The sequence below is a fragment of the Molossus molossus genome, unplaced genomic scaffold, assembly GCF_014108415.1.
Source record: "Molossus molossus isolate mMolMol1 unplaced genomic scaffold, mMolMol1.p scaffold_m16_p_11, whole genome shotgun sequence".
In the NCBI taxonomy this organism is placed as follows: domain Eukaryota; kingdom Metazoa; phylum Chordata; class Mammalia; order Chiroptera; family Molossidae; genus Molossus; species Molossus molossus.
This window is the reverse complement of record NW_023425346.1, coordinates 61,603,325-62,089,621: the sequence shown is the minus strand read 5'-3', so window position 1 is coordinate 62,089,621 and position 486,297 is coordinate 61,603,325. Positions and strand designations below refer to the sequence as shown.

Below are 486,297 nucleotides of genomic sequence, written 5' to 3'. Positions count from 1 at the left end.
GCTTTACAAACTCAGAGACCTAACACATAACCACACAGGGTGATCTGAAATTCAAATTTCCTAATTAAAAGGGATTCGTGGTGGGTGGTCATGTCCTGGGCCTTCCTTGACAAAGGTCAATCTTTCCCTTAACTAAGCCTGTCTACTGTCATTTTTGCATTTATGATAACATTCCTTTGAAATTTCAGAGTAACCCCGCTTTTCCAGACCCCTCAAGGCACAACCTCTCAGCAGAGCATGGGGCCACAGAAACCCTCATTGCTATCTTGTTCTCCAGCATATCATCTCTATGTGCTATAAATGTTCATTGTTAGCTATCCTATACCCACCAATGTAAAAGATGTGTTTACCTGTTATACTTTTTATACAATCTCAGAGATTTCCCTGCTTTGATTTTCTCCTGCCTCCTTAATCTGTCACCAGTGGATTTTATTTAACATCCTTACATCCTCTCCTGTGAGTCTGATGTATAAAATAGTGGTAAAACTGCCATTTTCTGGAATAGTTTCTCAATCCATTGAGATTTTGATTCCCAGCAATTGTCGTCAGTTTGGCTCAAATAAACTCATAAAAATTATCTACAGGTTTGGATGTTTCTTATATCAACATTTTGTTAAAAAGTGCTTCGTCCCCCAGTCTATAGTCAGTTGATGATTACCTGTTAAACTGAATCAGTACTGTTATGAATTTCCAGATTCTCATCAGCAGTGGGAAATGGCTTTAATCACTTTCATTCAGCATTTGCTTGAATAAAAGGGGACTTGAGAATTCCTCTCTAGCATTTATATTCAACTTTAGGAAGAGAGTTTTTTACAGCAAAATTTGAAAATATTTTTCTTTACAATCTTATGAAGAACTTTAGGCAAGCAAGATGCCCTGAGGAAGGAAGGTCGCAATTTGTTTTCCCTTTTATATTAACTTTAGAGTGATATATAAATATTACATTTATCATATAAAAATGGTATGTTTACTGTATACATCTTTTTTTCTAATTGAAACTTTTGTTGGACAGCTGTTCTACAGACATTAGGTTTTCCATTTTTATTTATTTTTTTATTTTTTATTAATTTTTTTGTTACAGATGTTTCTCCATTTTTACCCCATTGGCACCCCTCTCCCCACCCCACACCTACCCCGTCCCCGGCTTTGTTGTTCCATGTCTATTGGTTATGTATACATGCATATAAGTTCTGTGGTTTATCTCTTCCCACCACCCCCCCACACCCTCTTCTGACAGATGTCAGTCTGTGCCCTACTTCCATGTTTCTGGGTCTACTGTATTCCTCAGACTGTTATGTTCATTATATTCAGTATATAAGTGAGATCATATGGTATTTGTCTTTTTATGTTTGGCTTATTTCACTTAAGATAATACTTTCCAGGTCCCTCCATGTTGTCTCAAAGGATAAGAGATCTTTCTTTCTTACAGGTGCATAGTACTCCATTGTGTATATGTACCACTGCTTTTTTATCCATTTTTCTACTGATGGACACTTGGGCTGTTTCCAGATATTAGCTATTGTAAATAGTGCTGCGATGAACATGGGGTACATATATTATTTCTGATTGGTGTTTCAGGCTTCTTAGGGTATATTCCTAGAAGCGGGATCACTGGGTCAAATGGAAGTTCAATTTTTAATTTTTTGAGGTAACACCATATTGTTTTCCATAGTGGCTGCAACAGTCTGCATTCCCACCAGCAGTGTATTAGAATCCCCTTCTCTCCACACCCTCGCCAACACTTGTTGTTTGATGATTTGTTGATGGCAGCCATTCTGACAGGTGTGAGGTGATACCTCATTGTTGTTTTAATTTGCATCTCTCTGATGATTAGTGATGTTGAGCATTTCTTCATATGTGTCTTGGCCATTTGTATGTCCTGTTTGGAGAGGTGTCTATTCAGCTCCTCTGCCCATTTTTTAATTGGGTTGTCTTCCTTTTGTTGAGCTGTATGAATACTCTATATATATTGGAAATTAACCCCTTATCTGATATATCATTGGCAATGATGTTCTCCCATACAGTGGGTTGCCTTTCCATTTTGATGATTGTTTCTATTGCTGTGCAGAAGCTTTTTAGTTTGATGTAGTCCCATGTGTTCATTTTCTTCTTTGTTTCTGTTGCCTAAGGTGATGTATCAGTGAAAATTCTGCTGCGTATGAGGTCCGAAATTTTTTTGCCTACATTTTCTTCTAGAATTTTTATGGATTCACGGGTCACATTTAAGTCTTTTATCCATTTTGAGTTTATTTTTGTGTATGGTGTAAGTTGATGGTCTAGTTTCATTTTTTTGCATGTAACTGTCCAATTTTCCCAACACCATTTATTAAAGAGGTTTTCTTTACTCCACTGTATGCTCTTGCCACCTTTGTCAAATATTAATTGAGCATATTGCCTTGGGTCCATTTCTGGGTTTTCAGTTCTGTTCCACTGGTCTATATGCCTGTTCTTGTGCCAGTACCAGGCTGTTTTGATTACAGTCGCTTTGTAGTATAACCTGATATCTGGTGTTGTGATCCCACCTACTTTGTCCTTCTTTTTCAAAATTGCTGTGGCTATTTGGGGACTTTTTTGGTTCCATATGAACTTTTGAAGTGTTTGTTCTAGTTCTGTGAAATATGTCATTGGTATTTTGATGGGGATTGCATTGAATCTATAGATTGCTTTGGGTAGTATGGACATTTTAATGATGTTAATTCTTCCAATCCATGAACAAGGTATGTGCTTCCACTTTTTTATATCTTCCTCTATTTCTGTTTTCAATGTCCTGTAGTTTTCTGCAAATAGGTCCTTTACTTCTTTGGTTAAGTTTATTCCTAGGTATCTTAATTTTTTTGCCGCGATGGTAAATGGGTTTGTTTTTTTGGTTTCTCTTTCTGTGAGTTCATCATTGGTGTATAAGAATGTCATTGATTTCTTGACGTTAATTTTGTATCCTGCTACTTTGCCAAATTCATTTATTAAGTCTAGTAGATATTTGATGGAGTCTTTAGGGTTTTCTATGTATAATATCATATCAACTGCAAATAATGACAGTTTCACTTCCTCCTTTCCAATTTGGATTCCTTTTATTTTTTCCTCATGTCTGATTGCTGTGGCTAAGACTTTCAGTACTATGTTAAATAGGAGTGGCGAAAGTGGACATCCCTGTCTTGTTCCTGTTCTTAATGGAAATGTTTTTAGTTTCTGCCAATTGAGTATGATGTTGGCTGTAGGTCTTTCATATATGGCCTTCATTATGTCGAGATATGATCCCTCTATTCCCACATTGCTGAGTGTTTTTATCAGAAATGGATGCTGGATTTTGTCGAATGCTTTTTCAGCATCTATCGATATGATCATGTGGTTTTTGTTCTTCATTTTATTTACGTGGTATATCACGTTTATTGATTTGTGAATATTGTACCAGCCTTGCATCCCTGGGATGAATCCCACTTGGTCATGGTGAATAATTTTTTTGATGTATTGCTGGATCCTATTTGCTAGTGTTTTGTTCAGGATTTTTCATCAGAGTTATTGGCCTGTAGTTTTCTTTCTTTGTAGTGTCTTTTTCTGGTTTTGGAATTAGAATTATGCTGGCCTCATAGAACATTTTTGGAAGTCTTCCTTCTTCTTGAATTTTTTGAAATAGTTTGTGGAGAATGGGTGTTAGTTCTTTTTTGAATGTTCGGTAAAACTCCCCCATGAAGCCATCTGGGTCTGGGCTTTTGTTTGCTGGGAGAGTCTTGATTACCTCTTCAATTTCCTTAGTTGTTATTGGTCTATTCAACTTTTCTATCTCTTCCTGGTCCAGTTTTGGGAGTCTGTGTGTTTCTAGAAATTTGCCCATTTCGCTTAGATTGTTGAATTTGTTGCCATATAGTTGTTCATAGTAGCTGTTAACAATCTTTTGTATTTCTGTGGTGTTGGTTGTTACTTCTCCTCTTTCATTTCTGATTTTGTGTATTTGGGTTCTCTCTCTTTGTTTCTTGGTGAATCTAGCTAAGGGTCCATCAATCTTGTTTATCTTTTCGAAAAACCAGCTCTTTGTTTCATTGATCCTTTGAATTGTTTTTTTTGGTCTCTATGTCATTTATTTCTGCTCTGATCTTTACTATTTCCTTCCTTCTACTTGCTCTGTGGTTTTCTTTTTGTTTGCTTTCTAATTCTTTACGTTGTGAGGTTAGATAGTCAATTAGAAATTTTTCTTGATTCTTGAGGTAGGCCTATAGTGCTATGAACTTCCCTCTTGGAACTGCTTTCACTGCATCCCATAGATTTTGTGTTGTTGTGTGTTCATTTTCATTGGTTTCCAGAAAGTTTTTAATTTCTTCCTTGATCTCCTCAGTAACCCATTCATTGTGTAATAACATGCTATTTAGACTCCATGTTTTGAAATGTTTTTGCATGTTCTTGTTGCAGTTGATTTCTAGTTTCATGCCATTGTGATCTGAGAAGATGCTTGATACGATTTCAATCTTCTTGAACTTGTAGAGATTTAGTTTGTGTTTTATCATGTGGTCTATCTTTGAGAATGTCCCATGTGCACTTGAGAAGAATGTGAATTATGTAGTTTTGGGGTGTAATTCTCTGTAGATATCTATTAAATCCATTTGGTCTAATGCTTCATTTAGAGTCTCTGTTTCCTTGCTAATTTTTTGTCTAGAGTATCTATCCAGTGGTGTCAACGGGGTGTTGAAGTCACCTGCTATGATTGTATTGCTGTCGATTTCTCCTTGGATTTCCTCCAGAAAATTTTTAATATATTTTGATGCTCCTATATTGGGTGCATATGTTTATCAAGGTTATATCTTCCTGTTGGATATATCCTTTCAATATTATGTAGTGGCCTTCTTTGTCTCTAGTTATGGCCTTCATTTTGAAATCTATTTTATCAGATATGAGTATTGCTACCCCAGCTTTTTTCCCTTTTCCATTTGCTTGGATGATTCTTTTCCATCCCTTCACTTTCAACCTATGTGAGTCTTTTGTTGTGAGGTGAGTCTCTTGTAAACAACTTATAGATGAGTCATGCTTTCTTATCCAATCAGCTACTCTGTGTCTTTTTTGTTTTTTTTTATCCTCACCCAAGGATATTTTTCCATTTTTTGTACAGATAGAGTGGGAGGGAGAGAGAGGAAGGGAGAGAGAGTGAGAAACATCGACATGAAGGGGCACATCGAGTGGCTGCCACCCGCACGACCAACCAGGGCCGGGGACAAACTGCAACCGAAGTACGTGCCCTTAGCGGGAACCGAACCAGGGTCTCTCCGGACCGCAGGCCGACGCTCTAACCGCTGAGCCAAACCGGCCAGGGCTACTCTGTGTCTTTTTATGGGAGCGTTCAATCCATTTGCATTTAAGGTGATTATTGATATGTATTTATTTATTGCCATTTTTCTTTAGTTTGGTTATATTTTTCTTCCCATTTCTCCTGCTAATTACAGCAGTCCTTTTAACATTTCTTGCAGTGCTGGTTTGGTGCTAATATTCCCTTAGCCTTTTTTTTTTTGTCTGGGAAGCTCTTTATTTGATCTTTTGTTTTAAATGATAGCCTTGCTGGGTAGAATAGTCTTGGATTCAGATCCTTGTTTTTCATGACCTTGATTACTTCATGCCATTCCCTTCTGGCCTGTAGTGTTTCTTGTGAGAAGTCAGCTGAGAGCCTTATGGGGTTTCCTTTGTAGATAACCTGTTGCTTATCTCTTGCTGCTTTTAGGATTCTCTCTTTGTCTTTAATTTTTGGCAGTTTGATTACTATGTGTCTTGGTGTGGGCCTGTTTTGGTTCTTTTTACTTGGGACTCTCTGTGCTTTTTGAACTTGAATGCCTTCTTCCTTCACTAAATTAGGGAAGTTTTCTGTCACTATTTTTCTGAATATATTCTGTATGCTTTGCTCGTTTTCTTCTTCGGGGACTGCTATGATGCGAACATTATTACATTTCCAGTTGTCCCACAGTTCTCTTAAGCTGTCTTCCTGTTTTTTAATGGTTTTTTTTCTTTTGGTTTTCTGATTGGTTGATTTTTTTTCTACCCTGTCTTCTAATTCACTGATCGGTCCTCAGCTTCCTCTACTCTGCTTTTTAAACCTTCCAATGTAGTTTTCATTTCTGATATGTCATTTTTTATCTCTTCTTGATGGTTTTTAATTTCCAATTGGCTCATTTTCAGCGTCTCTATTTCCTTACTCATGCTGTTGAGCTTTCTCAAGATCATGGCTCTGAATTCTAGCTCTGTTAACATGCCTAACTGCTCCACATTGAAATCATCTTAGGTGGAGGTCTCTTGCTCTTTCATTTGGCTTCTGCTTCTGTGTTTCACCATTTTGGCTATCACAGTGGCCTTTGGAGCCTGTCAAGTTTTCCCTGTGGGTGTTGGTGTTCTTCTGTTTGTGGCTCCCTCTCCTGGGTTTAGATGAGCGAGGGAGGACCCACGTTAAACACCACTGTCAAGTCTTACTTTCCTGGTTAAAGTTGCTAGTCCAGAACAAGTACTGTTATCCTCTAGCTTTTTGCCTGGAGGCTAGTAGTTGAGGTTAGTTGATGAGTTTTGGGTTGTCAGTTGATTGAAAAACTCCCTCAGGTGCTCAGCATAAGGTGATTTCACGAGGGTGGGGCAGATACTGGTTGTTAATGAGCTTCAATTAGCACTTCAATGACCCACAGGGTGGGGTTGGATCTCTGAGGGAGAGGCTACTGCCTCTCCCTAGAGCCCTGGGAAGGAGCAATATGGCCACCATCCTGCGTGGCAGTAACTCAGCAAAAGCTCTGAGTGCCCTCCAAACCCCGAGTGTCCCCACACAGTTCCAGTCCAGTCCGCCCTCCCTCTGCTGGAGCCCAAGGTGAGTGGCTGTGGCTTTTTTAGCCTCTGTCCCGGCTCTGCGCTGTGGAGCCGCTTGGGAGTGTAACCCGAGGGTGCTGCTCCCAGCTAAGGCCGCTGCTGAGCTGCCAACCGATGGCTTCCAGACCCTGTTTCGCACCTTCGCAATCCTCGATCGAGTCAGTGTCCCTGGTTATATGGTCCTCGCAAGCTGCTTTTCTGTTGGTTTTTTCTGTCGTTTCGTCTGTGTAATAGTTGTAATTCCAGTTTGGTTCTGGCAGACGGTCTGTGTAGCTTCTGTTCACTCTGCCGCCATTTTGGAATCTCCCCTATACATCTTTTTTTTCAAGTAGGTAATTATACATACACTGAAAATGCACAGGAAAAGACTTGAGAGAAGTACACTGAAGTTTTAATAGCTGCCATCATCTCTCACCAGGATTATTAAAACAGCTTTCTAACTGACCTCTTAATTCCACTTTTGCTTCCTATTGTCTATTCTCCACATGGCAGTCAGAACAATTCTTTTGCTACAGAAATTATTTTAAGTCATTTCTCTGTACAAAACTTCCAGTGGTTTTGTGTGAGTAAAAGCCAGAGTCCCTCCTATGGCCTACATAGTCTTACATTATGTAATGCTTCTCATCGCCAACTTCCATTTTCTCTATGATTTCAATATTCTCTCTGATTCTGCGTTTTATTCCTCTAGCCACATTGGCCCCATGGACATTACTTCAAAATGTCAAGCATGTTCTTTTCTTGGGGTCTTTCCAGTTGCTTCTTCTTCTAGAATGTTCTTTCTCCAGATGTCTGTATTATTTCTTGACTCACTTCCTTGAAATTTCTGCTTGCATCTCATCAGAAAGGAATTCCCTAATCACTCTAAAAAATAGCATTCCTTCCTTCACATCACTCTGTCCTACGCACCCTACTTTACTTTTCTTTTAACCTTTTTCCTAGTCTATCTTTAATGGTTTGTCTCTATGCACTAAAATCTAAACTATGGAAACAAGGATTTATTTTAGTCATTGCTCAATCCCAGACACTAAAACAGGAGGGCATAGAGTAGGCACTCAATAATTATTAGTGGGATGTTTTCTCTGAGTAGTAAAATTTTAGGTGATTTTCATTTTCTCCCATATACTTTTCTATACTTTCTAACTTTTTTTTTTGTATATTGAGCAAATACTATTACTTGTATAATGTAACAACATGAATAAATAAGTTTTTTTAAAGAGCTCTTTCCTATTCCAAGATCAAATATATATTTATATTTTATGAGTTTTATTTCCTTGAAGTTTTTACATCTATCATATTCATCCCTAAAATCGTCTCAATTGTATAAATTGCTAGTCACCTCACTAGAGTCTACTGACCTCCTCTACACTGAATTGTTTATTCTCTATACCTCATACACAGGGATCTACCATCATTTGGGGATTCATTTCACATCTCTCTTGTTAAATCCTGTTTCCTGGATCTCTTGCTCTGTCTTGTCTTTCCTGCCATATTTGGTGAGGCACATCCTTTAGTAGTTTCCTGAGAAATGGTGCATAAAAATTAAATTTTTTGAGACCTCACACACCTGAAATTACTTATATTTGATTGCTTATATTCAGCAATATATTGAATTCTAGTATGGAAAAAAATTCTCACAGAACAACCTTAAAGACATTACTTAGCTTCTCGTAGTGCTGTCTAAAGCCATTTCAAGTTTTTATCTTTTTGTGTATGACTTGTTTATTCAGTCTGGAAACTTGTAAGATCATTTCTTTATCCCAAGTATTCTGAGATTTCATGATAATGTGTTTTGGTGAGAATTTTATTTTACCATGTGCTGAGCACTCCATGAACCTTTTTAATTATAAATTCATATTCTTTAGTTCTGAAATGTTTTCTTGGTGTGTCTTTATGTCCTATTTTCTAGATTTCCTCAACTTTATTTTCCAATTAAAAAAAATAATTCTGCTAGTCTATTTTTAATACCAATTTCTCATATTCTGTTTGTGGATGTAGTATACTCTCTTTTCTCTCTGGAAATTTTAATGTATTTTAAAAAATAACTTATTTTGAACATTTAAAACATATAGAAAAGCTGGAAGACTAGTATTATAATTATCCATATACTCACCCTCTAGATTTACAGTTGTTAACATTTACCATATTATCCACATGTTTGAATTCTTTTTTGAACCACTTGAAGGATATAATCATGACACTTGATACCTACATACTTCAGGATGTATATCCTAAAACAATGCATTTTTTTTCATACTTAAGAACATTCTTCTTCAAAAATACAACTGGCCTGGCCAGTGTGGCTCAATGGATTGATGACGTCCCATGGACTGAGAGGTCCCTGTTCGATTCCAAGCCAGGGCACATGCCCAGGTTGCGGGCTCGATTCTCAGTAGGGGGCATGCAGGAGGCAGTGGATAGATGTTTCTGTCTCACATCAATGTTTCTATCTCTCTCCCTTCCTCTCTCTCTAAAAAGCCAATAAAAACATATTAAAGTCCAGCTGATGTAGCTCAGTGGTTGAGTGTCAACCCATGTACCAGGAGGTCGCCGGTTCGATTCTTCATCAGAACACATGCCTGGATTGTGGGCCTGATCCCAGTGTGGGACATGCGGGAGGCAGCCGATCAATGTTCTCTCTCATTGATGTTTCTATCTCTCTCTCCCTTTCACTTTCTTTCTCTCTAAAAATCAATAAAGGAAAAAAATTTTTTTAAACATTAAAAAAATATATATAAATAAAAATAAGTAAAACTAGAGTATATATAAGAAAATTAATGTTAATCCCTTAATTTTATTTTTGTTACAGATGTTTCTCCTTTTTTTACCCCATTGACACCCTTCTCCCCATTCCCCCTGCCCCGTTCCCGGCTTTGTTGTCCATGTCCATTGGTTATGCATACATGCATGTAAGTTCTGTGGTTTATCTCCTCCCTCCCTCCACCACCCCCTCTTCTGAGGGTTGTCAGTCTGTACCCTACTTCTATGTTTCTGGGTCTACCCTATTCCTCAGACTGTTATGTTCATTATACTCCATAAATAAGTGAGATCATGTGGTATTTGTCTTTTTCTGCTTAATCCCTTAAATCATCTAGTATCCATTTATATTCAGGTTTTCTCAATCCAAAATGTCTTCTAGAGCTGGGTTGTTGTTTTTTTTTAATCAGAATTCAGTCAGATTCATGCATTGCATTTGGCTATGTCTCATTCATCCCACTTCATATTGAACAATTCTTTCACTTTTTTTCTGGAAATACGAATTTATTTACAAGTACAAGAAGAGAGTAGTCACTGGTACCTTTTAGTAACAGTACCCTTGACTTTTACTGAAGAACATAGGTGCCTGATTTTTTAAAAAAATTTTCTTTGTTGTTGTTGACACTATCACAGATACCCCCATCCCCCCCCCCCGCACCCGCCTTTGCCCACCTCCATCCAGCCCCCGCACTCCCCACCTCCTGGCCTTCACCACACTGTTGTCTGTGCCCATGGGCTACACATATATGTTCTGTAGTTAATCTCTTCACCTTCTTTTATCTAGTCCCCTCCACCCACTTCCCATGTATCCATGCCTGACATTTGTCAGTCTGTTCCATGTATCTATGCCTCTGGTTCTATTTTGTTCATCATTTTATTTTGTTCATTGGATTCCACATATTAGTAATATCATATAGTATTTGTCTTCCTCTAAATGGCTTATTTCACTTAGCATAATAATCTCTAGGTCCATCCATGCTGTTACAAAGGATAAGAGATCTTTCTTTTTCACAGTTGCCTAGGTTTGCACTGTGTAAATATACCACAGCTTTTTTATCCATTCATTGACTGATAGACACTTGGGCTCTTTATAGATCCTGGCTATTGTAAATAATGCTGCTATGAACATAGGGGTGAATATATTCTTTCTGATTGTCGTTTCAGGATTCTTGGTTATATTCCCAGAAGTGGCATCACTGGGTCAAAAGGCAGTTCCATTTTTAATTTTTTAAGGGAACTATACTGTTTTCCACAGTGGCTGCACCAATCTGCATTCTCACCAACAGTGCACTAGGATTCCCTTTTCTCCACATTCTCACCAATATTTGTTATTTGTTTATTTATTGATGACAGCCATTCTGATAGGCATGAGGTGATATCTCATTGTGGTTTTAATTTTCATTTTTCTGATAATTAGTGACTTTGAACATCTTTTCATATGTCTGTTGGCCATCTGTAGCTCCTTTTTGAAGGAGTGTCTATTTATATCCTTTGCCCATTTTTTAATTGGATTGTTTGTTTTCTTGGTGTTGAGTTATATAAATTTTTTATAAATTTTGGAAATTAACCCCATATCATATGTATCATTGGTGAATGTATTCTCCCATTCAGTGGGTTGTCTTTTCATTGTGTTGGTGGTTTTCTGCACTGTGCAAAAACTTTTTAGTTTGATGTAGTCTTATTTGTTTATTTTTTCTTTTCTTTCCCTTGCCTCAGGAAACATATCAGAAAAAATATTGCTTCAAGAAGTGTCTGAGATCTTACTATCTATGTGTTCTTCTAGGATTTCTATGGTTTCATTTAAGTCTAACATTTAAGTCTTTTATCCATTTTGAGTTTATTTTTGTATATAGCTTAAGAAGGTAGTCTAGTTTCATTTTTTTGCATGTATCTGTCCAGTTTTCTCAGCACCATTTGTCTTTACCCCATTGTATGTTCTTGCCTCCTTTGTCAAATATTAAATGACTGTATAGCATGGGTTTATTTCTGAGCTCTCTATTCTGTTCCATTGATCTATATATTGCTTTTATGCAAGTAACATGCTGTTTTGATTACTATGGCCTTGAGGTATAGTTTGATATCAAGTAGAATGATTCCTTCAACTTTGTTCTACTATCTCAAGATTGTGGTGGCTATTAGGGTTTTTTATTTTTATTTTTTGGTTCCTTATAATTTTTTGGAATATTTGTTCTAGTTGTGTGAAATATGCCATTGGTATCTTGATAGGAATTGCATTGAATCTGCTTTGGGAAGCATGGAAATGTTAATGATGTTAATTCTTCCTATCCATGAACATGGTATATGCTTCTACTAATTTATATCTTCTTCAGTTTCTTTCTTCAGTGTCTTACAATTTTTTGAGGTCTTTTACATCCTTGGTTAAATTATTCCTAGGTATTTGTTTGATGCAATAGTAAATGAGGTTGTTTTCTTAGTTTCTCTTTCTGATAGTTCATTATTGGTGTATAAAAATGCCACTGATTTGTGACTATTAATTTTGTGTCCTACTTTGCTGAATTCATTTATTAGATATAGTAGCTTTTTTATAGACTTTTTAGGATTTACTATGTACAATATTATGTCATCTATGAATAATGAGTTTTACTTTCTCCCTTCCAATTTGGATGCATTTTATTTCTTCTTGTCTGATTGCTGTGGCTAGGACTTCCAGTATTATGTTGAATAAGAGTAGTAAAAGTAGCCCTGGCCGGTTTGGCTCAGCGGTTAGAGTGTCCGCCTGCGGTCCGGAGAGACCCGGGTTCGGTTCCTGCTAAGGGTACGTACTTCGGTTGTCCCCGGCCCTGGTTGGTCGTGCGGGTGGCAGCCACTCGATGTGTCCCTTTCACATCGATGTTTCCCTCTCTCTCTCTTCCTCTCTCTCCCTCCCACTATGTCTGTACAAAAAATGGAAAATGTCCTCAGATGAGGATTAAAAAAAAAAAAAAAAGAGTAGTAAAAGTAGACATCCCTGTCTTTTTCCTCGTCTTAAATGCTTATGGTTTTTGCTCATTGAGGAAGAAAGAGAGAGAGAGAGACAGACAGACAGACATTGATTGGTCGCCTCCCACAAGCACCCTGACCAGGGTGGGGATCGAACCCACAAACCACATACACGCTTCATTGACTGGGAATCTAACCCATGACCCTTCATTCCATGGGTCAATGCTCTAACCACTAAGCAACACTGGCCAGGGCTCTTTTTATCCCCCAAAGTTTAATTAATTTATTTTTGTTACAGGTGTTTCTCCTTTTTCCCCCCTAGAAACCCTCTTCCCTATCCCAACCCCTTGCCCACCCCCCAGCATTGTTGTCTATGTCCTTTGGTTATGCGTACATGCATATAAGTTCTTTGGTTTATCTCATCCATCCCCTAGGGCTCTTTTTTTTTTTTTTTTTAATCCTCACCCAAGGATATGTTTTACATTGATGAGAGGGAGAGAGAGAAACATCAATTGGTTGTTTACCATACATGCCCAGGGTAGGTGTCCTGACTGGGCATGAACTACAACCTTTCAGTGCACAGGAAAATGCTCTAACCAACTGAGCCACACTGGCCAGCACATTTGCCATTATTTCTTACAACTGTCTTTTTCTCTCTGAATTCTTTATAATTTTTTTTATTAGAATTTGATTATTTTGATTCAAATTTTAATCTGGAAAAATGAGTAGGCAACCATAGCAAGTATAGAAAGAGTGTTGGGGCCAGGTAATAGTTATATAGTTTCAGTAATATGACAGTATATTAACAATATGAGATTAAGCAGCGATCAACAGATTGAAATAGGTGACTCAGAAATTTAACCTGTAAGAGTAAAAAAGCAAGTGAGTGAATGTGAAAGCCTAGGACATTACTGTATGCTACTGTAGACTTTTTAAATACTGTACACTTAGGCTCCGCTAAATTTATTTAAACTATTTCCCTTTTGGAATAATAAATTAACCTTATCTTACTGTATGTTCTTTATAAGCCTTAAAATTTTTGTAACTTTTTGTCTTTTTTGTAGTAATAGTTAAGCTTAAAACACAAGCACGTTGTGCAACTATACAAAATATATTCATTCTTTATATCCTTAATCTATAAGCTTTCTTCTATTTTTATTTTATTTTATTTTTTACTTTTTAAACTTTATTTAAAAAAAATAAAATACAAACACTCACATTAGCCTAGGCCTACAGGGTCAGGATTATCAACATTGCTGTCTTTCACTTCTGTGTCTTAACAGGGGCAATAACATGCATGAAGCTATCTCCTATGATAACAATGCCTTCTTCTGCAATACCTCCTGAAGGACCTGCCTGAGACTCTTCTTGAGGAGGGATCACGCTTTTTAGAAATATGTCATGGTGGTTTGCTTGACTTTTTTTTTTTTCATCATAGATTTGCTTGTTAGCAGATAATGTACCAAGAACATTCCTCCTTTTTTATATCTTCCTCTATTTTTTTTTTTCAATGATCTGTAGTTTTCTGCGAATAGGTCCTTTATTTCTTTGGTTAAGTTTATTCCTAGTTTAAACTTAAACTTTGGTTAAGTTTATTAAGTTTATTTCTATCTGAATTTTTTTGCTGCAATGTTAAATGGGATTGTTTTCTTAGTTTCTCTTTATGTGAGTTCATCATTGGTGTATAAGAATGCCATTGATTTCTTGACATTATGGATTGGAAGACTTAACATCATTAAAATGTCCATACTACCCAAAGCAATCTATAGATTCAATGCAATCCCCATCAAAATACTAACGACATACTTCACAGAACTTGAACAAATACTTCAAAAGTTCATATGGAACCAAAAAAGACCCCCAATAGCCACAGCAATCTTGAAAAAGAAGAAAAAAGTAGGAGGGATCACATTACCAGATTCCAGGTTATACTACAAAGCCACTGTAATCAAAACAGCCTGGTACTGGCACAAGAACAGGCATATAGACCAGTGGAACAGAACAGAGAACCCAGAAATGGACCCAAGGCAATATGCTCAATTAATATTTGACAAAGGTGGCAAGAACATACAGTGGAGTAAAGATAGCCTCTTTAATAAATGGTGTTGGGAAAACTGGACAGTTACACACACAAAAATTAAACTAGACCATCACCTTACACCATACAGAAGAGTAAACTCAAAATGGATAAAAGACTTAAATGTGCCCTGGCCAGTTTTGCTCAGTGGTTAGAGCGTCAGCCTGCGGTCCACAGAGACCCGGGTTAGGTTTCCGCTAAGGGCATGTACCTTGGTTGCAGTTTGTCCCTGGCCCTGGTTGGGTCGTGTGGGTGGCGGCCACTCGATGTGTCCCTTTCATATCAATGTTTCTCTCTCTTCCTCTCTCTCCTTTCCGCTCTATCTGAATAAAAAATGGAAAAATGTCCTCGGGTGAGGATAAAAAAAAAAAAAAGACTTAAATGCGACTCATGAATCTATAAAAATCCTAGAAGAAACTGTAGGCAACAAAATTTCAGACTCATATGCAGCAGAATTTTCACTGATACATCACCTAAGGCAACAGAAACAAAGGAGAAAATGAACACATGGGGCTACATCAAACTAAAAAGCTTCTGTACAGCAAAAGATACAGTCATCAAAATAGAAAGGCAACCCACTGTATGGGAGAGCATAATTGTCAATGATATATCAGATAAGGGGTTAATTTCCAAAATATATACAGTGCTCATATAACTCAACAAAAGAAAGACAAAGAACCCAATTAAAAAGTGGGCAGAGAAACTAAACAGACACTTCTCCAAACAGGGCATACAAATGGCTAAGAGACATATGACGAAATGCTCACCATCACTAATCATCAGAGAGATGCAAATTAAAACAACAATGAGGTATCACCTCAACCTATCAGAATGGCCGCCATCAACAAATCATCAAACAACAAGTGTTGGTGAGGGTGTGGAGGAAAGGGGACTCTAGTACACTGCTGGTGGGAATGCAGACTGGTGCAGCCACTATGGAAAACAATATGGTGTTACCTCAAAAAATTAAAAATTGAACTTCCATTTGACCCAGTGATCCCACCTCTAGGAATATACCCTAAAAAGCCTGAAACACCAATCAGAAAGAATATATGTACCCCCTTGTTTGTAGCAGCACTATTTACAATAGCTAAGATCTGGAAACAGCCCAAATGTCCATCAGTAGATGAATGGATAAAACAGCTGTTGTACATATACACAGTGGAGTACTACGCAGCTGTAAGAAAGAAAGATCTCTTATCCTTTGAAACGACATGGAGGGACCTGGAAAGTATCATCCTAAGCGAAACAAGCCAAACAGAGAAAGACAAATATCATATGATCTCACTTACTTGTGGAATATAATGAACATAACAGTCTGAGGAATGGGGTAGTCCCAGAGATGTGGAAGTGGGGTACAGACTGACAATCCCCAGAAGAGGGGGTGGTGGGGGAGAGATAAACCACAGAACTTACATGCATGTGTACATGAACAATGGACATGGACTACAAAGCTGGGGATTGGGCGGGGAGGGAGGGGGAGGGGGGAATCAGTGGGTGAAAAACGAGAAACATCTGTAACAAAAATAAATTAGTTACTTAAATAAAAAAAATAAAACACTTCAATAAAAATAACATTCTTCTCAATGAAAACCTTTTGGTGTTGTAATCTATGTTTTCAAACTTTTTAAGGAGTTTGTTGAGGTCTGCAAAAGCTTCTGCTAAATCCTTCATTGTGAATTTTCTTGGTTTTTTTTTTTTCTTCTGTAGTTCCCTTTTCTCTTGCCTGTACTTCAGCTATGCATTTCTGTTCCAGTTTTAACAACACCTCATTAAATTCATTAGGAAACCATTGCTAGGAGGTCGTCAGCGCCATCCTCATCCATACCCTGGTTAAAGTTGTTTCCCATCTTAACCACAGCCTTGTTGATTTTTGCAACCTTTACACTATGACATTGCAATGGCAATAGGAATTTTACACCTCCATTATAATCTTATGAGACCACTGTTGTACATGAAGTCTGTCATTGATGGAAAAGACATTGTGTGGCACATGACTTATACTAGAAAAAGAGTCAAGAGAGTAATATAGACATTTGACTAAGTTTAGTTTAATCTAGATATTTGATTGAATTTATATAATATGAATTTTTCAAAATCAATAGTCTTTGGTTATTAGAGACATCCACCCTAAAATTTCTTTAATGACTGATTTTTAAAGGCATTAAACTGTCATTCCTACTATCTTTAATGAATTGACAAGTCATTTTGCCTCTTGGTGGCCATCCCCCCAGCCCCAATTAATTGCTTTACCAAGCACCCTTTTAAAATCTCAGTTTTCTAAGAGGGCCTCTATTTCTTTCTTTCTACTTCTAGTTTTTCTTTTATGTTTACTTCAACTATTTCTTTTATTAATACAAATTGGTTGGTCCACTTTTTCTTATGAAAATGATAAGAGGGCAAAATAAATATATAATTACTAAAATATGTATGTATTCCAGTTGTAAAAAATTAAAGAATTTAATATAATCTTGTATGGGAAAGGAATTTTAAAATCCTTCAAGGTGTGCATTGTACGTTTTGTAAGTTAGTAACCCACAGCATGTACATAATTCCAAATACAGTGGTACCTCGGTTCTCGAACGCCTCAGATTTCGACCAAATCGGTATTCGACCAGGAGATTCGAGAAACTTTTGTCTTGGAATCCGAACAAATATTTGGAACTCGAACTTTCGAGATGAGCCGAGTTGAGCCGAATGGCGTTCATTTGGCCCAGCGCGCCTTGCTTGCGTCATCAGTGTGAGTGCAGAGAGAGAGTCACGCTTTGTGGAGAGAGTCACGCTTTACACTGAATTTAACCCTTAGACATACTGTACACTTTTATTTCTTGTTGAGACTTATGTTTTTCTACATATTATATACAAATTAGGCCAGTAAATAGGCATTTTCTGGGGCTTGGAATGAATTAATCCAGTTTCCATTATTTCCTATTGGGTTTCATTGCTTCGGTTCTCAAACAATTTGGTTCTCGACCCTCCTCCTGGAACGAATTATGTTTGAGAACCGAGGTATCACTGTAATAAACCCTTTTCTTAATAAATATGATAAAGATTAAGATTCCTCCAATAATGGTTACATTAGGTAGTTAAATCTATGAAGACTGAGGGCCTTATTAAGTCTACATAAATAATTCATGAATTTCTGATCATAAGATTAAGATTTTTGACGATATACTTTGATTTATCTTACAAATCAGAAAATACCATGGTATGTTTCTTTTTTTTTATTTAATTTATTAATTTATTTTTCTTACAGATGCTTCTCCCTTTCCCCCCACTGATTCCCCCCCTCACCCTCCCTCCCCACCCAGTCCCCAGCTTTGTTGTCCATGTCCATTGTTCATGCACACATGCATGTAAGTTCTGTGGTTTATCTCTCCCCCACCACCCCCTCTTCTGGGGATTGTCAGTCTGTACCCCACTTCCACGTCTCTGGGACTACCCCATTCCTCAGACTGTTATGTTCATTATATTCCACAAGTAAGTGAGATCATATGATATTTGTCTTTCTCTGTTTGGCTTCTTTCACTTAGGATGATACTTTCCAGGTCCCTCCATGTCGTTTCAAAGGATAAGAGATCTTTCTTTCTTACAGCTGCGTAGTACTCCACTGTGTATATGTACAACAGCTGTTTTATCCATTCATCTACTGATGGACATTTGGGCTGTTTCCAGATCTTAGCTATTGTAAATAGTGCTGCTACAAACAAGGGGGTACATATATTCTTTCTGATTGGTGTTTCAGGCTTCTTAGGGTATATTCCTAGAGGTGGGATCACTGGGTCAAATGGAAGTTCAATTTTTAATTTTTTGAGGTAACACCATATTGTTTTTCATAGTGGCTGCACCAGTCTGCATTCTCATCAGCAGTGTACTAGAGTCCCCTTTCCTCCACACCCTCGCCAATATTTGTTGTTTAATGATTTGTTGATGGCGGCCATTCTGACAGGTTGAGGTGATACCCCATTGTTGTTTTAATTTGCATCTCTCTGATGATTAATGATGTTGAGCATTTCTTCATATGTCTCTTAGCCATTTGTATGCCCTGTTTGGAGAGGTGTCTGTTTAGTTCCTCTGCCCACTTTTTAATTGGGTTCTTTGTCTTCCTTTTATTGAGTTGTGTAAGCACTCTCTATATATTGGAAATTAACCCCTCATCTGATATATCATTGACAATTATGCTTTCCCATACAGTGGGTTGCCTTTCCATTTTGATGAATGTATCCTTTGCTGTGCAGAAGCTTTGAGTTTGATGTAGTCCCATGTATTCATTTTCTCCTTTGTTTCTGTTGTCTTAAGTGATGTATCAGTGAAAATTCTGCTGCCTACGATGTCTGAAATTTTGTTGCCTACAGTTTCTTCTAGGATTTTTATGGATTCAAGAGTCACATTTAAGTCTTTTATCCATTTTTAGTTTATTCTTGTGTATGGTGTAAGGTGATGGTCTAGTTTCAGTTTTTTTGCATGTAGATGTCCAGTTTTCCCAACACCATTTATTAAAGAGGCTGTCTTTACTCCACTGTATGCTCTTGCCACCTTTGTCAAATATTAATTGAGCATATTGCCTTGGGTCCATTTCTGGGTTCTCTGTTCTGTTCCACTGGTCCTTATGCCTGTTCTTGTGACAGTACCAGGCTGTTTTGTAGTGGCTTTGTAGTATAGCCTGAAATCCCATGGTATGTTTCTACTGTGACATCATCATTTCACCATGTTGTAGACAGTTAAGCTTGATTAGATTCCACAATAAAATTAATGTTTTTCTTTATTTTTGATGTAAAAAATTGTTTCCTATATTTTCTTTCAAAACTTATGCAGCAAACTAATACAGTGATACCTCGGTTTTCGAACATAATTCGTTCCAGGAGGACGGTCGAGAACCGAATTGTTCGAGAACCGAAGCAATGAAACCAATAGGAAAGCGTGACTCCACAAAGCATGACTCTTTCTCTGCACTCACACTGATGACGCAAGCAAGGCGCGCTGGGCTGAATGAACGCCATTCGGCTCAACTCGGCTCATCTCGGAAGTTCGAGTTCCAAATATTTGTTCGGATTCCGAGACAAAAGTTTCTCGAATCTCCATTTGGTCGAAAACCGAGGCGTTCGAGAACCGAGGTATCACTGTAGATTTTTTTATTGATCATAATTTGTTTTCAAAAGGACTTGATAAACTATTTTAACGAAAGAACTTGGCTGAGGATACTTTACTGCAAAGCTGTAGAGGATTTAATTTAAATTTAAAATCATCTATACTAGAGCTAACAAGGAAAAGGAATTATTGGGAGAAGATCTGAATGCCTTGTATAATCTTAAATAAGCAAAATGCATATTCTTTATATATTTTTTCTCAAGTGTGTAGGTCAAAATATAGATGTAGTCAAGGACTCTTTAAATGTACATGTTAGTGAATCTTTTTTTCTAAAACTATGTCAAATGTCTTTAGGAAAAGGAAAGAAATTGACTGGTATGCTGTCTTTCCTTTCCACAAGAAAGTGACTGGAATGTTTTGGACTCCTTTGATATTCTCCCTTAATTTTCCTAAGTTTTATATATTAAAAGTAAATATAATGGACAAATTGAATATTTCACAGTGTTCTTTCTTTCTTATCACCAATATGCTAATATTTTCATTGACATTTTATAGTTGTCTTAGCATGTCACTATTAGAATTTGTAAAATTTAAAAATCAGTTATCCTGGTTTATTAAATTAATAGAATGGAGATGGAGTCATCTTTTTTATTCAGGTCATTTTAAGTTGATTGTGGTATATTATGTTTTTTAAAAATACTATACATTTATTTATGGTATTCACAAATTTTGGTTACTTTGACATGCTTTAGGTGAGTGATTGAGAATTTATAAAAATATTGACTTTTCTCATGGTTCCTTTGGACTAAATTCATGTGGCTATAAAGTAGCTGGAATATTTGTCAAAGTAAATTATAAGCTCAAGCTTCATTATCATTTGTAGTTTAAATATAGTGAATCTGATATAGTGTTACTTCATAATTTTGATGTTCTTTGCTGTAAATTTGATATAGAACAGTTGCTAAAGAAACCCTTTTCAAATGTGTGACCATTTTTATGGAAAACATCTGGGGTAATTATAATTAGTTCAGGATATGAACTGTTTAAAAATAATCTTGAATTCATGGAGAAAGAAGCATATCTTTTTCTCAATGACTAGAATAATCCAAATTAGTATAAAAAGTTCTTTAAATTATTGGTAGCCGTGCTTAGAGTATAATTTTAGAGTATTCTAAAAGGAAATGAAGAGAGTAACTTTTATGTAAAATGCCAAATTGGCACTTTACACCTGTTAGTGTGTTTCGTTTAGAACAGCTGTGTCTTTTATTATCAGTAAACAGATGCAGAAAGTAATGGAATGTTTTAAAGCAATATGTTAATCCTGTCTTCCACTACTGAACTGTCTCACAATATAGTGATTAAATATTAACTGTGCAGCTGTTACTTACAATGATAGAATTTCTTAGTTAATTTCTCCTTGCAGGCCCAAATGTTTTAATATTTAGGTATCTAATTTCTAATCTTAATATGTTTTATAGTGTAGTTTATTATAATTTACTTTCTAAAGATAAACTATTTGACTTTTATGAATACACATGTATATGCTTATAAAAATCTTATTGTTTGCACAAATTGACTAATATTCTAAGTAGGTTAAATGATTTTTAAGTATTTAAAAAATAAGTTATTCATGAATATGAAGATTATTGTTAATTATAACAATTTTGCTTAGTTTTATGCTTGAAAACTGCCGTCAATGAACTAAATAGAAAATTATGGTATTTTTAATAAAATATTTATGACATAGAGTACATAATACTTTCTTAGGATAATGACCATATTCCAGGAAAACACCCTGCAAGTTATTTCGACTCTAGTAGCCTTTTGCAGTTTAGTTATATTTTAACCCTTACATCTCACCTTGTCAGAGAAGATATATTAGATGCCACTTCAGTAATTAACACTTTTATATTTGAGTTCAAAAAGCAATTATATTAACTAAGATTATTATTATTATGATTAATAGCTAACATTATTTCACTCGTAATATATGAAAGATATTGTGCAAAGAACTTTATACATATTATAATATTCTAGTCCCCCTTTTTAGATGAGGTAATTCAGCCTTAGGGACATGAAGTAAATTAACCAGTCTTATAGCTGGGAGGTGGTGGAGACGGGATTTAATTAAACCCAAGCATTTTCACCCTCAGGCCTCTTGTTCTTAACAATTTTGCATTTTCCCTACCTTAAGCACTCATCTATTGTTAACATTATACAGAGGGGTAGTTACGTGCAAAGTAAAGTTTGATGGTGTCCTGTTTTTGAAACAACTATAATGCGTCCCAAAGTGATGATTATATCATTCAGTCCTCCTGCCTAAAAACCAAACACAAAACATTCATGGAAATATGGAGAGCTCCAATTCTTGGTATCTCACCACACGATGACTATGTCGGTGCTCTTCATCATCATCAGAGTGTCTTATACCACAGGTGTGATGACGCAGTCTACACTAGAAAAGATTTTCAAATACCCCTTTATGATTTTACTACAGTTGTGGTACTTTGTGGAAACAATTTAATCAATCTGTTCCCCTTCCTGAAAAGAACCTTTCTTTGATTCAAGAGATTTTGAAGAGAGCATGATGTCATTTCTACCTATATGACATTATTTTATTTATGCCTTAACCTAGAACTATCAATATTTATTGGAACTTATTTTTATTAAATGACTGTTCTCTGTCAGAAATTATTATTAACTATTTCTATACTCTTACTTTGTCATTTGTCATAGGAAGCATCCCATTGTATATATAGAGAAATCCAGGCTTAAAAATATTAAATGAATTGGCCAAGATCATAGTTAGCAAATGATATTTGTATGCATTTAATTTTTTAAAAACTATAAATCTAAAAGTATTCAGCTAATTATTTTTGTAGAGAGTTTTAAGATTTCCACCTGTGACAGATGGTTACTTCAGTGTAGTTTGTCTCTTGACAGTGATGAGAATGTTCATAAGATTAACTAGGATCAGCAATGTCGTGAGGTATTGCTAGAAGAAATTTACTAATGTAGAAGTCATTATAAGATGGTTCTTATGAGGCAAAAAATTTTTACATGCAAGCTGTCTGAAATATAAGAAGGATAGACATCTTTTTGCATACAGTAATATGGACTATCATATTCCATTTAATCAGAATTTTTAATGAATATTTCACCTATTTTACTAAATTTAATTAACTATCCTATATTCAGCATTATAGTTTTATTCAAATTGTTTTTTGTTTTTGTGTGTCTTCATCAAAACTAATTACCCAACAAAAAGGACATGAACTAAACAATGAAATTATTATTTTATGCAGTAAAGAGATTTCCCAGGCAGAATTATTTGGTAGATTTTTCTTTATATTTTTGAAGAATTTTTTAAAAAGTGAAAGCCTTTTTTGAGATAATTGTAGATTTACATGTAATTTTAAAAACTAGTAATACAGAAATCCCATGTACCCTTATCCCAGCAAAACTATATAGTACAATATTCCAGCTAGGACATTGATGTTAAAATAATCAAAGAACAGAACATTTCCATCATCACAAGGATCCCTCTTGTTAACCTTTCACAGCTATATACTTCCATTCCACCACAATCCCTTACCAGTGACAACAACTAATCTGTTCTCCACTTCTGTAATTTTCTCATTTAAAGCATGTTATATAAATGAAATCATACAGTGCAATGCTCTGGGATTGGCTTCTTTCACTCAGCATAATTCTCTGGAAATTCATCCAGATTGTTGCATGTATAGGTGGATTGTCCTTTTTTATTGCTGATTAATATTCCATAGTATGGATGTACTACACTTTGTTTAACTCTTCACCCCAGGAAGGACATCTGGGTTGTTTCCAAAACAATGTAAAATCTACTTACTTCCACTGTACTAAGATTTTATAGTTACTGTTTTTTTTGTTTGTTGGTTTGTTTTTGTTTTTTATCCTTACCTGAGGATATTTTCTATTGATTTGAGAGAAGGAGAGAGAGAGAAACATTGATATGCGAGAGAAACATCAATGGGTTGCCTCCCATATGAACCCAGTAAGGGATAGAATCTGCAACCTAAGTATGTTCCCTGACTGGGAATCAAACCCACAACCTTTTTGGCATATGGGATGACACTCAACCAACTGAACTACCTGGCTGTTCTAAAGTTTTATAGTTTTATATTTCACACCTAATTCCATGGTTTAGTTAATTTTTGTGTAAGTGAGAAACTTAGAAACATCCTTTATGGGCTGTGGGGGTGGGGTGGGTGGGTAATGAATGCTAAATTGGTCCAGTACCATTAGTTGAAACAGCAGTCTTTACTCCATTGAATTGCTTTTGCACCTTGGTAAAAAATTAGTTGGGCACATTTGTGTAAGTGTGTTTCTTGGTTCTCTTTTGTGTGCCATTTGTCTACATATGATTCCCTCCACCAATATCATAAAGTCTTTATTACTATAGCTGTGTAATGTCCTGAAATTGAGCATACTGATTTCTCTCACTTTATTTTTTCCAAAATTGTTTTAGCTATTCTAGTTCCTACACCCTTCATATGAATTTCAAAATAATCTTGCCTCTATCTACAAAAATTCTTGTTGGGATTTTGATAAGAATTGAATTAAACTTGTATGTCAGTGTGTAAGGAGTAGAGTATTGAAATATTTATTATATTGAGTCTTCCAATCCATAAACACAAGTGTTTCTCCATTTATTTAGAATTTTTTATTATTTTTTATCAGTATTTTTAATTTTTCTTATTAGTATTTTATAGTTTCAGCATCCAGGTGCTTTATACTTCATTAGATATCTAAGTATTTTGTTTTTCTTGAATAATTATAAAGTGTATTGTACTTTTTTACTTTTTTATTTATTTGTTTTTGTTACAGATGTTTCTCATTTTCCCCCCATTGACACCCTCCTCCCCTCCCCCCCCCCCCCCCCCGCCTCATCCTCAACTTTGTTGTCTATGCTCATTGGTCATGCATACATGCATGTAAGTTCTGTGGTTTATCTAATAGCTGTGGTACTATGTATTTTATCTCTTCCCCCACAAACCCCCCTTCCTCTGAGGCTTGACACTCTGTACCCCCACCTCTGCGTCTCTGGGTTACTTTTGTTCAGCAGTTTGTTTAGTTCATTATATTCCACAAATAAGTGAGATCATGTGATATTTGTCTTTCTCTGCTTGGCTTGTTTTGCTTAGCTTAATACTCTCTAGGTCCCTCCATGCCATCTCAAAGGATAAGAGATCTAAGGCAAGAGAAACAAAGGGAAAAAATGAACACAGGGTCTACATCAAACTAAAAAGCTTCTGCACAGCAAAAGAAACAACCGGAAAGGGATCCCACTATATGGGAGACCATAATTGCCAATGATGCATCAGATAAGAGGTTAATTTCCAAAATATATAGAGTACTCATACAGCTCAACAAAAGGAAGACAAAGAACCCAATTAAAAAATGGGCAGAGGACCTAAATAGATACCTCTCCAAACAGGACATACAAATGGCCAAGAGACATATGAAGAAATGCTCAACATCACTAATCATCAGAGGGATGCAAATTAAAACAACAATGAGCTATCACCTCAACCTGTCAGAATGGCCGCCATCAACAAATCATCAAACAACAAGTGTTGGCAAGGGTGTAGGGAAAAGGGGACTCTAGTACACTGCTGATGGGAATGTAGACTGGTGTAGCCACTATGGAAAATAATATGGTGTTACCTCAAAAAGTTAAGAATTGAACTGCCATTTGACCTAGTGACCCCACTTCTAGGAATATACTCTAAGAAACCTGAAACACCAATCAGAAAGAATATACGTACCCCCTTGTTCATAGCAGCACTATTTACAATAGCTAAGATCTGGAAACAGCCCAAATGTCCATCAGTAGACGAGTGGATTAAAAAGCTGTGGTACATGTACACAATGGAGTGCCATATAGCTGTAAGAAAGAAAGATCTTTTATTCTTTGAAGTGTATTGTATTTTTATGTTTTAGTGTCCACATCATCATTGCCAGTATATAGAAGTACAGTTGTGTTTTTTGTTTGTTTGTTTGTTTAATACTTTGTATCCTGCAACCTTGCTGAACTCACTTATTAGTTCTAGGAGATTTTTTTTTTTTATCCTCACCCAAGGACATTTTTCCATTTTTTGTTCAGATAGAGCGGGAGGGAGAGAGAGGAAGAGAGAGAGAGACAAACATCAATGTGAAGGGACACATCAAGTGGCTGCCACCCGCACGACCAACCAGGGCCGGGGACAAACTGCAACCGAGGTATGTGCCCTTAGCAGGAACCGAACCCGGGTCTCTCTGTACCGCAGGCCAACGCTCTAACCGCTGAGCCAAACCGGCCAGAGCTGTAGGAGATTTTTTATAAATTCCTTGGAATTTTCTATGTAGATAATCATGTCACCTGTAAATACGGACAGTTTTTTTTTTTTTTTTTTTCTTTTCAGCCACTATGTATTTTATTTACTTTTTCTACCTTTTAACCCTGGCTATAACTTCCAGCACTATCTTAAAGAGTAGTGCTTTACATTCTTTCCTTGTTCCCTATTTCAGGGAAAAAACATTTGGTTTTATCATTAATTGTAACATTGGCTGTAGGTTTTATAGATACCCTGCATCAAGTTGAAAAAGTTCCCTCTATTCCTAATTTTCTGAGTATTTCTAAAATCATGAAATGGATATGGAATTTTGTTAAATGCTTTTTATGCATAGATTCATATGAGCGTGTGACTTTTCTTTATCTTGTTAATATGCAAGAATACATTGAGCTTTTTTTTTAAGCCTCACCCGAGGACATTTTTTCATTTTTTGTTCAGATAGAGTGGGAGGGAGGGAGAGAGAGAAACATGATAGAGTGGGCGGGAGAGAGAGAAACATCGATGTGAAAGGGACGCATCGAGTGGCTGCCACCCGCATGACCCAACCAGGGCCAGGAACAAAGTGCAACCAAGGTACATGCCCTCAACGGGAACCAAACCCAGGTCTCTCTGGACCGCAGGCCAATGCTCTAACCACTGAGTCAAAGCAGCCGGGGCAGAATACATTGATTTTTAAATGTTGAACCAGCCTTGTGTCCCTGGAATAAACTTCAGTTGGTCATAGTGAATAATTATTTTTATATATTACTGAATTCTATTTGCTAATACTTTGTTAAGGATTTTTGTATCTGTATTCATGAAGCATATTGGTATATAGTTTTCTTTTTTTTTTCCACTTTTGGTTGTGGTGTTAGGGTATTACTAACTTCATAAAATGAATTGTAATGTGCACAGAAACTGTAAGATAATAAATGTGTATTATTGTAAGCTGCTAAATTTGTGATAATTTATTACACTGCAATAGATAGCTAACAGACTGCCCAAATATCCACTACCACTTTCTACACACAGAATAACCTCGCCTTTCTTCTTCTCCTTTCACCCCAGTTTTGTTTTTTTGGGAGGAACACTCTTTATCATTGTCTTCTGTGATCTCTGGATTTTCTGCTGGAAGGTTCTTGTCCATGGTTATATTTAAAGTGCACATTAAAGAATATGCTCTTCTGCCCTGGCCAGTTTGGCTTGGCTGTTGAGCCTGGGCCTGCAGACCAGAGGGTCCCAGGTTTGGTTCCTGCTAAGGGCACGTACCACACACACAAAAGAAGAATATGCTCTTCTTGTGGGATGTACAACTTTGGGAGCTGCTTTCTGCTGGTGCATTGTTGGTAGCATATCACTTACTTTAATGGTTAAATAGACATTTTTTATAAGGTATGTGACTTATTTTTTTTTTAATTCTCTCAAATCTTAGGCTTCCAGTTTAGCTGATTCTAGTTTGTCTCATGTGTAGGTAACCATTGCAAAAAATCTCAACTAGATATAGTCCTTTATTTCAGGCCTCTTTGCCTTGCCCATTTCTTTCCTCGACTAACCTGAGGCCACCTGAAACAGTATGCTTGATGCTTTAATTTTCTTAAGTATAAGAAACTACTGGGAGCTATAAATGCCTACATTAAAAGGGGAGAAAGAACCCAAATCAGTAGTAACATTTACTATATACTTTTAGTAGAGCATCTCTACTGGAAATAATGAGAATCTTCTCTGAATGGTAGAGTGTACTATACTTGATAATCCTTTTAATAGAGGTAATGGAGAAGTAAAAATCAAAAGTAAGTCCCAGCTTTCTATCTTGAGCAAATGGTGGTGTCATTTTTTAAGAGGGAATACAGGAAGAGCAGTTTTTGGCGAGGCAGGAAGCACAGGGATCAGAGAAGATAAGTTTAGTTTTTGGCATGTAGAATTAGAGGTTCCTAAAAGACATCTAAATAGATGTGCCCAAGAGTCCATTAGTGAATATGGACTTCAGGAATAATTTAGGATAGGATGTTTTCTGGATTCATTCCCATGTGTGCAACACATAGTTTTCGAAGGCAGGAATGTGAGATAAAATCATCCAAGGATAGTATGTGTAATGAGAAGAGATGTAGGCCTAGGACAGAATCTTAAAAAATATCAACAATTAAGCCCCAGTTGTGGTGCAGGAGGCAACTGATCTTTTTTCCGCTCTCACATCAATGTTTCTCTTTCTCTTTCCCTGTTCCTCCCTCTCTCTAAAAAACAAAAATATTTTAAAAACAAACAAAAAGAAATAAGTAAAGGAAGGGGAGCATGCAAAGGATACAAAAGCAGAATAAAGAGAGATAGGAAAATCAGGAAATATGCATTATTAAAGCCAGGAGAAAAGAATGTTTCAAGAAGGCATAGACTATATTATCAAACATTATGTAGACATTAAGAACAAAATATTAGTGAAAAGTACATATATGATCTTGCTGAAAATAATTGAAACCTGATTATACTGGATTAATGAGTATGTACAAAGAGAAAAATCTGATTTGAAATTAATTTAGATACTTTTTCTTCTGTATTGTCCAGGTTTTCTAGTTAATAACTTTTGCATTATTTATTATTAATATTTGATTGTTCACATATAGCTGGAATATATAGGCATTTAAAAAATTATTTTCCTAAGGATGAACCCACTAAATTTCACTCTTTGCAGGGCTTTCACATTCTCAGAGAGATGCCCAAAGTGTTATCGGTGGTCCCTTGAATGACTTCAACTTTTTAAATTTATCTTTATTGTTGAATGTATTATAGATGCCCCCCCTTCCCTCCCCCATTGACTCCCTCCTCCCTGCTCTCCTCCTTCACCACACTATTATCGGTGTCCACAGGTTATGCATCCTGCCCCCTCTTCCCTCTGAGGTTTGTCAGTCTGTTCCCTGCTTCCCTGTCTCTAGATCTATTTATAATGACCTTAAGTTTTAAATACTTTCACTTTGAAACACCAATCAGGAAGAATGTATGCACTCCTATGTTCATAGCAGCACTATTTATAATAGCTAAATCTGGAAACAGCCCAAGTACCCATCAGTAGACAAAAGGATAAAAAAGCTGTGGTACATTTACACAATGGAATACTATGCAGTTGTAAGAAAGAGAGCTCTCTTACCTTTTGAGACATCATGGAGGAAACTGGAGAGTATTATGCTAAGCGAAATAAGCCAGTAAGAGACAGACAAATACCACATGATCTCACTTATTTGTGGAACATAGTGAACAAAATAAGCTGTTGACCAAAAGAGATCCTGAATCATGGAAGTAAGGAATAGCCTAACAAACCTCAGAGGGATGGAGGGTAGGAGGGGTGGGAAGAGATAAGCCAAAGAACTTATATGCATATGTGCACAACCATTTGACATGGACCCTAGGCTGGGGAAGGCAGGAGGGAGGTGGGAGTGGGAAGAAAGGGGAGGAAAAGTAGACATCTGTAATACCTTCAACAATAAAAAATGAAAATAAAAAATTAATAAAAACCTTTGCTGCTTTTAATATTTAGTACTCAAGCTGAAATCTGAGCTCTATTATCTTCTCTGCTAACTACAAAAGTTTAGAATGACTTAACATATTATACACTTTTGGTCAAGGAGTGAATATTTGTTTACAGAGTGATGGAAGAGTTTTTTTTATGAAAATCAAATTAATAATTGAAGGCTCACATTTCAAAAATTAAATGTAAAGCCCTGGCCAGTAGTGTTCATTTGGTCATTCTGTACACCAAAATGTGGCAGGTTTGATTCCCAGGCAGGGCACATACACAGGTTGCAGGTTCCATCCTGGGTTGGGGCAATTATGGGAGGCAACCAATTGATGTTTCTCTCTCTCTCTCCTTTCCTCCCTTCCTCTCTCTCTCTCAAATCAATAAAAAATAAAAAAAATTTCAAAACTAAGTAAAATATATGGAGATAAATAGGAACTTGATTAATTTATATTTACAAATAAGTTCTAGTGAGAACATTAATTTTATGCAGGTTTTTTCTTCTTTTCTCTTTTTTAACTTTTGATTTGAGATGACATTTGACTTACAAAAGCGTTGCAAAAATAGTACAGTGAGCCCTGGCCAGTTTGGCTCAGCGGTTAGAGCGTCCACCTGCGGTCCGGGAGAGACCCGGGTTCGGTTCCCGCTAAGGGCACGTACCTCGGTTGCAGTCATGGCATTCTTTATCTCCTGAACACCATAAAGCTATTTAAAATCTCTGAATCATTATTATACTCCTAAAAAGCAAAGGTTATTTATCATATGCTTATCTGTGTCTCTAGATTATCCTACCTTTTATGCCCATTATTGAGAACAAGATGTTTTCACTGACATTGCTTTGTTATGCTTAACTTGGGCAAATATTCACTGATTTTTATTCACTTTTCAGTTTTGAGAGAGTTTTCATATAATCAGCAGTTAGTTATTTTCTTGATTGTTAAGTGCCTTTACTAATGTTAGTGCTTGTGAAACAAGGTTAACACTACATAAGAGTTGAAATTGGCAGTTTGATCATATACAGAAGTCTTTCTCAAAAGGACTCCTTGATTTTGGAGAAGGGGGGATGTGAAGGTGGGAGTGGGAGCAACTTCTAGAAAGTCAAAACTGTGTACCGAGTGCCTAACACTATGTGAATATTTGCTGAATGGATGAATGAATAAGAGCTAGAGGAAGGGTTCCCTTACAATCTTTCATTTTAATTTCTTTAGATCATTTTTTTAACTTAAAAGTTTTTTACACCCAGCTGGTGTGGCTCAGTGGTTGAGCATCCACCCATGCACCAAGAGGTCACTAGTTTGATTCCCAGTCAGGGCACATGCCCAGGTTGTGGGCCCAATCCCCAGTGAGGGGCATGCAGGAGGTGGCGAGTCAATGTTCTCCCTCATCAATGTTCCTGTCTCTACCTCTCTCTTCTTCTCTCTCTCAAAATCAATAAAGAAAAAAAATATATTAAAAAATGTTTTTTACATGTGAGCCATTTTTGCTTTTAAGATTTCGCTGCTTAGCCCTGGCCGGTTTGGCTCAGCGGTTAGAGCGTCAGCCTGCGGTCCGGAGAGACCCGGGTTCGGTTCCCGCTAAGGGCACGTACCTCGGTTGCAGTTTGTCCCCGGCCCTGGTTGGTCGTGCGGGTGGCAGCCACTCGATGTGTCCCTTCACATCGATGTTTCTCTCTCTCTCTCTCTTCCTCCCACTCTATCTGAACAAAAAATGGAAAAATGTCCTCGGGTGAGGATAAAAAAAGAAAAAAAAAAAGATTTCGCTGCTTAAGTATCTCTAATTATCAATTAAAGCATTCCCAAACTATCTTCTATAGGAAATTAATATGTTGAAATTTTCAAAGTGTGATAGGAATTTCATGTAAAAAACGTGAGGTTCATTATTTTTCTGCACTTTGCTCACAGAACCTTTCATATGTTTTTGTGCACTGTGAAACTCTTAGGGGAAAGACACTACCCAGCATTTTTTTATGCTCATTTAATGGTAAAACCTATTCTTTGAAGTTTGTAAAGGACTATAGTATCATGGAACACACTTAGGGAAATGCTTATCTGATCTTTAGAATGCTGCTTAAGTTTCTTTAGGTTGATTCCTTTGTTATTATTTTAGATCATTTTGTCATTTTTGAATTTTCTTTCTCACTAATCCACACAGCCTCTTTTTAGCAAAATATGACATGTCCTAAGAAGTCAATTGATTTCCCAAAAAGCTAAGCTCATGAATTAGAAATGACCTTAAGAAGATTACTCATCTAAACTTTTGTCTCACACTTACCAGACAAATTCAATGTAATTTTTCAAATTCATTTAGATTCTCTGTAAGCCATTCCATACACCTTGGTGAAAGATACTCTGTAGTCTAATAGAAAAAGTAGTAGAAATTTTAAACATTCAAGGAATGTTGAGTCATTCTCTTAATGGCAAAATTAAACAGAGTAAGAAAAAAGTCCATAGAAATAGAACCAAGAGGAGTCTATATAAATAGTAATGTGAAGAAGAGTGAATTCCTTTTTAGCTGTAACATCACATTTTTTGCATGTTGCACACATTGTTTAGCTGTTTCTAAACACGTTTCCATTTACGTCATTTGTAAAAACTGCCTAGTCTCATATTCTGGAAAACTGACAAAGTTGTAATGAACAGATGCAGATTCCATAATTGTAATTGTCTTTTACTCTAAACTGTTCTGACTCATACATCATTAATGATTTTCTCCATTACTATCTTACAAATTTGTAAGAGTATCTCTCAGAGTGAAACACTTTTGTTGACTTTTTAAAATCAGAGCTTATTGCATTATGACCTCTAAGTTCTCTAGTCACTTATATTTAACCTAAAATTTTATTTTATCATGCCCTTTTTAACATTTTTGTTGGTATTAGATTTTATTTCATTTTTTTTTTGTATTTTCCAGAGAAGCACATCATTTTAAATGTAACCCTCTTTTAATTACATTTTTTCTATCAATATTTTTGTTTTTGAACTATTATAGAACATAATTTATCTACTTTGTTTTGCACAAATTCAACTTGTTCTCTGAAGAGCAAATAATAAATATTAGTAGAACGCCAAACAGAAACAAAAAAATGTACTCTCATGTTACTTATTTTATTCTGCTAAGGTTTTTATAGAAACTACTTTTATTTTCCAGAGTAGGACTAAGGTGAATATCTGAAGGATTTAAAGGGACCAAATAATCTCTTTCTTAGAATAATGCATATGCATTATCAAATAAGATTAAATAAATTAAAAAAAATCCTTGTTTTTGAACAATTTCTATGACAGTTTCTGACTATTGCTAAAATTTGTTATATGAATGGAGAACACAATATTTTTTTATGATTGTTTTATAATTTTGGGGAAGTGTTTATAGGTTTTTTTTATTAAAGTACCAAAATACGGAGCAAGTGTTCTGGCATATTGTTGCTTGTTGTAAGGAAGATTTAATAGCTTGTTATGGACTATTAATATGAACAGAAGTCATTTAGAGTTCAGATGTATATTTAGAACTAACGTGTGCAAAAAAATACAACGTGGATCAAGAAATTCTGGAGAAGATTGTTTGAAAAGGACAAATTTATATTTTCTGGCTAGCATTAATGAAATAAATATGGGAAAGAGATTAAGTGTTTTATTTTGAAGGATTTTATAAAGAGCCTCAAATAGTAACTTAAAGTTGATTGAATTGAATCAGTGAAAGTATGAAACTCTATCTAAAATAGTAGTTATGTATAATATAATTTAATTTCAAATGTTATCTGGGAAATTCAAAAATTACAGCTGTTGGTTAGATTATTACAAACTGAACATCTGCCTGAATTTAATAATAAAATACAATTTGTTACTCCTTACTGCACATTTAAAATTATTGTATATCAATTGGTTTTCTCTAGTTTTGGAAATAGTTTTGGAGAGGAAGAAAATCTTCAGCTCCAGGTACTTATTGAGCAAATATTAGTAGGAATGCAAGTGAGTAATTTGATCCTTAACTTCTAATGTGTTAATTAAAAGGTGTGTATAATGAAAGCACATGCCAAGTAGGTTTGTTGCATGAATTTTGCAGCATATGGTCAACTTAAACCCTGGTGACCTTTGGTCTTGTTGATCACATGCATGAAAATGATCATCTGTTAATCTCTATTAATCACTGATATATCCTTGTATAGAAGACAAAATAGTTATTTGCGCTGCATTTGCTCTTTTGGAAAATGCTTTAACAAGGAATTTGTAAAAATTATTTTATACTCCTAAGGTTGTAAAATAATGACTATTTTATATCTAAAAAGATAATTTTAAAATAAGAATTATAATTTCCAACCTGTATATATCTCCATATTTTTTCTGAATTTATTTTGGGTAATAATTTTCTGAAAGTTATAGATACGAATGACTCTGTTGCACTTGTCAATAAACATACACACAAGCTTACACACGTTTAGGTACACAATAGGTATTTGTTTCTTGTTAGAATTGGGGGGGGGAGCGCCAGTGCTTCTCCAACTTTGATATGCATATGAATTACCTAGGGATCTTGTTAAAATCCAGATTCTGATTCAGTAGTTTTAGGGTGGGGTTTGAGATTCTGCATTTTCAGTAAATACCTAGCTAATGACTTCTGTTAGTCTGAGGTCAGCATACTTTTTTTTCAAAGGGTTAGGTAGGAAATATTTTAGAGTTTGCAGGCCGAGAAGCAAAATGAAGATATTATGTAGTTTACATAGCAAGAGAAAAAGACAAAAAAACAAATATCCATGAATATTTTATTGATGAAATTCAAAGTATAATGATAATCAAGTACTTTTGAAATATAGCTATATACTGAAACTCTATTCAGCAATAAAAAGGAATGGCCTACTGATATAACAGGAATGAATCTCAAAAACATGTCATATGAAAGAGACCTTTACACTAAAGCTACATACTATGTGGTTCCATTTATGTATATGAAGTTCTAGAAAATACAAACTCATTAATGGTAACATACAGCCAAGTTTCTCCTTTGCAGAAGGAGAAAGAAACCCTTGTAAGTTATGAGAAGGAAAAAGAGTTCTTCACTCTAGCTCTCTAGCTAATTGATGTATTTGCAGCATGAGAAAGCCAAATTACAACAGCATCTTGATAGGAGCAGAAACTCCAGGTCAAGAAACTGATGAAGAAAAGTTAAAAACTGGAGAATAATACTATTTTAAAGCCATTTAAAAACCAGAGAATGATACCATTTCTAAGCAGCTTACATTAGAGCAGCTTTGCTGGGAGGATTCATCTTCCATCTTGACTCTCCTTACACTCCAGCCATATTGAAGTCCTTCATCCTGTGATGCAGAATTATTCAAATATGGGCTGTACAGAAAAAATAAGTTTAATTGGTAACCCAGTATACTGATGTTTTTGTGACTGTATATATGGCTTCAACAATTTCATGAACAGTGCTAAAAAAACAAACACAATAAACAATACTGAGGTCAGAAGTGAAGAGAGGTACCTGATGCAATTCTTTGGATAATAGAAATGTTCTGTATCATGACTGTGGTAGTGGTTATATATGTGTATGTTTTACAAAACTCATCGAACTTGAAGAAAGCCTGTGACATTTTGTTTGGGACACTCAAGTAGCCCTATATAGATGTATAGATGGTTAGGAACTAAGGTCTATTGCCAAAACCAGCAAAGAACTGAGGTCTTCTTCCAAGAACCTAGTGAGTAAGCCATCTTAGAAGCAAACTTTCCAGCCCTACACTCAAGCCTTCAGTGAAACGTACCAATTTTTTTTTCTTTTTGGTACACTTGCAGTGTTAGACTTAGAAAGGGCTTTTCATCCTAAGATTATGTATATGTTTATATTTTTGCTAGCTCTTTTATAGTTTTATTTTTACATTTAACTCTTTATTTTTATTTTTGTTAATTGAAAGCTGAATTTATAGGTTAGGGAAGTATATCTGTAGGTTAACTGACTGTTACCAACATTTCACTGTCCTGAAATACTTCCCCAAATACTCTGCTAAGGCCTATGAGTTAGGGAGTGTCTAAGGTTAGAGAATTATCTTATCTTACTCTGTAGTAGAGCATCTGCTGAAAGCAAGAAAGGGGCTAAGGGTAGCCCCTATTTCTTCCCTTGCCCTAAGTTGGTTAGTGATATAATCTCAGAGATGAGCTTCTGATCTTCCAAACCAGGCCCTTTTGGAATTGAAACAAAACCGTTTTTCTCCTTCAGTGAGTACCTAGATCTTAGCAGGGGATAGAGGTGGGCGGAGGTCATACTATGAAGATCCTATTTTGGAATTCTAAGACAAGCTTTTTTAAGGTTTTATTCATTCTTTTCCTTTAGGACAATATTTATAAATGAAGATAAATAAATAAATGAAAGTTAACAAAGAGTATAAAGAGCAACTTTTAATATCTAAAAACTTCCCATTTATGGTCATTTTGAAGCAGAATAATTCCACCATACTTAGGATACAGCTATGTATCTTTTTTATGAACTTTTGCTCTTTTGGGGAGTTAGGGGGCAGTTACATTGTATAATTTATTGAATATATAGTCAGAGGATATTTCCTTTTTATGTTTAGCTATTTAACTATTATATAACTATAGTAATCATCAGTCTTCGCTATCAATAAGTGAAATAGTTATACCAGTTGAGGATTTGAAAATTGTAGGCTGTAGTGATGGAAAGGGGGAAAGTGTGAACTACAATTAATGTCAGCCTAGCCAATGTGGCCCAATGGATTGAACATTGCCCCATGAACTGAGAGGTCCTGGGTTGATTCCAGGTCAGAACACATGCCCAGGTTGAGGGCTTGATCCCCGGGAGGGGGCATGCAGGAGGCAGCTAGTCGATGTTTCTCACATTGATGTTTCTATCTCTTCTCCTTTCCTCTCTCTCAAAAATCAATTAAAAAAAAAAAAATATATATATATATATATAATACAATTAATGTCAAAACAGAGAACAAGAATGTGGTAATAACAGCAAAAATGAGAAACAGGTGGTCATGTGGGTTTTATTATCTGTGCCAGTCCTGGAAATTGTATCTTTTCTTAATGGTTTAAATTTAATATTTTTGGTACCTACTCTTAAACATGATAGCATCCTTAGAATTTTTGTCCAGGGTCCACTTAAGGATCTAAGAAAGAGACCTAACCAGTGTGGTTCAGTTGGTTGAACATAGTCCCATGTACCAAAAGGTCACTGGTTTGATGCCCAAGTTGCAGGCTCCATCGCCAGTAGGGGGTGTGCAGGAGGCAGCCAATCAATGTCTCTCTTTCTCTCTCTTTTCTTCTTCCTCTCTCTAAAACCAGTACAAAACAGCCCTGGCTGGTTTGGCTCAGCGGTTAGAGCGTCCACCTGCGGTCCGGAGAGACCCGGGTTCGGTTCCCGCTAAGGGCACGTACCTCGGTTGCAGTTTGTCCCTGGCCCTGGTTGGTCGTGCGGGTGGCAGCCACTCGATGTGTCCCTTTCACATCGATGTTTCCCTCTCTCTCTTTCTCTTCTTCTCTCTCCCTCCCACTTTCAATTGTACAAAAAATGGAAAAATGTCCTCGGATGAGGGAAAAAAACAAAAAACAAATAAAACCAGTACAAAACATATTTAAAAAGGAAAGAATCTGAGAGACAAATTGGGGGTAGTTTGCATCTAAAAGAACTTTTCCAAAGAACTTTTCCAAAGGCCTTGTTGATCTAGTTCACCAACATAATCTAAATATGTAGTAGAATGCTTGGCACATAGATGCTCAAATAACAACAATGATGAAAGCAACTGAAATTTATATGATCTTTTACTACGTTAGGCACTGTTATAAGACTTTTATAGATATTGATGTGTTCATTCCTCACAACAACCTATGAGATAGGTATTATTAGTACCCTCTTTTTACAGATGAGGAAATGGATACACAGAAGTTAAGTGACTTTTCCAAGGTCTAATGGCTAATAAATAATTGTCAGAACCAAGATACAGACAAGCCATCTGATTTCAGGCCCCAGGTCTTGACCACTAAGCTACCTCTTTTGTTTGTTCATTGTTTGTGATGTTGAATGAATGAATGAATCCCACAATTGCATTGCCAAAATGAAAGCAGTCATAGGGTTAGAAGAAAATTCAAGGTGATGGTTGTAAAAGATGGCAATATATTGAGCCAGAGAGATTAGGTGAAGATGCAGTAGGTAAACAAACATCAAAGTTGAGGGTCAAGGTTAGAGGGAGGGCAAGAGAAAGGAAGGAAAAGAGATTTAGTCCAAGTCCGGTATTTCTAGAAGCCAAAAAAACCATTCTGCAAGGCCTTTTTTCCTTATCCTCTTAGTGTAAACTTCAAGAGACACTCCTACTTCCTCACATTTTATTTTCTCGTAAAAAAATTACTTGATGCATTCACATTCTTATATCGTTGATTCTAAGTAACAATATGATAAATTTTTATATGCACACACTCTAGTTACTTAAATCTATGGTAATTTATTTTGCAAATCATCAGTACACATGGTTTGACCAAATTTCTCTTCTGGTTTGTTGATATGTTTATATGAGAAACCATATAAATATAAAACATTAAATCACATTGTGTTTGAATATTAAATATTTTTTAAAACAACTCTTACAAGTAACACACTTTTGCATCATTTTTACCAGTGACTAATTTAGTTCAATTAATTTTTTTTTTCAGACCTCTGTTGGCATATCTCAGAATAATCCATTTGGAATATTTCAGGTTTTTTTAAACTTTATTTTTATTGTTGACACTATTACAAATGACTCTATTCCTCCCCCACTCCCCACCCCGTTTTGCCCATCTCCACCCAGCCCCTAACCCCCTTCCCTCTGGCCATCCCACACTGTTGTCTGTGTCTATGGGTAGCTTATCTCTTTACCTTATTTCAGCTGTCAGTCTGTTTCATGTATCCATGCCTCTGGTTTTATTTTGTTCATTAGATTCCACATATAAGTGATATCATATGGTATTTGTCTTTCTCTGACTGGCTTATTTCACTTAGCACAATAATCTCCAGGTCCACCCATGATGTTGCAAAAGGTAAGAGTTCCTTTTTTTTTTTTATCCTCACCCGAGGACATTTTTCCATTTTTTTGTTCAGTTAGAGTGGGAGGGAGAAAGAGAGAAACATCAATGTGAAAGGGACACATCGAGTGGTTGCCACCCGCATGACCCAACCAGGGCCAGGGACAAATTGCAATCGAGGTACGTGCCCTTAGCGGGAACTGAACCCGGGCCTCTCTGGACTCCAGGCCGATGCTCCAACTGCTGAGCCAAACTGGCCAGGGCAAGAGTTCCTTTTTTTTAAATGGGCACATAGTATTCCATTGTGTAAATATACCAGTGGTTTTTTTTTTTAATCTACTCATCTACTGATGATCACTTGGGCTGTTTCCAGATCTTGGCTATTGTAAATAACACTGCTATGAACATAGGGGTGCATATATTCTTTCTGATTGGTGTTTCAGGATTCCTAGGATATTTTCTCAGAAGTGGAATTGCTGAGTCAAAAGCAGTTCCAGCCCTGGCCGGTTTGGCTCAGCAGTTGGAGCGTCAGCCTGCGGATCAGAGTCCTGGGTTTGGTTCCCTCTAGGGGCACATAGCAAAAAATAGATAGATAGATAGATAGATAGATAGATAGATAGATAGATAGATAGATAGATAGATAGATAGAATGAGATTTTTTTTAAAAAGCAGTTCTATTTTTAATTGTTTTGAGGAAACTCCATACTGTTTTCCACAGTGACTGCAGCAGTCTGCATTCCCACTAACAGTGCACTAGGGTTGCCTTTTCTCCACATCCTCATTAGTACTTGTTTGTTGACTTATTTATGGTAGCTATTCTGGCATGTGTGAGGTTATATCTCATTGTGCAATATTTTAACATTTTTACAATAATTTTCAATTCAGCTTGAAGATGATCCGACATGGTTTTCATTATAAAGGTATCCATGCTGTGGTATGATGTTAAGATATGAAAAGTAAAAAAATTCCTCTTTTCGCCCAACCTCACTCCCATTACACAGATATTTTCTTTGTTTATGCATATATATTCCTGTTGATAAAAAAAATGACATCAGCTCCATTATTCATTCAAATGTTGCAAATGTGCCTTTGCAATCAATCTTCACTTGTGTTTTATTCTTAAATGATAAGTTATATAAAACTTTTCAGAAATTTGTGCATTTTGTAGCTCCAGATTTATCAGCCAACAAATTAATTTGTTAGTAAGTTAGCTGCACCAAGAATAGAGAAGAATAATCATTCAATCATTTGAGCCACAATTTTTTATATGAACTTGTTATTTTGTAAAAAAATATATATATATATTATCATATGATAGAACTGACATTTCCCCCATTTCTTTAGTGCAGTATTATAGCTTTTGTATTAAGAATATTTTTCAAATTTGATAATAGTATGAAAAATACTTTTGAACAAAAAAAAAAGATGGTTAAATAGTACTACATTAAAATTAGGAACTGTTCATTAAAAGACATAAAAAGAGTAAAAGACAAGCCATGGGAAAAGATATTTGCCCCATATAATAGATGGAATATATAAAGAACTATTCCCTATTCAGCTAAGAAAAAGATAAGCAACTCCATAGGAAAATGGACTAGAGACTTGAACAAGCACTTCACAAGAGTTTATCAGTATGACTGATAAACAAAAAGTTACTCAACCTCATTGTTAATTGGAGGAGTGAAAATTAAAACCACAACTAGATACTGCTGTAAACCTACCAGCTTGGCTTAAATGTAAAGTCTGATAACATCAAGTATTGACAAGGATATGGAGCAAATGGAAATACTGCTAATGAAGGTATAAATTGATAAAAAGCACATTAGAAAACAATTTGACATAAATAGTATAGTCATTTATATATTACATATAATTTTTGAGATATATATACATATATATATAATATCCCTATTAGAAATTCTTACGTATGTGCCACAAGAGAGTTGTGCAAAATAATTGTTAGTAAACTAGGTAATGGGAAAAACTGGAAACAAGCCTTAATGTCCATCAATAATAGAATTGATAAATATATTGTGTTACTTTTATATAGTGTAATGCTGCAATGAAAATGCATGAATTACAGCTGCATGCAATAATTTGTATGAATCTTAGGAATACAAAGTTGAACAAACTAAAAGTCGAAAGACACTTATAGTATTGTTTAATTTATATAAAGTTCAGAATGTTCAAAAGTAAACAATAAATTGATTAGGAATAAAACCTTATTTGGTACACCCTAAGAAAAGCAAGAAAATTAAATACACAAAATTCGGGAAAATGATTACCTCTGAGGGATAGAAGGGAAGGAAATTAGTTCAGGAAGGGGCACGCATGGGTAATGATAACATTATTTTCTTTTTTTTTTTTTTTATCCTCATTCGAGGACATTTTTCCATTTTTTGTACAGACAGAGTGGGAGGGAGAGAGAGGAAGAGAGAGAGAGGGAAACATCGATGTGAAAGGGACACATCAAGTGGCTGCCACCCGCACGACCAACCAGGGCCGGGGACAAACTGCAACCAAGGTACATGCCCTTAGCGGGAACCGAACCCGGGTCTCTCCGGACCGCAGGCGGACGCTCTAACCACTGAGCCAAACCGGCCAGGGCACATTATTTTCTTAAACTGGGTGGAGGTATGTAGATATTTTTGTTATTATTTACATGTTATATTTTTTGTAAATATTATTTCTCATCAATATTAATTTTAAAATTCTAAATAATTATAGAAAATATTTACATTTAAAATAGAAATTTAGCTCTTTATACCATCTAAAAACCTGAAAATGATTCTTTTAAAAAAGGATATGTTTTTGCTTCCTTTGGGATACTAGTTGCATTACTTCTAGAAATAATGTTCTAGAGAATGAGTTTAGCCCTGGCCGGTTTGGCTCAGTGGTTGGAGTGTCGGCCTGCAGTACAGAGAGAATGAGTTTATTATATAAGGCTATGGCTACTTTCACCATAAGAAATTTTCTAAATTATTAGACTTTATTTAATAGATCAACTCTTTCTTTGAAATAAATGTTTTTTAATTTGCTGAATCTTTTTGAAAATTAGAGTGATATAAGTAAATTTTTCATTAGCAGTCTTAGCATGCTTTAAATAATTCAAAGAAAATAATTAAATATTTCCATTTTTAAATACTGATATTTTCAAAAGTAAATGCTATTATTGATACATTATTGGATTTTGCTGAGTAAACTCTTTCTAAGCACAAACATCTTGGCCACCTGTAACTGTTTGTCAGTGAACTTTGAGAACACTAGTAGTAATTGTAAACTTAGGAATGTGTGACAAGCTAACAGCCAGCTGTGCATATCCTGACTTTTTCCAGGTGTTAAAATAAATATGACCATTTGGTTCACTTGTAACTCAACTAAAATATTTCATGATTTGTTAGCTTAAAAATCCATTTACAATTTTTATTGGAGGGAGTAAATAATGTTATATTCATTTGAAATGAAAAAATATATACCGAGAAATATTTGTGGTGTCATTACTTATGTTCAATGGTTTCTTCAAAAAATGAAAAAAATTTTAATGTAACGTTTGTGTAGATCCCCCACCACCACCAGGAAAAAACAACTGAGCCACTGCTGCCTATAGACATTGAAAAGAATGGGGGGAAAAATGAATGAAAGTATGTTTATGCAGTCAGAGTTCAACTTGCCTTGGCAGAACCCAGTTCCAAACTGATCTTATATTAATTTCTGTTTGGGGCACATACCATATGTTTGATTATTATAGTTATTTATTGAACACCTGCTGTAAGGTGTTAGCTCAAGAAATCCAACTCCCTAAATCTTGCCTTGGCTGAATTACCCATCCTCATAAGGTTCCTGAGGGAGATAGATATGAGACAACTTCAAATGGAAAATCCAAATCCATTTTATTATCAGATTATCTTGTATCTGAAACCAAATATAGAGGTAGAGTTCTCATATACTAGAGTGGAATATATGGATTAAGCAGCCCCTCTGCCACCCTAAAATAAATAAACTCTGGAAGAGCAAAGAGGTGAAATGATCTGAAAAGGAGAAAAGCCTATAAGGGCTTCTTTACCCCTGCCATCACACACATTGTTATTTCTAATCTGTTAATCCAGTGATTACTGTGATCTACTCTTAGGGTAGGTAAAGCAAAAGAGTGATTCTAACCCTCCAAGAGAAGATTCTTTTCTGCTTTTTCTGGAAAAGAGGATAAATTAGCATAATTGGTCAGATTCCTGGACATTTCATTAAGTCTTGTTAGCTTCTGGCAGAGACTCACACTGTTTTTAAAAAGAAATACACTGATAATAGACAGTTTTCTTTTTCTTTTTAACATTTTTTAAAAATTGATTTTAGAGAGAGAGGAAGGAAACATCGATGAATGAGAACATCGAATGGCCGCCTCCTGCATACCCCCCACTGGGGACCTGGCCCACAACCTGGGCATGTGCCCCAACCGAGTCTCGAACTGGCGACCTTTTGGTGCATGGGTCGACGCCCAGCCAGTGAGCCACACTGGCCAGGCACAGTTTTCTTTTTCTTTAGTGAGACCTACCTACCATGTGACTAGCCAGAGGGTATTGAAGTCAGGATAGTATGGTCCTTGGCACCACCTCTTTGTGGCTGCTCCCTTGATATTTACTACTTTTTATAAAAGTATAATAGGATTACAGAGATGCTTTTTAAAAAATATATCAATCATTACAGGCTAATGATTAACTTGTACTGCAGACTAGATTAAAAATAACTCATGCTAATACAGATTTATTGATTTAAATAGCAAATATTTGTTGTACCTTCATTGTGCTAGATGCTGAATATATATATAATGGTAAATAAGATAGACTGCTGTCCTCGCCCTAATGGAGCTTACAATTTCAAATATGGAATGCTGTTATTGAAAATGATGTTTGTCGCCCTGGCCAATTTGGCTCAGCGGTTAGAGCATCGGCCTGCGGACTAAAGGGTCCCAGGTTCAGTTCCCGCTAAGGGCACGTACCTCGGTTGCAGTTTGTCCCTGGCCCTGGCTGGGTCATGTGGGAGGAGACCACTCGATGTGTCCCCTTCACATCAATGTTTCTCTCTCTCTCTCTCTCTCCCTCCCACTCTATCTGAACCAAAAATGTCCTCGGGTGAGGATAAAAAAAAAAGAAAATGATGTTTGTCTAAAAAAGATTTGATATGCCTCTTCGGCATCCAAGTATTGTTCTAATACTGTTCTTTTTCTGTTCAATTGCTTTTGTACGTTTCACTTGGTATAAAATTCTGGATGACAGTTTTTTTTCCTTTAGCATTTTAAAAATGCACCACTTTTTTAAAATTTTTATTGTGGATATGTGTGTGTGTGTGTGTGTGTGTGTGCGCGCGCGCACGCACATGATATGACATCTACCCTCTTAACAAAATTTTAAGTATAGAGTACAGTATTATTTACTATAAACACAATGTTGTACAGCAGATCTCTAGAACGTTTTCATCTTGCATGACTGAAACTTTATACCCATTGAACAGCAACTCCCCATTTTCCCCTCCTCCCAGCCCCTGGCAACCACTATTCTACTTTGTGCTTTAATTTGTCTACTTTACAGACCTCATGTAAGTGGAATCATACAGTATTTGTCTTTCTGTGACTGGCTTATTTCACTTAACATAATCTCAAATTCCATCCACATTACAGCATATCACAGGATTTTGTTCTGTTTTACAGCTAAAAAACATTTCATTATGTATATATAACAAATTTTCTTTATCTACTTGTCTGTGGCCAATTTAGTAGTTTTCACATCCTGGCTATAGTGAACAATGTTCAAAGAATATGGGAGTCCAGGTATCTCTTTGAGACCCTAATTTCAATTATTTTCGATAAATACCCAGAAATAGGATTGCTGGATCATATGGAAAGGTTTTTTTGGTTTTGTTTTGTTTGTATTTGAGGAACTTCCATACTGTTCTCCATAGCAGCTGCACCATTTTATATTCCCATCAAAAGTACAAAAGGATTCCAATTTCTCTACTCACCAAGAATTATTTATTTATTTATTTTTTATAATAGTCATTCTAATAGTCATGAGGTGATCTCATTGTGGTTTTTTTTCATTTCCCTGATCAATAGTATGTGGAGCATCTTTTCTTATATATATTAGTCTTTTGTATGAATTCTTTGGAGAAATGTCTTTTGAAGTCCTTAACCCACTTTTTAATTGATTTATTAGTTTTTTGCTATTGAATTGTAGGAGTTCCTCATATATTTTAGAGATGAACCTCTTATCAGATATATCGTTTGCAAATATTTTCTTCCATTACATTGGTTGCCTTTTCACTGCATTGATTGTTTACTTTGTTGTGAAGGAACTTTTTAGTTTAATGTAACCCTGCTTATTTATTTTTGCCTTTGTTGCCTGTGCTTTTGGGTCTTATCCCAGAAATACTTGCCAAGATCAATGTCATGAAGCTTTTCCCCTATGTGCCACTTCCTTCTGGCCTCTATAATTTACTATAAGAAATTTATTTTCATTGTTTCCATTCAGGCACTGTGTTGTTTCTCTAAGGCTTCTTTCAACAGTTTTTCTTTGTTTTCAGTTTTTCAGAAATTTGATTATAATGTCTAGGCATCAATTTCTTTGTGTTTATCCTATTTGGGGGTTCACCAAGATTTTGGAATCTGTAGGTTTATGTCTTTCATTAAATTTAGGAAGTTTACAACCTTATTCAAAATTTTTTTTTCACCACAGCATTCTTTTTTCTCTTCTGAAAATTCAGTGTCTTGGGTGTTAGGTCTTATTTATTTATTGCTTGTTTTAAAATCTTTTTTCTCTCTTGTTCACATTTGATAGTTTTCTATCGATTTATCTTCAAGTTCACTGATTTTTTTTTTCTTCTGTCATCTCCATTCTCTTGTTGAGCCCATCTAATGGAGTATTTATTTTAGTTATTGTATTTTTTGGTTCTAAAATTTTTATCTGCTTCTTTATACCTTTCTCTTTTTTTCCCTGAGATATTTAGTTTTCCCATTTGTCTCAAGAATGTTTATAATTGTTTCTTGGAGCATTTGTATGCTAGCTTTTAAAATCATTGTTTGATAATTCCAAGAGCTATATTATCTCGATCATGGTGTCTGTTGATTGTCTTTTTTTGTTCAAGTTTAGATTTTCATGGTTCCAGATATGATACATAACTTTGGATGGTTATGAGTATTGTGTATATTTTGAGTATTATGTTATGAGAATATACTTTCTATTTAAATCTTCTCTTCTAGCAGCCAGTCATGCTTTTTAGGTTCAGAATATGCATCCTGACCCATGTTTGTTGGTTATGGCTTGTCAATTTAATTTCCAAGGCAATTGCAGTGTAAATCTGGCCTACCTCACTTGTGTGCTACCCAAAAGTTAATTTGAAACCTGGAAATGTTCTATACCATAGTTTAATTCTCAGAACCTTTACTGTGTTGATTCTCATTGGTCTTATACCAGAGCCACTTGAGGGTATGCCCAGGACTTCATAAACAAATTTAAGGAATTCCTTTCTTTAGCTTTCTGCTCTTTCTAATCCTCCTCTCACTCTTTAGTTTGGGAGGGAGTGGCAGCTGCTCTTTGCTTTACTCCTTAGTGCAGGATAGGAATAGTTGACAGACCTTGATCCACACAGTGACTGGTGTGGAGGGAGAGAGGCACTACTTCTTTATGGATGTTTGCCTGGTGGTGGGAGAGTACAGTTAAGAGTTCTGTTCTGCAGAGCTACCCCCTTGCTAGTCCTTTGGCTGGAGAAAGTGGATTTCACTGGGGCTTGCTTATTTACTTATTTATTTAGAGGTTCTGTGCCAATTGCACATATAGGAGGCAAACAAACAAGAAAAACAAAACTCACACAGGACATTTCTCAAGTTCAATGGTCCCTAGCCAGTTGCCTTCTTTTCTCTACCTTTCACAGTCTCCTGATAATTTTGTCCATGGGTTGTTTGCTGTAATCTTGAGAAAGAATTGGTTTGATTATGCTTACTTCATCTTGTCCAGAACTGGAAGTTTTTCTAAGGATTTAAATATTTTTTAAAAGTTTTCTTCTGCTCCTAACATTCTCTTTTTCTTTCTTTCTTTCTTTCTTTCTTTCTTTCTTTCTTTCTTTCTTTCTTTCTTTCTTTCTTTCTTTCTTTCTCTCTCTCTCTCTCTCTCTCTCTCTCTTTCTTTCTCTATATTTTCATATTGAAAGCTTTTCCCAAATATAAATTTATTGTTTATATTTAATGATGAGCCACCAAAAAGCTGACTACAGACCCTTGTGTATCTATGGATCTTGATGACTAGCAATAGGACAATTTGTGGCAAGCTAACTTTTTTAATAGTTAAACTATTAAAAAATAGCCCTGGCCGGTTTGGCTCAGCGGTTAGAGCGTCGGCCTGCGGTCCTGAGAGACCCGGGTTCGGTTCCCGCTAAGGGCATGTACCTCGGTTGCAGTTTGTCCCCGGCCCTGGTTGGTTGTGCGGGTGGCAGCCACTCGATGTGTCCCTTTCACATCGATGTTTCTCTCTCTCTCTCCCTCCTGCTCTATCTGAACAAAGAATGAAAAAGTGTCCTCGGGTGAGGATAAAAAAAAAAATAAAAAAAAAAAATAAACTATTAAAAAATAGTTAAACTATTTAATAGTTAAACTAACTATTAAAGTGTAGCTTTCAAAAAGGTTAAAAAATACAATTCATACAAATATAAATGAACAAGTATCAAAGATTGTATTTGACTCAGTAAGATGTTATGACTGATTCAAAGAGCAGTTAAGAAACTAACATATATATGTTATGTATATAAATATATATTTTTTCAACTGGTTACAGAAGAGAAAGTTGGAGAGACACTCCACAGCCTCAAAAGCATATATCCATGCTGTGGACTGCCTATGGGGCCAAGTGGAAAGGAGCTGGGAGTGGCCCGTGGATGATGGTCAACAAGGAAAGGGGGACCACCTCAGTTGTACAACCCCAAGGAACTGAATTCTGCCAACAAAATGAATTCTGCTTAGAAAGAAGAGGATTCTCCCCCTAAAGCCTCCTGATAAGAAAGTGTAGCCGACAGCATGATATTGGCCTTGTGATATTCTTTGAAGAAAACCCCTCCATGCCTCGCAAGACTTCTGACCTACAGAACTGCCTGCTAATGAGTGAGTGTTGTTTTAAGCTGCTAAGCTTGTGCAGCAAAAGAAAGTTAATACAATACCAAAAAAGGTGTATACAAATTGGTAAACATGCAAGTAAAACTACATAAACATCTGGGTAAAAATAACAATATTATTTATTGGGAGGGAGTGTTCAAAAGATAAAAATAAAATTCTGAGCAAAAGCCTATAAATTAAAAGATGGCTTACCATAGTTAAAGTATTTTAAGATCTTAGTATTTGGGGGGCAGGGACTTACAGTTATGGTGTCCTGCCTAAAATCTGATCTCCCCCTCCTGCTTGGACAAATGGCCATTGAGTCAGAGACCACACTTCACCCATACAACTGGGTGTGGTCATGTGTCACATTATCACCAATATAATGTGAATTAGAGTCATGTGTATACCTGTCACCTTATTTGCTTAAAAAGAAATTGCTTGTCCTGGACTTCTCATCCTTCTTTCTGATGTTTGAAACATGGACAATATGAAGACAGCATTGATCATACAAATTCAGACTGTAAGAGATGGTGTAGCACTAAAACAGATTACCTGGGTCCCTGAATGACTAAGTAGAGCAGAGCCATACTGCTTATCTGACTATATTTTGAGACTATTACATGAGATACAAATTTGCATTAATGCTTTGTATTTTTAGATGTCTTTCTTAGAGTAGTTTAACCTTAACTAAATAAGCCCCTGGAACTGGTGTGCAACAATCACGGAAACCTAAAATATGGGCAGTTGCCTTAATAAACTATAGGGTTTAGCAGTGAGGCAGTAGATCTTACGTTGTTTGGGGTACAGAAGTAGTTGGCTTTTCTATTCTGTAAGGCTCAAATTTCTGGAGTCTCTATCCTCTTCCTTCTCTGCTTGCAAATTGGCATATTCTTGCCTTAGCTCATCTTTTTTTTATAATACCTTGCTAAAAGCAGCAAGCAGCCAACACATATTCCCTATTGCTTTAGTAATGTATTATAAAAAAAAAAATAGCATGAAACAAAACTGACTCAAAAACTTTCCCTAAAGCTTCCTCAAAGAAAGAAAGGCAGTCCTTTGACATATCAAATTAGGGATGTTGCCTTCCAACTTAAACCTATTGTTCATATAGCCTCAAAGTTGCTGTCATTAAAAGGAGAAAGAGGGAGAGAGGGAGCCAAGAAGTCAGGGAAAAGTCTGACTTAAAAACGATGTTCAGTAAAGCAAAAAACAGAACAAAACAAAAATATTGGTAACTGACATTTAAAAAAAATAGGAAATAAATAGAATCCAAGTTTACTAAGGTGTTTTGAGAATTATACTGCCCATGAGTCTATAAGTAAGATCTTGTAAAAGGCTTTGATTGTTTGATCCTTAAAGCAACCCTCAGGCTCCCAAACCAACTATAGCAAAGAAGTGGGCTATTAAAACAGTGCACTCCCCCATTTTCACTCTACCATAACTACATTCTCTCCAAAATCAGATATGGCCACAGAAGATAATGAACAGTGAAGAACCTCTAGAAGGCAAAGGTAGAGACAGTAGATGATAAAGGAATTTTTCTAAGATATCAGAACCAGTGTGTAAACAAGGAACCCTCTTTTAATACTAGGCCAAAGGGTTCTTTATAATTCCTGTGCAGTATGATTTTATTCCTATCTGTGGGCCAGTGACTACTCTGTATTTTCCATTATTCCTTTATCTTTTATTTTTCCTTCCTTTGTCTAAAAGGTCTTCCATCACTGTATGTTAGGATTTAGGTTTATATAACTTGACTATTAATATATTGCTCCCAGGATTATAAACAGTCATTTGAAATGAATGGGAAGAAGTTGGACCTTGGACTAGATGGGATTTTGAATTATGTTCCAAAGAGGCACATTAAGTCTTTTCTATGTATGAGAAGAAAGTAGATATAAGTATTTTGATGGCCAGACTTTTGTGTCCCCCCCAAAAATCTATTTTCCCTTCTTTCTAGGCACTTGGTCTCACCAGCAAGAGACTATATTTCCCAGCCACAGTTGCAACAATATGTTGTTATGTTACTAAATTCTTGATATTGGACAGAAGTGCTATGTGCAGCTTCTGCCTCCTTGGTTTAAAAGAAAATTACTTGCACTGGATTTCTCTTTCCCTTTCCTATGGAATGGAAATGTGGCAGCAATCTGCCTTTAACTATACAGATGAGGACAACATACTAGCAGATTGCAATACAATGACATGGAGGCAAGCTAAGGCCCTGAGTGATCTCATGGAACAGAACCATCATATTAATATGGACTGCTCACTTCAGTACTATTATGTGAAAAAGAAAGAAACTTTTCATTGAGCCACTGTATCTTTGAGTATCTTAGCCTTTTCTCTAATTCAGAAAGCTAAGATAGTGTCCTAGTTTAGACTTTATTATGTACACATGATAAAATCTCAAGGGTAACTACTAAAAGAATAGAGTGTATAATTTCTAGTAAAAAAAATCTTAATCCTCCTATCCTGCCAAAAAAGAGAACAAAGTAGTAGAAGCAAAAGGAAGGCAGGACAAATCGCACAAAGTAAGATTATAGAAACAAGAGATGTAAATAATTTCAATAAATGTAATGAACTAAACTCACCAATTTTTAAAAATATTTTTCTTTATTGATTTTAGAGAGAGGAAGAGAGAGATAAAAACAGCAATGAGAGAGAACATTGATTGGTTGCCTCTTACATGCCTCGTCACTGGGGACTGGGCCCACAACCTGGGCATGTGCCCTGACCTGGAATCAAACTGGTGATCTCTTGGTACATGGGTCGACGCTCAACCACTGAGCCACACCAGCCAGGTTAAACTCACCAATTTTGAATTTAATTTCTTTTTGATGAGAAACTACACGTGAAAAAATACATTTTTAGAGTCTTTTATATTAGTACACAGATTTTTCATTTTACTGTTATTAATTTCTTCTTATGGATTTAAGTCTGGTATCACTTCCTTTCAGCCTAGAAGACTTTCTTTACTATTTTTTGTAAGGCAGGTGTACTAGCAATTAATTCTTTCAGTATCTGGGAATGATTTGATTTGATTTTGCCCTGCCTCTGGCTAGTTTATTTTATGTTTGACACACTAGAGAACAGGTATCTAAGAATCTATAGGGTATACAAGTCCAGATATGAAGTCAGTGTACTGTCTGTTTTGAGACCATGACCTCTCAGATTCCTCCTTTCATGATAGTAGCATTCTTGGTTTATTATTGTTCAGGGTCAGGCATAAATTTTGACAAAAGCCTAATTTTGTTTTTGGACATTTGAAGTAATGTGGACTCTTATGAGAACCTCTGAAACTAGTTCAGTTGTAAGGAGAATTTGGGGCTGCACGCAACAGAAATTGTTCCTTATGTAGGTAATAGAAGAAATTTTATGGAACCCTGAATTGGTAGTTCAGTTGGTTAGAGCATTGTCCTGATATGCCAAGGTTTGTGGGTTACATCCCTGGTCAGGGCACATACAAAAATCAACCAATGAATGCAAAAATAAGTGGAACAACAAATCTGTCTCTCTCACTCTCTCTCAGAGGCCTAGTATTTTGACAAATAGATAGGAAACCACTATGGATAAAGAAAATTGAGGAAACAAGAATATTCAGAGAATGTAAGGGTAGGGAAAGGTCAGATCATGTAGGGCCTTGTAGAACCTTTTATGAACGATATCTTTTACATTCAGTGGAATGGAGAGCCATTAGAGGATAATGAGCAGGGGTATGGCTTTATCATTCTTGACTCCTGTGTATGAATAGACTGTAGGAGGAAAGAAGTATAACAGGACTAGTTGTTAGGAATTCTTAGGATATGGCAGTGGCTCAGACCTGAATGAAATAAGAGAAAATGTTGAAAAATGTTCGGATTCAGTATGTATTTATAAGGATATGAGGGGAGAGGAGTCTCCACGAAAAATTGAGTTGTCACCAACTGCGATTAGAAAGGTGATAGGGCAGAAGTTTTGGAGAGGAAGATCATGAATTTACTTATGAATAATGATGAGTTTTAGATGTCTGTAAATATCCGAGATACCAAGTAGACAGTTATAAAATCAAGCCTGGAATTTGAAAGGGAAGTGTATGCTGGAGATTTAAATTTAAAAGCCCTTGTTAAAGAGATAATATTTAAAGCTATAATTTAAAAAATAATAAATAAATACTTAAAAATAAAAGTATGAGATTTGGAGGAGATCACGAACAAAATGAACAAGTAAAGGAGCTAAACAGATCAAGGACTGAGTCCTGGGATATACCAACATTAAACAGTTGGAAATGAGAATGACTCAGCAAAAGGGTCTGAGAAGTAGTGACCAGAAAGGTCCTACAACAACCAAAAGAAGAAATCAAGTGAATAAAACATTTCAAGGAGGAGAGATTAATTTAAAGAGTTTTTGTTGCAAAAAGGAATAAAGAATTGAGATGGTAGCTGGTGGTGGAATTAAGGCCAAAGAAATGTTTATTTTAAAGATGGAAGAAATAAAACCATATATATGCTGATAGGAATGATCCAGTAGGGAACAACAACAAAAATGATAAGTTAGGAAACACAGATGTATTCTGAATCTATATTCTTGAGTAAGTGCTGTGGGATAGGATCTATTTGTCATTTATGGAGCTGCACCCTTTAGAAGTGTGCTGAGGCTGGAACATACAACATGGACCTTGGATGGGAATGGAATGACCATCATCTTCTTCCTCCAGGGCCTTTCTCCCCATGGCTTCTACTCATTAATTAGTATAATAACCTGGATTTTTGTATAACATGACAGCTGGATTTTTAAAGAGCAAAAGAGAGGATGCTAGTCCTTTTAATAACCGTGCTCAGAAATCCTAGAACATCACTTCTATCACATTTCATTGCGACTGTGACATTCAACATGACTTCACAAAGCAAGTCACAGGCTAGTGCAGATTCTCATCCTGATGTGAGGGGACATGGGTATGCAGAGATAGTTGAAATTTGGAGACAGTTGGATGTTTGGATTTGTTCTTCAATTAATTTCTATTCATTTGCATTTTCCATTTAGATTCTGGGTTGTCTTGTTCTAGCAAGTTTTGAGCTTTCGCCACATTACAGATATCAGTCCGTTATCTGTCAGTTGCAATATAAATATTCTTTGCCTAAATATGTCATGTCTGTTTAATTTTTTTTCAAGTTCAACCAATATGTTTAATTTTTTTTAATAATCTGTGTGCCATACATGTTTATTTGAACTTGGTCAAACATCTTATACACATAAATTTTTAGCTTTTCTAGTTTTTCTATGTCTTTTTATTTTAAGTATTTAATCAGTCTGGAATTCAAGTTTGTATGTGCTATGAGATCAGGGTCCAGGTTTATTTTTTGCAAATGATTGGCCAATTGAACCAGTGCCATACTTTATATATAGAATCCTTTTTTCACTGACTTGAGATACCACATTTGTCACATATATGCTCAGATCAAGTTCTGGGTTATCTATTCTGTTTAATTGAACTATTGTTGTTGTTTTTAAAATATTTTTTTCTTTATTGTTTAGAGAGAGAGAAAGGGAGAGGGAGAGAAAGATGGAAACATCAATGAGAAAGAACATTGATTGGCTGCCTCCTGCATGCCCCCTATTGGGGATTGGGCCCACAACCTGGGCATGTGCTCTGACTGGGAATCGAACCAGCGACCTCTTGGTGCATGGGTCAACACTCAACCACTGAACCATACCGGCCTGGCTATTGTTTTTTTTTTTAAAAACCATTTATACCATTTTTAAGTGTATAATGCAATAGCATTAAGTACATTTACATTGTTGTGCAACCATCACCATCATCCAGAACCTTTTCATCTTCCCCAACTGAAACCCTGTACCCATTAAACAATAATTCCACATTGTCCCTCCCACCGCAGCCCCTGGTAACCACCATTCTATTTTTTGTCTCTATGAATTCACTACTCTAGGTATTTCATATGAATGAAATCATGCAGTATTTATTTTTTTGTGACTGGCTTACTTCACATAACATATCAAGGTTCATCCATGTTGTTGCAAAATAATCTTTATCAAATTTAAGTATTTTCCTTATATTTCAACTTAGATTTTTATTAACAGTGGCTACTGAGATTTTATCAAATGCCTTTAAAAATTTTTTTTTAATAATTTCTTAGTTTTTCATTTCAAAATATTTTTTAAAATAATTTCTTAGTTTTTCATTTCTTTCTTTTGATTATATAGTTTTTCTTCTGGTGATCAAATTGTTTTAATAGATTCCTTGATACAATATCATCCTTGTAGTCTTCCAATTAAAACTTACTTGATAATAGAGTAAGTCTTTTGAAAAATTTCTCTATTGTGTTTTATAATAGTTTTACTTAAAATTTATCGTGGTAATCATTTTGCAATATATCAAATCATCATGTTGTGTACCTAATATTAACGTAATAATATATATCAATTATAGCTCAGTAAAACTGGAAGAGAAATAAAAGATACTATGATGGGAAATCTGGAGAAATACTGTAGGGATTAATCATTTTTAGAGAAAATTCATCACCATTTTTATTTTCAACATTTTATTTTTTAAAAGTCAAAAATTTTTAAATTAAAAAAAAAAATTGTAATAGAACAATCTCTTTAAAGAGGATTATTTTACCAGAAACTTAAGGAAAAAGAAAAGCTGCTTAGATTTCTTTGGGATCATACACAGAGCTTCAAAAGATCATATATACTATTCCATAAGCAATATACATATATTTCCCAGTCTATATTTAAATAATTTGAAGTAAAGATAGATTAGTTAGGTTATAACATTTTCTAATTTAATTACAATGACAATTTTTGGATGTTTTCTGAGAGATGTCAAAACTCCATTAATGTAAGAGGGAAAAATACCAATATTTTCTTACAGTAATTTTCCCATATCTATAAATCTATACTTATTGTTGCCTTATAAAATTCAAGATGGCCTTTAGGTATAATAGTGAATGTATTTGATGTCATGCCAATGCAAATGACAGGCATGGGGAAGTAATGAGATGGGAGGAAGCATCTTGACTACCCCATGGTGTGCTTACTGGAGCTGCTGTAATTGGACAGCATCATGGTAAATATGGGCTTCCTAGGAATGTGAGCCTAGATCAGTTAGTTGGCTGATCTGCACTTGGAATCTGAAACTTTTTTGGATTGAGAAACCAAGGTAAGATTTGCAAACTGTTATATATTCTTTTTTTAAGATACCTAGTTCTTTCCACTGTATACAGGGATGCAAACAAGTTAAGTCATATTTATATATACCTTGTTCATCTGTCAAAATAAGCACAAATCCAATTGATCACAAAGATATATCAGTTTTATCTTCCAAATATCCATTCAGAGTGACAACCTCATACTCCTAATCTTCCTGCTTCTAATCTCATCTTTTTTCCATTAATGCTTTATGCTAATACTATAGTGATTATTTCTAAAAATAGTTGGACTACTTGTAAATTTGAATTTTTTCAGTCACACACTATTTAGTACAGGATACATTTGTAAATCTTTAGCAGGGCACACAAGGTGCTTCAGAATCTGCCCTCTAGTTACCTTCAGATCCTCATCTCCTCTTCCCACTTTCTGTCTCCTCACATCATGTGTCCACAATAAACAGATTATTTTATATAGTTTTTTTTTCCCTGTCCTCACCCAAGAACATTTTTCCATTATTTGTTCAGATAGAGTGGGAGGGAGAGAGAGGAAGAGAGAGAGAGAGAGAGAAACATCGACGTGAAAGGAACACATCAAGTGGCTGCCACCTACACGACCAACCAGGGCCGGGGACAAACTGCAACTAAGGTACGTGCCCTCAGCGGGAACTGAACCCGGGTCTCTCTGGACCGCAGGCCGATGCTCTAACCACTGAGCAAAACCGGCCAGGGCTATTTTATATAGTTTTAAAGCATTTACATATAGTAAATTCACTTTTTTTTGGTGTAGATTTCTATAAATTTTGACAAATGTACTTGGTTATTTAACTGCAGCAATAATAGAGATACAGAAAAGTTTCACCACCACTACAAATTACCTCATGCTGTCCCTTCATAGTCAACCACTATCCCTATCCCTACCCTACCCTCTGGTGAACTCTGATTTGTGTTTTGTCCCTACAACTTCACCTTTTCCAAAATGTCATGTAAATAGATTCATACAGTATATTGCCTTTCGAGTCTGGTTTCTTTCACTTAGCATAATATATTTAAAATCCACTAATATTGTTGTGTATATCACTAGTTCTGAACCATTTACATTTACTCTAAGCAGGGCAGTCCCTGTCTGTAACCTCTCAGATCTTCGCAACAGCATTCTTTGTTCCTGGAATGCCTTATTAGCCTATTGAATATCCTTGTTTTTGAAAATTCAACTCATCTTTAACTTCTTTATCAACACAACATGGCCATTCTAGGCAGAGTTAGGCATTGTCTTTTCTCTTATATATATATTTTTTTATCCTCACCCAAGGACATTTTTCCATTTTTTGTTCAGATAGAGTGGGAGGGAGGGAGAGAGAGAGAGAGAGAGAGAAACATTGACGTGAAAGGGACATATCGAGTGGTTGCCACCTGCACGACCCATCCAGGGCTGGGGACAAACTGCAACTGAGGTACGCGCCCTTAGCGGGAACCGGACCCGGGTCTCTCTGGACTGCAGGTCAACGCTCTAACCACTGAGCCAAACTGGCCAGTGCGGCATTGTCTTTTCTATATTACTTACTACAACACATTGCAATAAGCGAACTATGGCCTATAGGCTGCATCCAACAGGCCAAATCCTGCAACCCCTGCCTTCTTGTATTTCAACACCTGGAACTAAGAATGGCAGAATGGCTTTACAAATTTATATATGATGGAGAGAGACAGAGAGAGAGAGACGGAAAGACACAGAATATGTGACGGAAACCATGTGTAGCTCACAAAGCCTAAATTATTTATAAATTGCTCTTTAAAAAAAATCTGTCATCTCCTAATCTGTTTGGCTATGAAAGCTTTGCATCCCCAGCATCCAGCTACATCAATTAAAAGTTCAGTTAGAAACCAAGTTAGTTTTTTCAACACAGATGTTGTTGTTGTTATTGTTGTTGTTTTAGGGGAAGGGTGAGAGGAGCAGAGAGGGAAATTTTTATTAACCAGAGACTAGGAACTAGCAATCCTAATGGCCTATAAGACCTTTGGAGGCTTTGTGGCTGCCAGAAACAAAAAAGAATGGTGCTTATTTAATTCCTACCTTCTAATCTCATGTGAGTGCTTTCAAATGGCAAAACCTAACCAGAACCAATTTGGCAATGAACTTTGGAAAATGTTGTTTTCAATGTATTAGTCCCAGTGGTTCAAGGAGAACAAAACAGTGTGAATGTATAGATGACTATAAATGAAAAATATCTAGCACACTGGCATGATGTCCTGCACACTGTAGGTTCTTAGAAAAGGTTTATTGAATTAACATTTTGAGCCATTAATGTGTTACGCACTTAATAGAATGCCTAGCTTAATAAAACCATTTCTTGCCTTCAAGTAGTTTATGATCTACTACTTGTAAACCAATCTAATGAGAGAGACTGAAGTGCAAACAAACTATGCTTCAAGGCATAAAGTAATAGATGGTGAATAAAGATTACATGAAAAGTGCTGAAAGAAGGCGGAGAAAATAATAAATTCAGCTTGGAGGATAGAGAGGGGATGGCTTTTTGGAGGTATGTACTTAGGCACTGAAAAGGCTTTTGAAACTAAGAGGATTGGAGGAAATTTCACTTCAAGGAAAATGGGGCAGTGTCACCAAGATGTAAAAGCAAATGGAATTTTAAGGAGTTAACACAGTGTAGCCGTAACTCAATGAATTTTTATGTGATGGTACTTAAGTTAAAAAAAAATATGATAAATCTTATTATTTTATAAAGCACATTTATTTACTTAAGTTCTTTTTTTATATATACTTCAACTATGAACTTCAATAGAACCCAAGACCAAAATTCTATGATTAGAATCTGAGAACAACTTTATTGCATGTTCTAAAATACAAGTACTTAAATTGGCCCTTGGAAAGATTATGTACCTTAGCATTAACTTTATACTCAACACCATTTGTTAAAAGAGTAATATTTCTTGTCCCTTAACCCCATATTGACCTCACCCCACATGCCACATTATGTTCCAAATCCAGGCCTGGGACATGCATGCACAATGCTCTATTCTTAATAGAGTCGGTGGGAATTATGTGGTGGCTATGTACTTCAGATCAAACTTGACTTGAAGCTTCCACTAATTTCTCTATCAAGTTTCACATGCTGTATATACCAATCACATCAATCACATTTTGCATAGAGGGAGAACATATAAACATGGCCTCTTACTAAACTTTATTTTAATTTTCATTTAAGCAGAAGGAATTAGATTAGAATGAAGATTTAAAATGATGTTCTTATTTTTAAATTAACTGATGTACATAAGTCTGCCACAATTAGCACCCAAAATTCAGTGTGACCTTTATGGCAGCTGGTGATATTCTAATATTTCTGAGTAGTACATAAAAGGTGAAAGGGCATATCTCCTTTCAATGTGCATATGTAACTGCAATAAGTATTAATAGGAGTACATACTTGTGGGTAATCCTGGAATGTATATCTATATTTATAATTAGGAATAGTTATGTGAATTTGATATAAATATCTGTCATCAGTGGTGTTTAATTATCAATTTCCCTTATATATTTTGTAAGCACCATGAGCTTATGGTAGCTTATTAGGTTTTTATAACAGGTAATGAAAGAATGTTTAGAATTTTAAAAAATTTTTCATGTGCAACAGTATTTGTACAGGAACCATAAATTGAAATGTGAGGATTTTTTTATTTGTTATATTTTGCCAAGTTATAGCAAATGATCAGACAAGGTCTTGTATTATTTGAAAATGTAATTTTGTGTATGAAATTCAATTCTTAAATGCCTGTTTTTGTAGCCCTAGAAAAAATGTCAAGAGCAGAGAGGGTGGTGGTTTTATTATACTCTGCTGCTCTCTGAACAGACTTCCCTTATTTTCTGATTTCCCTTAACTTTCCCTTTCTTTGTTTGGCCTTTTGATTATCCTCATTCCCTGCCATTTGCTTTAGTTATGTGCGAAATGAGTGGAGAAAAGTGAAAAGAAACACAAAAAGCATGTTTTTGTGAAGGATTTTGGGTGGTTTTTACTTTCTCCTTTATGTTTTTTTGTATTATTTGAAATTATAAGCATTAGAAAATTTTTTTAAAAAAAGGTTATTCTGATCACAAAAAAACTAGCATTAACATTCTAGAAATTTTAAGAACTTGATTGGTAGGATTGTTGACTAATGTACAGGCTTTAGAGAGAAGCCTAGTGTCCCTGTGATTATATTAATTTTCAAATGAATTGGTTTGACTTATTCATGATGTTGCTCTTTCTAGAACATGTTTATGAACTAATTCTCTAAATTTTAGGAAGCTGTTTACATTTTATATTTCAAACAAAATGATAATTCTTTTTTTTTTTTTTTACTAGATTGTCACTGTAAAGACAGGAACCATACCTGTTTCCTTCTTTAGATGGAATATGGCCATATTTTCTATTACTTTTCTGTTCAGTAGATATTTCTTTAATTATTTAACATATAGTACGTTTACAAATTAGTTTAAGAGATGCTCCAACAGAAAAATTGGCAGAGTAGCCCTGGCCGGTTTGGCTCAGCGGTTAGAGTGTCGGCCTGCGGTCCAGAGATACCCAGGTTCGGTTCCCGCTAAGGGCACGTACCTCGGTTGCAGTTTGTCCCCGGCCCTGGTCGGTCGTGCGGGTGGCAGCCACTCGATGTGTTCCTTTCACGTGGATGTTTCTCTCTCTCTCTCTCTCTGTTCCTCTCTCTCCCTCCCACTCTACCTGAACAAAAAATGGAAAAATGTCCTCGGGTGAGGATAAAAAAAAAAAAAAATCAAAAAAAGAAAAATTGGCAGAGTACATGACATACGTTTTTGTGTAAGTACAATGTAATGCAGTACTTTTTTTTTTTAATCCTCACCCGAGGACATTTTTGCATTCATCTTCAGATAGAGCTGGAGGGAGAGAGGGAGGAAGAAAGAGAGAGAAACATCGACATGAGAGAGACACATGGAGTGGTTGCCACCCACACAACCCCAGCTGGGGCCGGGAACAAACTGTAACCGAGGTATGTACCCTTAGCAGGAACCAAACCCAGGCCTCTCTGGTCCATGGGCCGATACTCTAACTGCTGAGTCAAACTGGCCAGGGCTGTACTGCAGTACATTATTTCACAAAGAAGCACAATGGCCAATAATCATGAAAGATGTATTACTTCAGTAAGAAGCAAACAATGCAAATGGAAACAACTGATATATTTTTTTCGGTGATTCAAAGCATGCTTCTGCTCACCATTGGCATGTGAACAGAGAAAAATGTGCATTTTTATTCTCTTTTGATACAGTGAAATTACTTAATTCATTCTGGAAACCAATTTGGAAATATGTCTCAAATGTAATATATATGGAACATTTGATCCCATAATTCTATCTCTAAGAATTTATCTTCAGGTGATAATCAAGTGTGGTAAGATTTCTATGTAAGGATGTTTGTAGCAGCATTGATTGTTATGTAGAAGAATTAAAACTCTAAATACCCATCAATAGAGATTTGTTAAATAAACTATGCTTCTTTATATAATGAAAGTATATTCAGCCATGTAAATGATGATCTATATTTGTTGATCTGTAAAAATATTAATAATATATCGTTGGGTGAAAGAACAGTTTATAATAAAGTATATGTAATATGATTCTGCATGACAAGTTCAGCAAACTTTTGCTGTAAAAGGCCAGGTAGTAAATTTTTAAGTTCGCTAGTCATATGGTCTCTGTCATACTACTCATCTCTCTGTTTTAGTGCAAAAGTAGCTATAGACAATGTATAAACAAGGGAGTACGACTGTGTTCCAGTAAATCTTTATTTTCAGAAATAGGCTTCCGAGTTAGCTTGCTGACCCCTCCTATACATGTAAAAGTGGGAGTTAGGGGGAGAGAAAGACTATACATTTCTAAAAGAATGTTCACCTAAACATTAATAGTATGGCTCTCTGGGGATATTCTAGATGATTTTTACTTGCTACTTAATTTTTCTGTATTGTTTGATTTTTTTATAGGCATTAATATTCTTTGTTATTTTGTAAATGGAATTTGTTTACCCTTCAGGAAAACAGGTTTATAGGGTAATATACCTGAGAGTTCTATTTCTATCATCTTTCATGTTACATATGCATATATTAAATACAGTAATATTTAGATATATTTTACCATGTTATCTGGTGGAAAATCATTTCATGCCTGCATTATTGTAATTGATTCTTTAACAATATTCTTCTTCCTGGTTTTTATAGTCCTTCCTTTTACACACAATTGCCAACTTTACCTACATATATTTTTAAATCTAGAATTCCATTATCTAGGTCTTCCAGAATCTATCAGAAGTAATCCAGTTTTGTAATAAAAATACACATACATGTGCGCACACACACACACACACACACAAGTGACTTGGCCCTCTTATTTGTGATACTGCTAGCTTTCTGGTTTCCCTTTCCACCCCCTTAATATGGAACCCCAAGGTCCTTATCCTCTTTTCTCACAACATTGTTTCCTTTGGCATTCTCATAGGTTCAGATATCACCTCCATCTGAGGACTCATCTTGGACATTCGTGTAAGTAGGTGACTGGTAGCCAATTGTGTCTTGGAAATTTATTTAAACCCACACCTACTTTAATAACCAGTTACCCATAATTACTTTCACTTCCTCATATAGGTTTTAGCTTTCCATCAAATTCCTCTTATAGTTTTGCCAAGTTTAGATTTACTGACTCAGATTTAACATCTGGCTCACCACAATATACCTAGATTGTGAACCTAGATTTTCAATGTCAGCCTCAGATGAGGCATTTTGGTGCCTTCTGTAAGTATTCAGAGACAGAGAAGAGTAGAAGCAGAGAAACGAATTACTCTTACCTTCAGTTTTTGCGGCAAGTTATGTTGGTGGCTCTGACTAGCTACACTGTAGGAAATAAAAAGAAGTAGCTGGATGCTGGGATTTTAATAACACTAACAGCATTTCGTGATGAAGCAGATTTGGAGAGGAGAAGAAGAGGGTCCCCCAAAGATAACTCACAGTTTCTTGGTGTGTACAAATGGGAAATAGTGGCTGTCATAATCTGTTGGGAAAGAGGAGAAGTGAAGGGTTAGAAGTTTGAGGATTCTACCAGGCCAGGGAAGAGGGGTATTTTTGGCAGAAGAAACAATTTTAGCAAAGGCTTGAAGGTGTGGAAATAATCAGTGTTTTCTGGAAATTGCAAGTAACCGAGTGTTCAGTAGTGTGAGGTATGAAGTAGGAGAGGCCAGTATAGAGAAGTAAGTCTGGGAAAGCAAGCTAAAGCCTGATTGTGAAGGGTCTTGAGTCCCATGCTAATTAGCTTTTGCCTTACCCTTATAAATCAGCTGTCCCTCAATGTTTAGATTCATAAACTGCTAAAAATTCATATCCAATTTATGACACCAACATAGAATTGCCTGCTTTTATTTTGCTAAGTATTAAAGCAATAATAAAATAGAATTTATTTTTCAACTGATAATGGTGACAGAATAAATCCTAGAGTCAATATTAGAAATTATTGTAATAACTATAGAACTTTATTTTTTAACTAATGAAGAATTGCTGGAAATGACTAAACACCAAACTTCTGCTTGAAAAAAGGAACTCAGAGGCGAGTTACTTAACTTCAACACCTTAGAAAAACAGCCACAAATCACCAGTCAAGTGGTGAGCTTGAGCAATGAAGAATAATAGTAACAGCATTGCTGAGCCTTACCATATGATAACATTCTTAAAAGAGTTTGGCAAATGACTGGACTTCCGGCATCATAAAAGGAACAATGATCTATGCTTAGTAAATAGGACAAATGTTGTAACTGCTTTTTTTTTTTTTTTTTAATTTTCTGAAGATGTGCTAGGAAGGGATTCACGTTCATATGGCACTATTGGATTATAAAATTTATAATTTTAAATGCCCATTTCAAAAGATGGACCTTAAGTATGAATCACTGTTAAGGAATTTTCTTACTATCATATTTACACACATTTCAAAATATCCATCAATACTATCCTCACGGACAGTCATGGTGAATACAAAGATAATGGTCTGAATTATCCAAATATTCTCTTCCTCTTTTGCAACATTAACTGTTATTTTTCCTTTATGTTCCATTGTTTATAGTTTTCTGTTAAGAAAATTTTGAAAACTGAACACTAGGTATTTTCTCATATTTCAGGAGTAGTACTAGAATTGACATAACTCTAAATTACATTATAAAGGAAGCTAAAGAACATATAAATCATGCCAAAAATACTTAGGATTGGAAGGACTGGATGCCTAAGGGAATTGGTAATTTGATCCAAAGCCTGTCACCTGTTAAAATTTATCCTGGGTCAGTAGTGACTGAAAATCATCACGACCTGACAGGTGCTCAGGATTGCATGTAAAATGAAGTGGCAGACTCAGTATAGTTCCTATTTGACACGTGTATGCACTACTGAAACCACTGCAACATTAATTGATAACTATGCTGGCAATCTTGATTGCGGTGCCAAGGACTAACTGGCCTGAACTCTCTTCACCCCTACTAATGTGCTCTTTTAAATAGGCTCAAGTGTGCTTGTGTAGTAGAAAAGTGTGGTTGGGTCTGCTCCTTTGACTAGATTAATTTACTCCTAAAATTGGCCATCTGTGTTTCTTCACAGTAGATTCTTTTATTTTTATTTTTTTAAAAGCTTCCCCTCCCCTACCCCATGAAATGTTTTTCTCTCTTTTGAAAAAATATCAAATAATATAAAGCATTAAATTGCTGCTACTTATCATCCACAGGGATAAGTAGTACACCCATCCCCCTAATTTATTCTCTCCTTGGAATTTAATTTAGAAGGATCATTGTGCTTTTTTATTATTGTAAGTTGTTTATTATAAGATAACTTACAAATATCTTGCTATCTTTTGTGACTTAAACAATGGACCAATAATTTTCTCTGACTAGGATAGCAGTAAGCTAAAAACAAAATCAGCTGGCTGAATTTTCCTTCTTTACCTCTTGAGGATGAAACTTGATTTTCATTAATCTAGAGCTGCAGCACCAGAGATGGTTTCAATCAACTCCTTTGTGATGACAGCTTGGCGGGTGCAGTTGAAAGTCAAAGTCAATTTGTCAGTCATTTCAGAAACATTCTTGCTCTCATTGTTCATGGCCGTCATCCTGGCACTTTGCTGGCACGTAATGGATTCCTTCAGAGAATAGTAGATGATGTTGGCAAGACTATATTCCTGGTAAGACTACAGCATGTCAGCATCAATATCATCATAGATACTCATGTTCTCAGCTCTTACAATGATATTAAGGGAAAAGATGGGATTTTTTAATTCTGTCTTGTAGAAGATGACAGACGTGAATCAATTAAAGACAATAGACCTTCATCAAATTTATATCCAGAATTTAATAATTCCAGGGCAATGACTAATGCATCTCCAAAAGTAGGGGGTTTTCTTCCCACTTCTTTGAATGTCACCAGAAATTGGTCAGAATGAGTCCTATGAAGTATACCCCTAATTTTATCACCAATTCTAACAATCTTAACTTCTTTTCCTGCTGCTGTGAACATAGCCACCTCACTTTTCATCTGTTTAGCAACTGAGGAATGGGCAGCACAGAGGACACACTGATAAGGAGGTATTTCTTCTTGTCTTCAGGTGCCTTAACATCAGTCTTTTAATGCAGAGCCAATACATTGTTCCATATATTGGTTTCATCTTCCTCTGAACTTGGGCATATTTTGCTGCTGCTGCCATCTTTATAGACTTGCTAATTTTCTGGATGTTTTTTATTTACTTCATTTGCTTGGTAATGTTTTTCAAAGTTGCCATATTTTAAACTTGGATCCATTGTAGCTGCACAGCCCAGGTCAAAACCCCAATGATACCTACCCAAAAAAACATGGCGGTACTGACCCTGCTGTAATAGCATCAGGGAAATTTATATAAGGAAAAATATATATATATATGTACACACACACACACACACAAATATATATGTATATATATGTATATATGTACACACACACACATACACACACACACACACAAATTAACAATTATGAAAACTACTTTAGAAGCCATAGTCAATAAAATTATGGTCAGGATTTTTAAAAATTAAAAGCAAAAATACTTAAATATATCTCTGAGATATTTTTCTCAGTCTTTAGGATTTATCTAGTAAAGCTCTAATTATTCATTCAATTATTCACTCAATAAAAATCTCTGTCTACTACATGTTAAACATACCATAACCTCTCTTTTGAGAAACCCACAAATTAATGTGTAAGAATTTACATCATAATCACTCATAATTAAATGCTACTGAAACAATTGTTTTTCAATGTAGTTAATATTTGTCATTCAAAAAATTATTGCTTTATATATTAGAGTATTGGAAATAAAAGAAGTCCACTCAACCTTCCCTGGTTGGTAGTGGATGAAAGAAGGAAGGGTTGGTCCTCACTGGTATCATATAGTGAGGAGAACAACTTATTTTTTCCTCACTAAAGGGTAATGATGGTATGCAGATCTCTATCATGAATTTTGCCTCCACCATGCCAGCAACAAGATTTTAGTCAGGTGGAACAAAGAAGCAGACTTTTAATACGATGATAATTTTTTGCTGTTTAGGTGATCACTTAGGTGATCTTTGATTAGTGCTTATGTAGTCTCCTAAATTTAACTAGCAAATTATTCTCCTCTACAATTCCTTCCAGAATGCAAAGGTAAGGCTGAAAAGAATGGATCTTAAATGCATCTGTTTTTAGGCAAAAATAATGATGGTATGAAATATAAATTGGTTTTCCAATAGAGGCAGTAAATTTAACTGTTTTTCCAGAATTTTGCCTCAAGGTTAACAATGTACCTTTGCAGACAGGCTGACCAGAGTTATAGATATACCTTGTGACCATGGGACAAATATTTGAAGAATAAATTCATGAATTCATTAGCAATACACATTTATAAACTGCATAGTTAATAGACTTGACAGTAAAAGATTGGGCATTGATTATAAATGAATTGTTCAGTTTGCTGATTTTGTACAATGATTCCAGGCAGTCCCCAAATATGCTTTGTACTTATGCCTTCATTTCTTTGCTTGTGGTCTCTTATTCCATGGAATCTGTTCCCTTTCTTTCTCCCTTCTCTACACTCCCATCCACAACTCTCTCCTAACCAAGGAAACTTCTAACTTATCTTTCTAGGTTTAAGGTACCTATAGATTCTTTTTCTAGTCATCTCAATATCTCTTCCCAGCTATATTCATTTTCCATTAAAGATAGTATTAATTTTTCTTTCTACACACTTAGCAGTTCTGTTGTAGCTTGTTGTATTTAATTTGTGGGTTTCTCGAAAGAGAGGTTATGGTGTGTTTAACATGTAGTAGACACTTAGAGATATTTATTGAGTGAATAATTGAATGAATAATTAGAGCTTTATTCTTTTCATTTTGTCGTAAATAAATGCTTTGTCTCATAATTAGATTAACTCTAAAAACTGAGAAAAATATCTCAGAGATATATTTAAGTATTTTTGCTTTTAATTTTTAAAAATCCTGACCATAATTTTATTGACTATGGCTTCTAAAGTAGTTTTCATAATTGTTCATTTGTGTGTGTGTGTATTTTTTTTCATATATATATATATATATATATATATATTGTGTGGGACATTCCACAAGTTTTATGCTTTGCCCCATGGAAAAGAGGGATGAGATGGTTAGAGGAGTGTAAATGGCACAAGCCTAGCAGTTTTAAACATATTCAGAAGTAGGGATAATATTCTAGTGAATCCCAGTGATCCATCACCCAGCTTTAACAATATCAACTCATGGTCATTCTTGTTTTGTCTTTTCCCCCACTCGTTGTTCCAGATTATTTTTTTCCAGATTATTTTCTTAAAGGGAGGTTTATTGATACCTTGTTTATATAAAATATAATGTACCCTTTTTAAGTATAAAGTTTGAAGAGTTGGGACAAACTTACACAGTTGTTCGTGTGTCCAAGATACAGAATATTTCCATTACTACAACAATTTTCCTCATGCCACTTTGTAGTTAGTCTGTTTACCCACCCCATTTCCTAAGAACTACTGATTTGTTTCTGTTCCTGGAGTTTTACCTTTGTCTAGAATGTCGTATAAGTGGATTCAAACAGAATGGGGCCTTTTGTGTCTTGCTTTTTCTGTTTAACACCAATCTTTTGAAAATCATCCATGTTGTTGCTCTTATTGGTAATTGTTCAGTTGGTTCTCTGTTTTATGGATGTGACATAATTTGCTAATCCAGTCAACAGGTGATGGTCATTTGGGTTGTTTCCTGTTTGGATCTCCTATGAGTAAAACAACTCCGGACATTCACATGTATGCGTTTTTATGGATATATGTATTCATTTCTCTTGGGTAAATACCTAGGTGTGGAATTCCTAGGTCATATGATGAGTATGTTTACTTTTATATAAAATGACCAAACTATTTTTCAAAATGTTCATACCATTTCAGTGAAAAATTCAATGCACTTCAGTGAAAATTTTTAAACTAAGAAAATTCCAAATTTTTGAGTTTCAAATTTCTGTTACTAATAAATTGTTGATCTAAAGTTCTTGGCTATTTTTATTACTCGAAGCAACAAGACTCACTGAGGCAACTATCAAGACATCTTGTTACTTACTGCTGGCAAGATCCTGGCTCGAGTTCTCTTCGACAGACTGCAATGCAGTCCTGCCAATTATGTGCTCCCAAAATCACCATATGGCTGTGGGCCATGCTCAGTACAGCTGACTTGATCTTTGCAGCGTGTTTGGATTTAGGAAAGTCAGGGTTTAAATGAGCCTGGATCTTATAAGATTTCAAATTCCAGCAGATTCATTTTTCTGATTAAATGAAACTGCTACTGAGTACAAAAGCCTTACATGTAGAGTGAAAATGGGTTTTTATTAAACAGGTTTTTCATAATTAAAAAAGTATCATTGCTATTAATTATTTTAGAAAGAAATATAAACAGTGGCATCCTAGTATATTATCCTTTGATCTGGTGAAATAATTTGATTAAGTCAAGAGTTCCAGATTCTTGACAGTATTTTTCTTCTTCTTTTTTTTTAAGAAATCAGAGTTTTAAAAGATCCTGGATTTAAGACTATGACATATTTTCTAGTTCATTATAAAATTAAAGGCATTTTATTTTAGTTCTTGCTTTGGTATGGTATAGAATAGATTCAGATATACTATTATTATCAACATTTCATTTTCAACTACCATGGAGTGCCACAGACAGTGAGACCCTATATTAGATTCTCTATCTAGTGTACCCTTTAAGAATAACAGAGTAGCATGGCCAGTGTGGCTCAGTGGATTGAGCATCGTCTCATGGACTGAGAAGTACCGGTTCCATTCCTGGTCAGGGCACATGCCTGGGTTGCAGGCTCGATTGGGGGGGGGGGGGGGCGGATTACAGGAGGCAGCCAATCAATGTATCTCACTCAAATCAATGTTTCTATCTCTCCCTTCCTCTCTCTCTAAAAACAAAAAATCAATAAAAATATATTTTAAAAAAGAATAACAAGTTACATTAAAACTGCTGGAATAGCTTCCGTGAAGACCAAGTATATAGACTGCTTTAGCAAGATGCAGGTATTATCTAATCTGCTATGTGACTACACAGAAATTATTCTATGCTAGTAAACAAATTTTGGCAAATTATAAAAGAAAACAGTTATAATAACTGTCTTTGAAATTTATAACACCACACAACAGATATATTGTCAACCAAGATTTGAGGTCTCATTGATTTTCAGAGAAGGCCAAATATTTGCTTGGTAATGATGCTATTGATGACTCCTTGAATTGGGAGAAAGTTCCAGTGAGACCTGAAATGACTGAACCTCCTAGAGATGAGACGTCTGTGAAGTCTACCTACAGAGTAATCAGACTTAATTTCCTTCAGCTTTCTAAGGGTTGATCTGCTTCTTTGCCATAGCCACCCAAACTGGTAGATGGGCACAGTTCCATAGTCATATTTATTTGCACCAAATGCTGTAGTCATTCAGAACACACCTACAATGTCCAAGATTTTTAGACACCGCCATAATCTGCATCAGAGAGTGATTATAAATCTTAATTTAGAGCTCTAAGTAGGTCTGAGGCCAGGGCCAGAAACTTGTGAAAGAAATGATATGCAGAACTTGTAAGGGATGTCCCTTTGCTTGAACCTGAATTTTCAAAGTATTGAGACTTTGCAGAGGGGAAAGGCAGAGATAAATCAGGCCCTAAATATAGTGGGTGGGACACTGTTAGAGAACGGACTTCAAAGCCAAGGTGGAAGGAGTACATGCAGCTAGTGATGTGGGAGTACAGAATAGTTTCAAAGGCCTAAGGAAACCACAGTGCAGCTATGATAACTTTGCCAGAGATAAGGCTCAGCTGAGATCCATGTTGCTCTTCAGCCTGAGGGTCAAGCTCCAGTGTCTGATGATTCTCTTTCTTCCTTGAAATCCACGGTGTAATTCCACATTAGTGGGATTGGGTTGTAATAGTCACAAACTGGGATTGAAGAGATGTAATTTTCTTTATTGTCTTTAACTGATCTCACCTTGCTTTTAAACTTCCACAGCTCAACAATGGAAAATGCTTGAGCTTGTCAATCATTTACCTGTTTATTTCCCTGTTAAAAATGTAGGTTTTTTTGCCTTGGCCGGGTTTGCTCAACGGTTAGAGCGTCGGCCCTCGGACCAGAGAGTCCCAGGTTTGGTTCCCGCTAAGGGCACGTACCTCGGTTGCAGTTTGTCCCCACCTCGGTTGGGGTCATTTGGGTGGCAGCCAGTTGATGTGTCTCTCTCACATCAATGTTTCTCTCTCTCTTTCTCCCTCCCACTCTATCTGAAGATAAATGCAAAAATATCCTCAGATGAGGATTAAATAAATAAATAGATAGATAGATAAATGGAGGGTTTATTAGACAAGTACTAAGTACTTTCACTTATACGAGGTATCTGAAGTAATCAAACTCATAGAAAGTGAAATGATGTTGGCCAGGGGCTGCAGGTGGTAGTGGTTGAGTTGCTCAATGGGTACGGAGTTTCCATTTTACAAGATGAAAAAGTTCTAAATATATGTTGCACAGCAATGTGAATGTGTTAAAATTACTGAAATGTACACTTAAGAATGGGTAAGATAGTATCTTTTATTTTTTTAACCAAAATGTAAAAGAATAAAAATAAATTGGACATCATAAAATATTTAGGTTTGGGGGGAACTATTACCCTTTTTCAGCATTTCTCACTACAGAAAGGTTCTCCACCTATCACCATTCTGTTTTTCTAGGTCAATCTGGAGTAAGAAGGCTCACCTAGCTTCTTGGCATTGCAGAAGGTTTTCTGGTCCTCCCTCACAGGCTTCTTGTCCACGTGGTTTGTTTTGGTAGGTCTCAGGGCATTATTCTGTCCTCTTGATGCATCTGCTGGAACTTAGTGGGCTCCTAGCAAATGAGTGTCCGTACTAGTAGCCACTGGTGTATTGCTGGTCATCTGGTTTTTGAGGCATTGTGCTGGCACCTGCTACTGATGAATGCACTATTGCCTCCAGTTATGAGGTCCCTGGACTTTGTCATCCTTATCTGAATCCAGCAGCCAATCCAGCAACCCATTTAACAAGCTGTCCCCTTTGGTTACCTGGTGGCTTTTGGATGCTTTCTCAGAAACTCTGGAGAGTTCAGGATTCATTGTGGATATCCTTAGTCTAGGCACCTTCTCAGTCATTGCTACTCAGCTACTCTGGCAACATGTTAGATGTAGGACTATGACAAGCAGAATAATTCTTTTAACGATTTCTGATTATTCATGCTACAAAAGAAACAGAACACAATCCTACTATTCTTTCATTCTCTGAGATTTGTCTGGATTTTTCTACTCTACTTAACTCTCTCAGCCAAGTTTTGACTCAAAAAAAAGGAGCAAAGATACTTGGATGATATCTCTCACTTTCTCATTCCCTTTCTCCTTCTTTAGTCCAGAAAAAAAAATGTATAGCATATGCCAATTTCCTAGATAGTGCTTTCTCGACTTTCCTAGTGGCAATAAGCCTCAGCCTCATGTTTTACTGTTAATTACCAAAAGTCTGCTGGGAAAGGAAGGCGAAGAATTAACAATAAAGGAAAAAATGGATGGCAAATATTTTTACAATATCCCCACTTCATCTGGGCTTCTTTGTAAATTCCTCTATCTTGCTGCTTCTTCATGTCTTGTTCACTCTATTCCTATGTGCTTCTAATACATTCTTTTACCAATATTTCTATTTCTTCAATAGTACATAAGAATGAAGTTTCAAGTCAAACTGCCTCAGTTCAAAACCTAATCTTGGTACTCAGAACTGAATTAAGTTTTTATTATTATTATTATTGATTTTTAGAGAGAGAGAGAGAGATATTGGTTGCCTCCCGCAGATTCCCTGGCTGGGGATTGAACTGACAACTTGGCTATGTGTCCTGACTGTGAATTGAACCTGCCATCTTTTGATGTACAGGACATCACTCCAACCAACTGAACCACACCAGCCAGGGCCCTGAATGAAGTTTTTAGCTCTCTGTGTTTCAGTTTCTTCACCTATAAAATACAGATTAATAATAGCCCTAATTCCAGCCACTCGATGTGTCCCTTCACGTCGATGTTTTTCTCTCTCTCTCTCTCCCTTCCTCTCTCTCCCTCCCACTCTGTACAAAAAATGGAAAAATATCCTCGGGTGAGGATAAAAAATAAAAATAATAGCCCTAATTCTGCAGATGAGATAACCATATAAAGTACTTTGAACAGTGCCTGGAATATAGTTAAGTGTTTAATTAATAGTGGCTATTAATATGCATACCACATCACTTCTTCTCTAGACTAGTAAAATAGATTTCTAATCAAATTTCTTATCCCTCTTTCAACTCCTAGGCTCCTTCCTTTACACTATTATATGGAATTCAGAGGATCTGAGAATTGGATGGGGAAAAAATTACATCTTTCTTTTACCTCATATTTAATTAAAATTTATCATTTTTTTCTTTTTTTCTTTTTTTATTAATAAATTTTTGTTACAGATGTTTCTCCTTTTTCCCCAACTGATTACCCCCTCCCTGTCCCTCCCTGCCCTTTACCCAGTTTGTTGTCCATGTCCACTGTTCACACATAAATGCATATAAGTTCTATGGTTTATCTCTCCCCCACCACCCCCTCTTCTGGGGACTGTCAGTCTGTACCCCACTTCCACATCTCTGGGACTAACCCTTTCCTCAGACTATTATGTTCATTATGTTCCATATATAAGTGAGATCATATGAAACTTGTCTTTCTCTGTTTGGCTTGTTTCACTTAGGATGATACTTTCCAGGTCCCTCCATGTAGTCTCAAAGGATAAGAGATCTTTCTTTCTTACAGCTGCGTAGTACTCCATTGTGTATATGTACCACTGCTTTTTTATCCATTCGTCTACTGATGGACACTTGGGCTGTTTCCAGATCTTAGCTGTTGTAAATAGTGCTGCTATAAACATGGGGGTACATATCTTCTTTCTGATTGGTGTTTCAGGCTTCTTAGGGTATATTCCTAGAAGTGGAATCACTGGGTCAAATGGAAGTTCAATTTTTAATTTTTTGCGGTAACTCCATATTGTTTTCCATAGTGGCTGCACCAGTCTGCATTCCCACTAGCAATGCACTAGAGTCCCCTTCTCTCCACACCCTCGCCAACACTTGTTGTTTGATGATTTGTTGATGGTGGCCATTCTGACAGGTGTCAGGTGATACCTCATTGTTGTTTTAATTTGCATCTCTCTGATGATTAGTGATGATGAGCATTTCTTCATATGTGTCTTAGCCATTTGTATGTCCTGTTTGGAGAGGTGTCTATTTAGTTCCTCTGCCCATTTTTTAATTGGGTTCTTTGTCTTCCTTTTGTGGAGTTGTTTGAGCACTCTATATGTATTGGAAATTAACCCCTTATCTGATATATCATTGGCAATTATGCTATCCCATACAGTGGGTAGCCTTTCCATTTGATGATTATATCTTTCGCTGTGCAGAAGCTTTTGAGTTTGATGTAGTCCCATGTGTTCATTTTCTCCTTTGTTTCTATTGCCTTAGGTGATGTATCAGTGAAAATTCTGCTGCGTATGAGGTCTGAAATTTTGTTGCCTACAGTTTCTTCTAGGATTTTTATGGATTCATGAGTCACATTTAAGTCTTTTATCCATTTTGAGTTTATTCTTGTGTAGGGTGTAAGTTGATGGTCTAGTTTCATTTTTCTGCAAGTAGCTGTCCAATTTTCCCAGCACCATTTATTAAAGAGGCTGTCCTTACTCCCTTTGCCACCTTTGTCAAATATTAATTGAGCATACTGCCTTGGGTCCATTTCTGGGTTCTCTGTTCTGTTCCACTGGTCTATATGCCTGTTCTTGTGCCAGTACCAGCCTGTTTTGATTACAGTGGGTTTGTAGTATAACCTGAAATCTGGTAATGTGATCCCTCCAACTTTGTTCTTCGTTTTCAAGGTTGCTGTGGCTATTCAAGGCCTTTTTTGGTTCCATGTCAACTTTTGAAGTAATTATTCTAATTCTGTGAAGTATGCCGTTGGTATTTTGATGGGGATTGCGTTGAATCTGTACATCGCTTTGGGTAATATGGACATTTTAATGATGTTAATTCTCCCAATCCATGAACAGGGTATGTGCTTCCACTTTTTTATATCTTCCTCTATTGCTTTTTTCAATGACATGTAGTTTTCTGCGAATAGGTCCTTTATTTTTTTGGTTAAGTTTATTCCTAGGTATCTTAATTTTTTTGCCGCAATGGTAAATGGGATTGTTTTCTTAGTTTCTCTTTCTGTGAGTTCATCATTGGTGTATAAGAATGCCATTGTTTTCTTGACATTAATTTTGTATCCTGCTACTTTGCCAAATTCATTTATTAAGTCTAGTAAACTTTTGATGGAGTCTTTGGGGTTTTCTATGTATAGTATCATATCATCTGCAAATAATGACAATTTCACTTCCTCCTTTCCAATTTGGATTCCTTTTATTTTTTTCTTCCTGTCTGATTGCTGTGGCTAAGACTTCCAGTACTATGTTAAATAAGAGTGGCGAAAGTGGGCATCCTTGCCTTGTTCCTGTTCTTAAGGCAAATGGTTTTAGTTTCTGCCCATTGAGTATGATGTTGGCTGTAGGTCTTTCATATATGGCCTTTATTATGTCTAGATATGATCCCTCTATTCCCACACTGCTGAGCGTTTTTATCAGAAATGGATGCTGGATTTTGTCGAAGGCTTTTTCGGCATCTATTGATATGATAATGTGGTTTTTATTCTTTATTTTATTTATGTGGTGTATCACATTTATTGATTTGCGAATATTGTACCAGCCTTGCATCCCTGGGATGAATCCCACTTGGTAATGGTGGATAATTTTTTTGGTGTATTGCTGGATCCAATTTGCTAGTATTTTGTTCAGGATTTTGCCATCTGTGTTCATCAGGGATATTGGCCTGTAGTTTTCTTTCTTTGTTGTGTCTTTTTCTGGTTTTGGAATTAGAATTATGCTGGCTTCATAAAATGAGTTTGGAAGTCTTCCTTCTTCTTGAACTTTTGAAATAGTTTGAGGAGAATGTGTGTTAGTTCTTCTTTGAATGTTCGGTAAAACTCCCCTGTGAAGCCATCTAAGCCTGGGCTTTAGTTTGTTGGGAGAGTCTTGATTACATCTTCAATTTCTTCTGTTGTTATTGGTCTGTTCAAGTTTTCTATCTCTTCCTGATTCAGTTTTGGAAGACTATGTTTTTCTAGAAATTTGTCCATTTCGCTTAGATTGCCGAATTTGTTGCCTTATAATTGTTCATAGTAGTTGTTCACGATCTTTTGTATTTCTGTGGTGTCAGTTGTTACCTCTCCTCTTTCATTTCTGATTTTGTGTATTTGGGTTCTCTCTCTGTTTCTTGGTGAGTCTAGCTAAGGGTCCATCAATCTTGTTTATCTTTTTGAAAAACCAGCTCTTTGTTTCATTGATCCTTTGAATTGTTTTTTAGGTCTCTATGTCATTTATTTCTGCTCTGATCTTTACTATTTCCTTCCTGCTACTTGCTCTGGGGTTTTCTTTTTGTTTGCTCTCTAGTTCTTTAAGTTCTGAGGTTAGACAGTCAATTAGAAATCTTTCTTGTTTTTTGAGGTAGGCCTATAGTGCTGTGAACTTCCCTCTCAGAACTGCTTTCACTGCATCCCATAGATTTTGTGTTGTGTCTTCATTTTCATTGATTTCCAGGAAGTTTTTTATTTCTTCCTTGATCTCCTCGGTGACCTATTCATTGTTTAATAACATGCTATTTAGCTTCCATGTGTTCAAATGTCTTTGTATGTTCTTCTTGCAATTGATTTCTAGTTTCATGCCATTGTGATCTGAGAAGATGCTTGATATGATTTCAGTCTTCTTGAACTTGTATAGACTTAGTTTGTGCCCTAATATGTTGTCTGTCTTTGAGAATGTCCCATGTGCACTTGAGAAGAATGTGAATTCTGTAGTTTTGGGGTGTAATTCTCTGTAGATATCTATTAAATCCATTTGGTCTAGTGCTTTATTTAGAATCTCTGTTTCCTTGCTAATTTTTTGTCTAGAGGATCTATCCAGTGATGTCAGCGGGGTGTTGAAGTCACCTGCTCTGATTATATTTCTATCAATTTCTCCTTTGAAGTCCTCCAGATGATTTTTAATATATTTTGGTGCTCCTATATTGGAGGCATATGTGTTTATCAAGGTTATATCTTACTGTTGGATATATCCTTTCAATATTATGTAGTGGCCTTCTTTGTCTCTAGTTATGGCCTTCATTTTGAAATCTATTTTATCAGATATGAGTATTGCAACCCGTTTTTTTTTCCTTTGCATTTGCTTGGAAGATTTTTTTCCATTCCTTCACTTTCAATCTATGTGAGTCTTTAGTTGTGAGGTGGGTCTCTTGTAAACAACATATAGATGAGTCATGCTTTCTTATCCAATCAGCTATTCTGTGTCTTTTTATGGGAGCATTCAGTCCATTTACATGTAAGGTGATTATTGATATGTACTTATTTATTGCCATTTTTGTTTAGTGTGGTTCCATTTTTCTTCCTATTTCTCCTGCTAATTACAGCAGTCCTTTTAACATTTCTTGTAGTGCTGGTTTGGTGCTAATGTATTCCCTTAGCCTTTTTTTTTTTTTTTTGTCTGGGAAGCTCTTTATTTGACCTTCTATTTTGAATGATAGCCTTGCTGAGTAGAGTAGTCTTGGATTCAGATCCTTGCTTTTCATGACCTTGATTACTTCATGCCATTCCCTTCTGGCCTGTAGTGTTTCTTGTGAGAAGTCAGCTGAGAGCCTTATGGGGTTCCCTTTGTAGGTAACCTGTTGCTTATCTCTTGCTGCTTTTAGGATTCTCTCTTTGTCTTTAATTTTTGGCAGTTTGATTACTATGTGTCTTGCTGTGGGCCTGTTTGGGTTCTTCTTACTTGGGACTCTCTGTGCTTCTTGAACTTGAAAGCCTTCTTCCTTCACCAAATTAGGTAATTTTTCTTTCACTATTTCTTTGAATATATTCTCTAACCCTTGCTCATTTTCTTTTTCTTCAGGGACTCCTATGATGCGAATATTATTCCGTTTCCAGTTGTCCCACAGTTCTCTTAAGCTGTCTTCCTGTTTTTTAATGGTTTTTTCCTTTTGGTTTTCTGATTGGTTGATTTTTTTCTACCCTGTCTTCTAATTCACTGATCCGGTCCTCAGTTTCCTCTACTCTGCTTTTTAGACCTTCCAATGTGTTTTTTGTTTCTTTTTTTTTTTTTTTTTTTATCCTCACCCGAGGACATTTTTCCATTTTTTTTTGTTCAGGTAGAGTGGGAGGGAGAGAGAGGAAGAGAGAGAGAGAAACATCGACGTGAAGGGACACATCGAGTGGCTGCCACCCGCACGACCAACCAGGGCCGGGGACAAACTGCAACCGAGGTACGTGCCCTTAGCGGGAACCGAACCCGGGTCTCTCTGGACCACAGGCCGACGCTCTAACCGCTGAGCCAAACCGGCCAGGGCTGTTTTTTGTTTCTGATATGTCATTCTTCATTTATTCTTGGTGGTTTTTAATTTCCAATTGGTTGATTTTCAACATGTCTATGTCTTTACTCATGGTGCTCATGTCCTTACACATGCTGTTGAACTTCCTCAACATCATGGCTCTAAATTCTAGTTCTGTTAACTTGCTTAACTGCATCTCATTTATCTCATCTTCAGTAGAGGTCTCTTGTTCTTTCATTTGGCTTTTGTTTCTGTTTTTCACCATTTTGGCTATCACAGTGGGCTTTGGAGTCTGCCAAATTTCCCTTGTGGGTGTTGGTGTTCTGCTGTTTGTGGCTCCCTCTCCTGGGTTTGGATGAGCCAGGGAGGACCCACTTTAAACACCACTGTCAAGTCTTAGCTTTTCTGGTTAGTGTTGCTAGCCCAGGGAATGGTAGTTATCCTCTAGCTTTTTTTGCCTGGAGACTATTAGTAGAGGTCACCTGATGAACCTTGGTATCTGAGTTGCCTGAAAAACTCCCTCAGGTGCTCAGTGTAAGAGTATTTCCTGAGGGTGGGGCAGCTGCTGGTTGTTAATGGGCCCCAATTAGCATTTCAATGGCCACCAGGTGGGGTTGAATCTCAGGGAGGGGCCACCGCCTCTCCCCAGGGCTCTGGGAAGGATTAAGATGACCACAGTCCTGCGTGGCTGCACTCAACAAAAGCTCTGAGCACCCTCCAAAACCTATGTGTCCCCACACAGTTCCAGTCCAGTTTGCCTTCCCTCTGCCGGAACCCAAGGTGAGTGGCTGCTGCCAATTTAGCCTCTGTCCAGACTCTGCATCATGGAGCTACCTGGGACTTTTAACCCGAGGGTGCTGCTTCCAGCCAAGGGCGGCTGCGCCACAGCAGAGGGCGTCTCACTCAGCAGAAGCCACAGGACTAAGCCGCGGTAGCGGGCCACTGCCGAGGTGGCAGCAGCTTCCAGCAGAGTCCCCTGGACCCAATGAGTCCATGTGACACCAGCCGAGGGATTAGCACGCAGCAGAGTTCGCAGGACTCAGCCGGGGTGGCAGCCGAGGCAGTAGCAGCTTCCCGCCAAGTCCCCTGGTCTCAGCCAGTCTGTAGGGCACCAGCTGAGGGCTTAGCAGGCAGCAGAGTTCGCAGGACTCAGGCGGGGTCGCAGCCGAGGCGGCGGCAGCAGCTTCCCGCTGAATACCCTGGTCCCAGCCGAGTTCGCTGGTCCCAGCCCAGGCCGCTGCGGACCATGGGCTCCCGGCCCCCTCTTGCGTCCTCTCAAGCCTACCAGGATTGAGTCGGTGTCCCTGGTTATATGGTCCTCTAAGGTGTCTTTCGGTTGCCCCTTCCTGACGATTTGTCTTTATTTTCGTTGTAAATCCAGTTTGGTCCTGGGAGATGGTCTGTGTAGCTCCATTCACTCTGCTGCCATTTTTCTCTTCCGAAATTTAGCATTTTTTTTCCATTCTGTAGGCCTGCAAGCACAAAAGTATTCATAATATCTTTGAACATGTCACCAAAAGAAATCATAAATGGTTCATATCAAATTGTGCTTGTTGCAGGTAGCTCATTTATGCTCATTACTACTTTTGAACTATGATGGTTATTCAGCTCACTTCTGGATATTGTCATTTATTTATTTTTTGTGCTATTAGATTTTATTATGTCACACATTAAGACATTTTAAGATTATAATTTAATATGATTGGTTTCCCTTGCATTTATTTTTATTGTTGACACTATTAAAAATGTCCCCATATTCCCACTGTTTGCCCACCTCCACCCAGTCCCTGCATCACTTACCCTCCAACCATCAATCACCACAATGTTGTCTGTGTCTATGGGTTATACATATATGTTTTTTGACTATCCCTTCACCTTCTCTCATCCAGTGTCCCTCTCACCCCTCCCTTCTGACAGCTGTCAGTCTGTTTCATGTATCCAAATTTTTGTTCTATTTTGTTCATCAGTTTATTTTGTTCATTAGATTCCACATATAAGTGAGATCATATGGTATTTGTCTTTCTCTGATTGGCTTATTTCATTTAGCATAATAATATCCTGGTCCATCTATGCTGTCACAAAATGTAAGAGTGAGTTCCTTTTTATGGCCACATAGCATTCCATTGCTTTTTTATCTATTTATCTACTGATGAATACTTCGGCTCTTTCCAGATCTTAGCTATTGTAAATAATGCTGCTATGAACATAGGAGTGCATATATTCTTTCAAATTGGTGTTTCAAGAATCTTGGATATATTCCCAAAAGTGGAATCGCTGAATCAAAAGCAGTTCCATTTTAAATGTTTTGCGGTAACTCCATACTGTTTTCCACAGCGGCTGCACCAGTATTTATTCCCACCAACAGTGCATGAGGGTTACCTTTTCTCTACATTCTTGCTAGCACTTGTTTGTTGATTTATTGATGATAGCCATTCTGGCAGGTGTGAGGTGGTGTCTCATGGTGGTTTTACTTTGCATTTCTCTGATGATTAGTGACATTGAGCATCTATCATATGTCTGTTGGCCATCAGTCTGTCCTCTTTGGAGAAGTGTCTATTGAGGTTCTTTGCCCATTTTTTAATTGGATTGTTTGTCTTCCTGGTATTGAGTTATATAAGTTCTTTATACATTTTGGAAATTAACCCCTTATCAGATGTATCATTGGCAAATATGTTCTCCCATACAGAAGTTCCCCTTTTTATTTTCTTGATGGTTTCCTTTGCTGTGCAGAAGCTTTTTAGTTAGATGTAGTCTTGTTTGTTTATTTTTCCTTTTGTTTCTCTTGCCCTAGGAGATATATTGGCTCTGAGAGATGTCTGAAATTTTATTGCCTATGTTTTCTTCTGGAATTTTAATGGTTTCACAACTTACATTTAAGTATTTTGTCCATTTTGAGTTTATTTTTGTGTATGGTGTAAGTTGGTGGTATAGTTTCATCATTTTGTGTGTACCTGTCAAATTTTCCAACAACATTTATTAAAAAGACTGTCTTTACTCCATTGTATGCTCTTGCCTTCTTTGTCAAATATTTATTGATCATAAAGGCATGGGTTTATTTTTGGGCTCTCTGTTCTGTTCCATTGATCTATATGCCTATTCTTATGCCAGTACTAGGCAGTTTTGATTGCAATAGTCTTATACTATAGTTTGATATCAAGTATTGTGATACCTTCAACTTTTTTGTTGTTGTTGCTGCTGTTGTTAATCTTCACCTGAGGATATTTTTCCTTTAATTTTTAGGTAGAGTGTAAGGAAGGATGGGAGAGAGAGAAAGAGAGAAACATCCATATCAGACACATTGATTGGTTGCCTCCCACATGACCCTGACTGGGACTTGGGGTCAAATCTGCAACCCAAATACATGCCCTTGACCAGGAATTGAACCCACAACCCCTCAGTCCGTGGACCGACGCTGAGCCAAACTGGACAAGGTGATACCTCCAACTTTGTTCTTCTTTCTCAGTATTGCTAAGTCTATTTGGGGTCTTTTAGGGTTCCATATACATTTTTGGAATATTTTTTCTAGATCTGTGAAATAGGTCATTGGTATTTTAATAGGAATTGCATTGCATCTGTAGATTGCTTTGGGTAGTACGGACATTTTAAAGGTGTTAATTTTTCCAATCCATGACCACAATAAATGCTTCCACTTATTGGTATCTTCCTCAGTTTTTTTCTTCAATGTCCTATAGTTTTCTGAGTACATGTCTTTTACTTCCTTAGTTAAATTTATTCCTAGAAACCTTATTTTGTGTTGTTGCAATAGTAAATGGGATTTTATTTTTAGCTTTTCTTTCTGGTAATTCATTATTGGAGTATAAAAATGTCACCAATTTATGAATATTACTTTTGTATCCTGCTACTTTACCAAAAATCATTTATTAGATATACTAGTTTTTGGTGGGGTCTTTAAGGATGTCTATGTATAATATCATGTCACCTGTGAATAATGACAGCTTTACTTCCTCCTTTCCAATTTGGATGCCTTTCATTTCTTCTTGTCTGATTGCTGTGGCTAGGACTTCCTGTACTATGTTGAATAAGAGTGGTAAAGGAGACATCCTGTCTTGTTCCTAATCTTAAAGGAAATGCTTATAGTTTTGCCCATTGTGTATGACTTTAACTGTGGGTTTATCATATATGGCCTTTATTACATTGAGGTATGTTGCCTCTATTCACACTTTGCTGACAGTTTTTATCATAAATGGGTGCTGGATTTTATCAAATGTTTATTCCGTACCTATTGATTTGGTCATGTTGGCTTTAACCTTAATATTTTTTGTGGTGTATCACATTTATTGATATTCAGATACTGTAACTATCTTGCATCCCCAGAATAAATCCCCCCTGATCGTGGTGTATGATCTTTTTAATGTATTGCTGGATCCAGTTTGCTAATATTTTTGTTGAGGATTTTAGCATCTATGTTCATCAGAGATATTGGCCATAATTTTCTTATTTGTGGTGTCTTTATCTGGTTTTGGAATTAGGATAATATTGGCCTCACAAAATGAGCTTGAGAGACTACTTTCCTCTTGAATTTTTTGGAATAGTTTGAGAAGGATCGGTGTTAGTTCTTCTTTGAATGTTTATAAAATTCACCTGTAAAGCCATCCAGTCTAGAATACTAAAAAACATTTTTTTAATTCTTTTTTTTTTTTTTTTTAGATCGAGGGTAATGGAGAGGAGGAGAAAGAAACATCGATGAGAGACAAACATCAATTGGCTGCCCCCTGCATGCCCCACACTGCAACCTGGGCATGTGCCCTGACCGGGAATTGAACTGGTAACCTCTCGGTCCATGGGACCAACACTCAATCTACTGAGTCACTCTGGCCAGGCTCCAGTCCAGGATTTTTATTTGTTGTGAGTTTTTTTTTATTACAGCTTCAATTTTTACTACTGGTAATCTGTCTATTCAGATTCTCTGATTCTTCCTGATTTTGTTTTGGAAAACTATTTTTCTAGAAATTTATTTATTTCTTCCAGATTGTCCAATTTGTTGGCATAAAATAGTTCGTAATTTTTTTTTTTTTATAATGCTTTGTATTTCTTTGGTATTAGTTGTTACTTCTACTCTTTTATTTCTGATTTTATTTACTTGAATTCTCCCTCTTTTTTTTTTTCTTGGTTTTTAAATCTTGTTTCTCTTTCAACAACCCACCTCTTGGTTTCATTGATCTTTTGTTTTTTTTTTTTGTTTGTTTTTTTAAGACTCTATTTTGTTTATTTCTGCTCTGATCTTTATTATTTCCTTCCTTCTGCTCACTTTGGGCTTTGTTTGTTGTTCCCACCCCCAGTTCCTTTATGTGTAAAGCTAGATTGTTAATTTGAGATTTTCCTTGTTTCTGAGGCAGCCTGTAATTCTATGAATTTCCCTCTGTGACCCATAGATTTTGAGTTTTGTGTTCTCGTTTTCATTTGTTTCAAGTTATCTTTTGATTTCTTCCTTGATCTCATTGTTAACCCTTTCATTATTTAATAACATGTTACTTAGCCTCCATGGCTTTGTGTGTTTTCAGGTTTTTTCTTTGTTTGTTTTTCTAGTTTCATCCAGTATGGTCAGAGAAGATGCTTGATATGATTTCAGTATTCTTTAATTTATTGAACTTGTTTTGTGTCTTAACATGGGTGTATCCTAGAAAGTGTTCCATGTGTGTTTGAAAAGAATACATATTTTGCTGCTCTGAAGACATCAGTTAAATCTGTCTGATCTAGTGTGTCATTTAAGGCCACTCTTTTCTTGTTGATTTTCTGTCTGAAAGATCTGTCCATTGATGTCAATGGGGTGTTAAAATCTCCTTCTATTACTCTATTATTTTCAATCTCTCCCTTTATGCCCATCAAGATTTGCTTTACATATTTATGTGCTCCTATGTTGGGTGTCTAAATATTTACCAGAGCTATATCCTCCTGTTTGATTGCTCCTTTTGTCATTATGTAGTGTCCTTTTTTGTCACGTACTCTAGCCTTTGTTTTAAAGTCTGTTTTGTCAGATATAAGTATTGCTACCCAAGCTTTTTATTTTTTCATTTTCACTTGCATGAAATTTTTTTTTTTTATCCCCTTAGTTTTTGTGTGTATCTTTTGTTCTGAGGTGGATCTCTTGTAGACAGCATATATATGGGTCTTGCTTTCTTATCCATTCCACTACCCCATGTCTTTTTATTAGAGCATTTAAACCATTTGCATTTAGTGCTTGTTGATAGGTTGCTGCTTTATTCTTTTAATGCTGTTCCTGTGGGGTTATTTTTCCCTCTTCCACCTCCTAGTCATCTCCTCCTCCTCCTCCTCCTCCTCCTTCTTCATAACATTACTTGTAATACCAGTTTGGTCGTAACAAACTCCTTTGGCTTTTTCTTGTCCGAGAAGCTCTTTATTTCTCTTTCAATTTTAAATGCTAGTTTTGCTGGGTAAAGTAGTCTTGGTTGTAAGTCCTTACTTTTCATCACTTTGAATATTTCATGCCAACCCCTCTGGCCTGCAAAATTTCTGTTGAGAAATCAGCCGAGAGTCTTATGGGAGTTCCCTTGTAGGTAATTAACTGCTTTTCTCTGGCTGCTTTTAAGATTCTATCTTTGTCTTCAACCTTTTACATTTTAATTATTATGTGTCTTGGTGTGGGCCTCTTTGGGTTCTTGCTTTGGACTCTCAGCACTTCCTGGACTTATGTGTTCTTTTGTTTCATTTTTCATTATTAAAACCATTGCTAATATAACCTCCTTCTTTAAGTCTTTGGTGAACACCCAGTATGGTTGAGGTGACTTTACTCTCTTCTCCCACAGCACCCTGTCTAAACCAGTTGTCACATTTTAGTAAAGTGGACTGTTGGCTTTTCTGTGCTTACTAGACTATGACTTTCTTGAGTGAGAACCATAACTTACTCCTCTCATTTCCTCTCTCCTCAGTTCCTGCAGTAATATCTAGGACTCAATGAAAGGGTAAAATCCAATAGGGTATCACACAGATATGAACAGAATTGACCAATTATTTCAGAAGGAAAGTCGCAGAGACATTCCAAATTATTTGTATTCCCCTCTCTTCTGGTAACTGGGGGAAAACATTGTTCCTTTGGGAGGCTGTAATATATTAGATGGCATGACTGAGAAGCTTTGTGACTTTGGAGAAGAAAGGCTGTGTAATATTTTTTCCACTGGAGTTGTGGGGCAAAGGACTCTTGGTTTTAATAGAGGTGAAGGACACTCTCTTGGAAGGACTTGGTTGTTGTGGGTGAAATATCCTACATCTAAGTGAAGCAGGAATTAAAATATCACAATAGCACACTCTTAAAATTTTTGATGGAATAAATGGATGAATATGTGTAGGGTTGCAGGTGTTTATTTCTGAATGGACAGAAAGAAACCCTGTTATCATCTGACTATTGGATTCCTACTCTACACTTATGACAAAAGAGAGTTGTCGTTTATAAATATTTTAAAAGAAAATAACAAACCATAAGACTATTAGAAGAAAATATGAGATACATTTTTAAGTGGGAAAGGCCTTTCTAAGTATGACACAAAAATTGGAAGCGATTTTATGTGACATTATACAAATATTTTAAATTCTGCATTTAAAAAATACAAGAAATTCATGGACATGGACAACAGTGTGGTGATTGCAAGATGGGGGTTAGAGATGCAAGAGGGCATGGGGGAGATAAATGATAATGGAAAAATTAAATAAAAAATTTAATTTAATACATAGAACACCCAAAAGATTCCATCAAAAATCTACTAGACTTAATAAATGAATTTGGCAAAGTAGCAGGATACAAAATTAACATCAAGAAATTGACAGCATTCTTATACACCAATGATGAACTCACAGAAAGAGAAACTGGAAAAACAATCCCATTTACCATCACAGCAAAGAAATTAACATACCTAGGAATAAACTTAACCAAAGAAGTAAAGGACCTATTTGCAGAAAACTACAGGACATTGAAAAATGATATAGAGGAAGATACAAAAAAGTGGAAGCACATACCTTGTTCATGGATTGGAAAAATTAACATCATTAAAATGTCCATACTACCCGAAGCAATCTATAGATTTAATGCAATCCCCATCAAAATACCAACAACATACTTCACAGAACTAGAACAAACACTTCAAAAGTTCATATGGAACCAAAAAAGACCTTGACTATCCACAGCAATCTTGAAAAAGAATAACAAAGTTGGAGGGAACACATTACCAGATTCCAGGTTATACTACAAAGCGACTGTAATCAAAACAGCCTGGTACTGGCACAAGATCAGGCATATAGACCAGTGGAACAGAACAGAGAACCCAGAAATGGACCCAGGGCAATATGCTCAATTAATATTTGACAAAGGTGGCAAGAGCATACAGAGGAGTAAAGACAGCCTCTTTAATAAATGGTGTTGGAAAAATTGGACAGCTACATGCAAAAAAAAAAAAATGAAACTAGACCATCAACTTACACCCTACACAAGAATAAACTCAAAATGGATAAAAGACTTAAATGTGACCCGTGAATCCATAAAAATCCTAGAAGAAAACGTAGGCAACAAAATTTCAGACCTCATACGCAGCAGAATTTTTACTGATACATCACCTAAGGCAATAGAAACAAAGGAGAAAATGAACACATGGGACTACATCAAACTCAAAAGCTTCTGCATAGCAAAAGAAACAACCATCAAAAATAGAAAGGCAACCCACTCTATGGGATAGCATAATTACCAATGATACATCAGATAAGGGGTTAATTTCCAAAATATATAGAGTGCTCATACAACTCAACAAAAGGGAAACAAAGAATCCTATTGAAAAATGGGCAGAGAAACTAAATAGACACCTCTCCAAACAGGACATATAAATGGCCAAGAGACATATGAAGAAATGCTCAACATCACTAATCATCAGAGAGATGCAAATTAAAACAACAATGAGGTATCACCTCACACCTGTCAGAATGGCTGCCATCAACAAATCATCAAACAACAACAAGTGTTGGTGAGGGTGTGGAGAAAAGGGGACTCTAGTACACTGCTGGTGAGAATGCAGACTGGTGCAGCCACTATGGAAAACAATATGGTGTTACCTTAAAAAAATTAAAAATTGGCCCTGGCCGGTTTGGCTCAGCGGTTAGAGCATCGGCCTGCAGTCCGGAGGGACCCGGGTTCGGTTCCCGCTAAGGGCACGTACCTCGGTTGCAGTTTGTCCCCGGCCCTGGTTGGTCGTGCGGGTGGCGGCCTCGATGTGTCCCTTTCACATCGATGTTTCTCTCTCTCTCTCTTCCTCTCTCTCCCTCCCACTCTGTCTGAACAAAAACTGGAAAAATGTCCTCGGATGAGGACGATAAAAAAAAAAAAAAAATTAAAAATTGAATTGCCATTTGAGCCAGTGATCCCACCTCTAGGAATATACCCTAAGAAGCCTGAAACACCAATCAGGAAGAATATATGTACCCCCATGTTCATAGTAGCACTATTTACAATAGCTAAGATCTGGAAACAGCCCAAGGGTTCATCAGTAGATGAATGGATAAAAAAAGTGGTGGTACATATACACAATGGAGTACTATGCAGCTGTAAGAAAGAAAGATCTCTTACCCCTTGAGACGACCTGGAAGGACCTGGAAAGTATTATCCTAAGTGAAACAAGCCAAGCAGAAAAAGGCAAATAGCACATGATCTCACTTATTTGTGGAATATAATGAACATAACAGTCTGAGGAATAGGGTAGATCCATAGACGTGGAAGTAGGGTACAGACTGACAACCCTCAGAAGAGAGGGTGGTGGGGAAGGGAAGAGATAGACACAGAGCCCTGGCCGGTTTGGCTCAGCGGTTAGAGCGTTGGCCTGCAGTCCGGAGAGACCCGGGTTCGGTTCCCGCTAAGGGCACGTACTTCGGTTGGTTTGTCCCCAGCCCTGGTCGGTCGTGCGGGTGGCAGCCACTCCATGTGTCCCTTCACGTCGATGTTTCTCTCTCTCTCCCTTCCTCTCTCTCCCTCCCACTCTATCTGTACAAAAAATGGAAAAATGTCCTCGGGTGAAGATAAAAAACAAAAACAAAAAAAAGAGATAGACACAGAACATATATGTATGTACGCATAACCAATGGACAGAGACAACAAAGCCAGGGACGGGGTTAGGGGGATGGGGAGGAGGGTCTCAATGGGGAAAAAAAGGAGAAACAAAATAAAATAAACAAACAAATTTCAAAAACAAGTAATCACAAAATCAAAAGACAAATGAAAATCTGGTAAGAAATAGTTTTAGCTAATTTCTTAAATATATAGATTTAAAAAAAAAAAAAAAACCAACAACATATTAGAGCCCACTGAGAGGTCGCTGGTTCAATTTCCGGTCAGGACACATGCCCAGGTTGTGGGCCCAATCCCCAGTGGGGGGCATGCAGGAGGCGGCCAATTGATGTTCTCTCTCATCAATGTTTTTATCTCTCTCTCCCTCTTTCTCTCTCTCTCTAAAATCAATAATTGAAAAAAACCCTATTAGAAAAAGTGAACAGAGGATAAAAGCAAACAGGTAGTAGAAAAGGAAGTACAGGTGATCCTTAAATGTGAAAAGATTAATAACCGCTTTCAAAGTAAGAGAAATACAATAAAAGTTATAAGATAACATTTTTACTTATCAGACTAGAAATAAGAATGATGAGGTTGTATGAAAATAGGTAATTTCATATATTGTCAATGGAAATATAAATTGGTACAATCTGTACAAAATACAAATCAGTGATATCTATGAAAATAAAGATAATCATATCCTTTGACTCTGCAAAGGGGATTTTTCACACAGAGTATGGCTCCCTTCCTTCAGTTTACTTAGACATTATCATGTAAACTGCAGCAGCCATCTTATCATCATAAAGGGAGACAACCTGAGAACCAAGCAAACGCAGTGAGGATGACAGAGTGAGAGGCAGAAAGAATCTAAGTCTTCATTGATATTATGTAGCTGATTATACAGTATCTAAAACTGCCTTACGTCTGGACTTACATGAGAGAATACATTTTTCTATTGTTTAAACCATATTTGAATTGGGGTTTCTGTTATTTACAGCTGAAAATATTCTAAATAAATAAATATGTGTATAGCAAGTGTGTACATATATAAATTATATATACCTCAATATACACACATATATCTTTACATTTGAATATGCTGTTACTAAGTCTTTCATAATCAATGTAACCATTCTCTAGTGTTGGAATAAATGTTATTTCCAATTTTTAAAATGAATGAATAAACAATGTGATTTTATTTTATTTTTTTTAATCCTCACCCGAGGATATTTTTCTATTTATCTTCAGATAGAGTGGGAGGGTGGGAGGGAGAGAGAGGGAGAGAGAGCAACATCGATGTGAGAGGGACACATCAACTGGTTGTCTCCCGCACGACCCTGACCAGGGCCAGGAACGAACCACAACCGAGGTACAAGCCCTTGACTAGAATCGAACCCGTGACTCTTTGGTACCCAGACCAATGCTCTAACCACAGAGCAGAACTGGCCAGGGCAACAATGTGATTTTACATAAACATTTTTTTGGGATAAAATTTTAGAAGTAAAATCATTTCATAGAAAGGATCTTGCCCGGCCGATGTGGCTCACTGGCTGAGCGTTAACTCATGCACCAAGAGGTCGCCAGTTTGATTCCCGGTTGTGGGCCCAATCCCCAGTGGGGGACATGAAGAAGGCAGCCAATTGATGTTCTCTCTCATTGATGTTTCTCTCTCTTTCTTTCCCTTCCTCTCTCTAAAAATCAATAAAGAAATAAAAACAAAAACAGAAATTTTAAGGATCTTGTTAAATACTGTAAGGTAATTAGTCAGGCCCTTTCTTTAGGCAATGTATAGAGTATTCTTTTCTAATCACCCTTATTAATAATACCAGATATAAAAAAAGACAACAGGTATTTAATTTATTATTAGTGAGAATTAACACTGTGATTTATTTAACAATTACATATTTTCAGGTGGTATCTATCAGATCAGAATCAGAAAAAATAAATGGCAAGTATTTAGCTTTTAAGTTCAACCAAGGTTGTGGAATGTCCGGCCCACAGGCTGTATAAGACTTGCAAAATCAGTAACAGCTAATGTCACATGCCTCACCAAATTAGCATCACCAAATATAGCAGGCTAATTTTTAAGTTAATAATTTTGCATGGCCCATGAATGATGTTATAAGTATTCAAATGGCCCTTGGCAGAAAAAAGATTCCCCACCACTGCAAGAATTAGTAAATAGATTCAGTCAGCCAGAACCTGTTCTTGTATCTTCTTATATGAAGATCTTATGGCTAATTATGGGAGTGAATTTATTGGGGAGATAAAAGCTTCAGACATTGGTCTTTCTTGTTGCCCTACCTTATAGGTTAAGCTGGACATGAGGAGGTATAGATAATACAATCCTCCTTTAAATTTAGAGGTTTGAGAGTAGGACAATCTTGTGCATTATTTTCTGGGGATGTCCAGGGAAATAAGCATCATTAGAACAGTTCCACTGACATCATGGTGTTGCATCTATCTATAAAGTAGAAATGGTGATATAGTATGAGGGGACTTTAGGTAAAAGCTAATGTCAGTTTTGCAATAATTAAGTTACATTTTTTCACCCTGGCTGGGTGGCTAAGTTGGTTGGAGAATCATTTCATGCACCAAAAGGTTGTAAGTTTGATTCCCAATCAGGGCATATATTTACGTTGCAGGTTTGATCCCCAGTTGGGGCCCCTACAGGAAGCAATCGATTGATGTTTCTCTCTCACATGGATGTTTCTCTTTCTCTCTCCCCCATCCCTTTCTAGAAACATGTCCTCAAGTGAGGATTAAAGGAGATACAAAAGGGGGGAAAAAGTTTTATTTTTTTTACATCTGAGCTAATAACTAAAAAATTGTACCACTGCATTTGTATTTGTATTTCTCCCATCATATATGCATCCGTCTTAGTCACTTAGTCATGAGCATTTCTGAACCTCAACTTTCTAATTTTAAAATGGAAATAATAATATCTATGTAGTGTGTGTTTCATGTAAGTAAATACTCATGCTTCTTGTCCAAGATTCTGTGGGTGGTATATTCCTTGCCAAGTTGAACAGGATATACAAGCGCCCAATACACTATCAGGTAATATGCCTGATCAATAGATATATTGTATCAATATAATATATATTGTCTCAACAAATATGCAGCCAAAATCCAGCCTCTGGCATAAATTCTGCCCTGAAATGGCACTGCTCTCTCTGCCCAGTACCAGGAATCAGTCAAACATTTGGTCAGGCAAGATGAGAGTCGCTGTTCATAGTCTACACACGTCTATCAGCAAAGAGGAGAGTTTTGCTTGCACCGCAGTTGCAGGAGTTTTTCCCAGGAGACTACTACCTGGAGTGATTTGTTTTAGTCATGGGAATGAATCCTGACCTATGAGTAGATGGGAAACTAGCAACTTTCTTGGAATTCTGTCTGATTCTGGCTATAAGGAACTTAACTATAAGACACAGGTCCTGGTATATTCTAGACTTTGGGACAATTTTACTGGCTGCAAGGTACATCTGAAAGTAGAGAGGACTACCCTTATGTGCTCTTTTTTGCTATAATTTCTATCTCATGACACCTGGCCTGGTTCAGAGCTCAAGATGACCTGATGTTCCTCTGTAGAGTCCTTTACTTAGGGTACAGGCAGTCACATAACTCATGCCATTACTTGAGTTGCTGAGAAGTATGCAGCTTTTCAGGAAGACATTCTTGGAGCTTGAAGCCAAGCAGTTGCCTCAATGACTGCCTGATTGTTTCCATTTAACAATTTGGATTTTCTCCCACAGTCACTTCAGTGTGCTCAGTTAATTGGTGTTTCTGCTTGATTTTCACTTTCAGAATTCTATCTCAGCGTTATGAGGATCCAATGTCATGATGTAGGAAAACATTCTTATATTGACATGTTTTGTTTTTGCCTGGTTGGAGAGGTAATGCCAGAATTCTGAGTTCCATGGGAATAGAGCCAAGAGACGTTTGGCTTCTCAGTCAGAGTCAGTGTCCGTGGGAGCGGATATGGGAAAGTCTTGTGGAGGATCCATGGCCAAAACCGCATAATCAAATTTTGTTCTGAATAGTGTCCTTCATGAGATATTAGGAAAAGAGAGAACATAACACTTAAAGAAAAAAACAATTTCTTAATAGAATAATCTTGAATGGTTAGGAAAACAAAGAGGTGAGTTAGTAGGCTAACCTTTTTACATTTTTGGTTTAAAGTAACCTTTGAGATTTAATTAAATTTATCTGTTGGCCCTTCTCAGGAGAACTTTCCAACAGATCTTCAGATCAGAATTAGAGAATATGTTTTAGATCTCTATAAGCCGATTCTAGTAAATGTTCTGCCTATTATGCATATGTAAAATAAAAGTATTTTATTAAAGTCAATTTTTAAAGAAAGTAAATATATGTGTGTTTAATTAAAGCATCGCCCTTTTTATGAAGCAGGAATGATAGCATTATGCTATGAAATTTTTTTCTGTCTTACAATAATCCAAAACTGGAATAAACTAAAACTAAGTATGTATGTCTTTGTTTTATTGACAGAGTATGCATTTATATATCAGGAATGTTTTGTATAATGTTAAACCATGGCTGAAGTGAAATAGTCAGCCTTTATAATAGATTACTAGAAAGTTGTCTGTTATTATTACACATACATTTATGTCTCTCGAATAAAATGGGTAGCTTCATATGTAAAATCTTACATTCTTGAACATTCTGTGGTTTTGACATGATGTGATATTCACTGAGATATTTTGAAATGTAATCTAGTAAAAGATAGGTAAATATGCCTTCTATCTTGTGATTTAAATGGCAACAAAGATATCTTGCTATTAACCCTGTATGCTATCTAAGAAAAAAATGTATTCATTTTCCAAAGTCTTCCTCTGCAAAATTCCATCCAGACATGAATGAACTAAATTTAGTACCATTTTGCATTGCTTGACGTCTTACTCAGGGATGACCAAAATTAGTAATGTTTACTTTGATATGTTTTGCAGTGTGTAAACTGGAACTGAATGACCATGGAAATGAAATTTCAACACTACATGTCACATGCCAGGCAAGTCATTACTTGCATATCACATTTTAGTCTATGTTTTAATTTATTAGTTATATTTTGGGGTAGTATTTGTTTTATTTTTAAAAGTTATAATTTGTTATGGATTTTTAATCATACCACATTTTTAGCAAGTACTATTGGAATGAATGATCAAACAATTATAACACTGATTTTTATTTCTATTTTTTAATTGAGGTATAATTGATATATTTATATTTCTCATATAGTTAATATATACAAACATAAATGCTGTATTTCCTTGGGCAATTTTATTAATTTCTTTTAGCCTCAATTTCCTCTATGAAATGGATATAGTAACAATGTTTAACTTTCAGCATTATAGAGGTAAAATTACATCATTAATGTGAAAACATTTTGAAAACTAGTTATTTTAATTTTTATTCCATACCCAATAAAGTAGTAGTTTTAGTTACACATTACCATAAATTTTCTATTAGAGTCTACTTGTACAAGAGAATCTCCAGATTGATTGATTTGTTTAAATAGATATAAATTATTATAACCCTATGAACATTTATTTGGTGTCCAACATTGCCTTTTCCCAGCTAGTAATCCATGACTCAGAGCTTTTTTTGGTTTTAGTTCTTCTGCATTTTGTCTTTTGGCATCATTCCTTACAGTCTGACCCAGCATCCATTCTACTCTAGCATTTCAGAGCTCTAGTCTTGTTTTTTGAATCAATCCATGGTATGAATTTGAACAGTCCTCTTTTTAGGTTTCAATTCTGTCATATGTAAATTAGATCATCTCTAAGGTCTTTTCCAGCTCACATCTGACACCAACTCATTTCCATTTCTGTATAAATATATATGTTTTGCTAATCATCTGCTCTTTATCGACCTTCTCATTCATACCAACTCTATTCTTCCCTCACTAAAATGCAGCCACACATCATTGTGCAAAAACCAATGCTGAATCCAGATAAGGCTATATTACAAAATATAAATATGAAAAAGCATAGTTTCACTCTTCCATTAGGGCTTGTTGAAGAATTGTAACCAGAACAACATGAGTTTATAATTTGAGGGGCTTTTAATTCATTTGTCCAGTTTAATCTGTCTCAGAATTGCCAGTTGGTGATTAGAAGATCCTTAAGAAACATGGAATGTTGTGGTAAATAAGACATCCAATAATTTGATATTCCTTTTCCTTTTCAAAACTCAAATTGTTTAATGGCTAGAACTAGTTAATTGGAAAGCACATCTTTATATTTTATTAGTTCATAAATAATAATTTTTATATTAAGAAGAAGAATTCCGTATCACTCCCAAGGGTTTGTAAACTAGTTTCTATGAATGAGCTGTAGGAAGGCCCTAAATTCCCTGATATATTAGAAATTGTGAGTTTTATTTTTTCTGGTGAGTGTCCCTAGTTTTCATCAGATTTCAAAGGGGTAATTGACATTCTAATATTTTTATATTATGGCTTACAGTGAAATAAATTAGATTATATGGGGGGTAGAATAAGTGAGTTTTAATTTAGTTACTGTCAATGTAAAATTATTGCCTTATTTATTTTAATAAAATAAAATTTGATTCAGAAGTGCAAAAAACAACTTGAATAAAAACAGAACTGTAGAGTTTGGAAAGGTTTCTTGGTTTGTTTTTATTTTTATTATCTTTAAGTCATATTGGTTTGTGGGAAGTATTACCAAAAATCAGAATATTAAAACTGACACACTACATTGAACTTTCCATGTTTTCTCAAAAGCTCAGGGATTAGAATTATGTTATACAAGTGAGTATTCTCAGGGTGCTGAAAATGAAAATGATGAGCACCTAGACAGACTAGCAGAACACCCTTGCCATTTCTAGGGCCTAGGCAAAACAGAACTGCAAAGGTCCTGTCATAAAAGAGATTAGTCCTGATGCTTCCTTTCCTGGTCATACTGGTTTCAAGAGAGGGCTACCACATGGTAAAATTGGTGATGTGATCCTGGAGCCCCATTATAAAGGTGAATAACAAGATTGGGTACCCTAGCCGGTGTGGCTCAGCAGTTGGTCAGCCTGTGGTCTGGAGAGACCTGGGTTTGGTTCCCGCTAAGGGCACATACCTCGTTTGCAGTTTGTCTCATCCCTGGTTGGGTCGTGCAGGTGGCAGCCACTCGATGTGTCCCTTTCACATCGATGTTTCTCTCTCTCTCCCTCCTGCTCTCTCTGAACAAAAAATGGAAAAATGTCCTCGAGTGAGGATAAAACAAAAGAAAGATTGGGGAGTGTGTCCTTGGAAATTGGGGATGTTCCTTTCTCACACTCCCACCATAGAGGTCAAGGTCTGCAGTTATTTGTACTCCAAAGCCTAAGGTATGTTAATAGACCTACTAACCTAGACCTTTGGGTCATGTCTATTCATGGTCCTAGAAGAAGTAGATTCCAGCATGTGCAACTGAGAGTGGCCTCACCCCATCACCACAGTTGGCTCCTTCTCTACAGGGGCAACCCTCTTAGAGCTCCAGCATAATCAATGTGAAATGTCAGTATTAAAATTAGAACAAATATTAAACCTTGTATGAGTGGAAATTGCTGTAAAGTCATTGTTAGTTAAAAACTACATTTATATTAATGATAAATTATGTATTTAGGAACCATGACATTAGACAGAATTTTAATCACCTGTAACTGCTTTACAGCTAAGTTACTAAACTGATGATGGGTGAAGAGAGTTCACTTCAAAAAGATTTATGTATAGAATTTATGTTGCACTTAGGTATTTCTAGGCACTTTATAATTATTATTTTTTTTATGTTTTATTTTCTTTTTTAAAAATTTATTTTTATTTTTGAAAGTTTTACAGATGGTGCCCATAAGCCTCAGACAAATGTGCCTTTATCATTGAGTGCTAAGAAAATGATGCAGCTTCCCTGTGTTCCTGTGGCTTCAGTAGACTTGTAACTCTAGGACCATATACACTTGCCAACTGCAATCATTTGGAAATTGAACCTATGAAAACATATAAATAGTTTTCAGGTCAAGATAAAGAGAAATGAAACAGATAAGACTACTTCTTGCTCTTGTATGTGAAAAGCAACTTGACTAGGACCAACTTAACAAGAATTTCACTCATGAGAACTAGAGTAGCAAACCTAAAATTCCCAAAGCAAACTTTTGTGCTAAACCATTAGACTTTTATAATAATGTGAAAATCAGAAATCCAGAACTAACCTTCGTAACATAAAACTGTTGTGTCTTTCAAAAAAGGTGAAAACACTTTAATATAATGTATATTGTTTCTACATATTACATGTAAGATATAATTTCACTTAATCATAGGTACAATGAATTTGATGAACAAAATCCTACTTTACAAAACAGAAGTAAATATATGCAGAAACATATTCATTATTGAATTATAAAATAAAATTAACAGTTCTTGTTGAGATATCATTAATTTATTATTCTGTATTTCAGATAATAGAGTGAAGTCATTTTGGTATGCTTAATAATATTTATAAGTATTAAAATAATGGAACGTTGAGATTTGAGTACAGTGACAGTAAACCATTGAAATTTCACATTCACATTATACAGCCATCATCAATCCATAAGTGAATGTTAATAATGTAAAAAAATATAAAATGATTGTAATATAACCATCTAACTGTTAGCATATGGAGTTTTAAGACCACTATCTTATCTGCTAATTTGCTCTGAAAAAAAAGCAGTTCCTTTTCTGTCATATAAGACATGTCTTTGTGCCTTAATACTTAATTTGAAATGTCTTTACTCTAAAAATATACCAAAGTAAATAAAAAAGGAGACACTTATTTACAAAAAAATATTGTATACATATTATATAAATGCAATTGTTTCAAAGTCTTTTTATACAATATTGATATAATCTGTCATTTTTATTATTTTAGCATAAAAACCGCAAGTGTTGCAAAGGCAGGCTGTGATTTTTAAATTTTTGTAGATTTTAAACAGATTAAAATGAATATTTTTTGGCTACCTTTTGAGATAAATCAGTTTCTCCAAGTATGCTACAAAAATGATTCTTCTTGTATTAAAGAAAATCCATTCCTCATTTGGAGATGTATGAAAGTGTACCTGAAGAAAGGAATAACTTATTATTTTGCTGAATGTTTTTACTTGATAAACCTGATATCAGCCTTTCAGTCTGTTGTATTAGCACCATTGGCATGGATTGTTAATGTACTGTACCAATTATAATAGGAATGGGAACTGCATATTGTGTACCATCCCTATTTTTGTGGAATTTTATCTTACCAAGTATGCTGTCATACAATATAAATTCAAGTGTATAAGGATGATTCAAATGATGGTAAATAACAATCCTGCATTTTACAATACTATATATAGTTTTTTTTTTGTAGATACTATATGAAACTCTAAAGAAATAGACGCTAAAGCATACTCCTTTAATTCACTAGAACACAAGGAGAATTGCTTTCATTTACCTGCATATGTTGTTTTATATATATCTATATATATAAACATAAGTGTAATTTGATCTCCTAGTTCAGAAACTCTGGAAATCATGAAGCTTTTTATTGTATGATTTATTTTGATGGTTAAATGCCAATCATTGCATATATTCTCTCTTTTAGTTCATATACTGTAGTTTGTGCTTGAGTGACTGTAGCATACTGTAGGCTTATAGCCTGTGGTACATAATTTCACAGTTTCAAAATTATTGAGGGGAAGGCCTTCCATGTTTTAGGAAGTTATGAACCAAATATAAATTTCATGAGCACCCACAGCGATCTACAACCATGGCTGGAATTTTCCCATATATTATTTGTTCTTTGCCATTAAAATATAGCATATTAATTGGAGACATTTTTGTGGGAGTACAGCAGGGGCCTGCTGAACCTCTGGGATTTGCTTGGTGTACAAGATGAGTATGAGGATATTTTTGTAAAAATACAAATTCACACTCTCCAGAGCAGTAATTGGCCTTGTATCTTTTGGGTGCAATAATCCAATCCCATCCAAAAGCTTCAAAATCCACAGTTAGAGGGTAACGACAGCATCGAGATTCTGTTGAGTGCTCATCACAGTCAAGTCCAAAATCTCTTCTGGATCTTTTTGGTGTGTCTGTTACCTTGACTTCCAAAAATGGATTCTATATAAAAAGGAAAGAGCAATCAGTAATATTCATAGATGCTGAAACACTTTCCTAAATCAACAAGTCATTATTGAAGAAAAAACTAATCATTTTGCTTATGCCACATTTTTAAAAGGCACAGCATTGAGGAATTTTAATTTTAATTTACACTAGGATTGATTTTTTTTCTTATGGCTCAAAAATATACAGCAGCAATACAAATTTTCCTGTGGCATATAATAGATGCTCTAAAAATATTTATGGAATATTTATGAGAAGAGAGGGAGACAGGGGAGAGGGAAGGAGAGAGAAAAGAGTTTAGGTTACTCCCTCCCTTCCCTCTTATTGATCAAATATGCTAGCTAAATAAGTTTGATGACTCCTGGAGAGGTAGGTATATTCATCCATCCTCCATTCAGAGAAACTTGGAAATTAAAGCAGAATGAATAGTTACCTCCCAGCACTGTATGGATTGTAATGGGGAAAAGGAAGGTAGGGTGATGAAGGTGATGGTAGGTATAGCAGGTTGGAAAGAGAAACTCCTAAGAAAGGGAGGAACAGATTCAGAAAAAGGTACAATATTTCCTTTATTCTTTCACCAAAAGATGTTTCTAATCAGATATTTAAACAATAATTTTCTAATCATTCCCCTACACCAATCTTTTCATGCATTTCAGACTTTTTGAAGAATATGTCATATTAACTACCTGTTTAGCAATAATTAAAACCTATCACATTACCAACTTTGATCATTGACAAGCTACCTATAAAAAAGAATACTTTCTTGCCCTGGCCTGTTTGCTCAGTGGTTAGAGTGTCAGCCCACATACCAATGAGTTGCGGGTTCAATTCTGGTCAAGGGCACATACCTTGGTTGCAGTTCGTCCCCCGCCCTGGTTGGGGTCGTGCGGGAGGCAATCAGTCAATGTGTCTCTCTCACATCGATGTTTCTCCCTCTCTCCCTCCATCCCTCTTTCTCCTTCCCACTCTATCTGAACAAAAAAAAAAGGAAAATACCCTCAGGTGAGGATTAAAAAAAAATACACACACAGAAAAAAAGAACACTTTCTTAAATAATTAATAGTAGTTTTTTTCCTATACCAAAATCAAAATAGACCTAGTAGTCATTGTTATTTAAGATTATAAAAACAGTAAAATCATTTTGAGAATCAATAACATTTTATGTACTATATTTAAAAAAAAACAAATCATTTGAAAAATTGTATAATTTCTTTAAGAATATGTTTTCATTAAAGGAGAGTTGACTTAATAACACTTAGTAAGAAAACTAAAAAGAACATTTATTGCTTGCAAGTATAATCTTTTGTTGTAAATTATGTCAATAGATGGAAGTTAAAAATATGACCACATTAAATAAGTTTTTGAAAACAGAAGTAAACACAAGCATAGGTAAGCCAGAAAAGTAAGTAACTCTAAATTTATACTAGGTTTTAAAATTATTTTATTAATTTTTATAATATATAAGGTATTGTCTTCTGCTTGCCTAATATGGAATTAGTTGGCATTACCTAAGTAAACTCTTGAATAGTAAAGCAGCTCAGAGATAAACTAGGCAGCACAGGTTAACTAGCCTGAACATTACATTTTATTAGCATAATTCACAAAGTAAAATACAGATACATCTGTATCAACAGCCTACAAAATAATGAACATACTTATCATGAGGGACCTTAAATATAGGTATTTAATGAAATATAAGGCTAAACATATTGTACTTAGTTCATTGCTATAAATAAAAGCATTTTATTTTAATTATAATTTACAAAGCTTCTTTCTTCTGCTTTATTAAGCCAAAAAATTTCAACACATTACATTCTTCGGGGGGGGGGGGGAGTTTTTATTTCTTGGATATGTACTAGAACCCACTATGTTTTTATTCATATAATCATGTAGCATATTTATTCCCAATTCAAAAGAACTACCTAAGAAGTTAAGGACTATGGAATAACTTTTTTTTTTTTAAATTTCATGCAAAGTAAAAGTATCAAGAGGGTGTTTCATAGGATATGAAATTAGATATCTACTTTTATTGGGTACAGGGCTACCACTGGAGTAAGATACCTTTGTTTTGCTTATGAGCATAGGAATTTGGTAGCTATTTTTCACTATTATTCACTCTTATTATGATGAAAACATAACAAGGTTGTTAGAATGTTATTTTCAGTTATCACTTACCAGCCCATCTTCTCCTGGTCCTGGGAAGGTTACAGCAAGATCATGACCATTCTCATCTAAAGCTTTGATTTCAATGCCTAAGTTGGATTCAGGTTGTTTGAGCCAATTTTGCAACACTGTCTTCACATCAATGCTCTGCCAAATACCAGTGCCTGGGTTCATGTCAAGTTTCAGAGATCGGATTCCAGTATACCTTGTACCGTCTTTCATGGGTTTGATGAGTCTCAGGATTTGCACAAACACTGTTGTAGGAGTCTTGACGGGTCTCAGATATATCCACAGTTGGGCCTTTACTACTTTATTGAATTGTATTTTAGAGCTAAATTTAAAGAAACAACATTTGGGTTTTCCTTCCACTTGCATTAGAAGATCAGCTATAAATGAATCAGAAAAGAGTTATTGAAGTTATTTCTCATAAAAAAATAAACAAACCCTTTTATACTAACTGGTTAGTATTTTTTTCTATTGGATTAATGCATATATATTTAATCTTTTAAAATGAAAAACTGTAGAATTTCATTCATAACCCAGAAAAATATCAAAGAAAATAATTACTCTAGCTTTTCAGAATTTTTCAGATATGTTTTTTTTCATCTGTTTATGAAGAATCTATTCCCTTTCCAGAGAACTGTGGACTAAGGAAAATTCTATGACGGAATGAACAGTGGATGAAATTTTAAAATGATGATGATTAGAGAGAACAAGAGACACTGTGGAGGAACATCCACTTAGAATTCTTTGGGAATCTGAGTAGTTACACTTACTGAGCAGCTGTACCAATCAGTCTGGAAGAAGGAACCCTTCCCCCAGGCCTGAATTACCTGGGGACAAGACACACTGAGCAGCTAACCGAGACTGGGGAATTAGTAGAAAATATAGTACATCTGTTATGTTTTGGCTCTGGAATAGAGTTTTAAAGGATCAAAACTAAGAATTAGCACCAAAACTTAAATGTTAAATTTAGGCTATTTCAAAAGTTAAAAAATATGTCTTTAGTTGCCAGGCTGTCAGTGTAAACAGAAGCACTTAGAAATTTGTTTCTTCTTGGTTTTTTCAAGATTGTTTATAAATAAGGCAAATCTATTCCAGGACTATCTGATAACAAAGTCTTGAAGGAAAGTTATTTTTCACATTATAACCTGATTACTTAATAAAGAAAAAAATATTTTGAAACTGTTTTGAGTACAGTTTAAAGTGTAGAAAGCACTGTGTAAAGCAGGATCACAGACACATGGCACAAAATTTTTCTTGTCATGCCTTCTCTGTTAAGGTGCTTGTCTCCCTTTCTTTGACCATAGTTTTTTATTATTATTATTATTATTATTATTATTTGGAGATATTTTATTTATTTATTTATTTATTTTATGAATTTTTTATTAATTTTTTTGTTACAGATATTTTACCTTTTTACCTCATTGGCACCCCCCACCCCACCCCACCTCCGCCCTGTCCCCGGCTTAGTTGTCCATGTCCATTGTCTTTGACCATCGTTTTGAACTGACTGCAGAAGGGACTGTATTAAATATATTATCTTTCAGAACCAATGTAGATACTACAGGTAATAGTCCTCCCTCCCATGAAGAATTGAATATTTTAGAAGGTTCATAAGCAATGTGCCTTCTTGGATATATGCAGACTGAATAATTGTAATAATAGTACCATGGTCAAGGTTTAAGTAGCATTCTGTGAGCCATAACATACTCAATTAAAATGTTTATTTCTTAGGAATTTTCTGATAATTAGCTCATGATAATCATTATGCTATGTTTGTTTCATCATTGCTCTTATTAATACATTAAATTAACTCTCCAGTGTAATAGCTTCCAAAATTAAATTTTTTAATTTGTGCAGAACATAAAAACACTCTGAGGAATAGTTTTGAATAACAGAAGTCATTCTAGGTGTTCAGCAAATGCTCCTATGGGCTTAAACATCTACAGAGCTCTTCCTTTCTCTGTTTTTAGTGAAAAACCTTGTTACTATAAATGCATATTTCAAGCAACCAAATGCAATTACAGAATTGTATGTAAGTGTTTTAGCATTGCTTGTAGTATCTCTCAGTAGTTGCCTTGGTGGTATTAAGCTATGAAAGTATAAGCATGTTATATTTGTCACATTAAACTAAATAACATTAATGCTTTGCAAGCATTTTCAGATATTAGTCTCATTAGTTTATTTCTCATGAAATCTTGAAAACAATTATAAAAAACTATTTTCCATTCTACTTTCATAAAAGCCAACAGCTTGTTAAAAGAGCCTGAAAGTAGATCTGTTTCTCATAAACACTAGAACAAGAGTCAGCAGAATTGTTGATATACACTAATAGACTACTTACACTCTGTAGGCATGGTAATGATCGTTTCTGTCGTAGCGTGGTAATCGTCGTCTTCCAAGGAACCATCACTGCTGTCATCTCTCTGGACATCGTACTGATCAATCAGTTCCCGGAGTGGAGGAGCTTTGGGCAAAAGTTGTCTAATAGCATCTTTGCTGATGTTAGGAGCTGTTTCCAGACGAAGTTTACTGAGGATTTGAATTTTTATGGCTTCTATTCTTGAAGATTTAGTGTTTTGTCTCCAAGTACATGCATTACACAGCCCTTCTTTTTCCACATTTTCTTTTTGCTCGCTGTTCTCATTTAGATCCACTGGCCCAGCAACAATAAGCATAAACAGGTAAATATAAACATAGATTTGCAGTTTTTGCATGATTTAAAAATCAATACAATCTTTTCCTTGTTCTTATTTTCTTCTTTTACTTTTCTTTTGCTTTTGAATAATGCCAAGCAAAATTTTATTGCCTGTACAGTCAGAGAGACAACTTACCACACCAGTGAATCTTTTATACTGTATTGCAAGTGGCTTTTTATATTCCAACTTTGATGAGACAAGTGTCGTCAGGATCTATGATTGGCTCTTGCTTCACAATGAATCTCGCTGTCAGAGGTTAAAACCCTGTCTGTCACAAGTCACCAAACAGTATTTTGTTACAGTCAAGGGTGAGCTGATTCATTTGAGTACTTCATAAAAGAACTAAATCTACAAATAATGAAAGATATATGTGACTTTTGAAAAGTTAAAGTCTATGTAAACAATAATATAAACTACACTTCAGTCTTATTAATCTTTATATGTGAAACTCTTGTTATAATCTAAATAAGTAAATCTTAATTTACACTTAATATTTAAAAAGTTGAAATGTTACATCCTCAAGAATTAAAGTGATTTTATACTATTTAAGTAAATATTTGAAGTAAAAAAATTTATTTGTTGTATTACACTATTTTTAGTCCTGTGTAATTAGGAAAATATAAACTTAAATTAGAAAGACCTGAGTGAACAGTCAAGATTGTAATACTAGTAAAGGGTTTCAGCTATAATTTGAGAAACTTGTTTTCCTAACTCAATTTTTAGCACATGTTGAAAACCATACTTATCATAATGTTATAGTGCACATGGAATTATTTTTAAATAATTTAATATATTTTATTAATATGAAAATTGTGCCAAATTTTTGACTAATTATTATTGTTATTTTCTGTTCTAAAATTGCACACTAATATCTTTCTGAAGATATATTTCTTCATTATTCATCACTAAGTGCATAATGTCAGCCAGTAGAAAATTTTTTGCACTTAGAATAAGAAAATAATGGATTTTATGACTAGCAATGCAACACTTATTACAGTTTGCCTCAAATTTCCAGTGGTAAAAGTAAAATATGTAGTATCTGTTCTCTATAAATTATATAAAAATATTTTGAACACATAAAAGGGAAGAGCACCATAATAAAAGGGTACCCATTTCTCCCCGAAACTGTGATAGGTTTGCACCCCTTTGCCAGTTTCTTATTTTGACCAGAGGGCAGACACCTGGCAGGGATTTTGGGTGAGGTCTGGGAGCAGAGAATAGAGCTTTTTGTTCTCTATATTTAAGTGGCCCCTGTAGGGATCAAACTCTCAACCTTAGCTTTGGGAGCCACAAGATCCAATCAAATGGACTATTAAATAGCTAAACAAACATAGCCAGCAAGAAACAGAAGCTGTTTCCAGGCCACAAGAGATTTCTTCTTCCTACTACGTTTTGGGAAGCTAAGGACTCCTAAGACAGTTGATCCATTAATTCCCCCCCCCCCCCCCAAGAGTATGCAGTGGCTCATATCAAATGTTTACTTTTTAGGTCACTACCACTTTTGCACATTGTACACTAATTTACTGCTTCAGTGCACTAAAATGCAACTCAGTAGCCTGAAAAGTTAATGCATTTTCATCAAATTCTTAAGAGGTATCTACATCTCTTGAGAAAAAATGGCCTTACATAATGCATTAGATTTGCCCATCATTAAAGATTAAGGAAAACCAGACACAAACCAGATGCCTGGAAGATTTCAGATACTCTTTGTTGTAGAAAAATATTAGATCAGGCTTATAAAATTTTGTTTGGTAAGTTTATTTTTAATTTATAAATTTTTGTAATGTTATAATAATTATAACATGAGAAATCAAACCTTTTTTTAAAAGATAACATTTGATTAGAATTGCATAGTCAGACTCTGGAGTCAGATAGACCTGAGTTCAAATCTCAACTGCCAATTCTAACTATGTGATAATGGATGAGATGCATAAATTAGCTAACCTTCAGTGTCCTCATAACGTTTTGGGGGAATGTAATTTAATAATGCATGTAAATTGCTGAATATAGCGCCTGTCATATAGTAAGTGATTGATAACTGGTACTTGAGTGCTTGGTTTTTATTTCATGCAGAGGGGTTTGAGATTATGCTTAAATTTATCCTCCACATGAACTAGAACTGCTTCAGGATGTAGCTGCCAATTATCATTTCACACAGGCTACTTCTCTAGGCCTCTGAGGCAAATAAAATTTTCTAAGGCAGCCCTATTACAAGATATGTTTCACCTCTTTATTCTTACTTCTTGGATTAAATAAACAAAGGTTGTCATTTCTACATATAGCCAATGCTCATTTATTCATGGATTCCATATTTGCAAATTTGCCTACTTGCTAAAATTTATTTTTAACCCCTAAATCAATATTCTTGATACTTTTGTGGTCATTCACGCACATGTACAGAATGGCAAACATTTTGAGGCTTCTGACACATAGACCCAGATGAGGTCACACAAGGCAATTCTATGCCTTGTTTCAGCTCTCATACTGTAAATAAGTGCTCTTTTTGCAGTCTACTTAGTACCATGTTTTTCACATTTTTGTGTCCTTTTAGGGGGGTGGTTCTGCTGCATATAGTAGCCCCCAAGCACTGTGCTGAAGTGCTGTGTTACTATACACAAGAAGGCAGTGATGGAAAATAAAATGGTGGTTGCCAGAGGCAGGGAGGAGGGGTGGAGATGTGGGGAAGCTGCTGTTTAATAGAGTTTCAATTGTGGAATATCAAAAAGTTCTGGAGATGGATGTTAATGATGGTTGCACAACAATGTAAATGTACTCAATACCACTGAATAGTACACTTAAAAATTGTTAAATGGTCAAATTTATGTTATGTATATTTTTACCACAATTTAAAAAGAAAGAAGGTTGTACTATGACTTAGGAAAAAAAATCCTTATGGAAAAATACATGTGTTGGACAAGCTTTGTTCAGACTTGTGCTTTAGTGCCTTTGGCCTTGAGTTCAATATTAATGAGTCAATAATATATATTAAATAAGATATCTTTAAACAGAAACTCATATAGAACAAGATTATATATTGACTAGTTGATGAAAAGGTTATGACCAGGGGCTCACAGGAACCTAACCTTGTATTTCCCCTAGGAGCAGTGGTTCAGTGATCACTTATTCAGTGTTGGCAGTGACTTTATAGAACATAACCACCATGAAAAACAAGAATCAACTATATCTAATCAACTTTTCTAGAGGTCAGTATAGACAGAGTTTATGAAATACTCAAGAAATTTTGAGAACATATGCTCTTTTTCCAGTGGCAGTGATTGCAACTGTCCCCAGGCCCCAAAGAAGGCAGGTTCACCAGCTGTAAGAACATTCACTGTGGTCTGACTGCTGGGGTCCTAACTTTGGCTGCTTTCAGAAAGGAGACAGGACAATATGTCATTATGATGCAAGAGTAGAGAATTCCTTTAGTTGACTGGGAGAGCTTGGTTGGCCAGCTTGTCCACTTGTCTTAGGATGGCCGTCTTTGAAAGCAGTTTTTCCCAGGAGTCAGAATTTAAGTAGCCAATGCAGTTCTTCACAAGACTTGCATTTGTCTTTCCCCAGCTCTACCCTGTGCTGGGTGGGCCTTTACACTGCTGTAACTATTAGTAAGGTAGCAAGTGAATTCCTCTCACCTCTGTTACAAATGCTAGAGGGGCTGCTTCAAAACAACTTTGATACTATAAAGTATATTTCAAAAAATGTTTATTCTTTACAGTCTGAGAACTACTGGATGCACTGATGTAAAGGTGTGTTAGTTTGATGCTGTGGCCAAAGAAAGGAGGAGGAGACTGGGAAGTAGAATAAGTATGGATCATAAAAAATTCAGCTCTGTTTTGGGAGAAACCCAGAAAGTTATATTTTATCTGATCACTCTTGCCATTTCGTTGCACTTTGGTATCACTCTATGCTGATTATGCTTAAGGGTAGGAAAAAACTATATAGTGCTCAGCTCATATAACAGCATGAGAAGGTAGTTATCTCATATTGATGATATCTGATTATCCATGCTTTCAACAGATTATAGAACAAAAATGAACAAAAACAAAAGAATTCTTGAGCTGGGGATCAACAGTATAGGAATAAAAGACAGGAGACCTAGAATATAGTTCTGGCTTTGCTGCCGACATTTTATGTGGCCCTGAATAAATCAGTTAGCAACGATTTCATTTATGAGTTTATGTAGGTATTAATTCATTTATTATTTTACAAAATATTCTAATATCTATTATGTGCCTGACACTGTGTTAGATTCTGAGGAGACAACAATGAGCCAGAAAGTAATAGTCACTATCTTCATGAAACCTAGAGTCTAGTTTCTTCATGTAAAATTTGAGGAAATTTGATGAGGTCTGCCCTTACATTTGGGGTTTATCTCCTAAGGCAGTAATTCTCAAACTTTTTAGTCTCAGGATTTCTTTATATTCTTAAAAATTATTTAGGATCCTCAAAAGCTTTGTCTATGTGGGTCATATCTATCAATATTTAACATTAAGTTAAAATGAGACATTTTTGAGTATAGGCATATACAAGCTATGTTGTATCTGCTGTCAGAGTGATGATGTTGTTGCATATTGTGGAGCCTCTGGAAAACCCCACTGTACACACAAGAATGAATAGCACAAAAATCTTCGCATTGTTATGAAAATAGTTTTTACGCCACAGATTTTTCTGAAGGGATCTTCACACCAGGGATTCCCCGGACTACACTTTGAGAGCCATGCCCCAAAGTAGTCATTTTTATACTACTTTAATTGAATATTTTTTCCTCTAACCCAAAGTCTCTTCCTCCTATTATCTATAGCTTTGCTATTATGAGACATAAAATATAGTCATTTTGAAATATTGTATGTTTATTTACTGAGATATAATTATTGCTAGAGCAGAAATATAAATATTAATGTATTATAATCACCAACTACTAACTTGTAGGTTACTACCATTTGTACATTTGTCAGTTCTAGGGTATAGGCTGAGATCTGTGGTCTTGAGGAATTTCTTATAGTTGTTCTTCGAGTCTGTCTTGAGATGATAACGTGCATATTGTTGCATTGCCTCAAAATAATGTTCCAGTTAATAAAGTTAGAGGTAGAATTCACTCAGGAAATCTTCAGAATTTTAATTCTCCCCTCCTTCCTTTCAAAAGTGGGAACTCTATAGTTTATTTATTATACATTTGAAATGCAGAGAATAAAAATAAGTTATAATTTGGTTTTCTCATTTTTCCATTGAAAAAATACACTAGACTCAAAGACTTAGTACTAAAATTGTATAGATTGTACCCTCTTCTATTATTACAATTTTGAAATGTTTGCTTTTTTTCTTTACTTGTCCTTTCATCCCTCAAGTAGAGAGCTCTTTAACGGTTATTTTGTGCATTTTTTGTCTCTTCAGCTCTTGGTTTAATACCTGCCACATTATTAGGTTGGCAAAAAGGGTATTTACTGAATAGTGGAACCAATAAGTGAATGAATTTCTCCTTAAAAACAAGAAACATCAACTTTCTAATTTTTCAATTAGTATATTTACAGACTTTCTAAGTAAGTCTTGTATGTTTTTAGTTTGCTCCAACTATGGTTCATAGCATTTCTATTGGTCCTCTTACTCAAACTGGTAGGGGAGACTGGTGGTCCTTGCCATCTCAAAGAGTTCTCTGCTAAAGCACCGGGCACATTTAACATCCCAGTGGAGCTTCTGCATTACTGATCTGTGACCACCCAGAGACACTGTGTGGCTCTTAATTGGGACCTTGCTAGAGAGTGACCATGCTGGCTATGACACCACTGTTTAAGACAACTGGAGCCCTTACCCAATACAGGTCACATTTGTTTAAGGAGTATCAAAGGTAACCAGAGAGCTGTGTGTGTGTGTGTGTGTGTGTGTGTGTGTGTGTGTGTGTGTGTGTGTTTAAGTAAGGCAAAGGCAGAACAATATGCCTTGACACTGAGGGGAGAACTGTGAACTGATTATATGTGTTACAGTCTTCTCCTTCCTTCATATTCCTTTTTGGAAAGTACTATTTTTCAGTGATCCTTTTCCCCTTGCTTTCTCCTCATACCAGCAAGAAGGAGGTTTCTCCCCAAACTGTGATAGAGTTTATCACCTCAGTTTAACCCAAGAAGGCATAGCTATTTGAGTAGCCAGCTGAGGTGGGCCAGAAAAGTCAACCTATTTTTCAGGATGCTCTCAAACTAAGTTTCTTACCTTCCCAGGGATATCTGTGAGTTCCATAAGTAATTTCATAAAACGTACCTCTTTATGCATATTCTGAATCATTCAGATAACTACCTTACATCTGAGTACTACTTCAATGTCTTTATTTTTTACAGTGTCTATAAACAGTGTTTACAAGTGAGTTTTTTACTATAATCAATCAAGTTGGCTTCAAGTGCCACTTAGAGTGATAGCAGTTGACTTTTATTTATGGGAGTTTTCAGAAAATTGGTTTTCTTTCAAAAGAAATCTTTACATTATTCAAGCTTAAGAACCTGGCTCAGATAATTTTCTTATTTTATCAATAGCAAAGAAGCACAGCTACTTAAGTCTTTCACCCAAATTCAGTGGCTACTGTTTGGAAAAAGTCTGTGATTCACTCATTTAGCTCTTTTACTGAACTTAAAATTTCTTTTGGTTTATTTGAAGGTACATGCAGTAAGATAGCTTGTAGGTATGAGTTATCAGTCTTTAGGTAGGCTCTCAAAAATAGCCACTCTCTCACTTTTGGTCTAAACTTACACACCATTGTTCACCTCCCTAGTTGAAGAAGGCACAGACTTCCTGCAGCTCTACATTTTCTTTCCCAAATTTAATGAAATCAAACTTTTTAAATTTACTAATGAGAAACTGAGTGTAGTAAGTTCATTTTTGTAATTTTTGATGACTGATTTCTTTCAGGATATTTTGGTTTACTTTAGAACAAGCATGTGGTTTCCAGAGCAGATGACAACATAGATTGTCTTGGCAGACATAGCTTTAGTTTTAAATCTTTACCCTTAAAAGTTAATCTTTCATCCTGGCCAGTTGGCTCAGCAATTAGAGCATTGGCCTGCAGACCAAAGAGTCGCGGGTTTGATTCCCTCAGTTGCCATTAGTCCCTAGCCCTGGCTGGGGTCGTGCGGGAGGCAGTCTGTTGATGTGTCTCTCTTGCATAGAGGTTTCTCGCTCTCTCTCTCACCCCCTCCCACTCTATCTGAAGATAAATGGAAAAATATCCTCGGGTGAGGATTAAAAAAAAAAAAAGTTAACCTTTCCAGTAAACAACCACTCCCCAAGAGAAAAATCTTGCAATTTCCAGGTTTTTGTTTTGGGGACCTTTGAAAAATCATAAACTCAATACAAAGAATGTTACTGCAACTAAGAAAAAATATTTTTTCTTAGTTTTAGATTTTAAAATGTAAAGTTTCAAGCTGTTTTTTAAAAATTTACCTCCCTCTACTCAGTTAGTGGCTTGGAAGTATGATTGCTTTAGAAGAATTCAGTTCCTTCCAAGAGTGTTCAGCAAATATTTTCTTATTTCCTTGTAATTGCCTAACGTATTATTTTTCATAATTCACAGAGGATTGGCTTTCAGAGGAATGCTCTTTCCAAATTCTATCATAAACACCTAGAAAGAACCATTTAAAAATGTATTCATTTGTTCATTTATTCATTGAATTTGTTGTATAAACTCTTACCCAGCACCTGGCTTGTGATAAGTACTATGCAAGGAATTGGAAACAGGGAGGAAATGATACTTTTTGCGTAATTAAAAAAATCAAATTTAAGAACATAAAAATTTTAAGATTATTATATCTAATCTACTCATGAACAGATGGAGAAACTGAGGCTCAGAGTTTACATGATTTAAATTAGAATAAAATTAATAACAGTATATTCCAGTTTGCATGGAAATACTTTTGATATACCAAATACTTCTTTTATAGTGAGTTAAGAATTTTTTTAAATGTTCTAAAATTAACAAATAAGGCCAGTGCTCGATTTCCTGGGTCAGTGCCACAGTGGTGCCCTTTGTTCTTGGACCCAGTCCATGTTCTGCCTTGGCAACTGAAAGACCCAATGACCTGTGTTGGCAATTACTATAGGGGTTTTAGTATCTACTGACAAAATGTACTTTGGATGCCCATTTGTTCAGATTTTGAATGAGGCTCGACCTTTTGCTATAGAACATCACTATTTCTGTTAAACTAATTCTTCGAATTTTGAATAATATATTTATATTCTTGATATTTAAAATTAATTTCAGTAGTTTCTAGTCATGTTAACTGTAAAGAGTTTTATCTGACTTTCTTAATAGTTTGAAAATAGATAAAACCTTGAATTGTAGTAAAAACATTTTCATTTCATTAGATTTAACATGAACATTCTGGCCCCTGCTGGGAACTCTAAGAACTACATCACTGTACTACCAATTTTTCTGAACTCAATTTTATGTATCTTCTCCCTTTCTTGTAATATACAGAAATTTATTGAATAAAGTATAAGTAAGGCATTATTATTATTAAAATTCAAAATCTGTGTTAAATATTGGGCATTTTGAAATAATACAATAAATTTAAATCTACTGTAATACAATCAAATTTTCTACCTTAATTTCACATTTTGAAGAAACTAAAATGTTTCATCTCCACTCAAACTCAGAGGAGAAATCTATTAAGAGAACAGGTGAAACTTAAATACTTGGTAAAGTGTGGTCAAGACTCTACTACAAAAATAGGACCAGAGGCATGGATACATGGAACATACTGACAGATCTCAAGGGGAGGGAGGTGGGGAAACTGGAAAAGATTAATCAAAGAACATACATACATATCACATGGACACAGACAATAGTGAGGTGAAGGCCTGGATTGGGGTGGGGGTGGGGTAAAGGGGGACAAAGAGGGAGGAAATGAGAGACATCTGTAATACTGTCAACAATTTTTTAAGAGCCAAAATTAAAAGCAGACAAACGAAAAGACTCTACTTAGAATTTTATTTAATCAAATATTGATTTAACACCCATTGTTGGTTGGTTATGTGTAGGTATTAAGTATGTTTACATAAATAAACATTTCCTTACCTTCAGAGAGAAGTAGGTAATAGTTATAAAACAGCTCTTCAGCAGTTCAAAGTCATGAAGTATGAACTATAGGACAAATCCGTTTCTTGGGTGTCACTGGAATGATTGATATATATGGACATTTAGGAGTGAGGAGAAGACAAATGGGAGATTGGAAGCAAGATTATAAAACCAACCCCGTCCAAAACCTATGAATAAAAAAATACTTTTGCCCAGGCAGTCTCCACAAGCTCTGTTATTTGGGGTAAATTAGGTAATATGTATTTCCTCATTTGTGAAATAGAGGTATTAGTCAAGTTGTAAGGATTAAATAAGATAACAATATAAAATGCCAAGAATAATGTCTGGTGCCAAGTAAGTGCTTAATAAATATTGAATATTAAAATCATTGTCAACATCTAATGATACTACTGGTAGTACCTAAAACATGTTTAGCATTAATATTGATTTGTATTAGAAATCTTTGCAAAATTGAAAATTTATAAGTTAAACTTTGGAAAGTGAGGGATGGGTATGTATGATGTACACAGAGGGACATCTCAAGCAATGACTAAAAAACTAGAAAGAAAAATACAAAATAGACTACAAATTAAACCTTAAACAGAAGAGAAATAAAAAAGTACAATCAGAAATTTAATCAGAAACAGCAAAGCAGTAGAATTGATAATATAAATCTATGACCTGTTTCCTCAAGGAGAAAAAAATGCATATAACATACTACCTAAGCTAATCAATCTAATGAATGCACAAATACTCTAAATTAGAAGCAAGAACGAGAAATGATTTTCAGAAAGTGTGAGTGAAAGAATTAAAAGAATTTGTATATTGCAAAAGTATTATGCAAATAAATTTGAAGACCTGTGTGAAATTAAGATGACATAAATTTTCTAGGAAAAACGTAGCCAATGAAGAAAATGGAGTAATTACCAGAGAGTTACTCTCTGAAAAGTACCAGTTTATAGATGATTCTTCCAAAGCCTCAAAAAACAGTATTTTTCAAAATAGTGTTTTGAGCATTTTTACTGAAATAGTATAGTATAGACTGCATACTCATAATAAAAGACAAGTATTATGATGTGAAACTTTTGTTTCAGTGTATATATTTATACCAAGTCTCCTTTTAAAGCTGCAGTTCTAGCTGTGGGTCACAATCTAAATACTCTGAAAGCCACTATCTGAAATTGTAATAAATTAAAGTATAAAAATAAATAAATACAGAAAGCTTTTAAAAATTTTTCAGACTGTCATAATACTGGTGCCAACATCTGGCAATGAAAGCAAGAAAGGAATGTTGACCTCAAATTTTAAATTTAATATTATCGCATAGAATTCTGCTAAACTTTGAAAGGACAATATGCTGTAACAAATCCCAGTTATTCCAGCATTGCAAATATGGTTCAGTATCTGACATTTATTAACATCTCTCAACATATTAATAGGTAAAAGGAGGGGGAAACATGACTATTTTAATAAATATATGTAAAGTGTTTGACAGAATTAAAACAGAATCCTTTAATTAGGACCATTTCTTATTTTAAAAACCTTCAGTGAAGTATGAGTAGATGAATATTTTTTGAAGTGATAAAACAGCATTATGCTTAATGATGACACATTATACATAGTCTCATTAACTCAGAAATATTAAAGATACCCTCAATCATAACTTTACTTGTTAGTTTTATGGAATTATTAGCCAACACAAGTAGACAATAAAGTGGGATGAGAAACTTAAATATAGGACAAGAAAAGGCATAGTTGTTATTATTTTTACACCTGTAAAAATAAAAGAATCACGTGAAAAATATATATGAAGCAAAGTAAGGTAGCATGTTACAAAATTAATACACTCTGAAATCATAGATCCTTTATGCAGAAAGTAATCAATTAGAAAATGTACTGAACAAAATAGATGACATTCAAAATAACAGCCCAAACTAAACCAAAAAAAAAACAAAAAACCTTAAGTAGAAGTATGCAGGCTCTGCATTAGTAGTTCTTAATTAACCCTGACTGGGGTTAAGCTCTTAATAAATATACAATGCCTGTGCTCCACACCAAAACAATTAAGCTTTTGGTGATGGGACCTAGACATCTGTATTTTTTAAACCATCTAAGTGATTGTAATGCACAACCAGGGTAAAGAACCACTGTTCCATATGAAGAACTATTAAAACAAATAATATATGAGAATATGTATCCTTGTTCTTGAATAGGAAGACTTAATGTTGTATAAATGTCATTTTCTTAAGTCTGTAAATGCAATGTATTTTTAATTAAAACATCAATTGATTTTAAAACATAACAAGTATTTCAGAATAGCTAGGTAAACTTTGATAAGGAAAAGAAATAAGTGGGGACTAACATTAATGGATATGAAAACAGTTTAAGAACTGGTATTTTTAAATAGTATGGGATTAATAGAAGAATAAAAAGAAGAGTGAAACAGAAAAAGAGTGAAAAATAGAAGCAATGTGTAAGCAAATGACATAAGTGAAAACTACAAAAGTATCATTTAAATCAGGCCAGTAGATGGACTAGGTATTGGGACAGATAAATAGCCATATGGACCTCTGGCAACTAGACTGTAAGCTCCATAAAGTCAAGAACAATTTTATATTCATCAAAAATTTAAATCTCAAAAGTGAAATCAGAAAAGTATGAGAGTGGTTTTTATATATTTTATATATTATATATCATGATATAAATGTTGGAATAGATATCATACATCTAAGCATGAATTTGTCTGAGGTTCTCTTGCAGTGATAAAATGTAAAATGTAAAACTAAGCATATTTATCCATCTTTTCTATGATAGTTTGATACATGTACATAGATATTTCAGCATATCAAAATAAAACGTCAGCACTGGCCGGTTTTGCTCAGTGGTTAGACCGTCTGCCCGTGGACCAAAGAGTCTTGGGTTTGATTCCGGCCAAGGTCACGTACCTCAGTTGCAATTTGTCCCTGGTTCCAGTTAGGGTCCTGTGGGTGGCAACCAATAGATGTGCCTCTCTCATGTTGATGTTTCTCTCTCTTCCTCTCTCTCTCCCTCTCGCTCTATCTGAAAATAAATGTAAAAATATCCTCGGTTGAGGATAAAAAATAAAAAAAAGAAAACCTCAAAGTCAATACAAATATTTTCTAATTTTTCTTGTGATTATTTCTTTCATCTATTGGTTATATACCAGTATATTCTTTAATTTCCAAATATTTGGAGATTTTTTTAGATATATTTTGGTTACTGATTTCTAGTTTAATTTTGTTGTACAATTATACAGAGAACATACACTGTATGATTTTAATTCTTTTACATTTGTTAAAACTGCTTCTATGGCTCAGCAGATGGTCTGTCTGGGTGAATGTTTTATGAGCACTTGAAAAGAATGTATATCCTGTTGTATGTATGATTCAGTAAGTGTCAATTAGGTCAAGTAAAGTTGCTTAAGTTTTATAAGTCCTTATTTATTATCTATCTACTTGTTCTATCAATTACTAAGAGAGGAATGCTGAAGCCTCCAGCTACAATGATGAATTTGACTGTTTTTCTTTTCTGTTCTGTCAGTTTTTGCTTCCTGTATTTTGAAGCTCTGTGATTGGATGCATACATATCTACAGTTAGATGAATTGACTCTTCTGTCATTATGAAATGTCTGTCTTTATCTCTGGTAATAGTCCCTGTTCTGAAATCTGCTTTGTCTGATACTAATATAGCCACTTCAGCTTTCTTAGAGTAAGTGTTTGCATAGTATATCTTTTTTCATCAATTTACTTTCAACTTATATGTGTCTTTATTTTAAATAAAAATAAAGTGGGCTTTATATCAGACTTCTTATAGGCCGCATATAATTCGATCTTGCTTTTTTCATTCATTCTTGCATCCTCTATCTTTTAATTGGAGTGTTTAGATTATTTATATTTAATTAATATGATTTATATTTATCAATATGACTTGGTTTAAGTCTACCATGTTGCTTCTTGTATTCCATTTGTCTCACCTGTTCTTTGTTCTGTTTTTAATTCTTTTTCTCTTCTATCACATTGAGTTTTTGTTTGTTTGTTTTGTTGTTAATCCTCACTAAGGATATTTTTCCATTGATTTTTAGAGAGAGTGGAAGGATGGAAGGGAGGGCCAAAGAGAGAGAGGGAGGGAGGCAGGGAGGAAGGGAGGAAGATCAATTGGTTGCCTCCCACACACAGGAACCTGTAACCCAGTACGTGCTCTTGACTGGGAATCAAATGTGAGACCCTTTGGTGCGTGGGCTGAAGCTGTAACCACTGAGCAAAACCGGCCAGAGCACGTTGAGTATTCTTTCTTAGTGTTTCATTTTATCTCCACTATTCATTTATTCACTGTGCCTGATTGTTTTATTTATATAGTGGTTGCTCTAAAGTTTATAATATGCATCTAACTTTTATTTATGTAGTGGTTGCTCTAGAATTTATAATAAGCATCTACCTTCAAATAATATTTTAGTACTTCGTGTGTTAGGTAAGAACCTTATAACAGCATACTTCCATATCTCCTCTCCTATTCTGTGTGTGGTTGCTGTCATACATTTTACCTCTACCTATGTTATAAATTCCCTAATATATTAGTATTATTTTTGCCTTAAACAGTCAGTGTTCTATAAAAAGTTTTATATTTTAATCATTTCTAGTGCTCTTCATTCTCTTGTGTAGACCAAGATTTCTCAGTCTCAGCACTGTTGACACTTTGTTGTGGGAAGCTGTGATGCACCCACTGTAGGATGTTTAGCAGCATCAGTGGCTCTACTTATTAGATGCCAGTAACAACTCTTCCCCAAGTTGTGCCAACCATAAATGTCTCCAAACATTGCCAAATGTTTCCTGGAGGACAACACTGTCACCAATTGAGAACACTGGTATAGGTTGAAGTTTCTATATGATTTAATTTTCCGTAAGTCTTAAAACATTAATTGAACATTTGTTTTACTTCTGGACTCTTGGTAACAAATTCTCTCAGCTTTTGTCTAAAAAAGGCATTATTATTTCACATTTAGTTTTGAAGGATATTTTCACATATATAATTCACTATTACCAATATTTTCCTTTAAGCATTTTAAATATGTCATTTTATTGTCCTCTACATTTCATTGTTTCCAACAAGAAATCAATGGTAATTCTTTTTTATTCAGTTTATATTTTAAAATAGTAACTATTATTATTATTTATATATGTAGTATGTCTTTTATTTGACTGCTTTTAAGATTTTCTCTTTATCATTGGTTCTCAACAGTTTTATTATGATATGCTTGATTGGTTTTCTTTGTGTTAACTCTGCATGGGGTTCATTGGCTTTTCTGGATATTTATGTTTATAGTTTTCATTGAATTTTGGGGGAAATTCATCATTTTTTAAAATATTTTTTTCTTCCCTATCGCTTTCTGGGACTATAACTGCACATATATTAATTAGACAACTTGATGTTGTCCCACAGATCACAGAGGCTTCATTATTTCCATTGCTATTTCTTCCAGTTCTTTGATTTTTTTCTGCAGTATCTAAAGATCTATTCATCTCATTAAGTGAAATTTTCATTTTGGATATTGTATTTCTTCCCATTTGGTTCTTTTTTTATATCTTTCTTTTCTTAATGTGTTTATGTTTTCCTTTATAACTTTGAGCATATTTATGACTGTTTTCAAATCCTTGTCTGGAAATTCTATTATCTATGTCTTTTTTGTTTTTTTTGGGGGGGGGGGGAATTCTATTTCTTTTTTGGACGGGGACTAAGATTTACTGATTTTATTTATTTATTTCTATTAATTAATTAATTATTGTTACAGATGTTTCTCCTTTTCCCCCCACTGATTCCCCCAGTTTGGTTGTCCATGTCCATTGTTTATGCATACATGCATATAAGTTCTGTGGTTTATCTCTCCCCTGCCGCCACCTCTTCTGGGGATTGTCAGTCTGTACCTCACTTCCATGTCTCTGGGACTACCACATTTCTCAGACTGTTATGTTTATTATTTTCTGCAAATAAGTGAGATCATATGATATTTTTCTTTCTCTGTTTAGCTTGTTTCCCTTAGGATAATACTTTCCAGGTCCCTCCATGTGATCTCAAAGAATAAGAGATCTTTCTTTCTTATGGCTCCATAGTACTCTATTGTATATATGTACCACAGCTTTTTTTATAGATTGTCTACTGATGGACATTTGGGCTGTTTCCAGATTTGGTGTTTCAAGCTTCTTGGGGTATAATCCTAGAAGTGGGATCACTGGGTCAAATGGAAGTTCAATTTTTAATTTTTTGAGGTAACACCATATTGTTTTCCATAGTGGCTGCACCAGTCTGCATTCTCACCAGCAGTGTACTAGAGTCCCCTTTTCTCCACACCCTCACCAACACTTGTTGTTTGATGATTTGTTGATGGCGGCCATTCTGACAGGTATGAGGTGATACCTCATTGTTGTTTTAATTTGCACCTTTCTGATGATTAGTGATGTTGAGCATTTCTTCGTATGTCTCTTAGCCATTTGTATGTCCTATTTGAAAAGGTGTCTGTTTAGTTCCTCTGCCCACTTTTTAATTGGGTTCTTTGTCTTCCTTTTATTGAGTTGTGTAAGCACTCAATATATATATTGGAAACTAACCCCTTATCTTATATATCATTGGCAATTATGCTTTCCCATACAGTGGGTTGCCTTTCCATTTTGATGATTGTATCTTTTGCTGCTTTTGAGTTTGATGTACTCCCATGTGTTCATTTTCTCCTTTTTTTCTGTTGCCTTAAGTGATGTATCACTAAAAATTCTGCTGCGTATGATGTCTGAAATTTTGTTGCCTACAGTTTCTTCTAGGATATTTATAAATTCATGAGTCACATTTAAGTCTTTTATCCATTTTGAGTTTATTATTCTGTATGGTGTAAGTTGATGGTCTAGTTTCATTTTTTTGCATGTAGGTGTCTTTACTCCACTGTATGCTCTTGCCACCTTTGTCAAATATTAATTGAGCATATTGCCTTGGGTCCATTTCTGGGTTCTCTGTTCTGTTCCACTGGTCTATATGCCTGTTCTTGTGATGGGGATTGCATTGAATCTATAGATTGCTTTGGGTAGTATGGACATTTTAATGATGTTAATTCTTCCAATCCATGAACAAAGTATGTGCTTTCACTTTTTTATATCTTCTTTTATTTCTTTTTTCAATGACCTGTAGTTTTCTGCGAATAGGTCCTTTATTTATTTGGTTAAGTTTATTCCTAGGTATCTTAATTTTTTTGCCGCGATGGTAAATGGGATTGTTTTTTCAGTTTCTCTTTCTGTGAGTTCATCATTGGTGTATAAGAATGCCATCAATTTCTTGATGTTAATTTTGTATCCTGCTACTTTGCCAAATTCATTTATTAAGACTAGTAAATTTTTGATGGAGTCTGTGGGATTTTCTACGTATAGTATCATGTCATCTGTGAATAATGACAGATTCACCTCCTCCTTTCCAATTTGGATCCCTTTTAGTTTTTTCTTTTTGTCTGATTGCTGTGGCTAAGACTTCCGGTACTACGTTAAATAAGAGTGGTAAAAGTGGGCATCTTTGTCCTGTTCTTGTTCTTAAGGAAAATGCTTTTAATTTTTGCCCATTGAGTATGATGTTCACTGTAGGTCTTTCCTATATAGCCTTTATTATGTCGAGATATGATCCCTCTATTCCCAGATTCCTGAGCATTTTTATCAGAAATGGGTGCTGGATTTTGTCGAATGCTTTTTCAGCGTCTATTGATATGATAATATGATTTTTACCTTTTATTTTGTTTATGTGGTGTATCACATTTATTGATTTGTGAATATTGTACCAGCATTGCATCCCTGGGATGAATCCCACTTGGTCATGGTGAATAACTTTTTTGATGTATGGCTGGATTCAATTTGCTAGTATTTTGTTCAGGATTTTGGCATCTGTGTTCATCAGGGATATTCCTCTGTAGTTTTCTTTGTTTGTAGTGTCTTTTTCTGGTTTTGGAATTAGAATTATGCTGGCCTCATAAAACGAGTTTGGAAGTGTTCCTTCTTCTTGTATTTTTTGAAATAGTTTGAGGAGAATGGATATTAGTTCTTTGAATGTTCGGTAAAATTCCCTCATGAAGCCATTCGGGCCTGGGCTTTTGTTTGCTGGGAGAGTCTTGATTACATCTTCAATATTTTTTGTTGTTATTGATTTGTTCAAGTTTTCTGTCTCTTCCCAGTTTAGTTTTAGGAGACTCTGTGTTTCTAGAAATTGGTCCATTTCACTTAGATTGTCGAATTTGTTGCTGTATAATTGTTCATAATATCTGTTAACAATCCTTTGTATTTCTGTGGTGTCAGTTATTATTTCTCCTCTTTCATTTCTGATTTTGTGTATTTGGGTTCTCTCTCTTTGTTTCTTGGTAAGTCTAGCTAAGGGTCCATCAATCTTGTTTATCTTTTCAAAGAACCGGCTCTTTGTTTCATTGATCCTTTGAATTTTTTTTTTGGTCTCTATGTCAGTTATTTCTGCTCTGATCTTTACTATTTCCTTCCTTCTTCTTGCTCTGGGGTTTTCTTTTTGTTTGCTTTCTAGTTCTTTAAGTTGTCATAAATTATTGTATCTCCAGGCAAATTTACATGTATGTACTGACATAGAAAGATTAATATGATATACTAAGTGGAAATACATTTTAGAACAGAATAGATTTTATAACTATGGGGAAAGAAAGGAGTTACATTCAGTATATGTTTGCTCTCTTCATAGATACTTAATCTAATCTCATGACCTTTAATAGTAAATATTTGCTGATCTTTGCTCCAGACTCATAAAGAGTCTACTTTACATCCCTTTGGATGTTAATAGGAGTTTCCAATTTAACATGGCCAAAGCAGAAATTTTTTTTAGATGTTTTATTTATGGTTGACACTATCACAGCTGTCCCCCATTCCCCTCCCCTCCCCCACCCCCGCACTCACCTCCCTCAGAACTCTTGATTTACCAATCTTCTCCTCCCTGCTCAGACTTCTCCATTTCAGTATGTGGAAACACCCTTCAAACATTTGCTCATGTCAAACACCTGGGAGTAAAGAACTTTTTCTCACTAAGCCTTCCACTCCACACTGTTCAGTGTGGATAAAGGAGTCAGAAATCTTGAAGATTAATAGAGCATTGCCTGGTTGTAAAATAATAAAATAGGCACCACGTTTTTAGCTAACAATAAATTATAGTCACTGTATCAGGCATTTCATATACATTACTCATTTAATTCCCATAAATTCTGTAAGTAAAGTGTTATTTATCCATTTTATAATAGAGTTTAAAATTTCCGGTGATAATGCTTTAATGAAAAATGAGCTCTATGTGTGTGTGTTTAAATCCCCTAATGTTTCTCTTCTTTTGTTGCAATCCATAGTTTCTGCAAGAAGATGGTTACCAGGTAATGTAGATACCCTGAGAATACCAGCTTGGTCCCAAGGTAGGTGCTAGTTGAAGCATATTAGGTACTTCCTGTGAAGCATTGATTCTCACAACTGGTATTTACAGATAGGCCTTACACACCACTTCTTCACTAGTTCAAATTCTATGGTACAGAAGTCACTTTTTGTCATTATATAAAAGTGTCCTCTTCCTTAGTTATATAAAAATATTAGCTGGCTTTATGTGTAGAAGGATGCAGTTGTTTTTGTTTTTAATCTTCACCTGAGGACATGAGAGAGAGAGAGAGAAACATTGATGTGAGAGAGAAACATCCACCGGTTGTCTTCCCTACCTGCCCCCACCAAGGATCAAACCCACAACCCAGGTATGTGCCCTGACCGGGAACCAGCAACCTTTTGGTGCACAGAATAACGCTCAACCAACTGAACCACTCTGGCCAGGTTCAGGATGCAGTTTTTAAAATAAATTGTATTCAATGTGGCATTATTTAGTCAGCAGAATTGCAAGTGTTTTGAAAATTAATTTCATCATGCTGTTCTAAGTAACAAAAAAATTAATAAAGTCACAATGCCCCTGATGACCTCACATTGCAGTGGGGTAGACAGACTTGTAAACAGATATATTAAAGCAGAAGGTGGTAAGCACTCTTCTAAAGATTGAGCAGAGTGCTGGCAGTGCAATGGCACAGAGGACTCTGCCTGAGGGAGTCAAGAAGTTTTAACAGAATAGGTGACATTTGAGCTAGTTCTTAAAGGATGGGCAAGAGTTTGCCAGGTGAATGAGATGATCTCTATATAAAGTGCCTAGTACAGGGCCAGGCATTTGGTAAGACCCAATAAATGTTAGCATCTAGTTGTAGTCAGGAAGTGTTCCAGGCAGAGGACACAGGTCAGTTCAATTCAAGGAACACTTATTGAGTACCTTGTATATGTCAGGCCCTGTTCCAGGTTCTCTAGCCCTATGTGCCAAGTACATCTTGTGAAGAAAGATAATTCCACAAGGGTCTGGTGTGAGACATATCCAGAACGACTATTTATAGATTTTGCTCTCAAGATGGAGCAGGGATGTTTGTTTTAACACTGCTGACACATTCCAACTTGATTGCAACCCCCTACAACAGCATTGACAACACTGAGATGTAAGCAGCTAATGCCTGTTCCAGACTCAATTTCATAAAGGTGGTGAGGACAGTCTAGCCTAGCCTCCTGCTGTGTTTTGGGTCACTTTGATATGTGCTCAGGTCAGGTCCAGGCAATAGTTTTTCCTCATAATATGGATGAAAGAGTCCAGAAACCTGCATTTCTGTTCCAGCTTATTGACCCAGAAGATTCCACTTGCCCCTTTATCATACCCAACCACCAAACCCTGATGCTTTGTTCTGCAGTAGAGTAGGAAATAGCATTAAATAAATAGAATCCATACTGAATTTATTATACTAAATACAGAACCTATACATTTCTACATCTAAAATAGAACATTTATAAAGGTAGGGGACATTCTATGATTGTTTTCAGTGGCATTTTACTAGCATAGCTGGGTTACAAAAAATAGAAGGAATGTGCCAGGTGTTTTACAAGCATTTTATTTAAATCTCACAGCAATTCTGTAAGGTAGAAATTATTGTAACTATTATACAAATTAGGAAACTAAGGCACAGAGTATTTAACTTAGACTAAAAATGGTAGCACTGGGATTTGAAACCAGTTCTATCCAACTTGGACCCCACTTTCTTTCTACTATAGCAGTGTCCCATTTTAATGCTACAGTTTATTGTGTTTCTGCCATGTGCCAAACACAATGTGAGATGCTCAAATACATTCTCTGTAATCCTCATGCATTTTCTTTAATACAACATTTAAAGTAACTAACTGCCTTGCTAGAAATCACACAGCCAGCATATTAGAGATCTCAATTCAAGCCTAGTTCTGAGACTCATAAGCCTGTTTTCTTTCTATTGTACTATACCAGTAGTTCTCAATCCTGGGCATACATTGAAATCAAATGGGGAGATTTTTTTTAAAGCCCTACCCCCAGAGAGTCTAATTAATTGAAGTAGAACCCAGGTGATTTTAGAGCTTCCAGGTGATTTTAATGTGCTGTTTGATTTGAGACCATAGCTCTCAAAGGTTAAAGTGATTAAGAAGCATCAGGTAAGCCACAATTTCTCTTTTCATAATATATTGGTGGAAAAGGTCCCTTGTAAAGTGATTGTATTTTCCTAAAAAGTACTGAAGAACATAGAGGAGGGAGTATGGGTGTTGGAGTAAGTTAGACCTAACTTTGAACTTTAACTTTGACTCTTGCTGAGTGGCCCTTGGCAAGTTACTCAGCATTCAGTCAAGTATTAATTATGAAACAAGTAAAAGGTATTCTTCAGAAGAGGATTATACCTTGAAATAAATGGAGTGAATATTGCCTCTGGTGGCCTACTATTGAGAGTAAGTCTGCAGACAGTGTGTTGAAAAGGCCCTGGGAAAACTCTTTAGTTTTCCTAATCAACCTGACCATAAAACCCATCCCACTGCCAAACATTCCCCAAGCAACCAGAGGCCTTTCTCCTTACAGCTACTCAGGGGTGATCCTTTATTGCCAGACCATGTGGTATTGTTGAGAGATGACCAGGAGAGGAGGTTTCCCTTTTAGCCAGAGATGCCAGGGTAGGATATGTATGCTTAGGTGGGAGGGAAAGGGGGTGGGTATTTTAATGTCTTATAAAGAGCTTGAAATATATTTTACAATAGAAACAATGCCTGGATGTTAATTTGGTTTCTTGGCTATTCAATTGAAGTCAATTCATAATTTTTCCAGAAATGCATATATTTTATATACAAATAGCACTATATTTCAGTAACCTTTTGGGTCCAAAAGACAATGAGGAATTAGTGTAGAAGCGTTACCATCATTTATAACATTGTTTCTATGAGAAATCTGGGGTCACCACTTAGGACTCCAAGAAACAGCTTCTCTCCTCTCTAACTCAGCTTAACAAATATTGTGCCCACTAGTCATCTAGTGAAGACTGAGGCAGCACAAATAATGCTGTTTGCTCTCTGGAGTTTAACAGTACTCTTTAAGCTACTGATTATAAGATTGCAACATACTTCAGGTCAGAGGCTATTTCTTTCCTTCATTTGTGTCCCCCCTTCCTCTCAAGCAACCTACCATATAATATTAGCACATAGAGGACATTATCACTTACATAGATTAGATTTTTAATCATTAATGGAAAACTGGACATTGGTAGTCCATACCATGCAGTGACAAAATATTCCTGAAATAATCACCTATTGTTTCCTGGAATCGAGTGCATCTCAATGACTAGATTTTAGAAGACTAAGGGGCTGGTACAGTGAAATAACATGGTAGAAACTTTGATTATAAGGGCCGTGGGGGTGGTTTTGATTACCCTGGAAAGCTTACAGAAAGAAAATGACAAACTTGGGGACTTACATTTTCAGCCTAGGATACTGTTAGAGAATCAGAAAACTTCTTTGACTACCTAAAAAAAGTCTCATTTCTTATACCAATGGGGCTGAGGTACACACACACACAAACACACACACACACACACACACACACACACAAACAAACCTAAGTTTGATTCTGCAGCTTTATGCATTATACGGTAGGATTTCTAGGCACTGATTAGGTGGGTAGGATCCTGATAAAGCAAATACTTGGGTAAGTTCTAATGAATCCAGCTACCTTGAGTCCCCAGGTGGCACTGAGTCTTAGTTGTCAGTAAAGGCAATCCTTCTTCCTCTGTCTGATAATCTCAGTCTCCCTTTGCCTGATAACCTGTTTTAATATTATCTGAAGTAGTTGATTTGACCGTGATGAATCTCCTTAAGGTCAATCCCCACTACATCTCATGGTTTCCAGACCCAGGCCTATTTCATAATTAGATTCAAATCCTGAAAGACTTAAGAGAAGAAGGGGAAAAGAGAAAAATTGGAAAATATACATGATAAATACAGTCCTCATTTCTACACAGTTTATGGGCCATAGTTAGCATTTGCAACTTCCTTCTTCCACTACCTTTCCTCTGTTCTCTATGTCCTCAGCTAATACTTTAGATAGTTGTGATTATTTAGCAGTCAGGGTGACCTAAACTTTTATTCCTAAAAGATCTGAACCAGTAGTGGTTCTTTCTTGGTGTGGGTTACTCTAATCTTCTAGTAGCTTTTGCCATGGACATGAGAGTAGTACTAACATTTTCCCAGAGAACTTCTGAGCTTCCAGACATAGTCTTCCCTCCCTTTGCTGTGTAATACCAACCCTTTTTCTTTTTTATAATTAGGGTCAGTTGTGCCAGCCAATACAGTAATCACTTTCTTTGCTTGTGGTTCAGTGGCTGATGTAACAGGCTCAGCTTCCATTCAGTGGAATCCTTTTGGTGTTTTTTAGAGAAAGTATTCCTCCCTTGGAAACTAAGAACATATAACATTGTGTGGATGAAAACAAAAGTTGTGTGAGTAGATCATTAGGAATTATAATGAAGGATCCACCATTACTTCTACATTTTGGTTCATGGATCTGACTATTCTGGTTATGAAAGAAATGACATTATATATTGGTTGCTGGCTCAGAGAATATAGTATTACTTGTTTGAGCTTTCCAGTCCCACAAGTGTCAATATAAGTGAGTTATCAATAAATCATTCTACCATTCAAGTCAACTTCTTCCTGTGGACATAAAATCATTTCTTCAAACTTATTCTTTAATGGAGTTCCTTAGTCAAAAGCAATATTTTATGGAATTTTAGAAGAGTGAACAAGGAAATCTCTAAGTCCATGGATAGTGGTGCTAGTACAAACATTACAGGCAAAAAAGGCAAATTCATATTCAGATTAAGTGTCTTTTCCTCCATGATGTTTAGAGGTTCAGTGTAATCCATTCACCATTAGGTGGCTAGCAGGTCCTGGGATTGGTGTCATTTTAGGAACTCAGTGTTGGTCTCTGATGTTGGTGAGATAGGCCCTCCAATGATAGTAGCCAGATCAGCCTTGATATAGGGAGTTTTATGTTCTTAAACCTGCACTGTTGCCAGGGCTATTATGTTCAATGGGCCCACTGTCTAAGTGCCAGGGTAGCTGGGAAAGACAGCTAACTGACATCCACAAGGTTGCTCATACTGTTTATTTGATTATTGAGAATCTCTGTTTTAGTGGATGCCTTTTAGTAAGCCTTTGTATAGGACACACATGTCTTCACTCTGTCTACTCTGAGAGTCCCATCCACACAACTCTTCCTCAAGACCTCCTTTTAACCACTCTCCCAATCCTATTTCTTCAAGTCCCTGACTCCTCAGTCAAATAGCCACTTGCCTGTGAATCAATGTAGATCTCTGCTTCAGCCTATCTCTCAGCCAGGCGAGTGGACAGTCAGGTTTTAATATATACATCATGAAGTCTTTCATCCTAAGGTAGAGGCAGCCTCCCAGTAGTCTCTATAGTGTCCCCATTGGTCATGAAACCAATAAACCTCTACAACCTTTGAAGTCTGAATGGGACAAACTTCTATCTTGTTCTTATTTCATTTTTTTTTCATCCTCACCCGAGGACATTTTTCCATTTTTTACTCAGACAGAGCGGGAAGGAGAGAGAGGAAGAGAGAGAAACATCAATGTGAAAGGGACACATCGAGTGGCCGCCACCCACACGACCCAACCAGGGCCTGGGACAAACTGGCACATGCCAAGGCACATGCCCTTAGCGGGAACCGAACCCGGGTCTCTGTGGACCGCAGGCTGACGCTCTAACCGCTGAGCCAAACCGGCCAGGGCTTGTTCTTATTTCTTAAAGCCCTCCTCTTCCTCTTTCTCCAGGGCTTTTCTGTAAATGATAAGAGGAATTTTTTAAAAGCTTTCTGTAAATGATAAGAGGAATTTTTTAAACCTCAGACAGCTTTGGTTTTCCCCATACAAAAAAATTCCACAAGCAAAGAAATAGAAAATAATCTGGAAATAAAAAAATTACAAAGAAAGTAAAAATAATTTCTCAGAAGCTATCCCACATATAATTCTTTATACTTTTCAAAGCTCTTTCAAATACTTTATTTTAGTAGATACACACTGAAGCACTGTGAAGTAAATATAGCTAATATTATACGCATTTTAAAGATGACAGAACTGAACTGTGGAAAGATAAAGCGACTTTGCCAAAGGTTCCATAACTACCCAAGAATATAAGCAGGGACCAGGATTTTATCTTCTACTCCAGTGACTGAAGAATAAATGCACAAACCGCAGGGTCATGAAATATCTGGGGAACCTTGATTTTTGAAGTAGAGAAGGAGAGGTATTGCTTGATGGAAGAAAGATGAAGCAAAGAACACTCGGGAATGGGTGAGCATCAGTCAGGCTTTCCAGAAAAATTCAGTATAATAACCATTGCAATCTGTGCTGTTACTTTCTTTTTCTGAGTGCAATATCAAGAGTTTGTTAGAGGTAAAGAAAGGGGAAGGACATGAAAAGCATACTAAAGGCCAAAGAAATATTTCAAAAAGATCAAAATAGCAGAGATGGGAACATAGGTAACCTAGGAAGGACAGAACAACTTAACATTCCAAAAAATAAATTCAAGGATGATATGAAGTTGTATAAACTCATAAAAGGACAAAGAGGCAAGAAAAAAATAAGTGTCATGTTAATATGTTGATTAGAAGATTAGAAATTTCTCTTTTTGGCAAAAATTGAGTCTGAATTAACCAAATCAAGTAAATAGTTTATTTTTAAAATCATTGTAAGTTTCTGAGACTTAGCCTGGCTTCATTATTTTGTGTGTTATAGATACTTTTATTTGTTATGACAGAGAACTCCACCTGTATAAACAGATCCGAGAACTGGGCAGATGTCTTTATTTCCTGGTAATCCTAGGTCTGTGACCTAAAGCAAGTCATTTAACCTCCCTGGGCTAAGGACCTGTTTCATCAATTATAAAATAAAGAGATAATGCTAAATGTTCTCTAAGCCTTCTTCCAACTTTGAAACTCAATTATTCCACGAAAATTGAAATTATCTTTACACAAACCTCGATTTAGGCTCTTGAGTTAAAATTTAAAAAGATAGGCTCCAGCAGGGGTCACTGTAGTCACATTGAGCCCTGAGTCTGATTTTTTATATTGTAGTTGACTGTACACATCACATCGCCCTTTGTCTTGATTTTCTCTTTGAAATTCCATAGACACTCTGTACCTAGATGTTATCTGAACTGATCTTCAAATGTACTGAGAAAACCCACTGCAAAAGTTTTTGTATTCTTTGTTTCTTTTCATTTATTTTATTTATTTTTCCTATCATTGGGAAATCATTTACCTCCATTGAGTCTGAGGTTCTTCCAGAAAATTTATTTTATTTTATTAACTATGTTAAATTTTTTACCTCTTAGAATTGTGATGAATATAAAATAGTGTATACTTCTTTAAATATATGAGATTATATTAAAATGAAACACACAAAATTCAATTCTATCCTGAAGGGGTTTTCTTAAAGTCTGTGAACACCTGAAAAATGTAGTCACCTCTTTCAGAATCCATCCATCCATTTGTGAGATTTCAAGAATTCTATTAATTGCTTATATTCTCCCATAGTTATTTTACTGTGTAAATGAAATCATATAAGGACTAGTTAATATATCCAAGAGTAGGTAAATATTTCAATGACAGTTCTAATTTCAAATATCCTATTTATAAAATTATATATTTTTGCTCTGAAAACATAGTGACTACGGCATATAACATAGAGAGTTCGGGGTCACTGTCTGTGATGTTGAAAGATAGGCATCCAACAAAGTCAGCGTTACTCCCAGAAAGTCACACAACTCTCCAGAGTCCAAAGTTTCAGAATTAAGTCCTTAGTCTTAAATCCTAAATATTGGGACTCTTTAGAACTCCAAAGGGTCCAGTCTTCCCTAAAGCCTCTCTCCAAACTCCATATGTTTATACAAAACTTGACAATGGTTCTATTGTGCCAGGCATAAGAAACTTCACTCTTATGCCATAAAGAGCAATGTCTCTTGTTCTTTGGCCTGATGTATATGGCACCCCTATCATGACAATACTTAGTCCAGAATAGTTCTTAACAGATGTATGGTGGGCACATTTTATTCTTCCTTTTCCTCCTTACACATACCTGCCTGCCTCTCTCAACGGCAGCCCTAGCGGCTGCTGCTTTCATTTCCAATATTATTATTTTAAAGTCCTAATCTAGGCAGCTAATTGGGTTTCTTTCCAATTATTAATAAGCCTTTCATAGTCTTCTTTTATAGTGAACCTGGTAACAAATTGAACAAAAGTGATGATATATGACTTCTAAGATGCAGTCACGGGAAGAAAGCATTACTACTCCTGCTGTGGTCTCTTGTATTGCTTGCTGTGGGGAAGCCAGTTGCTATGCCTCAAGCAGAGCTCTGGAGAGGAACTGAGCCCTCCTGACAGGCCAGCACCAACTTGCCAGCCACATTAGTGAGTCACCTTGGAAGCACATTCTTCCCGGGCGTATTGAGCTTCCTCTTCTTTCCAGAGTTCTGCAAAGAAGCCTTCTTCTCTTTACTTGTATATAGCCTCAAAAACCACCTTTGCTCTTGATTTTACACAACCATACTTATTCAACTGCTTGGGATGAATTCCAGCCTGGGTCAAGTATGTACCCCTTGTTCAGTCACTTATGGCAGGGAAGGGTGCCGCAAATCGTTTCTACAGTGTTCCATCCTTCTCCCCAGCACTAGTACTTAGCACATTGTAATCTAATGGCCTGCTTACTTTTAGGTATCCATTCTATTCTATAAGCTTCTCAAAAGCAGGGACTCTGGCCTATTACAGATGTATCCCCAGCATCTAGCACAGTACCTGGCACATAGTATGTAGTAAAAATAAAGTGCAATAAGCTTTATGAAAAAAGACTTTGGCATTTTTGCTGTAGGGTTGTTACCATGTTCATAGAAGAACCACCCATACAATATAAGAACTGAATTTAGTATTTCCGAGAATATGAAATGCCTATAAAAATTTAATGATGTATTGTGTTTAAAAAGAAATTGTTTAATGCCATGTAAATCAGATTACTTACCAGTGGTACATGTCTGCATTTGGGGAGAGAAACAAAAGCTCATTTTAAGTTTAATTCTAAAAGACTGTAAATAAATTATTACTAAAATTGTTAGTTTGACATCTTATATATAAATTTATTTCAGAAAGTCTGTTATCTCACAGGAATCTAACACTGATATTTTTATAACAATCCAAAGGAATGTATTCAAGTTATAATGAAATATGATACAAGTGACCTACTTTCAAAGGTAAGAAAGTGTTTCCTCTATTTCTTAAAATAAAAGATCATTTATTTTTATCAAGCTAGTACAGTTCATCCTCTTTTATTTAAAAATAAAAATCACAAGTGGCCCAAGTGGAATCATTTTAAGGACTAAAGTAGTCATAATTCACATTAGTGATTACAAAGCCTAATCAATGACATAAATTATGTCTCTTAAATGTCTAGAGGCCAAACTTTGGATCTAAAGTTGTCCCAGAATGTCCTTGTGATCCCTTTCCACTATGAAATTTTATGATTCTAATAATAAGCATAAATATTAATATAAATAAGTTCCATAAGTTTATTTCCATAATTTATTTCATAGTTATTATAAACACAAATATAAGTGTGCTTTAAATTCTGGATTTCTAAAATAGTTTTTAATATTTTACAGAATATGATTACAAAGTAATGAATATTTATTGTGGAAAATTTATAAAATATGGAAAGTGTAAAGATAAAACAAAAAAATCACTATTAATCCCTTCATTTAGGAATAATTACTACTAACAGTTTGGTTTATCTACTCAGTAAATAAACTAAAATTAACTGACTACAATGTGAATATTTTCCAAGTCATTAAATATGTTTTACACTTTTTTTTAATTCCTCACTCAAGAATATTTTTCTATTTATCTTCAGATAGAGTGGGAGGGAGAGAGAGAGAAACATCCACATGAGTAGGACACATCAACTGGTTGCCTCCCGCACGACGCCAACCAGGACAGGGGACAATCCGCAACCCAGGTACCTGCCCTTGGCCAGAATTGAACCCATGACTCATGATCTGCAGGCCAACGCTCTACTACTGAGCCAAACTGGCCAGGGCTTACACATTATTTTTAATGACTATGTAGTGTTATATAAAATTAATATTTGACAATTTATTTAATCAATATTTTATCATAGGACATTTAGGTTTTTTCAAATTGTCATAACATTTCAAAACATATCACTGATGGTAAGTCTTTTTGTGAATACATATATATGTATTTTAAGATTTTGAATAACCTTTCCAACCTATCCTTCAGAATGATGTATTGACTTAAACATTTAGCAGGAGTATTTAAAAGTACCCGTTTCACCCAATTCTTGCTAATCCAGAGTAATGGCCTATTAAGAAATCATTGTCTATCTGATCTGTAAAAAATGTTATCTCCTTGTTCTGAGGATAGTTTTGTACCTGATCAGAGGAGAGAACTAGCTATTATCACCAGAGTTCTATTGTCTAATTCTAACTTCTGTGAATAGAATTTCACTTATATTAGACTTATTACTACAAGCAGAAGAAAAAGGAAAGTACTAGAAATGTTTGGTTGTCAATTTATCATTATTAGGACTAAAACAGGGTCTCTGTTTATAAAGGTGATTCTCGTATGAGCCACACATCTACAGAAACCACAAACCATAGGTAGAAAGTATATAGACAATACAAATATGCATATTAGGGAAATAGATGAATGTTTACAGTAAAAAAAAGTCATTAAATACTAAACTAAAATAATAATAATACATGGGAATTCCAAAATGGCAACGGAGTGAACGGAAGCTACACAGACTGTCTCCCAGAACCAAACTGGAAGTACAACTATAACACAGACAAATCGACGGGAAAAAGCAGCTTGTGAGGACCATATAACCAGGGACACTGACTCGATCCTGGTAGGATTGCGAAGGCATGAGAGGGGGGCCGGGAGCCCACAGACAGCAGCGGCCCTAGCTGTGAGCAGCACCCTCGGGTTAAACTCCCAAGCGGCTCCACAGCGCAGAGCCGAGACAGAGGCTAAAATAGCCACAGCCACTCACCTTGGGCTCCAGCAGAGGGAGGGCGGACTGGACTGGAACTGTGTGGGGACACTCGGGGTTTGGAGGGCACTCAGAGCTTTTGCTGAGTTGCAGCCACGCAGGACGGTGGCCATCTTGCTCCTTCCCAGGGCTCTGGGGAGAGGCAGCAGCCCCTCCCTCGTAGATCCAACCCCACCCTGTGGGCCATTGAAATGGTAACTGAGGCTCACTAACAACCAGCACCTGCCCCACCCTCGTGAAATCCCCTTACTCTGATCACCTGAGGGAGTTTTTCAATCAACTGACAACCCAAAACTCTTCAAGTAACCTCAACTGCTTAGCCTCCAGGCAAAAAGCTAGAGGATAACAGTACATTTCCTGGGCTAGCAACTTTAACCAGGAAAGTAAGATTTGACAGTGGTGTTTAACGTCAAATCTAAACGCAGGAGAGGGAGCCACAAACAGCAGAACACCAACACCCACAGGGAAAATTTGGCAGGCTCCAAAGCCCACTGTGATAACCAAAATGATGAAACACAGAAACAAAAGCCAAATGAAAGAACAAGAGACCTCCACCGAAGATGAGATCAATGTGGAGCAGGCAAGTTAACAGAGCTAGAATGCAGAGCCATGATCTTGAGGAAGCTCAACAGCATGAGTAAGGACATAGAGATGCTGAAAATAAACCAATTGGAAATTAAAAACCACCAAGAAGACATCAAAAATGACATATCAGAAACAAAGAACACATTGGAAGGTATAAAAAGCAGAGTAGAGGAAGCTGAGGACCGGATCAGTGAATTAGAAGACAGGGTAGAAAAAATCAACCAATCAGAAAACCAAAAGGAAAAAACAATTAAAAAACAGGAAGACAGCTTAAGAGAACTGTGGGACAACTGGAAACGTAGTAACATTCGTATCATAGGAGTCCCCGAAGAAGAAGAAAATGAGCAAGGGTTAGAGAATATATTCAAAGAAATAGTGACAGAAAACTTCCCTAGTTTGGTGAAGGAAGAAGGCATTCAAGATCAAGAAGCACCGAGAGCCCCAAGGAAGAAGATCCCAAACAGGCCCACACCAAGACACATAATCAAACTGCCAAAAATTAAAGACAAAGAGAGAATCCTAAAAGCAGCAAGAGATAAACAACAAGTTACCTACAAAGGAAACCCCATAAGGCTCTCAGCTGACTTCTCACAAGAAACACTACAGGCCAGAAGGGAATGGCATGAAGTAATCAAGGTCATGAAAAACAAGCATCTGAATCCAAGACTGCTCAACCCAGCAAGGCTATCATTCAGAATGGAATACCAAATAGGGTTTCACAGACAAAAAAAAAAGGCTAAGGGAATACATTAGCATCAAACCAGCACTGCAAGTAATGTTAAAAGGACTGCTGTAATTAGCAGGAGAAATAGGAAGAAAAATGGAACCACACTAAACAAAAATGGCAATAAATAAGTACATATCAATAATCACCTTAAATGTAAATGGCTTGAATGTTCCCATAAAAAGACACAGAGTAGTTGGTTGGATAAGACAGCATGACTCATCTATATGTTGTTTATAAGAGACCCACCTCACAACAAAAGACTCACATAGGTTGAAAGTGAAGGGATGGAAAAAAATTTTCCAAGCAAATGGAAAGCAAAAAAAAAAGCTGGGGTAGCAATACTCATATCTGATAAAATAGGTTTCAAAATGAAGGCCATAACTAGAGACAAAGAAGGCCACTACATAATATTGAAAGAATCTATTCAACAGGAAGATATAACCTTGATAAACACATATGCACCCAACATAGGAGCACCAAAATATATTAAAAATCTTCTGGAGGACTTCAAAGGAGAAATCGATAGCAATACAATCAGAGCAGGAGACTTCAACACCCCGTTGACACCACTGGATAGATCCTCTAGACAAAAAAATTAGCAAGGAAACAGAGACTCTAAATGAAGCACTAGACCAAATGGGTTTAATAGTTATCTACAGAGAATTACACCCCAAAACTACAGAATTCACATTCTTCTCAAGTGCACATGGGACATTCTCAAAGATAGACCACATGATAGGACACAAACTAAATCTGTACAAGTTCAAGAAGATTGAAATCATATCAAGCATCTTCTCAGATCACAATGGCATGAAACTAGAAATCAATTGCAAGAAGAACATACAAAGACATTTGAACACATGGAAGCTAAATAGCATGTTATTAAACAATGAATGGGTTACTGAGGAGATCAAGGAAGAAATTAAAAACTTCCTGGAAACCAATGAAAATGAACACAAAACAACACAAAATCTATGGAATGCAGTGAAAGCAGTTCCAAGAGGGAAGTTCACAGCACTACAGGCCTACCTCAAGAAACAAGAAAAATTTCTAATTGACTGTCTAACCTCACAACTTAAAGAAGTAGAAAGCAAACAAAAAGAAAACCCCAGAGCAAGTAGAAGGAAGGAAATAGTAAAGATCAGAGCAGAAATAAATGACATAGAGGCCAAAAAAATAAATAAAAAATTCAAAGGATCAATGAAACAAAGAGCTGGTTCTTTGAAAAGATAAACAAGATTGATGGACCCTTAGCTAGACACACCAAGAAACAAAGAGAGAGAACCCAAATACACAAAATCAGAAATGAAAGAGGAGAAGTAACAACTGACAACACAGAAATACAAAAGATTGTTAACAGCTACTATGAAGAACTATATGACAACAAATTCGACAATCTAAGCGAAATGGACAAATTTCTAGAAACACACAGTCTTCCAAAACTGGACCGGGAAGAGATAGAAAACTTGAACAGACCAATAATAGCTAAGGAAATTGAAGAGGTAGGTAATCAAGACTCTCCCACCAAACAAAAGCCCAGGCCCAGATGGCTTCACGGGGGAGTTTTACCAAACATTCAAAAAAGAACTAACACCCATTCTCCTCAAACTATTTCAAAAGTTCAAGAAGAAGGAAGACTTCCAAACTCGTTCTATGAGGCCAGCATAATTCTAATTCCAAAACCAGAAAAAGACACTACAAAGAAAGAAAACTACAGGCCAATATCCCTGATGAACATAGACGCTAAAATTCTGAACAAAATACTAGCAAATCGGATCCAGCAATACATCAAAAAAATTATTCACCATGACCAATTGGGATTCATTCCAGGGATGCAAAGCTGGTACAATATTCACAAATCAATAAATGTGATATACCACATAAACAAAATGAAGAACAAAAACCACATGATCATATCGATAGATGCTGAAAAAGCATTTGACAAAATCCAGCATTCATTTCTGGTAAAAACGCTCAGCAATGTGGTAATAGAGGGATCATATCTCGATATAATAAAGGCCATATATGAAAGACCTACAGCCAACATCATACTCAATGGGCAGAAACTAAAAACATTTCCTTTAAGAACAGGAACAAGACAGGGATGTCCATTTTCACCACTCTTATTTAACATAGTACTGGACGTCTTAGCCACAGCAATCAGACATGAAGACAAAATAAAAGCGATCCAAATTGGAAAGGGGGAAGTGAAATTGTCATTATTTGCAGATGACATGATATTGTACATAGAAAACCCTAAAGACTCCATCAAAAATCTACTACACTTAATAAATGCATTTGGCAAAGTAGCAGGATACAAAATTAACATTAAGAAATCGATGGCATTCATATACACCAATGATGAACTCACAGAAAGAGAAATTGAAGAAACAATCCCATTTACCATCGTGGCAAAAAAATTAAGATACCTAGGAATAAACTTAACCAAAGAAGTAAAGGACCTATTTGCAGAAAACTACTGGACATTGAAAACAGAAATAGAGGAAGATATAAAAAAGTGGAAGCACATACCTTGTTCATGGATTGGAAAAATTAACATCATTAAAATGTCCATACTACCCAAAGCAATCTATAGATTCAATGTAATCCCCATCAAAATACCAATGACATATTTCACAGAACTAGAATAAATACTTCAAAAGTTCATATGGAACCAAAAAAGACCTCGACTATCCACAGCAATCTTGAAAAAGAATAACAAAGTTGGAGGGAACACATTACCAGATATCAGGTTATACTACAAAGTGACTGTAATCAAAACAGCCTGGTACTGGCACAAGAACAGGCATATAGATAGACCAGTGGAACAGAACAGAGAACCCAGAATTGGACCCAAGGCAATATGCTCAATTAATATTTGACAAACGTGGCAAGAGCATACAGAGGAGTAAAGACAGCCTCTTTAATAAATGGGATTGGGAAAATTGGACAGCTACATGCAAAAAACTGAAACTACACTATCAACTTACACCATACACAAAAATAAACTCAAAATGTATAAAAGACTTAAATGTGACCCGTGAATCCATAAAAATTGTAGATGAAAACATAGGTATCCAAATTTCGGACATCATACAGAGCAGAATTTTCACTGATACATCACCTAAGGCAACAGAAACAAAGGAGAAAATGAACACATGGGACTACATCAAACTCAAAAGCTTCTTCACAGCAAAAGAAACAATCATCAAAATGGAAGGGCAACCCACTGTATGAAGAACATCATTGCCAATGATACATCAGATAAGGAGTTAATTTCCAAAATATATGGAGTACTCGTACAACTCAACAAAAGGAAGACAAAGAACCCAATTAAAAAATGGGCAGAGGAGCTGAATAGACACCTCACCAAACAGGACATACAAATGGCCAAGAGACATGAAGAAATGCTCAACATCACTAATCATCAGAGAGATGCAAATTAAAACAACAATGAGGTATCACCTCACACCTGTCAGAATGGCCGCCATCAACAAATCATCAAACAACAAGTGTCGGCGAGGGTGTGGAGAAAAGGGGAATCTAGTACACTGCTGGTGGGAATGCAGACTGGTGCATCCACTATGGAAAACAATATGGTGTTACCTCAAAAAATTAAAAATTGAACTTCCATTTGACCCAGTGATCCTGCTTCTAGGAATATACCCTAAGAAGCCTGAAACACCAATCAGGAAGAATATATGTACCTCCATGTTCGTAGCAGCACTATTTACAATAGCTAAGATCTGGAAACAGCCCAAGTGTCCATCAGTAGACGAATGGATAAAAAAGCAGTGGTACATATACACAATGGAGTACTATGCAGCTGTAAGAAAGAAAGATCTCTTACCCTTTGAGATGACCTGGAGGGACCTGGAAAGTATTATCTTAAGTGAAACAAACCAAGCAGAAAAAGACAAATACCACATGATCTCACTTATATAAGGAATATAATGAACATAACAATCTGAGGAATACGGTCGACCCAGAAACATGAAAGTAAGGTACAGACTGACAACCCTCAGATGAGGGGGTGGGGGGGGAGGGAAGAGGTAAACCACAGAACTCATATGCATGTATGCATAACCAATGGACATGGACAACAAGCTGGGGACGGGGCAGGAGGGGATGGGGAGGAGGGTGCCAATGGGGTAAAAAAGTAGAAACATCTGTAACAAAAATAAAGTTAAAAAATAAATAATAAATAAAAATAAAAAATAAGTATAATAGAAAAAAATAATAATACATGTGGCAATAATAAGAAAATAAATATTTTTGGAAGCCTTATAACATAGGTAGGGGAAAATAGAGTTTCTTTTAAGGTTATAGAAGTAAGGATTTACACTCTTAGCTCCCCAATTTTTAAAACTAGTACCTGTAGTAGGGTAATGTTTTGTTTTCATGTCTTTATTTCTTCATAATTTCATTTCATTTTGGCGTCATTTTTATTAATGTGATCTCTTCATTTTCATTCAGTCTTTTGGGGATACCTGTCCTATAATTTCAAGGTCAAATTTGGCCCTGTGTATAATTGTTAAAATGTTGTTAATAGATTCCAAACACAGTGGTCAGTATTTTTTCACTTTGGGACTTCCCTGGCTTGGTAGCCTGACTGTGGAACCTAGAGAAGAAGGTGGAAAAGGGGTCGGAGGCAGTCATAAAGGCAAGCAATCCACTCACCCACTCAGCTCCAAAATGGGCCAGGAAGCGCCTGCCCTCTTTTTGTCCTCCCAGGTCTTTGTGACTGAGCACTTGGTGCAGCTCCTAAAGCATCAGCTCTCTGATTAAAGACTAGGGCCTTGCTCTGTCTGAGGCCCCCATTATCTTGCCAAGAGCTTCCATCTTCCCTCGACCGGGAAGTAAGATGAGGGGTGTAAGCAACTGGAAAGTATATCTGCACCTGTAGGGATTTTCCAGGACATCTTTTTCAGAGAGATATATATATTTTTTTAAGTACTAACAAAAGGCATACATGTGCCATTTGAGGTGTTTAATAGTAATAGTAGCATTTCCCTAGTGCTTTTATGTGCCAGAAGTTTTATATATTATTTCTAATCTTTTCAGCAATCCTGTGAGGTTGGTGCTATTACTGACTTTTTTGTAGATAATTAAATTGAGTTTCTGAAAAGCTAAAGCATTGGTTCGAAGTTACAGAGCCATGGAATGCCAGAACCATGATTCAAACGCAGGTTTTTCAGGCTATCTAATCCCCTCCCTTTCCATGCAGCCTAAGTTTTTTTTTTAAGGGACCAGAGGAGTGAGTTTCTAAGTTTGCAAGTGTTTGTTCTTATATTTTTGGCTGTATGTGCATGATTACTTTATTTTTAATTTTGTACCATCTTCTCCAGCAGTCAAAGGATTGATTGCAGGATGTTTTCTTGCCAACAACATCTATTGGATTGAGCTGAATCACAAACATTGTCTCGCCTTCTGTCACTATTCATAATTTATTCATAGATCACTGGTTCCTTATTAGCATTATATCCAAGTTATGTATTTTGAATGATCCTTTCAAGGCTTTTGAGAGGGTGTTAAAGGAGAGGTAGGGAGAGGCATTTTACAGATAGCTTTAAGTAGCAAACAAATGATTACATAACCTGAAAATGAGTTATTCAGATTCTGCTAGTCCAAAAAAATATAAATGGCCAGGATAATAATCCATGAAAGATACTAAATATAATTTCTAAAAATCACAGAAATTGAAAAGAAAATTTGGTAATAGAAACAAATATAATGGAAACTCCAGGGTTCAGAGGAACAGGGTATATATAAATTATCTTGTATTATATCATATTCAAATGTATTTCATATAGGGATTTGACCTTATGTAATTAGGGGAGCTTATTAAGCAGTCTCTGTAAATCTGTTGTCCATCTGCAATATAATCCCCCCTTGCCATTTAACCTAACATATTCACAGGTTCCAGGGGTTAGGACATGGACATCTGTGGGGGACCATTTTTCTGCCTACCACATCTTTCTATTCTTTTTTGTGGCCTAGGCTATTTGTAGACTGGAATTTAGGAGTAGCACTTTAGGCCTTTTACTTTTCACTTTGCTACAATTCTTATCCTGAGCCAATGAGCACAAATTGGCTATTTACAGGGACAAACACAAAAAGAAGAAAGAAATGCCAGGAAAAATATCAATATTCAAATAATGTTCTATAACCCAAACAATGTTCTGCATTTGTGAAGACCAACTCTATGGTCATTCTGATGTCCCCACAAGACCTTATTGGGCAATAATTCTGGTTTCCACTAAGTCTAGTGGAGTAGTTGGATTCCTACTGCCCAAATGACAGATTTCCCTGGGCACTCGCTTCTCCACCCAGGGCAAAATCTTCTTTAAGACTCACCTCCCAACTCTCTTCCTTCTCATTGCTCTCATCTAACAACTTTTCAGCTGTCTTGCCCTTTCACTAAAGGCTGTAGCGCCCCGTTCAGTTAGTTTTCTTCTCTACCACAATTCTGGCAATCACCAAGAATGAAATTCCATAATTACCTTATTTTAAATCATATTCTCCTTCATCCATCTCAGTTGCTGTGAAGAGACATTTATAGCTCACTGAATACCACATGCTTCTTCAAATTGTCCAGCCCCTTTGCAAATAGACAGGGCCATATGAGCACTTCTGGACAAAGGATTGTGAATTGAAGTGATATGTTTTGCCTCCAGACCAAAGCACTTAAGGACTCATTACAATCTTCTCATCCCCTGCAATAGAAACCTGGAAGCTATGTGCTGAAATGGCAGCATTTCAAAATAAAACAGCATGAGTAATAAATCTGAGATTGGAGTCAATGAAGAATAGCTTATATTAACCTGACTAATACAGCTACCATTCCTAGAGTCAAACTCTGGAACTCATCACTGGAAAGTGTTCCACCTTTGAAACCACTTCTACAAACTTCACATTCTTAGTTTATATAGACTCTGATCTTTTTTTTTTTTTTTTTTTAATCCTCACCCAAGGACATTTTTTCCATTTTTTGTACAGACAGAGCGGGAGGGAGAGAGAGGAAGAGAGAGAGAGGGAAACATCGATGTGAAAGGGACACATCGAGTGGCTGCCACCGCACGACCAACCAGGGCCGGGAACAAACTGCAACCGAGGTACGTGCCCTTAGCGGGAACCGAACCCGGGTCTCTCCGGACCGCAGGCGGATGCTCTAACCGCTGAGCCAAACTGGCCAGGGCGACTCTGATCTTTTTTGTTTGCTTACTTGGATCTATGACTACTTCACTTGCAACTTTCAGTTCATTGACCATATGTCATAGTCTGTTAGGGTTGCTGTAACAAAATACACAGACTGGGTAGTTATAAATGACAGAAATTTATTTCTCATAGTTCTGGAGGCTAGAAGTTTGAGATCAGGGTGCCAGTCCTGTTGGGTGAGAGCCCTCTCTTCCAGGTTCATGTTCAGTACCTTCTCCCTGTATCCTCACATGATGGAAGGGGCTAGGGATCTCTCTGGAGCCTCTTTGTAAGGGCTCTAATCTCATTCATGAGGATTCCACACTTATGACTTAAGCACTTCCCAAAGGCCCAACCTCCTAATACCATTATCTTTGGGGGTTAGGATTTCAATATACAGATTTTGGTGTGACACAAACATTCAGACCCTAACATCATTCTATTTTCCTCACGTCATCTCCTTCCTGTATTTCATTTCCTTCCTTACCCAGTATACATTCCGTACGCCATCATCTTAGCCACTTTCTGTCTATATTCTAACTTACCTTGCTTGTTTCATTGTCTTTTTGTAGCACCTGTCTGTCAAAGCCTCAAACCTGGCAAAGCCCAAGCTGGATGAATCCAATGATCCACCTTCTCTGTGTTTACACCAGGCTGAAGAACACTGGTAAGGAAATATCATATGGCCATGGCCAGTTTGGCTCAGCAGTCAGAGCATCAGCCTGCAGACCAAAGAGTCCGGTTTTGGTTCCCACTAAGGGCATGTACCTCAGTTGCAGTTTGTCCCCACCCCGGTTGGGGTCATGTGGGTGGCAGCCAGTTGATGTGTCTCTCTCATGTTGATGTTTCTCTCTCTCTCCCCCCTCCTCCCTCCCACTCTATCTGAAGATAAAGGCAAAAAAGTCCTTGGGTAAGGATAAAAAAAAGAAAAAGAAAGAAAAGAAATATTATATGAAGTGGAGATTTCTGAGCTGGTACCATTGTCTGGAAAGCCCATTGTGTCTTTATAGTCAGTTCAATCTTAAACTCTCATCTCCTCAAACCTCTGTCCTCCTGCCTACCCTGTTACATGGAACAGATGAACTCACCTTCTACTTTACAGAGAAAATAAAACTATCATAAAATAACTACCACAACCTTTTAAAAACCAACTTTACAAATCTATCTGCATCTGTACCCATTCTGTCTTTCTTCTCTCTTATTACAAAGTTGTCAACCCCTGTCAAAAGCCAATTCTACCTCGTTCTTTAATCCATGTCCTCTTCCAACTTCTCAGAAACTTCATGTTAGTATTTGCCCTTCCCCTCTATAGTAATTTCAGTCTCTCTCTTTGATGTCCTTCCCATCAGCAAATGAATAGTCCCAACCTTCTTAGAGGGGAAAACATCATTCTTAATATAATACTTTCCTCCAGCTCTTCTCCAGCGGTTCACTTCTTGGTGATTTTTAAAAAAAATTCTGCCCAACTTATTTTATTTATTTATTTTTTGTTAGTCCTCACCTGAGGATATTTTTTCCATTTAATTTCAGAGGGAGGGAGGAAAGGAGGGGGGGAGGAAAGGAGGGAGGGATAGAGAGAGAAACATCAACGTGAGAGAAACACATTGATTGATTGCCTGCCTCCCATACGCACCCCAACTGGGGCCAGGATTGAACCTGCAACCCTGGTATGTGCCCCTGACCAGAAATTGAACCCACCCACTGAAGTTTGATGCTCTTACCACTAAACTACATTGGCCAGGGCTCTGCCCAACTTATTAAGTGATGGAATTTCTCAAGGCACATCACAAACCTTTTTGTACCCTACCCTCTCTCTTTAGGAAATCTCATCTATTTCCAAAAATTCCATTTTCTTTTTATTTACAGCTCTGACTTATGCTCTGAGTCCCCAACCCAAATAGCTCACTATTTACTTGATATCTACACTGGGCTGTCTGATGCCTTAAACTCAACATGCCCCAAACTGAACCTGACATATTTACTGTCAAATTTGGTCATTCTCATTATGCTCTCTATCTCATTAAATGCTCTGACCAACCACTCAGATACTCAGCCAAGCATCTGGGAGTGATGTCTGACTCATCTCTATCCCTTCCCCAGTTAAGTCCATAAGTAAGTATTATTAAATTAATTGCCTGAATATCTCTTAGCCACCTTCATCACCCACTGGACTACTGCACACTTACCCCACATCTACTCTTTACGCACTCCATTCCAGTCTTCACTCTCCTTTGCAAAAGCACAAACTTATATTAAAGTGTTTCAATAGCTGTCAATTTGCTCTGAAGAAAAATTCAGATTCTTAACTTGATTTGCATAACTTCCTCTCACTCTTCAGCCTTATCTTATGTCCCTGTTCCCTCGCTTTTACCCTTCATTCCTGTAATACTTAGAATGCCATAGGTGCTTTATAAATATATTTTGGATGAATGGATACATTTTTAAAATAGTTTCTCAAATTTGCCATGTTTAACATGAACTGATACAAAAGAACTCTTCACTCTTCTGTTCTAAACCCAGAATGAAATATGGCTAAAACTTCTTTAAGTATGTAGCTAAGCTTGAAACCAAGAGAGTCCCCCAAGTATTAGAATGAAAGGGAGAACTCCAAGTCAGAGTGCTAAGCAGACTCCAGTGCCCAAATAGTGCATGGAATTGTTGCAACCAGATATAGGCCTTAAAAGCTGGAACTGGTTCTAACAACTGGTGTGGAAGGAGGGTCCAGGCTCCAGGCACTGGGAGGAAAGCTTGAACTGACATATTTTGATAAATCTGAGAGTCACAGAGGGTTATGCTGGCTTTGAAATGAATGCTAAGGGAACTCTACCCATCAGCCCAGATAAAAAACAACAACAACAACAAAAAAAACCCAGGAAGATTTTTATAGTATATTTTCTCACAAATGAGAAAATGTCACTTGCAGGAAATAAATAACCCAGGTCTGTAATGTTGTCAGAAGGAGAGTCTAAAGTCACATTGCTGTGTGAAGGGACCAGAAGCTGAGAAATCAACCTAAAAAGGAATCCATTTTTTTTTTTGCTCAAGTTGAAACCCTGTAGACTACATTCCCACCAAAAACTCATGACTAGTTCATTGTCAAAACTTATAAATCATACCATAAAAAAACAACTATGCATGAGAGTCATCAGATGAAAGAATTAGGAGCCAAAGCTTGAAAGTGAACAAAATGTTTGCAAAGTATGTTTAAAATGTTCAAAGTAGTCCTGGCTGGTTTGGCTCAGCAGTTGGAGCATCAGCCTGTGGACCGATGAGTCACGGGTTCAATTCCGGTCAAGGGCAAGTACCTCGGTTGCAGTTTGTCCCAGGACCTGGTCAGCCTTGTACAGGAAGCAACCAGTCGACGTCTCTTTTGCATCCAAGTTTCTCTCTCTCTCTCTCCCTCCCTCTCTCCCCCCCCCACTTCCTCCCTCCCTCCCTCTCTCCCTCCCTCCCACTCTATCTGAAGACAAATAGAAAAAAATATATATGTCCTCAGGTGAGGATTAAAAACAAAAGATAAAGCCCTGGCCAGTTTGGCTCAGCGTTTAGAGCATCGGCCGGCGGTCCAGAGAGACCCGGGTTTGATTCCTGCTAAGGGCACGTACCTCGGTTGCAGTTTGTTCCTGGCCCTGGTTGGGTCATGCGGGTGGCAGTCACTCGATGTGTCCCTTTCACGTTGATGTTTTTCTCTCTTTCTCTCCCTCCGACTCTAGCTGAACAAAATATCGAAAAATGTCCTCAGGTGAGGATTAAAAAAATATATATATATATAAAATAAAACAAAATGTTCAAAGTAATGAAGGAAGGGGTATAAACCATATAGAAGAAACTAAAAGAAAAAAGACCATAAGGATTTTTTTTAATCTATTAGAATTTAGAAATAAAATATAATGACTTTTGGTCAAGATGGCGGCATAGGTAAACGTGGTATCACGCCCTCCCACAACCACATCAAAGTTACAACTAAACTACAGAACAACCATCATTCAAAACCACCTAAAATCAAGCTGAATGGAAGTCCTACAACTATGAAATTAAAGAAGCTCCATCGAGACTGGTAGGAGGGGTGGAGGGGTGAAGGGACAACAGGTGGCAGATACAAATTAGGAAGATATCTCAGCTGGGAAGGTCCTCCCGGAGGACTGAGGGGTCCCCGTCCCACACCAGGTGCCCCGCTCAAGGTTCCAGTGCCAGGAAGAGAAGTCCCCATAACTTCTGACTGGAAAAACCAGCAGGAACTGAGGCTCAGGAAGGCTGAGGCTGCTGGAGCCCCCAGGCAGCTCCTATTAAAGGGCCCGCGCACGGACTTATCGGACTCACTCCCTCTAAGCTTGGAGGGGAGGCAGCTCGAGGGAAGCCAGAGACATACAGGGAATAACTAAGCTGTTTGGCATTGGAGCAAGGGCTGGAAAGGGGGCTTTCTCCTGTACAGACGTGCTGTCAGAGGCCTTTGTTCCTTTGGTGAGCCCTTCCCTGGGGCGGCAGACAGCCGCCATATCTGGGACTCTAGCAACCTGGCTCACACTGCTTGCCCTGCCCTGGTGATTCCCTGAGGCCCCACCCCACCCAGCTTCAGGCCCACCCAAGCTGTTGCCAGTTGCTTAACCATAGGATTGGCCTGTCTTGGATCCTGCTTCAGGTTTTCCTAAATTCTTTCAAACAAGCAGCATCTGGTCTCAGATAGCCCCATACCTCTCATTAAGTAATACATAGAAACAAACACAGGGAGGCAGCCAAAATGAGGATACAAAGAAACAGGTCCCAAATGAAAGAACAGAACAAAACCCCAATAAAAGAACTAAGCGAAAGGGAGATAAGCAACCTAACAGATGCTGAGTTCAAAACACTGCTTATAAGGATGCTCAATGAACTCAGTGAGAACCTCAGCGAACTTAGTGAGGGCCTCAAGAGCATAAAAAAAGGACCAGTCAGAAATGAAGGAGGCACTAACTGAAATAAAGAATAATTTATACAGATTCAATAGTAGAGTAGGTAAAGCCCAAAAGCAAACCATTGATTTGGAATATAAGGAAGCAAAAAACACCCAAAAAGAACAGCAAAAAGAAAAAAGAATCCAAAAAAATGAGGATAGTGTAAGGAGCCTCTGGGACAACTTCACGCATGCCAACATTTGCATCTTGGGGGTGCCAGAAGGAGAAGAGAGAGAACAAGAAATCGAAAACCTATTTGAAACAATAATGGCAGAAAACTTCCCTAACTTGGTGAATGAAACAAATGTACAATTTCAGGAAGCACAGAGAGTCCCAAACAAGATGAACCCCAAGAGGCCCACACCAAGACACATCATCATCAAAATGCAAAAGATTCAAGACAAAGAGAGAATCTTAAAAGCAGCAAGAGAAAAGCAGTTAGTTACCTACAAGGGAGTTCCCATTAGGCTGTCAGCTGATTTCTCAAAAGAAACTTTGCAGGCCAGAAGGGAGTGGCAAGAAACATTCAGAGTGCTGAAAAGCAAGAACCTATAACCAACATTATTCTATCCTGCAAAGCTGTCATTTAGAATCAATGGCCATATAAAGAGTTTCCCAGACAAGAGAAAGCTAAAGGAGTTAATCACCACCAAACCATTATTATATGAAATGTTGAAGGGTCTTCTTGAAGAAAAAGATAAAAAATATGAATAAACAAAATGGCAATGAATACGTATCTATCAACAATTGAATCTACAAACAAATTGAACAAGCAGAACAGAAACATTCTCATAGACCTAGAGAACATTTCGTTGGTTGCTAGATGGGAGGGGGGTTGGGGGAATGAGTGAAAAAGGTGAAGGGATTTAGAAGTACAAAATGAGCCCTGGCCGGTTTGGCTCAGCGGTTAGAGCATCGGCCTGCGGTCCGGAGAGACCCGGGTTCGGTTCCCACTAAGGGCACGTGCTTCGGTTGCAGTTTGTCCCCGGCCCTGGTTGGTCGTGCAGTGGCAGCCACTTGATGTGTCCCTTTCACATCGATGTTTCTCTTTCTCTGTCTCTTCCTCTCTCTCCCTCCCACTCTATCTGTACAAAAAATGGAAAAATGTCCTCGGGTGAGGATAAAAAAAAAAAAAAGAAGGGCAAACTGATTGCTAGACTGAAAAACCTCGAAGGGAAGGGGGTTGGGAGGTGGGAAGAAATAATAAATCAAGAACTTGTATGCATATATGCATAACCAGTGGACACAGACAACAGTGTGGGGCAAGGCAGGAGGGGGGCGAAAGTGGGGACGAGGGGGTCAGTGGGGGAAAAATGAGGAACATCTGTAATACATTCAACAATAAAGATAAAAAAATAAAAACAAATATAATCTTTTTTTCTATCCCAAGGCCTTAGGAAATGCTCCTCCCTCTGCCTGGACATTCATACCCCACTTCTTCACCTTCAAACTCCTGCTCATCTTGGAGTAAGTACCAGAAATAAATACTTGGTCAATGAGTGAATGACTACTGACATGAAAGACAAAGGACTAATGCAAGAAGCATAAATAGGAACAATGGAACTTAATTGTAATATTTATGTGTGACAAGATTAGCACCTAATTTATAATCTTTTAAAATGATGGCAAGAGTCAAGTGTACATTATGTTTCTTGTTTATAAGGTATATGAGATATCATAATAATTAAAACTTTGGATACATAGTTTTAATTGTATTTTTATGCTTAAATCTAACTGACTTTATATGCCTCTATGGTTTCTGTTCTGAGGAGCTAAAATGGCACTGAGATCCAAAGATATCTGGAAATATTGTCACTGGAGTTTGCCAGTTTATATATTCTAAATATATTCTAAGCCTTATAAAATATATTCAGTTTTACTGAGTTGTTTTAGTTTCTACCCTAGAACAAGCTCTTTCCTACATTTCTGGCTATCTGTGCCATTATCTGGAAGCATTCATCCTCATCCTAACTCCAATTTTCCAATATCTATTTGCCCTATCCTACCTCTGCTGACTTTTCTGTTCTTGTTTTTGAACACTGGTAGTTTTAATTTTTTCTAGCCTCTCACCTTGTCACCTATTTTCTATGCTCCTAGATGATTCTGAATATGGCAGCCATGAAGTCATTATCTCTTAGATCCAGATTAATTCTTGCCAGAGAAAATCCTAGTTATAGTCCAACTGAAGTACCTTATAGCAATCAACATCCTCCTTTTAAATATGCAGGAACTGCAATCAGTTAAACAAAATGCCTTTAGGTAACTATATTCCTTGTCTCTGTCTCAAAAAAAGTACTAATAGTTTATTAAAAACTGTTTTCTTGTTAGGATTTAGGGTAAACAATTGTCTAGCAACTCGAGTACATTTTGGTAATGTTAAGTGTGACCATCACTGAGGAACAGCTTAAATTCACCCAACTGAGGAGATTCTATTCCTAGATCTTACTATTCTGCCAGCAAGAAACATAAGCTGGAGAGGGAAGAGTTGAAATTAGAGACTGCTAAGTAATCTTTGGCAACCTGTAGGTGTGCTGAAGAGAAGAGCCATACTTATATGGAATAATGGTTTTTTTTACTCAAATGTCTGTGCCATTATGCTTTTGTGTCCTAATAATACATATTTATTGGTCAGTATCTAGAATGTGAGATAAAGGGTGATATAGGGGAAAGAACATGAAAACTAAGCTGGGTTCTAATTGAGTCTGCCATTTACTAGTTGTGTGACCTTTGACAAGTCACCAAGTTTCTCTGAGATCATGTCTTCATCTGTAAAATGGGAAGAATAATACTTACTTCACTGAATTGTTAAGATAGTAAATAAAAAAAGATATTTAAAGTATCTGACAGAACATCTGCCATAAAATAGGCAATTATTTAAAAGCCATTTTCATTATAGTTCTATTATTCTTTTGTTGTTGTTTTGTTTTGTTTTCTCATTCATCCACATGTATTTGGTCTCAGGCCTTCAGGCTGGAGAAGGAAATGAAATGGATTTTTATTTTAGTTTGCGATATATGGACATGGGCTGGTTTGCCAATAGAAGTAGGCTATTTAGACGAGTCTATTTGATTTCAGGACGATGTCCAGCCTCATCCTTCACCAGCCTGAGTACTGCTTGTTCCTGAGTGCACTGCTGAAAGAGTGGAGTCATACAGAGTCAGTGTGGGTATCTCAAGAAAGCAATGCCAGGACACAGTTTTGGAAACCTGGTCTAATAGTAATCCAGTAACATTTATTAGTATTCTGTGCAAAGAAATTCAACTAGACAATGTGAGGTGATGCAAAAGAACAGATCAAATTGAATTTTACATCATCAAAAATATTAATTGCTGGATTAGACCTTATAGACTGCTAAATATTATTCAAAATCAAAGTCCAGTTCCTTCACTTTATAGATGAAGAAATAGGGGCTTGGAGAAGGTAAGTATCTTGCCCAAGTTAACAAAACCAACTCTCATTACTGGTAATCCAATACATTTGCCACTAAACTCTTCTAGTGACACAGTTTTCTGATAGTTTCTATCCCATGTAGAAACTTAGGGAGAAGCTGTCCAAATTTTACACAGGATAACTTAAAAAGATATATTAACCAATGTAATCGCTCCCATATAAAGAAAGCTAAATTCATTATTATAAAACTTCTTCCATATAAACATTTGGAAAGATAACAAGCTATTACCTATGATTTAGCTGGCAATTATTCTTGGTGCCCAAATAGCATCCCCTCCATTTAGAGTATGGATATCCCTGAAGGAAAGCTGAAGTGATTGAAGGAACTAGATTCAGGGGGGTGAGTCAGGGTCTCAGACAACATGTTCGTCTTGGCAGCCTGGAGGGCAAACCCATAACACATGTCTAAGAGTAGTCTCTTGGGATCAGAAAGAGAATGGGAGATAAAAGTTAGAGAGACTAGCCCTGGCCGGTTTGGCTCAGCAGTAGAGCATCAGCCTGCGGTCCAGGGAGGCCTGGGTTCGGTTCCTGCTAAGGGCGTGTACCTCGGTGGCAACCACTCAATGTGTCCCTTTCACATCGATGTTTCTCTCTCTCCCTCCCCACTCTATCTGAACAAAAAATGGAAAAGTGTCCTGGGGTGAGGATTAAAAAAAAGTTAGAGAGACTAGAAAGTACTGATGGAAAAGGTAATGGAGGCTGTGTTGTCTGTCTGTGTTTTGGTGTGTGTGTGTGTGTGTGTGTGTGTGTGTGTGTGTGTGTGTGTGTTTAATTCTGAACTCCTTGGGATTCTTAATACAATTCCATGAAGGCCCCACTCAAGATAAAGGAGAAGAAAATATTTTCTTCTAAAAAATGCTTGACTCTCAAAGAGGCCTAATAGGTTGATGACAGGACTAAAATTTGCCTCACTTTCTCAAATGCTCCCTGGAGAAGGGCAAAGCCTAGCTATCGCTCTCAAAAGTCGTATGTGGGATTTCTGCTTTCTTTACTTTCTAATTACTTTAGGGACTGGTTTATAAAACTGTAGGAGATTATAATATTGTTTTTACAATATCCTTGACTTAAGTGTGAAATTGTATTTCATGCCTTTTATATCTGATTGATTTGCGTATATTGTAATGCCAGGACCAAGAGAAAAGGTAGGTGTATTATGAGTCATAGGAATAGCAGATACCAGGCAGTCAGAGTTAGGATTATAGGTCAGCAAACCAGGAGTGAAGGGATTTGTGGTAAGTGGGTGGGCTAACAGGTGTGAATGTATGTCTAGGTTTCACCAGGCTGTGGGTATAACATTCATTTGTATCACCAACATTGCAATGCCTGCCGCATCCAGCCTGCCTTTATCCTCTACACTATTTTCTCGTTGTTTTGTTTTTTTTTTCCCTGACAATGTCCCAGGGACTGTCACACAGGCTTTTTTCTTATCAGGTCTCTCTACCACCACTTTTACTAACAATGGTCTCATGAGGTCCTTCTGCATGGGCAGTCTCATTTCCAGAACTCTAACCAATTCTCTGCTCTGCCACATCCTAGCTTCTGGGGAAAGGCACTCTTCTCCCCTTGGCCCTTCTGTCCTAAGAGGAACAGACCTTCCCTTCCCTCCCCAAGGACTCAGCAATCACCAGACCATAAGGATAAAATAATTTCCACTCACCTGCAAGCCAAAGTGTCTTCCTAAGTTCCAGGATCTGCCTCTTTCTAGAGTTCTCAAAGTAGGACTCTCCATTTTCTTCTGAAAACAAAAAACAAAACAAAAAAAAACAACCCAAAAACTGTAACTTCAAGGTATGGACTTGCCCTAAGAGCCCAGGAAAAATTTTAATATACGGCAATAATCCAACATCAGAAAATGTGGTTCATTTAAACCACATGGTGCTACCTAGTGAGGGTCTAAGTGACAGGGCAGTAGCTGTCAGACTTGAGCATGCACCAGGATCACCTGGAACTTCTCTTAAAACAGACTGATGAACCCCAACTCCAGAGTTTCTGCTCTAGCAGGTCTGGTTTAGGGCCTGGAATTTTAAAGTCCCCATGTGATGCTGATGCATCTGGCCCAGGAATCACATTTTGAAAACCACTGGGTTAGCGCATGATGAGATCCAGAGAAAAACCACAACAAAATTCAGGAGCCCTACACCAGAATGTCTGGGTCACTCAGTCATACATGTTGCTCCCAAAAGTGTCACATAATGAAGGTATATTTGGTCAACAAATGTTAAGATATTTTTCAATAAGATGAAAATTACCTTTATCTTAAAAATTGACAACATTTAGACAAAACATCACATTGTGAGACTGCAAATCAAGTGGAAAACTGCCGAGCATCCCATGGCATCACTGTATTCAAATTCTCCGGGAAGAAGGAGCCCTGTCTTTCAGACCCATATAAAACAGCAGCCTTTGCATGCTGCTGTAACACTGCTATTTCCCCTTGGACATCAGGGAGTGAATGAACTATTGTTTTTCTTTAAAGGCCCTTTAATTCCTTTAAATATTAGATTTATCCCAGAAGCTGCTCAGATAAGTTGAAATCAAAGTTACAATAAAGAGGATTGATAATAATCACATCAAATAAAGTGAACGAATACAGTAGTGGATTGTGTAAAAGCATAAGAAAAATAGCAATTCATTTCCTTCTCTTATATGACTGTGTAACATAAATAACATTGCTATTTATTATCATTGATTCTTTTTGATTAAAAAATGATCTATAAGCAATGATATTTAGGAAGATAAAGCTGGGGAATGAAATGCTTCTGGCCACGTCTTATAGCTTTTAATGGATACTGGCACTTGCTATGCCATGTATAGCATCTCTGAAAACCATCTTTAGTTTCTGTTATACACATATGAGTCTTCCTAAGGAGAGGATTAAGAATGTGGGGCACACTGATTGATGCAGAGGGCATCACTGTGTCCCAGATGCCAACTCTCAGAGCACTTAGAAGCTCAAGGCAGGGTGCAAGAACAGAACAATTTCTTTATGACCCCTAATCTTTCTAAAGATAGTTGGCCAAGAACTCGAAAGCAAGGATTCTAATTCTGTGCTAAGGGCAGGTGATTTGGGTCTCTAAGAGAGCAGAAAACCCCTCAGAGCACAGGAAAAGGAGGGACGAATGGGAGCTGCCAAGAGACCTGGAGATCCCTTCAAAATGCCTGTGGTCAAAACAAAACAAAACACAACCTGAGTTGGAGTCTGTCTGTTGCTTTGCTTTGCTTCTTTCCACCCCAGAAATGAAATCAGATTCCTTCTCATGGCTGAGTCCCATTACTGGTAATCGAATTACTGAGTAGTACATCATCTCAAATAGAAGACTGAGCCCAGTGTCCATTAGCCATCAAGTGATATTGCATTAATAATAAACCCAAGAGGTATAATATTACACTGTAAATGCATTCAGAAGAGTTTTATTATTATTCTAACTTAGTGTGTGTGCCAGCATCATCTCTTTCAACCCTAGGTAAACTAAACTAGGAGTTTAGAGAGATTAAGTCTTTCAGGACCAGCCTAGGTTACCATTTGCGGTAGTTGTGCAGCCAGTAATAAGCCTCCCTGGGTCTTTAATGTTTGTCCTTAAAATAGACCAGATGGACATGTGTAAAAGCACATCATGATCAGAAAATAGATTTCATACCAGGAATGTGTGTGTGTGTGTGTGTGTTTTGACACACACACGTGCATATCCTAAAAAATACATAGCATAGTTTTTGTTTGTTTATAAATTTTACTTAAATTGTATAAACTTGGTTCTGTTTATTTATGTGCTCAATGTTGTGGTTTTTGATTTCATGTTCCTATATTTAGAATAACATTTCCTTCACACTTCTACATGAACATGGTATATCCCTCCATTTATTTAGGTCTCATTTGTAACCTTCAGCAGAATTTTTATAACCTTATTTGCAACCTTTAAAGTATAGATTTTTTGGCCCTGGCTGGTTTGGCTCAGTGGTCAGCCTGTGGACCAGAGTTGCATGTTTGATTCTGGTCAAAGGCATGTACCTGGTTGCAGTTTTGTCCCCGGTCCTGGTTAGGGTCATGTAGGAGGCAACCAATAAATATGTGTGTCTCACATCGATGTTTCTCTCTCTCTTTCTCACTCTCTCTCTTTCCCTTTCTCCCTCCCACTCTATCTGAAGATAAATGGAAAAAAAGTATCCTCAGGTGAGGATTAAAAAAAAATTATAAAAGAATATATGTAGCCCTGCCCGGTTTGGCTCAGCGGTTAGAGCATCGGCCTGCGGTCCTGAGAGACCCGGGTTCAGTTCCTGCTAAGGGCGCGTACCTCGGTTGCAGTTTGTCCCCGGCCCTGGTCGGTTGTGCGGGTGGCAGCCACTCAATGTGTCCCTTCACATCGATGTTTCTCTCTCTCTCTCCCTCCCACTCTACCTGAACAAAAAATGGAAAAATGTCCTCGGGTGAGGATAAAAAAAAAAAAGAATATATGTAGATTTTTCATATGTATTCATTTTTTATTTATGTAAGGGGGGGCTTACTATTGTTTCTGTTAGCTGTTGCAATATCTTATTTTCTAATTGTTGAGAAGAGGAACACTATAAAATTTTATATGTTAATATCATAATCTACTTATTTCTTTTTATTTCTTTATTTTAAGGGCTTGTCCTCTATTACCCAGGGCCTGCAGTGTCGCATGTCAGTAATAAGGAGGATCTTTATTTTGTTCCTAAACGTAAAGGGAATGCTTCTAAAGCTTCATCATAATGATTTTTGCTGTAGGTTCCAGATAACTTTATTAAAGTTATTTATATCCTTGTGTGTGTGTCTCTCTCTATTATCTATTACTTCTTTTACTATTTTAGCATGTTTCCTAGTATGTCTGGTGTTTTTAGATTGAGCACTGGAATTGTATATGAAAAATTATAGAAATATTTTGAGGATCAGGAGAATGCTGTATTTCCTCCAGAGAGGATTTACTCTTATAGGCAGGTGTCTAGGAGCACTAGTGATTCCAGGTTATTTTAATTTAATCCGGTTGTTGAGGTGATTTGAAGCTCACTGTTCTATTTTATACTTCACCCTTACTCCTAGAGTGTAGTATTGTGGGGTTAGCAGACCCACATTACCACTTAATTTGTCCTGAACACCAAGAATCAATACATGTCCCAAGTAGCAGGCTTCCTATTTGTGTTCCTTTCTTCTGTTGAACCTTGGTCCTGTAATTAATTCTTCATAAACCTTCTAATACCAGCTTTTCTAGTTGTTCTCAGCAGGTGCATTGATCGGAATTACCAGGTTCACCATTACAAGAAATATATGTAGTTTTCTAAACCTTGAAAGACATTATTACTATTGTTTTATATAACTCATTGCTTATATGGATTTACCTACATATTTATCATTTTCTTTCTTTCTTTCTTTTTTTAATCCTCAACCAAGGACGTTTTTTCATTTTTTGTTCAGATAGAGTGGGAGGAAGAGAGAGAGGAGAGAGAAGAGAGAGAGAAAGAGAAAGAGAGAGAGAGAGAGAAACATCAACGTAAAAGGGACACATTGAGTGGCTGCCTCCCGCATGACCCAACCAGGGCCGGGGACAAACTGCAACTGAGGTACATGCCCTTAGTGGGTCTGAACCCAGGTCTCTCTGGACCGCAGGCCAACGCTCTAACCGCTGAGCAAAACTGGCCAGGACCATTTTCTTCATTTTTAATTTCTTTTATCACTGCTTTAGAATTTTCTTTACTGAGAGTATATTGGTGGAAAATGCTTTCATTTTGTCACAAAATGTCTTTATTCTGCCTTTATGCTTGAAAAATATTGTTGCTGAATCTAATTTGACTATTATTTGTCAGCATAACAGCAGTTCTATTCTACTTACTTTAATCGTTCATTATTACTATACAGAAATCAGCTATAAATTTGCCTACTGGTTATTTGGGTTTCCTGAATTTATACAGTGGTGTCCTTTATACATTCTATAAAATTTTCAACTATTATTTTTTTTATATATTTTATTTTTTTATTAATTAATTTTTGTTACAGATATTTCTCCTCCCCCCCCCACTGATTCCTCCCTCCCCCTCCCTCCCTGCCCTTTCCCCAGTTTGTTGTCCATGTCCATTGTTCATGCATACATGCATATAAGTTCTGTGGTTTATCTCTCCCCCACCACTCCCTCTTATGGGGATTGTCAGTCTGTACCCTACTTCCACGTCTCTGGGACTACCCCATTCCTCAGACTGTTATGTTCATTATATTCCACAAATAAGTGAGATCATATGAAACTTGTCTTTCTCTTTTGGGCTTGTTTCACTTAGGATGATACTTTCCAGGTCCCTCCATGTAGTCTCAAAGGATAAGAGATCCTTCTTTCTTTCTTACAGCTGCGTAGTACTCCATTGTGTATATGTACCACAGCTTTTTTATCCATTCGTCTACTGATGGACACTTGGGCTTCAATTATTATTTTTTAAGTATTGGTCTCTCTTCTTTCCTTCTGAGACTTTAATCAAGTATGTTAGAACTTTTATTCTCTACACTAAACATATCACCATTTTGTGGGAGACTATTTGCATGGCATCCATTTTGTTAAAATCTGCTCTGCCATCTCCTGCCCCAAGGCAGGATATCTCTGTATACAATGTTTCTCCATTCCTTTAAGTAACCATTTACTCAGCCAGTTATGCTCTGTTTATCTTTTGTTCCACACGTGATATTTACGTGATATTTACGTGAAATTGCTTCAGGGTGGTTACCACAAACTTATAGCTTGGCAACAAATGTTCTTGTTTTTCTGCTTCTTGCCCTATATATAATGTGGATCTCCCCAGAATAAAGAAGACTTGATCAGAACCCTGTCTTGCCTCCATTTCTCATGTCTCTTGTCCCTCCTCATCCTCACTCCCCCTCTAGAGTCCTCATTGCTCGACCTGCAGGACGGGTCACCATTTCTTCTATACATTCTAACTTTTTATCTTCCAGTCTTATATTCCAGATATTTTCTCCTTATTCATCTTCCACTATACCAATTCTCTCTTCAGCTGTATGTAACCTACTATTTAATCTGTCTACTAAGTTCTTAATTTGGAATATTGTGTTTTTCTATCCTAAAAGTTTTATTTGCTCTCTTTTGAATATGATCTATCAGTTTTTTTTCCTGAAGACTTTTCCCCCAAAATTTGTCATTTATTTATGTAAGTATGGTTGTCTTATAATCTATGGCTGATAATTCTAGTAGCTAAGGGTTTGTAAATTGTTTTTCTTTTTTCTGTTTTTGTTGTTGTTGTTGTTGTTGTTTTCCTGTTTATTGCTTTTTCCAGTTCTTATAATGTTTTATTTATTAACTTGGTTATCTTTGGCTGCCTTATAGCCATTGCACTTAAAAAATTATTACAGGGATATTCTGAGATCTAGGATAAAGTTACCTTTTTTCAGAGATGTTTTGAATTAGCTTCTTCCAAATACCTTGGTACATTACCTTAATGATATTACTATAACAGGGCCAGCTTTATCCCAGTTCAAGACATAAGGTTCTTGTGTCTACCTCAATGATGGAAATATATACTGTAATACCACGAGTACTGGTTCATTTCTAGTTAACCCTTAGTCTCAGAGTACAACTCTTTGAGATCCCAGATTATTGTGGGAAGTATCTAGTATGTAGTACTAGATCCCTCACCTGGTGTGACCCTGGACTTTTTTGTTTTTCCTGATATCCTCACTCAAATGAAGTTATCAAAATGAGAGTTCAAATTTACTGAGATTGGTAAACACTTTGAGACCAAAAGAAGACTCTATTGGCCTACCTCTTTAGGCTCCTCTGTTCCCCTCAGGCCTCACCTGGTAATCTCTTGCATCTTGTCAACTCTTCATTAATTTTAAGAAGATTTAAAAAAACAATTATTTATCTATTACCTGTAGTTGTTTTCAACATACGAACTCATTTATATAATGTAGTTTGCTATAACTAAAAAAAAAGGAAGAAGAAGAAGGAGAAGGCAGAGGAGAAAAAGGAAGTTCTCCAAGAACCTTCTTTTACTGTTCTAATTTTATAGATTCTGTGTCAGGTCTTGGGAGACAGGGTATATCAGTATTTTTATATCCATCCTTTGAAGTTTAAATAACATAATACTGCATTTATTTTTTTTAATTTTTAAACTGACTTTTAGAGAGAGGAAAGGAGAGAGTGTGAGAGAAACATCAATTTGTTGTTCCACTTATTTATGCATTCATTGGTTGGTTCTTGTATGTGCCCTGACTGGGGATCAAACCTGCAATCTTGGTGTATTGAGACATAGTTCTAACCAATGGAACTACCCAGCCAGGGCAGTACTGCATTTCTTAAACCTAATGAGTTGAACCCATTTACAATGATTATCATTACAATTATTTCTGCCATTTTTTGGTTCATCTTTTCACTCCAGCCATTGTTGGAGCCACCACCTGCATACAGGTATAACCTGATAGCACATTGTCTCAGCTGTACTATGGATCTCTTGCTTTCTACTCCAGGGCTTCTTTACCACCACTCCCTGGGACACCCGCAAGAACCTCTCACCATTGTGACATGTGGGCAAACCAAAAAGTGCAGACAAATTAACCATGGGTGTCCCTTGATCAGTGAAGCACAGGAGCTGAAAAATATTCTTCCTTTCTATCATCCCTCTGTAGATAATTCTGAAATGCATTCGACATGGCTCCTCAGAAGACCCTAGTGGACTGAGCCACCATCACCCACCATGCTGATCAATTTGACAGTGCACTCTTAAGATGGCTTCACTCCTTCTCTTTACCCTTGTCGGTCTCCTACTCCTGTTCCCTTGGATTCTTTTCTGAAGTAAACTGCCTATATATATGACCTTGATTCAGGCTCTGTTCTTTGAGGAAAGCTAGAAAAAGCCACCATGTTTTCTTCCTGAGTTTTGTTTTTTTTCTTCTTTCCTACCATATATTGGATAATCAAATCTGCTGCTTCTATTTTTCAATTGAATCCTTTACTTTTATTCTGGAAGCTGCCCCTGAGTTACTGAATCAGACACACTATCTAAAGCTTATTCTTTTCCCCAACAAGCCAATAATCTTCGCTGCTTCTTACAGACTTTGACCTACATCTATATACCCCAAGTTCCTATTTGTATCTTTTAGCATTTTAGTTCCGGATTCATATTGATCAAGTGAGTTTGTTTGTACTAATTGCTCATTTAAACAATAACAAAGTACACAATCCTTTACTTATTCACACCTATCTCACTGCCTGCTCCTGGATTTATCTTTTTTTTTTCTGGAGCATGGCCTACAATAGTTATTTCAAAGAGGATGTCTGATAAACTTTCTCTGATATTTATTTCTCCTAACACTTAAATTATAGTTTAGCTAAAATAAGATTCTAGGTTTAAACGCATTTTCCTTCCAAACTTTGAAAATGTAATTCTTATTTTAAATTTTTATTTCAAAATACTTCTTCAATTTGTAGCTGATCTGGTCTTCTTGCTATGCTCACCATCTGCTGCTTAGAAAAACAAAACAAAAAAGCAATGTCCAATCCAGTTTAAAGTTCTATCCAATATTTTAAATAATTCTTTTAGATAGTGCTTAGATTCTCTTGCATCAAAACTGAGCCTCTTACCTATTCTTTCCCTCCTCCAAGAGGGCCTGCTATCTGAAAAGAGAGTTATGTGGCGTACATGACCTGAAGGCATGGGGGGCAAGACAGGCCTGGCAACCTCAGTATCTTCCTTCGCTGCCTCTTTGCGTGCTGGGCAGTTTTCCTGTCTGTCTGTTGCTGAAGGAAGCTGCTGGTTCTTTTTGGCTTGGACAGAGCCTCTTGGCTTAGTGATAGCTCCCTTATCAACACAAATGAGGGAAGTAGCTGTGATGAAAAATAGGAAGATGTCCCAGAGAAATTGATGTTGGCAAAAAGTTCACATTTAAAGGTCTCAAAGGTCTTTCATGGCATTGAAAACATAAAGGCTAAAATATGATAAACCAGTTCAGACTGAGACGAGTATGGCAATTTGGCAAAGAATAGAAAAGATGCTTGCTCTATTTTGAAAGCTATATGACAGGAAGAGGGAAGTATTTAAACTACTCTTGAAAAATTTTGTGTTGTGTTTTTTTTTTTTACAAAGAAATAAAACACTTTGGTTCTGTGTGTTTCTCATGTTTTAAATCACACTATCCTAATTTTGTAGTTTTTTTTTTAATTTAGAAATTTCCCTATACATTTAAAATCAACAGGAGAATTTTTAAAGTTTTTAAAAAACTTTTAAATTCATGGACTAACTGTACTTTTTCCCATTGATTATTAAGATCTCTTTTCATGGTCTCAGTTTACACAATAATGTTTATAGCCCTGCAGGATCATGCAATGGAAGCCTGCATGTGTAATAAAAAATATACCTAACAGAGTTTTTTGGCAGATTAAATGAAACAGTGCATGACGAGCACTGACTACAAGGTATGACAAGTGGTAAGCTCTAAATGAATGTTGTTTATTTATTTATTATTTTTTTTAATCCTCACCCGAGGACATTTTTGCATTTTTTTGTTCAGGCAGAGCAGGGGGAAGAGAGAGGAAGAGAGAGAGAGAGAAACATCGATGTGAAGGGACACATCGAGTGGCTGCCACCCACACGACCAACCAGGGCCGGGGACAAACTGCAACCGAGGTACGTGCCCTTAGCGGGAACCGAACCCGGGTCTCTCTGTACCGCCGGCCGACGCTCTAACCACTGAGCCAAACCGGCCAGGGCTGAATGTTGTTTATTTTACGTGATTATTACCAGTTTCTTTATCTGGTAGGAATTTGGAGGAGTTGGTGTGGTTTTATGTATGCCATATTTTAAATTTATAATTGTATGCTTTACTATTATTGGAAATTATTTTTAAATATATATTCCAAACTAAATATCTAATCATTTTCTCTAGGAAAAAAATGTGATAGCTATCTCTCTCCCTCCAAAGAATCCACAGAACTTAGTGGTCATTCATACAAGGGAAGTACATTTGTGGTCACTTCCATTAGAAAAGGATTCAGAAGCATTACAAATAAGACACTCTTCTTTCATTTTCTTATTTTATTTTTGCTTATCTCTGTGGTTTCCCTTTAAAAATAAAAAGTGTCAAATTCCTTTCAAAATATGTCTTTATTAAAGAATGAAAATTGCCCGTCGGTGTGGCTCAGTGGTTGAGTATCGACCCATGTACCAAGAGGTTGCCGGTTCGATTCCTGGTCAGGGCCCAATCCCCAATGGGGGGCATGCAGGAGGAGGCCAATCGATGTTCTCTCTCATCTATGTTTCTATGTCTCTCTCCCTCTCTCTCTCTAAAAAAAATCAATAAAGAAAAAATTTAAAAATAAAATAAAGAACGAATATCACATGAAGCTCATTTGGGGAACTAGTAGAAATGCCTACAATGATTAGAGAAAATGGAATTTTTAAAAGTAATCAGCACAGTAAAGCTGCTTGCTATACGGGGTGGGGGTGGGGGTCTTAGGAAAAAAGAAAGGCAATGGAAACAAAGAAAAAGGTATGTACTTGTTATTTAACTGTTGGTTCTGTATTGAAATTGGAGGCTTAAAATACCCATGGATTGATTGATTGATTGATTGATTGATTTAATTTTTTGGCTACATGATCATGTGCTTTGTACTAGAAGAAAGCTCTTACGAGGCTGCCTGCTGATGAGTAAGAACTTTTTTTATAGTTGGTGAGTTTTATTGCTATTGAAAAACAATGTATCTGTTATGGAATTTAGGTAGCTACGGAACCATTGTCACAAGGGAGAAATAAGTGTTTAACCATTAGAATGGTTAACTGCTTGTTAACAGATGTTCTCAAAGAAGCAATTGAGCTAAGACTGCAACCTAGTGGTGAGTTTGTTATTGGGGGGAAAAAAGTGGCTGCATTTATTCTAGGCCATTGGTAAGGCTGCATTTGAATTCCAAGTGAGAATGATCACACAAGAGCTATGTGCTTGTGCGCTTCTTGTGAAGACTGATCTTCACGTCATGTTGTAGGTGGACTAAAAATGGAGAAAGGATGACTGCCCTCAGATCCCTGAAGCTGTTCATTTATGTATCATTTTTTTTAACTATATCTGAAGCTTCTGCTCATTTCTCTTAGTTTCTTTGTCTCTTTAAAGATGAAGTAAGACTTTGACAAGACCACTGTAGTTTTTTTCATACTAGTTAGACTAATTTTTTATTTACTTGTTTAATCAGTTCCACCTTAGGGTAGGCTTTTACTTGCTTTTATTTCTGTGATTGAAGTGATTCAGACCATATTATTCTTTAATCCAAGTAAATTTTTCATGTAACATGATTCTAAATATCATTCTCATTACCCTTTGACTCGAAAATAGTGTTCAACTTCTTGAAGTTTGATGTAGCTTTTATTTCTTAGAACTGGTTATTACTAATGTATTGATTACTATTTCATATTACATTGTATTAATATGGAAAAATTTACTGACATAGTAATGTTGAGGATTTGTTCTTGTTAAGAAGATCACATATATAGACTACCCAAGAAATAACTCTGTGTAAGAATTTGAACCTTTTAATTATTGCACATCTTAATCTCATTTTTAAAGTCTACTTGTATCATATCAATTTTCCTCATTTCTCAGTAATCTTTTTAGAGCATATAGTTAAACTTTTTATTTAATCATTGTTTCTTGATTTAGTTGTCTTGTCAAATCATCCTTGTTCCTTAGCGCTCTAGTTTTTAGTTAGCTATATTAATGTTCCTTTTATACAGTTTTATTTTACCTATAAAACTTTACCTGTGACTTTTTATTTTTCCTCTTTGTTTGCTTCTTCCAAATCTATTTTCTCTGGCAAAGCTTGGTTTTGGGTGTGAATTCTGTTTGCCCTATATGCAGTAAAATCAGCCCTGTGCTTTCATTTGGGCTATCTAAAGATAATACCATTAGCTTTAAAGTTGGTTCTCCACCTAAGGTTTTCTGCATTTAATTCAAATCCATTTTTATAAAATGTCTTAATTCTTTCAAATTTATATATGCCTAAATTTTTGAGTATAGGAATCCATAGTCAAATGCAAATAGCTCATAATTTCAAGACTCACAACAGGAAGGTGACTGCAGGAAGCCCATTTCTGTGGGTAAAATAATGGCCTCTACATAACTCAGAGGATTTTTTTAAATCTCCTGTGTCACCCTAATGAAATTGTTTTGGATTTGCTTGTGCTCTCTATACAGCTTTCCATAAAATACAAATGGGGACTTGATTTAAGTGATCTGGATCAAGAAATCAGTCTGTAATCAATGCAGAAATCAATGACAGGACAGTAAATTATCTGAGAGAGCTTTCTCTTTTCCTACCACTCATTTGGGATGTATGCTGGGAAATCTGTCACAAAGATCATGGTGGCTGATACGGCGCTCTAAAGGCAATTTCTATCAAAATAAAAGTTTGTGAGCAAAATGCCTTTCTATAAATTAATGAGTGTCATACTGAGGGAAACAACAAATCCCTTCTCCCCCATACACTTAATTATATTTTGAAATTAGGAGGCAAATTAATAAAATAGCATGGTAGGTCTTAAAGCTATAGATTTCGACAGATTACTTATACAAAACTATGAAAAAATATATGACATTAGATAGTTTTGAAGTACCTCAAAATCTTAAAAATTTTTTTTCCTATACTGATTTTAGAGAAAGAAGGGAGAGGGAGAGAGATAGAAGCATCAGTGAGAGAGCATCGACTGGCCACCTCCTGCATGCCCCCCACTGGGGATCTGGTCCACAATCTGGGCATGTGCCCTGACTGGGAATCAAACTGACAACCACTTGGTGCATGGGTTGATGCTCAACCACTGAGCCATACTAGCCAGGCCCCTCAAAATCTTTTTTAAAACAATAGTATCTTTAATAATTCAGATTTATTAATTACTCCAGAAGTAATATATTAGAAATGAGGGTACATTGTATACTAGAAAGTATAATTATATAGTTAAAATTTTATTTAAAAATTATGTTGTATAAATATATATAAAAATACTATAGTGATCTGAAAGCATGTTTTCAGTGTCCTTAAAAAGCTTAATTCTTGGGCCCTGGCCAGGTAGCTTAATTTGTTAAAGTGCCGTCTCAATGCGCCAAGGTTGCAAGTTTGATCCCCAGTCAGGGCACATACAAGAATCAACCACTAAGTGCATGAATAGGTGGAACAACCAAGAAATGTCTCTGTTTCTCTCTCTGGGTCTCTCTCTCTCAAAATCAATCAATACATAAAAATAAGTAAATAAAAAGCTTAATCCTTGCCCTGGCCAGTTTGGCTCAGCAGTTAGAGTGTTGGCCTGCGGACTAAAGAGTCATGGGTTCAGTTCCAGTCAAGGGCACATACCTCGGTTGCAGTTCGGTCCCTAACCCTGGTCAGGGTCATGTGGGAGACAACCAGTCACTGTGTCTCTCTCACATCGATGTCTCTCTCTCTCCCTCCCTCCCTCCCTCCCACTCTATCTGAAGATAAATGGAAAAATATCCTCCGGTGAGGATTTTAAAAAGCTTAATCCGTAATAAAGCCTTAATTTTCATATATGAGAGAAACCCACAGGGTTTATTTTGGGGTCTCAAAGAGCTTTTTCTTCTCTTTTTTTTTATTCCTCACCTGAGGATATTTTTCTACTTATTATCAGATAGAGTGGGAGGGAGAGAGGGGGAGAGAGAGAGAGAGAGAGAGAGAGAGAGAAACAAACATCGATGTGATAGAGTCTGATTGATTGACTGGTTGCCAACCGCATGACCCCACTGGTTGCGGGGATGAACCGCAACTGAGGTACGTACCCTTGATTGGAATCAAACCCGTAACTCATTGGTCCACAGGCCAATGTTCTAACCGCTGAGCCAAAGTGGCCAGGGCTCAAAGAACTATTTTATCTGGCATTCTAAATATATAAAGAAATGTAAAGAATCCATTTTATTTTATATGTTTCTCTAAGAGAAAAAAATCTTCATTTGGTGGTTAATATTACTTAAAATCCATAATAAAAGCTCCTGGATACAAAACTGTTTAAAGGCACATTAGAGTAAGTCACATAATTAGGACTTTGGGTAAGGGAAGAAAAAACAAACAGATTTAAGTCTATAAAATTACAGATTTGGAGAGGGCAAGAATGGTAAGAAAAAAGGGGGGGGTTACTTAAATAATAGACATAAATAAATATTAAAAGAACTGCCATGCACCTTTTGAGAACACTGTATAAGTTTAAGTAGACAATAGATGGCTAGAAAGATGTACACACTCACTTTCTTCAAGTTTCTGATGTGTTTGCTTATTTGCCCAAGGACATACAGACTTAGTGGCAGCCCCTGGCCATGTAACTCAGTGCAGCTTCCCTTGGAGACCAGAGCCCCTGAAAAAGGGATATACTACTATAAACACTAGCTGCACAAGGTAGTCCTTTCCAGATCTTAATTGGGAGCTTAATTGTGCCATGTACTTTTTTACACCAGGAGAGCACATTAGTGTTAGAAAGAACTTAAGCAATATATGCCCTTACTGGGGGGGGGGGGGGGGGGGGGGGATTAAGACATTTAGACTCTTGTTTTGTTTTTTAATGTTTTTATTGATTTTTTAGAGTGAGAGGAAGGGAGAGAGAGACAGAAACATTGATGTGAGAGAAAAACATTGATTGGCTGCCTCCTGCACACCCCCTACTTGGGATCGAGCCCGAAACCCTGGCATGTGCCCTGACCAGCAATCAAACTAGGACCTCTCAGTCCATGGGACAATGCTCAATCCACTGAGCCATACAGGCAGGGCTGGACTCTGTGGTTCTTTAGCTTAACTCAGCAGCAAGCTTATTCAGAGGAAAAAGAATGAGTGGTCAGATATCCATGAGTGGTGTCCTAACTCTAGCTTTCTGGGTCTTGGAAAGCTGGTTCCCCCCACATACTCGTTCCTCCTTCAATCCCATATGCCCAAATCACTACCCAGAGCAATAAATCAATAGGATATAGAGAAGTGAACAATTAACTTATGGGTTATAATTCTTGGACAAGCTCATATTTGTGCAGCTCTAAGAAGAGTGGTAGATCTTAGAGCTATCTTAATACTTAGTAGCTATACTACTACAAAATAAGAGTACATGTAGGAAAAAGCACCATAAAGTTTATTTGCCACTCATGATCTATAAAAAGGTGATTCAAAATGAGGTAAACTTTTTCCCCAGCAAATTCTCTCAATCACATGTTCTCCTTCCTTGCCTGTTATCATAACGTTTGGTATAAGGCTGGATGGAATAAGTCAGAACTGAGTTCCAGGCTCAGCAAGCATTTCTCTATCTTGCTATTTAACGTGTGGTAAGTACATGGACCAGTAAAGTCAGTATCATGTGAGAACTTATTAAAATGTAGAATTTCAGTCTTCATCCTATACCTACTAAACTAGAATCTGCATTTAAAAAGACTCCTGGGTGATTCACAGTATATTAAATTTTGAGAAATGCTGCTTTATGTGACTTAGGGCAGGTTGCTGTGTCTTCCTCCTCCTTGGTTTCTCTTCAGTCCAGTTGTGAGGTTGACCTAGATAATGTGTAGGAATTTTGAAACTAGAATGATTCCATAACAAGGATTAGTAATTTAGAGCACAGATTCTAGAACCAGAATGTCTGGATTTGATTCCCACTCTGCCACTTACTATGTGACCTTGGGCAGATTATATTTTTTCTGTACCCCCATTTTCCTCATTTGAAAATAGGGATTATAATCTACTTCACGAAGTTATGAAGATATGAATTTAATAATGTATTTAGATTAGTATTATTTGGAACAGAATAAGCACTATATAAGTATCAAATCTTATTATGAGTTAAGATTCTTGATTGACTAGCATTCTAAAACAAATGGAGATGCCAACTGACTGATTTTTGAAAGATACCAATGAGGGCATTCTATTAGTGTGAGTTTGAGAAATTGAGGTAAACTCCATTCAGGAAGCGGGAATTTAGAATATTTTTATGGAATAACTAAATTAGGAAATGATTAGAGACAAAAGTATTAAGGGCATTTCAGGTGAAACGGACTTATAGGCAGGAATAAATATTTGGAGAGGGACAAAGAAAAGCAAGGAATCGTGTCTAGTAGGTGCCAAGACTTTTGAGGAAGGCCCAGAATTATTACAGCATAAGGCTTGTTAGGCAATTGAGGGACTAAGAGGGGCTAAGATTAATCCTCTAATTCCAGACTAAAAAAATGTTAGCTTCTGGCAAATGGACTAAACTGATGCAGTAATGAAGATACAATAATGAGAACATCAATATAGACAGGATGCATCAGTAGCCGAGAGAGAGCAAAAGGAATAAAAAGCAAGATGTGGTTATCAGATGTGGAAGGAGGAAATTATGGCTCCAGATTTTAAGTCTGAAGGACCAGGAATGTGATGGTGCTTTAAGCAAAAATGGGAATATTGGAAGCATAGCTACTTTGAGGAAAAGATGTTTGTTTTTGGAAGTGCAGAGAGCAGATGAGGGCAATACATCCAATAAAATGGTTTGGCACGTACAGAAGAGCTCCATTTGGAACAGGGCCAACCGTATTTTTACCTTTTTCTTGAATCCTTACCCGAGTATATTTTTCTATTTATCTTCAGATAAAGTGTGAGGGAGGGAGAGAGAGAGAAACATCAGCGTGAGAGGGACACCTCAACTGGTTGCCTCCCACACAACCCCGACACAACGGAGGCACATGCCCCCAACTGGAATCAAACCCACAACTCTTTGGTCCGTGGGCCGACGCTCTAACCACTGAGCCAAACTGGCCAGGGCCATACTTTTACCTTTTATTCTTGTGTTCCTGAGCACATTATTAGCATCAATACAAAACAAAAGTAAAACCTTAAAATTCTAGAATGATATCTTTGTTTTCGATGTATATTTAAAATTCTCAGAATCTGTCTACTAAATATTTTTAAAGTGAGATTAAATTAAATGAACTACAGTATTTTTTGTGTGTTCATGTGAGTCAACAAAAGAACGTGAAAGACAATGTGTCTCAAATTCGTTATTTCATTCTGGTCCCTGGACAACATTTACACTAGCTTCAAAGAAGTTAAGAACAAATGAAATATGTAGTTTTCAGACTTCTCTACATACTCCTAGATCTAGGAGGCGAAGATCTTAATCTTTTTGTCCAGGAAATAGCCTAGCACAATTCATTGTCCATGAGACTATTAGCCCATCAATACTGTTTACCAGAGTCCACTGTCTTTAATAAAACAGGAGCAGAAAAATTGATTGGGAGGTGGCATGTGTGTTATCATAATACTGATCATTGGGTGAAAAGTACATTTGTGAGCAAATCTAGGACTGCCTAGCAACTGTTTCTAGGCAGAAGGTGGCTGGGAGCCAGCTGTGGTTGCCTTTCAGGAGCCATCAGCCTACCTCTACATGTGTCATAGGATATCTATTTTGGATTATTTGAATTCCAGTTTTAAGGTATAGTTTTCCTTAGCAATGCTTAATATTAAATATTTTGCTTTTTAGTAATTGACACAATAAACCTAACACTATTACTTTTCCTCTATCTCTGAATGTAACATAAGTATATAGATTTTTAACTACAATAGATTATGTCTGAGGCCAGGAGCTTTAATATTTTAAAAAACCATTCATGTCCATTCCTTTGAGGCCTGCCACATTCTTATGTGATCTAGGCTTATACCCAGATTTACACCCACTTCTGAGAGTGTAAGATGCAGTGTTAAACATAGCCTCAAAACTTTTAACTTTTAACTCTCCTGAAAAATCCATCCCTGGTCTTTTTGTGTAGTCACCACTTCTACCTCCACCGCTAATCATGGTTTATTTTCTTCCCCCTGACCCTTGCAGCAGGATATAATTCAGCTAATAGCAATGAAGCAGGAGTTTTTAGAGGAAAGGGGGGCGGGAAGTTGTACCACAATTTGATGAAGAGCAGACAGGCCATATTCTTGGAGTAGAAGTCTTTCCAGGGAGAAGAATACTAAGAAAACTTACAGGAATGTAGTAAATACCACAGCCTCATCCTACTGGTTGAGTACTTCCTGATACCCCTGAGTAATTCGCCCCCCCCTGATTCTGTGCAAGCTGCTCATTTCCAGAGTCCTCAAATACTGCCTATTCACTTGTACTCGATTAGTCATTCATCCATTCTATTACCCCATAGCTGCTTGGAAGTCTCACCCCCTTTCCTTGCTCATTTTCTTACTGCTGTCCAGCCTCTCAACTCAGTCTCTTCCTTTGCAAACCCACTTCCCTCAACCCGTTTACATAACATTCCATCACATCTTTATGTCAGTTGAAACCTAAGGACCATATTTCACTCTCAGCCCCTCAGACAGAGCCTGCTTTTTGTTCATGATTATAACCTCATAAACCACAGCCAGGGATAGCTAGTCATCTTTTAACTGCCTACGCCACTCCTAGAGCTTTCTTTTTATCTTCACCAAAAGCCCCTCTTCATATAGGAGACAACAGAGCATTTAAGAACATGGTATTTGGATTTGAACCCATATTTTGGAAGGTTGGTTAGATCACCGAACCTTTCTGAGCCTCAATTTTCATATCTGAAAAAGGGAGATAAGAATATAATTTTTGCCCTGGCCAGTTTGGCTCAGCGGTTAGAGAGTCGGCCCACAGACAGGAGAGTCCTGGGTTCAGTTCCTGCTAAGGGCATGTACCTCGGTTGCAGTTTGTCCCCGGCCCCAGTTGGGGCTGTGTGGATGGCGACCATTCGATGTGTCTCTCTCACATTGATGTTTCTCTCTCTCTCTTCCTTTCTCCATCCCACTCTATCTGAAGGTAAATGCAAAAATATCCTCGGATGAGGATAAAAAAATACATATATAATTTTTCAAGTTTATGAATATTAAATTTATTCATTCTTTTCATAAATATTAACTGATTTTATGTGCCAGGCATTTTTCTAAGTACTGAAAAAACAATTCTTTCCTGCAGGAAGCTTGCAGTGTCTTTAAACAATATGTACACATAATTAAGGGTGCTGGAACAGAGGTTCAGTTGGAGGTATAATTTAGATGGTGGAGGGATGGTCAAGAGAAATGCCCTGAAGAGGTGACTTCAGCCCGAGAAAGACAGGACAAGTTGGATTTAGACAACGGAGCAAGGGATGGAGAGGGCATCACAGACAGGGACAGCCGGACATGTTTCAGGGATTGAAAGAGGCCATTGTGAGAGAGTGTCAGAGAGCATGGGTGGAGATGTAGGCTGGGACAGAATTGGTGGGACCTAAACATGGATTTCACCAAAATTAAGTTCCACTAAAAAATAAACTACTCTAATAAAAAAATTGGCAGATTGGAAGTAAAAAACTGGCAATTTCCTCATCTAATCTTCTAAAGCCACATCAATTTGCTCAAGTTTAACCAGATATATGTGCTCTAAAAATTGGCACCAAATTCTAAGAAAAAATTTGATTTTATTAGTTTTAATTTTGATTCAAATATAAAATATATAAAAAGAATGCATAGAAGTCTCATTCCTACCCATGCCTTTCCACCCTTTCGACTCTAGTTGCTATAGATCATTTTTATTAGTTTATTTTTGTGCCCCCAGTGTGTCTTCCTGCAAATACAGGCAAGTATGAATGTATTGTTTTCCCTCCTTTTTTTACATAAAAGGCGGCCTAAAATAAACACTCTTTTATTTTTTGCTTTTCTTTAATATGAAATTTTATCCTGGAGATGTTTCCATGTTAGTAGTTGGTAGCTACTTGTTCTTTCTTGCAGATGCAGTTTTCTATTGCATAGATACACCATGATTTGTTTAACCAGTCCCCTGCTGCTGGATACTGGTGTTCCAGCCTTTTGCGTTTAAAAACAATCCTGCAAAGGATCATCTTGCACAGCTGTCACGTTAGCACAGAAATAGGCGTGTGTATTTACAAGTGTAGAGATAGGGATAGAGATAGAGATAGAGATACATAGATATCTGTATCTGCCTATATACACTATATATGAAATTCCGAGAAATAAGATTATTGCATCAAGATTAAATGCATCTGACCCTGGTCAGTTTGCTAAGTGGTTAGAGCACTGGCCCTCAGACCAACGAGTCATGGGTTTGATTCCAGTCAAGGGCATGTACCTCGGTTCATCCCCGGCCCTGGTCAGGGTTGTGCGGGAGGTAACCAGTTGGATGTGTCCCTCTCACATTGATGTTTCTCTCTCCCTCTCTGTCCCTCCCTCCCACTCTATCTGAAGATAAATAAAAAAATATCCTCGGGTGAGGATTAAAAAATAAATAAAAGAGTAAATTCATCTGAAATTTTGGTAGATATTGCCAAAATCCCTTTCCCTAAGGTCATTTCATTTTCTACTCCTACCAGCAATGTTTGAAAGTGCCCATTTCCCCATAGCCTCTCCAACAGTGTGTTATAGGACTTTTGGATTTTGCCAATCTGATAGGAGAAATTATATCTCAGTGTAATATTAATTCACATTTTTACTAATGAAGTCAACATTATTTCATGTTTAGTGGTTATTTGTTGTTGTCTAGCCTTTCTAGATTTTGAGTCATACCTATACAGGTTATAAGATAATACCTTCCCAAGTTTATAATAAAAATCATCTATGTTTTTTTCTAATACCTCTGTGGTTTCTCTCTTTCTCTTTTTTTACATTTAAATCTTTTATTCATTTAGACTTATTTGCTTTTCCTGATACATAGCTTGAGTACAGAATCTGATTTATTTTTTCCAACTTGCTACCCAGTTTTCCCAACATTATTTATCAAAAGTCTCTTATTGTGAGTTGGCAGGCATTCTTCATTGTGCACTGAATTCCCATATGTATTTAGATCTGTCTCTGGACTTTCTATTGGGTTTCATTAGTCAATTCTACACTTTTAATTATTGATGCATTTATAACATGTTTAAATATCTAGTACTCTTATTGCCTTTTATCAGAATTTTCCAGATTGCTCTTTATTCGCTTATTATTTTCATGTGAACTTTAAGATTTGTTTACCTAATTCTAATTTGTATTTTTATTATTATTGTTCCTTGAACATTTATAAATATAAAACACTGCTTTATGATATTGAGTCTTCCTAGCAATGAATACAATGTATCTTTACATTTATCTAAGCTAACTTTTAAAAAATACATATTTATTTTTATTGAGATATAATTGACATATGAAATTATATTAGTTCCAGGTATACAACACAATGATTTGAGATATATATATATATATAGATATATATATATCTATATATATAGTCTATTTTGGGGAGGGGAAAACTCATGTCTTTTAAAAATTTTTTAAATTATAGTTGACATTCAATATTATGTTAGTTTCTATGTATACTGTATTTTTAATCCATGATTGGAAATCTGTGTATGCAGAGGACCAATCTCAATTTTACTCAGATTTTTGACTGTGTAGGTAGTGGATGTCCTAACCCCTGTGTTGTTCAAGGCTCAGCTTTATTCTGCAAAATGATCAACACAATGAGTCTAGTGAACAGTTATCACCACACATAGTTACACACTTTTTTTCTTGTGATGAGAACATTTAAAATCTACTCTACTCAGCAACTTTCAACTTGTTACCTCTAGTCACTGCTCACTACTTTACATTACATTACACTGCTCACTGTACATTACGTCCCCAGGACTTATTTATCTTATAAATGGAAGTTTGTACCTTTTGACTCCCCCTTTGCCTATTTTGCCCATCCGCCACCTCCTGCCTCTGGCATCCACCAGTCTGTTCTCTGTATCTATGAGTTCCAGTTGTGTGTGTTTGTTTTAGACTCCACATATAGGTGAGATCATATGATATTTGTCTTTCTCTGTATGACTTCGTTTTTAATAATTATTATTTTATAATTTTTTTTTATTTTTAAAGTGAGAGAGGAAGGGGGAGAAAGAGGGGCAGACAGAGACAAAGAGACAGAGATATCGATATGGGAGAAAAACATTGATCAATTACCTCCTGCATGTATCCCCAACCAGGGATCAAACCCACAACCTTTTGGTGTATGGGACAAAGTTCCAACCAACTGAGCCACCTGGCCAGGGTTGTCTGACTTACCTCACTTAGCATAATACCCTCACAGCTTCAAAGCTGGAACATCCCCAAACTAAATATCAATTACTGAAATCTGGGTCCCAATTCTGTTAATGCCAATAGCTGACAGATTATTGTCACTAATTATTTCTGTTGTTCTTTCATTGAATTTGGCGTTGATTGGCAGGGATGGACATGAGGGTTGTTGTAGGAGACACCGGTATGTGTGTGGGATTATAAAATGATCTCTAGCCCTGGCCAATTTGGCTCAGCGGTTAGAGCGTCGGCCCGCAGTCTGGAGAGACCCGGGTTCGGTTCCCACTAAGGGCACATACCTCGGTTGCGGTTTGTCCCCGGCCCTGGTTGGGTCGTGTGGGTGGCGACCACTCGATGTGTCCCTTTCGCGTCGATGTTTCTCTCTCTCTCTCTCCCCCTCCCACTCTATCTGAACAAAATATCAAAAAATGTCCTCGGGTGAGGATAAAAAAAAAAAAAAAGATCTTTACTTATATGAGAAATCTAAAATAGTCAAACTCTTAGAAGCAGAAGATAGAATGGTAGATGCCAGGGATTGAGAGGAGTGGGCTGGGGGGGTTGGGGGAGAACCAGGGAGGTACTAGTCAAATGGTACAAAATTTCAGTTATAAAAGATCCATAAGACCTAGATATCTACTATACAGCATAGTGCCTATAGTTAACAATACTGTGTTGTGTACTTAAAATTTGCTAAAAGGGTAAATCTTATGTTAAGTTTTTATTGTAATTATAAATAGGGCAGTAGGAAACTTTTGGAGTTGGTAGATATGTTTCCAGCATAGGTTGTGGTGATGGTTTCTCAGGTATATACTTAACTCCAAACTCATCAAGTTGTGTATGTTAAATATGTACATACACAACCAGCCAGTGTGGCTCAGTGGTTGAGCGTTGACCCATGCACCAAGAGGTTGCCAGTTTGATTCCCGGTCAGGGCACATGCCCAGGTTGTGGGCCACATCCCCAGTGTGGGGCATGCAGGAGGCGGCCAATCGATGTTCTCTCTCATAGTTTCTATCTCTTTCCCTCTCCCTTTCTCTCTCTCTCTAATCAATAAAGAAAAAATATTTTTAGAAATAAATAAAAAAGAAGCAGAGGAAATCTCATCATGTTTGGAGACAGGAGTGGGCAGGGGAGTATTATACCCATTTTGAAGAGAAGTTTGCAGGAGAAAGGCTATCCTCAGGGGAGGACCAGGTTCCCCATAGGGCCTGAAGATGGAGAGACTTCTATGACAAGATGAGGATGTAGGAGACTGATTAGATTGGCACTAGGATTCCAAAGGCTACAGTGAAAGAGGCTAAAATGAAGGATAATAGTGGGATTCACCAGGGCTGAGGAAACAGAACGGGCATACATGACCTAGAGAAGGTAGAGCTGGTCTGAGTTGGGATTAAGCACTTGCCTTTCTCCCTGTACATGAGAGTTCTGATTGGCAGTGATTGGCCTCTGCAGGCAGTCTGACCTGTCCCAAGTACTTGTGTGTATGGGCCTGATGACAGTGGTGGTGCTGAGAGGCAAGACCTCTTAGGAGGTTCATAGGCATTACAGGTTGATGAGCACTGTTGTGCTGAGCTCTGGTATCTGGAGATCTTTGTTGTTGTTTTTCCACTGAATTCAGGACATGTCCTACTTTGATTTGTGAAGTAGGGCTGTTAGAGTGTTGCAGTTTTGTCATATTTGGCTGTGAGTGGGACTCATTTCTTTGAGCTCCCTTTGTTTTGTGAAGCTTGGTGTTCCAAGTTCTCTTGTCCCTAAGGTCCTTGGCTGATTGACTGCTTTGTAACCACATTCTTCTATCCAACATGACGTAAAGTAATTGAACTTGCCAATAAATTCAGTATCTCAAACTGACAGATCACTTTAAGAAAAAAAGGCCAAATTCAGTAACTCACAAAACCAGACTTTTAGCATACCTGGGAGGTGAAAATATCAAGGAAGCCAGTAGGGGGAAAATACAGAAAAGTTTAAGTTGCAGTAATCCATTCTTAGGAGCCATTGTCAGCCCCTTCTAAATGTCTGTTTTTTTCAAACTGCTGTCTTTATCTGAAAGCATTAAGCTATTATTTGCTAGAATTTGCCAATGCCAAACTAAAAGTAATGCATGAGTTTAGAATTTTATTGCAAATAACACTTTATTGAGCACTTTTAATTTTTCAGTTTCAAGTTGAGACATTTCTCTAGGCAGCTATACTGACAGTGGAGGTTCATTTTCAAAGATACAGAAATAAACTTTTCCAGATAGACAGTCAGGAGCCAGTTGATCTTTTCATGGATCTACTGGCTTTTGATGTGACTTTCAATCTCAGGTTACTTTGCTCTTTTTGGTTTCTGTCTCTTAAGCTAAGGTGCTTTGCAAACAATAGCATGTTCAAAGGCCTCAGAGTGGGTTGATGTTGTGGTCGTGTCTGAACCGCCTTTGGACAGTGTCTATTATCCACGGTCTACTCACGTCCAGTTTTTCTTACTGGCCTCATGGCTCTAGTTCCAGAAAAAGGATTTATATTTTTTTAAGCCATAGTCATAGGCATATTAGTCCATGTTCCTCTTTGGGGATTCCCCACCTCAAAATGCCAAGCCCAGAATATTCATTTCTTGGCCCTTTATTTATAGTCCTTATGAAAATTGCATACCTTACCATATCCTATGCTGAAAGAGTATACTTTGAAATTTGTTTTCTCCCATGACTTTACAAAATATGAAAGTGTGTGTTGACCTATGGAATGGGAAACAAATGGGAATTTTAGGATATAATTCTTTCTCATTTAATGCAAGTATGACTAAAATTTTGTTTCACCCACACTGATATAGGTCAAATAACCTTAAGGCAAAATGTTTTATGTAATTAGCTCTCTTTCTTTATTTGGTATTTTTAAAAAGAGAAATAGGCTTTGAAAAATTAAAGATAAATAGTAAATACTGACTACAAAAGGATTTCAGCATGAGAGATTACAAATGTTTGAGAGATTCCAAGACAAATAAAGTGTATTAATCCATGAATTAGAAACTTTTAATTTTTAAAAAAATATTTTTATTTATTAATTTTTAGAGAGAGCGAGAGAGGTGTGTTGTTCCACTTACTTATACATTCATTGGTTGTTCCTTGTATGTGCCCTGACCAGGGATGGAACCCACTGCCTTGGTGTATTGGAACAACATTCTAACCAACTGAGCTGCCTGGCCAGGGCTAATTCTTAACAGAATAGCAAATTTTTCTGAATGATGCCACATATCTGTTTGCATTACATAAAAGTCTAGTCATGCTTGCTTTAAATCAGAAAGAAATATATCATATTCCATATGTTAAATTCTGTAAATATATTGTCAGTAATTATTTACAAAGTCAATCCTATTTAATGTTATGTAAAATAAGAATTATGTTATAGCCCTGGCCTGTCGGGCTTAGCAGTTAGAGCGTCGGCTCATGGACCAGAAAATTGCGGGTTCGATTTTAGCCGAGGCATGTACCTCGGTTGTAGTTCAGGCCCCGGCCATGGCCAGGGTCGTGTGGGAGGCAACCAAATGATGTGTCTCTCATATCGATGTTTCTCCCTCCCTCTCATTCTATCTGAAAACCAATTGAAAAATATCCTCTGGTGAGGATTTAAAAAAAAAAGAATTATGTTATAGAACTGTATATGGATAAGAACTACTATATAAAATATTAGTATAGATACTTACTCTAAGATATATAAAAGGTTGATAGGGCCCTGGCCATTTTGTCTTGGTGGTTAGAACATTGGCCCATGGACCAATGAGACGCATGTTTGATTCTAGTCAAGGGCACGTACCTTGGTTGTGGTTCATCCCTGGCCCTGGTCGGGGTCATGCGGGGGGCAACCAGTTGATCTGTCTCTTTCTCATTGATGTTTCTCTCTCTCTCCCTCCCACCTATCCTCCTACTCTATCTGAAGATAAATGGAAAAATATCCTCGGGTGAGGATTGAAAAATAAAATGATTGATAGGAAATATATCAAAATATTAAAATATTTTATTTTTTAAAGACATGCAAACTTTTTATTTCACTTAATCTTAAAAGAACTAATAGAATTAATTTAGCTTCCCATCAATCACTTATAATCTTAAATGAAACATAAAGTTAATAAAATACTGACATAGGAAGAAGGCTAAAATGGCCCTGGCTGGTGTTGCTCAGTGGTTAGACTGTTGGCCTGCAGACCAGAGAGTTGTGGGTTTGATTCTCAGTCAAGGGTACATGCCTGGGTTCTGGGTTCAGTCCTTGGCCCTGGTTGGGGTGTGAGCAGGACGCAGCCAATCAATGTGTTTCTCATACGTAAATGTTTCTCTCTCTCTCCTCCTTCCCCCTTCCTCCCTTCCTTCCACTCTCATGGATTTTTAGAATCCATGAAATAAATACCCTCGAGTGAGGATTTTAAAAAAAAGAATGCTAAAATGTAACTTTTAATTGGTCTTAGGTGATTCTTTAAAAAATCCTTGATTTATAGACGAGCAAAAAGTCTCTAAAAGACTTAAACATTTTTTTATCTTTTTTTATTTTTTATTTATTTTTACTTATTTATTTTTTAATCCTCACCAAAGGATATTTTTCCATTGATTTCCAGATAGAGTGGGAGGGAGGGAGAGAGAGAGAAACATCAATGTGAGAGAGACACATCAATTGGTTGCCTCCCGTGCAACCCCAACCAGAGCTGGGGATCAAACTGCAACCGAGGTACATGCCCTTGATCAGAATCGAACCTGAGATTCTTTGGTCCAAGGGCTGATGCTCTAACTGCTGAGCCAAACCAGTAAGGGCAACACCTAAATATTTTTTAAAGCTTCCCAATTATTTAGGGATAAAACCAGGACTTTAGTACATTTATCTTGATTATTACTTGTATAAGTAAATTAAACTTTTTAAAAAAATATATACATAGTAAAAAGTGAATGTAAAAATGAGGAGGGAAAACATTTAATCAGTTGTCAATGGTCAACTCAGAAAGAGTTCTCAGACCACCTTCTATCTATAGGAAGGGTAATTTTTTATGCTGCTCCTTGTAGTTAAGGTTAATTCTAAATTAAGACTCATGCCTTGCTTTTTTCATTCTTGCTGAAGTTGTTGAGGGAATGGCCAGATATTCAAAGTTGTCTGCCAGCACCACCAGCTGCTGTAACAGAAGGGAACCAGCTGTGGAGGAGAAACTGCATTTTAGCTGCTCTAGAGAAGAGGCTTCCACTAATTTCAGTGATGGTGCTACGCTTGAAGGGAGACCTTACCCCAGGAAATTCTTCCCTCCAGGGGTGATCAATAACATTTCCTGTGGTGACATATTAACTAGGCATTTTGTTTACCTTTGTCAGTCCCACACGGATGGTCCAATAGGGTTGAACCCAGAATGTAGTCTGTACCAGTCTTTAAAAGGCATTTCTTTATTCAAGTGACACACGTATTATTTAATAGGCATTCCATCTTAAATTATACTAGGGTTACTTTCTATAAATAATACATCTGGGCTTCTCAGGCCTACATTCCAAACAAGTAGCAAGTAGCTAGGCATAACCATTCCTTTCTTTTACTGTCCTGTTTCTTGTGTAGAGATCTCTTAGACTCACTACAAAACAGATTATTGGTTCTTATTTTTGTTGACCTTTCATCAGCCTTTGACCCCTGGGGCACGAATCTGTTAGAGATGAAATACAGCAGCTCTGTATAGATCCCCAGCCTCATCACAAAAACATGCAGAAGCAGGGACTGAGCAGAATACGTATTCTCTTGTTGCATAAGAAAGTATTTGCCTCCTGGCCGGTATGGCTCAGTGGCTGAGCACTGACCCCTGCAAAAGGAGGTCGCCGGTTCCATTCCTTGTCAGGGCACATGCCCAGGTTGTGGGCCAAATCCTCAGTGAGGGGCATGCAGGAGGCAGCCAATTGATGTTCTCTCTCATCAATGTTCTATCTCTATCTCCCTCTCCCTTCCTCTCTCTCTAAAAATCAATCAAGAAAAAAAAAAAAAAGAAAGTATCTGTCTGCTGGGGCAGTGTGGCTCAGTGGATTGAGTGTGTCCCATGGACTGAGAGTTCCTGGCTCAATTCTCGGTCAGGGCACATGCCTGGGTTTCAAGCTCAATCCCCAGTAAGGGGCGTGCAGGAGGTAGTCCGCGGGTGTTTCTCTCTCACATTGATGTTTCTATCTATCTCCCTTTCTCTCTCTCTCTCTGAAAATTGAATAAAAACATTTTTTTTTTTAAAGAAAGCCTTTTTCAGTACATTAAAATAGGAATGTATTCTGGACTGACTTTTGGATAAACAGGTTACATTTTTTTCTCCCAGCCACCAAAAGAAGGGACCCATAATGAGATGATATGAGTTTATTATCAGGAACCAGGAGCGACTTTAGAAGATGCCTGGTTCTACTCTGTAATCACTGCCACCATCATTATTCAAATATCACTTCTACCCTCTTCTCTTCTCTGTTCTGGAGCTCTAATTCCACCTATGATAAACATTTCACATTGCACCCTAAGTCTCTTACATTTTTCTTTATTTTACATCTTTTTAAAGTTTCGTGATTCAGTCTGGATATTTTCTGTTGTCCAATGTTCATCTTCACTATTCCTCTCATTAGTTGTGTCTAGTCTGCATTCTGTTTGTGTTCTTAATTTTAGTTACTGTAATTTTCAGTTCTCAAATTTCTAACTGATTAAAAATTGTAGGTGGTTTTCTATTTTGGGGCCAAATTAAATATTCATAGTTATTTTATAGTTTGTATCTGAGAGTCTTGTAGGTCTATTTTATTTTTTCATTTTCTTTTAGTTTTGGTCTTTTGTCTTTGAGTGTGTGTAGTAATTTTCAATTGAAATTTGTGAGTTGAAAATTCTAGGAATAATTTGAGACTCTGGATTATGCTTTTGCCGGCTATTAGGCTGGAAAAGACTACATATTGGATTGCACTAATCAAAGACTAGATTTAGTCTTTATGAGAGTCGGTTTATTTCTAGTTTATTCCTGATTTATTCTGGTTATTCCAGAGTGGCCCTCTTAGGCAGTTCCAGTGCAAGGCCAGGAGTGTTTCCTTGGGCCCCTCCACTTTGATGGATCCTGAACTGAATTTTTCTTCCAACTTCATAAGACAACAGAAAACACTATGCAGCTTCTCTGCCTCTTGGCTGTTGAATACAAACTGACAAAGGCCTCAGGTAGACATTCTGCATAAAATATTAGATTTCCTTCTCATTGTGTTTATTCTAATTAGGATCTTCTCTCCTCGAGTTTTGGCTGCATTGATAGTTCTTACATACTTTCAGTCTGATTTTTTTTTCATATCCAAATATTATAGTTGTTCTCATTGGAAAAGTTGGTTTAATACAAACTAGTCTGATATAATTGGAGGTGGAGTATCTTGTTATTTATTGGTTCAAGGAGTATTTTTAATGTCTACTGTACACCAGATACTATTATCCTATGAACTGGTAGATAATATTTAGACACACTGGGTAAGGTTACTCTTTTTATGAGGCTCACATTCTAGAGAAGCCAGATAACATAGAATCAAATAAGTTAATTTCAAGTGGTGATAAAGGCTATGAAGGAAATAAACAGTATCATGTGTAAAAGAGTAGCTGGTTATAGAGAAAAGGATACTTTAAGATAGAATAGTGCTCTGGCCAGTTTTGCTCAGTGGTTAGAGCATTGGCCCAAGGACCAGAGAGTCCCGAGTTCAGTTCCCGCTAAGGGCATGTGCCTTGGTTGCAGTTTGTCCCTGGCCCTGGTTGGGGTTGTGTGGGTGGCGGCCAGTTGATATGTCTCTCTCACATCAATGTTTCTCTCTCTCTCTTCCTCCCTCTCTCCCTTCCGCTCTATCTGAAGATAAATGAAAAAAAAAAAAAAAATGGTGAGGATAAAAAAAAAATTTTTTTAAAGATAGAATAGTCAAGAAAGTCTTCCCCAAACAAGTGACATTTGAACTGAGACATGAAAGATATGAAGGAAACAGCCAAGTGAGAACTAGGAGAAACAGGTGAAACAGAAAACACGAAGGCCCTGAGGCAGAGGAGGCAAGTGTGGCTAGGACTTAGGAGAGAGGGAACTCATTGTATAAGAGGTGATTGAAGAGGTAGTCCTGGTACAGCTAGTAAACTATATATAATGGGAGGAAGGGAAATAAAAATTGGAGAACTGAAAATGTCTCAAGTTCTGACTTAGCCACTGGTTACCATGTACTGAACTGGAGAATACCAGAGGAGGAACATATTTGGAGAATGGGCATCCAGAGCTCTGTTTTTGAAGGTGAAGTTTGAAGTGCCTGTTAGGCATCTACACAGAAGGAATAAGGCAGCACATGTAAATTTGGGAGTTGCTGGCATTGAGGTGATATTAAGGCAATGTGAATGGATAATCTCAACTGATGAAATATTGTAAAGAAAGAAGAGAAGAGAACCTGCACTGGGCCCTGGGGAACAACAGTATTTAGGGACTAAACTGAAGAGAGGAGCAGCCAGAGACACGGGGAGAAAACAAGTGTCACAAGCTAAAAGCATTCCAGGAAGAAGGGACTGGTCAGCTCTAATGAATGCATGCAAAATTAAGGTATGGACTAAGAAATGGCCATTGAATTTGACAACACAGGAAACATTGGTGACTTTGACAAGAACAGGCATTTTAGAAGGGTGGGGTGGAAGCCAGACCAGAGTAGCTGAATAGCAAATGGGGACTTGCAGCTCCAGCAAAATGAGGACAGAACTCATACACAACTCATCACTGTCTACACACCTCGACTTGCTACATTCAGATAACAAGATTAAATAGATAGTGGCCTCACAAGAAAGAAACAAATTCCCAGGTACCCCCCCAACCCCCCCCCCAAAAGAAGAAGCTGAAGACTAGACCAGTATGTACAGGAGCTAACAACACCCAGGGTGGGTGTTAAACTATTGTTTGGAACTTTTCTCTAGTTTGTACCTGCCAGGCTTTTAATTACATTCGGAGAACCAGAATGGATCTAGAAAAGCCTGACAAACGTGAGTAAAAGAAATCCTGAGCCACTGTCAGGTGGTGGGGCCAGGCAAGTGTCCTTATCCTAGTGTTTGGGACTCTGGCCTGTAAGCCAGGTGGAGTAGCATTGGTGAGAACAATTGGGCCAAATCGGGGAGACATGTTGCTCTTCATGGAGTGAGCGTCAGCTGACTGCCTGGCTAAAGCTTTGAGTAGATTCCAGATCTTATTGTTCTTCCATTGTGTCAAACCAACAAAGCTACAACTCTGCAGCTTGGCGCTTGTTAACTATACCCATAAAAAGAATCTTTTCAAGGAGGGTGTTTACACATTGTATAATGGATCAGCCAATCAATGGCTAGTCTTTGGGGGGAAGGGAGGAATCTTACTCCGTAATATTCTGTGTAAAGAAAATACATGTTCCCACTTTTTTATCTAATCAGTGTATCTGATATGAGATCTTTAAATTGTTGTTTTTTTTCTTTATTGATTTGAGAGAGAGAGAGGAAGGGAGAGGGAGAGAGAGATAGAAACATTGATGAGAACATCGATTGGGCACCTCCTGCATGCCCCCCACTGGGGATCGGGCCCATAACCTGGGCATGTGCCCCAACCACAAATCAAACTGGTGAGCTCTTGGTGCATGGGTCGATGCTCAACCACTGAACCACACCAGCCAGGCTAAATTGGGTTTTAAATTGACACAGCCACCTTAGGGTATGTCCAACATTGATAATAAACATCAATTGTAATATTCCAGGTGAATCACGAAAAGTGTTAAAATTAATTGAATCCATTCTGTTAACCAGTTTTTTATACTCATTTTTCTCTGGGCAGAATAAGAAATTAGATATGATTTTAAACAATGCCAGTTTACGCTAGGAGTGTTATGTCATTTAAGTGCAGATTTAAGTGTGTATGTGTTTTGCCAGGCAAAAGAAGGACTGTGAAGTTTTATTTATATCAACATAATTACAAAATAAACTTTTGAGTTCCAAATGGATTCCTTTGGCTTTGTTAAAATGTGAACTTTAATAATAGCTCCATTTATTGAGTGTTGAAGCTAGATCCTCTCTTGTTTCTAAAACAACAGTGCAGTGTTTTACAGATGAGAAAATTGAGGTGGAGAGGTTAAGTAACTTTGTAAAGTAAAGTAGTGGAATTGAGATTTAGATTTAGATACAGGTCATTCTAATGACAAATCATGGCACTCACTAAACTGTTAACATAAAATTAATGTTTTCATTAATTATTTTCTTTATGAATAAGTAAGTGGTTTTACATTTTTCTCCTAATGAGTTTTATAAAAAAATTATGTCACTAAATACTTGGGGCTAAATATATATTAAAATCAGCAAAAAAACTCACACACACAGAAAAAACAAACAACATGCTGGTCACTTGGCTGGCATTTTGTTAACTAGCATTTGATCCTTATAACTTTATGGTATAGGAATTATTCTAAATAAGTGAACCTAGTCTCAGAAGTTTGGAGTCTAAGGTCATTCAGGTGTGACTAATTTTGGGACTAAAGTCTGAAGTCTGGCTTCTAGAACATAAATCTCTGGCTCCAGAATTTATTTTTGCACTTTTCTCGAGGCCAAGGTTCTTAATCTGGGTCCCTGGATAGAACTGAGGAAGTCTATGGACTTGGTTAAGGTTAAAAAAAAATTGCCCATTTATTTTCACTAGCTTCTAATTGAAATCTAAAAATTGCCTATTTATTTTCACTAGCTTCTAATTGAAATTTCAATGGATGCAACAAGAGAAATATTTTCATATCATATTACAGTTTTACAGATAATATCTTGAAATATTGTTTATGCTCATTACTCTTTATTATATGTAAAAAAATCTTATTTAATTAAACTAAAAAAAAGAAAAAAAGAAATCCTGAGAATATAAATATCTAATCACTGCACTGTACACTGAAACTAATATAATATTGTATGTCAACTGTAATTGAAAAGTAAAAAATATTTTAAAAAAATCTTGCCCAGCCAATGTGGCTTAGTGATTGAGTGCAGACCAATGGACCAATAGGTTGCTGGTTTGATTCCTGGTCAGGGCACATGCCCGGGCTTTGGGCTCCATCCCTGGTATGGGGCATGCAGGAGGCAGCCAATCAATGTAGATGTTTCTCTCTCATTGGTGTTTCTATCTCTCTCTTTCTCTTCCTTTCTCTCTCTCTCTAAAATAAATTTAAAATAAATAAATGCTGTGAGAAAAATTAAAAAAAAAAAAAATTTTCTTCAGGAAAGAGAAGATTTGAGGGGTAATTCTTGTCTTCCATATAAGAAAGATAACATTAATCACTTCTCATTTTAGTCACATAATAAGACTACAATAGCTTAAAGTACAGCTCTGAAAATTTATGAACTTTTAAACATATCATGACATACATTAAAATATCAAAACAGGTTTACATTTCCACCTGTTCGGCTGGTAAGGTAAGGTCATGATTTGGTCTTTGATTCTGGGAAAATGTTAAACATGAAGAGGCCTTCAGAACAGTGAAGTTTTCAAGACCGTGAAGCCTAATATGGCGCGGGAAGACCGGGGAGGAGCACAGAGGGTGCGGGAACAGCTTCAGGAGGGCTAGGTGACACCACTTTCATACCTACAGCTAGTTCTCATCAGGAAGCACGTGTCCATGTCTTTTTTTTTTTTTTTTTTATCCTCACCCGAGGATATTTTTTCATTTTTTGTACAGATAGAATGGGAGGGAGAGAGAGTGAGAAACATCGACGTGAAGGGACACATCGAGTGGCTGCCACCCGCACGACTAACCAGGGCCGGGGACAAACTGCAACCGAAGTACGTGCCCTTAGCGGGAACCGAACTCGGGTCTCTCCGGACCGCAGGCTGACGCTCTAACCGCTGAGCCAAACTGGCCAGGGCACGTGTCCATGTCTTGTACGGAAAGTGCTAAAGCCTCAGTCCACCATTTCTGCTGCCGAACTGTTAAAGCTTCACCTCCATCACCAGGTCTAGGGTCTGACGTGCATACGTGTCTGTCACCTACTCAGGAGACAGCTGGGTCTCTCAGCCAAAGCCAAATAAAATCGTAACACATGCAAGATAAGTTCACTGTTTTAGAGAGATCATTTTAGCCGAAACATAAAAAATAGCATATAAAACCTGGATCAGTGAAAAATATCTGTGGAAAATAGCCATGTTTTCTAGTAACCACTAAAAGGTGTTTTGGTTTTTTTCCCTAGACTAGTGGACTACTGTATGAGAAATGAGGAGGTAGAATTTTATATTTTATATACATAAACATAGCTTTAGCATTATGAAAGTCAAAATGAGTTTTCTCATAGGTAATATATGCTACTCTATCTGTGTTCATACCCTGTAATTGCATGTCATAATGGGATTTTTTGTCTCCTTAGCCATTTTCTGTTCATTATAAATCTTTTCTGTGACTTTTATAATTCTCTAACATACATGCATGTTCCAGCCCCCGCGTGAACACTCAGATCCATTCCATCCACGTACCCTGTCCTCATCACTTCATTATCAGAAAACAATTGAAGACAACAAATGCCCAGATCCCGCCTGGAGAGGAGGGAGGTTCCTTCTGCCTCCCTTGCTTCCCCAGAGGTACAAGCTCTGACTGGTTGGCCTGAGCAGATACAGAAGTTAGAGGTGCTCCGTGTTGAAGTAAGGAAACCAGTGGAGGGCGTCTGCTACCTACCTCTCTCGGACCAGTCTGGAGTGGACGTGGGAGTTTCAGAGGGCTGGGGTTGGAAATGGGATTTCTTTATAAGGAAAAAAAGTATGAGGTGCTTTGATCTAATTCTATTAACTGCAAGTTTACTATTTGGCATGCAGTCCTCAGTCCAGCTTAGTACCTCTTTCCTGTCAAGAATATGAGCTCTGGGGTCAGTGTACTTCTGTTCAAATCCCACTAATTTATCACTACTCTTTTTATTCTTTTTACTTTCCATGCCCTTATGGCACAAAGAAAACCCACTAAACACTTATTATAGCCCAGACAGCCTCACCCTACCACATTCTATTTAAAAGTTGTATTCAGTACACTTCCAAAATCTTACAGTGGGTCTCTGCCACTCCCAGTTTGAGAAGCTGTGGACTCCCACTTTATTCCCATCTTGGAGCCAGGGCGAGAGGACGACAGGAGGGCAGAGATGCTGGACCCTAACCCAGTTCCAGGCTGAAGTGGCCATGAGGAAAGTCAGTCCTTCTGAGCCGCAGCAAAGGCTGCCATCTTCCCTCTGGACCAGAAGCACGGCCTGCAGGCCTGAGGAGAGTTTAAACAGGGCTGGGGAACCTTTTCTCTGCCAAGGGCCATTTGGATATTCATAACATCATTCACAGGCCACACAAAATTATCAACTTAAAAATTAGCCTTCTGTATTTGGTCAGGCTAATTTGGCGAGGCGTGTGATGTTAGCTGGTATTGATTTTGCAGGCCTTATACAGCCTCGGGATGGATGTGTCCCACCCTTGGTGTAAGGCCCTACTCACCTCTCGACATCCCAAGGCTGGGTGCAGTCTCCTCTCAAAGTCACTTGAAGGGTCAGCTTCTCCCAAAGCCAGAGCAGGTGCAGGACCCAGGTGGGCCAAGTCCCATTGGCTACCCAGGAATCGTAGAGAAGCCTGGCCTGTCCTGCAGCCCGGCCACAAGGACCAACTCAGACTCCAGATTTGGAGTATGAGGCCCGGCCCTGGGGGAAGCCCATCAGAGAAGAGAGAGGACTGCTCCTGGGTTTTTCTCCATCTTCGCCATCGCCGGGACGATGGAGGGAGGGCCTGGCCTGGATCTGGTGGGAGCAGTGTCTCCAGTAGAGGGGTCCAGCATAACCACTTGACACTGTGGTTAGGCCTCACTCCCCCATCAGCTCCTAAATTCCTTAGACTAAAGGGGTAGGTGGGAACTAACACGAGGCAAAGATGAACCAGTGTGTCTGTGAGTGAAAGACCGGAATGTACATGTATACAAGTTATTTCCTGCTGGTGGAGTCCAGAGGAGACTCTTTCCTCATCTACTTCTGCTCTGGTAACGGGGAAGTAAAAAAGACAAAGTTCTAAGTTTCTCCTTTTCTGTCCTGAGCACATCGAGGACTGACACTGATCGCTCAGTGTGGAGCCCAGAGGTCTCTTGTGGGTTATTCCAGGACCAGGGTGGTGAAGCCGTGAAGCTGGGGAAGGGAGAGGCAGGAGCAAAGGACATACTGTAAGTGAGGAATTAGGCCAAAAGATGGAAGCTTGCATTTGATCATAATTATTTAGCATGATATGCCTGAAATATGTAAAATTAAACATTTGTTTCACCTTAGTATAATCAAATTGTATACATTAAAATGATGCTTATCAGATAAATCAATGTAAATGTATCTACATTCTATGATGGCCAGAATGTACCCACTTCAATTCCATTAATCATATTATCACAAAGAAAAATTATATTTCTGGCCTATTGTATTTGTATGTGTTGTCTTAGGTAAATTAATCATAGTAAAAAATAAGAATCTTTAATTCATTTAAAATCTAAAGGGATGAGCTAGATTTTGTGTAATTTATGCTTTTTGACTCCTCTGCAATCTAGGTATATTCTTTGTTATACCTTTAGAGAGGTAAGTTTCACATTAGTCTCCAGATGGTGAGTTTCGTAGGTTCCAGCCTTTCTTTTTCGCATTTAGTTTTGCTGCTGGACTCTAGACCTCAGTGTCCTCATCTCTGAAGGAGTCAGGTGAAGTTATCTATTACTAAGGTCCTTCAAGCATTAATTGTGCATGACTAATCCATTGTAGAACACAACTGAAATAATGATTTTTTTTGGTAGGGTGGCTATTTGTGTTTTTATTTTTGTTTGTTTGCTTGCTTGCTTATTGAGCCTTTACTAGGAATCACGCTGAGCAGATGCGGACATCACTTGGAAAGTGTAGGGAAGCACACTTGAATAATGCCCAGGTTTTGAGGTAGTGACCTCAACGAGTGAGAACGTGTTTTGTTTTAAGGAGGAAAAACCCTGGAAAATGTTATTATTTCTGGATAGAGAAGTACAAAATGGGTGTGTCCTCCTAAATGTTTAAGCACTTCAAGCACTTTTGCACTGTATACCCACAGTGCAAGCTAGTGAGGACGGAAGAGTCCCTGGCCTAGCCCTGCGACGTGTGGAGTTTGAGGTCCAAGCAGGTTTGGCTGCTAAGCCTGGTCCAAGCGCCAGAACCCTTAGGTGGGAAGGCCGAGGTGAAGCTGCGGCGAGTTCACCTGCGCGCTGGCGGCGAACACCTGTTCTCCCCGGGCCGGCGGGCCCAGCCTCCTGGCGAAACCTCGGAGACAGCTCCGAGCCCCCCCCCCCCCCCCCAACTGGGCAGAGCCCAGGAGAGGTAGCAGCCGTGTGTCTCAGACCAGGGGCCTGGGGCCGGCAGTGCAGTGACTAGCTCGCTGTCTTATTTCGAACTTTGCGGGGGCCGAATTCCTGCTGGGGAGGCGGCAGCACCCTGGCTAGGGTTTGGGGGGTGGGCGTGAGGGCGGTGGCGGTTCCGCCCAGTCTCACTGTCCGGGCGCCGGCGGACGAGGCTGCGTGGTCCGCAGCCCGGTACTCGCGTGGGCCCGCAGAGAGCGCTCGTCGCCTGCCACCTGCGGGACCCCGCCGGCCGGGTGCGGGGGCGCGAACCAGCGAGGAGCGTGGGGCGGGCGTGGCAGCGGCGTCGGCCGCGGGAGGAGGGCCGGGAGCCTGGTCGAAGGACGCCCCGTCCTCCAACTGCTGCCCCTGGACTGAGCCAGGCTCTGGCGAGAAGACGGCGCCGCTGCCCTTGCCGCGGGGCTGCCCTTGGCTCCCGCCCGCCCTGACGCCAGCTGCCCCCCCGCCCCCAGCAGCGCCGGCGCGGAGAGCTCCGGGGACCGCCCTGGGCAGGGAGCCCGCAGGACGCCTCCTCGCCCCGCCGCTGTCCCGACGTGCGACCGGCGCACAGCTGTCCCGCCATGTGTCGTGTGAGTGAACATCTGGGAAGGATGCGACCGGCGTGTGTGTCTGTGGGTCTCTGCTCGTCAGCTTTGCCGGTTGGATTTTTTAATGGCAGACACCTGTGAGGCTTCGAGTCCAGCAGACCCTCGTCGGCCAGCTGCCTGGGACAGTCTCACGTCTCTGTCCCCTAATTGGAGAGAGTTAGCCCCTGCCCCGCCCACCCAGCTCTGAAACCCCAGTGCAAGGCGTTCAGCTGCAGGCTCACCCTCCTTCCTCCTTCCTACCTGAGTACTGAATGAAGATTTTCAGGTAAGGATTTGCTTATGAACATTTAATTTGTGTGCCAAGCTGTCAGGCTTGTGATCTGAATGGCATATGATGAGCAAAGCATTAGTTCTGTGCGCTTTAGAGCTGTGGGAGGCTGAATCTGGAGAGGAATTATGATGCAAATGAGAAATGAATCGCAATAGAATGGTAAAATCCCTGTCATTAGCAAAGAGATCTGCAAAGCAGAACAATTGGAGTTCTCTTCTGTTTCACAGCTGCCCCCTCCCCATCCCTTATGGGAATAAGTTAACATAAAATTACAAACTAGAAAATGTTCTCACCAAAGACTCCATCTTTTGAGAGTCTGGTGTAAAGGGTATTTATCAAAGGGAAAATTTTAATTAAGGATTCAGAGGAATAAGTAATCTATTTTTATTATGACAAAGTATACATCTTATCAAGATCAACCTCTGAGTATACATTTTTCTTTAGATGAGGTTGCTTTCAAGTACCTGATATAGCTATCATATGTAGATGGGTAATAACATTATTCAGGTATTCTGCTTGACATATTCAGCAGAACAGTCTGGAACAACCGTAACTTCATTTTTTAACTTGTTTTTCCATCAAACAAATTTACTTATTAAGACCCACAATCTTATAGCAAATGGGTGCTTTAAAGACCAAACTCCAATCCATTTTAATATCTTTTCTATAGAACTCCTGACAGACTAGCCACATTTTGATAGAAACTTCAGAGATAGGGAGCTCACTACATTTTGAGGTATCCCTCCTATCTCTTATTAGTAAATCCTTGTTTACACAGAACGGACAGGCTTCCTTGGACCTGTTTCTCATTAGTTGTACTTTTGCCAGCCACCCCCCCCCCCAAACCTGTGAAATTATATGCAGATTTTTTTCAACAGAGATCAAAGAGTCCATGACAAAAAGAATAGTTAAGAAACCAAAACGTCTGAAGTGGTACAAAGCATTTTTTGTCTCCTTTACTTGACAGCCTTTCAGATTCCTGAGCCTCAGCTTCTCATCTGAAAAATAACCCATAGTTGCCCGCCCCCGTGTGTCTCAGAGGTTGAGTGTCAACCCATGCACCAAGAGGTCGCCAGTTTGATTCCCATTCAGAGCACATGCCCTGGATGTGGGCTCAATCCCCAGTGGGAGACATGCAGGAGGTGGCCAATCGATGTTCTCTCTCATCCATGTTTCTCCTTCTCCCTTATTTTCTCTCTCTCTCTCAAAATCAATAAAAACATTTTAAAAAATAAAATAACCCATAGGGTTATTATGAGGGTGAAATGAGATAGTCTTCATAAAGTACTTAGTATCGTTGCCTAGAAGTCAGTAAATGTTAGTTGTCTTCACTAAGTAGTAATCTCTTTTGTTTCCTTCCTTCCTTAAGATTTTTCTCTGTGCTAAAGATCCTTAGCCCCAAATTGAGTTCAGTAAATTCATTCTAGTCCAAACAGTACAGAGTGCAATGAGTTTCTAGCTTCAAATGAAATCACCACATAATTATGCAATTCAGATTTTCTTGAATGCAAACATTTCTTTTTCATGCACTACTCCAATTTCTACTTTGTTAGATATGTTTTAATCTTGATTGTGGCATTCATCATGTTAATTCTACCTTCTGGTTTTGTCACCTGCATATTGGTGATAATAAATGGGACAGGCCCCTTTGCTATGGTGGCATATCTGGAAGCCTAGGCAGAGTAGAAATGTTCTTGGACTTTTGGAGCCTAGTTTTGGAGCCTGGCCCAGACACCTCCTAGCTTTATGACCTTGAGAAAATTATTTTCCATGTTAATGAAAATAGGTTAATACCATCTACCTTTCAGGGTGCTTGCTAGAAGTCAGAGTGCTGAAAGTGCTAAGTACAGTACTGCTTGGTTACCTAGTTAGCTCAGTAGGTACCACTGAGGCAAATTAATGAATCAGTTGAGCTCAGCACTGTGCTTATTTATCAAATGATTCTAGCCCATAGATCAGTCTTCTTTATAAGGACATTATGAGAAAAGTTTTGATCAAATGTCTTGCTGAAAGATCTTGAGTAGTCTCTGATGTATCACAAAAGTAAATTACATTGGTTTAAAAATGACTGTTTCTTAATGAACTGCTAGTTCCTGGACAACCCCAATCTTTTTCCCCCAAATGTTCACTGTTTACTGATTAAATCTTGAATTTTGCCAGAGATTGGTATTAAACTAACTGGTCTATAATGCCTAGAAATTTTAATTGTGTCTTTCAGTATTTTGTTTTTGTTTTTCAAAGAAAGATAACTGATTTTTATTGATCCAGAATTTCTTAAAATGTTATTTGTCGATTACAGTTCACCTTCAGTATTACTTTGTATTGGTGTCAGGTGTACAGTTTGGGGGTTGGGGGTGGAAAGTGTGTTTGAGTCTGTAGCCTCTTGAGACCACCCTCCTTCTCCATGTTTCTCCAAAGGTTGTCAGGATATTTCTGTGTTCACATCTGTGGGTTCTTTCTGGAATAAAATGCAATTTGAAGATACGCATTCTTTTAAAGTGACCTCTTCTGCTTGTGCCTTGGTTCTCTATTAATGAGGTTTCTTCTGTCCTTTCAGCTTAAAGATCATTTGCTTTTAGGAAAGCAAAACAGTTGCTGAGCAGTTCTGTTTTCTTTCTCTAATTAATTAATATACCATCTGCCCATGCATTTGGGACTTCTTTTTTTAACTGGAGTCTGTCTGTTATCTATAGTAAGGTGTACTATGAACAGCATGCAGTAAGTCAAGTGTGGAGAAATACAACCAACCACATCATGATGATGTTGAAAATTTGGGGAGTAATACATAACTCCAGTGAGTGTCTGATATGGGAAGAGCCTATATTTTAAGAATTAACTTACTTCTTATGAATTCAGAGTTGTGAAATTAAGGATGTTTCACAAAGGGCTGAAAGTACTAAATTAGTGAAGTTGGATGAGTGCCAGACGCAAGGGAGTGACAGTGCTGTGAACTGGAGAGTGAATGCCCAGCTTAGCCCAGTCCAGCTCAGAACAGTTTAACCTTTCACTGGCCAAACAAACTACTGGCCAAACAGTACTGCGAGTTTGTGGCCTCTGCTTTAAGTCTCCTGGACGAGGTAGAACTATGTATATTTTATTCCCAACATTTAACACACTGTGAAGCACATGGATATTTGATAAATATCCAAACCTTAATTAGCATTCATTAAGTGCCTCAATGTGGGGAACTGTTCTGTGCAAAATAAAAGAAGAAATGACTGCTACCCTTGAGGAATATTTAATCTCATTTGAAGAGACAGCGTTTATACATTAAATAGATGGGCCATCAATACAAGAAGAGCATTCTGAGTAAGATTTGGAGGAATTCCAGGTTGTCATCACGAAGGAGATGGACTTCCCCTAGTCTGGAAAATAGTACAGATTTGGTTTAAGCAGGGAAGAGGGGAGAGGATGCTGGTGGAGAAAAGAGAGAGGTGGTGTATTTCAACATAAGGGAAGGCTAGAAGGAGAAAATGAATGCAGGTTTGGTAAGGATTATAGCTTCATAGGAGAGGGAATTTCTTTGGATTAGTGAGAAATTCAATAGGTAAAAAACAGGGCTCTAAAAAATGTTTAACTTTAATGTACCTCTGCTCCCCCCCCCCCCCCAAAATACTATACCATCAGCTACAGAAAACAGGAACTCTATAATGACTCCTTAGGACTGTGGTGTATGTATCATGAAAGAATTATTAAAATTTAAAAAGCAAAACTTTCTGAATTCTTGGTCCTTTGACCTAGAGTCTCAGTGGATTTGGACATTGTGTTATCTCATGTCTCCATGTAAGAATAATAATTCTTTTAAATATTAAAAATTACATATACTACTGCATGGAATTTAATTCAGTGCATAGCACTTAACAGTCTTTTAATTTATTATTTATGCTTCCTACTTGTTCAAAAACATTTGAAGCATTTTTACTACATAACAAAAACTAGTCTTGAATTTGTATGGAAGAGAAAAAAACCTTTCCTCTACTCTTTTAGATTCATTGGCTGGGCCTGCAAATCAAACTGATAATAGGTTAATAGGAAAAAAAAAGAAAAAACACGATTTAATTTTCTATTTATGCATGGAAGTTCATAAAGAAATGTGATTCAAGGAGACAGAATTGGGGCCTTCTATACCATCTCAGCAAATGGTGTCAAGTGCAGAAGAGGCTAGGAAGCAGGCTCTGGGGCTCCTGGTTATGGAAAGGTGACCAGGAAATGTATGATAAATAGGGTTGGTCAGTAAGGTTTGTCTCAGGTGGTAGGAGTTGTCTCCCGGACACAGAGAGGGAGACACCTTTACAAAAGGAAATTTACAACCTGATTTTGGCCGAAAAGGAGGAAGGCAGAGGGCTAATTGCCTTTGGCTGAGAACAACCTGTAGGCCAATGTGGCATATTTTGGGGTAGCAAACTCTGATCCCCTTTCAATTCCTTAATGACACTTGAAGTAATGTTCCACAGTGACTCAGAAAAATGTCAGTTAAGATAATTTGATCAAATAAAATGACTACAATTTAGGTATTCTGGACCAACCTTGAATGAGAAACTACTTGTTAAAGTTCTGGCTTGAGTAAGACCTATGGTCACATTGCTGATTAAATTCCTCTACCCTTATCTAGTCAAAAGCCATTTGAAGAACTCTTTATATAGAACCTGCTGGGTTTTCTGAGCTCTGAATGACACAAGTTTGCTGCACATCTGTATTTCTCTCCATAGGCCCAGTGAAGTTCAGAGTACCCTGTGAGAAAAAGATTTTATTCAGTGATTGTGAGTATAAAGCCATTTTGTTTAGTGCAGCCTGTTAAGTTTGATATTTTATATCGGGATGTCATTTTTTATAAGAACCATGGTTAGGATCTCGGATGAACTACCATTCTACACTCAGGGAAATGAGAATGGGCTTGACAAAAATAATTTTACCAAATCCTAAAATCCAAAACAACTTTTCCCTGCATATGGCTTTAGGATTGATAAAAAGCACACTGCACTGGTATAGAAAACGCTGCCCTGAAGTGGATGTAGACTAGAATGTAAGATTTAAGAATATTTAGGTAAATCGCAGATGACGATATTGTTTATGAGAGATTTGGGGTTGCTCAGTTTTTAATATTTTACTGTATTTGTGAACCCTGACTTTTTGAAACCAGTGCTGTGGAGGGCACCTGACATAGCCCCCCAAAATTTCCTGGTTCTGTTAGTCAGAATCCTGCATTAGGTTAACCTCTCGCTGACTGAGCAGAACAGCCTCCTCCTCCTCCTCTCCTCCTCCTTTCTTCTTCTTTCCCTCCCCTCCCCCTCCCCCTCCTGCTCTTCCTCCTCCTTCTCCTCCTTCTTTTTAATTTAGATATACCGTAGTCCTGTTAACTATTTTTACTTGCTAATTGAATGCTATTACCTAGATTTTGATAGGGGTCCAGTGTTGTTCTCTCTTCACTAAATGATTGAGTCTCATATTAGCTTAAATCTGGGTTTGAGGCAGCTATGTATTGCATCAAATTACCAATTTTGGCTTTTTTTAAAAGACATATTTCTGATGATAAAAATAATATTTGCATTTGAAAAAATATGGGAAACAGAGTAAAGCGTAGAGAAGAAATTTATCTATAATCCTACCATTCAAAGAGAATCTTTTTTGATGTTTTCCTGTATTTTATTCTTTATAAAGTGTATGTATTTTATTTATTTAAAAAATTTTTTTATTGACTTGAGAGAGAGAAATGTTGATTTGTTGTTCCACTTATTTATGCATTCATTAGTTGCTTCTTGTATATGTGGGTATCGAACCCACAACCTTGGTGTTTCAGGACGATGCTCTAATCAACTGAGCAACCCAGCCAGGGCAAGTGTATGTATTTTAAAAATTGGATTCATACATGTATATTATAGTTTCCTGTTCTTATTTTTTGGTTAATTCTCACCTGAGGATATTTTTTTCCATTGATTTTCTTAGATAGAGTGGGAAGGAGGGAGGAAGGGAGGGGGGAAGGAAGGGGAAGAGGGGAGAGAGAGAAAGAGAGAAACATCAACATGTTGATTCCATTGATTGCCTCCTGTACAACCCCGACCAGGGCTGGGGATTGAATCCAAAACTGAGGTACATGCCCTTGACCAGGAATCAAACCTGTGACTCTCTGGTCCACAGGCCGACACTCTAACCACTAAGCCAAACTGGCCAGGGATATAGCTTCCTATTTTCAAAAGTTAATTACCATTCTGAACACATGGATGACTCATCTACTTGTTATATACTTTTCTACTATATTTTAGGAGGAAGATTATAATATTTTCAATGTTTGGTATAATTTCTTTAGCTAATAAAATTTATACTAAAGTTATATGATATTACAAGACAGGCTGATAACAGTTTTGAAAGCATTTCTAGTGAACAGAAATTATTTGCTCAAATAACAAATGAGTATACAGTACATGTGTGTCAACAATATTTTTGTTATTAAAAGCCTGAGTTTTTATTTGTTTTGGTATGGATAAATAAACCATTCTACCAGTAACTTTTAAAAAAAGCAGCATATGAGCTCTTCCTCATGTTATTAAATATTCTTTTAAAAGTTATTATTGCTCTGGCTGGTTTGGCTCAGCAGTTAGAGCGTCAGCTTGCAGTCCAGAGAGACCTGGGTTTGGTTCCCGCTAAGAGCATGTACCTCAGTTGCGGTTTGTCCCTGGCCCTGGTTGGTCGTGCGGGAGGCAGCCACTCAATGTGTCTCTCTCACATGGATGTTTCTCTCCCTCCCTCCCTCCCTCCCATTCTATCTGGTCAAAAAATGGAAAAATGTCCTTGGGTGAGGATTAAAAAAAAAGTTATTATTTATGTTTGTATTATAAACTACCCTAAAAGTTAGTGGATAAAATAGCAAACATATTAATTTCAGTTTCTGTGGGTCAGGAGTCTGGGGACAGCTTAGCCGAGTGCCTCTGCTGGAAAGCCTGTGACAGTCCGTTGTCAGTGGGGCTGCGAGCTCATCTGAAAGCTTCAGTCAGGGACAGTCCAGTTCCTTGCACACCGTTGTACAGACATTTATCTCAGTTCCTTGCCTCATGGGTGTCTCCACAGGGTTGCTCACAACACAGCAGTGGGTGTCTGTGAGAGTGAGGGGAGTGTGAGACGGAAGTCAGCCTCTCATCTGGGAAGCGGCATCCCATCACTTTGCTGTACTCCGTTGCTAGAGTGAGTCATTAGTCCTGCACTTAAGGATAAACAAGGGATGGGCATTCCCGGAGGCAGGGATCCTTGGAGGCCATTCTCGAGGCTATCCACCAGTTATTTAACAGTTCTGTAATAGTCCAGGATATAGACATGCTACATTTTATTGTTGAACATTTAACTTATTTGTTATTTTTTCATTATAAGGCTTTTAGGAACATTTCTATATATACATTTTTGTCTACAGTTGACCATTTCTTTAGGATAGGTTTCTAAAAGTGGGATATTAGGGTTAGGGCTTTTCAAATGAATTGTTATGCTACTGCTGGACCAATTTATGCTACTAACATCTGTGTCTGAGTATGGTCATTGGGCCCCATCCCCTTTAAGGCAATTCTTTTGAAGGATGGGTTTGTAAAATAAATTGTTCCATAATTAGGCAGTTTACTTGAATTTGCATATGTCATAAAATCTGAAAGGGAAGTAATGCGATAGCGTGGCAAGATCCTTGAAACTAGAATCAAAAGATGGACCCTGGCTGGTTTGGAGTGTTACAGCGTCGGCCCGCGGACCAGATAGTCTTGGGTTCGGTTCCCACTAAGGGTACATACCCTCGGTTGCAGTTTGTCCCCAGTCCTGGATGGGGTCATGTAGGTGGCAGCCATTCAGTGTGTGTCTCTCACGTCAATGTTTCTCTCTTTCTCTTCCTCCCTTGCTCCCTCCTGCTCTATCTGAAATGGTGAAAAAAAAAAAAAAAAAAAAGATGGGGGGTTGGGTGGAGTTAAAAGGTATGGGTTCCAGAACAGGCAGTGCAATTGGTCCCTCAGACAGTGTCGTCGAGGCCACATGCTCCCCAGGCAGAATAGTTAGCCTGCTTACTGTATAGTTAAATGTCAGTTTATGTTGTAAAGTATAAAATAATGATAAGACACCAGGGAAAGGGGCCAGGGAAATGGAAATGAGATGTGCTCCATAGAAACAGAGCTAGATCCAGTATTTACTCTGAAAGCTCCAGAAACTTGGTTATCATTTGTAAATCTCGGCTATACATACACACTCTGTTGCTCTCTTTGTAAAAATAAAGGAATTTCTTTCAAATTATCTAAACAATTTAAATCAATACATTTACTGAGGCCCTTCATTGTGGTAGGCATATAGAAGTGAGATTACAAAGATGATTAATAGTTATGTGTTACCCATCCTTTTCTCAGAAAGAATTAAGTGGTATGGCCATGTTCCTGCCTTCAAGTCTATCTGGTATGAGCACAGACTTGTAAACAAGGTAGAATAGGAAAAGTACATTGATGGAGATAAATGTGTTATAGAAACCCATGAGAGTGATAAAGTATAATATGTAGTGAGAAGGCTTTACACAGGAAGTACTGGAGTTGGACACTAAGAACGGGTAAATTTTTAAAGAGAAGAAATCGTATGAAGTTAATACTGGGGGGGGGGCATTATTAGGAAGCCATTTAAAAGAAAGCATTTTATGTGGTAGGAGTATGTGGAATAAGTAGCTGTCTTAGCATATAAGGATGATTGGATCGTGATTTTCAGATTGCAGTGAGTCAAGGACTGGGCATTCATTTTCGCATTAGTTTTGGTTTCCTGTTCTGATTCAGCTACAAGATCCAAAGAATAGTCCAGTTGTAACAAACTGGAGACAATATTCTGACATTGTTACCCAGCCCCCCCCCCCCCCCCCCCCCCCCCCCCCCCCGTGTTTAACAGCTGCTGCTTAAGGAACTGGCTTGAGAATTTCACAGAACTTACTTCATGTATCACGAGTGCAGTGTCATTTAGCTGGACACCACATGACTGAGAAATGAGTATAGAATATGAAGTTTAAATGTTTTATAATCTTAGTAAAGATCTAGATCGAGTTTTCTTCAACTAGTCCCCCCACTCCCCCCAACTAGTTAGTCAAGAGCTACTCTTCCTTTTCCTGCCAGGATCTGTCTTCCAGTGCAGACCGAAGTTCAGTACTCATGGTCATAAACAGGAGGGGTCAGGTGAAGCCAGACATGTAGCCAGAGTGAAGCCCAGAGGGGCTGAGGGAAGTGCCTGCTTCTCTTCTCTACTTGGAGGACCTGGTAAGGGGAGAGGAAGCATTGACACCTGGCACAGAGCCATCACCTGATTCTAATTCTTCAAAATCCCAAGTGACCATCAGCATTCTTAGATTAAAATTCTCCTACCTTAATTATAATCTTAAAACATTATAGCTAAAGCACTTAAAATAATTAATGATTTGATGTTAGTAGGGGACAGTCTAAGAAGGAAAGGAAATAACTCTGGACACTTTCCATGTTCCAAGGCAGTTCTAGATGGGTAACACATAGAAGCTCACTTCCTTTTTCTTAATTTTTTTTTTGAGAGAGAGAAACATTGATTCATTATTCCACTTAGTTATGCATTCATTGGTTACTTCTTGTATGTGCCCTGACCAGGGATCAAACCTGCAACTTTGGTGAATCAGGACAATGCTCTAACCAACTGAGCTACCCGGCCAGGGCTAAGCTCACTTAATTTTTATGATAAACATCTGAGGTAGATTCCAGTTTATAGATGAAGTCATACCACACAGCTCTACTCAGGTTGATTAGACTCTCAAGCATAGTCCCTTCACTTAATGTTATTTCTCTGCCTCTTCGTTGAGAAAATCCGGCCCCGCATGTGACTTCATGAAGAGTCCTCCTGAGGCCACCCCGTGTGAGCAGCGACACCCCGTGCTCTGTGCCCGAGGATGAAACAACTATTTCCTCAGTTTCCAAAGACTGTACAGGAGTGTTCTGTAGGTGACTTTGACTAGCCAAAATCACATTTTCTGTGTTTTCTAGCTTTTACTTTTTGGTGAGAGAATTAAATTTAAATTGAATTCATTTGTTTGCCAGTTTAATAGGCATCATTTGATCCTGTTTTGAATTTATAGTCTAAATCACTGATTCTCAGTATTACCAGTACAAAAACCTCTGCTTAATGTCCAATTTTCATGGACATCACCCCCCAGAGGAAAGAAAATACACTCTTAGTACCATTAGAGAATAATGATAAACACACTATTAGAACTATTATTTTTTTATGAATTGGCATTTTTATTAATTGCATCTACATTGACCTTTGATAGTGTGTGTGTGTGTGTGTTCATAAGACTTTAAAAAAACACACACTACAACATGGTTTTTATTATATAGAGGTTTGCATTAATTCAGGGCTAGGGTCCATTTTAAGTTAAGTCATAACTTGAGATATAACCTAACAGCAGCCCATTTAAAGACTTAGAATGTGATATCAAAGTAGGACAGCAGTAATAACCATTTCTGTTAATCTAGTATTTAAGGTAGACTCTCAGGATTTAGCAATCTGTTTATTTCCAAGGCAGACTTAATCCTCTTTTTTCTTTTTTTTTTTGCTAGAGCTTTGTGTGTTTAGGCTCAACTTGTATTCAAGTTATAGCTTCTTTTGTGACTCCTTTCCTGGCTAACTCACCAGGTTCAATCTGATGCTGTACCCAGGATGGAGGACCACAGCTCCAAAATGAACTCTACAGAGTGGGCTGCAGTTTGAAGGCCCCAGTAGAAAGACCCAGTAGTGGCTAGACCCATTTCTGAGAGAAGTGCCAGGGCTATGGCCTAAAACTTTATATACTTAGTGCTTTGAGGCTTCCAAGTAACCCTAAGAGAAACAAATAATAAAAGGGGCTTCCTTTTCTTTCCGTGTGATGTGCTGTGTGTGTATGTCTGTGTTGGGATTTGGGGAAAGAGGGAGAGGGAGTGGTGGGAGGAAAGACACACTAATATTTTATTTTTGGCTAGCAGAGGCATGAGCAAATGGCCACTTCATCTGCGAGGGCAAGGATCAAATAAATTAAGGACCTTCTTGGGGCATCTGCACTACCCACATCCGGAATAAGCTGTCATCTCATTTTCACTCTATCTCCCTTTGATTTTGTTAAGTACGTTTCGAAAGCACTTACATTGATGGCTATTGGTCCTGAGCGCAGTGGTGAGCAGTTCCATTAGACAGCTACCTAATGACATCAATATATGGGTGTCATTTTACCCAAGATGGGGTCTGTTTGGGAGCCTGGGAAGCTCTGGGCCACAATGCCCCTACTGAGGGAGACCAGCTCAGGGACTGGGACAATGAGCAGAGAAAGCAAGAGACCCTGGGGAGGAGTTACATTGGTCTTTATGGGTAAACACTGACTTTACAACTAGGGGGACATTTTTAACACTTAAAAACATAAGCTATGATTGGATAAAGTATTGTTGAAAAACTCATTTCAAGAAGAGCCTGGAATTAGGAGTGGGAGCTCCATGCTTACTTCACAAGTGACCTCTCTGGGTCAGTTGCCGCTGTTTGTGGAAATAGCCAGGCCTGTCTGCCTGTTCCATCTATTTGTTGGAAGGAAGGCGATGGTATACATAATGTAAATTAGTAAACTGAAGTGATGAACAACTATAGAACTTCTCTCCTTGATGAAAACACTATGGCTAAACTAGTTGACAGCATAAACATTCTACTATCTAGCTACTTTCAAGTCCTATGGACAATGGAGAGATGTGCACAAACTAAACCAAGTATATGGGGAATGGGGTACCACTAATCTAGTTCTTTGGGTGAGGTTATACATCCCTCTCCCCACTCCGCGCTCCTTAGCTACAAGTTCAGAAACAACACTGTTAAGGGCAAAGGACTCTCACATTTAATTTCCAAAGTGATTTCTCTTTTATTGCTATTCAAAATCAAAGCATTCTATAAGTTTCCAAAGGAAGTGAGAAATGAATAGTTTAAGCTCTTCAACTGGTAGTTAGAAGTAGGAGGCAATTTCTTGCTCTTCTGTAGGTTGGGAAGAATATGACCACCAAGTCTGGGTTGATTTTAGGTCAGTGTAAAAACAAAGCAAACAACACACCTGTCACAGGAGGCTTACAGCACCACAAACAGTTCTGTGCTCTGGATGCTGCCCCATCACTTTAGGAGCTGGAACTTCAGGCCGCTTTTAAAATTTGATGTGACAAATTCAAGCAGGCAGACTTTTTTAGGTATAAATATTCATGTCCTGGACTTATGTCTCCCAGAATGTTCTCAAAAACTGTATATTTTATTGAAGTAAAAATAGAACTATGCAGTATGTACATTTTTGAAAGTAGCCTCTTTCAATCAGCATAATGCCTTTAAGAGTCATCCTTATTGGTATCAGTATCTTTGTTTTCAATTTTTGGCAAATCTTAGACTGCAATAAATATGTGTAAAAGTTGTTATGTGAACACAGATTGCATTTCTTTAGGGTAAATACCTGGAGTGGGATTGTTGGGTCATATGATAAGTGGATGTTCCAGCTGTATAAGAAACTGCTAACTGGTTTCAGAGTGGCTGTGCCATTTTGCATTCCCCCGGCAACTTATGAAAGTTCCAGGTGCTCTGCATACTCACCAGCAAGTGGTATTGTTTTTATTTTGCTCATTCTAATAGGTGTAGAGAGGTATCTTACCCTGTATCTTTAATTTACATTTCTCGAATTGCTAGTGATGTTGAGCATCTTTCCATATACTTACGTGCCCACTGTAGGTGGCCTTGGGTGAAAAGTCTGTACAGATGTTTTATTTATTTAAAAAACTGGGTTGCTTTCTTACTGTTGAGTTTTTTTTAATCCTCACAGAACATTTTTGCATTTATCTTCAGATAGAGCGGGAGGGAGAGAGAGCGGGAGAGAGAGAGAGACATCGATGTGAAAAAGACACATCGACTGGTTGCCACCCACACGACCACAACCGGGTCTGGGGATGAACTGCAACTGAGGTATGTGCCCTTAGCAGGAACCGAACCCGGGACTTTCTGGTCCGCGGACCGACGCTCTAACCGCTGAACCAAACTGTCCAGGGCACTGTTGAGTTCTGATAGTCGTTAATATATTCAAGAGTGAAGTCAATTTTTTAAATAAATTGTCTGCAAATACGTTCTCCTGACCCAGGGCTGTTTTTTGTTTGTTTGTTTGTTTTTCCTTTACTGTGTTCTTAGAGCAAAAGTTTTCAATTTTGATCTGGTCCAATTGATTGTTTCTTTATGGTTCTTGCTTTTGGTGTCATATCTAAGAACTCTTCACCTAATCTGTGATGACTGTTTCCTGTCATCTTGTGAGTCTTATAGTTTTATATTTTATATTTATATCTATGACCCCCTTTGAGTTATTTTTTGTATAAGGAGTAGGGAATAGGTAAAAAAAATTGGGGGGGGGGGTGGAGGGAGGAATGTATATCCAATTATTTCAATCTTTTTTGCATTGAATTATTTTTGAACATTTGTCAAAAATTAGTTTACCATATTTTGGTGGGTCTATTTCTGGACTCTATCCTGTTCCATAGGTTTATGTGTCTAGCCTTCCTCCCATATAGCACTATCTTGATTGCTGTAGCTTTATAATTATTCTTAAAAATGAGTAATACACGTCTTCCAACTTTGTTCTTTCTCAAAATTATTTTGGCTATTCTAGTTTCTTTGCTTTCCCATGTGATTTATTTTTATTTTTTAATTACAGTTATGTTGGTTAACAACATTATGTAGTTTCAAGTGTACAATTCTATCATACATCATCTGTTCACCACTCTTAAGTCAAGCCTCCTTCTGTTCCATTTATCCCCCTTTACCCTCTTCTACCTGCCCCCACTCCCCTTTCCCTCTGGTAACCACCATGCTGTTGTCTGTGTCTGAGTTGTTTTCTTGCTTAATCTCTTCACCTTTTTCATCCAGCCTCCCATGCCCCCTCCCTTCTTACACCTGTTAGTTTGTTCTCTGTATCTATAAGTGAAATGATATGGTACTTGTCTTTCTCTGACTGGCTTATTTCACTTGGCATAATTCTCTCCAGGTCCATCCATGCGGTCATAATGGGTAAGGTTTCCTTTTTTACAGTTGAGTACTATTCCACTGTGTAAATGTACCACAGCTTTTTTATCTACTCATCTACTGATGGGCACTTGGGCTGTTTCCAAGTCTTGGCTATTGTAAATAACAATGCAACAAAAATAGGGTTAGATATATTCTTTCGAATCAGTGTTTCACATTTCTTCTGATATATTACCAGAAGTGAAATTGCTGGGTCATAAGGCAGTTCCATTTTTTATTTTTTGAGAAAACTCCATACTGTTTTCCACAGTGGCTGCACTAGTCTGCATTCCCCCAGACAATGCACAAGGGTTCCCTTTTCTCCACATCCTCACCAAGACATGTTTGTTGAATTTGTTGATGATAGACATTCTGACAGGTGTGAGGTAATATCTCATTGTGGTTTTAATTTGTATTCCTCTAATGATTAGTGACATTGAGCATCTTTTCATATGCCTGTTTGCCATCTGTATGTCCTCTTTGGAGAAGTGTCTATTCAGGTCCTTTGCCCATTTTTTAATTGGATTGTTGGGGTTTTTGGTGTTGAGTTGTATAGGTTCTTTATAAATTTCCATATAGAATTTAGAATCAGTATATCTATAACAAATCCTTCTGGGATTTTTATTGGAATTTTAGAATCAGTTTGTCAGTGTCTACAAAAAACCTCCTGGAATTGTGCTGAATTTAAATATCAATTTGGATAGAACTAACATCTTAACAATATCGTCTTCCAGGTCATGAACACTGCTATCTAAGTAGGGTCTTTCCTTTTTCTCAGTAACAAACTGTATTTTGCATGTACTATACATACAATACACAATGTAATTTTTGTTCATATATTTTGTCAAATTTATCCTTTAATGTTCCTACTTTTTGTTATTGCAAATAGCATTAATTTCACCCTCCAATTCTCACTGCCTAAGTATACAGAGATATAACTGATTTTTGTATATCAATTTTTCATCTTGAGACCTTGCTGAAAATATAACCCTTAGAATTGTCTACATATACAATCATGTCACCTGAAAATAAACGGTTTTCTTTTTCTTTGACAACCCTTATGCTTTGCATTTCTTCCCTCCTTCCAGTACAATATTAAATAGGAAGAGTAAGAATGAACACAGTAGTGTTGTTCCTATCACAGGGAAAAAGTGTTGTCTTTCACCTTTTTGTTCCATTGATTTTCTATTATTTCTTTTCTTTGCTTCATTGAGTTCTGCTCTTATCTATAGTATTTCCTTCCTTTTACTTTAGGTCTAATTTACTTTTTCCTTTCCTAGGTTTTTTGTTTGTTTGTTAATCCTTTCCTGAGAATGTTTTTTCATTTTTCATTTATTTATTTATTTAGATAGAATGAAAGGGAGGAGGGGGGGGAGAGAGAGAAAGAAAGGGACATATTGATGTGAGAGAAACACATCGATTGGTTGCCTCCTGCATTACCCTAACTAGGGTTGGGTATCGAACCCATGACCCATCAGTCTGTGGGCTGATGCCCTAACTGCTCAGCCAAACTGGCCAGGGAATCTTTTCCTAGCTTCTTAAGATGAAAGCTTAGATCACTGATTTGAACCTTTCTTCTTTTCTGTTACAAGCACTTAAATCTATAAAAATCCCTCTAAGGTTTCACAGTGCATTTCAAAATTTTTGATATGTTATGGTTTATATTATTTAGTTGAATATATTTTAATTTTCTTGTGATTTCTTCTTTGCTCCATGGGTTAAAAATGTGATAGCTTCCCAGTATTGGAGCATTTTCTGGATATTTTATTATCATTTATTTCTAATTCAATTCTGTGGTAGTTAGAAAATATATTTTAAAATTTCAATCCTTTGACTGCCATCAACAAATCATCAAACAACAAGTGCTGGTGAGGGTGTGGAGAAAAGGGGACTCTAGTACACTGCTGGTGGGAATGCAGACTGGTACAGCCACTATGGAAAACAATATGGTGTTTCCTCAAAAAATTAAAAATTGAATTGCCATTTCACCCAATGATCCCACTTCTAGGAATATACCCTAAGAAGCCTGAAACACCAATCAGAAAGAATATAGGTACCCTTATGTTCATGTTCATAGCAGCACTATTTACAATAGCTAAGATCTGGAAACAGCCCAGGTAATAGCTAAGATCTGGAAACAGCCCAGGTATCCATCAGTAGATGAGTGGATAAAAGTTGTGGTACTTGTACACAATGGAAGACTATGCAGCTGTAGGAAAGAAAGATCTCTTATCCTTTGAGACAACATGGAGGGACCAGGAGGATATTATGCTAAGCGAAATAAGCCAATCAGAGAAAAACAAATAACACATGATCTAACTTATTTGTGTAATATAATGAGCAAAATAAACTGATGAACAAAACAGACCCAGAGACATAGAAAGGAGTATGTTTCAGACTGACAGACCTCAGAGGAGGGAGGTAGGGGGGAGGGATGAGATAAACCAAAGAACTTATATACATGTATAGCATAACCAGCGGACATAGATAACAATGCTGGGGGAGGGGCAGGACGGGGAAGAAGGTGTCTGGGGGGGGGGGCGGGAACATCTGTAACAAAAAGAAATTAATAAAAAATTTAAAAAAAGATTTCAAGCATTTGAAATCTGTTAAGACCATCATGTAGTCTATCTTGGTGAATGTTTTATATGCACTTGAGAAGTATATGTATGCTATAGTTGTTGGGTATAGTCTTCTATCATGTCATTTATCTCGAATTGAATCACAATGTTCAAAACTTAAATTCCTTTTTTTTTTCCTTTGGATATTCTATCATTCCTGATAGAGTAATGTTTACATTTCTCCCTTTAGATGTCAGTTTTCCTTCATGTATTTAGAATCTCTGTCATTAGTTACATAGACGTTTATGATTTTCATGTCTTCCTCATTGAGAAATAAAATACCCCTCTTTATTTCTGGTAATACCCCTAGCCTTGAAGTCTGTCTTGTCTCATATTCATATAACCACAACAACCTTTCTGTGCTTCCTGTTTGCATGGTGTATCCGTTCCAACCCTCTTGGTTGCAAACTGTATATTTGTACATCTGGTTGGATTTTTTTTTAAACTAGACTTTATTTTTTACAGTAGTTTTAGGTTTGCAGTGAAACTGAGCAGGAAGTGCAGTTATCCCGTCTCCCTACCCTTACAGACTCTCCCACCTTCGACATACCACTGCAGAGCTACATTGTTACCATCAATGAACCTACATTGACATGTCATGACCACTGAAAGTCCATAGTTTCCATTAGGATTCACTCTTGGTGGTGTACATTCTGTGGGTTTCGACAAATATGTAATGACGTGTATCCACCATTATAGTATCCTACAGTGTTAATTCACTGCCCTAAAAAACCTCTGGGCTCCACCTATTCAACCCTCCGTCCTCTCTAATCTCTGACAACCACTGGGCTTTTTATTGTCCAGAGCTTACATTTTCCAGAATGTCATATAGTTGGAAAGACTGGCTTTAAAAACTTACTAATACACACTTAGGGTCCCTCCTTTTTTTTCTCCCATGGCTTGGTAACTCATTTCTTTTTAGCACTAAATAATATTCTATTGCCTGGAAACACTGCTTACCCATTCACCTACTGAAGGACACTTTAGCTACTTCCAAGTTTAGCAATTATGAATAAAACTGCTAAAAGCATCCACGTGTAGATTTTTGTGTGGCTATAATTTTTCAAGTCACCTGGGTAAATATTAAGGAGATTAATTGCTAGACCGTATGGTTAAGGGTATGTTTAGTTATGTAAGAAATTTGCAAACTTGTCTTCCAAAGTGGTGGTACCATTTTGTATTCTCAATAGTAGTGAGTGGGAGTTCTGTTGTTCTACATCCTCATTAGTATTTGATGGTGTCAGTGTTTTAATGGAGTCTCACCATTCTAATAGTATGTAGTGGTGTTTCACTGTTGTTTTAACATGCAGTTCTCTAATGATAATGTCAATCATATTTTCATATGCTTATTTGCCATCTGCATGTCTTCTTTGGTGAGGTGTCTCTTCAGATCCGTTGCCCAATATTTTTAATGTTTCCTTATTGTTGAGTTTTAAGAGTTCCTTGTATATTTTGGATAACAATCCTTTATCAGATATGTTTTTGTAAGTGTCTTCTCCCAGTAATGGCTTGTCTTCTCATTTTTTTTTGGTTGGTATCTTACACAGAACAGAAATTAAAAATTTTGATGAAATCCAATTATCTCTTTCATGAATCATGCCTTTGGTGGTGTATCTAAAAGGTCATTGCCAGACCTAAAGTCATCTAGATTTACCTCCCAGATGCTGTCTTCTAAGAGTCTTACTGTTTCGTGTTTTTATATTTAGGTCTGTGATCCATTTTGAGTTAATTTGTGTTAAGGTTGTAAGGTCTGGATTCCATTTTTTTATATGCGGATGTCCATTTGCTCTAGTACACTTTGAAAAGACTATTTCACTCCATTACATTACCTTTGCTCCTCTGTCAAGGATCAGTTGGCTATATTTGTGTGGGTTGGATCTTATTTTTTTTAATGCCTTTTAATTGAATTTTTTAGTTCATTTCTTTTCAATAATGTTTGCTATGTATGGATTTAAGTCAGCCATTTTACTGTTTTCTGATTGTTTCATTTTCTTTTTCTTCTTCCTATATACCTCCTTTCCTGCCTTCTTCTAGGTTAAATGTGTTAAATTCTTCATTGTTTTTATGCCATATTTATCTTTCTAATGGATTCTCTGTTCAGTTTTTAAAAACCTTTCCCCCCATTTTTCAAATTACATGTACCTATGGATTTATGTTCAAGTTCACTAATCCTTTCTTCTGCAATATCTAATAGCCCATACAATGAATTTACCCTCTTTTGGTTTTTGTTTTCACAATTTCCATTTCTCTAATGAGATTCTTTATTTGGTCATGCCTTATGAGCATTTTTCCTTTACATCCTTGAATATGTTTAAGTAGCTGCTTTAACATCCTTTAATCACCATATGGTGTATCATTTTGTGGTCTGTTTCTAATGACTTATTTTCTTGATCATGGGGCACATTTTCCTGTTTTTTTCACTTGGCTAGTTATTTAATTGTATGATGAACTTTGTGGATAATACCTTGTTGGAGTCTGGATCATGTCATCTTCCTTTAAATGGCATTGAGTTGTATTCTTTGTTAGAATGAGATTCTTAGACCAACATGGCCTGGCTACCTGTTTTTGTAAATGAAGTTTTATTAGGACATAGCCATTGCTCACTGTTTACATGTTGTGAGTGACTGTTTCTGCAAAACAGCAGAGCTGAGTAGTTGCAACATAGACCTTACAGCTCACAAACCTAAATCATGTATTATGTAGCCCTTTAAGAAAAGTTTGCCAACCCCTGCCAATACACTTATGACTCCTAAGGTGTCACATTTCTATAGTAGTTAAATACCTGAAGTGTTCAGTGAGGCCTCTCCACTTGGGCTGGTTTGAAACTCCAAGGCTTCTCCGGCACTGTCTAACTTCTGATGTCACTATTTAATTTTAAGTCCCAGAGCAGGTAATCTTTTGCTAGGTCTTTCGGATGGGTCATTTTCCTGTACATGCACATCCCAGCCTTCAAATAAGTACTCTTGATAAGACCTTATGCATTTCTGCCTCCCTTCCCAGCTCCCTTTTCTCTTGAATCGTTTTCTAAATTCCTTCTGCTCAATACTGCTAGGGCTCAACCTCCTCATGATAGTGCTGCAGAAACTCAGGATAATCAATTGTGGCCTTTAACACTGTGTGTCTACCTTCTCTTGGGGATCACTCCTGTGCTGTCTATTGTGCAATGCCGGAAAATACCTGATATGGATGGAAAAAAGAGGGTTTCTATAGAAAGTAACCTCTCATAGGGTGATCTGATCATAAATTCCTAACTGAACAGCTCATGGTGAGTAGTCACATCCCAGGCTTATAGCTTCACTAAAAGGCTTATCTTTTTGCCTTAAGCAAGCCCTGTCCATTGTGTCTAATACACTCTTGAAATGTCCCCTTTTACATCCTTCCTTCTAAAGCGTGCAAGAGGTCATCCAATCCATCTTGCTTTCTCCCACCCTCTTACAATCTTTATGTTTCCTCATTAATTTCAAATGCATAAAAGAAACTGCAAAACTGTTATTCTCTGGAGCCTTTTAGATCTTGCTCCCCAGCATAAGTCTTCAGTTTGGCCCAACTATAAAAATTCTCTATAGGCTTGGTCATTTCTTATGGTGACACTGTCCACATATAGTTTGCTGGCTCAAAAGTTTTTGGAGAGAAGGCCAATCCGGTACTAGTTATTTTGTTATGGTATGATAAAACCACTTTTGCAAAACCTAAGATCTCAGAAAAGATTCTGTTCATGGCCTTTTATATATCTGTCACTCACTGAATTTAATCATCCCTCAAAGTACAAAAGAAGACATTACATGTTGGCGATGTACAATCACGACAGTTCTCGTCTTCAGGAAGTTCAGTCTAGTAAACCAGACAAACACCACACTCCCTTGTTCCATGTTTCCAATAACCTCTGGAGTATGTAACAGGGCATATAAAATGAACAGTCATTAAAAGCAGGAGGCTGGATTTCTTTTCTACTCATATCATCCCTATTAGGGGTAGAAGTGGGGAACATTATGGGAGAAATTAGGTAGAATTTAAAGAATCCTAAAAAAGTATAGCAGTAAGACCTGAGCAAAGGTCACCTTTTCTGGACTTTAATTACAAGCTATTAAAAAAATGAATTAAATGCATGCTAATTTTTACCTTAAATCAACTGAGTTTTATTTTATGAATATTTAGACCTATGTCTTTGACCCAAAAACTAAGATATAATCATGGACATAACCTCATACATAGACTTTGCCTGTGCTTTATTATGGCTAAACCTCCCTCCAGTAAAGCTGCTTTGTATTGCTGTAGTTACTTGAAGTCCTATTTTAAGAGAAATTCATTCAGTGATAGCAACCAAATGTATCACTGAAGCTTAGAAGGCTCATCAGGACAAGCACCGCGGCCTACTTACTTCAAGAGAAATGTCCAAACCTGTAGAGAATTTTATGAGTTTATTTGAGCCAAAGCTGATGAAAAATGCCAGAAACTAAGATCTAAAATGCTCCAGGGAATAGTTTGCAGTTTCTTTTATACATCTGAAATTAAGGAAGGAATGTTAAGAGGGAGAAAGCAAGGCAAGGGCTGGATCACAAGATTTTGAGCTTTCTTAAGGGTGCTTACACCTTCCAGGGGGTATTACTTCTGGCATTTCAAAGGTGTCTTAACCTAGAGGCACAAACAATGAACAGGGCTTGCTTAAAAACCTTTCAATAAAGAAGTTGTAGGCCTGGGGTGTGACTACCCCACCTTACCCTTCCTAGCTGGAATTTATGGTTTATTTTAGCACTTCGTTTTGTCAACATATCAAACAAGAGTAAGAATGAGATACTTAGGGTGAGAAACCTTTAACCTTATTTTGAATCAATCTGAGCTTTTCACAGGGAATATCTAATTCAGAAGGAAAACAGTACTTTGCCACATCTAACTTGTGTTTCTTTAGAGTTGCTGGCACTAGTATAAAGGCCAGCCATCATTCTGTCTTACTCCTAAGCATAAGACCAGGGGACAAAGTCTGACTCTAATAGCAGACCAAGGTATGTAGGTTCATGAGGTTTGTTTGAGGCAGGAGCAAATTTTGATATGCTTGTTTCCTTTAACAGTATAGGCCAGAGGGTGTAAAACATAAAAGGCCAGATAGTAAATATTTTAGGCTCTTCAAGCCTCATAGTCTGTCCCAACTACTCAACTCTGCCACTGTATGGTGAAAGTAGCCATAGATCCGAGGAGTTCCAGTGGTGGCAGGAGCTCCAAGCTGTGAAAAAGGAGGAAAGGCCAAATAAAGACCGTCTCGAGTTGCACATGCTTGCTGGGCCTTTCCAGGCGACAAGAGTCAGGGCCTCACTATACGCACGTGCACAATGGCTCCCTAGAGCAAACTGAAGAACCAGAAACCTCACCGCCCCCCCAATCCAGACAGGCTGACCACAGGGCTCGGGCCAGAGAAGGCGGTGGACACCAGGAGGACTCCAAGCTCCTCCTGCCTGAGGTCACTGAGGGAAGCAGCAGGAGTCTCTGTGTTTCCTTCTGGACATAATGTATCACCTCAAGAGGGGACTGGCAACAGAGGCCCAAACAGGCTGACAGTGAGGCAGACAGGAGGCCAGTGGAGCGCCCCAGAGCCAGCCCAGAATCCTGGCCCCAGACTGAGTCTTAAGTGCTTGACCTCACTTCCCTGGTAGAGGAGAGAGGGGGACGAAAAGCCAACAGATACCGCCACCAGCTGAACCAAATCAAGGGGGGGACAGCTGGCCCCAGGAGCTCACACACAGCAGCAATCTGGTGCTGGCCGACTCCCCTCAGCCCAGGGGCCAGAGCAAGAAAAACAGAAGGGAGACAGCCAGCAGCTCACCTGGTGATGTCTTTCTCCCTAAAGATATTGACCTAGGGCGGAGGAAAATGGCGGTGGAGTGAATGGAAGCTACACAGACCATATCCAAGGACCAAACTAGAATTACAATGAAAATGAAGAGACAAATCGTCAGGAAAAGGCAACCGAAAAGCAGCTTGGAGGACCACATAACCAAGGACACTGACTCAATCCTGGTAGGCTTGTGAAGACGCGAGAGGGGGCCCGGGAGCCCACTGTCCACAGCAGCCTGGGCTGGGAGGTGCGCCCTCGGCTGGCAGCTGCGGCAGCACTGGCCAGGAGCGACGGCCTTAGCTGGGAGAGGCGCCCACAGGTTACACTCCCAAGCGGCTCCACAGCGCAGAGCTGGGACAGAGGCTAAAATAGCAGCAGCTACTCACCTTGGGCTCCAGCAGAGGGAGGGCAGATTGGACTGGAACTGTGTGGGGTCACTCGGGATTTGGAGGGCGCTCAGAGCTTTTGCTGAGTTTCGGCCACATAGGAGAGTGGTCATCTTACTCCTTCCCAGGGCCCAAGGCAGCGGCAGCGGCACCTCCCTTGGAGATTCAACCCTACCTGGTGGCCATTAAAGTGCTAACTGAGGCCCATTAACAGACAGCATCTGACCCACCCTCGGGAAATCCTCTTACACTGAGCACCTGAGGGAGTTTTTCATTCAACTCAGAAACCAAGGTTCTTCAGGTGACTACTACTAATAGCCTCCAGGCAAAAAGCTAGAGGATAACTACCATTCCCTGGGCTAGGAACTCTAACCAGGAAAGTAAGACTTGACAGTAGTGTTTAACTTGGGTCCTTCCTGCCTCATCCAAACCCAGGAGAGGGAGCCACGAACAGCAGAGCACCAACACCGACAGGGAAAATTTGGCAGGCTCCAAAGCCCACTGTGATAGCCAAAATGGTGAAACACAGAAACAAAAGCCAAATGAAAGAACAAGAGACCTCTACCGAATATGAGATAAATGAGGTGCAGTTAAGCAAGTTAACAGAACTAGAATTCAGAGCCATGATCTTGAGGAAGCTCAACAGCATGTGTAAGGACATGAGTACCATGAGTTGAGACATAGAAATGTTGAAAATCAACCAGTTGGAAATTAAAAACCACCAAGAAGAAATGAAGAATAACATATCAGAAATAAAAAATACATTGGAAAGTCTAAATAACAGAGGAGAGGAAGCTGAGGACCGGATCAGTGATTTAGAAGATAGGGTAGAAAAAATCAACCAATCAGAAAACCAAAAGGAAAAAATAATTTAAAAAAACAGGAAGACAGCTTAAGAGAACTGTGGGATAACTGGAAATGTAATAACACTCGCATCATAGGAGTCCCCAAAGAAGAAGAAAATGAGCAAGACTTAGAGAATGTATTCAAAGAAATAGTGACAGAAAACTTCCCTAATTTGGTGAAGGAAGAAGGCATTCAAGTTCAAGAAGCACACAGAGCCCCAAGTAAGAAGAACCCAAACAGGCTCACACCAAGACACATAGTAATCAAAGTGCCAAAAATTAAAGACCAAGAGGGAATCCTAAAAGCAGCAAGAGAGAAGCAACAGGTTACCTACAAAGGAAACCCCAAAAGGCTTTCAGCTGACATCTCAACAAAAACACTACAGGCCAGAAGGGAATGTTATGAGGTAATCGAGGTCATGAAAAACAAGGATCTGAATCCAAGACTACTATACCCAGCAAGGCTAGCATTCAAAATAGAAGGTCAAATAAAGAGCTTCACAGACAAAAAAGGCTAAGGGAATACATTAGCACCAAACCAGCACTGCAAGAAATGTTAAAAGGACTGCTGTAATTAGCAGGAGAAATAGGAAGAAAAATATAACCAAACTAAACAAAAATGGCAATAAATAAGTACATATCAATAATGACCTTGAATGTAAATGGATTGAATGCTCCCAGAAAAATACACAGAGTAGCTGATTGGATAAGAAAGCATGACTCATCTATATGTTGTCTACAAGAGACCCACCTCACAACAAAAGACTCACATAGGTTGAAAGTGAAGGGATGGAAAAAAAATCTTCCAAGCAAATGGAAAGGAAAAAAAAGCTGGGGTAGCAATACTCATATCTGATAAAATAGATTTCAAAATGAAGGCCATAACTAGAGACAAAGAAGGTCACTACATAATATTGAAAAGATCTATCCAACAGTAAGATATAACCTTGATAAACATATATGCACCCAATATAGGAGCACCAAAATATATTAAAAATCTTCTGGAGGACTTCAAAGGAGAAATCAACAGCAATACAATCACAGTAGGGGACTTCAACACCCCGCTGACATCACTGGATAGATCCTCTAGACAAAAAATTAGCAAGGAAACAGAGACTCTAAATGAAGCACTAGACCAAATGGATTTAATAGATATCTACAGAGAATTACACCCAAAAACTACAGAATTCACATTCTTCTCAAGTACACATGGGACATTCTCAAAAACAGACCACATGTTAGAACACAAACTAAGTCTCTACAAATTCAAGAAGACTGAAATCATATCAAGCATCTTCTCAGATCACAATGGCAATGAACTAGAAATCAACTGCAACAAAAACATGCAAAGACATTTGAACACATGGAAACTAAATAGCATGTTATTAAGCAATGAATGGGTTACCAAGGAGATCAAGGAAGAAATTAAAAGCTTCCTGGAAACCAATAAAAATGAACACACAACAACACAAATCTATGGGATGCAGTGAAAGCAGTCCTGAGAGGGAAGTTCATAGCACTACAGGCCTACCTCAAAAACCAAGAAAAATCTCTAATAGACTAACCTGACAACTTAAAGAACTAGAGCGCAAACAAAAAGAAAACCCCAGAGCAAGTAGAAGGAAGAAAATAGTAAAGATCAGAGCAGAAATAAACGACAGAGAGTCCAAAAAAACAATTCAAAGGATCAATGAAACAAAGAGCTGCTTTTTCGAAAAGATAAACAAGATTGATGGACTCTTAGCTAGACTCGCCAAGAAACAAAGAGAGAGAACCCAAATACACAAAATCAGAAATGAAAGAGGAGAAGTAACAACTGACACCACAGAAATACAAAAGATCGTTAACAACTATTATGAACAATTATATGGCAACAAATTCAACCATCTAAGCGAAATGGACAAATTTCTAGAAAAACATAGCCTCCCAAAACTGGAACAGGAAGAGATAGAAAACTTGAACAAACTGATAACAACAGAAGAAATTGAAGATGTAATCAAGACTCTCCCAACAAACTAAAGCCCAGGCCCAGATGGCTTCACAGGGGAGTTTTACCGAACATTCAAAGAAGAACTAACACCCATTCTCCTCAAATTATTTCAAAAAATTCAAGAAGGAAGACTTCCAAACTCGTTTTATGAAGCCAGCATAATTCTAATTCCAAAACCAGAAAAAGACACTACAATAAAAAAGAAAACTACAGGCCAATATCCCTGATGAACATAGACGCCAAAATCCAGAACAAAATACTAGCAAATCGTATCCAGCAATACACCAAAAAAATTATTCACCATGACCAAGTGGGATTCATCCCAGGGATGCAAGGCTGGTACAATATTCGCAAATCAATAAACGTGATATACCACGTAAATAAAATAAAGAATAAAAACCACATGATCATATCAATAGATGCCGAAAAAGCCTTCAACAAAATCCAGCATCCATTTCTGATAAAAATGCTCAGCAATGTGGGAATAGAGGGATCATATCTAGACATAATAAAGGCCATATATGAAAGACCTACAGCCAACATCACACTCAATGGGGAAAAACTAAAAGCATTTCCCTTAACAGGAACAAGGCAAGGATGCCCACTTTCGCCACTCCTATTTAACATAGTACTGGAAGTCTTAGCCACAACAATCAGACAGGAAGAAAAAATAAAAGGGATCCAAATTGGAAAGGAGGAAGTGAAACTCTCATTATTCGCAGATGACATGATACTATACATAGAAAACCCCAAAGACTCCATAAAAAATGTACTAGATTTAATAAATGAATTTGGAAAAGTAGCAGGATACAAAATTAACGTCAAGAAATCGATGGCATTCTTATACATCAATGATGAACTCACAGAAAGAGAAACTGAAAAAACAATCCCATTTGCCATTGCAGCAAAAAATAATTAAGATACCTAGGAATAAACTTAACCAAAGAAATAAAGGACCTATTCACAGAAAACTACAGGTCATTGAAAAAAGAAATAGAGGAAGATATAAAAAAGTGAAAGCACATACCTTGTTCATGGACTGGAAGAATTAACATCATTAAAATGTCCATACTACCCAAAGCAATCTATAGATTCAATGCAATCCCCATCAAAATACCAACAACATACTTCACAGAATTAGAACAAATACTTCAAAAGTTTATATGGAACCAAAAAAGACCTTGAATAGCCACAGCAATCTTGAAAAAGAAGAACAAAGTTGGAGGGATCACGTTACCAGATTTCAGGTTATACTATAAAGCCACTGTAATCAAAACAGCCTGGTACTGGCACAAGAACAGGCATATAGACCAGTGGAACAGAACAGAGAACCCAGAAATGGACCCAAGACATTATGCTCAATTAATATTTGACAAAGGTGGCAAGAGCGTACAGTGGAGTAAGGAGAGCCTCTTTAATAAATGGTGTTGGGAAAATTGGACAGCTATATGCAAAAAAAATGAAACTGGACCATCAACTTATGCCCTACACAAGAATAAACTCAAAATAGATAAAAGACTTAAATGTGACTCATGAATCCATAAAAATCCTAGAAGAAACTGTAGGCAACACAATTTCAGACATCATACACAGCAGAATTTTCACTAATACATCACCTAAGGCAACAGAAACAAAGGAGAAAATGAACACATGGGACTACATCACACTCAAAAGCTTCTGGACAGCGAAAGATACAATCATCAAAACGGAAAGGCTACCCACTGTATGGGAGAGCATAATTGCCAATGATATATCAGATAAGGGGTAATTTCCAATATATTTAGAGTGCTCATATGACTCAACCAAAGGAAGACAAAGAACCCAATTAAAAAATGGGCAGAGGAACTAAATAGACACCTCTCCAAACAGAACATACACATGGCTAAGAGACTTATGAAGAAATGCTCAACATCACTAATCATCAGAGAGATGCATATTAAAACAACAATGAGGAATCACCTCACACCTGTCAGAATGGCCGCCATCAACAAATCATCAAACAACAAGGGTTGGCGAGGGTGTGGAGAAAAGGGGACTCTAGTACACTGCTGGTGGGAATGCAGACTGGTGCAGCCACTATGGGAAACAATATGGTGTTACCTCAAAAAATTAAAAATTGAACTTCCATTTGACCCAGTGATCCCACCTCTAGGAATATACCCTAAGAAGCCTGAAACACCAATCAGAAAAAATATATGTACCCCCATGTTTGTAGCAGCACTATTTACAATAGCTAAGATCCATCCATCAGTAGATGGATAAAAAAGCTGTGGTACATATACACAATGGAATACTATGCATCCGTAAGAAAGATAGATCCCTTATCTTTTGAGACTACATGGAGGTACCTCAAAAGTATTATCCTAAGCAAAACAAGCCAAACAGAGAAAGACAAGTATCATATGTTCTCACTTATTTGTGGAATATAATGAACATAACAGTCTGAGGAATGGGGTAGTCCCAGAGACGTAGAAGTGGGGTAGAGACTAACAATCCCCAGAACAGGGGGTGGTGGGGGAGAGGTAAACCACAGAACTTATATGCATGTATGCATGAACAATGGCCATGGACAACAAAGCTGGGGACAGGGCTGGGAGGGAGGGGCAGGGGGAGGGGGGAATCAGTGGGGGGAAAAAGGAGAAACATCTGTAACAAAAATAAATAACATTAAAAAAATTAAAAAAAGAAAATGAAAACAAAAGATATTGACTACAAACACTAGATATGGATGAGACAGAGAAAGAAGTGAAGTATTTCAAAAGATTCTGCTTGGTTCCACCAGAAAGACTGTCCACCACCTGATCCAATCTGCTGCCCACAGAATGAGGACCGCCTGGAGAGAGATGTGCGGGAGCTCGCCCAGGCCCTGCTGCCTGGTCTGCGTTTTTAGTTCGTGTAGTCCGGGAGCCTCTGATTGTAGTTCTGTGCCATCAGAGTGGACAGTAGCTCCCACCACTTTGCCCTCAGAGGCCTGGGCCAGAAATGAGTTTGCATCATTCTCATGGCTCTGTTGCCCACTTAGCTCCCACCTTTGATCTCCACAATCTACTTCAAGATTGTATACATTGTGCTGCTTATATCTGACCCCTCAGACTTGTCCTCAACTTGTATAAGACCCCTGCAGAGTGAGAAAGTTAAAAAAAAATTAAAAAGTAGCCATAGCTATGTAAACAAGTGGGTATGGCTGTGTTCCAGTGAACTTTATATACAAAACAGGCAGCTAGGATTTGGCCCAAAGACTATAGTTTGTTGATCCCTGGTAAACATAAATAAATCTAAACTAGCAAAAGTTTAACTGTGTTTTTAGTGTTATAAACTTTTCAAGATCTTGAGAAAAAATGTTTTCCTATTTTGTAACTTGCCATTTTCATTGAGTGATTATCCTTTTTTCTACTGATAAGATAAAGCTATAGTTACCTCCAAGCGACCAAAGTGTTAAAAACAAACAAACAAAAAAAGCCTTTCTACATGCTACATGATCATGTCGTATTTTGCGTTCTATACCTTCACAATGAAACTTCTCTTCTCTTGACAGATCAACACTACATGTGAGGAGGGGGTGAAAGGAACAGATTTTGGAAGTGGCCTGGAGAGGAAAACTAGTGGTCAATATCACGTGGACAAATGTTCAGTGTTTTCCAAAGATGGTGTTGAAGTAGTTTTTCCTACTGCCTTGCTTCACTCAAAGTTCTTCAGAACATGGGCTGCATGAAATCAAAGCAAACTTTCCCATTTCCCACCACAATTGAGAGTGACAAGCGGCACCCAAGTGCAGAAAGTTTTATGTCGGAAGAGAGATTGCAACCTACAACACCTCCTCCAGTTATTAATGAGGAAGTGAAGGAACCCGAAGGACCCAAAGTCGTGGTCTGCGAATTTGCACATCGCCTGTCCCAGGAAATCCTGAGTGATGCCTTGAAGCAGTGGGCCGACAGGAACACCAAGTACTCTGACATCCCCTTCATTGAAAGTGAGGGGCCTTGACCCTGCAGAATTATGACACTTTCTTGAACTATGGACATAGTTGGTGCTAGTTTAAATACATGAAACAAAAGCAAAAAGTTGTATAAATATATACATGATTCCATCTGAATGTAAAAATCAGTCTATGATAATATCAAGAGTACAGGAATACCTAAAGTGAAATGTGTTTTAAGCAATTCTTTGGTAATAGCAATTTCTATCTGCTCGGTCTTAGATTTTAGTTACTTAAAGGGTTCAACATGGGTCCTATAGTACAGTAATCCGCTGTATATCACCCCACTTTCTTCTTGAGAGAATATAGCATCACCAAAGAAATAAAAAGTGCCCCAAATCTCCAAATAGTTTAAAGACAATCCTTTAAAATAACTATTTTTTAATTTACACCCAAACCCCCAAGACATGAAAAGAATTTCTCTTGAAACGTCTTGGCAATGGGTTGTTTGTCAAAACCATGTGTCAAGGATCCCATGTGTGTTAGATCACTTTATTAAGATACAACAGTCCCTTGTCACTGAAATCTACAGGAAGGCAGAGAAAGGCTCTTTAATGAAATAAATATTTGGCCTTTAAGCAGACAGAAATGCTACCTCTAATTTTAACAATTATACTTTGGAACCCACAACTGAGTAGAATGAATTCTCTAAGTTATGTAGGCAAAGAAACTTATTTGAAGTGAATGATGCGCTATCTTTTTGCTGCCTTTGGATATCTGGTCATTTAACCTTCACTTCACCTAGTCCCAGGCCATCTTAGCAACTCAGAAAATAGAAAAACCACCCCTGTTTACACAAGGACCTGAAGTCCATAAGGCTGAGAAAAAAAGTTCCCTAAAACAGCAAAATGTATTTTCAGCTCATGAAAGAAAAATTTAGGTTTCTGAGTGATACTACTGACTCAGACAAAAGCCTAGATGTTGCCATTTTTCATTCATTTTATATCTCACATCAGGATACTTTTGCTGCAAGGTCATTTGCTGAAAGATAAATTAGGTATGTAAAATAATACATATTATGATGATAACACAAAGCCATATAAAAGCAGCACATCACACTAAAATTTTTGGCACACATAGGGATATTAGCTACTGGGTTTTGATTTTATCTAAATATTTTAACTTCAGGTTCCTACTTTATTCTGGGTCCCTATTTCCCAGGGGTGTAATGCCCTCCAGACTCACATCTAGCTGGAAGAGTAAACTGTTGCCACCCGCTCTGACACTCTGGCAGTAGTTTTGTCACCAAGCACCATGCCCTCACTCCTGAATCATTTTAACAGAGCATAATATCCTGTGACACACAGACTTATCTTGGAAATGTACGCTATATATGTCAAATCATGGACAAGGCACTACAAGGCTTGCATCATCAGAGCATTAGTGGATAAACCAAGTTGGGAGCAGGCAGGAGAAAGAGCCGCATAAACAAATTTGTACTGCGTGCGGTATAGTTTGGCACTGATGACAAGATACATAAGAACATCTTTAATAAGATAATTCAGATTCTTGCATACCTTCATATTTAAATATTAGATTTACTTCATTTTAAAGGTCTTACATGGACAATAAAAGGGTAAAAGGAGCCCTGGCCAGTTTGGCTCAGTGGTTAAAGTGTTGGCCTGCAGACCAATGAATTGCGGGTTTGATTCTGGTCAAGGGCATGTACCTCAGTTGTGATTCGTCCCCTGGCCTGGTTGAGGAAGGCAGCCACTCAATGTATCCCTTTCATGTTGATGTTTCTCTCTCTCTCTCTCTCTCTCTCTCTCTCTCTCTCTCTCTCTCATTCTCTCTCTCCCTCTCTCCTTTCCTCCCACTCTATCTGAACAAAAATGGAAAAATGTCCTCGGGTGAGGATTAAAAAAAAAAAAAAAAGTAAAAGGACTATTTGAGAGAGGACCAGTCATTATTCTTATAAACTGGAACAAACGTTTCCATTTTCAGTAGCTAATAATTCTTTTAAATAGTAAGGGAAAGGAAAGTGGGGAAAAGAGAGCCCCCGAAACAGCACTAATGCCAAACTCCATCAGAAGACACACTGCAGAAACAAGTTTCCAGTGTTTTCCCCTCAGGGACAGAACACTGGAGTAGCAGCTCCCCTCTTTACCACACTGATACATACCCAACCACTGGATCCAGCACAGGGGCAGATGAGCTGCTCCCAATGTGACAAAGAACCTGCAGGTGGCAATTATGGAAGCAGGTTATCAGAGGAAATGTGCCAGTTCCTCCTTTACAAAGAGTCTCATGACCTAACCCCACAAATGGGCTTCCCCAGTCCAATCACCATCAGTTACAGGCTTGTGATGCAAGTTCCCTCTCCACTTTCAATTGCCTTACCAGTTCTTGCAAACTACCTATGGTTATTATTAGCACTTAAAGCACAATTTTGAAAGGGATAAAAATGATCATAGTCCCAAAAGAATAATTTGTGTCAAATTGCCTTACTAATATTGAAAATAGGCATATGGAACTAACAAAGCATAATATTCCTGTATCTTACTCAGTATCATTGATGTTTTATGAAATGAAGGAACTGTACTTTTGTATTATAAAGTTTTAGAAATCAAAAGTTAAAGACACACTATAAATAATGTTAATAAACGGTAATTTAAAAATAAAGTTCTAACAAATATATTGTTTGCTTAATTATAATGCCTTCCTGTATTTGTGTGACCAAATAGGACATGTCTAGCTTGGAGCACTGGGCACAAGCTTGGATGCACTCTCTATATCTTACTTTGCAAAACTCAATTTTTATTAGCCAATTCTCTTCTCTGTTAGACTTAGCTATGAAATGGTATATTTTTTCCAAATATTTTTGTGAAAACACCTTTTTTGTAACTGTACAATAAAAATCTAGTTGCAACTAACTAGATATAAGTTCTTATTTAATTTTGGTAAGCAAATGCTTTTCAACACTGTGTAAACATTTTAACATAGAGGACTTAACATTTTCTGCATTTCTAACAAATACAAAGTGAATAAAAATCCACTAATGCAAGCAACTGCCCAGATCTTTCAGGTCCAATTTAGGAGCTTTAAGAATAGAAATGTAAACATGTCCATTATCACGGCATCTTTATTCCAAAACTGTTCTTAAAATTTTTGGAAGAAAAAAAATCCTTCTTGTTTAATATATTAAGAACAATATTTAAAGCAATTCCTGTGGCCTGCAACCTCCCCATCTATAAGAAGGGTACAGGATAAAACCTTTGATGTCATTTTCAGTTCTGCCAATTTTTGTTCTTACAAACTTGAAGTTCTCTTAGTTTCTGAGGGGTTCACAATGAAGGAAAAACAATACAAGTTACAAAATAAATGATAAACTGATCTTTAACTTAAATTATTCTTACCTAGACTTTAAAGTCCCAGGTCTCAAATACCTTGCAGTTTCTTACATACCTTAAAAAAAAACTTATTTTGTCAACAGTACCAATTATTGAAGGTATTTTTTTTTCCTTATTAATTTTTAGAGAGAGAGAAAGGGAGGGAGAAAGGGATAGAAACATCGATGAGAGAGAACATCAACTGGCCACCTCCTGCATGCCCTCCTCTAGGATTCAGGCCCACAACCTGGGCATATGCCCTGACTGGGAATCGAACTGGCAACCTCTTGGTGCATGGGTCGACACTCAACTACTGAGCCACACCAGCTGGGAGAAGGTATTTCTATTTTAAATGAAAGTCCTTGTTATTTTTTCCCTCCTGATTTGAACTGTGTAAGGACAAATAACAATAACAATTATCACACAAAAGTTTGATGTAAATTGCAGAAAGCAGAGTGCCTCTATCTTAGAGACCAGAGTTTCCAAATTCCTCATCTGCCAGATTAGCAAATATTGCGAACAATAAAAAAGAATGTGTTCACTTGCACCACAGGAAAGGATTCTGGTTAACTTTATTTATTTATTTATTTATTTATTTTGGTACATGCCCCTAGCCGCTAGGGCCTAGTGGGAACCGAACCCAGGACTCTCTGGTCCGCAGGCCGATGCTCCAACCGCTGAGCCAAACCGGCCAGGGCAGGATTGTGGTTAACTTTAGAAAATGCCAAGGCTGCCGTGGCCGGTTTGGCTTAGCAGTTAGAGCGTTAGCCTGCGGTCCAGAGAGACCCGGGTTCGGTTCCCGCTAAGGGTACGTACCTCGGTTGCAGTTTGTCCCTGGCCCTGGTTGGTCGTGCGGGTGGCAGCCACTCGATGTGTCCCTTTCACGTCGATGCTTCTTTCTCTCTCTCTCTTCCTCTCCCTCCCTCCCACTCTATCTGAACAAAACAAAACAAAAAAAGAAAATGCCAAGGCTGATTTAATAATACTAGAAAGACAACTTCATAAAAACCTTTTCTCTTTGCCTGAGATTTCTAATGTTATAAAAGGAACACTTCTGCTATAGTAACTCATAATTATTTTAAAATAGATTTATATATGGAGAAAATTCTATAAAGCATTAACACAGTATCCAAAAGAATTTCAGGGTTTTAATTTTTTTATAAGCTATACATAATTTGATTTAATAAACATATAAACAACTACCCAAAGCCAAAACATTAAGTTCCTATTTCAATTAGCTATAGTAACTCAAGAATCTCTAAAGATCTTCAAATTTCCCATCTTCTAAAACAGAGGTTGAAAATTTTTCTGAAAAGACCAAATAGTAAATAATTTAGGCTTTGCAGGTCTTACAATGTCTGCTGCAATCACCCAAAGCAGCCATAGATAATATGTAAACAGATGAGTACAGCTATGTTCCAATAAAGCTTTATTTATGGACAGTGATATTTGAATTTCATGCAGTTTTCACAAGTTATGAAAGATTAGTCTTTGATTTCTTACCCAAACCATTTAAAAATGCAGAAGCCATTCCCAGCTTGCAGGATATATAAAAAACAGGTAGCAGGCCAGACTTGGGTGCTGTGCCGTAGTTTGCCAACCCCTGTTCCAAAATACCTTCAAAATCCAGTCACTTCAAAATTTCAAATCATTGCTTCCCAGAGATTTAAAATAATTATTCACATCTTCATCAGTAACTTCTTTTAGATTGGCTGGTTTCCACTTTGGACTCTGGTCTTTATCTATTAAAACTGTAAAGTGAAGACATAAGAAATGTTAGTTCATTTCTTTCTGGATTGCCAGATTTTAATTACTGAATTGACAAACTACCTTGTGCCTAGGCGGCATATATTTCTACAGCACATATTTTTCTGCAAAGTTTGAATTTTTGTATGTCTGTTTTTTCTTATAAATTAAGCCCGATGGATTTTGGAGGGAGAGCAATGTACTGATGAGGACTGTGTGGTTATTTTCTAGCCTGCTAGGCCTGATGCCTCTAGCTTGAATACAGCCTACTGAACAAATCCAGTGGATTGGACTAGAAGTCTTTTCTTCTTCAAACTAAATCATAAATGAAATATCCCTCTTATTTAAAACAGCTAAAACCAGAGTTGGTGTAATTTCAAGGGAAAGCAGGAGAGGGTGCAGATCTGCCTTCTAACGTCTTCCACAATGAATTGAGAGGAAAATTACTTAAGGCAGAGGAAAGGGGGCTTTATGCATAATTAAATGTGGACACTGCCATTCTGCTGAGTCCTCTAGTTCACACAGCTCTGAATTAAAACACCAGCCCATCTTCAGGTTATCATGAAAAACCCTACTTCTCCTATTTCAGTGGTGTCATCATTTAGTATAGACATACAGTATTCCCATAGGATTATAGTATGAGGCCATCTGTAAAGTCGCCTTTAAAAAGGGAGAGGAATGTCAGTTTCCTGGATGTGACAATATATTATAGTTATACAAATGCTACCATTTGGGCACCTGGATGGAGGGTATGCAGGATCTCTCGACAGTGTTTCTCACAACTGCTTGTGAATCTACAGTTATCTCAAAAAAAATTTTTAAGGGAAGGGGACTATATTTAATCTGGTTGTAGAAGGCAATTTTAACCATGCTTAAAATGTGTATAGTTCTTGTGAAGAAAGAAAATATTTAAACATACAAATTCTATATAAAAAACTGCATTTAAAATTAAAGGGTAAATAATTAAAGATGCAATCTGGGAACCAAGAAAGCAGGCTGCCTCAGGAGGTAGAGGGAAGGGGGGCTTCATGCATAATTAAATATGGATAGTGGAGGTTTTTAAGGTTTGGCTGCCTAACTTCAGGATTCCAGCATCACCAGATCAGTGATGATATTGAACAATGATGCTACAATCCCTGCCAACTTTAAAAACAATCCTGGAACATTCTTTCTACGAGGATTCCTTTTAAACCTTCTGGCCAATGCTATACCTCCTTGACAGTCCACTGAAGGGCAAAAGGAAAGAGAATGATAAAATCTGCGTGTTTTATTTCAAACTAACCGAAATTTTTACCTAGCATACATATCACAAGTTCTTGCCATGTAGGCAGCTCAGGTTTTTCAGGTCTCATGAGATACCCTCTCAAATTCCATTTGGTAGCTCTCTAGCTCTGCTAAGATAATCTATTTTTATTTTCTTCTATGACCAGGAAGAAGTCTGTTCTTGATGTTAAGAGTAAAAAATTTTGACAACCATTCCCCTAATTTGCTAATTTTATTTCATTTGCTAATATATTTTATAATTAGCCAACTGAAGCAAACATTTGGTTATGCAAAAACACCATTTTTACCTAGAATAAATACTGTTTTCTGAACAAAAAGGTTATACTGAAAAACAAGGCAATATACTTTTCTTTATTAAAAAGTAGCTTGAGCCCAGCTGGTGTGGCTCAGTGGTTGAGCATCAACCCATGCACCAAGAGGTCGCCGGTTCAATTCCCAGTCAGGGCACATGCTCAGGCTGTGGGCCCAATTCCCAGTGGGAGGCATGCAGGAGGCAGCCAAACGATGTTTCTCTCTCATTGATGTTTCTCTCTCTCCCTTCCTCTTTAAAACCAGTAAAGAAGAAAATTATTAAAAATAATAAATAAAAAGTAGCTTGATAAGAACTTGCATTATAAATCAGAACTTTAATGCTGCTTGGTTTCAATTCTTTTCCTTAAAATCACCGACTGTATATCTAAAAACAATACCTTTCTCTGTTAAGTTTAAGAAGGGCTGCTATAACATATAATGACTACTTTAGCAGCATAACCACCACACAGATTCTCCTAAAATCAAAAGTCTAGACTCTGATCCACATGCAGCAAGAATTTGATGGAAATTAGTGGAAAAATGCATATTTTATTTGTTTTTTTATAAAACATATAGTTATCTCCTCTGACTCACTTCCATGTGTTCTCTAAAAGGATGTGAACCCACTGCTTATTTCTGATATTATATCATGCCATAAATTAAGAAAATTCTACAAAAAATGACCAATGTTTACTTAAGCTTACAGCTCAGAAAACATAACCTTTTATTCAGATAAAGTATATCCACAGTCTGTACTATATTAAAGCGATCAATAAAAATATAACAAAATTAGATATGCAAAGTACATGCAGAGGGAAAACTCATACAACAGACATAACAGCTATTATTTTTAGGGATATGAGCATATGCATACGAAAATTTGCTAGAACAACAACAACAAAAAAAACAACCACCACCACTGCACTTGCTTTTTCTAAATATGCTGGCTTTGAAGGTGATAAGCAAAAATAGAAATTAATAAAAACAGCAGATTTTACTAATTATGCCATATAGTTTTTCTCAATGTCAGTGTTTCTCAGGTATAGACGAGGTGGATGGGAGGCACCGGCCACTGCTGGGATTTTGCAAGGGAATAAATGTCCCTTCAAAGGTTTCAGCATCAGAATGAGTTTACAAGCTCACACTGCCTCTGCATGTGACTTTAGAAACAGGATAACCTCTTATATATATATTAGGGAACAGGGCCCAGGGTATGTTCATTTTTAAAACAATATTGGATGCAAAGACTTATCTTCCCTATATGCCAGTTGATAATATTTTTAAAAACATTTTACAGTCTTTATAAAAGTCTAATTTTTTTGCCCTGGCCAGTTTGGCTCAGCGGTTAGAGCGTCGGCCTGCGGTCCAGAGAGACCTGGGTTCGGTTCCCGCTAAGGGCATGTACCTTGGTTGTGGTTTGTCCTCGGCCCTGGTTGGGTCGTGTGGGAGGCAGCCACTCCATGTGTCCCTTTCACATCGATGCTTCTCTCTCTATCTCTATCTCTATCTCTCTCTCCCCCTCTCTCTCTCTCTCTCCCCCTCCCACTCTATCTGAACAAAAAATGGAAAAATGTTCTTGGGTGAGGATTTAAAAAAAAAAGTAATTTTTACTAATAAGACGACTATCATCTCTCATTACCGGTATATGCTCACATCTATTTCCATGATATCTAGGAAGGAAACAACTGTCACTTACCTGCCCTGACACCTTCAAAAAAGTCATGGCCTCCCTGAAAGAAACAAGATTAAATGGAAACTTTCTGAGCGTCCTTATTCCTGGTGATCTCCCTCTACACCCACGTTAGCCTCCCCCTTCCATGGCACACCCTGAACCGCCACATCAGAAACTGGATGGGCTCTATGACCCACTCTCTGATCACCATCCTGATCCTGATGTGCTCAAGTATCTCCACTGCTGCAAAGCCCTGGTCTTACTGCGAGGGCCTCTGACCCTGCAACTCTCACAGTTTGTTGTGGCTTCATGTCACTCTTCATCCAGCCCAGCTTCCCCAATTAATGTGGTCACTTTTCCTTGAAAATGTCCTCATCTCCCTCAACCCTCCTCCCCGCCCCCCTTAATTCTGCCCTGGCAAAGTACCAGCACCAGCTGAATCCTACCATTTACCTCTGCTTGCATTCGAGGAGCTAAATCTTGCTGCAATAAAATTTTAAAACTGTGACTTGTTTCACTTAAAATTCATAATCACAAATCTCAAACAGGCATGGAAAACTGCCCAATAGCCCATGCTCTCTTGCCCATTCCCTAAGATAATGATTTAAACTGTCTTCTGTTTCTTTAACAAACTCTACCCTCACTAGATTCTCAGCTAACGACTTAACCTTCTACTTCATTAAAAAAAAAAGAAGACCTAAGACATGAAATTCTCTTCTCAAACACCCGCAGCCCAACTACAGCCATCTGCACCATGACTTCCCTCTCCTGCCGGTGGAAGAAGGGACCATCGCCTTTCAAAGGCCAGTCCCACCCTGCATTTCCATTCCCATTCCCTTTCCTTCTCAACGACTTTGCCTGAGGAGGTTTCCCATCTCTCTCTCTTTTCCTGGCATCAATGTAGGCAGTATAAATTCGTGGCTGGGTGCATGCAGTTCAAATGTCAGGGTTCACCTCCTGGCTCTACTACATAGTAACTGTGTGACCTTGGGGCAGTCATTTCTTGTTAACCCCTAATTTCCTGAAATGGCAGTATCAATGCATCAATCATAGGATTACCTTGATCCACATACCAGCACAGTGTCTGACACACAGTAAGTATTCAGTGAATGTTAACTATTATTAGTATCATCGACATGACCTGCATGCTCCACTATATCCTTCTCAATGATATATAAACATGTTCTAGAATCTTCCACCTTACAAGATAAAGGAACCTCACTTGGTTCCACAGTCCCATATTCTACCCTATTTCTGTTTGAAGAACAAAGAGTTTTAAACAATCTCCACTTCTTCACATCCCATTGACTCACTTCCTCTCCAAGTTACCACACTGTCACTTCTGCCCCAACACTCCTGACATGGCTTGCCCAAATCACCCATAACTTTAGTAGACAGCGATGCCTTAATCCTCACCTACCAGATGCTTCACCAGTGCTCCCTCCTCCTTGAAACACTTCTCCCTTGCTTTCCTGACACCTCACTCTCCTGGTTCTCCCCCTCCATCTTTCCCTTGCACTGCTCTTTCTACTCTAGCCCACTTCAAAATGTTGGAGCTGCTTGGGGCTCAGATCAGGGCTCTCTCATTTTCCTTCTATATGATCTTATCCATTCAACTGCTGAATGATCAATTCTGTTAAAATATAAGATCATGTCACTCCTCTGCTCAAAAACATCCAGTGGCTTTCCACTTTCTTAGAACAAAAATCAAAGTCTTACAGAGGCCTCCAAGGCCATACATGCTCTAGGCAGCCCTTCCCTACCCCGTTGGCTCTGACCTCATTTCTCTCACTCACCAGTCACCACCCATCCCACTCCATCCACAAGGCCTCCTTGAGGTTCCTAAAGCAGGCAGGCACGCCCCCCATCTGAGCTCTCTCTGCAGGCCCTCAGCATGGACACTCTTCCTCCAGACACCTGCACAGCGCACTCCCTCACTTCCTTCGGGTTTTTACTCAAAGAACATCTCAGTGAGGTATTCTCTGAGCAACCCACCTACAAGTTCAAACCTCCTCTCTACCCCTATAATCCATATCCTCCTTTCCACTTTACTTTTCTCCCTTAGTACTTATACTCAGTATGTTTTGCAAATTTATCTGTTTACGATCTATCTCCTCAACAACAAAATAAGTTCTGCGAGGGTTGGGATTTTGTCTGTTTTGTTTACCTGTGTATTCTTGGTGCCTCAAACAGTGCCTAGCACATGGTAAATACTCTTATTTGTTAAGTAAATAAATCTCTACAGCTTTTTATTTTTATTTTTTTAAAAGATCTTACAGAGCCCTGGCCAGTTTGGCTCAGCGGTTCGAGCGTCCGCCCACGGACCAGAGAGCCCTGGATTCGGTTCCCACTAAGGGCACATATGTTGGTTGCAGTTTGGCCCCGGCCCCGGTTGGGGTCGTGTGGGTGGCAACCAGTTGATGCGTCTCTCTCACATCGATGTCTCTCTCTCTTCCTCCCTCTCTCCCTCCTGCTCTATCTGAAGATATAGTCAAAAAAAAAAAATGTCCTCAGTGAGGATAAAAAAGATTTTACAGATTTTTTTTCTTTATTGATTTTTAGAGGGAGAGAGAGATAGAAACATCGATGAGAGAGAACATGGATTGGCTGCCTCCTGCATGCCCCCCATTGGGGGTTGGGCCCACAACCTGAGCATGTATTCTGACCAGGAATCGAACTGGTGACATCTTGGTGCCCGGGTCGACGCTCAACCACTGAGCTATATCAGCTGGGCTCTACAGTTTTTTAAAAATTGGTGCTAGTGTCTTTCAGATTTAAATATCTAAGCCATACCTCTAAGCTCCAACTCCTAAATGCATTATTTCCATATTTTCAACAATTAAAAAAAAAAAAAAGACTATAAATACAATTTTTAAAAAATAAATAAATGAATGCATTTTTTCCCTCATATCCATCATCAAGGCCTATTAAATCCTATCTCCTACATTTGTCTCAAACCCATTTACTCTTCTCCATTGCCACCAGTCTAGTCTAAGCCACTACTATTTTGCACCTGGATACTGCAATACACTCCTATCTGGTCTCTATATCCACTCATGAACTCCTTGAACCCATCTCCATTTAGTAGCATAACTACCTTAAAACAATGAAGGAATTCAGATTTAGAGAGTTTATGCCTTTTGCCCAAGGTCAGAGACCATGCCTGAAAAATGGTTAATTTCTATTTTGAATTCCATATAAGGTTAGAGGCCTTATACTTAAATTCTAATGTAATTGCTATTTCATAAAGGCTTAGTAACAACTTGAGAGTAATACCTCCACACACCTTAAGCTAACTGGCCCATTGGATTTTCATAGAGTACATTTTACAGGTAGTTTTCATTTTCTTATAGTTTTCTGTATTTTACATGTTCTACCATGACCACATATTGTTAATAACTCTAAAATGATAACAATTCAAAATAGTCTTACCATACAAGCTTGACTCAGCCGATATTCCATAATTAATACTTCTTGCAAGGTCTTTGAAGACCCCTCTATGAGTTGCCTTAATGTGATCTTTAGAGATGTTGGAGACATTTTATTAATTACCTATTAGAGAAAAAAAATGTTTACTAGTTTTAGACCAATAGTTTCTTTACTGTCTATAATAAACTGAGTTTTGATATAAATCATATTAAAATTTGCTCCTTAACAGTGCTTTCATATGACAGAGTTTTTCAAAAGTGAGATTATGCCTTAGGCTAATCCTGCCAAAGCACCAGGGTAGAATACCAGCACGACCACCTTCTACATGATCTTAGCATCCTCATTTGTAAAATGGCGATAATATTGCTACCCACCTCATAAATGGTATGGCAATATAGGATAGTGCAATGTGTCAGAAACCAAGCAAAACAAAGGGAAGGAACTTTTTCTTTAGTCCTCACTTGAGGATATTTTCCCATTGATTTCCAGATAGAATGGAAGGAAGAGAGGGAAAGAGAGAGAGAAACAATGATGTGAGAGAGACACATCGATTAGTTGCCACTGGCATGATCCCAACCAGGGCCGGGGATCCAACCTACAATGCACATACATGCCTTTGACTGGGAATCGAACCTGCGACACCCCAGTCCACAGGCCAACACTCTAACCACTGAGACAAACCAGCAAGGGCAAGGGAAGGAACATGTATTGAATACATTTCCCTTAGCTCTCAGGCAAGTACATTCATACATAGGTGCCTTTTACAAGTGAGGAAACCAGACTCTGATAAGGATTTTTCCAAGGTCACAAAGAGCAGGAATCCAAACCCAAGCCTGCCTACTCCAAAACCCACCTCCTTCTGCTATACAAGACTATAAAAGTAGTCAGGAATGTCAAAGGCTGATGAAAAGTAAAAAAGGACAAAGATAAAAAGAGGAAACTGTATCAGGTGAAAACGAGAAGTGAATAAAAATTTGTGTAATTTTGATGGCAAAGGGGAAGACAAAGAACAGTAGCTTGAGATAAAAGTCAAGGGGGGCTTTTTTCTAAGGGTAGTAAAGCTTTGAAAATAACACCCAATGTGCCACTGACTCAAGAAGGTAGAACTGAAGATACTGAAAGTCAGAGATGACTGATACAACTAGGTCCTTCCTATAGGAGGCAGGAAAGCAAGGAATGAGGACATAGATGGAGATGTTTCTCTTGACAAGGAAGTGAGACTCAGGTCAGAGGAATCAAAGAGGGAACAATGGAAAAGAGTTCAAGGAGCTCATATAATACAGCTTTGTTCATTAACAAGGAAACTCCTAAATGTCAAAGAGCCAACTTCCTTTTCCTCTGTTTTTTATCAAATGATTCACATTCTCATCTCAATTCAACAATTTTACTGAGCATCTATTATGCAATAGACACTTCAGGGGAGACAATAATGAACAGGACATGGTACTTGTACTCAAAGAGCATTTCCAACTAAAGAAAAACTCAGGATACTGCCTCTGCCCCTCACCTCAAAAATATATCAGAACCCCCAATAACATATAGCCTGACTTACATTATCAAGAGAAAAACAGTATTCAACAAGCCTACAGATACAGCTGAATAATATTCAACAAGCCTACTGATACAATTAGAAGAATTCTACCAAGGGCTATACAGATAGATAAGCCCCAACTCTTTCTCTGATTCTCTGTAATCTTAGAAAATAATCTTCTCAGTTTTTTTCCTTTATAAAGAAAGATGTCATTTATAACATTCTCTGAAAGTCTAGGCTCTGCCAGATTTAATCACCCCCAAAAGAAACCCTAGCAGTTAGAAATTCATGTATATTTAAATTATTTTACTTTTTAAAAATGCATTAAAAATAGAGCTGATACTGACACAGAAGAGAGGGTAGAGACAATAAATAGGAAATGAAAGCTTAAGAAGCTAACTAGAGAAAACAAATTGTCTGTTTTTTACCTAATGAAAAGAAGACATGAAGCTACTGGGTGAATATAAATGGGTGCAATTTTGCTCTCCTCTGCAGAAAGGCTGTGCAGTGTATTTCAGATCTGCTAACATGTTGTGAGATGAACTTTCTAATCCTTCCATTAAAAAACCAAATTAATTATTTCTAAAAACTTTCTTCAAACTGCTAAAAATGCCACTGATCAAAAAGTTTAAGCAAGTCACACAGTGGCCACTTAAGAAGTACTCAATAGCCTTGGCTGCTCTGGCTCAGCAGTTAGAGGGTTAGAGCATAGGCCTACGGACCAAAGGATCACAGGTGCAATTCCCAGTCAAGGGCACATACCTGGGTTGCAGGTTCCATGCTGGGTAGGTTGGGGTTGTGTGGGAGGCAACTGATTGGTGTGTCTTTCTGACAGTGATGTTTCTTTCTCCCCGCCCTTCCACTCTATCTAAAAATTAATGGAAAGCCCAGTCGGTGCCCATAGACTGAGAGATCCCGGTTCTATTCCAGGTCAGGACATGTGCCCAGGTTGTGGGCTCCATCCCCAGTGGGGGTCATGCAGGAGGCAGCCAATCAATGTTTCTCTTTCACATTGATTTTTTTGTCTCTTTCTCTCTCTTCCTCGCTCTCTAAAAAATCAGTAAAAACATATTTTTAAAAATCCTGTTTGTGATTAAAAAATTAATAGAAAAATATGTTCAGGTGAGGATTAACAAAAAAAAAGTACCACATTATACAAGTCAGAGGGAATGGATAAATTATTTGTTCATATCATACTGCAAAAATGGCTTAATTTGAATAGCAGATATTTAAAAAGATTTGCAAGGCACAAGAGAAATAAATCAGTATAAAACAGGTCAAAATAAATTACTTGTAAGAATATAGAAAGCATTTTAATAGAAACAATGTTTTCTAAAAGGGCAAATGGTGCTTAGAAAATAAAAAACTGAGCGATGCTGCAGATAGAAATATCTTACACTGCTGGATTTATTTCCTAAAGAAAAATCTAAAATAGTATATTCAATCACTTTTTAAGAAGTCCATAGAAACATAACAGTTAAATAAACAGATACTAAAAACCCAAAGTAACAAACTCCTATTCTACATTATAGTTGGCTACTGTGAAAATTTATAATTAAATTTCTCTATTAAACATTCTGCTTGGAGGTACTACCAGTATAGGAAATTGGGTAAGGGTTGTGGGGGTAGAAAACACACAAGATAAAGGGGGGGGGGCAGAAGGAAAGAAGAAGGAAGGGAAGAGAAGGAATGAAGGAAGAAGGAAAGATGACATTATTATTTATGCAGAAAATCCAAAGTAATCTAAAAACTACTAGAATAAGTGAGTTTAGCAAACAAGGGCAATATACGAACTTAATTTCAATTATATTTGTATAGGTCAACAAACAGAAAGCAATGAAGACCTAAATAAATAGCGCAGCATACCGTATTTATGGAACAGAAGATTCAACATCTGGCTCTCCTTTTGGGAGTCTGAAATTTTGTTATGTGCTCCACAGAGAGTACCCATATGACCAATCCACAGTGAAAGCTTTCACATATGTGCTGTCTCGACTAGTTTCTAGAGCAATTAAGCAAGTCCTGTGTGAATTAAACAAGTCCACTGGGAGAAAATGCTTGAAAACTTGCACCTAGTTTCCTCCAGACTTCACCCCATGTCCTTTTCCCTTTGCTGATTTTGTTTGTATTCTTTCACTGTATTAAATCCTAGCCATGAGGACTATATGCAAAGTCCTATGAATTCTTTTAGTGGATCACCAAACCCAGGGTTATTCCATTGCCTTTAAACTTCCAATGTTGAGAAATGTGAAGCCTTAGTGAGTGAAATGTTTTATTCTCTGACAGCTTGTAGGAGTAGCCAAAGGTTTCTTAAATTAGTCATAAAAAGAACTATAAGGGAAAAAAGGGATAAGATGAATTACATTAAAATTAAAACTTGTGTTCATTAAATGACACCATTAAGAGAAAGAAAAGGCCAGAAACGGAAGGACGATATATACTGTACATATACTGGATAAGGGAATTATATCCAGAATATGTAAATAACTCCTACAAATTAACAGTAATAATATAAAGATTTAACAGGCACCACACAAGAAGGAAAACGCACAGTCAATAAATATATGAACTAGGGCTCAACCTCATTAGTCATTATGTTAATGCAAGTTTAAAATCACAATGCAATGTTATTTTATATACACCAAAATGACTAAAACAAAAAAGACAAATATAAAGTGTTGGTGAGAATGTGGAGCAACTTAGTATGAGAATGTAAACTGGGCTTCCATTCAAGATGGTAGTACAGGTAAACACGGTACTAGAATCCCCCCACCATCACATCAAAAATACAACTAAACTACAGAAAAACCATCATTCAGAACCACCTGAAATCTAGCTGAATGAAATACAACAACTAAGGATATATATAGAAGCAGCCACATTGAGACTGGTAGGAGGGGTGGAGACACGGAATGGACTGGTCCCACACCCATGTGGGACCGGAAGGATATCTCAGCTGCAGAGGTCCCCCGTGAGGAATGAGGAGGGTCCCAGCCCCTAGTCCAGGGTCCCAGAGTTGGGAAGAGAAGTCCCCATAACTTCTGACTGTAAAAACCAGCGGGGATTGTGACAGAGTGAGATAGAGGCTTCTGGAGTCCAGGCAATTCCTTTTTTTTTTTTTTTTATCCTCGCCCGAGGACATTTTTCCAATTTTTGTACAGATAGAGTGGGAGGGAGAGAGAGGAAGAGAGAGAGAGAGAGAAACATCGACATGAAAGGGACACATCGAGTGGCTGCCACCCGCACAACCAACCAGGGCCGGGGACAAACTGCAACCTAAGTACGTGCCCTTAGCGGGAACCGAACCCGGGTCTCTCGGGACCGCAGGCCAACGCTCTAACCGCTGAGCCAAACCGGCCAGGGCCAGGCAATTCCTCTTAAAGGACCCACTCATGGATTTACTCAGACTCACTCCCTCTGAGCTCCACAAGCAGCTCAAACCAGGGACATACAGGGAAAAACTGAAATGTCTGGCATCATGGTGAGGCTGGAGGGGCAATTTTCTCCCCGACAGTAGTGCTGGCAGAAATCATGTTCTTTTTCTGAGCCCTTCCCCCACAGAGCCAGCAGACAGGCCCCATATCCAAGTCTCCATCAACCTATCGCTGTTCCCCCCACCCAGCACTTCCCTAAGACCCCACCCCACAAACTTGCAGGCTCACCCAAGCTCTTTTTAGTGACTTTTTCATACGAATGACCTGTCTTAACTTATGCTTCAGACGTTCATAAAATCTCTCAAACAAGCAGCATCTGGCCTGAGAGAGCCCCATATCTCTCACTATGTGGCCCCAATGTGGCACTAGCAATAGCCAGCCTCGCTTTGCAGCTTGGCCTTGCCTGGTCACTTCCAAGCCGAGCACAAATAGCAGCCATCAGCAGATTGCTTCATAGCTCATGCCAGGTGTCCCTGGGCAGAACTCTGGGGACGGCTGACCTTCGCCTGCACCTCCTGAGATGCACCACCCAACCACTTCACAAGCGACACACTCAAAGGGCAGACTCAGTGGGCACCAGAGCCCTGCTGAATTAAGTCCTGCTCCATAGGGTGGGTCCCTGCACAGCTGATCCTCCATGGTGGTGCCAGTCAGTTCTTGCAGCCAATCAGCCTGCAGGTAAATCCCTCCCACTGACATGCTAACAGCAATCAAAGCTCAACTACAACAGGAGGGTGTACAGCCCACAAGAGAAGAGGGGTGGTGCACCTGGAGTGCCTAGCTCGGAAAGCTGTGCCCCTGGACCCTATAGGACACCTACTATATTAGGCCACTCTACCAAGCCTGGGAGGTGTAGTAGCTCTATCTAATACACAGAAACAAACACAGGGAGGCTACAAAATACGGAGACAAAGGAACATGTCTCAAATGAAAGAACAGAGAAAAACTCTAGGAAAAGAATTGAACAGCCCTGGAAGGGGGAGAATAAAGGTAGGAAGAGAGGAAGGAGAGGATGGGGAGGAGGAGAAAAGAAAATGAAGACCAAAAATATGAACACTAAATTGTCAATAAATATATATCAATCAACAATTGAATCTAAAAAACAAAATAAATGAACATGCAGAACAGAAACAGACTCATAGATATAGAGAATATTTTGATGGTTGCCAGATGGGAGGGGAGGGTTGGGGGAGTTGGGTCACTAAGGTGAAGGGATTAAGAAGTACAAATTGGGACTTCCGGTCAAGATGGCGGCGTAGGTAAATGCGGTATCGCGTCCTCCCACAACCACATCAAAGTTACAACTAAACTACAGAACAACCATCATTCAAAACCGCCTGAAATCAAGCTGAATGGAAGTCGTACAACTACGGAATTAAAAAAAAAAGCAGCTACATCCAGACTGGTAGGACTGGCGGCGCGAGGGGTGGCGGTGGCGCGGCGGCGAGACGGGCTGGTCCCACACCCAAGCATGGTGGATAAAAATCAGGAGGCTCCCGCGGCTGGGAAGGTCCTTCCTGAGGACTGAGGGGTCCCCGTCCCACACCAGGTGCCCCGCTCAGGGTTCCAGTGCCAGGAAGAGAAGTCCCCATAACTTCTGGCTGGAAAAACCAGCGGAAACTGAGGCTCAGGGAAGCTGAAGCGGCTGGAACCCCAGGCAGCTCCCTAAAAGGCCGGCGCACAGACTTATCAGACTCTCTCCCTCTAAGCTTGGAGGGGAAGCAGCTTGAGGGGCACCAGAGACATACAGGGAAGAACTGAGCTGTTTGGTACTGGAGTGAGGGCTGGAGAGGGGGCTTCCTCGGGGAAAAAGGTGCTGTAAGAGGCCTTTGTTCCTTTGGTGAGCCCTTCCCGGGGGCAGCAGACAGAAGCCATATCTGGGACTCCAGCAACCTGGCTCACACTGGTAGCCCCACCCTGCTGACTCCCTGAGGCCCCGCCCTGCCCACACAACTTTCAAGCCCACCCAAGCTGTTGCCACTTGCTTAACCATAGGATTGGCCTGTCTTGGATCCTTCTTCAGGTTTTTCCTAAATTCTTTCAAACGAGCAGCATCAGGACTCAGCGAGCCCCATACCTCTCATTAAGTAATACACAGAAACAAACACAGGGAGGCAGCCAAAATGAGGATACAAAGAAACAGGTCCCAAATGAAAGAACAGAACAAAACCCCAATAAAAGAACTAAGCGAAAGGGAGATAAGCAACCTAACAGATACTGAGTTCAAAATACTGCTTATAAGGATGCTCAATGAACTTAGTGAGAACCTCAGTGAACTTAGGGAGGGCCTCAAGAACATAAAAAGGACCAGTTAGAAATCATGGATACACAGTTAGAATTAAAGGAGGCATTAACTTAAATAAAGAATAATTTACACAGCTTCAATAATAGAGTATGTAAATCCAAGGAGCAAACCATCAATTTGGAATATAAGGAAGCAAAAAATCCCCAATCAGAACAGCAAAAAGAAAAAAAGAATCCAAAAAAATGAGGATAGTGTAAGGAGCCTCTGGGACAACTTCAAGCGTGCCAACATTCGCATCTTGGGGGTGCCCGAAGGAGAAGAGAGAGAACAAGAAATCGAAAACCTGTTTGAAACAATAATGGCAGAAAACTTTCCTAACTTGGTGAAGGAAACAGACATCCAAGTCCAGGAAGCACAGAGAGTCCCAAACAAGATGAACCCCAAGAGGCACACACCAAGACACATCATCATCAAAATGCAAAAGGTTCAAGACAAAGAGAGAATATTAAAAGCAGCAAGAGAAAGGCAGCTAGTTACCTACAAGGGAGTACCCATTAGGCTGTCAGCTGATTTCTCAAAAGAAACTTTGCAGGCCAGAAGGGAGTGGCAAGAAATATTCAGAGTGATGAAAACCAAGAACCTACAACCAAAATTACTCTATCCTGCAAAACTGTCATTTAGAATTGATGGACATATAAAAACTTTCCCAGACAAGAAAAAGTTAAAGGAGTTCATCACTACCAAACCGTTATTATATGAAATGATGAAGGGTCTTTTTGAAGAAAAAGATAAAATGTATGAACAAACAAAATGGCAATGAATACATATCTATCAACAATGGAATCTACAAACAAAATGAACAGGAAGAACAGAAACATTCTCATAAATACAGAGAACATTTTGTTGGTTGCCAGTTGGGAAGGGGGTTGGGGGAATGGGTGAAAAAGGTGAAGGGATTAAGAAGCACAAATTCATTGCTAGACTGACAAACCTCAAAGGGAAAGGGGTTGGGGGGGTGGGAAGAAGTAAACCAAAGAACGTATATGCATAACCAATGGACACAGACAATAGTGTGAGAAAAGGTGGGAGGGGGGCGGGAGTGGGGAGGAGGGGGTCAATGGGGGAAAAATGTGGAACATCTGTAATACATTTTACATCCAAAAATAAAGATTTGAAAAAAAAAAAAAAAAAAAAAAAAGAAGTACAAATTGGTAGTAATATAATAGTCATGGGAATGTAAAATACAGCATAGGGAATATAATCAATAATATTTGAATAACTATGTCTGGTGTCATGAGATTTATAGGGATGATCACTTAGCATGTTATATAATGTCTAATCACTGAGGTGTACTCCTGAAACTAATATAATATTGTATGACAAATGTAATTGAAAAATAAAAAATGATTAAAAATACGAGAGAGAATGTAAAAAGGTACAACCAATTGGAAAACTATTTGACAATAACTACTAAGATGAATAAATACATTGTTAATCTAATTAAAAAAGGAAGCCATTAGACTGAGGAGACTTTAATGCTGTAGTAGCCTACAAGTAAACTAAAACCTAAGCCTGTAATGCCTCAAGGTTAAGAAATTGAAACCTAAGAACAACCAATCATGAACAGCCAACTAGGCTTTCCCCAGTAACCCAACTGCTTAAGCTATAACCAATCAAATAATTGCTTTGCTTTACTTCTACCTCTTCTCTATAAAAGTCTTTCTCCAGATTCTATCAGTGGATATATAAAAATGTGTATCTATGTTACTAAAAGACATAGACAAAAATGTTTACAGCAACACTATCTAACAGTAAAAACCTGCAAAGTCCATCAACAGTAGAAATGAATAAATAAAATATGATACATCACACAATGAAATAACTTATAGCAATGAAAACAAACTACTATTATGTACAATATAGGTGAATCTCATAAATATAATGTTGAGCAAAAGAAGACAGATGCACAACTATAGATTTCATTTATAAAAAACACAAAATCCTTGGTGTTAAAAGTCAGTGAAATGACTTTTTCTAGACGAGAGGTAGTGACTGGGAAGAAACCCAAGTGGGACATCTGGAGTGCTTGATAATGTATTCTGGGTGTTGGTTATGTTTATACTGTGAAAAATTTTGAGCCGCACGTTCATGATATATTTTTCTGTACTTCAAAAATGAATTCTTAAAATATACACACTCAAGAAAAAAACCTGAATTCAAGCTCTTTAGCATAACAAAAGACCCTTCACAATCTGGCTCAATCATTTGTTTGGCCATATTTCTAAGACTTTACTCCTGTTCCCGGCTCTGATTCTCCAGACATTTGTCCTTTGAGTATGTGTGTTGCTCTGTCTTGAATACCCGTTGCCACTTGGCAACTCATTCCCATCTTTCATTCTCTGTTCAAATGTCTCCTCTATGATGCCTTTCAGACTCACTCCAATGATTTTCTGGACACTCACAATAGTCTGTAAAATCCTCTATCTTAGCATCACTTACCATACTGTATTATAACTGTTTATGTGTTTATTCCACTAGAATGTGAACTGTCTGTGAGCTGAGAACAGGTGCTGGATTTTCATTTTTGTACCTCAGTGGAAGCCTACGACCTTATTCATTCATCATACCTATCGTGAAATGCTCTGTAGCAGGTGTCTGGAAATACAGGAGTAACCAAGTTTCTAGGAGCTTATGGTCTGCCAAAGAGAACACTCACTAAAACAAAAAGAGAGAAGATTTAGAGAGAAAGGGACACATAATAGGATAGGGACACGCAGACAGAGGTGCACAGATCATTATGAAATAACACTGCCATTTTCATGGTGTTTTACAACATTGCCTCTAAAGGTCTAGAGCTGTGTTGTATTGTTTTAAAGCTTAAATTGGAAGCATCTCTTATCATACGTCCTTGGGTTAAATGAAATAAAGCAGAAGGTAGAATTTAATCCACAATAAGCCATTTTTATATCCTGTCTATTAAACAGGTTTCCGTTCTTTCTAGCTAGTTTAAATAAACCATAGTTAAGAGTTGTTTTGCTATGAATTGGGGATATTTTTCTAAATAATTATCTTATACATTATGTACTTATACCTATAAATCTTTTCCAGATGTGTTGAGATTGACAAAAAACCAACAGAAATACAAAATACCTAAACTACCACAAGTCATTCTGCTTCACTGAATACTACAGTTGCACAAAATATTTTGTTTTCAACCTCCTAAAGGGTCACATTATTATATAAAGAATAGAAATTTACTTAAAGAAATGGGCCCTAATATTCCTTTTCATTTATCTATAGTAAAAGGCCTAGAGCCAGTCTAAGAAGAGTACTTTCTGCAGACTTAAGGCTTTTCTGGTAATTTCTTAAAAACACTAACAATTTAAATAAAATGAAAAGACAGTATCTAAAGAAGCAAGTACAGCTATTTCATGATATTCTAAATGGTCATGTTAGTGCTTAAAGTTCACTAAGATCCATCAGTGGACTGGAAAACTGTTTTCATGTTGACATAAACTGATGCATTTTCCTTTAAGTTTATTGTACTCTTTCCACAAAGGCACAATGTATCCATCAACACTGTCATTAAATTACTCTCTTTTGTTTGTTAATCCTCACCTAAGGATATTTTTCCATTGATTTTTACATAGAGGGGAAGGGAGGGAGGGAGAGAGAGAAATATCGATGTGAGAGAAACACATCAATTGGTTGCCTCCCGCAAGACCCTGACTGGGGTGAGGATCAAACAAACCTGCAACTCAGGTACATGCCCTTAACCAGGAATTGAACCCACAGCCCTTCAGTCCTCAGGCTTACTCTCTAACTGCTGTGCGAAACAGGCCAGGGCTAAATTACTCTTATTAATAGCAATAAACAGCATAGAGTAATGGGTACCTTCAGCAAATATAAGTCAAACTGTTTTTTGGCATAATTTGATATGCCATTTAATTTTTTTTACTGAGGTTAAGCTAATATGTCAAATTATATATGACAAAATTCACTCTTTTAATTGCACAGTTCTAGAAGTTTTGACAACTGTATACAGTTGTGCAACTACCCAATCAAAATATAGAACAAGGGTTCTTCTCCCCTCAACTCTACCCCAGACAACTGATCTGCTTTCCATCCCTATAGTTTTGCCTTTTTTAGAATTTCATAAAATTAAAATCATGCAGTACGTTGTCTATGTCTGCCTTCTTTCACTTGCTTCTGTGATTTATCCCTGTTGTTTCATGTATCAATAGTTCATCCCTTCTTACAGTTGAGTAGATTCCACTATATGACAATATCACAATCCAGAAGAAAATCTACAAAAGGACATGAGAAGCCATAAAATAAAATACTATGAAAAGTCCATCAACACCTAAGGCAAAAGAAACAAAGGAAAAAATGAACACATGGGACTACATCAAACTAAAAAGCTTCTGCACAGCAAAAGAAACAACCATCAAAACGGAAAGGGAGACCATAATCACCAATGATGCATCAGATAAGGGGTTAATTTCTAAAATATATAAAGTGCTCATACAACTCAACAAGAGGAAGACAAAGAACCCAATTAAAAAATGGGCAGAGGAACTAAATAGACATCTCTCCAAACAGGACATACAAATGGCCAAGAGACATATGAAGAAATGCTCAACATCACTAATCATCAGAGAGATGCAAATTAAAACAACTATGAGGTATCATCTCACACCTGTCAGAATGGCCACCATCAACAAATCATCAAACAACAAGTGTTGGTGAGGGTGTGGAGAAAAGGGGACTTTAGTATACTGCTGGTGGGAATGCAGACTGGTGTAGCCACTGTGGAAAACACTATGGTGTTACCTCCAAAAGTTAAAAATTGAACTACCATTTGATCCAGTGATCCCACTTCTAGGAATATACCCTAAGAAACCTGAAACACCAATCAGAAAGAATATATGTACCCCTATGTTCATAGCAGCATTATTTACAATAGCTAAGATCTGGAAACAACCCAAGTGTCCATCAGTAGGTAAATGGATTAAAAAGCTGTGGTACATGTACACAATGGAATACTATGCAGCTGTAAGTAAGAATGATCTCTTATCCTTTGAGATGGCATGGAAGGACCTGGAAAGTATTATGCTAAGTGAAACAAGCCAAGCAGAGAAAGACAAATATCACATGATCTCACTTATTTGTGGAATATAATGAGCTAAACAAACTGCTGAACAAAATTAACCCAGAGACATAGAGGTGGGGTACAGACAAGCCTCAGAGGAGGGGGTGTTGGGGGGAGGAAGAGATAAACCACAGAACTTACATGCATGTATGCATGACCAATGAATATAGACAACAGAGCTGGGGATGGGGCAGGGGGGAAGGGAAGAGGGTGTCAATGGTGGAAAACTGAGAAACATCTGTAACAAAAACAAATTAATAATAAATAAATAAATAAATAAATAAATAAGAAGTATTTACAACTTCACATGTAGTTTTGTTTTTGTTTTTTAATGTGAAAATGTTTGACTTTATTTATTTTGTAATGTTTCATTCAGTCAACAAGTACTTATTATCTACTACACTCCATGGCATTTTTCTAATCTGGGTATAAATTTGGAGTACTTGAGGCACAAATAAGCACACATCCATTAGATATGAAGGTAAAGTCATTATTATGACTCAAGGTTGTGATAAAAAAGGTACCATTACACAAATTCACTGTGCAACAAGAACAATTAGAGATAAAGTATAACATCTTCACATTTTAGGTATGTAGACAGAAGATCAATAATTACATTGAGAATAAGAGATCTAAAATCTGGTCCCAATTTTCCACTTTTTAATTCTCTCTATCCAGAAATCATTTGAATTCTCTGAACCACAACTTTTTCATGTCAAAAATAAAAACAGTAATAGCTATAAGCATAAAGAGAAGCTACATCTAAAAGATAGATGGCAGGCATACAGTAATTTATTATAGTTGGCTAATGAAAATCTAAGTTCAACTATGCTTTCTACATAGCAATGGAAGATTTTTGAAAGAATTATTAGATTATTACACTAGGCATATGTATTAAATTCTACTCAGAATCTAAATTTTTAGAACTCTTTATATAGGATCATAGCTTCAGGATTTAAAATAGGAAATATTACCCTTCATAGTTCTCTATGTCGAGGTTGGGGAGAAACTACTAATAGCGATTAATCTCTCTTTTTAATCATCTCTGCTTTTAAAATCTATGTCAAATTTACTTTTAATTCTATCATAAAGGTTGTGCCTTTAGAAGGTACAATTATAATCAAATGATTTTACTTGGAACAGAGAGCCTTCTCTTTATATTAAATCTGCAAGGATTATGTTTTATTTATCACATGTAGTTTTAACCCCTTGTTGCCCTATAGTGATTAGCAGTAAAAACGTAAAAATTCTAAAGAAAGGATAAAAAAGAATCCTATGTTTTTATTTAATGATTACTAAGCATGTTGACAAAGACTATGTCTTTCCCCACAGACAATCCTGGGAAAAAAGGAACCCCTAAGACATAGAGTACATGGATGCAACTTGGAACAAACACAGATGCAATTCTTGGGCACTGCAGAAAGAAGACGGGAATCCCTGAAGAGCTCCCACGGGGGTTATCCTAGAGGCTTACTGAAACAAACATTGGAATCTTAAAATCTTTTCAAACATTTCTTTCATATGCAAACCTTTTACCTAAGCACTAACAACTATATTCTCCTTCAGGGTTGTTTTTTGGTGCATTTCTGACTGACGTGATTAAATGAGCCCTGTTATCTAAGTTCTATCAGGGAAGCCTCAGTGGGAACTTTTTGATCCCCACATCATGTTACTCCCAGCAGAGACGAATATTTTGGGGCCATGTTCATTTTCCCAAAGCTAAAGGTAAACTGAATAAAAATGAAAATCTGTCCTTTCAGTGAAAGTGTTTATGGTGATCTTAGCTGTGATGGGTGGCTTGCCAAGAACCCTATTCTAAGTGCAGAGTAATCATATTGGCAGAGAAACAAAAGGAAAACTGGAAAACCATCTGAGACCTATCCCTCAGTTTTGGGGCAGGCCAGTGCTTTTAAAGTAATATGGTTAATTGCATATCCATACTGCTTTAGAGTGACATCATATAGCCTATTAGATAAAGTGCTGCATGATTATTTTTAAATGGAATTACCAAGTGCATACCTAATTGGGCTATATTGCTGAAAAAGGCAAAAACAGGAATACTAGTTTTTATATTGCTCTGGAAATGAGAGCCAAGTTAAAGTCAGAATCCTTAAAATATAAATGTACATTTATGCGAACATTCCTAAAAGTTGTTAATAACATTAATTACTTTTGTGATTTAGGGAAATATACAGCTGTTCTACCCACTCTGATTTACACCTATCCTTGAAAGTTAATAGAATTCTAATATTGAATAAGATTCTAGGACACAAATTAACTTAGGATTTCCTCTTAAGAATACAGTAACAATGGGGAAATGTTTTCATCTTCACAGGAAAGGCCTTACCTAATTCTTTTTTTTTTTTTGGTCACGTTTCCTGACAACTGAAAGGCTGTAATACCAATAAAATGAAAAATACTTTCAGATGGAGACAAGCTAAAATACCTTTTCTATTAACTGTAAGGATACATGCTTTTTTTCTTTCCTTTGTCTAGAAGTCTGAAAAACTCAGTTTCATAACCATATGATAGTTTGATAGTTTTAAGAATGGCAGGACCCCATGTGCAGTCAGTTACACAAAAATGGCTTTCTAAAAAAAAAAAAAAAGGCTTTCTTCTGCTGTTACCAGTTGAATACGGTTGTGGAAATACTGCTTCACTCAGTTATGGCTATAGCTGGAGCCTCTGGTTAGTTTAAAAAACATCACTTTTTTATTTTTATTACACCTATTGCTTAGAAAGACCATATATTGAACTGCTGCATATTAAATAAAACTTAAGAGATTAATGTCACAATTGCAATATATTGCAAAGTGACTATTCTCCAGTTACCCAACCTTTCTAAAAAAAAAATGTCTGAAAAAGACATTCTTCTCCCAAAGGACAAGGACTACTAGTGATGAAGCTTGCTTACTAAAGTCTTTTTTTGTTACAGTTAAAGGACCTAAAAACAACTTAGCATTGCCTTCAGCATCCAGCAGGTAGAAAAGACACTTGGATTTTGGTAAGATTTTGTAAAACTGCTTTCTGAGTCTCAACTGAGTTCAGAAAAACAAAAACAAAAACAGTGGGCTATGTCACCTCCACAGAAATTTGACACCCCTCGGTGGGGCTTCCCTATTATAAGAATTCACCATGCTCAAGGCAGAAATGGTCCATATATTACCTTCAACTGTTCTAGAGCAAAAGATGAACCATCTTGCTGTAAATTTTCAATAATCTGTTCCACATTATTGGCAGAGAACCAACTATAAGAAAGGGAAACAAATGATTTCACCAGTTAGATTTTTTCTTTCTGAGATAGCAATGAACCTAAACATAGGCTTCCCCCAGACTCCATTTCAAAAATGAAAAAATTTCCAACCTATCTTACAGGATGATGAAATAAAGCATTGCTTCTCTCGGTAAGTGTATTCAGTCTACTTTCAGTAATGCAAAATAAAGCCTACATTTTCACTTCTGATTTCTTGCATCTATTATTTGTAAATAAATGATATCTTAACTGTGAAAAATTTATGCTTCTAAGATGTAGACATAGCTGTCTTATTTTCCAATAGTTTTCCTCCTCTTGTATCCCTTAAGCCAGTCAATCTCTCAAATCACTGCACAAAACCATTTTCTGATGGGCCTGATAAGATCTTCATGGAAGACTACTTCACAAAAATAAAGTACAAATTAATCCAATTACTTTCCAGCCTCTCTTCTCCACTTAAAAAAAGAAAAAAAAGATGTTTTTTTATTGAAATAAGTCAGCATGACAGATTACTTAAACATAATGGAAAGAGTAGATAAGAAGCTGTTTTCAAAGGTAAGTGAAAATAAAAGCTCTGTGCTTTCTGATTTCAGAATTAGATGCATTATCAAACACAATGTAATTACAATGCTAGCAAATTCCATTTAATATAGAATTTCGAAAGGAATAGATAAATCTGAGATCTCTCTTTAAGTACCTGTTTATTTTGTCCATGTGTTCCTCAAGTATGAAAGGCTTGCCTTGATCAATCTTGGACTGTTTGAAAAGAAAAATATATAATTCATTTGAAATAACTCAAATCTTTTAAAAATCTTCTTAGTAACTTCATGTTTAACAATACACTATGTGACAGATTATCAATCACTTTCAGTCAAATTACATTCAACAATCTCATAAAAACTACCACCTATCTTCAAGATTCTGACAATATGTATTATTCTAGACAATATTTGAAAGTGTCAAAGGCCAAATGTTCTTGTATTTTTATTTTCATATCATTATATATGACACATTATCATTAGTGTGTCAATAAATTTAAGAACCATAAGGGACCTGAGAAGTCATCCTGCCCAAATGTCCATGTGACATAAAAATTCCTACCACATCCATGATAGTCTGCAGCACTGACTTCCAGAGTGATAAAACAGTACCTCGGGAAGAAACTCAAAAGTGCTTAAGAACTCTAATTAGAATATGTTTTCTTTAATTCTGGACCAAAATAAGCCCTCTCATATTTCTAGTTCTAGTTTATCCCTCTTTCATCTCAATCTTTTTACATACTGCAGTTCTGTGCCCCCTCATAATCCAGGTCTTTTTTATGTACAAATTCCAGTTTATCAAGGTCATTAAGTGTGGAACACATACCTTAGCTGCAGGTGTGGCTGAATCAGAACAAAGTACAACAGCACTCCACATACTCTTGCTTGTTTTGGATACAATGCTTTTACTAACAGCACTGGGTTAGTTTTGGGGCAGTCCTATTAGGCTGATTTACACTAAAAATTTAAACCTTTTTTTAAACTAGTGCCATTATAAGCTATATTTCTCCCATCCAGTACTTAAGAATTTGGTATTCTGGGACAGAAATCCAAAATGTTCACTTATCTCTATTGTGATACCATAATTTAAAATAAATATATATTTATTTATTTATATATATTTATAAATATATATTTATATATTTATAAATATATATTTATATATCTCTGTTCATAGCCTACAGCTACCCAAGCCCTTGGAATATGCTAAGTAGAGCATTTTTCTTTTCCCAGATAGAGTGGGAAAGAGAGAGGGAGGAAGAGAGAGAGAGAAACATCAACATGAGAGAGAGACATCGACTGGCTGCCACCCGCACAACCCCAATCAGGGCTGGCGATGAACTGCAACAGATGCATGTGCCCCCAGCAGGAACCAAACCCGGGACTCTCTGGTCCACGGGCCAACGCTCCAACCACTGAGCCAAACCAGCTAGGGCAGTAGAGCATCTTTTAATACTTGGTCTTTTGTCTTCAGTTCCTGAAATAAAGGTGAAATAAGTTGTCTTGTTATGCCTAACAAGTCCTTTTCAACCACAAGGCTGTTTTATGTTAATGAGGGGACTATTGCAAAGCCCCAAAGGATGGGGGCTGGTTGACAGGACAACCGTGACTTCTAGTCCCACCCTGCTGAGCTCCAGGGAGGGAACTGGGCTGGAGACTGAGTTCAATCACCAATGGCCAATAATTTAATTAATTATGCCTATGTAATGGAGCCTTCATAAAAACCCCAAAAGGATGGGTTTGGAGAGCTTTCAGGGTTGGTGAACACAATCACATTTTGGGAGAGTGGTGCACCTCAACTTCACGGGGACAGAAGCTCCTGGGCTTGAGACCCTTCTAGACTTTGCACTTTGTCTGGATGCTCATTCATCATCCTTTTTTTTTGTATCTTATAATAAACTAATAAATGTTAAGGGTTTCCCTATTTTTATGAGCCATTCTTGCAAATTTTCTTATTCAAGGAGGGGGTCATGAGAACCCCAGATTATTGCTGGTCAGTCAGAAGTACAAGTGACAACCTGGGACTTGGGACTGACATCTGAAATGGGGTCAGTCTTGTGGGACTGGGTCCTTAAGCTCTGGAATCTGATGCTAACTCCAGGTAGATAGTGCTAGCATTGAAATGAATTAAAGGACACCCAAATGGTGTCATATAGAATGGCTTGATGGGTAGAAAACTCACACATCAGGTGTCAGAAGTGTTGTGAGTGTGGTAGCAGTGTGAGAGTAAAGGAAAACATAGGCAGTTTTCCTCATTCATCTATTAAATTTTGCATCGTTGCTGTTAGATTACTCTAAACTCAAAGGGCTTTTTTTTAAATCCTCGCTCAAGAACATTTTTCCATTTTTTGTTTCAGATAGAGTGGGAGGGAGAGAGAGGAAGACAAACATCGACTTGAAAGGGACACATCGAGTAGCTGCCTCCCGCACAACCCAACCAGGGCCAGGGACAAACTGCATCCGAGGTATATGCCCCTAGCAGGAACCAAACCCGGGTCTCTCTGGACCAAAGGCCAAGGCTGTAACTGCTGAGCCAAACAGGACAGGGCTCAAAGGGTTGTTTTGAAACCATATTCTTTTACCTAATTTATTTTCTTGGTTTGAAATCAATTTGATCAAAATGCTGTCAACATCCTCATTCAGATCACTGAGAAAAACACTGAATAAAACAAGGCCAACACAACTGTACCTACAGATTTAACGGAACTCTTTGGTAAGGCCCTTCAACCCCCACACATTACACCAACTTGACCACATGAGAGACTGTCAAATACTTGACAAAATCTGATGAAATCTTCACATGCTGTGTATTCATATTCACTGCACAGAGTATTCGAGGCCCTGTCGATTTGTACTCTTGTTCCTTGCTTTTGGGTAATATTTTGGTACTATTTCTCTAAATATTTTCTCTGTTATGAATTCCTAGTATGTATTTATTAGACTTCCTGGAATAATACCTCTAATTTTTCTTCGTCTCCATTTTCCATCTTACTATCCTTTTTTAAAAAATATATATATATTTTTATTGATTTTTAGAAAAAGAGGAAGGGAGAAGAAATAGAAACATCAATGTGAGAGAGAAACATCGATCGACTGCCTCCCACATGCCCCCCTACTGGGGACCAAGCCCACAACCCAGGCATGTGCCCTGACCAGGAATTGAACCTACAATCTCTTGGTGCATGGGTCATGCTCAACCATAGAGCCACACCAGCTGGGACTTATTACAGTCGGCCCTCGTTTATCACGATTAATCAGTACCAGACTCTACCACAATAAATGAATTTCCACGAAGTAGGATTCTTTATTTATATACAGTCATCCCTCGCCACTTCACACTTCCACTTTTGCAGCTTCACTATCACAGAAGCGCAAAGCGGCAAGAGACGATTGTATCCTTTTTGTCCTTAGTGCTTCCCTAAACCATCAATTTTAATTTAATCTGTTGAGGATTATTTTCCCCCTTTGCTATCCTCTTTTAAATTTTTTTGTTCTTTACTTCTCTGCATAAGATCTGTTATTATTTCATATATAAAATAATTTCCTCTTATGTGATTATAACAATTACAGGTTTGTTTCTTTTTAAAGTTTCCTTCTTCTCTCTGCATTGTCTGCTTCCTTCACTTACATTTATTGTTCACTTTGGCCAATCTCTGTTTTTGTTTGTTTGTTTGTTTTTATGTCTGGCAATTCTCATTTTTCTGTGTGAAGCACTAAAATTAGGAAGCTTTGTGTGTAATGTTAGTTGCAGTTATAAGATTTTCAATTGTCTGATGCATTAAAGATGATCAGGCAACGACCTGAATGTTTTGTTTGGAGTCTTCAAATGTCAGTTATCTACAGGTTTTTTCTTTTCTTCTGATATACTGCTTGTGAGTGAGATGATGCTATGAACTGAATGTCTGTAATCCCTCCTCCCCCAAATTCATATTGAAACCCTAATCTTCAATGTGATGGTATTCAGAGGAAGGGACTTTGGGATGTTATTACTCAAGAGGATAGAGCCCTTGTGAAGGGATTAGTGCCCTTTTAAGAAGGGATCTGAGAAAGGTAACTTTCTCTCTCTCCTGTGTGAGGATACAGCAAGGTGGCTTCCATTTGCAAATTAGGAAGAGCGTCCTCACTCGGCACTTAATTGGTTGGCATCTTGACTTGAACTTCCCAGCCTCCAGAAGAGTAAGAAGTAAGTTTCTGTTTAAGCCACCTAGTCTATGGTATTTTTGGTACAGCTCTCCAAACAGACTAAGATGATGGTATGTAATGATTCTGGAAGCTACTAGGGAAAGAGGCTAGATGTCTTCCCATTTAGATGTTCTGCCTCTTTTCAGTAGAGCACTTCACCTACCCCTGCCCTAAGTCGACTAGGCCTTTCTGGTTTGGTCTCTTTAAGGAGTAAGTATCTATTCTCCTAACAGGCTATGAGAGGGTAGCTGCTCCTACAGGAGGACTTTTGGAGGCATAACTGCTCCTTAAAAATTTGCAGAGATCTTCCTATTTTTCTGCCCTATTCTACAGCCCTGTCTTCAGAGCGACCTGTACCTCACAAAGGCTCTAGTCTACAGTAACAAGTGGCTTGTTTCTTACTGGCTTTCCCCACTAAAGGATAACATTTCATTGTTATGTCTAAAGTAGCTGCCCTCATCCTTCTTTCAAGGTTCCAAAATATTTACATCTCATTCTTGCCGCTGTCTCTTCTTATGTTCCATTTGTCTTTGTGGATTTGTGTCTTTTTTATTTCTTATTACAATTTAAGTGGGGTTTTAGGAGAGAACATGTATTCAATCCATCATGTTTAACGAAGTCATGTAGCATTTTAATAGAGTCTTGGCTCTTAAAAGTAAATTTAATTTAGACAACATAAGTAAGGCATTAAAAGTAAACACTGCAATATACTTTGTTATTATATTTAGTTATACTCCAGAGTTTCACTTTAGCATCTCCACAAACCATGTCAAATTGAACCTCCATTATAGAAATCTCACAGTGCAATGTGAAAAGCTCCTGCGAGGGCCAGTCACAAGGCTATGCACTGAAATTCATAAGCAATGAGAAGACAGGCTGTACAGCTGCACAGCAGTCACCTTCTGAGATGGCTACTGTAACAACTGTGAAGCACTGATTCTCCCATCAAGCTTTGAAGTAAATAAATCCCAGTACATTTATTTACATTCACAAACTATAATGTTCATCAACTGCTATTTTTCAGTCACTTACCCTTCCCCATGAATTAAAATCTGAGTTTAGAATATTGACAAGATTACCTTTTTATGGTAAGTTTCTAAAACATCTGCAATATTTTCTTTTGAAGGAGATTTCAGGGCTAATAAATCTTCTTCCAACATGCCCAACTAAAGGTAAAAAAAAAAAATAAGGGGTGGGGGAAAAAGATTTGAAACACCATAGTAACACAACATTTTTTTTTTACAAATCTTATACTTTTTAAAATTCCTATCTTAAAATTACGATGCTCTCTCTTCAGCTGAGTCAATGAAGGAAATTTTCACTGAAGTTATTCATATACATTCCTACACAGCAGATGTTGCCTTGCAAGGAATGAATAAATGTGGGAGAACTAAAGAGGAGAAATAAAGACATTTATCTCTGTTTTCCTCTGGTTACTGAGGACATGAAATGTTGTACAGCAACCAAAGATCTGAATTATGAATTTTAACCAAAATGATCACATGTGACTAATGGCTACTACAATCAATGTACAGCTCTGTAATATAGCCACACTTAACTCTCTCTCTATACCCCTCACATATCTATCCTATGCTCAGTCAAATGGGGCTTTTTACTGTTTCCAAAACATAGCTAATGTTTTCCTGCACCTGCGTACTTGCACATTAAATGTTTCCTCTATCCAGAATGCCTTTTCCTGACCATACTCATTAAAACCCAGCTGAACTGCAACTCTATGAGAAAACTTTCAGTCCTTTCTTATACGTAAGCCCTTCTTCCTTTCAACCCATTGAGTACTTGCTTTGTATTCTGTTTTTACACTTATCATACTTTACCCCGTCAGATGAGACAGATGGTTATTTATATTTCATACCTACCTCTATTTAGCCCCATCCCCAATGTGTATTCTGTTATCCTCTATAGGCCCTGTAAATGGCAATCTACTCACTGCAGATATTATAACTAGGCAAACTAACAAAAAAGGAAGAAAGCTGTGGATCAGCTTTCTCTGTCATCCTTCACTAAATATACTACAATCAAGAGTGTTCCCCTAGAATAGACAATGGAGCAGCCATGTTTGTTTCCTGTTATAGCTCAAGGGAAGTATGAGATAGTTACCTACTCAATGTGACTGAGGATTTCATAATATGGAGAAAACCTGAAACTACAAGCAAATGTGATGGAAGGCACTCATAGGAGTGTATAGGGGACAACCTTCAACTTTGTATACTTCATTCATTTTTATAACATTCCTTCCCCTCTTCCAAACCTCTCCTTCCTCAAGAGCAGATACTCATTTGGAGATCTATATGCTTCTTGAGAAGCTGAGTTCACCCCACAGTTCCAGGAATGGAGCGTATTAACTAGATAAGCTAGTCAGTATATTCCACCCACCCCTGTGGTTCAGGAGTGATATAAACCAGTCCCATCAGAGTGAGCTAAACCAGTTGAAGCAGAATAAATCCCAAATCCCTTGCTGGGAATTCTGAGGCAAAAATCACCTTGAATTGGATTTTATTACATTTAATACAAGTAGTTTCAACTACTATGGTAAAACTGCTGCCCCCATGTTGGAGAAGGAAAATCAGGGAGGGGGGTCACCTAAAGAAGCTAAATGTAAACTAGAATTTAAACCCAGGCTGTCTAGTATTTTTTGTCACTGTGCTAAGAAAACTGGCAACATTGTTTTTTAAAAAAGACAAAGTAACATTGTCCCTTGCAACAGATATCCTTTAGGAAAGTTTTCAAGACCATATTTTATAGATGTAACTTTTAAATGCATCAGGGAGCCCTGGCCGGTTTGGCTCAGCGGTTAGAGCGTTGGCCTGCGGTCCGGAGAGACCCGGGTTCGGTTCCCGCTAAGGGCATGTACCTCGGTTGCAGTTTGTCCCCGGCCCTGGTCGGTCGTGTGGGTGGCAGCCACTCGATGTGTTCCTTTCATATCGATGTTTCTCTCTCTCTCTGTTCCTCTCTCTCCCTCCCATTCTACCTGAACAAAAAATGGAAAAAATGTCCTTAGGTGAGGATTAAAAAAAAAAAAGAAAGAAATGCATCAGGGAAAATATAAAACCAAAACATTTCAAAAATGTTTTTATAAAATAAAAAACTTTTTTATATATAACTTTAGATTTTTATATATTAGACTTTCTTAGAATAGATTTCTTTACAGAATGTAATTATTCATTAAAAAATATTCACTGAAGGTATCAGGCAAAACAGCCCTGACTCCAGATATAATTATCTACATTTGTGTGTATGAGGAAACTGAAGATTGGTGAGCTTAAGAACTTTTCCTAAGGTCACAGAGTTTTATGTAGTACATCTAGTATTCAGACCTATATCTACCAAAAGCCTGATCTCAACTACTCATACTGCCTCCCATGTAATATAAGTTATTCCAACAACACAAACTTCAAGTATCCAAGTAATTACCTTTTCAGAATCTACAAAGTGTGTAGAAATTCCTGCTCTGTACACATCTCTTCCCTTCAGCCTGAATCCTGTTAATGCAAGGAAGTAACCAAGTTTTCCTTGAAGTCTTGGCAAGAAATAACCTCCACCCACATCAGGGAATAATCCTGTAATTAAATAATAAAAAGAGACAGCAATGATTCAAATGAGAGAGATAAATATAACTTTCTTTACTTTAGATCAGGTTGGTATTGAGCAATACATGTGTATGAGGAAACTACCTGAGGATAAGGCAAGAACCATAAGAAAGGATTACACAGAACAGTACTAGGAACCCACACAAAGCTGGAAATAATGCATGTTCCCACCAAGCAAACTAGAAATATTAATGATTCATGGAGAACTGAGCAGAATACAAGAGGAAAATAATTAGCACTAGCCTGAGCAACTGCTCCAATCCTGCATTAAAAAACCCCAAATCGTACAAGATTTAAAAGGATCCAACTGTTTCCAAGTGCCTTAACTTTATCCCACAAGCTTGCTCAAAAATATTTATAAGAATATAAGCCTGGACCGGTTTGGCTCAGCGGTTAGAGCGTTGGCCTGCGGTCTGGAGAGACCCGGGTTCGGTTCCCGCTAAGGGCACGTACCTCGGTTGCAGTTTGTCCCCGGCCCTGGTTGGGTCGTGTGGGTGGCGACCACTCGATGTGTCCCTTTCACATTGATGTTTCTCTCTCTCTCTCTCTCTCTCCCTCCCACTCTATCTGAACAAAATATCAAAAAATGTCCTCGGGTGAGTATAAAAAAAAAAAAGAATATAAAATATCCAGCACCCAACAAGGTCAAGTTTACAATATCTAGAATCCAATAAGAAATTGACAGGCACCTAAAAAAGTTGGAAAACACTTCCCAAAGTGAGCTGATAAAACAATCAATCAAAATTGACCCAGAACTGCCCTGGTTGGGTAGCTCAGGGGGTTGGAGTGTTGTCCTGTGCACCAAAAGGTTGTGGGTTCACTTCCTGGTCAGGGCACATACTTAGGTTGCAGGTTTGTTCTCTGGTCAGGGCACATATGAGGCAACCAATTTATGTTTTTCTCTCACATAGATCTCCCCCCCCCCCTCTCCTTTCCTCTCTCTGAAATCAATAAGCATGTCCTTGGATGAGGATTTAAAAAAAAAAGGAATGAGAGGGCCAGATACCACTACAGATTCTACAGATGCTTAAAAGATGATAAGGATTATGCTAAGTGAAATTAGCCAGTCAGAGAAAGACAAATATCACATGATCTCACTTATATGTGGAATCAAAGGAACAAAATAAATAAAATAGAACCAGAGTCATGGAAACATGGAAGAGACTGATGACTCTCATAGGGAAAGGGGGAGGGGAGAAGAGATTAACCAAAGAACTTAAATGCATATATGTATTGCCCATGGATACAGACAATAGGGTGGTGAAGGCCTAGGGTAGGGTGGGAACTGGGTGGTGGGTGGGAAGGGGGAAGAAGGGGGGGGGATCTGTAATACTCTCAACAATAAAAATTTTTTTTAAAAAGATAATAAGGGAATATTATAAACAACTTTATGCTAATAAATTGGGCAAGTTCCTCAAAAGACTTAACTACCAAAGCTGATGCAAAAAGAAACAGATAACTTGACTAGCCCTATACATATTAAAGATTTTAAATTTGCAGTTAAAAATCTTCAAACAAAGTCCTGGCCAGTTTGGCTCAGCAGTTAGAGCATCGGCCCATGGACCAATGAGTCTTGGGTTCGAGTCTGATCAAGGGCATGTACCTCAGTTGCATTTCGTCCCAGGCCCTGGCAGGGTTGTGCGGAGACTACCAGTCAATGTGTCTCTATCACATCAATGTCTCTCTCTCTCCCCCCTCCCTGCCTCTATCAAATGATAAATAGAAAAATATCCTTGGGTGAGGAATAAAAAAAAAAACTTCAAACAAATAAACAAAAAAGCACTCCAGGCCTAGATGGTTTCATGAGTGAATTCCACCAAACATAGAAAGAAAAAACTGGTAACAATTCTATACAAACTCTTCCAGAAAATGAAGCCAGCGTTACCTTGATACTAAAATGAAGCAAGAACATTATAAGAAAACTAAAGATTATCTCTCATAAAACAGATACAAAAATTCCAAATAAAATTTTAGTATATCAAACCCAACAACATACAAAAAGTGTAACACCATATACCAGAATGAGATTTATACTAGCAACTGAGGGTTAATTTAATGTTGGAAAACCAATCAAAGTAATTCACCATTAACAAGCTAAAAAAGGAAAACCAATGGTCATCTCATTAGATGCAGAAACAATATGACAAAATTCAAATTCCACTCCTAATAAAACCCTTCAGCAATCTAGGAACAGAAGCTAATCTCCTCATCCTGATAAAGGACATCTATGAAAAACTACACTTAACATCATATTTAATTGGTAAAGAACTGAATATTTTCCCTTAAGATCAAGAAAAAGACAAGACTGTCCACTCTCAACAGTTCTATGCAACATTGAATTGGAGATTCTACACAGTGTAATAAGAAAAAGAAAAAGAAAATTCAGATTAGAAAGAAAAAAGTAAAAATGACTTTATAAATGACATAATTATCTACTTAGAAAATCCAATGTAATGTGCAAGACATCTAAAACTAATAAGTGAGTTTAGCACGTTTGCAGGATACAAAGTCAATACAAAAATCACTTGTATTTCTATATGTTGGCAACTAACAATCAGAACTGAATTTTTAAAATATCATTTACGAGAGTGCTCTGATCAGTTTGGTGTTACCTGATTCAAATGGGTTTTTGCTTAAACTCCACATTTTTTATATGCTTCAATGCATCTTTTAACAAAACTTCCCAGAGGTTCTTTCTAGCTTAAAAGAGTTCAACAAAATCTAAGGAAATAGCATGCCCCACAAGTGGCATAAATCTAAAAAGAAAAAAAAAATTGTCATGAGAGTGTGTGAGTGAAAGTGAAGGTGGATGACCAAACCCGAGCAGTGCAGAGACTCGGGGCAGAAGGTTCCTGAGCTATGGACGGGAGCAGCCAGCTACCCTGGTAAGGGGCTCTTAAGGGTACTTCTCCTTGCGACACGGGGAGGTCCCACCATTTTGGAAGATCCCGGCAGGGTCTTCCCTGGGAGGAGGCAGTGGGAGCAGCTAGGGCCCAGCAACCTGAGCCCACCAGCACACCTGGCACCATCGGACTAGTGGACACTCTGTGGCAACACAGACCAGTGCACAGTAGTGGAGCTCCCAAGGTGCCGGTCTCGGAAGCGACCAGCACCATCACCCACAGAAGCACCCTATCAGAGTCGAGATATACGCCCAGCAACAGAGGCTGGGGAGCATCCATCCCCAGGCAACAGAAGCACAGACCAACAGCTGAGACCCATCCCCAAAAACTACAGCAAAAGCTGAGCAGGACTTGATCCCCACGGGGCAGCAGCACCCCCCAGCCACCAGCCGCAGGACCTGGGGCTCCACAGAGGCCTGTGCAGTCCAGCAGGGACTGTGCCATCCAGTTACCCATGAGACCTGCGGGGAGCTAAAGCACCAGAGAGGCCTGTGCGACCCAACAGCCCATAACATAGGCATAGAGCCTGGTCCCCAAAGGGACTGTGCAATCCAGATACCCGCGGGACCTACAGGGTGCGGGGGTACCAGAGAGGCCTGTGCGATACAGCTGTGCACAAGATAGGCATAGAGGATGTGAAAATGGAGGCAGAGTGAATAGAAGCTACACAGACAATCTCCCAGGACCAACCGGGAATTACAACTAAAATAAAGGCAAATCCTCGGGAAGAAGCAACAGAAAAGCATCAGGATAGGACCATATGACCAAGGACACTGGTAGGATGTGCGGAAGCACGAGAGGGTGGCGGGTTGGGAGCCCATGGACAGCAGCATGCTTAGCTGTGAGCAGCGCCCTTGGGGAATAAAGACCAAGCCCGCTCCACAGCGCAGAAAGCCTGGACAGAGCGCTAAAATAGCCACAGCCACTCACCTGGCAGAGGGAGGGTACTGAGATGGAACTCTGTGGAAATAACCGGGATTTGCAGGGCACTCAGAGTTTTTGCTGAGTTGCAGCCACAAAAGACTGTGGCCAGTGTGCTCCTTCCCAGAGCTGTGGGGGAAAGCAGCAGCTCCCCACCCACCCACCCACCCTCAGAGATTCAGTCTTTCCCAGGTGAGGCAAAGAAATGCAAATTGAGGATCATTAACAACCAGCATCTATCCCACCCTATGAAAATCCTCTTATGCAGAACACCAGGGCTACATTCCAAGGCACTGAGTATCTGAGACTACTAGCCTTCAGGAAAAAATTAGAGGATAACTGAACCTTTCCTGGGCTTGCAAATCTACCCAGGAAAGTAAGACTTGACAGTGGTGCTTAACATGGGCACACCCAGGCTCATATAAACCCAGTAGAGGGAACCACAAACAGCAGAACACCAACACCCACAGGGAAAATTTGGGAGGCTACAAAACCCACTGAGATAGCCAAAATGGTGAAACAAAGAAACAAATCCCAAACGAAAGAACAAGAGAACTCTTTCGAAGATGACATAAATGAAATGCAGCTAAGCAAATTATCAGAGGTAGAGTTCAGAGTCATGATCTTGAGGAAGCTCAACAGCATGAGTAAGGACATCAGCACCATGAGTAAAGATATAGAAACATTGAAAACCAACAAAGTGGCCCTGGCCGGTTTGGCTCAGCGGTTAGAGCGTCGGCCTGCGGTCCTGAGAGACCCGGGTTCGGTTCCCGCTAAGGGCACGTACCTCGGTTGCAGTTTGTCCCCGGCCCTGGCCGGTTGTGCGGGTGGCAACCACTCGATGTGTCCCTTCACATCGATGTTTCTCTCTCTCTGTTCCTCTCTCTCTCTCCCACTCTACCTGAACAAAAAATGGAAAAATGTCCTCGGGTGAGGATAAAAAAAAAAAAAAAAAAGAAAACCAACAAAGTGGAAATGAAGAATGAGATAGCAGAAATTAAGAACACATTGGAAGGACTAACCAGCAGAGTAGAGGAAGCTGAGGACTGCATCAGTGAATTAGAAAACAGGGTAGGAAAAAATCAACCCATCAGAAAACCAAAAGGAAACAATTAAAAAACAAGAAGATAGCTTAAGAGAACTGTGGGACAACTTGAAACGTAATAACATTTGCATCATAAAAGTCCCCGAAGAGGAAGAAAATGGGCAAGGGTTAAAGAATATATTTGAAGAAATAGTGACAGAAAACGTTCCTAACTCGGTGAAGTAAGAAGGCATTCAAGTTCAAGAAAAACAGAGAGCCCCAAGTAAGAAGAACCCAAACAGGCCCACACCAAGACACATAGTCATTAAAATGCCTAAAATTAAAGACAAAGAGAGAATCTTAAAGGCAGCAAGAGATAAGCAACAGGCTACCTACAAAGGAAACCCCATAGGGCTCTCAGCTGACTTCTCAACAGAAACACTACAGGCCAGAAGGGAGTGGCATGAAGTAATCAAGGTCATGAAAAACAAGGATCTAAATCCAAGACTACTCTATCCAGCAAGGCTATCATTCAAAATAGGTCAAATAAAGAGCTTCCCAGACAAAAAGAAAGGCTAAGGGAATATATTAACACCAAACCAGCACTGCAAGATATGCTAAAAGGACTGCTCTAATTAGTAGAAGAAAAAGAAAGAAAAATAGAAGCACACTAAACAAAAATGGCAATAAATAAATAAATATCAATTATCACCTTAAATGTGAATGGTTTATATGCTCTGATAAAAAGACACAGAGTAGCTGACTGGATAAGAAAGCATGACTCCCATATATGATGTTTACAAGAGAACCACCTCACAGCCAAAGACTCACATAGGTTGAAAGTGAAGGGATGGAATAAAATCTTTCAAGCAAATGGAAAGGAAAAAAAAGCTGGGGTAGCAATGCTCTTATCAGATAAAGTACATTTCAAAAGCCATAATTAGAGACAAAGAAGGCCACTACATATTATAGAAAGGATCTATCCCACAGGAAGATATAACCTTGGTAAACATATATGCACGCAATATAGGAGCACCAACGTATATTAAAAATCTTGTGGAGGACCTCAAAGGAGAAATCAACAGCAATACAATCATAGCAGGGGACTTCAACACCCTGCTGACATCACTAGATAGATCATCTAGAGAAAAAATTAACAAGGAAACACAGACTGTAAATGAAGCACTAGATCAAATGGATTTCACAGATATCTACAGAGAATTACACCCCAAAACTACAGAATTCACATTCTTCTCAAGTGAACATGGGACATTCTCAAAGATAAACCACATGGTAGTGCACAAACTAAGTCTCTATAAGATCAAGATGATTGAAATCATATAAAGCATCTTCTCAGATCATAATGGCATGAAACTACAAATCAATTGCAACAAGAACATGCAGAGACATTTGAAAACATGGAGGCTAAATAGCATGCATTTGAAAAATAAACAGGTTACCGAGGAGATCAAGGAAAAAATTAAAAACTTCCTGGAAACCAATGAAAACGAACACACAACAACACAAAATCTATGGAATGCAGCGAAAGCAGTTCTGAGAAGGAAGTTCATAGCAATATAGGCCTACCTCTAGAAACAAGAAAAATTTCTAATAGACTATCTAACCTCACAACTTAAAGAACTAGAAAGCAAACAAAAAGAAAACCCCAGCCCTGGCCGGTTTGGCTCAGCGGTTAGAGCGCCAGCCTGCGGTCCTGAGAGACCCGGGTTCGGTTCCCGCTAAGGGCATGTACCTTGGTTGCAGTTTGTCCCCGGCTCTGGTCAGTCGTGCGGGTGGCAGCCACTCAATGTGTCCCTTCATATCGATGTTTCTCTCTCTCTCTCTCTGTTCCTCTCTCTCCCTCCCACTCTACCTGAACAAAAAATGGAAAAATGTCCTCGGGTGAGGATAAAAAAAAAAAAAGAAAGAAAACCCCAGAACAAGTAGAAGGAAGGAAATAGTAAAGATCAGAGCAGAAAGAAATGACATAGAGACCAAAAAAACAATTTAAAGGATCAATGAAAACAAAGAGCTGGTTCTTTGAAAAGATAAACAAGATTGATGGACCCTTAGCTGGACTCACCAAGAAACAAAGAGAGAGAACCCATATACACAAAAATCAGAAAAGAAAGAGGAGAAATAATAGTTGACACCACAGAAATACAAAGGATTTTTAACAAATATGAATAATTATACAGCAACAAATTCAACAATCTAAGTGAAATGGACAAATTTCTAGAAACACAGAGTCTCCCAAAACTGAACCGGGAAGAGATAGAAAACTTGAACAGACCAATAACAACAAAATAAATTGAAGATGTAATCAAGACTCTCCCAGCAAACAAAAGCCCAGGCCCGGACAGCTTCACGGGGGAATTTTACAGAACATTCAAAAAAGAACTAATACCCATTCACCTCGAACTATTTCAAAAAATTCAAGAAGAAGGAAGACTTCCAAACTCGTTCTATGAGGCCAGCATAATTCTAATTCCAAAACCAGAAAAAGACACTACAAAGAAAGAAAACTACAGGCCAATATGCCTGATGAACATAGATGCCAAAATCCTGAACAAAACACTAGTAAATTGGCCCTGGCAGGTTTTTCTCAGTAGTTAGAGCATTGGACTACGGTCCAGGGAGGCCCAGGTTCAGTTTCCGCTAAGGGTGCATATTTCAGTTGCAGTTTGTCCCCGGCCCTGGTTGGGTTGTGTGGGTGGCGACCGCTGGATGTGTCTCTCTCACACTGATGTTTCTCTCTCTCCCTCCCACTCTATCTGAACTAAAAATAGAAAAATGTGCTCAGGTGAGGATAAAAAAAATAAAAGATACTAGCAACTTGAATCCAGCAATACATCAAAAACATTATTCACCATGACCAAGTGAAATTCATCCCAGGGGAAGCAAGGCTGGTATAATATTTGCAAACCAATGTGATACACCACATAGCCCTGGCTGGTTTGGTTCAGCGGTTAGAGCGTCGGCCTGCGGTCCTGAGAGACCCGGGTTCGGTTCCCACTAAGGGCGCGTACCTCGGTTGTAGTTTGTCCCCAGCCCTGGTCAGTTGTGCGGGTGGCAGCCACTCAATGTGTTCCTTTTACATCAATGTTTCTCTCTCTCTCTCTCTCTTCCTCTCTCTCCCTCCCACTCTACCTAAACAAAAAATGAAAAAATGTCCTCGGGTGAGGATAAAAAAAAAAAAGAAATGTGATACACCACATAAACAAAATGAAAGATAAAAATCATATGATCACATAAATAGACGCTGAAAAAGCATTCAACAAAATCCAGCACCTATTTCTGAAAAAAACGCTCAGCAATCTGGGAATAGAGGGATCATATCTGGACATAGTAAAGGCCATATAGGAAAGACCGACGGCCAACATCATACTCAATGGGCAAAAACTAAAAGCATTTCCCTTAAGAAGAGGAACAAGACAAGGATGCCCACTTTAGCCACTTTTATTTAACATAGTACTGGAAGTCTTAGCCACAGCAATCAGACAGGAAGAAAAAATAAAAGGGATCCAAATTGAAAAGGAGGAAGTGAAACTCTCATTATTCACAGATGACATGATACTATACGTAGAAAACCCCAAAGACTCCATCAAAAATCTACTAGACTTAATAAATTAATTTGGAAAAGTAGCAGGATACAAAATTAACCTCAAGAAATCAACGGTATTTTTATACACCAATGATGAACTAACAGAAAGAGAAACTAAAAAAAAACAATCCCATTTATCATTGCAGCAAAAAAAATTAAGTTGCCTAGGAATAAACTTAACCAAAAAAGTAAAGGATCTATTCGCAGAAAACTACAGGTCATTGAACAAAGAAATAGAGGAAGATATAAAAAAGTGGAAGCACATACCTTGTTCATGGATTGGAAAAATTAACATCATTAAAATGTCCATACTACTCAAAGCAATCTATAGATTCAATGCAATCCCCATCAAAATACCAACAACATACTTCACAGAACTAGAACAAATACTTCAAAAGTTCAAATGGAACCAAAAATGACCCCGAATAGCCACAGCAATCTTGAAAAAGAAGAACAAAGTTGGAGGGATCACATTGCCAGATTTCAGGTTGTACTACAAAGCCACTGTAATCAAAACAGCCTTGTACTGGCACAAGAATAGGCAGATAGATCAGTGGAACAGAACAGAGAACCCAGAAATGGACCCAAGACAATATGCTCAATTAATATTTGACAAAGGTGGCAAGAGCATACAGAGTAAAGACAGCCTCTTTAATAAATGGTGCTGGGAAAATTGGACAGCTACATGCAAAAAAAAAAAAAAAGAAACTAGACCATCAACTTATACCATACACAAGAATAAACTCAAAATGGATAAAAGACTTAAATGTGACTCATGAATCCATAAAACTCCTAGAAGAAAATGTAGGCAAAAAAATTTCAGACATCATATGCTGCAGAACTTTCACTGATACATCACCTAAGGCAACAGAAACAAAGGAAAAAATGAACACATGGGACTACACCAAACTCAAAACCTTCTGCACAGCGAAAGATACAATCATCAAAACGGAAAGGCTACCCACTGTATGGGAGAGCATAATTGCCAAGGATACATCAGATAAGGGGTTAATTTCCAATATATATAGAGTGCTCATACAGCTCAACAAAAGGAAGACAAAGAACCCAATTTAAAAATGGGCAGAGGAACTAAATAGACACCAAACACGACATACAAATAGGTAAGAGACATATGAAGAAATGCTCAACATCACTAATCATCAGAGAGATGCAAATTAAAACAACAATGAGGAATCACCTCACACCTGTCAGAATGGCCGCCATCAACAAATCATTAAAAAACAAGTGTTGGCGAGGGTGTGGAGAAAAGGGGACTCTAGTACACTGCTGGTGGGAATGCAGACTGGTGCAGCCACTATGGAAAACAATATGGTGTTACCTCAAAAAATTAAAAATTGAACTTCCATTTGACCCAGTGATCCCAAGTGTAGGTATATACCCTAAGAAGCCTAAAACACCCGTCAGAAAGAATATATGTACCCCCATGTTTATACCAACACTATTTACAATAGCTGAGACCTGGAAACAGCCAAATGTCCATCAGTAGACAAATGGATAAAAAAGCAGTGGTACATATACACAATGGAGTACTATGCAGCTGTAAGAAAGAAAAATCTCTTATCCTTTGAGAGGACCTGGAGGGACCTGGAGGGTATTATCCTAAGCAAAACCAGCCAAGCAGAGAAAGACAAATACCACATGATCTCACTTATTTGTGGAATATAATGAACATAACAGTCTGAGCAACAGGGTAGTCCCAGAGACGTAGAAGTGGGGTACAGAATGACAATTCCCAGAACAGGGGGAGGAGGAGAGAGATAAACCACAGAACTTATATGCATGTATTCATGAACAATGGACATGGACAACAAAGCTGAGGACAGGGCAGGGAGGGAGAGGTTGGGAGGTATCAGTGGGGAAAAGGGAGAAACATCTGTAACAAAAATAAGTTAATTAATTTAAAAATATATATCATTTACAATAGTATCAAACAATATAAAATACTTAAAAACAAATCTGACAATGACTGTATAAAACCTATACACTGAAAACTACAAAACTTGGCTTAAAGAAATTAAAGAAGACCTAAATAAATGTAACTTACTCAATAATATCATATGATGTCAATTCTCCCTAAATTAATAAACTCTAGATAATCCAAATCAAAATTCTAGAAGGCTTTTTAAAAAAATTGACACACTCTAAAAATTCATGTAGAAATCCAAAACATCTGTATAGCCAAAACTACTTGGCATGGGGGGATGGGAAGGGATGGACAAAATTGGAGAATTATCAAGACTTACTATAAAGCAACAGCGATAAAGACAGCATAATATTGGCACAGAGATAAACACATACAGAAAAATGTGGAAAGTCAATGAATGAAGGAAATAGCTTTTTCAAAAAATGGTGTAGGAACAATGACAGTATCTCAATATGTGAAATAATCAACTTAGATCTATATCTTTGATCCATTCCTCACAGCACATGCAAAATATAATTCAAAAAAGTACACAGAACTGAATGCAAGAATATTTTCCCCTAATAATCTTTTATGTAAAATTAACTACAGTGTGTTGGTGTCTCCAGTTAAATATTCTTTCTTTTATGTTGTCAAATATACTTATTGATCTAGTAATATAAACTTTTAGATTCTAATTTCTTTTTAAAAGTTATCTAAGTTCTGTATCTCACATAAGAATCCATCAATTTCTTCAACAACAGTATAATCTGAAATGCATCAAAACAAGATGATTTAAAAGTAATTATGAAAAAGTTTTGAATGTTTTTGTTGTTCTTTTTTTACCTATTGCAGTTTCTGGCATTGCAAAAAGAGACTTTTCGGTAGCCACTCGGAATAGCCCATGAACTGAGACTCCAACTCCCTAGGCAAATAAGGCAAAAAAAATTTTAAATACTGAAAAATATAAAAAAAAATTCACACACTCACAATATTGTAAACCAAGTAAATTATCTTTATATCCCAAAGGAATTTCATTCAAGAGATAGATTGAAGAGAAACCCTAAACCACACAATTTCAGAAGATCTCATTGGGCAAAAAATATATGGGTATCCCTTGTATTTGGAATAGCATTGTTTTAGCTAAGATATTTTCACTCAGTAATTTTTGTTATGCTTTATATCCTCTTCCCCAGATCCCTCTCATTTCAAACTAGATACAGTATTGTAGAATATCGACTACCCAGAACCACTGAGTGCTGTTAGTGGAACCAATCATCAAAGAAGCACAATCAAGCTATTCTAGCAAATTTCAGTAGCTTTAAGTAAAATATTCACAATTTTATTTATTCATATATCTCATCAAACAACATTAGCAACATCATTTTCTCAGATACAAGGGGGCCAACCACATAACTCTTTAAAAATGGTTACTAAAACACAAGTTTTAGAAAATAAAAATAACTGGCTGAAAGTCTCTGACTTGTTGAATCTCACTAAAAAGGAAAAACTTAACAGTAATCTCTGAATAAACAGACATTTGAATAAAATAAATAAAAGGTATACATGTGATGACCAAATATCCAAATTTATGTCAGTGTTCACACTGTAACATACATTTCCATATGTTCTTTTCACATTGTTCAAAACTTCTATTAGAGTTAGTTCTCATTCTTAACCCTTTCTAACCAGTGTACCCTATCTCTGACATCACACAGTTAAATGTGTTAAAACATGTAAAATATTTGAAACAATGGCAGGCACTTAAGAGTTCTGTAAGTGTGAGCTCAATACAAAGGGCTTCATTTCTATTTGATTATTATAATTTTTCATTAAATTTCCTCAAGTCCTTCATGTGCTTTTCCACTCAGTTCAAGTTCAGACATTTATAAGTTCTTAAAATGTTTAACATTTTTGAGAAAATATTAAAAAACACATGTAAGTTCTTTTTCTTTTTTTATCTTCACCCGAGAACACTTTTCGATATTTTGTTCAGATAGAGTGGGAGGGGGAGAGAGAGAGAGAGAGAAACATCGACGTGAAAGGGACACATCAAGTAGCTGCCACCCACACGACCCAACCAGGGCCGGGACAAACTGCAACCGAGGTACGTACTCTTAGCAGGAGCCAAACCCGGGACTCTCTGGTCTGTGGACCGACACTCTAACCGCTGAGCCAAACCGGCCAGGGCTGCAATTTCTTATACATTTTACGTACTATATGACAAACTTAAATTTTAAAAGACAATGGAAATGAATAAAATTCTTCAGTTACTACCTATATGCTTTGGTATCAACATTTATAAGTTCAATCCACAAAGTTCGATACACTCTGTAAAAACAAATACTATGTTATAGGTACTCTATTAGGATGCAATCAGACAACTAAACTACAGAACAACCATCATTCAAAACTGCATAAAATCTGGCCGAATGGAAGTCCTACAACTAGGGATTTAAAGAAGCCACATCCAGATTGGTAGGAGGGGCAGCAGAACTAGCTCGTCCCATACCTATGTGTGGCAGATAAAAATCTGGAGGAATATCTCAGCTGCAGAGGTCCTCCCTGAGGAATGAGGGGTCCCAGCCCCACACCAGAACCCCCAGCCCAGGGTTCCAGTGCCAGGAAGAAAAGCCCCGCTATAAAAACCAGCGGGGATTCTGGCTAAGACAGAGGGCTTCTAGAGTCCCAGGCAGTTCCTCTTAAAGCCTGCAAGCAGACTTACTCCTTCTGAGCTCCAGGGCTGGGACAGCCCCTCAAAAGGTACCAGGGACATTCAGGGAAGAAATGAACTGTCTGGCATCAGGGTGAGAGCTGGGGGGGGGGGGGGGGTGCGGCGACAGCTTTCTCCCAGACAGAAGTACTGGCAGAGGCCACTGTTCTTTTTCTGAGCCCTGCCTCCAACAAAGCCAGCAGGCAGGTGCCATATCTGAGTCTCCATCCACTTGGTTCACACTGTTCCCCCTCCCTAGTGATCCCCTGAGACCCTGCCTTACCCAACTTTTAGATAGATCCACCCAATTTGTTTCCAGTGGCTTTAACATAGGAATGGCCTATTTTGGCTCACACTTCAGACTTTCCTAAAACCTCTCAAACAAGCAGCATCTGGCTTCAGTGTACCCCATACCTCTCGCTAAATGGACACAGGCCCGAAATTAGCAGCAGCTGCCCTTGTTTCACACCTTGGCCTCTCCCAAGCATCTCCAAGGCCAAGACAAATAGCAGCCATCTTCAGATTGCTTTGTAGCCTATGCCAGGTGGCCCCAGACAGAACACAGGTAGCAGATGACCTTTGCCTGCACCTTCTGGGAGGCCCCAAGAGTCAACACAACCAGTGGATAGCTTCAGACCACATCAAAGCAACACTCAACTACCTCCACAAGTGACATACTTAAGGGGCAGACTCAGTAGGCACCAGACACCTGTTGAAATAAGTCCTGCTCCAAGTGGCAGGCCTCTATACAGCTGACCCTCTATAATGGTTGGTGGTCATAGCCAGTACTGCAGCCTGCCAGTATATCCCTCCCACTTACGTGCCAGCAGCAATTAAGACAACTACAACAGGAGGGCATATAGCCCACATGGTGGGGGTGGGGAGAGTGCACCTGGAGTGCCCAGCTTGGGTGATCAAGGAGGCTGTGCCACTGGACCCTATAGAACATCTACTATATAAGGCCATTCTATCAGGCCCAGGAGATGCTGGAGTTCTACTTAATTCACAGAAACGAACACAACAGGGAGGCCGCAAAATGAGGAAACAAAGACACGTGTCCCAAATGGAAAAAAAAAAAAAAAACCTCCAGAAAAAGAACTAAACAAAATGGAGACAAGCAAGCTACTGGATGCAGAGTTTAAAACACTGGTTATAAGGATGCTCAGTGATCTCAGTGAGAACTTCAATAAAGAGACAGGAAACATAAAAGTGGAGATAGAAACCATAAAAAAGAACCAGTCAGAAATGAAGAATACAATAACTGAAATGAAGAATGCATTACAGGGAATCAACAATTGAGCAGAAGAAGCTAAGACTCAAATCAGTGATTTGGAATATAAAGAAGCAAAAAACACCCAATCAAAACAGCAAAAAGAAAAAAATACAAAAAAAAAAAAGAAGCTGGTGTAAGGAACCTCTGGAACAACTTCAAGCATACCAACATTTGCATCATGGGGTGCCAGAAGGAGAAGAGAGAGAGCAAAGAATTGAAAACCTATTTGAAAAAAAAAGACAGAAAACTTCCCTAACCTGATGAAGAAAATACACATACAAGTCCAGGAAATGCAGAGTCCCAAACAAGATGAACTAAAGAGGCCCACACTTATACACTTCATAATTAAAATGCAAAAAGTTAAAGACAAAGAGAGAATCTTAAAAACAGCAAGAGAAAAGCAGTTAGTTACCTACAAGGGAACATCCATAAGACTGCCAGTTAATCTCTCAACAGAAACTTTGCAGGTCAGAAGGGATGAGCAAGGAATATTCAAAATGATGAAAAGCAAGGACCTACCACCAAGGTTATTCTATCCAGCAAAGCTATCATTTAGAATCAAAGGACATACAAAGAGCCACCCAGAAAAGAAAAAGCTAAAGGAGTTCATCACCACCAAATCAGTATTATAGGAAATGTTAAAATGTTTTCTTTAAGAAGAAGAGGGGGGAAAAGAGATAAAAAAATATGAACAATAAAATGGCAATAAATATATATTTATCAACAATTGAATCTAAAAAACAAAATAAATGAACTAGCAGAGCAGAAATAAACTCACAGATACAGAAGACATTTTGATGGTTGCCAGATGGGTGGGAGTTTGGGGGGAGTAGGTGAAAAAGGTAAAGGGATTAAGAAGTCCAATCAATTGTTACAGAAAAGTCATGGAGATGTAAAGTAAAACACAGGAAATATAATCAATAATATTCTAATAACTATGTATGGTGTCAGATGGGTACAAAATTTATTGGGGTAATCAGTAAGTTATATAATGTCTAATCACTGGGGTATACACCTAAAACTAATATAATACTGTATGTCAACTGCAGTTGAAAAGTAAAAAATCATTTAAATAAAAAAAGACACACACACACACACACACACACACACACAGTCAGCTGACAATATTAACCAAAATTAGATTTTATAATGTAAAGATTATATAAAATTTTACAAATTTTAATAAAAATAGAACATTGCTAGTTTTTAAAATAATTTTTGTATTATTTTAAGAGCCCTTTGCCTAAAATTCTACTCTCTACTTTTTAGTTTATCAGATTGTAACTGAAAGTTATTAGTGTTCACAAATGTCTTGCTAAGATCTTAAAGAAAGACATATTCTCAGCCATTTTACTTCTAGTTGTTTTCCCAAGACAAAAAAGGCATGTGTCCTACAAACAGTTGTACATAGCGGCTTTATCTGTAATTGCCCAAAACTGAAAACAACCCAAATTTCCATCAATCAGACAGCTAAACTACAGAACAATCATCATTCAAAACAGGTAAACACACTGTGGTACATCCATACAATGGAAAAACTAAGCAATTAAAAAAAATTGGTAAATGCAATAACACAGATGAATTTCAAATTATGCTGAGTGAAAGAAAATATAATAAATAGACAAACAAACAAACAAACAAACTTAAAGAAAAAGTTGGACTGGATATGCAGTTTCCAGCCTATGTTTTTTTGAGTCCTAGGGCTCAGGAGAGCTACTTCTCTCTGGGGCTGCATAGCTGGTAAGAACCCCAGGCCTCACTAACTGACCTTGCCTCAACCACACTCGTTTGGTTATTGCCCTCTACCTCTTTTAATTAACTTAGAATTCCCACAGTAGCATATGACTATTCTCCCTTTATTAAATATTTAAATATAAGGTAAAGTCTGACCACAATCCCCAATCCTAGTCTCCTCTCTCTGCCCAGAGACACAGTAGCTGAACTATGGATAGGCACTGGACCCAAAGGAAAACAACTGAGCCTAACCAGAATTCTAAGGCCTGAAGAGCAAAGGGGGAAGAAAAAGGCATTAAACAAGATTCTCACTCTTAGGTATTAAACTAAAACAGTGGCAGCTGTGAGTTGATAACATCTAAATAAACTTAAAGGTCATTTAAATTTGAGTTGAAGAAGACATGACAGTCAAGTGAATGTTGAAATTATATGGGGTAACCACCAAAAAACTTAGAAGGCTGCATACGGCCTATACAACACAGAGAACAGGGCAAACATACAAAAAACAGCAGAAACAGTTGAGAAGAAAGACAAAGAAACCAACACACTACTTAAATTTGCCTTAAGTCCACACTTGCAGTCCAGTTTTCAGGAAGACAAGTCATGCTGCATTTGTCACCTCTGGATTCCCATTTGATCCCTGTACTTGTTAACTAACTGCTGCATTCTCTCTTCTGAATCTGTTTGAGTGAGGTTCTGTTCTTTTCAATTAAAAAAAGTCTCTTCACCACATCTTCAATTAGAACCAGATCTATATCCTGTCATGCTTCAGCATCACACGATAAAGCCTTTATTCCTTTGACCTCTAGAATATATTCATCCCAATACCAATCTGTGCTTTTTCTCCCTAACACTGCTCTCCCTGACTAGCCATTCCCATTTTACCTTCTGGGACACTCATCAATACTTGAAACTGTCTTTCACATTTTAGCCATTCAAATAAGTGAATATTAGTATTTCACTATGGTTGCAACTTGCATTTCCTTGATGACTGATGTGGTTGAGTGCTTTGTCATGTGTATTGGCTATCTGGATAGCCTCTTTGTGAAATCTCTATTCTAACCTATTGATCGTTTTTGTTTTCCCTACCAGATTTTCTTATTGGTAGAAATTCTTTATATATTCTGGATATGATTCCTTTGTCAGCGAGAGAGATATATATGTATTCCAAATACCTTTTGTCAGTCTGTTGCTTGCCTTTTCACTCTCTTAATGATGTCTTCTTGGATAGCATTTCTTAATTTTAACAGTCTAAGTTGTTAATTTTGTTTATGGTGTATTTTATGTACTATTTAAGTAATCCTTCCGACCCTCGAGGTGTAATATAAGCATATGTTCCAAACATTTAGGATTTTTCTAGTTATCTTCCTTTTTTTTTTTTTTTTAAATACTCACCTGAGGGTATTTTTCCATTTATCTTCAGTCAGAGTAGGAGGGAGGGAGAGAGGGAGGGAAGGAGGGAAGGATGGAGGGAAGGACACATCAACTGGTTGCCTCCTACACAACTCCGACCAGGGCCAGGGACCAAACCGCAATCAAGGTACATGCCCTTGACCAGAATCAAACCCATGACTCTTTTGTCTGTGGGCCAACATTCTAACCACTGACCCAAAGTGGCCAGGGCTGTCTTCCTATTTTTTATTGCTAGCTTAATTCCATTGGGGCCAGAGAACATAATATGTAAAATTAATCCTTTGCAATATGTGAAACTAATTCTATGACCAATTTTGGTAAATGTTCTATGTATACATGAAATTAACATGAAATCTGTAGTTACTGAGTAAATGTTAATTGGATCAAGTTTATTAGAGTGAATCATGAGCAAGCATGTAAAACGTGTGTACATATGTACACAGACTGAGCATGTCTGTTTCATCTGCTATTGAAAGATGTTCAAATCTTCCAGAACTGTGGTCTTGTCTATTTCCCTTTCTAGGATTTTCCACTTTTTTGCAAGATCAAAAGGTTTTAAATATTTGACAATATAACACTGTAGAGTTATTTCATATAGGCAGAGATTTGTTCCCAGAGTTTCTCAGTTTTAGTACTAGTGTCATACTGTATGCTAGGAAACGCATTAATTTCAGTCCAGCTTCATATTGTTATAAACTAAGAGTTTTAGACAAGTATTTACATAAAATATCTTGCTATAGCTGATTACAGTCAATAAATTATTTTCAAAACCTGATCTCAGTGATTTTAAGACAGCAAATAGTTAAATGGTTTTAAACAAACTAATCCTTACCTGCTAAGGAAACAAAAATTGGAATTTTGGGTTTTCCAAATTTCACCCCTAAATTAGAGTGCTATGGATTGATACCAGCCCTCACTTGGAGTGAAGCTCAGCTTCAAATCCTCCCATTTCTGACTGGATTGAGATTATTTGGAATTACCAGTGCCCTAGCCCAGACACCTACTAGAAACAAAAGTACATCTTCCTTAGAGGAAGATAATGTCATTCTAGGACTCAATTAACACTAAAAAGAAATAACTCAGTTAGAAATAACCATTATTCAATTAGAAATAATCCAACACATAAGACCACACAACTAAAACCAAAGAGAAACAATACACAATAGAAACAGATTCACAGGACATATAAATTTAGATTTGTTGTATCTAACCATTTTATAACTAGGAAATATCCTGTACTAAGTAAACAGTTTTTGCCATAAATGTACCTTATTTGATATTAAAATAGCAGTATCAGCTTTCTGTTAAGGTTTGTGTATTCTTTTTCTATTCTCTTACATTTAACCCTTTTGTTCCTTATATTTATGGTATCTCAAGCACTCTGAACTTATTTTACTTGTATTATTAAACAATTATCACTGCAGTACTGTAGTGACAGTGTGCAAATAAAGTAAAATAAATTTGAGCCATATTTATAATCTACTATAAAGCTAATAAGAACAAGCACAAATAACTGAACAAAACTAGAATATATAAATGTAGTTAAACTCATACTGTCACAAGAATGACAACCTATTTATTTAAATTCTGGCATTTCTTAAAGACAAAACACAGGCAAGACTTTTATTTTTTTTAAATATGTTTTTATTGCCTTGGCAGGTTAGGCTCAGCAGTTAGCATCAGCCCACGGACCACAGAGTCCCAGGTTCAGTTCCCGCTAAGGGCACATTTGTCGGTTGCAGTTTGTCCCCAGCCCGGGTTGGGGTCATGTGAGTGGTGACCACTCAATGTGTCTCTCTCACATTAAAGTTTCTCTCTCTCTCCCTCCCATTCCATCCTAAGATAAAATGCAAAAATGTCCTCAGGTGAGGATAAAAAAGTACATACATACATATGTGTGTGTGTGTGTGTGTGTGTGTGTATGTATGTATGTTTTGATTGATTTTTTAGAAAGAGAGAAAGGAAAAGAGAGATAAAAACCTCGATGTGAGAGAGAAACATCAATCAGCTAGCTGCCTTCTGCACATCCCCTACTGGGGATCAAGCCCACAACTCGGACATGTGCACTGACTGGGAATCAAACCGGGACCTTTCAGTCCATGGGATGATGTTTAATCCACTGAGCCACACAGGCCAGGCAAGACTTTTTTTTTTTTATCCTCACCAGAGGACATTTTTCCATTTTTTGTTCAGATAGAGTGGGAGGGAGAGAGAGGAAGAGAGAGAGAGAGAAATATCGACGTGAAAGGGACACATCGAGTGGCTGCCACCTACATGACCAACCAGGGCCAGGGACAAACTGTAACCAAGGTACGCACCCTTAGCAGGAACCGAACCTGGGTCTCTCTGGACCACAGGCCGACGCTCTAACTGCTGAGCCAAACCAGCCAGGGCTAGACTTTTGTTTTTTAATTAAGACACATAGCAAGATGAGTTTCCAAACTGTTAAAAAAAAGCCATAGCTTTATTTAAGGCTTTTAAAGAAAATCTAATTACTTTAAAAGCACAATAATTTCCATGAACATGCAAATATGTTCATCAGTAACTAGAAATAAGCATTCACTTTTATATTTCCAGATATTACTATTCTAGACAAAAATCTATTAACTTTTTGAAATTGATAATTATAAATATATTTAAAGATAGTTTAAATATTTTTAAATTGATTTATATCAATGGCAAAATTATATCCCCCAATACACAAACAAGAACATTTATAGCTATTTAATTTGGTGCTTGAAAAAGAAATGTTCAGATATTGTATTGTATTGGTATTAAATGTCCTGATTTTTAGTCTTTATTCTTAGACAATACACACTGAAAATTTTGGAAATAAAAGGTTATCAGGTCTTCAACTTCCTCTCAAATGGTTCAGAAAAAAAATTATTCACAGACAGACTGGGGGGGTAGAAAGAGAAAAACACAAATGTGCAAAATAAGAACAAGAAATGTGGATAACAGAAATACAGAAGTTCCCTGCACTATTCTTGTATCTTTCCTGAAAGTTTGAAATTGTCTCACAATAAAAAGTTTTTAAAAATTATAAGTAAATGTTTCAAAGTAAAAAGAGCCACAACCACAGTTAGAAAACAATAAACTCAGAAGGCATACAATGGAATGATGTGATGAATGCTTACACAGACAGTCATGGATTTAAATTCTAATCAGAGAGAATGCGTAAGCTCCTGCACAGAATGAACAATGCATCAGAATCAGAGAATATGTGAGAGTCTTTCCTTACCATCATTTAAGATATAAATGATGCTTTGTTACAGGTAGATACTCTTGTTAAAAATCTGGATAGATTTTTCATTATACATTATTTCATTATGCTATGAAATTTAACATTGTAACTATAAAGTAAGTTTCATAATGTATCTCTGAGACACCAGCAGTCTAATCAGCAGTCTCCACAGTAAAAACAAAGACTGATTATGCTTCTCACATTTATATTTAGAGGCTAATACTGCATATTAATAATATTAATATGTTGATTATATAAATATTAATGTATTTTAACAGACTAATATACAGAGATCAGCAGCAAACAAATATTTTATCCTGCTTTAAATGCATATAATTCATATTATAGTTGGACAAAAATTATAATTAACAAAGGCAAATAATTGAGGTAGAAATATTTATGTGTAACAGTCTACCATTCTTGAAGGCATAGTTTTACTTTAAATAAAAGAACCAGGGAGATATCTGAAAGTTCTTAAGAGAGATTAAATCTTAAGTTTTCATTATAAGGAAAAAAAATGTGTTAACTATGTGTGGTGATAGTTAACTAAACTTATTGTGGTAGTCAGTTCACAATATATACATATATCAACTCATTATATTGTTTACTTTTTATCATTATTTTAGAGAATACTCCTTCTACTTACATAAAAAAAAAAGTTGTAAAATAGTATGATGTGTTCCACTGGCAGCAGACTCATACATTCTGTATTTACTGCATCTTTTGATTGCATCATTTTCTCTTGTGCTTGATTTAATCTCATGTTATTTTGTATAGTAATATGCTGTACAGGCTTATAGCAATAGGCTATATGATATAGCCTACGTGTATAATAGGCTATACCATCTAGGTTTGTGTAAGTACATGCTATGATGTTCACACAATAATGAAACTGTCTAACAACATGTCTCAGAATGTATCCCTATCTTGAAGCAGCACATGACTGTAGATATTATGTAACTCAACATAATAAAGACCATATACCTCAAAAAATTAAAAATGGAGCTGCCATTTGACCTAGTGATCCCACTTCTAGGAATATATCCTAAGAATCCTGAAACACCAATCAGAAAGAATATATGCACCCCATGTTCATAGCAGCACTATTTACAATAGCTAAGATCTGGAAACACCCCAAGTGCCAATAAGTAGATGCGTGGATAAGAAAAAAGCAGTGATATATTTACAAAATGAAATACTGTTCAACTGTAAAAAAGAAGGATCTCTTACTCTTTGAGACAGCACGAAGGGACCTGGAGAGTATTATGCTAAGCAAAATAAGCCAATCAGAGAAAGACAAGCATCACACAATCTCACTTATATGTGGAATCTAATAAACAAAATAAATCCAGAAACACAGAAGCATGGAACAGTTTAATGAATCTCAGAGCAAAGGGGGGAGGGTGGGAAGAAACTAACCAAAGAACTTATATGAATATATGCATAACCTATGGACACACAATAGTACAGTTAAGGCTGGGACTAGAAGGTGGGAGCCAGTTGCAGGGGAGAAATGGGGGGAAAATAGGGGTGGTGGTGGAACATCTGTAATACTTTCAACAATAAAAATAAATTTAAAAAATAAAGATCATATATGACAAGTCCATAGCTAACATCATACTCATCAAGGAAAACAGAAAAGCTTTTCCTCTAAGATCAGGATGCCCACTCTTGCCACTTTTATTTAACATTTACTAGAAGCTTTAGCTAGAGCAATTAGGCAAGAAAAAAGAAATAAAAGGCATCCAAATCTAAAGCGAAAAAGTAAACTGTCTCTGTTTAAAATAAGATGACATATATAGAAAACCCTAAAGAATGTTAGAACTAATAAACAAATTCAGTCAAGTTGCAGGATACAAAATCAATACACAAAAATCAGTTGTCCTTGATATACTAATAAACTTTCAGAAAGAGAGACTTAAAAGAAAATCCTATTAACAAGTGCATAAAGAACAAAATTCCTAGGAATAAATTTAACCAAAGAGGTAGAAGATCTATACACTGAAAAAAATAAGACATTGATGAAAGACCTAAAGAAGATACAAATAAATGAAAAGATGTTCTGTGCTCACAGATTAGAAAAATGTTGTTAAAATGTCCACATTGCCCAAACCAATGTACAGAGTCAATGAAATACCTATCAAAATTCCAGTAGCATTTTTCACAGAAATAGAACAACCAACCTTAAAATTTGTATAGAACCACAAAAGACCCCAAATACCCAAAGCAATCCTAAAAAGAACAAAGCTGTAGGCATCACACTTCCTGATTTCAAACTATATAACAAAGCTATAGTAATCAAAACACTACAGAACTGGCATAAAAACAGACAGCAAGGTCAATGGAACAGAATATAGTACAGAAATAAACCCACACATATATGGTCAATTTCTTTTCAACAAAGGAGTCAAGAATATACAATGAGGTAAGGACAGTCTCTTCAATAAATGGTAATGGGAAAACCTCATATCCATATGGTAAAAAATAAAACTGAACCCCTATTTTACACCATAAACAAAAATCAATTCAAAATCGATTAAAGACTTGAATGTAGGTCCTGAAACTATAAAAATACTAGACGAGAACAGAGGGTAAGTTCCTTGATGTTGGTATAATAATTTTTTGGATGTGACAGCAAAAGCAAACTGAAAAAATCAAAAACAAACAAGTGATTTACATAAAACTAAAAGCTTCTGAACAGCAAAGGAAACCATCAACAAAATGAAAAGGCAACCTATGGAATGGGGAAAAAAGTTTGCAAACCATACATCTGATAAGGGGTTAATATTCAAACTATACAAGGTACTCATACAACTCAATAATGACAAAAACAAACAAAAAAAAACCCCGCGATTAAAAAGTGGATGAAGGGCCCTGGCTACTTTGGATCAGAGGTTAGAGCATTGGCCTGCAGTCCAGAAAGACCCAGGTTTGGTTCCCGCTAAGGGCATGTACCTTGGTTGCAGTTTGTCCCGGGCCCTGGCTGGGTCGTGCAGGTGGCAACCACTCAATGTGTCCCTTTCACATAGATGTTTCTCTCTCTCTTCTTCTCTCTCCCTCCCACAAAAAAATCTAAAAAAAAAAAGTGGACAAAGGATCTGAATAGACATTTTTCCAAAGAGGACATACAAAATAGTCAAGAAGTACATGAAAAGGAGTTCATCAGTAATTATCAGGAGAAGGTAAATCGATACCATAAGGAGATATCACCTCACATTTGTTAACAATGTCTATTATCAAAAAGAGACAATAAATACTGGTGAGGATATAGAAAAAAGGGAACCCTAGTACACTGCTGGTAGGAATGTAAACTAGTACAGATACTATGAAAAATGGTACAGAGGTTCCTCAAAAAATTAAAAATAGAACTACCATATCATCTGTACAAAAGTAAATAGTCATGAGGATATAAAGTACAGCATAGGGAATATAGTCAATCATGTCACAATAACTATGTATGGTGCCAGGTGGGTACTTGAAATATCAAGGGGAATCACTGTCTAAAGTATATGATTGTCGGACTGCTATGCTGTACACGTGCAACTAATAAAAAAGTGTTGAATGCAAACTGTAGTTGAAAAATAAAATTAAAAAATAAAAGAAAGCAATAAAAAATGTTAGTAACCTCAAAGATCAATTAAAGTGAGACCAGAAGTTAGATCATGTAAAAGAAGAGAGCTTACCCTAGGATTTTTTTCAGTACCTAAGAATGAAAACCATACTTCACACTTTCTTAATCTTCTATTTCTATTAATGTTTATGAAACCTGGAACTGGAGGTTTAGTGGCATTATTTCCACATTGTAATATACTAATAAACATCTTTGTCCATGACCTTGGAATTTATAGTTCAGCAGGAAAGATTTATTGACTTATGCTTTGGAAGAAAAATGGGATTATTGCCTAAGTAGATTGTATACTAAGCACATGTACTTGCGAACCATTTATTTCAGTTAGTTTGAGCTGTAACTTATTTTAGATTTTCTTTCAAAAATAGAGAGGGTTCTTGTTAAATCTAGATTCCTTGGAGATCTTTGTTCTATTTTTAAGTCAACTATAAAGTAACTACTTTACCTTGAAATGTGCAAAAGGAATCAATAGGCCTACAAAACTGCTTTAAAAAAAAAAGTTTGAAATCATATATTTCCTGATAGCCTGAATATCAATGTATATGACTTTTCTGGGTTTCTTTCTTTCTTTGGTTTTGTTGGGGAAAAAAAATCTTAATGTAGTTAACAAAATTACTTAATCTGTTCTTTCACAAGCTCACAGGTTCTATTAATAAAATGTTGTTATGAAAAACAGAGCATTTTATAATTAAAAATGGTATTTTAAAATGTCATCTATTCATTGTCACTAACAGCAGCAAGAAAAACAGAATACATTTCAGAAATGAACACACTTCTTACAGCTTATAAACCTTTACAATACATTAATATAATTCAATCTTTGAGGGCTGTTAATTATTTTCATAAAAAAAGGACATGTCTCAGAACAAGACAAGGATGCCCACTTTCACCACTCTTATTTAACATAGTACTAGAAGTCTTAGCCACAGCAATCAGACAGGAAGAAAAAAATAAAAGGGATCCAAATTGGAAAGGAGAAAGTGAAATTGTCATTATTCGCAGATGGCATGATACTATATGTAAAAATCCCCAAAGACTCCATCAAAAATTTACTAGACTTAATAAATAAATTTTGCAAAGTAGCAGGATACAAAATTAACATCAAGGTATCGACAGCATTCTTATACACCAATGATGAACTCACAGAAGGAGAAACTGAAAAAAAACAATCCCACTTACCATCGCAGCAAAAAAATTAAGATGCCTAGGAATAAACTTAAACCAAAGAAATAAAGGATCTATTCGCAGAAAACTACAGGTCATTGAACAAAGAAATAGAGGAAGATATAAAAAAGTGGAAGCACATACCTTGTTCATGGATTGGAAAAATTAACATCATTAAAATGTCCATACTACCCAAAGCAATCTATAGATTCAATGCAATCCCCATCAAAATACCAACGACATACTTCACAGAACTAGAACAAATACTTCAAAAGTTCATATGGAACCAAAAAAGACCCCGAATAGCCACAACAATCTTGAAGAAGAAGAACAAAGTTGGAGGGATCACATTACCAGATTTCAGGTTATACTACAAAGCCACTGTAATCAAAACAGCCTGGCACTGGCACAAGAACAGGCATAAAGACCAGTGGAACAGAACAGAGAACCCAGAAATGGACCCAAGGCAAAATGCTCAATTAATATTTGACAAAGGTAGCAATTGCATACAGAGGAGTAAAGACAGCCTCTTTAATAAATGGTGCTGGGAAAATTGGACAGCTACATGCAAAAAAATGAAACTGGACCATCAACTTATACCATACACAAGAATAAACTCAAAATGGATAAAAGACTTAAATATGACTCATGAATCTATAAAAATCCTAGAAGAAAAATATACACAGCAGATTTTCACTGACACATCACCTAAGGCAATAGAAACAAAGGAGAAAATGAACACATGAGACTACATCAAACTCAAAACCTTCTGCACAGCGAAAGATACAATCATCAAAACGGAAAGGCTACCCACTGTATGGGAGAGCATAATTGCCAAGGATACATCCGATAAGGGGTTAATTTCCAATATATATAGAGTGCTCATACAGCTCAACAAAAGGAAGACAAAGAACCCAATTTAAAAATGGGCAGAGGAACTAAATAGACACCAAACAGGACATACAAATAGGTAAGAGACATATGAAGAAATGCTCAATATCACTAATCATCAGAGGGATACAAATTAAAAAAACAATGAGGTATCACCTCACACCTGTCACAAATCATCAAAAAACAAGTGTTGGCGAGGGTGTGGAGAAAAGGGGACTCTAGTACACTGCTGGTGGGAATGCAGACTGGTGCAGCCACTATGGAAAACAATATGGTGTTACCTCAAAAAATTAAAAATTGAATTTCCATTTGACCCAGAGATCCCACTTCTAGGAATATACCCTAAGAAGCCTGAAACACCCATCAGAAAGAATATATGTACCCCCATGTTTGTAGCAGCACTATTTACAATAGCTAATATCTGGAAACAGCCCAAATGTCCATCAGTAGACCAATGGATAAAAAAGCTGTGGTACAGCCCTGGCCAGTTTGGCTCAGTGGTTGGAGCGTTAGCCTGCAGTCCAGAGAGACCCAGGTTTGTTTCCCACTAAGGGCGCACGTACCTCGGTTGCAGTTTGTCCCCAGCCCTGGCTGGTCATGCGGGTGGCAACCACTCAATGTGTCCCTTTCATATCGATGTTTCTCTCTCTCTCTCTCTCTCTCTCTCTCTCTCTCTCTCTCTCTCTCTCTCTCTCTCTCCTTCCCTCCCTCCCACTCTATCTGAACAAAAAATGGCAAAATGTCGCCGGGTGAGGATTTAAAAAAAAAAAAAAGCTGTGGTACATATACACAATGGAGTACTATGCCTCTGTAAGAAAGATAGATCTCTTATCCTTTGAGACTACATGGAGGGACCTGGAAAGTATTATCCTAAGTGAAACAAGCCAAACAGAGAAAGACAAGTATCATATGATCTCACTTATTTGTGGAATATAATGAACATAACAGTCTGAGGAATGGGGCAGTCCCAGAGACGTGGAAGTGGGGTACAGACTGACAATCCCCAGAAGAGGGGGTGGTGGGGGAGAGATAAACCACAGAATTTATATGCATGTGTGCATGAACAATGGACAGGGACAACAAAACGGGACAGGGCAGGGAGGTTGGGGAAGGGGGGAAAAACATCTGTAACAAAAATAAATAAATTTAAAAAAAAAAGGACATGTCTCAATTAATCAGCAATGAATTTTAATTTCAGTCAGTAGCTCCCATTTAGTTCAGCATTAGTCACCCTGGCCAGGTGGCTCAGTTGGTTGAAGCATTATCCCATACACCAAAAGGTGGAGGATTTGATTCCTAGTCAGGGCATATACCTAGGTTACGGGTTGATCCTTGGTCAGCGCATGCAGAGGAGGCAACCAATCAATGTTTCTGTCTCTTTCTCTTTCTCTCTAAAATCAATAAAAAATATCCTCAAGGGAGGTTTAAAAATAGAAATAAACAATGAGTACCTGTCAGTTTTCCATATGGCTGGTTTGTTCCCCACAATATGTTCATTGTTTCCACTCCAATTCCCACATCTTCTCCAATTACCAGAAGATACCCATTCTTTTTTTTTTTTTTATTTTTTTTTTCTTTATTGATTTGAGAGAGAGAGGAAGGGAGAGGGAAAGAGAGATAGAAACATTGATGAGACAAAACATCGAATGGTCGTCTCCTGTAAGCCCCTCACTGAGGATTGGGCCTATAACCTGGGCATGTGCCCTGACTGGGAATTGAACCAGCAACCTGCTGGTGCATGAGTAGATGCTCAACCAGTGAGCAACAACAGGCGGGCCAGAACATACCCATTCTAAATATGCCTTAAAACTTTCAATTTTCCATTATAATAATCACAAAACACTTCTGCCAGCACCATTTTAAGAACACTTTGAGAAACACAAAAACAATACCATATTGCACCCATATTTTGAGTTGGCTCGGGGCAGCTAACTTTATTTCAATTGTAAATTGCATTGGAAGGGGAGAAAAGAAAGGAAGAAAGGTGGTGGGGGGGAGAAAGGAAGAAAAGAAACTTAAAAGTTATTTAAATCCAATTCAGTTGGGAAGGCACTACATACATAGAATAAAAATTTAAGGATTTTTCTCTGCTCTATACATACTTCAAATCTTAATTTTTAAAGCAAATTTGCCTTTCTGTTATATATTAGAGAAAATATGACTTCAGATATTTCAAATAAAGACTAAAGGAAATTAAAATTTTGTTTTCCTAGGAAACAGAGTATAGTATTCTTTCAAAATTGCTGTTCGTAAAATAATTATCTCTTTCAAAAACACTGGAATTATATCTTACATAATTTTGATCAACTAAGTGAAGAAGCACTCAAAAACATTCATTTTTATTTTACTGTATACCAAAATATTGAGTAAATGTTCAAATTTCTGAAATCTGAAATATAACAAAATTAGCCATCCCTCTACAAAGTGTTATGCTCCTTTTCATGGTGGATAACAAAAGACAGTAAAAGAGACATTTTCTATAAAAAAGAAAAGAAAGCCCTGGCCAGTTTGGCTAAGCGGTTAAAGCGTTGGCCTGCGATCCAGAGAGACCCGGGTTCGGTTCCTGCTAAGGGCGCTTACCTCAGTTGCAGTTTGTCCCCGGCCCTGGTTGGTTCATGTGGGTGGCAACCACCCAATGTGTCCCTTTCACATCGATGTTTCTCTCTCTCTCTCTCTCTCTCTCCCTCCCACTCTACCTGAACAAAATATCTAAAAAAAAAAATCAAGCTCTATGGTACCATCTTTTAGTTGGTTCAGGTTTTCTTATAATTCTTTCTTACATTATATGAAACAATTTGTGCCCTGGTCAGTTTGGCTCAGTGTTTAGAGTGTCAGCCTGCAGACCAGAGAGTCCTGGGTTTGGTTCCCGCTAACGGCACGTACCTCGGTTGTGGTTCAGCCCTTGCCCCAGTTGGGGTCATGTGGGTGGCAACCAGTCGATGTGTCTCTCTCACATCAATGTTTCTCTCTCTCTCTTCCCCCCATCTCTCTCCTGCTCTATCTGAAGATAAATGCAACAATATCCTCAGATGAGCTTATCTTATTCTCATACTTCCATATTAAAATATTAGCATATATTATATATTAAAATATAATACATATTAATGAAATACTTAAAAATAATTTTGTATAACACTCAGGTTCTGATAAAAATTCTAAAAATAAAGGCCTTTTGAATAACAAACTCCATGTTCTCAACACCTTATGATAGAGTTCCTAAAGTGAGGAGCCTCACTATCAGCAGCAGCATCTGGCCACTTGCTAGAAATGCAAATTCTCAGGCCACACTTCAAACTGACTAAACTGGAAATGAGGGTAGGATGAAGAATTTGTGTTTCAACAAGCCCCCTAAATGATTCTGATAGAAGCTAACCTGTGGAAACCATGGTCTTAAGAGAACTATGAAAAAGATCCACAGATAACACTGAACTACACACTGAATAGATAGACCAGCAGTTCACAACCTAACTTCACTTTGGGATCACTGGGGAGTTTTAAAAATGCCTAGTTTCAGTCCAATATCTGATTTTATTGTTCTGGGAGGTGAGTAAAGCGTGGGCACTGGGATTTATAAAGACTCCCAAGTGACTCTAAAACACTGCCAAGGTTGAGAGCCACTGACCTAGAAGATTACTTTTTCAAAAGCTGGAGTTCAGCCCTGGCTGGTTTGGCTCAGCGGTTGGAGTGTCGGCCTGCGGACCAGAGTCCCGGGTTTGGTTCCCGCTAGCAGCACATACAAAAAAAACCCCAAAAACCTGGAGTTCACTACGAGTCTTAGATTAAGCAAAGTCTGTAAATGAGACATGAAAAGTCAGCCTTCAAAACCAAGATACCTATAAAATCCCATTGCAAAAATAAAGAACTGGTTCACTTCCAGTATTAAATTTCTCTCTTTCAAGGCTATGAAAGATGTTTATTATTATTTAGAGTAAAGCTGGGTTTTTTGTGTTGTTTTTTTTAATCCTCACCTGAGGATATGTTCATTGATTTTTAGAGAGAGAGGAAGGGACAAAAGGGGGGGATGGAGAGGGAGAGAGAGAGAAACATCACTGGTGAGAAAGAAACATCGATCAGGCCTGGGTGGTGGGGCTCAATGGCTGAGCATCAACCCATGCACCAAGAGGTTGCCGGTTTGATTTCTGGTCAGGGTACATACCCAGATTGTGAGCCAAATCCCTACTGGGGGGCATGCAGGAGGCAGCCAATCGATGTTCTCTCTCATCAATGTTTTTACTTCTATCTCCCTCTCTCTTCCTCTCTAAAATCAATTTTTAAAAAATTAAAAAAAGAAACATTGATCAGTTGCCTCCTCTATAGGGGTGGGGGTGGGGGGACTGAGACATCGAACCCACAACCTAGGTATGTGCCCTGACTGGTAATCAAACTTACAACCTTTCTGATGCATGGGACAACATTCCAACCAACTGAGCCACCTGTCTGGGGATAGAGTAGAGTTGTTTTAATAATTTATTAAATACACCCTTTGCATTTCTAGTTGTTATGGGAAGATTGAAAAAAAAGACACGCTGGTCTTTGCTCTTATAGACCACAAAAATACTTAGGTATATTTCATAATAACTAATAAAGTATAAATGCAAAATTTGAAGTATGACTGAATGCAGTGTCGGTGGAGGAAGAAATCACATCTAATCATAGTAATAGTTAAGACTGTCAAAATAGGGTAGAACTTTGGTTTTTAAGGATGAATTAGATATAAATTATATATAAAACATGTAGGTGGCAGATCTGATGGGAGAACAGACACATAGGTGTATATGTGGTTCTTTTTAGGAGGAACTAATAATATGTAATATAAAAGAACTTTTCTGAGTGGTTCCTCATCTGAGCCACATGACACCGTAAACAACTTGACTATTTTCTCAATTTTCCCAAGGATGGTCTATAACTGGTACCATGCTTGAAGCATAGGACAGAAACAGGAAAGAAGTCAATTTATTACATACAATGGATGACCTGGGGCACTAATTGGTTCTCACACTTATCATGACTCAAGGAAGGCTTGTTAAAACACAGACGGATGAGCTCTACCACTACAGTGTGACTCTGATGTAGGTCCCAAGAATGTGTATGTCTAACAAGTTCCCAAGGGCAGCGGATACAACTGGTGCAGGGATAACACCTTGAAAACAGTTCACCAAACCTTTCATTTCAAAATTAGTCTGTGTTGGTCCTGGCTGGGTAGCTTAGTTGGTAACAGCATCATCCCAATATGTCAGGATTGTGGGTTCGATCTCTAATCAGGGCACATATAAGAAGCAACCAATGAATGCATCAATAAGTGGAACAATAAACTGATGTCTCTCCCCCCTGCCCCGATTCTTCTCTCTCAAATCAACAAATATTTTTAAAAATTAGTCTGTGTTATTAAATTTGAGTAATCTCTTGGTCAACTAGACCAAATGTTTAATGAAATATTTTCAACAATAGTATGTCAGCAATATATTTTCCAAGTCCTTTCATTTCTGAGGATATTTTTGTTTTATAGTTATACTAAATGATAACTTGATTTGATAGAAATTTCTTGGGTCTGAATTACTTTATTTCACAACTTCATCAATCCACTGTCTTCTGGCACTTAATACAACAAAGTCTGAAACCAGAATGATTTATGTTCTTTTGTACATAATCTGAATTCACTAACCTCCCCTTCATTCCCACTCCTTGGCCTGAACACTTGCAGTTGTTTTTTTGTTCTGGTTTTTCCTTAAATCTTATAATTTTAAAAAACTTCACTGAGCTTTTATCTAAGTATGCAACTCTTTTCACTGATTTAATCTGAAATACTGTGCCCTTTATTGCGTTTTTAGTTTTTAATTAAAGAAAATCATTTTTAATTATATCTGACTATCATTTCTGTTCCAACTATTTGATTTACTTTCCATGGAATATTTATCAATCCTTTGTTGGGTTTCCAGTATCTTTCACATTCATTACCTAAAAAATGTTCATTCTCATCATTTTTACCTTTATCCTTTTTGTCCTCCAGAGACATGTTATTATTTGTCTTATTAAATAAATATCAAATTTGACTCCTTCTAATCTATTGCTTTCAAAGTGGTATGTCAGTTCTGCTACTGCATTTTAATTTCCAGTCATCCTTCCTGGTTCACCTTTTCAACCTATTAACCTTTCATCTGAACTTGTTGTCTCCTTATGGGTTGTTTTTCCTATTTTATTGGGGCCACATCTTTCTACATGTTAGGAAGTATCCCCAATGTTTTTTGTTTTCATTTTTTTCTTGGTTCCTTCCACATTCATAGAACAGCTCTACCTTCAATGCTTCAGATTATTTTTCTTCCCCTTGTTCTGCAGTATTTTTTTAGGGAGCTCTTATCTTCCCTATGTTAACACTTCCTTGTCAAAAAAAAAAAAAAAAACCCACACACACACAACACAATTAACTCATGCTCAGTACCTGTCACCAAGCAGAGACTCATAGATTGCCCTTGAGCCTGCTTCCTAACCAGAGCTGCTAGTGGAATCCCCTCCCAAAATGACGTGCAAGTTTTAAGGAATTCCCAGTGCCCAACCGGCTTTATCTAGCACCATTCGATAGAAAAAGAGGAGGACTTCTTATATTCCCAATGTCTAAATCTCTGAAACACTGGAACGGGTGAAAGTTTAAATTCTACCCTTTGGCCTTCTACTATCTACCTAAATCCTACCTTTTCCTGCCATGAAGGCTCATTCTGACCTCTCATTTCTTTAAAGGTCTGTCTTTGTTATAGTCAGTACCATACAATTTACCACTTGTCCAATCCAACTCCATATCAAATTTAAGACCAGTGACGTTTAAGACTTCTTTGTAATAGCACAGACTCAAAATAAATATTTTCAACAGACAGAAATGCAGTTTCAGAGAACTTCATAAAATAGCCAAACATTTTCACTAAGGTGAGGTTTTGTGCAACAGATACAGTCTAGGCAACCACATCCCCTCTATTCACCTAACATTAAGAACATTTTCTTTTGGGTGGAGACAGTCTAAAAGTGCTATAAGTAAATATTATATCTGAAACTTGCAGGGCTCTAAAATCCAAACACAATTTTGTTTCAATGAGTTTTACTGTATTATATTCATCACTTAATTCCTGGTTTGCTTTCAATTTGTTGTTCCACTTACTTATGCATTCATTGGTTGCTTCTTGTATGTGCCCTGACCAGAATTCGAACCCACAACCTTCACGTATCAGGACAACACTCTAACCAACTGACCTACCTAGCCACGGCCTACTTCTATTTAATAATAGCCCTGGCTGGTTTGGCTCAGCAGTTGGAGCGTCGGCCTGCGGTACAGAGAGACCCGGGTTCGGTTCCCGCTAAGGGCACGTACCTCAGTTGCAATTTGTCTCCGGCCCTGGTCGGTTGTGTGGGTGGCAGCCACTCGATGTGTCCCTTCACGTCGATGTTTCTCTCTCTCTCTCTCTTCCTCTCTCTCCCTCCCGCTCTATCTGAACAAAAAATGGAAAAATGTCCTCGGGTGAGGATAAAAAAAAATAATAATAATAATAAACTTATTTTTAATATAACTCACATAGTAACGATGAAAGTAAAACAGTCTACTTACCCCACCCATTGTAATTCCATGAATAAATGCAATATACGGTTTCTGGCAAGAAGCTAAAAGAAAAAGAGCTATAATTAACTGCAATGTTTAAAATACTCTTTAACCGCCACTCTCGCCCCCCAATATCACATTACATGAATTTTGAGTATTTTCCCTAGGAAAATTTTACAAAAAATCCCAAGGTAGGCTAAATGTATGGCTTGTAAAATGTTCTTCTTAAAACGACAATCCATAAACAATCCTAATCATCTGTTCATTATCATTTAAAAACTTAATACTCCAATTTGGAACAAATGGAAACCTTGTTTAATTCAGCTATTGAGAAATATGATTAACAAATGCCTTATAAGCCACTGGTGTTTTTATACACAGTTGTATTTTAAAGAACATAACTTTTTTCCATATATCTCAAGTATACATGGATACAAAGAGAAGTGTAACATAAAGAAAAAAGCATGGACTGGAAGTTAGGTATAAATATACATACTTACGTGTGTATATGTATATACACACGTTATATGCATAACATATGTGTATATCATATATTATACATAGATAAGTTGCCTCATCTACTACATGACAAGAATTAATATATGGCCTCAGAAGATCAGCTCAAAAATTTTGTAAACTTTTACTCTGTCCCTCCCCACCCCCCTTTGTGAGGGGGAATTGTTCACAACAACAAAAATGTAAATCACTGAGCTTCTGTTACAGTTTGTTGCCTATATTATTTCCTTACCAAAGGTCAATATAAAACTGCAGTTTTGATCCATCTAGCAATTCTATAAATATTCCCAATTTGCCAAATAGGCCACCAAAGCACAAATCTAATTTCACATTCACAAGGACTTCGATAGCCCTTGATTTTGAACTATAATTCCCCAGAAACTATGGAAATTTATCTACTGATTAAAATGGAGATACATACACACATACCATTTCAGTTATAAATATATGTATTTCAGATATAAAATATTAGAAGCTAATTGATGTAGAACACAAAGCCAGAACTTGTCAAACTCCTTATTGATTAAAATATCATTACAATGTACAGAGATATACCTTGAAGGCTTTCTCTCTGTACATTAACATTTTACCATACTCTTTTCAAACTACTTAAAGCTTTGTTTTTTCCATTTCCTTTTATTTAGCATAGTACTACACCATCTAAACATACTTATTTAGACTTACATTACTTACAATTAAATAAAATTTTAACTTCAGTTTCTTGGTAACACTAGCCTCATTTCAAGTGCCCATTAGCCACATGTGGTTAGTAGATATCACACTGGACAGCACAGATATAGAATATTTTCATCACTGCAGAAAGTCCTAATGGACAGTGGTGGTATAAATTTTTAGAATGAAGAAAACATTATAAGTAAACTTGGAATGTTCTATTTTAGGCTTAAAGAAGTGAGAAATGTCCATTCAATTTGGCTCACTGAGCTAAAGTGGGAAACAGCCTCTTTCCCGCACTCCTACTTCAAACATACAGAAATTCTAGGAAAAAAAAATATATTTAAAATGCATATCCAAGTTCAAAGCCAAACAAGGGAAATCCCCAGATGCCGGAAATAAATAAGAAACTCAAATCAGTAATTGACTGGAATGTACAGCCAAAGATTATGAGTGAGTGTGTATTTGTTTTCAGTTGGGAAGAAATTCTGGGCCACATATCTTATTCAATGAACTACCCACACAAATTTCAGGAAGAGCTATTCAATTTGTAAAACTAGAAATGACTAGAAAAACTATCTGCTAACCCAGCAACTCAATTAAGTGCCTGCCAGGAGAAGAGAGAAAAGTCAGAGAAAGTAGATGCTCAAGCACTGGATAACCACCACCACCACCACAACTAAACCAACAACCCTAACAAATCTGGAATAGAAGTAATACCTGTAATTTGATTTTAAAAAAAGTATCTACAAAAGGATTACACTAAAGAATAAGCCCTGGCCGGTTTGGCTCAGCAGTTGGAGTGTCAGTCTACGGACCAGAGAGTTCTGGGCTCGGTTCCTGCTAGGAGCACGTACCAAAAACTAAATAAATAAAATATTGCCCAGATGGTGTGGCTCAGTGATTTAGTGTTGACCCAAGCATCAAGAGGTTGCCAGTTCAATTCCCGGTCAGGGCACATGCCCAGGTTGTGGACCTGATCCCCACTGGGGGGCGTGCAGGAAGTGGCCAACCGATGTTCTCTCTCATTGATGTTTTTTTTTTTAATCCTCACTGAGGACATTTTCTCAAATATCCTCAGTTAGAGTGGGAAGGGGCAGAGAGAGAGAGAAACATTGATGTGAGAGGGAAACATCGAATGGCTGCCTCCCGCATTACCCAGACCAGGGCTGGGGACGAGCCCTCAGCTGGAATTGAACCTGTGACTCCTTGGTCCTACGTTCAACCAGAGCCAAACCGGCCAGGGCACTCTTATCGATGTTTCTCTCTCCCTCTCCCTCTCCCTCTCTCTCTAATATCAATAAAGAAAAAAAAAAGTTTAATAAAATAAAAGAAAAATTTTAATGTTTGCCCATGGACATCAAAAATAACACATTATAATAAAAGTCCTAGTCAAAATACAGCAAGAAAAATCATAAATAAGAGGACTGGAAAGAAAGATGACAAAACAATTATGAGCAGATGGTAGAACTGCCTAGTAGAAAGTCTGAGAAACTATAAAAATAGCATTAGAATTAATTAAAAATTTCAGCAGGGTTGTTGGATATAAGAACAAAATATTGCCCGGCCGGTGTGGCTCAGTGGATTGAGCATTGTCCCATGGACTGAGAGGTCCTGGTTTGATTCTGGTCAGGGCACATGCTCAGGTTGCAGGCTCGATCCCCAGTAGGGGGTGTGCAGAAGATAGCCAATCAATGCATCTCTCTCACATCAATGTTTCTCTCTCTCCCATCCTCTCTAAAAAATTAATAAAGACATATTAAAAAATATATTAAAATAAAAAGATTTCATTTCTATATGCCAGAAATAGTCAATTTGTAAATGTAATAGGACTATTACCATTAAATGTAGTAACAAAAATAATAATAAGCTACCTAGAAGAAACATTTTTTAAAAAGGAAGATCTTCATGGAGAAAATGACAAAACATTATGAAAGGACATGGAAGTCAATCTGATGAAAATGTTCTAAAACTGGTTTATGTTGATGGTTGCACTAGTTTACCAAAAATTATTGAATTGGCCCTGGCCAGGGGGCTCAGTTGGTTGGAGCACTGTCCATACACCAAAAGGTTGAGGGCTCAATTCCCGGTCAGGGCACATACCTAGGTTTTGGGTTTGGTCTGCGGTCAGGGAGTGTATGGAAGGTAACCAATAGATGCCCCACCCCCACCCCATCTCTAAAAATCAATAAAAGTATATCCTGGGTGAGGATCTTTTAAAAAATTGAATTGTATTCTTAATATGAATGAATTTTATAGTATGCAAATTATAATTAATAATTTTTTAAGTCTTCTACTTGGATAAACAAAGAGATATGCCACATTCATGGATAGGAAAACTCAATATCAAAATATTGATATTTTGATAACAATATCCCTCCCCCCCAAATTATCTAAAACTCATTCTCATTCCAGTAAAAATCTCAATAGAATCGTTTGTGGAATCAGACAAAATAATTCTAAAATTCATATGGAAGATCTAAAGTCCAAGAACAGCCAGGACAATTCTAAAAGAAAACTAGGGCATATTAAAGATATATATTAAAGCTGTAATAATTTTGACACTAACTTTCAACATAAGTACAAACAGATTGATGAACAAAGTAATCATAAAACACACCTGGTCATATATAAGAATTTGATATATGACAGAGGTATCATTAAAGTCAGTGAAGAAGGAATATACTTTTTAATAAAAGTATGGCAACATCTGGCTTTCTAGCTGGAATATAAAAGTTAGATGTCATCTGCAAAAAATTTCAAGAACATTAAAGACTTAGAGTATAAAGAAACAAAATATTCAAGCTATTAAAAGAAAATATGAGAGAACATCTTAATAACCTCAGTGTTAAGTGCCTTTTTTTTTTTTCAATGCAAAAAAGCAGACATCACAAAGGAAAAGATTGAATACATTTCATACCATCAAATAAAAACCTGTATATATCGCCCTGGCCGGTTTGGCTCAGCAGTTAGAGCGTCAGCCTGTGGTCCAGAGAGACCCACTAAGGGTACGTTCCTTGGGTGCAGTTTGTCCCTGACTCTGGTTGGGTCGTGTGGGTGGCAGTCATTCGATGTGTCCCTTTCACGTCGCTGTTTCTCTCTCTCTCTCCCTCCCACTCTATCAAACAAAAAATGGAAAAATGTCCTCGGGTGAGGATAAAAAAACAAAACAAAAAAACCTGTATATACCAAAAGGTAACTTAAAGCAACAAACTGAGAGAAATGGACTTGTAATAGGTATAATCTACAAAAGCAAAGAATCCAAAATACATAAAGACCTACAAAGTCTGAAAGACAAAAAAATACAATAGAAAGATGAACAAAGTACAAAACTGAGGGGAAAAAAAAAACTAAATGCTCAATTAACATAAGAAAACATCTTCTACCTCACCATTGGTCAATGAAATACAAATTAAAGCCACAATAAAATATTAAACATGCAAAGTTTAACAACAGAACATTATGGAAAGGATGGGTAGAAAATCAAGTCTTGGACTTTAGAGTAGAATCTGGAAATAAACTGAAGACGTATAAACTCTGGTGATCCATCCATTCTGCTTCCAGAGAAAGTTTTCCACATGGGCATGAAGGGGATATATATAAAGGTACAACAAGGTATACTGGTAAAAAGTTTGAAAACTAAAATATTCATTAATGCAGAATAAATAATATGGGATATATTTATAATATTGAATACTTTAGAAAAGTTATTCCATGTTATTAAAAACTTAAGAATAGTATTTATGTAAGTTTCAAAAACACAGATAATAGTATTTTTGCTCATAAATCTGTAATATAAATATAGAGTATGGTCTAGGAGTTAGCAATACTACAAATTAAAGACAATAGTTGCCTCTGGGGAGAGAAAGAAATGGCACTGAGTAAAGCAACAAAGTAGACATAACTATAATTTTAAAACTTGTAGAATTAATTTATTTATATAAATTGTAAATCATTAAGCAAAAATAAAATATTGATGTCTGCTCATTCTGGTGGGTACACAGGTAATTACTGCATTATTCCCTGTAATTTCACATTTGAAACACATGCTTGATAAAACTACTATTTCACTTCCAATGAAATCTGGAACATCAACTATAAAGAAATTTTCATCCCAAAGTTCTTCAAGAATTAGGAAGTGATACTTTCTTCTACAGAGAAAACTGGGACCCAAGTTTTTAGTTTTCCAAGAAAGCCAGCCATATGATCAGAATTATGTTTTCATATTGACTGAATGACAAATAGTAAGTATAGCCTACTAATATTAAGGTGTGAACTGCTTTGGAATGAGCAGTCAGAATAGTTCATCAAATTTATTTATGCCTGGCACATAGTATATAAAAGATTAAATAAGAGTGTCTATTGATTACATTTTTAATAATTCCTACTGTGCTGCTTTTCTTGATTCCATTTTCAAAGCTCTCAGCAGAGCACACATACCAATGGCATTGTTTAGCATATATTCTTCTCTGAAGAAATCCTGAGTTATCTTCCAGTTTGTCTTTGAATTTTCTGTGATGGCTAAAAAAAAAAAGAAGAAGGAAAAAAGTATGACAAATTTTTAAAAGTGTTTTCTAGTCAAAATAAATTTACAATATTGTAATATTCAGTACCAGGGGAAACTCTAGAATGATTTGTTAATGTTTTGAAGTTGCCCATGCCACTTCATATTATAGTTATCCCCATATCTACAGTCCATTGTCGGAGCTTTAAGGCAAAAATTCTTAAGAATTTCTTACAAAGCATTACACTTAAATTAGAAGTTATATATTGCTACAAAATACATTTTCTTTTGACTATTTTCTATAGCACCTGAATAAACATTTGCTGGATATACATTTCCTTTGGTAATATTTTTTTTAATTTATTGATTTGAAAGAGGGGAGGGAGGGAAAAAGAAAGAGAGAAAGAAACATTGTGTTTATGCATTCATTGGCTGACTCTTGTATGTGCTCTGATAGGGATCAAATCCATGATACTGGTGCATCAGGATGATGCTCTAACCAAATAAGAGGTGATCTTAATATAAAGTATATTATACATATACACAGAGAGAAATATATATATTCCATCTAATTAAATATATCTGCAAAATTCATTTTACCATTAAACATTTACTGAGCATCTACTAAGTATTATGCACTGTTTTAGGTGATGTAGATAACAAGACAGCAATATAAGATGGCTGCCCTTTAGTTCAGACTAATGAGAAAGACTACTAAAACAGTCTTAGTGCTATGCTCACTATAAGGTTGAGTGTCATGGGAATGGGAGGGAGCAGGAGAGGTGTCATTAAAAGGTATCCCAACCCTACCAGAGTGGCTCAGTTGACTGAGTGTCATCCTACAGAGAAGTTGCTGGTTTGATTCTCGGTCAGGGCACATGCCTGGGTTGCAGGTGTGGTCCCTGGTCAGGGCATGTATGAATTTTTCTCTCTCACGCTGATATGCTTTCTCTCTCTCTAAGCATGTCCTCAGGAGGATTTTTTTTTTTTTAAAGCTTCCCAGAAGACATAATCTGAGTCAAGTTTGAACAATAGATAGGGATTTCCTAGAAAGTGACAGAGAGAAAAGTTTTGAGTAGACAAAAGAGAAAAGTTTTGAGTAGAGAAAGGAGTTATTACAAAGGCACACAGGCAAGAAGGAATAAAATTAAAAAGTAAGTAATTTTAAAAGACTGAAGGGCAATAGTAAAAGGTGATGCTAGAGAGGTAAATGAGAGTATTATCCTTATTTATTAATAATATAAAAAGAAATATATCACCCTGGCCAGTTTGACTCAGCAGTTAGAGCCTCGACCCATAAACTAGAGAGTCCCAGATTCAGTTCCCGCTAAGGGCATGTACCTCAGTTGCAGTTTGGCCCTGGCTCCGGTTGGGGTCGTGTGGGTGCCAACCAGTCGATGTGTCTCTCTCACACTGATGTTTCTCTCTCCTCTGCCCCCCTTTCTCCCTCCCACTCTATCTGAAGATAAATGCAAAAATACCCTCGGGTGAGGATAAAAAAAACAAACATATCTTCTCAAAGATGTTGCTATAGCATACTACTGCCTGGCTTAATAAAAAGTTGCAGAATATCTGAATTATAAGTATTATAATATGGTTTCATTTCTATTGCAACTGCCTATTATCCAAAGTGCACATCTACTGTATTCTTACTGCAGTCAATGTCAATACTACTATCAGACCATTCTCTTCCATGTATATACTGCAAATTCATGTGCCTTCTCCTGTCTTCAAGTCCTATGAAAATTATCTACTAAAATACAAATTAAATGTGTGGTGTATGCATGCTTTTTCTTTTATGGGAAAGCTACACAAAAATTGTTGACTATTTATGGTGTTTTAGACTAACTCTAGCACTCTGATATTATCTTTCTTTGAAATGTTTCAAATTTTGACTTCTTTTCCTGGCTTTTAAAAGAAAGATTTAACATATTTTGTCATTCTAAACCTTTCCCTGACATATTCCCCTCAAAAAACTCTCATCTATCATCTTTTATTCAGTCCTTATCATTACTTACCAATTTAAAAAGAAAGGAATATAAATTGTATTGTATGTTGATGCTCTTTTACCTCAAAAATCTTCTTAAATTTCCTTCTATCTTATTCTAATCATTTCCATATAAAGTAAAATTAAATGATGTTTACAATATCATTAAAATATTTTTTTTCTGACTGCCCCACATATCGTATTGAAATATGATCTTTTTAAAAGAACTAAATTTCCTGGAATTGAAATCCATTGCTTTATTTCATGTAAATTAGAATAATTCTAGAATTTTTAACTGTATTTCCAAACATCAACATAAAGTTAGGTCTTTATGTAAAAATAGCTCACAGTCAGAAGCTCAAATCAATACAGAAGACTCTGCCCATCTATAAATCGACAAGATCATAAGCCCAACTCCAGAGGAAAGGTTAATTCCAAGCTGAAAAACAATGTTTTGAAAATAATTCATTTTGTGGGCAAAAAAAGTTAAACAATTCAGTTAACAAATCACTCTAAACTATCAAAACATTTAAACTATAATTTTAAGACTTACTTTATTGTTTTCTTTAAATTTAATAGATATTTGAAATTATGTCCTGAATCAACCTTGTTTCTTCCTATTCCAAATGTAATGGTTTGCATAAACTTGTAATTTAATAAATAGATCAACCCAAACATGATTGTCTTAACACAATACAAAACACAAATATGTAAAATAAAACACAAGGAAAAACCATCCCTGGATCTTACCAATTCCATGAAAAACAAAATATATAATGTTAAAATAGTTTTCAGTATATAGAAAATATTAACAATTAGTAGTGATAATAATAAGTATATAATGTTGGTCCTGAGAGCAAACATTTCTTCTCTTTGTCTTTAATAATTAAGTGTATATGACAGATTGACCTAAACAATTAGAAAGGAGAATTAATCTTTTTATTTATCTCAGCATGTTTATTTAAACACACATAAAAATATATTTAAAATACAAAAGGATAAATACTATTAATTAAGTACATTCTGGCATAGAAATATGAGAGAGTATGTCATACATGGAGAACGGCAAATCACTCAACACGGCCAGACTGTCAGATTATGTGACAAGTAAAACTGCTTAATATCAGTTATTCTAAAATAGAATGTGGACTCACATACCATGACTGGACCTTTGGTATGGGATGATTCACACAGAGAGACAAGATATCTGAAGGGCATATGTGTAGTTTTTTATTTTCTTTTTTATTAATGTTTTATTTTTCAATTATAATATAAAATATTAGTTTCAGGTGTACATCTCAGTGATTAGACATCACATAACTTACTAAGTGATCATCCCAATAAATCTCATACCTATCTGACATATACATACTTCTTAAAATATTGACTATATTCCCTGTGCTGTTACTTTACATCCCCATGACTATTCTGTAACGACCAATTTATACTTCCTTTTTTTAAAAGAAATATTTTTACTGATTTTTTAGAGAGGAAGGGAGAGGGAGAGATAGAAACATCAATGAGAGAGAAATATCAGTCAGCTGCCTCCTGCACGCCCCCTACTGGATTGAGCCCGCAACCTGGGCATGTGCTCTAACTGGGAATCGAACCAGTGACCTCTTTGTGCATGGGATGACACTCAACCCACTGAGCACACTGGCTGGGCCAATCTGTACTTCTTAATCCCTTCACCTTTTCCCCCCATTCCCCCAACCCTCCTCCCATCTGGCAACCACCAAAGTGTTCTCTGTATCTATGAGTCTGTTTGTGTAGTTCTTTTTTTTTTAAATTCAGTATTCTCTCATTTTTCTAACATTAACTACAAAAAATAAGTCAATTTTTTCCTTTTTCTAAGTTAACTACATGAGAATATATTACCTTTAAAACAAAAAAATTTCTAAGAAGTAACAAAAATTATGAAGTACTTAAAAAATGTGTTAATACTTTATCAGTTCTGTTGAAGAGGAAAAGCATTTAGATGAGAGAAAAAAATTTTTTACCTACGATATCACCCCCAGCACAGAAAGCCTTTCCACCAGTTCCCTTTATAATGATCAGTAACGTTTCAGGATCTTGTTCCCACTTCTAAAAAGAAGATGGTATAAACACATTATGACTACAAACTCATTAAAGATATATCCACTTGCACAGATACATATATATACATACATATATAGTGTATAGATATATAGTATATGGATATACTACTTTTGCCCCACCCTGTATATATCTCCATATATAATATATAGCATAACCTTTGTAAAATATATCCAGAAGAATGGGTCCCAACTTCATTTTCTTTTCTGACATAAATCAGAGGCTACTCCAATAACGTTGCTAGATGAATATATTTTGTGATCCAAATTTCATGATGGCATCTGAAATCTTTGCCATGAAAACTTTCAGATGAAGGTTAAAAGAAAACAGATGGGCTTAATAATACTGTGTGTTGGATAAGCTTAGAAACTTCGTGAACAAATAAATCCAAAGATTATTGATAAACAGAGCAATAACCTTTTGACTGTGGTGATATAGAGCTCTGTCCTACTGACAAATTTATAAGTAACAGAGTGAAAACAAATGGATCAGATATGGAAGTGATTTGGGATCAGTAAGGCCAGCTAATAATTAAGTAGGATGAAGGAATCAAGAGCCAATGTTAATTCAAAAGACTAGAACAATGGACCAATAAAAAATTAGTCAACTAGAGCCCAGCCAGTGTTGCTCAGTGGATTGAGCATTGTCCCATGAACTGAGAGTTCCTGGTTTGGGGCTCGATCCCCAGTAGGGGGCGTGCAGGAGGCAGCCAATCAATGTTTCTCTCACATCCTCACATCGATGTTTCCATCTCTCCCTCCTACCCTCCCTTCCACTCTATCTAAAAATCGATAAACAAATATCCTCAGTGAAGGTTAACCAAGGGGGGAAAAAAGATACATTTAAAATAATCCATATAATTGCTTAAGAAAATTACAAACCTTTAGTTGTGGATAAATATGCCGAATCATATTAAGGGTCAATGCATTTAGGGCCTTTGGTCTGTTTAGTGTTATCACTCCAGCACAACCTTTTCTTTCTAATAGTACTTCTCCTGCTGCATCTGTGTGGTTGGACATTCTCTGTGTAAACAAATAATATCTTTACAATAAAATTCCTTACATTTTTGTCACAAGCCAACATCAACACATATACATCAAATACAAATATTTCACACAATGTTAATGGTAATTAATCAAATGGTTAACTAAGTACATCTGACAAAGATTTCTAAAGTTATTTAGATCACAAAACTATACATACCACTTAAATCTAATTTTCATTTCTAAGTGAACTGAGTCAACTTGGACTACAAAATACTTTTAAATCTTTTATTACTGTATACCAAGCAATATATTAGGTACTTAGAAAGCAAAGATGAATACAGAGGGCAAATAATTCAGACTACAGTAGCTACCAACAACTTGAAAAACAAAAATGTAACATTTGAGCTGGGCCTTCATGTATGCCAAGAAAAGGGGGGTGAGAATCCTAAAGAACAGTACATGCAAAAACATAGCAATGAATATTTGAAAATATTAAGATGTTAATCCTTAGCAGAACAAAGGCTGGTTGAAGAAATGAGTAATGGGCCCTGGTCAGTTTGGCTCAGCAGTTAGAGCGTCGGCCTGCGGTCCAGAGAGACCCAGGTTCGGTTCCCGCTAAGGGCATGTACCTCGGTTGCACTTTGTCCCCAGCCCTGGTTGGGTCGTACGGGTGGCAACCACTCGATGTGTCCCTTTCGTGTTGATGTGTCTCTCTCTCTCTCTCTTTCTCTCTCTCCCTCCCACTCTAACTGAACAAAATAAAAAAGAAAAGAAAAAATGTCCTCGGGTGAGGATAAAAAAATAAATTAATTAAAAAAAAAAGAAATGAGTAATGGGAAAGTAAGAAAGAAGTAGTGTGAAGCCGGATTATAAAATGACAGATTTACGTGTCATATAGCTGTGAAGAACTTGCCTATATGCTTACATAAGGGCCTCATATACCCCAACTTAGTCATCGGGCCTCACTGCTCATGTAATATACAGACTAATATGACACCTGGAGGCAACATGTTTTAAACTATACAGCAATTTCCCAGGTCTCTGCTATACACACAACTATCAGGGCTAATGGCATTGTCTACATAATGCATTCCTTTAAGGACAGTGCTTTAAAACTTTACATGGGAACAAGGTAAAATATAAAATTAAGAGTCAGCTTAAACTGGAAATTTTTAACTGGAGATTGCATCCTTATTAACAAAAATCTAATAAAACCCATAAATCCATATTTTGACAGCATTAAGCAACATCTTTACACAATGTTTAAGTCTTCCTTTATAAAATGATCTATATTTAATGTTGGCGTTAATTTTATTAAAGTTCATTATCAGATAAAAATTTAAATAATTCATGTTCACTTAAAAGGGTTATAGGAAAGGCTATTAAACAACAAAAACAATTGCATATTTTCCATTTAAACTAAAACTTAAAATTATAACTATTTTAAGATATATTTTTAAACAAATTGATAAATGTCAAAAAGTTTGATATCCTGTGATGTCTGGAATATGAGGAAACAGATATACTGTGGGAACATAAACTACTACAGCCTAGGAAAAACAATCTGACAACACATTTTTTTAAAGCACACACACTGACATAGTTCTTGTTCTAGAAATTTACCCTGCAGATATATTTACACACAGGCAAAGCAAAATGCAGTGTCATCTGCAATGGGAAGAGACTAGAAATGATCAGTGGGAGACTAATTAAATTAGTTATAATCATTCATACAAACACATGCTTTTAAATGGAGCCTTTAAAAAGAACAAGGCAGCTACCTCTCCATAAGATGTAATGGAAGAATCTCAAGTGCAGACATGCTACCCACCCACTGTGTACATGTATGCATACAAATTTATATAAAGACTATACAGTATCTCTAGATGAATACACAAGACATTGCTAAAATGGTTGCTTCCAGGAAAGAGAACTGAGAGAGAGGAGTAAGAAGACTTTACTGCATGGCCCCTTTGAACTTTTTGAATTTTACACCGTATGTATTTACTACCTATTTAAAATAATTTTTAAGTGATAGGTTAGGTTTAAAAGATGCTGAGTTAGCCCTGGCCGGTTTAGCTCAGTGGTTAGAACGTCAGCCTGCGGTCCACAGAGACCCGGGTTCAGTTCCCACTAAGGGCATGTACCTTGGCTGCAGTTTGTCCCCGGCCCTGGTTGGGTCGTGTGGGTGGCGGCCACTCAATGTGTTCCTTTCACATCGATGTTTCTTTCTCTTCCTCTCTCTCTTCCCGCTCTATCTGAGTAAAAACTGGAAAAATGTCCTCGGGTGAGGATAAAAAAAAAAAAAGATGCTGAGTTAGATGACTTAGAAAAAATATATTTTTACTTTTCTTAACTTTTTGGTAGTAAAGAAAAATTTATGGCAATAGAAAACCATACACAAAAATCACAAAAGAAACCAGACTTTCAAATGTTATTTCCTTTTTCAGTAATGTTGAAAAAATACATGTGTCAAGCTTAATAACCAGCTAAAGGAGAATAGTTCTAAATACATATATAATCCAGGATGTAATTTATGTTAACAAATACAACTGCAGCAGCCTAATAATTGATAACAAATAACCTTACAAAGTAAAAGCATTTACAAAGGAAAGTATAAATGGAGAGCAATCTGGCAAAGTACATGAAGAGTCTTTTAAATATTCTTACATTGAAGAAATAATTCTACTTTAGAAATTTATACTAAAAATATAAGCAAAAATCTGGGGAAATATTTATATTACAGTATAATCGGTATACACAGAAAAAATGGCGCCATATATATCAAGTTATAAATAATTATTTGGGGTCATGTTTTTTGTGATTTTATATGATTTTCAAATTTTCTACCCTAAGCATAATGAATATTTGGTTTACTCAAAAGTGTCTCAAAGAAAAAGGAAAAAAAATGTTTGCCGCAATTATTTATAATATCAAAAATACTTAATTTATGATGCTCATGATTTATTTATGATAATCATGACAATACTGTACAGTTTATTGGTAAACATGTGTTTGAATATTTAATGGTATATGTTTCATAATATGATGGTAATTGAAAAAGAAGGGTCAATAACAGCTACTATACAGGAGATAAAAGTCAAAGAAATATACCAAAATGTTTAGTAAGTAGATTTGATTGGGTAGGATTATTGGTTATTTTCGTTTTCCTCATTGTACTATGCTTTATTTATAAATTTTCAGGAGCGATCTTTCACATAATTTTAATGTTTTTAGAAATACACAATATACAACCTTGGTCATTATATAATTTTTCAGAAAAATAGTTTTGAACTATTGATAGATTAGGTTTAAAATGAGTGTAGCAAAATATAATCTTCACAACCACCCCTCATCTGCTCAAGTTTTATCATGAGAATTTAGCCACATCTTCAGGTTCCACTTCTAATTCTAGTTCTCTTGCTACTTCTACCAACATCTACAATTAGTTCCTCCAATGAAGTCTTGAACCCCTCAAAGTCATCCATAAGGGTTGAAATCAACTTCTTTCAAACTCCTGTTAATGTTGATATCCTGACCTCTTCCCATGAATCACAAGTGTTAATGGCATCTAGAATGGTAAATCCTTTCCAGAAAGTTTTGTACTCTTTGCCCAGATCATCAGAGGAATCACTATGTATGGCGGTTAGAACCTTAAAAAATTGTATTTCTTAAACAATAAGACTTGAAAGTCGGAATTACTCCTTGGTGCATAGGTTGCAGAATGGATGCTGTATTAGCAGGCAGGAAAACAACATTATCTTGTTGCACATCTCCATCAGAGCTCTTGGGGTGGCCTGGTGTATTGACAGTGAGAAGTAATATTTTAAAAGGAATCTTTTTTCTGAGCAGATCTCAACAGTGGGCTTAAAATATTCAGTAAACCATGTTACAGACAGATGTTCTGTCATCCAGCTTTGTTGTTCCATTTATAGAGAATAGGCAGAGAAGATTTAGCATAATTCTTAAGGGCCCTAGGATTTTGGAATGGTAAATAAGCACTGGCTTCAACTTCAAGTCACCAGCTGCATTAGCCACTAACAAGAGAGTCAGCCTGTCCTTTGAAGCTTTGAAGATAGACATAGACTTCTCTCTAGCCTGTCTTGGCTTTCAACATGCCTTCCTTACTAAGCTTAATCATTTTTAGCTTCTGATTGAAAGTGAGAAATATGCAACTCTTCCTTTCACTTGAACACTTAGAGGCCACTGTGGGGTTATTAACTGGCCTAATTTCAATATTGTTGTGTCTCAGAGGATAAGAAAGCCTTAGGCAAATGAGAGAGATGGGGGATGGCCAGTTAGTAGAGCACTCAGAACACACACAACATTTATCAGTTAAGTTTGCTGTCTTATATAGGCATGCTTCATGGTGCCCCAAAAATAATTACAATAGTGACATCAAAGATCACTGATCACAGAGGACCTTAATACCAAAAAAGTTTGAAATATTGTGAGAATTACCAAAATGTGACAGAGACATGATGTGATCAAATGCTGTTAGAAAAATGGTGCCAATAGACCTGATTGACACAGGGTTGCCACAAATCTTTAATTTGTAAAAACTGTAGCATATGTGAAGCATAATAAAATGAAGCTTACTAAAACAAGGTATGTCTATGTTAATAAACTTTGATCTCTCTCCATATTAAATTTAATTTGAACCGAATCAGATTTTTTGGCCAAAAAAAGTTTCATGATTGTTTTAACTGAACAATTTAACATAAATTATCACCCAGTACTAGAGGCAACCTTTTAAAATTCTAATATTTGGTTTCAGCTCAGAAATGTTGAAAGCTGAAGAGATTCTCCTTCTGGAAAATAAAACAAACTTCCAGTCAAGATGGTAGTGAAGGTAAACAAGGTACTCATCTCCTCCCACAACCACATCAAAATTACAATTAAAATACAGAACAACCATCATTTGGAACCACCTGAAATAAGGCTGAATGGTAGTAGTCCTACAACTAGGGAATTAAGAAGCCAAATTGAGACTGGTAGGAGGGGAGGAGATGCAAAACAGGCTGGTCCCACACCCACACGTGGCGAATAAAAATTGGAATATATTGGCTGCAGAGATCCCCCATGAGGAGCAAGGGATCTCAGGCCTACACTAGGCTCTCCAGCCCAGGGTTCCAGTGCCAGAAAGAGAAGCAAGGATTGAGGCTGAGGGAGACAGAATTCTTCTGGAGTCCCAGGAAGTTTCTCTTAAAGAGGAAGAACTGAATTGTCCAACATTGGGGCAAGAGCTTGGGGGGGGGCGTGGGGGGTTCTCCCAGACAGAAGTGCTACCAAGGATGCAGAGCAACAGGAACTCTGGTTCATTGCTGGTGGGGATGCAAAGTGGCATAGCCACTTTGGAAGGCAATTTAGTAAATTCTTATAAAGTCACACACAGATTTACCATACAACTCAGCAATCACACCACACCTCTAGGTATTTCTTAAGTGACTCAAAAACTTCTAGTCACACAAAAACCTGTACACAAATGTTTAGCAGTGTAGACCCCAAAAAGAAAGCTTCTTTTGAGGTGAACACTGAGAAGGAATTTATCTGCTGAGATGAACTTCCCATGGTCAATTCAGGACCCAGATTTTATGAACAATAAGTCTTAGCAGCCATTTGCTGACAGGGGCTCCTTCTGGCACCCCCATGATGCAAATGTTGGCACACTTTAAGTTGTCCCAGAGGCTCCTTACACTATCCTCACTTTTTTGGATTCTTTTTTTCCTTTACTGTTCTGATTGGGTCTTTTTTGCTTCCTTATATTCCAAATCGGTGGTCTGCTTCTTGGCTTTACCTACTCTACTATTGATTCTCTGTAAATTATCCTTTATTGCAGTTAGTGCATCCTTCATTTCTGACTGGTCCTTTTTCATGTTGTTGATGTTCTCACTAAGTTCCTTGGAGTTCCCCTTAAGTTCCTTGAAGTTCTCACTATGTTCCTTGAGCATCCTTATAACCAGTGTTTTGAACTCTGCATCTGATTGATTGCTTATCTCCATTTTGTTTAGTTCATTTCCTGGAGTTTTGTTCTTTTTCATTTGGGACATGTTTCTTTGTCTCCTCATTTTGGCTGCTTCCCTGCATTTGTTTCTATATATTAGTAGAGTTGCTATGTCTCCTAGGCTTTGTCAGGTGGCCTATTGTTGTAGGTGTCCTGTAGGATCCAGTGGCATTGCCTCTCTGATCACCCCAGCTGGGCCCTTAAGGTACACCCCTAGTATGGACCATACACCCTTGTCTTGTAATTGAGTTTTGATTGCTGTTGGTACGTCAATGGGAGGGATTTATTTAGGTTGGTCAAATGCAAAGATTGGCTATGCCCACTGACCACTGGCCTCTGACTACCTTGGAGGATCAGCTGTGCAGGGGCAGCACACAGAGCAAGACTTGTTCTGGTACCCATTGAGTCCACTCATTGAGTGTGTTGTCACTTGTGGAGGTGGTTGGGTGGTGGTGCTTCAATGTGGTCTGAAGCTGTCCACTGGGTGTGCTGGCTCTGGGGCAAGGTCAGTCACTGCCTGTGTTCTATCCAGGGCCACCCGGCATAAGCTACAAAGCGATCTGCAGATGGCTGCTTCTTGTGCTGGGCTGGGAGGTGCCCAGGAAAAGCCAAGTTGTGAACCAAGACAACAGTTTTATTCATAATCTCTGAAAACTGAAAGGAACCAGAAGATGCTCTCCAATGGGGAAATGGATAAACTGTGACACATCTATAGAATGAAATACTATTCCATGATGAAAGGACCAAGTTATCAGTTCATGTAAGAACATAGATGATTCTTAAAGGCATTTGCCAAGTAAAAGAATCCAGTTCCAAAAGTTTATGTATTGTATGATTCCAATCACATGACATTTTATAAAGAACAAAACCATAGAGACATAACACAGATCAGTAGCTGGGGATAAGAGAAATAGTTGGCTACAAAGGAAAGTACAGGGAAGTTTTGGGGTGATGGAACCATTATGAATGGTTTTAGGTTTGTGAATGCATAATTTATGCATTTGTCAAAACCCACAAAAATGTGCATCACCAAGAGTGAACTCTAATACAAATTACATATTTTTTTTAAAAATCAGTAGTATATCATGGGATTCCAACATAAAATGCAGACTGTGACAAATGAATCTAACTCAACTGCACATGCATGATGTAACCTCACTGAAGTGATTGTGGTAGGGGTGACAGGGGAACTGACCCAGTAGTGATTTGATGGGAAACTGTAAGGATAAATACAAAAGGAACTGTACATCAACACTGGGCTCTAGTTAGTAAATTTGTTTCTCATGGCGGGTGGCTAACAATTTTGAAACTGCTTTGCATGCATACTAGGGTTAAACAAGTAACAGTCAGAGCCACTGTCATGAGGAGAGTTACAGAGATGCAAGAAGGGATGACTAAAATGAACCTTGTCCTGTAGCACTGAAGTCAGAGACATTGGTATGAATGCATGTGTGTGTGTGCACGTGCACACACACACACACACGGACAAATATAAAAACAATTATAGAGCCCTGGCCAGTTTGGCTCAGTGGTTAGAGTGTTGGCCAGCAGACCAGAGAGTCCCAGGTTCGGTTCCTGTCAAGGGCACGTACCTCGGGTTGCATTTTGTCCCCGGCCCTGGTTGGGGTCGTGTGGGTGTCAACCAGTTGATGTGTCTCTCTCACATTGATGTTTCTCTCTCTCTTCCTCCCTCTCTTCCTCCCGCTCTATCTGAAGATACATGCAAAAAACAAAATTATAGATATGTATACATACATGGATTAGTCTATAGTGTATATATGTTCCACTATACATATATTTTCCTAGCACAACCCCCCAAGAGAAAGTCATGACACCCCAGTAGCAGAGAACATTCCCAGAGCTCAGATCTTAATTTCTAAATGCAAGTCTCAAATGAAGAAAACCAGGGCTCCTTGGAGAAGTAGTGATTCCATGGCTGGGACAGGGAAAATAGGAGAAGAGCCCAGAGCATACCTTTTAGTCTCATATCTCCAAACTTCCCCTTTTTATAAGGACAATTATATTGAATTACTCTAGTAATTCGTACTCCAGTATGACCTTATCTTAACTAATTAAATCTACAATGACCCTATTTCCATTGGTGGTGGAAGAAGCCATCTGCCATGGGCCCTGAGGTTTCCCTGAACTTTACTGCTGGATATGCCATGAACCCAAGGGCCTGACCACTCTTTCCTTGGGTCACTTTTCAGGGTTGTACTGGCTTGAGCAAGTTTAAGGAAAATAAAATGTCTCCCTCTGAGAGAGAGAGTAGGCTTGCTTCCAGCTTACAGCTTGCTATAAGCAGGCAGGTTCCTCAAATTTAGTACTACTGTCCGGTAACACAAACCACTGTATATGCAGGCATCCATCTGGGCTTTCTATGTCACCCCTGTGGGACTTGGGGACCATGATGAGCCAATAAGAACATGCTGCTCAATGCTGCTCACTATCCCACTAATAGCAAGTCCTTTGTCTCAAACTCAAGAGTTTCATGTCTTCCTCGTCTTCCTCAAACATCCATGAAATCGTAACGAGCTAACTATTAGCATGTAATTGGGGTAAAATCAAACTCCAGATCCAATGTTGCCCAGCTAGTCCAAAAGCCCTCCACCTGTCTCATACCTATCATGGCCCTCTTCCTCCCTACAAAAGCAACAACTGCCCTGGTTTTTATAATAAATGCAAACTGTGCATCCATAAACATAATTGTCAATTTTTTAAAACTGGATTTATCTTTCAAGTCTTTTTATTTATAGGTTCTCCCTTCATCCCTTTCTTTTCTTTACAATTTGTTGAAAAAAATCCATGCCATTTAATCAGCAAAATTTCCCAGTATGGATTTTACCATATAATACCTATTTATTTTTAATAGCTATGCATTTTTTTATTAATTAATTAATTTATTTTTGTTGCAGATGTTTCTCCTTTTTCCTCCACTGATTCCCCCTCCCTCTCCCTCCCTGCCCTGTTCCCAGCTTTGTTGTCCATGTCCATTGTTCATGCATACATGCATATAAATTCTGTGGTTTATCTCTCCCCCACCACCCTCTCTTCTGGGGATTGTCAGTCTGTACCCCACTTCCACGTCTCTGGGACTACCCCATTCCTCAGACTGTTATGTTTATTATATTCCACAAATAAGTGAGATCATATGATGCTTGTCTTTCTCTGTTTGGCTTGTTTCGCTTAGGATAATACTTTCCAGGTCCCTCCATGTCGTCTCAAAGGATAAGAGATATTTCTTTCTTATAGCTGCATAATACTCCATTGTGTATATGTACCACAGCTTTTTTATCCATTCGTCTATGATGGACACTTGGGCTGTTTCCAGATCTTAGCTATTGTAAATAGTGCTGCTGCAAACATGGGGGTACATATAGCTATGCATTCTTACATAACAATGTATCAGTCCCCTACTGGTAAGCATTGGATAATTTCCAGTTTTTGCTATTACAATGATGTAGGAGTTTTTGGTTTTTTGTTGTTAAAGTAGATGATTTTATTTTTTATTGATTAGAGAGAGGAAGGAAGAGAGAGATGGAGAGAGAAATAAACACAGATGTGAGAGAGAAATATCGATTGGCTGCCTCTTGCAAGCCCCCCACTGGGGATCAAGCCTACAACCCAGGAATGTGCCCTGACCAGGAATCGAACCAGGACCTCTCAGTCCATGGGATGATGCTTAATCCACTGAGCCACACCAGCCAGGCACGCAGGAGTATCTTTAAGCATGGATCGCCCTGGCCGATTTGGCTCAGCGGTTAGAGCGTCGGCCTGTGGTCCAGAGAGACCCAGGTTTGGTTCCCGCTAAGGGCACGTACCTCGGTTGCAGTTTGTTCCTAGCCCTGGTTGGTTGTGCGGGTGGCAGCCACTCGATGTGTCCCTTTCATGTCGATGGTTCTCTCTCTCTCTCTCTCTCTCTCTCTCTCTCTTCCTCTCTCTCCCTCACACTCTATCTGAACAAAAAATGGAAAAATGTCCTCGGGTGAGGATAAAAAAAAAAAAGCATGGATCGTCAACACTTTGGTCAAGCATCAAAAAACATTTAATAAATGCTGATTACTCAAGCTTCATTTTAGTAATTTCAAACTGGGTCAGTAAATTCCTCCACATGTCAATAATTTAGAGCCCCTAAGATCATTCTTAGCTATTCCCTTGTTCTCTGACCTTCTGTGAGGACATCTATTTTCCATCTACAATTATTACCTGTAAGTAGCTGGATCGAACCTGCATCTGTATCTTTACTGCTCCAGAGGCCCAGGCCCTTACTTCCAAATAAATGCCTGCTACACAGAATTTTCTTATCACAGGAGTTAACCATTTGGCACCCCAAACTCAACTTGTTAAAAACCAAATTTACCAACAAATCTCTTTCCAACAAATCTGCTTCTCCTGTCCTGTCCACTTCTCATTACTCTGTCTACAGCACTGCCACCAGTGGCATGTTCCCATCACTCCACTATGAAATAAAAAGGGTTTTATTCTCTTTATTGGCTGTATTTGAAGGGTCCCAGAGGACTGCTTGGGAAACCACTTCTCTATCTCTGATGTAAAAGCCAACATTGAGACCTACAACCTATTCAGCCCTCAGGCCCTGACGAGAGCCTAATTTATCTGTCATCTCTCAATGTTGTTTATGGCCCAGGTCATCACAGCCTCATGAATCCAGATTCTGTCAGATCTTTCTATTCCATCTATGCGTATATGTCTAAATATGAACCACTGACATTATTCTAAGTGCTTTTTCCAGGAAACTCCTCCACCCCATGTATATCAGCTGACTTAAAATAAATAAGGGTAGAAAGGGACATTCCAGTCTTCATATACCCATCTCGACTGAGGCTCAACTGAGAAACGCTGTGCAATAGTTACTCTGCCAGAGGCTATAGAGTGCAGTAGGTTAAGTCTATGGAGCCAGTTTACCTGGATTCAAATGTTACCTCCCATTGTTAGCTGCATGACATTAGGGCATATTACTTAGCCTCTCTGTCCCTCCATGTCTAATCCATAACATAGGAATAAGGCCATAATCCCTTAAATGAAACCCTTGGTTCCAGGTGTGTTTCATAATTCAGAAAATGTTCTAGATTGTGAAAAGGTAACAAAATACATATTATATACCATATATAAACACCCCCAGTGAGTCTGTACTGTAATCAAATGCTTTAACACTTATGCACCAAACTATAAATAGCTGCACAAGTAGGATTAAAAACAAAAAGAGTTTCAAATACATTCAAGTCATATTTTGCAACCAAATGCATTTACCACATACTCCTGGCTTTGAGGTTTCAGAATTGCAGATAAAAGATCTTCAGTATGACTATAAGAAATCAACTGAGCTAATACATATCAAGTACTTAGAATAGCACCTGGCATACAGTGAGTACTATATCAGAGTAACTTGTCATTTTTATTTATTTTTTTTATTTATTTTTATTTTTTTATCCTCACCCGAGGACATTTTTCCATTTTTTGTTCAGACAGAGCGGGAGGGAGAGAGAGGGAGAAAGAGGGAGAAACATCGATGTGAAGGGACACATCGAGTGGCTGCCACCCGCACGACCAACCAGGGCTGGGGACAAACTGCAACCGAGGTACGTGCCCTTAGCGGGAACCGAACCCGGGTCTCTCTGTACCGCAGGCCGACGCTCCAACCGCTGAGCCAAACCGGCCAGGGCAACTTGTCATTTTTATATGCAAGGTACTTTTCAGGCTGTATAAAGGTGTCTTGGGCTGATCATGCTGCTATAACAAAAATACCATAGACTGGGTGGCTTACACAGCAAAGCATTTATATCTCACAGTTCTAGAGACTGGAAAGTCTAAGACAAAGGCAAATTCGGTGTCTACTGATATCTCATTTCTTGGTCTTCTCACTGTGTCCAGAAGAGATGAGGAAGCTCTTTAGAATCTCTTTTGTAAGAACACTGGTACCATTCTTGAGGGTTCCACCCTTCTGACTTAATCACCTCCCAAGGTCCCCACCCCAATTACCATCACATTAAGAATAGATTTCAACATGAATTTAGGGGTGACATAAACATTCAGTCTATAGCAGAGAGATACAAAAATGAATAAAAATTATCTTCCTTGCAATATTGTGATAAAGACATCTAAGCTCTAGAAGGGAACTATTAGTACAATAGTAGCTAACATGTATAAAATTATTATTACATGCCAAGCACTAGGCTAAATTTTTAAATGAAGTATCTTACTTATTATTCATAATAACTCTAAGGTGGATACTATTATCCTCATTTATATGTGTTAAAAAGGAAGCTGAGAGAGACCAAGTGATCTGCCCAAGATTAAGTAGTGAACCCATTAAACCAGGTATTCCAACTTGAAGATCCATGCTCTTATCCACAGCCTTATGCCACCTCCTACAGGTTATATTTGTCAAGTCCTGACACTATAAAATTGGGAACCATTGTGTACCAAGGTCAATGACACCTGCCAGTATTTCTCTGCTTCTCAAACAATGACATTTTAAGTTACACATCATAACCACATAAGTTACACATCATGCCAGAAAAAAAGTCCAAACTTACCAAATGTTGCAGTATGATATTAGTCCTTTTGAATGAATTCAACCTGAAACAAATGTAGAATACAATGAGTACAGTACTGTGAGCAGTCACATTACAATATACAAATATTATATTCCCTTGTGCTTTAGCCTCCTCTAAAAAGCATTAGAACAAAAAGGTTTTAAAAAGAAAAAAAGGTTTAGGTAAAAGAGAGTATTATAGGGGGATAAATAGTGATGAAAGGAGACTTGACTTGGGGTGGTGAACACACAGTAAAATATACAGATGATGTATTATAAAACTGTACTCCTGAAACCTATTTAACTTTATTAACCAATGTTACTCCAATGAATTCAATAAAGAAGAAAAAAAAGGTTTAACTCTCGTTCATTGCTGGTAGAAACAAATGGTACAGCTATTTTGTAAATCAGTTTGGCAGTTTCTTACAAAACTAAATATACACTATCATACAATACAACAATAAATTGCACTCCCAGCTTAATTAATAATAGCCTAAACATGGATGTAACCAAGAGGTCCTTCAATAGATGAAAAGATGAACAAACTGTGGTATATCCATACAATGGAATATTACTCAGCAATAAAAAGAAATCAGCTATAATTCCACGAAAACCAACTAAGTGAAAGAAGTTTTTCTGAAAAGAACATGTACTGTATGAGTCCTCTATAGGACATTCTCAAAAAGGTAAAACTATGGAGACAGTAAAAAGATCAGTAGTTGCCAGGAAGAGGAAAGAACAGATGGAATACTTGGGATGTTTAGGGCAGTGAAATTAGTCTGCATATGCCATACTATATAGAAAGTAGCTTACTTTTCAATGAAACCAAGATTTAACTCACCCACTAGGAGCCACTGTTAACCTAGTTCAGAAAAAGGTTCCTCTGCATCCTGATACACTCAGATGTCCAGCAGCAACCATTTCATCACCACTAACATATTGACTCATTCATCAGAAAGAATTCAGTGAAAAATTTGAGAGAGGAGGAAGTTCAAGGAATTAGTCTTAGTCCTTCACATTTAAGATGATACTGTCAGGTCTTTGATCAAAAGTTACTTTTCTAACATAGGTCAAATATAATTCCCAAATACACACTGACCAGAGGACAAATAACAGGCATTATAGAAGGAACCCTTGACCTGCAATTCAGTTTGTTTGTTTTTTATAACTTTCCTTAGGAACTGTGAAGGACTAGAAATACCAGAAGGAACAAAAAGTAAATGACCTTGTCTTTTTTAACTTTGTCAAAGCCACAAGGCAAGATCCTAACCTACAACTATCTCATTGGTCCCTACCTCAGGGCTATGAGTGTGGTGATTTCAGGGTACTCATTTGGCCAGGGCCAACCACAGGATGAACAGAAAGTAGACCACCTGTGGCAAGTCCTAGGTATCTTACCCCCTCCAAAACAGAAATTGGGTCATACAATTGGAGGTCAAGTAAGACTCACTTCTTTCATCACTCACTCATTATTAACAAGTGTGGAAAACAGACCTTGCTCTAGTGACTCTAGATGACAAAGTGGATCTCAACTAACAGATCCCCAAAGAGTATCAACACCCTCTCTTATGTGGAAGTATGGGATACTGTGGGGCCTGTGACCCAGCAGCACATCTCTTAAGGCATTTGCCATTTTCTCCTTTGTACTATAGACATGGACTCCAAGGCTTTGGAGATGCCCAAGGTTGAGTGATAAAATCTGGGACATGTATGTCCTCAGCCCCTCCATCAGATGACAGTTTTGGAGCCATAGGAAGGAAACAGAAGACCATAAATTCAGAATTACTTGGGGATTCTGGATACTCAAATATGAGTATGAATCAGAACAAATAGAAGTGATACAATTATATAAAATCTGGCAAAGAACTTGACTGTAGTTTGGTTTGTTTCCTATTTTGGTCCAGAGAATTTTGTGACCTATGAATGCAGTGTTCATTAAGTTGCACTTGCATTGGTGGGTTATTAACTTTGAGTAAAATAAAATTCTTTCTCAAATAAAACTGGGATTTGAAGCTAGACCTATGTTTCTCTGTTTACTCTTTATGTTGCAGAAAATATTTAAACTGTTACAAAAAACTTGCCAATCTGGCAGTATGATCTTTAACCTTGAACTGGCATTTAGGTACCAGCCTCATTAAGAAATTTGAAGTTATTCTGATTTAAAGAAATTAGCGTTTATATTTTTTGCCACTTAAAACAACTCCCAAAAAGATAAAATTAAGTTTAAAAAATTTTTAGAAATGGTGCTACAGGGTAAATACAGCTCAGATTTTTAAATGTTTACATGAATGTTTATTTATTTATTTTTTAGAGAGAGAGGAAGGAAGAGATGGATACATTGACGTGGAAGAGAAACATTGATGGGCAGCCCCCTACTGGGGATCAAGTCTGCAACCCACGCATGCGCCCTGACCAGGAATCAAACCAGGCCCTCTCAGTCCATGGGATGATGCCCAATCCACTGAGCCACACCAGCCGGGCTTAAATGTCTATATGCAAATCCTGTTTAGAAAATATCAGTAAATAAGTTAGGATCTGTCATTTCTGTTTAATTTGTATAAACCATTAATTTTAATGACTTGTCTGCACTTTGAAATCATCTGGGGGAGCTTCAAACAAAATACCTATGCCTGTGTCCCACCTCCAGAGTTTATAATTTAATTGGTTTTGGATGTGACTTAGGCCTTGAAATAGTTGCAAAAGTCTACAAGTGATTTTAATATGCATACAAATTGTGGAGTCGCTGAACTAGAACATTTTACTTTTGGCATGGCATGTTCAAAATATGCTAACCCAGCCCAGCGGATAGAGAGAGCATCGGCCTGTGGACCAGAGTCCCAGGTTCAGTTCCTGCTAAGGGCATGTACCTCGGTTACAGTTCTTCCCTAGTCCCGGCTGGGGTTGTGCAGGTGGCAACCAATTGATGTTTCTCTCTCTCTCTCTCTTCCTCCCTCTCTCCCTCCTGCTCTATCTGAAGATAAATGCAAAAATGTCCTCGGGTGAGGATAAAAACAACAAAACAAAACAAAACAAAACAAACAAAATATGCTAACCCAGGAATGTGAAGTGTGACTGATTTAAACAAATTAGCGATTTCCTCTGCCCCTTGTTTTGTAGTATTAATTTAAATGTAATGTAAAAGGAGCCCAGCTGGTATGGCTCAGTGGTTGAGCATCAACCCATGCTCCAAGAGGTCGTCAGTTCAATTTCTGGTCAAGGCACATGCCCAGGTTGTGGGCCAAAACCCCAGTGAGGGCATGCAGGAGGTGGTCAATCAATGTTCTCTCTCATCTATGTTTCTATCTCTCTCTCTCTCCCTCTAAAATCAGTAAAGAAAAAAAAATTTTTTTTTAATAAATAAATGTAATGTAAAAGGAAAGCAATATAAATTCTGTAAAGTTAGATTGCAAATATTCTTATAAATTCAGTCACCTAAGATGTGCTTACAAGTGGTAACAATGGTCATATTGCCCTTTTTTTTTTCTTGAATGCCTCACCTAAACTACTGCCCCTCAAATAATCTCAAAGTATCCCTGAAAAATAAATAAATTGGCATGTTTTCAGTTCCATCAAATAGTGTATCTCCATATGTGCGCAGTCCTTATAAAGATATTGCTACTGATTTCAGCTTTGACATCTCTCCATACATCTTAAATGTCACTTCTTGTTTAGTATGCATCCCAGTATATTCTAACTACAGTATTTTTATATGCAGCTCTCTCACTTAACAGCAAGAGTGATGTCTTTTGGGGAACTTTTCAAAAAGGGCCCAAAGCACAAAGATACAATTTGATGAGTTTTCACAAACCGAACATACTCATTTCACTGGCACCTGGATCAAAAAACAAGATAGTGCCCTGGCCAGTTTGGCTCAGCGGTCAGAGCATCGGCCTGCGGTCCGGAGAGACCTGGGTTCGGTTCCTGCTAAGGGCATGTACCTTGGTTGCAGTTTGTCCCCGGCCCTGGTTGGTCGTGCGGGTGGCAGCCACTCGATGTGTCCCTTTCACGTCGATGTTTCTCTCTCTCTCTCTCTCTCTTCCTCTCTCTCCCTCACACTCTATCTGAACAAAAAATGGAAAAATGTCCTCGGGTGAGGATTAAAAAAAAAAAACAAGATAGTGCCTGCATCCCAGAAGCCCTCATGTTCCTTCCAGTCACTACCCTCTCCTCCCATGTTGCTTTTGCTTTAATTATGAAGTTCTTAAATGTGCTATTCTGAAGTTGGTAGCTCAGTGAACTCTTACATGTGCATTCAGTCCTTAACGATCATCTCAAATTCTAGATAAAGACAATTTCCAACATTCAGTGTTTCCTCGAGGATGCCCCTTCCCAGCTTTCCCGGCCATCCACCATTCTAAATTCTGTTATTACTGATCACTTTTGCCAAGCTGTGTCTGTATTCCTAGCCTAACAAACATTTTTATTTTATTTTTTATCCTCACCCAAGGACATTTTTGCATTTTTATCTTGAGATAGAGTGACAGGGAGAAAGGGGGAGAGAGAGAGAGAGAAACATCAACATGAGAGAGACACATCGAGTGGTTGCCACCCACACGACCCCAACCAGTGCCAGGGACAAACTGCAACTGAGGCACGTGCCCTTAGTGGGAACTGAACAACCGGGCCTCTCTGGTCCACAGGCTGACACTCAAACCACTAAGCCAAACTGGCCAGGGCCTAACAAACACTTTTAAAACAACAAATTTAGATGTGTATTATATTTACTGTTTTGTAGCCTGCTTTCTTTTTTTAACTTCTGTCATGACTACTTTTTCATATCATACATATTTAAATATTTTAAATATTGTTATTGGCTGTGTGATGTTTTTGTATAGATGACAGTTTTTAAAATACTACTATACTGTTGATATTTACTGTTTGTTTACTAACTCACTTGGTCAGGTTTATTTCCTTCAGGTTATGGTCAAAGTGGCTGCTTGGGGCAATAGACCTCAAAGTGTGGTTCCTTGACCAACACCATCAGCATCTCCTGAAAACTTGTGAAAATGTAAATTCCTGACCCTGTGAAAATCTACTGAAATTGTGGGGTGAGGCCCAGAAATCTGTTTAACAAATCCTTCAGGTGATTCTGATACATGCTAAAATTAAAAACTGTCTTAGAAGGATGAGAACCTTATCCTAGATTTTTTAAATTATCCAATGAAACACACATAGGCTCACAAAATTAAACAACTATTCATGAAACTGTTTAAGAAGATAATATAATAAATATCGTGCTTAATGAAGCTGATTGCAGAAGAAATAGGCAGGGCAGAATGTGAAATGTGAATAAAGCAGGCAATCGAGTACAAGGCAAAGTAATTAAAGCATGAACTGATGAAGAACAGCAGCTGTGGAAATAGAAAGGAATGATTTTATTTAGTTATTACAAAGTAAAAACTCAATAATAAAAGAAAAGAATGATGCTAGAAACAACTCCCAGATTTCAAGTCAGGAGAATATAGCTACTACAAAGATTAGAAAGGAAACTAACTGGTTTCTAGGATGAAATATGAATTTCATTTTGAATTTCTTGAGGATGTACTGACATAAGTAAAAATATTCAAGTGGGAAAGAGACAGAGGAGTTTGAAAGAAAAGATAGGTTAGGCAGTCACATGTAGACACTGAGGTAGCTCTCTATGAGGAATAACTGAGAAATAAGCTGGAGTCCAAAACTAGTGGGCTGAAGTTGGCCTGGGTCTACAAATGTGTTTTGTTTAGTCAGCATTGTTTTAAAACCACAAACGTAAAAATCAAGAAATTTCTCCTAAAAGATGCCGTTTTCCAGCTTTTCAAAAAAAAATTGGTAGTTACAGAAACTGTGGATCTACACTTTAGAATGTCAACAATGCCTGGAATTGAGAAGCTACCTCCTTTATACAGAGCACTGCTGCCATTCAGCCAGCATTGCTCAGTGCTTCCTTCTTAGCCTCCTCATTTGGGTGACTCCTAGCATAGAAATAACATGACAGGGAATCAAATATTAAGCCTTCAGAAATAACTATGTAGAAGTAAAATAAAAAGCAGCAGCCCAAGCCCTGGCTGGTTTGGCTCAGCAGTTACAGCACTGCTCCACAGACCAAAGAGTTGCAGGTTCAATTCTGGTCAAGGGTGCCTACCTCAGTTGTGGTTTGGTCCCCAGCCTTGGTCAGGGTCATGTGGGAGGCAACCAATCGATGTGTCTGTCCCAAGAAGCAAGAACCAAACCAATGCAGTTCAACAGAAGAGAAGATAGAGAAGGGAATGATCACTATAAACAACTTCAAGATTAACCTCTTTGAAGAAGCTCCCTGAACCCATCTTCCTTTCTAAACCTGGCTCTCTCATAATTGTACTTTTCCTTTAAGACACTTATCAGAGTCGGTAAAAAAAAAAAAATGTATATATTACTTTTGTTTAAATATTTGTTTCATTATCTGCTCTCCTTTCAGATTTCAAGGGCCTTACATAAGAACATCAAGTACTCTAGGTGGGCTATAAGATAATAGCAGTACCTAGAACAGTGCCGCCCCCAAACAAGAACATAACAGAAAGTATTGTTGAATTCATGAAGTAAATTGAGGCCAAATCTTGAAACCTGGGCTGGAAACGTTTTAAACTTCCAAAGGTAGGAGTGTTCCTCTCCAAGAGCTTCTGAGTAGAAGAATGGCAGGCACCGAAGAAAACTTGAGCAAGATTAATAAGACAGTCATGTGCAAATTTAAAATGGGAAAAGATAAATCCACCAATCAAGTTTCTGAAAATCAATGAACTAGTGATAAATTTGGGAGGAATGCTCAAATTCTACTCAGCAGGAAAAGATACGGATTGGGAATGTGAGAGAACTCAGATAACTTTAGGAATCTAGAAGACAGTGTCAAGAAGTTGAAAGTGCAGATCTAAGTAAAGGTTGCACTTTTGTGCGAATTTGTACTTGAAGTGCAAAGTGAGATATGCAGGTGGTTCTGACTAGAACTAGAGCTCAGGATAAATCAAGGTTAGAAATACAAATTTGAGCGCTGGCTAGTTTGCTCAGTGTTTAGAGCATGTTTAGAGCATCAGTGCAAGGACCAATGAGTAGTGTGTTCGATTCTGGTCAAGAGCACATTCTTCAGTTCGTGCATGACCCTGGTTGGGGTCATGCAGGAGGCAACCAGTCAGTCAATGTGTGTCTCTCACATTGATGTTTCTTTCTCTCTCTCCCTCTCCCTCCCTCCCATTCTATCTGATGATTAAAAAAGAAAAAAGAAAGAAAGAAATATAGGTGAGGATTAAAAAAAGAAAGAAAGAAATACAAATTTGAAGAGTTATCTTCAAAGAGAGGTGCTTTATTTGGGAACAAGAACAACAACAAAAATGTCCAAGGACTGAAATGGCACTAAGGCTAGATAAATAGTGGAGAGTGGTAGTAGGAAATGAAGACAGTGCCAGGGAATCCAAGGCTGGAGTTTAGGAGGGCTTACTCAACAACATCAGCCACAACACAGAGACCTTATTGCCTCTCAGAAACACTCTCCGTGGCACCCTGTTTCTAAATACATTTGTGATAGACTGTTGTAAGACGGAATGACCTTGGGCTCTGCTATCTGCTTTGCTACTAGGATAATATCCAAGCCAGGGCTGGCACAGGAAAAAGCATCTCTAAAACTTCTCCGGAACTCACCTAGTCAGTCTGCACCTTGAAATATGGAATGGAATAAAGCCAACCTGAACTCTGGGAATGACAAATTATTTCCCAAGTCAGTTAACTTTGTTAATAAATGTGAGTTCCCAATTTGTTTCTCAAATAATTTGGGATTTGACCACAACTTCAAAACATCAGCAACAATGATGATATGTATTGATTTTCTTAGTATCTACCAAATCTCTCTATGAGCTGCTTAGAGACACAGGGACAGCTAATTACAAGATATTAAAAAAAAAAGGAAAGCAATTCTCCAAGTTCTCTTCAAATATTTATTAAGAATCAGGTCTGTGGATACAATGTTGCAGTGAGTAGCTATTCTTCTTAAGAAAAAGAAACACTCCTCCCCACCCCCAGGCAAACTCAAAGGCTGAAGAACCCAAGAATGTCAGCTATTGAAAAAATAAGATGGGTCTCCCTTAAAGTGATCACAGCTGCTACCTGGGGCATGCAGTAGGCCTCAAGACTGATGATGCAGCCTAACTCCCTAAAATGACTGCTCCCAGTTTTCCTCAACTAGCTCAAGCTGCACAGAGCAGCACTCTCAAAAGTTAAACAATGTTGGCACACATACTCCACCAACCCACGTTACATGTCACAACACTAGTCTGAAATTTCCAGAGACTTGTATTAATGCTGGAAACCCCCTGGGAGAGTTGAACACTAAAGGCACACCAGGGGCACAGGTGCAACCACTAGCGAAGCCAGGAGCGTTTGTTAGCTGCACAAAACATGCTACAAAATTCCTCCAGGCTGAAACCCTGCGTGTCCCCCAAACTATACACAACTGTTTAGAAAGGAAAGAAATTAGGGTCAAAAAGAAAGAAAATCCTGCGGGATCAAGGCTGAATAAGATCCGGAGTAGCAGAAATCGAAGGTGATGCTTCAAAGAAGGTGCTAGAAGGAGAAAGGACGAAACCCGAAGGCGGGCCGGGGGCGCGGCGGCCGGGACAGGACCCAGGTCTGAATGTCGCGTCCCAATGTTGCGTCCCCAAGGGTGACTCGAAACTTCGAGGCAAGTCCTCAGGCCTGACACTTTTTCATCTCGGCGAGCGCCGCGGACGAGCCTGCCACTCGCTCGTTCACTCACTCACCTTGACAGAAAGCCCGACATCTTCCGTAGCCTAAGTCTCCAAAACACTAGGGAACCAAATCAGCCGGGCTGCGCACCCAGATGGTTCCCCACGCCTTACGTCAGACCCGCCCACCAACGCCGCGCGCCGCCGGAAACAGATTACAAGTCCTCCAGGGGACCAGAGAGGCCCAGGGCGGGGTTTCATACTTCGCGGCGCTGAGGGGCGGGGCGAGAAAAACCGCGAGAATAGGTTGGGGGCGGGGCCTGGCGGGCCGGGCCCAGGCCAGGGCCGGTAAGTAGGGCCGGGCTGAAGCGGCCGCCAGAGAGCAGACGTGTGCTGGCGGGGAGGCAGGTTCCAGCCCAGAGGCGCTGTCGGGGAAAGCTCACGTGGTCTGGGCTTGGCGTGTATAATTTGACTAGCGTGAAAAGCTTTTCTGGAATTTTAACTTTTTAAATTAAAATTATAAATTTAAAATTCTTTTCTTTGAGGATTAAAACAAATGAAATGCACTTCGTAATAGGACATCAATGTAGTTTATTCTTAATCCAACACAGCAGACTCCTCTCACATTAGGATTGGGATATTTCCAGTTTGGGGGAAGAGTTATAGATGCTCCACTCTTTCTCAATAACAGACAAGAACTGGCTCATTAAAAAATGACATAGTAGCCCTGGCCGGTTTGGCTCAGCGCTTAGAGTGTCCGCCTGCGGTCCGGAGAGGCCCGGGTTCGGTTCCGCTAAGGGCATGTACCTCGGTTGCAGTTTGTCCCCGGCCCTGGTTGGTCGTGCGGGTGGCAGCCACTCGATGTGTCCCTTCACATCGATGTTTCTCTCTCTCTTCCTCTTTCTCCCTCCCACTCTGTCTGTACAAAAAATGGAAAAATGTCCTCGGATGAGGATTAAAAAAAAAATGATATAGTAGCCCAGCGGGTGTGGCTCAGCGGTTGAGCATCCACCCATGCACCAAGATGTTGTTGGTTCGATTCCTGGTCAGGGCACATGCCCAGGTTGTGGACCTGATCCCCAGTGGGGGGCATGCAGGAGGCGGTCAATTTATATTCTCTCTTATGGATGATCTCTCTCTCCCTCTTCCTCCCTCTCTCTCTCTAAAATCAATAAAGAAAAAAATGTGTTTTTTATCCTCCCCTGGAAGACATTTTTCCATTTTTGTTCAGTTAGAGTGGAAGGAGAGAGAGAGGAGAAGCATCGATGAGAAAGGGACACATCAAGGGACTGCCTCTCCCACCACCCCAACCAGGGCCGGGGACCAATCGCAATGGAGGTACATGTTCTTGACCAGAATCGAACCCGCGACTCATTGGTCCATGGGCCGATACTCTAACCTCTGAGCCACACCAACCAGGGCAAGAAAAAAATATATTTTTAAAAGATGATATAAAATAATGTCTTCATCAACTAAGCTAAAAGTTACCATTATCAGTGAAAGTGTAATTATTCAGAAAGTAGCTTACTTTTAAATGAAATAAGATTTAACTCACCTACTAGGACCCACTGTTAAATTTGATTCAGAAAAATAGTCCTCTGCTCCCAGATACACCCAGATGTCCAGCAGCAACCATTTCATCACCACTAAAATATTGACTCATTCATCACAAAGACTCAGTGAAAAATTCGAGAGAGAAGGACGTTCAAGGAGTTAGTCTTAGCTTCTTCACATTGGAAACATAATGTCAAGTCTTTGATCTAAAATTACTTTTCTCCCTGGCCAAGTAGCTCAGTTGGATAGAGCATCCTCCCCATAGACCAAGGTTGTGGGTTTGATCCCAGGTGAGTGCACATACAAAAATCAACCAATGAATGCATAAGTAAATGGAACAAATCATTTTCTCTCTCCCCCACCCCTTCCTCTCTCTCTCTCTCTCTCTCTCAAATCAATTTTAAAAATTGTTTTCCAAAAATTACCTTTCTAACCTAGGTCAAATATAATTCCCAAATACACACCAGAAGACAATAGGCATCTCAAAAGGAACTCCTAACCTACAATTCAGTTTATTTGCTTTTTGTAACTTATGTTAGGAACTGTGAGGGCTAGAAATACCAGAAGGAACAAAAACTAAAACACCCTGCCTTTTTGAACTTTATATTACATAATAAGATACCATCTTTATCTCTATCTGGTATTGAAAAGGCATAGAATGGCAAGTGACTGGAAAAGTTCTTCTGGGACAGATAATAGGCATAACAACCTGAATAAAGTGAATATAAGGATTGAGACAGTCCTAGCCTATTGTCTGGTGGAAACGATAGGCTTACATAATGATAAATTATTCTCTCTGGGATAATTACTGTGACAGAATGCTAAATTCAAGGTTTTGACTAAAGTGCCAAGATATGATAAATATCAGTTATCAAATGACCATAATGTAATTTTCAAGAAAAATATATATTAACAAGTTTCACAAGTCCTTAAACCTCTGACTCATTTCAAGGTTGGGGAAATTTAAAAATGTTATGAAAATGAGTTTAAGGAGAATTTCATAGAATATTGTGGAGATTCTAGCTAAGAACTTTGGAGAAAGTATCACTAACTGGGCTTTGAAGGATAAGTAGTTGTTTTTATTTGCAATTCAGTTTTTAAACAGTTATGAGACATCACTATTTGACATCACCATCTGACATTGCCAGTATGTTTCATTCAGTGTGCACAATAAACAAACTAGTCATCTGATCCATCATGTTTTACTGGAAAGAGCTTGGCCCAAGATTCAAATCTTCCCTAACCCCCTAACTTCATGTGCGTGCAACCTGTATCATACAAGGCCTCATGCTAGTTTACTGACAAATAATGTAAGCCAAGATCTTTTTCAAAAGTGTATCACTTTGAACTAAGATTTCTAATTGCAGACAACCCACAGAATGGAAAATATTTTTGCATATGATATATTTGATAAGGGATAAGTATCTCAAATATGTTAAGAACTATTATAACTCAATAATAAAACAGACAAATTGCCCAATTGAAAAATGGACAATGGGGTTGGTAGGCAGCAGCCATGGTGGCTCAGCAAGCAGGTTGCTGGAGGTGAACAACCACATCATCAAGGAGGTGACTGTGCTCAAGTTCAAGAAGGTGGCCACCAGAAACAAATCAGAAGCTGTATTAGTAACTTTTGCAGATTTTGATGGGGTCCTCTGTGATATTTCAAATCCTAATGGAGACAAAATAAAAGTGATAAAAACATCAGGCAAAGTGTGCTCAAGAGAGTGTATGGGAGTTTTTTGGTAAATCAGGATATAATGTCTCTTTGCTATACCATCTTGAAAATCTGCCTGCCTCCAAGGATTCCATTGTGCATCAAGCTGGCATGTTGAAATGAAATTGTTTCTCAAAAACTCTGTTTTTGAGAAATATTTCCAATTCTAAGAAGAAAAGCAAGGAAGGAGAGAACAGGGCAGTTATCCATTATAGGAGTGATGAGCTCATGTATGTTGAATCTAAAAAGGACAGTAGTCTTCAGCACAGTGTTTAAGGATGATAATGATGTGGTCATTGGAAAGGTGTTTGTGCAAGAGTCCAAAGAAAGACAACAAACCAGCTCCACAGCCCCACAGTTCCTCTTTAGCCACAGGGAACTCCTCTGGAGCTGAAAGATATTAGTGCTGCTGTGGGTAGCAAAATTGGTTGCTATGGGTGACAACCTTCATGCTGTTCCCTCATCACACCAACATCATTGATTGAGACAACACCTTCAACCTGATCCACATGTTTTAGGACCACCTACACTACCTTATCAAGTGGGCTAAGGCCTATATTCAGGCAAAAACATCAGACTTCTTCGAGATGCTGAACCAGGCAGGCCCAGGTGCTGAGAAGAAAGAAATGAAACAGTCATGGGGAAGACATTTTTATCCTGCTAACTCTTGAGAACAGGAAGAGGAAGCAGCTGGCAATTGAAGGCTGGAACACTTGCTACTGGGTAATCGTAGCTTTTAATATTGTACCTCTTCAGATTCTTATGAGATTCTTCATTTTAGTTCCATTTTGTATACGTTTGGAAAATAATCTACAGAAACAAGCTGTGTTTGCAAGGACTTCATAGTGCCCAAGAATTTTTTAAAAAGGAAAAAATGGACGATGGATCTCAATAGACAATTCTCCAAAGAAGATATACAGCTGATCAATAACCATATGAAAAGATGTTCAATATGATTAGCCATCAGGGAAGTACAAATCAAAATCATAATGTAAATCATACCTAATAGGATGGCTGCAATAAAAAGACAGATAATAAGTGTCTATGAAGATGTGGAGAAATTGGATTCCTCATACATTGCTGATGGGAGTGTAAAAATGGTGTGGCCATTTCAGAAAAAAAGCCTGGAAGTCCATCAAATGGTTAAACATAAAGTTACCAAAGGACCTAGCAACTCAACTCCTGGATATATTCCCAGGAGGAAATGAAAACATAACCCACACAAATGTTTATAGCAGTATTATTCATAGTAGCCTAAAAGTGGAAATAACCTAAATGTCTATCAAATGATGGAATTTTAAGGGACATTCCATACAATGAAATATTATTTGGCAGTAAAAAGAAATGAAAGTGCTCTGGCGGTTTTGCTTAGTGGTTAGAGTATCAGCTTGTGATTAATGAGTTGTGGGTTTGATTCTAGTCAAGGGCACGTACCTCTGTTGCAGTTTGTCCCCAGCCCTGGTCTGGTCATGCGGGAGGCAACCAGTTGATGTGGCTTTATCACATCGATGTTTCTCTCTGTTTCTCTTTCTCCCCCTCCCTCCCACTCTATCTGATGATAAATAGAAAAGTATCCTCAGGTGAGGAATAAGAAAAAAAAGAAATGAAAGTGATTCATGCTAGAAATGGATGAACTTTAAAAACACTATACTAGGTGAAAGAAGCCAGTCACAAAAGACCACATATTGTATTGCTCATGGATAGGAGTGTTTAGAATAAGCAAATGTATAGAGTCAGAAAGTAGACTAGTGGTGACTTAGCATTTGAGAGGAGTGGTGAGATAATTGGAGGGTGATAGCTAAAGGATATAGGTTTTCTTTTTGGAGTAATATATTCTAAAATGTATTGTGGAGATGGTTGCATTATCCTAAAGGCATTACTTGTATACTTTAAATGGATGAAGTGTATGGTATATGAATTACATATCAAAATTTTTAAAAAGACATATGGTTGCTCCATAACCTCAACATTTTGTTTTGTCGGTCTTTTTAATTTTAGCCTGCTGATTTGTACTTTATTTTTACTGTTTATTTATTTATTTTATTAATTTATTTTTGTTACAAATGTTTCTTTTTCCCCCCACTGACACCCTCCTTGCCATGCCCCCACCCCGTCCCCAGCTTTGTTGTCTATGTCCATCAGTTATGCATACATGCATATAAGTTCTGTGGTTTATCCCCCCCCCCCCCCTTCTGAGAATTATCACTGTGTACCCTACTTCTATGACCCTGGGTCTATTTTGTTCATCAGTTTGTTTAGTTCTTTATATTACAGAAATAAGTGAGATCATGTGATATTTGTCTTACTCTGCTTGGCTTGTTTCACTTAGGATAATACTTTCCAGGTCTCTCCATGTCGTCGCAAAGAATAAGAGATGTTTCTTTCTTACAGCTGCATAGTACTCCATTGTATATATGTACCACAGCTTTACTCGTCTACTGATGGACACTTGGGCTGTTTCCAGATATTAGCTATTGTAAATAGTGCTGCTATGAACATGGGGGAACATATATTCTTTCTGATTGGTGTTTTAGGCTTCTTAGGGTATATTCCTAGAAGTGGGATCACTAGGTCAAATGGCAGTTCAATTTTTAACTTTTTGAGGTAACATCATAGTGTTTTTCATAGTGGGTGCACCAGTCTGCATTCCCACCAGCAGTGTACTAGAGTCCCCTTTTCTCCACACCCTCTCCAGCACTTGTTTGATGATTTGTTGATTGATGGTGGCCACTCTGACAGGTGTGAAGTAATACCTCATTGTTGTTTTAATTTGCATCTCTCTGATGATTAGTGACATTGAGCATTTTTTTATGTCTCTTGGCCATTTGTATGTCCTGTTTACAGAGGTGTCTCTTTAGGTCCTCTGCCTATTTTTTAATTGGGTTCTTTGTCTTCCTTTTGTTGAATTGTGTGAGTACTCTATATATATTGGAAATTAACCCCTTATCTGATGTATCATTGGCAATTACGCTCTCTCATATAGTGGGTTCCCTTTCCATTCTGATGGTTGTTTTTTTTGCTATGCTTTTTTTGCAGCTTTTTAGTTTGATGTGGTCCCACGTGTTCATTTTTTTGTTTGTTTCTCTTGCCTTAGGTGATGCTGATGTGTACTTTAATTTGAAGTTCTCTAGTGTCTAATGATATGGAGTACTTTTTCATGTACTATCGTCTTCTTTTGTAAAGTAGCTATTCAATTATTTTGCCCATATTTAAATTGGGTTATTTTATTATTGATTGATACAGTCATCATCAATTGCTGTTGTAAATTATTCCAAAATTTAGCATCTTAAAATAACAAACATTTATTATTTCTCACAGATTCTGAGGCTCAGGAGTCAAGGAGATGCTTAGGTGGGTGGTTTAGGCCCAGAGCCATTCCTGAGGTTGTGATCAAGGTGTTGGCTGGGACTGCAGTCACCTGAATGCTCAACTAGGGCAGGAGGACTCTTTTCCAAACTCACCCATGGGATTGCTGTCGGGCTTCAGTTCCTTGCCACAAAGGCCTCTCCATAGGGCTGCTCACAATGTAGCATTTGGCTTCCTCCAGACTAAGTGATCCAAGGGAGAGAACCACCAAGACAGAAGCCATTGTATTTTTTATAATCTAACCTTTGGAAGTGACAAACCATCACTACTGACTTATTCTATTGGTCATGCAGACCATCCCTGGTCCAGTGTGGAAGGGGACTACACGAAAGTGTGAGTACTAGGAGGCAAGGATCATTGAGGGCGGTTGGGAGGCTGGCTACAAGTATTGAATTTTTTTCCTTCTCTCATTGCCTATCAGTCATCAATGTATAATAACTATTCCTTTAAAACATCTCTCAAGTTTGCTCTATCATGTCCTTCCATTCACTGTGTTTTACTGACAACATATCTTCCAAAGATACTACTTTCAACCAATTATTCAGCTGCTAGACAACCTCACAATTGTTTATAGCTATATTGTCCAATACTAACACATGTGGCTACTGAGCACTTAAAATGTGGCTTGTACAACTGAGGAATTGAAATGTTTGAACAACTGAAGCAGTAAAATAAATTTTATATTAATTACATATTAAAAAGATAATATTTTAGATATATTGGGTTAGGGAAAATATATTATTAAGATTTTCTTCACCTACTTCTTTTTATTTATTTTTATGTGTGTACTGTTCTAGACATTTTTTAAAAATACGTTTTTATTGAATTTTTAGAGAGAGATAGAAACATTGATGTGAGGGAGAAACAACAGTCATCTGCCTCCTACATGTCCCCCACTGGGGATGGAGCCTGCAACCCAGCCATGTGCCCTGACCGTTAATTGAACTGAAAGTGTTCAGTCCATGGGATGATGCTCAATCCACTGAGCCACACAGGCCAGGCTCTACTAGACATTCTTTAATGATATAGGTAACTTTTGGATTGAACAACAGTGGTCTGTAACATTGAGTTCAAACTGACTGACTTTTGAGGCAACAGAAACAGGGCTCCACCTTAGATAACCCATCTTCTTCCCCATTTACCTGCTCTCCTTCCTGTCACATGTATGTCTCCTAAATAACCCTGAGCACATAATGATTTTCTGCCTGTGTCTTGGCTTATATAATTCCTCATACCAGAAAAGCCATTCTTCTTTTTTTTTCAATTTTAATTAATTAATTTATCTATTTATTTTTGTTACAGATGTTTCTCCTTTTTCCCCTATTGACACTCTCCTCCCAATCTCCCCCTCCCCCTAACATTATTGTCTATGTCCATGGTTACCCATGCATGCATGTACATTCTTTTATCTTCTTCTAAAATGTTTCCATTTGAAGGTCTGTCTTAGGTTTTATCTTTCTGCAATTATCTCTTACTCTAACCTGTACTAAGCTCTTTTCCAGAATTTCAATTTACACATAGTTCATCACTCACTTCTTTCTTAATTGTTTGTGAGATGCTATTTTTCTCTCTCAAACAAATTGTACCTTCCTTGAGGACAGGAACTATATCTTATATCTTGTCTAAATCTTTCAAAAACCTAGTGTTTGGGACATGATAAGCAAGCATACACATGTGATACAGTAGTTAATTAGGAAACAAATTTTATGTATAAACAATTCTGTGTGTATTTTAGTCAGTGTAAAGCTGGCATTGGTATGAAAAATAAGGATGTAAAATTTATTTGTCAAATTACAGACGTTCTGTGTATTAAATAACCACATATGTGGAAGAAACCAACACCATGGCTGAATGGCAGGGAAGTGACTCCCTCCTATTTTTGACTGTTGGAAATTAAATATTGGTAATCAATGAAAGTCTCTGAAAAGTCTACCAAAAAAGGTCATTGCAGTTGGGTTGAGGCCCCTCAGTGCACCCAACCTTCACCCTATCCACTTTTCCCCAGGCCTTATCACCAATTGAGGATCTATGCCAATGCTAGAAAGGAGATGCTTACTCTGACTGTCCCAATAGCCCACTTCCGGAAGAACCTCTGTGGTCAGTGCTACATGGTCAGCTCTCCCCTGCTTCTTTGCCCTTGGCTTAGTTGGAAGTCTTAAGGCTCAACCCTCCACCTTTTTCTTTCACACTTCTTGGAAGGGCACTGAAACCCACTCATTTAACCTTCTTTTCACACTTGAGTTTCCCAAAATTTAGCAAAGTGGTATTTTGTGGGAGGAGCATTTTGACGCCAATGTTCTTCTTTCCCAAAGCCAGAAGACAAGATCCTAACTTACAACTATCTCTTTGGTCCCTACTTCAAGGCTATGAGTATGGTGATTTTAGGGTACCATAGGCCAAGGCCAACCACAGGATAAGCAGAAAATATACCAGCTGTATCAAGTGTCAGGTATCTTCCTCTATCAAAAAGAAATTGGATCATAAAACTAAAGGCCAAGAGGTAAGGCATCACTCATTATAATTAACAAGTAGGGAAAACAGACCTTGCTCCAATGACTCTAGAGGACAATGTGGATCTCAACTTACAGATCCCCAAAGGGTATCAGCACCCTTTTTATGTGAAACAAGGTGGGGAGTATGGGGTACTGTGGGGCCTGTGACCTAGCAACATGACTCTTAAAGCATTTAACATTTTCTCCTTTGTACTAGAGACATGGACTCCAAGATATGGGAGATGCCTAAGGCTAAGTGATGAAATCTGGATCCTCTCTCTTCCCTCTTGCTTAATACCCACAGCAAGTTACATAAGCCCTTCTGCAATACAAATAAGCATCAGTATGGTCTAATACATAGTTGTTAAGACATTGAAAACCCAATTAATAAACACCCACTGCCCACTGTCGACCAATCCAATTACTCTAGCCCTAAAAAGCCGTACGTGGACATTGCTGAGGAAACTAGCCTGGCCAGAGGTACCTACACTTGTCCACATTCCCATGTGTTCACAGTGGGCCAGGTCCTTTGAAGGGAGATAGTACCGGTGGCAATAGATTACATACCTGATGCATCTGCCCCGTGCCCATCAGCATGCTCCTCCCTTGGCAGAGAGTGTCTGCTGCCAGATGGCATACCCCAAGCTCAGTATTAAATACCACAGCTATGTGTGTGTGTGTGTGTGTGTGTGTATTTTTTAAGCCTCATCCAGGGATATTTTTAAATAAATTTTTAGATAGAGTAGACAGGAGGGAGGGAGGGAGGGGGAGGGGGAGGGACAAAGAGAGGGAGAGGGGGGGAGAGAGAGAGAGAAACACTGATGTGAGAGAGATACACTGATTGGTTGCCTCCCACATGACCCGGACAGGGCCTGGGGATCAAACCTGCAACCCAATGAGGGTCCCTTGACTGAGAATTGAACCCATGACTCCTCTGTCTGCAGGCCAATACTATAACCACTGAGCCAAATCGACCAGAGTGAATATTTTGAATATTACCCTTGCCCTTTTGTATGCTTATGCTAAACACTGTGTGCAACCAAACAAACAGTATTGGACTATATTCATTATAGTGCGGTTATTGAAAGGATCGCATAGACCAAACTTGGATCTGGAAAACCTTAGAAATTGAGCTACATCTAGGTGCTCTTTCTTCTCAGTCTCTCTTTCCTTGGCCACATTGAATCTCATGCAGACTTGTGGATTGTCTGCTTTTCTGTAGTTTAATCATCTGTTTGAATACTGGGAATGTTCATGGGTTCCAAGATTTGGCACACAATGATGGTTTATTTCTCAGATTATCAACCAGTATCCATGCCAAGTATATTGATTCAAATAGCAGCTAATAGACATAGGAATATTAATAAATTACAAAATTTTAAAAACAAATATGTTTTCTTTTAGGAAAAAAAAGTTTGTATGTATGTATGGAAACATTCTAGAAGAATATATACCCAAAATGTTAACAGTGGCTACCCTTGGGTGATGGGTGGAAATATGGGTAACTCAGTACTTCTCTATAATTATTTGTTTTCTATTGTTATTTTTTAGAATAGTTTTATAACAAAAGTAAAAGTGGTTTTAAGGAAATAAAAAACATTACACAAATTGTACCATATTTTTTTTTATAAGTAATTCCCAAAATACCTTTTGGATGAGTTTTTTCTTTACTATATGTGCAGGGTTTCTAGTGAGTTGCCACTAGGCAGTGAATATGCCAGCCACATCAAAGAACATTGAAAGGCTTATGTTGTTCCATAAGATAGTACCTCCAAATTAGATTTCTTAGGAAAAAGAAATACATTTCATCATTTTGATATATTGCATGCCAAATTATGTTCCCAATAATTAAAATAAATATACATACATAACACTTATATACACAACATAAAATATATCCTTGACATTATAAAGACTTTGCACTGTATTTTCAAAGAGCATAAACCTTGGTACATAAGAATAGTACAATGTCTATTTATATATTTCTAATGATTGCCATATTTCTAATATGCAATGTCAAATTATCTTTATTATTTAAAATATGCATATTACAACCCTGGCCAGTTTGGCTCAGCAGTTAGAGCATTGGCCTGCCGTCCAAGGAGTCTCAGGTTCGATTACCGTCAAGAGCACATCAAGAGCACGTACCTCAGTTGCAGTTGGGTCCTCAGCCCTTGTCAAGGTCATATGGGAGGCTACTAATTGATGTGTCTCTCTCACATAGATGTTTATCTCTCCCTTCCTCTCTCCTTCCCACTGTATTTGAAACTCAATGGAAAAATATCCCCGGGTGAAGATTAAAAGATATATATGTGTACGCATATTATATAGATACAGTCTTGAGGACCTCAGTTTTGCAATATTTTAAATTATCACTAAAAACATCTCCAAATGAGTAAGTTCACCTGCCCTACCGGTTTGGTAGGTTGGGTTACAAATTTTGTGATGTTAGCAAAACCCATGAGGAAAATCTTTTGTAATAATTATTGCCTTGGAACTCTTCTGGGTTTCTCTAGAATTGTTTGAATGTATGTATACATAGTAATAATAACATGTAATTAGATTAAAAATTGTTTTATGGTAGGCATATATTCCCCCCGATGAACATTAGATTACTTAATATTTGATATTTCTTTGGGGGAAGAGAAATAAAATCAAATGAGTGTCAAAACAGTATGCTTTTGGTGCTGGCTGGATAGTTCCGTTGGTTAGAGCATTGTTCCAATACACCAAGGTTGTGGTTTAGATCTATGACCGGGGCACATACAAGAATCAAGCAATGAATGCAAAATATGTGGAACAACAAACTGATGTTTTTCTCTTTCTTCCTCTCTCTTTCTAATAATAATAATAATAATAATAATAATAATGATGATGTTTTTCCACTCATGGAAAAACTTCGAGTCCTTTCAGAGTCACTTTCATATTGTTATGGTGTTTGGTTGGTGAAATTTTCTACTGTTCTTAATGCTATATTTGCTTTCTCTATGGAAGATAAGAAAGTAGTGAGGAAAAAGAACATTGTAATTATCTGCATTCTGCGCAGCTACTATCGCAGAAACCCTCCTTTGAGACTCTTGCCTCCAAATCCTAAATTGAAAAAGAAATTATTCATTTCATGATATTAGTGGTAAAATCAATTGAAATTTATATAATTTCTGCCTGTATTTAAGAGCAAAAGAGTCAGAGCAAAAAAATAGTAGAAGATAGCAGTGTTTAGAATATTTTTAAAGATTCGCCCTGGCCAGTTTGGCCCTAGGGTTAGAGCATCAGCCTGCGGTCCAGAGAGACCTGAGTTCAGTTCCTGCTAAGGGCACGTACCTCGGTTGCAGTTTGTCCCTGGCCCTGGTTGGGTCGTGTGGGTGACAGCCACTCGATGTGTACCTTTCAGATCGATGTTTCTCTCTTTCTCTCTCCCTCCCTCTCTATCTGAACAAAATATCAAAAAATGTCCTCGGGTGAGGATTAAAAAAAAAAAAGAATATTTTTAAAGATTCAACAAGAATAAGGTGGGAAATAATTGGTAGTTGATGAAAGACAGTAAATGGTGACATCATAGATTTCTGTTTTCAAGTTTTAACTTTTGATTTCAACAACAACAAATTAGACTGCTGCTGCTGCTCTGTGCTAATCTCCTGGACTCTGGAGTATCACAAACCTCCGTGCTCACCCAGAAGATGAGGGGAGGAGAGTGGGAGACCAGAAATGACAGTGGAGAAGTGAATGGTGACTGGGCTTAGCTTCCTTTTCCTCACTGGTGTGAAGCAATGGTCTGCAGCTTTCATTTAATTCATTGGTCCCTTCAGAAGTATCCGCTGAACTGTATTTGTTACTATTTCCAAGATAAAATTTAACTGTATATGTCAGGAAAGATATTTAACTTTTCTTGTGAAAAAAAAAATGTATTTAAAGAAAGAAACTATGTGAAGTAAAAAAACAAACAACAATAACAAAAAAAAAACAGAGAAAAGTATATGTTCTTTCTAATTTTCCAATGTTTTCTTTCCATTTAAAGCATTTTATTTGTGGAAACAAATATTAATCACAATAAGTAAACATTTTAGGGTTGGGACATTCTATTTTTTAAAACTTGTAAAAAGCATTTAGGATCAAAGAGTCAATGTGTGAAGGCATTTAGAAGCTTAAAATTATTTCTAAGGTGTAAGGTAGAATAGGTAACAGTACAGTGTCATGTGCCCAAATAGATTTACTATATCTCCAAATAGTACCTAAATAATGAAGCACTTTATATATAATCACAGAAGGAAGTTACTTAACAAATTTAAAATGCAGTATAATCAGCATATGAGAAATCTACTTCTTGTCTCCTCTTGCCCTTCCAGTCTCTTGTTGGCTTAAGATCTTATCAGAATGACTTGATAATGTGAGGGATACAATGGGTGCGGTTTAGGGGAAAAAAATGATTTCATGTGTAAGATATTTTAAGGAAGCCTCTAAAATCTCTATTTTGAATGCTTAAGAAATTAAAGAAGACTTTTAATACACTATTCCCTATGAAATTAATTTTATTTTTACATTAATCATATAATATCCAAAAGATAGATTATAAAATTGTTAACAGTTCTAAAAGTAAAGCAAGGCAAACATTCCAAAGCAAAATACACAAAAGGAATAAGCAATCAGGATGTAACATTGGAGATAACAAAGTATGCAAGAAAATGATTTTACAAACTAAAGAGTCATCAGAGAGAATCCAACAATAAGTTGATTTTAGGATCTTCCACAGATAAAGTAAACAAGAAAATATTCAGGAAAGCTTAAGAATGGAAGGAAATGACTCATGGATAATATGCTTGCTCCAGAGGATAACCTTTGTACAGAAGGAAGAACTCGACACCTAATCAGCAGGCTCTGGGCTGGGCATGTTAAGAATGTTCAGATGAAGTGCAGGGAAAGGCAGTACAGTGTCCTTTCCCTGAACTTTTTGCTCTTGGATTCCAGGCTTTAATTTACTCGAGTTAGAGGGAAATTCAGATCCTAAGGAGTCACATACTTCCAGGCTTATATTATACTTTATACTATCTGGGAATTTAGTAAGTAAAAGGTAAGTGGAAAATAAAAGACAATTCGCATTTTATGAAATTAAACATATATACACTGTATGTGTGGTGTGATGATAGCATAAAGAAAATTACTCAGGCCCATTGAAACCTTGTTAGAGAGAAGCTTATATTCCCATGTATTGCAAAGTGACTATAAATATATCTGCATGACTTGTTCTAAAATTTTATCTTTTGATTTAAATATCTCAGCTACTTGTGGTCCTCAATACCACATTCAACTCCCCCTAATTTACTAAACTTGCACTCTAAATTAAGAAAAACTCATAGTTTTAAGTATTTTATCACAAATGTTAAGAATTCCTTCCCTAATTCTTTTTTAAAAATCATAAATATGCTTTGTTTTCATGAGGGCTATTTAATCTTTTTTTTTTAATTGATTTTTTAGAGAGAGAGGAAGGGAGAGAGAGATAGGAACATCCATGTGAGAGAGAAACATTGATCAGCTGCCTACTGCACACCCCTCACTGGGGATAGAGCCTGCAACTCGAGCATGTGCCCTGACCAGGAATCAAACCAGGACCTCTCAGTCCATGGGATGACATTCAATCAATCCACTGAGCCACACCATCTGGTCAAGTATTATTTAATCTTTTCTAAGGCAAGTACAAGTGATTTATATTAGTTAATGACTTTTAAAAAACCCACAAAAGTGGGATTGTGCAACATGGTGCTAGGAATCTCTTACAACTAAATCAAATTCAGTCCTTGGGTGGGTGACCTACATGTCCCATGTTTGTTAACTACCTAATATCCTATGGTCAGGCCATTTTTTTTTTTTTTTTTTAATCCTTACCTGAGGATATCTTTTCCATTTGTCTTCAGATAGAGTTGGAGGGAGAGAGAGAGAGAAACATCGATATGATAGAGACACATCAACTGGTTGCCTCCTACACGACCCCGACCAGGGCCAGGGACGAACCACAACCAAGGTACATGCCCTTGGCCAGAATAGAACCCTCCACTCTTTGGTCTGCGGGCTGATGCTCTAACCACTGAACCCAACCAGCCAGGGCAGTGAGGTCATTTTCACACATACCTAACACCAGAGATTAGGTGGCAAATGCTTCAAAACTCATTTTAATCCAGTGAACTACAATTTAAACCAATTTCAAGTTCGTAGCAGCTGACATCAGTGGCAGCCATGCAATGTTGATCTATGTGACAACAATTAGTGACTACAATGCTAGTTTGACATATCAGTAAAGGATATGACTTAGTCTAGAAAGGCTCTGAGAGCTACCTGCTGACACTATTACAGTTGACCCTTACAGAGACCTGGGCTAATGTGTCATTAAAAATCCTATTTCAGCCATGCCAGAGTGGCTCAGTTGGTTGTGTGTGGTCCCGTGCACCAAAAGTTTGCAGGTTCAATTCCTGTTCAGAGCACATACCTGGGTTGTGAGTTTCACTCCTGGTTGGGGCACGTATGGAAAGCAACCCATCCATGTTTCTCTCTCTCTCTCCTCTCTAAGATTGTCCTTGGGTGAGGATTTTAAAAAAAATTGTATTTCAAAGGAATATTTAGTACATGGTGAAATGCTCATAGATGACTGTAAGGAATCGGGGGTGGGGGGCGCCGCCGAATAAAACAGAGAAGAGACTGGAGAGCCAATAAACAGGGATCAGGCTTTATTGGGTGCACTCCGGGCGGGTTCACAGACTCCGGGGGTCGAGTCCTAGAAGCCGCGCTCAATGTAGGGGCTTGTGTCTTTCATATCTGCCTGTTGCAGCTGGAATTTGTCCCGTAGGGTTTGGCCCTGCGGGGGCTATGCATGGAGCCTCTGGAATGTGAATCGATAAGAGCAAGATGGGAGTTAATCTACAAGCTCGAGGCAGGCCGTTCAGGGTGGGAGGCAAGGCTGAGCAAGCGAGATGGTCGAGCACTTTGCCTGGCGCCAGTCCCCAGGCCATCGGACAATGACGATTTAAAAAAAGTTTACAAAACAATATGTGTAGTATTTGTACAATTAAAAAAAAAAAAACATATATACACACACAGAGAAGATGGGAAGTTATATTCCAAAATGTTAACAGATACAGTATTTGGGATGGATTTTGTTTCCTTCTTTACATTATTTCATTTTTTTTTTTTAATCGTCACCAGAGGACATTTTTTTTTTTTTTGCACTTATCTTCAGATAAAGCAGGAGGAAGAGAGAGAGAGAAACATCGATGTGAGAGAGACATATCAACTGGTTGCCACCCACACAACCCCAACCGGGGTGCCGCAAAAAAACTGTAACTGAGGTACATGCCCTTAGCAGGAAACGAATCCAGGTCTCTCTGTCCACGGGCTGACACTCTAACCACTGAGCCAAACCGGCCAGGGTTATTGTTTCACATTTTAAAAATAAAGTTTCCATAAACTTTTCTTCATAATGCATTACTTTTATAACCAGGGAAAAAAAATCAATTAATAATAGTTAATAAATTTCTCTGAAAGTATAGATATTAAAAATATTTTGAAGCCCTGGCTGGTTTGGCCCAGTGGTTAGAGCGTCGGCCTGCGGTCCAGAGGGACCGGGGTTCAGTTCCCAGTAAGGGCATGTACCTCCATTGCAGTTTGTCCCTGGCCCTGGTTGGGTTGTGCAGGTGGCAGCCACTCAATGTGTCCCTCTCACATTGATGTTTCTCTCTCTTTCCCTCCCACTTTATCTGAACAAAAAATGAAAAAATGTCCTTGAACGAGGATAAAAAAAAAAATAAATAAAAATATTTTGAAAAAATGAATTCTGGCAAATAGCTACCCTATCATTATTAAAAAGCTACGCCATTGACACAGTAACCCAAAAGAGGATGAAAGGAAGAAAATAGAGAACCTAGAAATAAATATGACCTAGTACATAAATGAACTTAATACATGATACACTAGCCATTAAGGACTGGTAGGAAAAGGATGTTTGTTCAATAAGGATGAAAAAAAAAAAAAATGGCTAGCTATTTAGGGGAGAAATCAATTTAGAACCTCTCAAAATAACTTCCAAATTATTAAAGATTTAAACCTTAAAATTCAAATAGTAAAAATATTAGGAGAAATATAAGTGAATATTGACCTAATCGTTTGGCTTAAAAGGATCTAGGCAAAAAAACAAAAAAACAAAAAAACAAAGATCTGTAGATTTAACTGTACAAAATATTTTTAATTTTGTAAGCAATAAAAATTCTTCAGTAAAATTAAAAGGCAAACTAGTAAAATTATTCATAACAAAAATGACAAAGGGTTGCCATACTTACTATATTGTTATTTGAATTAAACAAGATAAATAATAAGACTACAATATTGCTGGTCTGAGAGCTCTGGGAGGGCAAAGGCATAACTGTATTGTTTACCATTTCTACCCATTAGTATAATGCCCAGATACAACCCAAGAAATTAATATGTTTTGAATGAATAGAGTAATGGTTAAACATGAAAAGAATAGTAAAAGGGGGCAGGGAAGGAAGAGGAAGAGAAAGGAAATACAAATGTCAAACAGAACTATAAAACATTCTTTCACTAATAAAAATGCAGTTAAAACTATGATGAGAAATCAGGAGAGGTATTTTTGTTTGTGTATTTGATAATAAATGCAGTAATGAGATAGGCAACATCATTTAGACTGTGGAGAGTTTTGAAGGGCAACTGGCAAAGTCATATAGTTGACCATGTAATTCTAGAATCTAGTGGAAAGAAATATAATAGACACTTGATATTTATGAGGAATATCTTCTAGACTCTTGGATTCTCCAAAGTTGTGTTTTCAAATTGTGTTCCAAGGTGCCCTGGGATCTGCATGTGACTTTTATCTCATTCATATGGTAGGCTCAGTATAAGAATATTTTCTTAAAGATTCTGTAAAAACATCAAAATTTGAACACCACTGTCCTGTAGCATATGATTTCTTCAATAAAATGCAATGGAATATTACTTCTCAAAAACTACTGGAGAAGTGAAGAACAATCTTGTTACATTCCCAAACACTGGTCTCACAGTAATTCAAATTCCTGCTTCAGGAAACTTATAAATCATTCTATAATTACCTTGCAAATCATCAAAACCTCAGATGTAAAGTCTGAGAATATCCAGGGCTTGTTGCATAATAAATGAAAGATTTGTGTTCACTAGTGCTCTTTAATCTATCAATCTTTCCTAACAGGAACCGATGTCCACTCAGATGTTTCAACAGAAGAGATTTTATTGAAGGGACTATTTACAGAAGTTTCATTTAGATTTTGGGTTTGGGTTGGGTGAAGGGAAACAACACTACATGGAGATGACAAGAGACATGGAGGTATTTAGGCTCTTACAACAGTAGGAAGCAATTACCACCACTATGGCTTAAGAGATAGGGTGAAGCCCTGGCGGGTTTGGCTCAGCACTGTGTTAGAGCGTCGGCCCATGGTCCAGAGAGACCTGGGTTCGGGGTCGATTCCCCCTAAGGGCACGTACCTTGATTGCAGTTTGTCCCCAGCCCCAGTTGGGGTCACGTGGGTGGCAGCCAGTCGATATGTCTCTCTTATGTCGATGTTTCTCTCTCTCCCTCCCGCTCTATCTGAAGATAAATGCAAAAATGTTCTCGGGTGAGGATTTAAAAAAAATTTTTTTGCCCTGGCCAGTTTGGTTCAGCAGTTGGAGCATGGCCCCTGGACCGGAGAGTCCCAGGTTCGATGCCTGCTAAGGGCACACCTCGGTTGCGGTTTGTTCCCAGCCCCAGTTGGGGTCATGTGAGTGGCAGCCAGTCTATGTGTCTCTCTCATGTTGATGTTTCTCTCTCTCCCTCCCGCTCTATCTGAAAATAAATGCAAAAAATGTTCTCAGGTGAGGATTTAAAAAAAAGAGAAAGGGATAGGGTGAGAAAGTCAAATTAGCAGAGCAGTGAAGGGGGATACTGCCTTGTGCCTTAGAGGACAAAAGCAGGAGAAAAGGTGAGAAGAAATACCCCAACCTTTCTCCTTCTCCACCCTCCAACCTATTGTTGGTATTACCCATTGCAAGTCCTACCTGAAAGCCAGCTGGCAAGAGAGTGCAGAGAAAATAATTTAGGAAGTTCTGCCTTCTGAGGTACTGTCTAGCAGAGAAGTATGAAAAATGGTTCTGGCAAAGAGCAAGTTGAAAATAACCAGGATGTTTATAATAGTGGTATATCGGGAACCCAGATGCCCAATAATTGAGGAATGCTTAACTAAATGATGGTATTAATCATTCCCCAATTAAGTAAATAATGGTACTCAAAAGACCATTATGTGCTTAGGGAGTGCAGAAGAGAGAGTGACCAACTCCATCGCCGGGGAGTAGATTCAGGAAAGATTTCTCATCTTGAAAACTAAGGTGCTTTGTGGTTGCCCAAGCAAAGTTTCTTGTATTTTTGCTTAATACAAAAACAATACATATTAAGTCTAGGAACACACACACAATAAATATATATATATATATCTCTACAATCTCACCCCCATCCCAAGACCACTATCAACATCTTAATGTGTTTATATCTTTTAGATCTTATTCTATGTATATATATAAATATGATTATGTTGTATTTGGGATGATAACACAGACATTCCTTTGTAAACTATGTTTTTCCACTCAAATCATAAATACTTTCTCATGAAATAAACATCATCTGTAACTTTTTAAAACATTAAAAACCTTTAAAAAACTTTTTTTCTCTCTCTGGTAACTAATTTGTATTCTCAGACACTTAGCTTGCTCTCTCTTTTGGTAATTACTAAATGCACTGTGTGATGAGCTTTCTTATAATCTATCTACTCTTTGCCCACAGTACCGCCCTCAGACCATTTTCAGACCACCGCCTGTTTTTCTACAGCCCTCAAACTAATATAGGTTTCACATTTTTTAACAATTTTTTTTTAAAGGACACAAACAAAGAAGAAAAGCAACAGAGACATATGTGGCCTGCAAAGCCTAAAGCATTTACTATCTGGGCTTTTATAGAAAACATTTGTCAATCCCTGTATTATGAATTCCAAGAAATGCTATTTTTGAGTCAAAGGGTGTGAACATTTTTTGAGGCTTTTACTGCATCCTGCCAAATTTCCCTCCAGAAACATTGAAGCAATTTATGTCCTTCTCTGTACTAGCTTGGTCACTTGCCATGTATCCTGCCTCAAGGGTCACTGGCCCACAGTTAGTTAGCTGAGTCTTCTTTTGTTCTCAGTCAAGTTGATGGTACATTATTGTTTTAAGTTTTCACTTTCCTTAAAAATATGTTTCGCTATTTTTAACTAATTTACACTTTTGCCCATCTTTTAAAAAAGGATATGTATTTATATTTCTTTGTAAGACCTCTTTATTAAATAAGAATTTCACTCTTATATTTGCAAAATTTTTGATAACTTATAGTTTTATTTAATGGGTCTTTTTGATGAAAGAAATTAAAAATTCTAGTCATGTCTGCCATTTTTCTTTTTTAATTTTACCCTTTATTTCATGCTTATTTCACTTATATTTTCTCATTGCACTTTTGAGTCTTTAAAACATTTAAATCTTTTAATCCTGCTCACATTTATTGTCTGAGAAAGATTTTTAAAGTAAGAATAGGTGATACAATGTGAGTCCTGGAGTCATATTGCTGGGCTTAAATTTGACTTCACTACATATTACATATTTGAGTAAATTACTTAACCTAAGTGACAGTTTTATCCTTTATTAGATGAAGATAATAATAATACCTACCATAGGGTTGATGGAAGAAGGAACAGCTATAAAGCACAGAAAGTACTTAGCACAGTACCATTAGCTATTATTATAGCAGTGGGGAATACTCCAGGCAAAAGAAATAACACGTATAAAGGTACAAAGGTATGAAACAAGTTTATGCATTTAGGGAACTAGATGTGGTGTAGTAAAATGGGGTGTCAAATATAAGGGGTAAGGTTGCCAGATAGAAGGGGGAGATGGGCCTTGAAGGCCAAGGTTAGGAGCTTGATATTACCAGTGCTTGAGAACCAATGAAGGCTTTTAAGCAAGGAATCCATTCAAATGTGCGATGTAGGATGGTCTCTGTGGGAGCAAAGTGGACAATGGACTAGATTCAGAATGTTCATCATATATTGCTGGTCACAAAAACAGCAGTCTCCTGCTCCACCCTCCCCTCCCCAAGTTCCTGCTCTCTAAAGGCAAATTCTTTCACCTTCTAACTATTCTGGTATTTGCCTTTTTACTTCTAAATATCATGTTTAAACTATTTCTTTTTAAACTATCAAGCTATTTTAATTTTGTCATCATAGATACGATTATGAGACTAATTTAATAAACAATAACAGTGGGGATGGACCTAAAAGATAAATTTGAAAGAGAAGATAGAATCTTCTGACTTGCTAGTGATGAAAGTTGAGGAATGAGATGGGGGGGGGGGGGGTAGAAGAGTGGGAGTTGTCCTAAGTTAAAGACCACAGAAACAACCGGTTTGGGAGGTGTAAAGTTTTTTTTTTATCCTCACTTGAGGACATTTTTCCATTTTTTGTTCATGGGAGGGAGGGAGGGAGGGAAGAAGATAGAGAGAGAGAGAGAGAGAGAGAGAGAGAGAAACATTGACGTGAAAGGGGAGTGGCAGCCACCCACAAGACCAACCCTGGCTGGGGACAAACTGCAACCAAGGTATGTGCCCTTAGTGAGGGCTGAACTCGGGACTCTCTGGACCGCAGGTCAACGCTCTAACCGCTGAGCCAAACCGGCCAGGGCTGGGAGGTGTAAAGTTTTAAGCACCATTTCCTGTAGTGTATTGCTCCAGGCTTCTGTCTTGGTGGTTCCTCACTGTCTGAGGCTCAAGTGTTGACATCTCAGGAGGCAGTCTTAGGTGGTTTGGGAAAGTGTAGGTAAGAAAATCTGCCAGCTAGAACTTCAGAACAAAGCTTTCCAATTTCGTGCCATGGAATGAGTTACAGACCTGTAAATATTGGTCTCCTCAGCCCTCCAGGTGGAAGGGCCCTGCCACTCCTGCATGAGCAGCCTCTTCTGTTTACCCTGGTTTGGGCCTTGCAGGCATTACCATTTCCTGGGTGTGCCGAGAAGGGTGCAGGAAGCACTGCTTTACAAGATCCCACACACTCATAGGCAACATTCAACCTGCCCCAGCAGGCTGCCAGGCCCCTTGTACTCAATTTCTTTGTTGCCTTTTTAAAATTTCTACTGCTCCTCCCACTCCTTCATCACACATTCTTAGCCTCATCCACCATTTAAAATCATCTTTAAGGTATACTGAGTACCACAGTTTAAAGGGTTCAAGAGAGGGGAGTTCCTACCCATGCCCTGCTTACTGTCAAGATGGCACTAGGCCCACACCTTATAAGGCGGGCCCCCAGGAGACACTGCTACGGTTTGAAGAACCACCAGCACCCTTGACATTTCTATTAGAACAATGGGACCGACTGCCACGAGCAGGAAGTCCATCTTCAGAGCTGCCAACCCTCTATCAAACCCAAAATCCCCCAAAAGAGTAAAGAAGAATGGATGAGGATTTTAAAAGTAAACTTGGGGGCAGCTACAAGGACGAAAACAGTGGATTAGGTGACTCTGGAGCCCTTTCCCCCCATGGCCCTCCCTTCTGAATCATCGCACTTGTGACGTTGCAGAAGCCTGGCTCCCGCCGCCGATGCGGGCGTGGGATGCCCTCGCCCACCCCGGGAGCCTCGAGGCGTCACCATGCGGTTCCACGCCGGTCCCGGGGGAAGGGTGGGGGAGGCGGCCTGGCGGATGCAGAGGTCGGCTAGCCTGGGCTGAGCGAGGCAGCGCCGCCCGCTTAGCCTTCCCCTCCGATGACCTCGGCCGCGCTCCCCGCCCCTCGCCTGCGGCCAGACGCCTGGCGCCCCTGGGCTAGCCTCCCTTGCCCCGCCACCTCCTCTTTCTCGGCGTTTTCCTTCTCCTCCTCCCCCGCCTCTTCCGTTTCTGGAGGGAAAGGCTGCAGCCTCCTTCTGTGCTCCGCATCCCCAGCGTAGGTGATACGGTTTCCTCCTTACTTCCCCTCGCCCCGGCGCCACCACCCTGCGGTCCCTCCCCAGGATCAGTCCCTTGGTCCGGAGGAACAGCACCCTGCCGATCGCCCCCCGAGACAGCAGGTGAGTAAATCTGGGCCTGGAGGGCTCCTGGCGGCTGCGCCCGGCCTGCGGTGACCTCGGTGCTGCCGCCCCGGCGGCCCACCCCGCACCGCTGCTGCAACCAGCCGCGCGGCGGACTCGCGGGTCCCGCGGCTTCCTGGGCTCTGCGGCAACCACCCGAAGGAAAAGTAGAGTGGGAAGAAAGATTAACAAATAACTTAAAACATTTTTTTGATCGTTAGCATTTCCAAGTAGAAGCTGATTTGACAATTATTGAGAGCAGTGACCCACGGTTCAACAGGTAGATTGGCGTAGCTGTCAAGCGCCCCTGGTTTTGCTTTGAGAGATGCTTCTGTGTCCATAGATCCTGGCTGCCGCTGCTGACCTACTAGATGTATAATAAACACGATGGGACTATATTTATAAAAGTTTTTACCTCCTTGCTTCTAATTCTCTGCATTTTCAAAGGAGGTTTTGTGAGATGTGCATAGATGGTGTGGCCAGAGTAGGCGGTGGGAGAAATATTTAACCTGGGTTTGGATGAATCATGTACTGCTAGACACAAAGAGCACGCAAGTCCCTAGATCATTTAATACATCCATGAGAAATATACATAAACAATCAAGGTGTATATTTTAGAAATTTCTAGCTTTAAAGCTAATTTTAAAGTTAGTTTTAAAGTTTAATAACCTGACGTTTGCCCATTCTGTGAATGACCTTTCACTTCAAAAGAACAGTGGGTTAAGGCTGTATGGACATTCCACTTACGTGCATCCTGCATGTTGAATAAAATATTTTTGGCCCCTTTTCTGTGATGCCTAGCTTTGAAACCAAAGAAACTGATAAGGATCACCCCTGCTCAGTGTGACAATGGTCTAATGATGAAAATAAGCCACGGAACTGCTAGGACTGATGACCTCATTTTTACCTTTTAAAATAGGAACTACAAGGGAATAAATACAGTGGAAGAGTATTTTTTCAGTGCGTTCTTATTTAGAACCTACTTTACTTTTAAGCTTTTGTCAATTGTTATACTCTTTTGAAGTTAATTCTTAGTCATGAAGAGGGTTATGTAAAATGCTACACTTTTTGTATAGAATAAGCTACCATTTCTTTGCAAGCTTTTGGACTAAACCACCACTTGCTTGGAAATTGCAGCTTGGACTCACGCCATTTAATGTGAAATATCTTATCACAGATTTAAATTAAAGCTATACTTGGACACAGTCCTGGAAACAAAACAAAAAGAAAATATGCCTCATTTGATATATAAGGCCTGTGGAAAAAAGTTGTTAATGTATTTATTATATATGTATTTCCCCTTTTATTTCTGTCTCTGATAACAATTAGAAAATGTCTTATTCTATTTTACCTTGTAGATAAGTTGCCTAAAAGGTCATTTTGTTATATAAAGAGATTAAGAAAAAAGTGTCATCTTTATTTATTAAAGGTGAGAACTTTTTCTGGATGTGTGTCCTTATAAATGTCCTTGTTAAAATACAGGGTGGGGCAAAAGTAGGTTTACAGTTGTGAATATGAGAAACAGTTTATTTTTGTATTAATGTTGATTAGTTATTGTATTATTTTACATACAACTATAAATCTATTTTTGCCCCCACCTTGTATTTTGAATCTTGTGATGAAGCTAATAAAACTCTCTGTTGATTTTTTTTGTTTTTTGTTTTAGAGTTTAGAAATAAAAGCATAGTTGACAGCACTTTGCTTCCCATCTCTCCTGATTAGTGTAGTGTTTCCCAAACTTATCTAATTTTAAAATTTACCTGGTAGTAGATAATAATGGCTTAAAAAGACTCCCAGTTTGCAACATGGGACTTCCTGAATCAAAATTTCTCAGGGAAAGTAGATACTTAAAATAGGCTAAAATTATAACATTTTAAAAGGGCAGACCAAAACAAACAAGAAAGGTAAGACTGCAGAACATAGGTGGAAAATAACTTGCTGGAATGAATAGCTGACATAACCTGTTAGCGTTCCTATACATAAAATGTTCTTAAATGGAAACTATGGTTTTACTAATATGATGATGTCACTCTTTTAGAAAATCTGAGACTTTTATATCTTTTTATATTCAGGACTTCTGGTTATTGAACATAGCAAGCATTTTTGCATATTTAGTCTCTTGTATGTGGTATGTAACGTTAATTCAAGTTCTTTAATGTTATGAGAGCATTTTATTAATAGATTTTTTATGTAGACTACTGTGACTACTGAGAAAACTAAATATTGTGCTTTCATATAGCATATTTGTTGCCTCTTCTTTGTTCCTAATTAGGAAAGACAAGCATGCAGTTTTTTTTGGTTCTAAGCCATTTATTTAATAACCAAATTTCTAGGCATTCAGCATGCAGAATGCATATAACATAATTCCTGTCTGTCAGTGACTCACATGGACCTGGAGAATTTTGTTCCAGAATTTTTATTTATTGATTGATTTCATAGAAAAGAAGGGAGGGGGGAAGAGAGAGAGAAAGTAAGAGAGAGAAACATCTATTGGTTTGTTGTTCCACTTATTTATTTTATTTTATTTTTATCCTCACCCGAGGACATTTTTCGATATTTTGTTCAGATAGAGTGGGAGGGAAGGAGGGAGGGAGAGAGAGAGAGAGAGAGAGAGAAAGAAACACATCGATGTGAAAGGGACACATTGAGTGGTCGCCACCCACACGACCCAACCAGGGCCGGGGACAAACTGCAACCGAGGTATGTGCCCTCAGCGGGAACCGAACCCGGGTCTCTCCAGACCGCAGGCCAACGCTCTAACCGCTGAGCCAAACTGGCCAGGGCTGTTGTTCCACTTATTGATGCATTCATGATTCTTTGGTTGATTCTTGTATGTGCCCTAACCAGGGATTGAACCTGTAACCTTGGTGTATTGGGTTGATGCTCCAACCAATTGAGCTACCCAGCCAGGGCCAATAATGATTTTCAATATCCTCATTGCAGTGTCCCCATGCTTAAATTTTCTTTTAGCAACAGTGGTCTTGGGTTTTGACGACAATCACAGTCATAAAACCCACATCTTCGTGCAGCATAAAGTTTATTCAACTCTGAGAAAAACTATAGAACAGGAACAGCAGTGCAGCAGCAACACAGCTGAGGTCTCATGATTTCCAGGCACAGTGTCTGATGCCTTTCCATACTTGGGGTATGAGACAGTAGGCTAAGTGAAATGGACAATCTGTTTAGTAAAGCAGCTCTAGGATTGCTATAGCTTTTGTATCACATGCCATCATCAAGTAAACATGACTACCAGCCAGTCTCCACTTGCAGCTGAATCTTATCAATACTGATTATTCATTACTTGAAAAACAATGTCAATAATGAGATACAGGTGCTTAATTTGTTACATTATCCTCAATCAGATCCTGATGTATCTTGGATTAGGGCATACTTTTAATAAATAGGCACATTAAGTCTATAAGTTAGTGTTACAAGAAAGATTCGGCCAAAGGTTAAATACTCAGGTGTCCCTGAAGCTAGAAGGCCAGACTTACTCAACCCTTACTTCCAGTTTCTTTCCAACCCTTGTCAATATTTTTGCTACTTTCCTCCATATTTTTCTTATCATTTTTAATACATAAACATCTACAGTATTTGTTGCACAAAAATAAACATACTACAACATCAAAACATCAACAACTACCAGAACCTCTATTATTCAATGTACAGTTGCAGGGAAAAAAACGCATTAACTTTGATTATACCCTTTTACAACTTGCGAATATTTCTCTACAAATTGGATTACATTTTTACCCCACTTAGCTCTAATTATTTGTAGCTTTTTAAAGGTTGGACCAGAGGCATTTAAATGCATGTGCATCTTTTCCAAAGCTGGATTTCTGCCTTGATTCAGTCTCATGATTCAATACACCGGTTCCCCCAAACTTCAATTTCCTCTCAGTACGTTGGGGCCAGTGTTGAGTGAAGCGCCAATTAGTGTCTGCTTCTGAGTACCTGTGACATGGGTGCAAGGAGGTGTATTGTGTAGGGCTTCTAGTTTCCAATCCAGTATGTAGGAAGCTTGTGAGTTGCCTCTCCAGCCTAACAACAGTAAAGGGATGAACAAACTGGAAAATCAACAACTCTTCTTAGATCTGTTAGAGAAGTGAGGTCACAGGGCAAACCACTGCCCTCACAGCTGAGGAGATAGACATGCAGATATGAAGATCACAACCTACCAGAGTAGAAATCCACAAGCAGAAACCTGTGGAAACCAGAATCAGGGTAGGAAAGCCAGAACTGTAACTGATGAGTCACGGAAGGCTCAGAGCAGACAACTCAGAGTTTAAAACTCCAGGAGAACACCCACATTTTTGTGGTCTTTACCTCCTAGAGTTCTACCACATTCTCCTAGTGAATATTAGAGAAAAATCCCCTCTCGTTTCTAGCCAGGGGAGGGAAAAACCATTTTGGACTATGACAGAGAATTCTGTTCTTAACAGGGCCTGCCCTCAGGAGAAATTATTTCACTATTAGGGTTTACCACAGCCTAACCAACCTGGGGAGAGGGAAATATCCAACTCCAGCTCCCGGACTGAGAAGCACTAGTGAAATGCAACACCTTGGGGTGCAACTCACTAAAAGACTGAGACAAAATCCTAGGGCTGTGGAATGCTTGCCCCACCCCCACACCACTAAAGGTTTGTTTACTGGAGTTTCTTTAACCTATACCATGCTTATCTTTAAACAATAATTACAAGGCAGAGTAAAGGGCAAAAAACAGTTTGAAGAGACAGGGCAAACATCAGAATAAGACTCAGATGTGACAGGGATGTTAGAATTATCAGACCATGAATTTAGAACAACTATGATTAATATACTAAAGGCTGTGATGGAATGTAGAGATATGCAAGGACAGAGGGGAATATAAGCAGATAAATCAAAATTCTAAGAAAGAATCAAGTATATTGTGTATCCCCAAAGTATTAAGTGCCCCAGGAGAGCATATTCTATTTCTAGTTGCTGTTCTGTTTGGGTGTGTCCATAAGGCTTCCAAAATTGCCTTTTTGCATGTCCTGGGTAAATTATTAATGATATGTAACTGCCATATCATGGCGACAGTCACAATTTCGCATGTTTAATTCCTTAACCTCCTGTTCTATGTAGCATCCCATGTATATTCACACCCAGTAAAGATTTTTTAAAAAGTATACAGAGCAGGTGATAAAGACATGGTTCCTTTCATACTGCAAGGTAGTTACCTTAACAGGTAACATCCTGATTTACAACAACATAATACATCAGCTACCATCTGCCAGGAACAATAAAATATATCCAGTTCAGTGCAAAGGTACGAAACCAAACAAAAACCACAAAACCCATGAACTCACAGAAAAAGAAACTAAAAGAAACAATCCCATTAACCATTGCGACAAAAAAATTAAGATACCTAGGAATAAACTTAACCAAAGAAGGACATATTCACAGAAAACTACAGGTCATTGAAAAAAGAAATAGAGGAAGATATAATAAAATGGAAGCATATACATTGTTCATGGATTGGAAGAATAAACATCATTAAAATGTCCATACTACCCAAAGAAATCTATAGATTCAATGCAACCCCCATTAAAACACCAGCAACATAGTTCATAAAACTAGAACAAATACTCCAAATGTTTATATTGAACCAAAAATGACCCCAAATAGCCACAGCCATCTTGAAAAAGAAGAACAAAGTAGGAGGGATCACAATACCAGATATCAGGTTATACTACAAAGCCATTGTAATCAAAACAGCCTGGTACTGGCACAAGAACAGGCATATAGATTAATGGAACAGAACAGAGAGCTCGGAAATTGACCCAAGACATTCTCTCAATTAATGTTTGACAGAGGTGGCAAAAGCATACAGTGGAGTAAAGGCAGCCTCTTTAATAAATGGTACTGGGAAAATTGGACAGTTACATGCAAAAAAAGAAGAAAGAAAGAAAGAAAGAAAGAAAGAAAGAAAGAAAGAAAGAAAGAAAGAAAGAAAGAAACTAAACCACCAACTTACCCCATACACAAGAATAAACTCAAAATGGATAAGACTTAAACCTGACTTGTGATCCATAAAAATCCTAGAAGAAAATGTAGACAACATTTCAGACATCACATGCAGCAGAATTTTCACTGATACAATGCCTAAGGCAAGAGAAACAAAGGAAAAAATAAAAGAAACAAAGGACTACATCAAGCTAAAAAGCTTGTGCACAGCAAAAGAAACCAGCATCAAAATGGAAAGGGAATCCACCATATGGGAGAGCATAATTGCCAATGATACATCAGATAAGGTGTTAATTTCCAAAATATATTACTCATACAACTCAACAAAAGGAAGACACATAATCCAATTTAAAATGGGCAGAGGACCTAAATAGACACCTCTCCAAACAGGACATACAAATGTCCAAGAGACATAATGAAGAAATGCCCAAGGTCACTAATCATCAGAGAGATGCAAATTAAAACTACTATGAAGTATCACCTCACACCTGCTACAATGGCTGCCATCAACAAATCATCAAACAATAAGTGCTGGTGAGGGTGTTGAGAAAAGGGGACTTTAGTACACTGCAGACTGATGCAGCCACTTTGGAACACAATATGGTGTTACCTCAAAAAGTTAAAAATTGAACTACCATTTGACCCAGTGATCCCACTTCTAGGAATATATCCTAAGACGCCTGAAACACCAATCAGGAAGAATATATGTACCCTTGTGTTCATAGCAGCACTATTTACACTAGCTAAGATCTGGAAACAGCCCAAGTGTCCATCAATAGATGAGTGGATAAAAAAGCTGTGGTACATATACACAATGGAATACTGTGCAGCTGTGAGAAAGATCTTTTTTGAGACAACATGGAGGGACCTGGAGAGTATTATGCTAAGTGAAATAAGCCAATCAGAGAAAGACAAATACCACATGATCTGACTTATTTGAGGAATATAATGAACAAAATAAGCTGAAGAACAAAATAGACCTAGAAACATAGAAAGGAATACAATTCAGACTGACAAACCTCAGAGAAGGGGAGCGTGGAGGGTAGGGGATGAGATAAACCACAGAACATATATACATATATGCATAACCAATGGTCATAGACAGTAATGCGGCGGGGGGCAGGGGTGGGATGGGGAGGAAGGTGTCTAGAGGAGGAAAAGAAGAAACAACTGTAACAAAAATAAATTAATTTAAAAAAATAAAATTCATAAAAAAAATAAACCCCACAAAATCCATAATCCAAATGGTAACTCCAAGCTACTATCACTCAGGAAGGCCTTCGGCTAGGATCATCATCATCAAGTGATGCTGGCTGATATCTTTCTTTCAAATCATCCAGAGACTTGTTGGGTAAGTCTTATAGTCAGCTTCATTCAAATACCCTTCTAGCAGAAAACACATCCAGGAATTTCTTCCAGCAGTGGCCATGGATTAGCACTACATCAGACTCAATGTGGCTTCTGTTTTATATCCTTAGTTATAGGAGGTCCATTCAGCTAGTCTTCAGATGGGTCTCCAGGTTGATTGTTCTCTAATTTAGTTGTAATTTTGATGTGATTATAGGAGGAGGCGAGCACAGCATTTACCTACTCCACCTTGACCGGAATTCGATAAGCATGCAAATTTTTAATAAGTTATTTATAGCTTTTATTGAAATGACCAACCTCATCCATGAAAGAAAAACAACAACAACTTTATGTGGGCATAAAACATGGTTAATTACATATAAAAACAAATTAACAAATTATAGAGTATTAGACATCTATAAAAGAATTTAAGTAAATACTAAAATGAAAAATGTCCTTTTCTTTTTCTTGCCTTTCCATTTGTTTGTTTCTCTCTCTCTCAATCTCTCTTTTATTTTGAGGGGGAGGAGGAAGGTTGTCTGCATGCTTGTTTTGATTTTTTTTTTATCAATTAGACTTAAAATCTAAAGTACTCAAGTTTAAATTAATGTAAATATTTGCTAATTTTATTAATAGTACTTAAACTTGTTATTTTCTTTACAGAGTGATGATGGTAGGTTTCCCTCAATACAAATTAAAGTTATAATTAATATCAAAGGAGTTAAATTCCTGGAAATTTGCAAGAATCACATATAATTCCTGTTTGATCTGGGAACAAAGAAAGGTGTGTTTTAAGAATATGGCTATCCCGGCTGGTGTGGCTCAGTGGTTGAGCATTGACCTATGCACCAAGAGGTTGCTGGTTTGATTCCTGGTCAGGGTACATGCCTGGGTTGCAGGCTCCATCCCCAGTAGGAAGCATGCAGGAGGCAGCTGATTGATATTTCTCTCTCTCTCTCTCTCTCTCTAAAAATTCAATACAAATTACAAAATAAATAAAAATATGGCTAATTGTAAGCTTCATAAATAACAAAGAATGAGGAAAACAGAAATAAGAATCAGATCAAGAACATAAAAATTAACCAGCTTAGACATTTTATCTATGGTTGCAGGATCAGCAAGAATGCAAAAGTATTTAGCATGTTGGTGTGGCTTTAATGAGCCATTTGTATTATTTTAGTACTTAGACCGATTTATACCTTTTTCATGCTTTGACCTTTTCAAGTAAAAGGTACTATAAACATTACTTTGTGTTCCTTTAAACGTAAGTGTTACGTTCAGTATTCATTATTATTCTACTCAACATTTGTAAATGTTTGTTAAAAAGAAACATTTGCGTCTACAAAGTAGAAGCAGAATGGTGGGAAAGATTCTGCTAAACCCAGTCTGCCAAAATGATACATAATGTGATCTATGACTTCTGCTTTCTTGCTGTAATATTCAGGGAATATATTTTAGATCATATCATTTATCATTGATGAAATAAATAATAATAAAATAACTCATTTGAATCATGTTTTCTAGCAGTTATAATCCTAAACTCTGCATAATAAATATCACTTACAGATTAATTTTGGTGTTTATCCAAACATGCTTATCTCTAATAGAATGTTTATCTCTAATAGAATGAAACATGTTTTATCTCTAATAGAATGAAAATCAATCAGTTATAGAACTTCCACTGTGCATCATGAGGAGATGGAAGAATATGTAACCTGCTCTCAAGCAACTTAAAACCTATTAGAGAGAACCGTGGTACCAAGGACTGGCTTGTGTGGAGGTTTTAGACTTTCCTCACAATGTTTATGAACCCCTCCACCCACATTCACACTCAAAACACTGTATATAAACACACAATCTAAGTATTAAAACCCAGTGTGTGCCTGGCTGGTGTGGCTCAGTGGTTGAGCATCGACCCATGCACCAAGAGATCACCGGTTTGATTCCCAGTCATGGCACATGCCCAGGTTGTGGGCCCAATCCCCAGTGGGGTCATGCAGGAGACGCCCAATCAATGGTCTCTCTCATCATTGTTGCTCTCTCCCTCTCCCTTCCTCTCTCTCTAAAATCAGTAAACAAAAAACCAAAAACAAACTACCAGTATGACTGCTGTCAAAAGAACTTTAAGACAAATAGCCTATTGTCTTATTTCAATCTAATTTTCATGCCCCTACCCTAATGTCTTTTTCCCCCCATTCAATTAACTAATATTTATTATACCCTTATTAGGTAGATAGTAAAATGAAAAGCTTTTAAAATGTCCACTTTTTGAACTTATAGTTTTGCTTGCTTTTTATTCTTTAAAAAAATTGGTAAAATTTATATTAAAAAAATGTATCATTTAAACCAATTTCATGTGTACAATTCAATGGCATTAAGTACATTTCCATTGTTATGGAACTATCAGCACTATCCATCTTCCGCACTTTTCCTTCATCCCAAACTAACACTGTACATGTTAACCAGTAACTCCCATTACCCTCCCCACAGCCCCTGCAGCTATTCCACTATCTGTCCCTATGAATGAACTATTCTGGGTGCCTCATGTAAGTAGAATCATATAATATTTGTTGTTTTGAGTCTGGCTTATTCACTCTGAGCACAATGTTTTCAAGGTTCACCCATGTTGTAGCATGTGTCAGAATTTAATTCCTTTTTAAGGCTGAATGATATTCCCTAACCTCTTTCGTGTGGAAAACGGGGAGTTTTTAACTGCAATAGACCACAGAAATCTCATTCAACCTCTATATCCCCTCCTTTCTTTTCCTTTTTTTATGTTTAAAAAAATGAAGAGCCCTGGCCAGTTTAGCTCAGCGGTTAGAGCGTCGGCCTGCGGTCCAGAGAGACCCAGGTTCGGTTCCCGCTAAGGGCATCTACCGTGGTTGCAGTTTGTACCCAGCCCTGGTTGGGTCATGTAGGAGGCAGCCACTTGATGTGTCCCTTTCATGTTGATGTTTCTCTCTCTCTTTCTCTCTCTCTCTCTCTCTCTCTCTCCCTCCCTCCCTCCCACGCTATCTGAACAAAAAAATGGAAAAATGTCCTCAGGTGAGGATTTAAAAAAAAAATGAAGAAAATAAGGCCCTGAGAGCTTAAGTCATGCGGCCAAGGTTTCACACCTGGTTGGTTAAAGGCAGCTTTACTGTGGCCTAAACAGGGGCTCTTTCTCCCACACACCCATTTGGCCCACGTGGAGAATCAAAGGCACACGTTAAGTGAGTTGGTGTCGAAAGTAAGTTTTGCAAGAGTTCAGATGGAAAGATACATTGACCTGGGAATCTTCCTTAATGCTGGAAAAATGTTCTATTAAAAAAAAACAAAAAACATTCAAAATGGACTTGGGGGTTAATAAGATTCTAAAGCCTGATTAACAGTAATCAAAACTGGAAGGAATATTCAAAACAAAAGATTTTTATTTACAAGCTATACGTGTCTTTTTCTTTCTGCCTTAAGTTATGCTAAATTTGTTTTTAAAAATATTCTTTTCTACAGTTAAGATAGTTACACAAATCTGCTTTTTAGAAAAATTCTATGTGATTTCAGGTTCCATTGTGACACCACAGTTGTTCTATAAACATCCCTTAGCAGGTAGAAAACTGAACAAGAGTTTCTAGTTAATGAAAATGTTACTAACTATGGAGAAAGGGGGGGAAGGGTCACTATAAAATTTAAAAGTATTTTTAAATGGAATACTTTTCCATAATTTTCAAATGAGTTTTGGAAAGTTTTTTTTTTTAATGTTTTTATTTACTTTTTAGAGAGAGAGGAAGGGAGAGAGAGATACAAACATCAATGTGAGAGAGAAACATTGATTGCCTGCCTCCTGCACCCCTCATACAGGGGATTGAGCCCAACACCCAGGAAGGTGCCCTGATGGGGAATCGGACTGGGACTTCTCAGTCCATGAGACAATGCTCAATCCACTGAGCCACACCGGCAGGGCTGGGAAGTCTTTCAAATGCATGTTTTATACAAGTATTATGCTAGTGTAAAATACTTATCATGTATATCAACTTACCTTTCTCCAGCATTTAATTTTTGTTACAAAAATGACAATACAAGTTGAGCCTTAGCTGACCATCAAGTTGTGTGAGAGTAATTGGACAGACGGTGGGAAATCAGGTACTAAAGATGCTAAATTTAATCAGAGCCTATGACATAATGACCTATTGCACAGATCAAAGTAAAATAACATCAAAAAAGTACAGGCAGTCCCATACTGTACTACTTAATGGATTCTGAGAAATGTTGACAGTCAAATATCTGAAAGTTGAACAAGATTAATACACTTTTGTTTTTAGTTAGCTAAAAGGTAGTCTTAGTAAATCCCTAGTAATGCTTATGGTACAGTTTTCCTCTTGCCTAGGTAACCAGGTGGGCAGATGAGCATATGGCTATCATGAGAAGCTTCTGTTAGCAAGTGGCACTTTATTCATCCCTGGTAGCTCTAGAAGTTGAGCAAATTGAGCCCTTGACATACTTTATATGTGCCCACTTATGTTCCCCCTCCCTTCTGTCAGGGCAGCCTCCTTTCTTTAAACCGCTCTCTAAAACAGTCCTAAGAATGGAGCAAAGGGAAAGAGACGAGGTCTATGTTTACCCTACGATAGCAGTGAGAGCTAAATAGAGCCTTGGGCCAGCCCCTGAGACTCCTAAACAGTTGCCCCCCCTTGAGAGAGGTCACCACAACCACCTTCTTGTGCAAGGCCCAGGTATTTCATGGAACTCCGGCCTTTTCTCCCCACCGCAATAGTGTCAGACGTGGCCCCCATACAGTAGCTTCACACTGCCACCTCTAGGCTGAGTGAAAGACTGAATCAGGATGTGAAGAGTGGGGGTGAAGTGGAGTCACTGGATAATAGGCAAAAATGTGGTCTCTGTAGAAGTGGCAGATTATCTTCAGGAAGAAGGGAATGCCAACGGAAACGCTTTGACCCACTTGCCTATTCATTAGCGAGCGGCTCTGTTTTGTTGAGGACGTTATCTGTGTCATCACACTTCTGTCACTGTGAACAGCAGGAGGGCATGACCAGCTTCTGGTACAACTGGGCTCTTCACACAGCACTGGACACTCCTGGCCCTAAAGCCTCCACAAGAGATCCTGACAGAATATCCCCTTAACAGAATAATGACCCTTCAGAGCCCCCATAGATGTCCTACCAGGAAGCCAGAGTAGTTTTGCAGCTTCTAGGAGCCAAGTTTCCACCCAGACGCCCAGAAACTGAAGTAATCAGATCTGGCCTGCATAAAGGAACTTTATTCCAGGTCATTCAGAGAATCACAAGTAGTTCCCAGCCTTTTTGGACTTAATGGACTAGTAAATATTCAAAAAAGATTTCAGTGACCCATATAAAGTTGCTGACCTCTTGTTTTCTCAAGTAAGGACACATGACTGGAGTTTCTGTGAGGCTGTGTTTAATAGTCACAGCTGTCATTTGTTGTCTGCTATATGCAAGGCTGGGTCCTTTGTGCTGGGTCCTTTTCCAGAAGTATCCCATTTGATCTTCATAGTGTCTCTGCAAGGTATGTGTTATCTTCTTATTACAGAAGAGGAGAGGCTCAGAGAGAGTAAGTAAGTTACCTGATGCCACACAGCTAGTTAATAGCAGAGCCAGCTTTTGAACCCAGGTTTATCTGATTCCAAAACCTGTCTTTCCCACTATGTTTATCACATCTGAATTATGTCTAAATTCATCAGATATGATTTTTAAACCTCTGGTGTGCTAATGAGACAATAGAATGGTCAGAATTAAAACAGTTTTATCTTTGTAGAGAGATTTGAGCTTCTAGGAAAAGTCTTAAGAGCCCCACCCCCAATCCTTTTTTAGCTGACCTCCTTCAATTTAGTCAATATTTCTCCAACTGGATATGAAAATCCCAGAAAAGCTAAAGAGACTATTTCTATCTGATGTTGTGAAAGATACACATTTGGTCTGAGATGGTGAGGAATATAACTTTTTTTTTTTTATAATCCTCACCCGAGGACATTTTTTCATTTTTTGTTCAGATAGAGTGGGAGGGAGAGAGAGGAAGAGAGAGAGAAACACGACATGAAAGGGATACATCAAGTGGCTGCCACCCGCACAACCCAACCAGGGCCGGGGACAAACTGCAACTGAGGTACGTGCCCTTAGCAGGAACTGAACCCAGTTCTCTCTGGAACGCAGGCTGACGCTTTAACCACTTAGCCAAACCGGCCAGGGCGAATATAACTTCTTTAAACCTATTCTGCTCAAATGTGATTTGAAATAGTTTGTCACAAAGTAAGACTTATAAGAGGTTATTTCAGTGTTTATTGTGTCAATGATTTGGCTGTTAAAGTGAGTAGTTCTATTTGCGAAATATTGCCTCACAGAATTAAACTTGGTGACCACATAAATGGGGAAGAGAACCCCATTGTGTTGGCATTTGCTAAGATTATCAAGGTGTCTCAGGAGAGGTGTAGTCCCCCAAAATTTGTATGGTGAAACCCTAATCTCCCAATTCTTCAGAATGTGACTATATTTGAAGATAGGGCCTTGATTGATTGATTGATTATATTGATTTAAGAGAGGAAAAGAGAGAGAGAGAGACATTGATGAGAGAGACATTGATTGGCTGCCTCCTGTACACCCTCCCACTGGGGATCGAGCCCACAACCTGGGCATGTGCCCTGACCAGGAATCAAACTGGTGACCTCTTGGTGCACGGGTCAATGCGCAACCACTGAGCCACACCGGCCAGGCAGAGATAGGGCCTTTAAAGAAGCATCCAACCTGACTAGTGTCTCTGTAAGGAGAGGGATGTGAATGCAAAGAGGAAAGGCCTTATCAGCACACAACAAGGTGGCCATCTGCAAGCCAAGGAGAGAGGCTTCAGGAGAAATCAAACCTGCCAACATCTTGGTCCTGGACTTCTGGCCTCCAGATTGTGAGACATAAATTTCTGTTGTTTAAGCTACCCAGTTAGTAGTATCTTGTTATGGCAGCCCTAGGAGCTAATGTAACGGGAACGGGATATTCGGCATGAGCTGAGTCCCTCCCTCACCACTGTGGCCATGACAGCCTGTAAGAGAGACATCGGTAGAACAGGACAGAGGAGTTTATATATCCAGCACAGATGGTTTGCAGTGAGACTGAGTATCAGTTGGGGAAAAGGTTTTTCTGATAGTACAAGGGAGTCAGGTATCAATTAAATAGTGATTTATAATAGTCAAACTAGCAACAGCTATTAGATGTGTGTTCTCTGCTCTTTGCTATATAGTGTACCTTATAATATGCCTATGTATTTATCCAATAGCTACTCATTTCTTTCCATAGTTAACTGCTAACAATTTATAAAATAATTTTATTGGCTAGAATACTGGCTCACAGTATGGGCTTCTGCCAGCTTGCCTGGGCTTGAATCTTGTCTCAACCACTTGCTAGCTGTGTGATTTTGGGCAAATTATACAATTCCCTGTGCCTCGGTTTCTTTATCTATAAAACAGAGAGAATTGTACCTTTTTCATAGGGTTGTGTGAGAATTAAATTAGTTACTATATGTAAATTTCTTAGAAGAATATAGTAAGCACCTAATAAATGTTAGCTATTATTAACTTGGTTCTGTCTCTGCACATAGATAAGTGATAGCAGAACCATTGGACCTACATGGTTCTAAGGTATCTGTCACCAGGTGCCAGCCCCCACTCCCCAAATTGCCAGCATAATGTTAAATTAGAATAAGTAACCAGAAGAACAGTAGCTATCACATCTAAGTGTTTAGCAGGCTGACAAAAATACAGATTTCTGGGCCCTGTATCTATGGATAATGATTCACTAAGTTGGGATGGAGCCCAGGAATCTATCTTTATTTTTAATTCTCACCTGAGGATATGTTTTCATTGATTTTGAGAGAGCAAGTAAGAGAGAAACATCCCTTAGGAACAAACCTGAAACCTGGGTTTGTGCCCTGACTGGGAATCAAACCTTTTGGTATACAGGACCAACCAATTGAGTCACACCAGCCAGGACCAGGAATCTACCTTTTTAGTAGGTACCTTGGATACTCTGATACAGATGGTTCTGAGAACATCTATTTAAAAAATACTAATCAAAAGGAATTCTATATTCAATGCTATTAAATTATGGTAAGTGTCATAACTGAATCATGAGTTTGTAATTTATATTCTAAAGCATTTGAAATGTTTAAATAAAACTTAGGTCAATAATGAGTGTGTAAAATTGCATTTCTAAATCATCTAAAAGAGCATTTCCACAAGTATTAATAAGAGCTAACTGATAACCTGAAGAAATTCTGTATTAGATGTAGTCCTCAGCTTCTCTGTAGACAATCTCAAGTTGAGACATTCAAGGTGAGGATGAATTATCCCGCACTCCCCTCAGGGGTGTGGCCTGCCTGAGTGAACTGAGTTGAGGACAGATGAAGAGATACACAGTATCAGGAAGCAGCTTACAGAGTAGCACAAAGAGTGGTGGTTAGGTTCCTTTGGAGAAGGTAGTCCATTCAGTCAGAAAGTAGCAAGTTAGCTCTACAAATTAATTAGAAAGCCTTGCATGTAGATGTTAATAGCTATGGGAGATTTTTCTTTTAGGGAGCTGGGACCCCCCAGAAAGGAAAATAGCTGAAGAAGTGCTGGGTTCTTATAGGATGAGATTCTTATAGGATGGCTAGAGAAAATTCAGTCTCACGCTGACACTGGGCATTCAAGCGGGAGTTTGACAAAATACAGTAGTGTTGTCTAGGGACAGAATAAAGAGTGATTAAGGTTGAACTCTGGGACGACTTTGGAACTGAAAACCCTGATTATTGTGTCACAACAAATTCCTAAAATTACTAAATTCTGTGTATTTATTAATTATAAGACTGCTGTTTAAAGCTGATATTTCTTCCTGGAGCTTATAACCTGTGTGACTAGTTTGCCTGAGTGTGCTATAAGATGAGTTTCTTGGGGTTTCAAATGGTGTTGTTGTTTTGTTTTTTTTAGAAAAAATTAATTGGTTTTAACAAAGTTGAGTAAAATAGATAATACTGATAGTGTTTATCTAGAAAACTTTCAAACTGGACTCCTTAAAATCTTCATGCTGCTTTTAAGATAAAAAGCTATTTAGATAGCTGTTGGCTCATCGATTATTTTCCCTTTACTTATAATAACCTCAGCACATTTATTAATAAATCAAAATGGTCAAAGTTATAGAATTTATACTCTTAGAACCTGTGTATTCTACTAAGATATGTATGTATCTCTGTGTATGTATTATATAACTTATAATTTATAGCATACAGATATCAAATTATTTCCAAGTCAAGTGTCATATTACTGTCAGTTTTTCTTAGTGTTTAGGTTGAGGTAAAGTAAAGTGAATCTTTGAACATATCACTCACTCCTGAAAGAAAAGGCATTGAGTAGACAGACACTTTTGTTTAATTTTTAACTCGTTTTCTCTACCACCTGACAGTTTTTTGTGTTATTACCATAGTATCACTTTGGGACAACTATCTCCAGGAATTGAGAAATTCCGGTTTTTCATGTTTAAATGTTCCCTAAGAGAAACATCAACATGAGAGAGACACATCCACTGGTTGCCTCCTACTTGACCCTGGCCAGGGTCAGGGACTGAACCGAAACCCAAGTACATGCCCTTGACTGGAATCGAACCTGAGGCTCATTGGTCTGCGGGCCTATGCTCTAACCACTGAGAAAACTGGCCAGGACCATATTAAATATTCTTTAAAAGCATGAGTTTAAAGACCACGTAGTTGTCTATCTTACATTTTACCAATGTTTAAGATTATTTTCAACATTTTGCTACTGTAAATAATGTTAATCCTTCTTGCACAGAAATATTTTAACTCAAATCTGACTTTCTTAACACAAATTAAGGCAGGATTGGCATTACTGACTGCAAACATTTCTAGGGAACTTGATGGATTTTTCTCAAATCGCCATCTGGAAACCCACTTGTTTGCAAGCCCATTAGCAGAGTTTCGGCATGCTTCACCACACCTTCTCCAAGAATGAATGTTAACTTCAAAAACAGCTGTGTCCATTTAATAGTGAAGAAGGATGTCTCATTACTTTTATTCACTTTCCTTGTATTACTATTGAGGTTGGACATATTTTGTCACGGTGGTTGACCCATGATTGTAAGAAAATAGCATATATATATATATATTTGTTTTATTCAAAGCAGCTATGATAATTTAACAATTAACTTCATTGCATTGACAGCTTCATTGTGGTACTAGTTCTGAGCCTCCTGAAGTCTATTAAGGGAACTTTTTAAAAAAGAGGTTTAGTGCTTATTTTGATAATAAAGAACAAGGGTTGCTGCTGAGACCTGCCGTTTAATATTGTGTAACCCTGAAGGAGTTACTTAACCTCTCTCTAAACTCCAGTTTCCTTGACTTTAAGACAGGACTTATAATCCCCACCATAATTCTCACAATAATGAGATAGCAATTATTAAAGCTTTCAGTATAATGTAGCTACTACTGAAAAATGATAACTATTTCTCTTCTGTTAATAGGTATATCAGGGTGTGATAGCATAGCTTTTAAAAGCCAGAACTTTTTTTCTTGGGGGGAGAGGTGCTGGGAGATTGCTTGGGTTGCTAGCCTAAGAGTGGCCTTACTCTTGCTGGACACAGTGGTGCTTACTGGTACTTGGTATTTTAGGAAGTTGCCCCAGAAGTGATAGGATAAATGCTCTCCAACTTCCCCTTCTTCCCCCATAGAGTAAAAGAACGAACACTACTTGACTTCCGGTCAAGATGGCGGCGTAGGTAAATGGGGTATCGCGTCCTCCCACAACCACATCAAAGTTACAACTAAACTACAGAACAACCATCATTCAAAACCGCCTGAAATCAAGCTGAATGGAAGTCCTACAACTACGGAATTAAAGAAGCAGCCACATTGAGACTGTTAGGAGGGGTGGAGGCTGACGGGCTGGTCCCACACCCATGTGTGGCGGATAAAAATCAGGAGGACACCTCGGCTGGGAAGGTCCTCCCTGAGGACTGAGGGGTCTCTGTCCCACACCAGACGCCCCGCTCAGGGTTCCAGTGCCAGGAAGAGAAGTCCTCTTAACTTCTAGCTGGAAAAACCAGCGGGAACTGAGGCTCAGGTAGGCTGACACGGCTGGAGCGCCAGGCAGCTCCTCTTAAAGGGCCCACACTTGGACTTATCTGACTCGCTCCCTCTAAGCTTGGAGGGGAGGCAGCTCCAGGGGCACCAGAGACATACAGGGAAGAACTGAGCTGTTTGGCACTGGAGCGAGGGCTGGAGAGGGGGCTTTCTCCGGGGCAAACGTGCTATCAGAGGCCTTTGTTCCTTTGGTGAGCCCTTCCCTGGGGAGGCAGACAGTCGCCATATCTGGGACTCCAGCAACCTGGCTCACACTGGTAGCCCGGCCCTGGTGATACCCTGAGGCCCCACCCCACCCAACTTTCAGGCCCACCCAAGCTGATACCAGCTGCTTAACCATAGGATTGGCCTGTCTTGGATCCTGCTTCAGGTTTTCTTAAATTCTTTCAAACAAGCAGCATCTGGTCTCAGATAGCCCTATACCTCTCATTTAGTAATACACAGAAACAAACACAGGGAGGCAGCCAAAATGAGAAGACAAAGAAACAGGTCCCAAATGAAAGAACAGAACAAAACCCCAAGAAAAGAACTAAAGTGAAATGGAAATAAGCAACCTAACATGCTGATTTCAAAATACTGCTTATAAGGATGCTCAGTGAACTTAGTGAGGGCCTCAAGAGCATAACAAAGGACCAGTCAGAAATGATGGATGCACAGTCAGAAATGAAGGAGGCATTAACTGAAATAAAGAATAATTTACACAGATTCAATAGTAGAGTACGTAAATCTAAGAAGTAAACCATCGATTTGGAATATAAGGAAGCAAAAAACAGCCAATCAACAGCAAAAAGAAAAAAGAATCCAAAAAAATGAGGATAGTGTAAGGAGCCTCTGGGACAACTTCAAGCGTGCCAACATTTGCATGTTGGGGGTACCAGAAGGACAAGAGAGAGAATGAGAAATTGAAAACCTGTTTGAAACAATAATGGCAGAAAACTTTCCTAACTTGGTGAAGGAAACAGACATCCAAGTCCAGGAAGCACAGAGTCCCAAACAAGATGAACCCCAAGAGGCCCACACCAAGACACATCATCAAAATGCAAAAGGTTCAAGACAAAGAATCTTAAAAGCAGCAAGAGAAAAGCAGTTAGTTACCTACAAAAGAGTTCCCATAAGGCTGTCAGCTGATTTCTCAAAAGAAACTTTGCAGGCCAGAAGGGAGTGGCAAGAAATATTCAGAGTGATGAAAAGCAAGAACTTACAACCAAGATTACTCTATCCTGCAAAGCCATATAAAGAGTTTCCCAGACAAGGAAAAGCTAAAGGAGTTCATCACCACCAAACCATTATTCTATGAAATGAGAAAGGGTCTTTTTGAAGAAAAAGATAAAATATATGAACAAACAAAATGGCAATGAATACATATCTATCGACAACAGAATCTACAAACAAAATTACCAGGCAGAACAGAAACATTCTCATAGATACAGAGAACATTTTGTTGGTTGCCAGATGGGAGGGGGGTTGGGAAAATGGGTGAAGAGATTAAGAAGTACAAATTCATTGCTAGACTACCTCAAAGGGAAAGGGATTGGGGGGTGGGAAGAAATAAACCAAAGAACTTATATACATAACCAATGGACACAGACAATAGTGTGGGAAAAGGTGGGAGGGGGGAGGAGTGGGGGGAAAATGAGGAACATCTGTAATACATTCAACAATAAAGATTAAAAAAAACCCAAAACAACGAACACTACATACTTCAATACTGCCACTAATGACCTTACCATTCGATCATTCTAAGGTCATTACAAGAATTTGACTTTCCTTTTAACATCATCTTGTATGTTCACCTGTCTAACTTTTTAGGGATTTATAAATATAATGTAGATTCTCATTCAAAGATTTTCTTTCACCAAGAAGTCAATTCTTTGCCAAATGGATTTTTGAGACTATAATTTATAAAGATTTAAAAAGACAAGTTTTCGATTATAGATGACATCTAGTCTTCCACACTGAAGATGTTACTATGATATATATAGTGTGGCAAAAGTAGGTTTACAGTTGTGAGTATGTGAAACAGTTTATTCTTGTATTATCATTTATTAATTACTGTATTATTTTCCACCCCATATACTAGCTGTTCTGCCACACTGACCGGGCTGACTGCCAGAGCCAGATTGACTGACATCACCCTCTGAACCACTTTCTCTTTCTCATGCTTGTGTTTTTCCAGCTGACAGCGGAGAGGGTGGGTGCTGGTTCCACCCACAGCTGCAACTGGAAAGCAAGGTTCAGAAATGTCAGCGGTCCTCCGGGAGCTGCTCCGTGTCTCTGAGAAAGCTGCCAACATTGCCCGGGCATGCAGGCAGCAGGAAGCTCTCTTCCAGCTGCTGATAGAAGAAAAAAAAGAAGGAGAAAAGAACAAGAAGTTTGCCGTTGATTTCAAGACCCTGGCTGATGTACTGGTACAGGAAGTTATAAAACAGAATATGGAGAACAAGGTAAGAAAGGTCACAGCCAAAGTAATTGCAAAATATCTACCATTGTGGCTTTTGTTCTCTGTTAGAGTAGCATGCCTTTTCTTCCCCACTCCCCTCGGAATAAAAGCACCTTAGATTCAAATAAACAATTGGGGTTTTGTTTTAATCCCTTTGTTTTGACTACAGTATTACTACAATGTTCACTGCAGAAAAATAAAAATACAGAAAAGCAAATAAGGAAATAAAAATCACTCATAATTCTTATAGCTAGAGAGAAACATTTTGCTATAGAACTTTTCCTTTATTGAGTTTCTTTTTTAATAAAGAGTACACGTTCTGTGGAAAATAAGCAAACATAAGAATCTTCTCAATCCCACTACTAGAAGAAGCCATAGTTAGGTTTTGCTATATATTTTTTAGAATGTTTTTCTTCTATGTGTATGTGTGTGCATGGCACATATAATTTATTTCAATAGAAATGAGAAAAACTATTTTATAACTATTAAAATTATTTTATAACTTTTAAAACTTTTTGATATATTAATCTCACCTTTTTGACATAATCGTGTATCTAATGGTTGCCTTGGTTATGAGCTTGTAGAGTTCTGGAGACTTCAAGTCCCCCTTTATTCTAGTAGAAAAATATTGTTTATAACTAACAATGATTATGATTCTAGGTAAGCTAATGGGGAGGACTGTATTCATAAGTAGTAATAATAAACAATAACACTAACAGACACTTATAAATGCTTACTGTGTGTCAGGCACTGTTCTAAAGGCTTACTTAACTTTTTAACTTTTATACCAATTTTATGAAGAACCCTTTAATCCTACGTAATGGGTGAGAAAAAAACTGGCACAGAGAGTAACTTGCCTGAGGTTACACAGCAAGTGAATGGCTGGGCCAGTGTTGAATACAGGCCACTACCTGGATCCAGAGCCTGTACTCTTTGCATTACAACATGGCCTTTTATATGATCTAATAATTATATATTTAAGAGGATAGAACTGTATGACAGAAGGCACTATAAATTATTGGAATAGCTTTCTATGAAATTCTCAAAATATTAGGAATCAATAAGAATCATTTAAGTGAATTCCTGACCAGAGGCAAAAAGAGAGAAAAAACAACTCTTTGAAATCTCTACAAACTATATTTTTTCATGCCCTATAATATCTGAACTAAATGAAGCAAGTTTATTTTTGTTACTGATCAAAATAGTTGGTTGCAAGGGATGGTTGAGAAACTGGGTTATAACTGTAACATTAATTTCTATGTAACATTAATTTTTATGGGCTAATGTTTGCCCCACAGCATTATAACAAGTTCAGGCAGTTGTTCATTGATAAGGTATATGCCAGGACTTACGAACAAATAAGTGAGGTTCAGTTTTGGCTATATGAAATACCTCTGTTTCCTGATTTATATTCTGTAGCCTCAGAAACAGGACTAAAATCAGGCTTGGGAACTGAACTTCAGCCCTTTATGAATAAATAGGCTTATTGCCAGCCCTCATTGACTCACACTACTCTTCAAAACTGAACAAATAACAAGTGGTTGTGGGCATTATTTAAGCTATTGGCCATCTGCGAATGACTGAGTTAAAATATTCGAAGCATTTCCTTGCTTTTGGTCCCTGAGAACATCACACTTATTATCATTCAGCATATATTTTGAGAAAAAGTTTCTTTACTGTAGAGAAAGTCAGAAGCAAAATGTATCTGAGAGCTTCCTGGTCATAGAAAGAGAGGAGAAGATTCTTACTGAGCTCCTTTTTTTTTTTCATTCTATATTGATGCACAAATTATTGGTCAAAATATTTCCCTTCTTTTTTTTGCTGTATCACCTTCCTACCCTGAAGGTGAACAATACCTCCAACAGGTGCAGAAGACACACCTGAAAGTGAAAACAAAATGTTTTCTTCTTATCCCTTCTCTTCAGTATCAAGTAATAATCTGAGGTACTTGATCAATAATATTGATTTGTATAAGCTACTAGGGTGCTATTTAAGAGCAACAGTTAAAATATTTCCTTTGAAAACATTCAAATTCTATGGTCCTTAAGTAGATAAATGAAGTCTGTAGAAATACTTCTGCAAACTCAACAGGACAGAAGGAAACCAGGCTCTACTATGATTTGTACTTTTTATAAGGGCAAAGGAGCAGGAAAATACTTGAAAATTAAGTACTGAACCAAACTGACTTCACTTTCTTATGCAGAGATTGATTTCTGGAATTGTAAATTTCTACATTTCAGATCTAATTGTACTATTTAATTTGAAATATAAAATGGAAATCTGTTCAGAATTGAACATGTATATGGGTTTTATTTTTTTATTGTTATTGTTTTGGTCATACTCTGAATCATTCAGTTTCCAGGCTTGGGAAAAAATATTTTTGGAGAGGAATCCAATGAGTTTTCTAATGATTTGGGTAAGTATACAAATCTTAATATATTGTTGTAACTTAATTATAATATACTATTTTAATTTTCAATTTACATTATAAAATAAATGGATGTTTGGAAGACTTTCATGTAAATGAAAATGTATTTTAATGTTTAGCTTCATTCACTTCCTCAGAATATCAGGCCATTTAACTTAGGGAAATGTGGTATCTTGGACTTATTTAGCAAATCCACATATATTATTTTAGACATAAATCTATAACATTTAAATAATGTATGTCTTGTCCTTTTGGAAAGTTGTATGTTCCTTTGGGACTCTAGTGGAAGTTACAGATGCCCCAGAAAGGTGTACTTCTACACAACTGTGCAGACAGTTGCAGATCCAGGTTTTAAACCCATCTGTGACCTGCTGGGGAGTCCATGGACCTTGGCTGAGAATGTAGAGAACTCCCTGTCCCTAAATACTGTGTGATCTTGAGCAAATCACCTCACTTCTCTTGGCTCTCAGAACCTCTATAAAGGGAGTTGGACTAATTAAAAATGTTCCTTTGAATACCAACTTTTAAGTCTTATTTAATTAGTTTCCTGTGTGCCAGATTCTCCTTTGATGGGCCTTCATGTTCCCTGTAGTATAGAGAAAAATATCAAAATCTCCATCTGATTCTTTTCAGAGAAATAAATCATTTTTAGCTTGAACTTTTTGTTTGCTTAATGGTAGAAGATTAAAAATAATGAACTTTACACACTGATCCTGTGACAAAAAGTTAAACATCTAGAGGCACATTTACTTAGAAAAAAAAATGATTTCTGGATTAACTGAAAAAAATTTTTTCTCTTTCATGGGCTATGTGTTCAGATGCAGTTAATTCTGTGACAGATAATGGAAGGTTGTAGGAAAAAGTTTGGGTTTTCCTTTCAAGTGTGATGTGAATTCACTGGAGATTTTAAAGCAAAGGAGTGATGTGACTTGCTCTTCTGAATGATCCCAAGACTTTACTGAGCCCAGGTTAGATGCTTAGTAAGTGGCAGTAATTAATATTATTCCTCAACTGTAATAGTCTAATTTAATTTGAATTTAATTTAAGTGAATGTGTCTTGCTGATTCAGAGTCATCATTGTAATGGGTTTATACTGTGTTTCCCAGACTTTAATGATTATATTAATCACCTCGGGATTTTTTAGATCTGGTATGAGGCCTGAAGTTCTGAATTTCATTTTTATTTTTATTTATTTTTTCTAATTTTTTTCTTTATTGATTTTAGAGAGAGAGGAAGGGAGAAGAAGAGAGAGAGAGAACCATCAATGAGAGAGAACATCAGTTGGCCGCCTCCTGCATACCCCGCACTGTGGATGGGGCCCACAACCTGGGCATGTGCCCTGACCAGGAATCGAACCAGCGACCTCTTGGTGCATGGGTCAATGCAAAACCATTGAGCCATACTGGCCGGGCTCATTTTTATTTTTAAAAGAACTTTCCATTTTATTTTTCAATTACAGTTTATATTCAATATTATTTTGTATTAGTTTCGGTATCCAGCATAGTGGTTTGACAATCATATACTTTACAAAGTGTTCCTTCCCCCTGATATTTTCATTATTCTCCTGGCACCATACATAGTTATTATAATATTATTGACTATATTCCCTACACTGTACTTTACAACCCTGTGACTATTTCATAACTACCCATTTGTATGAAGTTCTGGAGTTAGGAGTTTTTGTCTATGTACCTAAAAAGCCCCAAAGTGCTGTGTTTTCTTAATATTTAAAAGTTTATGTTCTCACCCTGACCGGTTTGGCTCAGCAATTAGCGCGTCGGCCCATGGACCAGAGAGACCCGGGTTCAGTTCCCACTGAGGGCACATACCTCGGTTGCAGTTTGTCCCCAACCCTGGTTGGGGTTGTGTGGGTGGCAACCAGTCGATGTGTCCCTTTCACATCGATGTTTCTCTCTATCTCCTCCTTTCTCTCTCTCCTCCTCTCTCTCCCTCTTGCTCTATCTGAAGATGAATGCAAAGAAAAATGTCCTTGGGTGAGGACTAAAAAAAAAAAAGTTTATGTTCTCCATTGCTGTCACTTTTTGTTGTTATTAATTTGCCAGCCTCTTGCCTCACTTTTGTTGGGAGCTGGAACCACATTAATGGGGGGTCTCAGAAGCGTGTTTAAAGTGATGGAAAAGCACCTGGAGGTGGCAAACTGGTTTCATGTGGAGAAACAGCTTTGGTTACATCCTGATTTCCAGTGTTTCTCAGAGGAGAGCTATCCTATGTATGCTATTTAGAGTCACGTAGTTTCACTTTTTTATTTAAAGATTAGTATACTTCAACTTAGTACTTTACTGGGCATAAACAATTTTTCACTAGAAGCAGCACCATAGAAGAGGTAGAAACACTTTGGAGTGTTGACAACACCACTGTTCTTTTCAATCACATATTCAAACACAACAGGGTAACCTATGTATATTAAAACTCAAAAGGCAAAAAACAAGTAAAAGATTGATTATCAAGGACTCAGGATGCAGGGGTTGTTAACAGGCCAATGAGGCCCCTTCAGCTGTACACAAACTGTGCGTGTGCCCATGTGGGTCTTTTCTGGGGAGAAGAGTTAATTCCAGGACCATCCCTCACTATATTAAGTGCATGAGCAACCACCAGGCATCTGTGACTGAATGACCACCCCACCCCCCAACCCCAATGTGATTCTGGCAGCCAGCCCAGTCAGAAGCCACTGACACAGATATGTTGCCTTCATTCCATCTAAGTGCACAGCTTTTGCTCCTCTTTACCCTCTGTTGTTCTTTCTCCCCTGAAACTCTTGAAATGTAATTACTTTTAGTTTGTCTTTACTCTAGGAGAAAAGATTATCTTGAGACTGTGTCCAACAGAGGAAGAAACAGCAGAGCTTCTTAGCAAAGTCCTTAATGGGAACAGGTTGGCATCTGAAGCATTAGCCAAGGTTGTTCATCAAGATGTTGCCTTTACTGACCCAACTCTGGATTCAGCAGAGATCACCATTCCACAGGACATTTTGGGAGTTTGGGTGGATCCCATAGGTAAGTAGAGGATAGTGTGTTTGCTTTTATTTATTTGTTCTTTTGTGTGTGTGTGGCTGGGTGGGGGGTGGCTTAGAGACGTAAAAATTGAGCCCTAGCTAGTTTGGCTCAGCGGTTAGAGTGCCGGGTTTGGTTCCCGCTAAGGGCACATACCTTGGTTGCAATTTTTCCCCGGCCCCGTTTGGGGTCGTGTGGGTGGCAACCACTTGATGTGTCTCTCTCACATCAATGTTTCTCTCTCTCTCTCTCTCTCCCCCTCCCATTCTATCCGAACAAAAATATCAAAAAGTGTCCTCGAGTGAGGATAAAAAAAGAAAGAAAGATAAAAATTGAATGTAGTTTAACTCTGCTGGAAGTTCAAAAAACTTTAAAGTTTTAAAGTGATAAATGAAGAGTTGTTTATGTGTTATGATGTATTGTTATACATAGATGTGTATCTATAATATATAACAGATATGTATAAGTGTTTGTGGTATTTATATCTGTGCGTTTGTGCACACACAATCAGGCACACGTACAAAGCTGAATAAACTCATCTTTGAAAGACTGTAGGGGCCAGACTGCTAAGTATGAGAGAAGACCAGAGCGACAGAGCTGCGCCTCACTGAGCACACACACCAGTTAAAGAACACCCGGCCCCAGTAGGCATGTGCCATATGGGAGTCCAGCCAGCTCTTCAGATGTTCAGAGAGAAATGAAAGTCCAGGTGGTTCAGTGAGATCTCTCCATTTTTAACCACTGGCTACGAATTCAGTTAAACAAGCAGTCAAAACCACTGTACCGGTCAAGCACAAGACAGCTAAATATGACTCATGAGCAGCTTGTAAGCCCTGTGTAAACGTCACCCTTTTTTGGGGAGGGGTCATGACTATGATAGAACCAAAATCTGTAGCTCGCTGTTCTAAAAGTGTAGGCCTCCTCTCAAAGATGCTATAAACACAGTGCCCTAGGTATTAATTTTCAGAAATTCTTTTTTCTTTCCCTGACTGCCTGGCATAGTCCACCCAACACAACTGGCCCCATTCGTTGTGCTGTACAGCAATCTCACACACCCTTCCCACCCCGCAAGCCACTGACCTGACGGAAGTGCCTTCGATCATTGAGGAAATACAGAACGTTCAGCCAGTGGATTGTAAATGCAAGAGTCTTTCCCCAATTTTTTTTTTTTTTTTTATCACTTAAGGTAAATCAGCATCAGTTAAGATTTCTGAGGACAGGGATCTCCCAGTTCTGGGTTCTGTCCTAAACTGAGTGTTAGCTAGCTCTCTCGATCTCTCGCCCAGCACATCCTTTCCTGGGTGTTAACTCACCCGATGTTGGCAGTCAGCTGCTGGCATGTACATCTCTTAAAAAGAAACCTAGCTCCACCCTGGCCGGTTTTCTCAGTGGTTAGAGCCTTGGCCTGCAGTCCAGAGAGACCCGGGTTCAGTTCTCTTTGAGGGCACATACTTGGGTTGTAGTTTGTTCCCGGGTCATGTGGGAGGCAGCCACTCAATGTGTCCCTTTCACATCGATGTTTCTCTCTCTCTCTCTCTCATTCTCTTCCTCTCTCTCCCTCTCACTCTATCTGAACAAAAAATGGAAAAATGTCCTCGGGTGAGGATTAAAAAAAAAAAAAAGAAACCTAGCTCCTCAGCTTTTTTCCCACAGGAACCCTATTAATTTTTTTCCTTTTGGGCCCCATAATTGTCTTTCCTCCTAATTTGAGTGATCCCCCTGCCCTCCCAAAAAGATAATTTTACCCCGGACAGATTCCTGTAAGGAGGCTTTTCTGTCCCATTGGACTTCTCTGATTAATAAGAGCTCCAAGAAATCCCACCAGTTGTCTCGAGTTACTAGCTTTTAAATGCTTTCGACATGATGGCTATTTATGAGTGATTATTATATGCACAGTGCTATGCTAGTTGCCACAGGAACCACAGGCATGTCCTCTCCCTTCGGGTTCCCATATGATCAGGAAAATGAAACTTAAAAGTGAAGTGAAAGAAGTCAAATAACCAGTCAATACAAGTGACACCCAAAGATAAAACCCGATGGTCACTGTCTTAGTCCGTTCAGGCTGCGACAACAAATACCGGGGACTGGGTGGTTCACAAACAACAGAAATGTATTTCTCCCGGTTCTGGAGGCTGGGAGTCCAAGAGCAAGGTGCCAGCATGGTCAGGGGAGGGCTGTCTTCCTGGTTCATAACCAGTACCTCACTGTGCCCTCACAGAGTGGAAGGGACTACGGATCCCTCTGCAGCCTCTTTCACAGACATCCCATTCGTGAGGGCTCCACCCTCATGACCTAAGCACCTGCCAAAGGCCCTACTTACTGATACCATCCATCCCTTTTGGGGGTTAGAATTTGGGAGGGGGCACAAACATTCAGACCATAGCAGTTATTAAATTAGAAGAAAGAAATTATATAGGACAGAGTTTATAGATGTATTCATCTTTAATTTCTAAATAATCCATTACCTGAATCCAAACAAATTTACTGTATTTTCAGATTCAACTTATCAGTATATAAAAGGTTCAGCTGACATTAAATCCAACCACGGAATCTTCCCCAGTGGACTTCAATGTGTCACCATTTTGATTGGTGTCTATGACATACAGACAGGGGTGCCCCTGATGGGAGTCATCAACCAGCCTTTCGTATCGCAAGACCTAAATACCCTCAGGTAAAAGAGGAACGCTTTTGGTATATTATGGTTTTTAGAATTTACAACCTTAGCTTTGCTTATTGTCTAGATGGTCACTCCACATGGCATTCCCATGTCTTGCTGCACTGGGTGTTCCTACTAAAAGTCTGCATATTTGAATTCAAGTTATCTTATTTGGCCTAATTTTTTTGGCATAGCTTTATTCAGGGCTAGATGCATGCTGGTAGAAACTTTGAAAAGAAATGGCCTCTTGGGGAAATCATTGTTTTGCATTTGGAATATAGCATCCTGTTCCTATTCCTAGACTCCATTCAAAACCAGGTTAATGGAACAGTGGTAACAGTGTCTTCTAATACATTTGGAATAAGATAGATGCTGTCACTATATAGCCAGCTGAACTTTTACACAATTTTAGAAGAAATTCAAAACAAATTGTGAAAATTATCCAGCCAAATGATGAGTAGTGATCAGGATGAGACCCTGACTACGGGTGCTGTCCCTATACATGTGTCAGTCTCCTCCCTCTCCATCCTCCATGGATCCTGCACGGAGCACAGAGGGAGCCGGTTGTCTTGGACCATGGCCTGTGCTTTGGGACTGACTCCAGGGCATGGCAGAGTCCAGGTGGAAATTAGCAGCTTTTCTCCTGCGGTTTTCGTTTTTTACTGAAGTAGATCACATTGTTTTATCTGTGTAGGACTACATGTTTTTTTAAATTGAACTTTGACTTGTTTTTGGCAACCAAAAATTATTTGCTCTTTAATAGTAACAAACTACACCCCTGGAATTATGACATTTTCCCTCTACCCCTGCCTTCTTCCAATCTGAAAATGCAATTGTTACCTTTAAAATGTCATTAAGAAATTACGGAGAGTTGGGCCTGGAGCAGACATGACCATGGCCCAGGAATGGCTGACAAAGCAGGTCGTGGCACAGATTCTGGAGTGATGCTTAGATTCTTACACTGACATCCTCTAAGCCTTAGCTTCTTCTTCTGTAAATAGAGTAAATTACCCAACAAACACAGTGAATTAAACACTGCGAAATGATAGGTGCTATTATTATGTTTGTTGCCAAAAATAATGAGACCATCTTTCTTGGTATTCAAGTTGAAATGAGGCTTGTGAATAAGACAATGAAAAGGAGTTACCAAGTGAAGAAACATGTATAAGGATCATAAACGACTTGCAGATTTAAAAATCAGGTTATCCATCTCTTCATCTTTTTCCCTTTTAAAGTGGCAATAGAATTTTGCCACGTCCCTCGAGGCCCAGAAGTCCCACAGATATTGCAGCATTGCCCTAGAGACGGATGCAGTGCTGCCGTGGAACGGAAAGCATTCCTAATCCACAGGCCGCTGCATGCAGAGAAGTCACTTTTAGAAACAAATGAGCTACTTGGATATCGATTTCTAGGCTTAAGGGCATTGAGACTCATTACATTAAATATATATTTTTTCACATCATGAAGTTGGAAAGCAACATGAATAATAAAAAACAAATATGATAACCTACCTCCACAAACCGAAAGTTCTCTTCCACAGGTGGAAAGGACAGTGCTACTGGGGCCTTTCTTACATGGGAACCAACATCTACTCACATCAGCCCCCCATCTCTAAAAGAAATGGCAGCGAACCTCGGAGCCAACTGACTGAAGACGCCAGCTCCGAGGCTGAATCCTCGCACCATTTTTCAGCTGTCATTAGTACAAGTGAAAAGGAGACTATCAAAGCTGCACTGTCACGTGTATGTGGAGATCGCATATTCCGGGCAGCTGGGGCTGGTTACAAGAGCCTGTGTGTTGTCCAGGGCCTTGTTGACATTTACATCTTTTCAGAAGATACCACATTCAAGTGGGACTCTTGTGCTGCTCATGCCATACTCAGGGCCATGGGTGGGGGAATGGTAGACTTCAAAGAATGCTTGGATAGAAATCCAGAAACGGGGCTTGATTTGCCACAGTTGGTGTACCACGTGGAAAACAAAGGTACTAGTGGGGTGGATCGGTGGGCTAACAAGGGAGGACTAATTGCCTACAGATCAAGCAAGCAGCTGGAGACATTCCTGAGCCTCCTCATCCAAAACCTCGCACCTGCAGATACATGCCCATAGACAAACCTTTTCCTCAGTGTACTGGTAAACCAAACTGTGAAACTCTCTCCCAAATCTGTCTTTTGAAGATAGCTTTGTCCTATAGGTGGTCAACATTCATCTTCCTCTTTTGAGGAGCATTTTTCCATTATGTGTTCATAATAATGTTAATATCAGTAAATAAATGACTTTCATGCAATAAATGTGTGAAATTCTTATAGTGAATATTGTGCTATCAGTGTTGCTTGAAACATTTCAATAATGTATTAGAGAGGAGGAAAACCTGCCCAGTTAGTAAAACTCCTCTGAACATCTAAGCGATAAGTAAAATGTTCTGAAGAGCCCAAGAGGGGGTTGTGCTTGCATTTTGTTTCCTGTCTTCAAGGGAAAGTCTGCAGCTTTAGCCTTTGGCAGAGCATTTAGAACTGTGAATCTGAGGCATAATTTAGCTAAGTTCATGTACTTTCAACAGTATGCCTGTGGATGTTATAAGAATTTAAGCCTGGAGCCTCCCCACCCCCCGACACACACACACACACACACACACACACACACTTTCACACATTCTCATACCCTCTTTCACATCACATACTCTAATCCTCTTAGACATACACACATACCCTCCCTCTCTCTACTTCTCTCTTTCACTAATACTCTCCATGCACACTCCATTTCAGAAGTTAAGGTAGAAGGAGACAGAGTAGAGGTTTCTGCAGTTTTTGCCTATGTACTTCAAAAACCTCCACTTCAAAAACCAGAGGCAGACATAAGACTGAGGCTGCTCCTAGAGCTCTTCAGTCCCCCAAAGAACCATAGCTTGGGACCCGAGCCTCCTCTCCCCACCCCTCGCCCACGCATATCTGACAACAGAGCACAGTCCTGGAGAAGGGAAGAACAGCCTTGATTCTTCCTGCACACACCTGATGACCCACATTAGCCCTCTGCTCAGCTCTGGACAACCCACCCCCTAAATGACAAGGGATATTTTCTGAAGTAAAAATTGAACATGGATCTTGAAAGAAAACAACAACAACAGGTAGAGTTAAATATATATAGTCCTTGTGTCTATTAGCATCCCTTATTGAATGTCCTAGATCACTTCCTAGTCTCTTTAGCAGACCTGATAAGGATGTAGTGCTGCCATCTACAGGCATCAAGTCTCAGCCCTGAGTTTGTTCCACCTTGCGCCCTCTAGGGGCCAAAGTATATTTCTGCAGCATTTTCTTTTTACAATTACAAACCAATGAAAACAAACTGTTTCTAATAGTATTTTGTGGCATACAGCAAGTCCAACAATTTATCTAGTGATAGGGTTATAGTTTTTAAAGTTTGAATTGTGCTTTGTGATTGATTGAGGGCTCCTAAGCTGTATAGGGGTTGACAAAAGTAGGTTTACAGTTGTGAGCACAGCAAAGAGTTTATTCTTATATTATTTATTAATTATTGTATTATTTGTATTCCAACTGTAAATCTAGACTTTCCCACCCTGTATATTCTCACTACTTAATATTTAATTTTAATTCACTGAGTTCATTCTTTTTTTTTTTTAATTTTTATTATTTTTTTACAGATGTTTCTCCTTTTTCCCCCCTAGACACCCTCCTCCTCCTCCCACCCTCCCACCCCCCTGCATTGTTGTCTATGTCCATTGGTTATGCATACATGCATACAAGTTCTTTGGTTCATCTTCTCCCCCCAACCCCCCTACCCTGAGGTTTGTCAGTCTGAACCATACTCCTTTCTATGTCTCTGAGTCTATTTCGTTCATTAGCCTGAGTTCATTCTTCACAAAACACATTGAAAAACAAAACCCAGAAAAACTACTCCTGCTCCCTCATATGAACCAGGATGGAGAAACAGAATGTGGTTCAAGAAAAAACTTTTGGGCCCTGGCCAGGTAGCTCAGTTGGTTAGAGCATCATCCCCATTAGGCCAAGGTTCCGGGTTTGATCTCTAGTCAGGGCACTTACAAGAATCAATCAACGAATGCGTAAATAACTGGAACAACATATCAATCTCTCTCTCTCTCCCTCTCAAATCAGTAAATAAAAATTTTAAAAAAGGAAAAAGCTTTCATTGTCCACATGAAAATTTTAGAATATGTAAATCATCAATAAAATGCAGTGAAAACAGTCATCTTCAATGTGATCTAAACAGGCAGTTGTTAATTTATTAGGGGACAGGAAGAAGCTGGATAGAACAAGGACTCAGATATATTCTGTAAACATCTATTACACACACTGTCAATCCTTGAAGGAAAGCCAAGGCTCACGTTTAAGTATGCATAAACCACACCCATGTGAGTATGATCTTCAATATTCATTTCTTTACAGGAAGAACTTTAAATATTCGCAAAATAATCTGAGAGCATAATCATTTTGGATTTAAAATTTCCCCGTTTTTACAATTGCCTCGTGATCAGTAATATTTTTTAAAAAATATTTCTATTTACTTTTAGAGGGAGGGGAAAAGGGAGGGAAAGAAACATCTATGTGAGAGCAAAACATCAATTGGCTGAGCCTGCACACCCCCTACGGGGGACTGAGCCTGCAACCTGGGCATCAAACTGGTGCCCTGATCAGGAATTGAACTGGTGACCTCTTGACGCATGGGACAACACCCAGCCAACTGAGCAATGCTGCCCAGGGCATTAGTAATGTTTTTAAGACTCACCGTTATCAACCCTTTCCAAAGCCTTCAATTCTTTGTTTTCAAACTCATGTTCCATTATTTTATATTTAATTAATCTAGTATTAAATATACGATTGGGATATACAGTTTTGGAAAGAAGTCAACAACTCCAGGTAAACATGGAACTCAGTTGATGGGAACAGAGTTGGGGGTCGTGATGGAGGGGTGTTCCAGAGAGATCAGGTGTCTGTGCATTGGCCTGTGTATTTTACAGGAGACTGGCAGAGACAGGAGTCTGCCATGTCCCTTAGGTGAAGGCTAATAGAGAGCTTCCAGGGCACATCAGTTCGAGCAGTCTCTGGGAAGCCCAGCCAGTGTCAGTTCCTCTCCTGTTCTTACAAGCCACATCCAGTGGCTCAGGAAACCCTCGTAGCTACGATTTCAAAATACAGCCAGAATTGAGCTATTCCTCATCACTCTGCTACCCTCACCCTTTGTCAGGCCTTCTTTATGTCTCACCAGGATTATTGCAATGAATTCTTATCTTGCCTCCACCTGTTTGCAACACAGAAGCCAGAGTGATCCTTTTCAAACATCTATTAGACCATGTCTCTGTTCTGTTTAAACCCTCCAACAGAAAAAACAAACAACGACAGAAACAAAACAACCCTCTAATGGTTCCTCAACTCTCTCAGGGTACAAGCCAAAGTCCTCACATAGCTTACCAGGCCCACCATCCACCTCCTACCCCTGTGGGATAAACAGTCATCTGCTCTTCCTCTCCTTGCCTACTTTGTTCCAGCCCCACTGCCTTGCTTGCTGTGCCCTGAACTTGCCAAGCGTGCCCCCACCCACCCACCCCAGGACCTTTGCACTTACTGTTTTCTCTGACTGGAAAGCTCTTCTCCACACATTGGCATAGGTCCTTCCTTCATTTCCATCAAAACTGCTCAACTGTCACCATGTCTGTATGAACTTTACTTATCATTATTGCAACCCACATCCTCTCACCCATCCCACACTTCCTATCCCTTGCCCCACTTTCCCCGCCACAGCAATAGCCTTCTAATACAAGACAACTTGTTTCCTCTGTCTCCCTACTCTAGAATGTTAGCTCCACAAGAGAAGGGATTTTCGTATGTCATGTATCTTCATTGCTCATGTGTTAAATGCATATTGATTTAATGAATGGACTGGGCTCAGAAACGGGACAAGAATTAATATGTATTATCACCTACAACTTTACTTCTAGGCATTATTTTCAAAATACTTCAGAAAACTGCTCTAGTGCTGAGAATTAGTCCTAGAGTTGGTTGGTTAAATTCCCAAACAATCACTTTAATGCTTGAAGTAACCTGGACTCCTGTGTCAGAATTTCCCAAGCTAATGTTCAAGGCTTGGATATTAGCCCTATTAAGAGTTGAGGGAAGCCCTAGCCGGTTTGGCTCAGCAGTTAGAGCGTCCACCTGCGATCTGGAGAGACCCGGGTTCGGTTCCCACTAAGGGCATGTACCTCGGTTGCAGTTTGTCCCCGGCCCTGGTTGTTCGTGCGGGTGGCAGCCACTCGATGTGTCCCTTTCACGTCGATGTTTCCCTCTCTCTCTCTTCCTCTCTCTCCCTCCCACTCTATCTGTACAAAAAATGGAAAAATGTCCTCAGATGAGGATTAAAAAAAAAAGAGTTCAGGGAAAAAAATAATGGTCAAGTCACTTTTCCTCCACTCTCATTCCTACTGATCACAGGGCAGGACAGAGAGAGCTTGCAGTCGCTGGAACGCAAGGGAAACTGGCCACCTCCTCTACAGCAAAAGCTAAGCCCTTTCAACGGGGTTTGGAAATCAGCAGCTTGAGATACAATGCTGTGTAAATGTATCTACTTTAGGTCACGTACTTCTAAAAACAGAGAGTTTTATGCCAGGATGGCCTACCAACCTCACCCTTTCAAGCAAGCCCAAACTGTGTTAGGACTGGTTACTGTGGGGACAAACTCATACAGTTAAATTGATATATCGAGGCTTAGAGTACAGAAGTGGGTAAAATAACAAAAAGCCAGAGAGAGTTAATATATTCTTATCCTTAAGAGACAGGAGGGAGTACCATTACAGTAGGAAAAGTGTAGCTTTGATGTTCTGTTTCCCCAGGACAAATATTTTTTATCAATTCATCATACTAATTAATATATCATAAGCCAAGTCATGCATGTGGCAGGTTCGTTCAATGGTGGTTGTTGTTTTTTTTAAAATAAATTCTAAGGATTATGATCTAATCATCCAGATTCATGATCCAGTCTGTAGATAATCCAGACTTGTGCCACCCAAATGGAATCCACTAGCTTTAGGTGGTCCACTGAGCACTTGAAATGTTACTAGTCTGAAGTGAGATGTGCTGTAAGTGGCCCGGCTGGTGTGGCTCAGTGGTTGAGCATTGACCCAGGCACCAAGAGGTCGCCAGTTTGATTCCCAGTCAGGGTACATGCCCAGTTTGTGGGCCTGACCCCCAGTGCGGGGACATGCAGGAGGCGGCCAGTCGATGTTTTCTCTCATTGATGTTTCTATCTCTCTTTCTCTACTTTCCTTTCTCTCTAGAATCAATAAAGAAAAAGTATTTAAAAAATGTGCTGTAAGTGGAAATATATACTGGATTTTATGAAAAATAAAATATAATTTGTTATAGATATTTCTATAACTTAATTTTTCAGTGAGATACTAGTTTTAAGTTTTCAAATAAAGTACCTTGCAACTTGATGAAGTTATAACGAAGCAATATGTCACTAATGCACAAAGTACACTAATAAAAGCAATGAATAAATATTTCATTAAAATAGTTCTATTTTCTAGGTCCTGCCTGTAAATTACTCATTTATACTTGGTTGTTCTGTTTCTCACATTTCCCATGTTATAACTAATTTATTCTTTCTTTCATGCAGTCATATGCTACTGTATCTTCACTAACTGACTTAAAATCTGTCAAAATAACATGATGGCAGGAAAATTCTTGTCTGCCAATTTGTTTCAATAGGCCAAAGTGAACCACAAATGAGACTTGACATATACCTTACTACCAAGGAAAGAGTAAAAATTGGGATGAGGGACAGAGCACAGGTTTTGGAATAAACAGACCTGGGTTCACTACCACCTATGATGTGATCTTAGGTTTGATACTAAGCCATGTAACTTCTTTGAATCCCAGTTTCTTCACCTGGCAAAATGATTTATGCCATCTGTCAGGAATACTGTCAGAAGCAAATGAAATAATGTATGTAAAACATCTCTAACACAGTGGATACTCAATAAAACACAGCTACTAATTATTTCATTATTTATGTATAATGCAGTCAGTCTAAAAGTTATTAGGAAATAAAATTGTGGCAAAATAAATTGACATTTTACTTTATTCAGTTACTAATTCAGATAATCTGTTTAGTCCTAATCCTTTTATGGTAATATTCTAACATAATATTACATGAATAACAAACATATATTGAGACCTATACTTCACATGCTGTTAGACATTTACTCGCATTATTTTGCTTAAAGTAATGGGCAAAATTTGTGTATCCCCAGCTTCCAAAGCATAACATTGTCTTTTCTTCTGACTGGATGTTTTGCTTGTACTTAAAAAAATAAGATAATTTTCAAGATCTGCTTTTTTTTTTTTTTTTTTTTGGTACGTGCCCCCAGCGGGAACCAAACCCAGGACTCTCTAGTCCACAGGCTGACGCTCCAACTGCTGAGCCAAACAGGCCAAGGCCAAGATCTGCTTTTTAAAATATTTTTTATAGATTCCTTCCACCTGTTACTCTCTATACCAGTCTCCTGCTTCCACTTACCCTCACTGCTAACTCACCCACCTGTTCTTAAGGATTGGCTCCCACCTGGAGCAGGGTCCCAGTGATCATTGTCTTCTAACGAACTTTGTACCCTGTGAATGTCCTGCCCTGGCTTCCGTCCCCTTAGTATAGGTCCCTGCATGAGAGTTTGAAGTGCTCAGGGATGAGTATCTATAAAAGGCTTTCTGTTATGTTATAGTGATAGGAGTATTTAAAAACAGGCCTTTAAAAGCAGCGGTTAGAGCATCAGCCTGCAGACCAATGAGTCGCAGATTCGATTCCGGTCAAGGGCACGTACCTCAGTTGCAGTTTGTTTCCGACCGTGTGGGAGACAGCTGGTCGATGTGTCTTTCTCACGTCAATGTTTCTCCCTCCCCCTCCCTCCCACTCTATCTCAAGATAAATGGAAAAATATTCTCAGGTGAGGATTAAAAAAACTTAACAAAAAACAGACCTTTGCACCTATGTGTAAAGTCCAGCCAGAAGAAGTCTGCAGTAATACTTTATATCACTAAGCATTAGCTTTAACTGAGAGTGGCAACATGGCAAAGTGACAACGGCCTACATAAGATGAAAGTGGTTTGATAAGTTGTCCAGAGCTGAAAGGGGGCTCTACCCTAAAGTCATCGGGGACTCAGCCTCCTCCCATTCCAGTGCTCCCCCATCCCAGACTATGGCTGTTCTTCTCATGGTCTAAGACAGCAGCATCTGCATTTTAGGCAGCAAGATACAGGAAAAGACAGAGAAGGAAAAGGTAGGTGATTTTTCATGTCACTGACCAGAGCCTAGTCACATGACAACACTTATAAGGGAAGCTAAAAAATGTAAACTCTATTTTGGACAGTCATGTACCCAGCCAAAAATCAGGTGTTTTGTTACCCTCTATGATCCAGTCTACCTGAGCTGTCCGGGCATTGGCCTTAGTCTGACCTCTGATCATACATCCCTTGTTCTTATCACTAAGGTCTCATCACTTTCATAGCCAGATTACTCCAACCCTTATCCTCTTCTTCCCCCAAATAATTAGAAGCACCATAAATACGCACATGCATCAAGATGATGAAGAAAGGGAACTTCCTGCTGGTGAAAGCACAGATGACTGCAGAAGGCAAACTATGCAGTGACCCTCTCCTGAGACCTGCAGGGATTCTTGATCCTGGCACCTCTCCTAGAGGCCTATTGCCCCCTCTTACCAGACCACAACTTCTGCCTCTGTCTGAGGAGTGCTCAGCATGCACACAAGCTTGAGTCAAGTCTCTGCTTTCTATACCTGGCTTAGCCTTTCCAGTTAAGGTGTCTGCTCAGCTCAGTCCACAGCAGCTGGTCATAACACCTTGCCCTGCATCCACAGTCCAGAGCTCGTGACTGAGACCAGCCTTGCACACTGCCCGTTCCATGGCAGACAAGGAAAAACCTCGATGTAACACATTGGCTGTTTTCCCAAAAGACGGGAGAAAAAAAGCTAACACAAGTTTGCCAGTACCCTCTCATCCCCTGGCTTTGTGGCCATTTTGTTCTCTACATGCTAAATGCAAAGAGAAGGTAGAAATGGTGAGTTGTAACTGTTCAATCCACAGTACACACCTCTAATTGTATGTGACCTGGTACTCAGGTTGAAACACGAGCAAGCCTGAGTAACTGCAAATGTGCCCTTCAGTGTCAGAGGTCTTCATTAAAGCCTGGGATGCACACAAATGGATCTTTGAAACTGGTCCAGGGGATGTAGCTGTTTTGAGCGTTGGCACTTTTCTTAAAAGGTTTTATTTGCTTATTTTTTTCTATCTGATAATCAGGCTAGCCAAAATTCTGGCTCTGTAACAGAAGGACTATAATTCTAAATATTTATTTTCTGGGCTCTATTTTCAATGCTTCTGATCCTAAAGGAGACATGATCAGGCAGGATTAAGAGTTTCCTCCCTTTACCCATTCAAAAAAAAAAAAAAAGAAGAAGAGGAAGAAGAAAAGAAAAAGAGTCATCGAGTCTGGCTTCATGGGCTTGTGATTTTGCAGTTGCAGAAGGCTCCTCGTTCAGAAGGGCACCATACTTGGTTCTGCTATTTTCATCTTGAAATTTTTTATCTTTGAACTTATACTTTGAAAGGACAGTGGAGCATGGGAGTGAATAGAGGCATGGTGTTCAGTAAGTGTCCCCCCTTTCCCTGCAGCCTATTCCATTTCCGGGTGTGCACAGCGCCTGCTGAGCACTGAACTCTCGCAGACCCCTGACCTACAGAGTGCAGTGAGGCTCAAAGCCAGGACAGGTGAGTGTATCACATTTACAACTAAGTGGGGGGACACTAACAACCCCTGAGAACTAGAACTTGGCTGAAATGCAAAAAAGAAGGCAATGGCATCTAAGAAACATGAATGACCAAGGAAACCTATCATACCCGTTCTTATTTGTGCTATTTTCCTGTTTTAAGATCACATAGGCTGAAAATGATGGCATGGAAAGATAGGTCCATTGTAGTTCCTTCTAGGGTTGATAGAATGTGTGTGTATCAGGAAGCAAAATAAAAACAGTTGAGCACTGGCCGGTTTGGCCCAGCGGTTAGAGTGTCAGCCCGTAGACCAATGAGTTGTGGGTTCGATTTTGGTCAAGGGCATGTACCTTGGTTGTGGTTTGTCCCCGGCTTTGTTGGAGTCTTGTGGGAGGCAACCAGTCAATGTGTCTCTATTACATCCTCGAATGAGTATTAAAGAAAACAAACAAACAGTTGAGTTAGTTTTATGCAAAATTTCCATCTATAAGCTATGGAAATTGGATTGTATAATTTTGGTGCTTCCACTTATTAGTTAAATGCTCTAATATCTACACTTAAATCTGGCATTGTGCAATATAAAGATTAATGGTAAAACTCATGCTAATAAATTTAAATGTCTAAATGTTCGTTATCTAGAATGACATTAAATAGCAAATAATACCATCACAGGTTGAGAGAGAGATTGTGAAAGAAAGTGAAAATCTCTTCACTTTGGTATCTTTGATGGCACCTTGCCTCCTGCTTTCTGAACCAGGGCCCCACATTTCTGTTTTGCTTGGGTTAGCCAGCCCCGAACTGGTCCCATTTCTACTTCTAAGATCACTGTCTTTTGTTCTTTCTGAATTTTTGTCATATTTTCTGGCCAGGTCCAAACCCAGCCCACTGGTGAGCTGGGTCTACCACAGCTGGAAAGTTGAAGTATCTTTTTAGTTATTGGAAAACTGAGATGATAAGAAAACCAGTGTGTTCTATGTACATGTCTCACCTGGTAAGTAATCTGGCCCTTTATGTGTAACATCTCAAGACATTTCAGCATAGTCAAACATTTCCTATAAAAAAATTTTAAGTCCTGGCCGGTTTGGCTCAGCGGTTAGAGCGTCAGCCTGCGGTCCAGAGAGACCTGGGTTCGGTTCCCGCTAAGGGCATGTACGTTGGTTGCAGTTTGTCCCCGGTCAAGATTGGGTTGTGCGGGTGGCAACCACTTGATGTGTCCCTTTCACGTCGATGTTTCTCTCTCTCTCTCTCTCTCTCTCCTTCCCACTCTATCTAAAAAAAAAAAAATATATGGAAAAATGTCCTTGGGTGAGGATAAAAACTTTTTTTTTTTTTAATTTCTTTTATATGAGTTATTTGAGCCAAACTGATGACATATGCCGGGGAGCCAGAAAGGTGGCCAACACTCTCTTCTGTAAACTTCCAACACTCTCCACCAGGGGTCTCAAGCAGATTTGCACAGGCAAGTAGGAAACAGTAAAGGCAAATTGGAGCAAAGTTCTTGTCTTGGCTAACTTCTTCCAACAGGTCACTTTCAAACTACATCATCATGTTTTAAATACACCATTTTCCTTAAATAACTCATTCCGTTTTTATTGTGTTTTAAAATTTCTTTTCATTACATGCTTTTTAACTGGAAAATATGAGAAAGTAAAAAGGGAGGAAAATCCAACATCCAGACACTACTACTGTTGATATTTCAGTCAGTGTCCCTAGAATTGTTTCATAAAAGAATGCAAATTTGAGCCACAGACTGAGAAAAAATATTCATAATATAATCTGGCAAAGGACCTGTATCCAGAAGATATAAAGGACTTCTACAAACCTACAAGAAAAAGACAGAAAACCCAATTTAAAAATGGCCACAGACTCTTTATAAAAGAGAGCAATGAAAAGGTGCTCAATATCACAAGTCATCAGGAAAATGCATTAACACCACATAAGGGTACCATTACCTCACCAGAATAGCTAAAATTCAATCAATGTCAAGTTTTTGTGACAATTTGGAGCAACTAAAAGTCTCTTATAATGCTGGTGCGAGTGTAAATTTATATAATTACTTTAGAAAATAATTGGCAATATTTAATAAAGCTGAACATATGCTTATTCTAGGACCCTTTTCTAGGTATATACCCAACAGAAATGCATGTACATTTACATCAAAAGACATGTACAAAATATCCACAGCAACACTATTCATAATGCACAAAACCTAAAAATTAAGCCAATGTTCTTTTGCAGTCAAATGAGCAAATGTGTTATGGTATACTGAAATAGAATGAAACAATATGGATTAATTTCCTATACATAATGTTGAATGAAAGAAGCAACACACCAAAAGTATACGATACCATTTACATAATGTTCAAAACCAAGCAGAACTAATGGAATGTGTCCTCAATGTCCCCCTTCAGAAATGTTCTTAGGAAGTGCCTCGGCTAAAGAGAGCTGCCTGGCCTAAGATCATGTCCCTAATGTTGGGGCTGACTACTAAAGCCCTTACTCCAACTTGGGGTAACTCTTAAGGGCCATCCCAGCTTCAGAGCTCAGTATAGAGTTAGGTGAAGACTTGGTTGAGATTGCAGTTCAGCCCAACTTTGACCTCTGCCCAATCATGTCTCTTCACTTCCTCTTCTCTTCCCTCCCACATGTATGGGTCCCAGCTGCATGGGTACCTCAGAGTCTGCTTCCCTAGGAGCCTACTCTTCCAAGTGAGAGTAGTATTTGCCTTTGGTGTGGTAATGACTGGAAAAGGTCAGGTGAGAGCTTTTGGGGGTGCCAGTAATGTTCTCTTTTTTTAAATCCTCACCAAAGGATATTTTTACATGTATCTTCAGATAGAGTGGGAGGAGAGAGAGAAACATGGATGTGAGAGAGACACATCAACTGGTTGCCACCCACACGACCCCAACTGGGGCCGGGGATAAACAACTGAGATATGTGCCCTTGGCTGGAATCGAACCCGGGACTCTTCGGTCTGTAGGCTGATGCTCTAACCACTGAGAAACCCAGCCAGGGCCAGTAATGTTCTATACCTTGATGGCAGATACACAAGTATGTTTACTTTGTATAAATTCATTGAGCTATACACAAATTTTGTATACTTACTATTAGTATGTTACACTTCAATTAAAACAAGCCTATTAATATACTTGATGAAGCATATTTGAACACTTCTCTAATTATTTCATTAAGATACATTCCTAGAAGTAGTATTGCTAGATCAAAAATGGACATTTTAAAGTTGGGTGCCGATTAACAAAGGGTCTTTAGAACAGGTGTATGCACTGATGCCTCTTCAACAGAGGGTGAGAACGTGCAGTCCCCACGTCCTTGCCAACAGCAGGCAGCATCAATCTTTCAGTCTAGTAAGTGAAAAAAGTAGATCAGGTTGTTTTTAACATTCTATTGCTCTTCTTTGGAAATAATTATATGTTGACGATTAGTTGGCTGATTGTAAGTAATTAGTGAGGCCTACTATGTGCCTCGAACTGTACCATTTTATTGTGAAAAATAGATAAAAGTGTAAATATTTATATTATAGAACCAATGAGCAAACATTGTAGAGAAGCAAGTGTGAACTCAAGACAAGAAGCTTTTGAAGAATTTGAGATATCCCGTCTACTGTTAATCCTACGGACATTAGACAGGTTCAAGTAAACTCCAGAGGACTCCTTTTCTGGGACTCTAGCCATGACATCTAATTTTCATGATGAATCAGATGATCTGTATTGGGTTTTTAAAAAACAGTCAAATCAAATATACCAGGCTTAAAACTTTGTTTTCTTTATGTACTTTTTCACTTAAAAATCTCATCCATTTCAGCAACTTCAACTATATGTTTGATTGCCAAATGTATAAAAGGAAAGATGGAAAAGAGGAGAGAATAAAGGAAGGAAATGAATTGGAATCGGTGAAAGCCCTAACCTCTTTTAAACTCCAGACCCGTATTTCTATTGCTTGCTGGCCACTTCTACTTCCATGCCTTTCTAGTCCATGAAGCACAACAGGCCCCACAGTAATCATCTCGCCCATCCTGCCCTCCCCCTCCTCCTGTGGGCTCATCTAGCATTCTAATGTTCTGATTCTAAGTCTCCCTTTCCATATTCTTCCCTGAAGGAAAACTCTGGAGTCCTGTTCTCATCCTTATATTCTTCTTCCCTGCTCTCTCCCCATTTCCTGGCCTCCAACATCCTTTCTTCTTTCAAATTTCCAACTCGCCACTTTTGGGCAGACCTCTCTTCACCTCTGACCTGCCTTGCACACACACCACCAAACGTGGCTTCGAGGCACCTTCAGGAGTTGAAGAAAGCCTTGCCTAGGGTCACAGCCTTAGCGCTGCTGCTGGGGGTGGATGGGACTGTGAGTGGGGCACTACTCTCTGCTGCAGTCTCTTCATGGGCAGGGCGGGCACAAGGCTCCTTCCAAGGCCAATGCTGCATAACTGATTCTTAGAGAAGCCTTCCTTTCCCTTACAACCCTCTGGTGACTTTCTACTGGCTCCTAGGCTTTGGCTTGGTGTTCAAGGCCTTCTTCCTGTCTCCCCACTTCCCTAAGGACATGAAAAAAAGAAAAGCCTGTGAGATTGTCCAAATCTCTTAGATTTTGAGACTCTTAGCATGGAGCTGCTTTTTGCTGGGTTCTCAGCCTTTTACCCTGAGCACATACTACTTAGGAACCGGAAAAGCCTCGAAGGGACATTGCAGGCAGAGCACCAGGCTCACTGCCCTATATAACCTCTTTTCTCTGGGACCTTAAGCCCTTGGATATTGGCTGCCAATGTCTCTAAATCCCAATTTCTGTCTTCCCAGGCCAGTGGGACAGCTGCAAACTGGAGCTCTCTCTGTCTTGCTGTAGGTCCCACAACGTGAATTTGAAAATACCTTAAGCTAAGCAAAGATTTCTTAAATAAAACACTAATCATAATGGGAAAAGTGAAAATAACCTCAATGATCATCAATCGAAGAATGGTTAAGCCCTGGCCAGATGCCTCAGTTGGTTGGAATGTCATCCCGTATGTGAAAAGGTTGTGGGTTCGATCCCCAGTCAGGGAGCATACAGGAGGCAACTGATGGATGTTTCTCTCTCACATTGATGTTTCTTTCTCCCTCCATCTCCCTTCCTCTCTCTAAAATCAATAAAAACATATCCTTGGATGAGAATTAAAAAATAAAAATAAAAAAGAATGGTTAAAATAAATGATAGTCTATAAATAGAAATGATATTTCCACAACCAGTGAAAAAGGGAGAGTTAGGTCTAGATGCATTGTTATGAAGGCATAGTCATGGTACACTATATTAGTATATTGTGCTGCTAAGTTAAAAATAACAACTTATAGAACAATGATCCAGTTTGCGAATTTAAAAAAATATTCTTCAAAGTCTCTAAGTATATACACTATTCTTGGTAATTATGCCAAAGGGTAGGATTATAAAAGAATCTTCATTTTCTGTATCATTGTAGATTGTTTCCAATATGCATCAATGACATCCAGTGGCTGCCACCTGCATGACCAACCAGTGCCGGGGACAAACTGCAACCGAGGTATGTACCCTTAACAGAAACCAAACCCGGGTCTCTCTGGACCACAGGCCAACGTTCTAACCGCTGAGCAATCCAGCCAGGGCAGATTTTTTTTATTTTTTTTTATGCAGCTGTTCCCAGCACCTAGAACAGCATGAGTCACAAAGTAAGTGCTTAGTAAATATTGCTTAAATGAATAAACATACCCAAAATATTTGACAAAATATTAAGACACTGGAGCTAGTTTCATATATCTAGTTATCTTTAAAGGAATATTACACCTGGTATTATAAAAAAAAAACAAAACATAGGGGGAATCACTTGAATACAGACATATGCTTTTCTTCAAATAACATACATTCCTAAAATATGCTTTAAATGTATTTATTCTCTGCTAAGGCTGCCAGTTCCTTAATATCATGGCCTGTTCTTTCTGTGTTCTGTATTGCTACATTTCAGTAGAGACTGTACCAGAACTATGAGTGCTTAATAAATATCAACTGAATAATTTCTCAATTATTGATATTTCATTACTTATTTATTATCAATGATTAAAATGATGACCTGGCATTTAAGAATGTAAACATTTTTCCTATTTTATTTTAGTAATAAATTTAGTAGGGAGTCAAATTTAATCTAGGTAAGTGAAGATAGACAGAATTATGGTTCCTTTTATATTCTGTGTGCCATGTCATAATATTTTTTAATACAGGACACATAGAATAATAGTGATATTGCAATCACGTTCTCAACAATAGCAATACAAAATATTATGTTTACTCCACAGGGCTTTTTGCTTTAAAGAAAAACATTGTTTACCACATACTATTTTAAAAGCAAGAGGATAAAACACTTGACACATACTGATTATAGAGATTCTGTTTAGATAAACAGACCTTAAAGATAACCAATTCCCAGTTTATTCATTTTATGTAAGAGATTCGCATATCTAGGACGGTTCAGTAGTCTGCACATAATGAGGGAACTCAGTGCCCTGAGGATGCATGGACCCACAGCGAACAGTTGGAATGGTTTTAATAATAAATGCCATTTTACTTAAAAGTTAACTCATTGGTAAATTCCTAGACAACCAAATTGTAAGATGGGTCAGGCCATGGCGTAGGGCATGTAGAACACTGTTTTTAACTGATCTGCGGAATGAAATAGAAACCAAGGTATTACACTGAATCAAGAGAAAATGATGACTCTCTGGATCTCACAGTGATAGCTTCTCCAGAAAGGCATTATGATCATAAATACATTATTTGTTGATTCCCGAGATAACACTTTGAGAAGGATACAGAAGAACCAGAAAATGTTCAGAGGAAGTGACCAGAACAGTAAAGATTTTCTTGTTATTCTGGATGGTGTCATTTTCCCCACCCTACAATGTTTTTTGTTTTTAATACTTGGGAAATGCTGAATTCTGTACTTTAATTTTGTACCTTGCCATATTACATAAACCTATTATTCTAATACTTCTTTGATCTGATTCTCCTGAATATTCTAGGTATACAATCAAATGGTACAAAAGATATGATTTTGTTTCTTCCTTTCTAGCATGTAGATCCCATCTTTTATTTTCTTATTGCCTTGGCTAGAAGTTCCGGAAGAATGCTTCAGCAAGATTGTGGAGGAGGAGTGTTAATTAAGTAGGTGTATTTCTCTGGCTCCTTAACATGTACAGATTATTCTTAGTAATGACAGCTTATCATAAAAGTAAACAGTACCTTTAGCAAGAAAGAGACATTTCCTAATCTGCTGTGCAGTATCTTGGGTTCTTTGGTAGCATCCAACGTGGGGTGCTTCTACAGAACAAAGTTTTAAGTCAAGACTCTTCTGAAGCACTGACTTCCTTTCAGCACTGAAGAGTTGCACTTGGCTTGTAAAATAAGATGTGGTCCAGTTAGTGGTGATCAGCAGAGAAGACACAACTAACACAGAACGTGAGCCACAGCCTCCCTGCCTCCCCAGCTTTGCTGAGTTATAATGGACATACAATAACTGCATATATTTAAAGTGTACAGTTTGGTAAGTTTTTATAAACCATCCCTGAAACCCATCAGCACAATCAAGATAATGAACATATCCATCATCTTCCAAAACTTTTTCAAGTCCTTTTGTATTTCTTCCCTTTCTCCCCTCCCTGCCCCACCCCACTTCTGTTCCCAGGCAACCATTGATCTGCTTTCTGTTCCTATAGATCAGTTTTTAAGAATTTTATAAATAGAATTATAGTGAACTCCCCCCACCCCACTCCACCCGCCCTTTTTTGGAGAGTGGTATCTGGCTTCTTAAGATAATTATTCTGATATTCACATATGTATGTTTGCATATTGATTAATGAATATCAGTAGTTTATTCCTTTATATTGCTGACTAGTATTCCATTGTATAAGTAAACCACAATCTGTCTATCCATTTATATTTTGATAGACATTTGAGTTATTTCCAGTTCTTGGCTATTACAAATATAGCTGCTATGTACGCTCATATATAAGTCTTGGTGTGCACACATGCCTTCATGTCTCTTGGGGAAATACCTAGGGGTGGAATAGCTGAGGTTTATGATTAATGTTTAAAGAAATTTCCAAACTATTTTCCAAAGTGGCATAACTTTTTTACTTCCACCAACTTTGTATGATGTTTCCAGTTTCTTCATAGTCTCTTCAAACCTTGGTTTGTTCAGTCTTTTTATTTACCTATTTATTTGTTTGTTCCACGATTCTGCTGCACATGTATTGGTATCTCATTGTGCTTTTGATTTGCATTTCTGTAATGCAGGGTTTCTCAATCTTATCACTATTGACGTTTTAGACAAATGATTCTTTGCATGTGAAGCTGCTTTGTGCATTGTAGGAAGTTCAGCTGCCTCCCTAGCCTCCACTCACTACCTGCAGTAGTATCCTCCACCCCAGTGGAGACCATAAAAAAATGCCTCCAGACATTGCCAGATGTCTCTGGGGAGGAGGGGCAAAATTGCACCCAGTTGAGAACATTTCCCTAGTCACTAATAATACCAAACAACTTTTCACGTTCTTATTATCCATCTATGTATTTTCTTTGGTAAGGTGTCTTTTGAAACCTTTTGTCCAGTTTTAAAACTGAGTGTTCTTATATATTCCAGATACAAGTCATTTGTTAGATCTATGCTTGAAAATAATTCCTCCCATTCTATGCCTTGCCTTTTAATTTTTATAACATTGTTTTGAAGAGCATAAGCTCTTAATTTTGATGAAGTCTGATTTACTTATTGGTGATTTTCTTTTATAGTTTGCATTTTTTAATATTCTACTTAAGAAAACCTTTTGGGCCCTGGATGGTGTGGTTCAGTGGTTAGAGTGTCAGCTCTCAGACCAAAGGGTCATGGGTTCGATTCCCGGTCAAGGGCACGTACTTGGGTTGCAGGTTCAATCCCTGGCCCTGGTCAGGGTGCATGTGGGAGGCAACCAATCAGTGTCTTTCTCTCTCTCTCTTTCCTCTCTCTCTCCCCACCTCCTTACTCCCTTCCACTCCCTCTAAAAATCAATGGAAAAAATATCCTCAGATGAGGATTAACAACCACCAAAAAAAGAGAAAACCTTTTGGGGGTGCTAGTAATGTTCAGTTTTTTGTATTGATGGTGATTACAGAGTTTGTATTATATTTATTATAACATTGAATTTTACTCTCATGACTTATGTACTTTTCTGTATGTATGCTTTATATTCTAATAAAATGTTTTAAAAATTAAAAAATAAGTTTTGTGGATGGTGGTGATGTGAGAAGAACACAACAATGTGGATGTTCACAATGCTACTAAACTGTGCACTTAAAAGTAGTTAAGGAGGAAAATTTTGTTACGTATATTTTTACCACAGTGAAAAAACAAGTATATGGCCCTGGCCAGTTTGGCTCAGCGGTTAGAGCATCGGCCTGTGGTCCTGAGAGACCCGGGTTCGGTTCCCGCTAAGGGCACGTACCTCGGTTGCAGTTTGTCCCCGGCCCTGGTCGGTTGTGTGGGTGACAGCCACTCGATGTGTCCCTTTCACATCGATGTTTCTCTCTCTCTCTCTGTTCCTCTCTCTCTCTCTGTTCCTCTCTCTCCCTCCCACAAAAAAATGGAAAAATGTCCTCCGGTGAGGACTAAAAAAAAAACAAGTATATGAAGCAAATAATATGAAGATTGATTTTAGAAGATCTTTTGATGAAGTTCATGGCAAAATTATTCTGTTTATATATTTAAAATTCTGCTGAAATGAATACATTTGACTCAAATTCCATCCTGGAAAAAAAAAATACATAAGTCAACCTGAAAGAACACCCAATGGCAAAAGATAGAATGATTTGAGAAAGAAAATAAATAATGATAGTATTAAATTTCATGTTAAAGAATAAAATAAATATCCATGAGTCAATACTGACATAAATAAATAAGTGGGGAAGAAAGAAAAACATTTCTGTACAAGAGAATTCCAATTAATAAATGCAGAATGCATAAGGAAAATGGAAAACCTCCATTAGAACATCACAGTAATAACAGCTGCAGGCAAGAACAACCAATGAATGCCAAAATCAATGAATAAAGGTTTAAGGGGAAATGGCATATCTGCAGAGCATCAAACTGTCTCTTCCCAAATATTGTCGACTATCAAGGAAAATGACAGTGACTTTACCACAGAGAAACCTGGCAGACACCACCTTACTGGAGGGATCAAGATTAACACCACAGGTAATAGGATATATGATGTGTGTGCTCCCTGATATGACCTGAGAAGCACATGTCACTTCTGTGACATTCTCCAAAATATATGGCCTCAATCTAACCATAAGAAAGTGTCAGTAAAACTAAACTGAAGTTCATTCTACCAATTACCTGACTAGCATCCTTTAAAAGGATTAAGGTCATGAGAGACAAGGAAAGACCGAAGAGCTGTCAGAAATTGGAGGAAGCTAAAGAGACATAATGCCATATGGAATCCTGGATTAGATCCTGGACTAGAAAGTCTTCGGTGGAAGACTGGTGAAATCAAAATCAGGTCTGTGTTAGGGTTCAGCTTGGGTATTGACAGCAATGTCAATTTCTTCATTTTGATCATTATACTATGGTTGTGTAGGATGTTAACATCTGAGAAGTTAGGGGAGGGGGACTTCTCTGTTCTATCTTCTCTATAAGAATAAAATTATTTCGAAATAAAAGATTAAAAACTAAGACTGACAATACCAAGTGAGGGCAAGAATATGAAACGAGTACTGACAGTGGAAGTATAAATTCTGGCAACCACTTTGGGAAACTTTGGTATTAATTAATAAAGGTGAAAACTTGTATGTGATTTAGCAATTATACTCCTAGGGATATATGACAGAAATTCATATATATGTGCACCAAAAAACAAATATAGGAATGTTCTTGTCTGCTGCATTATTTGTCATTGCCAAAGAATGTAAATAACCCAAAAGTCCATCAACAGAAGAATTTTAAAAAACTATGTGATTTTACCCTGGCTGGTTTGGCTCAGTGATTAGAACATCAGCGTGGACCAATGAGTTGGAGGTTCTATTCTGGCCAAGGGCACGTACCTCAGTTGCAATTCATCCCCGGCCCTGGTGGTGGTCAAGTGGGAGGCAGCCACTCGATGTGTCCCTTTCACATTGATGTTTCTCTCTCTCTCTCTCTCTCTCTCTCTCTCTCTCTCTCTTTCTCTCTCTCTCTCCATCTCTCTCCCTCCCACTCTATCTGAACAAAAATGGAAAAATGTCCTCAGGTGAGAATAAAAAAAATTATGTGATTTCTTTGCATATTGGAAATGAAATAATTACACACAGCAATGTAATTTTGAGAAAAAAAAATCAAACAGAAAAATTATATACCATTTGATTCCATTATATAAAGTCCAAACATAGGCAAAATTAATCTGGAGATAGAAATCAGAATGACAGTTACCTTTGGGTAAAAGACAAGAACAGTAATTTGTCAGGGTCACAGAGGGACATTTTGGAGTGCTGTAATATTCACTTTTTGGTATTGCAGGTGATTACACAAAAATGCATATTTATTATAACTCATTGAATTTTACCCTTATGACTTATACATTTTTCTGAAAGTATTTATATTGTAATAACATTTTTATGAATTAAAAAAATAAGTATATTTTAAAAATCACGTAACTGAGGTCCACTGTAAGTGCCTTGGTTTGTATTGGATGCATGTGCAAGGCAGGAAAAGGAAGCCATTATGGAGACTGCTGCATTAGGATCTTAGTGTGTGTAGGGGCGGGTGGGATGAAATGTATTAGAGAGATACAAAGGAGATAAAATTAGCAAGACTTTAGTGTTTGATTGAAGGTGGTTAGAGATTTGAAACTTTATGCATCAGGCCATAAGGATCTAATCATTTTTTTCTTAGGAGGGGAGGAATATAGTCAAAAACGATATTTTTGAAAAGTTAATCTGTGCACCACTCACAGCATATGCTACCTTTTATTATAATCAACCTATTTATACTCATGTCTTTGCTAGTAAATTACTAGCCCCTTGATGGAACGGAGCTGATTTTATACTTTTTCTATCTCTGCTCCACTACATATTTATTGTCATTTAAGATTACATATTTATTGTCATTTAGAAGACAAACAACAACTACGATGTGGAACTGGATTGGGAATAGATAAAACATCTTAAAAATACATGCAAGAAATTAAAATACCTAAGATGAATTTTAAAGACTCTTATTAAATATGTACAGAAGGATACTTTAGTAACCAAATGAAGAATTATGTTTTCAAAGCAATAGCCAGCCTCATATTCAGTGGTAAAGCAAAAGAGTCACTCATAGTAAAGAAAGTAATAAGACAAGTGGACAACTATTGATCATCATGGGTATTTATAATTGTTTTATCAATGTAATAATATTTTTAAAAACAGACATAGATTTGGAAAGGAGACCACACACAATATCATTACTTATAGGTTGATAATAATCATCCACCTCTGGAAAGTTCAAGAGAATTAAACAGAAAGACATCAGAATTAACGATAGCCTCCTATTTACATTTTAAGTTCTCTTTTAAGTACAGTGTAAGTCCTATTTTCTCCATGAAACCAATGCCAAGCAAAGAAGAAAGGAAGGTAGGGGAACTAAAAGGAATCAACTTCATTACTATTGTCACCATTGAGTTTATTCATTTATTATCAACCATTTATTCAATAAGTATTTATCAACCTGTCCTCTATGCCCCCTCCATTCCCTCTCACATGAGTAATCAATGTCAAGAGCTTGATGTTTATCCCTCCACACCTTTTTCGATGCTCATACAATCGTATTCCAATGACCAGGTTCGGGGATACAGTTACAATGGCATATCAGGGCTGCTAGCTGCACCCAGTATCTGTTCTCTCCTCCTTTCATGGTAATTGAATTTTTATCTGTGCACATGAATACTAGTCAAAAACTATATTCTTCAGCTTCCTTGCAGCTAGATGGGGCCATACAAGTGAGTTCTGCCACTGGAATTGAAAAATAAGTAATATACACAAGTTCTTATGTTCTTAAGAGGAAGGAACATTCCCCTTCTCCTTTTCTCTTTCCCAGTGTCTGGAATGTGAATGCAATGGGAGGAGTTGGAGCAGCCGCGTTGGGCTTTGAGATGGAAGCTTTATGCTGAAGATGATAGAACAATAAGATCAAAAGAGCATAAACCCCTGGTCTTCAACACCACGGAGCCACCTATCTACCTAAACTTTTAGATGAGGGAGAAACATACTTTTGTCTTGTTTAAAGCACTGTATATGGACTGTTACATGCAAGCTATACAAATAAGACAAAATAATACAAATCTTGAACAAGACAAAGTTGTTCCTTGTTTTTGAGGAGCTTATAGTCCAGCACGGAAAACAAATAATTACAATAGTATTTGACAAGTGTTATGTAAGAGAATGCACATGGTACATAAAGCCATGGAGGGGCAACAAGCCTAGTCTGTGGAGGACATACTGTTTTCTCTGGGATATGGAGGAATAGAGTATTATCCACTCACTCCTGCTTGAAATATTTCTTCTCTAGGCTTCGTAAACAATATTCTCCTGAGTCTCCTCCTACTTCTATGGCTGATCCTTCTTCATTCCTCCTCCTATACCAACTGGTAAATGTTGGCCTTTTTCAGAGCTCTCTCCATATATTCTCTCTCTAGGTGATACCATTGATCCTCATGATTGTAAATAGCACCTCAATGCTGATGATGGCCAAGTCCGGCCCTCTCTTCTGAGATGTATATCACAGCTCCACCTGCAAGTCTCACAGGTGCCTCAAACTTATTGTGCCAGAATATGAGCTCTTCCTTTCTTCCCTCCAACCTGCTCCTCCCATAGTCTTCTCCTTCTCAGTGAAGGTTATCAACAATCCACCCAGTTGCTTGAGCCAGAAACTTGTGAATCATTCTTAACACCTTTTTTTCCCCTTGCCTCCCACGCCCAACATATCACTAAGTGTGCTGATAAACTTCCAAAAACCCTCTCTCAAATCCATCCACTTCTCTCTATCCCCACAACTACCACGGGACCAAGCCACTGGACCTCACCTCTCTCCTCACTGATGTGTTCCTTTCTAAATGAATCTTACTCCACTTCCGCCCTCTCTATGCTATTCCCCGCACAGCTATAGCTATATTTTATCTATCTATCTATCTATCTATCTATCTATCTATCTATCTATCTATCTATCTATCTATCATCTATCCATCCTCACCCGAGGACATTTCTCCACTTTTTGTTCAGATAGAGTGGGAGGGAGAGAGAGAGATATTGATGTGAAATATTGACGTGAAAGGGACACATCGAGTGGTTGCCACCAGCATGACCCAACCAGGGCAGGGGACAAACTGCAACTGATTTCATGCCCTTAGTGGGAACCAAACCTGGGTCTCTCTGGACTGCAGGCCGACGCTCTAACCGCTGAGCCAAACAGGCCAGGGCCATTTTTCTCTTTCTTATAGCACCTAGTTTTCTGCCCAGTGGAAGACTGCTAACTGATTCCCCAGATCCACTCTCCTTCTTCTGTAGTAATAGAGTTTAGCTGGGCATATAGCATCAGCTAAGGACTATGTTTCTCACCTTTGCATCCAGATATGGACATATGACTGTTTCAGCCAAAGGAATAGGAATGGGCAAAGTGTGCAAATGCTAGGGTTTCCTTTAAGTGACTAGGCTTATATTCTCCTCGTCCCATGTGGTGAGAACTGAAGGGCTCCCTGGACCAGACATGGAATCCATGTTGTATGGATAGTGGGGCCACACTCTCAGCCTTGGCTGGCCTACCTGAGACTTGTTAGGTGAGAAAAACATTTTAATCTGGTTTAACTACTAGACTTTGAATCTCTTTGTTACAGTTAGGCCTGAATGGGTCTCAGAACAGGAGTAAAGACTGCTGACGGCACATCAGAGGCACAACACGACTGGAGTGGTGCCGGCGGCGTTGTGCCTCCTGTGGGACTGCAGAGGAATTGCATGGTCGTATGTCTTTAAAGATTACTTTGGATGCAATAGGAAAAACTGTATGACAGAACACGTTGAGACCAGAGAAATGTTTGTCATAAGGCAAAGGAGCGGACCCTCATGGATTAGCATAGGAATAAAGAGAAGAGGACACATTCCAGTGGTCTTGATGTTTGACTGGGTGTTGTAGGCAAAAATCATTGCCCCCTAAAGTCACCCATGTCCTAATCCCAGGAACCTATAAATACATTACTTCACATGGCAATAGGGGCTTTAGTGCTGATTAAGTTAAGTCTCTTAAAAGGAGACTATTTTGGATGATCAGGGTGAGCCCAATGTAATGACAAGGGTCCTTGTAAGAGGGAGGCAGGAAGGTCAGAGTCAGAAAAGGCCATGTGATGACTGAAGCAGAGATCGGAGTGATGGGCTATGAAGATAGAAGAAGGGGCCGTGAGCTGAGCAAGGTGAGCAGCCTCTGTAAGTTGGAAAAGTCGAGGAAATGATTCTCCTCTAAAGCCTGCAGATGGAATGCAGCCCTACAGACACCAAGACTTTAGCCCAGGAAAACCCATTTTGGACTTCTGGTTTCTAGACTTGCAAGATAGCAAACCTGTGTTGTTTTAATCGAGTAAGTTTGTGGCAACTTGGTATAGTAACAATAGGAAACTAATATACTAGGTGTAGGGGTGAAGGTGAAGGAAGTGCCCAATATAAGGGCCTTGTACACCTGGGTGGATGACGGTTTGGGAGCCCAGAAGTGAGTGAGTGGGGGAGGAGCTGAGACCAGGAAGCACTCATGTGGGACTTAGTGAGGTGGGGGTGCCTGTGCACTAGCCTACCGGACAAGTGGCTCCACGAATCTGCACTCAGGAGAGAAGCTGCCGGGGAGAGGTGCGAGGGCATCCCCAAATACCCCGTGACTGAAGCCGAGGGAGGGAGGGAGAGCAATCACAGAAAACACAGAGTTAGAAGAAAGGCCTAGAGCTGTGATTTTCAACAGTGTGCTGCAAGAATTTTTAAAACACGCCATAGCTGGCTATTTAGTCAGGGGCACTGACCTGTTTTCCCTTAGATTGTCAAATTAAAAAAAACAACAGCCAACAAAACAATTGCCACCTACTGTGAATGAATCAAAATTATACCTATTTTTGGGATCAGACCAGCAAAAAGTACATTTTTTGGCAGAATTTTAGTAATTAGTTTGTGTGTGCTACGAGATGAAAAAGGTTGACAATCACTGGCCTGGAGCCTTTCTGGCGGTGACAATCTCCCCACGAGAGCATGCCTCTCGCTAAGGATCTCCGTCATCCCTCTCCAGAAGAGAAGAGAAAACACAAGAAGCAGCCCTGGTGCAGAGCCCCAATTCCTACTTCATGGGTGTGAAATACACAGGATGCTATAAAATCACTACCTTCCTTAGCCACGCACATGGCAGTCTTCCAGAGGAGGCTCCTTCAGATGGAAGCAACACTAAAAACACCCAGAATCAAGATGAGTGGGGAATCATTCCAATAAGCATGTTTTGGAAAAGGAGAAGGAGAAGGAGGAGGGGGAGGGGGAGGGGGAGAGGGATGAGGAAGGCCTAGAACAAAACCCAAGTGGAGCATACAAAGGGGAGTAGCCAGACGGGAAGAGCAAAACCCAAGGCTTGTGGGTCACATAAGTCAGAGGAAGGGAGTGTATCAAGGAGGAACTGTCAATAGTGTCCAATGTTGCTGACAGGTAGAGAGAGAAAAGTGGATGACACTGTTTGCATAAAAATAAAATCCCTACCCTTTCATATGTGAATATACATGTTTGTAAGTATTAACATGAGCAAGCAGAAATAGGATGGTTAAAAGCCAGAGCCATGAAGCTAGCTAGACCAGCTAGGTTTGAATGTATATTATGACCTTAGTGAAGCTACTTCAGGTTTATATGTATCAGTTTCCTCATCTGTAAAGTGAGATAATAGTGCCTACCTGTATGTGATTATTTTTGAAAGATTAAATGAATAAATATATGGAAAGTGCTATGAACAGTGCCTGGCACAGGGTATGTCCTATATGTGTTAGCTGCTGTTGTTCTTGTTATTACCTACAGCAATGTGTTTATTTTGTTAAAGAATAATCAATTTGCCCTGGCTGGTTTGGCTCAGGGGTTAGAGCGTAGGCCCGCGGACCAGTGAGTCCTGGGTTCGGTTCCTGATAAGGGCATGTACCTCAGTTGCAGTTTGTCCCCGGCCCCGGTTGGGGTTGTGTGGGTGGCAGCCCCTCGATGTACCTCTCTCACATCAATGTTTCTCTCTCTCTCTTCCTCCCTCTCTCTTTCCCACTCTATCTGAAGATAAATGCAAAAATGTCCTCAGGTAAGGATATAAAAAAAACAACAATAATCAATTATGCCAAAGAAGTTAAGAAAAACAAACATTAACGAGTACAAATAAAATTAAAGTAGAAGCCAGTAGTTTGTGAGATAAAGTAAGTAGCACATATATGAGCTGAACATAAAAAGGAAGGTTGGATGGTCCAGGTAGGCACCAAATATTCTTGAAACGGTATTCAGGAAGCATGTTCGACATTCTATATTAAGGAAGGCTTTAAAATGACCACACGTGCCCAGCCAGTGTGGTTCAGTAGCTGAGCGATGACCCATGCACCAAGAGGTTGCCAGTTCAATTCCCGGTGAGGGCACACACCCAGGTTGTGGGCCAAATCCCCAGTGAGGGGCATGCAGGAGGTGGGTCAATCAATGTTCTCTCTCATCCATGTTTCTCTCTCTCTCTCCCTCTCCCTTCTTCTCTCTCTAAAGTCAATAAAGAAAAAAATTTTAATTAAAAAATAAAATGACCACTCACTGGTGACACACCTACACTTTTGTTCTCTGCTGAGAAATGCATATGCAGTTTATCACTACCTATAAGGCTAACTGCTGATCTAGAACTGTGGTCAAGCATACTTGTCCCTGTCTCTCAGCAGAAAAAGCAAGCGTTGGCTCTGGCACCAGGCACCCTCTGTCTGCCAAGGCCCCCACATTCAACTTCCACTCTGGTCTTTGTAACCACACCATCAGCACGGAGGAGCGGGATGGGCACACAGAGAGCAAGAAAGAGAATGGGGGAGAGAGAGTGAGGGAGGAAGATGAGAAAGAGAAAGAAATGCACAGGTTCTATGCATGTTTCATAAAATGTAACACCTGCTATACCTAGCTATCCTAAGTGTGTTAATCTACCCTCCCTCTACTTCTTTTCATTTTAAATTGATACAATCAGCTATGTTGTTTCAACCTCTCCATTTTGCCTTTGTGCCTTTCTGTGCACGGCCTTTAGGATAGATAGCCTGCCTGGTGGTATACTTGGAAGCTAATTTCCACACCACACCCACTAGTTACCTCACAGTGGGCGGAGAGATCCGGGAGGAGTGGCAGATCACTTTTCCTTTATGCATGTTTGCATCTTCTTAGTTATACTGAAAAGGAAAGGCTGCCAGCAGAAAATTCATGCCCTAACAAGGTCAATTAAAACATTTGTTGTGCTGACCCTTAAGGCTATCCTGTCCTATTTAAAACAGAATCGTCAGCTTCAATCTAGGAAGATTTGGCTTCACTTTTCAACATGGAGCTCCCTTACAGCTGCTGTAAGTCAAGAACTGCCCTTACCCCCACATTCTTCCAGCTTCCCTTCTATATGCAGGACAGACCAGAACTGTGTTAGACCTGTCTTTTCACAGTCTTCCTTTTCTTTTTCTTACTTTTTAAAAAAGTTGCTTCTTTAATGTCTGGACAGATAAGAATGATAATTCTATTATGACAGCTACCAAATGGGTCTTTATGAGCTGTTCAGTTTATAATGGTGCAGTGGGAAGCTGTCTCAAGGCCACACCAGACCAAACCTGTCATTCTCTGTGTCCAGCAACCACCTTAATCTCTTTCATTTGAAACTTTAGCACTCATTACCTTTGTTTTGCTTTGATCAGTTTTGAAAGTGGATTTATCTCAAAACTAATGTAGTTTAAGCTTCAGAGACCCCTCCTAGGCTCCAGGAAGGGCCAGTGCCAAGTTGTATTTGTAATTTTGTTTTATTTCTTCTTAAAGGGAGACTTCAAATCCTAAAGCTTCAGGGCCTATGACATTCTTTTCAGTATAATTTCATGGTTAAGAGCTTAAACTGTGGAGATAAAAGAAGACTGCTTTCCCTTTTACTATTTAGTCATTTTTTTAATGGGTCACATTAAATTTCAGCCTCTGCTTTCTCAGTTGTAAAGTGGGAATAATATTACCTATACTTTTGGATTATGGTAAACCTTAAACAGTGCTTCATATATAAGACATGTTCATAAATGTTAGCTGCCATTATAATTGTTATTATTGTCAGAACAAGGCCATAAATTCTCTGAGAACAGGATCTAGCATCCTCGGAGCCCATCACAGACACACAAAAATACCTGCTGAAGGAACGATACTTTTTACAACCACCCTTCCCATCCTCACTTCGTGTCTAACCAGAAATACAGCTTTAATTACGTTCTTAGTGCAACACACACGGTTACCTCCTCAGCAAGCCGCCAGATATGCTCGGCAGCACCTTCCCAGTTTGAAAGGGTGCATCAACCTCGGTGTACCGCTTTCCCGGTGAGTCCTGAAACCCCAGTGGTTTGCCTCCCGCCCCCCGCCCAGATCCCCTCTCCCGGGTCAACTGAGGACAGGCTGCCATGTCTGGTACTAGAGACACCGAGATAACGCATTAGTAGTGTTAGCATTGTGCCTAGCACTCAATAAGCGCTCAAAAAACGCTGGCTATTATTATTATTACAATTCCCAGCCAGGCGGCCATCGACTCCCCTCCCTGCCCCCGCAGCTAGGCCCCTAGCGTTTCTCCTGGAGGGGTGGGGGTGCCCGGCCGGGAGCCAGGCTGGGGTGGGGGGCAGCACCTCGCGGTCCGGTTTCCCCTCCTCAGGGCGCGTCCCCAGCAGCGCTGGGTCTCCAGGTCCCCGGGGGCCGCCAGGGCGGGCGGGAGGCCGGGAGGAGCGACCGCCGACGCATCCGCCGCCGCCGCAGGAGGCGGAGCGCTGCACCTGGCGGCGGGTCCTCGGAGCTCTGCCCTGAAACGGGTCCAGCCGGTAGCGAGCGGCGGAGGCCCGGCCGGAGGAGGAGGAAAGTCGCGCCGGTGCGTGCGCAAGGCTCGCCGCTCCCGGTCACCCCACCCCGCCCGCATCCCTCTGCCCGCTGCAGCCCCCTCGGAGCCAGCGACCCGCAGCGGGTGGTGCGCGATGCTCCGACGGTGGCCGCCCCGGAGCCCCTAGCCGCTGCCCCGCGCCGGGGGAACATGACTCCCCGCGCCCGGCGCAGCTAAGCGCCCCGCCGCCCGCAGCAGGTGAGTCCGGCCGGGCGCCCGGGGAAGGAACGCGCTCGGCGGGGGCGGCCGGCAGCCCCACTGTGGCCTCCCCCGCGGGGGACCAGCCGGGCCGCTGCACCCGGAGCCCCCTCCCTCTTGCGGCGGGCACACCTGCTGTCGGGGGAGGGGGTCCCGATGTAGGACGTGTGTGGGTGTCCACGTTCACAGCCCCACCCGCCCGCCGCCCCCTCCCTCCCCTCGGCTCTGTGTTGGTTGTCATCTTTACGGGGTACTGGGGAGGCTAAGCCGGCACCCCCGAACGCTGGGCGCCGCCGGCACTTCCGCAAACGTAACTGGAGTCAGGAAAACAAAGGCGCTGCCCACGGGAGCCCTCGCCATGCTCCGAAGCTGCCGGGGAGGGAGGTGGGTGGGTGGAGAATGACGATTGGGCTCAATATCCAGGCCCATCTCGGTCCAGGCCTGCTCACGCCCTTGAGATAAACATCCTCCAGACTCAGAGAAAGGAGGAGGCAAGAATCACCAGACAGCCCCAGTGACAAGGACGTGGCCACTTGTGTGTCAAGAGGAGGAAATTGACAGTGTCTGCTTCCTCAGGTGAATACATATGGAAAAAATAAATAAATAACTCTTCCCCTGCCTGATACCATCCTAGGAGAAATATTCCCCTCGTACTTCTTCAGCGTGGTCTAACCTGTCCTTAGAGCCCTTTTAAAATAGTGGTGGGGTTAGTCTTTCTGGGCCCTCTTTATTCTCTACAGTAAATTTAAGTAGGATGGTGAAACATTCCAAATGCAACTTTCCCCCTCATTTAGCCTATCCCCACGTGGACAGACAGGTGGATTAGTTACCCGAAGGCTGGCACACGATGCATTTTGCTTCTCCCACACATATTGGCAACTACAGACATTTCCTTTCATCCAAAAATATTTAATAAACACCTTACAGAGGTGCTGGAACAGGTAAAACCTTGCTTTTTAGTCAGAGGAAAGAACCCAAAATTAAAGAGTTGACATTCTAATCCCAACTGCTGTCTAAATAGTTGTTTGCCCATGGGCTGTCATGTGTCTGAGCCTCAGTTTTGTCTCATGTAAAAGGACATGGTTGGATAGTATAGTGGTCAGGTTTTCTACTAACTGTTCTAGAAGTTTAGGATTTTGTGGAAATCTAACCTAAATCTAATCTAAATCTTCAGTACAGATTAATGTAAAAGCTGGGTGGACATACAGTTGACCAATAACATGTGATAAAAGCAGAAGTGTATTTGGTAGATCCCTGGTGTCTGCAGAGCATCCCTTTCCCACGACATGGCCACTAGCCAGCTGAAGGGGTATGCATCATTGATGGCCTCGTTAAGTAAAAGAAGAGGATAGGAAGGTCGGCTTTTGACACTTTAAGCTGCTGGTCATCAGCAGAAATGGAAGATATTTTCAGTTATTTGGTGGTAGTCAGATGGTTTGTGTTTATCACAAGTTGTAAATGAAATTTAGGATTGCATAGCAAGCAGGAAGCTGAGACACTGCTAAGGAGCCCAGTGCAAGACCCTCTGGGGGAGGGGAGTATGAGGAGAGAGGATCATATTTCATTAATTCATTAAATCTAAGCATGTTTATAATAATTTCTAAGCACTTTATTTGTCTATACAAATAAGGTAAATGTAAAAACATGAAGGTAAACTAAAAGGTAAACCAAACAGAAAGGTTTGTGGGTATAAGGTATTGGATTACCATCTATCATATGTAGTTTCTGGATTATTAACAATAATAAGGCACTTTTGTGAGCACATACTATATTGAAGACACCTCCTTAAACACTTAATTTCTAAATCTCTGTAAGATGAGTCGTTTCTCCAGTTTTGTGGATGATGAAAAAAAGCTCAGAAGGAAGGAAGGGTTAAGGAACTTACGAAAACCACACAATCAGTAAGAGGTGGAGTTTGATTTGACTTTTTGTGTTTATGGCTCCAAAGCCCAGGAAATTTCCACAGGCTGTCCCTCGATATTTAGATCCCCTTAAGCCTCACCACCTACACAGGTGCTGTCCTTTGCTTCTTGCTTTTGAAAATTAACTTCCTTTCATATGGCAACATTGATCTATGTAAGATATTTGATATATTTAAAGTGCATATATATTAATGCATATGTGTGTTTACCCATTTGTTCTCACCAATTTTTAGGTCAAAGGTGAGTGTGAAAACTAATATAACCAAAGATATATTTAGTATTAGGCTGACAGGTATTTTGTTTTTCTATTCAGTAAATCTTGATTTAGCAATCTCATTGTAGGGAAAAGGAGAAAATGGATAATATAAATGTATCTGTTAGCTGCTTGGATATATTGTCTTGGGAAAAATCAAGATACAGTAATTGAAAAAGGAAATTGCAGGAGAGATAATAGTATGTACATACTTAAACTTGCATAAGGCACACCTGTACCTTTATTGACCCCAAACTATTGACAGTGGCTACCTGAAGGAAGTGGTGGGGTAAAGAGAAGAAGGTGCTTTTACTTTTTACCTTATAAAGTTATGTTTGGGCTTTTTAAAAAATTTTCAACAAGCACATGTTGTTTTATTATATAAACTAAAAAGAGAAAAATAAAGAGTGGAATTGATTCACTTCATACAAATTCAAAAAAAATTTTTTTTTAAATAAAGAAGTATCTTTTAGTTTTTCTTTATTTCTTTATTTATTTTTAATCCTCACCCGAGGACATTTTTCAATATTTTGTTCAGATAGAGTGGGAGGAAGAGAGGGAGGGAGAGAAACATCAACGTGAAAGGGACACATCGAGTGGTTGCCACCCACATAACCCAATCAGGGCCGGGGACAGACTGCAACCGAGGTACGCGCCCTTAGTGGGAACTGAACCTGGGTCTCTCTGGTCTTCAGGCCAATGCTCTAACCACTGAGCCAAACCGGCCAGGGCCAAATCCAAAATTTAATAAAAAGGAATGTGCCTGAACTTTGTTATATTAGAAAAGTGAAATGAGACTCAGGAGATCAAAGTGCAAGGTGGTATTCTAGGAATTGCAGGTGTGGGAACAAAGGGTGAAGCGTCTTAGATGATTGATTTTTACCTTTTCTAACACTATCTGTAGCTTGTACAGAACCCCCAATTTTTCTCCTCAATAAGAATGCTTTGATGCACATACCAATTTATCTGCTAGGCTGAGTGATAAGAATTTCTTCCTGGTCTTGCTAGTTAGTGGTGGCTGTCTATGGAAGCATGATTGTTCTTTATGTAGAAGGTAGGAGTAGGAGAAGTAAAAAATTACCTGCTCTGTCATTTCATGAAATTATAGCATTTGGATGACTTTGGGCATAATTAATTTTAAATTGTTTTTTTTTTTTTAGTACGTGGCCCTAGCGGGAACTGAACCTGGGACCCTCTGCTTTGCAGGCCGATGCTCCAACCCCTGAGCCAAACTGGCCAAGGCTGGGCATAATTAATTTTAATAACAATTTTAGGAACAACAAGTTATCATCAAGTTAATTTCATCTGATGCACATCTACAAGGTGGGGCAAAAGTAGGTTCACAGTTTTGAGTAGACGAAACAGAGTTTATTCTTATATTATTCATTAATCATTGTATTGTTTTCCATAAGAATAACTGTAAACCTACTTTTGCCCTATCCTGTATATTTATTATATATAATCCCATAACTCTGCTCTGTTTTCTGTAATATTAACACAAATTATTGCTTAGAGTTCTTTTTTCGTTTGTTTTGTTTTAATTTTTTTTTTTTTTTTAATTCTCACCCGAGGACATTTTTCAATATTTTGTTGAGATAGAGTGGGAGGGGGAGAGAGAGAGAGAAACATCAACGTGAAAGGGACACATCGAGTGGCTGCCACCCACATGACCCAACCAGGGCCGGGGACAAACTGCAACCGAGGCACATGCCCTTAGCGGGAACCGAACCCGGGTCTCTCAGGACCGCAGGCCGACGATCTAACCGCTGAGCCAAACCGGCCAGGGCAGAATTCTTAAAAATTAATTCATTTCCCTGCTCAGGCTTAGAAATCCAGAGCCAAATACACTCAGACCTTTCAAAATTAAGAAAACATTCTTCCTGTGTTTTGTACATGAAAGGAATCTGAATAAGTTTATTTTATTTTAAATGTGATAGACAATCCTGAGGAAATAGGAATTGTAAAATTTTTTTGCAGAAGAGAGATTCTGACAATTTTAGGTGTCATCCAACATTTCATTTAAGGTTCTTCTTATGTTTTGGGAAGAGGGAAAGCTTAGGCTTTTGATTTAAAAAGCTCTGTTGTTCGATAGCCTCTCTTTAAACCCAGAAATGAAGGGCCAAATCCTTTCCTACTGCTAAACCAGTTTAGATAAGACTTTTTCCCTCAAAGCAAAACTAATGTTGTATCTCCCAGGACACAGCACTTTGGATTCCTGAGAAAGGCAAACATATACATCTGATGTGAGTTATGTATGTGGCAATGAAAACACCTCAATGTCTCCGTCAGAAACATTCCATTTGAGTGTCATTCCTCCGTGGTTAATTACATTAGTAGTCTGTGGCCATTTACTACATTTTGGAGACTGAGAAGGACCTGTGTCAGACTGTTGTTGTTTTTTTTTGTCCTAAATCCTGAATGACATGTTGTCTAGTACTTAGCCCTGTTTTTGGATTTCAGTAACATTTGCTTTGTAGCTGTTTTTTGCTCTCTGTATTTAGATAATAGTTATTTACTATTTTGTAAAATGGCATTGTCTAAATTAAGTTAGTTGGCCAGACAGCTTTTGGAAACTATCAGAGTCATTTGCTAAGACAATGATTTATTGCTGCCCAGCCCAAACAGAAAACCAAGCCAAACCAAAACAAATAAGAAAACAAATGTGTCCCTGGTCAGTTTGGCTGGGTGGTTAGAGCGTCGGCCCATGGACCAGAGAGTCCCGGGTTTGTTTCCCCGCTAAGGGCACATGTACCTCGGTTGCAGTTTGTCCCTGGCCCTGGTTGGGGTCGTGTGGGTGGCGACCATTCGATGTCTCACTCACATTGATGATTCTCACTCTCTCTTCCTCCGTCCCGCTCTATCTTAAGATAGATGCAAAAATATCCTTGAGTGAGGATTAAAAAAAAAGAAAAGAAAACCAATGTGGAACACCTAAACCTTGGGCCTGTATATTATGTCTGCTGTAGAGATTGCAACTTTGGTTGTTAGTCTGCGGCTCTAAATAGTACACAAGCACATACGTACCCTACCTCAGCGCCCACAGAATCTAGCCCCAGTGTCGTATTGTATGTATCCCCCCTCTGCAAGTGTGGCTGAGCTTTGAATGTGCTGATGGTTGTGTTGCAGGGATGTCAAGATTTGGAAATGCGAATGAGAACTCTGTATTACCTTATGACCTGGTGTGCCTCTGTGTTTAGGATGTAGAATGAAAAATAAAAGGGCAGATGGGTTTTTCTAGGCTCTTAGAAAAACCATATCCCTGCCCCGGCCAGGTAGCTCAATGGGCTCAAGTGTCATCTGGGTTGCAGGTTAGATGCTCAGTCAAAGCACATACAAGAATCAACCAATGAATGCATGAACAAGTGGAACAACAGATCTCTCTCTCTCTCTCTCCCTTTTTCCCTCCCCTCCACCTTCCCTCCCTTCCTTCCTCTTCTCCTCCCCACACCCTCCCCTTCCACTCTCTAAAATCAATTAAAAAACAACCATATTCCAGAGTTTTGAAATGGGATTGAGTCAAGGATGGCTGAGACACCTTTTGTGACATATTTGTCGTGATGTGCATTTGAGAAAGGAACATTTTGCAAATAGGAAACAGGGAAGTCCAACTTTGAATGACTGTGAGGAAACGTTTTGATCTGAGACCAAGAGTGGGACTGAGGGGTGAGAAGGAGACAGGGACATCATGAGTCAGCAGTGACCAGAGGGTGCTTTGGTGTGGCTTTACAGAGAATAAAAGGAGAACTAGAAAGAGGAATTGATGTCTCAACAGGCCTGATTTGTGGGTTAACTGTGCAAAGGGAAAGTGAGTGAGGAGGCTGGGCTGCTAGCTCCCTGTGTGGTTGTAGAGAGAGACAGACCTCCATTGCACAGCCAGGTGCAGTGAAGAGCAGAGACATGGCCAGCAGGGCCTAGGACTCCTAGAGGAACTGTGAGCCCCAGAACAGTGGAGGAATAGGTCCCTATGAGCTTTGTGTAGAATTCATCTCTCACAACTGCTCTTGGAACTTTTAGGGACTAGGTTAAGGTACAATGCACTTGGGCCAAAGATAAATACGGCCTCTTTCAACAGAGCAGAGCCCAAAGCCCCCACATTAAACACACAAAGCAGAACCATACAAAGTGGCGTGCCCACTACCTCTGACTTAAATGCACTGATCTTATCCAGCATAGTCAAGCTTCTGTAGCCATTATGGAGTGCCTTCTTAATTCTGTTTCAAATCAGTTCTGTGGAATTGGTCTTTAATGTGCAAATGGAACCCAAACTCACCTTTATGAGGAAGTCTGAATAAAAGTCTTTATTGTTAAACTTTCAAAAAGGTAAAAATGACACACATTTTTACTTTTTTCCTATCTAATAAGGTTCCCTGTATTTTGAAGGCGTAATCTTTTTTTTTTAGTTTTTTTTTTTCCTCATTCGAGGACATTTTTCCATTTTTTGTACAGACAGAGTGGGAGGGAGAGAGAGGAAGAGAGAGAGAGGGAAACATCGATGTGAAAGGGACACATCGAGTGGCTGCCACCCACACGACCAACCAGGGCCGGGGACAAACTGCAACCGAGGTACATGCCCTTAGCGGGAACCGAACCCGGGTCTCTCCGGACCGCAGGCGGACGCTCTAACCACTGAGCCAAACTGGCCAGGGCTAAAGGCGTAATCTTTATTAAGAATGTCTCAAAGCCCTTGTGATAGGTTCATTTAAAAAAAAAAAAAATTTTTTTTTTCTTGCCCTGGCTGGTTTGGCTCAGCGGTTAGAGTGTCGACCTGCGGTCCAGAGAGACCCAGGTTCGGTTCCCGCTAAGGGCACGTACCTCAGTTGCAGTTTGTCCCCAACCCTGGTTAGGTCGAGCGGGTGGCAGCCACTTGATGTGTCCCTTTCACGTCAATGTTTCTCTCTCTCTCTCTTCCTCCTACTCTATCTGAACAAAAAAATTGAAAAATGTCCTCAGGTGAGGATAAAAAAAAAAAAGAAAAAAATTTTTTTTTCTTTATTGATTTTAGAGAGAGAGGAAGAGAGAGGGAGAGAGAAGTAGAAACATCAATGAGAGAGATAACATCGATTGGCCGCCTCCTGCATGCCCCCCACTGAGTATTGGGCCCAGAACCTGGGGATGTGCCCTGACTGGGAATTGAATTGGTGACCTCTTGGTGCATGGGTCGATGCTCAACCACTGAGCAACACCAGCTGGGCTGTAATAGGTTCTTTAAGTTGTTTCTTCTGGTATGCAGGATAAGCAGACTTCAATTTAGCAGCCCCTCATGACCGTTCAGGAACTTCAGGATGAAGGGCATCCTGATTGTCACTCAGATGTCTTGTATTTAAAGCAACGCTTTTTTTATACAGGCATACCTGGAAGATATTTCAGGTTCGGTTCTAGACTACTGCAGTACAGCGAGTCTCAATCTTTTTGCTGGTGGAGGGTCTTGCCTTCAATTTGTAAAAAAAAAAAAAAAAAAAAAAAAAAAGGCATTGTCTGTGAAGTGTAATAAAATGAAGCACAATAAAATGAGGTATGCCTGTATGTATTTTAAAAGTGATAAATGTTCTTTGGGGGTGGTGGGGGAAGGGAGTCCAGTAAGTGTAAGAAAAAAATTAAAATAACTTCTAATTTTACTTCTCAGAGATAAGTCTAGTAAAGAGAATTTCCTTTTAAAAGTTATGCACTCTGTATTATTTTCTTCCAGTCTTTTTCTAAAATGTATTTAGTGTGAAGTACATAGATTTACAAACGTAACTTGTATGATATATAGAAGTTTGTGTCCTGCTTTTTTTTCGCTTAATATAATACATAGAGCATGAGAATTTCCCCCTATTCTGTTAATTCTCTTAAATTTAGTTCCCTTAAGTTCCATTAATTAAGTTCTGTTTTTCTATCCCATGGATATAAGGTTATATTTTTCTCTCATATGGACAAAATGTAATTTGACTACTCCTGTAACTGATGGCTTACTTTGTTTCAGTTTTGATTATTATGAAAACTACTGAAATAAACATCCTTACACTTAAATCTTTGCTGTCTATTAAGGTTATATTTCTGTTCTCAGTTAATCTTAATCTTTAACCAGCATTGGTTATTTTCATTCTCAGAAGTATTGGTATGGCATTTATATTAAATCTTTTGTCTTTAATGAGCTAGGTAATAAATATTTTCCTGAAACAAATTGATAGCACATGGTAGTTCTCAATTTATTAGAGTCCTAACAGCATATAAAATAAAACAATTTTAGATTATGTATACTGGAATGTGCTTAGGACATAAATTATTGTTTTAAACTACAGTGTTTTTAGGGGTATAAGTAAAAATAATCAGTGGTAACTACAAATCTATAAAAAAATATTTTAAACTTTGAGATCTGTATTTTGATGTAAATTGTAAACTCATAAAAGATATGTCTAAGAAAGAAGCACCTTTAAATTGCTATCTTAGATGGCTTGACTTATGGATACATTGTACTTTCTTTAACCTTCTTAACTTCCTCAGGGTCTAACAGTGTCAGAATAGCCAAGTAATAACACCAACCTTTTATTGACTAAGCATTTATAAATATAGTATTATGTCACATATATAATACACGTATTAGTGCTGTAACCTAATGTAATATTACTAATACCTGGAGTTGTGTTTTTATTTCTCATTATAATTCTTAGTTTTCCACAGTCTGCTTTCCCTGTGTTCCTAATACCTTTAGATCTTGGACCCATAGTCCTGTACTAATTAAATTTACTCAAGTCAATCTTATTCTGAAAAGATTTGAAAAAATATTGTGTGTATGTGTGTCTATGTGTATAAAATAGGGATTCCCATAACTATGGTAAAAATAAATAAAAAAATGTTAATAGAACTGGAATATCTTTTATCTTTTTATTAAAATATATTTTATATAAGTTGACTCTACATATATCAAGCAATATCAAGACAATTCTTTCTGCAAAACCTTGGCCCTTGCTGGTGCTGAACAGGTTTTATCCTTCCATCTTTCTCTTCTCCTCTAACCCTGTACCTATTCTGTTACCTAGAAGAAGTCTGAAGATACCATTTCAATGTTGATAGATTTCCCAGGCTCCTTTATGAAAATAGTTGCGTTTGTAGGGTCCCTGATCTGAGAAATGCATAAAGATGGAAAGCTAATAAGAATTGCATTAACATTTATTAGAGAAGTAAATATATGGTGGTAACATCAATATACATTTGAAAATGAGCCCTGGCCGGTATGCTCAGCGGTTAGAGCATCGACCTGCGGTCCGGAGAGACCCGGGTTCGGTTCCGCTAAGGGCACGTACCTCGGTTGCAGTTTGTCCCCAGCCCTGGTTGCGTCGTGTGGATGGCAACCACTCGATGTGTCCCTTTCACGTCGATGTTTCTCTTTCTCTCTCCCACTCTATCTGAACAAAATATTGAAAAATGTCAAATATTGAAAAATGTCCTCGGGTGAGGATAAAAAAATAAAAATAAAATAAAATAAAATGAGTAGAATGCATATGTGTGACACACATATATATAGTGTTTTCAAAGACTCCCACAAGTTGCACCTATTGCCCTGGAGAAAGCAAGTGGCTGGTTATTCCCTGCCCACTGCCCTGGCTATTGGCTGGAGGGGAGTGAATAGGGAAGCTCTTAGTGGGCCTGTCTTGGGAGAGGTGTTACTGGCACCCCAGATTGAAAAGTAAAGAGAATTTCCTTTTAAAAGTTATGTACTCTGTAACCATAGATTCTTCTAGCACTCATGGTTCAGTAATCTGGATACTACCACTATTTGTAATATTCTTTCACCGGGAAAATGGTTTCTAAGCTTCAGCAGTTAAAGTGCAATGAATATTGGAAACTCAGCCTGTTCATTAGTTTGGTTATCCTGAACAATTTCATTGCCCTGTCTGGCTGTTGATCTGTGCGTAAAGAGAAATGACTATGCATTGGTTCTACTTTTACAAAGCTTCTATGACCTCCTTATATTCCTACCTTGTTTTCCTTCTTTAAAACAAAATTTTTTTAAATCTTTACCTGAGGATATTTTTCTATTTATCTTCAGATAGAGTGGGAGGCAGAGAGAGAGAGAGAGAGTGAGAGAGAGAGAGAGAGAGAGAGAGAGAGAGAGAGAGAGAGAAATCGATGTGAGAGAGACACATTGATTGGTTGCCTTCTGCACGACCCTGACCAGGGCTGGGGACCCAACCACAACCAAGGCACATGCCCTTGACTGGTATGGAACCTACAACTCTATGGTCCAAGGGCTGACACTCAGCCACTGAGCCAAACTGGCCAGGGCTTGTTTTCCTTTTTGATAAATAAATGCAGATTATCCCCAGCAGCATATTCAATTAATTTCTCTTTCTATTTTGAACATGTATTGGATTTTTTTTTGGAAAAAATTCACAAAATATAATTTTTTAATCATGCTGTAATGTGAACTGTTACTTGTTCCTCATACTGAGCTTGTTTTAAGACAGGAAATCAATTTGAGAGGGCCTGCTTCTAGTTTATACCATAAGCTATTGGCACAATATATGATCAAAAGCCCCAAACTAATAAATAGGAATCTATTTCCATGATGGTCGATAAAGTCTAAGGACCTAAATTACAAAATTTTTTAATCGACATTTAATTTCACAAAGTGAAAGTGAAAATTGCTTGGCTTTTATTAGTAAAGCCATGTTTAGGGTTAAAGGTTATTCCTCCCTCCCCTTTAAGAGATTAAAATAATTTGTTCCTTTTACCCTCTTAAAAGATTGAAGGGAAATATGTTAGAGAGGATTTCAGCTCCTTTTATTCACATGTATTATGTTACAAGAAAATTTAAAATGTTCCTACAAGAGACTGTATTTTAAATGAATAGTTATTTCTTGCCTGGAGATACTTATCATTCTAGTCCATAATCCAAGAATGTGTTCTCTAGTGAGCCAGGGTTCCCCACCCCCTGTTAGGCTGTGGACACAGAAACGGATATGGATATAAATGTATGAGCATTGATGGATAAACTTCTGGCATAGTTTAGGGGTGGTACCAGAGGGTTCTAGAACACTCATTGGGAAGAATGCTTTAGAAAACTTGCAAAATAAAGTCCAGGGTTTTAATGAAATATTCTAAGACCACACCACCAACAAATGTTAGCAAACTTCTGAGTTAGAAAAATGTTTTTTTTTTTTGTTCTTTTTATCCTCACCCGAGGATATTTTTCCATTTTTTGTACAGATAGAGTGGGAGGGAGAGAGAGGAAGGGAGAGAGAGAGAGAAACATCGACGTGAAGGGACACATCGAATGGTTGCCACCCGCACAACCAACCAGGGCCGGGGACAAACTGCAACCGAAGTACGTGCCCTTAGCGGGAACCGAACCCGGGTCTCTCCAGACTGCAGGCTGACGCTCTAACCGCTGAGCCAAACTGGCCAGGGCAGAAAAATGGTTTTTTATACATTATTTATTTTAAGACCTGGACCCCCTCAGTGAATTAGGTGACTTGGATTTGTGTTGTTATCCCCATTTTATTAAAAAGAGGCTCAAAGAGGCACTGGTTGTCAAAACCAGAGCAACTGAAATTTCTCTCTGCACTTCTTAAAATTAGTTCATCTCTGATCACATTCATCTTTAGTAAAACCTTATTTGTATATTGTCATCAGGTGCTTATTAAAAATAACCAGTATTTGTTGAGAGTTTACAAGAGTAAAGACCATTATCCTAAGTACCAGACTCTCCCCTGAAGGAGTTTATAATCTAGTGGGTCAGACAGGAAGTATCTATACCAAGAACAATAAAATTACCCATAAATCCTACAACAACTCACATGTGAGAGCAATCTGAAGAAGTAGAGGAAGGAATCAGAAAAATATTGCAAGTTTATTCTGTTTCTAGGTGTTATAAAAGTTGCATTAGATGTAATTAATAAATTACTGTCTAAAGTTTTTATCACAGGATATTAGTATTTACAGTTAGTGTTAAGACTAGTACACTAAAATAAAAGGTCAAATGTTAGGAAATCCTTAGGGGATGCAGTAGCAACACCCTGCCAATCTATTTTCCACACTGAAGTTATAACGATCTTTGTAGAATACAAATGTGACCATTCTGCTTTCCTGTTTAATTCCTCAGTGGTTCCCCGTTGGGCTCAAAATACATAATACCTACAAGTTCAGTATATATCAGGCATTGTGCTAAGTAAGAAGTCAACAAACATTATGTTTTGTCATCCTTATAGGTACCCTAGTGGAAAATTGTTCTTTTTTTTCTATTTCTTTTTTTATCATCACTGGAGGACATTTTTTTTTTTTTTTTTTTGCATTTATCTTCAGATAGAGCATGAGGGAGAGAGGGAAGAAGGGAGAGAGAAACTTCAATGTGAGAGAGACACATCGACTGGTTGCCACCTGCACGACCTCAACCGGGGCTGGGACGAACTGCAACCGAGGTACGTGTCTTTAGCAGTAACTGAACCTCAGACTTTCTGGTCCACGGGCTGATGCTCTAACCGCTGAACCAAACTGGCCAGGGCTATTGATTTTTTTTTATAGAGAGAAGAGAGGAGAGAGAGATAGAAACATTGATGTGAGAGAAACATCGATTGACAGCCTCCTGCACACCCCTCACCGGGGATTGCGCCTGCAACCCGAGCCTGTGTCCTGACTGGGAATTGAACCGGGACTCAATCCACTGAGCCATGGTTGGGCTGTTTATATTTTTAGATTTGAAATTCACATAAAAAGTTACTAAATGTGACTGACATTCATATAAAAGGTACTGAATGTTACATTACAGGAACATTTACTTAACTACTTTGCATTTGTTGATACTTAGAGAACTACTTAACATCTGGACTTATAACAAGAAAAACCTTGAATAACCTTATGATAATCAAAAATCATTTCAATAAGACAGAGAGGAAAGAATGGTTTGGGAGAAAGTAACCCATCAAGATGCAAATCAGCATCGTAACATAGGGTATTTTGTAGCTTTGAATTAGCATTTGGGCATCTGTTCATCATCATCTCTTAGACACCTTAGGGACTTATGCCCTTTTAAGAAGACTGTGTACTTCTATGACTTACTTGATAAAGTCTTTGTTGATTTATAAAGGATTATTATTATTATTATTTTTAATTCTTACCTGAGGACATTTTTCCATTTTTGTTCAGGTAGAGTGTGAGGGAGAGAGGGGAAGAGAGAGAGAGAGAGAAACATCAACATGAAAGGGACACATTGAGTGGCTGCCTCCCTCATGACCCCAACTGGGGCCAGGGACAAACTGCAAACGAGGTATGTGCCCTTAGCGGGAACCGAACCTGCGTCTCTCTGGACCGCAGGCCAACGCTCTAACCACGAAGCCAAACTGGCCAGGGCTATAAAGGATTATTAATTATAGGACACCTGATTAGAATCTATACAGTCAGAATTCATTTGGTACAATTCTGAAAACTATTTTTAATCTGTGATAGAAGGGTCCTAGTAGTGCCTTTTAAGTTATTATCTTTGACAAAGACAGAACTTATATAATTGTGTATTTTTTTTTTTTTTTTTAGTTTTGATTTTTTAAAAATCAGAGGTATGCATGTACAAAGATTTTTTAAAATGAAAACGTTTACAGGCTTCTTTAAAAACAGATTCTAAACCTTTCCTTTTTATTTCCCCTCCCAGAGGCAACTACTTTCTCTGTGATGTAGGCAATTATTTTAATATTCACTTATGTTTGTGTTCTAAAGTCTTGATTTTTAAATGTGGGCATTATCTATTGTCTTCCCACTATGGAAGATAAGAAATTAACTCTTATCTGCTCCAACTGTCTATGACCATTTATTCATCTCATTCCCCTGTCTTCCCAGTGTGAGTATGTAGCAATTTGGGTTAGTTCATTGTTCATTATTTACATTAATATGGCTATGTAATCACAGCTGAGACATGTAGTAAACTCAGATTATTTTTCTTTTCCTGTGCAACTTTTTGTTCTCTTGTAGTATTTTATTTACTTAACTTTCTCTGTACTTATCACCAATTCATCCCCGAACTCTTCACCAGTTGTCTAAATTTCCTTAGGACATTCAGATGTATCGATATTCTGTCAGTGTCATTTTGCTCACGGAGTCTCCTGGAGCCTTACATCTGCCCCAGCTAGACCGCTGCCCTTTTTGTCTAGTGCACACCTGTCATTCTGGGCTCTCCAGTCACCTCACGCCCATCCATAGTCCCTTTGCCTGCTTCCCATGTTAGGTCTTTTATTTTCTATATCCCATGTCTTACTCCTTCTTGATTTATTGTTTTATTTGGTGGAGCACAACCTGAGAAAGGGTATATAAGAGGTAAGTTTTTTGAGAAATTGCATATGTAAAATGGCTTTATTTCTCCATAAACTTGAATGCTTATTTAGCTGGATTTATCGTTGAGAAATCTGGAGCCATTCTGGTTCCCAATCCTTTGTATGTGACACACTTTATTTTCTGAAAGTTTCTGAGGTCATCTGTCCAGTGTTCTGAAATTTTGACAATGTGCTTTGGGTTGGGTTAGTTTTATCCATTATGTTGTTTACTGAGAGGGTCATTTCAGGCAGACAACTCATATCTTTCAGTTCTGTAAAATTTTCTTGAGTTAAAAAAATTCCTTCTCCTAATTTTCTTTTCTTAGAGTTCCTGTATTTTATTTTCACCCATTTATTTATTTATTTATTTATTTATTTATTTATTTATTGTAATCCTCACCCGAGGACAATTTTCCATTTCAGATAGAGTGGGAGAGAGAGAGGGAGAGAGAAACATCGATGTGAGAGAGACACATTGATCGATTGCCTCCCATACAACCCTGACCTGGGCCAGGATGAACCACAACCTACGTACATGCCCTTGATCATAATCAAACCCACGACTCTTTGGTCGGTGGGCCAATGCTCAAGCCACTGAGTCAAACCAGCCAGGGCTATGTTTTTGTATTAAATTAAATTAATTAATTAATTAATTAATTAATTTTTATCCTCACCCAAGGACATTTTTTTTGCTTTTATCTTCAGGTAGAGTGGGAGGGAGAAAGTGAGGAAGAGAGAGAGAGAAACATTGGTGTGAGAGAGACACATTGACTGGTTGCCACCCACATGACCCCAACCAGGGCCGGGGACAAACTGCAACCGAGGTACATGCCCTTAGCAGGAACTGAACCCGGGACTCTGGTTTGTGGGCCAACACTCTAACCGCTGAGCCAAACCGGCCAGGGCAAGTTCCTGTATTTTAGATAGTTAACTTTCCAGGTGATCCTATATTTGTCTTATCTTTTCTGTCCTTTCATTTGTTCTTTTTTCTTCTTCATATTCTAAGTTCTTAAGTTCATTTTTGTTGAATAATAATACTGGTCAGTGACTTTTCACAGTAAAAAAAGTAAAGATATCATATAATAAAATCCAGATGCAAAAACATATCAGTACCCCAGAAACCTTTCTAGTCACTACCTCTCCCCAGGGTAACCACTATTCTGACTTTTTAAAATCAATCTTTTTATTTTGAGTTAATTGTAGATTCACATGCAGTTGTAAGAAATAATACAGAGGTAGCCCATGTATCCTGTACTCACTTGCCCCCGGTGGTAAGTAACATCTTGTAAAACTTTAGTACAATAGCATAACCAGGATACTGACATTGCTACAGTCAAGGTATAGAACATTTCTGTCATTACTAGGATCCCTCATACTGTCCTTTTGCAGTCACCCACCCCTCTCCTGCCTCCACCTCCTACTAAACTCCTGGCAATCACTTACTTCTCTTTTCTCCATTTCAGTAATTTTGTCATTCCAAGAATGATATATGAGGAACCATGCACTATATAATCTTTTGAGATATTTTTCACTGTTTATAATTCTTTTGAGATTCATTCAGGTTATTGTATGGGAGAATAGTTTGTTCCTTTTTATTGCTGCAAAATGTTCCATGATATAGCCGTACCATAGTTTGTTGAACCATTTATTCACTGAAGGACATCTGGGTTGTTTCTAGTTAAGAGCTATTATGAATAAAGATGCGGTAAACATTTGTGTTTTTGTTTGTTTTAAGCAATTTTTTATTAATTAATTTTTGTACAGATGTTTCTTTTGTTCTCCTTTGGCACCCTCCTCCCCACCCCCCACCCCATCCCCAGCTTATGCATACATGCATATAAGTTCTGTGGTTTATCACTTCCCTCCCCTCCCTCTCTTCGGGGGGTAGTCAGTCTGTACCCTACTTCCACGTTCCTGGGTCCCCCTGTTCTTCAGACTATTATGTTCATTATATTCCACAAATAAGTAAGATCATGTGGTATTTGTCTTTTTCTGCTTGGCTTGTTTCACTTAGGATAATACCTTCCAGGTCCCTCCATGTCATCTCAAAGGATAAGAGGTCTTTCTTTCTTACAGCTGCATAGTACTCCATTGTGTATATGTACCGCAAGTTTTATTTTATTTTTTTCTTGCCTTATTATTTATTAATTATTGTGTTATTTTTTTTAATTAATTTATTTTTGTTATAGATGTTTCTCCTTTTTCCCACACTGATCCCCCCCTCCCCGTCTCTCCCCACCCTGTCCCCAGCTTTGTTGTCCATGTCCCTTTTTCATGCATACATGCATATAAGTTCTGTGGTTTATCTCTCCCCCGCAACCGCCTGCTCTGGGGATTGTCAGTCTGTACCCCACTTCCAGGTCTCTGGGACTACACCATTCCTCAGTCTGTTAAGTTCATTATATTCCACACATAAGTGAGATCATACTTGTCTTTCTCTGTTTGGCTTGTTTCACTTAGGATAATACTTTCCAGGTCCCTTCATGTTGTCTCAAAGGATAAGAGATCTTTCTTTCTTACATCTCCATAGTACGCCATTGTGTATATGTACCACTGTTTTTTATCCATTCCTCTTCTGATGGACAATAGGGCTGTTTCCAGATCTTAGCTATTGTAAATAGTGCTGCTATGAACATGGGGGTACATATATTCTTGCTGATTGGTGTTTCAGGCTTTTTAGGGTATATTCCTAGAAGTGGGATCACTGGGTCAAATGGAAGTTCAATTTTTAATTTTTTGAGGTAACACCATAGTGTTTTCTGTAGTGGCTACATCAGTCTGCATTCCCCCCAGCAGTGTACTAGAGTCCCCTTTTCTCCACACCCTCGCCAACACCTGTTGTTTGATGATTTGTTGATGGCGGCCATTCTGACAGGTGAGAGGTGGTACCTCATTGTTGTTTTAATTTGCATCTCTCTGATGATTAGTGCTGTTGAGCATTTCTTCGTATGTCTCTTAGCCATTTGTATGTCCTGTTTGGAGAAGTGTCTATTTAGTTCCTCTGCCCATTTTTTAATTGGGTTCTTTGTCTTTCTTTTGTGGAGTTGTATGAGCACTCTATATATATTGGGAATTAACCCCTTATCTGATGTATCATTGGCAATTATGCTCTCCCATACAGTGGGTAGCCTTTCTGTTTTGATAATTGTATCTTTCGCTGTGCAGAAGCTTTTGAGTGTGATGTAGTCCCATGTGTTCATTTTCTCCTTTGTTTCTATTGCCTTAGGTGATGTATCAGTGAAAATTCTGCTGCGTATGATGTCTGAAATTTTGTTGCCTACAGTTTCTTCTAGGATTTTTATGGATTTATGAGTCACATTTAAGTCTTTTATCCATTTTGAGTTTATTCTTGTGTAGGGTGTAAGTTGATGGTCTAGTTTCATTTTTCTGCATGTAGCTGTCCAGTTTTCCCAGCACCATTTATTAAAGAGGCTGTCCTTACTCCACTGTATGCTCTTGCCACCTTTGTCAAATATTAATTGAGCATATTGCCTTGGGTCCATTTCTGGGTTCTCTGTTCCGTTCCACTGGTCTATATGCCTGTCCTTGGGCCAGTACCAGGCTGTTTTGATGATGATTGTATCTTTTGCTGTGTAGCTTTTGAGTTTGATATAGTCTCATGTGTTCATTTTCTCCTTTGTTTCTGTTGCCTTAGGTGATGTATCAGTGAAAATTCTTCTGCGTATGATGTTTGAAATTGTGTCGCCTACATTTTCTTCTAGGATTTTTATGAATTCATGAGTCACATTTAAGTCTTTTATCCATTTTTGAGTTTATTCTTGTGTTTGGTGTAAGTTGATGGTCTAGTTTCATTTTTTTGCATGTAGCTGTCCAATTTCCCAACACCATTTATGGAAGAGGCTGTCTTTACTCCATTGTATGCCCTTGCCACCTTTATCAAATATTAATTGAGCATAATGTCTTGGGTCCATTTCTGGGTTCTCTGTTCTGTTCCGCTGGGCTATATGCCTGTTCTTGTGCCCATACCAGGCTGTTTTGATTACAGTGGCTTTGTAGTATAACCTGAAATCTGGTAATGTGATCCCTCCTACTTTGTTCTTTTTGAAGATTGCTATGGCTCTTCGAGGTCTTTTTTTTGTTTCATATGAACTTTTGAAGTATTTGTTCTAGTTCTGTGAAGTATGTCGTTGGTATTTTGATGGGGATTGCATTGAACCTATTGCTTTGGGTAGTATGGACATTTTAATGATGTTAATTCTTCCAATCCATGAACAGGGTATGTGCTTCCACTCTTTTATATCTTCCTCTATTTCTTTTTTTCAATGACCTATAGTTTTCTGCAAATAGGTCCATTATTTCTTTGGTTAAGTTTATTCCTAGGTATTTGAATTTTTTTGCTGCAATGGTAAATGGGATTTTTTTTTAGTTTCTCTTTCTGTGAGTTTATCATTGGTGTATAAGAATGCCGTCGATTTCTTGATGTTAATTTTGTATCCTGCTACTTTGCCAAATTCATTTAAGTCTAGTACATTTTTGATAGAGTCTGGGGGTTTTCTACATATAGCATCATGTCATCTGTGAATAATGACAGTTTCACTTCCTCCTTTCCAATTAGGATCCTTTTTATTTTTTCTTCCTGTCTGATTGTTGTGGCTGACTTTCAGTACAGTGCTAAATAAGAGTTGTGAAAGTGGGCATTCTTATCTTGTTCCTGTTCATAAGGAAAATGTTTTTAGTTTCTGCCCATTGAGTATGATGTTGGCTGTAGGTCTTTCGTATATGGCCTTTATTATGTCAAGATATGATCCCTCTATTCCCAGATGGCTGAGCGTTTTTACCAGAAATGGGTGCTGGATCTTGTTGAATGCTTTTTCAGCGTCTATTGATATAATCATTGATTTGTGAATGTTGTACCAGCCTTGCATCCCTGGGATGAATCCTACTTGGTCATGGGGAATAATTTTTTTGATGTATTGCTGGATTCAGTTTGCTGGTATTTTGTTCAAGATTTTGGCATCTATGTTTATCAGGGATATTGGTCTGTAGTTTTCTTTATTTGTAGTGTCCTTTTCTGGTTTTGGAATTAGAATTATGCTGTCCTCATAAAACGAGTTTGGAAGTCTTCCTTCTTGAATTTTTTGAAATAGTTTGAAGAGAATGGGTATTAGTTCTTCTTTGAATGTTTGGTAAAATTCCCCTGTGAAGCTGTCCGGGCCTGGGCTTTTGTTTGCTAGGAGAGTCTTGATTACATCTTCAGTTTCTTTTGTTGTTATTGGTCTGTTCAAATTTTCCGTCTCTTCCCGGTCCAGTTTTGGGAGACTATGTGTTTCTAGAAATTTGTCCATTTCACTTAGATTGTCGAATTTGTTGCCGTATAGTTGTTCATAATATTTGTTAACAATCCTTTGTATTTCTGTGGTGTCAGTTATTATTTCTCCTCTTTCAGTTCTGATTTTGTGAATTTAGTTCTCTTTGTTTCTTGGTGAGTCTAACTAAGGGTCCATCAGTTTTGTTTATCTTTTCAAAGAACCAGCTCTTTGTTTCATTGATCCTTTGAATTGTTGTCTTTGGTCTCCATGTCATTTATTTCTGCTCTGATATTTACTATTTCCTTCCTTCTACTTGCTCTGGGGTTTTCTTTTAGTTTGCTTTCTAGTTCTCTAAGTTGTGAGGTTAGATTGTCTATTAGAAGTTTTTCTTGCTTCTTGAGGTAGGCCTGTAGTGCTATGAACTTCCCTCTCAGAACTGCTTTCACTGCATTCCATAGATTTTGTGTTGTTGTGTGTTCATTTTCATTGGTTTCCAGGAAGTTTTTATTTTCTTCCTTAATCTCCATGGTAACCCATTCATTGTTCAATAACATGCTATTTAGCCTCCATGTATTCAAATGTCTTTGCATGTTCTTGTTGCAATTGATTTCTAGTTTCATGCCATTGTGATCTGAGAAGATGCTTGATATGATTTCAATCTTATTGAACTTGTAGAGACTTAGTTTGTGTCCTAATATGTGGTCTCTCTTTGAGAATGTCCCATGTGCACTTGACAAGAATGTGAATTCTCCATTTTATCTAGTGCTTTATTTAGAGTCTGTGTTTCCTTATTAATTTTTTGTCTAGATGATCTATCCAGTGATGTCAGCGGACATCACCATGATTGCTATGATTGTATTGCTGTTGATTTTTCCTTTGAAGTCCTCCAGAAGATTTTTAATATATGTTGGTGCTCCTATATTGGGTGCATATATGTTTACCAAGGTTATATCTTCCTGTTGGATAGATCCTTTCAATATTATGTAGTGGCCTTCTTCGTCTCTAGTTATGGTCTGCATTTTGAAATCTACTTTATCAGATATGAGTATTGCTGCCCCAGAATTTTTTTTCCTTTTTGTTTGCTTAAAAGATTTTTTTCCATCCCTTCACTTTTAACTTGTGAGTCTTTTGTTATGAGGTGAGTCTCTTGTAAACAACATATATGGGAGTCATGCTTTCTCATCCAGTCAGCTACTCTGTGTCTTTTTGTCGGAGCATTCAAACCATTCGCATTTGAGGTGATAATCGATATGTACTTATTTATTGCCATTTTTGTTTATTGTGGTTGTATTTTTCATCCTATTTCTTCTACTAATTACAGCAGTCCTTTTAGCCCATCTTGCAGTGCTGGTTTGGTGTTAATATATTCCCTTAGCCTTTTTTTTTGTCTGGGAAGCTCTTCATTTGACCCTCTATTTTGAATGATAGCCTTGCAGGATAGAGTAGTCTTGGATTCAGATCCTTGTTTTACTTCATGCCACTCCCTTCTGGCCTGTAATGTTTCTGCTGAGAAATCAGCTGAGAGCCTTATGTGGTTTCCTTTGTAGGTAACCTGTTGCTTATCTCTTGCTGCCTTTAGGATTCTCTCTTTGTCTTTAATTTTTGGCATTTTAATTACTATGTGTCTTGGTGTGGGACTGTTTGGGTTGTTCTTACTTGGGGCTCTCTCTGCTTCTTGAACTTGAATGCCTTCTTCCTTCACCAAGTTAGAAAAGTTTTCTGTCACTATTTCATCAAATATATTCTCTAATCCTTGCCCATACTTCCTCTTCAGGGACCCTTATGATGCGAATATTATTACGTTTCCAGTTGTCCCACAGTTCTCTTAAGCTGTCTTCCTGTTTTTTAATTGTTTTTTTTCCTTTTGGTTTTCTGATTGATTTTTTCTACCCTGGCTTCTAATTCACTGATCTGGTCCTCAGCTTCCTCTACTCTGCTGGTTAGTCCTTCCAATGTGTTCTTAATTTCAGCTATGTCATTCTTCATTTCTACTTGGTTCGTTTTCAGTGTTTCTGTATCTTTACCCAAGGTGCTGATGTCCTTACTCATGCTGTTGAACTTCCTCAAGATCATGGCTCTGAGCTCTACCTCTGATAATTTGCTTAGCTGCATTTCATTTGTCATCTTCAATAAAGTTCTCTTGTTCTTTCATTTGGGATTTGTTTCTTTGTTTCACCATTTTGGCTATCTCAGTGGGTTTTGTAGCCTGCCAAATTTTCCCTGTGGGTGTTGGTGTTCTGCTGTTTGTGGCTCCCTCTACTGGGTTTGGATAGGTGATTTTTTGTTTTTGTAGATAGAATGGAAGGGAGGATGGGAGAGAGAGAGAAATATCAATGTGTTGTGAGAAAGACATGTTGATTGGTTGCCTCCTGCATGACCCCAACCGAGGTCAGGGCTCGAACCCTTAACTCTTTGGTCTTCGGGCTGACACTCTAACCACTGAGCCAAACCGGCCAGAGCAACCTGTGATTTATTTTATTAGCATTTTATAGTTTTCAGCATACAGTCCTGTATGTTTTGTTAATTTATAACTAATTCTTTTAGCAATTGCTAGTATATAGACACACAATTGATTTTTTTGTATGTTTATCTTGTGTCCTGTGAACTTGTTGAACTCACTTCTAGGTTCTAGAAGGTTTTGGAGATTTCTTGGGATTTTCTACATAGACAATCATTTCAAATAAGGACAGTTTATATCTTCCTTTTGTATCTGCATGACTTTTGTTACCTTTTCTTTCCTTGTAGCACTGGCTAGAACTTCCAGCATTATGTTGCGTAACAGTGGTGACAACAGATAGTCTTGCTTTATTCCCTATATAGAGAAAGAGCATTCAGTCTTTTACCTCTTAAGTGTAACGTTATCTACAGATTTTTGTAGTTGATCTTTTTCACGGTGAGTTTCCTCTCTATTCTTATTTTTCTGAGACTTTTCATGAATAGGAGTGTTTAATTTTGTCATGCTTTTCTGTCATCATTTGATAGGATCATAATTTTTTCTTTTTAGCATCTTGATACAGTGGATTACATTGATTGAGTTTCAGATGTTTCACCTTGGAATAGATCCAACTTGTCCATAGTGTATAATTCTTTTTACCTATTACTAACTTTTCTAATATTTTGCTAGGGATTTTTGGATCTATACTTATAAGGAATATTGTTCTGTAGTTTTCTGGCTATAGGATTTTGGGTTGACAGTTCTTTTCTTTCAGCACTTAAAAAATATTGTGCCCCTTCCTTCTGGTGTCCATGGTTTCTGATAAGAAATTGTGATTTCTGGAGTTGTTTTTCCCCTGTTGGTAAGTTGTAATTCCTGTTATGCTGCTTTCAAGATTTCTTCCTTGTCTCTGGTTTTTGTTTTCTTTTTTTTTAAATCCTCACCTGAGGATATTTTTCCATTTATCTTTGGATAGAGTGGGAGGGAGGGAGAGGGTGGAAGAGAGGGACACATTGACTAGCTGCCTCCCACCTGACTCCAGGGCCGGGGACAAACTGCAACCAAGGTATGCGTCCTTGATGGAATTGAACCTGAGACTCAGTGGTCCACGGGCTGATGCTGTAACCGCTGAGCCAAACCAGCCAGGGCGATTTTCATTTTCTTAAACGCAATCCATAAAAGTACATCTGGAGAAAATGTATGTAATATAAGCTACTGATACAAGAAGGCTACTTCCTTACCAGCGTGTCCTTGTCATGACTGTGGTGACCAATTCCTGCAAATGTGCCATTGGCTCATTGCATTGGTGGTTGTAGTTAAGATCTTTCTATTTTTCTCTAGAAACTGAACGTTTTTAGCTACCTTTATTTTTCTAAAAATTCTAGACTTCATAGTTCAGTGGATATGTTTGAACAATAGAACCAAAAAACTATAAATACTATTTATTTTCAGTTCCCTATATTTAGTGTAGACATAATCCCTATCATTTGGATATCTTCTGTAGGAATCAATGAAAAAGATTCAAATGAACCTGAGCTATAAACCTGTCATTGGAAGATGTAATTAGTCAGTCAGTGGTCACAAAGAATATCTGATTTTTTGAAAGCTTGTTAAAAAGCAGAATTATATGGCCACAAGCGATAAATGGTTGGAATTCACTCTTGAAATTATTTTTTAGCTGTAGTTTGAAACTCCTGTTTCCTGCAAGATGAAGCTTTATGTTTACATGTTACCCATTTCATTACTAAGCCATCTTTTACGTTTTACTTCACAGATCAACAATCACAGTTTTGAAGGTAATACTTTCTGATGGTGGTGACAAGCCATGGCGACAGATGATAAAGTTGCCATCTTAACTGATGACGAGGAGGAACAGAAGAGGAAATATGTGCTTGCTGATCCTTTTAATGGTATTTCCAGGGAACCAGAACCACCTTCAAATGAAACACCCTCTTCCACAGCGACAGATGCTCTTCCTGAGGAGGAAATTGACTGGATAGAGAAACATTGTGTTAAAATAAACAATGATCTTCTCATTTCCAAGGTTTTTTACTTTTTCTTTTACTCTGCATATGGCTCTCTTTACCCACTTTTGCCTGTATATTATAAACAGCTGGGAATGTCACCAAGCCAGAGTGGACTGCTAGTAGGTATTAGATACTTCATTGAATTCTGTAGTGCCCCCTTTTGGGGTGTAGTTGCAGATCGCTTTAAAAAAGGCAAAATTGTCCTCCTCTTTTCTCTTTTGTGTTGGGTTTTATTCAACTTGGGCATTGGATTTGTCAAACCTGCTACCTTGAGATGTGTACCAAAGATTCACCCAACAGCTCGCCCCACCAATTCAAGTCACCCGCTAACCATCCTGCCAACAAATTCTTCCATTATCTCTTCTGTTACCATGTCACCAAGAATGCGCGAGAAAAGAAACCTGCTTCTTTCCAGTGCGCCACTGACAGCGGAAATAGGGCCCAATATCACAGAAACTTTAATCTTTTCAACAACTCCAGACAAGACCAATGCACCCACTCTGCAGCCTCAGACAGATGAAGTTACAGACCATATTAAGGACTTGACCTTGAACCCAAGCACTGGAACCCCTGCCCCTCCAGGAATTGTAACCAGAGAGACAACCACTACTATTGCCACTACCACCAAATCTTTACCTTCTGACCAAGTCACTCTTGTTTATGATCAACAAGAAGTAGAAGCTATATTCTTGGTGATCTTGGTAGTTGTCATAATAGGAGAATTTTTCAGTGCCTCTTCTGTCACCATTGTGGACACAGTAACACTTCAATATCTGGGAAAGCACAGAGACCGCTATGGATTGCAGCGCATGTGGGGGTCTCTGGGCTGGGGCCTGGCAATGCTGTCCGTGGGCATTGGGATTGACTATACCCATGTAGAAGTGCTCATTGACGGAAAGGGGTGTAAGCCCCCTGAGTACCGGAACTACCAGATTGTCTTCATCGTCTTTGGAGTTCTCATGACCATGGCCTTGATTGTCGCTACTCAGTTCCGATTCCGCTACAACCACTTCAAAAATAATGAAAATAAAGGAAAAGAGGTGGAAATCCCTCAGGTGGAAAGGAACAACAGCCCCACAGATTCCTCTGAGGAGACACCAACCACCACAAGCCACTCACAGGCCTTCAGCTTTTGGGACTTGATCAGACTGCTTTGCAGCGTGCAGTATGGCTCGGTGTTGTTTGTGGCTTGGTTTATGGGTTTTGGATATGGCTTCGTGTTCACCTTTCTCTACTGGCATTTGGAGGATCTGAATGGAACCACAACTCTCTTCGGAGTGTGTTCAGTCCTGAGTCATGTGTCTGAGCTGACAGCTTATTTTTTTAGTCACAAGATTATTGAATTGATTGGCCACATCAGGTAAGAACCAGACTCTGTCTGCCCTATAGCAAGTGAACCTTATCTTTTTCATAGCTCCTTTGATCACACTTATGGATATTATAATTTGTGTGGTGGTGGGAATGGGTCTTTCTATTGCTTTCACTCAAAAAAAGAAACAAAAGGAAGCAAGCAATGACCATAATTGGATTATCTGAAACAGACAAAATGTGCCGCTTCCTCTCTGTATGCCAAGAGTCTTACAGCAAATGTTCTGAGGCATAGAAGTTTAGTGAACTGTGTGCATGGACCTCGAAGGGTCCACCCATCTCAGGCATTTATGAAGGAGGGCTTAAGTGGGTAAAGAGGATTATGTTTTTTCAGCCTTCAGTTATTCTCAGCCACTTGCTAACACAGATAGACCTTGACTATGTGGTGTATAAAGATGTCTATTGTACTTAATAAGGCTGTGATGTGACCCACCATAATCCCTAATTCAGGATGTTACATGGAAGAAAATTCTTATGTAACATATTCTTGATTATTACATGAGTTTCTATATTTTTATCTGCTATGAAGACATGGGACATCTAAAAATCTTCCTTCTACCTAAAACTTTCCATGTAATCCTTTTAGTCAAAGAAATCTAAATGCCTAATGTTTCTTCTGTGTAATGTTTCTCACCATTAATGTTTGAAGTTGATTGAATAGTACCTTGCTCTTTACAAGTCTTTTGCTTTGTCATTGGCACTACAATGAGGAGCTGGCTATACTTAAAGGCATTCTTACCTCACAGAAAAGTCTGTCATGGGTGTTCCTAAAATTGGAAGTTGCCATAACAAAACAATCAACTGTGTGTGTTTGTGTGTGCATAGTAATCTTTTTTTTAAATCTTCACCCAAGGACATTTTTTTTTTTGCATTTATCTTCCGATAGAGCAGGAGGGAGAGAGGGAGGAAGAAAGAGAAAGAGAAACATTGGTGTGAGAGAGACACATCGACTGGTTGCCTCCCTCAGGACCGTGACCAGGGGATGAACCGCACCCATTGCGTGCCCTTGACCAAAGTTGAACCCGCGACTCATTGGTCTGCGGGCCAACGCTCTAATCATTGAACCAAACTGGCCAGGGCGAATATTTTCTAATTTAAAGTTTCAACCTAGAATCATTCTTTCCCCCAAAACAACTGTAAATAATTTTCATGTTTGGTTTGGTTCTGCTTTGGGAGGCTGTGCCCTTTGTCAAATCTTTGACTCCCTTGTTGTCACTAAACAAAGTCAGGCACTGCACGGATGGTTCCCAGCTCCACAGAGTCCTCCAGGCACGTTCAGTGGGACCAGTCTGCAGAGTTTTGTAATATTAAGGACTTGGAATGTCCTCTAACCTTGTCCGGGTCATGTTTACATTCTCTGAGCCATGTAGATTGACAAGGTGAACTGAACACTTCTTTTCAGATCGGGTATATGAGTGTAATCTCACTTCAGCTATTAAAATCAGTCCTTTATTTCCAGAAAGGTGCCCAGTTAGGTCTTACCAGTGAGAGGAGTTCCCAGATAGCATTAATCAGTCAATAAAATTAACCGAATGTTGACTTAGTACAGAGTATGTGTACGTTTTACTTTCAAAGAAATTGTTCAGTTCTTCTCACTTGCTGAAAGAAGTTTCTTTTCTGTCTTTGCCTTTTGTCTGAGGTATATATATTCATGATAAAATCCTAGCAGGTTTACTACTGATTTTTATAATTAAATGAGCTTACCCTTGTTTTTTTCTTAACTAAGCATTATCAGTTACTCATTACTTAAAAACCTACAGCTCACTTAATTTTTCTGGTTTTATGTACAATAAGTGTCTTCCTTTTCTTAATGATGTGGTAAAAGAAGGCTCTTGTGGTCAGGTTGTTGCTCCCAAGAGCCTGCTGGGATTCCATCAATTTGTGATCATTTACCTCTTTTGCATTATAATTCTGTCCATTAAAACATATTATCTTAACTACTTTTTTTAAAATGTATTTTTGTTACAGATGTTTCTCCTTTTTCCCCCATTGACACCCTCCTCCCAATCCTGCCCCCTCAGATTCTGATAGCTGTAGTGAGATTATGCGTACATATTAAGGTAGAACGAATATGGTTTGTTTGGATTTTTTGATGAAAATTTTGGTAGCCCAGTCAGGTGGTGGTGGTGGTTGAGATTTTGGGTTTGAAAATGTGGTGACAGTTTAAACTTTTCATTAGAAAAGTATTATACATTAAATAATTGATGAAATGATCTTTCTATGAATTCATGGTCTTTATGTTTTCTTTGTTGGAGGGATTTCTCTGTGGCTCCTACATATGCCACATATATATATATATATTTTTTATCCTCACCCGAGGATATTTTTCCATTTTTTGTACAGATAGAGTGGGAGGGAGAGAGAGGAAGGGAGAGACAGACAGAAACATCGACGTGAAGGGACACATCGAGTGGCTGCCACCCGCACGACCAACCAGGGCCGGGGACAAACTGCAACTGAAGTACGTGCCCTTAGCGGGAACCGAACCCGGGTCTCTCCAGACCGCAGGCTGACGCTCTAACCGCTGAGCCAAACTGGCCAGGGCCACATATATATTTTTTAAATGTTCTGTGACTGACTCATTGAGAATTTGTTTTTAGGGGTCAGCACTACCATAAAAAATTGTAGATATCCTAATGTAGTCAAAAGTGGATTTTCCACAATTTTTTTCTAAATATTCATAATAAAAATTCATACCAGAAAATAGCATGTCCAATTTTGATCCATTTAGTATTTAACATCTCTTACAGTTTAGACCCAGTTTTTCAGAGAATAACCTATCAGTCTAAATACACACACATATACACACATGCACAAGGTAAATGATTTCTGATTTTAACCTTGGCTTTTGTTCTTCCCTGGGAAGTAGATTCCTCAGGCAAACAGGACAGAGCTTAATATTTCCACTAAAAAAAGGTAAATTTTTTTTTATTTGAAGTCACAAGACTTTAATTTATAGCAAGTATATTTCTAGGCCAACTTTTGTAAAGATGATAACTAGACGTCTTTAACTAGAAATATAAATGTATCTTAAAGGTATATTCAATACTTTGCTGAATGTTTCAACAACTATGAGTAGAGCTGTGATCAAAATACACAGCAGTTAATCATTTGTAAATTTGTAAATCATTACTATCCAATATTAGGCCATCACCTCTGTTATTTGACTTAAATGCATGTACATTTTATGGGATACATGAAGATCTACTCAGTCAACTCTGACTTTTTCTAGAAATTCTTACACTGCAAGTCAGTTTTGCCATGCAAATGTTATTTGGAAGGGGTAACATATTAACCGTTATTAGCCATTAATTACTACTTAATAGTATCTAAGTGTCCAAATGAGCTAGACAGTCGTTTTGGGAAAGAAGGAAACACATTATCCAAATAGCCAGAGGAGGAACAAACAGGCTTTCATGGTGGGGCCTTACAGGAAGACCCAGACAGATAGCAAGATGCTGGGCTACCAGCTGAGGACATGTGAGATAAACATTTTTTCATCAGGGGAATCGCAATCAGCATTATAAAAGGGAGGAAACTCTGCAGCTGGGATGGTCAGGGAAGGCTGCACAGATAAAGCTGAATTTGAGCTGGCTGCTGCGGTACCTAGAGAGGGTTGCGTTTATAATTTCTTTCTTTTTCTTGTTTTGTTTCTCATCCTCTCCCTTGTTTCTACCTACCTCTTTGTGCCATTTTTGATTCTGGATCCACTGGCTCTCAGACCCTCTCCTCATCATGCAGGGCAGGGTGCTGATTTCTGAAGGCTGTTTTTCCCAGAACCTGGTCTCCTGGCTTCTGCCCAGGTTCAGCTCATACAGTGGTGCTCTATCTACTGACTCACCAGGAGAGCTTTAAAAACTCCTCATCAGACTCTCTAGAGTGTGCCCAGGCATTCATACTCTTTAATGGTTCCCAGTTGATTCCAGCGTGCAGTGTGCAGCCAAGGTTGACAACCACTGAGCTGGGGGAGGTACAGATGGAGGATTAGAGCCGGGAGGAAACCCTAGCTCATGCAGCATCTTGTGTGAGTTTAGGAGAACCTTTCCTCTAATCCTTTCAGGTGGTTCTTTCCCTGGACTCTGCTAGTTTCCACATCCGCATGTGTTGATCAGTACTGAGCTGAAGACTCGAAGGGAACTCTCTGCAGTTCTCTCTATGTAGCTCTCTCCACTCCTATACTCTGCCTTTCCCCCCAGACTCTCAGCCCTGTCTCCTCAACTCAGGAGTCCTCTGTGCCATGTCAGGCAGGGTCTGAGAGCTGCTGCATCTATGGCTCCACCCACTGTGAGTGACCCTGAGCTATGGTAACATGGTCTTCCCCCTTCATCCTTCTAACTTAGACCTGGTAGAGGTCTCTCACCATACTCTGGCTTCTCAGCTCTCCCATCACCTGCCTACCCAAGTCCTTGAATTAGGATGGATTGCTGCCTATTTCCCTTATTAGATCCTGACTCATACTCAGGAGGACTTCTGATAGCAGTGAAGTCCTTCACCACAGTGAAGGAACAGAATGGAAATAGAATAACCCAGTTCTTGACTAAAAGACAAAAAGATGGTGGCCTTTAACCAACTCTTTTTTCCTTCTCATTTCTTAAGGGATTTTATTTCTCCCTTAAAACAACTTTTACCATAATTTAAAAAATTTAAAGACTTAGTTTTCATAGAACATTTGAAATGATGTTATACATGTCCTAAAGGAGCAAGTATTGCTCTGTATTACTTAAAAATCAAAACCCTGTATATTTGTTCAAGTTAGTTGAACAGTTATTTATTTAGGCTTCGAGAATCCCAGGTTAATAGGATGTAGAGATGAGCACTAAAGGGATGGGGGTCGGAAAAACCAGGGGAGATTGCAGGCCAGATGGGTGCTGGAATGAGGAACACATACTTTATCCTGGAGGCAGTAGTGTAACCCCAGCAAGGTGTAGAACAGAAGAGGGCCATAGATTTTTCACTTATTTGCAGAGCAGTGGGTAACTGTGAAACAGGGAGCCCACTGAGAAGGTTCTTTCTTTCTTTGTTTTTTTTTTTTTTCAATTAATTTTTCTTACAACTGTTTCTCCTTTTCCCCCCATAGACATCCTCCTCCCAATTCCGTTCCTCCCTCACAGCATTGTTGTCTGTGTCCATTGGTTATGCATATATGTATATAAGTTCTTTGGTTTATACCCCCCACACACACACCTCCCTCCTCTGAGGTTTGTCAGTCTGAACCCTACTTCTTTCTGTGTCTCTGGGTCTATATTGTTTGTCAGCTTATTTTGTCCATTATATTCCACAAATAAGTGAGATCATGTAGTATTTGTCTTTCTCTGATTGGCTTATTTCACTTAGCATAATATTCTCTAGGTCCCTCCATGTTGTCTCAAAGGATAAGAGATCTTTCTTTCTTACAGCTGTGTAGTACTCCATTGTGTATATGGACCACAGCTTTTTTTAATCCACTCATCTACTGATGGACACTTGAGCTGTTTCCAGATCTTAGCAGTTGTAAACAGTGCTGCTATGAACATAGGGGTACATATATTCTTTCTGCTTGGTGTTTCAGGCTTCTTAGGGTATATTCCTAGAAGTGGGATCACTGGGTCAAATGGCAGCTCAATTTTTAATTTTTTGAGGTAACACCATAGTGTTTTCCATAGTGGCTGCACCAGTCTGTATTCCCACCAGCAGCATACTAGGGTCCCCTTTTCTCCACACCCTCGCCAACACTTGTTTTATGATTTGTTGATGGCGGCCATTCTGACAGGTGTGAGGTGATACTTCATAGTTTTTTAAATTTGCATCTCTCTGATGATTAGTGATGTTGAGCATTTTTTCATATGTCTCTTGGCCATTTGTATGTCCTGTTTGGAGAGGTGTCTAGTTAGTTCCTCTGCCCATTTTTTAATTGGGTTCTTTGCCTTCCTTTTGTTGAATTGTGTGAGTACTCTATATATTTTGGAAATTAACCCCTTATCTGATGTATCATTGGCAATTATGCTCTCCCATATAGTGGGTTCCCTTTCTATTTTGATGGTTGTTTCTTTTGCTGTGCAGAAGCTTTTTAGTTTTATGTAGTCCCATCTGTTCTTAAAATAGTCTGAGAGGTGATACAGGCCTGGACTGCAGCAGTGGCAACATAAATCAAGGGAAGGGATGGATGTGGAAGGTAAAACTCGCAGAATGGTTTGGACATCGAAAGTGAGGCAGAGACTTCCACATTTCCAGCTTGGGTTCCACTAAATCCAAGAGAAAATTCAGGAAGGAGATACAGGATTGGGGGAGCCATCTGAATCATTTTTGGGTTTGTTTAGTTTGAAGTTGGATCATCTAGACGGGAATGTCTAGCACCGTTGACTATTATAAACCTAGAGCTTAATGGAGAGGTTAGGGTTGGGAATACAGATCTGGGGCAGTTCAAATCAGGAACGTGGATAAGATCAACAAGCAAATATTGCAGAAGAAGAGAAATGGGCTAAAGATCAGTTATGGTTGTTTCCAAGATTTTACTCCCAAGTTTCTGATCTTATTGTAATGTTGGTCTGTGCTTTATTGCTTAAAATAAGTATCCTCATCCCTGGCAGGTTTGGCTCAGCAGTTAGATCGTCAGCCCACAGACCAGAGAGTCGTGGGTTCGATTCTGGTCAAGGGCACATATTTCAGTTTTGGTTCAGTCCCCGGCCCTGGACAGAGTTGTATGGGAGGCAACCAGGTGATATGTCTCTCTCACTCTCTCACTCTCTCACTCTCTCCCCTACTCAGTCTGAAGCTAAATGGAAAAAAAAATCCTCAGGCAAGGATTAAAAAAAAAGTATTCTCATACTTTGTGTTATGAGGGATTGTGTTGTATATTATTTACTGTAACCACATCTTGCTTCAGGAGCAAATGACGTTCTGGGCACCCTTCCAACGCCATTGCCTGAGCAAGGCACCCTCTGTGTTTGTAAGTGAACTGAAGACCTATCAAGGAAGAGAAAAAGATAAAGGGAAAGGGAATATGAAGAACAGAGATGGATGGAAAGAAAAATAGAAAAAGGAAATAGCCGTTCTTCCTAGGGGAAGGTTTCTTCCTGTCCTTGTTCATGAAAGTCAGTGGTATACAGTGGTTACACCCATGGGCTTGGTCAGATTGCCTGGTTCAGAAACTGGCTCTGCCACATGGAACCATGTAGCCTTGGGCAAGTTACATAACTCTTCTGTCATCTGTAAATAGGGATAGCATTAGTATCTACCTCTTAGTTTTTTTATGAGGACTGAGATAAAACATAGCAATTGTTTAGAACAGTTACTGGCATATTACAAGAGTTCAGTTCCCTTTTTTTTTTTTTACTATTACTTTGTCAGTCTTCTGATATAGTATGTTGATCATAACTGTAAGATCCATTGAATTTGATAAAAATATAGTGACTTAGTATAATATCAGAAGTGTACAGATCATTAAGGCTGCAAAGTTAAAATGTTTGTGGCTTTCAAAATAACTAACATCCCCATTCAAAAACATCTTGGTCAAATTGAGATTTTCTCCCCCCAATTTACAATGACTGTAATTGTTGATATTCTCTTTTGTGCCGTTGTTAAGGGCTTCGTGACAATGAGCTACCATCTCTCTAATAGTTGGCATACAGAATGATTGTAATTATAGCTATTATTATTTATACGTGGGTCGATTTCTATTTTTCTGTTCTTTTCCTGCAATGGCATTGCTATTCATTTTTATAGGAAAGCCTCTTAGAGCTACTTCAAGTATTTCTTCTTATTAAACTATAAGCTGTAGAGTCTCAAAAATAGAAGAACTTATGATCAAGGGCTGAAAGGGTGTAATTTGTTTTGTAGAGTCCCTTGAAAAGAACATCTTTGCACAGAAATATATTTCCATATTATGTCATAGCTATTAGGCTGACTCATTAATACAGCATTACTGTTAAATGAGCTATTCATAGTTCAGAACAAAAGGCCATTGTTGCAAGGTACAAGCGAATCCAGAGATTTTAGTTATTGGTATCATATTTGGTTTGTTTTCTCCTCTACTTCCGGTGGCTGGGTTGACCGAGGCACTCAACTGAGTTAAAGAGAGCAGCACTGACCCTGAGTGCACTGTAGCCCCTCTAACCATCTCACAGGCCAAGGTGGTGGTCTTTGAGGTATGTACCAGACTAGGGTAAAGACAGCTCCCACGAATTCATTACCTTGATAGCCACCGTGAAGACCAGTTCAGCAGTCCGTGGTAATGCTCAAGTTGTATGTAGCAGGAGACACCTGCACATGTGTCAAGGATACTTACTTGCATTCTGCAGTTTTCTGATAGTAGAAAAAGGAAACAGCCATCAATTGGGGAATGGAAATGTTCAGTATGGTATAGTTAGAGGATGGAATATTATGCAGAAGTTAGAAGGGATAGATTAGATCAATATGTTAACGTGGAAAGCCCTTAAAAAAAACATTGAATGGGGAAAAAAGCAAGTTTCAAATGATACACAGTTTGGTACATTAATGCAAATTTTAACAACACATTTCAAAAGTTATACATGTTTTATTAACATACCTGTGTATATAGAAAGATATTTAAATTTGTAGAGGGGAAATACAGTCTAAATTCATATTAACCCCAGCTTTCTGGACAGGACATAAAAAGAAGGGACCTGGGACAGGGAACAAAGAGGACAAGGAGAACCTACACTTTATTTGTAATAGTTAATCTCTTTAAGGAAATATGGCAAAATGTTTATAATTTTGCACTCTTGTGTTAGATATATGTATCTCTACTTTTTTTTTTTTTAATCCTCACCCGAGGACATTTTTGCATTTATTTTCAGATAGAGCGAGAGGGGGAGAGGGTGGAAGAGAGAGAAACATCCATGTGAGAGAGACACATCAACTGGTTGTCACCCACACAACCCCAACCAGGGCCGGGGACAAACTGCAACCGAGGTACGTGCCCTTATCAGGAACCAAACCCAGGTCTCTCTGGTCCGGAGGCCGACGCTCTAATTGCTGAGCCAAACCGGCCAGGGCTGTAGTCTCTACATTTTTATTTAGTATTTTCTATTGGAAAATAGCCTGAAGCCTAAGTCTGTTCATAGTAGATCAAAATAATTATTCTCCAACAAAATATGTGTGTGTGTATGTTTTGTTTTTTAAAAGTTTTTTTATGAAGACTAAGTGAGATAAAACAGCAGTTGTTTAGAATAGTGTGTTTGTATGTTTTAAAGAGACACATTGTATCAAAATATATCAGGTAAATACTGAAATTTTGTGCCTTTAATGTGTACATTGCCCATATAGTTTTCCCGAAGTAGCATTAATATAAATGATTAAAAATCTACTTTATATAATGACCATGGTCTCAGGTATTATTTCCCTCTCTTTAAAATGAGATCAGTTGCAGATTTATAGTATCTCTTTAGGAGTTAATATCAAACTGTACCAAACAATCCTGATTTGGGTAGTAATTATAATATTTCTCTCTATATAAAAAGAAACCAAAGTATTTAAAAAAAGCCAAGATCATAAAGTTTATTACTGGCAGTGATTCTGAGTATGGGTACAAGCTATTTAATTATGTCAAGTGCTACAGTGTCAATTTACTGTCTTTTTTGTGTGTGCCAAAAACCTAAGTAATCTGGCTAATTATATTTCTACTTACCTACATATTTGGGAGATTACAATTATATAATTTTGTAGGATACTTTGAAGAGTAGATAAGAAAATAAATTTTCTTAGGAACTTACTTCATAGCATACCTCTCCAAAGCCTTTGCAACTGGAAGCAAGAATACCACTCCATCCTTATTTCTGAAGTATTCAGAATCTTTTCTTTGCCCTTTCTCTGCTGAAAACAGCATCTTTGAATAGTAATCCATAAACAGACAAACAGTAGCATTAACTTCTCTTTCCTTTAAAAAGATAATGTGTAGACTAAAGCTCAGAAATTAACAGAAAGAATTAATGTTAGGCTACCTATGCCTGAGTCCTGCATCTCTGAACCATGCTTCTGCATGTTGTGGTTGACTGCTGAGTACAGTGAGGACTCCTCAGCTGATGGAGTGTTGGCAGTGGTCCTTGGTTATAATTCTGGGATGTTGGCCAGGCATTTCATTCCAATTAGGAGAATGAGAAAGAGAAGGGAGGAAATTGGTCCAGCGTTGAATCCAGTCATCTTCCTAAACTCTGATGAGTGCTGGGTACTCTGATAGCTATGCTGTTACCTTTCATTCCTCTTTTTGCCTGTTTACCCGTAAAGAGTATGTGTGTGCGTGTGTGTATGTGTGTGTGTACGCTTGACCTAGATTCAAATCCCACACACCATGTCTGACCTGGGATATGTTAGCATTTAACTCTGTTAAGCCTCAGGTTTCTCATTTGTAAAATAGGATAATAATTATACTTAACTCATAGCATTGTTACTTTATTAAGATTAATGATGCCCGACTGGTGTGGCTCAGTGGTTGAGCATTGACCCATGCACCAAGAGGTCACAGGTTCAATTCCTGGTCAGGGCACATGCCCAGGTTGTGGGCCAAGTCCCCAGTCAGGGGCATGCAGGAGGCGGCCAATCAATGTTCTTTCTTGTTGATGTTTCTCTCTCTCTCTCCTCTCCTTTCCTCTCTCTCTAAAATCAATAAAGAAAAAAAATTTAAAAAAAGATTAGTGAGATAATGCATAGCATATAGTAAGTGCTGAACTATAAACAGTAGGTGGTATTACTACTATCATTCATTCCTTCAACAAATATTTATTAAGCACATACTAGGTGGCAGGTACTTTTCTGGACCTTGGTGGATATGTGGAGTGCATAAGATAGACAAAGGTCAGTCCTCATGGGACTAACATCCTGTTGAGGTAGATAATGAGCAGTAAACAGATTATTTTATTTCTGATAATAATGAGTGATATGTGGCAAAAATGATGCAGGATGTGAGAGTCCCAGAGTGATAGGAGAGGCGACTGTTTTAGCTTGGGTAGGCAGGGAGGCCTGCTCTGAGGACGTGACATTTGAGCAGAGACCTGAATAGAAGCCACCCAGTGAAGATTTAGGAGCCAGAGGAGACCCACAAGCATGAATGGCCCAAGGAAAGAATGAGGAATAATAGGAAGCCAGTGAGGTGGGCAGGGATCCTGCAAGGTCTCAAGGATCATGCTAGGGGAGAGGATGTTATTCTAAGAGAAGTGGGAAACCATTGGTGAGTTTGAGGAAAGGGTGATGTGAACACATTTCTTTTATGTTTTTTTAAAAACAATTGCATGGGTGGAGAATTTATCATCATTATTTACCTTGCTTTGCTTTAAAAGGTCCCATTTTACTTCATTCTCCGAGTTTCAGAGAAATTATGAGTTATTCTTTTTTCTTGAGTCGTAAGCTGGTAATTCATGCAGTCTCTTTGTTGATTTAGTGTCTTCCACCAATTTAGATGAAGGTTTGGTTTTGTGTGTGTTTTTTGAACAACTGAAAAATTTCAGAATGGCCATAGTATATGGAAGATAAACGAAAAATAAAAAAGTTTAAACATGCTAAACCTTAACAAAAAATATAACTATAGGGTAGTATTGTAAAAGTATTCATAATTGTTACAGTACCATTTGAGCACTTATTACACAAAAGTGCTTACAAAGGCTAAATGCTTTACCTCCAAGCCATCGTTTAATCCTTTCAACGACCTTGTGAGTTAGGCTTTGATATGTCCATTTTGAAGAGAAGTGCAGAGTGGTTAAGCAAGCCCTTGGCGACACAGCTAGTACATAGCTGAGGGAGGCTCCCAACCCAGGCCACTCAGACTCCAAAGCCTGTGTTCTCAGCTACCTTGCAGATCCATCGGCACAGAATTAGATTGGCAGTATTTTGTCCCTTTAAAAAATTATTTATTGATTTTTAGAGAGAGCAGAAAGGAGGAAGGGGGGAGGAGAGAGAGAGAGAGTGAAAGAAACATCAATTTGTTGTTCCACTTAATTAAGCATTCATTGGCTGATTCTTATATGTGCCCTGACTAGAAATTGAACACACAACCTTGGCATATCAGCGGCAACGCTCTAACCAACTCAGCTACCCGGCCAGGGCCTATTTTGTCCCTTTATGCAACCCAGTCTCACCTGTCAGTGTTTCTCCTTTCTGCTCTGAGTGACCAGTGTCTGGTACAGCTTTTCAACTGCCATGGCATCTCCTGTGTCTTCCTCTAAAATGCCCCCTTCTCCCAAATTATTCTTTGTACCCCCAGTGAAGCTCTCGTTCCTCCAGATGAGCTATCCTCAAGCAGTGTTAGGATGAGAGGAATGTGACTAAACTCACTCAAACAGAATATAAGTGGTAAAAACTAATGTTTCTAATGATGACTATCATACAGGAAGAGTTAATTCACAAATATTTTGTTCATTCAATATTTCTTTAAAGAATTCTTTCTTAAATGACAGGTTCTGTTCTAGGAATACAATTTTGAAAAGACTAACAAGTTCCCTCTGTCATCGAATTCACATTCTCGTAGGGGATGGAAGATAAAAAAAAAAAAAAAAGAAGAAGAAAAGAAAATTTTGGGTGTTACAGAAATGTTAACTTAGGCACCTAAGACACGGAGTCAGAATAGAGTAAAGCAGATAAAATTGAGAGTTCTTTTGGGCAGGACCTAGTGCAGAGTTATTTTATGAATTGGATACCAGGTGGGTGGTGGTGCACTCACCAAGGAAGGGAACCCAGGAAGGGGTATTGGTTCCAGGTAGGGGGAGAGGATCCTAAAGTAAAGAACTTGTGGAAATCCTATGAGATGGTGGAGATGCCCATTGGGAGGTTGTACTTACAAGTCTAGATCTGGGAAAAGATGATGAGGCTGGAGATGTCTGTTGGGAAATAGTGGCATGTAGGTAGGTAGAACATTTAGCTCCATGCCACAGTTTGAGGTTTTCTGTAACCACCTTCCTCCTCTACTCCCCTCCCTTACCTTCAGCTAGTGAATCCATTTGGGGAAATGGTCTTCCTCAAACAAGGAACCATGTTAGTATGAGAGTTACTTCTGGAAGCAGTGCACAGGGCAGGGCTCCTGGGAAGAGACAAGTTCAGAGCTTCTAAGATGGGGATGAAAATGATATCCTAAGGTCAGACACGAAGTCTTGATGAATATATCTCTAATATCCTTTTGATGTTATTCACCCATAACTCAAGGCCTTCATCCCAGAGTGAGCCTCCTCCATTCAGCCTTAGGAATGGTGGCTCTTGCATTTCTACGGGACTGGAAAAACCCAGTACTGGAGGGACCATGATGCCCCAAATAGCCCAAATAGCCTAATGGCTTAGGTGTGATTTTCTATGCCCAAGGTTTATCTGATAAGTACAAGTTAACCTGATAAAGAAAACAAACCAAGACTAGATAAGCAAACAAATCAATAATTATTTTAATACACATACCTGAATGTAGGACTGCTTTTTATTGCCTCACCTCAGGCATGCTACCAGCAGCTAGTATATACTTTATTCCACAGAGAACATTCTTACATCTTTAAAACAATTTTCTTTAATCTTCACCCGAGGATATTTTTCTATTGATTTTTAGATAGAGATAGAGTGGGAGTGAGAGAGATACATTAACTGGTTGCCTCCCCCACTACCCTGACCAGGCTGGGGACTGAACCTGCAACCCAGGTACATTCCCTTGACCGGGAATTGGACCCATGACCCTTTGGTCTAAGAGCTGATGCTCTAACCATGGTGCAACACCAGCCAGGGCCCAAAAGGTTTTCTTAAGTAGAATATACAAAATTGTTATGGTATTTGGGGATGGGGCCTATGGGAAGTAGGTCAGGTTATAGGAAGACATGAGGGTGGGGCCCTCAAGTTGGGATTGGTCCATGTCAGAAGACACTGTAGAGCTTGCTCTAGTCTTTCAGCCATGTGAGGACACAGTGAGAAGGTGATTGTCCCCAGAAAGAGGGTCCTCACCAGAACCCAACCATGCTGGCACCCTGATCAGACTTCTAGCCTCCAGAACTGAGAAAATAAATGTGTCATTTAAGCCACCAGTCTGTAGTGTTTGCTATGGTACCCAGAGCTGACTGAGATGCATGCCTATACAGATAGAGCAAGGAACACCTGAGGCAGGTATAGAGGCTGGGATTCCCAAAGATTCTAAGAATCAGAGGACAGTAGAGTAGGGGAGACCTGTGGCCTGACACTGGGTTAACAGCAGGAGTGAGTCCAGCAGGGCAAACTTACTTTTCTGCAGGGTATGTGTTCCTGGTAGCATGAACACTGGTTGGTTGGGCAGATCCACCATGAAAGCCTAGAAGAAAAAGATTTGCTATGGTTGACCACAGTCAGGGGTGGGGAACATCTGGCCTATGGGCCATATAAGGCCCTCAAAATCAATACCAGTTAATATCACATGCGTCACCAAATTAGCCTGACCAAATATAGCAGGGTAATTTTTAAGTTGATAATTTTGTACGGCCGGTGAATGATGTTATAAATATCCAAATGGCCCTTGGCAAAGAAAAGGTTCCCACATCTGCATGGAGTGGGTGGGGACTCAGCCCAGGGTCTCCGGCTTCTAAATCCCATGCTCTTTCCATTCTTTCCAACAGTGACATTGGTACTCATCAAAGTAGACGAGTACTACTATTTCATTACTCTTAATCGATTACTATTAATTACTAGTATTCTTTTATTACTGTTATTTAACTTATTCTTAATTCTGTAAATGAAATTTTGTTAGAAATCTGTTTGAAATACAAGTAGAATATTATAGCAAATCTTTGTGAAACAAAGATATAAGGTGGTCATTAACATTTTTGTGCATGAAGGAGAGCACCATTTAAATTGTCTTCAGTCTTATGATCAAAGTGGAGCAGGATTTGCTGACCATGGAAAAGGGATGGGATTTGAAGGGAGGAGACCTGGTTTCGTCTTGATTCTGTTTAGCTGTGTGATTCTGGCACTTGGTTAACTTTTCAGGGCCTTGATTTCTTCAGCTGTAAAATAGGATTAATGATAAGTCTGCCCTTCCTGTTTTAGAAGATGACTGTCAGGAATAAATGGGATACAAAAGAATTAGAGAACATTATCGAAATGTTAGTGTGGAGGGATGTGCATGGTGAGGGGCCTGCTGCAAGCAGAGGTCTCAAGACCACTGAAGTTGTTGTTCTTTCTTCCTTAATGTTACAAAAAGAGGGACAGGAACAATTTGTACAAAATCTACTCAGAGTTCCCTGTTTTAAAAAATAAAGCAAAATGTTTAGTCATGTAAGTTTATTAGTTGACACATTTGGGGAAGAATTTTATTGTAATTGTATTTACATTATTTTTTCCTTACTTGCAAATCCATCACTTATTTTTCACTTCAGAGAAGGTGTTTAGCATGGTGAATTGGGATCACATTGAAATAAGTCTGAAGGCTAGTGAAAGTTCCAGCAAGAGGGAGATGACGCAAAACCCAACATTGCTGGAGTAGTTCAGGACCCACCTCAGGGATCAAGGATGGCAAAGATCGGGGCTCCTCTCAGTGCCCTGGTGGGGTAAGCCCATCTTAGAAGCTTCCCAGGCTGGTTCAGAGACCTGCACGGTGATGAATGCAGCCTATGCCGGTGGTTGGACCTACCCAAGACACACACTCCTGGGCCAGTCCCTGTCTTTGCTCTCCCCTCACAATCCTGTTAGGGTGTGTGTGGGTGGTACCCTTCCTGCATTTCTGCTCCTTTCCCAGCCTAAACCATACATTCTGATTATTTGATTTCAAAGTCTGCCTACTTAATGCAGTCTACATCCAGCCGGCACAGGGGGCAGAAATCCTGGATTAGACTGCATCCTGCTGCATCCTGCCGCAGCCTCAACACCTGAGGTTTCAGCCCATTTTATCTCATAACACAAAATTTTGCTTCTTAGTAAACTTTTCTGTTGTAATCCAGGATACTGGGCAGCTTTTGAGTGACATTTGCTTTTCTACTTTCTTCTTACACTGTTCCTGTTAATGTTCATCAAAGTTTAAAATGTTAACCATCTTCAAAAGCCAATTCAAACATACATCCAGCTTTCTTAATCCAATTGCACAGCTGTTACCAAAAGCATAACTACACCTACATGGCCAGTTCTTGTCTCTACTGGTCCAATCCAGAGGCATTTCTTCAAGACCTCGTCTAGGTTTGACTTCATGTAAGGACCTTGGAATAGGATCATATTATTCCCTATCCAAAGAGCACTGCAGGGTATGGGGACAGTTACCTTGACCTTCCATTGGCCAACCAACTCTGTGGCCCCTTTCTATCTCTCTGGACCTCTGTCTATCTATAATAAGAGGGTTGGACATGATGTGGCTTCTTCTGATTCTAACTCTCATGATCTAACTTTCTACATTGGTCGATTTTAGTACATGAAAAACCACACATCAGACCTCACTGCTCCCTACCTACCACCCCGAGAACTCAGACTTTGAATGATTTTTGCTGATCAGTAAGAAGTGTGCACAGAGCGATCCATGTAAAATCAGCCATGCCATGCCCTGACAACAGATTGCCTAGTCAGTGATAGGGGATGTGATTTATGATAGTGGTTGCTGGGATCTGAATAGAGAATGTTCTTTCTTCAAAGCCAGATGACTAGAATGGAAGTCAGAACCCTGAATCTTAGACATTTCTCCATGCACTGGCTCAGACAGAATTTGTAAAAGCCTTAGCTGCTCTTGTTGAAATATTTGCATTTCATTTAATGGTAGCTTACATATTTGCATGTTTTGAAGTTTTACCTTATATGTTTATTTGATCTTTTCAAAACCCTCACAGTATAATTGAGGCAGTTGTGACCATTCCTAGGAAGAAACCTTCTTCCAGGAAGCCTGTGTCATGGATTCCACCACCCCAGCCGTGGGGCAGCATGTGCCCCACCGTGCTGACCACTGTGAAAACGCAGTAGTTAGCACTGTTGGCCAAAACCTTTCATTTTACGTCAACCACCGGAACACTAAATAGCAACCCCTAGTTAACATAAATGAGTAAATATAGTCCAATTAGGTTGCACAAAATACAGTCCTCCTCTATGGGAACAGTCTCACACTGACTTTAAAGACCCAGAGATCCTGCTACTGGTATCACACATTTTTTCCCCCTCTGGTCTGAGGAATAAATAAATGTCTCTTGAGTAAAACACTAGCACCTTCCACTAAATTTTGCATTAATATTGGAGTTGTAAGTAACCTAGGAGGTCATTTCTGTGGGCTGAATTGTGTCCCCTGAAATCCTTATGTTGAAGTCCTAACCCCCGATTCCTTAGAATGTGACTTCATTTGGAGATAGGATCTTTAAAGAGGTAGTTAAGTTAAAATGAGGTCATTAGGGTGGGCCCTGATCTAATATGACTTGTGTCCTAATGGAAAGAGGAGATTGGGACACAGACACACACGGAGGGAAAACCACGTGAAGACACACAGGAAGAAGATGGCCCATCTAAAAGCCAGGGAGAAGGGGTCTCAGAAGAAACTAATCCTGCTGATACTTTGATCTCAAACTTCTAGCCTCCAGAATTATAAGAAAATAAATTCTGTTGTTTAAGCCACCTCATCTGTGGTATTTGTTACGGCAGCCCTAGCAAACCTAGTCACATAGGCCTAGCTGCATCACAGTTTAGCTCCCTTCCCCGAATACTAGGAAAATGGTTACTTAGCCTTGGCCTGACTGCTTCTGGATGTGGAACTTGCTTCCTCACAAGATAGCTAAGATCTTATGTCATTTAGGACTCTTTTCACTTGAGGTGGCAGAAAACCTTACCCAGTGTGGCTAAAGCAAACCAGGGAACATATTGGGTCACTGAAAAGTCTAGCAAGTGGCCTTAGGTGTAGCTTTAACCAGGTCTTAAATGCGCAATCAGAACATGAGTCTCTCCGTCTGCCAGCTGTCTCCTATTGGGCCATCTTCATTCCCAGGCCAGTGCTGGAGGTCCCAGGCAGGTCTAGGCTCACATGTTCTCAGGATCAAGCCCAGGTCAAAAGAGAGAATGCTGCATTCTCTTAGTTTCTGCTTAGCAACTAAAACAACATCTATTGTACTGACTACCCACAGGTCTGTCTTTGGGCTAACACAGCTCACTTCTTCAGCAGAAAAGACCTTCATATATTTGCATGTCCTTCCTACAGCTTTCTGGCTCCAATCCCTGAGGGATTTTCCCCAGAACATTTTTCCCAGATCCCACCCCCATTTCCCTATCCTTATTCTGGCTGCTTTCTTTTTTTGTCAGTGATCTCTTCATTGTTCCCACTTCCTTCTGTGGTATGCCTAAAGTAAAAAACAATGGAATTATTATCTCCTTTTAGTTTGGTCATGATGTTTTATTCAGCCTGAGTTTAGATTAACTTGTTTAGTTCCCTCAAATTTAGCTTGGTGTCAACTAAAACTCTTGAGGCCTTGTTTCAAGTTAATTGCGATGCCAAATGTCAGTGATTCTTTTCTGCAAATTATAGAATTTGTATTTTATGTATACCTCAGGACATCTCAAGGAACATTTTTAAACAGAATCATGGTGTGTGTGTGTGGTCATTCGACTTTAACCCAAATGGAAACTATAACAACAAAACAGTACAGTGTATCTTCCAAGTGGTTGGGTTCCATTAGTTATGGTTCTTTTGTGTTTTAAACATCCTTATTTTTCTACTTGGAGATATATACAACTTAAGAAAAAAACATACAGATAAACTAAAAGAACAATGGAGAGATATAAATATGGCCAGGAAGCAACATAGTAACCTGGCTTATGGTTACCATAATTATACTCTTAGCTTATCAATCTCTTTGGAGAGGAAAGAATTGAAAGCAGCAAAATAAATAATGATTTAAGACCAACATAAACTCAGACTTCACTTTTACTGTTTATTTTTCCAGCAGAAAAAGTAAAGGAAGTATTGGTAGCTGCATAAAACATACACAGCTATCCCAGTCAGTGTGGCTTAGTGGTTGAGTGTCGACCCATGCACCAAGAGGTCGCTGGTTCAATCCCAGTCAGGGCACATGCCAGGGTTGTGGGCTGATCCCCAGTGTGGGGCATGCAGGGGACAACTGGTTGAGGTTCTCTCTCATTGGTGTTTCTCTCTCTCTCCCTTTCCTTCTCCCCTTCCCTCCCTCCGTCTCTCCCTTCCTTCCTCTCTTTCTAAACTCAATGAAGAAGAAGAAGAAAAAAAAACATACACAGCTAAATGAATATTCCCCCCCACCCACTCTTCTGACATATGATGTGATTGTTATGCTGTGTCCTACAAGGATGGGTCAGTGACCAGCTACACCTGCTTGGTGATAGAAGCTTGGTGGCTTCCAGTGTCTCTAATGGTGCTTTGGCTATGCAGCTGGAATGGGAGCACCACTGACTCTTTGAGCTTTGTGGCTTTTATGCTAACTCTTACTATTCTGGTGAGATAGGCCTGTGAGTACTCAAGAACCCTGTTATCTGCTTGTGCACATGTGTTGAGTATCCTTTGCATGGGTGCTTCAGGATGCCCCACATAAGCAAAGTATAGTCAGCTATTCATTGAACTATCACTTGTCCACATAAATGACTTAATATTCATCTAAAGCGTAGCCTATTAATATTAATAAAAAAATGTTGCCAAATGTGGACATCTATTTATTTATTTTTTTTATCCTCACCTGAGGACATTTTTCTAGTTTTTGTTCAGATAGAGTGGGAGGGAGAGAGAGGAAGAGAGAGAGAAACATCGAAGTGAAAGGGACACATCGAGTGGCTGCCACTCGCATGACCAACCAGGGCCGGGGACAAACTGCAACCGAGGTACGTGCCGTTAGTGAGAACTGAACCCAGGTCTCTCTGGACTGCAGGCTGACGCTCTAACCGCTGAGCCAGACTGGCCAGGGCGGACATCCATTTTTTAATCATCCTAGTTCTAGGCCTCTTTCATAAACCAGTTCGTTCTTTCACATGCCTATCACTTATTCCTATACCATAATCTGGTATCTTACTATGTATACATATAAATTATATGTGCACAGTTTATATTTAAATCTCACTCACTTCCAGATCCCTGGCATTTAGCACAGAGTCTGTTCACTAAATATTGTTTGAATGACATTCTACTTAAAGTATTCATATTTTCCCTCTGGTCTGTGAATATTTATTGAGTGCCAAAACTGCAGATAACACTGAGCCAACATAATGCACAGTAGACGTCATCCTGTGTGGAGCCTAGTCAGGCTGTCACCTGGTTACAGACAAGATGAGATCTGTGAGGAGAGGCATGTGATGCCGTGATCATGTGTAAAGGAGCTGAGTGAAGTTTGAAGGAGGAGGACATCAGGGCACAGGAGGGATAAGTGGGGACAGTGGCCCAGTGGGTCCATTTGGCAGAGGACAGAGAGCTAGGCAGAGCCTTGGTGCCAGACAGGCTGCAAGGGAAGATATTTTATAACAGAATCTTGTTTTCTGTGAGCAATTTTCTTTCAGAGGTTCCTGTTGTATTACATGGGCTTTCTGATGATCCAGGGGGCTCATGAAGCAAATGAGCACTTTTCTTAAAGCCTGTCTGTACAGACTGCCATTTTCTTTGTCCAGAAAGAATATGATAATGGCAGTGCTGATTACTTCACATGCCTTTCCTAACTATTTGTATGCCTGTGTGCTTTATGCACAGCTAGTTTCACAGCAGATTCAAAAGAGAGGAATAATATTGAATATTAACTTCTATAGGATGTCATATTGATTTTAAGCCAAAATAGAAATCCAGATAATGGCTCCGTCAAGTTGGAGAGCCATTGGTCAAACATCATATATCATTTACTGTGACTATTTATAGCTACATGAAACATAGTGACTTATCTCTACTTATCTTTTGAGAAAGTAGATATACACATGGGAGAAAATTCAGTAAAGTTTCTCACACCTGGAAGAGTCCCCCAATTCCTTTCCCTAGAGACCATCAGTGATATGAGTTTCTAGCATATCCTTCCAGAGATATGTAAGTTCATACAAGCATATATAATTTTCCTCTGACATAATATTAGAATGCTATATATACTATTCTACAGTGACTTTTAGCTTGCTTTAGGTGACAGCAACAAGTAGGTATTGGTTGGTGGATTAATGATAAAACATAACACATTCACAACTTAAACATTATAAAACACAAAAATATAAAAACATTTGCTAATTTTCTGATACAGGGCCAAAATTTTTCTTCAAAACAAGTCTGCTGATTGGGGTTAAGTCACACCCACAATCAATGATTTCCACCAGTTTTGATTATTTATTTATTTATTATTTATTTTTATTAATTAATTTTTGTTACAGATGTTTCTCCTTTTCCCCCACTGATTCCCCCTCCCTCCCTGCCCTTTCCCCAGTTTGTTGTCTATGTCCACTGTTCATGCATACCTGCATATAAGTAGTTTTGATTTCTTTAGTGTGGAATATGAACTTAAAGATACTTTCAAACGCCCTGGCCGGTTTGGCTCAGCGGTTAGAGTGTCGGCTTGCGGTACAGAGAGACCCGGGTTCGGTTCCCGCTAAGGGCATGTACCTCGGTTGCAGTTTGTCCCCGGCCCTGGTTGGTCGTGCGGGTGGCAGCCACTCGATGTGTCCCTTCACAACGATGTTTCTTTCTCTCTCTCTTCCTCTCTCTCCCTCCTGCTCTATCTGAACAAAAAATGGAAAAATGTCCTCAGGTGAGGATAAAAAAAAAAAAAAGATACTTTCAAACAATCTGAGAGCAGAATTATTTTGTTTTTTTTTTTATTATTTTAATCCCAATTTTGTTTATGGCTGTCTTTCCCATGTCTACTTGGAACACGGTTTTTTTCCACCTTTTATTTATTTATTTATTTTTTATTAATTTATTTTTGTTACAGATGTTTCTCCTTTTCCCCCCCATTGACTTCCTCCTCCCTATCCCCTCCCACCCCGTGCCCAGTTTTGTTGTCTATGTCCATGCATACATGCATATAAGTTCTGTGGTTTATCCCCCCCCGCCCTGACTTCTGAGGAATGTCAGTCTGTACCCTACTTCTATGTCTCTGGGTCTATTTTGTTCATCAGTTTGTTTAGTTTGTTATATTCCAGAAATAAGTGAGATCATGTGATATTTGTCTTTCTCTACTTGCCTTGTTTTGCTTAGGATAATACTTTCCAGGTCCCTCCATGTCATCTCAAAGGATGAGAGATCTTTCTTTCTTACTGCTGCATAGTACTCCATTGTGTATATGTACCACAGCTTTTTTATCCATTCATCTACTGATGGACATTTGGGCTGTTTCTAGATCTTAGCTATTGTAAATAGTGCTGCTGTGAACATGGGGGTACATATATTCTTTCTGATTGGCGTTTCAGGCTTCTTAGGGTATATTCCTAGAAGTGGGATCACTGGGTCAAATGGCAGCTCAATTTTTAACTTTTTGAGGTAACACCATAGTGTTTTCCATAGTGGCTGCACCAGTCTGCATTCCCACCAGCAGTGTATTAGAGTCCCCTTTTCCCCACACTCTCGCCAGCACTTGTTGTTTGATGATTTGTTGATGGCGGCCATTCTGACAGGTGTGAGGTGATACCTCATTGTTGTTTTAATTTACATCTCTCTGATGATTAGTGATGTTGAGCATTTTTTCATATGTCTCTTGGCCATTTGTATGTCCTGTTTGGAGAGGTGTCTATTTAGGTCCTCTGCCCATTTTTTAATTGGGTTCTTTGTCTTCCTTTTGTTAAGTTGTGAATACTCTGTATATTTTGGAAATTAACCCCTTATCTAATGCATCATTGGCAATTATGCTCTCCCATATAGTGGGTTCCCTTTCTATTTTGATGGTTGTTTCTTTTTGCTGTGCAGCTTTTTAGTTTGATGTAGTCCCATGTGTTCATTTTTTCCTTTGTTTCTGTTGCCTTAGGTGATGTATCAGTGAAAGTTCTGCAGCATATGATGTCTGAAATTTTGTTGCCTGCATTTTCTTCTAGGACTTCTTTGGAATCATGCGTCACATTTAAGTCTTTTATCCATTTTGAGTTTATTCTTGTGTATGGTGTAAGTTGACGGTCTAGCTTCATTTTTTTGCATGCAGCTGTCCAATTTTCCCAACACCACTTATTAAAGAGACTGTCTTGACTCCATTGTATGATCTTGCCACCTTTGTCAAATATTAATTGAGTATTTTGTCTTTGGTCAATTTCTGGGTTTTCTCTTCTGTTCCATTGATCTATGTGCCTGTTCTTGTGCCAGTACCAGGCTGTTTTGATTACAGTGGCTTTATAGTATAACCTGATGACTGGTAATGTGATCTCTCCTATTTTGTCCTTCTTTTTCAAGATTGCTGTGGCTATTTGGGGCCTTTTTTGGTTCCATATAAACTTTTGGATTATTTGTTCCGTTTTGTGAAGTATGTCGTTGGTATTTTGATGGGGATTACACTGAATCTATATACAGCTTTGGGTAATATGGACATTTTAATGATGTTAATTCTTCCAATCCATGACCAAGGTATATGCTTCCACTTTTTTTATATCTTCCTCTATTTCTTTTTTCAATGACATGTAGTTTTCTGTGGAGATCCTTTACTTCTTTGGTTAAGTTTATTCCTAGTTATCTTAAATTTTTTGCCACAATGGTAAATGGGATTGTATTTTTAGTTACTCTTTCGGTGAGTTCATTGTTGGTGTACAAGAATGCCTTTGATTTCTTGACATTAATTTTGTACCCTGCTACTTTGCCAAATTCATTTATTAAATCTAGTAGATTTTTGATGGAGTCTTTAGGGTTTTCTATGTACAATATCATGTCCTCTGCAAAAAATGACAGTTTCACTTCCTCCTTTCCAATTTGGATTCCTTTTATTTTTTTCTTCTTGTCTAATTGCTGTGGCTAAAACTTCCAGTACTATGTTAAATAAGAGTGGCAAAAGTGGACATCCCTGTCTTGTACCCATTCTTAAGGGAAATGTTTTTTGTTTTTGCCCATTGAGTATGATATTGGCTGTAGGTTTTTCAAATATGGCCTTTATTATGTTGAGATATGATCCCTCTATTCTCACACTCCTGAGCATTTTTATTAGAAATGGGCGCTGGATTTTGTCGAATGCTTTTTCAGCATCTATTGATATGATTATAAGGTTTTTATTTTTTATTCTGTTTATGTAGTGTGTCACATTTATTGATTTGCGAACATTGTACCAGCCTTGCATCCCTGGGATGAATCCCACTTGGTCATGGTGGATAATTTTTTTGATGTATTGCTGGATCCAATTTGCTAATATTTTGTTAAGGATTCTGGCATTTGTATTCATCAGGGCTATTGGCCTGTAGTTTTCTTTCTTTATAGTGTCTTTGTCTGGTTTTGGAATTAGGATTATGCTGGCATCATAAAATGAGATTGGAAGTTTCCCGTCTTCTTGGATTTTCTGGAATAGTTTGAGAAGAATGGGTATTAGATCATCTTTGAATGTTTGGTAAAACTCCCACGTGAAGCCATCTGGGCCTGGGCTTTTGTTTGCTGGGAGTTTCTTAATTACATCTTCAATTTTCTTTGTTGTTATCGGTCTGTTCCAGTTTTCCATCTCTTCCCAGTTCAGTTTTGGGAGACTCTTGTGTTTATAGAAATTAGTCCATTTTGTCTAGATAGTCCAACTTGTTGGCATATAATTGTTTATAGTATGTTTCGATGATCCTTTGTATTTCTTTGGTGTCAGTTGTTAATTCTCCTCTTTTCTTTCTGATTTTGTTTATTTGGGTCCTCTCTTTTTGTTTCTTGTTGAGTCTGGCTAAAGGTCTCTCGATCTTGTTTATCTTTTCAAAGAACCAGCATTTTGTTTTATTGATCTTTTGAACTGGTTTTTTAGTTTCTATTTAGTCTCATTTATTTCTCCTCTGACCTTTACTATTTCTTTCCTTCTACTTGCTTTGGGTTTTTCTTTTTGTTTTCTTTCTAGATCTTTAAGTTGTAGGGTTAGAGAGTCAATTAGGAATTTTTCTTGTTTCTTGAGGTAGCCCTGTAGTGCTATGAACTTCCCTCTCAGGACTGCTTTCACTGCATCCCATGGATTTTGTGTTGTTGTGTGTTCATTTTCATTGGTTTCCAAGAAGTTTTTAATTTCTTCCTTGATCTCATTGGTAACCCTTTCGTTGTTTAATAACATGTGATTTAGCCTCCAAGTGTTTGAATGTTTTTGTGTGTTTTTGTCATAATTGAGTTCTAGTTTCATGCCATTGTGGTCTGAGAAGATGCTTGATATGATTTCAATCCTTTTGAATTTGTAGAGACTTACTTTGTGTCCTAACATGTGGTCTATCTTTGAGAATAGACTTACTTTGTGTCCTAACATGTGGTCTATCTTTGAGAATGTCCCATGTGCACTTGAGAAGAATGTATATTCTGCAGCTTTGGGGTGAAATGTTCTGTAAATATGAATTAAGTCCAACTGATCTAGGTCATCATTTAAGGACTCTATGTCCTTGTTTAGTTTTTGTCTGGAAGATCTATCCAGTGGTGTAAGTGGGGTGTTAAAATCACCCACTAAGATCGTATTGCTATTGATCTCTCCCTTGACGGCCTCCAGAAGTTTTTAAATATATTTTGGAGCTTCCATATTTGGTGTGTATATGTTTACCAGTGTTATATCCTCTTGTTGGATTGATCCTTTTAATATTATGTAGTGACCTTCTTTGTCTCTTATTATGGCCCTCGTTTTGAAGTCTATCTTGTTATATATAAGTATTGCTACACCAGCTTTTTTTTTCATTTCTGTTAGCTTGGAATTTTTTTTTCCATCCCTTCACTTTCATCCTGTGTGAGTCTTTTGTTGTGAGGTGAGTTTCTTGTAGACAGCATATATATGGGCCATTTTCTTATCCAATCAGCTACCCTATGTCTTTTGATTGGAGCATTTGAGTCATTTACATTTAAGGTTATTATTGATAGTTATTAATTGCCATTTTTATTTTATGCCTGTGTTCTCTCTCTGTTTCTTCTTCTTTTTCTTACAACAGTCCCTTCAGCATTGCTGGATAGAGTAGTCTTGGATTCAGACCCTTGCCTTGCTTTACTTTGTACACTTCATGCCACTCTCTTCTGGCCTGCAGCATTTCTATTGAGAAATCAGCTGACAGTCTAATGGGAACTCCCTTGTAGGTAACTTTCTGTCTCTGTCCTGCTTCCTTTAAGATTCTTTCTTTGTCTTTAATGTTTGCCATTTTTATTATGATGTGTCTAGCTGTGGGTCTTCTGGGGTTCATCTTGCTTGGGACTCTCTGTGTTTCCTGGACTTGTGTGACTTTTTCCTTCACCAGTTTAGGAAAGTTTTCTGCCATTATTTCTTCAAACAGGTTCTCTACTCCTTTCTCTGATTCTTCTCCTTCCGGTACCCCTATAATGCGAATGTTGTTACATTTTGTATTATCCCACAACTCCCTTAAACTCCATTTTGCTTTTTAAACTTTTTTTCCTTTTGCTGCTCTTTTTGAGTGTTTTTCTCTACCTTGTCTTCCAAGTCGCTGATTCGGTCTTCAGCTTCTAATCTACTATTTAACCCTTCTAAGGTATTTTTCATATCAGCTATGTTATTCTTTATTTCCTCTTGATTTTTATGTATAGCTTCTACCTCTTTAGCATTGCTTCTACTTTTCTTTTTAAGCTGATGTAGTTCCCAGTGAAGCTCTTAATAATTATTACTAAGTTGCTTGTAGTTCTCACCCAATTGTTTGAGCACCCTTATAACCATTGCTTTGAATTCTTTGTCTGACAAGTTGCCTTCTTCTAGGTCCTGTAGTTCCATTTCTGGTGATTCCTCTTTTTTTTTTCATTTGGGCGTTGTTTCTTTATCTCACCATTTTAGCAATCTGGTAGTTCTAAGCCTGGTGAGGGATGTTAGAATGTGTAGGCAGGTCAGTGTGTATCAATTAAGGCTTCTGTGCCGCCCAGCCTGTTTTGGTGTATGGCTCCTCTTGTCTGCTGTGGGTCCTAGAGGGTTGACACCTGGCAGCTGGAATTAGTCTGTCTGCAGGTCTCGGGTGTCCGAGATTCGCTATTGCTTGGGCTGGGGCACTGCTCTTGATTGGCTTCTGCTGATGCTGCTGGGATGGGTCTTAGCTGCCGATATGTGCTGCTACTGGGGGTGCACGGGTTTATCTGGTGCCCTGCTGGGATGTGGGGGACCTGCTGGTATGTTTCTGGGGTGTGTGGGGTTTCACTAGTACACTGTTGGGGTACGTGGGTTCTACTGACATGCTTCTGGGGATTGTGGGTCCCTCTGGTAAGCTGCTGGGGCATTTGGGTCCAGCTGGTGTCCTGCTAGTGTCCGTGGGTTTCTTTGGTACACTGCTGGGGTTTGTGGGTTTCACTGGTGCACATCTGGGGTTCACAGGTCCCTCTGGTATGTTGCTGGGGTGCATGGGTCTTGCTGGTGTACTGTTGGGGGACCCTGCTGCCTGGTGGGGCTCAGCTCCTCATTTAGTCGCTGCTGGGGGCGAGTATCAGATCCCAGCCGGCACTGCTGCTGCTGCTGCTGCCAGGGGGTGCTCTCAGGTCCCAATCCTTTACTGCTGTTGGGGGCTGAGGATGCTTTGCACCTGGGATTTTGCTGCTGCTGGGAAGAGGGGCTCCACTCCAGTGCCACTGCGGCAGTGTTCAGGGGCAGGTCTCAGCTGCCCTAGCTCTGCTGTTCAGTCTGGGGCACTGCTCTTGATCAGTCTTTGTTGATGCGCTGCTGTAGGCCTGGAGCCTGGGGCCTGGGCTGGGTGTGGGTCACCATGGGACTGGAATCTGGAGCCTGTGGCTGCAGTGGGCCTGGAGCCTGCGGGCCACAGTGCCACCGCCACCTCAGGCCTGGGCGAGCAGCTGCTGCTGTTGGGGGTGGGGCTCCAGTTCCCGGCTGGTTTGGGCTACTGCTGCAGGCACCTACTGTGTGCTAACTTGCCAACACAGCTGAGTTCACTGGATGGATGGTGCAGGCCGCTCTAGTGGACTCAGGTTGCTGGGCCCCAGCCACTCCCCTTTTCCTCCTCCCAGGGAAGACCCTGGATCCTCCAAAATGGTGGGGCCTCCCAGCTGTGCTGGGGAAAGTTCACTGGCTTGCTGCCTACCAAGTAGCCTTCTGCTTTCCGTCCACAGTACAGGAACCTTATGCCCCGTGTCTCTGCACTGTTCAAGGTTGGTCTTCCATGCTCACATTCACTCACACTCTTTCTCACACACTCACCCACGCTCCGGTCTTGCCCGTTGCCATCTTCCTGGGGAACTCCACCTTTTAAATATTGTTATGATTATCGCCCTTGCTGGTTTGGCTCAGCGGTTAGAGCATCGCCCTTGGATGAAAGAGTTGCGGGTTCCATTCTGGTCAAGGGCATGTACCTTAGTTGCAGTTCACTCCCTGCACTGGTCAGGGTTGGTCGGGAAGCAACCAATCGATGATCTCACATCAATGTTTCTCTCTCTCTCTTTTTCCTCCCACTCTGTCTGAAAGTAAATAGAAAAATATCCTCAAGTGAGGATTAAACAAAAATATTGTTATGATTATCAGAAAGTACATAATTTACTATACAAACTCAAAATCCACAGAAATGTATTCTTTAGACAATGAAGGGCCCTGTAATCAGAAGTTTCCAAGGTAACTCTCGATCATGGTTTGGTTTCTATCTCCTTCTAGATTTGTTTATGTACTAATATAACTTGAATGTGGACACACACACACACACACACAAACACACACAACATTTTATGACACAATGACCAGGAAACCACTGTTTTAAGAGACTCATCCAGTGGTTCTCAACAGGAAGTTGAGAATGTATGGGGGGCATTTTTAGTTGTTTCAGAGACTGGCATTTAACAGGCACAGGTGAAGGATCCTAAACATCCTGCAATGACTGGGTCCCACATGATAAAGAATTATCCCATCCAGCCCTGGCTGGTTTGGCTCAGCGGTTGGAGCGTCGGCCTGCGGTCCAGAGGGACCCGGGTTCGGTTTCCGCTAAGGGCACGTACCTCGGTTGCAGTTTGTCCCCAGCCCTGGTTGGGTCGTGCGGGAGGCAGCCACTTGATGTGTCCCTTTCACATTGATGTCTCTCTCTCTCTCTCTCTCTCTCTCTCTTCCTCTCTTTCCCTACCACTCTATCTGAACAAAAAATGGAAAAGTGTCCTCGAGTGAGGATAAAAAAAATATATATATATTTCATCCATAATCATAGTGGCCAAATGAGAAACATCATTTTCAAGTAAACAATTCTTTTTGCCTTCATATTTTATCTATTTATGTAAGATTATGTTGCTATAGATTCACTGAGTACTTGAGCAAGGCAGTCACCTTTTGAGTACAAAGATAAAGACACAGTCCTTGTCTCCCAGGAACTTACAGTCTGCTGTGTGCAACAGTTGTAGATTGTGACAAGTACTCTAATGGAAACAGAGTATAACAGAGGAACAGGGGGAGGTAGGACCAATTATACTTGGCGACCTCTGGGAAGGTTTCTTGGAAGGGATGATTCAAGGATAAGACTCTCACAATTAGAGGTACCAGTGCCAGAAGGCCTGTCTTGGAAAAAGGGAGAAATATGTCCTCAGCTCTGCCAATTCTAGCTAAGCACTTGGTCTGGGCATGAGGCATGGCAGTTCCAGCCACATGGTGTGCAGGTCACTTACTCTGTGGCCACACCTTCTCCCCATCTGGCTGCTTTGCCACCATGGTAGCGTGAGAAGAGCGCACCATGATGGTAACTCAGAGAATGCCAACTATGTTCCTTTTAAACCAGCCGGTCCTGGGAGTGGGACACAGGATGGCAGGAAATGCCACCATGAGAGGAAAGGAAAGGGGAGAGAGGACAAGAGATTCTAGATAGTTACAATAAAACCTTGTTCTGTTAGAGGGGCAGAGAAACCCTGGCAGGACATTTATAGTAATATTACATCATGGAGGTTGGTTGGGGCGGTGGGGGGTGGGGGAGTGGATAGGAGAAAAGAGGGATATTTCTAGACTAAAATTTAACTCTTTCAAGGCCTGAACCTTATATTTTAATTATTTTTTAAAGAGTTTGGATGTATGAATCAGTCGTTTTGCTGGAAATGAGCTTCATTCCTGGGGAGGATCGTGCTGCTTACATTGAATGCTTACACAACACCAGAATCTTGAGTGTAATTAGCAGCTGATGTCTGCCTGGTCTGGAAAGACATCTGTAACAATATCTGAAGGAGTGTTTTCTGTTTTGTTTTGTTTTTAAATGACAAGTGTATACAGACCTTAAAAGGATGATCTGAAAATAATAGAACCTAACCCAAGTATGAGACATTCTGTTTACCATTCAGAAAACCTAGACTGAGTTATACATGAGGCAGACTATAGCTTGTGTTCCAAGTATCTGGTATTAATGACCAATCTGTCTCATTAGGAACTGGTGAAAAATAGCCAGGGGCAGCTGAGGAAATTGGGTGGTCTGTAACCTGTTTGAAATGTTGCTTTCAGAATCTTGGTTTGTTGCTAGTCTACACCTCCCACCGAGCCCTTGAGCAACAGTTAAATGCATTGGAACCTGTGCACCTTGTAATGCAGATTGCAGAGAATTTTCAGTCTACCTGTAGATACTTTACTTCTGATTGAAAAAAATACAATCTTCATCCAGGGTATTTTGTTTTTATCCAGTGGTGTTTTTTTGTTTTTTTTTTTTGAGGAATTTTTATATTTTTCCAGTAGGGGCTTTGCAAAACGCTTGCTGCAATTCCTCATTGGGCTGAAACTGGGCTCTCTTTGCATGGTCCTGCCCTTTTGTCTCTCAGATCTGAGCATTGGAGGATAATCCTGCTCAGGTCTTTCTTTGCTGCTCATACCCTGTACTGGCTCTGGAATAAAGAATAGTTTCCAGATTGGATCAGGCCTGGAAAACTTCACTCATCTTTTCATAAATCCCTAGACTTGGATCCTTTTTATATCTTTCAGATGCCTTCCCTCTCACAAACTCTTGGAGTTTTACAGTTAACCTTTGCTCCCATTGTTCCCTCTGCCTGTCACGCTCTTCCCACTTTTTTGGTCCAGTTATTTCTAACCCAGATGTCCATGATTCCCCACAGAAGCTAACAGCCTCTCCTCCCACAGCACTTTGTACATAAATTTTGACTTATTATACTGTATATCTCACCACTAGACTGTAAATTCCTTGGAGGCAAAGAGGATGTCTCTCCATTTGCATTCCCCTTGAGTCCAGCATAGTATATACGGTACAAAGTGGAATCTCAATAAACGTATGTTGAGCAGAATTCATGTTCATTGAGGTTTAGAGAGGTTTCTGGAGCATTCAGCCCTATCATAGATGGTTAAAATCAGAGAAGTAGGTGTCATAACTAACAAACTCTGTTGGGAATTGCAGAATGATTCACAATTAATGTTATCTATATTTGAATACTGGAAAAAAGGTACCAGTTTTATTATACGATTACCACCCATCAATTTGTCTTGTTATTGTGTCCTGTGAATTGTGGATGTATAAGAAATTAGAATCTCATAAGCTTTTCTTCCTACTGTTATACTTTGCTCAAATACAGAATCAAGCTGTCTAACAAGCAATTTGGGTTTTCCATGCTGCAGTGTTTCCTGCTGAATCATCTGATCCCTACCAGTGTGTTTGTCTTTGTAGAAAAGTTCACTTCCACTAACCACCTGTTCTAAAATTGCCTTTATTCCTGCCCACCTTTATACTTACTGACTTCTTGTTGTAGGGAGGAAATAGGAAAGTGCTGATGTTGTTTCTGAGCTTTTTCATTATAGGTGTTCAGAAGGTATCTATATCTTATTGAGAGGCATTTTCAGACTGTTCTTCTACGTTCCCAGACTTCAGTGGTCAGGAAAATTCTAGTACCCTAAACATGTGCTCTATATTCAACATAAAGAATTTGATTGTCTAGAAGATGATCTAGTAAATCACATTATAATTCCAGTTTATTAGTAAACCTTTAATTTCATGAGAGTGCTTGTATTTGCTAGGGCTGCTATAACAAAGCACCATGGATTTGATAGTTTTTTTAAAAATTCCAAGGTCAGAGTGTTAGCAGGGTTTATTTCTTCTGAGTACCTGTCTCCCTGGCTTCTGTGTCTTCACCTGATCTTCTCTGTGTGCCCCTCTCTGTCCTAATCTCCTCTTCTTATTAGGACACCAGACGTATTGGATTAGTGCCCACCCATATGACATCATTTTACCCTGTTTACCTCTTTAAAGGTCCTATCTCCAAGAGATGAAAGATGAGAAAGAGAAAGAGAGAGAGCGAGAAAGAGATGGGGGGGGGGGATAAAGGCCCTATCTCCAAATACAGTTACATTCTGAGGTGCTGGGGTTTAGGACTTAGGACTTCAACATATAAGTGTATTTTTTTTGGGGGGGGACACACAATTCACCCCAGAACAGTGAATAATAGGCAGTTTAAATACCACTCAGATAGTAAAGAGATACTTAGGTTGCTGAGATACTTTTCAGTGACTAGTCAATAAATATATGTCTACTTTCCCTTTTCATAGATCAAAATGCTGCCTTCCTTTTGCTCATAACCCCACCTTTGCTGGTTTCTTGAAGTCGCTGGCTCCCCTGGCGGTTGTGGAGGAAGGAATGCTAGTGCTCCTCTCTCTTTTAGAATTCGGAAATAAAAATTTTGTCAGAAAACAAAAGGGTACTTGATTACTCTTTTTTAAAATAATAATAATAACAATAGTAATAATGCTACCAATTTATTGAGTGCTTATTTGGGGCAACTCACTGGGTTGTAATTATCTCAACCAGCCTGCAGTTATTATCTATTATTATCTATAACATCTATTATTACTGGATGTTATTATCCCTACTTGATATGAGGAAACAGGTTCAGAGAGATGAAGTAACTTGCCCTGGATACTTCTTATTTTGCTTTTTCTCCTCTAAGGCACCTGTTGGGTCCTGAAGGACTATCAACTGTGAGATTAGAATGTGGAAAAGAAGTGAGGGACATATGAAGCTCATAATCACTTGGCTTGTTAGTGGCAATTTGAGACCTAAGGGTCCCGGAAGTTATGGACTCCAGTGGTTGAATTCCACACGGGTACAAGTCTGAAGGTGTAGCACAGTCTCTCTCTTATACTGGGTTAACTGACTCTGGGTTGCTTTAGGCCAGGACCTTTGGACTGTGGGCTGAATTGAATAATGGTTGTCATCGTAACCATGATTCAGAGTTGGGCTTAGAAGAAAGGTTTGGGAGAGGCGATATGAAGACAAGAAGTATTACCAATTTTTTTTTATGACGGAAATATAGGAAAGTATTACTGGAAGATGCTTGGAATGAGCTAAATCAGTGGTTGTCCACCCTGCTGAGTATCTGAATAATCTGTGAAGCTTTCCAAAGCACAATGCCTGTGTGCCCAGAGATCGTCATTGAAAGTGGCATTGGCCTGGACATCTGTAGTTTTTAACAGTTACCTGAGTAAACCTGATATATAGCCCAAATTAAAAATAACTCATGAGCTAGACCAGGGGTTGGCAAGCTACAGCCCATGGGCCAATTCTGGCCTGCTGCCTGTTTTTGTATGGCCCATGAACTAAGAATGGTTTCTACACTTTTAAGTGGTTGAAAAAAGTCACAAGAATAATTATATTTCGGCCCAGCTGCGTGGCTCAATGGACTGAGCTTCACCCCATGCACCAAGAGGTCCCAGTTTGATTCCTGGTCGAGGCACATGCCTGGGTTGCAGGCTCAATCCCCAGTAGGGGGCGTGTGGGAGACAGCTGATCATCTCATGGATGTTTCTGTCTTTCCCTTTCCTTTCCTCTGTATCTAAAAATCAAAAAACATATTAGAAAAATATATATATTTTGTGATACATGAAAATTACATGAAATTTAAATTTCAGTGTTTATAATGCAGATTTTATTGGAGCACGGCCATCCATGCTCATTCATTGACATATTGTCTATGGTTGCTTTCACACTACAACAGCAGAGTTGAGTAGCTGTAAGAGACCTACAAAGCCCTAAACTATTCACTGTATGGCCCTTTAGAGAAAATGTTTGCTGATCCCTGAGTTAGGCTAAGTCAAGCTCATCAACAGAGTTGGTTTAGAACTTAAAAAGGAGACACAGGTTTGTGTAACTTGTGTGTTTGTGTAATGTATTTTGCATTTAATTTCGTGCGTGCTTTTTTGGTTGTTTGTTCCCTGGTTGATGGATCTATAAGTTCAACAAATTTTTTTATTATAGAGGTTTGAAACATATACTTTCCCCTTCAAAACATACAAGTACAAAGAACATAATGTCCACAGACTGTGATAACCAAGACCTTTTCAATATGGGGGTTCTCCTAATCCCTTCTAATGTCCATTTCCTATCCCATTCCCACCTCCTCAGTCTGTTCCTTTTTTCTTTGTGTCTTTCTCTCATCCTTCTGTTTCATATCTGTAGTTCATACCAGCTGGATGCTCAAAGCATTTCTTTTCCTTGATCCAATGTTTGAAGAAAGGGTAATGTTTATAGGAATGATTTTAACATAAAAATATAGTTGAGCAAGCAAGATTAGGAAAATACCAGTGATTGTCATATTGGTTTATTTCTTTTACCCTCTAGTTTTCATCCACCTGAATTTAGAAAATAAGAAAAGCATTAAGGCTAGGGACATTAACAGAAAATGGAAAACAACCAAGAAAGAGAAACATCTATCATCAGGTTGTGTTTTGTACAGAAAAGCAGCCACCATTTGCTTCCAACCCAGCCCTTCCCGTTCAGAATGAGAGAGATTATAACCTTATGCTTGAATATACCACTTTGGGTCTTTTTTTAAATTTTGTTTTACTTATAATTTTGGTGGTGGTGATTATGAGGGGGAAAGTAATATATGATTTCATACTTAAAACAAAAAATAAGCATGTCACAATTTAACTAATAGAAAAAATTATTTGATTTCCAGTGTTTATTATTCGTCACTGGATGATAGTTTTGATGACTTTGAGAGTCTCCTTGTGACACTGCTTGGTGTCTTGGGTATTGCAAACAAGGCCACATTCATATTCATATATTCTCATTTTCATCCTGTCCTTCCCCTATCATAGTGAAGTAGTTACTCTACCAGGCATATTTACCCTATAGCCACCTGGAAGGAAGCCAGCAATGTCATTACAGATGGCAGTGTGCCCAGACTATCTTTAAAAAAGTAACCCTTTCTGCTACTAATTAAGCTTCAGGAAGAGTGATATTCACCTTTATATTAACAACCATTTTTGAAAGACTAAGGGCAGATATGTTAGAAGCAACCTTCTTTTTTTAATTCTCACCTGAGGATATTCTTCCATTTATCTTCATATGGAATGGGGAGAGAGAGAAAGAGAGGGAGAGAGAGAGAAACATCGATTGGTTGCCTCCCACACGACTGGACCAGGGCTGGGGACCCAGCCGAAACCGAGGCATGTGCCCTTGACCGGAATTGACCCTGCGACTCCTTGGTCTGTGGGCTGATGTTCTAACTGCTGAGCCAAACCAGCCAGGGTGAAGCAACCTTCTTATTTATTGGTTAAATTTAATTGTCCTTTAGCTTCCCCACTTCTAAGTTTGGAACACTGCTGGATAATGGATGGTTTGGGCAGGGGAAAATAAAGGTAATATCTGGTAATAAGTTATGTTTTGTATCATATGCTGGAGCCCCGACTTATTTTCTTTTGCTTTCTTCAGGGTTCTGTATATTGGCCTGGCTTGCAATACAGCTCGCTATATTTATATTTCCTATCTGGAAAATGCCTGGACGGTTCTCCCCATGGAAGTTCTTCAAGGTAAGTTAAGAGCTCGAATTATAATTATTTTTCTTCCTGACTGTGCTATGACTATGTAAAAGTTCTGTGGCCTTCAGCACCTGACTACAAGGGAAGGGTGGATCTACTCTTTTATCTGATTTTGAGGTGGTTGTTAAGGACGAGGTGACATCAGTGGGGCTGGTTCTTCAGTTATTCTGAATGCTGTTCTGTGTTTGTTGAGCCAAACAATGCTGGATTTGACCCACACCCTTGTGATTCAACAAAGAAAGAGGAGTCTAGAATAAGCTGTTATATACAATTGTTAGGCATACACATCTGACAGTGTTTTTAAATTTAATGAATTTATCTTTTAAAATTGTGGTGCTTTGTTTTTACAGGATAACTACACTTAATGAAAAAGGCTATCATAATTACTTTATACCTTCAGTTATGTTTGTCACATCTAGTGATTTATAACTAAAGCTATAGTCAGGCTATTGTTTTCCCTTTAAATCTTTGCTCAAATATGATTTCCTTTTAAATCTTCTATTTGCTTTAATGCACTGTTTACCTTTAACATATAAATTTGAAAAAAACTCCAAAGAGGCTCTTTCCAGGTGGGCTAGGAGCACTGAAAACATGGATATTTATTCTAAGCTCATTGCCATGTTAGCTCATGTATTTCCAGACTATATACTGAGAACCCCCGTTAGCAGCTTGGCTAAACCATTTGGTCGTTGGCATTACAATTAAAATAAAGGTTCAGAACAAGGTATTTGGATTTGAGGTCTTCTGGGACAGCCCAGGCTCCTAATTATTAATTGTACTAAATAGTCTCTGATTATATACAATTTCATTAGCTTATAGATGGCTATTGTCATTTTCCCTAACCCTGAGGATGCAGACACAGCACAATCAATGTAATTTCTTATTATGATACCTAAGATGAAAGACTTAAAATGACTCTTCCTGCAAGTGGCCTGAGGTGACCTCTGACAATGGTTTGCTATTCACTTGACCCCCCAAAACCCACAAAATCATGCAAATCAAGAAGTTTAAATGTTTGTGTTCACTGTATGAACATTTGTGAAGCTACCCAGGCCATCAAGGATATGCATGTCTGAAAAGCCACTGAGTATCTGAAGGATGTCACTTTACAGAAGCAATGTGTGCCATTCCACTGTTACAGTGGTAGACTTGGACGGTGTGCCCGGGCTAAAGAGTGGGGATGGACACAGGGTCAGTGGCCAAAAGGAGTGCTGAATTTTTGCTGCACATGCTTAAAAATGTAGAAAGTAATGCAGAGTTTAAGGGTTTAGATGTAGATTCTCTGGTCACATCCAGGGCACCAAAGCTCCCAAGATGTGGCGCAGAACTGACAGAGCTCAAGGGTGGACTAACCCATACCTGAGCTCTCCCTGCCACACCGAGAGGCTCGTTCCTGGAAAAGAGCAGATTCTTTCCAAACCAGAAGAGGATGTTGCACAGAAGAAAAAGATAGCCCGGAAGAAACTGAAAAGCCAAAAACGTATGGCCTGGGAGTAAATTCAGCATAAAATAAATGCTAAAAAAAGTAAAGGCAATTATACATCTGAACAAAATGCAAGCTCGTTCATCGGATCCCATCATGGAAACGGGGGGAAAGTGTATCCTAACTGAAAGGAGACATAATTTATATTCACACTATAATTATAAAATTCAAATATATACACACTTTAAAGGTGCTTTTCTTAGGTCTGATGCAATGGTGCAGTAATCTGGAAACTATAAAGTGCTTAGGCCTGAATTAGATTATTTTGTATTCCAGCTCCTTAATCTAACAGCTCTGTGTCTTTGGTCAAAATGCTTACTCTCTCTAATCCTTAGACTCTTGTGCTATAGATTAGACTGATATGAGTATTAAATAAACTAATTCATGAAAAGTATTTAGCACTTTAACTGGCACACAGTTAGCCCCTGATAAAGGTTAAATAATAGAAAATAACAAAAGTAAGGTAAAAAAATTATAAATAAATAAAAATCAGGACCAGGGGAGATACAGGGTAGGGGAAAAAGTAAGTTTATAGTTGTTTGTATGGAAAATAACACAATAGTTAATAAATAATAATATAAGAATAAACTCTGTTATGTGTATTCATAATTGTAAACCTACTTTTGTGAAACCCTGTATAATTTAGAAGGTTCTACTCTAAGAAGTTAAATTGCAATTACTCATTAAAAGCCTGGACATAAATGACTAGTCAGTGCACACTGTTCTTAAAGTTATCATTGGGGAAGTGAAATTTGTCAAGGGCATAATGCCAGCATGTAGAATTTACGAAGGCCCCCCAAAACACTGTTGTATCAGTTACAGACTTTTTTTTTAGAGCAACTCATCTTTTTTTTTTTTTTTTTAAACTTGTAAGGTGTAGCTTAGAAGCTTTATTTTCTCTGTCAATTTTTATTCATACATGAGATTTGAATGTTTTCTCCAACCTTACTCAGGGTACCTGTTACCCACAAATGCTTTCTTCCTCATATCTCAACATGTAGACCATGCTTGAGTTTCATTTTAGCATTCTTTTGCTCAGCTGTCATTACCTGTCAAGCCCTGTGCTAGGTGCTGGCTATGTTTGTTCTCCTCAAAGAGCTCAGTCTGCTTCTCCTTCAGGTAAATCCTGCCCCCTTTCACTCATCTGACTATAAGCTCCATGGTGGCTAGGGATATGTTTTGTATATTGTCATATTCTCAGAGCAAAGTAGGGCTCTGGCACATAAGTCTAGGTGCTCAATAAGGGCTGTTGAATGAATACATGAAGGAGATGCTTGTAGTGCTGTACTTTGGTGGATGTACTATAACAGTAATTGTTGTGTGCCTTATATAAAGTCTCTTCCATGGGACACTCAAGGAGGTTCATGCAGCTGCTGTTAGGTTCACTGCTCTTTGTATGGTCCTCTGCTAGGTTTGGAAGGTCCATTTTGTTGGTGGCCCTGACTTTGACATAGATACTGGCTTGCTGTTCACCTGCTGTTTCCTCTTCTTCACAGACACACACAGACTATTTCCTACTCTCCATTGCAATTAGGTATGACCACATGACTGATGCTGCAGAAATGGAATGTAAGCAGAAATGATGTGTTCTAAACCCAACCCATAAAAACTCCATTGTGCCATCCTCCAATCCCTCCTCTGCCAGCTGTATATTGGTGCCCAGGGTAACCAAGTGCTGAAAATGGCAAAGTCTCTGCAGCCTGGGTCCCTGAATGACTATAAGGAGCAAAGCTGCTACTCATCCTGTCCCCTGTCCAGTAGACTTTATGTGAGCAAGAAAATAAAACATCTAAGGTTTATCTGTTACAACAGCTAGAATTGCCTTAACTAATACAGACTCCTTCCTTTATTGCCTGCCCAATAGAGGCCTTTTTGTTTTTAGGAATAAAAGGTCTCTTACTGATTTTCACCAGGATAATCTTTCAGAAGCTTTTTTTTTAATCCTAGCATTTGAGAGGTGCACTGAACTAATCAAAATGTATGCTTTGGTCCATCAATGGGAAGGGTTTGTCACAATTAATTCAGTGTGCTAGTGCTAAAGGGATACTTATGTTTTGTTCAGTGAGCATAAGCCAGTGGCAGAACAAGAAAAACAAAACAAAAAATTCTAGTTCACCAATAGTTTGTCAGTGTCCACCCATTATGATGTAATTTCCCCAAGCCAAGCAGAATTTTACAAAGAGCAACTGTCAGCTTGGGAACAAAGGATTTTTTTCTTCCTCATATATGCTGTGTATTGCAATAGAGCATTCCTATGCGCCAAGACTGAATAATCTTGAAATGCATGTTGCAGAATCAGATACCAATGTTGAATATTATAAGGGAAAGAGTTATTTGGGGTCATATAAAAAACTTGATAATATGTATGATGTGAGCTCTTTAGGGAAGAAAGGAAAGAAAGTAATAAGAGTGTATTTTTTAAATTAATGGATTGTTGGGCATGTTTGATATTATCAATAAGACTTCTCAAGGTAGATGGGTACATTTACTATAGAATATTTTCAGTAGTTGTCATGAGGATTTATAGTGTAGTTAAGCATTGAAGTTCTAAATTTAGACACCTTGGGTTCAAATATTGTTCCACTACCCTGTTGTCTGTGTGATTTGGGAGAGGGGCTTTAATCTCTCTGTGCCTTAGTTTCCTTGTTGGAAAATGAAGAAAAAGGTCATACCTGTTATTGGGAGGAATAAATGGGATAATCTATATAAAACAGCACAATTCCTATTAGAGTAAGCTGCTGCAATATTATTAATGAAAAAAATTTTATGTTAATCATAATTATTTCTGATGGTTCTAGGTTATTAAAATGTTAGTGTACCCCCAAACAGTTAAGGTTTTGGCAGTAGGTAGTATGAAAGTATCTCTGTTTCTGTTAGGTGTTGAAGATAATCCTGAGAAATTCCAGTCAAGGTAAGGAAGGACTGAGAAGCTAAGTTTCTGTGACCTGTGTGGTGTTTGAGAGTCACTCATTGAATTGCCACTGAAACATATTTATGAAGTACCTATATATGAGTTGGTATTGAATTATTATTCAAAAATATCAGTAGCTTTGTGACAAGTAGTCAAAAAGGGTTAACACATATTGCAAAGAGGATTTGTGTGCCTTTGTTACTGTTATCAGCATACAGGCAGAGTGGCTTTCATTCTTTTGTTTTTAGTACCAGAGAACATTTTTTTACTGTATGCTTTACTATTTTTTCCTTCTGTTAATACCCTGGGCTGCTTTACAGAATGTAGTTCCCATTATCTAATCCGTCTCAAAAAGCAATAAGGAAACCCTAGCAGTCTAACCATAGAGAATCTTTTATATCTGTCACTTAATGCCAACCAACAAATTCTAAGAATAGTTTAAAAGCATCCTGCTGGAAAGGCTTCAATTAAATATTAAAAGACTCAAAGTTTTGGAAAACCCTTAGTATTTAAAAAAAAAAAAAAAAGAGGGAAGAAAGAAGGAAACTCTATTATTGGAAGATTTTGTGTATGCTTAAGCCTTTACACTTAAGAGAATAAATGCTAAAATGATATTTGATCTAGAATTACAGCAAAAATATATTTATTTATTTTTATCACATAAATACATAGACCCATCTTTCTCCACTTATAAATCCTGCAATTGATTAATTAGACATGGACACAGTAAATTTGGTTGCACCATTAAAGTGTCTTTACAACCGTTTGACGTGGTTTCAGATCATTGATGATTTATCTTTAAGAAATGATTTACAAAACCTATGTTAGATATTACTGTTGAATATAAATTAATTTTGAATAAATTCATTTTATTTCTTGGGATATTTTTTAGTTTCTTCCTGGTGTTGTTAAAGAAAAAATACATGTATCCGAAAAGAAATGGAGTTGACAGAATCTTTAATAGTATGTTTAATAATACTACTGTGTCAACTTTTATAATTATGATTCTATTCAGGCATTATTCAGTTCTGAGAGAGCCAGTATTATCTAAAGTCCCAAAATTGTTTAGCCAGATAAAGCAAATATTTTATTTGACTTCTATGGAAATTAAATAAGTGTGCATACTAACTCTAATCAGCTAGTCCATATTTCTGGTTAAAAAATAAGCTAGTTGAAATGATATATAAGCCTAAGAGAAACTATTTTGATGTGTTTCTGTTAGCTGTAGGGCATATAATCTAACATGACCAGTAAAAATAGTGTTTATTCCATTATGGATCTACTTATGTGAGATCATCCCTGGTAATTTGATTGTATATATGTCAGACACTGTGAATTTTTACCTTGTTGGGTGCTGGATATATTTGTATTCTTATATTCTTGAGCTTAGTTCTGGGACACAGCTAAATTACTTGGAAATAGTATCATCCTTTAGGGTCTTGCTTTTAAAGATTACTTAGGTGGAACCACAGCAGTGTTTTGACTAGGGCTAATTCTTTCATAATACTGTTTTGAGTACTCTATCCATCCCAGGAATCAGGTTTTTCCAGTTTAGCTGGTGAAACCAGTACTATTCCTGGCCCTCTGTGGATTTCGAGTACTGTTTCTGTAATGCTTTTCTGGTGGTTCTTTCCCTGGCTTTGCAGAGTTTCTCCACAGGCTTTTGCTGATCATACTCTGTTGAATACTTGAGGGAAGACATTTGCAGATTTCTGGAGTTTCTCTTTGTGAAGCTCTCCCCTCTCTGCTACTCTCCCCTGGATCTCTAGCTGCCTTGGTTTCCCCAGACTGTCATCTCCATCTCCTCGACCCAGTGGTTCCCCCTTTATGCCTTGAAGCTTTCAAACTCTAACCAGGCAGTAAACAGGGGATCCTCATTTCCCCCCCTTTTCTCAGAGATTATTGTCCTTGTGGCTGATGTCCATTATCTTGGGAGCTATTATTTCGTCCAGGTTTTGGTTGTTTCAGGAAGGAGGGTCAATCCAGTCCCTGTTAATTAAATTTTGGCCAGAAACAGACTCTTGTCAGATTAAGTATTAAATTTACATTAATTTTTAGTTTAATTTTCCAAAGCACAGGTTAAGAGTTTCTAATGACATTATCTCCAAATGAGATTATTTTTCAGGAAGCAAGTCCATGACTTGGTCTAGGCAGAACCACATGATTTCTTAATCCCTTCCATTTATGAAACCTATCGTGTCATTATCTTTTTATTACATTTAAAGCAGTGCTCTAATAAAGATTTAAATTCAGACAATGTGCAGTTGCTTTACATTGAAGTAGTGATCACATTTTTTTACCAGTTATCTTTATTCTCACCTCCCTCCCAACAAATGGTGAAGATATAATGAAACTGGTAATGATTCATTGTAAATGGTCTCTACACTTTTTTGGAAAACAAATTGGAATTATAACATAAAAATTGTTGTATCCCTTGAATAATTAACCCCACCTGTAGATTATAGCCACTGTAAATAATCTAAGATATATAAAAGCTCTATCTCTAACAATGTTAATTATGTTGCTAATTATAATAAAAAAAGGTAATAATCTTAATGTTAATATAGGTGCCCAATAAGGGGTTAACACCCAAAATATATAAAGAACTCCTACCACTCAAAAGCAAAAAAAAAAAAAAAAATCCAAAACCCCCAAACCACCTAACAATGCAATTTTAAAAAATGGGCAAAGGATTTGAATAGACATTTCTGCAAAAAAGATATAAAAATGACCAATAAACACAAAAATAAAAAAGTAAAATATACTCAACCTCAGTCAGTAGGGAATGAAAGCACATCAAAATCACAGTGACATTATACCCACTAGGATTGCTATTATAAAAAACACCAAAAATAACAATTGCTGGTGAAGGTGTGGAGAAATTGGAAATCTTGTGCATTTCTGGTGGGAATGTAAAATGGTGCAGCTATTATGGAAAATAGTTTGGCAGTTCCTCAAAGTTTTAAAAGTATTACCCATATGACCTAGTAATTCCACTTCTAGGTATACACCCAAAAGAACTAACAACAGGGACTTAAACAAATACTTGCACACCAATGGTCATCATAGCAGTAGCATTTATAATAGTAGCCAAAAGGTGGAAACAACTCAAATGTCCATCAACAGATGAATGGATAAACAAAATGTTATCCACTTATAATGGTATATTAGTCTTAAAAAAGAAGGAAATTCAGACACCTGTTACAACATGGATGAACTTTGAAGACATTATGCTAAGTGAAATAAGCCAGACAAAGAAGGACAACTACTGTATGGTTCCATTTATATGAGGTACCTAGAGTACTCAAATTCATAGAAACAGAAAGTAGAATGGTGGTTCCCAGGGACTGGGGAAAGTTATTGCTTAATGGATAGGGAGATTCAGTTTGGGATGATAAGAAAAAGTTTTGGAGGTGGATGGTGGTGATGGTTGCACATCGTATTGAATGTACTTAATGCCACCTACTGTGCACTTAAAAATGGTTAAAGTAACTTTTATGTTATGTATAAATAAATAAAATATATCTTGAACAGATGTTTGTATGCATATATATGTATATATATAATTTTTAAAAAATGAGTAATTCATATTTGAAAAAAGAATAACCTAAGGAGTGCTGCTCGGACAATCCTTCATGCCCTTCTTCCTCTGCAGGAGTGACACATGCGGCCATCTGGGCAGCCTGCATTTCCTATCTCAGTGCAGCTGTTCCCCCTGAGCTGAGGACGTCTGCTCAGGGCATCCTGCAGGGCCTTCACCTGGGTTTGGGGAGAGGCTGTGGTGCCATGATTGGAGGTGTTTTAGTCAATTATTTTGGTAAGAATGGCTTTCTCTTTTTCCCTTTCTTCTTTGATGAAAAATCATGTTCTGCAACAACACCTCAAAAAACACTCAGATTATTACTGAAGATTGCCAGAAGCCAAACTCTAGTACTCATATTCTCTTTCTAGCTTCCGTGGTAGTCATAATTGTAAAGCAGTGTGTTGAGGTCATTAAAATGATTAGAGCTAGCCTATAACTGTGCACATTTCTCTGACAAACAGCTTAATAAGATGCTACACAGATACCTCCAAGGAGCCAAACAAATGAAATATGCCCATGTGCCCACCTGGGTCTCCTGAAGCTGTTGGCCATCTGTCATTCTCTGGTTCATCCCAAGCTCTGAACTGCAGAACATTGAGTTTTGGATGAGGGCTACCTGTATTTCCTGGAATTACTCTATAGAGTGCTCTGTTTGTTTTCACAGGGGCTGCTGCAACCTTCCGAGGAATTGGCATGGCTTGCCTGGTGATACTCCTGCTCTTTGCCCTGATCCAGTGGCTGGCAGTACCAGATGAGGAAGAAGGTAGACATGTCCATTCTTCCCTAGTGGTTCTAAAGGTTGAAGCCATGGGGAATTCCACACATACCCCTCAGAAACCCAGTGGTGGTAACAATAGACCTGTTTGGCTAGATTTTCTCAGTGGTATATCAATGGACTCCTATGTACCATTATTGGAGAGAAGCTACCTACTGTGTTGAAAAGAATATTGGTCATTTTAAGTAGCTTGGAATATTCTTTTTGTTTTGGTTTATTGGAAGTATTGGATTTCAATGTCTCTAGTATTCTAAAGTATTTAAAATTTATCTCAAGCAGATATAAGGCTATACAGTAATCTTCCTACTAGAGATAGGATGTGGTATTAATCTCTGTGATTTTACCTTCCTTTGAAAAACCTTAACTTTGAAGTTTTCCCTCAATTAGGTACAGTCTTCAGTAAAATTGTTATATAGAAAGCAGATTATATCAAATAGATGAAAGCAAATTTTCAACTTTTTAAAAACAACTTTCTTTTTTTTAATGAAGAAGGTCAAGCAGTAGAATGGAAATATTCCGGCTCAGCTCTTAGAACAGGGCTCAACTTCTTTTTTTTAAATAATTTTTTTCCTTTATTGATTTAAAAACCTTTTCTTCTTTATTGATTTTAGAGAGCAAGGGAGAGGGAGAGAGAAAGAGAAGCATCGACGAGAGAGAACACTGATTGGTCACCTCCTGCATGTCCCCCACTGGAGATTTGGCCCACATCCTGGGCATGTGCCCTGACCGGAAATTGAACCGACAACCTCTTGGTGCATGGCTCGACGCTCAACCACTGAGCCACAATGGCCAGGCAGGGCTCATCTTCTTTTATGTTCTATCCTTTGAGTGGCATTTGCCTCAAGTACCTGAAGTGCTTGTTAGGAAAACTGTTAGAAACTTGAGAGAGAGATTTTAATTTCAACAAGTTATTCAGAAAGAAAGAACAATACTAGTTTTTCTAATTCTTGTTCTTTTATAATCTTAACTGGATCAGATCTCTTAGCCTTGGTTTCCATGCTTTCAGTAAAAGGCCAATAAATACAGCTATTATATGGCTTTTTCCGTTTGGATGCTTTTTAAAAAAATCTCAATCCTGTAAGTGGGCCTAAGGCACCATTCACTATATCCTATGCCCCACAGATGTTATATCTAAGTTAAATGAACAATACACTTTATAAGTAAATAGAAGTTAATGTCTATTAAGCCCTAGAAGGAGACCCTGGAAGTTAAACCTAACGTTCATTTGCTCAGTGCTGCTCCAGGTAAAGAAGCCGCCCTTAGTTTACAGCAAATTATTAATGTTGCCAAGCACACTAGAATGGACTTATGGGATTGTCCGCTTATTTAACTTGTTTTTGTATGTTTAAATATGTAGAAAACTTGGAAAATTGATTTAAACATGATTTTCTCGCCAGACAAAACAATGTTGGCAGAAAGGATTCCTGTTCCATCAAGTCCTGTTCCCATAGCAACCATCGACTTGGTACAGCAACAGACAGAAGATATCATGCCACGCATTGAGCCCAGACTTCCACCTAAGAAAACCAAGCACCAAGAAGAACAAGAGGACGTGAACAAGCCAGCCTGGGGAGTCAGCTCCTCTCCCTGGGTGACCTTTGTCTACGCATTGTACCAAATTAAAGAGATGATGCAGCTAACAAGAGACAACCATGCTTCTGAGATACAGCCTTTACAGGTAAAGTTCCTCTGCTGGCCTACCTTAAGTGGGCTCATTCTTTTTATTATTCAGTTATTCATTCAACAAGACTATGGAAGGTCTGATGGGGGAAACAGACATAAAGAAAAATAATTTCAGTACTCTGTGACAAGTGAATTGTAGGGGTATATACAATGTCTCATAGAGGGAAAATTCTGTCTTACGGAGTTTAGGAAGACTTCACAGCGAAGATAGTGTGCTTCTTGAAAGAAAGAAACTAAATATATTCTTCTTTAAATTTCTTATATATTTTTTTAAAAATTTCAATATTGATGGATACCAGTTTCAGTGAGGATATATGTCTCTTGCTTTGGGGGAGCATTAATCTCTGTAATTCTAAAATTCTAGTAGGCACAGTATAAATAATAGGATCTTAATAAATATCTGATGAATTAATGAATACACTGAGCCTCTGTATAGGTCTGATCAGGACATTTCACTCAATGGAAGTGTAGTTTTGCTGGTGGCCTCACATGAAAATTAAAGTGTGATTTTTCTTGTCCTTGGAGGTATGTTCTCTCCTGAGTAAAGTCAACTCAGGTTGATAAAACTGTAGGTAAATGTAACAAAAGCTTAAGTACTGCCTTTGGAAAATGAATTAAGTGTGACTTCTTTGAACAGTTTGGCCAAAGTAATGAGTCTACTTCCCTGTGTTCATGTCAGTCACTCCCTTTTACTTAATGTGTCATGTCAGCTCTGTATCTAGAGTAGTTTCAAAGGTCACATTAAAAAAATAAAGGGGAAAGACTTAAAACTAAAGAATAATTTGGGTAACTTCCTTTTTTAGAAAATCTGAACTACCTTTATCATGACTTCGTAAACTAACATATAATATTTCTATAATTCAAACCAAACTTCATTCTTTACTGGTAACCATAATGCATTCTTGTCTATGAATGACCCTACTTATTAAGATAATAAATTCACACAAATCCTCTGCTTAGTCAAGAAGGAGAATATTACGGTGAAGAGGGGCATATACAAGATACAAAGCAGAGAACTGAGGCAGGAAAAAGGATATCTTTTGCTTAAATAACAGAGTTTTCATTACTTTGGGTACTCATCCTCATTTTCACAGAAGCCTATGAGGCTTAAGTATCATTAAATTTTTTCTGGTATGTTAAGATTATATGTTAATAAAAACTAGCTGATAAGGCTCAGTTTATTTATTTTAATTAATTTATTTTTACAGATGTTTCTTTTTTCTCCATTGACAACCTCGTCCCCATTCTCCCCACCCCATCCCCAGCTTTGTTGTCCATGTCCATCGGTTATGCATACATGCATATAAGTTCTGTGGTTTATCTCTTCCCCCTCACACACTTCTGAGGGTTGTCAGTCTGTACCCTACTTCCACATCTCTGGGTCTACCCTGTTCCTTAGGCTGTTATGTTCATTATATTCCACAAATAAATGAGATCATGTGATATTTCTCTTTCTCTGCTTGGCTTGTTTTGCTTAGGATAATACTCTCCAGGTCCCTCCATATCGTCTCAAAGGATGAGAGATCTTTCTTTCTTACAGCTGCATAGTACTCCATTGTACCACAGCTTTTTTATCCATTCGTCTACTGATGGACACATGGGCTGTTTCCAGATCTTAGCTATTGTAAATAGTGCTGCTATGAACATGGGGGTGCATATATTCTTTCTGATTGGCATTTCAGGCTTCTTAGGGTATATTCCTAGAAGTGGGATCACTGGGTCAAATGGCAGCTCAATTTTTAATTTTTTGAGGTAACACCATAGTGTTTTCCATAGTGGCTACACCAGTCTGCATTTCCACCAGCAGGGTACTAGAGTCCCCTTTTATCCACACCCTCGCCAACACTTGTTGTTTAATGATTTGTTGATGGCGGCCATTTTGACAGGTATGAGGTGATACCTCATTGTTGTTTTAATTTACATCTCTCTGATGATTAGTGATATTGAGCATTTTTTCATGTGTCTCTTGGCCATTTGTATGTCCTGTTTAGAGAGGTGTCTCTTTAGGTCCTCTGACCATTTTTTAATTGAGTTCTTTGTCTTCCTTTTGTTTAGTTGTATGAGTACTCTATATATTTTGGAAATTAACCCCTTATCTAATGCATCATTGGCAATTATGCTCTCCCATACAGTGGGTTCCCTTTCTATTTTGATGGTGGTTTCTTTTGCTGTACAGAAGCTTTTAAGTTTGATGTAGTCCCCTGTGTTCATTTTTTCCTTTGTTTCTGTTGCCTTAGGTGATGTATCAGTGAAAATTCTGCTGCATATGATGTCCGAAATTTTGTTGCCTACATTTTCTTCTAGGACTTTTATGGATTCATGAGTCACATTTAAGTCTTTTATCCATTTTGAGTTGATTTTTGTGTCTGGTATAAGTTGATAGTCTAGTTTCATTTTTTTGCATTTAGCTGTCCAATTTTCCCAACACCATTTATTAAAGAGGCCGTCTTTACTCCATTGTGTGCTCTTGCCACCTTTGTCAAATATTAATTGAGCATAATGTCTTGGGTCAATTTCTGGGTTCTCTGTTCTGTTCCACTGGTCTATATGCCTGTTCTTGTGCCAGTACCAGGCTGTTTTGATTACAGTAGCTTTGTAGTATAACCTGATATCCAGTATTGTGATTCCACCTACTTTGTCCTTCTTTTTCCAGATTGCTGTGGCTATTCGGAGTCTTTTTTGGTTCCATGTGAACTTTTGAAGTATTTGTTCTAGTTCTGTGAAATATGTCGTTGGTATTTTGATGGGGGTTGCATTGAATCTATAGATTGCTTTGGGTAATATGGACATTTTAATGACATTAATTCTTCCAATCCATGAACAAGGTATGTGCTTCCACCTTTTATATCTTTCTCTATTTCATTTTTCAATGACCTGTAGTTTTCTGTGAATAGGTCCTTTACTTCTTTGGTTAAGTTTATTCCTAGGTATCTTAAATTTTTTGCCACAATAGTAAATGGGATTGTTTTCTTAGTTTCTCTTTCTGTGAGTTCATCATTGGTGATTATCAAGAATGCCGCTGATTTCTTGACGTTAATTTTGTATCCTGCTAGTTTGCCAAATTCATTTATTAAGTCTAGTACATTTTTGATGGAGTCTTTAAGGTTTTTTTTTATGTGTAATATCATGTCATCTGCACATAATGACAGTTTCACTTCCTCCTTTCCAATTTGGATCACCTTTATTTTTTCTTCATGTCGGATTGCTGTGCCTAAAACTTCCAGTACTTTGTTAAATACAAGTGGCAAAAGTGGGCATCCCTGTTTTGTTCCTGTTCTTAAGGGAAATGCTTTTAGTTTTTGCCCATTGAGTAAGATGTTGGCTATAGGTCTTTCATATATGGACTTTATTATGTAGAGATACGATCCCCCTATTCCCACATTGCTGAGCGTTTTTGTTTTTTTTTATCAGAAATGGATGCTTGATTTTGTCCAGTGCTTTTTCAGTGTCTATTGATATGATCATGTGGTTTTTATCTTTCATTTTGTTTATTGATTTACAAGTATTGTACCAGCCTTGCATCCCTGGCATGAATCTCACTTGGTCATGGTGAATAATTTTTTTGATGGATTGCTGGATTCGATTTGCTAGTATTTTGTTCAGGATTTTGGCGTCTATGTTCATCAGGGATATTGGCCTGTAGTTTTCTTTCTTTGTAGTGTCTTTTTCTGGTTTTGGAATTAGAATTATGCTGGCCTCATAGAACGTGTTTGGAAGTCTTCCTTCTTCTTGAATTTTTTGAAAAAAAATGTGGAGAATGGGTGTTAGTTCTTTTTTGAATGTTCAGTAGAACTCCCCCGTGAAGCCATCTGGGCCTGGGCTTTTGTTTGCTGGGAGAATCTTGATTACCTCTTCAATTTCCCTAGTTGTTATTGGTCTGTTCAAGTTTTCTATCTCTTCCCGGTCCAGTTTTGGGAGACTGTGTGTTTCTAGAAATTTGTCCATTTCGCTTAGATTGTCGAATTTGTTGCCAAATAGTTGGTCATAGTATTTGTTAATGATCCTTTGTATTTCTGTGGTGTCAGTTATTATTTCTCCTCTTTCAGTTCTGATTTTGTGAATTTAGTTCTCTCTGTTTCTTGGTGAGTCTAGCTAAGGGTCCGTCCATCTTGTTTATCTTTTCGAAAAACCAGCAATTTGTTTCATTGATCCTTTGAATTATTATTATTTTTTGGTCTCTATGTCATTTATTTCTGCTCTGATCTTTACTATTTCCTTCCTTCTACTTGCTCTGGGGTTTTATTTTTGTTTGGTTTTTAATTCTTTAAGGTGTGAGGTTAGATAGTATATTAGAAATTTTTCTTGCTTCTTGAGGTAGGCCTGTAGTGCTATGAACTTCCCTCTCAGAACTGCTTTCATTACAATGCATAGATTTTGTGTTGCTGTGCATTCATTTTCATTTGTTTCTAGGAAGTTTTTAATCTCTTCCTTGATCTCCTCAGTAACCCATTCATTGTTTAATAACATGCTTTTTAGCCTCCATGTATTCAAATGTCTTTGCGTGTTCTTGTTGCAGTTGATTTCTAGTTTCATGCCATTGAGATCTGAGAAGATGCTAGATATGATTTCAGTCTTCTTGAACTTTAGAGACTTAATTTGTGTTTATCATGTGGTCTATCTTTGAGAATGTCCCATGTGCACTTGAGAAGAATGTGAATTCTGTAGTTTTGGGTGTAATTCTCTGTAGATATCTATTCAATCCATTTGGTCTAGTGCTTCATTTAGAGTCTCTGTTTCCTTGCTAATTATTTGTCTAGAGGATCTATCCAGTGATGTCAGTGGGGAGTTGAAGTCCCCTGCTATGATTGTATTGCTATCGATTTCTCCTTTGAAGTCCTCCAGAAGATTTTTAGTATAGTTTGGTGCTCCTAATTTGGTGCATATATGTTTACCAAGGTTATATCTTCCTGTTGGATAGATCCTTTCAATGTTATGTAGTGGCCTTCTTTGTGTCTAGTTATGGCCTTCATTTTGAAATCTGTTTTATCAGATATGAATATTGCTACCCAGCTTTTTTTTTCCTTTCTGTTTGCTTCCCTTCACTTTCAACCTATGTGAGACTTTTGCTGTGAGGTGGGTCTCTTGTAAAGAACATATAGATGAGTCATGCTTTCTTATCCAATTAGCTACTCTGTGTCTTTTTATGGGAGCATTCAGTCCATTTACATTTAAGGTGATTATTGATATGTACTTATTTATTGCCATTTTTTGTTTAGTGTGGTTCTATTTTTCTTCCCATTTCTCCTGCTAATTACAGCAGTCCTTTTAACATTTCTTGCAGTGCTGGTTTGGTGGTAATGTATTCCCTTAGCCTTTTTTTTTGTCTGGGAAGCTCTTTATTTGACCTTCCATTTTGAATGATAGCCTTGCTGGGTAGAGTAGTCTTGGATTCAGATCCTTGTTTTTCATGACCTTGATTACTTCATGACACTCCCTTCTGACCTGTAGTGTTTCTTGTGAGAAGTCAGCTGAGAGCCTTATGGGGTTTCCTTTGTAGGTAACCTGTTACTTATCTCTTGCTGCTTTTAGGATTCTATCTTTGTCTTTAATTTTTGGCATTTTACTTACTTGTGGTGTGGGCCTGTTTGGGTTCTTCTTACTTGGGACTCTCTGTGCTTCTTGAACTTGAATGCCTTCTTCCTTCACCAAATTAGGGAAGTTTTCTGTCAGTATTTTTTTGAATATATTCTCTATCCCTTGCTCATCTTCTTCTTCGGGGACTCCTATGATGCGAATATTATTACGTTTCCAGTTGTCCCACAGTTCTCTTAAGCTGTCTTCCTGTTTTTTAATTGTTTTTTCCTTTTGGTTTTCTGATTGGTTGATTTTTTTCTACCCTGTCTTCTAATTCACTGATCCGGTCCTCAGCTTCCTCTACTCTGCTTTTTAGACCTTCCAATGTGTTTTTCATTTCTGATATGTCATTTTTGATCTCTTCTTGGTGGTTTTTAATTTCCAGTTGGCTTCTATTCAGCGTCTCTATGTCCTTACTCATGCTGTTGAGCTTCCTCAAGATCATGGCTCTGAATTCTAGCTCTGTTAACATGCCTAACTGCTCCACATTGATCTCATCTTTGGGGGAGGTCTCTTTCTCTTTCATTTGGCTTCTGTTTCTGTGTTTCACCATTTTGGCTATCACAGTGGGCTTTGGAGCCTGTCAAATTTTCCCTTTGGGTATTGGTGTTCTGCTGTTTGTGGCTCCCTCTCTTGGGTTTAGATGAGTGAGGGAGGACCCACGTTGAACACCACTGTCAAGTCTTACTTTCCTGGTTAAAGTTGCTAGCCCAGGAAAGGCACTGTTATCCTCTAGCTTTTTGCCTGGAGGCTATCAGTTGAGGTTACTTGATAAGTTTTGGGTTGTCAGTTGATTGAAAAACTCCCTCAGGTGCTCAGCATAAGGGGATTTCACGAAGGTGGGGCAGATGCTGGTTGTTAATGAGCTTCAATTAGCACTTCAGTGGCCCACAGGGTGGGGTTGGATCTCCGAGGGAGGGACTGCTGCCTCTCCCCAAAGCCCTGGTAAGGAGCAGTATGGCCACCGTCCTGCGTGGCAGCAACTCAGCAAAAGCTCTGAGTGCCCTCCAAATCCTGAGTGTCCCGACACAGTTCTGTCCAGTCTGCCCTCCCTCTGCCAGAGCCCAAGGTGAGTGGCTGTGGCTTTTTAGTTTCTGTCCCAGCTCTGCGCTGTGGAGCCGCTTGGGAGCATAACCCTAAGGTGCTGTTTCCAGCTAAGGCTGCTGCCAAGCTGCTGACCATAGGCTCCCAGCCCCCATCTCGTGCCTTCGCTAGCCTACCAGGATTGAGTCAGTGTCCCTGGTGATATGGTCCTCGCAAGCTGCTTTTCTGTTGGTTTTTCCTGTCGATTTGTCTGTGTTATAGTTGTAATTCCAGTTTAGTTCTGGGAGATGGTATGTGTTGCTTCTGTTCACTCCGCCGCCATTTTGGAATTCCTCTGTCTTTAATTTTTGGCATTTTAATAACTATGTGTGTTGGTGTGAGCCTGTTTGGGTTCTTCTTACTTGGGGCTCTCTGTGCTTCTTTAACTTGAATGCCTTATGCCTTCACCAAATTAGGGAAGTTTTCTGTCACTATTTTTTTGAATATATTCTCTAACCCATGCTCATTTTCTTCTTCTTTAGGGACTCCTATGATGTGAATATTAATTACGTTTTCAATTGTCCCACAGTTCTCTTAAGCTGTCCTCCTGTTTTGTAATTGTTTTTTTCTTTTGATTTTCTGATTGGTTGATTTTTTTCTACCTGGTCTTCTAATTCACTGATCTTCTCCTCAGCTTCCTCTAGTCTGTTGTTTAGTCCTTCCGATGTGTTCTTTATTTCTGCTGTGTCATTCTTCATTTCTTGGTGGTTTTTCATTTCCTATTGGTTGATTTTCAATGTTTGTATGTCTTTACTCATGGTGTTGATGTCCTTATTCATGCTGTTGAGCTTCCTCAAGATCATGGCTCTGAATTCTAGCTCTGATAACTTGCTTAACCGCATTTCATTTATCTCATTTGGTAAAGGTCTTTTTTTCTTTCATTTGGGATTCATTTCTATTTCCCCATTTTGGCTATCTCAGTGGATTTTTGTAGCCTGCCAAATTTTCCCTGTGGGTGTTGGTGCTCTGCTATTCGTGGCTCCTTCTTCTGGGTTTGGATGAGTGTGGGAGGATCCGCGTTAAACACCACTGTCAAGTCTTACTTTCCTGGGTAGACTTGCAAGCCCAGGAATGGTTCAGTTATCTTCTAGCTTTTTGCCTGGAGGCTATTAGTTGCAGTTACTTGAAGAGCCTCGGTTCCTCAGTTGAATGGAAAAACTCCCTCTGGTGTTCCGCGTAAGGGCAGATGCTGGTTGTTAATGAGCTTCAATTTGCATTTCAGTGGCCCACCTGGGTGGGGTTAAATCTCCAAGGGAGGGGCTCCTGCCTCTTCCCGGAGCCCTGGGAAGGAGTAAGATGGCCACCATCCTGTGTGGCTGCAACTCAGTATAAGCTCTGAGCGCCCTCCAAATCCTGAGTGTCCCCACACAGTTCCAGTCCAGTCTGCCCTCCCTCTGTCGGAGTCCAAGCTGAGTGGCTGTGGCTATTTTAGCACTCTCTCCTGGTCCTCTGCACTGTGGAGTGGGCTTGGGATTTTAACCCCAAGGGTGCTGCTCACAGCTCAGACTACTGCTGTCCATGGGCTCCCAGTCCCCACTTATGCCTGCACAATCATACTAGGATCAATTCCATGTCCCTGGTTATATGGTCCTTGCAAGCTGATTTTCTGTTGCGTTTTCTTGACAATTTGTCTTTATTTTAGTTGTAATTCCAGTTTGGTCCTGGGAGATGGTCTGTGTAGCTTCCATTCACTCTGCCACCATTTTGGAATCTCCTCAGTTTATTCTTAGAAGCAATTAAGTTTTTTTTTTTCATTTTAGAATCAATCACTGAAATAAAACTTTTTTTGTGTGCTCAGCTATTTGAAGTGATAGGTACTACTAATTCAGAGGAAAACCTGCTTTAAAAAGAACAGTGTGTCCTGATTTGTAAAATTGAGGACTGTGGAATGAAATGTAGCAATGTGGCATTTTACGACATGCTATGGGTGATGTGCTAGTGTGAGTGTGTGTACTCAGTTATATCACTGCTTGTTTATATTGCCTTTTTTTTTGTGAATGTTCTATCTTATTTAACTTTTAGTGTATACTTTTAAATTTCAAATATATACAGGACTCTTAATTGCAGAACATTCTTTTCTGCCCTGTATCTGAGGCTGAGAATGTCTTACTTCCTTTAAGACAAGGTGCCTTCCAACTGCTGAATTCCATGGTCTCAGCAAGTGGCCTGAGTTTCAAGTCCATGCCACTTGCCCAGTGACTTGGCACAGTAGCTGGTGGGGGCTCCATAAATATTTGCTGATATAAATTGTATTCCTATTAGTAACAGGAATTTTGATAGTAATGTTCCTTTATCCATAAGACACGTCTGCTTATAGTGTTTGTGTTTTTCATGCGGCTTTGGCAGTTGCACATAGGAAAAGAGATGAAAGGTAAGACTTTCTATCCTTATTCCTCTATTACTTGTTTCCTGAAGTGGTCACTTGAGGATGATCTCCTCATGTTTCCTGTATCTTACTGGAAAGCATATGTAAAAGGTGTTGGATTAGTTTGCTAGCACTGACCATGAGCAATCTCCTGATTTCCTTCCAGGGGACCAGTAAGAATCGGGGAGATTCTCCAGCTGGTGGAGCCCGGCCTGTCCCACGTGAGATTCACTCTGACTCATCCAGAAACCAGACATCCCCTCAAACAGCATCATCTCAGACGCAGAGCAGCTCCACTCACCCCAGTGTGGATCCGCATGCAGAGGAGAGTGAGGACCAGAATGCAAAGGAGAGTGAGGACCAGAATGCAAAGGAGAGTGAGGACCAGAAGGCTCAGCCTGACGCTGGGGAACATTGAGGGGTCTTGCTCATCTCACACCCTGCATGGACCTGGGCACCTCTGCCAGGAAGGAGGGAGAGGCGTCCCGAATCCAGCACATGCTTCACCTTGAGGAGCATTGCACCACATATGCTTCTGAGTATCTGAACACATCAACATGGAAACACACACACATAATAGCTACAGTACATATTGGCAGAAACAATTCAACTTCCATAATCCCAGTGGAATCACAGAAGGGACATGGAGTTCAGTGAGGACTTTCCATTCTTTGGTGGGTTAAGGACTACAGGACTTCCCTGCCAGGTCAGTAGGAGCTGAAACCAGCAGTTACACTAAGTAAGTGGAGGGAAAGAAAGTGTTTCAAGGTGAGTGCTGATATAATTTCCCTCTTTTGATTATTTATTCTAATGATTTGGTTCTTAATGCAAATTGGGAAGAAACAATACACCTATAATTTTGTTTCTTAAAGAGAACCATTTAAAAATTGTATGATTTAAAAAATACAGTAAGCAGATAAAAGTTAGTGGCATATATGCTTTTGTCTAAAAAAAGGATGTTTCACCAGAAACTTGGCATATCTCTAGCAAATATATTTTTATATAAGTATGGTATATAATAAAAATAGTCAATCCTTGGAGCAAAAGCTATTATTGACTACTGCAAGTTAAGCTGAGCTTTAAATGCCTTTTGTTTTAAATGGGCTTTATGACCAGAGGAGGGAATATTCCAAATAAACCAACCAACTCAGTATCCTGTGGCCTGATAGACAAGGGTTTACTAAATACATTGATACTGTAAATAGCCTCTATCACTATTTACACTTTTTTAGTGATTCAGGCTCTACTCAGCTGATGGAATTTTTTAAAAATCACTTAATTCACAAGGGTTTCTTTAAATAAGCAGTACTATTTACAAATAACAGTATAAGATTTAAGTGCCTGGGGGAGGGATACAATTTTTAAAAGTTACATAATGGGTCAGTTGTTGCTTTGTTTTTGGTGAGGGGGAAAGGGTGGTGAATAGGAAACCAGGAATGGAAATGACAGGAATAAGAACTCTACTTTCCAATGACTGAAGAAACAAATCTCAGTCTATTCTTTCCCATGAAGACACAGTCAGACACTGGACAGTTTAGACATGCATATGCTACTGTAAATATTACAAATACTGTCAGAACAATGGCTGGGTGAATCCCGCATAAAGCTTGCTGCTAAAAACGAAAGCTGAGGTTAATAGGAAACCTTGGGTGAGGGCTGTGGAAAAGGGAACACTGCTTTAGCTGAATGAAGGTCAATGATAGTATGTATAATAGCTGTGGATGAGCACAGGAGAGAGGAAAAACAAGAACAGAATTAAAAGAGAGCAACTCACTTTACCCTCTGACCCTGATTAAACAGGATCATTTGTAAAGTACAAGCTTCTCCTGATAACATACTTCTGCCTAAAACTGCATCTGGGAGAAGAAAGTCCACGCTTGGATATCTAGCACCACAAAACACAGCTTAAAAACAACAAAAAAGCAGAAATAGAGTTAAGCAAATAGTTATTTTTGCACTTGAACTGAAACGTACTGTACTATAAATTATCATGACTCATTTTAAGTGACCTTTAAAAATCAGATGTATTTATTATGCTTATGTAATTATAGAAATAAAGAAATGTGTGACAGGCTGAACCTCACCTATGAATGTACAGTATGTGGATTTGTGAAACTGACTGTAGGAAAGTTAAAAACTTATACTGTATCTTGTGTTTACAGTTCTGATTTATTCATTTGAAAAGCCTGCTGTTTTGGAAATGCACAGCTGATATGTTGAGATAAAAATAAATATCATTTTAAAGTATTTCTTAAATGGTAAAGATGTGACTAACCCAACAGAAGTCCTTTCCTCTGTAACGAGTAAGACCACATTCAACAGGCCTTTGTTGTGAAACATGATCTGTGAGGGCTGGTTCAATATGCAGTGATTTCCAGCCTTTTAGAGCAGACACCTTCATGAGTTTGTGGGCTTTGTGACCTTTCTTCCTGTCCTCCAAGTGCCATTTTAAAACATAGTAAAGTGAATTCAAGTTAAATTTTGATTTGAGAATTTTATAACCTCTCTTTGAGGTTTCCTATAAATACCCAGGGATGTCACAAAGCCCAAGTTGGTAATCACTGCCTTAATGGCTTATTTCATACTTTTTCCTCTATGATTGTAGGAAAAGGTAAATCAACCCAAGTGCTGAGCTTATGTGGATCCTAAAAGGTTAGCTGCTAATTATTAAGCTATTACTCAAAGCTTTAAGTAAAATAATAGACTGTTAAAATGCATAAAGCTCCATTAGCCAGTAAGCCTCTTGAAAAGCCTAAACAATTCAGAGGAAGAACAACGCTGCTTTACTGGCCACGTGAAGCAGATGGTTGGCTAAGCCCTCTGATTTGCAGTTCCTCCAGTACTGATGGGGTGAGGCTGCTGCTGGTGCTGGGACCGTTACTTAAGCAGTATTTCTTGCAGCCAATCTGGAGTTAAGTATTGAATCCAAGAAAAGGGGTACCACACCCATAGTTACTGAGTGCCTGTTAGGTGCTGATGAGATTACAGTCATCCCTCACCACTTCACACTTCGACTTTCGTGGCTTCACTCTATCGCAGTTTTTCAAATATATTCATTAAAAAGTTGATTGAGACAGTAAAAATGATGTGCCCTCGGTTGTCTGGGTCAGTTATACACTCCTGTATTACAATTACAATTAAAATTACTGTACGTATGGACTGTAGGCCTATGTATTTGAGC

The 486,297-nt window shown here is 38.2% G+C and overlaps 5 protein-coding genes, 1 long non-coding RNA gene and 1 pseudogene across 16 annotated transcripts; 4 read left to right on the top strand and 3 right to left on the bottom strand.

Moving 5' to 3' along the window:
• Window positions 1-38,204: 38,204 nt before the first annotated feature.
• LOC118625108 lies at window positions 38,205-91,936 on the top strand. Of its 2 annotated transcripts, XR_004958617.1 has the most exons (5): window positions 38,205-38,235; window positions 47,355-47,677; window positions 61,328-61,371; window positions 70,118-70,213; window positions 91,875-91,936. It is a non-coding gene; the product is annotated as an uncharacterized LOC118625108 (long non-coding RNA). The 2 variants fall into 2 exon arrangements; XR_004958618.1 differs by lacking the exon at window positions 61,328-61,371.
• LOC118625106 lies at window positions 63,827-64,702 on the bottom strand (annotated as a pseudogene).
• Window positions 91,937-95,139: 3,203 nt separating the features above from the next.
• MSTN (myostatin) lies at window positions 95,140-102,060 on the bottom strand. Its single transcript, XM_036253439.1, has 3 exons — window positions 101,556-102,060; window positions 99,221-99,594; window positions 95,140-97,042 (listed from the first exon to the last, which is right to left on the bottom strand). Exons 1-3 carry the CDS (start codon window positions 101,926-101,928, stop codon window positions 96,662-96,664), a joined length of 1,128 nt encoding a protein of 375 aa, XP_036109332.1. The 5' UTR covers window positions 101,929-102,060; the 3' UTR covers window positions 95,140-96,661.
• Window positions 102,061-117,339: 15,279 nt separating this feature from the next.
• Window positions 117,340-218,817, top strand: CUNH2orf88 (chromosome unknown C2orf88 homolog). 4 transcript variants are annotated; one of them, XR_004958616.1, is made up of 6 exons: window positions 117,340-117,380; window positions 120,354-120,416; window positions 129,625-129,675; window positions 140,577-140,671; window positions 146,326-146,402; window positions 148,011-148,098. XR_004958616.1 is itself a non-coding variant. In XM_036253440.1 (6 exons), exon 6 carries the CDS (start codon window positions 217,034-217,036, stop codon window positions 217,316-217,318), a length of 285 nt encoding a protein of 94 aa, XP_036109333.1. In that variant the 5' UTR covers window positions 117,340-117,380; window positions 120,354-120,416; window positions 129,625-129,675; window positions 140,577-140,671; window positions 146,326-146,402; window positions 216,870-217,033; the 3' UTR covers window positions 217,319-218,817. The 4 variants fall into 4 exon arrangements, 3 of the variants coding, with proteins under 3 accessions (XP_036109333.1, XP_036109334.1, XP_036109335.1); XM_036253440.1 differs by lacking the exon at window positions 148,011-148,098 and adding an exon at window positions 216,870-218,817; XM_036253441.1 differs by lacking the exons at window positions 117,340-117,380; window positions 120,354-120,416; window positions 129,625-129,675; ... (1 more) ...; window positions 146,326-146,402; window positions 148,011-148,098 and adding exons at window positions 185,464-185,573; window positions 216,870-218,817.
• Window positions 218,818-220,696: 1,879 nt separating this feature from the next.
• On the bottom strand, window positions 220,697-376,948 carry HIBCH (3-hydroxyisobutyryl-CoA hydrolase). Of its 4 annotated transcripts, XM_036253436.1 has the most exons (15): window positions 376,879-376,948; window positions 310,338-310,380; window positions 297,675-297,815; window positions 296,697-296,781; window positions 292,646-292,726; window positions 287,027-287,079; window positions 264,225-264,303; window positions 252,830-252,975; window positions 250,477-250,563; window positions 245,374-245,432; window positions 244,590-244,671; window positions 229,065-229,184; window positions 225,657-225,690; window positions 222,257-222,390; window positions 220,697-220,715 (listed from the first exon to the last, which is right to left on the bottom strand). In XM_036253436.1, the coding sequence occupies exons 1-14, from the start codon at window positions 376,938-376,940 to the stop codon at window positions 222,275-222,277; spliced, it is 1,188 nt and encodes a 395-aa protein (XP_036109329.1). In that variant the 5' UTR covers window positions 376,941-376,948; the 3' UTR covers window positions 220,697-220,715; window positions 222,257-222,274. The 4 variants fall into 4 exon arrangements, with proteins under 4 accessions (XP_036109329.1, XP_036109328.1, XP_036109331.1 ...); XM_036253435.1 differs by lacking the exon at window positions 220,697-220,715 and having other exon boundaries at window positions 221,778-222,390; XM_036253437.1 differs by lacking the exons at window positions 220,697-220,715; window positions 376,879-376,948 and adding an exon at window positions 319,096-319,155 and having other exon boundaries at window positions 222,150-222,390.
• On the top strand, window positions 341,945-373,566 carry INPP1 (inositol polyphosphate-1-phosphatase). Its single transcript, XM_036253434.1, has 6 exons — window positions 341,945-342,287; window positions 362,923-363,190; window positions 365,542-365,602; window positions 368,428-368,628; window positions 371,122-371,296; window positions 372,822-373,566. The coding sequence occupies exons 2-6, from the start codon at window positions 362,987-362,989 to the stop codon at window positions 373,387-373,389; spliced, it is 1,209 nt and encodes a 402-aa protein (XP_036109327.1). The 5' UTR covers window positions 341,945-342,287; window positions 362,923-362,986; the 3' UTR covers window positions 373,390-373,566.
• Window positions 376,949-400,536: 23,588 nt separating the features above from the next.
• Window positions 400,537-485,357, top strand: MFSD6 (major facilitator superfamily domain containing 6). Of its 4 annotated transcripts, XM_036254122.1 has the most exons (8): window positions 400,537-400,690; window positions 426,358-427,970; window positions 463,553-463,650; window positions 471,709-471,870; window positions 472,301-472,399; window positions 473,809-474,089; window positions 483,098-483,122; window positions 483,283-483,400. In XM_036254122.1, exons 2-8 carry the CDS (start codon window positions 426,409-426,411, stop codon window positions 483,291-483,293), a joined length of 2,238 nt encoding a protein of 745 aa, XP_036110015.1. In that variant the 5' UTR covers window positions 400,537-400,690; window positions 426,358-426,408; the 3' UTR covers window positions 483,294-483,400. The 4 variants fall into 4 exon arrangements, with proteins under 4 accessions (XP_036110015.1, XP_036110012.1, XP_036110013.1 ...); XM_036254119.1 differs by lacking the exon at window positions 483,098-483,122 and having other exon boundaries at window positions 483,283-485,357; XM_036254120.1 differs by lacking the exons at window positions 400,537-400,690; window positions 483,098-483,122 and adding an exon at window positions 402,367-402,426 and having other exon boundaries at window positions 483,283-485,357.
• Window positions 485,358-486,297: the final 940 nt, after the last annotated feature.

Bases quoted from the DNA above. Each gene is read 5' to 3' on its own strand.
- CUNH2orf88 (XM_036253440.1), top strand. From the start codon at position 217,034: ATGGGCTGCATGAAATCAAAGCAAACTTTCCCATTTCCCACCACAATT.
- INPP1 (XM_036253434.1), top strand. From the start codon at position 362,987: ATGTCAGCGGTCCTCCGGGAGCTGCTCCGTGTCTCTGAGAAAGCTGCC. The intron at 365,603-368,427 runs GTAAGTATACAA...TCTTTACTCTAG, and splicing joins TGAGTTTTCTAATGATTTGG to GAGAAAAGATTATCTTGAGA. The intron at 371,297-372,821 runs GTAAAAGAGGAA...TCTCTTCCACAG, and splicing joins CAAGACCTAAATACCCTCAG to GTGGAAAGGACAGTGCTACT.
- HIBCH (XM_036253436.1), bottom strand. From the start codon at position 376,940: ATGGAAATGAAGGAAGGACCTATGCCAATGTGTGGAGAAGAGCTTTCC. The intron at 287,080-292,645 runs GTATGTGTGCTC...TTTTTCTTTTAG, and splicing joins TATGCTAAACAATGCCATTG to CTTCTTGCCAGAAACCGTAT. The intron at 245,433-250,476 runs GTAATCTTGTCA...CTTTTCAAACAG, and splicing joins TAGAAACTTACCATAAAAAG to TCCAAGATTGATCAAGGCAA.
- MSTN (XM_036253439.1), bottom strand. From the start codon at position 101,928: ATGCAAAAACTGCAAATCTATGTTTATATTTACCTGTTTATGCTTATT. The intron at 99,595-101,555 runs GTAAGTAGTCTA...ATTCATTTATAG, and splicing joins CATTACCATGCCTACAGAGT to CTGATCTTCTAATGCAAGTG. The intron at 97,043-99,220 runs GTAAGTGATAAC...CTTTTTATATAG, and splicing joins GACCAGGAGAAGATGGGCTG to AATCCATTTTTGGAAGTCAA.
- MFSD6 (XM_036254119.1), top strand. From the start codon at position 426,409: ATGGCGACAGATGATAAAGTTGCCATCTTAACTGATGACGAGGAGGAA. The intron at 471,871-472,300 runs GTAAGAATGGCT...TTGTTTTCACAG, and splicing joins TGTTTTAGTCAATTATTTTG to GGGCTGCTGCAACCTTCCGA. The intron at 474,090-483,282 runs GTAAAGTTCCTC...ATTTCCTTCCAG, and splicing joins CTGAGATACAGCCTTTACAG to GGGACCAGTAAGAATCGGGG.